This window comes from Ovis aries, chromosome 11 (genome assembly GCF_016772045.2).
Source record: "Ovis aries strain OAR_USU_Benz2616 breed Rambouillet chromosome 11, ARS-UI_Ramb_v3.0, whole genome shotgun sequence".
NCBI classification, from domain to species: domain Eukaryota; kingdom Metazoa; phylum Chordata; class Mammalia; order Artiodactyla; family Bovidae; genus Ovis; species Ovis aries.
This window is the reverse complement of record NC_056064.1, coordinates 47,109,945-47,642,531: the sequence shown is the minus strand read 5'-3', so window position 1 is coordinate 47,642,531 and position 532,587 is coordinate 47,109,945. Positions and strand designations below refer to the sequence as shown.

Sequence of the window (532,587 nt, the reverse complement as noted above, 5' to 3'; positions counted from 1 at the left end):
GCCAATCATCGGAACAGCTCCCGGTTCACTCCGCTGCTAGCCAATCACGTAGAAGGCTCTGAGCACCCTCCTCTGCGCATCCCTCGCAAACTTGCCCGCCCTCTCTCCCCGGAGGTGTGGGTTTTTCCAATCACAGCTCGCGCTAGAGGCTCCGCCCACATTCCCACCTCCTGTCAGTCACCCAAGTCTCGGCTGGCGCGCGGGCTGGCGCGGTTCCCCGCCGGCTACTTTGGGGCTGGAGTTTAGGAAGACGTTTGGAGGGGCCCCATTGCCTCCCGCCCTTCCAGCTCTCCGCGGCTCCTGAGGCTGACGTCCTGCCCCTTGGTGTCCCCACACCGGCGCGTAATAAGCGGGGAGGGTTCTGGCTCTGAGCGCTTCCCGGCGTGTGGCCACCTCTGCCGCTGGACCCCCAAGCAAGTCCTCCGGTCCAGAGGCTGCGCTTGCCCGGAGGCAGGAGCGGTTCACCACTGCCTGCCTTTTCCTAGGTCTCAACAGTCACACACCCCAAGGGGCTGGGGTAGTGCCGGGAAGTGGGTCCTAGGAATCTGCTGGCCAGGGCCGAAACCATTAAGTGAGGTTCTTTCGGGAAGAAAACTTTTTTTCTGGTCATAAAAGCAACACAAGCTCTTTGTATTAAAATTGAAAAAAACAGAAACTCCACCCCAGAGGTATTTTGTCTCTTTCCTACCTGAATATACAGCGTTTGATAAAAACGGCTTCATTTTGTTTTGTAGTGTGCTTAAATTTTACCCCGTTTTCCCGTGCCACTTAATATTGTCTCCCAAAACGATTGTACTTGACTGCATGATATTTCAAAATAGAGATGACCATAATTAATTTTCCCAGCCTTCATTGTTCAGCATGTTATACACCTCCATCTTCAGATTCCAAGGCCGCCACAATCCGGGCTCCCTTCCTCGGGCCCCTGTTCAGTGTAAGATAAATCAGACGCCAAAAACATCTTCCTCTGATGTCGCTTTCAACTGTCAACCAAGAACCTTTAGTGGTGGCTTTACCTTGGGTATCAAATCTCTTAAGAATTACTTTAGACCTCTTCCTTTAAATCCACATCTTAGATTTAGGAATATTTGCCTGTATTCAAAGGTCTACTCAGCAGCATCTCTTGGAATGTCTAAAATACAACTCCAGTTTAATGTGTTTTACACTGAATTCTTGATTCTTTGCCCCTTCCCCACAAAACCTTGCTCTTGTTTTCCCAGTGGTAAAAATACACACCAAGGAGGCATCTTCCTTCATTTCACTCTTTCTCTAACATTCCTCTATCCAATCATCCAGCAAGTCTTTTCAGCTTTCCTTTAAAAATGTATCTGAATCCAATTACTTCTCACCACTTACACCCTGGTGCAAGCCACCACCCTACCTACTGGGTGACTGCCCTGGCCTCCTAACTGGTTTCCCTGTTTCCTCTGCAGCCACCTAACAAATGATGCTCCACACAGCAGCCAAAGTGATCCTTGTAAAATGTAATTAACATCATGTCACTCCCTGCTCTCAACCCTCCGAGGGCTTCCCATCACACACAGAATAGACCCAAACTCTGTCATGGCCATCCGGGCCCAACAGGAGTCGGCCCCCGCCATCCTCTCCCCCCTCACCTCTCCAGCTCCCTCAAATCACTCCAGCCACACTCGCCTTCTTTCCATACTTTGAGCTTACCAGGCTCAGGACCTCTGCACTTGCCCTTTGTTCCACCTAGAAATGCTCTTCCCACAGCTAATTCCTGCATTTCATTCAGGTCTGCTCAAATGTCAGCTCTCAAAAGTGCCTAACCACACCATCCAAGATAGGCCCTCTCCCCTCCAACATTTTGTATTTCCATATGCTGCCGTATTTTTCTTCACAGAGCCTGAAATTATACACTGTTTGCTCCGACGACAATGAACATAAGCCGTGTAGGAGCAGGGACTGTGTTCCGTCCACTGCCTGGTCACCAACACTTAGAACAGTGCCTCACACACAGCAGTGCATGCAATACAACAACAGAAGTCTTTAGCTGGAAACAGCCTCCTGATTTTCCCTCTACCTTCCTAGCAACTGATTTTTTTTGAGGACTCCATTTCTGTTGTCTGTCACTGAACCAGCCATCTCAAACATCCCCTCGCTGCAGTCACCCTACTGGGCTTTCTTCTGAACTTCAGAGACATCACCCATTGAGTATTCTGCAGGTCCTTCAAATTCCACCGGTCCAAACTGATCTGATCGTTTTCCTCCATGTTCTCATTTGCTCTCTCCATCATCAGGTCCCCAGCTTGGATGCTTTTGAGTTATCAAACTTGAAGAGTTCTTCCTCTCCACTTCCCTTCCCCCACAGCTAATTGTGGCCATGTCTCCAATCTGTCCACTCCCCTCCCTGTCCCAGCTCCACCATCCTAGTTCAAACCTCCCAAGCCTATTACTCGGAGTATTCAGTGTAACAGCTTCTCAAGATCACTCCATCCAGGGTGACCTTTTAAAATGGATCCCTGAGCCTGCCATGATCTCCTGAAAGATTTTACAGTCCCCATTACCCTTAGGAAAAGTCAAATACATCAATGTAGTTAAGAAGGACCTGGAACCATTTCTTCTCCAGCCATAAGTTTTTCCATTTCCCACTTCCAACAACCCCACCATTCAAATTCTGTTCTGGCCACACAGAACCACTGGTAGTTCCTCAAATATGACTTTCTCTCGCCTCTAACCTTTGCATATTCACTGTCTCGAACACCCCTCTCCTCCATTCTTACCCCCACCCTCATTCTTTCAGGGAAGAAGTAAGCCTAAACATTGCTCCCTTCAGGAAGCCTTTCCAGGCAGAAAGCCCTAAATCTGGGCACCAGAGCACCTAGTACTTTATTCATCAAAGCACTTGTCTTACTCTACTGTAACTGCCTTTAAGAAAGTAAGCATAAAGACAGGAGTTGGGCCTCTCCTTTGGGGTTGGCCTGCTCCCACGTCTCAGGAGAGTACTATCCTCTAAAAAAAAAAAAAAGCAACAACAACAAAAAATAGAAGCTGTGTTATTCAAAAGAGATGGCCTACCATCTTTCCTGGCACATTCAAAAAACAAATATTTGTTGAATGAATAGGTGAACCTCTGATGGGGATGTTGCTAACTGTTATTTCCTTTAGCTCTGTATTTTATCTTCCCTTTCTATGTTGTTTCTCTCCTCCCCCTTCATTTTCCCCATGCGAAGCCTCCCAACTGGGCCAGGCCTTCTCAGGCCTATCACCCTAGTTTTACACTGAGTAGGTGCTTCTGTTTAAGCGCCTGAGCCATCCCTGACCCCAAGTTTCATGACCCAACCCTAGAGCTCAGGGCCTCCGAGTACTGGTCCCATTAAGCAGCCACGCACACACCAGCTGCACATTCCTTTCCACTTCTCAAGAGCGCAGGACACATGACAGGGAACATCAAATACCAATGAATAAATTCTCTGAAGGGATATCTCAATGAATTTGGTGTAAAACAGAGAAACAAACCAAAAAACCTATCACCTGATTTGATGAAAATTCTTTTAATTCAGAGGTAACATAGAATATATTCAGATCACCAGTTCAATCAGTTAGGTTCTCTGCTTTGTTTGTACATCTTTACATTTTTACATATTGACATTTATGTCTAAAGAAAAACTGCTTTGTGTTTTGTAATTCCACTTCTATAAATTTATCGTGAAGAATACTTTGCAAGGGAGCAAAGGTAAAAAGTATTCACTGTAGCATCTTCTGTAAGATAAACAATCCAAACATCCATTGATAGAGACTAATTAAATAAACTATGACACATTAATTAATGATAATAAAATACCATGAAGCTATTAAAAAGAAAGAAGTAGACTTCTCCATCCCAATACCAAAAGGCATCTAGGATATACTGCGAAGGGGAAGGAGAGGGTGGGCGGCAGGGTACAAAGCAGATAAACATAGGATGGTCACATTTCAGTGTTTAAAAATGTTCATTCAGGATACATGTATATGGATGGCTGAGTTGCTTTGTTGTACACCTGAAACTATCACAATATTGTTAATTGACTCTACTCCAATGTAAAATTTTAAAATGTTTTTAAAAACTGTTCATTATACTTAGCGGGAAGAAAGGCCAGCATATATTGAATACTTACTACTGCCAGGCACTGTTTTAAGTGCTTAGCATATATTAACTTATTTAATTCTCAAGACAACTCTATGACATCTATGTTATATGTTTTCAAGAGAAAAAAATAAAAGTAACCACACAACTGAATTTCCATGGTTAGCTGGAGGCAGAGCCCTCACTGTTCCAGTCTGATTCAGCCGGGGCCCCTGGCAGAGGTACAGCAGCTACATACTACATGAGTGTTTCCCAGTGAGAGTCAAGGCTATGGACAAAGCCTGTCGCTGATAACTTCCAGCCCACTGAAAGGACACTTGAAAGTGAGCCCAAGCCAGCTCAAGGTGCTAAATGATTTTGTTGTTAAGACACTGACCAAAGATAAGGCAAGCCAGGACCAGACCCCATTCTTTCGACTTCAAGGTCACCTAAATCGCAGGTGCTCACATGTTGCTTCCTTAGTAGGAAGATAATGTGACTAGTTTTCTTCTTTTTAAAAAATGCTTCCTTAATAAATGGAATACATGAAAATAAAACTCAGTTATAACATCATCACCCAGAGATAGTCAGTTTTGCTATTCTGGTATACTTCCTTCTAGTCTTTTCTTAAAATTTCATATACACAGCATCATATATATTTTAAAATTTGGACCACACTATACATACAGTTTTTAATCTTTGTTTTTCATTTAACATTATATTGTAAATGTTTTCTCTGACATAAAATATTCTTTAAAAAATAATTTCTAGTGGCAAAACAGCTCATACAATCTTTACTTAAATTTTCAGTTAAACAGCTATTTAACCTATGTAGCTAAGGATCTCTTTATCAGATCTAGAGTCAGAACAGGTCTGAGTAAGCTTTCATTTCTGGCTTTTCCATATTAACTGCAAGAAGACTGCAGGGCACCGCCAGGGGTCAGTGCAGAGCTGTCTAGCATGTCTTGATGCAAACAAACTGGTTTACAGAATTCACAGTAACAAATCCTATCTATTAGATCAGAGGACTATTCACATGAGTAACCAAGTTCCCTTCTCGAGCAGGCTTCCTTAGTACAAGACTACTCATGTCAGAAATGATCACATTTCTCCAAATTCATCTATATTCAACATTCACAAAACAGAGCTATTTTATCAACTAAGGCCTATGAACGCAAGACAGAGTTTTCACCTGCTTGGTATGAGATCATCTGTGCATAAAATACTTGGGCTGACTATTTTATACGTTTGTTTTGAAAGTCAAATAATAAAATATGAAAGTATCTTGTAAATTAGGACGTGGCATTTAAACTTTATGTTGCCCTGTTTTAATGATATGCTATTCAGATATTTAGATGAGTTATCTCCTATAAAAACTAAAAATCCCAGGTAGTACCACCATTATGAAATGAGGTATAAGAGCGCATGCCTTGGCACCACAATGGATTATTTAATTGATTTTCTTCCCCCAGGCTTCACTCTCCAGCTGTTGAAGTCATCATGGAATTAGTAATCTGTTTTTCCTAGAAAGTGAAGCTATCACTTAGAGCCAATTTGGTTTTAGTTCTTTTCCATCCTAATTTACCTAAGGCTCCTTCAGGAAAATTACACCGAGCTCAGAACTGCCTTAACCAACTTATAAGAAGGTGAATAATAGGGACCAAAAAGCTACTCCAGGCCCCACATACTTGACGGGCTCCAGCACAGGTGGTTGGGGCTCCAGCACAGGTGGTTGGCACTCCTGGTGTGTCTAAACCTAGAAGTGACTCTTTGGAGCAAAAGGCACCATGACTCCTATTTCCCATCTGGCCAGGCTCCTGACTCAGCTCTTCACCCTTCTTTCTGTTCTCATTTCCTTTCCAGTTCCCAGTGCCCCATCATCCAACTGGCATCAGGGATCAAGAGGGGCCAGAGTCGGGCATTCTGGGCATCAGACAGCTTTCAAAACCAGCGTGGTGTTTCTTTTCCTGAGTGCAGCCCACTGATAGGTTCACTCAGCAGTGAAAGCACTCAGGACACAGAGGGTCCTGGACAAAGCAAGGCCTGGGAGTCCCTTACACTGGCACCCTTTGTGCTAGAGTCTTAAGCTCTCTGGCAGAAGAAGGATACAGAGGCCACAGGAAGAGAACAAGGAGGTGTGCACAGCAGTTCACATTGCCCTCGGACAGCTCCAGGAGAGAGATCCTGTGTCTTCTCCCTGAGGTCCAATGTCTTAGAGCAGATCCAGCACAAGGCATCAGCTTGTAAGTACAGTTCCTGGTACACAGTAGGTGTTTGATTGATATTAGGTATGTGAAAGAATGAGATTCTAGACCAGCACTAGAACACAAAGCACCTGGAGGGAGTCACGTGTCTATGGTCAATCAAAAAAATAGTCTTGGGACTGGAGTACTGGAACTAAGCCCACAGACTTAAAGTCAAGAGGGTCCCACCAACTGGACACAAACCCAGGAAAACTCAAGTCACACAACAGCAGGGCAGCTATTCGGTCAATAATTACTGTTATCATTGAAGAGTAGTTTCTAGTACATGGACCCTCAGGGCGCCTACGGTTTCCACAAGGGCCGGATTCCTGAGATCAGAGCTTGACTAGCTGACTGGCCACACCCCCCACATCGAGAAGGCTGCGGGGGACTCACCGAGGAGGGCTCAGACACCAGCAGAGCTGACAGAGAGGCTTCACGGACATGTAGCGATTCAGCTGACCACAAAACTGCAGGTCTATGCTTGCTAACCGGCTAGGCAAACCAGCCCCCCACCCCCGATCTGCTTGAGTCTCAGGGGACGCTGCAGACGCTTGTGCTACAGAATAGGCCGCCTGGGGGCACGTATAGTCTGGCTACTCAATGTTGTCATAGACGTGGATCACATCGTCGTGGTTGCCGAGCGCCTGGATGAGATGGGCAGCCTGCTCCAGGTCGGGGTCAGCCAGCCGCACCTTTGTGTTGGGGATGAACTCTAGCGTACAGGACACAGAACATAGGCCCAAGGAGTCCAGTTTCTTCCTCACTTGATGCAGTGAAGAGGCATCACAAATAAACTAGGGACAAAGCAAAGTCAGGAGGTAAGGAGCCAGGAGATAACACGACAAAGCTGGACAGAAGTCTGTAAACACCTGCATGAAATTCCTGAAATGTATCACTGGGTTTAAGTCTTCACTGGCAGAAACAGAGTGTTCAGGCTTCTGAATCCTTCTCGTCCTCAGGAGAGTAAGTCCTATCCAGTATTCACTTAATAAATTATCTGTGCAATACGTGAGCTCTTTATTTCACCTGTCCCCCAGACAGGGGGGCACAGGACAGAAGAGACTGAGAGAAGAATACTTAACACGTCTATCAGGGCCCTCTCAGAAGTCCACCAGACACCATGGCTACTACTCACTTTAAAAATGTTCTTTTCCTCTTCGTCTTCGATCTCCTTGACATCCTCAGCTCCTGCTTCTATTGCCAGCTCCAGGGCACGCTCTAAGTTCACAGGTTTCTTCTCTCTGTCCTCCTCTCCAACCACAATCACCCCCTTTTTGTCAAAGGAGTGCCGAGCTCCTTCGGCCATCATTCCCCTAATAGGCGAGGAAATGGGCCAGAATGGATCCCTTTAGACACTTAGCCTCCACACAGCACTGCCCAGCACTCATTCCCACCCTACCCCTGGAGTATAACCAGACACGAAGCCGCTCTCTTCCTGAAGAAGATCCGGCTACCTCTGGGCAAGGGAATAATCCGAACATAACACTAACCCTCTGTTTTATTTTGATTAATTAATTTGGCTGCCCAGGTCTTAGTTGCAGCATGCCGGACCTTTTAGTGGCGGCATGTGGGATCTAGTTCCCCTAGGGATCGAACCCAGGCCCCCTACATGAGGAGTGTAGAGTCTCAGCCATTGGACCACCAGGGGAAGTCCCCAACCCTCTATTTTCTGCCCTGACTGGAGTTTGGAGGCTGCAAAGACTGCTCATCAATTCCTGTACAACTGAGAGTACACTGCTGGTGGGACATTTCAAGACCCGGACATTCCATGGACAGATGAGACAACTGGACACAGCACTCCTCCACCTGTCCTTGGGATCCTGCCCACTACAGAACACATTAAAGGAGAACAGATGATGCCATCTGGATTCTGCTAAGGATGACATGTGTGTAAAACCTGAAAACCCACCAGGAACGACAGTACTTACCTCTCCCAGAATCAGAACCTAGAGACTCTGTCCCCTTCCACTCTCCCCAGACACACACCTACCCATTCTTGTTCAGGATATGTTTGATGTCCGAGTGGCACTTGGAACTACTGTTAGATAACGCCTCAATGAGAAGAGAAGAGCCACCGGGGCCTCGGCCCTCATACAACAAATACATGTCCTTGGTTTTCTGCAACAGATAACACAAACACATTTTCCTGTTTCCTAATTCCCTCCTCCATGCCAGCCCAGGCACCACAAACACCACAAAGTTGACTCCACGGAATGGGCTCTCTGGGGTGACACCTAGGCTCTTAAGGCTTTAATTCTGTCCTCCCTCTCTGAGAGGAGGCTCTTGGGATCAATGTTTGAGGTAACTGGAATCCTATCCCTTCCTTGGAAGGCAGTCTCTTTATCTTGTCCCTGAACAATCAATCACTCATCTCCCAGTTTTGGTTTCTCCCTTCCCCAGCTGAATCCCACATCCACCCCTCGATCACTCCTACTAAAACTCATCCTCCTATACTTTATCCTTCATGAAACCCCTGTGAGACTACCCCTGGGCTGCTGTGTACTGCTAAGAGAAATCACACACCTGGGCCTCATCGAATAGCATGGCCTCAAAATTCAAACAATCAAAAGCTCCAGGGACCAATCTCATGGGGACACCCCACGCTGCCTCTGTTCATTCCTTGCCCACATACCTTATCTTCACCTCTCTCTCTGTCCCCTTGCCCTGCCATCTTCCCAGGAACACTCAACTGATGACTTTTCTCTCCCTCTTTCACAAAGGAAATAAAGGACCACCGGGGTGGGGGGGGGGGGGGGGGGGGAAGGTGTGTGCCTTATCTGCACACACCTGATATGAAGACAGTGTGCAGGATGGTTCGAAAATAGGCTTTGGGGTCTGTCTGGTTCCCAGTAGGTCATTTTCTGTGTGACTTAGTCAAGTCGCCTAATCTTTCTGTGCCTCAGTTACCAACTTGAGGTTGCTCCAAGGATTCAGTGAAATTATGCACACACAGTTTTTATCAAAGAACCTGGCCTCCAGATTTCCCTGGTGGTCCAGTGGTTAAGACTCTACTCTGTGCTTCCAGTGCAGAGGGCACGGGTTCCATCCCTGGTTGGGGAACTAAGATCTCACAAGCCACAAGATGCAGCCAGAAAAAAAAATAAAAAGAACTTGGCCTGGAGTAAATACCCAATAACTATTAGTTACTAAGATGACTACTACTTCCTCAAATCCTTCCCATCCATCCCAGAGAAGAGGTATCTCCTCACCTGGACTTGAAGATAATTCCCACACCTGGGTTCTACATACCAGCCCCTCCCATCATCACTATCATTTGCACCTTCTCTATTTCTACTGGCTTTTCTCCTTTAAGGTATCAATATCAGAAAAACAAACCCTTCCTCAACCTAACATCATACTCTGCCCTTTCTTTTTCCCCCAGCTCCTCACAACTCAGCTCAATAGTCTTAGGCGGCAGTTCTGTACACCACCTATACATCCTATTCCTGACTATGCTCCCATAACTAATGGCCAAGAGTAACCTGAAGGCTCTAAGTTGAGGGTGTCAACAATATCGCTTCTCTGATAATTTAAAGGGAGGTGGCCTTCCAAACATGTATTTGGTAGGGGCTGTGATCAGTAACAGGAAGCTCAAACTGAGGACACACCTCCATTTTCAGCGCTGCCTCAATTGTTGACTTGGGCATGTGCTTGCTGCGACACACTTCTAGGATGCTGGCCAGGTTGCTGTTGAGCTCAGGGTTGGGGCCTCCTTCTAAGATAGAAAAGAGTAAGCAGAGACATATCAATAAGACATGAGAAAAAAGGGACATCCACGCCCTCCCCTCCCCTCCCCTCCATCAGCCAATAGAGACAAGTCACCGCTTAGATTTCAGTTCGTTTAGGACACTTTATCCGATGTTTGAATGAAAGCTCGGTAAGTATTTTGGGAGACGTTTCCAGTTCATTTGAAATGAAAGGCCGGGGATAGGGGTTTGGGAGGCAAGTGAGAGCGTGGGCACAGTGAGGGTGGTAGCTACCAGCGGTGGGTGACCGCCAGGTTCTCACCTTTAACCGCTAAGCGAATGCTCAAGCTGAGCTTGGAGAAGATGCGACTCCTTTCTGCGTCTTTGGGACCCTTGATGTGCCGGACTTTGGACCACTTGTTGTGTCCCGCGGGGACTTCGGCCGTGAGGTGCAGCGTCCGACCCCCAGCGGCGCTACAGCACGGGGGCTCAGGGTGGAAGGCCAGGGCGGCGCGCGGACGAGCCACCCGGACCCCGGGGCCTCGAGGCCACAAGCACTGGGCAGCGACCCTGCTCAAGCTGATAACAGCCCAAGTTGCCATCGGCTCCGACTCTGGGCCAAGGTCAGTCTGCCACCGAAACGAGCCCGTCCAGAGCCGGTAGCCTCCTCTGCCCGTCACCGGAGACCCAAAGGCTCAGGCCCGCCCAGGACAGCAAGAACGCCAAGGACGCCGCATTATCCCCGCGGCAGCAGGGAGAGGGTACACTCGATGGTGTAACACACTTCCTTTCCCTGGTCCGTTCCAAAAACGCGTCCCCACCGCCCGCAAAAGCCGTTCCGCAGCTTGGTACGTACTTTTCTGTACCCACTGAGCAGAACCCAGACCTACGTGAGGCAACCCTGTACTCAATCCCTTCGGTTGCCTGGGGAGCGCTGGACTTTACGTCCCTTACTAGAGATGTATCTGGATTATGAAACTGATTCTGCTTCAGAATGGCTTCCCAACTCTGAGCAGGTCTAGAATGATAAATGTATTGTTGTTGCAAAGAGATAATTCAGTCACTTCACTTTACAGGTAAGGAAATCGTCCGCAGAGATGTGATCTGTCCAGTCACTTAGTCTCTCTGAACTTCCTCTTCACTATCTGTAAAGGATGCTACTACTTGCTTTACCAACGTAGGAGGGTTGAAAACGCAAAGTAAGCCCTTAGAGCTTTATTTTTAAGTAATAAAGTGAAAGCGTTAGTCGCTCAGTCATGTTCGATTCTTTGCGACCCTATGGACTACAGCCCGCCAGGGTCCTCTGTCCATGGGATTTCCCAGGCAAGAATACTGGAGTGGGCAGCCATTCTCTTTTCTAGGGGGATCTTCCCGACCCAGGGATCAAACCTGGGTCTCCTGCATTGCAGAAGGATTCTTTACCATCTGACCCACCAGGGAAGCCCTTAAAGTAAGGGCTGATGTAAATAGCAGAGAGGACCATAGTGACAAAGTCCCTAAAAGTAACTGACACTTGCCATCCTGGAGAGGGAGGAAAATACAGAAGAATTTTCAAGAGCCAAATTCCCCTCTGCGTTTTCCCTCTCCTCTCCCAGAAGAGAACACTTGAGGCCATTAGGAAGAGAAGGGATAGAAGAAACAAGCCAGCGGCTGTGAAAACTTTCCAGTGGCTCCCAAGCTGGTGAGGTTAAATCCAAAGGACCTGGTGTGTTAAACAGCTTAAGCTTGTGGCCTCTGGTTTGAACTGGTGGGTTCAAACCCCGTTTATTACTAGTGTAACCTTGGGCAAGCTCCTTTATTTCCTGTATTTCAATTTTCTGACCTGTAAATAGCCTTGTTGTTATTTAGTCTCAAGGTTGTCTGACTCTTCTGCCACGGCGTGGACTATACATAGCCCACCAGGCTCCTCTGTCCATGGGATTTCCCAGGCAAGAATATTATAGAAGGCTGCCATTTCTTTCTTCAGGGGATCTTCCCTACCCAGGAATGGAACCCGAGTTTCCTGCACTGGCTGGCAGATTCTTTACCACTGAGTAAAGAATAGCCAGGGAGGCCGGAATAGCCTTGCCAGGATTAAATGGGATAATGGATAAAATACACAGGTATAGACTTTGTTATTATTATATAAAAATCTCCATAAACTCAGATCTACTCATTTTTCTGGTCTCACGCCCTAACACTAGTCAGGTCAGAGGGAATTACTCACTGTACTCTGAATAGAAGTTATCACTTCTTTGCTCCTTTCTGCTTGGAGTGATGTCACTATCTTGCTGGTAAGATCTTTATCATGCTTCAAGACCCAGTTCAGCTGTCACCACCTCAGGTAAAGTGATCTTGAGTTCTTTGAATTTTTAGCTGTAATTAATAGTATATTTATGTGAAAGTCGCTCAGTTGTGTCCGACTCTTTGTGACCCCATGGACTATACGGTCCATGGCATTCTCCAGGCCAGAATACTGGAGTTAGTAGCCTTTCCCTTTTCCAGGGGATCTTCCCAAGCCACGGATCAAGCCCAGGTCTCCCGCATTGCAGGCAGATTCTTTACCAGCTGAGCCACAAGGGAAGCCCAAGAATACTAGAATGGGTAGCATATCCCTTTTCCAGCGGAACTTCCAGACCCAGGAATCAAACCAGGGTCTCCTGCATTGCAGGCAGATTCTTTACCAACTGAGCTGTCAGGGAAGCCCATACATAGTACACTTATGAATTGTTCCGTTTCTTTTTTTATTGAAGCTCCTTGGGGCTAGGCACTCTCCTCCCTGTACTTTGCAGTTTATATAGAAATACCAGATTGCTTCTCCCAATTCTTGTATTAAACACAAACCTGTGTCTTTGCTGTTCAATCTCACTTCTGGCTAGTTTTTGTCTTTCCTTCAAGATTTATAGCTCAGGCATCATTTCCCACCGGAGGAAAACTCTCCAAATTCTCCATTTGGGCTCAGATGCCCTCCTCTGCATGTTCACATAACCCCTTCATACATGTCTGTACCTTAACATTTACTTTTTAGGTTTTCCTTTATTCTTTGAATTTTTTATTTTGTATTGAGGTATAGCCAATTAATAATGTTGTGATAGTTGCAGATGTACAGCGAAGGGACTCAGTCATACATACACATGTATCCATTCTCCCCCAAACCCTTCTCCCATCCAGGCTGCCACCTAGCATTGGGCAGAGTTCCATGTGCTCTATGATAGGTCCTTGTTGGTTATCCATTTTAAATATAGCAGTGTGTACATGACCACCCCAAATTCCCTAACCATCCCTTCCCTCCAGCAACTGCAAATTTTTTTGATGTAGACAGTTTTTAAAGTCTTTTTGAATTTGCTACAATATTGCTTCTGGTTCCTGTTTTGGTGTTTTTGGCCAGGAGGCATGCGGGATCTTAGCTCCCCAACTAGGGACTGAACCCACGTCCTCTGCATTGGGAGGTGAGGTCTTAACCAGTAGACTGAGGGAGAAATCTACCCTCTCTAGATCTGTACTTGCATGTTCTCTCTGCCTTAAGTGCCTTTCTCTATACCCAGAAAACTCCCAACTCAATCTTCAAAACCCAGTTCAAGCAACTTTGTCTCATCAAGTTTTCCCTGATCCCGTGACTCCCACCCAGGCACAGGTGACCCTCTCCTCCGCAGGGCCACCAGGAACCCTGAATCTGAGTCACTGCACTGGACATGGCCAGTATTTATTTATATGGATGTCTCTTCCAGTCCCCTGCAAGCAACCTGAAGGTCATGGGCCCCTGGCAGGCAGCAGGTGCCCTGTTTTGTTACAGGTGATGAGTTAGGCCATCAGACAGTGTGATGGGCTGAGGCAGAGTCTAATCGCCTGGCCAGTGTCTCTGGAACATGACCACCATGGCAGAATGGGAAGAACTGAATTTATCACAAGAAGAAATTCAGTCAGTCTATACATGTTCAAGTTTTATTACAAAGTAAGATGGGCAGAAAATACGGTACTTCTTATACAGGAGGCTGAAACAGAATGAAAGGGTGAAAATTAGGTTTAATATACTTAGGAAGCAAGAAATAAAGTCATAGATATAACACTCCACTTTCAGGTGCCTTTGAAGTAGCCTTCAATGGAGATTTACCAGCGTGGTTTCACAGCACAGTGTTAAAAATTTTTTTACAAGCCCTGTGTATAATCAGTCCTGTGAAAATAATGTTTCTTTAAAAAATGGTTACAGTACAGTTCTGTAAGGGGCAGCTTCCTCTCCACCTGACCGTGGGATGCCACAAAACCTATGATACAGAGGAAAAGTTTAAATACATAGCGAGAAATTAAGTTCAGACACACTAGGCTAAAGGGGACAGAAACTGATTGGCTAGAGCTTAACACTTCAAAGAACAAGAAACCTCCATTTTCTACAGAGAGATTTGTACAACCATGCTACAAATTCACGCTCGGGGAGGAAGGCTGGAAGGTCACTGACAGGGGTCATCACATACACAGGAACCACATCAAATGATCCATCTTCGACTCCAGCAAGTCCAAGCTTTAGCTCCACAAGTTTCATAACACACTGCATTATCAACCCAAGGTGAGAACGTTCTTTTAAAGAGCAGGGATCCCGAGTTCTGATCCCCTGGGTTGTCCTAAAGGCCAGTACGTGGACGTTTTCCAGCTGTTACACAGACTGCTGACATCCCTCCTCTTGAGTTCATACTCTGATTAGCTTATCTGTTTCTGGTTGGAGACACCAGTCCAAGCCTCTCGGGAAGGCACCTGCATGTTTCCATTCTTTAAAAAAAAAAATCACATCCACAAATGAGCCTGAGAGGACCTGGCCCATTCCATGTGGCCATATATTTGACCTTGACCATTAGCAGCAATGACATGGTGGGAAAAGAGGGCGGGGCTATGCAACACTGAGTAGCTGGCCCAGCCAGTGCAGGGACAACCCTTCTTGGAGAGCCTGGCCCAGGGGTCACAGTTGACTGCTCAGCTCAGCTCTCCTCCCAGGGAAAACCCAACTGAAGTGACTAGCATAACCTTCCTTGCTTATCCCGGAGCGCAGACAGGAAAGGGCAGAGTCCGCTCTGGGGCTTCTGCTTTAATGGTCTCCCTTCCCCTAAGCCGGGCAGTCAAAGGAGCTGGCAACAGTGGAGGGAAGATACTAGGCGGGCCTCCCATAGCTGGCAGACTGTGCAGCCCCTACGTATGTCGCAGGCTGGGAATTCAAGGCCCAGGCTGCAGCAGGAAGAGAGCTCTACAGGGGCAAGGGGTGGGGAGGTAAGAGGAAGAGAAAGAGAACAGCGGGGTGGGGAGTCAGTATGACCTTGCAACCTCTGCTTCTGCTGTCTACAAACCTACGACCAAGAAGAGGCATGGTCTGGAAGGACTGAGGGGCTCTCAACTCCTGCAGATTTCTGCCACCAAACAACAGCAGGGTTGAAATGCAACAGGAAGGGGTCCCTCTGTCACCCTGTCCCCAGCATCACAGACACTGCTGAATGGTCCTGGAAGGTTGACACAGCCCGAGAACAGCCTCACCCCACGGCCACATGACAGCCTGCCTGCTTCCTCACCTCTGACCTGTACCACCCTCGAATATTTTCTTCTTCATCACTGATTTCCTCCCCCATCCTCAATCTCCTCCTAAAATTTCAGCCACACCTGTCATCAAAAACTTGTTGGGAGTCTCAGTTTTTTTTCTGTTTCTTCTCAAATCTCAACCAGTACTCTGAGAGTCGATCCTGGTTCTGATAAGAGATGCTCCCCTGATCATCAAACATCTTCTTTCTTCAACTCCTCATCGTGCGCCTAGTTCCTTCCTGGAAAGAAACGCTTCCGACTCTCCTGGGTGTAAACACTCACGCTTCCGAAGGACTTTTGCCAGCTCTCTGACGGGGAGCCTGAAGCCTGACACATTCAGCACCTGCCTCCCCGCAGGGAGGACAAGGAAAACAAAGGTGGCTGTGGCTCAGGGGTCCAAGGCCACGTCAAAGGGCGACAGCCGGGAGGGCCAGAGCCGAGAGGCGCCAGCGCAGCCTTCCCAGGGCGCTTCTCACCTTCAAGGACAGAGGCAGCGCCTCCCACCTCTTCTCTCCAGCTGGCAATCTGAGAACCTAAACAAATTAAACCAACACTTGCTTTTGAAACTACAGCAGATCTCTGCTTCCAGAAGCGTGGCTGACTAAGAGGCTTTCTAAATCCTGAGACTACAGAAATCCCCTCCTCAGCCCTGAGGCCATCTGGTTCAGGGCATGAAGGGAGGGAGAGGGAACCCTCAAAATTCTAGCATCCCAGCTACTGCGTGTGTGTGTGCGTGCATGCATGCCCGCGTGTGTGCATCTCTCTCCCCCCAGGTGAGCTGCGGAGTCTCACCTGGGCCCAGGTGGGATGTTGGGAGGAAGAGGACCACACCTCAGGGCTTAAGGTGGGTGACAGGGCTGGGAGTCCACAGGGCAAAGGAAAAAAAAAAAAATCAAAAGTTGTTGGTTTCCAAGGTAAATAGCAACATTGTCCAAAATATCCTCATTCCTAGTAACTAACTTTTCTCTCCAGGTTGCTTTCAAGTTCCAGGTGACAAATGTCCTCACCATTCAGACCACAAAAGTGCAGATCAGGGAAGGGATCTTAACTCAGAGCTCACTGAGTTAAGCCCTGTCCCCAGAACGACCTCTCCCACTAGACTCCATTTCAAGACCCTTTCCACAGGAAGGAACTGATGGCCTCCCAGAGCCAGCAACATTCAACTTAGCCTTGCTATCCTTGAGGGAAGGACCCTGGAACCATCAGTCACAATAACAAGCAAAGGAGGGTTCTGACCAAGAACTGGTTCGTGTCACATGTCCAAAAATGACGCAGGGCAAAGCTGGCGGTAAACGCAGGATTGGCCAAGTGGACAGCCAGTTGGAGAGCCCCCAAATCAGAAGCAAGAATGAAGGTAGAAGGGGAAATACCCTGACTGAAAAGGAAAAAGAGGCTTTTTCTTTGGGATAAGCCCCCATGTATGAAAGCAAAGAGCTATGACTTTGGGGATACCAATCCATCTGCTTCTGAAAAGGGAGACTCAACCAAGAGACTTTAAGGGCCCAGAAACACAAAGCTAGCTGCTTTGTTTCTCAAGAGCAGGTGAGAGCCCCTGTGGACAAGAACTTCCGCGCCAAGGCCTGCTACTCTCTACTCCCAGCTGCTCAACTCAGAGGGTCTCAGAAACCTTCGGGCACTTGGCAGAGCGTGGCAAACCAGACTCCCCCCCGACTCTGGGCGTGTCCCAAACTCTGCCCGCCCAAGGACTCGCCTACCACCAGAGTCACACACAAGACCCCTCCCTGGAACTCATTCATCTAACGGAAAAGGACACCCACCGCCTCCATGTCCAATACTGCTCAGAACTGAAACTTGGGGCGGGGCGACTGATGGGTTTGCGGGGCTCTGAACTGGCTGGCCCTGGGTCTCTGAAGCTTCTCTTGCTCTCTGGTTAACTGATGGCCTGGGATGACCCCAGCCTGAATCCATCCTCTGCAAGAGCTGACTGTCTCCCACAGCCTAGAGGAGATCTTGTTTGGGATGGACACTCAGACTGGGCACCTGCCAAGGAGGGCTTTCTCTCCTCTCTAGCGGAAGAGTGGCCAACGTACCACCAGTCACAGTGAACTAAACAGAGATACTGAAGTTCAGCTGATGCATCACGCCTGCCTATCGTTCAAGACATGAAAGAGGATGGCTGGGGGCTTATATTTGGAGAGAAAAACAAGACTCTTAAACTGTGGACCGGAAACATTCTCTAAGCTCAGCCTTCCTGCCACCGTCCCCTGGGAGTCGGGCACCCCCATTAGCCTGGCTAGCTCAGTAGGTCCTGGGGGGCTGGACAGGCGTATGTACTTGAGGGAGTAAGAGCAGGGGTCACATGTCTATTCAGGAGCTCAGAATGCCCTCGACAAGAGCCAGGCCAAGGAAAGGTGTGAGGTGGCCGACTTCAGAGCACCGAGGAGGTTTGGGACTCCCAGTCAGGTATGTTCCGCCCAGGCAGTGATTCAAGAAGGCAAACTGCTCGGAGGGTCAGGGGCCTGAGGCCAGATCCAGGCAGGGAGGGAAGAGAGGAAGGTGTCAACAGGGAGGGCGATAAAACCAAGGAAGAGGCCAGGGAGTAAAATTCTTTTCGTTAAAAAATTAGCCCGATAGATTAAAAAATATACAAAGTTGAAATTTGTTAAGAGACACGGGTAACATGAAGAAAGACAGTTTCAAACTGGTGTTTGTTCCCAGGAAGTGCTCACATGGACAAGGACCCAGACTGCTGTCTTGGGCAGACAGAGACATCTGCGACAGATGAATACAGACACAGCCGCTGCCCACAGAGCTCATTAACATGACGGCTGACAAACAGATATACAGAAATTTTTAATAGCAGAACCAAAGGAGATGAGGAAAGGAGAGAGAAATCGAAACACTCAGCCCTGGGCTGAGGAGGCGCCACGCTGCGCTGAGTCCGGCACAGCGAGCGGTGGGCGGCTGGCCGGGGACTTTGGAGCAGTTTCTGCTAACAGCGGGTGCAAAGCGATGACAGACGTACTGGCCACCGGAAACGCGCGTCTTCTTACTCTGGGGGTGGGGCAGAGGCGGGAGACACACGAGCCCCTGCCGTGTGGGCACGACGCCACTGACACTACACTCTGAGTATCTCCAGGCAGTTGTTGTAGCAGATGGCAATCCAGTCAGGCTGGGTCGATGCCCACTGCACGTTGTTGATCTCCCCCTCGGCTGTGTAGGCCAGGATCGGGTCCTCGATGGCCCGGGGCATCTGCTGGATGTCCCAGATGAGGGCCTGATGGTCATCCGCTGGGGGCACAGAGAGCCAGCAGGCAAGTCACCACTCAGGCAGTGAGGGTCATGAGCCCTGCATCAGGGCGGGGGCACACTTTACAAAGACTCACTCACCCAAACCCCATGGAGGGAGGTTTCAATGATGAGGAAATGTTAAGGCAGGTGCCCTGCGCCACAGAGCTCCGCACCAGTGAATGGCAGAGCCCTCCACCTCTGCATCTCAGGGCCCGTTCCCCACAGCAGAGCGGGGATGGCAGAGGGACTCAGACCAACACCTCATCTCCTCTGAGGCGGACATCAGGGAAGAAAGCCGGGATGCGATCCCCCACATGGCACCTTCAGCCACTTAAAGTACCTGAGTCATTAAAGATCCCGCTCTGATGATTCAATTTAATGGGATTTTCCCCCATCCTACGGACATACATGCATCAGCGAGGGCCACAGTGAAGAAGGCAGGCCACAACCTGAGGCTCAGAGGAAGTGGGTGGGCCTGGGCCTCTGGCTGCGCTTCAACAACATGGACAGGCATGAGCAGAGGGCCCCAGGAAGAAAAGCTTCATGCTTCCAAATTCATGCTGAATTGGCCCCAAACCACCAAACTACACTGCTAAGGTGGAAATGGGAAAGGAAGGAGGGACGATGACTTTCACCCTCCTGTTTCATACACCTCTGCGTTGTTTCAGTGTTGTTTAATTTTTAATACCAGACATTATTTCTATGATAAAAGAACTCTGACGGCCAGCACATTTTTAAGGGGTCCTCTTGGGGTCTAGCAGATGGTGAAACGGGAACTACACATCCCATGCTGCAGATCCAGTCAGGTTCTGCAGGGCCCATCAAGGTACCCAGAGCTCAGTGCAGGGGCGGGGGGCAGCGGGGCGGAGGTTACAGCCAAGGAGACTGCCCCTCTTCTCATATTCCTGGATGCACGTCCTGCGCAAGCCAGGATTCTGGGGGCACACAGCGGGCAACACAAGCCTGTAACTGTATACGATGTAGACAGTATACAGATTCTCTGATATCACTGAGGGTACAAGATCATCTGGGAGTTCAGACTGTTTCAGCTACGCTAGTGTAGGGAGGTTCTCAGTGGCATCACTCTCTGTAAATCTCTCAAACCTTCCTTGGGATAGAGTGAGGATTATGATGCTAAGGAGACCAGAGGAAAACCTCCCCCCACCTCCCTTCCCATCACCCGCCTCCAGTAATCCTTCCCATCACCCCCCTCCAGTAATTACCTGCAGTACAGATGTGGCAGGATGAGTGTGGGGCCCACGCAATGCCATTGACGCATGCTCGGTGGTTGTTTAACCTGGCGACAGGCGTGCAGGGAACTCGGACGTCCAGAATCACCACCTGCAGAAAGAACAAGAAACCCCGGTGGGTGACAGGAAAAAAAAAAAAAAAAGATACTACACAGGGGAGAAAAAAAAAGTGTACATATAACTTGCTCATCTGTAGACTTAACAGACTCTTAGAGACAGAGGGGTCCCCAAAATAACTGTAAGATTGAGGAAAAAGGAAACAAAGGCACGGGCCATTTATAGTCTGTATCACAAGCCACATGGGGCTTCTAGGCTGCAGGGGAGGCGGACAGGCAGGTAACACGAATGTGAATAATCCACCATGAGCCATCAGGTGTACTCAGAATTCTGTGCCTGCTCAGCTGGGCAGATGAGAGCCCTCTCCCCTGAACCCCAAAGCAGAATCTGAAAGGTACTGGCTTCCTCAAAACACAGTTCATCACAGCGTCATGTGCACCCACAACTGACTGCTTCTGTGAAACAACAGGCTACACGGCGGCCATTTCCCCGTCTATTCACTAAGGCTGGAAGACTCTGCCCAGACGACAGAGGGAAAACTGCCTGTTTGTCTACTCGGCACCAGAAGCATGAATGATTTGGTTGACTTTTTAGATACTGCTTTTCTTGGCTCTGAGTCCAGCTCTCTATGTATTACAAGTTCTCGACACACGGCCCTTACTCTAGGTCAGGTTTTCTCAGTTTCGGCACTCCTGACATTGGGGTGGGGCAACGCTGTGCTGTGTGTTACGGGGAGTGGTCCTGGGCACCACAGGCCTCCAACTCCCAGACACTAGGAGCACCACCCCTTCTTGCACCCCCCACCCCCTCCGAAGTTGGGACAATCCAAAACGGCTCCAGGTGGATCCAAAAATCCTCTGGGGAGAAAACTGCCATCAGCTGAGAACCGCTCTCCTGGATCCACTAAGCCGGGCTGGAGCGGAGTGGCAGGGCCTAGGTTAGCCCGAAGTGGGGTTCTCACCTCCATTCCATCCATAGCCATAGTGGCCAAGTAGTTGGGGTCCTGCTTGTTCCAGCAGAGGCGCAGCAGTGGGTGATGCTGTGGGTCTTCGTAAATGATGGTGCTGTGTTCTAGGTGACGGAGGTCAAACATCCGCACCGAGCCATCAGCACCCACAGAGGCGAACATGTCCCTGCCACCCCCTGCCCGGCTAAATGCAATGTCGTAGACCTGTTGGTGAGTAAGAAGCAACTGTCAGATTCAGGTCAGTTACCTCCTTTTCATATCACAGGGAAACCTACTGTCCCCTGGTTCATCTAAACCCCTGCTCATGACTTAGAAGGAGGTAAATAAAGCCACACCACGCCTGCGAGGACTGGAAACTGAGGGTGCTAACACCAACGATTTCCCAAACAGTGACGACCATCCTACAGTGGAAGCTGGTAGGCTTCCTCTCACTTGCTGCCTTCCAAGTATTCTTCCTCCACCTCCCGCGGTAACACAGCACACACCCTGCTGACCAACAGAGCACAGATAACTCAGCAAGTATTCTATCCGGTCGGCTTGGACAGGCTCAATGAAGCCAGAACCAGTGGCTGTCTCCTGCCGCTCTGTTACGAGACTTGAGACATTTATTTCCTGGCCCTTGTGGCTTTCATCTATGTACAATCAGAGCAGTCCATGACCACAGGAAGGCTGAGGTCATCGACTGGAGAGGCAGAAGTGGCCCTCCTCTGACCACAGTTCTGCTGTGAAACCTGGACCTGAGACCCATGTGCAAGAAAGAGGTAAGAGCCCCTCTGAATCATGGGAGGCTCGGGTATTCCTTTATTTACAAAGAGGGTTAATATTGCTCTCCTAGGAAATGCTGTTTCTCCTAGTTGGTTTGTGTTCATAAGTATAACAACTTAGGTTTTGAATTATTTTCTTCTGCATTTATTCAGTTCAGTTCAGTCACTCAGTCGTGTCCGATTCTTTGCGACCCCATGAATCGCAGCACACCAGGCCTCCCTGTCCATCACCAACTCCTGGAGTTCACTCAGACTCGCGTCCATCGAGTCAGTGATGCCATCCAGCCATCTCATCCTCTGTCATCCCCTTCTCCTCCTGCCCCCAATCCCTCCCAGCATCAGAGTCTTTTGCAATGAGTCAACTCTTCGCATGCATTTATTACCTGCTGCAAACTTTGTATTGCACTAACGTCTATGAGAAAACAGGCAGAGAGCAACAGAGGGCTTCAGAGAAAGAAAGGGACAAAGAGAGACCGACAAAGCCAGAGCCAGACAAGCGGAGAGAGAAAAAAAGAAAAACAAAATGTTGAACAACAAAAAACAAAAATGCCAAACAAAACCCATCTCCTGGGGTCAAGGACTGTAAGAGCTGACTTCTGGGGAGACATGAGTGGAACCTGTCCCTCACACTGTGACTCCAGCCTTCCTGAGGTTCTACCTTCCGGGGGACACTGACTAACAAGCATCTGTTTCAAATCAACATCATAAATTGCCCTTCCTCTGGCTGACAATGAAGAAATTGCACTTCCCTCTCTACGGTGGGAACGAGGAGTGGTTCAGCAGGAAACTAGGCTGGCCATTCCAAGACCCGACAGACCTAGGCACTGGCCGGCACTGTTTATCCACACGTGCACCCACAGCTGGCGCTCTGACTCCCAGGCACAGGGACACCACGGCAGCATCACTAAGCAATAAGGTGCCCACGGGCAGTACAGCCAAGCGTGTAGAGCCACTCTGACTGCTCCTTCCTCTGTGTTCCACCCACATATTTCATCAGAAGCCAAGAGCGGGCGACAACTCCCAGACACACGCTACCCTCCTCTGCACCAACCCGCCAGCAGCAATGAGAACCTCCGAGCAAGTCTGTACTTCAACAGAGATGCGGACAGAGAAAAATCAAAGGTGCTGGGAGGTGTCATGTTTCTCTCCGGACAACCATCCTGAGGTTCATTTCTTTGAGGCCAGGGTGTTGGTTCAGGGCCTGCTGGCTGTTAAACTCGCTGTTCTTCTTGCCCAGACGCCCTCACTGCGGCCAGTGTGGCTCCTCAGCTTTACCATCATCTTTACCATCATCTGGCATCTTTACCATCATCTGGCACCCCATTCCAGTACTCTTGCCTGGAAAATCCCATGGATGGAGGAGACTGGTGGGCTGCAGTCCATGGGTTTGCTAAGAGTCGGACACGACTGAGCGACTTCACTTTCACTTTTCACTTTCATGCACTGGAGAAGGAAATGGCAACCCACTCCAGTGTTCTTGCCTGGAGAATCCCAGGGACGGGGGAGCCTGGTGGGCTGCCGTCTCTGGGGTCGCACATAGTCGGACACGACTGACGCGACTTAGCAGCAGCAGCAGCAGCAGCAGCTGTGTGAGCCATCTCCTCATTAAATCCCCTCAGGTTAAACATGCGGAGTAGCTCTAGTTTTCCGGGTTGGACCCTGACAGAGAACACATGCTAAGTGTCACAGAACCAAAATGTAGCAACTTGCTCCACTGGGTGCCAGGACGTCCTTCCTGGCGTTCCCGGCAGGTCAAGCTCTCTTTCTCTGCCCCTTGTTTCATGGTGACCCAGTCAAGCAGACTTTAACAGATCTCGGCGCTGGGAGCACAGAAAGCTGAAGGATGACCTCTCACTAAGAATGATAATCTAGTCACCAACTTCTGTGGACAACCTCACAGCTCTCACCTAATGTCTACGCATCCTTTTAATCTGTACAGACATTAACACTCCTCGCTGCACAGGAGTTGGAGGGAAAAGGAAACACTACCCACAGGAGACATCCTGTGATTTCCCTGGTGGAGGACCAGCACGTGGTGGCTCTGGGAGTTAAAAGATTTATGACCATTTTACAAAACCACTCAGAAGAAGGCTCTGTAAATACAATTAGAGCTCACTCCCTTCAGCTCTTCCAATACACATAGGAGAAACATCACCATCAAAGTTAACCATATTCAATTCCAAATAGTATTACACATATAAGTATTAAGTGAACATACTAGAAATTCATAAAACAAGTTTACAGAAGAGTTAATCAATTAGTTTTGTCTGCCAGGAAATTCCCCCTCTTCTTGCCTTCCTGCTCCCAAAAAAGTAAACATACTTCAAGGTAAGTGTTACCCTAAAATTATAAGATTATTTTTTAATCACATCAGGTCCAAGTTTGCCTCTAAGAGAGTCTGTTATTAAAAACCAGCAATCTCTGGCACAAAAAGAAAAACAACAGACTACAGAATAAGTTGTTTATATGTTCATATAAACATACTGTTTTCCACTGTTTTGACATACTACTGCTCTCAATTTAGATGAGAAGACATCAGCGTTATATAATGATCTTCCACGTCACTTGCAAAAAAGGAAAATAATGATCTTCCACGTCACTTGCAAAAAAGGAAGACAACGGTCTGACCTCACACTAAGGCAAAGAAAGCACCTGCAGAGCAGCATCAGTACCTCTTTGTCATGGGCGATGAGCTGGGTCTTCACGTGGCCAGACACGAGATTCACTCGCCCCAACACCTGCCCGGTCTCCAGCCCCCAGATGGTACATGTAGTGTCGATGCTAGAGGTGCCTGCAAACAACCAGTGTGGGTCAGCGTCTGCCGGGGTTGAGGTCCCACGCCAGCCCCTCTCCTTGTGCCTGTTCATCTGTTGAGCCCAGGAGACATGTAGCAAGCACTTCTTGAGTACAGGGAGGGAACCAGGAGAACCCAAGCGTCATGTACTCAATCCTCACCCAGGGCCTTAGCCTCTGCCTGGAGAGATGAGACTTGCACATGTGGGAAGCTCGACTCCACGGGAGGAATTAATAACCACATTCCTTATCTGGCCTCTTTCCCGCTCAGCCCCGTTTTAGGAGGCTGCACGTACCTCAGGGCCCAGTGAGACAGCTCAGAACATGTATCTCTGCTTCTTCACACCAGGATACCCCCTCCCTGGCTCCTTACCTAAAAGATAAGGATCCACCTCATTCCAGTCAAAGGAAGTCAGAGGAGCACAGAAATCCGAGTTCTTGTTATTGTTCAGCAAACATTCCAACCTGGTCTCTGTTTCGCCAACCTGAAGGAACAATAATTTTTACAAACTCAGCCAGTCTTAGCTTCACAAAAAATCTTCCAAGCCTCTTTCAGATGATACCTTAGTAAATGTAAGATGTGTGGAGACAGTTTTATCATGAAGAATACTACAGCCCAGAGGAATGACTTGAATGCTACTTCTTTCCAAGCTTTCTCCTCCGCCCAGCTGTTTTCCAAATTTTCACCCCCAAATCCTTCTAAGGCAAGAGGTCTTTTCATCCTGCCCAAATCAGTGTCTGCACCCGCCTGCCCGGGTACTACACCTCCAGTTATAGGAGAGCTGCGGTGACGGCTCAGCTGATGGGAGGCGAGGCCCACTGGCCACTCCCACGCTACAACAGAAGCAGTGGCCTGGGATTTCGTTCAATGTACTCAAAAATAGCCTGGCTGTGAGCAGAATAAGAGGCCACTGGTGTCCCCACCCCACAGAAGGCTCTCGTCTTTAAATCACGTTCACCTAGCCCTGAGTTTCCAGGGCTGACTGCAGCCGGACTTCAAGGAAATCTGGGCCAAACTGAGCAGGACGTCTGCTGAGCCCAACAAGCTCAGTCCACACCCGCTGCCACCTGCTTCTCCTGGCTGCAGTGACCCGGCCGCCAGCCCTGGCCTGCACTCTGTGAGTCCACAGCTGCCACCAGCGGCCAGTCGAGTGCCCGCTCACCCTCCACACGCGGAGATAGTCGCCGCTCGTCGCCAGCAGGTCTGGATACACGCCTTTCGTGTCAGGGATCCACATGAGCTTGGTGGTGGGGTACGGGTGGTCGAAGGTGTTCCGGCAGATAAACTCTGAACTCTCTTCGTCTAAACCCACGAGCTGAACCTATAACACCACAAAATGGAGCCACGTAAACTTTGGTTTCTCACTTACCAAGTACTCCAGAGCCCGTCAGCAGTCCTAACACTGTACCACCCTTCACTGCAGAGTCAAGAACAACTGAGTGGGGGGCATCTAGTCCAGCGAACCCGCTGCTCAGACGAGGAAACCCAGCCTCAGAGGGACCAAGTCACACTGAAGACCGCAGAGCTAGTAAGGGGCAGAGACCAAATTTGAAGACAGGCTTCCTGAATCCAACTCTCTGCACTCTTGATTCAACCACAGAGCTGCCATTATCTGCCCAGCTGCTTACACTTTTCTCCTGCAGCCCGAGGACCTTGACGACACGCAGCCATGGTTTTAGTGACTCCTTGGCTAGAAGTGCCGTGGGCATTTAGTGCCATCCAACAAAGTAACGTCTCACCTAAAATAAGGCAATCGTGGGACTTCCCTGGTCATTGTCCAGTGGTTAAGAATCCACCTGGCAATGCAGGGATGCAGGTTTGATTCCTGGTCCCAGAACAAGATCCAAGATCTTTTGTCTCAAGATACCAGTATCTTCCTATCTTTTTTTTTTTAAACGATATTATTTAGGTTCAATTGCATATAATAAAATTTACTCACTTCCATGAGTTGGGATGTATACATTTGCAAATGTATAGAGCTGTATAACCTCCCACAACAATTAAGATATAAACTATTTTGGGAATTTCCTGGCAGTTTAGTGGTTGGCACTCTGAGCTCTCACTGCTGGGGCCCTGGGTTCGATCCTTGACTAGATAACTAGGTTCTCACAAGGCATGCAGCAGGGCCAAAAAAAAAAAAAAAAAAAACCACAGGAAAACACAGACTATTTCCATCCGCCCCACAGGTTTTCCTGGGGTCCTCTGCAGTCAGGCCACACCCACTGAGCCTCACTGGCTATGGGTCCGCCTGTTCCGTAACATCACACAGATGGATTCGTGGTGCTGAGTCTTTGGGGACTGGCCACCTTCTGCAGGGTGCTCTTGAGATTCTGCCATGTTTTTATCACTGACTAATACTACAGTATATGGATTTTGTTTATCCACATTTATCCATTTACCAGATGATGAACTCTTGGGTTACTTCCAGTTTAAGGCCATTAGAAATACTGCTGCTTTGAACATTTATGTGTAAAAAAATTTTTTTTAATGCCTTTTTTTTTTTGCCCCACGATATGGCACATGGGATTTCTGTTCCCCAACCGGGGATTGAACCTGTGCACCCTGTATTGAGGCACAGAATCTTAACCCCTGGACTGCCAGCGAAGGCCCTGTTTTTGTTTTAATTGACAAGCCTTCCTTTTTCTTGGTTAAACAACTAAGGGTGAAATTCTGGGGTCATATTGTGAGCATATGTTTAACTCTATTTTGGAAAAATAATAACCAGCCAGTGTCTAAAGTGGCAGTGTCATTTTGCATTCTCACTAACAGTGTATGAGTTTCACATATATTTGTCAGCACTTGGTACTGCCAGCTTTTTAAGTCATTCTAATAGGCATGAAGTAGTATTTTAATTTGCATTGCTCTAATAACTAGCCGAGAGGAGCTACCCTGGGCCGGAGGTCAGGGGCAGTGGCCGAGAGGAGCTACCCCGCGTCTGAGGTAAGGAGCAGCGGCTGCGCTTTACTGGAGCAGCCGTGAAGAGAGACCCCACGTCCAAGGTAAGTGAAACCCCGTCCAAGGTAGGTGAAAACCAAGTAAGACAGTAGGCACTGAGAGAGGGGATCAGAGGGCATGCTGAAACTACAATCACAGACAACTAGTCAACCTGATCACGTGGACCACGGCCTTGTCTAACTCAATGAAACTAAGCCATGCCGTATGGGGCCACCCAAGACGGATCGGTCATGGTGGAGAGGTCCGACAGAATGTGGTCCACTGGAGAAGGGAACGGCAAACCACTTCAGTATTCTTGCCTTGAGAACCCCATGAACAGTATGAAAAGGCAAAAAGATAGGATACTGAAAGATGAACTCCCCAGGTCGGTAGGTGCCCAATATGGTACTGGAGATCAATGGAGAAATAACTCCAGAAAGAATGAAGGGATGGAGCCAAAGCAAAAACAACACCCAGCTGGGAATGGGACTGGTGACAGAAGCAAGGTTCGACGCTGTAAAGAGCAATCTTGCATAGGAACCTGGAATGTTAGGTCCATGAATCAAGGCAAACTGGAAGTGGTCCAACAGGAGATGGCAAGAGTGAACACTGACATTCTAGGATGTCTGGATGGACTGGAATGGATGAATTTAACTCAGATTACCAAATATCTACTACTGTGGGAAGGAATCCCTTAGAAGAAGTGGAGTAGACATCATAGTCAACAAAAGAGTCCAAAATGCAGTACTTGGATGCAATCTCAAAAACGACAGAATGATCTCTGTTCATTTCCAAGGCAAACCATTCAAATATCACGGTAATCCAAGACTATGCCCCGACCAGTAATGCTGAAGAAGCTGAAGTTGAACAGTTCTATGAAGACCTACAAGACCTTCTAGAACTAACACCCAAAAAAGATGTCCTTTTCATTATAGGGGACTGGAAAGCAAAAGTAGGAAGTCAAGAAACACTTGGAGTAACAGGCGAATTTGGCCTTGCAGTATAGAATGAAGCAGGCCAAAGGCTAATAGACTTCTGCCAATAGAATGCACTGGTCATAGCAAACACCCTCTTCCAACAACACAAAAGAAGACTCTACAGATGGACATCACCAGATAGTCGACACCGAAATCAGACTGATTATATTTTTTGCAGCCAAAGATGGAGAAGCTCTATACAGTCAACAAAAACAAGACCGGGAGCTGACTGTGGCTCAGATCATGAAATCTTTATTGACAAATTCAGACTGAAATTGAAGAAAGTGGAGAAAACCACTAGACCATTCAGGTATGACCTAAATCAAATCCCTTATGATTATAAAGTGGAAGTGAGAAATAGATTTAAGGGACTAGATCTGATAGAGTGCCTGATGAACTATAGATGGAGGTTCCTGACATTGTACAGGAGACAGGAATCAAGACCATCCCCAAGAAAAAGAAATGCAAAAAAGCAAAATTGCTGTCTGAGGAGGCCTTACAAATAGCTGTGTAAAGAAGGGAAGTGAAAAGCAAAGGAGAAAAGGAAAGATTTGAATGCAGAGTTTCAAAGAATAGCAAGGAGAGATAAGAAAGCCTTCCTCAGTGATCAATGCAAAGAAATAGAGGAAAACAATAGAATGGGAAAGACTAGAGATCTCTTCAAGAAAATTAGAGATACCAAGGGAACACTTCATGCAAAGATGGGCTCAATAAAGGACAGAAATGGTAGGGACCTAACAGAAGCAGAAGATATTAAGAAGAGGTGGCAAGAATACACAGAAGAACTGTACCAAAAAGATCTTCACGACCCATATAATCACAACGATGTGATCACTCACCTAGAACCAGACATTCTGGAATGTGAAGTCAAGTGGGCCTTAGGAAGCATCACTATGAACAAAGCTAGTGGAGGTGATGGAATTCCAGTTGAGCTCTTTCAAATCCTGAAAGACGATGCTATGAAAGTGCTGCACTCAATAAGCCAGCAAATTTGGAAAACTCAGCAGTGGCCACAGGACTGGAAAAGGTCAGTTTTCATTCCAATCCCAAAGAAAGGCAATGCCAAAGAATGCTCAAACTACCACACAATTGCACTCATCTCACACGCTAGTAAAGGAATGCTTAAAATTCTCCAAGCCAGGCTTCAGCAATACATGAACCGTGAACTTCCAAATGTTCAAGCTGGTTTTAGAAAAGGCAGAGGAACCAGAGATCAAATTACCAACATCCGCTGGATCATCAAAAAAGCAAGAGAGTTCCAGAAAAACATCTATTCCTGCTTTATTGACTATGCCAAAGCTTTTGACTGTGTGGATCACAATAAACTGTGGAAAATTCTGAAATAGATGGGAATACCAGACCACCTGAATGCCTCTTGAGAAACCGATATGCAGTTCAGAAAGCAACAGTTAGAACTGGACATGGAACAACAGACTGGTTCCAAATATGAAAAGGAGTACGTCAAGGTTGTATATTGTCACACTGCTTATTTAACTTATATGCAGAGTACATCATGAGAAACGCTGGACTGGAAGAAGCACAAGCTGGAATTAAGATTGCTGGGAGAAATATCAATAACCTCAGATACGCAGATGACACCCACCCTTATGGCAGAAAGTGAAGAAGAACTAAAGAGACTCTTGATGAAAGTGGAAGAGGAGAATGAAAAAGTTGGCTTAAAGTTCAAGATTCAGAAAACAAAGATCATGGCATCCGGTCCCATCACTTCATGGCAAATAGATGGGTAAACAGTGGACACAGTGGCTGACTTTATTTTTCTGGGCTCCAAATCACTGCAGATAGTGATTGCAGCCATGAAATTAAAAGATACTTACTCCTTGGAAGGAAAGCTATGACCAACCTAGACAGCTTATTAAAAAGCAGAGATGTTACTTTGGCAACAAAGGTCCATCTAGTCAAGGCTATGGTTTTTCTAGTGGTCATATATGGATGTGAGAGTTGAACTATAAAGAAAGCTGAGTGCCGAAGAATTGATGCTTTTGAACTATGGTGTTGGAGAAGACTCTTGAGAGTCCCTTGGACTGCAAGGAGATCCAACCAGTTCATCCTAAAGGAGATCAGTCCTGGGTGTTCATTGGAAGGACTGATGTAGCTGAAACTCCAATATTTTGGCCACCTGATGCAAAGAGCTGACTCATTTGAAAAGACCCTAAAGCTGGGAAAGATTGAGGGCAGGAGGAGAAGGGGACGACAGAGGATGAGATGGTTGGATGGCATCACCGACTCAATGGACACAGGTTTTGGTGGACTCTGGGAGTTGGTGATGGACAGGGAGGCCTGGCGTGCTGCGGTTCATGGGGTCGCAAAGAGTCGGACATGACTGAGCAACTGAATTGAACTGAACTGAATAACTAATGATACTGAGCATCTTTTCATCCACTTGTTTGCCATGCATATTTATTCTTTCTTTTTGTCCTTTCAAAAAACACATTTGGGGGGGGGGGGGTTGGGCACCCTGCCACATGCAGGATCTTATTACCCTGGCCAGGGATCAAACTCGTGCCATCTGTACTGGAAACTCAGGGTCTTAACCACTGTACCACCAGGAAGTCCCCTCCAAAACTTTATAATTTTAGATTCACAGAAAAGCTGGGCAGAGAAAGGTCACTCTTTGTGTTGTACAACTTCTAGGTTTTGACAAATATAAAATGACATGTATCCACACTGTACAGTATCATATAGAATGTTTCTTTCACTTCATTTTTTACTAGGTTGTTTTGTTTACTGAGCTTGGGGAGTTCTTCGTATGGTCTGGATACAAGTCCTTGGTTTTATATTTTGCAAATATCTTCTCATAGTCTATGGCTGTTCCATCATTTTCTTTCAGTATTTATTGAAGAATAGAAATGTTAAATTTTGATACTAGTTTATCATTTCTCTTCTTTTACAGTTCATGCTCGTATCCGAGCTAAGAAATTTTTGCCCAACTCCTGCTCATAAATATTTTCTCCTGTGTTTTCCTCTTCCTTTATCCTGTGAATTACCTTGGCCTCCTTGTTGAGAATCCACTGCACATGTATTTAAGCATCTATTTCTGGACTCTATTCAGTCCCATTGATGTATATGCCTGTCCACTGACCAGGACCACAGCATCCTGGCTACACACCAGCTTCCTAGTGAAGCCCTGAAATCAGATATTGTCAGTTCTCCAATTTTGCAATTTTTTGTCAAAATGGCTATTCTACATGTTTGCTTTTCTGTGTAAATTTTAGAAGTAGCTTGTAAAATTCTGTGCATATATATATATATATATATAAAGTCGAGATTCTGATTGGGATTGTGTTGAATCTATAATCAGTTTTGAAAAACTACTGTCTTAACAGTATTGGGTCTTCTAACTCACAAACAGAACCTATTCTCCACTTGTTTAGGTTTTCTTTAATTTCTCTTACCAAAGTTTTAAAGCATTCAATATACAAGTCTTCCATTTCTTTTATTAACTTTATTCCTAAGCATTTTTATATTATTATAAATGGAATGGCTTTTAAAATTAAATTTCCAATTGCTTATTGCTTATATGAAAATACAACTGATTTCTGCCTATTAATCTTGGGTCCTGTAACTCTGCCAGATTAGTTATTAGTTTTAGTAGTTTTGTAGATTCCTAAGCATATTTCTATGTATATTGATAGATCGAGCCATCCATGTCTGACTTAAAAATAAAATCTATATGACAACTAACACTAAATATTCATTTTTATAGAGTACCTACAGACTTCCAAAAATCATACAATGGGCCAGGGAAGATAATGTATGAAGATGTAAAAGGAGGAGAAAACCCATTGCCGGAAAATACAACCCTGCCAAGGCTGTCTTAGGACAATACAAGTGACGTGTCACAGGTAATATACGATTACTTGCTTATTCATAGCACAGACATAAACAGACGTTTAGAGGAAAGAGTAATAATTCAAAGTAGGCAAGTGAGGAGAAGCTGGGATCTGAGCAGACTACACAGGTCTGTGGAGCGGTTCTGAGGAGGCAGAGAAACGGAAGACATCACTGGCAGATGGGGCAGAGGAACTAACTGAATGACCCACTGGGGGGGGTGGGCAGCAAGAGGAACCACCTGAGACAGCCGCGCTGAGAACGCTAGGAGACGTGCCCCGAGCGGGCTGGGGAGCCCTGAGAGCCAACCGAGGGCAAGGGTGGCTCTCCCTCGTGCTAGTGCCTGAAACGCCGGACTATCAGGCCATGGAGGTATGAGTATGGGGCCTGGCAATGCTGGGCAGGACTGACCGGATCCAGAGGCTGGAGGTGGGGAGCTCAGCCCGGAGACCTACAGGGGAACAGGTGGGCAAGTTAAAGGCTTATGGTGACTGGCAGTGAGAATGGCAAGGGCTAACCAGAGAGGGACACGAGAGTGAATTTGGCAGAATGAACAGTTCTTAAAGAATTAAAAAGCTGACATTCTAACCGCTGCAGAGAACAAAACATAAAGGACGATGGGACAGGGAAAACTGGGATCACACTTGGTGGGGGAGGGAGCTCTAAAATTTAGCTTTAGAGGAGAAGCTAAATTTTGTGGCTTATTGGGCAGAATAAACAGTAAGCCTCTCATGTAGATTCTGAGCCAGATACTGCATTCAGGTATTTATTCAAATATTTACCAAGTGACTGTCAGGTGCCAGGCACTGTTCTAACTGTGGCACAAAAGGAAAAAAAAACCTCTCTCTAACCATGCAGGTAATACTGTAAGGCTAAATTAGAAAAGAAAAATGCTGCTACTTCTAAAAGGTGCTCTTCAGGCCACTGGAGATTTCTCTGCAAACCTCAAAATATCAGGTCCTAGGAACATGTACCACTTAGGATCCACTTAGCCAGGTGTTCAAGGCTTTGACCAGCCTACCTGATCTTCACTCTCACTGGTCTAGTCAGTGCTTTCCATCCCTCTCCTTACACTGCCCTCATGCTCTAAGCCTCGTATGTCCTTCTGTCGATCCAAGTCTGCCCAGTATTAACGAAGTGCAGGGACATCAGGCTTCCAGGGCTCTTTACTCACCACTTGCTGGCCGTGGAACCTTGGACAGGTTACTTAACTTTGCCAAATCTATTTCCATGTAAAGTGAGGATATTCCCATTACCCATACCTCACATAGTTGTATGTAACACCTTTCACATGTAAGCTGCTCACATGGTGCCCTCCTCAGTGTATGAGCTTTTAATATTATCACATCTCACCTCCTTCATAAACCATCTTCAGTCTTCCTAACACAGTGGCCTCTCAGGCGTGCTCACTCAGTCCTGTCCGACTCCCCTGAGACCCCAGGGGCTGCAGCCTGCCAGGCTCCCCTGTCCATGGGATTTCCCAGGCAAGAATGCTAGAGTGGGTTGCCATTTCCTCCTCCAGGGGATCTTCCTGACCCAGGGATAGACCCACATATCCTGCATCTCCTGCCTGGCAGCCAGATTCTTTACCACTGAGCCACCTGCAAAGCCCTTGGTACTCATCTATTCCATCCATTTGATGACTCATCCCACACTGCCTCATGAAAGCCCTTACGTGACTGTCTTATACTATTTCACTTAGTAAATGCTGTAAGAACAGGGCCTATGTCTGACTCCTGCTTGTACAGCCAATAGCAATGCTTTCCAAATCTGATGATCAGATTTACTTAAGAGTGCTTTACAAGGCCTGGGCTCCCCACCGCTAGCCCAAGATTCTGATTCAACAAGTGTCAACTGGGGCCCGTGAGTCCAGATTCTTAAGAACCTCCCCAGTGATCTGACTCACCTAGGTTTGACAACCTCTGCACAGCTGTCCCTAAGCCAGGGAAGAAGTCAAGAAATGGCCGGGATTTAATGTTTCCTGATCTTCCCAGAGACTTCATGTGTTTGCTCAGACTCCTGTTTCATCCACGGCCTAACTTGTTTCAGCTTCTCTGCTCCACGTTGCCAGCCAAGCACAGACAGGAATAACAATTAGCTCTCCCTGTTATTCAGTCAGCTCCTACCAACAGTCATGTTTCGCAAATATTTTTCCTTGGCCTATCATTAAAAACTTAATGGAAGAGAATGTCCAGTTCATATAATACAGAGTGACACAGTAAAGTCTCCCATTAGCTTCCCCCTCAATTCTACTTACTCTCAACCCAGTCTGACATGAACTACTTTCCAAATGATTCTCTCTGCATCTGTGTATGTGTGTATATGGTGGGTTAAAACAACAACACACAGATAGGCTTGGACCATAAAATACCTTCTGCGAGGTGCTCTTAACACCATATTGGGAGATCTCCTGTCAGTACAAATAGTTCTGCCTCATTCTTCCACAGCCAGCTTCGGGGAGCACACCATAATTTAACTGTTCATAGTTCCCGAGGTTATATCCCACTGTTTTGCTGTTACAAACAATACTTTGTACACTATGAGCAAATGCTGCTATTGGGACAGGTTGCTAGAAGTGTAACTGCTGCACCCATTTCAGATATTAATACCACAGAAACTACGAAATAATAAATGTGTTTACATTTTCATTTAACAGTGTGTGAGTGCCAATTTCCCTGTATCTTTGAAAACATTGAAAATAATCTTTGACATTTTGCTACTCCGATAGATGAAAAATGGCATTTTACTACTGAAGCTGAGCATTCTTGTTTATTGTTTTTACTTCTGAGGAGCCATTTTTAATATTCGAGTGCTTATAATGGTCCAAGTATATACTTAAGGCTTCACATTCCTCATTTAATCCTCTCAACATATCCATAAGGTAGGTACTATTATCCTCTCTACTTTCATTAAGATACTGAGTAAAAGAGATGTTGAGTATCTTGCCCAGGATCACGACGGTGATCACTTCCCTATACTTCAGCAATACTAGAAGAAGAAACTTAATTCTTATAGATTTGAAAGTGAGAAGAAACATCACAGGGTCATTTCCCTTAACTACCTGAGGTTGAGTATCTTTTCCTGTCTCATGATCACTTACATTTTCTCTACTATGTACTGGCTATTTATATGCTTTGTTCATTTTGCTATCACAGTAAGTAAATTAGCTCCTACCAGCTGTCAGGTTTTGAAAGTATCTTTCCTCGGCCTACCATCTGTCTTTTGATTTTTTTCCACATCTTTTCACACACAAAAAAATGTTTTATTTGTATATACAACTGACTCATGAACAACACGAGGCGGGGAGTGGTTAATCTGTGTATATTTTAGTATCTGAGTCCCATGCATCCTTGGATTCAACCAACCATGGGCCTTATGTAGTTCTTATCATCGAAATATGTCCATTTATGTGGACCTGTGCAGCTCAAACCTGCACTGTTCAAGGGTCGATGGTACTAGAGCCTGCCCAGCTTTGCCTCACTTGACCCTGGATTTAATAACTGGCTTAAAAGCCTTACTTCTCTTCTCCCTACTGCCCCAGAACAAGTTTCCTACTCGGTTTTCTTCTACTACGTTTGTGGGACTTTTCTTTACATTTAAATACTTGATCCGGAATTGATTTTCACGTATGACATGTGGTGTTGAACTGTGGTGTTGTACAAGACTCTTGAGAGTCCCTTGAGCAAGGAGACCAAACCAGTTAACCCTAAAGGAAATCAACCCTGAATATTCATTGGAAGGACTGATGCTGAAATTGAAGCTCCAATACTTTGGCCACCTGATGTGAAGAGCCAATTCATTAGAAAAGACCCTGATGCTGGGAAAGACTGAAGGCAGGAGGAGAAGGGGACGACAGAGGACAAGATGGCTGGATGGCATGACTGACTCAATGGACACGAGTTTGAGCAAAGGGAAGCCCGGCGTGCTGCAGTCCATGGGGCTGCAGAGAGTCAGACACGACTGAACAATGACAACAAATATGACATGTAATAGAGGATTCTAAATTGTTCTGCCAGGTAGACAACTAATTATGCCATGTGTGCTAAGTTGCTTCTGTCACGTCCCACTCTGTGCGACCCCATGGACTGTAGCCCGCCAGGCTCCTCCGACCACGGGATTCTCCAGGAAAGAACAGAGTGGGTTGCCATGCCCTCCTCCAGGGGATCTTCCCGACTCAGGGATGGAACCCGAGTCTCTTACATCTCCTGCATTGGCAGGCAGGTTCTTTACCACTAGTGCCACCTGTGAAGCCAGTTACACCACAGAATGTATTAATTTTTTCCTCAGTGAATTTTATCAGTAACTACCTTTCTACAGATACTTAAATTTGCTTTGGAACATTCTGTGTGACTACATCAACTCTATGGGGTATTATTGGCTATAACTATACCAACTGCAGTATGTTCACTCTGATCTGGTAAGGCAAGTGTTCCCCTCTCTGTTTCCAAAACATTCTTTTTTGTTCCCCCCAATCTTTTTTTCTTTTTTTGACATCAGTATATGGTCAAGATTCTGGAGACAGACTATTCCAGTTCTGGCCCTGCTATTACCTTCCATGTTCCTTTGGGAAGTTACTTAGCATATCTGGGCTTGAGATTCCTCAACATCCCATAAGTTTGAGTTTTTTTTTTTTTTTTAATATTTATTATTTGACTGTGCTGGGTCTTAGTTGTGGCATGTAGGATCTGGTTCCCCGATCAGGGATCAAACCTGGGCCCCCTGCATTAGGAGGGCGTAGTCTTAACCACTGGACCACCAGGGAAATCCCATCCCATACGTTTTGATATGTATTATCTTTTACCAATCAGCTGATTTCCTTTAACTTAAAAACTGTTTTTTTTTTTTTCTTAATACATGGTCAACTTTTATAAATTATCTATTTAAAAAGTATATTCCTTTTCCCGTATAATCTTATATACTCGTCAGTACATGCTCATGTGTTTACATTAGCACAATCTATGACAGTGGCAGGTTCGCACAAACTGCTCCACGCCTTCCCTCGTCAACTGTGGCTAGCCTAATTTCTCCTTCTCCCCTCTCAGAGGAAGAGATCGGTTTGCCTGGATGTCTAAAAGATTCTTTCTTCAGCCTTAAAATGTAGGTATTTTCCTAAGAAAGCTGTCAGTGCCAAGTGTCCTGTGTCCATTTTTCTTGAGATACACAGTTTGAAGGCATTACTTCATACCTTTCTTCTATAGTCTAACTACATATTTGAGATTTTGTGTTTCATTTCTTTGGTCTTCTTCAGAGACACCAATTATACCGAAGTTAGGTATTCTTTATTTCCTGTATCTACTATATTCTTCCTAATTGTTCGTTTCCCCTTCATTTTCTCAACCTGTCTTCCCTAATCTTCACTGCTTCCAGGAGTTTGTATTCACTTTTCTTCCCTTTCCAGTGTGGGTTTTAGTTCTGGGGTAACGTTCGCTTTCTCTTCCACTGTTTTCCTGGACTCTGTGTGCCGGTGGTTCCATTTCCTGTCACCAGGCCTCATTTTACCTCATCTCCTGTACCCCTCTCTGCTTGGAGTTCTTTTAAGTTCTCTGAATTCATGGCGGGAGGGCTGGCCATTAATGTCCAATTAAGGTGAAAACATTCTCTAGGGTGGATACTTTACCCTACACGTGTTTCCCGTTGTTTCCTCTTTCTTGTAGTATCTTGCTGTTGCTACTATGCTGATTCCTTTTGAATGAGGCAAGTTCCTTCTAGATGATCTCAAGGAAGTTCTTATGGGAAAGAGGCCAGGACTCTGTTCCAAGTTAGCATAAACACATGAAGTTTCTGCATCTTCCCAGGCAACAGAGATGAGGAACTGTCAAGCTGCTCACGATTCAGTCTCTCCCAACCTGCCTAATCCAGTGCTTTTAGAGACGATGGCATGTCTGTCTCCTTGTACAGCTAAGCTCTCCTCTTATCCAAGGTTGTTGGGGTGAGGGTGGGAACTGGAGAAGCTCCTGCTGCCAGGCATGCACCCTCTTCCACTGCCCCAAACCAAGGAGTGTTGATGTTGCCCATCAAAACCCTGTTCTGGAGACCTGTGCTGTTCCGAGCTTGAATCCTGTCTTGGCCTCTTCCTGTATTGTACCCATCTGATCTTCACTACACTCCCTTATTGTGGGAGCATAACCAAAAAGTACAATTTTAATCATCTTGTCAACACTTAGGTTATTACCCCTCTGTCCTTTCTTTCCTCCAGTCTTCTCTGTACTCCTGCTGAACTTCTATCTCCCACACCCACTACCCTTCTGCAACTATTTGCTTCACAACATTTTACCCCAGCATGTGAGACAAATGCTGTTAAAAAAAAAAAACAAACCCTGAAACAAGATCATTTTTACTTAAACTGTGGAGATTACTATGTCAGATATCTCCTAAGAAGCAGGTATAAAACATTATGTATTTATTCCTCGGAGGCATGACCACGTCTTCACTTTCAATTACTTTCGTGAATAACAACGTAAATTACTACTCACATTACTCATACCTTATATTTTTTAAAAATTAAAAGAGCTGCTGTGTCTATCTTGATGGAGGAAACTATATTCCTCTTTAATTACACACAGTGCTAGCGCTAGAACACAAAGGCGAACATGTGCGTGCGTGTGCGTGTGTGTGCGTGCGTGCGTGTGTGCGCACAAGTATGCGCGTGTGTGTGTGTAGTTTTAAAAAAAGTGATCCAAATCAATAATACCACCTCTTGTCAGTGGCACATTTCCCCACAATTGTCAGTATAACCAAAACCAGCTAAAGGCAAAATTCTGACAGAATTAACCAGCTTTTCCTGATCTTTTCCGTGTCCTCCCTTCAAGCCTGTTCCTGACTGATGATTGTCGACCAATGTCTATGGAGAGGGTCTGCCCTGGCACAGTGCCTCTTCTGCTCCTGACTCTGAGTCTAACCAACGAGCTCTGGCCCCAAAGCCCCAGGTGGGACAGGCTACAGGCTACCTACAGAACACAGATTCACCCCTTGTTCACATCACAGCATCTCCAGGAAGTCTGTGTGAGCCAGGTCAGGGCAAAAAGCAATAAAGCAGCAGAAGCTTTATCTAGTGGTCTCATGGAGGAATTAGTGCTCTCACTGTCTAGAAAAAAAAAAGGAGCAAATTAAAACCAGAGAGTTTGATACTTTAAATTCTCCTGCTTGCAGTCTTGCCAGAGACAGATGGAGCACTGCAAAATTCTAAGTAGCTATCAAAAACACTTATGTGTACCAAAACACTTTCTCTTTATTGCTGCCAATTTCACATCTGCTAAAAAGGATACAGAAGGTTACCAAGTATCATCACTGTGCCTAAAACGCAATACATACTTATTGAATTAATGAACAAATGAATGGGAATCCTGAAAGGCTGCCAGAAATACTGAGAAATCAAAACTTGTATGCCAGGGTCAAAATCATTATGTGTCAAATAGATAAAGTCAGCATTAAAGATCTCATAGGAATCATCACAGGCTGACAAGGCAAGCATTCATCCCATGTGAATTTGAATTACAAGGCAGTCTTACTCAGACTCACTACTGATAGTCTTCAGAAAGCAGGAGGTATACCTACGGTTTCTCCTCAGAATCTCAAAAATGTTTTCTAGATGCTATATCTTAAAGCACAAATGGTCAGCTAGTAAACTATTAGTGCAAAACAAATCCCAATCACACTGCCAGTTCTAGTCAAAATCCACCCTGAAATATACAACTAACTGGCATAGAAGCCCAGGAACTGCTAGTTATCTTTCTCCACAAAACAAGGGAAATGCCACTTGTCTAAAGACCACAGATACTGTCAAGACTCAGGAAAAATGCCAGCATTCTTCTATCAGTTACTTGTCTAAGCCAGGCAGAACAAGAGAAAATGGGCTTCAACTAGCACATTATGGTTCTCCAAGTCCAATAACAAGAAGCTTCTAGACCACAGAGTAGGTTTGGTTCAAAGGAACCAAGGGATTTTTTCCCCCCCAGGTCTTTAAAAGTCAAAGAATGAACACAATGACTTTTCGCCGTACCTTTACCGAACACTCATATCATTCTCCTAGATGATATTTCGGCTACAGGTACAGTAGTGATGTGATCGCTATGTGCCAGGCAGAGTTTCTAAACCCATCACATTTAAAACTCCTTTCATCTTCTTCACTACCCTCATTTTACAGATGAGGAAACTGAGGCACAGGCTTTCAGTTGGCGAAGGCCACACAAAACTGGGAAGCGGCAGGACTGAGATCTCAACCCAGGCCCCTTCAAAGAGGCTATCCGGTGATTGAGCTTTTCATGGGATGGAAGGGCAGAACCAATATTTAGGCACATGCAGATACAAAAAATGATTCCCGCCTCTGGTCAGGAGATGGAAAGGTACCTCCAGGGAAATGGTCTTGCAGCGCCACCTGGACCACCTGTGTCTGAATCACCTGGGTGTCTTTTAACTTCAGGAGTGAAGCCCAGGAAGGTATAAGTCCCTCAGAGAAGTCACACACACACTAGAAAACCATGTTCCAACACCAGTGCTGCTCTATCCCCCAGCAGAGACCACACACACACACACACACACACACACAAAGAACATAAAACATTATCATCAAAAATGGGACTCTTTAATCCAGATGTAGATGATAGAATTTAGTTCTTTACACTGCGGCAATTCCCAAATTTATTCAGGAGACGAACACCTAAAAGTCAAGTTGTCCTTGAAACACTAACAGATTTAATTCTATCAAACTACAAATAATTTTACTACAGGAAAGTATGATGACATTAACACAAACATTTTTTTAAATTATGATCATGTTTTCTTAATGTCTCAGAGTAGGAAAAAAAGACCCTTCTCGGCTTTTTTATCAATGTTAATTTGCTGAGTCAATTTATTTTGTCCTCTATTGGCAATCACTATTGACAGCAAACAGGAATCAACGGTCTGAGAATTTCAACCAATAATTTTTAAGCTCCTCTAAAACATCAAGTCTGGCACCTCCATGCCAGGTTTTTCCAAAACTGAGCCTGATAATCACTGTGTGGCAGCTAGTTTACTGCCCGTCAGCCCCAAGGCACAGGGCTTCTTACCTCGAGGTCCATGAACTTGAGTTGGAAAAATCACACTTACATTTTCACAAACCTCTAGCCGAAATTTACCCATCTCCATCCATTATAAATGGAGGCAGTTACTCACCACGGCATTAATATGTGTGATTTGTCACTAACAGAAATCATTGCATTTTTTCATATCACACCACAGTGAACATCCTGAAATGCTACTACTTCAAAATTAATGGATGATGTCATCTAATGAGTTAATTTTAAAATATATAGACGGGAAAGGCTACCCACACCAGTATTCTGGCCTGGAGAATTCCCTGGACTGTATAGTCCATGGGGTCGCAAAGAATCAGACACAACTGAGCGACTTTCACTTTCACTTCTTGAAAAGTGTTTTTAATAACTATAGCTCAATACAATGGTTTCCTTTGTAACCCTATGTATTTTATGCATTTGAAGACATAATTATGAACAGAGGTCTGTTGGCTTCAAAGTGCCAAAGGTGTCCATCTCTCTCTCTCTCACACGCACACACACACGTTAAGAACTCTAACCTAGATAGGTGGGGACATAAAAACAGAAGGCAAGATGCTGCATTGCCTACACCACGCAAGTGAGTTAAGACAGAGGTGACCACTTGCTTGCTGCTCCTAGGATTAGCAGTTTGCATCTCCCTAAAACCGCACTGCCTGTGTGCCTGGCACAAAGAAGGAGCTCCATACAGTTACTAAATGGAAGGACAAACTTTGGGGTGGAGTTCCTGCAACCGAGGTTTGACACCAATTACTCCACTGATTGCACCAGCAGCCTAACAGTGTAGCTCAGTTTCTCCCCTTTTGGAAACGGAGCTCCTAGATTGTGAGGCCACTCTCACCTTCTGAGATGGCCCACACTCTGTCTGTGGAGTGTGTTTCTCTTTAATAAATCCACTTCTTACCTATCACTTTGTCTCTCACCAAACTCTTCCTGAGATAAGACATCAAGAACCTGGGGCTCAATACTGAAACTCCCCCCCAGGTGGAGGAAGCTGACTGTATGCTCTCACAAGCATGCAGAGCCCAGAGCAGCTGCAACCAGAAGGTTGATGATGCTGACTCCCACTTACCTCACCACCCACCAATCACAATCCATCGGAAGAATGCCCACGAGCTGATCACCCTCTCTTTGAACCATTTCTATAAAACTTCTCACTGCTCCCTCCAGGCTGGAACACACAGTTACGAGGGCATTAGCCCACTGTGGCCCCTTTTGCCTTGACAAAGCAATAAAGATATTCTTTTCTACTTCGCCCCCCCGCCCCCCAAAATATGACCCTGCAAGAACTTGCAAGGCAAAAAAAATCGGTGTGAAAGACTCAAGTCCTTTGAAAGATACGTTTTACTTTTTTTTTCTTCCCAACATGTATTCTTAAAACAACAGTTCTATTCCACTTCACACATCAGTACCTTGAATTCTATTTCCCACTCTGCTATGCACAACCCAGCCATTAGGAAGAAAGAGGCAACCGAGAAAAGGAAATAAAGCTATGTCTTTTAAAGCTAAGTCTGGTCAGGACTCTCTGCTTTCTGTGGGCAATGGATGAGCCCCAAGATCAGTGCAAATTCCCTGGGATTTGTTTGTAAATTATATATATATGATGTTTGGGTAATGAGAGTCCATCACTTTCATCAATTTCTTAAAGGGGATTCCAGAAAGGTTAAGACAACTCCAAAGAAACAGATGTGCTCCTGAAAATCTGTAAACAAAGTTACAATGTTCAAATGTTTTTTACAGGACCTTTATGTTTAAAAAAGAACTTGCCTACAACAATCTGTGGGTGAGAAATAATAAAACTGACCTGTGCAGTGCCCCATCGCCAGTCAGTGGACTAGACAGGGCAGCCAACCCTAGAGCACCTGCCTTTCTTCCCTGCACCATGCCTGTCACCATCCACATAGGCTATTCTTCCTAAGTCACAGTGCTCATGGTGTCAAGCAGGTGTACAGGCTTTAAACACCGCTAAGCACGGCTCTCAGTCGCTCTGATTACGACCAATCACCACGTTTACTCTAATACAAAATGGAAGAGATTTAAAGAGCCAAGGAAAGAAAATTCTTCCACTAACTTATTCAACAACTTTCAAAAACAAATTTATACTGCACTACCAGCTTAAAGTTTCCTCCTACTGCTTTCTATGAAGGATTCTCAAATTCCGGATGTCCAGAAAGACTTACTGCTCAAGGCTATATATCTGTATTAGCAAGAAAGATGCCAAGAAAAGATACACCAAGTTAACATCCTTCTCTATTTGGAAAACAACGGCGGGATCACTGGTCAAGATTTCCAAAAGGAGATCGCGGTGAAGAGGAGGAACACGAGGTCCCAACAGCGATGGCAATCCCGACAAATCCATCAATAATAGTACCTGCGGGTGGGTGTAGGGGGCGGGAAAGCCTGCGCAATAACCAGACCTAACAGAAATCTAGTGTGGCCAGAAGGGAATGACCATCGTAAGCGCATTTTCTTCACAGCCATCATTCCCTCATCCATCTTCTGCCCCCTAAACTGAAGCAGTGCAACAGGGGAGCGGATACTAGTGATAAATCGCATAGCTCTGGGGTGTAAACTTGGGTTTGAGACCTGTTTCCGTCACGAAATAACTGACCCGGGTAAGCTGCAACACGGTGCCTCAGTTTCCCCATCAGTAAAATGGGGGTAACTACACTCTTGACTACCCAGGAATGTTTCAAGGATTAAATGCGATAAAGAGAGCGAAACTCTCTGCACAGGACCAGACACAGAGGAACCGCTCCGTGGTGCTAAGGCAAGTCCGCAGGAGGGTCCTGGGGTCTGGGCTCCGGCCCAGAAAGGGCGCTCCCGGGGCCCGCTCCCCGCCAGCCGGGTTCCGAGCCCCTGCCCGGCCCACCTTGTTGTTGTACTCCTCCACGAAGCTGCCCAGCGCCAGGCGAAAGCGCTTGTCGGGCCGCACGCTCCAGTTCATGGCGTAGACGGTCCAGGGCGCTTCATACTTGTAGATCTCCTTCCGTTTGCCGTGCAGTGACATGGTGGAGGCGAAGGGGCCGCAGTGAGGACCGGGACGGGAGCGGGCTGTCGCGAGCCGGGCGCAAAACGGGCAGGGAGCCGGGCCTGGGACCCAGGGGTCCGAAGGGAGGCGGGGCGGGGGCGGGCAGGGACGGCCTAGCCCGGAAGCGGGGCGGTGGCAACAGACAACGACTGCCGGGCCCGACCCCCAGTTTCAAACCAGCTTTGGCTCGGACAACAACCACCTTCCGTTTGAGACACTGCCCCGCCCACTCGGAACGGAAGCCACGCGACCCCCGCAGCGCCGCTGGCCGTTGGCTGTCTGACACGTCTTTTCGAACGGTTCCTTCCTCTCATTGGCTATTGTGCCCTAAGCTTTTGAAACCTCCTTGCTATTGGCCTAAGTGTTTGTCATTCCAGCCACTTGCCCCGCCCAACTCCGGAGGTGGGGCAGGCGCTTACACAATCCCAAAGATCATTGGCTGACAAAGGTGTCAGTCAGAGAGATAACGGCGCAGTGCGGGTGAATGGGGGCGTGGGTGGCCAAGCGGCTGGCGAGCGAGGCAGTGGGACTCCGAGTTCTAGGCCAAGTGTCTGAAAGTGAGACTTTTTGTGTGACCTGCTCTCATTTCCCCACTGCAGCTGCTAGTCCCAGAAGCTACTCCACGCTGTCGAGTAAAAATGAAAATTCTCCCTTACCGGAGGACCTGCTGTATTTCAGGGCTCTGAGTTTGGTGGCCTGGCTGCCTGGCCTGTGCCGGAACGCGAAATTCCCCGCTCGTGCCAGCGTCCCAGTTAAGCCGTAATGTTGTTCCCCAGCGCCCCAAGGACAGGCCGCGAACACACCGTTTTCACATGGACACACCGATGTGTACTCGGGCCCAGGCCCAGCTACAGTCCGTGCGCTCTCCTTGTCATCGTAAAAACGCTCGGAATTCTAGGGTCGGCCCTCAGCAGGCGGCAGCCACACCAGCGTGGCTCTCACTGTTTATTCCTCCCCATTTCATCCTTCCCGCTAGGGTACCAAGGCAATTGCTAATCCAGCCCTAAATGCTGTATCTGTGTCTTCAGTTTGAAATGGAGAAAGGTCCGATTCTAGGTAACGTCTGTTTATAATTTAAATAGTTTCCAATGGTTTGCTTTCAAAACAACTAAAGGAGGATTGTAATGAATTGTTGGTGATAACATTAAGTATGGGCCTTCCCAAGTGGCGCTAGTGGTACAAAGAAACCCGCCTGTGTAATGCAGGAGACTCAGGTTCGATCCCTGGGTGGGGAAGATCTCCTGGAGGAGGAAATGGCAACCCAGCCCAGTATTCTTGCCTAGAAAACCCCATCGACAGCAGAGCCTAGCGGGCTACAGTCCATGGGGTTGCAAAGAGTCAGACACGACTGAAGTGACTTAACACATCATTAAGTATAGCTTTTAGTGATGTGATTGTTAACACAACTCAGAATTCAAAGAACTGAGTGTCACTGTTATATATATAACAATCCCCTTAAAGTAACTTCTGCTTCCTTATGTGAACAACTTTCTCTGGGCTTATTATGTTTTACTGTAACAAAAAAATAATATTTATCCACTCACATGAACTAATTGAGAGAAAAATTCCCTCTTTTAAGAGGTGTATGTCAATAAAATTTTAGTTTCTATAAAAATTTAAATAGAAGTATTTATGTTGTTTTGAAAAACCCAGTACTAATAAGTGTAACCCTTAAAGTGTAACCCTTAAATTATGTGTGTGTGTGTGTGTGTGTGTCACAAACAGATATGATAAGGTTATCAACAATATACTTTCAAGCATGGTAGTAAATTACATGTTGGGTAAACTTTGAATGGAATAGAGTGAAATTATGAGCAAAGAAAGGGCTTCCCTGGTGGCTTAGACTGTAAAGAGTCTTCCTGCAATGCGGGAGTCGTGGGTTCGATCCCTGGGTTGGGAAGATCCCTTGGAGGAGGGCATGGCAACCCACTCCAGTATTCTTGCCTGGAGAATCCCCACAGACAGAGGAGCCTAGAGGGCTACAGTCCATGGGGTCACCAAGTCAGACACGACTAAGCGACAAAGCACAGCACACACATGAGCAGAGAAAAAGGAACAGTGTTAAAGAAGAGCTTGTAATCCTGTTTTTAAAATGAATGACACTGACTTCTTTTGTGGGGGGCAGAGCAGAGCATGTGGGAATCTTAATTCCCCAACCAGGGATTGAACCCTCACCCCATTATTGGAAGTGCAGAGTCTTAACTACTGGCCTGCCAGGGAAGTCCCAATATTGGCTTCTGAATCACTGCTATTTGGATCTAAAGGGACCAATATAAATGCAACAGTTTATAAAGTGTCAATATTTACAACACACTGGAAATTATGTCCTTTGCAACTATTTAAAGTTATCATGGAATACTTCAGATGTCAACTAAAAATGTATAAAGGAGAAATACATTTTCAAAATTCTTTTAGGGAAAAAGGACAGGACCTGTGACTTTTTGAACAACAGCCCATTTCAGTGGAGTGGTTGACTGCACATGTCCTCAAACCAGACCATCTGGGTTGAAATTATGTCCTCCTTTTGATATATTTTTGAGAAATATTCTTTTTCTTAAAATCAAAGTATAATTTACACATAGAAGTGCACAGATTCTTACAACCTGAAACACACTCATACAATCAGCACTTAGATCAGGAAACAGAAGAGTACCAGCACCCCAGAAGTTCCCCTCTTGCTTGGATACATTTCTTAGTGATTATCTACTTCTGATCCCTCTCTCTCAAATGAGGATAATAATACTGACCCCATAGGCTTGTTGCAAAGAGTCGACAATATCTGCAGGACAGCTAGCACGATATCCTCTTACGCAGTAGAGTGCTTTGGAAGTGTTAGCTCTTGTCATGATTCCCTGTGGCCACCATGCCAGGGTCTCTCTGCTTCCCTTCACCCCAGCCTAGCTAAGAGCCCCTTGCTCCGGTGGCTCCAAGACCCGGTGGAGTCACCTTCAGGTCCCTAACACACAGCTCCTTGGAAGAAGATCGCAGCTGTCAGGATTACAGCCCCATCGAGGACCTGATGACCCTCAGAGAAATTACACACCCAGCCCAACATGAAGTGTGCAGACTTTATTAGCTCTGAGACCCTCCACTGCCCACTAGGTCCCAAAGGTCATCACAGAACCATAAGGGCAGGGTGGCTGAGGGCTGGAGTTCTGGGCCCTGATGTGTCCACTGCAGAGGACACTCCCATCTCTAGCTGGTTCCCAGGCTCTCGGCAGAAGGTCTTGACCAACCCTGGGGGCTTGGCTGCGTGGTGGGGGAGAGTTCTGAGCTGGGAGGTGACTGGACTCTGCACAGAGCCAGGCTCTCATACAGAAAAGATCAGAAATGTCTCCTTTCTTCCCTGAGCCCTCTGTCCTGGCAGCTACCTCCACTCCTGAGGCTCATCCACCTTCCACCAGCCCTGCTGTCTAAAGAGAGCCCTGGAGGAGGCTGGGGAAAGTCACGAGCCTCTTCACCTGCACCATCTGGGGTCACCTGGATTGGCAGTTTGTAGCTACTCTAGGTGAAGGGCTAGTTTAGAGGCTGGCTGCCTCCCACACATCCTTAGCTATCACCTTACCCACATTCAGTTCCTTCACAGCGCTTCTTTTGTTTGTTGTTTAATCCTGGGGCACAGTGGCTCTAGCTCCTCGAAAACCCAGGATCTGAGCCATGTCTCTGGAACTCCAACTGCTTGGGCACAGAGCTGAGGTGTTCAGGGAGGGAGGGGAAGCGGGGACCACAGACAAGTCCCTGTATCTCCAAGGGACACAGAGGGGAGGCCAGGGGTGACAGGAGCCCCTCGGGCTGCTTCTGTTCCGAGGATAGTGTCAGAGTTCTGTCCATTTCCATGGCAGAGAGAGGCATCCTAGAGGAAGAGTTCCTGAGCTCCGGCCTCCATTCATCCGTGTCACCGTAGCTGGGCATCTGGCGGGGGGCAAAAAAGAGGGGGGCAAGCAGGGTGGGGAGCCTCCCCAGGGCACCCTGATTTCAGGGTTGGGAACCAGCAGGAGATGTATCCTGCTGCCCCTGTTCCCGATGTGGAGTCGGTGGTCACAGTCTTGGCTCTGCTACCACCTGTCCAGGCTGCCTACTGTGACTCAGGCCGTAAGGGAGGACAGCAGAAGTCACAGCTGCTCTCAGACCACTAAGGCCCTGGGCCAGGTGACCACTGAGACCAAGGTAAGGGTGGGGGAAGACATGCAGCCACCGCCAGGCAAGCCCCTGCGGGTCCCCTCCACTGCTCACCTGTGCCGGGGGTGGGTCACCCCGGGGCAGCTGAGTTCCTGGACTCTGAGTCGCTGAGGTTGCAGGGAACAAGGCCAAGTCATTGGAGGCGGAGGCTCCCAAGATGTAGCCAGTGTGGTCCTGGGGAAGGGGCTGCTGAAGGAGTTTCAGGATGCGGCTGAGGTCTGAAGACATGCGGGACTCCAGCCTGCCAGGCAGAACTCCACAGTCAGGGTCAGGGTCACGGTTGGCAAGAGCAGTTTAGGTCCTGAGGGCAGCCCTCAGTTTTGTAGGCTTCAGGCTGTCCCTGCTGGATGAAGCTATCTCCCCGCTATAATCTACATGAGTGCTAGGTCGCTTCAGTCACATCCAACTCTTTGCGACCCCATGGACTGTAGCCTGCCAGGCTCCTCCATCCATGGGATTTCCAGGCAAGAATACTGGAGTGGGTTGCCATTTCCTTCTCCAGGGGAATCTTCCCGACCCAGGGATTGAACCCGGGTTTCCTGCATTGCAGGCAGACCAAACTCTTTAATATCTGAGCCACCAGGGAATCTCCTACAATCTACAGCCTCCGCCCAAATTCCCCTTAGTACATCCCTGACTCTGATAATCACTGATCAGGCAGCTGCACACATCATTTAGTCCTCACAGTGAAGTTTTTTTAGGAGGGAGGGTAGGTACCAAATTACTTAATTTGAAGGAATGGTACTAAGGAAAGAACTTAAGTAGATGTTTCAGTACAACTTATAGAATAGATGAAGGTAACCCAAACACACCTGTACTGCCTTGGTGAACAGAGAAGTCACCCCCGCCCCCCAGCTACAAGAAACCAGCCTAATGCTTAGCTCTCCTTACCACTGTTTCCCAGAGGGTGCTTGAGAAAGAGACAGTCTGCCCTCATCATGAAGCTTCGACACAGGTATTCTGGTTACCCCCATTTCACAAAAGAGTAAACCAAGGCTCAGAGTGGTTGTTACTTATACACAGTATTTCTGGTAAGTTACCAAGCCAGAATTTGAACCCAGGACTGTGTTGCCCCTAAGCCCTCACTCTGCCACACAGCCCTGACATCCACAGGCCACACCCCCTTTCCAAGGGCTCATGCTATTTTTTTTTAATATTTAAATATTTATTTATTTTGCTGGAGAGGGTGTGGAGAAAAGGGAGCCCTCTTACACTGTTGGTGGGAATGCAAACTAGTACAGCCGCTATGGAGAACTGGGTGGAGATTCCTTAAAAAACTGGAAATAGAACTGCCTTATGAGACTCTGATGCTGGGAGGGATTGGGAGCAGAAGGAGAAGGGGATGACAGAGGATGAGATGGCTGGATGGCATCACTGACTCGATGGATGTGAGTCTGAGTGAACTCTGGGAGTTGGTGATGGACAGGGAGGCCTGGTGTGCTGCGATTCATGGGGTTGCAAAGAGTCGGACATGACTGAGTGACTGAACTGAACTGAACTATGACCCAGCAATCCCACTGCTGGGCATACACACCAAGGAAACCAGAATTGAAAGAGACACGTGTACCCCAATGTTCATCGCAGCACTGTGTATAATAGCCAGGACATGGAAGCAACCTATATATCCATCAGCAGATGAATGGATAAGAAAGCTGTGGTATATATACATAATGGAGTATTACTCAGCCATTAAAAAGAATACATTTGAATCAGTTCTAATGAGGTGGATGAAACTGGAGCCGATTATACAGAGTGAAGGAAGCCAGAAAGAAAAACACCAATACAATATACTAACACATATATATGGAATTTAGAAAGATGGTAACAATAACCCTGTAAGCAAGACAGCAAAAGAGACACAGATGTATAGAACAGACTTTTGGACTCTGTGGGAGAGGGAGAGGGTGGGATGATTTGGGAGAATGGCATTGAAACATGTATAATATCATGTAAGAAATGAATCGCCAGTCTTGGTTTGATGCAGGATACAGGATGCTTGGGGCTGGTACACTGGGATGACCTAGAGAGATGGTATGGGGAGGGAGGTGGGAGGGGGGTTCAGGATTGGGAACTCATGTACACCCGTGGTGGATTCATGTTGATGTATGGCAAAACCAATACAGTATTATAAAGTAAAAAAAAAAAAAAGAAAGAAAGAAAGAAAGAAAGAAACCTACTATAAAAATAAAATAAAATAAATATTTATTTATTTGGCTGCACCGAGTCTTAGTTGTGGCAGGCAGGATCTTTAGATGCAGCATGAGAACTCTTAGTTGCAGCATGTGGGATCTAGTTTCCTGACCAGGGACTGAACCCAGGCCCCCCGCATTAAGAGCACGGAGTCTTAGCCCCTGGACCAACAGGGAAGTCCTGGACCTACAGAATTTGTTTCAGCATGAAGTTACACCCCTCTCCCCACTTGGCATGTTTCAGGTTTGCTGGGACAAGCCATCCAAGGAACTATCCTCGGTGAGAGGGCTGGGGAGGTCTGCAGCTAAAAGGGGCTGGCCATTCTTAAATCACTGGGCTTCCCTTGTGGCTCAGCTGGTAAAGAATCCACCTGCAATGCAGGAGACCTGGGTTCAATCCCTGGGTTGGGAGAATCCCCTGGAAAAGGGAAAGGACACCCACTCCAGTATTCTTGCCTGGGTCGCAGAGTCAGACACAACTGAATGACTCACTTTCAGGATTTCACTTTCATTCTCAAACCCACAGGACATGCAGCGATGTCCCCGAGGCACCAGGAGGGGGCGCCCGTGCCTAGCCTGCCACGGGCCTGCCCTCCGTGGCTGCCCCATCCCTGCCCACAGGTCACCCACCTGTTCATCTGGGCCTGGAGCTGCTCTAGCCTGGAGCCCAGCTCCCGAGGCCAGCAGTCTGAGTCTCCCTGAGGGTTTGGGGGACTCTGACTTGGCCTGGGGGGCACTTGCTGCAGCAACTCAGGCCAGAGGCCAGATGCGTCTGAGATGCTCAGGGAAGGGGCTGCACCTGCAGGATGGGGAGAGGGAAGCTTGAGCCAAGGTCCAGCCGGTTCTGGAGGCTGGGCCTTCTCGAGCAGAGCCCGGGCCCTGTTCCCTACCTGCTGCGGGAACACGGGGTGGGAGGAGTAGATCTCCTTCCCTGGGTGTCCTGCCCCCATAGAGGCCTGGCTTCAGGGACTCAGAAGGCTGTAGCCCAGGGAGCAGGGTGGGACCCCAGCCTGGGGGAGCTGCCCGGGTGGGGATGTCCAGCCCAGGCCTCACTGTCCAGGGAGCTGCCGCCCAGAGGGTCTGCAGTACCTTGATGTGCAGCCCCGGGGACGGGCCAGTATCCACCCCTGGGGGCAGCCCTCACTCAGGCTCTGAGGACACAGTGGGAGGAGGGATACAGGGGCCTCCGATGCTGAGCCTGAGGAGGCCTCTCCTAAGAGAGGCAGGATGGGGAGGACCTGCCAAGGGCCAGGAGGCTGGGCAGGGCCTTCAGGCGAGGGAGCGGCAGACTCTGGCAGGGGCCGATTTTGCTCACCTGACTGGTTGTCACTGAGGAAGAAGCCCTGGTGGTCTTGACTGCGTGGAGCCTGTTGGGGTGATGGCTGGTGACCACCGCCTGCCTTGTGGGGAACAAGAGCTTCAAGTAACAGGGACCACAGCCAGGACCGGGCCTCTCTCCCCTCCCCTACCCCCGTGGCAATGAGGGGAGGGTGGTTGCAGGCGGCTGGGCACCCCCAGCGTGCTCTTGGCAGCTCCTCTCCTGAGTGGACTGGCAGGGGATGCCCAGGGTCTTGGAGCTGGGCAGACCCCAGGGAGTTCCGCGAGAGGCTGCCTTGAGCAGCAGCGTGGGGGTGGGGGAGGCAGGGGAGCTTTCTCCTTCCTTTTCCTCAGGGCTCTGGGACACCCACCCTCAGCCTGGACCTACGGGACAATTCCCCCTGAGGGGTGGAAGTCTGGAAGTCCCAATCCCTTCGGGGGTGCTCTCATCCATGCCCTTGGCAGCCCACCCACCCTGGTAATAGGACTTGGGGGCACCCAGGGGCTGCAGATGTCCCAGGCCACGGATACCACAGCCCTCTTGCTCAAGTGTCCAGCCACTGGGCACTTGGGCCACCTGATGCCTCCTAGAAGCTGGGCACCCCCTGCCCCCCGCCCCCCACCAAGGCAGAGTCCTCACAAGAGGCCTCCTAGACAGGCCAGGCAGGAAGGGGAGAGCCTGGGGAGGGGAGGACAGTAGAGGGCAGGGTGGGGAGGGCCGTCCAGAGCAGGTAAACCTGCCTCAGCTCCACCTCCAGATGCTGGGTGCGGGGCTGGGCCAGTGGAACCCTCCACCTGAGGCCGGGGGTGGGGGCTCAGTGCCCGGGCCTCAGCCACTGTGGCCCCTGCTAGGTGCGCCTGCCCCCTCCTTCCCACTAGCTGGTTCCTGGCCCTGCCCTGCATGCAGACCCTTCTGGGCACTTCTATTCTGTACTGGCTGTCCCATGCCTTGGCCACCCTGAGCTCCACTGATATTTGGTCTCACTGCACACCCTTGAGACTGCCTTGGTTCTTCACTACGGAGCTCTTGGGAGTTCCCTGGTGGCCTAATGGTTAGGATTCTGGGCTGCTGCGGCCCAGGTTCAATCCCTGATCAGGGAACTGAAATCCCACAAGCTGCTTGGTGAGGCCAAAAAAAAAAAAGAGAGAACTATTTAGCTCTTTCTTTTTTTTTTTTTTTCTTTCTTCTTCTTGGGTTATTATAATCTCCTCCACTGAGTGATACATTTGAGAGGAGAGATTGCTCTATCACTGCTTACACTTCTGGGACCTGGACTGTGAGCTCGGGGATGGCAGACACTGCTGCCCGCCCCCACCGCCCCCCTTATAGCTTAGAAGGATGTAGTGGGAAAAGCCTGGGCTATGGAGATGCATAAACTTGAGTCCCATTTTGGCTGCACTACTGACTATATGATTTACTGTGTGACTGTGGCTTTAGTCATTTGTCTGCTAGGACCCTCAGTTTCCCTATCTGGAAAATGGGGATAATACCACCACCTGCAGGAAAACTAAATGAGATCGTGTAGAAGGAGCCCAGTGCTTACCACATAGTTGGTGCTCCGTAATTGGTAGCTATCTTCATACTTAGCATTATGTTGGCCATGGGAGGCACAGAAGTGATTATGACAAAGGATGAAGAGGCGGGGTTGAAAAGAAGGGAAGCGGTCAGACGGGTCCTCTCCAGCCAAGCAGGCCAAGCACTCAGCAGGCTGACTGGCCATGGCCCATTACAGGCTGGCTGAGGGCCACCCCCGACCCGGCCCATCCATCCCAGACTCACGTCCCGCAGGTTGAAGGTGACTTCCAGCTTACTCCAGAAGCTGTCTGCGAAGGCAGGGTACATGTCCAGCACCTCCAGCAGGTCTGCCCGCTGGATCTTGTGCAGGTCACAGTAGGTCAGGGCCCGTACATCTGCGCTGGACTTGCCCGGCCGGGCATGGAGGCTAACGGGCTCTCCAAAGATGTCATTCTTTCCTGCCAGCCAGAAGGGTGGGGAAATCTCCAGGGCCTGGCTCCCTACTTTCTTCTGAGGAGCCTCCCTGAGGACCTCTTAACCTTGACCTCACCCAGCTTCAGGGATCCTGCCAGGCGGGGGCCTGGAACAAGGCTGGATGTGCTGGCTGAGGGCAGGGAGTATGCAGAGACCCTTGTCACCCCAGCCTGTGGGTCCCCTCGCTTATCTCCAGGATCCTTGGGATCACCTTCTACCAGAATCTCCTTTCTGTTTCCCACTTGCTTGGGAACTGCCCCTCCCACCCCTACCCAGGGAACAGCAGGCAGAAGAGACACCAAAGTCTCCTTGCCCAACCTCTTCCTCTCAGGCTGGCCACAGAGCTGCAGAGTGGTGGGGACGAGGGGTCAGGACCACCCAGCTCCCTGGGACAGCACCTCAGGCTTCTCTCTCTTCAGTTCCCACTCCCACTGTGGGGCCACGTGACCGGCATGGCCCTCTCTGCACTCCGGTGTCCCCACTCTAAAATGGCTATAACCATATCTGCCCTGGCTGGCCCCCCGGGCAGTCCAGGGGAGCAGAGGTGATGCTGGAGGAAGTGCCTCGGAGAGTGAGAGGCACCAGACAGGCAGATGCAAGGCGTTAGGGTGGACGATGTCACGGGGCGGACGTGGGCTGGATGCGGGGACAGGTGGTGAGGGTGCTGGGCCATTCTGCTGCCAGGCACTGTGCTAGCCACAGGATTAAAAACATGACTAGGGCAGAAGTCCCACCCACAAGGAGCCCCCCAAATCCCCAACAGACAGATTATAGAATGATCTCTAGAGCCTCAGAACAAGTAGGAGCCAAGAGCAACGGGCCTACAGAAGAGGGAGGAGTTCATTCCACCAGGAGTGGTTGGAGGTGGGGAGGGGTCTTACAGAGCTACTGGGGTGGAGCCTGGGCTGTGAGAATCTAGGAGGGCTGGTCCTCCAGGAGAAAGGTAATCGGGTAGAGGACGCAGGCTGTGGTCTGTGCAGCACAGTCAGGGTTCAGGGCAGAGAATCCAGGGCCAGAGTGCCACAGACCATGATTATGATGGCCACTTCCCACAGGAAAGTCCAGCCCCCTAGCCTGGCCATTCTGCACATAGGGTGCTAAGTGTTTGCTCAGTGATGGATGGCGGCCAGGACATGTGCCCCCAAGAAAACAGGATAAAAGGTCTCTCACAGAGGAGGGACTGAGGAGGCTCAGAGAAGGGAGGGACTCTCCAGGGTCACATACGAAACCCAGAAGCTAGAAATCTGGGCAACATTATAAAGTGATGGTTTTCCAGTAGATGAAGGATTATGACCTAATGTCCATTTCTACTCAGGACAAAATGAGAGTTCATGTCTCTAACTGAAACTTAAATTGGACTGGCTTCTTAATTATTAATAATAATTATCTCTCCCACCTGAACGGCACTTCTAAACTTGGCTGGGAACGAGGGACAGGCTCATAGAGGAGCTGAGCTTGAGCTCAGCACTGAATGATGCCTGGGGTCTGCCAGGCACAGGTGTGAGGCAGCTACTCCGGGTGGAGTGGCCGCTTGTGCAGAGGCACAGGGGTGGGACAGATGGGCAGGTGCAGGGAACTAAGTAGTCTGATGGCTGGAGCATGAGCCACCAGAGGGAGGGTGGCTGGACCCAGGGGTGGCCAGAATGTGGAGGGCCGTGCACAGAGGTTGACATTTGCCCCATGGGTCATGGGGAACCATGAAAGGATTTTGAGCAGAAGACCATGCACAGATGTGAATTTCAGGTCACTGGCAGGTGGAAGATGGAGTGTGGGGTACACCAGATTCAGGGCTGCAGGCAAGGAAGGACACAGTGAGGACTGGGCCCAGGCAGGGACAAGGAGACAGGTATGGGACAGAGAGATCTCAATGCAGGGAACAGACGGGGTTCTGTGGCTGCCTGGATGGTGGGCGTGGGCCAGGAAAGGAGGAGGGTACTTCCCTGGCTGACTCCCAGGTCTCTGGCCCGGGCAGTGAGAGGTTCACAGTGACAGGGATGCTCATGGAGCTGCCTTTGAGGGAAGACGATGATTTCAGATTAAGATAAAGCTGTTTGGTCTGCCTATGGAATATAAGGATGGCCATGTCTGGAGATGAAAGGAATCTTCCAGTCTGTGGAGAGGCTGGGGCCGGGACGGAGCTCTGGGGGTCCATGTGGCACACAGGCGAGGCTGAGATGATGACAGCAAGGAGCTGGCCCAGGTGAGGATGTATCGAGGGCAGGCCGGAGGGAGAGGACTGGGCGGAGGGGTAGAGGAAAGCCCGGCCAGGAGCACCAGGGGACAGGGAGGCTGACGGCCTGGTCAGGGACTTGGGGAGGGCTGAAGGCAGGGGGGAGGTGTGGAAGATGAGAACCACCTCAGACATGGCAAGTGACCTGCCCAAGGTGAGTGACCTGCCCCGCGTGAGCAGCAGAGGCTGTGTGTGCCCCCAACCTCTCCCCTGTCCAGAGTTCCTTATCCTTCCTCCAAAGTCCAGCTGTCCCTGCAGCTGCACTGACCACCGCCCCCTCTCCACCCCATACAAGCCCCTGCCTTCTCACCCCAGCTTCCTAAGAGCGCAAGAAAGTCGCAGCTTGCCTGGACTTCCTCAGCCCTGGAATCCCTGTCTGTCCACCTACCAGACCTCTCTGAGCTTCAGCTTCCTATCAGGAAAATGGGGCCTGTGGCCCGGGTTGGTGTAAAGGATTCCGTGAGCTGGGTGTCAAGCTCCCCCGTGGCACATGTTCAGCACGTGGCAGGTGCCAGCGGTGTCCCTGGTCCAGGCAAGACACCTATCCCACCCCACCCACCCCCAGCCAGGCCCTCCCCGCCCAACCCACCGAGGATGGCCACCACCACGTCGTCGCGCAGGATCTCGATGGAGCCGCGGGAGATGAAATAGAGCGTGGAGAGCACGTCGCCGAGGTGCACCAGCGTGTCCCCGGGTGGCGCATGCGTCGTCTTGAACTTGACGGCGAGGGCGCGCAAGCAGCCCTTGCTGGCGCCGTGGAAGGCAGGGCAGTGCTGCAGCAGCGCGCGGTGCAGGTGCAGGCAGATGTCGGCCTGCAGGCACTCGGGGAAGCCCTTCAGCACCTGCGGGGGCGGCGGGGGCGTCCAGCGGGGTGCGGCCGGGGCGGGGGCTGGGGGAGCGGGAGGTAAGGAGGGTTCTGGGGACGCCCAGTGCCTGCGGGACCTTGGTCTCCCCCCACCGCCCTGCCCTGGGGGCATTCGCCGGAGCTGGGACTTGAGCGAGGTGGCCCGCCCCACCCGGGCCCGAGGGGCAGGGGCTCACCGCATTCATGTCGATGCCGTTGGTGTAGGACCAGGCGTGTTGGAAGTACTCCTCCAGGCGCTGCCGCAGGGGGTTGGGAATCTGGTGGAAGCGGATGAACTCCTTGACCCGCAGCATCTGCGTGTGGTAGCGAGCCGTGCCCGAGTACAGGCGCTGGATGATGGCCGACACGTTGCCGAAGATGCTGGCGTACATGAGGGCTGGGGCAGGGCGGCGGGATGCGGGGCTGAGCTCCAGAGCATCTCCCCCAGGCCTGCTCCAGCTTCCCCCACCCTGGGATCCCCCAGCCAGGGAACCCTCTGTCCAGGGCGAGGTCAGAAGTGTCCAGGACGGTGCCAGGGTGTCTGGGGGGGGGGGGGGTACAAAGACCCCTGGGCCCCTTGGCAGCTTCCGGGGCCCCATAGGCCAAACTCCTGAGAAGAAAGAACTAGGGCAATGGGTTTTTTTAGTTCAGATTTGTTTTCTCTTTCAAGCTGTAAAAATATTATAAAGGGAAAACTCTTGGTCTGTTTTCACCCCTTTCCCCCCCCTTGTTTTTGTTTTTCTGGGCTTTCACATCTCTAAATACTCTGAACATGACAACTTAATCTGCGTGTAACATTCCACACTGCCTCTCCTGTTCCTAGGCCACGTGTCTGGAAAGGCAGGAAGCACAGTGTGGGGCCTGAGAGTACACAGCCCTGAGGGCTGGTTCTCTGGGAGACGGCCCCTGGGCTGGAATTGGGTCTCTCTGTAACCCCTGGCAAACTAGGACGTCCATTTTCTTGGTCTGCAAACAGCTCATACTATGGCTGTCAGGGAGCAGTGATGGGAACAAAGCATGGACCTCTGATAAGGACTTAGAAAAGTGCCTGGCAGGGACTTCCCTGGAGGTCCAGTGGCTAAGACTCCATGCTCCTAAAGCAGGGGTCTCCGGTTTGATCCCTGGTCAGGGAACTAGATCCCACATACTGCAGCTAAGAGCTCACATGCCTCAACTAAAGATCCTGCATGCTGCAACTAAGACCCAGCACAGCCAAATAAGCATATATTGAAAAGAAAAGTGCCTGGTGAGCACATTTCATAGATGTGGATCTGTGCTAAGAAGGGCTCTGGGTTTTGGTTTAGTGCTCTGCTCTCACTGTCTTGAAATAGTTGATAATATTTTAAACAAAGGGCCCCACATTTTCATTTTGCATGAGGCCCTGAAAATGAGGCAGCTGGCCCTGATCCCTGGCATATATCAAGGGCGATAGATTCTGTATATAGTTAGTGTGAAAATGTTAGTCACTCAGTTGTATCCAGCTCTCTGTGACCCCATAGACTGTAGCTCGCCAGGCTCCTCTGTCCATAGGATTCTCCAGGCAAGAATACTGGAGTGGGTTGCCATTTCCTTCTCCATTTTCTTCTGCCCAACCCAGGGATCGAAACTGGGTCTCCTGCATTTCGGGCAGATTCCGTCTGAGCCACCACGGAAGCCCACAGTTAGTGAACACACATGCAAATATTCGTTGTGCTGCAAACTTAGGACCTGCCAATCACAGAAATTGTTACTGTGTTATATTTCATTACAAAACTAAACCTGGAATTCTTGGGTAAGGTCCCAGACACTCACAGCCAATGAGCATCACGCAGATGGAGAAGACCTTTTCGGAGTTGGTGTTGGGGGAGACGTTGCCAAAGCCCACGCTGGTGAGGCTGCTGAAGGTGAAGTACAGGGCGGTGACGTACTTGTCCTGCACTGAGGGGCCCGAGGCTGGGTCACTACCGTTGTAGCGCTTGCCGAGCTGCGCGCCCAGGCTGTCCAACCAGCCGATCTTGGGCTCCAGGTAGGGCCGCTCCACGTTGCCGATGGCATACCAGATGCAGGCCAGCCAGTGCGCGATGAGCGCAAAGGTGCACATGAGCAGGAAGAGAACCGCTGCCCCATACTCAGAGTAGCGGTCTAGCTTCCGAGCCACACGCACCAGCCGTAGCAGCCGCGCTGTCTTCAGCAGTCCAATCAAGGTTGTGGTCTGGAGAGGCAGGGAGGGGGCCCCGGGACTGGGGTCAGCCCTTGAGAGACTGTGACCTTGAGGTCCCTTAGGACCACATTTATTCCCTTGCAGGTATGGTCACATAATCATTAACAAACACTTACGGAAAGCCTGCTTTGGGCCAGGCTCTCGGCAGCGGGACACTGTGTAGGACCTTAAGGAGCTCTCAGCCTAAAGCTCAAAATAGCTTTATGGTTGCCCGGACAGAAGTCTAAGGAGGCCACAGAGGAAGGGGAGGAAAAGTCTGCAGCGACAGGGCAGGGAAGGCTTCCTAGAGGAGGTGACACAGGAGCTGAGTCTTGAAAGATGAAGCTGGGTCTCCAGACAGGAGGGAGAGGGAAGGGGCATTCCAGGCACAGGGAGCAAGCAATGTGAAGAAAGGCATGGATGTGTGAAATGGCACGGTCCACCTGGGGAACCAAAGGTGGTGCTGCAGGTGAGAACACAGAGCAGAAGATGGTAGAGTGGTGAGGAATGAGCCTGGAAGATGGGCAGGGGGCGCTGCTGTGGCTACAGGCTCCTCAAAGAGCTTGGCTTTTATTCCCTGCTACTGGGGAGCCATTGAAAGTTCTGAAGACTGGATTGAATGAGGGTCAGGGTCAGATAAGTGATCTGAAACTTGTTCTGGCTCCTGTATGCAGGGGGTGAGGCTGGCAGGTGTGCGGCTGGGGCAGAGGTGGTAAGAAGGCCACTCCGTGTCCAGGCAGGGGCAGTGCAGGTGGAAAGGGTGGGGAGAGCACTTGGGGATAGATTTGCTGGAAGTGGGTGGGTGGGCATGGGAGCATGCAGTCACAATGGACACTCCATGCTGGACAGGCTAGGTGATTGGGGTGTGACTGGAACACAGGACGCAAGCTATTTGAGTGGAAATCTCATTCCAAAGGACTTCCCTGGTGGTCCTGTGGTTAAGAATCCACCGTGCAATTCAGGGGACATGGGTTCCATCCCTGGTCTGAGAACTAAGTTCCCACATGTTGCGGAAAAACTAAGCCTTCAAGCCACAACTCCTATGCCCAAGAGCAACAACGAGAGAGTCAGTAAGAGTCCACGCCCCACAGCAAAAGATCTCGCGTGATGCAATGATGATCCCGCAGGCAGCAAGTAAGACCCAACAGCCAAATAAATAAATGAATGAGTGAATGAATAAATAAATAAATATTAAAGCAACAATAACAATAAAGCTGATCCCAAGGAAATGGAGCAAAAGGACAGACTGGGACTAGAAGCTACGAGAACAGCATGGAGATGCCCTCGTCAGCTGTGAGAGGCAGAGTGGGCAGAGTGGAGGGGCTGGGGCTGCGGAGGCAGTCAGGCTGCCTCTCAGGGATTTCCAGGGTAACTGTGGTTTAGAAGTCAGCAGGATGGGCGAGCCGCATAGGAGTGCCTGTCCCAGGAGGGGCGGGGTTCGGGAGCACAGAGAGGGCACCCAGGCCTAGGGGAAGCCCCAGATACTCCTTCTCCAGGGCTGGGAGGTGACAGATGTCTGAGGTCCCTCCTTCCCACCACTTGCTTTGGCAAAGGTGCCCCATGCCAGGTACTCCCCGTACCCAGGGCACAGGGGGACGGCCTCGGGGGGCCGGCCTGAATGGGGTTCGCTCACCTCATCAGAGCCGGTGCGGAAGATGAGCAGGTCGAAGGGGATGGCGGCCACCATGTCGATGAGGAACCAGCCCTTGAAGTAGTGGACGGCGATGCGCCGGGGGTGGCTGACCACCTCGTCGTTGGTGTTGACGTAGGTGGTGCGGAAGTTGATGACGATGTCCACCACGAACATGATGTCCACGATGAGGTCCACCACAGTGAGCGGGCTGCAGGTGTAGCCGCAGTCCCCGCGCTGAGACTCGTCCTGGTCGCTGAGCAGGAAGGCGGCCGAGTAGGGCGTGAAGACGGCTGTGTAGATGACCAGCAGCAGGATGAGCCAGTCCCACACGGCCTTGAAGGGGCTGTAGTGCAGGAGGGTCCCCCGGTGGATTCGAGGGGCCTGCAGCTTGTACTCTGGCAGCACGTCCGCTCCCAGGGACAGGACCTAGGGGTGGGGACCAGGCAGAGGTCAGCCGGGTGGCCCCTGCCAGGGAGATGGCTCTGGGAGGGGTGGAGATGCGGGGGTGAGGCCGAAGAGGGGAGATGTGGGAGAAGGTGGGTGGCAGGGCAGTGCAGGGGAGAGGGGATGCAAAGATGGGGTGTGGCCCGTAGGACAGGGACAGTGCATAAGGGGACCGGAGTGCTGGAAGGACGTGCCAAGAGGAGGTGGGGTCCAGAGGAGGGGGGAAGCTCTGTCTCATAGTGACCCCGGGTTTGAACTCCCTCATAAACAGGCCAGCCTGGAGTGGGTGAAGACGGGACTGGGGGAGGGGAGAGGGGAAGGCCAGGTTCAGGCCGATTGAGGGGGTGATGAGGGGTGACTAGTCTGTCTGGTGGGTTTGGGAAGTTTCCAGTGGTCAGGTTTCCCATGGGAACAAGTCACCCCCAAAGTAGCCTCTTCATTCCTGAGGGCCCTCGGAGCCTGGACCAGTGAGGGCCCACTCTGGGGCCAACTCTCAGAGCCTTCCACAGAAGGAATCAAATTTGGGGGGTGTATAGTTAACCTGAACCCTTGATGGGTCTGGGTACTGGTGGCCTTGACTACTTTGCACATGTCCAAGGGGGAGTTGATCATTGCATTCTGAACCCCCTCTGCTCTGCCCCTCCGACCCCCACCTCTGAGGTTTCAGCCAACATACAATCACCAGGGCCCAGCCTAACATGCCCAGGCTCTGCCCAGCATGAGCCTGGCAGTTGGGAGCAGAGGGCATGCCTTTTGTAGCCAGACCTCCCAGGTTGATCTGGGGTCTGACATTGCTGTCTGTTTGTCTTGGGGCAGGTTTTGTAACTTCTATGAGCCTCAGTTCCCTCACCGGCAGAAGGGGACAACAAAGGACCACAAACTCCATGGGGCTGTTGGCTGTACTAAGTAAATGAGCTGGTGCATCTTTTTTTTTTTTTTTTGGTAGTGCCGTGCGGCATGCGGGATCTTAGTTCCCTGACCAGGGATGGAACCCATGTTCCCTGCCTTGGAAGCTCGGAGTCTTAACCACTGGACTGCCAAGGAAGTCCCAAGCTAGTACATCTTGATGGCACAGGCCATTACACTTGATAATCACTCCTCTCTGCTCATCCCATGTCAGACACTGCCCTGACAAGGATGGGGCCTGGAAGGTGTCCCATGGGTCATCACCACACACCCACCCACACCCAGGATAGGGCCCTGCAGATGGTTCTGGTTTAAGAAAATCTGCAACATAAGGTTCTGGCCCTGAAAGCCAGATCCATTAGCAAATGGGATCACAGTATGGAAGATCCACCCAAAGGCTGGTATCAACCACACGGTCCCCCATCTGCCATCCAAACCCCTGGGAGGGGCCACAGTGTCCTCACCCTGCAGGGACCTCCTGCTCAGCCTTGGCCTCAGCTCCTGTTTGGCCTCCCTGGGAAGTTTCCTCTGACCCTGCACAGACCTGACCCATGTTTTTTTATTTTCTCCCGGCTCCTTGTAAATCTCCTGACAGCAGTTATCTCCACTGACTTACAGTGGCAGCTCCCTCGTCCCGCATGCCCCTCTCTCAGTCCACATGGGGGCTCAACTAAAGGGGACTGAATGAGCACGGAGAGCTTGGGTAATCATGGCCATGTCCATCCCTGGCTGCTCAAGGCCAACCAGGAGGAAACAGCAGAGCACACGGAGAGGGAGGGAGGCGGTCAGAACTCGGAGGGCGGGGTCAGAAGAAGTGTCCCCGTCCTAGGGGCTTCTAGTTGGGGTGCCACCTCCTCCACCACAGATCTCCGGAGTCTCCCACCGCCTCCGGGGCCAGCACGAGGGGCCTCTCCAGTGACCCCAGAGCTGCAGGGCTGTCAGGACATAGGAGCCCAGGTATGGGCTCACAGCCCTCTAGGCCCTCTGAGTTCTGGTTGAGGCTGGTGTGACTTCCCTGCTCTGGGCCATGCCCTGAGCTCTGGCAGGCTCCTCCCCTCATTAGGGGCAACATGGGGTGGGTTAGTAAAGCCAAGAGGGGCTGGGGCAAGGGGCAGGACAAGTTGGGTGGGGGCAGGGACCACGCACAACTCTCTAGCCCAACAGCCCCCATCACCCCATCACCAAGCCGAAGGTCCCCAGGTGCACAGCTAGGTGGGCCTCCTGGTCACTGGCCCCCCGCTCCCTGCCTGATGTCCAAGGGCCCAGCCCTACAGCCTGGGTCTTTTCTGCCCCAGGGCTCTTGCACTTGGTGAGTGGCTGGGTCACAAGGAGTTTCCAGCCCACCTGCTCCAGCACAGAGGGTGCTTCAGGTGAAAGGGGGTGGGAGGCAAAGAGCTGCTCCATCCCCTCAGGGAGCAAAGTCCCAGGGGAGCTGGAGGAGGCCCCTGACCTCGCCCTGCACCCCCTTGCTCAGCCCTGGCCTAGGCACCTCTCAGTGTCTCCTAGGGCCAGCACCCTCAATGTCAAATGAGTCCTCAGAGACCATGTGGTCCAAGTCATTCATCCAGACGGGACCCTAGGGCCCAGACAAGGCACAGGTCTCTTGCCCAAGGTCACATAGCAGACAGTGGCAGGCCCCCTGAACCTTGGGCAGTGCTCTCTGCACTTCCCTCTGGAGAGGTCAGCTGGGGACCGGGGCACAGACCCCAGGAGGAGGGACAGTGTGGTCAGATGGAACAGAGGACCCAGGGCAGTTTGCCCTGGCCTGGCCAAAGAGGGGCTGAGGCTTTCCTGACTGTTCCCCAGGGACCCGTGCCAAGGGAGCTGAAGATGCCAGGTTCCCTCCCCACTGCCTGGACTGCAGAAGCATCCTGTCCTAGGGGCTGGCTGTCACCTCAAAAGCCAGGGGCAGGAGCAGGGCTGGGGCTCCCCACCCTCTTCTCAGTATGGCCCTGACATCTCTCTGCTTCTCCTTCTCTGAGACTGGCAGAGCCTTGGGTGGGTCCCAAGGTGTCCTGCCAGGTCCTCCTCCCGGCTTCTCCAGGCCTAGGATGTGGCACTGCTAACCCACCCTCCCCTGGCTCCGGGAGCTGCCAGTCAGGATGGGAGTCTCAGGGTGGGCCTTTAGGTCTAAAGAATCAGACTCTAGCAGGACAAGAGGCCTGGAGCTCAGACCAGACACCAGGGGGCTGGGCAGGCGGACTCCCTCTGTTCATCCAGCCCCAGAGGAGTCCAGCACCTGGGCCTGAGGAGGGACTGTAGGGCCCAGCACAGCCCCACCCACCCTGGCCTGCAGGCCGCACCTGGGTGACCTTCTCGGTGACGTTCTGGGTCCGCTCCACCACCTTGTGGGGCGCGATGATCTCAATCTCTGTGGTGGAGCCGGAGCGGTGCTTCTCCAGGTTGAACTCCACAAAGTTGAGTGTGAACTGCGGGATCTGGCTGATGGTCCTGTACTTGACCCTGCCCGCTCCAGGCCCCTGTGCCCCTGGCCTGCCATGAGACCCATCTGAAACCAAGGCCTGGGTTAGAGCAGTCAGGGCTGGGACCTGATGCGACACCCGATGCTGCCACCTCCCAAACGCCACATGCCCCTCCCCCTCCCATGCCCCTCGCCCCGCCCCCTCCACCTGCCCCCCACTTGCCCCGCCCCCTCCCATGCCCCGCCCCACCCCCTACCTGCCCCCCGCCCCGCCCGCTCCACCTGCCCTCCTCCTCACCCGAGCCCAGGAAGCTCTGTCGCAGCAGGCGCTGGGACAGGCTGCGGCTTCCCCGCTTGGCCAGGAGCTGCGCCAGGTCCTCGAAGTTGAGGATGAACATGATGACCGCCCCGTCCTCGTTCTTCACGGGCACCACATCCACCAGGCAGCGGAAGCAGGAGGCTGCAAACACCGTGGGAAGGGAGGGTGGGATGTCACCGGAGGGGTCCTCTCCTGCAGGAACCTGGCCTGGGGAAGCTAGGCAGGGGGCTGGGTTAAGGTCAAGTTGAGAGCAGCCGTGGGCGGGAGAAGAGGCCCGCAGAGTGGCCAGAGCTGTTGGTGACACTGCTCAGCAGGGCCCCACCCACAGAGCAGAGGTGGAGAAAGCCGCTAAGCTCCTCATTAGGAGATAATGCAGCCTCGGGCCCAAGTCCACACTCGGCCCTCAGCTTGGGGCTTAACCTTGAGGTTTGCTTCTGCTGTAATTAAAGCTGAGCAGATGGGGGTGGATTAAGTGGGGAAGTGAGGCTGGGTCTCCTACCCCCAAGTAGCTCTGGCTGGCCCTGGGTTCAGCTCCTGTGCTCCCATTCCCCAAAGATGTCCTGCTCCCCTGATGCTGGAGGGAACTCACCGAGAACACATCAAGTGCTGGGCACCGAGCCCGCGGGCACTTTGGGCTCAAGCTCCGTGGTGGCACATGGTGGAGCCCTGGAGGGCGTACTCAGACCCCTGTTCTGCAGACCCTGGGCTTCTGAGAAACTGACCTGCCAGGACTGGCTGGGCCACACATCAGGGAGGGCTGGGGCCATGGCGCGGGGAGCCCTGCGCTCTCATACACAACAGTCTGGAGAGGGATGGGGACTTGTCTGGGCCGAGGACACTGGAGTGAGGGCCAGGCTGCGGCTCCAGACCAGGAAGGGGCTGTCATCTCAAGGCAGAGGTGCTGGGACTAGGGGTGAGGCAGGTGGGGCAGCGGCCTGGGGGCTGCAGAGGGAGAGGGAGATAGATGGCAGGGTGGGGGCGGGACAGGCTCTCCTGCTACTTACGCAGCCATCACAGGCCGCCCAGACCCAGCCATTGGCCCTTTGGTTCCTCTTTCTCTGCTCCAGGGTCTTGCTCCGTCTCCCATGGGTGAGTGGAACAAAACAAGCTGAAACTGCCATGTTCCCTAGAGCCAGGCAGCAGGCTGGGTGGATGCCCTGTTAGCCCTGCTCCACGGTACCCCATCATCCCATGTGCTTCAATTCAATGTTGATGGGTGTCAGGTCCAAGGACGCTAAGGGCAGGGGACTTGGGTAAACATGACTAGCAGAAAGCAGATTTGTCTGTCTTGTTTGGTGGAGGCCATGACCTGTCCCAGGCGTTGTTTGTTAGCTGAGTGAATGAAAGAATGAGTGTAAATGTGAGTGGATAGGAGGCTATTACTACTTTGGGGTCCATTAGACTGCCTCTTCCCCAGATCACCCTCTGGAGCGCCCTTCCCTTGGCGCCTTCTCACCCCCTCAGTGCTGGGGTGCAGCTGAGCTGTCCACCTCCTCCCTCCCACTTTCCTCCCTGGAGCAAGAATCTCCCGGATCAGATTCCTGGACTCCCAAGCACCAGGCAGCCATCTGCCAGCTGCCGCGCTGGCCCCAGGGGAGACATCCACACCGAGGAGAGGCCGCCCGCTCGCCTCTGAGACCCACTCCTGGGCTCGCAGGGCTGTGGGCCTGCTTCCCAGACCAGAGCCTGGCACTCTCGTCAGCACAGGGCATGGCAAGGCCTGGGTGCTGGGACCCACCCCGGAAGCCTCCTTGGCCAGTGGCCTGAAACACCACCCGCAAGGCCATTCTCTCTCCTCACTCTCTCTGGCACTGCGGAAATCTGGCCTGGTGGGGAGCTGGCAGAGCTGGGCAGGGCTTCCAGGCTCTATGCTTCTAGGGGCTGCCAAGACCCAGCCTGTACCTACTGATGCTATCTTTGGAAAACTAAGGCTGAGAGTGAACCAAAGACTAGCCCATCAGAGCAGTGAGGGCTGGAGGGCAGCTTCACATAACACCCCCTGCCCGACCTTCACACCCGCTGGCTGCCTTCGGGCTGATGGAGACAGGAGGATTCAGACAAGATCAGAGCATTCTTTTCCTGATCCCTAAGCTGTCTTGGGCTTCCCTGGTGGCTCAGATGGTAAAGAATCTGCCTGCGATGCCTAGGTTTGATCCCTGGGCTGGGAAGATCCCCTGGAGGACAGCATGGCAACCTACTCCAGTATTCTTGCCTGGAGAATCCTCATGGACAGAGGAGCCTGGCGGGCTACAGTCCATGGGGTCACAAAGAGTTGAACATGACTGAGTGACTAAGCACAGCACAAGCTGTCCTTGCTCATGAGTGAGTGTGGGTGACCAGAAGTGGGTGAGTGTGTCACCCTAGGGGGTGCCCGGGAGTGGTGGTGTTCCTGTGCCCTCGCCCTGATCCTGGAGGGTGGTCGACAGGCTCTGCTTGCCCTCTCTTGCAGGGCTTCCTCTCAGGGCCGACCTCTCTGACCCTGGACAGTGGGCTCATCTCTCCCTCTGGACAGCACACTGCTCCCGGCTCTGCTCTGCCTCCCAGATGTGCCCCTTCCTTCAGTTTCTCATAGTCCCCGCCCCTCCCCTTGGAGGCTCTCTTGTTGTCTGTTGTCCCTATCTCCTTACACCCTGCATCCGGCATGTGGTGAGCCCTCAGGGAAGAGCTGGTGCCACAAAGGCCGCCACTAAGAGTGCAGCTGCTCCACCCTGCCTCCCCGCTGGGTGTCTCTGGCATTCGTGGGTGAGTGTACACAAGACACTGGGACCCCAGACCTCCGCCCATGCCCTTCTTCCTGAACTGGAGCTGAGGACTGGAGGAGCCCCAGGCTTCCTCGAGTCTGGCTTGGAGATTAGGGGACTCTCTGGTTTGGGGTCATCAGAGAAGATGATCCAGCCAAGGCAGGCAGGCGGGGCTGGGCCCCTCTGGCAGGTCCCCAGGGGGCGCAGCGGTAGGACTGTTCTCCAAGGCTCCCTCCAGACTCTCATTGGCTTGAGTCTTGTGGCCATCCCCATGCTTCCTAGCTGTTAGGTCCTTAACTTTTCCTCGTGAAGGTAGATGGCAGCAGAGCTAGTTTCTCAGGGGTCTCTGAGCCGTGTCTCATGGGGTAATTTTTGTCAAATGGCCTGGCCTCTTTGAACATAGCTTTACACAGATGTACAATGTGGAGGTGTATGGCCACAGACTCTCTACTTGAACTTGGAGAACTATCAGTGGTTTACCCCTTTAGAGGAAAAGAGGATTATAAATCAGCTAGAATTCTGTAGGGGGTGGGGGTGTGACTCTTCCTCTAACCAATGGAAGATGGGGGAGAGGAGGTATTGACCGGAGGAAGGGAAAAACCACCATTAGGATGCCCTTCAGCAGGCTATAAAGACCATGTGAATATGATAAAAACAAAACAGAAAAAACAATCACGTGGTCAGAGTGGACCAGAGGGTGTACATAAGTTATCTAAGCATCACATCCTTCTCTTAGGGGAATGCTGGCCACACCAATTTCAGGTAGGTCCCAGGTGCTCAAGGTCTTGGACTATCATGGGTCAAGGTGGGCTTCCTTAGTAGCTCAGATGGTAGAGAATCGGCCTGCAATGTGGAAGACAGAGGAGCCTGGCAGGCTACAGTCCATGGGGTTGCAAAGAATTGGGCACGACTGAGTGACTAAGCACAGCGCACAGGTATGTGGGCAACTTGTCATTTCCACCCACAGAAAACCTCCAAGACTCAGTCTCCAGGGCTCCTTCTGACTGCTAGAAGATGCCAGAGCAGGGTTCTGAGCACCCGAGGATCTCAGAGGGTCAAGGCTTGACCTCGACCTCGGCCCCTGGCCCAGCACAGTTAGGGTGCTGAGGAGACCCTGAGAGCCCTGAGCTGACATCACTGGGAGTCTATGATCAGCTTTTACGCCTCTCAGGCCCAGGAAGGGCTCTGAGGTCCAGGAGAGGGACAGAGGTGCCTGCTGGCCTCCGTCATTCCCTGCTGCCCCATCCTGTTCCCCTGGGACCCTTCTCACTCCTTTGACTGTCACCTCCTCTCTGCAATGATGTGAGGAGGTGCGGTCACAGCTTTTAAAAATATTCTGACTTCATTAACCCTGTGAGTGCTCCCAAACTAAGCCAGGTTCTTCCTAGTCCCCTAATCACTACAGCCAGAGGGACAGCCAGGACCTGCCCAAGAAGCACCTCAAACACCTTAAACACACACACACATGCTCAGGTTTACACTTAGTTCATGCTCCACACACCAGGCCCCTGCAACCATGACTGTGAGCACCTTTCAGCCTCAGTCCAAAGGTGCCTGCCCTTTACCTGCACTCCAGTGGCCCTCATGCTTTCTTCCCCAGGGAGGGTCCTCTTGGGCTTCTTTCCCCAAAAGTTCCACCTCAGAACACAGAGGCTGTTGGGTTCCTTTCACCCTTCTTGGGATTATTCGGACCAGATATATCCGAGGGAAGAATCCAGAGACTTGGGGTCCAGTCCCAGCTGGGACCCACGCAGTAGAATCCTGGCCAAGTTCTTTCTTTTTCTCAGGGCTCAGTTTCTTTGCCCATGAAATGATTGATTAATTAATCTAAGCCAGTGGTTCCTAAACCTGACAGAACATCTAAACTGCCAGGGAGATTTTTCCAAATATACCTGTTTGGCCCTCATTTCACATCTCTGAGTCAGCCCCTTTCTAGGGAAGGTGTGTTTTGGAAAACAAGTTCCAGGTAATTCTGATGCAGAAGCAGGCTGAGGGCGCCACTGATCCAGGTGATTTCAAAGGGCCCTTTTGGGACCCTAATTCCCACCCATCTCTTTCCTCTCCACACAGACCCAGTGGAGACACTGAAGTACTGAGGGGAGGGCCTTGAGGGGCTCCAGAATTTCTTATCCTTGGCCCCCGCCCTATGCTTCTGTTCTGTCTGCAGTAGCTTGGGCTGGCAGTAATATCCCAAACTGGAAAAGCCTCCAGGGCCAGCACAAACTCCAGACTCTGTCTCCCCAAAGAGCTGGGGTCCCTGAGCCACACCCAGCCCTCTTTTCAAGCCAGCCGCCCCCATGCCTTGCCTGGCCCCAGAGGCCTTGAGGGGGTGACTCCTCCTCTAATCCCCAGAGCAGACGGAGATGAGGAAAGGTTAATTTCCGTCCCAGCTGCCTGACAGCTGGGGCTGACAGTGACAGAGTGGACAGCCAGGAGACCGGGGACACGGGGGAGGGACGATGGTGTGGGAGGCTCTGCATGCGGCCAGGACCAGTTGGTGGCTCAGCCTTGTCTCTGGCCCCTGAAAAGGACCTCAGAAGGCATTGCACCCAGGGTCCAGCACTTTCTCCATACAGCTGAGGAAATAGAGGCCCAGAGAGGAGACAAGATTCATCCAGGCCCTTTGGTCCCCGGGGTCAGTGCCCTTCCCATGACCACTCTGCCTGGACGAGAGAGGGGCCGAGCCTGCCTTGCAGAATCTGTGGCCTGAGGGTGCCTCACCATCCTTGCGGTAGTAGAGGATGTCCACCTTGCACTCCTCGGCCCCCAGCAGGGCCTGCGCCAGGCGGGACATGGCACTGCGCGGGGTGTTGGGGCCTGTGAGGAAGTCGCAGGTGCATGGTCTCTGCATCACTTCCACTCGGGAGTAGCCGAAGAGTTCACAGAAGCCGTCGTTGCAGTAAATGATGGCACAGTTCTCCATCTGAGCGTTGGCGATCAGGAACTTACGACCTGGGGCGGGAGGTGGGAGCCCATGGCAACCAGGACCAGGCAGTAGGGAGGGAAAGATCAGAGGGACTTGTGGGAACGGTTGGTGTGTGTGTGCGTGGGGGGGATTGGATCTGGATGCAGAGCAGAGCCGTGATCAAAATGAAGGAAGGGGAAGGTCAAGTCTGGGGAGGGTGGGAAGACCAAGAAGGCCAGAGTCATGGGGGAAGGCCATGGGGCTCCTGGGAGTAATGAGGGGGTGGTCAGGAGGGGAAGCAGGACAATGATCAGAGAAGGGGAAGGGGAGTCAGGCCTGGGAATTGTGGGGAGACCAGGGCAGTAATGGGGTCGGTGAAGTGGAGGAGAGGCCCAAGTCTTCCTGGAGCAGGGAAAGGGACAGGTGAGAGGGAGCAGGGGTGTGAGCTGGGGGCCCGGCCTGGGTGAGCTCCTAGAAAGACCAGAGTGGCTCAGTCAGGAGGTGAAAAGGAGGGTGGAAAGGAAACCTCTGGAGGAAGTTGCAGGCGGAGGAGGGGTCAGGAGGGAAGCATGACAGGTATACAAGGGGAGGTCAGGGCTTAGAACGGGCAAGAAAACAACTCAGGGTGAAGCGGGGAGCTGCACTTTGCCCAGCGTGTAGCAGAAGGGAGGTGGCGTTGGAGGTAAAAGTAGGGGCTCGCTGGAGGAAAAGGTGTTTCTCGGACATTGAAGGGAAGGATATGCGTTTGGCATCAGACACCCCCCAACCCTGCTCCATTCAAAGTTAGTAAAGGGTCCGGCCACTCCTGCCGCCGAACCAGGGCTCCAGATCATGCCCCAACCCACCGCACACACTCACTCTGGCCCTCGAACTTGCGGATGATGGTGTCCAGGTAAGTGTTTTGGGGCGCGACGTGGCCCCTGCGGACCGGCATCTTTCGGCCGCGGCCTCTGCCCGGAGCCAGCAGCTCCCCGGCTCCCTGCTTCTCCGCCTGTCCTCTGGCTCAGTGGCGTCCGGCTCCGGTGGGCGCCGCCCCCGGGGAGGGCCGCAGGGCTTCGTGCCCCGCCCGCCCGCCTGCGTCTACCCCTCTGCTGCCCTCCCCTGCTGGCCGCTCGCCGCGCGTCCTTCCCTCCGTGGCCGCCCGGGAGCTGTCCGCGCCGCGGTGCTGAAAGGAGCCGCGCGGCAGCGGCGGCGGGGCGGGGTCCGCGGGGCGGGGGCAACTTTTCCGAGACTCAACGGGGCAGGGGCGGGGCCCTGACTCTTAAGGGGCGGAGCTGGGCGGGAGTCCGGCGCCAGGAATCAATCGGGTAGGGCCTCTTTGAGGAGCTTCTGCTCTGTCCCAATGGACTGTGCCCTCGGCCCTCTCAGACCCGGTTCAGGTACCAGGGGGCCAATCTGGACATTGCCAGGCCGTCTCTCTCAAGCAGAGGAGGAGAGGAGGAGCCAAAGGGGTTGTTAAAGGCCTCAGATAGTCTTCTGCTGAAGGTTTCTTTCCCGATCTGACCATTGGACTGGACTCGGGCAATGGTATGGATAGACCTTTACCAAGTGCCCTTCAACTGAATCCCAGTGCCCATGCAGACCTCCTAGTGGCAAGCCCATCCAGGACCTGGTACTGGCAGTGTAATGCACAAGGAATATGCAATGAGGTGCTTTCTTTAGAGGCCTGAGAGCTCTTGGCAAACAGATACTGCTTGGGAGAAGAACAGATTTAAAACCACATATTAGCAAGTGACCACTGATAGAAGTGTCTGAGTGCTGGTTGAAAATGAATACAATAGAATAAGCAGATGGGGATGAGGTGAGGTTTACTGAAAGAGCCTTGGAGAGGAGTGGGGGAAGGAGAACGCTGTTCACTGAGCATCTTGGTGAGCTTGAAGCTTTGCAGAGGGTCCAACAGCCAGTTTGGAGCCATCCTTGGAGGGCAAGCACCAACAGGGCATGCACTTTAGGCAAAGGCCGATGATGGAATCAGTGCAAAGGGCTGAGCTGGGAGGTGGGAGAAAAAGGGAATGATAAAGACCCTCAAATGCCATTTTGAACATCTAGATTTAACTGATGGACAACCAAGTTGTTAAGCAGTTAGACATGAAGGAAATATTCCAGTGAAAGAAACTTTACAGCTGAGATCCAAAGAAAGAAACTTTACAATGGCGGGTGGGGGAGGGAGGACGGACAAGGAGGCTCAGTGAGAGTTTTGCTGGAGTCCAGGTGAGAGGCTTGGAGTCCTGGGCTGGGTGTGCCTTTGCCATGCAGAGCCACAATGCCTGATGGGGATCTCGTTGGCCACTGTGGCTGGGGGATGGGAGGGCTGCAAGTGTGGCCTCCTGGGGGGGCAGAGTTGTCCTGGCTGGCCCCGTGTCAGGGGGGATAGCCTGGCTGTGGAGGAAAGGTGGGGCTGTTTCTCATGGGCTCAGGGCATGGGGTGCTGAGCTCTGAGGAGAAATTTGGGCAGAGACACACTCACTCACTTACTTACTCACTCAAACATTTTCCAAATCCCCACTGTGTGCCATGGCCTGTGCTGGCTACAGATGTTTCACTGTGTCCTGACCTTACAGAGCTGACAGCTAGTAATGAGGACAAATAAGGACATTACAGCAAGGCAAAGTAACAGCAGTGACGGAGACATCAAATGAGGGTGCTCTGGAGCCTGCGGTCAGAACAGAAAGTGCTCGGACTCTGCCAGAACTCAAGAAGACCTCTTGAAACCTGGATAGAGGTAGGCTCCATGGAGATCTCGGCCCAGTCCTTCTGTACCCTGATGCCTGACTTCTGGGCTCAGATCTTTAATCTAGAGAGAGCCAGTCCCATCTCTTGGCCACTTTCCCGCTTGCTCAACTGCAGCCCTGATGCCTCCTCTGTGGTTTCTGGCTGCGATGTTACTTCCTATCAAGGTTCCCCTAATTTCCGACAGACATTGATTTTCAGTCTCCTGGGGGGCCCCTGGGGCCTCAGTCCAAACTCACTAAGTTCCCATACACCGGGTGTGGCACCCTTGTGTTAGACCCAGGCTGGAAAGAAAGGGCGAAGAGGGGCAGGAGCAGAAGCCTTCCCTTTCTATTCCTAGGCTTGTCCTTAGAGCACTCATTCCCCAATGTCCTCCTTAAAGCTCTCCCTCCCCATCCTCCCCTCCTCCACTGAGCCTGGAAAGGTGCTGTTTGCCCTGTACTCAATCCCCAGGGCAACAGGCCAGGCAGCAGGTGTGTGTGTGTTGAACAAGGCCATCTCTGGAGTGGAGTGGCTGGAGATGAGCTTTGTTTAAATATTAAACAAGTCAATCATTAATCAAGCCTGGCTGGGTGCCCAGCTACCCCCTGTCTGCATTTGGGAGGGCCTGGTCTGGGGCCGGGATGGGCCATGGGACAGTTTATAAGGCTACTTGCATCTCAGACAGCTGACAGGCAGCTTCTGGGGGCTGGATTATGCAGCCCAACACAGTGCCGGCCAGAATACAGAGTTTAGCGCTCATGAGCTGAGCACGGATGTACAAGGAGCGTCTGGTCCTACTTGCATGCATTTGATAAAGGCACTGAAGCAGTGTCCTGTTTCTAACCATGGCAGATACTCCTTGGGCATTGCAGCCCCTGTCCAGCCCCACAGTAGAATTTCTGAAGAAAACATCACGTAAAGAACCAGTTTTGGGGTGAGGGGCTGGTTTGGGTCACTAAAACTATGGATCCTGAACCCCAGGAGAAGGCAGCTGGTCTGGAACCCAGGGCAGACATGGAATCACCCAGTCACCCATGCACATGACCTCACATACAATAGTTCACAAACGCACAACTGCCCATATACCCAGATCTGCCATGGTTGCACCCAATAGCAGTTGGGTGCTATGCAGGCAAGCAGTCCCCTCCCCCCCCTCTTCATTTGGCCACCCTCCTCCTGCCCCCAAACCTCACCAGTTGCACTGGTGTCTAGTCCCAGCTCCCCCATTCATCTCTCATCCACGGAGGCTTCCTGTTGTGCTGTGTGAAAATCCGAATGATGAGGCCAATGGAGCCCAGCGTCAGGAGGAGGCAGAGGCCCAGCAGCATCCACTGTCTCTTGACAACTTGGTGGGGCTCCATGGCTATGCCCAGAAAGTAGGTTTTGGATGCTGGCTTGATGGCACTGGAGTCCTGTGATCTGGGGCTCTGTGACTGGGTGCCCTGTGACCGGGTGTCTTGTGTACTGGTGTCTTGGGTCAGTGAGCTTTTTTCCAGGGTGTACAGCCTGCGGCCCAGCAGCAGGACTGCCAGTAACATGACAAAGCTCAGGGCCAGCAGCGTCCACTGCCAGGATTTGACCAGGTCAGTGTTCAGCTCCATCCCCAGGAATGCTGCTCTGCTTGTTTCTCTTTCTGTGGAAGACACAGGAAATGCATGGAGCAGGTGGAGCTGGGGAGGGTGCCTCGTGGTGACCAGACGGGATCTGATGGCCACAGGCATTCTCCCTAGCCTCTGGCACCTGCCTTCCAAAGATGAGGGCCTGGCCCTGGAAGGAGGGTAGGAAAGAGGAGCAGGAGGAGGAGGGGGAGCAGATGGCACAGGTAGGGCCATGTACCCCATGGAGCCCAGCAGTGGCTCCATGCAGGGTCAAGAGGTCAGATGCCCACCCCGTGTGCTCAGATCCACCCTGAAGTCTAGCTGGACAGTAGGCAAGGAAGCCTCCAAGCCAGTGGCTGGGGCATGGGCTGTGGTTTTGGCCGAGGCTGTATCAGGTACAGACAGGGTCACACTGCAAGTTCCTTGATGGGCGAGGGGTAAAGGCTGGGCTGTGGTAGGGGCTGGCCCAAAGCAGGCTAGGGTCAGGCCTGGAGCTGGAACAGAGGTGGGACAAGGGTCAGATAGTCAAACCTTCAAAGGAACAGCTGAAGTCTGGCCAGCCCAGTATCTCCCCCTGCCGCACATTCTCAGTGACCAGCCAGTTCAGCAGGGGCTTGAAGTAGGTCATGAGGGCCTTTGTAGACACCTTGGTCTCCCCAGTCATCTTCTCCAGGACCTCCGGCCAGGGCTTGCTTGAGCCCAGCTTCAGGACATCCCTGGGAGTGTAAGTACAGCTGTGAGGCTGTGTGGGGGCATTGGCTGATGCTGCTGGGACCCCTCAGTATGCCCAGCCCCACCTTTAGAGTCTGACTTTGCTAGCCAGACTCTCCCAACAGATGTTCAGCATAATGGGTAAAATCACAAGCTCTGTATGGAAGAGGCCAACACAATAAAGTAAAACAATTATCCTCCAGTTAAAAAAAAAGAAAAAGAAATCTCAAACTTTGAAATAATACTCATCTGTGTTTGATTCTTGACCCTGTGACTCAGCTGTGGGACCTTGGGCAAGTACTTAACCTTTCTGAGAACCTACCTCTTAGGGTGGTTGTGTTGACCAAATAAACACAATTCTGGGAGCATAATTAGGTAGGCAATAAATGTCTGATTACTATTATTATTATTACTAATACTACCACCTTGAGGATTATTATTATCCTGGACTCAAATAAGCCTAAATTCATGAAACACTCTTTCCCATGAGGTGCTCAGTCCCTTCCGGTCTCCCAGGAAGTGTTTGGGAGGATTAGCGAGATTGCAAGCATGGGATGTGTTCTGTGCACTGCCTGCGGCACTGCAGAACTGTCAGCTGCCTCGAGGCTCATCCAGTGATAGGTGGCAGGGGTCTAGCCTCAGGCTTGGCCCAGGCACTCAGGTAGGGGGACAGTGTGCGCTGCAGCCAGGGCTCCAGGCTCCTCCACCCCAGTGTCCCCGGCAGAGGCAGCAGGAGGTGTATGTGATACTTCCCAACCTGCTTCCCCGATCTGACCTGGAGAGAGGTGGGGCTGAGAGGCCCAGAGGCCTAGAGTATGAAATCTAGGCCATCAAGACTCAGGTTCAAGAACCAGCAGTGCTAGTTATGGGCTGCACAGCCACAGACAATCAACTTAACCTCTCTCAGCCTCAGCTTCTTCATCAGTAAAACCAGCCCCCATTAATACCTGCATTTCACTGTGGTGAGGATGAAGACTCATAATGGCAGCAAAAAGGGCTTTGTAGCTTGCAAAGTCTTATATACACTGCTTAATAAACAACTGGGAAAGAATAAGGTGGCGAGACTAAAGGTCAGTAGATCCATGCATGGCAGAGACCACTGGGGGAAAATGTAGCTAGGATCCTAGAGAAATGGAGAAAAGTCATCAAGATAGAAGGGAAAAAAAAACAAGCGAAACCCCATAACTACTTTTAGGTAAGAGGATTTTATCAAGTGGCAGGTACTGCAAAAAAGGAAGGACCTGGTGGGGAAGTCTCAACCACTGAGAGTCTGCCTACTCAGAAACAGTCCTTCAGGCTGGGTGGGACAGAGGTTTGGTACAGGCAGCAAGTGAGACTTGCAAAGCTGACAGCTGGGCACTGCCTGGAGCCCTCAACTCCAGGGCGGCAGAAATGGGCCCGTGGGCAGGATTAGGCCCTCACGGCTAGCTGAGTGAGCCAGGGGAATTTGGGAACTTGGACCAAGGCCACTTCTACCTTCTATTCCCAGTGGCACCAACCTAGAGGCTGCCCCAGGGTGATCACACTTAGGAAGATGAGTCAAAATTAGCAAAATCAAGTTTTAAACTCTATTAGGGAAAAGAGCAGCCAAGAATCTTGCCCTTCCCCTTCTCGCCTGCAAGCGCTTGCCTGCCCCATTCTTCCACAAAAGGCCTAGAGATGACTGGCAAGTCCTCGGCATGCTTTGGTACCAAGTCAGACCCTGGGAGCCTATATGTCCTGGGTGGAGAGGGGTAGGGAAATGATGAGAAAGACTGAGGTCAAATGTCTCACCGATCAAGTGGGATAAAGGCTCAGTCAAAAGTGAGTTGATGCTGGACTTCCCTCATGGCTCAGTGGTAAAGAATCTGCCTGCCAGTGCAAGAGACACAGGTTTGATCCCTGGTCTGGGAAGATCCCGTCATGCTACGGAGCAACTAAGCCTATGGGTCACAACTACTGAGCCTGTGCTCTTGGACACAGGAGCCACAACTACTGAGTCCACGTGTCACATCTACTGAAGCCTGAGCACCTAGAGCCCAGGCTCCGCTACAGGAGAAACCATGGCAATGAGAGGCCCAATCTCCACAACTGGAGAGTAGCCCCTCGTTCCCCACAACTGGAGAAATAGCCTGAGCAGCAACGAAGACTCAGCACAGCCAAAAATATAAAATTATTTAAAAAAAAAAACAAACTTAAGAGTACTCTTGGAAATATCCAATGAATATTAAAGTGTGTTTTTTCAAAAGAGTTGATGTATGGAAAACGGAAGTCTGCTATTTCTTGTACTCTTGCACTGAGGGACAGAGTTCCCTCCTTGGTCCCCTGGCAAGACCTCCTTACCCTCTTTGCATGTTCACCAAATCCCTTTCTTGCTGCACCAGCTCCTTTCTTGGCGTATGGTTATTGGTTTATCCTGTGGCCCATTGCCCCCTGCTGGACGCAGGGCAGGCTGTTGGGCATGTGAACAGGTAAATGTTTGCTGAGTGAGTAAATGATGGGCACCCAGAGACATGAACGCAGGGAGCTGAGAGGCCCCTTCTGTGCCACACATTCTGAGAAGCTCAAACCTGGGCAGTTGGCTAGAATAAATCCCAGGAGTATGAAAAGATGAAATAGCAAATAGACTAGGGAGACAAGAAGGCATGTCAAGTGCAGCCCTCCTGGGAGCAAAGGCAAGGATCAGTCTTGCAACTCTGTCTGGCCTCATGGGTACTGACAAGCTGCATGGTGGAATCACAAACATGCTCATTACATTTTCAAAGGATGCCAAATTATTGTGGATAATTATTAGGATACCACATAGTGGCTTTGTTCATCCTCTGGGAAACCAGGAATAAAACTCAACATGACCTTGACCGATTATGGTAATGGACCTGCTGAAATCAGTTGAAATGCAATGAGAAAAAGATTATGTCAGTGGGGCAGGATCCATATCCCAGAGACTGGAGTGCTGATCTTGGGACCAGAGGGCCCAGGTCTAGCTTCACCAGAACAGCATCCTTTATAACTGATGGAAGCAACAGGGTGGAAGATAATGTGTTCTAGAGTCACTTTGGGGCTCAAAGCATGATTCTGCCACTTCCTAGATCAGCAACATGCAATTATACCTCTCTGAGCTTCAGTTTCATCATTTATGAAATGTGGATAATAAAATCCACTTTGCAAGTTATGAACTGCTAATGTGAAGCACTGTAAGAGCGCTTGTTAGAGAGCCAGCCTGTGGAAGTAAATGCTTCCAGCCCAGGTCAGCCTCTCACCCCGCTCCAGGTTTCCTTCAGGGCCAGAAACTTGTACCACAGAGGCAGGGATGGAAAGGATGGGCTAGACACCAAGAGCAGGGAAAAGAGACTGCGGGTGGGGGGTCTAAGTAGACCACAAGCTGATCAGAGTGGGCCAAGAGGCTGGTGCAAAAGCAACCCAGATCAGCCTGGGAACTGGGTTCAGGCACGTCCGAGAAAAGACAGGCAAAGCAGAGTGCACTCCAGGGCGCATCAAGTGCTGCTGAGAAGCTAGGCAGGCACCTTGCAGGGAAAGAATAAGGGGATTCAGACGGAAGATGGAGGCAGAGGCGAGACCCCAACACTGGCTTCCCATCTGGGACAGTTCGATTTATTGACAATGTGAGCAAGTGCGTGCATGCGTGCATGCGTGTGCATGTTAGCAGCGGGGGCTAAGCCATCTCTCTGACCACAGGGGCTACATAAGAGGAAATGGGCTTTGATTAACATGGGAGAGACTGTAGTCTCTCAGACTCTGTAGTCTCTCGTAGTCTGACAGAGGGAAGAACTTCCACCAGAACAGAAGCGCTGTGCAGGGGACCTGGGGTGGAGCCAGGTGAGCAGAGGAGCCCGGCGCAAGCTTCCAGCAAGGTTAGGGAAGGACAAGGGAAGGGGGAGGGCACTCACTCCAGGAGCTTCCCAGCCTCCTTGGAGTTATAGATGTCACAGTGGTGCAGCGGCCCCATGTGGCCTGAGGCCTTGCAGAGTGCTTCATGGAACTGGAATTGGAGCACGAGGCTGAGAAAGTACCTGGGGAGAGAAGGCGAGGCCGGCTGGGGGCGTGGCAGGGGTGGGCTCGGGTCAGTGGTCACCGTCAGGGAGGCTGGTCCTGGGATGCTGCAGGATCTCTCCTTCCTAACCTTCTGGACTCATGCGCCCCCTCCCCCCTCCTGCTCACCTTTCAGGGCAGCAGACACGCTTTCCCATCACGCTGCCCTCCACAGGGGAGCTGATGTGAAAGCAGTGTGTTCAGGACAAGGCCCTCAGGAGAGTGTGCCGTCTGACAGGAGGAGGTGGGGAGGCGTGCAGGGGGAGGACATTTGGGTCTAGGGCCTTCCTGAAAATCCTCCACTGGGTCCTGTGTCCCCGAACCCCCAGCCCCCAGGCCGCTTCTGCTGGAGTGGCCCAGACCTTACCGTATGTAGGGCAAGCTGGCAGAGATGTGAAACTTGGCGCCTGGATCAAAGTCCTCCTCCGTCCGAGGGATGGGAGGGCACAGGCCCTGGTATTTCAACCTGGGGGCGGTGTTAATCGGGGGCTTGAAAGTGCCACCTGGTAAGATTTCCAGAGCCCTTTTCCTTCTGGAGCATTTGCACAGCTGTCAAAGCGACTTGGCATGAGGAGGACACTTAATGCATTTTATTGATTAAATAAATGAGTTGAAAACACATGGGATTGGGAATCAGAGAATTAAACAATTACAGGAGTTAACATCGAGCATGTCCTCTCTGCAGGAACTGTGCCGAGTTCTCCACCCTGGCTCCCTCAACTCTATCCTGGCTCTGGGGACACGGGAGGGAACGGGCTAGGCAAGGTCCCTGCTTTCATCTTAACGATGGGGGACGGCCATGGACCAACCAACCAAGTGGTTCTGTCTGGTAAGAAGTGCTGAGAAGAAAACACAGCACCATCCCTGTGGTATGGAGGAAAACCGAGGCTTAGAGATCAGGGAGTTGGTAGCAGGACACGGCAGAGTCGCGGGCAGACCCCGGTAACTGCTGGCTTTGCCCCTCTGAGCTGTGTGACTGTGGGAAAGTTGATTGTTACCGAGTCTGCTTGTAAAGTGTTGTCTGTGAAATGGGCATTACGTGAGCCATCTTTGGGGTGGACGAAGTCTATGGAAAAGCTCGTCGTTTCACGTTGGCCCACTGGAGCCCTGCACAGTCTTCACGGGGAAGCTTCTCTCTCATCCACGAGGTTCTGTTCGAGGACCAGGGAGTTGCCCCCTCCCTCAGCCTCCGGTTTCCATCACTCAGGGGGTGGTGGGTGTGGCTGAGGAAGGGGGTGACGTCCCTCAGTCCAGATGGCTGGTTGGGGTGCCTTTGGAGGGGGCACAAGGTTAAGATTCTGCCAATCCCCCCAGTGATGTCCGGTCCTGAATTTGGGGTGGGAGTCGGAGGGTGAGAGGACAAAGGGAGGGGCAGCCCGCTCTGCCATCCCTGGGTGGCAGTGTGACCGCAGGCTGGGCACCTGTTCTTCCTCTGAGAGTGGCCATGGGTCGTTGTAAAGGCTCAAGTCAGCCTAAGGGCCTGATGTGGGCCCTCCAGGAGTGCCTATGGCCAGCAGACCTGAGCTGGTGGGTCTGAGGATTGGTGGAGAAGAGGAAGCCTTGTGCACGCGCAATTATTATCCAACCTAACAGCCAGGGGTCGGTGATGGGATGGACACGGGTGCCCCTCACTCAAGACTGACGCTGCCCGACTGCTGGGGGGCTCCTTCACTGCCAGTTCCGCCCACAGACAGGCCTGGAACACAGTCAGAGACAGGTGTGTGTGTCTGTGTATGTGTGTGTGTCAGGATAATAGGAAAGGGGGCAGTGGGCTTGCCCTTGTCATATAAGGACTCTCCACCGGAAGGAAAGAGCTCAGACCCCAAACACCCGCTCTGCTGGCCCCACTGGGAGGCAGAGAAGGGAGGGGAGGAGCAGGAAGGCCTGCCTGGTGGTCAGCATCCCATTCTTGGAGGGCCCAAGTGCAACCACCGTGCGAGCTTGCCGGCCTCCAGGGATCCCTCGAGGGGCTACGAGCCTGCTGAGTGCTGGAGCCAGATTCGACACGATCCCCCAAGAGCCACACTCCGGCCCTGCCCACTTCAGCGGGAATACTTTTGTCTGGTGACGAGACAGCCAATGCCACCCCAGGGCTTCCCCGTGGCCACAGATTAGCAGCATCACACGCCCAGTTCTGCCCCCAGAAGCGAGACGGTGGTGCCCTTTGGTAGCAGGCGGTCCCCTTGAGGCTGCCCCAAAAGCCCACCCTGGTCCAGGTGTGGTCAGAGGGGCCCGAATGGCGGTCCTCCCCACCTGAGGTTCCACCACTCCTGGTTGTACACGTCCTTCTCGATGGTGCCGTCAAAGACCTTCCAGCGAAACAGGTCCATCAGGTAGGCGAAGGGGATGAAGGCGATCTTCTCCAGGGCAACGCTCATCAGGAAATTGACCTCCTCCTCTGGGGAAAGCGGGGGGCAGTCAGGAGGCGGCTCTGGTCCCGCCTCCCTTAGGCCTTGCCCGGGGGCCCCAGGCCTGGGATCCTTCTGGTCCCCATCACCTTTGTCCTGGTGCTGTTGGCTGAGCAGGCCTCTGTTGAGCAGGTGCTTGTGGGAGGAGGCTGAGAGGGTGACCACCGACCCCACGGCCTCCTCGAAGGCTGGGTTGGCGCCTGCGCGGAAGATCACCGAGAGGTTCTTGTACTGCAGGAAGTACTGGATGTGGCCCATCTGGTGGAAGATGGACAGCAGGTCCTTTATAGTCACTTCGGTGCACTTCTTTATCCTAGGGTTAAAGGGCAGGGGTCAAGGAGGATGGGGATGCCCTGGGAGAGGGAGACATTGCCCTACTCAGGCTCTGTAAAGGGACTGGGCGGTCGGGCTGGAGACCAGCAGGGCCTTGTGCTCTCGGTACTCCAGGCGCCACATCCGAGCAGGGGCCAGGCCCTTGGCTTTCACACTCATCTCCCCCAGGTGGCCGGCTCACCGCCCCCTACCCCCCGCCACCACCCCGCTGAGACAGGCAGACAGGTGGAGAGCAGAAGGAGCAGAGGAAGGGGGCGATACCGCGCAGGGTGAGCACCTGAAGTCCTTCCCGTTGTAGAAGTCCCAGGCGGACGCGTGGCACTCCACCTCCCGCCCGTCAGTTGGCCTTTCCATCATGGAGTTTTCCCAGAACTCAGGAGGGGTGGAAAGCAGCCCCATGGAGGTGAAGAATTTTTCAGCCTCTTGGAACATTTTCTCGGGCTTCCAGTGCTGTGGGGAAGAGGCAGCATGTGGGACCCTGCCCGGGGGCTGTGGGGTGGGCAGGGCAGACCGGGGCCCAAGCGCTGACCTGGCCTTTCATGATCTTCGTGATGTCCTCAGGGGGCTTCTCCGGGAAGGGCAGCGCTAGGTCTAAGATGTTGACCCAGGACTGAGCCCACATGTTCCCTGGGAGAGGAGGGGCAGGGTTAAGAGGAGGCGGGAGACCGTCTCTCCCCACCGACTGAGCGCCAGCTGGGGCTTTACCCAGGATGTGGGCGGGGATGGGCCCCCTCAGGTCGATGAGCTCGGGCCCATAGAAGCGGTAGAGGGCCCTCCGCACGTAGGCATGCAGGTTCAGGTAGAGCGGCTGCAGCTCCTGGAACAGCTGCTCCAGGTCTTCCTGCAGCGAGTCGGACTCGTACGTGGACCGCCACAAGGCCCCCATGTCTTGGTAACCTAGGACAGGGGAGGGGGCTCAGGGTTGACCCCCACCCACCCTTCAGCCTGGCCTGGCTGGCAGGAAACCCAGGCACCTGCTAGGGAAGCCAACTGACCTAGATCCTCGAGGTCTTTATCTGCCAAACAGGAAAGACACCACCCTCCCAAGGTCACCATCCGTAAAGGACGAGAGTGGGATGGAAAGGCACTTAGCAAAGCACACACTGAGCATCCTCTGGGCCTGCATCCTCTGGGACAGGGTCTGCTCCTCTCTCCACCTGGAGCCCCACCCACCCGGGCTGCCTTTCTTCAGATCCTCCCGAGAGCTTCTTGTTGCCCAGCTTGCTCCATCTTTCAGGCCTTGGATGAATGTCAGCGAGGCCCTCCCCGCCCACCTGACTGAAACAGGGTCCTTTCTTCTCTCTCTGCAGCCCCATCCTTCTCAGCACTTATCCTGGGTGGTGACTGGAAATGAGCATCTGTCTCCCAGAGGCCTGTAAGCCCGGGGAGGGTGGGCACCTTCCCCGTCTTTCCACCTGTGCATCCTCAGACCCTCCCCGGCAACGGCACACCCCAGGAGTAGTGCTCAGTTGCTGTTTGTGGATCCACACGACAAGTGAGCCAGCTCTGCACTCCCCAGCGGCAGGACTCAGGGTCCCTGTCTCCAGATCCTATCCAGACTCGGCTTCACCCTTCCCAGCACTGCCCTGAGCCCCATGCAGGCTGCAGTCTGCCCAGCTGGATGGGCTGGCAGGTGCGGGGTGAGGGGCCTCACCATTGAGCTTCGCAGCCTTGTTGCTGAGCTGCACGTAGCGCTCAAAGGTCATGCGGAGCTGGCGACCCACAGCATCCCGCCAGCCCTGCCAGGCCCACAGCAGCTCCTTCTGGTCTCGGGAGGTGGCCATGACTTCTTCGAGGTCTGTATCCAGAAAAGGAGCCGAGGTGGGACCTCATTCCACCCGGCCTCCTGCCCTCTCCTGCTGTGGGTAGCCCTCCCCATGTGCAGCTGGGGCTGGGAGGAAGGTGGGAATCTGGAGACTATTGGAACAGGCTGTGCTGAGACTCGGGTGGGTGGGTGTGGGCTCGGGTGCTCACCAGGCTCCAGGGGCAGGCAGGGCCCCTCATTCAGGCAGACCTGGGCCATGCTGTACGTGGTCTCCATGTAGGCCAGAATCTCGTTGTACTGGGGGGACAGGTGTCACCCAGGGCAGGCCCGCAGCCATGGGCCCACCCCCAGCGCTAGTCCCACCAGCTGGGAGAGGCAGGCCTGGCCAAGGCATCGTCCCATCTTCCCACTAGCCTCTGCTCACCTCCCTCACCCACCCAGAGGAAGCTCTGGCCCTGCCTCCCCCAACCTCTTTCCAGCCCCAGGCGGCTCCCCACCCGGCGGCCTGCCCACCCTGGGGTGGGGAGCATGTGCCTGGAGACCTGGGGGCTTGTCCATCACCTCCCGGAGCTCCTCCTTGGGCAGGGCCGCCTTGTCTACGTTCAGCAGCTTACTCAGCATGCGCTTCACGTCCGAGTCCTGGAAGTTGGCGACCTTAAACAGGCGGGCCCGCGTGCCAAAGTACAGCGTGTGCTGGGACTTCTCCACGTCCTTGTACAGCTGGAAGGATGGTCACCACATTTGTCGTGTGAGGGTGAAGGAGAGGGTGAGGGTGTCACAGTGAACTCCAGGGCCCAGCCCCACAACCTCCTTCCAAAACCCCTTTAAAGGGTTTGGAGTCATTGAAACTTTGCTAAGAGCAAGAAGGGAGGGAACCTGCTCCCTAAAAGCAAGCAGGTGATATTTACAAGAGAAAAGAAGCTAGAGGTTCCAGCCCAGACAGCTTTCAGGGCTCCAGGAGGCCTGGAGCCTGACGTCTGTTCCGACACGTGCTTTGGGGCTTCCCTCTCTCATCTAGCTCTGGAAGAGTGGCAAAAGGTGTGATTCCTTGCCCCCCAGCACCCCTGCACCGTGACCCCTGAGAAGAACAAAGGGCGAAGGGGGCAGGGGTGGAAGTGGTACCACACCATCTCCTCTTGATTTTTCTTTGTGATGTTGGTGACATAGTTCCAGGCGGCCTCCATGAACTGGTTCCACACAACCTGGGCTGTTCGGTCGTAAAACTGCAGGAAGGCCTTTGCCACAGTCTCATTGTAGAGCTGGTCTGCAGAGACGGAGATGGGCATCAATTGTCCTGGGAGGGGCCTGCCCCTGCCTGGTCCCCGGGCCTGACCCCACGCTCCCTTGGGTCGTAGCCCCACCTGAGTCCTGGTCACTCTGAGCCACGGCACAACAGACGAGCACAAGTAGGGGAGGTCCAGGGCAAGTCCATCTTGTTCCCATGGCCAAAAGAACAGCAGAGCTGGAGGGGGCTGTGGCCCAATCACGGTCCAGCTCCATATTGTGACATCAGGGGCTAAAGGGCCAGCCACGGAATGTCAGAAAGGGAAAGGCCCCACCTAACTTCTGGCCCAACTGTCCCCATTTTACAGGTGAGGAGACTGAGGTCTAGAATGGTCTAGCCATACTACCTTCACACCAGGTCAGTGGCAGAGCCAAAAGGACAACCAGGGCTCTTGATGTCTAGACCAGAGCTTGTTCCACTCTACTTTGTCACTTCTCCCTGGCATTGGAGCCACCCTTGATCTTGACCAGGGATTGATGAACCCCCTCCCTCCACAGGCCGCCATTACGTCTGAGCAGGTGAGTGGGAGGATGGATGAACGGGTAGATGGAAGGAAAAGACCTCTCTGGGTCTCTGGATTCTGGAAGCACAGTTGTCCTTCCATGCTCTTCTGTCTTGACCACTTATGTTCTCAGTTTTTGGCCTTTTTCTCTCTTGAGGGAAGTATGATCGACCCAGGGCTCCTCCTCTCTTTCACTGTCCTTACACCTGTTTCCCAAGGGAGAGCCCTAGACCATAAGTTTGCTGTCAGGAGGCACAGAAGGTAAGGGGCCATCTATCAGGATTTTAAAAAACAGTATGTTTTGGTTGCTTGGTTATTATTTGGTTACTATTATCTTCATGCTATACACATCACCCTCCAGACTTAATTTTCTTGCAACAAGAAGTTTATACTTTTTGACTGCCTTCACCCATTTCACCCACCCACCCTTCCCTCAGGCATTCACCATCTCTATATCTATGAGTTCAATTTTGTTTTGTTTTGTTTGGGGGTGTTTTTAGGTTTTTTCACTGTTGTTGTATGTGCTCAGTTGCTCAGTCATGTCTGACTCTTTGCGACCCCACGGACTGTAGGCCCTCAGGCTCCTCTGTCTGTGGGATTTCCCCGGCAAGAATACTGGAGTGGGTTGCCATTTCCTCCTCCAGGGGATCTTCCTTACTCAGGGATTGAACCCACATCTCCTGTGTCTCCTTCCTTGCAGGGAGATTCTTTACTGCTGAGCCACTGGGCAGATTTTTGTATTTTAGATTTTGCCTATAAATGAGATCATACCGTATTTGCCCGTCTCTGTCTGACCTATTTCACTTAGCATAATGCTCTGAAGTTCCATCCATGCTGTTGCAAATGGCAAGCTTGCCTTCTTTTACATGGCAGAAGAGTATTCCTGTGCGTGTACATGCACGTGTGTGTATGTGTTACATTTTTAATTTCCATCAGTGGACACTTAGGCTGTTTCCTTATCTCAGCTATTGTAAATAATGCTGCAGTGAACATGAGGGTGCAGATATCAAGACTGTAATTTCATTTTCTTTGGATACATACCCAGGAGTGGGATTGCTGTATTATATGGTAGCTCTTCAGGCACTCTATCAGATCTAATCCCTTGAATCTGTTTGTCACTTCCACTGTGTAATCGTAAGGTATTTGATTTAGGTCATACCTGAATGGTCTAGTGGTTTTCCCTATTTTCTTTAAGTCTGAATTTGGCAATAAGAAGTTCATGATCTGAGCTACAGTCAGCTCCTGGTCTTGTTTTTGCTGACCGTATAGAGCTTCTCCATCTTTGGCTGCAGAGAATATAATCAATCTGATTTCAGTATTGACCATCTGGTGATGTCCATGTGTAGAGTCTTCTCTTGTGTTGTTGGAAGAGATTGTTTGCGATGACCAATGTGTTCTCTTGGCAAAACTCTATTAGCCTTTGCCCTACCTCATTCTGTACTCCAAGGCCAAATTTGCCTGTTACTCTGGGTGTTTCTTGACTCTCTACTTTTGCATTCCAGTCCCCTATAAGGAAAAGGACATCTTTTTTGGGTGTTAGTTCCAGAAAGTCGTGTAAGTCTTCACAGAACCATTCAACATCAGCTTCTTCAGCATTATTGGTCGTGATATTGAATGGTTTGCCTTGGAAACGAACAGAGATCATTCTGTCATTTTGAGATTGCATCCAAGTACAAGTATTGCATCCAGATGTTCAAGCTGGATTTAGAAAAGGCAGAGGAACCAGAGATCAAATTGCCAACATCTGCTGGATCATCGAAAAAGCAAGAGAGTTCTACAAAAATATCTACTTCTGCTTCATTAACTATGCCAAAGCCTTTGTGTGGACCACAACAAAGTCTGGAAAATTCTTAAAGAGATGAGAATACCAGATCACCTGACCTGCCTCTTGAGAAATCTGTATGCAGTTCAGGAAGCAACAGTTAGAACTGGTCATGGAACAACAGACTGGTTCCAAATAGGGAAAGGAGTATGTTAAGGCCATATATTGTCATCCTGCTTATTTAACTTATATGCAGAGTACATCATGAGAAATGCTGGGTTGGATGAAGCACAAGCTGGAATCAAGATTGCCAGGAGAAATATCAATAACCTCAGATATGCAGATGACACCACCCTTATGGCAGAAAGCGAAGAAGAACTGAAGAGCCTCTTGATGAAAGTGAAAGAAGTGAGTGAAAAAGTTGGCTTAAAGCTCAACATTCAGAAAATGAAGATCATGGCATCTGGTCCCATCACTTCATGGCAAATAGATGGAGAAACAGTGGAAACAGTGACAGACTTTATTTTGGGGGGCTCCAAAATCACTGCAGCCGTGAAATTAAAAGACACTTGCTCCTTGGAAGAAAAGCTATGACCAACCTAGACAGCATACAAAAAAGCAGAGACATCAGTTTGCTGACAAAGGTCTGTCTAGTCAAAGCTATTGTTTTTCCAGTAGTCATGTATGGATGTGAGAGTTGGACTATAAAGCTGAGCACTGAAGAATTGATGCTTTTGAACTGTGGTGTTGGAGAAGATTCTTGAGAGTCCCTTGGCTGCAAGGAGATCCAATCAGTCCATCCTAAAGGAAATCAGTTCTGAATATTCATTGGAAGGACTGATGCTGAAGCTGAAACTCCAATACTTTGGGCACCTGATGAGAAGAACTGACTCATTGGAAAAGATCCTGATGCTGGGAAAGATTGAAAGAGGGAGGAGAAGGGGACAACAGAGGATAAAATGGTTGGATGGCATCACCGACTCAATGGACATGGGTTTGAGTAAACTCCGGGAGTTGGTGATGGACAGGGAGGCCTGGCATGCTGCAGTCCGTGGGGCTGAAAAGAGTCGGACATGACTGAACTGAACTGAACTGAGCAACTGAACTGAACTGAATTGAACTGATGGTAATCTATTTTTAATTTTTTTTGAGAAACCTCCATACTGTTTTCCAAGTAGCTGCACCAATTTACATTCCTACCAACAGTGCACAAGTGTTCCCTTTTCTTCATATCCTTGCTCTCACTTAATAGTTCTTGTCTTTTTGATAAGAGCCATTCTAAGAGGGGGAGGTGATGTCTCATCGTGGTTTTGATTTGTATTTCCCTGATGACTAGTGAGGTTGTATAACTTTTCATGTACTTCTTGGCCATCAGTAAATCTTCTTTGAAAAAAAGTCTATTCAGATCCTTGCCCATTTTTAAATCAAATTTTTTTCTGTAGTTGTTTGGACTTCCATGAATTCTTCATGTATGTTTAATAGTTAACCCTTTATCAGATAGTATATGATTTACAAATACTTTCTCTGAGTCTGGGAGTTGCCTTTTCATTTTGTTGATGGCTTCTTTTGCTGTGCATAAGCTTTGTAGTTTGATGTAGGATCATTTGTTGATTTTTGCTTTTGTTGCCTTTTAGGTGTCAAATTTAAAAACAATCTTGGCTAAGACTGATGTCTAGGAGATTACTCCCTGTATTTTCTCCTAGGATTTTTATGGTTCAAGGCCTTACTTTGAAGCCCTTAATTCACTTTGAGTTGATTTTTGTCTGTGGTATAAGACAGGGGTCCAGTTTCATTCTTTTGCATGCGGCCATCCAGTTTTCTCAACACCATTTATTGAAGACACTATCCTTCCCTCATTGTATATTCTTGACTTTTCTGTCATAAATATATTGACCATATATGTGTGGGATTATTTCTGGGCTTTCTATTCCGTTCCATTGATCTATGTGTCTGTTTTTATGTCAGTACCAAACTGTTGTGTTTACTGTAGCTTTGTAATAAAGTTTGAAATCAGGAAGTGTGGTGTCTCTAGCTTAGCTCTTCTTTCTCAAGATTGCTTTGGCTATTTGGGGTCAAATATAGTATTTTAAAAAATGCAAAATACAGAGCTGAGATGAAAAGAAGAAAAGGGACTATTCAGATGCCTGGGAGACAAGGAGGGCTCATGCAGCAGCGAGTGGGAGCCCCTATGAGCACTCAAAATGCATCCATGCCCAAAGGGCTGCCATCAGTGCCTGCCTGAGAATAGTCAGCCACAGTGGAAGTAATGCCTCCATCAAGGGAGCCAGCAGATGGCTTCTTTTCCAAAAGGACCCTGCAAGAAAAAACCTTGAAACCAACCCTGAGGACACCTTCACAACCTGGTGTGTGCCTGGTAATGGTTCCCCTGTGGAAGGCTATTCCAGTGGAGATGGCTCATAGGTCAAGAATACCATGTACAAGAGGAAATCCAACGCAGTTAGTGTTAGTAATGACCTCCACCGCTAAACATTGTACAGGGGCTAGGGACCTTTTGAGGGCTTTTGGAATATGAATCCTCACAATAAACTACGAGGCAGGTACTATGATCAATACATCCAGTTTATAGATGAGGAAAAGGAGGGACAGAGAGGTTGGGAAACTTGCTCATAGTCACACAGCTAGCAAACAGCGGAGGTGGGACTCAAATCCACATAGCTCGGCTCCAGAGTCTGTGCTAAACTCCAGACACAGAAATGGATTAGACCACACCCAAGGAAGGAGAGGCATTAGGGAAATCTGACAGGGACTTAACTAGGCTTCACACCATCTGCAAAAATAAACTCAAAATGGATTACAGACCTAAACATAACTCAGACTGTAAAACTCTTTGAAGAAATCATAGCGGAAAAGCTTCATGACATTGGATTTGGCAATGATTTCTTGGATATGATACCAAAAGCATAGGCAACAAAAGAAAAAACAGACAAGTTGGACCTCATTAAAATTAAGAGATTTTGCACATCAAAGGACACTAACAACAGAGTAAAAAGGCAAGCAAGAGAACTTGAGAAAATATTTGCAAATCCTAGATCTGATAAGCGACTAGTAGCCAGAATATATAAAGAGCTCCCCAAACTCAACAGTGAAGAAACAAACAAGCCAATTCAAGGGTGGGCAAAGGACTTCACTAGATATCTTTCTAAAGATTATCTCTAAATGGATCATAAGTACTTGAGAAGATGTCTAATATCACTATTCATTAGGGAAATACAAATCAAACTCCAAAACACAAAACACAGAAAACATCAAGTGATGGCCAACACATGCAGAAATTGGAACATCTGTGCACTGCTGGTGGTACTAAAATGGTGCAGCCACTGTGGAAAAGAGTATAAAATTACTTTATGACCCAGAAATTTCAATTTGGGATGTGTACCCAAGAGAAGAGGACTCGAATAGATATGGTGATGGCTGCACAGTAATTGAATATACTCAATGCCACTGAACTGTGTACTTCAAAACGGTTAAAATGGTCCTGGCAGTCCAGTGGTTAAGACTCTGTGCTTCCAATGCAGGGGGTATGGGTCTGATCCCTGGGCGGAGAACTAAGATCCCACATGCTGTGTCATGGCCCCCCCACAAAAAAAAAGGTCAAATGGTAAATGCTAGGTATATATTATAGCAATTAAAAAAAAAAAAGCAGGTCTTTAAAAGTATAAGAGAAGGAACAGGATCTGTGAAGTAAGAATATACTTTTGTGAAGACACTGGAGGTCCAAAACTAATAGAAGTGCAAAAATAAAAAGTATGGTTATTAAATTGGAAAAGTAGTCTTCTCAATGCACAGGCTAAGATATAGCCAGGGAAATCACTCGGAGGGCAGGACAGAGAGAGGGATGAGAAATACGAGCGGGAATGAGGAGACAGAGGACAAAGTAGGAAGCTCCCAGCAGGGCCTGGCAGGAGTCCCGGAGAGGAGGCTGAAGAGGACGAGGAGGTGACAGCTGAACGTCTCCAGAACTTAAGGAAGCCCAGTCCCAGAGGTGAACGAGCCCACTGCACTCCCAGCGGGAGGACATCGATGGTAGAGGGAGGAATTGTGAAGAAGTCTATCCAGCTCACAGTGAGCTGCTCTGGGCAGTTTTCTCCATCCCTGCTGGGGGGGGGGGGGCGGTCTAACTTTGCCCTTCCAGCTCTCTCTCGGGCTTCGACTCGAGGAGATGCTTGAAGTGGGAGGCAGTTACGAAGCAATCTTTATCAGGAGATGATGATCAGGAAACTAGGCACCAGGAATTTCTACATTATCTCATCCGACCAATCGCAGCAATTGTGAGAGGGTTCATAAGAACCATCATAGCAACCATCTCACAGGTGTGAAATTGGAGGCTCAAAAAATGGAAGTAAGTTGCTCAAGGTCAAATTCAGAGATAGGATTTGACTTAGGCCTAATCTGAAGCCAGTCGATTCCCTACAGAGCCAGAGTGGGCAGCATGAGGCAGGGTGTGGAGACTGAACAAACCATCATCACTTCCGGCCCGCATGGATCAGAGCTGGTCCCTGATGGGCAGCCTTGGTCAGGGCTCAGCTCTCAGGTCACTGGCAGAAAATGTCGGAACGGCCCCTCTTCCTGTTGTCACCACCTCCTCAGCTATCCCCCAGGCAGGCACGGCCTCACCTCGATCATCCAGGGAGGCAGAAACAGGACTCTAAACGTTTTTAATATTTCAAAAGCCCTGGTGGATAAAGCTGTTAAGTCTTTTCAGCTCAGACCTTTGAGTGCTTCCCAGAGGCTCTGACAGGCAGCAGGAACCCCTGAAGCTTATAAAGATAGGAAGGGGGTCATGACAATGACCTCTGTCTGCCAAACAGCTTTTGAAACATCAGGCTGGGGAGGGGGGTCATTAAAGAAGTCTTGGGTGGTAGAAGGCTTGGAACTATTTAGAGGCTATGTTTATAAATTCCACTGTCTCAAGTAATCATAAACTTCCACTCTCTTGCAAATCCGGAATACCTCAACTCCACATCCGGACCCATGGAATAGGCCTGAACAATTGCAGCTATGTGCCCCCCCTACACACACACAAATACAATCACAAACACACACACAATCACAGGCACATAAACACAGATACACACAATCACAGACACAGGAACACACAGACACCAACGCAGACACACATACTAACAGACACACAAACACACAGATACACACACACACTGACACAACAACAGCTGGAGACTGGAGGGGGGTGGGGGCAAAAGCTGTGGACCTAAAGGATACTAGGGGGACAGATACTAGGGTTGGGCCAAGTCTTATCTGCAAAGCCAAGAAGGGGCACAGGGCCAAGGGTCCTCCCGGGGGGGCCAGGCTTTGGCCATTAAAAAATACCATTAGGTTTGGCATTTAAATATTAAGAAAAAGACTGTCTAGTCATGCTACCTGGAAAAAGGTTACACAGCTGTAAATACAGTGTGATCAGATTTAAAATATAGTGTTGAGGAAAAAAGGCTGGAAATACATATACCAAATGTCAACAGTGCTTAACTCTTGGTGTTGATATAAAAGGGTTTTCTTTACACATTTCTTTATTTTCTAAATTTTCTACAGTAAACATCTAGATAAAAGATTAATGTCCCTCAAAATGATACTCTCTCAAAACCAGGCTGGCCTCTGAGGAAGGCTCGGGGTGAGGGCGTGTGCTGGGGGCATGGGTGGGGTAGTCCCCCGCAGTCAGTCCCTCCGTGGGCACCGGCTTCTGCCTGGCTGGGGCAAAGGGTCCTGACCCTGGGCCCTGGGGGCAGTACTCCGGTGGCTCTGAGCACATGTGTGAGTGGACATGGAGCTAGGGTAGGCACGGGCCAGTTCTGTGCCCTCAGCCGGCAAGGCGCTCCCCCCGGGGACTAGAGGACAGCTGGGAGCCTTCCGTCCGGGGACTGGACCGTTTATGGGAATAGCGGGGGCAGGGCTCCAGCAGCCCAGAATGTCTGCTCCCCCTTTGCCGCCCAGAGCCCTCCTGGGCCAGTGCCCAGGCCTGGCCAGGCCTGCCTGCCACAGCAGGCGGGGGGCCAGCTGCCCGGGCTGGCGGGGGTACTGGCCTGGGCGCTGGGTGGGGCTGGGGCCAGAGCTAGGAGGTGTTTTCCAGCCTCTTCTTGGAAAGAGATGAAGACCCTGGAGAAGTGACCCCCTTGATTGGCAGGAAGCGAGGGAGCTTCCCCGTCCTGTCCCTGGCTTCCCCGTGAGGGACACAGACACGGATGGGAAGGCAGGACCTTTAATTGTATCCACAGGGAGACGGGGAGAGGGTGCCATGTGAGGGGGGACTCTGGATCTCTGGGGACCAGGGGCAGGGGCCACGGTGGCCCGAGGTCCGGAGGCCTGAGGGGGATGGGGGAGGGGGGATGGGGGAGGGGGGATGGGGGAGGGGGGGTGGGGGAGGGGGGGGGGAGGGGGAGGGGAGGAGGGGAGGGGGAGGGGGGCGGGGGGAGGGGGCGGGGGGGGGGGGGGGGGGGGGGGGGGGGGGGAGGGCGGGGCTGGGGTGAGCGCGGGAGCAGCGCAGGGCCTCTCCCGGTCTCCTCTCAGGAGTGTCTCAGCTCCACCTCGGAGCCGAACTGGGGCCCGCGGTGGGGCCGGCGGAGGCTGTGGTGGCGGATGCTGAAGAGCCGCTGGGTGAGGCCCAGCGTGGCCACCAGCAGGGCGACGCCCAGGAAGAGCAGCACCCACTGGCCCACGCGGGCCTGCTGCTCCTCCAGGTCCAGGCCCAGGAAGTTGACGCGGCCGGAGCCCACGACGGGGCCTTCCAGGCGAGCTGGCCGGGGAGGAACGAGAGCGGGCGCTGGGCCGGGCCGGGCGCGCCGCTGGCTCCGCAGCCCTGAGCGCGGAGGCCGGACTCCCGCCTGCCTTAACTTGGGAGGGCCCCAGCCCTGAGCGAGCCCCGGGGCTGCCCTGGGGCCCAGGGGGGTGGGTGGCGGTACCTGAGTTTGGCGTCCAGTTGTACTGAGGCCAGCCCAGCTTCTCCCCGTGCCGCCCGTTCTCCGTCACGAGCCAGTCCAGCAGCGGCTTGAAGTAGGTCATCATGGAGGCAGCCGACATGTTGGACTGGCCCGTGATCAGCCGCATGGCTTCGGGCCACGGCTGACTGAAGCCCAGCTTCATGGCATCCCTGAGGGAGCCCCAGGAGGGGAACCGAGTCAGAGGGACAGGCTGGGAGGCTCCCTGCCCCACCCCGTCCCAGTCTCGCATCAGCTCTCTCCACCCCACCTCCCAGCCTCCGCTCCCCCCTGGGACTGAGGGCCTGGGCCGGTCTGGGGCTTTGGGGAAAGGGTGACCCGGGCGGAGGCCATGGTGGATGTTCCCGGAAGAGCTCCACTGGAAAGTAGGTCATCGTGGGGAGGACAGGGGTCAGAGCAAGGCCAGAGGAGACTCACGCCAGGAGCTTCCCGGCCTCCTTGGACTGGTAGATGTCACACTTGTGCAGGGGGCCCTGGTGGCCCGCCGCCTGACACAGTGCCTGGTGGAACTGGAACTGGATGACGAAGCTGACGAAGTACCTGCAGGAGGGCAGGTGAGGCCTGGGGTGGGCACTGGGGGCAGCGCCTCCAAGCCCCAGCCACCCTGCTTCCTGCTGCCTGCCATGACGTCAGGGTGAGCCTGTCCTGGACTGCAGAGTCATCCAGGCCTCCTTCCCTGCCTCTCACCACAGAGCTGCCTCCGCATGGAGCATCTTGGGAGAGACTCTCAGAGCTAGGGATGCTCATGGGTGAGGCAGAGTGGGCCAGAGTCCATCAGAGATGTGGCGGGCTGCTCTGGGACACAGAAACGACATCTCTGTCCCTAAGGTGTTGCCTACTGGGTCATGCTTCTGACCAGGCAGGGAAGCCAGCCCAAATGACCTCCTTTATCCCAAAGCAGTGGGAATTCCCTGCAGAAGTCTGCCGGTCAAGGAGGGGCAGCCTCTCTGAAAGTGGGGAGGTTTGGAATGTCCTGAACCAGCAGCGCAGATGGGAAGGCTGGGCACAAGTCATGTGCACTGCCTTTTCTGTATGTGCTTTGCCAAGGCTGCTGGTCAGAATCTGGAGGGTGATCACTTTGCCCGCTCCCTCCTGGAGAATTATCTGTGCTAAGCTGGGAAGCTAGCCATCACGTGGGCCGGCTTCTGTGTGAAAGTGAGTGCCAGCTCGGGAGCTCAGAAGCCTGTTGGGAAGGCCGGTGGAGGGTCTCTCTGCAGGTCACCCTGGTACACTGGCTGGTCAGGGCTGTGTGGAGTTGCCCTTGACTATCCTTGGCTCCCTGCTCCCCCTGCTGCTCCCCGGAGCCTCTGAGCAGGCTTTCTCTTCCTTCCTGGACTCGGGCACAGAACTTACCCACTTCATGCTTAATTAGGTCCTGACTGTGCTGACATTGCGCCAGGTGCTGGGGTGGAAGGCTGGGCACGATGGACATAAGCCCTCCTTCACTGGCCTTCTGGGGAGCACAGGGGCCCTTTGCCCCAGATCCCTGCCTCGAGGGAGGGCTCCGGCTCCTCTAATCCCACTTCCCAGTCCCCAGCCAGTGCTCCCTTGCAGCACGCAGAGGGAGAGGGGCTGACTGGGTGCATCCACGTGGTGGCGGCACGACTGATGGCGCTGCCGTGTTTCCACATTCCGTTTAAGACAGTGATTTAATGATGGTGGGTTATGGCCACCAGTTCCCAAGTGTGTTCTGTATTAAGACTGTGTGCTAAGATATGAACTCTTGCAACGATTCTATGAAATGGGATTCCACAGGTGAGGAAGCTGGAAGCTCGCAGAGATGGAGGGATTTACTCAAGGGAACAGTCATGGAGATGAGATTTGAACCTGTACTGTCTAATCCCAAGGCTGTGACCCCATGCCCCTAACAATACAGGCTTCCATCCAGTTGGGCCTCTAATCCTAGCTCCAGTGGGTAGAAGGTCCCCAGGTACAACTCAAATTATGTCACAGGAAATATGTTCAATACGTATAAGGGAACAGAATGCTGTAAAAATGAGAAAATAGTGCTCGGAGCAAGGTCTGGCTGTGGGTCATGGTTCATGCTAACTAACCGAGGTCTTGTAACCATTAGCCAGCTATAGTAAAGTTTCTGTTTTTAACCGTCTGGAGGGCGGGGCTCTCAGGGTATCACAAGAGTGAAACAGCGTCAGTCTTGGTTACAGGTGAGAGGCCCAGACGCAGTGCACCACACACGGGTCCCCAGGTTGCTCTGACAGTAGCTCCTGGAGCAGGTAGCTCTTGGAAGGGGTAGCAAAGGTGTCTGAACACCATGCGGAGGCGCTGCCCCTCCGGACGCCCTCCTCCCTTTCCTGTTACCTGACATAAGGCACACTTGCAGGAATGTGGAACTTGGCCCCTGGGTCAAAGTCGTCTTGAGATCTGGCCAGCGGGGGACAGACACCCTGGTACTTCAGCCTGTGGAGGAGGAAGACGCATTAGAGGGAGGGTTTGGGGACAATCAGAACTTCCTGGTGGCTCAAACGGTAAAGAATCCATCAAAAATGCAGGCGACCTGGGTTTGACCCCCGGGTTGGGAAGATATCCTAGGGAAAGGAATGGCAACTCACTCCAGTGTTTTTGCCTGGAAAATCCCATGGACAGGGGAGCCTGGTGGGCTACAGTCCATGAGGTCACAGAGTCAGACGTGATTGAGTGACTAACACTTTCACTTTTTGGGGAGAATCAAGCTGGGAGAGTTGCTGTTCTTGATTTGCAATATCAGGCCCCCTGCCCTGGGCCTGCACAGGGTGCTGACAATTCCCGCAAGCCGTGCCTTTGTGAGTCACTGCCCCCAGGCACCCCATCGCTCACACACACCCCTAGACATTATACAGGGAGACACACCAGATATACACAGACACAAGCACACACACACCTAGACACCATACACACAGACCAGGTACACACAGATGCAGGCACACACACAGACACACACATGCCACACACACACACCAGGTACACACAGACACACCAGGTACATACAAACACAGGCACGCACAGAAACACACACACACACCCCTAGACACCATACATGCAGACACACCAGGTACACACAGACACAGGTGCTGGCGTATACCCCATGGAGACCCCCGGCCCACACCCTACAGCAGGGCTCTAGAACCTGAGGCTCCACCACTCCTGGTTGTAGTTCTCCCTGGTGACACTTCCGTCAAACACCCTCCAGCGCCACTGGTCAACGAGGAAGCTGAAGGGGATGAAGGCGATCTTGTCAAGCGCCATCTTCATCAGAAAGTTGATATCCTCCTCTGCCAAGAGAAGGGAGCCTGACGTCAGATCCAGGCCTGCCTCCCGCCATATCCTAGCAGTGGGCTGAGCGGGTGTGCGGTGGGTGGAGTGGGTGGAGTGGGCGGGGTGACCTGCTTCTCCTTAGGTCCAGCGACCCGCCTCTTGGGAGGGGATTTCCCCCCTGCTCTCCACGCTGGCTGTACCCTGGATCCTTGTGTTCTGTCCTGGCACTGCCTGTGGCCCACGGAGCCTCCTCTCTGCCTCCCAAGCTCGATGCCCCTTCTCGGCCCCTCTGCCCGCTTGGATCTCCCCGTTCCTCGCTCACCGTAGCTGCCGTCCCCGCTGCTCAGCAGGCCGATCTTGTGCAGGTGCGTGGGGGTGGACACTGAGAGGGCCAGCACGTCCCCAATGGCCTCGTGAAAGCCGGGGTTGGCGCCCTCCCGGAAGGTCACGGGCAAGTCCTTGTACTGCATGAAGTACTGTATGTGGCCCATTTCGTGGTGGGCCACCACCAGGTCTTCCATGTTCACTGAGGTGCACTGCTTGATCCTGGAGCACGGGGTGGGAGAGAGACAAGAAGGAGCCCTGGGCAAAGGCAGCAGCTAACCCTGCTCACAGAGCAGGCCCCCAGGACCACCACATGCGAGGAACACAGCATCATGGGGAGGAAAACCAAAAGGAGAAATGGAGGCGATCTGGGGATTGGAAACTCCTACAGCGTGGTCCTCTAGGCCTCTCTCCTGCCTCCAGCTCCCCTGAACACCTTGAGCCTGCACTGCTGTGTGTGTGGCTTTCTAACTGCGAGGTATGTGCTCTGGAGGCACGGGGACCCTCAGTCACGCTCAGTGACTTTCCAGGATGTGGGTCCTTTGGTTTCTCTTCTCACGGTCTGTCTCTCCCTGGTCTCAGGCTTCCTGAAGGAAACAGTGGTGTCTGGGCTCTTCTGCACCCCACGTGTCCGATGCCAGCAGGCAGATCACCCCAGGATTTCTCAGGGCCAGGACTGATGGGACATCTGCCGAGCTGTCCGAGAAGGGGCTCCACTTCCCTTTCCACCTTTTGTGAGCCGAGGAAATTCACCCTTGGATCTAACCAGAGCTTTTCAGCTCAGTGGACCCCTTTTTGTTATCCTATGGTGAGGGCAAAGAGCTGCCCCAGTGACAATGAAGTTGGGGTCTGCCCACCTTCTGTTAGGACTCCCTGCACGAGTGAGGTTCCCCAAGGTGCCCTCACCTTTGAGAGTCTGTCTGCACTCCACCCTGAAGCTCTGGTCTCCATGCCTCTTAAGGAAGGGCCCAAGGCCCGGGGAGCCGGTGAACCTGCCTGCTTTGTTCCAGGACCAGAGCCCACTCTTCTCATCAGAGATACTTCACCATCTCTGCCACTTCTCCCAAGAGTTGGAAACGTCTTAATCTTCTTTTGAACCTAGGTTGTGACTGGTTGAACCTTGTGACTTGCTTTAGCCAATAAAATGTGGCAGGAGTGACCACACTGGACTAACTTAGTCTTTAAGAGATCTGGCTGCTTTTGCTTTTGCTCTGTGGATGCTGGCCATTGGGTAAGAAATCTGACCGCCTGAGGCTGCCGGCCCATGAGGTCATCCAAGCTCTCCTAGAGAGGCATGTCCGGCCAGACCCCGGCTGCTCCAGCCACGCCAGTCCGGGCACCCAGCTTGTGAATGCAGGAACCCACATGAGCGTCCCTGCCCCAGCATGTGCCACACAGAGAAAAGCCGGGGAAGCCAGCTGACAGCCAGGAGCACAGCCCTGGACTGAAACCCCGCTGAGCCATGCCAGCCTTCTGCCACCATCAGAGCTGCCCCAGCAAAGGTCTCCACCACTACAAGGCAGGATGAGCCACTTCCTCTGTGCAGTGCCTGAATCCCTGGCCCATAAAATCACTAGCAGACTTCCCTGGTGGTCCAGTGGTTAAGAACCAGCCTGCAAATGCAGGAGACACAGGTTTGACCCCTGGTCTGGGAAGACTGCACATGCCACGGGACAACTAAACCCATGAGCCACAACTACTGAGTCCACACTCGAGTCTGTGAGCCACAACAAGGGAAGCCACCACAGTGAGAGGCCCATGCATTGCAACTGGAGAGGAGTCCCTGCCTGCCTCAACAAGAGAACACCCTCGCACAGCCACCAAGACCCAGCATAGCCATAAATAAATACATTCAAAATAATATTAAAAAATCATGAGCATAGTCAAATAGTTGTTTTACGGCCCTGGGTTTTGGGCTGGCGTGATACACAGCAGTAACTGAAATGCTGTCCACAAATGCAGACAGCTCCTGAGCCCTGTCAGAGGTGAGAGTAGATCTGTGTGAAGCCCTGCACCTTGGTGTGTCTCCCTGTCTCAAGGCACAGGCAGCAGGGAGAGGGCCCTTTGTGCGCAGGGCCTGCCCAAGAGGGAGGCTGGCTGGTGGCTCACACAGGCTCACCCCCAGGACTGTGACCTGGAACCCTGAGCTGACGCAGCTGGTCAGTGCTCAAGGAGACCCTTGCGTGGTGGATGGGGTTCCCCTGGCACAAGCTGGTGGCCATGCTGAGGCCAGGCCTACTTCTCCGAACCCTCTGCCCCCAGCTCGGACTTGGACTCGTCTCCTTGGCCTCTGGGCTCAGGACCTGCAGCCCGGACGCACCTAAAGTCCTTGCCGTTGAAGAAGTCCCAGGCGGAGGCGTGGCACACCACTTCCCGCCCATCAGTCGGCTTCTCCAGCATCGACTTGTTCCAGAACTCGGGGGGCATGGGCAGCAGCCCCAGGGAAGTGAAGAAATTATCTGCTTCCTTAAACATCCTTAGGGGTGTCCAGCCCTGCAAACAGACAGAGCTCTGCCGAAGCTGGGGATGGTGGAGACGGACTGTGTGCCGCCGTGGGAGGGCCCGGGGGGGAGGGCCAAGCTGGAAGCAGCTCCTGAATTAGAGGGCCCTCTCCCCTGGGGCAGGGCTCCCCGCCCCACGCCCTGGGGCTGCCCTGGAGGAGCAGGGGTGCGAGGAGGGGGCCAGTGCGGACCTGCTTTATCATGGCCTCCGTGGCATCCATCTTGGGGGCTGAAGGGAAGGGTGCCACCAAGTCATAGATGTTGGACCAGCTCTGTGCCCACATGTTCCCTGGAGGCAGGCAGAGGACGAGATGCAGAGAGAAGGGAGACAGTGTTGCGTTTTAGGCTCGGCACCGTCACACAGCGTGAGGGACCAGATCCCAGTCCTGCTGATCACAATCTGACCAGACACTGCTGGTCCCATCCACGTCATCTGAGGTCAGTTTATGCAGTCAGCTGGCAAGAACCACCCTCCTGGGACTTCCCTGGTGGTCCAGTGGTTGAGAATCTGCTTCCCAATGCAGGGGATGTGGGTTTGATCCCTGGTCAAGGAAATAAGATCCCACATGCCATGGGGCAACTAAGCCTGCACCCCACAAGTACTGAGCCCGAACGTTCGAGGGCCCGCGAGCCCGCAACTAGAGAAGCCTGTGTCACAACAGAGACCCCGCACAAAACCAAAATTAAAGAAAAGAACCACCCAACTGCCCTCCGTTAGGAGAGGTTGATGCCTCAGCATTTAGGGCAAGACAAGAGTAAAGAAGCTTTCCCAAGTGGCTCAGATGGTAAAGAATCTATCTGTAATGCAGGAGACCTGGGTTCCATCCCTGGGTCAGGAAGATCCCCTGGAAAAAGGAATGGCAACCCACTCCAGTATTCTTGCCTGGGAAATCCCATGGACAGAGCAGCCTGGTGGGCTACAGTCCATGGGGTCGCAAAAGAGTCAGACACGACTGAGCAACTACCACCTTCAGGCCCAAATGAGACTAAGCTTGAGCTGACATCAAGTGGAGCCCATGGGTGTAAGCCAGCGAGGGCTGGAGTGCGTGAGAAGCCAGGATGGGATGGGGCGCAAGCTCTGCTCTGAGCCCAGCTCCCAGGCCGGTGGGCACCTGCTTTCCTTCTTGGGGGTCTGTGTTTCTCAGCCAATGATCTGGCATTCTCTAGTCTCACCACAGAGGGACCGAGGGTGGCTGGTCTCTTGAGCTGCCAAGAACTAGACCCAAAGCTGGAAGGGGGTCTCCCTCATGATCTGTAAACGGTGTGTGGCCCCATCTGGTCTCTCTGTTCACAGTGAGGAGCCCCCCAGGAACAGGGCCTGATGATCCAACAGACACAGGAACCCAGTGGCCTCTACTTGCCCAGTCCCTGCCACCCCTTGTTGTCTCCGACTGCCCATTTCATGCACTCAGGGCATCTGAGTTTACAACCCTTGGAGAATGAGGGTCCCCAAGTTGAGGGGACATTTCACATGCTAGCAAGATAACTCAAAATCCTTCAAAGTAAACTTCAAGAGTACATGAACGGAGAACTTCCAGATGTACAAGTTGGATTTAGAAAAGGCAAAGGAACCGGAGATCAAATTGCCAACATTCGTTGGATCATAGAAAAAGCAAGAGAATTCCAGAAAAGCATTTACTTCTGCTTCACTGACTACTCTAAAGCCTTTGACTATGTGGATCACAACAAACTGCGGAAAATTCTTAAACAGATGGGAACACCAGACCACCTTACCTGCCTCCTGAGAAAGCTGTATGCAGGTCAAGAAACAATAGTTAGAAGTGGACATGGAAAAACAGACTGGTTCCAAATTGGGAAAGGAGTACATCAAAGCTGTATATTGTCACCCTGATTATTTAACCTCTATCCAGAGTACTTCATGTGAAATGCTGGGCTGGATGAAGCACAAGCTGGAATCAAGACTGCCAGGAGAAATATCAGTAACATCAGATATGCAGATGACACCACCCTTACGGCAGAAAGTGAAAAGGAACTAAAGAGCCTCTTGAAGAAGGTGAAACAGGAGAGTGAAAAAAACTGGCTTAAAACTCAATATCCAATAAACTAAGATCATGGCATCTGGTTCGATCACTTTATGACAAATAGATAAACAATGGAAACAGTGACAGACTTCATTTTCTTGGGCTCCAAAATCACTGTAGACAGTGACTGCAGCCGTGAAATTAAAAGCCACTTTCTCCTTGGAAGAAAAACTATGACAAGCCTAGTTTTAAAAAGGACAAACCATATTAAAAAGCAGAGATATCACTTTGCTGACAAAGGTCCATACAGTCAAAGCTACAGTTTTTCCAGTAGTCATGTATGGATGCGAGAGGTGGATCATAAAATGTAAGGTGAGAGCTGAAGAAGTGATGCTTTTGAACTGTGGTGTTGGAGAAGACTCTTAAGAGTATGTTGGACTGCAAGGAGATCCAACCAGTCAATCCTAAAAGAAATCAACCCTGAATATTCATTGGAAGGACTGATGCTGAAGCTGAAGCTCCAATACTTTGGCCACCTGATGAGAAGAGCCAACTCATTGGAAAAGACCCTGACGCTGGGAAGGACTGAAGGAGGGTGGAGAAGGGGAAGACAGAGGATGGGATGGTTGGATGGCATCATCAATTCAATGGACATGAGTTTGAGCAAACTCTGGGAGATAGTAAAGGGCAGGGAAGCCTGGTGTGCTGCAGTCCATGGGGTCTCAAAGAGTCCGACACAACCGAGTGAACGACAGCAACACTCTCCCAGCTCCTTTGCCTGAACATCGTGTCTACCCTTCTCTCTCCCGACATGACTACTTTCTCCAGCTGTCAGAACCTCTCGCCCTTCAAGGCTTTGTTCACAGCCCCCTCCTGGGGAGGCCTTCTCAGCTTCCACTCCCAGCCCCCTCCTCACCCTCATGCTGCCTGGTGCTGTGACCCGGGAGGCAGGTCTGTCTCCCCAGGACAGGCCTGTGAACTCTGCGCTGCCCCATCCCTGGTGACCGGTGCCATGTGGCTCTATAGCAAACGTGGCACCAAGTGCAAGTAGGGGGCTCTTCTCCCCACCCCCACCCCCACCCCACTCCGGGCCTGGCAACATTCCCCTGCCCCAGGCTCCAGTGTCCCCTGCAGACCCTTCCCAGTCTGCCCTCTGCCCTCGGACCGCGGCCCATCTCGCTGGCGCTCACCGAGCAGGTGGGCTGGGATGGGGCCCTCCAGGTTGATGACGTCGGGCCCGTAGTGGTGGTGCAGGGCCCGGCGCACATAGGCATGCAGGTTCAGGTAGAGCGGCTGCAGCTCTTGGAACAGCTGCTCCAGCTCCTCCTCTAGGAAGGGCATCTCGTACATGGACCTCCAGGAGTCCCCGCCATCCTGGTAGCCTGTGGGGGTGGGGGTGGGGGGTGTGGCCAGGCTCTCTGGACACCTGACCGTCCCCGGAGCACTCCCTGTCTCCTTCAAGGACTGCCCCCCTCACCTCTTGGGTCTCAGAGGAACCCTCTGAGGGCCCTGGTGACCCTGCAGGGAGCACTCACCATTGAGCCTGGCGGCCTTGTTGGTGAGCTCCACATATTTGGGGAAGTAGGGGAGAATGGACCGCCCCACCTTGTCGCGCCAGCTCTTCCACGCCCAGGCCAGGTCCTGATAATTCCGGGATGTGGCCATCAGCCTGGTCAGATCTGGGAGGGAGGGGGGGATGGCTTGAGCCCCCAGCTCCTGGCTCACCTCCCACCTCCTCCAGAGCTGGGAGAAGACGGGAAGGGGCAGCACAGGTTGGGGGAAACTGGAGACAGGCTGGTGCCCTTTCTATGGGCTTACAGGTGCCAGGCCCAGGCTCAGCGCTGTCCGGACGCGACCTCAAGGAACTACAGGGCTGCAACAGCCCCGTGAGGGGTGCCCTGACCCTCCTTCCACACAAGTGTTGGTGGCATGGCTGCGTCTCCTAGCCAGGAAGCGGCCAAGCTGAGGCACAAACCCAGGGCCCAGGCCCCAGAGCTGCTGCTCGCCGTTTGTCCCCTGGCAATCCCTCCCTGGAGAAATAGCCTGGAGGTCAAAAGATGGGGGTTCTTGGTCGGCTTCCTCCTGACCTCTCTGTCTGTAAGATGGGGATAATGCTGGCCTGGGGGCAGGAGGACCCTGATCGGGGACTGGGCCTCCTTCATCTCTGTGTCCCCATGGGGCCCAGGGTGCCTTTCACACACTGTAGCTGAACTGCCTGAATAACCGCTGTGCAGGCCAAGTACAGAGATCCGCTCAAGCACCACCTGGACCCACGTCCTGTCAGAGCCATGCCTGTATGAGTGGCCTCCTGGGTTATGGGTTACATGGAGCTGACACGGCCTTTGTAGAGCTGGGAGGAGGCCATGAGCACGGGGGTCAGGTGTGAAGGTGGCCCCGCTTCCTGCCCGACCAGGCCTGAGACGGAGGCCTGCGGGGATCCAGTGCTCGCTGACCGCGCTCTGCGCTGAGATGCGCTATGAGCATCCACTCTACACAGAGGAGGTACATTCAAGGTAGCTTTGTTTGGAGGAAAACACATTTTGAGAATTTTCCATCTGTCCTCTGCTGATGTGAGTGTTCTGTTTTGGGGATGCTCTTATTGTTACTACCGGCAGCGATCTGACAGCCCAGCCCCAGATCAAGGGGCTGACTGATGGGGGTGGAGGCCACATTCCCTGTAACACTCTCGTCCATAAACAAACACACGCACACGCACATCACATCCACCCCCACTTGCGTGCCTACCCACGTACACAACCCCCGGGCCAAACCCTGTCCTAGGAAAACTGTTTCTCTCTCTTGTTTATTTTCCATTTCCCTTTCTATTTGTGATTGTTCTAAAGTGGGAGTTGGGCGGAGGGCCAGGAAGAGACTGTTTCTGGGTGGAGATTCCTCAGGACAAATGTTTATGTCTCTGGCTCCCTGACCCTGGGAAGGTGGGTCAGAGGGGGCGGGAGGGGGGGTCTCTGTGTGCAGGTACTGGGGTGTCGGGGCTGAACTCCTTCAGAAGGGGGAAGGTTAAGAAGGACTGGCCAGTTTCCTGTGAGAGGAAGAGGACTCGCCAGAGCTGGTCCATTCCTGCCGGCCTTGGAGGGAGTGAGGCGGGAATGGCTTCTGCAGGCTGAGGCTTCAATTTCAGGGTGGGGTGGGATCCAGGGGAGGTAGGTGCCTAGAGGCGAGTCCAAGCCCATGAGAGAAACATTTGAGATACACCTGCTCTGAAGGGTGGAGCGCAGGGTGGAACAGGGAGGATGGGACCGGAGGGAGCAGAAGCTGGGGAACCAGCGCAGAGATGAAGCCGGCCTGGTTCTAAGCGGTGGCAGAGAAGCCCCAAGGGTGGAAGAGGGAAGCGAGTTTCCTGGGCGTGCTGACCTCCCGAGTCAGAACTGAACATTTCCCTTTCACAGACAGCACCCCAGCCTCCCCGGGCCTCCCGCTCACTGCCCAGTGTGCTCACCAGGCTCGAGCCGCAGGCAGGTGCCATTTTTGTGGCACACAGAAGCCACGCTGTAAACGGTCTCCATGTCCACCAGGATCTGGTTGTACTGCGGAGGAAGCAGAGGGGCAGCGAGCTACAGATCTGGTGCCCTGCTTTGCCCCGGCACCATTACGTGGGGCGGGAGGTGGGGGAGGGTTGCTGGGCTATGGGTTGGGGAAGGGGCTCCCAAAGCCCTCCCTTCTCAGTGAGTCTGAGGGTGTGTGTAGGCGAGTCTGGAGGTGTGCGCAGACGTGGGCAGAAGTCATGACTTGACAACTTGAGGAGGAGGAAGCAGCATGAAGGCTACATGCCATCCCTTGAGCTAGGACCCTCTCCTGACCTGGGATCCTCCACCCCCTTTGCCCCACCCTACCCCCAGTTCCCCACCTCCTCCAGCTCCTTGACGGGCAGTGCCGCCCGTTCTAGATCCTGAATCTTCTTTATCATCCGCTTCATGGTGGCATTCTGGAAGTTGGTCACGTCGAACCTCCTGGCCCAGGTGCCATACTTGACGGTGTGGTTTGCCATCTGTAAGTTCTTCTGCATCTGCAGGCACAGGGGGAGCCGTATCATGAGGCCCAGGAGGAGCTCTGGAAAGGGCTCCTAGGAGGAGGCATCGTGTGGGAGCCGAAGAGGCTGGGTGTCGGGGGGCGGCTTTATCAAGTTGCTGCCTTTGCCTATAAAGACATTCCTCAGCCCGGACTGTCTGTGATGTCCTGTGTGCAGTACACATGCCCTCAATCCAGCAAGACATCGTGTGGGAGAGGCAGAGAAGGAAACCCCACCCTGTATCTTGAATGCTGTTGGGACAGAGGCAGCTTGGCATTCTCTCTGTGGCTTCTGAACCTCAGGGTCCCAGCTGTAAAATGGGAATAAGGTCACTGGCTTTGCAAGACTGTTGAGGAATACACGAGGCAACAGATGTCGACTGCCAAGGAACTGTGACCAGTGCGTATGGGTCTTCATGAAGTATTATTTCTCTGTGGCTCACCTTGGTTATGATCTCCACTTGGGCACACAGACACGGAGGGGGTCATGGTCGGGGGACAGGTGTAGCCCTTGCTAGGGTGGCACACAGGAGCCTTCAGTCTTTTTAAAAACGGACTTTGACATCACTTACTTCTGCACAAATTACTCCTTTACCAACAACAGATTGTTAATGAAAGACAACCTGTGTTAGGCACTGGGTGTGTGCCCCCCTGAAACTGAAACTGGACACTTTTCAACACGCCGCGGGGATGTTTCACAAACTCTGAGAACGTGTACCCCCGGGCTGGTGTTGGGGATGGGAGGGCAGCCTGTAGCGCCTTGGGTTTCAGGGGACGGGCCCTGTGGGATGAGCACCCGTGTGCTGAGCTGCAGGAGCCCCTACCAGCAACTTGCTGTTGTCCGTGCTGATGTTGGTGTTGTAGTTCCAGTTGGCCTCGGCATACTCATTCCACACCACCTGGGATCTCCGGTCATATTCCTCCACAAACTTGCGGGCCTCGGCCTCGTCGGACACCAGGTCTGCGGGACAGAGCAGAGGGACACAGACAGGCCTCCCCTCGCCCTCCTGCCGCTGCCTGGGCCTCCCCGCCCCGCCCCCCAGCCAATCCCACTTGGGCTCTGGGTTTTCTTCGGGCTGCTGGTTGTTGAGGGATGGGTGGTTGAGTGGCGGATGGTTGTCTCACTGCTGGTTGTTGCCTGGCTGGTTGTTGCCTGGTTGACTGTCACCTGGCTGGTGGTCCCCTGGCTGGTGGTCCCCTGGCCCGTGGTCCCCTCACTGGGGACCAGCAGGGGGCGCCCACAGCAGAGCAGGAGGAGGAGGAGGCGAGGCAGTCCTGGAGCAGCCCAACCATGGCCCATGGCCGCAGGAGAGCAGAGCCCTGCAGCCCCCGCCCCCGGCCAATAAGAGCGGATCCTGCAGTATGACCTCATAGAGCAGTGTGCCCGCCTTCCAGCCCCCGGCCAGGGGCCTCAGATCTGGGCACACCCTCCCCAGGAGGCTGGAAAGATGTGCCCACTCCATCCCAGGGCCCTGCCGAGTGCTCAGGGGGCTGCCTGGCCCTCCAGGCAGGACGCCAGGGCCTGGCTGGACAAGCTGATTGGGAACTGTGAACTGGGGGCCTGGGTCCCGAACCTAGAGCTGAGAACCCACGGCACCCTGCCCCAGGCTTTACCAATGCCCTCCGGGTAATTGTCAGGCGTCGGCGGGCGCCACTGATACTCTGGCCAGCCCAGGACCTCGCCGTTCTGCTGGTTCTGCTCCTCGAGCCACTGTGTGACCGGCTGGAAGTAGCTGAGCAGCGGCCTAGCGTCCAGGTTGTCTGAGCCGACCATGTCCTTCAGCACCTCCTGCCAGGGCCGTGAGGAGCCTGCCTGCAGCAGCGCCCTGTCAGGCAGAGAGGGCGCTGTGGGCACAGGGTCTCAGGCCAGGGTCTATGGCTGCTGCCCTGCCCACCTGCTCTGCCTCTGGCCACTTCTCTCCCCACTGAGTGGCAAGAATGGCACCATTAAGTCTCAGGGCCTAGGAGCTCTGTGAGAGGGGGACATTTGTCTTGCCCCATGCCAGCCAGAAGGGCCTCCCAGGTGGTGCTAGTGGTAAAGAACCTGTCTGCCAATGCAGGAGATGAAAGAGACGCAGATTCAATCCCTGGGTGGGAAGATCCCCTGGAGGAGGGCATGGCAACCCACTCCAGTATTCTTGCCTGGAGAATCCCTTGGACAGACGAGCCTGGCGGGCTGCAGTCCATGGAGTCACAAAGTCAGACACAACTGAAGCGACCAGCCAGAAAGCCCGCTCAACAAGCAGTTGATGAGAGAAAGAAAAGGCGGAGGAGTGGAGAAGGGCCCCCTCCACTGGCGTGGTGGTGGTGCCCCCACCTGATACACCTTCACTGAGCTCTCCCCTCACCCCCCACAGCCCCCACACACCGGAGCTTGGCCCCCGCCTGGGTGGACTGGTAGATGTCACACTGGTGCAGGGGGCCTTGGTGGCCTGCCTCCTTGCACAGCGCTTCATGGAACTGGAACTGCAGGACAAAGCTCACGAAGTACCTGCAGGCACAGGAGGGGCGTGAGGGGGATGGCGGAGGCCCCCCTGCCTGGGGCCCAGCTAGCTTCCACAGGGCAGAGGCTGGACCATGGGCTGCCTTGGGGGAGAACTGAGAACTGAGCTTGGCTCAGGAAAGAGGCCCACTCAAACTCCAGGTTTTTGGGGGTCCAGGGGAGGATGGGGACAAGCCCGGGATATGGGGGCCCAGCATAGGGGAAGGAACTAAGGTGTGCCAGAACTAGGGGCAGTACCTGATATATGGGGTCACATTTGGGACGTGAAATTTGGCTCCAGCGTCAAAGTGGGTTTCGTTTCGGACAACCGGAGGACAGATCCCCTGATACTTGGTTCTGGAAGAGGATGTGGTTAAGTTGTCTTAGGACCTGAGGGTTGTTCACAGGCTGATTTTCCCTTTGCAGAAAAGGCTGCCAAGCAGGCATTCCCACTGGCCGTCCCTCCCCATCCTGGAGAACTGGGGATGACCACCTGTCCGATGGAGTTTTCGGCAGGAAAGAAGAATGCCGTAAGGAGGAGGGGGGAGGTGTTCCTGGAGAGGAGGGAAGCAGGAGGCAGGGTACCCGGGGAAGGTGGTGAGGGCCCCTGGGATGAGGCCCCTCTCCATCCCTCTTTGCTCACCGAAGATACCACCAGTCATAGTTGTAGCGGGAAGGGGGGGTTCGCCCACTAAAGACCCCCCAACGCCACTGGTCCACCAAGTAGCCAAAGGGCAGGAAGGCAATTTTTTCCAGTGCCATCTTTAACAAGTAGTTGATGTCGCTCTCTGTTGGGAGATGAGAAGAGACAAGTCAGAGGGAGAGGGGAGTCCAGCTGGGATAGGGGCCCCTGGGGGAGAGGCTGGCAGGAGGTGAGGCTGGGCAGATGCAGAGAAAGGAGCGTGAGCCTTTGGGACCATGCAGTCCTGCTTGGAAGAGGACGCTTGGGCAGTGGAGCTGGGATGCAGGGTAGGCCTCGAGGCCTGGGTGGATCCCCAGACCTGCCTGACATGGGGCAGGGAGTTGGAAATGAGACGGGCAGATGGGAGCAGCCACCAGTGGGGTCCTGCTGGGGGACCCAGTGGGGTCTGGGTGAGCTGGGCTGGGTCCTCTCCACCCCCACATACCTGTGTCGTTGGTGACCTGGTCCAGCAGGCCGATCTTGTGCAGGTGTGCAGGAGTGGAGACGGAGAGGGCCAGCACATCGCCGATGGCCTCGTGGAAGCCTGGGTTGGCGCCTCGGCGCAGGGAGACGTGCTGGTCCTTGTACTGCAGGTAGTACTGCACGTGGCCCATCTCGTGGTGCACCGTGGACAGCTGGTCCATAGTGACCCGTGTGCACTGCTTGATCCTGGGGCAGGGAGAGGGCGTGGGTGAGGGTGAAGGACGGGCAGGACGGGGAGGCTGGTGCCAGAGGGAACGAAGCCAGGCAGGCGCTGTCCCAGGATTCCCAGGAACCGGTGGAAACAGGCAAACCTCCACCCTGCCCCAGCCACACCCGGCCTGTCCCCTCCATTCCAAGGTACAAGGCTGGCTGCCTGTCAGAGTTGCCTAGTGAAAGCAGCCTGCTGCAGCCCTAGAAGAGACCCAGCCTCCCGGCCGGTCTTGGAGCTGGGATAGACGTGGGCCTGGGAGCTGGCCTCCCTGTGGCCCGGCTGCCCGGTCTTCGGGAGCCTTGCAAGCCGCCTCCAGCATTGAGACCTGAAGTCTTTCCTGTTGTAGAAGTCCCAGGCGGACGCGTGGCACACCACCTCCCGCCCGTCGCTTGGCTTCTCCAGCATGGATTCCGCCCAGAACTCGGGTGGCATGGGCAAGAGCCCCAGGGAGGTGAAGAACTCCTCCGCCACCCGGAACATGTGTGTGGCGTTCCAGCCCTGGGGGTGGAGGGGTGGGGGGGCACACTGGGGTCAGGGGCCAGCTGCTAGAGCCCACCCCGGCTGCCCCGGGGGCACGTCTGGGGTCCCCCACTCAGGTCAGTTCCGTGCTCACAAAGAGCGCCTCTGCTCCGTGGCCTCCCTTCCCGGAGGCCAGGCCCCTACTGGCTACAGCGGATACACAAAAGTGGCCTGCTGCTCACTGCCCCCCTCCCCTCCCAGCGGGGTCCTGAGGGAAGAACTGGCACCCAGCTAACGGTGGGGACACACACTGCAGGCTGTGGATCCTCAGCTCCTCGTGTCTGACTCCCTTTCATGGCCCCCGCCAGGGCCTGACTCCCAGCTCACCTTCTGCACCATAGCACTGGTAACATCAAGATTGGGCTTGTCGGGGAAGGGCACCACCATGTCGTAGACATTCTCCCAGCTCTGGGCCCACATGTTCCCTAGACAGAGGAGGGGAGCCGACAGCTTGGTGCCCAGCCCAGCCAGGGCCTGCTTCCCCAGGCGTGTCACCGAACAGCACCCTGGTGTCTGGACCTGGGGCACAGCAGGGCCACAGCCCGCTTGCCGGGCTCACACAGCAGTCCCACCCACTCCTGAGTGCTCTGCATTCCCTGGGGCTGGCAGAGGCCAAGGTGCCCAGGTGATGCAGCTGGGGTCCTTTCTGACTCCCAGGTCCCTGCCCTTCCCCAGCCCTGACACCGGCATAAAGTGGGGCTCTTTCTCCTCTTCCACTGGAGCTAAAGCCTTCAGGGTGGCTCCTGGCTCTGCATTTTACTAGCTCTCTGCCCTGTGCCACGTCCCTTGCGCATCCTAAGCCCCCTCTGAACAGCAGTGATCATGAGAAGGATCACTGACTTCATGGGTTCACGTGCGGGCGAGTGAGCAATGCGATGCTCTGAAAGGTGAACCGTGATGGGGCTGACCCTGGCCATGTGCAGAGGTGAGGCCAAGCCCTTACCCAGCAGGTGAGCGGGGATGGGTCCCCTGAGGTTGATGTATCTGTCCCCATATCGGCGGTGCAGTGCACGCCGGACGTAGGCATGGAGGTTCAGGTAGAGGGGCTCCAGCTGCTGGTAGAGGCGTTCCAGATCCTCCGTGAAGGTGGGAGAGTCATACCAGGAGCGCCAGTAGGCCCCTGTGTCTGAGAAGCCTTGGGGGGGTGGCATTGGGGATGCAGTTCAGGCCCCAGGCTCTGGCACCTCCCCCCCAGCTATCGCCTGGCCATTCTCCCGGCTCAGGGCCAGTGTATATGCCTGCTCATGCAAGGGAGAGCTTGGGGGTGACTGCACTCAGTTTTCTAACTATGGTTGCTCCAACTCCAGCTAAACAGATCCTGACACGTGTGAGCCCTACAGCTGGGAGGAGTACCAGGAGGGGCAGCGGGAGGCTGATGGGGCTAAAGCCCAGCTTGGCCATCAGCTCTCTGTGTGACCTTGGGCCAGTGTAGGGAGTCACTGTAATGGCCGCTCTGTGTGTTTCGGGGCTCAGTGGAGACAGGAGATGGGAGGGTCATGCCCACACCGAGGCTGGGTGGGTGCGCTCACCATCCTGCTTGTAGGCCTCGTTGCTGAGGGCAGTGAAGTCCTGGTATAGGGGCTTCAGTGGGATGCCCGCAGCATTGTGCCAGCCCTCCCAGGCATACAGCAGCAGGGCGTAGCTTCGTGAGGAAGCCAGGACGTTGGTGAGCTCTGAGACACAGGTGGGCAGGGTCAGTTCAGAGACTGCTGCCTCGAAGTCAGCAGTAGAGGAGGAGGTTTGTAAGGAAAGCCACGGCGGGGTCTAAGGCCTGCGGAGGGCTCTTGGGGGGATGAGAGGGCCCAGTAAGGGAAAACCAGGCGGCAACCAACGATGAAGGCCAGTTGCGATGGGGGAGGAAAAGCACATGTGAGGGTGGGGTTGGGGCTGGAGGCTGGAGATTCCAGAAGTCAGTCGGCCTGGAGGAGCAGGGTGTGGGGGCATCAGGCACTCTGGTCCTAATCAGAGGTTCAGGCCTTTGGGTTTAGCGCCCCGCCCCCCTCAGAAATGTGCCATCCTCCGGGAGCCGCGGGGTGGCGGGGAAGGGCAGGAAGCCCCGGAAGACAGACAGGAGACTCAGGCCCGTTACCTGGGTCCAGGGACCAGCAGGGGGCAGTCTTGTTGGGGAAGCAGACCTTGGCGGTGGAGTAAATCCTGCTCATGTTGCTTAGCAGAGAGTTGTACTGGGGAGTTAGAGTTGAGAAAATGTTAAGTGATGAACAGCCCTCAGAGGTAATCCGGCCCCCCCCTCCTCTTTTTGCTGGGAGGAAGAGAGGAGATGCCCTGAGGGAGGATGTGGCTTGGACAAGACTGCCTTGTGGCACTCGGAGCATATCTGAATGTGAATGGACGGGTTTGCTTCCACTGGAGCCCGCCTGTGGAGATGGGAAACTGGCGTCCTGGGAACTAGAGAGCAGGGTTCAATTCTGAGCTCGGCCACCACCGACTGAGACCAAATCCCTCTCATTCCCTGACCTTGATACCCTCTCCACCTTTCGGAGGAAGCCCTTAAAACAAATCACCTATGGAGAAACTTTGAAAACTCCTGTTTCATCTTTCATTGTTTACTTGAATTTTGCTTTCTATTCCATGACACGTGCTTTAATATAAAGTAACTTCTCTCACCCCATCTCCAGGGAAATCAATACTTCAGGAACGCACTCTGCTCACAGGGGCTTCCCCTGCAGTGAGGGCCAGTAGAGATCCTGGGGTCCCTCCTGGCCAGACACCCCCACCCCCCTCACCACCACCGTAGGCACTGGGAGGGTACCCTGGAGAATTCTGCCTCCACCCCTCAGGCCCACCTTCTGCCGCTTCTCTAGGTCCAGGTTGGCGGGGCCCAAGGTGCGCACCGCCCCGATGATGCGCAGCAGCGTGGGGTCGGTAAAGTTCTGCCAGACCGGGTCAAACAGACCCTTGGCCTTCTGGCCCCAGGCCTCTGAAAACTCCTGGCTGAGCAAGGCTGCTTCCTCCTGTGGGCACCAGGAGGGCACGAGAGGGTAAACAGGGGAGGCCATGGCGCTGGGGGAGGGGAGGAAGGTCAAGGGCTTCTGGAGACCGGGGCTGATGGGAGCACTGCTCCCTTCAACTGGGCCCTGGGGGTGAAAACCTGGGGCGGGGGGTGGGGGGGTCTGCCTCAGGGAGGTGGTGGAGCAGAAACGCGCCAGAAGAGAGGCAGGGAGAGGAGAGGGTGATCAGACAGCGATGAGAGGTGACAGGTACAGGGAGCGAGGGGAAGGTAGTGCGGCCAGAGAGGGGGAGAACCCAGAGCAGAGCGGGCACCCTAAGCCAAGACTGCCGCGGATCCAGCCCAGAGGCACCCCCGGCGCCGCCGCCTGGGAGGACTCGGGGTCAGTGTGGCCTCATCCATTCGGTTCCTTATTGGGCAGGACCATGGGCCCAGCACCGGGCCAGGGAACCGACTGCCCGTGGGAATGGGGGGGGTGGCAGCTGGAGAGGAGGCAGGCGGGCCCCGCCCGGACCTCACGGTTCCGGGGCCGGGGGCGCGCGCGCGGGGCGGGGACTCTCCGCCCCCCAGCGCCCGGCCGCCGGGCTGTGATTGGCCGCCCGGGCTCCGCCCCCGCCCCGGGCCCACGCGCCCACCTGGCGCCGCGCGTTCTCCTCGGTGATGTTGGTGTCGTGCGCCCAGCTGGCGGCCGTGCTCTGGAACAGCACCTGCTCGGCGCTCGAGTTGAAGCTGGCTGCGAAGATCTGCGCCCCAGCCTCGTCGGCGGAAAAGTTCCCCGGCTGCAACGCGGGGTCCAGCGCCAGGATCACGGGCGGCGGCGGCAGCAGCAGCAGCAGCAACGGCAGCAGCAGCGGCAGCAGCAGCGGCGGCCACCGGCGACCCGACGCGGCCCCCATGGTGCGGTGCGCAGCGCAGCCCCTTCTCCCGCGCAGCGCCCGCCCTGCGGGTTATAAAACCCGGCCGCCGCCGCCGCCTTCCGACACACCCCCACCTCCCCGCCCCGCCGCGCTTCCTCCTCTGCTCCAAAGTCCCCCGGCCGCCGCGCGGGCCTAACGGAGCGGGGCGGGGACCGAGGCTTCCTGGCCCGCCCCGGGCAGGGGCGCCGGACCGAGGAGGGGCCGAGGCGGCCCCCGGCGAGATGCAGCTGGGGTGGGGGTGGGAGGGAGTGGCGGACGGGCCTTAGGTCAGGCTCTCGCAGGGGAGGCTAGAAAGGAGAACCCCCCTCCTCCAACACACACACATTCACCCCACACCTATGAAGCTGAGAGACCCAGCAGTTTGCTGGAATACCCCAGCCTGCCGGCGTGCACTTCCCTTCCATCACTCAGCCTCGGTGCAGGGACCCGGAGCCCAGCGGCCTCTGACGCTCAGTCTTCCGGCCTTACCGCCCGGGACTCTCTGGGCTCGGAAGGACAAGGTGGGGGAGCTGTCCGCAGAGTCGCTAGTGCCGCGAGACAGGGTTAATGACCGTCACCCGGTCCCGCTTCTTCACGAGGCCTTGGGTGTGGCCTGCATGGGTTGGGGAGCGCCTAGGCTTCTGCAGGCATTTGGGCAGATGCTCAGGGACCCCAGTTCACCTGGGGACTTGGGGTGGGGGCGGTGAGATGGGGGAAAGAATGGAGGTTTGTTCTGGAAGGGGAGACATAGAGCCACAGGCACACCGGCTTCCTTCACACAAGCTGTCATTTGCTCAGGCAAGAACAATCACACAGACTTGCCAATTTGGAGAGCTACAAAGATGACCACAGAGACGACAGAGGAAGATGCTAAGACCCAGGTTGAATGGCTTGCTCCCAGTCACCCCAGGTTTCCACACTCCCCATCAGTCTTTCCCCCTGTGTGACAGGCACGGGGGAGGAAGGACACTGGCATCTTCTTGGGGCGGCTGTGGAGGCTGAGGGTCCTCCCCTAAGTCCTCAGCATCATGGTGTCCTCCCCAGAGGTGGGAGGACTGATCAGACACTGACAAGGGTGTGGGCAGGGAGACGGAGGAAGCAGAGGCTGCGCAGAGGGAGCAGGGAAGAAGCCGGCCGCAGCTGCTCAGGAGACCCCCACCTGTTCGGCAGCCTGGGGCTCTGAGGACATGTGGGCTCGCCGCACCTAGGGAGTGGGTGCAGGAGGCTGAGGGGCCCGAGACCATGCTGGGTTGTCAGGTGGCATGGTGCCAGGGAGATGTGTGGAGGAGGATGGAGGTGAGGGGAAGGAGGTGGGGAGAAGAGGGGGGTGGCTGCCCCAGCCCTAGGAGGGGGGGGTGGCAGGGCGTTGTCAGTGTGGTTGTGAGACACTGTGGATGCAGGCAGGAGGGAGGGGAGGGGAGGAAGGGGAGAGGAGGGCTTTATACCAGTGGACACTTCAGGACTGGCACAGTGGACACCTGGGATCAGAGCAGCCCCACCAAGGACAGGAGCCTGGCCTCTCCTCTGCAGGGCTCGCCAGGTCTCAACCCAGCGGTCCTAAGGCTTTCAGGGCATGGGTCGTGTGCACAGGGAGCTGCTGTCTTCCAGGGGGGAACAGTCTCCCCACCAACTAAGGCCTGGGTAGGGAGATTATGAGAGCGGCACCCCTTCAGGCCCCAAAGCAGGGGTCTTGGAGTGGGAGGAAGGGTAAAGAGGATAAAGAGTCTGAGGCTTAGCTTGAAACCAGGCAGTCCTTCTCTATCAGGAAAGAAAGCGTGGAAAGCAGGAGGGAGACAGGGTTGAGCCGGCCTCACCTCTGAGGAGCTCTTGAGCACCTGATCTGGGAGGCTGGGGGGCAAGTGTTCCAACTTCAGGTCAGACACATGGCCTGGTGACCATGTCTATAGACATCTGGGTGAGGCACTGTGTTCAGCATGGAACAGCCTCGGCCTCGCTGAGAAGCCATAAAAGCAAAGGCTGAAGGGGTTGGAAGATGATCTAAAAGTATATACAACTTACATTTGGATACCTTTTTAGACCTTTCTAAATTCTTTTGTACAAATGATCTTATTTGGTGTTTATAATGATCTTATTTGGTGCTGCTGCTGCTGCTGCTAAGTCGCTTCAGTCGTGTCTGACTCTGTGCGACCCTATAGACGGCAGCCCACCAGGCTCCCCCGTCCCTGGGATTCTCCAGGCAAGAACACTGGAGTGGGTTGCCATTTCCTTCTCCAATGCATGAAAGTGAAAAGTGAAAATGAAGTTACTCAGTCGTGTCTGACTTTTGGCGACCCCATGGACTGCAGCCTACCAGGCTCCTCCATCCATGGGATTTTCCAGGCAAGAGTACTGGAGTGGGGTGCCATTGCCTTCTCCGATAATAACCTCAAGAGGTAGTAAAGAGATAAGACCCTTAGCTCAGTCAGCCACCGCCTAGCTGCCCGCAGAACAATGGAGAGGGTTCCGAATCCTGGGGGAGGACGTGATTATGATGTCACCAGGGCCTGACCCACCCAGGAAATGCAGTCTGCCTTGGAGAGCTGCCCATCTCTGCATCACTCTCTAGGGAAGGACAGGTCACCAATCACCACAGTTAGAAAAATATCCCTTAGGGACTTCACTGGTGGTCCAGTGGTTAAGAGTCCGCCTGTCAATGCAGGGGATACAAGTTTGATCCCTGGTCTGGGAAGATCCCATTTGCCACAGAGCAGCTAAGCCCATGCGCCACAACTGCTGAGCCCGTGCTCGAGAGACCATGCTCTGCAACAAGAGAAACCACCGCAACGGGAAGCCCGGGCACCACAGCTGGAGAGTAGCCCGCTTGCCACAACTAGAGAAAGTCTTTGCACAGCAATGAAGACTCGATGCAGCCAAAACTAAATAAATAAATAAATAAAATTATTATTTTTTAATCCCTTAGAAAATACACCCAACAATGAAATAAAATTAAGAGTCCAGAAATAAACCTTTGCATTTATGTTCAATCAATTTTTGACAAGGATATGAGGACAATTTAAATGGCACTTTTGGGGTAGGGGGAAAGAGAAGAACGTCTTTTTGACGAATGGAGCTGGGACAACTGAATTTCTACACTCGAAAGGATGAGGTTAGACCCCTACCTCATGCTATTTACAGAAATTGACCCAAAATGAATCACAGGCTTACTGTGAGAGCTAAAACCATAAAAATGTTAGAAGAAACAAGTATAAATCTTTGTGATCTTGGGAGTAGGCAACAGCTTCTTAGATATGACACCAAAAGCATAAGTGACAAAAGAAAAACTAGACAAAATAGTCTTCTTCAATATTAAAAGCTTTCACGCTTCAAAGGACCATCAAGAAAATGAAAAGACAACTCACGAGGGAATTCCCTGGCAATTCAGTGGTTAGGACTCTGCTCCACTGCAGAGTGCCTGGGCTTCGATCCTGGTGGAGGGAAGACTCACTTTGTGGACCAAAAAAAAAAAAAAAAAAGACAACCCACAGAATGAGAGAAAATATTTGCAAAGCATGAATATGATAAAGGACTTGTGTTCAGAAAGTATGAAGAGCTCTTATAACTCAACAATAAAAAGGCAAATACTAACTAAAACTGGGCAAAGGATTTCAATAGACCTTCTGGAGAGAAACACACCTGACCAATTAAGTACATAAAAAGACACACAGCTCCATCAGTCATCGTGGAAATGTAGATCGAATCACAATGAGACACCACTTCACATCCACCACGTGCGCGTGCAGCCTTAGTCACTTCACATCCTCCATGTGCACGTGCAGTCTTAGTCACTAAGTCCTGTCCGACTCTGTGGGACCCCATGGGCTGTAGCCCACTGGGCTGGCTCCTCTGTCCACAGGATTCTCCAGGCAAGAATACTGGAGTGGGTTGCCATTTCCTTCTCCAGGGGACCTTCCCAGCCCAGGGACTGAACCCACGTCTCCTGCATTGGCAGGTGGATTCTTTAGTATTGAGCCGTCTGGGAAGCACACCCACCAAGAGGCCTAAAACCAAAAAGACGGACTATAACAAATGGAAAAATTGGAGCCGTTGAATCATTGGTGAGATTGTAACATGGTTCAGCCACGTTGGAAAAAGAGTTTGGCAGCTCCTCAAAATGTTAGCGATGTCGTACGACCCTGTGATTCCAGTTCTAGGCATAATAGCCCCAAATTGGAAACAACCTAAGATGTCCATCTCCTGATGAAAGAGATAATCTGAATGTGGGATATTCACCCCGTGGAATATTATTCAGCCATAAAAAGAAATGAAGGGCTATTTGCTGCAACATGCATGAGCCTTTGAAACACGGTGCCGAGGGAAAGGCCACATGTTGTATAAATCCATTTACATGAAATGTCTGGAATAGGCAAATCCAGGGAGACAGGAAGTAGAGCAGTGATTGCCAGTGGCTGGGGGAGAGGGGATGAGAGTGACTGACCACCAATGGTGTGGACTTTCTTGATGAGATGATGAAAATGTTCTAAAATTAGTAGTGACGGCTGCACAACTCTGAACATACTAAAACCCACCAAATCATACAATTTGAAAGGGGGGATTTTATAACACATAAATTATATCTCAATAAACCTGTTATTAAAAAAAATATTCCCTGGCAGTCCAGTGGTTAGGACTTAGCACTTCCACTGCCAGAGGCCAAGGTTCGATCCTTAGTTCAGAAACTAAGATCCCACAAGCTGTGGGGCGTGGCTGAAAAAAAAAATTTTTTAAGTAGTTTTAAAAAAAATGCCCAAATGTTGACTTCCATCATTCTACGTCCATCAAGAAATCTTGTGATTATTGATTGGCTTTGAGGAGAGCCGGGGGTACTCTCACTGGATACCCATAATGCTCCTCTTTGCTTAACCAAAACCCTCTCATCTCTCAAAGACCAGATCAATTCCTGCCTCTAACAAGAAGAGGCTTCCCAGGTGGCATCAGTGGTAAATAACCGGCCTGCCAATGCAGGAGATAGGAGGTGAGGGTTCTATTCCCTCCTCTGATTCCCCTGGAGGAGAGCATGGCACCCCACTCCAGTATTCTTGCTCAGAAAATCCCACGGACAGAGGAGCCTGGCAGGCTACAGTCCATAGGGTTGCAAAGAGTCGGACACAACTGAAGCAACTTAGCACACATGCACGCAAACGTGAAGAGCTCTGGCTCCTCAACTCATGCGAACCTCACCTCTCGATATTTATTCAGCCTTGACTCACATGGATCCCAAAAGCCAACTGCAGGAGAAACAGCACTGGATCAGGGGCCAGAAAAGTCCAGGTCACACTTAAAAGCCTTATGACCTGAGCAAAATACCTCTTTGAGCCTGCTTCCTCTTGTCTAAAACAGCTACAAGCGTTTTTACTCATCTCCCTCTAAGGGTTGTTCCCTGACTTGAGGAACAGCTAAGGGGGCCAGTGCGGCTGGAGCAGAGGGAGCCGAGAACAGGCTGAGTGTGGACAGGTGGCCAGAAAGGGGGCCTGGTTATCTTGAGGTGAGAACCGAGTGGGATTGTTGAGTATTGGAGACAGGGTTTCATTTTTTAAAGTGTCTTATTATGCAATATATATGTCATGTAGAATACAAACAGTATGTATGCTGCTGCTGTTGCTGCTAAGTCGCTTCAGTCGTGTCCGACTCTGTGCAACCCCAGAGACGACGGCAGCCCACCAGGCTCTGCCGTCCCTGGGATTCTCCAGGCAAGAACACTGGAGTGGGTTGCCATTTCCTTCTCCAATGCATGAAAGTGAAAAGTAAAAGTGAAGTCGCTCAGTCGTGTCCAACTCTTAGCGACCCCATGGACTGCAGCCTTCCAGGCTCCTCCGTCCATGGGATTTGCCAGGCAAGAGTACTGGAGTGGGATGCTATTGCCTTCTCCAAACAGTATGCATATATGATATCTAATGTATATGTAAGTCATGAAGCAGAATAACATGCAGACCTGTAAGTCTACCCACCATGATGCTTGTCTAGCTGAGTCCCATCCTCCCCCTCTCATCTCCCAGCCCCACACCCACATGCCCCTGAATGCTGTTTTTTTCATGCTGTCTCTTGTGAAGGAGAGTTTCAGTACTTTATATGTATCTCTAAACATCGCATTTTTTAATTTGCTTGTTTTAGAGACTTACAAGTACAGTGTCACCTAGGTATGTACCTAAGAGAAACGAAAGCACATGTCTGTGCAAAGACTTGCATGCAGGACAGCGTTGCTCAACGGAGTCAGATGGTGGAAGCAACCCAAATGTCTATCAGCGGATGGGTAAATAGAACGTGGTAGATCCACACAATCGAATCTTAGTTGACAATCAAAGGGAATGAAGTTCTGATACATGCTACAACACGATGAACTCCAAAAGCATAATGCTAAGTGAAAGAACCCAGACACAAGAGGCTCCATATGGTATGATTCCATCTATATGTAATGCCCAGCAAAGTCGAATCTACAGAGACAGAATATAGATCAGGGGTTGGCTGGGGGTGGGAATGACGAGTGACTGAAAATGGGCACGAGGGTTATTCTGAAGGTGATGGAAATGCACTGAAATTAGATAGTGTGGTAGTTGCACAATTCTCCAAATAATCTATTAATCATTGGATTGTGCACTTACAATGGGTGAATTACGCAACAACAGGGAAGTGTAAATTACACTTTGATGAAGTTGTTTTTTAACAAGGCATCATAGAGAACTTCCCTGTGGCTAAGACTCCATGCTCCGAATGCAGGGAGCCTAGGTTCGATCCCTGGTCAGGGATCTAGGTCCTACGTGCCACAGACAAGAGTTTGCATGCTGCAAGGAAAGTCAAAGATCCCATGTGCCACAACAAAGACCCTGCTGCTAAGTCGGTTCAGTCGTGTCCGACTGTGTGACCTCAGAGACGGCAGCCCACCAGGCTCCCGTCCCTGGGATTCTCCAGGCAAGAACACTGGAGTGGGTTGCCATTTCCTTCTCCAATACATGAAAGTGAAAAGTGAAAGTGAAGTCGCACAGTCGTGTCTGACTCTTCGCGACCCCATGGACTGCAGCCCACTAGGCTTCTCCGTCCATGGGATTTTCCAGGCAAGAGTACTGGGGTGGGGTGCCATTGCCTTCTCCCCAGCACAGCCAGATAAATACATAAATATATATTTTTAAATGAAAGGCATCATATTAGAGTCTTCTAAGGTTTGTTTTTTCCTCTCTCAATTATGCTTCTGAGAGTTTATTGTTGTTGCTTCAGGGTTACAGTTCATTTATTTTAATCACTTTATCATAGTCCATAATAATCCATTATGTGATTATTCCACATTTTTTCCTCCAAGCTCTAATCCTGTGATTGGACATGTGAGTTACTTTTTGTTTCTGTGGCTACAAAACAATTTGCCAGGAGCATTCTCATGCATCTCCTTCATATACATAAGTAGCTTGATGTCTGTTGAATCTAATAATAAGATATCAGGGCTTGTATACTGTATGTCTATTTTCACCTCATTTTTAGGAATTCATTTTTACCATATTTTACAAAACCATTATTCCCCCAACAAATGAAAAATCAAAACCGAAACTGCTCCTCAATATTGAGAAATATGGCTCTCAGTTCAGTTCAGTTCAGTCGCTCAGTCGTGTCCGACTCTTTGCGACCCCATGAGTCGCAGCATGCCAGGCCTCCCTGTCCATCAATAACTTCCAGAGTTCACTCAGACTCACATCCATCGAGTCGGTGATGCCATCCAGCCATCTCATCCTCTGTCGTCCCCTTCTCCTCCTGCCCCCAATCCCTCCCAGCATCAGAGTTTTTTCCAATGAGTCAATTCTTCGCATGAGGTGGCCAAAGTACTGGAGTTTCAGCTTTAGCATCATTCCTTCCAAAGAAATCCCAGGGCTAATCTCCTTCAGAATGGACTGGTTGGATCTCCTTGCAGTCCAAGGGACTCTTAAGAGTCTTCTCCAACACCACAGTTCAAAAGCATCAATTCTTCGGCGCTCTGCCTTCTTCACAGTCCAACTCTCACATCCATACATGACCACAGGAAAACCATAGCCTTGACTAGATGGATCTTAGTCAGCAAAATAATGGCTCTAGGCAGTTAAAATTGCTGAGCCAAGGATATGCAGATGTTCAGAGACGTGGCAAAGTTCAAGGGTGTCCGAATGTCAAACTGCTTTCTAAAATTGTTGCACTGATCTGTGCTCCAGTCGGCAGTGGGTGGGAGTTCCCACACCACTCCACACCTTCTTCAACACTTAGTGATTCTCCTATTTTTAAAATTTATGCCAATGTGGGCAAGACAGACTTTCTTTGCTTTGTTGCTACTGAGGCTGAATATCTTTGCATCTGTTTATGGGGCGACTGTGCTTCCTCTTCGGTGCTATTGCTGTTTCCTTTGCCTCCCACCCTACCACCCCCCGCACCTTCTCATTGACTCATACAGCTCTTTATATATTCTGGGTATTGGTCCTGTGTCACTTAAATGTAGTACAGAACTTATTCCTGGTTTGTAACTCATTTGGATTTCCTAGCGAGAGAAGGAGAAGGCAATGGCATCCCACTCCAGTACTCTCGCCTGGAAAATCCCATGGACGGAGGAGCCTGGTAGTCTGCAGTCCATGGGGTCCCACAGAGTTGGACATGACTGATGCGACTTAGCAGCAGCAGCAGCAGCAGCGAGAGAAGGTCTTACTTTTAAAGTAGCTAGGTTTTCTCCATTTTTTCTTTTTTGGCTAGCACCTCTTGGCTCCTTGCAGACCATGCCGATCTCCTGGCCGAAGCCTTTGAGTGGCCCCCACTGAACTGATAAGCTCCGGAGCAGAGCGTGGACCGACCCCTACCTCCAGGCTCATCTCAGTCCCACTTTACACTCAGTAGTTTATTCTGAAGCTTCTGTTTCCACCCCTGAGTCTTTCCTGGCCGCAAAGACTTCCCTTCATTTGCTTGTAGAACCCCGACGCTCCTCAAATTTCAGCTCTGGCACTACCTCCCTCCTCCTCCTTCCTCTCTTCTTTTCTCCCCCACAGTCCAGAGGTCTTTTAGGGATTTCCCTGGTGGCTGAGATGAATCTGCCTGCAATGCAGGAGACTCCGGTTCAATCCCTGGGTTGGGAAGATCCTCGAGGGGGGAATACTCCAGTATTGAATTCCATGGACAGAGGAGCCTGGCGGGCTGTAGTCCATGGGGTCACAGAGTTGGACAGAACTGAGCAACTGACACTTCCACACACAGAGGTCTTTTGCTTTTACTTTTTTTTTTTTTTTTTTTTTTACAGCTATCAAGCCACGACTTCACAGGGAACGGGTTCCAGCAGCGCAGCCTCTCCATCACTGGTTCTCACAGACTGGGGTTCTCTGGGTGGAGCAGGCTGGCACTTCAGTTGAACCCAAAGAACTTTCTTTATGCTTCCTTCTGTTTCTGGTCATGTTCTCTCACACGTTTCAGGAAGCTATCTCGGCTGGTGGAGTAACCCCTGCGCTCAGTGTGAACCTCAGTTCTCTTGGCAAGAATCTTGCCTTTATCTTGTTTGTTTCCAACAATGCCAGCTGCACGCTGTGTACGTCGTAGGCGCTCCCCGTTTGTCATGGGGACCCTGGTGCTCCTTGTTAAATGGCGCACCTTCCCTTGACGTCTGCAGCAACCCTCTTCTCGTAGGTTCAGGTGAAAACGTGGTCAAAGGAGCAGCTCCCCGTTTCTGAAAGGCCTGGAGAGCGCACAATAGGGGCCTCTCCTCCCGACTTTGTTGTTGGCCACTTTGGTGAGTTACTGGAAGGTGGTGGCTCAGAAAGAGAGGCACAGCCTGCTTTTCATAGGAGCATTCCTTCCTCCTGTCAACAGGCCCCCAGCCAGGCTGAGGAGCAGATGATTAATGGTACACAGGCTTATTTTATTTTTAAATATTTATTTATTTGACTGTACCAGGTCTTCATGGTAGCCTATGGGATCTAGTTTCCTGACCCAGGAACGAATTTGGGTCCCCTGCACTGGGAGTGCAGAGTCTTAGCCACTAAAGTCCCAGTACATAGGTTTTTGACTATTAAAATGGGATACATTTTACTTCAAATAAGTTGCTGTTGTTCAGTTGCTAAGCTGGGTCTGACTCTTTGTGATCCCGTGGACTGTAGCATGCTGGGCTTCCCTGTCCTTCACTATCTCCTGGAGTTTGCTCAGACTTGTCCATTGCATCAGTGATGCTATCTAACCATCTCATCCACTGTCACCCCCTTCTTCTGCCCTCAATCTTTCCCACTATCAGGGTCTTTTCCAATGAGTCGGCTCTTTGCATCAGGCGGCGAAAGTTTTGGAGCTTCAGCATCAGTCCTTCCAATGAATATTCAGGGTTGATTTCCTTTAGGATTGACTGGTTTGGTTTCCTTGCTGTCTGAAGGACTCTTTGCTTTCTCCTGCTAATCCAGCAGGATTGCTCATTAATGAGTCTCATCATCACTGATCATCTTGACACCTTATCACTTATGCTTCTTCTTCTTCCCTCTGCTCTCCAGAGAAACACTTCCTGTTTTCTCTCTTTGGCAAAGAAAACCTCCCTCAAACAGAAGAGGTCTGTCTGTCCACGTCTCTTTTTCTCCAAAAGAAGCCCTCACTTTCAGTGGTTCCTGGGAAGAGGTGGTCCCCAGACCCCTCATACCTGCTCGTCCGCTAGTGAATGGACCGCAGAGTATACATGTTCCTGGTAGATCTCATTTCAGGTTTGAGGAAGGCCCCTGGGCTGGTTAAACCACAGAGATGGTGCAGAGGGGTCCTGACCCAGTTAATGTGAGTTTGTTGGTGCAGCTTGAGGGCCACGGCTGTTCTGGCAGCCTCGTCTGTCCCGTGGCTCGGCCTGAGCCTGGGAGTTGATGAAAACCCTTAGCTTCTTTGCACGTGAAAAATTACCAGTTTGTTTATGTGCCTCTGATTTCCCTCTTGTCTAAATGCAGAATATCTGCAGAATTCTGTCTTCCTGCTTTCGACTCAGCAATCGTATCCTTTGAGAAAATGTTAACTTTCCTGTCTTCGTTTAGGTCTTCCCTTCAGTTTCATGTACAGCACACACGCGGTCAGCACACTACTGTTTTGTTTTATTGTTTATATTTTAGCAAGATAGTCTTGTTGTTGTTTTTTAATGTTGACATCCCGAGGACTGTGCCCTGTAGATGCCCTAAGCATCCGTGGCCCCGGTCTGCGCTGCGCTCCGCCTCTGGGATGTCAGGCCCCCAGCCCCAAGAAGCAGGAGGGGAAGGGGAGGTGCATTGTATCACTCGAGGCCCAGACAGAGGCCCAGCTCTGCCACGGCCGTGGACAGTGACGACCATCTCTGCCTCCCAGGCCAGGAACATCTGAGTAATCTTTGACTCATATCTGTCCTGTCTCCTCTTGCCTAATCTTGCCTGGTCTTCATTAAAAATATCTCCCTCCTTTTCTTCTGTTCGCTGGTTTCTCTGCGCATTCCTGAGACCACGGGGTGTGAGCGCATTGCTTGTGCTGGAGATGGTCTCACCGACAGACTCCCTGGATGTCCGTCAAGCACCCAGAGCGCTGACAGGCCCTGAGCCCCGCCTGGGGGTGTCGCTTGGCTGAGCCCTGACAGGAGGGGTAGGATGTGATCAGGCCAGTTGCTGGAGGACTCGCATTTGAAGCAGAGGAGAAAGAGAAAGCAAGTTCCCCGGGTCAGCACAGGGCTGTGAGTGGGGGCTGGCGAGCTGGCTGCGGCTGCCAAGTCAAGGTGGGCGGCCAGACTTCCTCCTAAGGAAGGGCTCGCATCGGATGGCGCCAAGACCACGGGTGTGTTTCAGGGTGTTCAGTGAAGATGTGATTAGCAAACTCTGGAGGCTCAGAGGCGGCAGGAAAAGCCAGGGCTCAGGGCCCCACAGAGCTTAAGGGAAGTAGCAGACTCAGGGTCTACTGAGGGTGAGTGGGTGGGGGCCGGGTGGGGGAGTTGAGGGGTGACGGTGCCTTGAAAGGCATGTTCCTCGGTGGCAAAAATGCAAGCAGCAGGTCTGGGGTGGGGCAGGGGATGAGGATTTGGTTCTGGAGGGCGCTGGTTCTTTGTGGGAGGGAGGTGGGTGACTGAGGAGCCAGCTCCGCACTCCCGCCTCCTCCAGTCCGCGCTCCCTCCTGTGGTGCCCAGACCCTCTGCCCCCTGTCCCTGCCTGCCTCCTGTAGGTGGACTGGTGGACCCCAGAGAACCTTCCAGGGGGTGCGAGTCCCTTCCATTCCTGGGACCATGCTGTCACAAGTCCAGCAGGTTTCCATCTTGGTCGCCGTTAGGCGCGTGCGTGGGAGTGGCAGGTAAGAGCTGCCCAAGCGAGCCCAGGGGCGGTCCAAACCCTGCCCAGGACCCCAGAAGGCAGGCTCTGAGCCCTGAAGCCAGGCCTAGTATTTTGCCCTGATTGCGCCCCCATCACCAAAATTAATAATCCCTTCTGTGCTCTGGGGGCTGTGTGGGTGCTGGGGGATAGAGTGACAATGCATATTAATGTCAGGCCATGGCTATGGAGCTGGGCATCTACGGGCTCTACACATCTTTAATGTAAACTTCCCAGCAACCCTATGAGTCAGCTACTATTTGGTTCCCATTTTACAGATGAGGAAACTAAGGCATGGAGAGGTTAGTGAGTTGACTAAGGTGGTACAAGAGGTGGACCCCAAGTTCAAGTGCCCCCACTGTGAGCTGCCTGCTGCCCACTCCTCTTCCACCTTCCAAAAGGCTCTCTGCCTTGGTCCACTCTCACCAAAGTGTCACGTGCCACGTTCTTTCCAGGCAGGGTGTTCTTATTTTTAATCCTTAATCTTAAGCCCATTTCTCCTGGTTCTGCCCTCCCGAGGTTATCTTTGTTCATGGTCCCACGTGAATGGGGAAGGACACCTTCCTCTTCCTGGCTCCGCCCCTTTCTCCAGGCCCACTGCCACTGTCCCCACCTTGGGACAGACCCTCATCATTTCCACCAGCCCCCTCCCCTAGGCTCCCCTGTCTCTCTCCCTCCGGTCTATCCTTACAGCTGTGGCAATGAGTGCTTGTCCCAAAGTGGGGATCTGACCACAGCATCCATTCCCTGGGAGCCACTCCTGGCTCCACATCGGCTGGGGGATAAAATCTGGACTCTGGAGTGTGAGGTCCAGAGTCCCTCCTGTGTGGCCCCTCCCTCCTCAGGGCTCCAGCTCTTGCTCCACCTGCACAGGCCCCTCTATCAGCACTTCCCAGAAGGCCAGTCCCCTGGAGGGGCTGGCCCTTGATAAAGTGTTCAGCAGTCAGCAATAAAGCAAGAAAATCAAAGGACAGTGAGATACAGAAAATCGATCAGGACACATCGGCCAAGTTGCCAGCTGCCCTATCTTGGTCACAGTATCTTATATTCTAAGTGTTCTATCTTTAATTTTTAATAGTTAAAATAGTTCTCTCATAAATCAGTGCTGGGAGAAAAATGACTTTTTTTTTTTTTTTTTAATGTCCTCTTGCGGCAAACTACACGTTTGCCACCGTAGTCAGATTCCTTTCATATGCTGACAGTTCAAGGGCTGACGGAAGCTTGCCCCACTGGCGTGTCAAGCAGACCCTGATCCTTGGGCTCCTGAGTCTTTCCTGCCATTCTTTCCTTTTGTCTGAAATGCTCACGGGCCCCCGAGTTGTTATCACCACTGTCCCGCAAGGCCGGACCTTCCTTCCCCCAAAGCAGTGCCATCCTCACGTCCACATTTCCAGGGCCTGCTGTGGGCCCAGCCACCCACGCGCTTGGCTGGTTTGCTGAGAGGTTGAGTGTGTGGTGGAGAGCGGCTGTGGGTGGGAGTGCCCAGGCTCCCACTGGCCTCAGCTATCAGACCAGGGCACGGCCAGCTCTCTCCTGCTTGGAGGGCCCCGCTGGGTGCCAGAGACTCTTCCTCAACCCCAGTGGGGCCCAGCTTGGAGCTTAGAATCCTAATGGACCTTAACTCACTGTCCCCAGAGGGGCCAGGAAACTGGGTAAAACTACCCATGCCCCGAAGCCTGGAGATCATCTCTCCTGGAAGCCTGGGGACTCTCAGGTCAGACAGAAGACAGAGGTGGAGGGGAGGGGAGGGGAGAGGTCGAGTGAGAAGCTGAGAGACCCAGAGGGAAATCCAAGGCCTGCAGTGGCAGCAGAGAGGGCAACATGGGGACCACAGAGATGGGGCTGGGAGGACAGCGGCCATCAGAATGGCAGGTGGGGGCGCCTGGAACCAGGGTCTGGCCAGCCTCCTGCTGGGCGGTGCGCCTGCACCTTGACATACCCAGGGCCCCCCGAAGGGCCTCCAGCCCCACTGCCAGCCCCAGCAGCATCTTGCACCTGGCCTGGTCTCCATGTCCCTCCCCTGGGACACTTCCATAAACAAATGCCCCGGAAGGCATCAAAGGTGGGTCAGAGGAGGGGTTCCTAGGGCAGAAAACGACACCTTGGAGTAGTTTCCCTGCTTAGAAGACATTGAGCAGATGTCTCCAGAGGGCCTTTCATGAAGACATCAAGCACAAAGTCTGTGGAGGAAGAGAGGTAGTGGCCTTCTGTGGCTGGGCAAAGGCCCCCTTCAGGTCACCTCCCTGGACAGTGGAGTGGGTGGGTTGATCAATGTGTGTAAGAGGAAGAAAGAACCTGAGCTGATTCCCTTTTATCTTAGCAGAACTTCTGTGATGGTCAGCCGGTCGGGGAGACACCTCTCCATGGAGGAACCTGGATGGGGCAGGCCCAGTGGGACCCAGTCATCTTGGGGGGGTGGTTGGAGAAGCTGGTGCTGTTCACTGCACATGACTGCCACTGACCTGGTCCCCTGGATGCTGTGGGGATGCCACAGGGGCAGGAAGCAGAGCACAGGGTCTCTAAAGGGCATACAAGCTGGGCTCACTGGCACAGCCCCAACGGTCTTGACTCCATGGACAAGTGAAGCCAGGGCTGAGCCCCGGGCCAGAGTAAGCTTTCTGAGGTGCCTGGGTTTATCAGATGAAGACAGGCCTGTGGAAGGTGAGAAAAACTCAACATGGATGAGAGCACTTGAAGTCACATCCGTTTAGACTTGACCTTGCCTTCAAAGCTGTGAAGGGCACAGTGGACAAAGGGATGTCAGGAGGGCAATGACTTCGAGTCTCTTTGCCTTCTGACAGCCTTAGTCCATGGGACCTGAGAGCTGGCTCTCCCGGTCATCACTCATGGGCCCTGGAGCTCTGGGGTGAGCTCCCCAGAAGACTTGAGCTACTGGTTACTGAAGGAGCAGGAGGGCTTGGCTCTGGCCCCTGGGATCCTTTCAAGAGCAGGAGGTGTGACTGCCCCACAGGGGGCCATGAGGCAAGAGACGAGGGGACCAGCTGAGGGCCCTGGTTCTCCCTGGCACCTGCCTACATCTTAGGGTCTCCCACTGGCTGGGAGGGATCGAGGAATGTGGCTTCTTAGGTGAGGGAATTTCTGAGCTAAGGTCAGTCAGTCAGTTCAGTCAATCATGTCCGACTCTTTGCGACCCCATGGACTGCAGCACGCCAAGCTTCCCTGTCCATCATCAACTCTTGGAGCTTGCTCAAACTCATGTCCATCAAGTCAGTGATGCCATCCAACCATCTCATCCTCTGTCGTCCCCTTCTCCTCCTGCCTTCAATCTTTCCCAGCATTGGGGTGTTTTTCATTGAGTCAGTTCTTCTCATCAGGTGGCCAAAGTATTGGAGTTTCAGCTTTAGCATCAGTCCTTCCAATGAATATTCAGGACTGATTTTCTTTAGGATGGACTGATTTGATCTTGCAGTCCAAGAGCTAAGGTCAAGGTACCTTCTAATCTAATCTGCTCTCATATCAAGGACCTGAGAGGAGCACCATCCTATCAGCTGGCCCGATAGGAGCACTCAGGCAGGAGGTGATGGTCCAGGTCAAGAGAAGTAAAAAGGATGAGGGGAGGGGCAGGGCAGAGAGGGGCAAAGTGAAACCTCTGACTCAGGACAAGCAGGTGGCTGACTTGCTCTGACCATGGAAGAGCCGCCAGCCTTGGTGCGCTCGTCAGGGATGATGCCTAGTCTGTCTGCCCCTTCCTTCTGCTCCTTGGGGATCAGTTGCGTCTCGCCCTGGAAGCGGGTCGTCAGGTCGTCACAGAGCCACAGCTGGGATCACTGCCTGAGCCTTTGCCCATCTCTCGCTCGGGGCATCCTCCTGACTGTGGCCTGGTCACCTTGCACTTTCGACTCAGAGGCCTCCACATCCTCACCACGCTCCTGGCATGAGGAGCTTGGCTGGGCACCTGGGGCTGTGAGGCCAGAGCTGCAGCAGCTAAGGAGCCAAGATGAGCGCTCGGCTGTCACAAGCTCTAAACAAAGTGCAGGAGGCCCAGTCCTGCAGTTTAGGGCTGGTTAGCGGAGGCGATTAGATGGCTGTCATTATCGGTAGCTCGTACCTTCCTCCTCCTCTCTCTGCTGACACCACTCCAGCTTTGGCCAGTCCTCACCCCAGCCTTACACCCTTGCTCTCCTGGGTCTTTCTATTTTTAAAGTATTTATTTGGCTTAGGTCTTAGTTGCGGCATGCGGGATCTAGTTCCCTGACCAGGGATGGAACCCAGACGCCCTGCATCGGGAGTGCAGAGTCTCGGCCACTGGACCCCCAGGGAAGTCCCTCCTGTGTCTTTCCTGCACTCCACAATGCACCTCGCACTCACAGGTCTGCAGTGTCTGCTGACTGACTCCACGACTGGCGGCCCGGGGCGCAATGCAGAGGTGGGACTGACGGCCCAGCTGGGCCACACGCTTGCTTGCGGTTTCATGGTGGGGGGCGGGAGGTGGGTGCTGGTCCGAGTGGGGGTCATGCTGGGGCTGGGGCTGCTGTGCAACCAGCCACAGGCAAACATGGGCTGGGCCGGCGGAGCTTAGTGCTGCCCTAATGACCGGGACTGATGCGTGGATTCCCCAGATGACATGTTCGGATGACAGACATGGTCAGTACCCAGACACAACCCTGGAACCTCGGGTGGGGGTCTCTGCCACACGCCTCACATCGTCAACCTCTGCCCTCTAGGTGACCTGATGCCTCCTTTCTCCTCTGTCTGCACACGTGGCTGACATCGCCTGTGCTGGGGGATGAGGAGGGCCAGGGCAGGGGGGAGGCGGGATGGAGGCAACCTGATCGTCCCCGGGCCTCTGCCTTTCTTCCCACACGTTCCCTCGGCTGGAGTCACTTCCCCAGGCCTTCCCTCCACCCTTACTTCTCTCTCCTCTGAGGGCCTTTGCCAGCATCCCTTTGAGATAGCCCTCCCTGCCGGGGTGCTCCACCTCCTTCCCCTGCTTAATTTTCTTCCTATCACCTGTTACTACATGCAGTTGTTTCTCTCTCTGTGTGTAGTTCGCTTATCTTTTAATTATCTGTCTCCCCCACTTCATGTAAGTTTCATGAAAGCAGGGCCCATGTCTGTCTTATGGATTATTGTCTCTCTGGGGCCTGGAACAATGCAAGGCATACGTGGCACTCAATAAACTTTTGTTGAAAGAAAGGAAGGAAAAATGGTCTTCCTCCTGATCTTCACCCTCCGTACCCTGAGCGCTGCATAGATCACACAGAGGCTGGGAAAACCCACCCCTCCCACCGCCTCCCACCTTGGGGGCCCAGCACCGGCTGACGGGCTCTGCCTCCCACATCCTGTTTGCTCTGGGCGGCAGAAGTGAAAGTTGGCCTGACTGTCCCGGTTCTCATGGCTGTTCCATTCATCCTGTGGTGTTCTCTTGGCTCGTGGACAGGTTACACTTGTTTATCTCAGTCTTGTTTTCCCAGACTGAACCAACTTTGGGGTCAAGCCGGGACCCATAGCCTATGACGTCCCTCAGCCCCCTCCCCTCGCCTTCCAGAGGTCCCAGGTGACTCACTGCCTTGGTTGGAAGCCTTGCAGTTTCCCCTGCCTTGGTGCTGCCGCTCCGCCGCCATCACTGCGGCCCTGCTGGATGCCTGGCTGCTCCTGCTCTGACTGCAGACTTTCTGGCCACCCCTGCTTCTCCGGGCTGGAAGAGAGGATTTCCCTGCTGAGTGATCATCGTTCCGTTCGAAACTCATCGAAGTAGCCGTGTCCTTTCAGAGTCAGACCCGTTTTCTCTCCAGGAAGTTGGGGCAAGTTCTCCAGGAAGCAGGACTGATGATGCCACCCCTGGCTGCAGGCTGCTCTCCTAGAGGGTGTGCCCGTCGACCATCTGCCACCTGAGCACCAGGCCTCCCTCCCAGAGCTGGCATGGGGCTTGGATCTGGCATGCGGACCCCTGATCCCTCCTCCAGCAGGGCAGGTGGGCCTCCTCGCCTGCCTTCTGGCACTCCTGCTCTCTCCCTGCTGTCCCTTTCCCAGGTTACCCGCTGCTTGCCCCGCGGCTCTGACATTATGCCTCTGTGACCCTCGCATCTGGGTCAAGTGCCCTTTCTCTGCACTGTGAGGGCCTGAAGAGAACAGGGCTGTGCCCTGCTCATTCTTGTTCATTCTTACATCCCAGTGTCACCTGGCACGTTGAAGGGACTTGATGAAAACTGTAGAGACTGACCAGACTGTGTGTGCTTGCATCTTCAGTGACTTAGAACTGGGGAACCCATCTCCACTGCCTTTGACTTGGTATTCTCTGCAGCCCAAGGTCAAGGCCTCTGCCAAGGCACGTGCTGACGAGGAGGTGACTGGTGTCTCAGCCTGCTGGGGGCAAGGATGCTTTGTTGGCAGGGCTGGGGGCAGGGTGGGCACTGCTGGAGGCCCCTCTGTCCTTCCCATGCAGAAGCAAGGGGAGGGCTGCCAGATAAAATATAGGATAGCCAGGTAGATTTGAATTTTGGATAAACAGCTGATACTTTTTTAGTATATTGTATATCATATGCGGTGGTGGCGGCGGTGGTTTAGTCACTCAGTCGTGTCTCACTCTTTGCCACCCCATGGACTGTAGCCCTCCAGCCTCCCCTGTCCATGGGATTCTCCAGGCAAGAATACTATAGTGGGTTTCCATTTTCTTCTCCAGTGTCATATGTGGGACATACTTGTGCCAAAAAATTTTTAAAAATTACATTTAAATTTAACAGGGCACCCTGGGGGTATTTTCCTTCTAAGTCTGGGAACCCTAGCGAGGCAGATGTGTCCCACCAGCTGCTAGGGGATCTGAGCTCCTTTTATAAAGTGCATTCTGCTCAGTCTGGGTCCTTCCTGCTCTTTGAATGCTTTTGGCCAGAGAACAGGGAGCACCCAAGGCGTGGTTTCCAGGGCTGTCACTAGCACATTTAATCCAGCGCATCTCCCTGCATCTCAGTCCTTGACCCCAGGTACTGGACTCTGACTCCAGCTACTGGACTGGGTGGTCAGGGAAGGCCTTTCCAAGGAGGGGATGTTTGAGCTGAGATTTGGAGGAATAAGCCAAGTGATGATTGGGGAAGAACATTCTGAAGGAGAGGGGCCCGTGAACTTGGTGAGTCTGAGGACCACAGAGGTTAGTGTAGTGTAGTGAGCATAGGAAGGGAGGGTTTGCACGGGGAAAACTTGGCCCACATCCTTGGTCCCCAAGAAGGGGTTTAAGGCTGTGCTCCTTGCTGGTCACCACCCCCCAACTGCAGGGTGGATGCTTCTCTGGCCTTCCAGGCTGAGGGCCTCAGCAGCAGGGATGGGGGAGGAAGTGAGTGAGTATCCATCCCCTGGGCTCAGGGATACTGGCAGCAGTGGCAAGGCCACACGGCCCTGGTGCTTGACTGCAGTGCGGTGGTGTCATCTGGCCTTTAAAGGGGTGGAGACATGCGTCCTTTGAGCTGAGTCCCTGTGTGACTGGCCTCCATGGAGGCAAGCTGCCTCGCTCAGAGAGCCACCTCCACCCCCTCCTGAGAGCTCTGCTGGGGGCCAGGTGCTTTCCCCTCTAGGGGGAAGTGCTGCTGCTCAGGCTGCAGGGCCGCGGGGGGATGGGGAGACCTCCCTCCCACCTCAGCAACTCTCCCCTGGCTCACAAGGGGCGTCCAGCCTACACCAGGACGCTCAAATCAGGTCCCCAGTGAGGTTCTGCTCCTCTCTGCAGCCCTGTCCACCTCAGTCCTCCTCCTCCAAACCCAAATACACAGGCCAAACAATGCGAAATGGCTCGTTTCCAAGGACACAACTCACAAGGTACTTGTGGCCTGCTGTTTGCCTGTTGGCATGTGAAGGAAGCTGTTTCTTAATTTAAAATGTCCATTAACTCCCTCTGGCTGGAGCGCTACCCCAACAAAACTTCTGTTCATGGCAGGTTTAAGCTTGGTCACTCAGAGGGGGTGGGCTCAGCTGTGTTTGCCCCATCAGAAGGTGTGCCCAGGGCAACAGGCACACGTAGGTGTCTTGCCATGGCTTGAGAGCATATTCTATCTGTAAGGAGGCACTGGATCCCCAAGGCCACCTTGGCCAGGCCCATGGGGAGCCCACAGTGCTGGGGTCGGGTGTGGGGGTGGTGTCCCTTTGCTGAGGCTCTTTCAGGTCTCTACAGGAGGAAACTCCATTTCACTACTACCTCCAGGCCTTTGGTGAGTCGTGCCAGGCATCCGACAGGAAAGAACCTTTTGTTCTGAGCTTGTAGAAAGTCTGAGCTGGACTTGTTATCTACTCTCAAGCTTCCTGGATAGGAGGGCTTGGATGGGGCTGTGCTAGGGGCTGGCTCCCTGTCTTGGCCTTAGTTCCTTCCTCTCTTAGCCACTGGGGCTGGGGAGGCTGCCGTGGCCAGGTCTAGGCCTTCGTGAAAGGCTGGTGAGAGCTGACATTTCTCTTCAGGCTGCTGATGGGGAAGGGGGCTGTATGGGTGGGGTGGGGTGGTAGGTGGCATAGTCTGGGAAAGGTCCCTGGCTTGGGAAAAGGGGGCACATCAGCTAGTGTGTGTCTGTGCACGTGTTAGGGGTGTGGGTGCTGCAGAACCGGGGAGGCAGTGAATCCAGGCTCCCTGCAGAATGACACCTCCATCTTCCAGGTTGCGAGGGAGGGCGAGTCCCCCAGGGTTGCGGGAGCGCCGAGGAGGGCCAAGCCCTGGGCCACGTCTGACACCTAGTGGCCACCTGAGCCCGGGGCGGGGCGAGGGATGAAGGTGGGAGGGAAAGGAAGGGCGTGGAGCCAGGGAATCTGCAAGCGCGGAGACCAGGCCGGAGGAGGGTGGCCGTTCACTGCTACTCCCCCTCCCGTCTTGCCCCGGGTCGCGCCTCGGCGGACCAGGCAGCCCACCCCCACTCGCGGCCTCCGAGTCCGGCCTAGACTAGGCGGACCCCGCACCCGCGGGGCAGCAGAGCCCCGTATGCCCCTGAACGCGGCGGACCCCGCAAGCCAGGTCGTGAGGCCCGCATTCGAAGGTTACCCGAGCTCGGGTCCGGAGGCCGGGTCGCTGTAGCCGCGGGTCTCGCGCCGCAGCCCCTACCACGCTGGGGTCAAGGTTCGGGCCTGGCGGGGCCTCGAACCCAGCCCAGGCATCATGGGGACCCGGCCCGGTCAGGGGTGCGCGGACCCGCCGGGGCACTTCCGGCCCCCGCGGCCCCCGCCCGACGCGTCGCCAGCCTGGCCGCCAACCCGCTGCCGCCGCCCGGTTGCCATGGCGACGTGGTAGCGCGGCCGGCAGAACCGGCGGGGCAGCCCGGGCGCGGCGCGCGCGGCTCGTGGGCTGGTCGGCGGCGCGGCGCGGAGCAGCGAGGACGAGGTCCGGGCCCGACGTCCGGCCAGGTAGGCGGCCCAGGCCGGAGGGGGCGAGCCGAGCCCCGGCGCGGAGTGGGGAGGGGGCCCGGCTGTGTGCCGCGGCAGCGTGGGTTTAGGGGTGCCGGGCCTGGGGCGGGACCGCACCCGCGCCGGAACAGGCCAGGATCCCGGCGCGCAGCCAGTCTTTCTCCTGTCCTCTCCTGCCGCCAATCTGACTCACTGCACCTGCTTCCCTGGGCTCGGGGCCACGGAGCCCGGCCCGACAGTAAAGAGCTCGACTCGCGCTAGCTGTCGGCCGTCGGCCCCGGCCTGCCTCTCGCCTCGTCTCCTTGGAAGTTAGAACGGAGCGGCAGGGAACCCCAAGTTTATGTGTCGATGCACGGCTAATGTTTTGCCATATTCCAGAAACTAGGCAGGGTATAAGTGCAGCAACCAACATTTGCCGCGACTGTGCTTTTGAAACCTGAAACGGAGCTGCCAAGCTGCTGCTAGTGGCCAGGCCTCCATCCCTCTGCCCCTTTCCTTTGGGGTGAGGTGTTTAGCTAGGAGGTCCCTTCCTCATTCTGGCACACCCCCAGCCTCTTGGTGGGTGAGGAGTCTCCCCGTTGGGAGATCCTTTCTCCTCCGGTTGGCCGTGGTAGGTGGCTGAACTGTGGGTGGATCTGCCGCTGCCTCTGACACTTGGGTATGGGGGGCACCCCCCACCCCGCTTGCCCTGAACCCCAGGGGACCACAGAGAGAAGGATCCAGGTGGACCCCTAAGTCCCAGCCACATCTTTAGAGGCTGGCACCCCTCCCAGGTCTTTCTCCCTTTTGGTTGCCCCTCTCCTCTCATGCCACCTTGGTTTTGACGATTTTCTAAGACTCATTAAATGAAGCTCTATCTTATCTGGGTTCTGTTCCTTCGTTTTCATAGCAAAAACAAATAAAAAACCCAAAAAGCTTTGCTACCTTCTCATACATATCTTGATTTCTTCTGTGCAATTGGATTGAGGCAGAAAATACAGGCAACTCCTAAATGCCAATGGGAGCCCCATACACAGAAACGGCTGCTACAACCTCCCACCCCCACCCCTGGGCAGGAGGGGCCTCCAGGACCTGAGTGGAGGCTTTGCTTGTCCCACTGCTTCCCTGCCTGTCCCATCTTCCCTTGGGCGACTTCTAATACAAAGTGGTTCTAATGCTAGAAGATTTTGGTGGAGGAATTCACCCCAGATCCAGGGCTTTCTGCCCAGGTGTGGGGATTCATGGTAGGCAGAAGGGAGGGTGTGGATTTGTTAGAGGGAGTCATGCTGTCTGCTGCCATCTGGCTGTCTACAGCCCCAAACCTCATGTGTCAACAGCTTCTGATGTGTGAGTCTCCCTAAGGTGCTGTTAAAAATAAAGATTTAGTTTTTGTGGGATTGCTATTTATCTGAATGCCTACTATGTGGCGGGCAGTGTGCTAGGACTGGTACATATTCTGCTTCATCTTTGCTACAGGCCAGTAAGGGGGACCTCAACACGCCCCTCCCTTTTGGAAGAGGAATCAGGCTCATGGAAGGCTCTTGGCTCCCTGTCATGAACAGTGGGGCTGGCTTTGAAATCACATCCATCTGACCAGGGCTGCATTGTGACATTCTCCTTCCTCCATTAAAAAAAATAATAAACAGAATTGTATTTTACAATCACATCAGTATAAAGACAAATATAATCCAGGCTGGATTAAAAATTAAAATATTTTATTCAATCCTGGAAGTTTGTTTTTCCTTATGATTTTAACAGAAATCAACACCTTTTTTTGTGAGTCCCTATAAGTATTGATTGAGAGCCCTGATACTGAGCCCCTGGACCTAATGGAGAATGGGCTTGGTGTCTGACCTCAAGCTTGCTTCCTGGGGGTTACTTGGGTGCCAGTGGTAAGACAGTGCCCCATCTAACAGTCCAGCCCTCATTTTGCCTCGTCTTTCATCACATTCGAGGATATTCTAAGACAATTGAGTCATTTACCCCTTTTACCCAAGAAAAGTTCTAGCCCCTGACAAAATCTTTTCTAACCCAGTTAAAACGCTGCTGCCGATAAGGTCTGTAGCCAGGCCAGGCTCCTGCTTCCAGGCTGTGGACGTGTGTGGTGTCTGGTCCTCATAATGAGATTAGGCCTGGTGGCCTTTCAGTGAAGCCCCCCGGGCTCAGGGAGGGAGAGGGATGCTTGTTGGCACGTTCAAACCCTGCGGCAGCTCCTGGCCCTGGTTGATCAAGTTAAGTGGGGTCTGACTGCAGGTGTGTGGGGGCAGGGTGTGGTGACGGTCACAGCCTGAGATTCCAGAAGCTGCCAGAGACCCTAGATCCCCATCCCGTGCTCTGACAGGAAGGAGGGCAGCCGAGTAAGGGTCCACATGAGCTCACCCAGGTGCTTGGTCCGGAGGACCAAGGAAGCCTTTGGGGTGCAGGTGGGCTGCTTCCAGGCCCTTGATGTTGCTGCCCGCGTGGCTCTGGGAACACAGCAGGCCCCAGAGCTTCCAGTGTTCCGAGGCACCACCGTTAGAAAGAGGGAAGGGCGAGAGAAGGAAACGCAGGGGTTGGAGTCCACGGCATTCGCTTACTAGGGAGCGAATCCCAACTGGTTTCAGGGTTAGCAGGTGCACCCGTGTTTGTGGGCGAGTCGGATTCCAGAGTCCTCGCAGGACCTTCTCTGCACCCCTCGTCACTGGAAGCAGCCCATCTGTGCAGAGATGTGCTGTCAGCTACCCTGAACCGGAGGAGTGACGGGCAGCTACGTTGCTGAAGGGGTCTCAGCTCATTTTCCGCGAAGCACAGAACCTGCTCGCAGCTTTGTCTTTTCTGTATATCTGGATTTTTTTCACTTAGATCTCACTGGCTGTGGGTCAGGGGGACTGGTCTTTCTCCTTGGTGTTTTCCTGTCATCCCTCACACTCAGGGTTAGACTCACCTTCAGACTGGAAGGTGCTACAAGGGGAACTGCTTAGGCTTCTGTGAGTCCATGGTCATCCTTTATCCCTGACTTCCTCCGGGACGCCTCATTACGGGGGCGAAGTAACCAGGAGAGACGCCTCTGGAGCAGTTGTCATGAAGACCCTGCAGTAGTCTGTCCCCGTCACCTTTTCTCTCTAACGTGCCCTTTTCTACCTGTAGCCTTTTCTCCCCAGAAAGCCCATGGGGGACACCAATGCTTGAAGTCATGGTGGGTGTGAGCTGCCTTAGAGTGGGTCCTCGAGGGGGTGAGACAGGCCCAGGAGGATGGCATGGGAGGGGAGAGGCTGTCCCTGGGCTGTTTCTGAGCAGTCAGGTCCTCTGAATCCTGGCTTCAGTGCCGAGGAAGCTCTCCACTCTCGCCTAGTTACTGGCGTTAGAAAGCGCAGAGCCACACCCCTTAGCGGGCATCCCCTGTAGGATGGCCACTCCAGCATGAATCCAGAGTGCTCACTGGAGTTTAACTCAAGGGCCCTTTACTCTAGAATCTGCCTCTGCTCTGCATCTTGTCTGCAAGGCCCCGGAAGGCGGGGGCCACGTCTCGTCTCTGTGTTCCAGCATCCAGCAGTGTGGCTACCGCTTTGCAGGCACTTGATAAACAACTGAGTTGAGCAGTTCTTTGCCGCGGATGATTTTGGACCAAGTCGTTTATCCTTTTGTCCAAAATCATCTGCAGCAAAATCCTTCTGGGCTTCTCTGGTGGCTCATACGGTAAAGGATCTGCCCGCAATGCAGGAGACCTGGGTTCGATCCTTGGGTTGGGAAGATCCCCTGGAGAAGGGAATGGCTCCCCACTCCAGTATTCTTGTCTGGAGAATTCCATGGACAGAGGAGCCTGCAGGGCTTCAGTCCTTGGGATCTCAAAGAGTCGGACACGACTGAGCTACTAACACCTTCACTTTCACTATTTATCCTCTTTGAGTCCCAATTTACTCACGTGTCAAATGGGGGTAATACTGTTACCATCATAGATTATTGTTAAGACTGAAAGAGAGAACGCAGGAAGAGCTGAGTACAGAGCAGGGCTCCCGCCCTTGAGGCACAGAAGGCCGCATCTCCAGGCCACCGCCTCAGGGCGCAAACAACGCTGCAGTGCCAGCAGCACTAGGGTTCAGACTCCCAGGGCAACTCGGGAGGTTTTCAGTGAGGACATCAAAGCCACGTTTTGCCACGTGTTTTCGGCACCACCAAGTGAGTCTCCATTTCTAAGCGGACGCTGCTGGGTGTCCTACAATTTTTGTTTTTCTTCGGGCACAGCTTGCATCATGTAGGGTCTTAGTTCCCCAACCAGGGATCAAACCTGCGCCCTCTGCATTGGAAGCTTGAAGTCTTAACCACTGGACTGCCAGGAAGTCCCTGTCCTACAATTTAACTCAACACTGACACTGCCTAACTGGAGACAGGGTTAAATCTCAGAGGTTAAGGGCTTGGTCCCACGAGACTGTACCGACCCCAGCACAGATGTCACCTGTGCTGCTGACTAATACGCTACAGATCAGAGCTTCCCATGACCCCCTTCTCGGGTTCAGTTAATTTGGGAGAACAGCTCACAGAACTCAGAGAAACTTGCTAGATTCCTGGTTTATTATTGTAAAAATCCCAGCCAGATGAATAGGTATGTGGGGCAAGATCTGGAAGGGTCTGGAGCACTGAAGCTTGTCCCCGAGGAACCATGTGGATGTGTTCACCAACCCGGGAACTCTCCAAACCCTGCCCTTTGGGGGTTCAAGGAGGCTTCGTTATACAGGTCCGACTGATTAAATCATTGGTCATTCGTGGCTGAACCCGATCTCTAGCCGCTCTCCCTCCCCAGAAGTCAAGGGCGGGACTGAAAGTGCCAACCCTCCAGTCACAAGGTTGGTTCCCCCAGTAACCACCCCCCAGTATTCTAGGGGCTTCATTAACATAATGTAATATTAACATAACAAAAGGAACAGTTGTGGCTTTCTTCACATTGAAAATTCCTAGGGTTTTAGATGCTCTGTTGCATACATTTCTTATTATAAATCAGAGTACCACGGCTAAGAAGAGAACGCCCACTTCTGCCCACCTCATGATGAGACTGGTTGGGAAGGGAAAAAGCTGGCTGTTCTCTGCAGCCCTGAGCCCCTCTCTGTCCTCGCTCTCTAATGGGCGGGCAGACTGGCAGGTCAGCTGGGGCAGAGCCCATTCTTTCTGTTCTTCCTAATTCAGAGCTAATCAGATTCTGACTGTGCCCCGGGCTCTCAAGAGGAATCTAATAAAGGAGAGGAGGACAGCATCTCTCTGTTCAGAACAGTTTTCCTGTTGGAGTCGGCACAAGGGATCAGATCCCCGAGGACACCCAAGGGGGAGGCGGATGCAGTCCTTGCCTGCAGGGAGCTCACAGGGCTCCACCGCAGAGAGGCCCACGTGGGCTTAGCGCAGGGCAAGGACCGGGTAAGTAAGCCCTCGGCCAGCCTTGGGGACAAAGTGGTGAACAAAATGCCCATTTCAGGTCGTGGGGCAGGAAGCATAGGGGAGTGTGAGGTGGAGGGGTTACTGCCAGGTTGCGCTGTCAGAGCCGTGGCCTGGGAGCACCTCCTCCAGTGGGCTTGGCAGGAAAACAGTGGGGGCTGCGGGTGGAAACCCGGATGGGATCAGTGAAGGAGTTGGCATTTGACCATCACATGCTGGCGGCCCTTTGTGCCTGGAGGGGCAACAAGACTGGGGAGCTGGCTTTGTCCCTGTCCCTGTGAGTTAGGCAGACTGAGGAGGGTAGGAAGATGGGGGCAGAAGTTCCAGCCCTGCTGGGTGGTGGCAATGAAGGTGGCTGGGAGGGAAGTGATGGCGAGGCCTGGGGGAGGTGGCCACACTGAGGACCTGTCAGGAGAGGAATGTGGCTTTGGATGTGTGGACCTTGCAGTGCTTGGGGGATGTCCAGGTAGAGGCGTTAGTGGACAGCTAGAAGTGGGGTTGGAGTCTGGAGGAGAGGCCGACTGGCAGGGTCTCCACTGTAGGTGTGGAGCTGACTGATGGGCAAGCACGAGTTCCTGACGTGGCATCACTGCGTCCAGGGCTTCTGGAAGCAGGTGTGTCCACCTGCAATGGGGGTGCTTCCGAAATCTAAAAAAGAACCTAGCCTTTGCTCAGGATCCCATTTAGGAATAAGACAGCTGTGCAGAGATGATAACCTAGTGTTGTCTACTTAGTGAAAAGCTGAAGCTGGCTAAATATTTAAGAACAAGAGATAAGGGATTGGTTAAAATATGAAACTCGTGTAATAAGACAAGCATGATGTGGATGTATGTTCACTGACACGAAAAGATGTGCGTGGTCTAGAATTAAGTGAAAAAAGGTTAGAACTTGGTATGGTTATGGTTCTGTAAAAGAAAGTATGAAAAGGTATAAATCAAAACATCGATTACTTATAATTTCTGGGTTTTTTTGCTTATCTGTATTTTACTACAGGGAGTGGGTTATCAACACTGCCTGCCCGCCCACCACTTTAAAAAACCGTGGCATTGCCAACAGTAGTCCAAGGTGGCAGAGGGAAGTGGGGGTAAAGATGGTCTGCTTACCAGGAGGACACGGCCTGATCGACCGGACGCTAGTTCTCTTGAGCTGCACAGGGTAGAGGGTGAAAAGTGAGAGTGAAAAGTCAGTCGCTCAGTTGCATCCGACTGTTTGCGAGCCCATGGACTGCAGCCTACCAGGCTCCTCTGTCCATGGGATTCTCCAGGCAAGAATACTGGAGTGGCTAGTCATTTCCTTCTCCGGGGGATCTTCCCCACCCAGGGACTGAACCTAGGTTTGCTGGCAGATTCTTTACTGTCTGAGCCACCAGGGAACCCATTGTGCTCAGTATGTATTAGGAGGGATCCCACAATGTGTTAGTCAAACCTCTCTGCTCAGCTGCTGTTTTCTGCCGGTAATAAGGAGAAGGAGGGTGTCTCCAGGGCCACTGGGAGAGGCTGGGGCAGTGCAAGAGGCGAGCCAGGGAAATGGAGCGCTGGGCCCCCTGGGAGCCCTGGCGGAGCCTTTCTGTGGCCACAGGACGCTGGCACCACGGCTATACTTGCTTATCCACTGCCTCCTCTCCTCCCATCCCCCCTCACTGCCACTCCCGCCCGAGTGTGGGAAGAACCAGCAGGTTCCGGATGAAGAGCTGGCACACAGGCCTGTCGGAGCTGGGGCTTGGCTTTGGCGACAACCAGACCTGGGCAGAGGAGCCAGGAAATGCCTCCCACTGGCCCCTGGGTTTGGCTTCTCCAAGCCCCATTGAGACCTCTCCCCTCCCACCTGCCGCCGATCCTTGTCTGCTGGGTGGGAGCAGGGACACACATGCTGTCACCGAATCCTTGTGAGCTACGTGACCCCAGGAGTCCGTTCTTACCTTGCAGGGCTCGGTTCAGGAAGCCTGGCCTGGGAGCAGTGCAGGTCCACCGCCCCAGGTGTGGCAGGGAGGAGCGGGCGGAGGCAGGAAGGGAAAGGGCTGCTTGAAGGCTCCTCTCTCCCACGTCCTTGCTGGCGAAGCAGCTCAGAGCACATCCCTCTACTGGCTGCTGCCACGCTGCTGGGGGCTGCTCTGTTGGCAGGACTTCTCTCACCTGGGGCTGGAGCTGAAGCAGCAGGCAAGGGGGAGTCAGGCTCCCATTTCTCATCCCAGACGCCTGTTATGGTTCATCTGGAGGAAAAATTCCTGCATCTTCAAGGAATGTGCTCACTCCTCTGTATTTCACCCGTGAACCCGACCTGAGAAAACCCAGGGCCTCATGAAACAGAAAGCACTGCCATGGGGCCCTCCTGCTCTGCCCAGAATGTGGAGGACCTTGACTTGCACCCTCACTGCAGGTGGAAGTGCAGCCAGGTGTGGTCCGGTTCTGCAGGAAGCCAGGCCCCTCCCGCTGGGTGCTTGCTACATGAGCACAGAGGCCGGGGGAGTGGGCTGAGAGGGAGGTGGCAGGCAGGCACGGGGTGTATCTTTGGAGGCTGTGAGCCATTCTTCTGAGCTCTGCCATCTTCTCCGCAGTAGCCGCCTCAGCATGGAGGGCCCTGCCAGCCCAGCACCCGCACCCGGGGCGCTGCCCTACTACGTGGCCTTCTCCCAGCTGCTGGGCCTGACCGTGGTGGCCATGACTGGTGCCTGGCTTGGTATGTACCGAGGCGGCATTGCCTGGGAGAGTGCCCTGCAGTTCAACGTGCACCCGCTCTGCATGGTCATAGGCCTGGTCTTCCTGCAGGGAGATGGTGAGTCTTTGGGCGACACCACCTGGGAGCGGGTTTGAGGGACCCTTTCACCCCGGAAGCTGGCTCAGAGCCTGGGGACACTGGGAATCCAAATCAGGGCCCTCTGAGGCTGCTGGGTGGCAACTCCTTTCTGACTGAAAACGGTGTGTAGATGATGGAATTGGCAGAGCTAGAGCTCCTCTCTCTGGGGTAGGATCCAGGCTGTGGTTGGCCATGTACTCTGCCTCAAGGCCTTGTTTCTAGAAACAAGAAAGCTGGATCTATCCATTCTTCCTCGAGGTGGTCCCGGGGTCAGCAACCCCTTAATCAGCAGGCTCCTAAGGGGCATTCCCCAGGCTCCCTGGCCCTGACCGCCTCAGCCAGAAGAGGAGGAATTCACTTGGGATCACAAGGTTCTGCTGTGAGAACCAGGGGTTTCCCAACCAGGGAGCCTGCTTGCTAAAACTAGTGAATAAGTGATCAGGCTTCAGTGCTGGACAAACCGAGGACCATCAAAGCGAAGGGGTGAACTCAGAAGTACGTGGCACCTTGATGTGCCTGCTTGATGAGCCTAAAACAGCCTGGAATAGCCGGGGACAGCTGATAAGAAGGGGCGGGGTGGGCCTGCCAGGGCGCAGGAGCCTTGTTTTCTTCCCTCTTCCTGTGGCTGGGGTACCTGGACAAGCCCTAGACGCAGGTTCCCTCCTCAGCCGAGGGTGTGTCTCCTCGCTGCCCTGGCCGGAGGGCTGCGGGCTGGGGTTAGCACGCTGACCTTCCCTTTCTCACGGCCAACAGCCCTGCTGGTTTACCGCGTCTTCAGGAATGAGGCCAAACGCACCACCAAAGTCCTGCACGGGCTGCTGCACGTCTTCGCCTTCGTCATCGCCTTGGTGGGTGAGTTGGGGGCCGGCGCGCCCTTCCTCCACCTCTGCTGACTTGGGGAAGTAGCTGCTTCACTGTCCAGTCCCCCCCCCACCCCCGCCGGCAGGGACACTGGGTGTTGGCAGCCACCGAGCCGGGACTGGAGCCCAGAAGTCCCGGCCAGGCAGGTTTCCCTCGGGTCACCGCGTCCCCTCAGCGCCCATCAGCCTTGTCCTCACGCCACCCCCGCCTCCCGCCAGGCCTGGTGGCGGTGTTCGAGCACCACAGGAAGAAGGGCTACGCCGACCTGTACAGCCTGCACAGCTGGTGCGGCATCCTGGTCTTCGCGCTCTTCTTTGCGCAGGTGAGTCCTCGCCGCCCCACGGCGGCGGGCAGGCGCGGGGAGCAGGGCCCGCGCCGGCTGTGGCCAGCTGTGCGCCCGCGGGTGCGCCCGGGGCGTCCCCGGGCTGCGCGGAGCGGGCGCAGCTCGGTCCCCGGCAGCACCTCGCCTTTCCTCCCAGTGGCTCGTGGGCTTTAGCTTCTTCCTGTTCCCGGGCGCCTCGTTTTCTCTGCGGAGCCGCTACCGCCCGCAGCACGTCTTCTTCGGCGCTGCCATCTTCCTGCTCTCGGTGGCCACCGCCCTGCTGGGCCTGAAGGAGGCGCTGCTGTTCGAGCTCGGGTGAGCGCCCCCTCCCGGCGGCTCTGGGCGGGGCGGCCGCGCCGGGGCTTTTCTCCCGGGCGGGGCGGGGCGGGGCGGGGCGGGGGGCGGGCTCGGGCTGGAGACCCCGGGCATCTTTCCGGCGGGGGTGAGCCGCACTGGGTCTAAGGGCGACGCCTCAACCCCGCAGGACCAAGTACAGCACGTTCGAGCCCGAGGGCGTCCTGGCCAACGTGCTGGGCCTGCTGCTGGCCGCCTTCGCCACGGTCGTACTCTACATCCTGACCCGCGCCGACTGGAAGCGGCCCCTCCAGGCGGAAGAGCAAGCGCTCTCCATGGACTTCAAGACGCTGACGGAGGGCGACAGCCCCAGCTCCCAGTGACGGGCGCCCCATCCTGGCCCCTCCTGTTCCGGGGGCCCAGGCAGGTGTCCGTCCCGCACCCGCTGCTGAGGGTCCCGGCAGGGCTGGGCACAGCGGAGGGGGGGCGGTGGGGGCAGTCCTCTCTGAGCGCAGATTTTTGGGGTTCAGGGCCCCTCCACTTCCCGCTCCTCGCTGCTGCTGCTGTCGTGTTAGTCCTGAGCACGCGCCCACCCCCCCGCCCCTGTTGCCACCCGACTTCCACCCCAAGATGGAGCAGCTTTGGGTAAGGCTCTGGGCCTAAATGGCGCCGAGAGTGGGGCGCCTCCCTCCTCGAGGCCGCAGCGAAGCTGAGACTTGCTTTGTGTGACCCCGAACTCCTGCCAGGAGTCTTGCGTCCTGGAGGACCGGCGCTCTGAAGGGGCCCAGCCTCTGGCAGCGGAGCTAGTGACATTATATGTGAAATATGCTGGTGTTAGGGCCAGGTTCCCCAGGAGAGGGGAGGGACTCCCTGGGACTCTCTGGACCCAGGCTTTGGCCCAGCTGCGTTCTGGAGCCTTCCCTTTCTTTAACCCTTTAGCCCTGAGTCGGCTTTACCTTGGGGGCCGTAGACTTGGGACAAACTTGCTGTGAGCCGCTTCAGAGGGGAGCCCAGAGAAGAGGCTGGAGGTGGGCCTGGGTGGGCTTCTGTCCCTGCTGGCCCAGGCCTCCACTCCTGACCCTCAGAGCTCGCGGGAGGCTGCTCTGACAAGAGGGCGCAGGCCTTTTCCCCCTAAACAAAAAGCTGCCGCTAGAAAAGGATAAGGTGCCCCCTTTCTATTTCCATGAGGAGGGTTCGGGAGGACAGTCTTCTCTCCTACCTGCCGCTGGTCTTTGCAGGAAGGGGCCAAGAGGGAATCAGATAAATCGCCGCCCCGCCCCCGCCGCCCCTGAAACCTCGTGAGTGTGTCATGAGTGTGTAACGCTGTTAGCTGAGTCGCTATTTGCCTTCGGTCTAGAAATAACGTGATTAGAGCATTGATCTGTGCTGCTTGGACTTGGCAAATGCTCTCTCCTTGTTTTCCTCGTTTTCCGGGCTTTGAGGAACATGACGCAGTTTTGGACAAGACAGAGTTGACTTAAGACATTAATAAAATTTCCAGTTCTGACTGCCATTTTTAAGCAGCTGCCTCTCCCAGCTAAATGCTGCCTTCGAGAAAGGGGGCTTATCTCCTCTAATACTCGGATTCCTACAACTCGGCCTTTGCCGTGGGGTCCCGCCTCAGGTGATGCTGCTCCTCAGGGCAGGTGGCGATGGTGGGCGCCCTCCCCAGCAGGGCTGCCTGCTCCCCACCCGACCCTGTGGGCGCTCCAGGCTCTGCTGCGACTGGCCACCCCCCACCCCACCGCCTGCTGTTTACACTGTTCTTTGATCGCTTGGTATAGTCGATGTTTACACGTGGGAAAACTCCACCTTAGACAAACTACCAGAGTAGGATTGTGTATCTCCCTTGCCAGAAGGGCACAGAGAGAAACAGAACCTTGGATTTGCAAAGAAGAAAAAAAAAAGCCTGAACACTGGCCTGTTTGCCAAAGCGTATGCTGAATAACTAATGAGCCAAAAAGCTACCCCCCTCCCCACCTGCCCCAGCCAAATTGATCCGCGGTGGCTTGTTTCATTTTGCCTGTGGCCAGTCTTCGATGAAGCCCAGTGTAGCTCTGGTACAACAGATGATTCAATAAACGTCTACAGCAGATCTCTGGCCTGTTATCTTCATTTCCTGTGGCAGTAAAAGGAGCCAGCTCTTTTAGCAGATACGTGAAGTTTGCCTACCAGGGTCGAGAGAAACTGCATATCCCCAGGCTGGGCACAGAAAGTAAAGTGACTCATCCTGTTTATCACTTCAGAGCACTACAGGTTCTGAAATGGTCCTCGCTCTGGACCCCAGTGAGGGAGGCTCTTCCAAAGGGTTAGAGAAATTCTCTTCCCAGACAGGGTGTCCTGGAGGGTGGAACCGCAAGAGCCTGATGGGACCTTGGCAAGAAGTTGCCCTGCCTATTCCATTAACCTTTTTTGTTTTAAAAATGTCTCAAAAAATAAATAAAAATATGTCTCTTCATTCCTTAAGAAGAGGAGCAAAGCTTTGAGAACAAGCTGAGATTCTACTTTAGATCAATCCCCGAGGGTCAGGCAAATGTGTTTCCAGCGAAGCTGGGTGTGACCTCAGATCTCACCAGGATGCACCACGTGCTCCTGTCACTTAATGGAAACTTACTCGGGGGCTCACTATTGAAAGGGACCCTACAGAACATCCTCTGATAAGGTTGTCATCCATCGGTGACACTGATTCTTACTTCCCAGCACTTTCTTTTCTGTATCAAATCTGGTGTTTAGCGTGTATGAGCCAGAGCTTGAGAGGTCTTTGCTGGATACATGTGTAGAGCCTCCTGAACCAGGGTGGACCTTCATCTGCTTAACAGCCTGAACATGTACCATGTGGCCTGCTACATGTCATGAGGTGACCTTGGGGTCAGGTTCAGGGGTGGCAGTCTGCAAGGGCAGAGGCATCCTGACCCAGTGAGTGTGCTATCTCTCTTACGGCTTCTGCACCAGCTTCTGAATTTTAAGGGTCTCTGTGCTTGAATATTCAGACGATGCCAGACTCTCAGGCTGCCTCTCTCTCCAAGGCAGATCGCCTTCCCACTGGGTTGGGAACCTCGAGAGGTCACAGAATTCTCTTGCCCATGGCACAGTTGTGTCTCCGAAGGAATACAACTTCGGAGCTCCCATTTTTAAAGGTGAAAGAAGATGATGCTCTGTTTCCACTTAGCCTCGGCCTGTGGGAGTGTGACTGCCCACGTGCATGTGTGCACAGCGGTGTGTCAGACTACAAAGAGCACCTGTCAGGGGATGAAAACAGCAAGGGGAAGACCTACAAGAGTGTACTGAGGGCACAGCTTCCTGCCGCTTGAGTGGCTCTGTAGTCTGGTTCAGTCAAGAGCTGTTCAGAATTAGCTTCGTAGGAATTCCTTTTACCTTTTCATCCATTGCCTCAGGAATCCTTAAAAATCTGTGTTTTTTTTTCCCCTCCCAACCACTTATCCGCTTCTCTTTTCTGCTCAGGCTGAACTTCCAGAGTTCCCCGCTCTTTGAAGGCAGTTCTCGCGCCCAGATTGGGGTGACCGCACACCTGGTGTTCTCCTGCTTCCCCCGTTGGGTGCTTTGAAGGAAATGGATGTAGTGACAGCAGAAATGTTTGTTCATCACAGTCTGGTGTTGGGAGGAAGTGGTCTCCTTCCTTGCTTGTCCCTGAAGCAGAGGTCGTAGCTGGGCGGGAAAAACCCATGACTCTGTCCTTAAGGAAAGGTATCGAGTCTCCAGCCAGTTTCCAGAAATCTGTAACCTCTCCACCGTGTAGCTGCCTAGTTCTCTATATGGTGAAGACTGGAAATTTCTGACCAGCTTTCTGTTTTAAACTGTATTTTATTACTTTTGGCTGCGCCAGGCCCTCATTGCTGCAAGTGGAAGCTCCTCCAGTTGCGGTGCGCAGGCTCTCTCTCCTTCGCAGCGGCTTCTCCTGTTGTGGAGCAGGGGCTGGGCGTCCGGGCTTTAGCTGCCCCACAGCACGTGGATCTTCCAGGTCCAGGAATTGAACATGTGTCCTCTGCTCTGGCAGGTGGATTCTTAACCACCAGACCAAAGGGAAGTCCTTTGCCGGACTTCTGAAGAAAACAAATAGTGGCTGGAAGCAGTGGGCTTCCAGCTTTAGCCGAGTCAGCCTCGGGGACTATAACCGGTGCTGTTGCCCTGCCTTGGGCATGCAGTCTCTAACAGCTCTAACGGGCAGCCTTGGGTTTTGGGACGGTAACTGGACTGAGGTGTAGCCTCAGCTATTAAAATCCAACAAAGAGAGGAAGTCAGTGTTCCCTTGGCCTGGCTGGAGGAACCTATTCCCCAGAGGAAAGAGCCTCCTCTCTTTCTCAGTGAACACAGTGGGCCTTGGCTGATGGGCCCTCAGGACTGTCTTGTCCACGGTTCTCTCAAGCCCCTCACAGTGTCCAGCTCTCACGAGAGCTCTGTAACTTCTCTGAATGAACAAGAGCCCAAAGGGGTGACTCTAAATAGCCCGTAAAGGACCAGCCAAATCATTAGGAGTTGGGCCCAGCCAGCTGTCCCTGGGGGAGGCATGCTTAGCCTGGTGGGCCTCAGTGACGGTGGCCCGAGTCAGCTCCTGGAGAGGCACTAATGAAAGGAGAAAGCACCACACCACCATGTTTTTCCAAGTGTTACCCATTTATAAATAAGTACATTTGCTTTCATACATACAGTTCATTGTACAGATGGCGATCTGTATACATGGGCAGGAAATTGCATTCATTTAACTTTTCACATCTATCTCACACAGCTCACATGTACAGACAATAAAACTGCTCAAGCAAGTACAGCAAAGGAAAATGTCCTTCCTTATACACAGGGGGCTAGATGCCTCTGTTGGGTGTGGGACCGCCCCACTGCACGAGTTCACAACCGTGTGGTGTTCAATATATCAGGATAGAGAACAAACATGCATTGGATAATATACTGTACAGAGAGTCCTTTACATCTGAGTTATAGAAAACCTAAAGGAAAACTAAGTGCATTAAAGCTTTTTCCAGCAAGTGTCTTGAAAGGACAGCAAAGAGGAGGAAGAATCAAAATCATGTTAGTACAAATCACTCTTTAATTGTAGACTGTACAGGTCTGTACTAATTAAAATCATCTTGGATTTGGAGGAGACAGAACAGAGACAAAGATGCTATGCTGGATGGAAAGGAGGCCAAGCCTGAGAATGGCACCTGCCCTGAGCCTGACGAGGAACTGGCCCCACTCAGCAGGAATCAGCCAGAGGAAAACAACAGAAATGAAAAAAACATCCCCTCCCCCCCCCAAAAAAAATCAACCAGAACTGGAACAGGAAGTGTAACTTACAGGATTTCCAAAATAACCTGTGAAGGAAGCAGAGATCTGGAGCCAGCATTTCTAATTTTTTTCCAGTAAGTTGGTTCACAATAAGGCAGGTACATTCAAGTACTGAATTTTCCAGAAATAACTCTGTCTGGTCCTGGGGACCAAAGGGATTGAGTCGAGTTCCCCTAACCAGGTGTTCTGGTTAGTGATTAGGCAAAAGAAAAATCCAGCCAGCGAGGGCTACAACAAAGCAGCTAGGCTCCTTCCTTTCCACAGAATAGGCGTGAAAAAAAAAAACAAGAGGGATGTTGGTCTGCACCTGTGTGTGTCCAGCAAAAACCTGACAGGTCAGCTTAGCAGAGATATCACAGAGTCAGCAGGAAGAAATGAGATGAAACGGGTGAGGAAGCATGAAAGCAACACTTGATTTTTGGTGTCCAATCACGTGTTCATTTGGTACTGACTTTCAAAGCTCTGGCTGTGGCCATCAGCTGGCCACAAGCATCTCAGGGTGGTTCAGCTGCTGCGAGGCATTGGACACCGAAATGCAGGTTCCCAACACTTCAGCCCTTGAGTGGTCTGTATTATAAAAGTTGATGAAGACCCAGTGAGTATTCAAGTACCTTTGCACAGTGGCTCCACCAGCCCCATTGTGCTTGTGTCCAGGCCCCCAGCCAGCCACCTAGTCTCGGGAGCAGCCAGAGCGGAGTTCAAGGCATTGCATGGTGAAGGTTTCCATGACACGTCTTTGTAGGTAGCTCCTACCCCTAAGCCCTTTGTTCATTGTTGTTAGTCATGGTAGATGGTCAGTCTGGAATTCCTAGAGGAGAAGGAAGAGAAAGCCATACCTCCCAGCGTGCACGCTACCACCACAGGCCTGGCGTAGGACCAGCGGCAGCTGCCTCTGTGGGGTGGCTTTTCGAGAAGTGGGCAGCCCACGGACAGACAGGCGGGGTGGGGGTGGGGGTGGTGAGGCTGGGGCGGGGTTGGGCACACCCTGCCCCATGGGGGTGCCTGTTCCATTTTTGTGGCAAAGATTCAGTGAGCAACAGGTGTTGTCCAAGGCAATTCTGCAGTAGAAAAATAACTATCTTTGAATCGAACCATCCAACTGTGACACCTCTGGAGTTATAGCAGTTGGAGGCCGAAAGGAACTGAGAGGGGTGCTCATGGGGAAGGGAGGGGTCTTCTACATTCCCATCCATCCACCAGAGAGAGCAAGGGAGATCTGGTCAGCCTACCCCAGTCTCTGCCTGGCTGAAGGTCCAAAGCAGGTAGTGTTCAAAGAGTGTATCCTGCCACAACTGGCACAGATGTGTGAAGACCCCTTTCCAGGCCTTTGTTCCCTCTCTCCTGGATCCTCTGAGCCTACGGGCCTGCCTGTTGGCCTGGCTGTGGCTCCCCGGAGATGCTGCCATTCTTTGCTACCAGACAAGCCTGGTGCAGAGCCACAGTGACACCTAGTGGTGAAGTGTGGTGAAACAAGGTGACATCCAGAAAAAAACCCCACTGCGACTAAAATCTAAGGAAAATACTTATGGATATTAAATTAGATATGGATTCATTTTTCTATTGGGTACATCTCTGGGATATAAAAATACCAATATTTAGAGATGGGGGTTCATAAACTACTGTACAATATAAGGACCAAGAATACCTTTCTCTAAGCTGTTCTGTTTACAGTAACTTAGGAAAAGTGTTTAATAATCCAGGCTTAACTAAATTAGCAAACTCATATCTCTGGACAACGACCTTAGGTACTGTACATGATTCTAATTCGTGGAGTTTTCCTGAGCCTTCAAGTTAAACACGTCTAGAAAGAAGGGCACGTGGGAGAGGGACGGGAAGGGTTTGTGCTCTATTAACTTGGGACTTTTAATAGCGCACGTCTGCAACCCGGAGAAGATACAAGAGCAGATACAAAATGGTCTCCATTTTGTCCATGCCAAATTCTCATGTTACACAGGGTTTTCCCTTTACTTTGTAAATAAACATTAATTTTTAATTGTTAATTGTGTGCCTTACTGATCCAGTAAATAAAGTAACCATGTCTCAGGAGTCCCTAAGAAAATTGCTGGAAAAGCACTTTAAAATCACTGCAAATTTTTTTTTGTCTTTAAAAAGTCTTAATCTTTTTGATGCTTATATACAAGTTATTTTTTGTGCTATAAATGTTGTGATCCACTGCTTGCTTGCTTTTTTTTAATCCCTTTGAAAAACACACTAAAAGACAAGGGCGCTTTTGCCATTTTCTAATGAAGACATTACTCACACTTAAATATCCAGTTATTTATCAGAGTTACAAATTCAAACAATAAAGTGCACCCATTATAGACACGATGTGATGGAAACCCATTAGTGCAAGAATTCTGGGTGAGTGGAAGGTACGATTTGATGAGAGACCTGTAAGCTGAAGTTTGTCACCGCTGTCTCCGTCTCAGGGTGACGTAAAGTGGATGAGTGGAACTTACCAGGTTGATCTGAAAAACTTCCCCCCAGCTGAAGCCAGACATTGATGCCAGCAAGTGAGGGGGCATCTCTAAGATACAGTACTAAGACCATCCCATGGCAGTGAAGTAGCAAAACAGGGCACAGACAGTCTGCTGACAAAGAAGAGCTGTCTTCCTCCAGTAAGGTCCAGCTGGCATTTTTTAGTCAAAAACTGGCGCCCAGTAGTGGCATTCACGCCCTCTTGCAATGGCCACAGAAAGACTGTATTTTGACTGTTGACAGTTTAGGTGTTTTGTCCAATAAGGCAAGGACCCTAAACCTGTCTGCCCTAGAAAACCCTAAGAGTCATGCTTGGGACAAGTGGTGTCGGTGGCATATTCATAAAACTACAGAACCTGCTCACCCACTCAGGCAAGAGCAGGTGGTATGTGTGGGGCTGTGACTAAACAGGGGCACTTTTCTAACAGACACTGAGAAATTCCCAAGATGCGGCAGCAGCTCCTCAGTGAGAGGTGGTTAAGAAGGGTGAGATGCAAAGAGCCCAACAGGGCTGAGACCTGGACAGAAAATGCTGAGAGGCTGCTGTGCTCCTGGTCGTGGGCTGATGCTACAGCTGTACATTTCATCATCTCGGTGAGAGAGAGCAAGGAGAGAAGAGACACTGATGTTCGCTCTGGGCTAGCTGAGTGGGAGATAGTCCTTAAAAATCAGAGAGTGGACAGAGTCTGGGTCCTGGACCAGCCCTGCCATTCACTTCCAGCACAGAGACACACACATCCTGGCCTGTTCCAGGCTTGGGGGGGTGGAGGGGTGCATCTATTTGGCAGAATCTATGTTAGTACTGAAGTGTTTTTGATTTCAGCTCCATGGTCCCCATGACTTAACGATTCTTTCAGAGGACACTTAGTATTACAAACAGGTCTGGTCACATCTGGATTTCTGTTCAGGAAACTGCCCTTCCTGTAGCCCTTTACTAACAAGAGCAGAATGATTCCTGGTAACAGAGAACAAATTCCCTTTTGTTTAGTTTTAGTTGTTTAGTTTGTTAGTTTAAGAGCTGATGTACAGCTGCTACCGGGCCTATGCTAAGGCTTTGGTTCCAGGGTTTTTGTTGTCCTTCGCATGCTGGCCTCAGTCACTCAAAAGGACTGGTTAGCAGATGACCACAAGACACAGGCAATGGGTGCAGGGTTAGGGGGTTAGAAGGCTTACTGTCCATCTCGTGTTCTCCCACAGAGGGCTGAAAGGGGTCTTTCTTCACCCTGAAACACTTCACTGTATCTGGATTTTAAATATCACTCCTGAGATGTCCCTGGCATTCAAGTGGTAAAGACCCTGCCCTTCCACTGCGAGGGTGTGGGTTCGATCCCTGGTCAGGGAACCAAGATGCCAGGTGATGAGTGGCAAAAAAATAAAAACATCCACCCCCCACCCCCCCCCCCCGCAACACTCCTACTTAGGAAAAAAATAAAACAATTCCTGTAATGACAGATAATGAAACTATGGGTCTTGAAACTATGGTGGGTGGAGTTACGACCACATCTGCCATGGAATGCAACGGCCCTGGGTGCAAGCTCTGGGGATCAGTCTTACTATCCCCAGAGGACTCAATTTCCTTTTTTAGGAACCAATTCTTCACTAAACCATCTGGGTTAAAAAAAAAAAAAAAAAAAAAAAAGAGGATCAGTAGAACAAAATCTGGCTCTAGGCAAAGATCCAACTAACAGGATTACCACGCCAGTCAACTTCTGGGGAGAACGTATATACTTTGCGTGGAATACGACACTCAGTGACACATCAAGAGCTAACAAATAGACTTCTCCAAGACAAGAACCTTCTACAGCCTTTCACTGAGAATCCAGGACAGTTTTTTTCTCTCTGTCCCCATATACTTATTCTCTCCCCCACCCATGGAAAATCAGTAGCGTTTAATGGTTAATTTGGCTAAAAACATAAAAAGAATAGCTCGCAGAAATATGTACGATTCTCATCTGATTTCCTCGGCTAACTGAAATGTTAAAGGGCTGGTTGTTTCCTGAATGTTCCTACCATGCCTCTTGGGCAATCCATGGAGTGATTGCAAGCAACTGTACTGGTGTTTTCCTACGTCCTCTCTTTCTCCTCAATCCTTTACCCCTATAGGGACACCGGCGATAACCTAAATGAACATTCTAGACTTGACAGCCGCAGGGACCTGGCGGTCCGAGAGGGAGGAGACCACGGCACAAGAATGCCCAGGGAGGGGCTGCTATTTGGATAACACTGGATAAGAATGCGAAGGCAGAGGGGCGTCACACTCTTTCTAAAAGTTCCTAGAAGAAAACGAACGCGAACATCTCATCTCATTTTCGTAAAAAAGGAGAAAGACATTTGACACAACAAGGACATCAGTGAAAGCGATTGTCTCGTGGAAAAAGCCGACCAGTGCATCTGATCTCCCTGGGTTGAAGCACGCGGGCACAGCAATCTCCTCGCTGGCATCTGAAGAGAGGGAGAAAGCGTGTGGCTGGGGCACGGATGAAAGAAACCCAAGTCCCGGCTCCCTGGAGGCCAGCTTCTCAGTCGGCTGCATGCAAAGGATTCTGGCACGTGGGCTGCCACCTCTGAACACCACGCAGAAACTACATGAGAAATTAAGCCAGAGAACTACCTCGGATGTGGGAAACCAAGCCTGAAGATGTGCAGTGAAAACATATGGGTCTCACTCCAACACACGTCTTTTAAACATTAGACTCCACAAATGGTCTCTTTGGTTTGATAGGGGATGTCTGCCCTTGTCGAGAGTCCCGGGACAGCTGTCTGTACAGGTTGTCCTGGTAGGCCTGAGCCACAGGGAGGGTCCGAGCCACCTTCACGTCAGGGTATGAGGAGGCCTGGCTGACTCTCTCCAGCAGGTCTCCGCGGGACCCGTTTGCCAGCATCCCGTGGGGGCTGTAGTAATCATCCTCCAGCAAATGGCCATTCTGTGCATTGTTGGTCTTGTTATAAAAGGCGATGTTGCTGATGGACGATGGTGGGCTGAAGGACTCAGGCTGGGGCAGGCCGCCTGGAGACGTGGGGCTGAGAACGGTATCCACGGATGACACCGCCCAGGTCCGATTCTGCTGGTGAAGGTGGGGGTACTGTTGAGTCCGGGCTGTTTTATCTATGATCCCCATGAATGGTGTGGTCCTGGATCGGGTGGGCTCACTAGGGTAACCTCCCTGTGTGGGAGACACTGGCGACAGCTCGTCACATGACCTATCGTACGCCGGTTTCAGCGGGATCTCCATCTGCTGGATGGAGGAAGATGGCCGGAAGGTAGGTGTTAGATTGGAGGCAGATGAGATACTATTGCTAGATGGAGAGAAACGCAGGCCTACGCTCTGGGAGTGCAGCAGTGGCCTGGGAGTCGGTGGGTGGGGTTTGATTTCATTGGGGTTGACACTAATAGGTCTTCTGATTAAATGCGACACGTCGGGGGAGCCTAGTTGGCTGGAGGAACGCTCCAGGTCCAGTTTTGAGTGACACACTGGGTAATAGGACGCTGACTGGCTGCGCCCAATCTGTGGCGTCTGGCTGTATCTCATGCCACCCCGGTAGGCAGAGGAAGGTCGCTGGGGAAGGTCTTCCTTGGTCAACCCTCCATGCTGGCAGATGGCACCCGCACTCAGGCTGGCCTGGACGTGCTGCACGGGTCTCCCATCCCCTACGATCCCCCCAATTGACCCCTGATAAACCAGCCGGCTCTGACTCACTCCTATGTCTCCTTGGGAAGACTGGTATTTACTGGCCATTGAATGGGCCACTTGGCCATAGGCCCCTGTGGAGATGACGGTGCTTGAATGCACAGCTGAGCTGGGCTGGTTGCTCCTCACGATCTGGGCTTTCGCTGGCTGGAGCCGGAGCCCAGGCTGGGGCACAGCCACGGGAAGCTGGGGCATCTGGTAGGGCCGCTGGGCCATCTTGGACAGCGGAGATTTCGGTCTGCCAGGAAGCTGACTCACATTTGTTTCTTGCTGATAGCGCACGGGGGAGCCTGACTGGGAACGGTAGACACTCATGCTTTCCGCTGGAGGGCTGGCCCGGTACTGGGGGCCTCTGCGGAGAGGGGAAGGGGGCGGGCTCGGGTATTCCTTGCCTGGCCCTCCCACAGGAGGGGGGCTGAAGCGGTAGGAGCCACCCTGATGAGCTGGGGAAGTGTGCGGGGGACTAGGCCGATAATGTGAGTTCTGGTGAGTTGGAGAGAGCGCAGGTGAGCTGGACTGATAGCTCTGCCTGGTGGGAGAGCCTACGGAACTGCTGGACCGGAAGTCAAAAACCTGATGTGAGCCAAGGGGCGAGCCGGAGATGTAGGCTGAGTCCCGGTGGGCTGGGGAGGAGGGTGGGCTCTGGATGATGGGGAGCCCCTGGCTGGGCCGAGCCTCCGTTTGGAGGCCGATGGACACGTTCTCCACGTCCTGTTCCAAGAACTCCTCCTCCAGTATGTCCTGTACGGAGTAGATGTCTTCGTGCTGGGGTTCAGGCTCTGCTTCCTCTGGGAGCTGCTGCTGCGGAGGCTGCTGTTGCACCGGCGGCTGCTGCTGCATTTGTCGACACTCCTCCTCCACCCGCAGCAGAAGCCGCTGGATCTCACGGTTGTTTGGACACAGCTTGATGGCCTCGTTCAGGTCCTCTAAGGCTGCTGCAAACTGTCTGCTTGACGAAATGTAAACACAGGAACTGGAGTTATTCTGAATCACAGGAGTCACCAGGAGCTGAGGGCCTGGTCACGGTCTCAGAGAACTGTTAGCGCCTGAGTGGGGTGGGGTGCAGGTGGGGGGTGTCCGGGGGTTTTGGTTGCATCTGATTTGTAAGGAAGGAAATAGGCAGGCTGTCATTCCGGAAGAGCCCAGAATGATTCCCTAGCTCCTTCAGCCTCCATCTTCCTTCTGGCCTCTCTGGGATCAGTGGAGAAACGTCCCCATTTGGTTCAGTCCAGCTAGGCCCTTCAGGAAGTGTCTCTTAGTGCTCAAATGCACATCAGGTAGTCTGAGGGTTGGGTGGGGTTGTCATTTACAGGGTCACTGTCAATTAGCTTAGGAACAAATCAGTAACTACGATATTACAGAATCTTGCTGATCCAGCAGAAATTTTCTTTACATTTTGGCTTCAATTTTCAGGCCTGTTCCATCCCAGGCAAGAACCCTGTCCTCTTCTGCCTGTCTACATCTTGCCCCGCTGCACTGTGGCTCCTCTACTCAGCTACGGCAGAGCTGGGCAGGTATCAGGTTTGCTGACTAGGAAACTCAGACTATCGTTTACAAACAAGGACACAAACTGTCAAGAGATATTCCCCTCCGCTCTGTCAACCTTGTCCAGAAAAGGGGCAGTTGGCCTTGTGAGGAAGGAACCATCCCAGGGGAAAGAGAATCTGATAGTTCAACTTCTCTGAGGCCTCTGTCGCCCCACCTAGCCAAGACTAAGATCACTGCCACCGTCATCTCTAGACTTAACCTGGGTCTGATTTTCAGGACAGCACCTCCCTGGTCATGGACGTGAACCTGAAGCAGTTCTCTGACAGGCAGAGTTGGGGAGAAGGGCAGGGCGCTGGGCAGGTGGCATCAAGGACAGGGATCAGTGATCTATAGAGATCACTGACGGCAGTTTCTAGATCTTTCTGGAGCCCTTCCTGGCCCCTAGGCGTGAGGGATGGGGTTTCTCTGGGGCCCTCACAGTCCTGGCCCCAGGTCCTCCTGCGTTCCATGCATTTATGGTGTGGTGCTGGGAGGGGCAGGTAGGTGAGAAGGAGGTCTGATGCCGTCAGACTGGAGGGGAGCCCCAGAAGGAAGACTAACTGATCTGGGGACCCCCCCCCCCAAATGCCTCTAAGCAAAGAAAGAGGAGTCTGTGACACATGACCCATCCTACTTTTCCCTCTAGAACGGCTGGGAGGATATTCTGCTCTCTCTCAAGAGACCGGTGTCTCTTTGTGCTGTTTGGGGGTTAAAAAAGCAACTGAGAGATGGCAGAAGCCTCTTGGAAGAAGGTGCCAGTCTCCAACAGTGAAAAGGCATTTTTCTCCCACAGTACAATGCTCTAGATCTCCACAGCCCCAAAGGTGTGCCAGCTGTAAGATGCGCTCTGTGCTTGGGGTGGGTGGGGGGCCATCCCCAAAGCTTGGCCCTGAGAGTCCTCGGGGACAGACACAGTGGGTACAGATGCCCCAGGGTGGCCGATGTCACCTTGGCCAAGTTTCCAGAAAGAGACCTCTTGCTCCTCACCCTCTCTCTCTCTCCTCACCTGCTGCTGCGTTTGGCCCTTGCTCTCGCATAGTAAGCTTCATAAGATTTCGGTTTCAGCTCCAGGGCCTTAGTAGCAAATTCCTCCGCCATTCCAAAATCCTGTCATTACAATAGGTGTGCAAATAAGTCATTGAAGAGATATGAGAAATAGACAGCTTGGGAATAAAACAGATTATAGGTACATTTCTTTGACATTTATGGGTGGGGCACCTGGGATTCTCCACATGCCTGGCGTGGAATGCAAGTCCCTTTGGCCTTTTGCCCTGTGTGGCCCTGCAATGGCTCCTGGGAATTTATCTGCCCTAAAGGACAAAAATGTTTTTCGTCTGCCCTCTTTCTGCCTTTGGAACAACGTTCTTTCTGTCCCAGAAGCCAAATGTCAACCCAGCGAAGCTCCTGAATTTGGAAAGCTGAACTTGTTGCACACCTGTGTATGAGGCAGACACACACATCGGCATCTCGTGTGGACCCTCATCCTAACCCCCTCTTCCTGCCTCCCCCACTATTCCTTGGCTTTAAAGGGGCAAGAAAAATCCAGGAAGATGGGGTTGTGTGAAAAAGAACTGACTGGCTAAGGGGAGTGGACAGAGGGGTGTCAGGCAGGCTTGGGTTCAGTTCTCAGCTCTGCTCTGTAAGCCCGCAGAGCCTGCCGTGTTTTCTCATCCGCACCAACCTCCCAGGTGGGACTAAGAGCAACAAAGTGTCTGAAAGTCCCCCACACAGGAGGTGCTCAAGGAGTGGCAGTTTCCCTTCTGTTTCACAGAGGCTTCTGGGGCCTGCTCCTTCTCTTAACCAGTTCCTTGCTTAGGAAACATTCAAAGTTTAAAACACAATTTTGAAACAAGAGAGAAGCCGGCCTGTGACTGGGGTCTCTGCTGTCACCTCATCTCTCGATCACTGAGGTTCCCTGGAGGAACATGGTTTCTCATTGATCTTAAGGAGCCCTGGGAACAGGAACCACGGCAATGAAGCCATCATTTTCAAGACACCCTTACCCACTAAAAGGGGAAGGTTTTCTCCTCTTTAATATCAAAGCCATAGGACAGCACAGTAGCCTCTGGTTAAGCTTGTGATTCCTAAAGCAGAGCAAATGCCCAGTGGTGGAGGTAAAAATGAAAAAGAAAAAGAAAAGTTAACAGGCAACTTTCTACCAAAGCTGACAGATTTCAGGTGGCCCTGGGATGCAATGTGATGTGGTGCCTACGAGAAAATCCCCTATCTTATAGCATCGGCTTCCAGCTCTACTATTTTCAACCTAACCTGTTGATTTTTTCTTTTGTGATGATCACTATTTCTGGGATGATTAGAACTTTTTTAAGAAGCAGAGTCTCTGTGAGGCATAAAGTGGCCAGGAGGTCGGTGGCAGCTTCGGAGCTTCGTCTCACGCTCACTAGCTGGAGCTGCAGGAGAGCCTCGGTGCTCTGCCTCCTGTTTCATGTCAGAACCTCACTGCTTCCCCCTGAGAACCTCCGCCATGTCCCCATATTCCTCAGCACCTAGAAAAGCTCTGCCTCTTAGGGCATCGCTGTGCTCTCGGGGACACCCAAGTCTGCTTATTTATCAGGGCTCTTTTAACTGCCAGCTTTTAGATGGATGATCAAAAAGTCATTTTTCGGGAGCTGACAGCAGATCTCTTGCCACAGAGGCTATAAGGTCACTGCTGGACACCTGAGTTCTTTATTCTGTTATTCAAATGTTCCTGTTTGGCTAGGATTATTTTTGTCTCCTGAGGAACCTGAGACCTCAGGCTGGTGGATGTCAGAGGTTCCTGATATGAGCCTGGCTATTCCTAGGATCTGAGAGAGGGTTCTTGGCTCAACAGTGTCTGCATATCAAGAGGGCAGTGGCTGAGGGCATCACAGGCTGTATCTAGGCAGGTAAGAAGAACCAAGGGCTATTTAGAGGATAATAAAGGACCAGGAGGGGTTTCCCTGGTGGACCTGCCAACTCAGAAGACGCAGGTTTGACCCTTGGCTCAGGACGATCTCCTGGAGAAGGAAATGGCAACCCACTCCAGTATTCTCACCTGGGGAAATCCCATGGACAGAGGAGCCTGGTGGGCTAAAGTCCATGGGGTTGCAAAAGAGTTGGATATGACTTAGGGACTAAACTAATGAACCAAAGGACCAGGAGGAGTTCTGAGATTCCTCCTGTGACAAGAAGGGACCTGGAACGTGAGAATAAAAGGATGAGGAAAGAAGTGAAAGTTTAAGATTAGCCTTAGACATTAAACCTTGAAGTCTGTGGTCCTGGGCCCTCTCTTCAGCCCTTCCTTAAATGATGAGGGGGTCTCCCAGAAAGGAAGGGAATGACTACAATTGTATCTAATTGAAGCTAGGAGTTCCAGGGTCCACTGTGCTCACCTTTTCCCAAAGACCAGAAACCTGACTTGGGGGGCAGGGCAGGATGGTGATGAGTATTCCAATCACTTTCAGTGGGAATCAGGAAAATTCAGAAAGCTACAAAGCACCCACAGAATTCATTTTTTACAGTTTGAGATACAGATCGTAATACTTAAGTCTTGATTTCTTTCAAATCGCAAATGTCAGTGCTCTGTGAAGGACAACCAAGTTCCAGATGGGGCAGACAAGGATTTGGGGGCCTGCTAAAAGCCAGGGCGTGACATGGATCATCAACTTTCAGGGCTGTGGAAAGGAGCTGGGATGAGAGGCACTTACGTTCATCTTCCTGCGACATCGAGAGAGGTTGAGGAGGAGAGACACCTTCAGCTCCCGGAAGGTTTTCAAGTCCTCACCAAACCCTTCTCTAGGGAACTTCTTCAGGGCATACTGGTAGCGCTGGGCGGCTTCCTTCACTTTACCTTTCTAGTGGGAGCACAAGACGGCAAAACATAGTGTCGGTCTGCTGAGCAGCTGAGGTGGTCTGTTCCCGTTCCCGTCCTTTCTCCACGGTTACCACTCAGGGTTCGCCCTCCCCAACTCCACCGCAGTGGTGCAAGGACAAGGTCCCATCTTTTCCACTGGAAGCTCGCCTGGCACGCAAGGCGTGGTGAGGGAGATTCCCAAGACACAAGCCAGAGACACAAAGCTTTGGCAAATGAAAGACCTGGAGCCCCGGCTTCCCAACTGGATTCCCAAACGACTGATCGTACTCATTTCAAAGGAGCCTGTTCTTGGCCCAATCTCCCTGGGACACAGCATTTCCCTAGTCCTGATCGCTCCAAGTTTATCACTATTTCTTGACCTTCGGCTTATCTGGAAAACTCTTTTTGTTCCACCTTGCCAGTCCTCTAGAAAAGACCATGCTCTTCCTCACAGAGGATGTGGGAGCTAAACCAGTCTATCTGTTGCTTCCCTAATACTACTGATAAAATAGTCTCAGTGAGTCTTTCTCTGTTTTTGAAAGAGGCATAGGGTACAGTGGTGGTAGAGAAGTGAAACTGAGAATCTGTGATTCCACTTGACTAGGTAGGAGGCATTTTCCAAGTAAATCTATGTGTCACCGAGGGACCTGGGTCACAGGGCCCTTGAACTTTTCTCACTTTTTTCTTCTGAAAACCTGTAAGCGGAGCCCAGAATGTTGCAGGAGGCATCTCCCATTCTGTTAGCTCATCTTTTTATTCCTTCCATTCCTTCTGTGTAGTTGTAACTCCAGCCAGAGATCCTGAGCTTGTATTTTCTCTTTCACTGAGGACAGACTTGGAGTCTTCCAAGGCAGAATTTTGGGTGGGAACAGGAGTAGCTCTGGCTGTTCTCCTTAGGAGGCAGGACGCTTTGTCTCAGGATGCCAGAAGTTACGTCATAAAGAGGGCTTAGGTTCTTGACAGCACCGCCATTCTCAAGTCCATCAGCACAACATCTAGAGAGGCCCTTCTGTGAAGTCGTGTAAAATCAGGACTGGGCCAGAGCTCGTTTCCTAGAAGCCTAAGGGACCTAGATTATCAGGCTTCCACGCAATGGTCCTCAGGAAATACAACTCTACTCACAGGAGCTCTGTACTCCTTACATAAGGCAGAAATAATGTGTGTCACAGTCATTTCCTCATCTCTGGGCCTGGGCATGTCTCAGTGACACCCACTGCCAAAAGCTGGGTTGGATTTGTATTTACCTTCAGGAGGAGAAGGTTCAGTCCTCATACAATGAGATGACTCTGACACGGAAAGTTCTTAACGGCCTTCCTACAGCCCTGGGAGTTTGTGTGCGTTAGGGTATGGAGCCTTCAGCCTGAATCGTGAATACAAGACTCCATCATATCTTTTTTTGTTGTCACTCAGCTAATGATTTCAAGTAAATCTATAACTGCTCTTTGTCTCGGTTTCCTTATCTTACTCAGGGGTGCCAATAAGCTATTATTGCCACAGACTTTTAAATCTACACATATAGTAAATATAAAAGCTAAAATTAATGCCTCTTGCCCGCAGACTGGGAATATCTGCACTACCTATTTTTATTCTCCTTGTCCCATGGTTTCCAGGCTCCGGTAAATAGACTCCATGTAGAATCTATGGCACCGCCTATCAGCGACCAGATAAAAACCAGGTCTTTAGGTTGCTCAGCTGTGGGCACATGCAGGCCCACACTGAGAAAGCAAGAATCTGGGCTCCTCAGCTTCTAAGCCCTCCACTGAGGGATGGCACTCCCCTGATGCCTCTAGAGCCAAGGAGGAGAACTGACAGCAACACCCTTCCACCAAGACTCCGGTGACGTCTACGTCACGTGCAGGGAAGTCAGTGGCCATCTGGAGAAACCTCCTTCTTCCCCTCACCTTATAAAACATGTCACCCTCTTCCATCAGCTTGCTCAGCAGGATGATCATGATGTCTGGTTTGGAGGTGGCCATCGCCCATGTGGCTGGACCTGTAGTGTACAGGATGCATGATGGGTAAAAAACTCATACAATGTAAGGGTGGTAGGAAGCTAGGTGAAAAAAACACCCTGGGGGGATTTCTGCTGAGAGAACAACTTGTTCCACAACACTGGCCTCGTCTTTTAGAGCTGGGAGTGTCTCAGTGCCTCCCACTGCCAAGAAGCCGTGTTGGATTTGTATTCACCTTAAAATAAGAATCTCTGAACGGTCAGAGTCTGCACCATCGGAGGGCAGCAGAGCCTGCGTGTTGTATTCAGGCAAGCGATGCTTAGTCTGGAGTTACTTTAAATAAGGAACTTGGGAGAAAAGGGTTTACGTTAAATGTCACTGTAAGATTTTAAAAAATCCAAAAAGGGTAATTTATTTCAGAATCTGGGACTCAAAACCCCCAGCTGTTCAGTCTCTTTAATTTTTAAGCACGTACTTTGCAGAAGGGAAACCATGAACACTTCTAAAGGCTCCCTTAATTTGTAAGTACCGAATAGGACCCCTGGGATTCACACTGAACTGTTCCAGTGTGAAACAAGCCATCGGGACAGAGGACCACTCTACCCACAAAGAGAAAGAAAAGGTTAACTCGATTAGTTTACAGATGCCTGAATTATTTACCAACTAAGCTTTTCTGGGTTAGTTATCAAAAGTTCAAGTTATTCTCTACAACAGTCATTTAAAAAAAACATCTTCTTTTAAGGTGAAGTAAATTAAAAGATTAGAGGTGTTGGGGACTCATGCAGGCTAAATCAAAGAGGAGAAGGCAAAGCTGACCAAGCCATCAGACCACGCCTGATGCTGACAGCGGTGAAATATACCTCGTGGGCGACTCGGTAACGTCTGACAACCTTCAAAGAAAGGAGAAAACAAAAAGTTGTAGGAGAGGAAAAAAAAAATGGATGAAGGTGAAAAAAAAAAAAAAAAGAAGGAAAAAGCAGCAGTGAGAGGCAGGCAGCAAAAAAGCCAGCATATCAGCCAACCCTCGTCTACGGGTCCATGGGAGGGGCAGCGGAGGGGGCAGCAGCCGCAGGGACCCAAGAGTCCGAAGCACATACAGAGCAGGGCAAAGCGAAGGCTTGTGGCATCACAGGGATCCAGGATGCTCACAGGGCGGGGCTGCTGCCGAGGCAACAGCGCTGAGATGCACTTAAGGTCAGAGCAGCCTCCTGGCTAAGGCGACTCGGGCATGGCTGATAACCACGTGACTTTGGACACAGGGTAGTGTAGACCAGGGCTCTTCTCTGGGCCAAGAGTCTTTCTGTTCATTCGGATAATAGCTGGGCCCGGGCAGAGGGGAGACTATACACGTTCACGCCGAACGCTCAGGGCAGCCAGACCACTGGGCCAGTCTGGCCGCTGGGCACAGATGGCCAGCATCTTCCTCCTTTCTCCTACCTATCTTGGCTCCTTTCTTCAGAAGGGTGACAACAACAGACGTGTTCCGGCACCCCACAGCCCTGTCCAGAGGGCGCATTCCACTGTAGTCCACGTGCTCGATCATGGCCCCGTGATCCACCAGGAACTGGACCTAGGACGTGATCAAGCAGCATGGTCAACCCAGGTGTGAGGGCTCCAGCCGCTGCCTGCCCTTTCGTTACCTGCTGGTGTGAACCCAGGGTGCAGCCGGAAAGAGCCCGCCTGCCAATGCAGGACACACGGGTTTGACCCCTGGGTCGGAAAGATCCTCCAGAGGAGGAAATGGTAATCCCGTCCAGCATTCTTGCCTGGGAAATCCCATGGGCAGAGGAGCCTGGCGGGGTACAGCCCATAGGGTCATACAGTCAGACACAACTGAAACCACTGAGCACAGCACAGGTGTGAACCAGGAGGGACAGCGCTGGTATTGCAGGGCTGGATCCCTGTTCCTGGTTTTCAGTCGTGTTTGGAATATTCCTGAGCTCAAGCAAGTACAGATCTGAGAACTTCATATCAGGAATCATCAACCCCAGACAACACTGTGGATGGAGAGCCTTCCCTCCTCCTCCCACCCTGGGGGCTGGTTAAAGGCACTCACCACCTCAGCGTCACCGTAGAAAGCAGCTAGATCCAGCGGGGTGCGGCCGTTCTTATCGGCGTGGTCGGTGGCAGCCCCGTTATCCACCAGAGAACGGACCACTGAGAGATGACCCTTCAGACAAGCCCAGCTGAGGGCGGTCAGTCCTTCTTTATCCATGAGAGCAATGGAGGCACCTACAGAGCAAGCACATCACAGGGCTGAGGAAACAGGAACAATAGGGGAACTCACAGCAGGAGCGAAAGCTGGGTTTTAAGGTGTGCGCGTGTGTTCAGTTGTGTCCGACTCTTTGCAACCCCATGGCCTGTAGCCCGCCAGGCTCCTGTGTCCATGGAATTCTCCAGGTAAGAATACTAGAGTGGGTTGACATGCCCTCCTCCAGGGGATCTCCCCAACCCAGGTCTCCAGAATTGCAGGCGGATTTTTTTACCACTGAGCCATTTAAGGTGTATATTCGGCCAAAGCACACCTTCTGCTTCTGGTGTGTTACCTTTTAATAAAACTGTTAACAAAACTGCTGCCTTGAGTGGTCAGTAGAAGAGTCCAGTTCTTTGGACATCCTAGGTTCTGCATCCTAGGTCTCTCCCGAAGCTTACTGTCTCTCCAGAAATTTCACTACTCCCCGGTGAGAATCCTCTACTTGGGCCAAAATGGATATGCTCCCCACCTTGAGAAACCCCCACAAGTGTTCCTGTACCCTCACTTCCGGTTATGTTGGTCCCACATGTGGACACCTTTTCTTTCCCCATATGGGACTTGCCTCAATTCCCCCCATTCTCTAGGAACCATCTCAAACCTCCCTGTCTCCAAGAGGCCTCTCCTGTTCACTGTTACCTCATCTTGAATCTGCTTGACACATGTCACCTTATTCTGTTATTTTTTTTTTAATGTATGCCACTTATATGTAATAAATTCTCAGAGAATGTTTTCTGAACTCAGCAAAAGTCTTTCGTTTTTAATAGTATAAACTCCTTGAGAGATTCTCATAGAATAAGGAGCTCAGAACATGTTTATCATTGATGATAGCACCAGGCCAGCTTCTCCCTCCTTAGAGTGGGAGGGAAATGGACTCAAGGGAAGAGGCTGGGCCCAGGCCAGGAAGGGAACTAGGAGTTTAATTAAACTAGTCAGCCTTCAACAATTCCATCCTCACTCGCTTTGCCTATTTTATATTTTGCATCTTCTTCCCCTCAACTTTTCTCTAGGAGTAAGCATACTTGACACACTGTTTTGTAATTAGTCTAAAATTCAATCTACATTTGGTCCTCAGCCTAGATTGCAAGCTCCTGGATGGCAAAGAGCCTGTTATTCCCTTGCGGGTTTTGAAGAGTACCTAAGTTGACTCTTTCCACACAGTTGGCGTGTCATGCTCACTAACAAAATGAGATCAACTTACTGCACACACAGTACACTTGTCAGGCTGCCTCCTTGCTGGATGTCAGATCTGATTTGGATGTCAGATCAAGCTCGGGACCTGCCACAGCCAGGCTCTGGAGCTCCTCGGCAGTCACGTGGCCTATCCTCTGTGTCCCGAGACGTCAGATAACCAGATTCTGGCTTCCCATGACAGGATGAAGGGCTGGATGGTACCATATTCCTAACCCTGAGGAGAGTCATCTATATACTGGGTTCTCTAGTTTGCGACTCAAATGCTGATTCTAACACGGAATGAATTTGAATGAATATGGGACAGAATCTAAGGAGGTTTCTCAGATGCAGCATCTATAAATTTCCTGGACAGAGTCTCCAGTGGTGGAATAAGCAGAATAAGAAGGTTCTGGATATATATTACAGATAAACTGATTTTTATGAAGATGAGGGAAGCTGGAATTTAAGAAAAGGAGATACATATAAAAAATATATTATTCAATTTACTCTGAAAATTTGAAACCTTTTTCTCTCTTTCCTTCTCCCAGCAGTTAATAGAATCACAGTTCTCTCAAACATCTATTTACTTAGTTTAAAACTTAAAAAATTTTTATATTGGAGTATAGCTGATTAACAATGTCATGATAGTTTCAGATGGACAGCAAAGGGACTCAGCCATACATACATACGTATCCATTCTCCCCCAAACTCCTCTCCCATCCAGGATGCCATATAACATTGAGCAGAGTTCCAAGTGCTACACAGTAGGACTGTGTTAGTTATCAATTTTAAATATAGCAGTGTGTGGACTGATGTTAAAGCTGAAACTCCAATACTTTGGCCAGCTGATGTGAAGATTTGACTCATTTGAAAAGACCCTGATGCTGGGAAAGATTGAGGGCAGGAGGAGAAGTGGACGACAGAGGATGAGATGGTTGGATGGCATCACTGACTTGATGGACATGGGTTTGGGTGGACTCTGGGAGTTGGTGATGGACAGGGAGGCCTGGCGTGCTGTGGTTGATGGAGTCGCAAAAAGCTGGATACGACTGAGTGACTGAACTGAACTGAGAGGTCCATCCCAAACCAAGTCTCAATTTTAGAACTTTGTGGAGTTCTCGTCAACTCATCTATCAATATGTCTTACATATGATCAATCTTTATATTCACAATCTTTTTTACAACTGGCCCTTCTGTTCTATGCTAACTGCCACTGCACCTGGATTTGGCATCGCCTCTTATCTATTCAATGACAATGGCTTCCTAATTGATCCCCAGGTCCACTATCATCTCTTCATCAACTCAACTATTCATACTACTGCCAGATTTTTTTTTTAAAGCACAACTCTGGCATTGATTGATTCCCTTTTAAAACAATCTTGAAAGCCTCCTTATTGCCTTCAGAGAAGTCTAAACTCTTTTAATCTGTTCCTTTTCTTTTTTTTTAATTTTAATTTTTACTTTATTCTACTTTACAATACTTGTTCCCTTCCTTAGCATGACTTTCTTCACTTATTCATTTCCGGCTGTGCTCTCTGCTGCTGTGCAGGCTCTCCTCTTGTGTGGAGAGTGGGGGCCACTCTCTGGTTGCAGTGCTCCTTCTCACTGTGGCGGCTTCTCTTGTTGCTGAACATGGGCTCCAGGGCAGGCAGCCTTTCAGTAGTTGCAGCTCCTGGGCTCTACAGCACGGGCTTAATAGTTGTGGCGCATGGGCTTAGGTGTTCCTCAGTATGTGGGGTCCTTTTGGATCAGCGATCAAACTCATGTCTCCTGCCCTGATAGGCAGATTCGGATTCTTTACCACTGAGCCACCAGGGAAGCCCCAATCTCTTCCTTTTCAACTTCTTCCCATATACGTTTCCAACAGTCCTCATGTACATCACTGGACAACTTGCATATTTCCCCAGTCTTGCTGTGTACCTTTTCCTCTTCTCTGACCTTTCATTTACATTATATCCCCTCCCTGAATACAGAACATTTTTCCTACTCAAATTTCAAAGTCTGTCCTGTTCTAACTCAAATACCTTTATCAGCACACTCAGGATTATCTTAAGGCAGTTACTTATCTTTGTTTCATCCCCTCCTTGCCAGATTACAGACCCTTTGAAGACACGGATTATAGTGTATTAATTAAAAAAAGATCACAGTTCTTAGCACAGTGTTTTGCAAATAATGTAGGCTAAATATACATCTGTAGAATTCACTGACTGAGAGAAAGTCTCTGATTTAAATGTGAAAGAACGAAACAGTATGGAGATCAGAATGCCTTCAGTGAAGGAGGACGACTCTCTGAAATCTGTGTCTCATGATCTTCCTTTTAAAAAATATTATTTATTTTTAGTAGAAGGATAATTGCTTTACAATATTGCGTTGGTTTCTGCTATATATCGACATCTGATGAGCTTCTTCTATGGGTGTGCGGCAGACCCTGTGTGGTCATCTACTGCTTACCTGTGGTGAAGGGTCCTCCCTTTTCCAGCAGACTTGGGTTGTTCTGGGACATTTACTCCTGCCATGTCTTATCCTGAGTATCCAGGCATATCCCCCTTGCTCCCCAACACCCATGTCAGCAGAATGAAGGATCAGTCAGTTCAGTTCAGTCGCTCAGTTGTGTCTGACTCTTTGCGACCCCATGAACTGCAGCATGCCAGGCATCCCCGTCCATCACCAACTCCCCAAGTTTACTCAAAACTCATGTCCATTGAGTCATTGAATCAGTGACGCCATCCAACCATCTCATCCTCTGTTGACCCCTTCTCCTCCTGCCTTCAATGTTTCCCAGCAGTAGGGTCTTTTCAAATGAGTCAGCTCTTTGCATCAGGTGGCCAAAGTATTGCAGTTTCAGCTTCAACATCAGTCCTTCCAATGAACATTCAGGACTGGTTTCCTTTAGGATGGACTGGTTGGATCTCCTTGTAGTTCAAGGGACTCTCAAGAGTCTTCTCCAACACCACAGTTCAAAAGCATCCATTCTTTGGTGCTCAGCTTTCTTTATAGTCCAACTCTCACATCCATTCATGACTACTGGAAAAACCATAGCTTTGACTTAGATGGACCTTTGTTGGCAAAGTTATGTCTCTGCTTTTTAATATGCTGTCTAGGTTGGTAATAACTTTTCTTCCAAAGAGCAAGCGTCTTTTTATTTCATGGCTGCAGTCACCATCTGCAGTGATTTTGGAGCCCCCCAAAATAAAGTCTGTCACTGTGTCCACTGTTTCTCCATCTATTTGCCATGAAGGGATGGGACTGGATGCCGTGATCTCTGTTTTCTGAATGAAGGCTAGATACTGTGAAACCAGGTGGTTTGTACTAGGGAAGCAAGATCCACTTTGCACATGGGGAAAACAGTTCTCTGATTTGAACCCACTTTTGTGAGTCCGACGTAGTGAAGACACATCTTTGGTGGTGAGAGCTAAAGATCCAGTAAGTCTGACTGAGCTATAATTTGAAATCTGAGGACAAACCTTGCCTTCTTCCCACATCAACTACCCTTCAGCAGCTCCAGCCTGGGCATGATTTTCAGGAGCTTGTTTTTCTTGAAGTGTATGTACTTGTGGATATTAATTATGAATGATGGATGATCAGATCCAGTTTACTCATAGGGGAGGCTCACTGGGATGGGAGTCAAGGCTGGTCGCAGTCACATGACCTCCTGCTTCAATGAAACACTCAAGCTCCACTAGGTGGTACTGCAGAGTCAGCGACTGGAGCTTCTCTACTACAGAGGTTCCCGCATCACTCGTCACTGGTCTGCAGAGGTGATTCAGGTCACAGCCCTTGAGGGGAACCTGGAATGCTCTAGATGGTGTGATCACAATCTCCTTTAACTTACCTCTCATTCACCAGGAATATGTGAATGCTGGTAAATGTTAAAGGGAATTTATTACAATAGGAGGATAATATTAATACCCTGATTCCTCAAATAGGGTCCCACGGTCAACAATCATTTAAACCTTCATTTGCTTCCTTCGGATACAAGAAAAATATTAGTTGTGCAGGCTGACAGAAGAATTGACAAAGTTAAAGTCAAAATACAGTCTCTGGAAGATGAACATTTATTGAATGCATATTAAAAACTTCAAAGTTGGGAGAGTACTGATTTGACTTAAAGAACTTATACTATGTAGATTTGATTAGGATACCAAAAATCCCTCAGGCCATAAAGAAATAGAGAATGTCAGAATTAGAAAGGCACCATGTTAGAATTAGAACATCAGAATTTAGAAGAGAATAGAGGAGATAAGACTTTCACTTTCTAATCAAGTGGATTAAGAATAATCATTCTTAACACCTCTTGGAATCCATCCCTGGAAATCACGAGCTTTGGGTTTTGATGGGTACTGACCATCAAGCTCTGGCATCCTAGGACTGACCTTGAGCAAGGAGAAAGTCCACAGTTCCCAAGTGGCCTTCAGAAGCCGCCATCATCAAGGGAGTACGGCCCTGCTTGTCCGCCATGTTGACATCAGCTCCATGAGTAAGTAAAAGATCAACGATCTGCAGGGGCAGAGAAGGGGGGATGGATGAGCCAGGAAGTGCTGCTGAGCAGACACATGCATGCCACCCCCACACCACGTGAGCTCCCTGCAAATCACCTCTAACGAAACTTGCCACTGCAAGAACCGCCTCTAGTTTCCGCATGGTTCTAGTACCATGGGATTTGATCACTGACTTTCTTAGGGAGAGCCAAATGAGAACTCAATTCTAAATGTCTGACTCAGCCACTGAGTGAAAAAGAAAATCAAGATTAACAGAGGCCAAGATGTAGACTAAACAATCCCAAAACGGAAGAACCAACAGGAGTCACTGCCTATGTCAGGGCCATTTTATTGACTTCCAGGTGTTGCAAACCTGCCTGCAGTGAATATTTACCACTGAACAGAACACAGTAAAGTGCCTCTTACAACTCTTCAGCACTGTTTGGCTCCCAGGACTACTCAATTTTTTTCAAAGATTATAACCAATATGCTTTCTTTTCTGTCCTACCCAGAATTTAAACGTCTGGAAAGAGCATATAACTATTAATATTATATTTGTTGTTTTTTGGTCACTAAGTTGTGTCTGACTCTTTGTGACCCTGTAGACTGCAGCATGCCAGGCTCCTCTTGTCTTTCACTATCTCCTAGAGTTTGCTCAGTTTCATGTCCATTGAGTCAGTGATGCTCTCTAACCACCTCATCCTCTGCCGCCTTCTTCTCCTTTTGCCTTCAATCTTTCCCAGCATCAGAGTCTTTTCCAATGAGTTGGCTCTTTGCAAATTTACATACATCATATTTTCTTTTTGTTAAGTTCAAGACTCCTGCAAGTAAGTGGTTGGCAGGCATCTGTTGAACCTGCCAGAGAACCTGTGGATGCTGTGAGATAACCAGTCAAAAGTAGCCAGTTCTTCTATCCAGTACAGATCATCAGGATGATTCTGCATACTGACTTTCTGACACAGTCTCAAAGTAGCTACTTGCTTACCTGCCAGTGGCCTTGGCGAACGGTGCTGAAGAGGGGCACGGCTCCCCGGCGGTTGGGCTGGGCCACAGCTGCCCCCTGCTCCAGGAGCAGACGACACACCTCTAGCTTGCCCCTTCCGGCCGCAGCTGTTAGGGCTGAGGGTAGAGAGCGCAGCGTGAGGACAGGGGGGCTCGCCCTCTCCAGCTTCCGCTGGGAGCAGGGCAGCACACCTGTGTCTGATGGATGCAATTGCTACTTTACCTCCAAGAATGATGATTCTGGCTACTCTTGCCAGGAAGGAAATTTTCAAAGAAAAATAATGAATAGAACCACATTTAAAAGGGCTTACATATATGGAGACAATTATGATAATAAATTTATTGAAAAATCACCTCTGACCAAAACTTACTTGGTTTCATTTATCCTACCCAGACTGCCTTTTTTCTGCTTTCAACTTATCTCTTTTTTGGTACCCCTTTCAGCTACAAAACTTTCAAAACTTTCACTGGTATGTGCATGGGTAAGACTAAAGAAAGAAGGGTATTTGCAGAGGAATGCTTTTTTAAGAATTATCTAGGAACGACCTCTCTGGGCCAATTTCTACTTCTGGGCCCTTAAATTCAGAGAACCAAAGTCAGAAATGGCAGCCTTAATTTTGCTGACTTCTTAAATAACAGTTTGCTGTATTGCTTTTAAGAGAGTTTTTACAATAAAGATATATAAAAAACTGTAAAAAAAAAAAAAAGAAACTTCAGTCTAAGCTTTAGGCCAGTTTTCATTCCTTTTCTTCATCAGCTGAGATAGAAGTTTCTAGTACATGTGCAACCATTTTTATATAAAGGTCAAAACTGTTCAGGGTAAGTTTTAAAGATGAAAGAAGAAGTATGACAAAGGCTCTTTTCTTCTGAAGATAGAATAATGGAGTTGCAGATAAAAAGCAACTATAGGGAGGAAAAAGGACACTCCGTGTGCAGGAAGAAACATAAACATTCTTCTTTGTGGGCTCCAGTCCATGTTTATGACCTCTGATAGAGTGGAGATCTAAAGAGCCCTTACTTCATCCTTTGAGTGCTATTTCAACAGTAGTTAAGAGGAATCTGTCGATATACCTTCTAGTAAGTCCATATTTGAACAAATACGTGCTTGTCTCTTTCTAACCAGGGATTTCAAACGTGTACACCTAGTGTTTTAGATGGGTGAGGGTAGGGAGGATGGTAAACATTGTCAGAAAATGGCAGGAGTTGTGTTTTTCAACAAAGAGGACGGAGACCTTTTTTCCCACCGAGACTTGAAAACCTGATGTGGTGATCAGCAGGCTCTTCCTTTCTAAGGGCCACCTACTCCAGTGATAAATCAGAAGAAGATAATACTTGGCAGGTGCAGACAGGATTTCAGTTTGCAAATGTTGGGATCTAATCAGGGAAGCAATTGAAATTCAAATCAAATGGTCACTTTTTTTCATCTAAGCACAAATTATGGCATTTTGTCTTTGAGATTGGCCAAATTAATCCGGAAGTGACTCATACGCAAAAGCAAAACTACCTGTAATTTTCTCTAAGTTAAACCTGCAAAGAGTAATCCTTTCCTTCCTCCAGGATAGAAGGATGTCTGAAAGAAAATGTGACTATTTTAGAAGATATACTCATTCTTAAACTAGATATATGTAGGCCTTGTCTGATGTGTATTGTTTTGTTTTATTCTGGCACGTTTAACCTAGGTACTTCTGTTCTGTTCCTCACAGAAGGGCAGAGGCTTCCTTCCATCTGAGGTGAGGGTCATTTCCAAGTTGAGTTACAGGTACTGATGGGTTTGACTGTTTACTTGACAGAGAAGTTTTGTCTCTTGTTCTTTAAATCAAAGTGATTGATATTCCCTCTTTCTCAAGTTCACATTTCTAATAGTTAAGGGAAAAAGAAACCTTCAGTTCCTGGGTCAGAACACAAGAGTAGCTTAAGAATCTGACAATCATCACATCGTACACACTGTTGTTCAGTGACTAAGTTGTGTCTGACTCTTTGTGATCCTGTGGACTACGGCACACCAGGCTTCCCTGTCCTTCACTATCTCCTGGAGTTTGCTCAAACTCTTAAGGTGGTGATGCCATCTAACCATCTCATCCTTTGTCTCCCCCTTCTCCTCCTGCCCTCAACCTTTCCCTTAAATGTTGCATGTCAATTATATCTCAGTAAAGCAGGGGGTGTGGGGGTGGAGAAAGAACTTGACTGGCTTTGAAGCTCATTAGGAACCATAAGAATCATCTTGTTGGTACATAAAACAAGAGGTCTGAAAAATTTCTAACTCTCCCAAGTTTAAAGCAGCTGCTGGGGCAGGGTTGCAGCAAATCTCCGTTCAATGTCTTGTATGTTGTGTGGCGCATGCATGTGCAAATACATTCTTTTTTGCAAAAGAATCTATAGCACTCTGGAGAAAATACAGACAGTATTTCGTAATCAAGCCTCTCATCAATAATGATGGCTCACAGAACACAGCTGAAAATTCACAAACAGTGCCCGTCCTGAAAATTAAACTTAATACTGTCCACTCTAATCTGGAGTCATGTTGCTGGGGCTGGCCCCTTTCAACCCACTGGACAACACATTACATGAGAGGGAATGTTCCATTCGCCCTTTCTCCTTGTATCATCTCTGCTGCTTAAGTTCTGATGTCATTTGGCAGGAATCTTCTGCTGATAGCTGGACATGGTCACTAACACAGCTGGCCAACTTCATCTCAGAACAACACAACTATGGAAAATTGGGTCTGTACTTTTCAAAACACAAGAGCAAGGAGTTGCTTTGGCTGGATTTTTTATATGAGTCTTATCAGAAACTGTTAAAACTTTCTGAAAGAGAGACGATTAAGGCAAAGCCAGTTCTGTGAAACAACAAACTGCTTCTTAGAGCAAACATTAACAGCCGGGAGCCCAATCTCTTTTCCTGAGAGACCAGTAATGGAATTTGTTCCTGGCTTGTCAGCATCTGATGAGATTATCTGACCAAAATGGTCCTTTTTCAAAGGGAAACATCTAAGGAGTTTGAAGAGACAGACAGGATGCAGCTCAGGGTTGAGGAAACAGCCAAAGTCTGCTTGGATGGGATAATGCTGATGCTAAATAGAAGGCAGAGGAGCAAACGGTTCTTTTGTTTATCTTTTGTCAACCTTGAAAGAGTACAGCACAGACAGGTCATGTAAGACCAATGGGCTGGAGGTGGTGGGGGAGACATAAACATCACGGCTATCCAAAACAACATTCGTTAGGTAAGCATTTATGGAGCTATTTGTCAGATCCTGTCTGCTCTCAAGGAACTCAGGGTTGCATAAGGATAAGAGACAAATAAACAAATATACTGCTATACAGTGTGATAAGCACAAAAGAGATAAGTCCATGGGGGCTGTCTGGAGGTGACACAGACCAAGAGTGTCTGGGAAGGTCTCCAGGAAGAGATGACAATCTGAACCAGATGCTGAAAGAGAAATAGGAGACTTATAGGCAAGGGCATGGAGCAGCTTTCTAGGCACAGGGTGAGCACATGTAAAGGCACCGAGGTGGGGACAGCACGTTTACCATTACTGGAGAAGATGGGCAACAGAGGAGGCCAGAGATCATGACTGGTCTTTTTAATGCTAGTTTTTATTTATTTTTTTGGCTGCACTGCATGGCATGTAGGATCTTAGTTTCCTGACCCCAGAGTGAACCTGTGCCCCCTGCAATGGAAGCGTGGAGTCTTCACCACTGGACTGCCAGGGAAGTCTCTTTAGGCTGCATTAAAGCTACAGGTGGCCAGTGGAGGGTGGTAACCAGGAGAGTGACATGGACAGACTGTGGCTTAGAAATATCACTTTGGTTGAAGTTTGCGAGGTTAAGTCACAAAAGGGTAAGGCCTGAGATCAGATCAGCTAGGAGGTAGTTGCAATAAACTAGATAAAAGATGATGAAGGTGTGATTTAAGGGTATCTTGTTTATTTCTTGAACTTCTGCTACTTTGGGGCCATGGGATGGCTCAGGTTCTCCAGAGTTACTAGAAGCTTTTTAATGCTGGTTTTGTGTTGAGACAGAGCAGAGGAGGGACCACTGAGAAATCTTGTCACCTTAAGTGCTGGTCTTCTGTGTAGTTCTATAAGAAATCTGTGAAAACCCTGCAGGATGGGAGGGGGTCAGTCAGACGGTGAACGCTCAATGTAGGCAGACGCTCTTTGGAAGGACACAAAGGCCATAAAAGTAGGATGAAAACAAACAGAATATTCTAGTGACCTCCTTTCAGAAAATCTGATATGTAAAAATTACATTTCAATAAATATTTCACTCTATGCTAGGATATATTTCACTGACTCTAACAGGCACTTTCTTCCCTCTGCATTTTAACATCTCAAAGTCAGGATGTGCTAATAAAGAACTCTGTCAGTTTTATAGGCAGAGAGTTTTTCTTTTCTTTTTGGAATGGTACATAAAATAATGGCTATACAGTAATATAGTAAATGATACAAACTGTTGGAAACATCATGACCATCATTTTTAAGCAAATGTGTATTAATACGTATTGTGTGTTGAGGCCAGGGTTGCAGATATAAACCCCTAACCAGCTGGCTGCAGGCCACATACTTTCACTCTCTATATAAGAGAAACATAAGATTTTGCCATTGGAGGGCACACGATTCAATGGGTTATAAATTTTAAATGATTATGTGCTATAAGTTAGAAAGAGACATGGACACTTAGTAAACCCATCACTACAGACACCAGTGCTAGTGGTAAAGAGTCTGCCTGCCAATGTAGGAGACGCAAGAGACTCTGGATCTATTCCTGGGTTGGGAAGATCCCCCAGAGAAGGGAATGGCAACCCATTCCAGTCCTCTCGCCTGTAAAACCCCACGGACAGAGGAGCCTGGCAGGCTATAATCCATGGGGTCACAGAGGGTCAGACATGACTGAGCAACTGAGCACAGCGCACAACAGAAAAGCAATTAGAGCCTATTCCACGTTAGTGGTGAGTTCCAGAGACATTTCTTACATAGCGAAGACATGGTTTTTCAGAAAATTTTCTGAAGTCAAATAACTTTATAGCTCTATAAATTATACTGCAAATGCATTTCATTCTAACTCATTTAAATAACATCTTATGTTCATAATGCTGAAATTAGTTCATCTGAGTATCAAATTAAGTACAACACAATTCTGACCACAAACAAACTGACATGAGATTAATTTTTTAATACAATCTTGAGATATGGTACATATTATGAAAATTAATATAACAAACTTTATTACATACTTTGATGCAGGAAATATTTTAAAAGTCCTGAGGCCATAAAGTTTTACTCTAATAAGAAATTCATATCAATAAAAGTAAGTCTTCCACTTAGCTCACAACCTTTTTTGTTGTTTTTCAGTTCAGTTCAGTTCAGTGGCTCAGTCGTGTCCAACTCTTTGCGACCCCATGAATCACAGCATGCCAGGCATCCCTGTTCATCACCATCTCCCAGAGTTCACTCAGACTCACATCCATCACGTCCGTGATGCCATCCAGCCATCTCATCCTCTGTCGTCCCCTTCTCCTCCTGCCCCCAATCCCTCCCAGCATCAGTTTTTTTTCCAATGAGTCAACTCTTCGCATGAGGTGGCCAAAGTACTGGAGTTTCAACTTCAGCATCATTCCTTCCAAAGAAATCCCAGGGTTGATCTCCTTCAGAGTGGACTGGTTGGATCTCCCTGCAGTCCAAGGGACTCTCGAGTCTTCTCCAAAACCACAGTTCAAAAGCATCAATTCTTCGGTGCTCAGCCTTCTTCACAGTCCAACTCTCACATCCATACATGACCACAGGAAAACCATAGCCTTGACTAGATGGACCTCAGTCGGCAAAGTAACGTCTCTGGTTTTCAATATGCTATCTAGGTTGGTCATAACTTTTCTTCCAAGGAGTAAGCGTCTTTTAATTTCATGGCTGCAGTCACCATCTGCAGTGATTTTGGAGCCCCGAAAAATAAAGTCTGACACTATTTCCACTGTTTCCCATCTATTTCCCATGAAGTGATGGGACCAGATGCCATGATCTTCGTTTTCTGAATGTTGAGCTTTAGGCCAACTTTTTCGCTTTCCTCTTTCACTTTCATCAAGAGGCTTTTAGCTCCTCTTCACTTTCTGCCATAAGGGTGGTGTCATCTGCATATCTGAGGTTATTGATATTTCTCCCGGCAATCTTGATTCCAGTTTGTGTTTCTTCCAGTCCAGCATTTCTCATGATGTACTCCGCATATAAGTTAAATAAGCAGGGTGACAATAATCAGCCTTGACATACTCCTTTTCCTATTTGGAACCGGTCTGTTGTTCCATGTCCAGTTCCAATCGTTGCTTCCTGACCTGCATACAGATTTCTCAAGAGGCAGGTTAGGTGGTCTGGTATTCCCATCTCTTTCAGAATTTTCCACAGTTGATTGTGATCCACACAGTCAAAGGCTTTGGCATAGTCAATAAAGCAGAAATAGATGTTTTCTGGAACTCTCTTGCTTTTTCCATGATCCAGAGGATGTTGGCAATTTGATCTCTGGTTCCTCTGCCTTTTCTAAAACCAGCTTGAACGTCAGGGAGTTCACAGTTCACGTATTGCTGAAGCCTGGCTTGGAGAATTTTGAGCATTACTTTACTAGCATGTGAGATGAGTGCAATTGTGCGGTAGTTTGAGCATTCTTTGGCACTGCCTTTCTTTGGGATTGGAATGAAAACTGACCTTTTCCAGTCCTGTGGCCACTGCTGAGTTTTCCAAATTTGCTGACATATTATTGAGTGCAGCACTTTTACAGCATCATCTTTCAGGATTTGAAACAGCTCAGTTGGAATTCCATCACCTCCACTAGCTTTGTTGTTTTAGAGCAGTTTAACGGGCTCACACCTCTGCCCCCACATTTGTACACACCCCAACTAGAGCTGTCCATTTGTCACAACTGATGAACCTACACTGATGCATCATGATCACCCCAACTCCACCGTCTGCATTAGGGCTCACTTTGGTGTTGCACATCCTGTGAGTGTGTGGACAAATGTATAATAACCTGTTATCTACGGTTACAGTATCATATGAAGTGTTTTAACTGCCCCTCAAATCCTCCGTGCTCCACCTATTCACCCTTCCCCATCTTCCCCAACACCTAGCAACCACTGATCTTTTTCCTCTCTTCATAATTTTTACAAGAGTTGTGTGTTTTCTTTGTGTGTGTGTGTTTTTACTTTTGGCAATGGATGTAGTATGGTTTAAATTTCCTTTACCAGGAAGTTATTTTTCTTGTTAAAACTCCATTTCAGGGTTAATTCCCCCCAAAAGGTCTGAGTTCACACCCTTTTTGAACATTTTGAAGGAATTTCTTCAAAGAGAGCACTAGAATATGTGTGATAGTCATCACTATGATTGCGTGCTAAGCTGCTTCAGTCATGTCTGACTGCGACCCCATGGACTGTATGTAGCCCGCCAGGCTCCTCTGTGCATGGGATTTTCCAGGCTGAAATACTGGAGTGGATTGCCACGCCTTCCTCCAGGAGATCGTCTCGACCCAGGGACTGAACCCAAGTCTCTTATGTCTCTTGCACTGGCCGGCGATTGTTAGTCTGTGATTTCTGTCCACTGTCACCACTGGGCCGCTACTTCTGTTGCCCTCCACAGCGGTCACACACACGTGGCTTGGAACGGGAGACTCTGGGGGGACGGCTCGCTGTGCTGGAAGGCTGAACTGATGGGGCCTCAATCATGCCCCTTCCATAGCTCCAGGTCTCAGGACACCACTGCCATTGCTCCCGGCCAGCCCCTTCCCCTCAAAATGTCCTCTGGCTTCCCTCAGGGTGGAGCCCCAGAGACAGCAGCTGTTTCCAGCTGCACATTTTCCTTTAATCTGTCACGGGTTCTTAAGCTGCAGCTGCCTGGCATCTGCTCCCTTTGGCTCTGACAGAGGGAAGGATTGTTTGAGAAGCAAATTCCTGAGCTTTGGACCATTCCACACGGTGTTGAGGAAGCCATGAAACCGATGTAAGATCTGTGCCATTGTGGAAACATCCCAGTTCAATAGGTAATTATAAATTTGGAGTGAATTCAAGCATTTTCTTTGATTTTTAATAACATTCTGACCCAAACCAAAATGTATCCCCCTTCTTGTTTAGTAAAATATCCTCCCTAAATTGGCCATCTCAATGCTGGTCTCCTTCTCCTGGCAAATACGACACATATCTGTGGCAACAATAGTTTTCACTGCCCTGGTTTCATAAAAACATATAAAAGGTTACTAATGTTTTTCCAGATGTTCCAGTTTAGACTTGGGGGAAAGACAATAAACATTTCCTGCAAAGGCCACAAGGAAGATGCTTCTGTTTATGGAGTAAGTACCAAGCAATATAGAAATAGCTTTGCTACAGATGAAGAGAGACTGTGCAGGGCTGTACCCTACGGGGGGCAGGCCCTTCATTCTGCATCCTGATACCAACTGTTCTCATGATGCATCAACTTAATCATGTCAGATACCACTCACTCTACCGCGGTAACATTTGCTTCATTAAGCTGGAGGTATCGATAAAAATTTAACTTCTCGGTTTCTAACTATAGGGGAAATATCTATTCCTAACTACTACAAGGATCTCTCTCTCTCTCTCTCTCACACACACACACACACACACACACACACAAAGTCCACAACTATTTTCTGTTCTGGCTTGGCACACTGGAAGGAAACTTTCAGTCTTTTAAAATATTTGGAAACAAGAGCGGGGAAAGTTTTGTTTGAAAGAAGACTCCAGGGCTAATGGCATAGTGCATCCAAAGGGAGAGAGGACTGAAAGAAGGAAATTGCCTGACTTTTTACTTTGGCTGAATTGGTCTCCAGTGCAAGAGCCATAAGACAGAGAGACTTGCCAAAGATCTGGTGGAGAAAACACCTGGGAGTGAGACGCAGAGTGTCTCCATACAAACACAGTACATTCACGAGAGAAGAAAGAGCTGTCCACGAGAGGTACCTGTCTCTCCCCAGAGACTGTCAAAGCTGTTGATCTGTGCTCGCTCCACCTCCTCTTCATCTTTTTCTGGAAGATCAAGTAGGTAGGAGACAATCTGAAACAAGAAGTCATGTCAGCTCGAAGTTTAGGTGGAAAACGATACACTGATACTGTGAACCCGTGAGGTTTGGAAGATTCTGGATAACCCAGTGCCACTCTCTTGCACACCACAGGAGTCAGAACAGACTGTCCTCGCAAAAAAATGCAAAGCTGCCAAGATGAGCATGCATTCTACCCGGTACAGTGTACATGTTTCCCTTGAATGCAATTAACTTATACAGCATGTGATCTTAAAAAATTACATATTTATCACATTTGAGTTAAAAAAGCAATCCCTCTTCCTCCTAATAAAACTATCAGAAAAAAATAAAACTAACAGAAAAAAAAATCAATAAGCAAAAACCAGAAAATAAATATGGAGAAAACTGAGGGCCTGTACTTTTTCAGAGTAGAGCTATTATCTTCTTTTTTTTTTTTTCTCTTGGAATTACAAGGACTGTTTGGGGACACTAAAAGGAGAATGTCTGCTAACAACAAAGGCAAATGACAGCTCTGTTTTCAGGAATCTGACTATAAGGAGCGCTAAACAACCTTCCACAGATAGTAAAAGTTCCAATTTTACTTAATATTCCCTTGGGGACATATCAGGTCAGTGGAAGAGGTGGCTGTCTCACTGAAGCATCCCATGCAGTGTGAACCAGCTTGTCCTGGCCCATGAAAGCTGACTCTTCAATTTTCGGAGTTTTGCAAGCTGGTTGTTAAACAAAGATGTTTATTAAAAACTAAATAACAGGCAGGGATTTAAAAACAATTAAATAGCAATGATGGGAATTCCCTGGTGGCCCAGTGGTTAAGACTCTGCTCTCATTGCCAGGGCCCAGGTTCGATCCCTGGTCGGGAAACTAAGATCCCACAAACCAAGCAGCAGAGAAAAAAAATAAAAAATTAAATAATAATGAAAGAAATTACATCAATAGATTAAAATATAAAATCTCATAACTTCCTAATTATTAAATTACATTTTACTATTACGTATGCTCATGAGGTTATTTATACTGACTGTGTCTGCATGGTGGCAGTTTTACATAATGGTGTGCTCCTGTGCATCTCTTTGAAACTCTGCTCAGTGTTGGTGGCTTGAAGTCAGTCATGGTGAGGGTATTTGCTGCTGTTGTTCAGTCGCTAAATCATGTCTCACTCTTTGTGATCCCATGGGCTGCAGCGTGCCAGGCTTCCCTGTCCTTCACTATCTCCTAGAGTTTGCGCAAACTCTATATTCTGGAAATTGGCAAATTCTGCAGATCAGGATTTGATTTAGTGCAAAAGCTGAAAGAGGTTCCAGTTTAATGAATATAATTTGTATGAGGGCAAAATGTAGTTTGACAGTGAATCACACACCAGCTTTAAAGACAAAATTATTGGGAAAAGAGCACACGGGTGCAGTTTCATTTATCAAACCACGGTTGAGTTGTAACCACAGGGTTGGGTATGGATATAAATTTAGCAAAAATTGACAAAAGCATTCAGTTAAGAGTATTACACAATTCATTATTATTTGTAAACTGTGTGTGACATGTTTTTTTATATCAGTAAATTTATAATAAATTTAAGTCTGTATGTACACACACACACACACACACACACACACACACACACACCCCACTCCTGCTGCACTCTACTCCCCTCTCCAAGGCTGGCTGTTAAACATTTCCTAGCACACTACCAATTCCACATATTGTGCCACTACATTACTTTTATTAATAAATAACTTAGCAAAAATACCATCTGCACAGTGTTTAACAGTTTACAAAGCACCTTTCATATCAACCTTATAAAAAAGAATTTATTAGAAAGCCTCACTATACTGGTGGGAGACTAAGTTTCTAAGAGATGAGTTACATTGCCCAGAGCCCAGAGCCAGTGTGGAGGAAAGCTGAGCTTCAAACCTGGTCCTTTTGATATTCCATCTCCCTATTCCACTCCAGCCACCCATGTGAACAAAGGTCAAGAAATAACCCCCTGAGCCCAGTGCCATTGTCTGTTAAATAGGGGTGGAAGATGAGGAGGAATCAGATTAGATAATTCCTAAGGTCCTTTCCAACATCATTCTAGGTACCCTGGCATCTCCCTATTTCTCAGACCAATGACCAAAAAGCTACTTCATATTAACCTGGCAATTTTGTAATAATGCAATTATTTTTTCCCTGGTTTCCTTCAAGACATAGCTTGAAAAAAAAAAAAAACCAAAAACCACTCAAGCCTTACTGGCTGCTTTCTTACCTCAGTGTAACCCATGCTGGCTGCAGCGATGAGGGCCTGCTGGATGGCGTGGCTCTTCTTAAACACCCCCTGCTGCTGGCCCGCCATTGTCCAGTCACACTGAATTAGAAACTTGACGACCTCCAGATGACCTCGGAGTGCGGCATGGACCAGGGCGCACTGCCCATTCTTATCTAAGTGATCCACCTGTGGGAGGGGACAGAGAAACCTGTGTGAAAAAGCCTGTGGCTGTCTCCCCAGTCTCGTTTCGTCCACTCACTGCACAGCTCTGGCCCACGAAGATTCATCTTCTCCCATATTCCTTGGACCACTTTCTGAGAAAATTCACGTGATTTTACTGAAGGCTAGATCTTTTACTTAGGCTAGATCTTCACTGAGCTACAACTCTGGTAGATGCTTCTCTGGGGAGACTCTTTGTATAATGTCAGGCTTTTGTTTTCACATCAAAAGAAACCGAAAATATGCCCCAAACGACCCCAAACTCCAGCTTTGCTTTCCTGATGTACACTCCCCTTTGTCCTCAAATAGGTCTTTTCAGACTCAAATCTGAAAGGCTTATAAGCTCTACTGGCACAAAACACTGTCTTTGAAATCATGAAAGGGAAGAAAAACATCTTGAAGCGTAAATTTTCTGGTGTTCCAAGGAAGCAAAGTATCTCATATCATGAATCACACAGTTAACCACTAAGCTCTGGCAGATGCCACTTCTTTCTTCCAATGGGAGGGCGGAATCGTGACGATTTGGCCAAAATGGCTGGAGGGACTTGGAACTTAATGCTAGACTACGTTCCAGCAGCAGTTTTTACAGTTGTGGTGTTGGTTACAGGTTTAGGCAGGAAGAGGAGCCTAATTAAGAACAAGCTACCAGAAGGTCCCTAGCCACAAGCCTCAATAGATGAACAGCCTCTTCTGGAAGGTGGGCAGGGTATGTTCCAGTGCTTATTAGAGCAAGTGAAGCCTAAGTTCTGTATCTGTTTCTCTCCAGCTTTAGTTCTACACAGCCATCCAAATAGCAAGTGTTTACTGAATGCCTACTGTGTGCAAGGTGCTCTTAATCCTTTTTCTAGATGAACAGAGTGAGGCTGAGAGAAGTCAAATGACTTGTCTAAGCCCTCATAGAAAGCAAGCGTCAATGCAGGCTTCGACCAGGTTGTGCTTGATGCCAAAGTTGATGATTTTGATGACTTGCCTCCTCTCTCTCATGGAAGCCAGACTGTAAGAGGTTAAAGAACAGTAAGGAAGCGGTGGTAGCAAGTAGAGAGGACTCTTAGGTCAGGTTCAGTGGATTTGGGCGGGAAGAGATGGGATGGTGGTTTCTGGTTAGGAGAGAGGAACGTCTCTCTTTAGGGTTAGAGAAGACATTTGTAGGTTTGTAGAAACTGAGAAGAAAGGTAGCGTAAATTTAGAAAAAGAATGAAACGATGTTAGTGAAAGAGCAACATACTGAGATTAAAAAATATAGGTGGGAAATTCCCTGATGGTCCAGTGGTTAGGACTCCACACTTCCACTGCAGGGGTCACAGGTTCAATTCCTGGTTGGAGAACGAACAGCCCAAAAGCCTTGTGGTGCAGCCTATGTGTGTGTGTATATATATGTATATGTGTATATATATACAGGAGGCAATAATTTTGAAAAGGAAGGTAAACACTTCCTTCTCTGGGGCAGAAGTAAAGTAAAAGTTCGTAAGAATTAACAGAGTTTTCAGATAGAGGCACAGTGAGACAAACACAACCTTGGTAGTTGTAGGAGGGAAAAAGAGTTTTGATGGGGTCTCAAGAAGATCATAGATGATTTATGTATCTTCTCTGGAGAAAATGAGAAATAAATAAAATGACAGCTGAGCAATAAGAAAGACCTAGCTGAGATTAGAATATGTATGAATTTATAGCAATAAGGCCCAGTTATCATGCTGTTTCTAGAGGTGTTTATCCAAATGACTAGGACATTATAGGTGGACCATTTCTGTGTCACAGTTAGCATTTACAGCTCAGGGACTTCACTGAGGTTCCCAGGTCCCAGCTTTCAAAGGAGTCTTGGGAGAGAGACCCAGTTCTTCCCTGGTAAGAACACTGGACACCTCAGAATGAGGTCATTTATGTTGTTGTTCAATTGCTAAGTCGTGTCCGACTCTTTGCGATGCCATGGACTGCAGCATGCCAGGCTTCCCAGTCCTTCACAATCTCCTGGAGTTTGCTCAAGTTCATGTCCATTGAGTCGGTGATGCTATCCGACTATCTCATCCTCTGCTGCCCTCTTCTCCTTTTGCCTTCAATCTTTCCCAGCATCAGAGTTTTTTCCAATGAGTCGGCTCTTTGCATCAAGTGGCCAGAGTATTGGTCCTTCAGCTATAGCATCTGTCCTTCCAATGAATAGTCAGGGTTGCATATTATTTACAGTTCACTGCAAACCCACCCAAATCCTGTTTGTTTTCAGAATGGAAATAAAATGTTCCATAGAAGTCTACATTTTTGAGACCCGCATTTCTCCTTTTCAAAAAACACGAATTTTTAAAATTGTATCTTTTGCTGTGCTGGGTGCTCACTCTGTGTGGGCTCTTCTCTAGCTGTGGCGAGAGCAGGGGCCGTTCTCTAGTGGTGGTGCCTGGGCTTCTCACTGCAGTGGCTTCTCTTTTTATGGAGCAGGGTGCACAGGCTTCGGCAGTTGCAGCACACAGGCTCAGTGGTTATGATTCCCAGGCTCTAGGGCACAAGCTCAGTAGCTGTCGCACACGGGTTTAGGGGCTCTGCAGCATGTGGGATCTTCCCAGACTGGGGATTGAACCCATGTCTCCTGTACTGGCAGGTGGATTCTTCAACCACTAAGCTACCAGGGAAGCCCCCTGGTATTTTTTTTTTTTCCCATCAATATTTTGAAATTGAGTTTTATCATATCAATGGCTCTTGAGGTACTATAAAGCAAATATATTTTAAAGAGATGTTTTGAGAGAATTAAATACACTAACAGAAACACTTTTGAGTGCTTCTGGGTCAGACAGTCATCTCAGACGTCTACAGGGGTATCTTCAAGGCTAGATGAGGGCGCCTGATTTCTGCTCTTACGTTCATGACTGACATGAAAGGCTGAGAGTTCGCAGGCGCCGTTCAGATCAGACCTCACAGTGCAGTCTCCTTGCTCCCCCACTCCTCTTTCCTCACTCTGAGCTCAGGAGAGAATTTCTTGGTTGTGAGCTAGGGACTTTTTGTGGCTGCTGATGAATGCAGTTTCCTAAGTATCTCTCAAAAGTTTAGAACTGTGTCCAGAAGCAGCCTGGAACGGGCCCAGGGCAAGCAGTAGGATGTAATCAGAGCCAGGTCTTCCTTTGATCTGCTTCCTAATAGGATCTGAGGTATATTCTACCTACACTCGTGAGGCAACACAGGAGATACGGACGAGTCTAAGATGGGAAAAAAGACACAGGGAAGGAAGAACAAGTGCTGGGCAGCCATTACCTTGGCCCGTTTCTTGCACAGCAGCACTACGATGCTCAGGAAGCCTGCCGCTGCAGCATAGCCCAGGGGAGTCAGGCCGCTTTCAGAGGAGGCATCCACGTTGGCCCCAAACTCCAAGAGCAGAGCCACCATTTCTGTGTAACCAAGATGAGACTGGACACACAGAATTGGAGCATTATTCAAAACTTCTGTCCGGTAATTAATGTTGGCACCTCCCAAAATCAGCAGTCGGCTGACCTAGTCGTAAGAAAACAAACGGAAACGATACTCACATAAATATCAGTTATATCCTATCAGTCATCTTTTCTTAAGTGATCTGCATGCATGCATGCTGAGTTGCTTCAGTTGTGTCCAATTCTTTGGGACCTTACAGACCACAGCCCACCAGACTCTTCTGTCCATGGGATTCTCCAGGCAAGAACACTGGAGTGGGTTGCCATGTATTTCCCTCCAGGGAATCTTCCCGACCCAGGGATTGAACGTGCCTCTTTTACATTTCCTGCACTGGCAGGCAGGTTCTTACCACTAGCACCACCTGGGAAGCCTTAAGTCACCCTCAATGAGTACCCAGAAACACTGAGTAACTTCTTTATTTTAAAATCTTCATTTGTTCCTTTTTTAATACCTTGCCTTTGGAAAGGGATGTGAAACATCTCCTTTATACAAACTACCCAGGTACTAGAGTAAACTGGAGAAGGAAATGGCAACCCACTCCAGTGTTCTTGCCTGGAGAATCCCAGGGACGGCGGAGCCTGGTGCGCTGTCGTCTATGGGGTTGCACAGAGTCGGACACGACTGAAGCAACTTAGCAGCAGAGTAAACACCACCCATACTATAGTGCACTCTCCATTAAGTGAACTGTTGGACAGAAAAACTTCTACTGAAACAAAAGTGATCTAAGAATGTTTTACTCCCTAGAAGGAGCAGGACTTATTCTATAAATCAGACTCATCTTATAGAAGATCAACAGGTTTGATTTTCAATTCACAGAATAAAATGTAACAATTTAAAATATATCAAACTATTAATAAAAGGTTAATAGGAGAGTCAAAGATCAATCAAATAACTCCTAAATGTCCTCTGAGTTTTACGCTTTCATAGTTAATTTTTCAATCTGTCTGTAACTTAGATGCATTTACCTTTATATTTGGCGTGTAGAGATTTCGTAAAGATGCCAACGCCATGGATAGACCTTCTGTGCTGTAGGAGATCCAGAGGCCTTGGAGGATGGAGGATGACACGCCAACTTTTTTACTCAAACCCTGAAAAGGAAACAGAGACACAGTTAAGTGATCAGCCCAGCTAAAAAGTACCCTCGGCAGTAAGTGAGGAGCCTCTGGGTTTGTGGTACTAACAAATAATGTGACAACAAACCTACTCAATACCTCTCTCTTCTTTTTTAAAAATTATTTATTCATTTATGGCTGGGCTGGGTCTTTGCTGCTACGAGGGCTTTCTCTAGCTGGGGGCTACTCTCCAGCTGTGGAACTCAGGCTTTCACTGTGGTGCCCTCTCTAGCTGCAGAGTGCATCATGTGGGATCTTCCTGGACCAGGGGTAGAACCCATGTCCCCTGCACTGGCAGGCAGATTCTTAATCTGGACCACCAGGGAAGTCCATCAGGTTTAGTTTTAATAGTGGTAATAATTAAATATGACTGAGTGACTGAATGAACTGATAAATATACGAAATATCCTGAATTACAGACCCTCAACCTTATATGTTTAAGGTGATTAATGACATCATATGCAATTCTTCATGAACAAAGATAAAATAAGGGAAATTTAAAACTAATTGGAAAGAAATATAAAGTGGATTATATGTTACTGCTGATTGGCGGTTCTAAGTGATGCTGATTATAAGCACTGAGTCTGTCTTTGCCTTTTCATGACCCTCAGCTGATAGGAACTGAGAATTCTAGCAGTCTGGGAGAAGTCGATAGGTAGGGAGCACTCTGCATTTGAAGGACCCTGAAAAGTGCAGCATTAGGAAAACCATGGTCCAAGTCCACATTCTTCAGCTTACAGTCATGTCATCACCACACGTTATACACCCTAGTATTTACGGCCTGAAACACACAGGGAGCCAGTCATATCTCAGGCAACCATGTCGTCTGCAGCAAAATAAGATAACGCTGCGTCAATGACAGGAGTGTACGGTTTAAGTGCAGGCTGGTGGCTGGCAGGAAGGAGGGGACTGAGGGGAAGATGAAGTGGGTAAAGGGATCAGGAGGTACAAACTTCCAGTTATAAAATAAACAAGTCATAGGGATGTAAAAAATAAAGCAAACATCGTTTTCCACGTATTGGATATGGTCACATGGGATGAAATGAAATTTCATATCATTTATCTGTTTCAGGTGGTATTTATTTTAGGGTGCAGGGCATACAGACAGGCATTGACTTCTTTGCATCTGATCCCAGGCAGAAGGTGATGCTAAAAGCTTAAGTGATTAAAATCATGATGCTTAATACTGAAGCTATTTTCCCATCTAACTGAAGGATAATCACCTTGGAGTCTGTAGAACTAGCAGGCACTTTTTGGTCCACTTGAAGATGGAATGAAACACCTTGCCTGTTAAAATAGTCTCACTCTGCTCCCATTAAGTAAGGTCACTGGGTAAGGTCATTTTTGGGTACAGTGATTTGTTAGATAGACAATTATGATTCAAATACAGGACTTGCCACTGTGGGCTTCACTTCTGTCCATCTGATGAAAAGCCTTCCCCAGCTATGTGCTTATATGCTGGGGAGAATTCGTTGCCCTTCATGCTGTTTTCTCTCTGAAGAGAACTGTTTTATCTTTAATAGTATCTCTTGGGGGAAGTCCAAGCAGGAGGACTATTTAAGATCCCTGAATTTCTCAGTCCAGAGGCAGCAAAAGTGGTCTGAAGAGACTGGGACTGGAGGTGGCAGATGCAATAGCAAACTGCAGACTAGAAAAAGCAGAACAAATTTCTTCCTCAACTTCTGTGCTCTGTTCCACCACTGCTATCTAGACTATAAATTCCTTGAGACTAGGGGCTGTACGCTTTTGGTTCTTGTATCCCTAGTACAATGCCCCAGCAAGCACTGAATACACAAACGAACGCATACAAGCACCCACAGACAGATGTGTGCCCTTGTCTGGGATCTCCATCCCAGCTGTGCGGATGCTGGGAGAGAGAAAGCCGATGCTTAAGAGCTCTTAAAAGTTTTGAAATGACTGGGGGAGAAACGGATTATAATTTCAAAAGAGGATGGGGAAAGTAGTTTAAAGGAAAGTTACAGTTGGTTCTAGAGAAAGAGTTTGAAATTCACAGCACCAGGAGTATTAAAATCATCATCAAGACGATAAGAACATGCAAAGAGTGACTGCTCTCAGAGACTTTTGAAAAACACTGTGAAAACCTGTAACTAATGTTATATGACTATTCTCAGCAGATGGCAGGTCACAGGACAGTGGTTCCCAGCCTTCTTGGCACCAGGGGTTGGTTTTGGGGAAGACAATTTTTCCACTGATTGGGGTGGGGAGAATGGTTTCGGGATGATTCAAGCACATTAAATTTATTGTGAACTTTATTTCTATTATTATTATATCAGCTCTACCTCAGATCATCAGGCATTAGATCCCAGAGGTTGGGGACCTCTGATGTATGAAGTATACATGACTATATGCTTCTTACCTAAACGATTATACATGTTCATTTCCTAGAAAGCCTAGCAATCCATTGAACTGGGAGATGATAAATGTGGTTTTCTTTCCATAGTCCTAGGGAGGAACAGGCCAGACATTTTAGGAGATGGACCAACTCTGCAACAAACTGATTTCAGAAAGCAGGGACCACACTGACATAGCGGGCAGCTTCATACACACAGTGTTAAGGAACGCCTGCTGGAAATGGAAAGAAAAACACCCCCAACTTCTTTAATTACCTTAAAAATGTGTGCTTTGAGGATGTGATGTCCCAGTTCAATTGTCTGCTGTCGGTTTAGTTTTCCCTCTTGGCGGGAAAACCAGAAGGCAAGTAATGTGTGACCACTCCTGCAAAGAGAGAGACTCATTTTAGGAAATTTAATGCTCCAACTCTCCTGTGGGTGGAGGACTGTGCACATCGAGCCGTATCTCCAGTGAAACTCTGTCTTGTTCACCCAACTTCTTAGGGAAGGGCACCCGCTCCTGGGCAAGTAATGGTACTGAAAGGTTCCGAGCTTTTCCTGGTCCTTTACCCAAATCACATGTGTGAATATCACAAAATGTCACTTCTGGTTGGCTTACACCCTTCCCACACGCAGATGGCATTAAAGGATCCATTTTTATTTTCTGTCTCTGTCAACTCCTCTTATTTCACCCATGCTTTAAATGTCAGTGTTGCTTCCTCAGGATCTTGTTTTTGGTCCCAGTCTGTCCTCAGGATTAGCTCATCCATCCTCAGAGCCTTTGCCATTACCTAAACCCTGTTACCTTTCCCTCTATCTAGACGTCTCAGCTTTAGCTCAATATACATCCAACTGCCTACTGGATTTCTCTACCTAGAGGCCCAATAGCACCTTAAACTCAATGTGTCCCAAACTGCACTAAAAACCTCCTCAAGGGAAGTCTTCTCTGATCAGCCTCTACCAAGCCTCTATTCTTTCTCTTTAGCTTTTTTTTTTTTCTCCTCCAGCTGAGAAGGGAGTACTCTCTCTGGTATATCATAGGCTGTTTATGCCTTTAGTGCAGGATCTACCACACTGTTACAAGCTCTCTCCTCTACTAGACTGTAGGCTTCCTGATGGCAATCATTCCCAGCCTCCATCTGCTTGCCAACAAATCTCCAATCTGTTCATGAAACAGAAAACCCTTCTCTCTGCCTCTGCACATTGTCTTATCTGCCCATGATGCTCAGAAATGCCACAGGCCTCTTGTAATCACACACTTGGTCTGAAGACCAAGCCAAGAGAGAGGCTAAGCTAAGAGAACTGTCAAAAAATAGAGCCTGGGCCCTAACTGTATAGCACCGGAAGCTGTCCTAATTTTGGACTCCTTGTTATACGAAATGATAAATTTCTCTACTGCTTAATCCATTTGAGTTGATGTTTTCTATCTCTTCCAGCTTAAAGTGTCTTAATGATATACTCTTTTAAGTGTGAATGTATTAATATATGTGTATATATGTAAAGTATATGTATAAATACAGGGTTGTATATCTCTTTTTATTTACATTTATGACAGAAATCTCGAGTTGTTTATGCTCTCCACAGTGCCAAACATTGTGTATGGCCCATAAAAATTCTCAATAAAATTTTCACAAAGCAAGATTAGACATTAAACAAAGGACACTGGGTCACTTCTGGGCTCTGCCCTCTTACCACCCTGCTATAGTCTGTAGGAACTGTGCCACTGCAGAGTAATAACTGTCTCTCTGCCCCCCATCAGGTGAGCAGTCAAGCAGAGTTCTGTGTGCCACTGATAACCCAGCTCTTTTACTCCTTTCACTTGGGAGTGTCACAAAGGAGGGAAATAAAACTGTGATCTCAGTTTCAAGCCCAATGAATTCATCAAACAGAAGGAAAAACAGCAAGTGAATTTTTTGTTGGTGACCTCTGCTTGAGAGAAGGCCCAAATGTCTACTGGAAGATTTTCTCTCACAATTAACACTGGCTATGCTTCCAGGTCTAACATTTGAAGATGTCTAAATCTGAAGTCTGAAAAAAGAAACAAGTCCTTCCTTTCCTCCTTTATAAATAAAGTTTCAGTAAAGAACCTGGAGAACAGAAGATGAGACAGCCCCCGTCTTACTTAGGTGGGGTTCCCTGGTGGTACAGATGGTAAAGAATCTGCTTGCAATGCAGGAGACCTGGGTTCAGTCCCTGGGTGGGGAAGATCCCCTGGAGAAGGGAAAGGCTACCCACTTAGGTGGGAATCATCCTATAAAGCTTTAAAAGGAAATTCTACCATCTTCTAACCTTGGCTTCATACAATTTCTGGATTCTAGTGGATACCAGGTCATCTTATGTGATTAGATAAGACTGACCATAAAGGAAAGAGAGCTACTTCATTGAGAGACTGTCTCAGACAACTGTATCCTGCATGGAGTCATCAGTGTCATCTGAAGGTGAAAGTGTGAAAGTGAAAGTCGCTCAGTTGTGTCCCACTCTTTGCAACCTCATGGACTATACAGTCCATGGAATTTTCCAGGCCAGAATACTGGAGTGGGTAGCTGTTCCCTCCTCCAGGGGCTCTTCCCAACCCAGGGATCAAACCCAGGTCTCCCACATTGCAGGCAGATTCTTTACCAGTTGGGCCACCAGGGAAGCCCAAGAACACTGGAGCGGGTAGCCTATCCCTTCTCCAGAGGATCTTCCCGATCCAGGAATCAAACCAGGGTCTCCTGCATTGCAGGTGGATTCTTCACCAGCTGAGCCACCAGGGAAGCCCGTTGTCTTAAGGTATGAGCCTGGAATTGTTTTCCACTCACAAAATCCAGAAATTGCTACTGAACGTTTACACAGCCCTTGAAAGCCCAATGTAGTTCATAGGCTATTTTAAGTTAATGAGAACCATTGATAAAAGTGCCCTAACTTAAGTTCTCAAAATCCTATCCAGTTGTTAACAATGAAATGATTGCAGCCTCCCTGATAAAAGAATTATTTACTTTAAATGACTCATCTGACTGTCCATAGAGATAAGAACTCCAGACACAGGCCTCTGATCCATCATTTATGCTTCAGGCCATTAAGGAGAATCCATGCCTATGAGGATTAAGGAAAAAGCTCAGGACAAGGACATGAATCGTCAGGTAGACACAGACCTGACTTTGCCCCAGTGCTTTCACCTTACTACCGTGACCAAGACACCCTGGGAAGATGCTTCTCATCTTCAGTCACCCACAGGACAGTGCTTGCTTTTGTTGTCGTTGATCAAGCACCGAGGAGAAACAGCAAGCCACAGAGGTCAAGGAAAAGATGGTGACAACTGTAGTTTCCTTCTTTTTGGATACAAGCTGTTGTATTATTCGTGAAAGAATGATTCTGGTCAGTTCACTGGACTCAAAGCTTATGGTGTTGAGGACATGAAAGGTAAAACAGCAATTTCCATTACATGCTGGCATTCCCATTCGTACCTTACTGTTCTGACAAACTACGATGCCACTAGCTAACCCAGGCTGAATGGCTCTATATGTGGGCTTGTCTACATTTATTTCTATTTTTCTTATTATCTGCTCACTCCTGAGCCCTATTCCTTTTGACTTCTAGCCTCACTATTCTCTTAAGATCACCAGCAGCCTCTTAATTGGTTTTCTTTTTGCCTTTGATCTTTTGTTTTTCCTTTTTCTTCTCCATCCAGCATTAGGTCTTATGGACTGTTTCCCTTGAAACTGTCTCTTCTCTTGACATCTAAGACACTACCCTGGCACTTTTCTCTTCCACTTTCCTTCGGTTACATAATTTCTTTGCTCTATTCCCCATTTACTCATCTTTCAGAGGCAGCCCTCACCTCGACTCCTGGCTTCAGCTCTCACTGCAATGACATTGCAGCACTGAGATTTTTCTCTGCTTCTCTAGCTGCCTGCAGACACCTCTACCTCCAAATGACCTGTCAAACGATGGCTGTTTGAAGATTTCCCTTAAAACCAAATCCCCTTAAGACTTCTTAAAAAAAAAAAAAACAAACAACCTCCAGTTGCTCAGGCATAACACCAAGCAGTTGTTTTCTCCTCCCTGTACATCATCTCTCATGGATAACTGCAAGAGCTTCACTCTTGCCACTGCCTCCTCCCTGGCTCGTACCAGTATCTATCCAGCGAAAACCCGATCAAATTTCTCCTCAAAATCCTTCAGTGGCTCTATATTTCCTCCCATACATAATCTAAACTCTAAACCGTAAATCTAAACATGGCATTCAAAGCCTCCCCATAATCTGTCCCTTATCCGTTTCTTCACCTCCTGACCTCGTACTTCTAATTCCAGATGGAGTAAACTATAGAGCTTTGAACATGCTTTCCCTCTGCCTGTAATTCATCAGCAAACTACTTCCCAGTCTTCAAGCCTCAGTTCACAGCACCGCCTCTGTGCAGTCTCCTCTGGTCGCCCCCAGATGGGGTCAGCGGTTCCTTCCTTTAGGCTCTGATGTATCTGGCACACAGCTCCACCGTCACACCTGCTACAGCCATGCACTGGGTGGGTCTGCACATCGTCTTCTTGGAGACTCTTCTGAGGACAGAAGCTACGCTTTCTCATATATGTTTTCTGAGCGAACTAGAGTCCATACTTGCAGAATGAATGAATAACAGTCCCTTTTGTACAAATGTACATTTGGACACTACCTATGGTTTCCAAAATTACTACAGCACTTATTTAGATTCCCCTGTACACCTTTATTATGGGCACAGGCGTGAATATTACTAACGTGGTAGACTGACCGAGACTCAGCAAGACTGGAGAACAGACTCCAGCTCACCTGGCTACGAGATAAAGAGATGAGAATCCAAGGTCTTCTGAAACCTTGTTCCACTGCCACTTCGATAAGATTAAAACGTAAAGAATAGTATGTTCATTTTTATAGTATACAATCTGAATTCTTACAATCAAAATTGGCAACTGTCAATTTTGACATTTTTCGATTAGCATTTTTGGGAGACAGCAGTTAAGAAATAGAGAGATCCCTAGTCTATGTGACATTTTAAGTATGACTGAACACAACTGTGTTTCCCCCTCTAATTACAGATGATGGTGATAAAAACTGACTTTCATGTGAGCTCATATGTGGTTATAAAGACCAGTGGGTGGTAGCCACGGTGAGGGCAGAAGTATTAGGATTTCCATCCAGTTTATATAATGAGGTCACTTTGTGATTCAGTCACCTTGCAGACTCCTTATCTGCACTCACAACATTGCTTCCTTACTCCTGAAATAAAGCCAAATTCAGTCGCTTTCACGCTTTCAGCAGTGGACAAGCTCTCTAAGCTCTTTGAAAGACAGGGAGAGTAACGCCTCTCTCTCAGGACTGGGGTGGGAATTAAGTAAGAGATATTAGGTAAATGTATTTTATATTTCTTTTGTATCCTCCGTAGTCACTAGCACAGCGCTTAAACTAAAGGAATGAGCAGCAATCTCAGAAGACTTAAAACATGTGAGAGGACGACTGTGTGCTCAGAGTTCTAATGTGTACAGCAGGGTGAAATGTGATACCCTATCCTTAACTCCAATCTTTGCCCTTCCACTAACCTCACTGTACCTTTACAGCCGGAAGAGAAGCCCATGGATAGGGGAAAATGATTGGGGATGGGTGCCATTCACAGTTAGCTCTGGAGGAAAACCTGGTACTGTCAATTCAGGCAGAGAATGGGGACAAGACCAGAGCTAACCAGATCCTAAGAAGTAAGGTGAAAGTCAAGCTAACAGGAGGAATATGAATTTCTCATGTCCAGCAGAGATTTTCAGAAGGATATAAGCCTTACATTCAAGATAGATTTGCTTGGACATATTTTAGGAGAGAATCAATCACATGCCAGAGTGAAGATTCCTCCCCCAGCATTCTCCTCTCTCCCAACAAAAGGCAGGGAAGGTCATACCCAGCATAACACAGGGTAGATCCAATCTCAATTCCAGCTGAAGGCTTCAGCAGCCCCTTGACACAGAATTATCAGAGACAAGTGATAGTCACCCTTGGACAACTACAGATGGTAAGACAATGAGGAGCTGCTCATATCTGATGCCCCAGTACCTCAAAGAATTCAGAGCTTTGGAGTCTCTCAGGCAACACTTTCTAAGGCAAGAATCAACATCCCTACCCTCCACCCATTTACTGGTTTGGAAGTTGCCTAACAGTTATTATACAACTGTTTTAGTTTTATACAACTATAAAATATACAGTGGTACTAAGTTTGTTTTTCTAATAGATTTTTCACTTAGCAACCCTTAGAGTTAGGGATCTTAAAGTCTCTACTTGTAGTACTAACAAATGTACTCAAATATCTCCAGCATGGATGGGTCTTCCATTGTTCTTGTCAGAGTCACTTAACGTGTGGTCACAGATGTCATCAGCTCCTGGGAGGGCAAACTCAACATACAACACTTCAGCATTTCAGAGAAACAACACTTAAGTGTTCTGATATTCTTCTGTGTGGTGCTAGGATGTGATAAAGTGGAACAGGGACAGCCAGCTGGCAAGGAACTGTGTACAATCTAAAGCCTGTCCTAGCTATCTTACAGTGTGGGCTGAAATGACATGTGCTGCTGTGGAATGTCTTTATATTATAGAGGTACATGTGGGAATTATTTAGGGAGACCTAGTGAGATTAGATTGGAGAAGGAAATGGCAACCCACTCCAGTGTTCTTGCCTGGAGAATCCCAGGGACGGGGGAGCCTGGTGGGCTGCCGTCTATGGGGTCACACAGAGTCAAACACGACTGAAGTGACTTAGCAGCAGCAGCAGCAGCAGTGAGATTAGAATTATGGGGCAGAGATGGATACCTGTCTACAAAAGGTCTGTGCTCCTGTCCACAGTCAAGGGTGGTTGGTGGGAAGCAGTTACTTTGCCAGGGACCTTGCGTTCACATTCAAGTGGGGTCAGGTGCTAATGGAACATAGGCAGAAATTATATTCATCACATCAGACCTAGTGCAGAAAAATCTTTATCTTTGATTTCACGATCTTATTACTTTCTTTTGTTTTTATAACTGTAATATTACTCTTGTAAATTATTACTTGGCTCACCATTTTCTTCTAGTGTTTAAATATACCTATTCTGAAATGAACCTACTTATAAAACAGAAGATCCCCCAGAGGAGGGCATGGCAACCCACTCCAGTATTCTTGCCTGGAGAATCCCATGGAGAGTGGAGCCTGGTGGATCCTTAGAGTAACAAAGAGTTGGACATGACTAAAGTGACTTAGCACGCATGCATGAAACAGACTCACGGACATAGAGAATATACTTGTGGTTGCCAGTGGGAAGAGGCTGGTGAACAGACAGAGTGGAAGGCTGGGGTTCAAAGATGCAAGGTAATGCACACAGAATGGATAAGCAACAAGGTCCTGCTGTTTAGCATAGGGAACTATATTTAATATCCTATGATAAACCATAATGGAAAAGACTACAAAAATGAATGTAAATTTATATGTAAAAATGAATCACTTGGCTATATAGCAGAAAGTAACACAATACTGTAAAACAATTATACTTCAGTTTAAAAAAAAAAGCACCTATTCTGTTTTCATGCATCCAAACTTTCTGCTTTATACTCTGAACTCTGGATGACCTTGTTAAATTACTATGGCTTCTACTGTCAGTCACTTGCTGGTAACTCCTCAATCCATAACCTCATGCCTTCAACTTTCTCTTTTCCTATTCTCCAAGGTCATATTTCTAAATACAATTGTGCATCCTCCCCTGCAGGCAATTCATTATAAACATGTCCAAAATAGGACTCACCTCTCTCCAGAAGCCTGTTCTTCCTCCTGCCTTCACTCACGCTAGAGTTCTTCCCCCATTCAGAATGCTCTATGTCGATCAGTAGCTTCACTATTTTCCATCATCCAAGATAAGTTCTGAAGTCATTTTTGATTCTTCCACCCTTACCTCCCATATACAAAAAAAGACCAGGTGCTTTTGAGTATCTCTAAATAGTCTACACAGCTCTCTGTTCTCACATTGCAGTCTTAGTATTTCTCAGCTAGACTATTGTTCTAGACCTGTAACTAGTTTCCTTGCCTGCAGTCTCTCCTTCAACCCATCTTCCATACACTACTTGTCAGAGCTATTTTGCACTTGATCAGACTTATCTGATCATTGTCTCTTCTTTTCTCAAAAATTATAGAGACACCCTGTTATCTACAGAATGAACTGAGAAGTCTTAAACTTTTGAGACTTTTTTCCTAGTGACACTTCCTATCGTTCTCTGACTGCATGTCTTATTTTCTAGTTATGGCTTCTCGTAATTCCTCAAGGGCACTTAATATCTTCAACTTGCTTTTCCTCCTGCCATTCCGCTCTCTAGCCTCCCTAGAGTGTTCTCCTGTTCCTCTGTAGCTAAACGGGATCAACTCATCCTTCAAGGCTGAACTTGACTGTTACTTGCTCTGAAAAAGCATTTTCTTTTAAAAAAAAATTTATTTATTTGGCTGCGTTGGGTCTTAGTTGCAGCACTTGGGATCTTCACTGCATTGTGCAGGACCTTTGGTTGCAGCGCTTCACTCTCTAGCTGTGGTGCAGGCTCCAGGGCACATGGGCTCAGAAGCTGCATTGCAGCATGTAGGGTCTTAGTTCTCGGAACAATGGCTGAATCCATGTCCCCTGCATTCCAAGGTGGATCTTAACCACTGGGCCACCAGGGTGGTCCCTGCAAAGTATTTTCTCTTTGTCTAGGTTACTAGGGTACTTTGTACTGTGGCACTGTTATTGGTTGCTATGCAGCTGACCTTCCTTGGTAATGGCTTTAGTGTCAAGGGGTATGTTAATTACCTAAGTTTCTCTCGTGTATAGTACAGTCTTTGGTGTACAGTAAAGTTCAATAAATGTTTCATGAAAATAAATACCAAGTAGATGGGTTTGAGGAAGAGCAACACAAGGACTTCCAGATCCACTTTCTAATTCACTACTCAATTCAGCCTTGAATTTGTGGGCATCTCTGTTGCCACTGATCAGCTGTGAAATGAATGTGACTATGACTCAAATATTGAGAATAGACTGACAATCCTGATCTTTTTCATCTCTCATCTTAAAAATTCTGCCTGCAGTTAAATCTGGGGGTTGATGCTTTACAGTCAGTCAGCCTGTTGCAAATGGCACCCACATCTTTACAAAAACACTTGCTTCCATCTTCAGCGTATTAGTTAGTAACTGCCCTGGCATGCTCTTTTCGTGGCTTTCTCATGGAACTGGAATACAAAATCCATTTCTAGTCAGCTTGTTTTGCTGTTTCATATTCAAGGTGGGAATGAAAGAGCTGATGGGAAGTAGAAGACTAGAAGTATGCCCAAGATGTACCTTTGTAGAAATGGGTGGAACGACATTCTTTCTTTTTAAACATAGAACTCAGAAATCTGCTGCTTATTTTCTCCCAGTTGGCCTCACAGTTTCCTAATGTCCTTCTTTCCACTAAAGCAGCACGGGCCTTAGGAGAATGGACACTTCTCCGCCTCTCCTCTGCCAATGAAGTCTTCAGGCAGTTGGCAGGGCTTATAAGGTAGAAGAGTTATAACTTCATCAAACTGTCACAGTTTGAAATACCAACAATAGGCACAGGAAGATCAATCAGTTCTTCGTTCTCCACGTTCCTCAGTTCTTTGTTTGTACCTCTAGTACAGCACTCTGTCTTAAATTATAGCTGGTTATAAACGTGTTTGTTAAAACCACTAACCTGTAAGTCCTGGTAGACAGATCTATCTTACTCATATGTGTATCCCCTGCAGTGCTTAACATAGAGCCTTGAATATATTACTTAATACATGTTCAGTGGATCTGTGCTGACATGCATGTCTTTGTTTTCTCCTGATGGCATGGTAACAGAATGAACAAGATGTATTCTATTGAACTGTGTGAAGAGTTTCTCAAATTTTTAAAATAAATATAATTAGTAGCATGTATATGGGGAAACAGTGGAAAAGTGGCAGACTTCATTTTTTTTTTTGCTTCAAAATCACTGCAGATGGTGACTGCAGCCATGAAATTAAAAGACGCTTACTCCTTGGAAGGAAAGTTATGACCAACCTAGACAGCATATTCAAAAGCAGAGACATTACTTTGCCAACAAAGGTCCATCTAGTCAAGGCTATGTTCTCCCAGTAGTCATATATGGATGTGAGAGTTAGACTATAAAGAAAGCTGAGCGTCAAAGAATTGATGCTTTTGAACTGTGGTGTTGGAAAAGACTCTTGAGAGTCTCTTGGACTGCAAGGAGATCCAGCCAGTTCATCCTAAAGGAAGTCAGTCTTGGGTGTTCATTGGAAGGACTGATGTTGAAGTTGAAACTCCAGTACTTTGGCCATCTGATATGAAGAGCTGACTCATTTGAAAAGACCCTGATGCTGGGAAAGATCAAAGGTGGGAGGAGAAGGGGACGACAGAGAATGAGATGGTTGGATGGCATCACCGACTCAGCGGACATGAATTTGGGTAAACTGCAGGAGTTGGAGATGGACAGGGAGGCCTGGAGTGCTGCAGTCCATGGGGTGGCAAAGAGTTGGACATGACTGAGCTACTGAACTGAACTGATCACTTCTTTATTCACTCATTAATTCACTGTTAAAATATTTACTGAGTGCTGTGTGCCAGGAACTCTATCAATCATTAGGAAGATCAAGGTGAGTGTGATAGGAAGGTTCTTGTCCTCATGGAGCTCACTCACATTCTAGAAGGGAAAGTGGACAATAAACAAGTGTTCACAGATAATACATTGATAAAAGACTAGAAAGAAAGAAGATTGCTATGACCAGGAAAGCCAGGAAGGACTGTCTTAGATAAGTGACATGAGGAAGTCTCAGGAGGTGGCTGTTAGGCTGAGACCAGAAGGAGTGAGAGATTATGCTGTGTGATGACAGAGGGAAAGCACGCTCCAGACGGAGGGACCTACTGAGTGCAAAGAGCCAGGAGTAGAAGAGAGCTTAGCAAATTCTAGGAACTGGCACATGACCATTTATGACCAGAATACTGTGACTAACAGGGAGAATGAATGAACTTCATTAGAGAGGTAGGCAGAAGATATCTTTGTATAATAATACAGGGTTTTGAAGAATCTGGCTTTGATTTTATTCTAATCACAAAAATAAGCCTGAAGGATTTTTCAGGAGGTTACATGGTCTGATTTGTATTTTTTAAGAATCACTTTGGGTGCTGGTGGAGAATGGATTGAAAGGGAGACCAATTAAGACACTAAACCAGTCCATGTGAGAGCCTAGGGTGCAGTCAGTAGAGGTGGAGGTAAGTGGACACTTACAAGCAAAATTTGGGTGGTAGAACCAACTGGATATGCTGATGGCCACAGTGAAAACATGTCTTACAGTTGTGGGTTCTTATGGTTGGGCGAACAGAAGGCTATTAGTGTTGATTTTACGAAATGTGGAGCTCCAGCTGCTTTTGAAAGTCTGGAGACAGCCAAGGAAGTTGCTCCAAACACAAAAAAACAAAATGTGCTGTCATATCCCACTAAGCTGGCAGGAACTCCTGAATGCTGTGCCATGGATCTTGGTTTGACAATCTAGGAGAGCCTGTGGGATTCCCATCTTTTCATTCAGACAGTGTTGCTTCAGAGACTCATTTAACAGGACAAATGAGCCTCTATTTCCTATGCTACTTTCAGTACCAGAAATCTCCCTTAAAATTTCTCTGCTCAACTACTTAGGTGAATTTGAGTTAACCAGTATTTGGTAGACTGGGCACATCCACTTTAAAAAAGCTATATATATATATATGTATATATATATGTGTGTGTGTATATATATATATATAATTTAAATATATGAAGCAATATTATTTTTGTAACAAAATCAAATATTTTGTTACAAATCTATCAAAAAACAAGAGTACAAGTCTGTTCTGTCTTTTCATTAGCTGGCTCTTCTGCATGCCTGTCAAGGTCCTAAAATGATGCTTTCGCTCCATTTTATAAGCAGGACTACTTCTCCATATGTTTATTAACTTAGCAAACTTCACATGAGTTTTTATGACAGTAAAAATAAATAGCTCTCAGTTTTAAATTGGTTTAGAGAAGAATTTTGATTACCAACTTTTCCCAAACTTAATTTTGGACTTGTAAAAGGAAAAAAAATACATTACTGCTGCCTATCTTTGAAGATACTAGAATTTTAACAATGGGAACAATTTACCTATTTGACTAATAGCTGTGGGTTCTATCACCTATGCTGAGAGAAACAAATCTGTAAAGTTTAAGGGCATGTGTGCCATGCCCATTATGCATGGGCAAACTGAACACATTCCAAGATATACATTAGGTTTCATGCAGTATCCCCTTGCATTATATTAAAAAGCCATGACTTGGGTCACTAGAATGATATAGTTATTCCATTATTATTTTGAGTTTTGAATCTCAAATTTATTCTTGAATTTCAAATTTGATTCTTGATAAAATTTATTATTGATTCTAACAGGGAGTTAGAAACTGGTTTAAATAAGAGGAAAAATATTTACTGGCAAATCAGAAAAATTTCTGCAATTATTTGAGATCAATGAAAATCACAGTAAAATTATGATATCAGAAGGTCATTCTACTAAGGGTCATGTGCTAGAAAAAGGTGTTTGGTGTATCTCTCTTCTCTCTGCATTAACTCTCCCAAACCCTAAGGGCTGACTTAGCTCCACAAGCCTTTTTTTTCTTCCCATGATCTATCAATTTGCTGAATTCATCCCTAAGGCTTTCAGAACGCAGAATCTGTCCACCTATTCAAGGGGTTACTGTGGCAGCCTGCGATGGCTCTGAGAAGTAGTCACCTCAAGTTTGTGTTTCCGTGAAAATGAAGGTTAAGGGTCACCCTGCCGGGAGGCTCTTGTATGAATTAAAAAACCAAATAAATAAAACCACCACAATCCTCAACTCACCATTCTGTGGTCACTTCAGACTTAAGCATTCTACCAGAAGCCAGGCTGTACAAGTCCCTAGCATAAATAAGTTGTCCTTTACAGGGAGAATGCCCTTTTTTCCCTGCTCTTTGACAAGCTGCTTCTTCTCTGACACTCTGCTTTGTGATATGGATTTTAGAGCAACCAGTCTCCAATGTATAATCTGCTGACCAACACAGTAAAAATAATTTTTAAAAATATTAAAGAACATTTATCGTTAAGATTTCAGCTCTGGCCACAAAGAATCGAGTGAGTTCTCAACTATCCCTACAGGTACAGGTAGAACTTGAGTAGCCTTTTCCTCCTTCCCTCCAGTCTAAATTTGATTCTCTTGAGTTTGAGGAAATCAGGTCAGCCCAAAATAGGCTTTCAAATCAAACCTCATTAGGCTGCACAGCTCAATACTTGAGAAAGTTTACAATGTTTTAGTTGAACAGTTAAAAATAAGGCAGAAGAGTCTTCTAATTTCTACGTCAGAATGCTACATATACAAACAACAAAATGTTGATCTGAGAGCTGTTCCTTGGGAAGGGAAGGCTAAGAGAGAACAGAGAACAGAGATAACAGGATAGGAAACAGGGAAAAATGAGTGGGGATTCATTCAGGGCTAGCCTAAAGCTACGTAGAAATACTAAGCAGTAATTGGACAGCACCACAAGGCTGGTGGCCCCCAACTGGGTACTCTATCAACCTCACATCTCAACAATCAAAGTCATCAACAGGTTGGATTATAAAGGCTGGTGGTGGTTTAGTCACTAAGTCATGTCTGACTCTTGTGACCCCATGGACTGTAGCCTGCCAGGATGCTCTGTCCATGGGATTCTCCAGGCAAGAATACTGGAGTGGGTTGCCATTTCCTTCTCCAGGGGATCTTCCTGACCCAGGTCTCTTGCATTGCAGGCAGATTCTTTACTGACTGAGCTATAAAGGCTGGTGACATCTCTCAAATGCCTTACTTAAAATGCACATGTTGTTTTGAATGTTTTCTACTTCCCTTTCATTAGCATAATAGCAGAGATTAGTTTATTAGTGAGTTAATCTGATAGCTCAGTGCCCAAGGGAATAACACACAGGACAGGTTGATCTCAGAGTATGAGAGACTATGAGAGTGATGAACAGAGGGAAACAGCAGGCAGCGCTCTGTCTGAGGCTTCTGAGTGCTGCAAAGGGCAAAGTTCTATCAATAGTGCAAATCTAAACTCTTTCAAGTTTTGATGTAACAAAAGACTTTGCACTATAATTTGCTTACAGTTTGAGAAACATAAACATGTGTATATATACAGATACCCTTAACCCTATTACCAAGCCAAGAAAAGGCATCTATAACTCGTCTCTTTCTGTGCAGTCAGATGTGTATGCAACTTTAGGTCATTCTTTCCGGGATGTTAACTGTATGCCCTGATTCTGGGGCAACAGGCTGTCTGATATTTAAAATAAGGAAAACCCTATCTCAGCTGAAGCACTGACCTCTAGCTCTGCTACCTCCTCTTCCAGCACCATCCTAAGGTTACGGACTCTTTTCACTTAGCAGAAAGGATCACCCTGGGTGGCCTACTTCTGATGAAGGTCAATTGCTTTTTGGCATCAGTAGAATATTCTCATTTGTGACTAATTCCCTAATAAGGTCAACAAATTCAGGGTGAAGAAGTGAGTGTTGAAAGCCCAGGAAAATGGGCCAGAAGAGATGTTCTGTAGCTTCTGAAAGTTCTCCTTATGCAGAGTTTGTCAGGCTTTGCACTACCTACTGCGATTTCAGAGGCACTGAGCTGGCCTTCCCTGGTCTACTGAAATGCTCCAGAGAGAAGCTGGAGAGAAAGTGGAGAATAGAGTGGGAACCAATGCACAGAAAGTAGAGGCTTGGGGCCACACAGGTAAACGCTGCCTGGAGGAGTCCTGCTAACCAGCCTCCTGAAAGCAATTACAGCCCGTTTCTCTGAAAGGCCAGCCTGGGCTTTGCCAGTGACAACAAATTCTTAGTGAATTTCCATCTCATTGACCCAGGGGGCCTCAAAGTCTGAGATCAACAACTTAGTAACAAAGCTGGTGCCAGACAGTACTGCACAGAGGCTGAATTCCAACTGAGATGAAACATGTAAGGAAGCTTTTTTGATAACTCCTGGTCCTGTTTACTCTCTGCCATTGAGGGATATATGATGATCCCTCAGAAGTCTTGAGCGTTATTCAACCACCAGGGAATAGACTACACAGCATCTGAAGTTAGAAGTGTTTGCTCTTCTTGTCCCAGTGCATCAGCCTCTTGCCAAAAGGATTCTAGGTAATAAACTATGTTGAGAAGGTAAGCCTGGAAAGCCATGATGTGGCTGCATAAATACCATCTTTTCTCCTTTAGGAGCCTGAGGGTTTTTATCTGTTGTAAGGATACTCTTAATTCAGGGTTAGTCTGGTTGCCTTGGACCTCAGTTTTCAATTCCCTGAGGTGTTCAAGGATGAGAGAGCAGATGAGCCAGCAAAGTTCCTCTGGAAACTGATTTCAGTGTTTATTATCAGGCAATTCTAGATTGGTCTCTTTTTCTTAAATATGTCACTGCCAACTCTGTATTAACACGAGCAGCAGTACTAGCAGGATTTACAATAAAATCCTCTTGGGAATCACATACAATTGATAGAGAACTCAGACCCAGTTTTTTTTTTTTTTTAAATCTTGTGCCCCCAAATACTAATAGCAGAAGACTGTTGCAACCTATCCAATTAGCCACGGGGATTTAGTTAAAGGAAACCTGAAAGGTCTATTACTGCACGTGAAACAGGAGGGAAGCAGGGCAGGGCACAATCTTTGAAAGAAGACACAGCCCAACAAACTGATTAGAACCAAACGGGTCCAAGATGGCAGACAAGTCAACTTCCACTAGACCTTAATCCTCAGTACTGCCCACTGCAACACATCAGCAAGCTAAATGATAAAACCACAAGTGCCGTGACAGTTCCAAGGTTGACCATCAGAGACCAAAAAGTGGGTGGAGGCCTAGTTCCTGGAAACCTCCGCCCTTTCTTCCAAATAGTTGGAATGATCCTCCCACTCATTAGCCTAAGGAATTACCCGCCCATTAAAACTAAACACACCACATTTCGAGGCCACTCTCGCCTTCTGAGGTGGCCCATACTGTCTGTGAAGTGTGTTGTTTTCTAAATAAAACCACTTAACTATCACTTTGTCTCTCACTGAATTTTTTCTGTGATGAGACATCAAGAACCTGAGCTTCATTAAGTCCTGAAATCAAGTGTGTGATCTTAGTTGAAAGACTGGGTTTTGGCCGTGTTCAAGTCCTGGCTTGTGGGTTCAAGTCCCAATCTGAGGTGTGCAGCTTCATAAAGAGAGGCGGAAGACAAAGAACATTCCCCAACCACTTTCTTTGTACTCTGCACAAGTCTAAGCATTACACTACATGACCTCACTTAATTCTCAACAGTTCTAGGAATTATTATTCCTTTTATGTAGGTAAGAAAACTGTCTCAGAAACATTATATAATTTTCCTAAGGTCACACAGTTCCTGGAAAAGGTAGGACTTATTAAGCAGGTCATCTGACTCAAAAGTTCATGTTCTTTCCACTACAGAATGTTTCTTTAAAAAGTTTAACTCTTAGGGAAGATAGATAGCACAAAATCTGCCTGGCTTAATATCGTCTTCAGAATCTGGAACTCATTTTCTAATGAGTTGGCAGGGAGTAGGCTGAGAAGTGTGCCTGCAAGCACAAGTGTCTCTAACAAGGGTGAAGAACACGCCCCAGGAGTAACAATGAAACCCCAGAACAAAGGTGGTCAGCCTCTCTGATGAGTCACAGAAGAAGTCACATGTGGCCTATCTTCTTTCTGAGCCAGAATAAGCTCTGCATTTGGCAGCTATGTTGCTGGTGTCTTCTTCGTTTCTAGGAAATCAAGACTACACCTGCTTTTGATAACATCAACTTATTACAGGAATAATTCTTTTCTTTGAAAGAACTATGTGTGTGTGGAGGAGTAGAAAGCACACCTCATTAGGATGCTAGAGATCTAGGTCCTACTCAAGAGTATGGGAAATAGTCTCATAATGGAGTGTGGTTTGTAGAACTGAGAAAGATTCTTAAGTCACAGTCAAGCGCATCGGGAAAGAGTGCTGGGGTAAGTCAGTGACCTCTGCCGTGGGTGTGGGGGTTAGGGGAGGAGTGGTACATATGATACACTTGTCATTCCTCTTCTAAGCCCTCTTTCTTTCTCCCCCCGTTACCTTTATGCTTTTTTGCAAGTGATTCAGCATTTTAAGGCCTTTATAGTAAACTGGGGATAATAACACTTAATTTATCTAAAGGTAGAGTGGCTAGATGAGCTGATCTCTTCGAGTCTTTTCCAGATACAAGGTTTAAGAGTCCATGTTGCAGCATAAATCTTAGGACCAGCTTGCGCTCTAATGAGGTCAGTTGCTGGTGACTTTAACAATGGCCTGGCTTTTAAACGGGCAATCACAATTTTAAAAGAATTCTGCTCTGAGTCAAAGAGGTGAACAGTGTATCAAATCTTTCTGAAAAGCACTGAGGAAGTTTGTTGAAAAGTCAGATTATAGCCTGTGATCCCTATAGGGGATTTCTCTGAAAGGGGAATCAGAGAAGATAATTTAGAAAAATACAGGAATGCAGGGAGCATTCTAAACATCTATGCAGATTTTGAGTCTCACGGAAGTAAAACTGTGACAAAACAAGTTAACGTCATCATAGCCTTATGTTAAGAAGAAACAGAGGTGATGTCGCCTTTATGTGAAATGTTCTGTGAAGACCACTTCTCACTGCTTCCAATACCCACGTTCCATGCAGTAAATACAAAACAGGCTCACAACTGCTATTACTGATCTATGGCTTACCTGGGATCACAGAGAAATTTGGTTTTCTCGCCTTCTTCTCTCCAGATAAGCCATTCTCGAAAAGACGGGTGTACAAACATACGTGTCATGTCTCTGCGCTTGATTAGGAACATTGAGAGGTTCTCCATCCTCTGCTGGAAGTCCTCCCATTCCAGCGTGCCTTCAATGCTGCCGGCGTTGATGGCTTGGAAGATGTGCTCATCAGTCAGTGGGTGGAGAGACGCCACTGCCACGTTCAGGAGAGGCATCACCCGGTCAAAGGAAGACTGGGTTGGGAACTTCATATTGCACTGGAGTAAATAAACCTCAGAGAGCGAAACAGGAACTACTTTGTAGCTAGAGCTCTTTAACACTAGGTAGCCTTTCTCTATGAGGTCAAATGTGAGTTTCAGGTACAGATAGGACCCTTGGCTGAGGGTCTTGAGATGAGAACTGAGTTTGCCAAATGTAGTATTGTCCATTTTGCCATTAAGAGAAATGTTATTCTGGATCTCTGAGCTGCTATGTATCCGGTGCAGGATGTAGGCCTGCAGGTCCTGGTCTATGGCTTCATTCTCTTCTAGTCGATCCAAAAAAATCCTATGGAAAGGCAGCAGCTTGGTAATTTCCTAAAACAGATGGAGAGAGACAGAGAGAGAGATAGAAAGAGCTTCAGTTTCCCCTAACTCTTGTGACAAACTGCAAGGTCCATGAATTTATTCTTAACTTCTGAGTGGCCAAAGAAAAGAGGGAAATATGACGATGTATTAGTGTCTAAGGATTAAAACATTGTTAGTTGCCTAAAAGGGACACAACTTTCCCTAAAATTGAGACTTAAAATAACTTTTATGAGTCTTCATAAAGGGTATTTTAGGAGCGACTGAATGGTCAATATTCTAAATAACACTCCTAAAACAGAAAATAGAATGCCGAAAGACTCAAAGAATGTTATATGGAATTTGACTTTCTATCCCTCATTATTTTTTAAAATTATTTTAAAATTTATTTTTAATTGGAGGATAACTGCTTTACAATGTTGTGTGGGTTTCTGCCATACAACAATGTGAATCAGCCATAAGTATAAAATGACTTTATTTTAATTGGGGTCTTTTGGAGATGCCTCAGTCCAAAGGAAAAAACCTTTTAACAGTGGGAAGCCTGGCACCCTTGTGATCTGCTTGGAAATTGTATTGGGGGGAAGGTGACAGGGCTTTGGGGTGACTCTCCTGCTCTGGAATCCATCTTTTCTTATCTGCTTATATACTCTGCTCCTGTAAGTATCCATTCCCTCTCCTGCAGCAATTTCTTCTTCTCTCCTGCTTCTCCTGGATCACACAGACATAAGACTCCATATTCCTCCCTCTAACTACTGTATCTTTGATCCCATGTTTAGCAAAATGTTAACAGAAAAGTTTTCTCTGCTTACTGTGTTTCATTCCTCCCTTCCCATTCTCTCCTCCGTTTGCTGCAATCAGGCTTCAATCTCATCACTTCACTGGAATGGTCCTTGTTAAGATGATCAGTCATCTGCATCTTCCCAAATAATGGAGGTTCATTTCTCATCCTCCTCAACCTCTCAGCAGTCTCTGACACAGGGGATCACGTCTTGCTTCTCAAGTCCCTTCCTGCAGCTTGCTTCCAAAACACATTCCCCTCATTTTCCTCTCAGCACACTGGCCACTCCTACTCAGCCTCTTCTGCTGGGTCCTGTCTCATCTCTCAGTTCACCCAGGGCTCCCATCTCCATTCTTCCTCTTATCTGGCTACCTGCACTCCCTAGAATAGCTGGATCCCATGGTTCTAAATATAGTCTATACATGAATGATGCCTGATTTTATATCCTCAGCTTGGTTATTTCTCTTGGGCTCTCTTCTTATATCTCTACTGACTCAACATTGCCACTTGGATGTTTCATAGACAAACTTACTGTGACCAAATCAGAACTACGAAAACTTCCCCCAACCACAAACTTTCCCATGTCGATAAACAGTATCACCACTGACCCTACCATCAAATAGTAGGAATTATCTAGATCTTTTCCTCAAACCAGCCTCTACTCAATTGCTCACCAAAATCCCACAATTCATACTTGAACCTCCTCTCTTGCTTACATCCACATCCAGCCCATCACGGTCTTCTCAAAACATAGTCCAAATATGACTGCTTCAAAGGATCTCCACTGAGAAGGAACTATCTAGATCTTTTCCTCAAACCAGCATCTACCCAATTGCTCACCAAAACCCCACAATTCATCCTTGAACCTCTCTCTTGCTTACGTCCACATCCAGCCCATCACCATCTTCTCAAAACATAGTCCAAATATGAGCACTTCAAAGGATCTCCGCTGTTCCCACTCTAGTCTAAGCCATCACCTTTCACCTATACTTCTGCTTCCATTCTTGATCCCCTACATTATCTATATAGCCAGGAGCCAAAGAAATCTTTTAAAAAGGTAAATCAGATTTCATCATATTACAAGGCTCCTTGGAGAGGCCTTTCCTATCTGTTCTATGTAAAATAACTGTCATTCCCATTTATCTCTTCACTGTTATATCTGTCTTCATAGCACTGACACTCCCTAAATTTTAACATATGCTAATTTGTCTTATTATGTGTGTTCCTCACTAGAAAATAAGCTTTATGAGGGCAGAGATATTGTCCATCTTGCTCACTGTCCTATTCTCAGCTCTCAGAAATAAGCTTTTATACTTGATATACTTAACAAATGTTTGTGGAAATAATGAATGATCAATTATGAGGGTTCATTTTGAAAGATCTGTGAATTATTTCATTGTAAGAGCTAAATAAAAATAATTTTTAAAAGTTACTGGTTAATTTAGATACTTAAAATAATTGTAATATATAGTGGAACTATATGCAACCTTGTTCTATATTTTCCAAGTCTCCTATAAATGCATTATCATACTTTCATAATTTAAAAACTAAAAAAGAAAGAGAAAAAAAGGTTATGAGTTGCAAGCCTTGATTTATGAAGACACCGACTTTTCGACTTTGTGAATATAATGCTTTTCCTATTCTTTGGCACAGCTGAAAAGTTAGTCATCTGGTCTACCAAGTCATACTTAAAACATCTTTTGAGATTGCACATGGCATAATGTAAAAATATAAGCAAAGATATTATCTCCTAAGTGTATATTTAGTAAAACTAGTCAGACTGTGTTCCTGGAAGTTTATTTTATTCACCCTTCATCTTTTAACAATCAAGCTACTGACCAATAATGGTGGATTACATAACTTTTAGTTACAAAGATGCATTTATGTTGATTCATTTTAATTTAACTCAAATTACTTTGAGATCTTAATAATGAACATCTGCAAGTTGATGGTCAGGATTAGAAGTACAGTTTCTGATCAAGGAAGGCAGATTGACCTTAATTGGTCAAGCTATAGGAAAAATACTAAATGCCTGAGAGAGGGAAAAAGAAGGGCACTGAGGCTATTTTCTGTATGTTAACTACTGATATAAGGGTGTTGCATCCAAACAGTGGGATGGATGTATAACATGTGAGATTTTTAATTTTTATTATATTTAAAAAATTTATTTATTTGGCTGTACTAGGTCTTAGTTCCATCACTCGGGATCTCCGGTCTCTGCTGCAGCACATGAGCTCTTTAGTTATGGCAGGTGAACTCTTGGTTGCAGCATATGGGAACTAGTTCCCAGACTAGGGGACTGAACCTGGGCCCCCATGAACTGGGAAGGTGGAGTCTTAGCCACTGGACCACCAGGGAAGTCCCAATGCGAGATTTCAATGTTCATCAAAAGAAGCTATGGTTTGGGGAAAAAAAGTTGAGAAACCCTGTTTCAAACCAAATGTGAATATGTAAAGAACGGAAAATATCAACTCAGGTATACCATGAATAGTAGAGAAGGTGGAGTCATTTCATTTATCCTTTAGCCCATGTGTCTACAGATTTCAGTTCCAACATTCCTAGTCATTCTTCTGGGCCATAAAGTGAGTGATCAGTGAGTAAACAGAGAAGGTAATTTAAAAAAATTATCTCCCAGGGGTAGTAAATTTAATATAAAGCCTGAATCGTGGCAATATTTCTTAGAAAAAGGTATATACAGAAGAAAGTCCATCTTCATGCTATGAAAAGTTGAGAAACAGAAGGAAGAACTAGAAAATCTGACTCTACACTGTACACTGAACTGGATTTTTCCCGGCATTAAATGATAGAAAATATAAAACAAAAGTCAAACAGTAAATGTGTTAGAGGATCTATTTGCTTTGCTATCCTCAGGACAAAGCCTAGAAAAATGGACTTTCTTTCATGCTATTTTGAGGGACACTTTATTAAAACTTACCCAGAGCAATGGGAATGGGAATTTGAGCTAAGATAGTCAAATATTGAAAATGGTCTCTCTAGACTGTACCACTTACTCTCAAAATATTCTCTTCAGGAATTACTCTTGCTAATGCTCTATAACATGGCAAAGATTTAGAATAGCTCACTACTAAGGGTACAAGGACCTAAACTTTTCAGTTTAAGCACTCTCCAAGGGAAATAATTTGTGGGTCCAAAAGCAAACAAACACATACCTGTAAACTGGTCCTAACTGTTACAATTAGCTTGAGCCAGGAAGGAAATTTTCCAATCATTTTACTCAGAAATGATACAATTGTATCCCCATAATCCGGTTTGTGAAATTCTGCTTCATTTAATCCATCAATTAAGATGATGAAATCTTCATCTGGAATTTTTCTCTCTGAGATAGAAAGAAACAAATTACTAAATAATTACCAAGGAGATAAGTGAGCTCTTTTTGGGTCTTTGATCACGTATCTATTTGGGAGGAAAAATTTTAAAAGGTCTCTGGTGTTTAGTGAATGCTCAGCACACATAATTTATTATAAAGACATGGAATAATTCGTTTAGTGAGTTTATTTTGTTTTTCACCAGGTACAAACACGTTTGTCACATAAATAATCTATAAAGCACATGTATCATCAGCAACATTTCTCCCATGTTATCAGCTGTAAGACAGTCTGAGCGTTGCATGTGTGAGAATCTGCACATGTGAATTCATTTTTCTCACACACTTGAAAAAGCTGGGAAAGAATGTTTTTTCCACCCCTTCTGACCATCTTAAAGAGAACAATATCACATGTTCCTCTGGGAACTGCCAAAAATAAACAGATAAATAAAAAGTTTAACCTGAAGTCTAAAGCAGTATATAGGACTGTATGTGAATATGCAGTGGGATGGAAAAGATGAAGGGACAGAGAAAAGGAATCCCAGCCAATAGACAGACCTATAAGTAGGCAGGTTGGATTCTGAGATCTTACAGAACTAGCAGCTTCCTAGACTACATCTGAAGCAGCTTCAATGAGACCAGAACCTCATGTGATTTTCCCAGGGAAGAAGTCAGGTAGGAAAGACAAATATCTGCCACTTTTGTTTCCTTTTCCCTCCTGGATTCTATATTATCCTAATTGACAAAATCAGTTTATCTTTAGGGCTGGACTGTAGAAGACTTGTGTAAGATTTCAGGCTTCTACTCCCATGAAATGCTTACTGATTCTCAAACAATATTGAACAATAAGAGATTTAAAAATCTCCAGGCTGAATGAACACTGTAGTATAAATGAACTGCAAAGAACAAGTAAAAGTTCCTAGTTAGCAGGACCTTTACACGTTCTAAGGCAGAAGGCTTCCTGAGAAATCTGTATGCAGGTCAGGAAGCAACAGTTAGAACTGGACATGGAACAACAGACTGGTTCCAAATTGGGAAAGGAGTACATCAAGGCTGTATATTGTCACCCTGTTTATTTAACTTATATACAGAGTACATCACACAAAATGGTGGGCTGGATGAAGCACAAGCTGGAATCAAGACTGCTGGGAGAAATATCAATAACCTCAGATAGGCAGACGACACCACCCTTATGGCAGAAAGTGAAGAACTAAAGAGCCTCTTGATGAAAGTGAAAGAGGAGAGCGAAAAAGCTGGCTTAAAACTAAACATTCAGAAAACGAAAATCATGGCATCCGGTCCCAACACTTCATGGCAAATAGATGGGGAAACAATGGAAACAGTGAGAGACTTTATTTTTTTGGGCTCCAGAATCACTGCAGATGGTGACTACAGCCATGAAATTAAAAAACGCTTGCTCCTTGGAAGAAAAGCTATGACCAACCTAGACAGCATATGAAAAAGCAGAGACACTACTTTGCTAACAAAGGTCCATCTAGTCAAAGCTATGGGTTTTCCAGTAGTCATGTATGGATGTGAGAGCTGAACTATAAGGAGAGCTTGGCACTGAAGAATTGATGCTTTAGAACTGTGGTGTTGGAAAAGACCCCTTGGACTGCCAGAAGATCCAACCAGTCCATCCTAAAGGAAATCAGTCCTGAATATTCATTGGAAGGACTGTTGCTGAAGCTGAAACTCCAACATTTTGGCCACTTGATGCAAAGAGCTGACTCACTGGAAAAGACCCTGATGCTGGGAAAGCTTGAAGGTGGGAGAAAGGGATGACAGAGGACGCAATGGTTGGATAGCATCACCGACTTGATGGACATGAGTTTGAGTATGTTCAGGGAGTTGGTGATGGACAGGGAAGGCTGGCGTGCTACAGTCCATGGGGTTGCAAAGAGTCAGACATGACTGAGTGACTGAACTGAACTTACAGGTTCTAAAACAGAGGAAAGCATGGGGGAAGAAAGAGAGAAGTCACTGGGATGCCTGAAGCAGGAAACATGTGAGCAAGAAAAAGAAGGTGAAGCTGGGGACAGAAGGAAGTCTGTGGACTTTGGTACCATGTTGGTTCCGTTAGCCTTTGAAAGAGTCAAAACCAATCAAAACTCTATATATTTTTGTTTCAAATTGTATGCAGATTTTTTGCATGATTAATACAACTTTATATTTCCCCTCTAAAGTACTAGCTTTACATAAAGAAATTTAATTTCAATAGCTTAAGTACTATAAATCAGTTCTCAAATAATGAATAGTTCAAGTATTACTTTCGTCTGGTGACTTTAGGAAGAGAAATGATGGATTTCAGCTCTATTAACTGATTATTAATGAAATGTCATTCTAGATGATGTAGAGCTAAGAAAATACATTGTTCCTTTAGGGAGTAAAAAGAATTTATAAAGGAAGAGAGAGGAGCTGCTTGGAACGAATTGGAATTTACCCACCAAATGGGGGGTCCTTAAGTTCTTGATTTTGAGGACCATGGCTCCTTTAAGCAAAATCATGTCTTTATTGCATTCTGCTCAGCAGATACATTACAGCTGTCCACGGTGAGTGAGCACCATCACCAGCCCCACCCCGAGATGTGCTGGAGCCATCCTGTGTGGTTCAGGAGAATCCACTGAAATATTTTCAGGAGTTGGTTGTTAAGCAACTGGTAGCTTCAAATGGGTCCAAGTGGGACTATTTATTTATACAATTTGTTGTTGTTTAGTTGCTAACTCTTAGCGACTGACTCTAACTCTTAACTGCAAATGTTACAAGCCCTCCTTCCTACAGCTGGTTGTTAAAATTTACAAGCATACCACTGTCTCCATCACTTCAGTCAGACCCCCTTTAACTTCACCCAGGCTCCGTCGTAGGAAAGCCATGATCATCAACTGGAGAAAAAGGCTGATGATAATGCACACATCTGTTGAAATTTTCTTTGGGAAAACATTTCAAGGATCAAGATCAAGAACATGCTCTAAATTATCATCTGAACATTTTAATGAATGAAATAACTCAAACGCTAATAAAATTAAATTTTCATTTCCATAAATTCCCAGTAGACTATAATATTCATCCAAGGAGTAAGTAATATATCATTTCTTTTTAAAAAAATGTGACTCACTTAAACCTAAAAAATTCCGTTTTCTTTTGTTAAATGATCAATTATAAATTTAAGTGAGACCTTAGTGATCTTTTGACTTTGCCTTTCAAATGCAGCCAGCCTTACAAGAATGCTTGCTCATTTCAAACTTTGTATATTTAAATACATACTCTGACTCAGTAGCTTTTAAAAGATTTTATCAATGAAAATTTTAGAAACATTGAGGATCAATGAAGGATCTGCTTCATAATTTGCCATGTAAGAACATGTATAGTACAACTACTACCATTATTTCATAGAATAAAAATATTTTAACATTAGAAGAAGAGAGATATTATCTAACTTTTACATATATGTCTATGCAAAACCACATCTGTGTTTTACATCCACACAAATTCTAGGCTGTTTCTATTTTCTTATTTTGTCATGGACTAATGAAAACTTTAAACGGACTGATGCTTAGGAGCCACTGTTCTGGCTGACAAGTCCCTGGAAAGGTCTCTGAAGCCTGTTAACCCTTGTTTTAAATTCCCTGTACATATGTACTCACCAGGGATGCCCCACTGCCCTCACTTACATATATGCTTAATAAATACTTGGAACTGTCTTCCTTAGTAGTCCTGTTCTAAGATTCTCTCTAGATAACTGAGAGAAACAAGAATTAAAGAGACTGCAAGAGAACAGGGCACAGCTAGAACCAAAGGCAAAACTGGATCTTAGTGCATGAGATTCTACTGTATTAATATTACTGGTATATTATATAGGGATTCTCAAAAATGAAAAGAAGGCTCACATAAGACAACATTTTCTGTTCAAAAAAGCTGCACTTTACGTGCACTTCCTTTTAGTTGTGATAACAAACAAGTATCACCTTTCATTTCATCTTGATGGCCAAAGCAAAAGTTCATCAAGAAACTCTGAAGCATTTCCATTTGTTTTATATGTATCTGTGTTTGTGTTTTAGTCACCACACTTGTAGAACCCTTAAAGAAATGTGAAAAATGTTGACTCTCATTTTTTAAAGAATAATTTATAAGTTGAAATGTAGCTCCTGAATTTAAATAGAAACTGTTTCTACTGAACCTTTCTGGGAAGAAAACTCCAGTTACCTTAAAAAATTCCCTATTTTAAAAACTATTGTGATAAAAATTTATATATAATTAATACAATTCATTGTGAAGATCTAAACTATACACATTTGATGAGTTTTGACAAACACATATACCCTTGTAACTAACATCCTGAGCAAAGATAGAACATCTCCATTACCCCAGAGGTCCAGTGCTCAATAGGCACCACTGTTCTGATTCACATCACCATTGATTATACTTGCTTCTTATGATTAACATAAAGTTTTTGAGATTTATCTATCAATACATTGTTGAGTTTGATATCACTTTCTTTCACTTTCACATTGTTGAGTTTACTATTAATTTGTTCCTTTTATTACTAAGAAGCATATTAAGAATTCATTTAGTATGCATCAAATGAATATACAATTTGTTTATGTATGCTTTTGTTGAAGGATCCTTGGGGTGTTTTCAGTTCTTAACCACTATGAATAATCTTTGATATAAACATTCTTGCATGAGTCTTTTTGTAGATATATGTTTTCATTTCTTTTTGGGTAAATACGTTTACCTGAAATGTATTTTGCTTGAAGTTGTTTGGTCATAAGAATTAGAATTGCTTGGTCATAACGCAGATTCATATTTAACTTTATAAGGAATGGTCAACTAGTTTTCCAAAGTAGTTGTACCACTTTAAACTCCCACCAGTGATATGTAAGGGTTCTACTTGTGTACCTCAACAACATTTGATGCTCAGCTTTTAAAATTTTACCACTGTGGTGGATGTAAAGTGGTATCTCATTGTGATTTAAATTTGTATTTGCCTGATGACAGCAAACACATTTTTATGTGCTGATAGGCTATTTATATATCTTCTTTTGTGAAGCACCTAAATCTTTTGTCCATTTCAGAATTGATTTATCCTTTCTTCAATAACTTACTGAAATTCTTTAAATACCATGGATATAAGCACTATGTCACATACACACACACGAGTGTGCACACACAGAGTGAATTATTTTCTCTCCCTTTGTGATTTTCTTTTCCTTTTTCTTAGTAGTATCTTATGTTGAGCAGACATTTAAAATTTTGATGAAGTCCAATTTATTAATTTTTTCTTACATGATTAATGATTTTTACGACCTAAGAAATCTTTACCTACCCCAAGGTTGTGAGGATATTCCAAGTTTTTTTCTATTAGCTTTAGAGATTTTGCTTTTATATTTTGGATAAAATCTCAAGTTAATTTTTGTGTATGATGCAAGATAAGGATTAATTTTTCCCATACTGGTATCCAGTTGTTGTAGCATCATGTGATGACAAAAAAATTCTTTTTTCCAAATTATCTTGGCATCTTTGAAGGTGGTCAACTGACTCCATATTATGGGTTTATCTTTAGATTCTCCATTGTATTCCATTGATCTGTTTATCTCTCCTTGTGGGAATACCACTCTGTCAGTGGAGTGCTAGAGCTGGCTCAAGTTGGCTCATGAGAGCTGATTGTTAAGTTTTTTTTATGGTCAAATCATGCCCCTGTCCCTGGGCTGATTGTTAAACATATACTAACATATTACTACCTGTCATGATTTCTATAGCTTTAAATTAAGTCTTGAAACCAGATACTGTTGGCTTATAACTGTTGGTCTTCCAATCCTTTTTTTTTTTTAAGATTGTTTTGGCTATTCATGGTTCTTTGAATTTCTGAAAGTTGTAAAAAAAAAAAAAATCCTGCTGGGATTTTGATTGGGATTATGTTGAATCTATAGACCAATTTGGGGAAAAACTTCAATCTACAAACATGGCATACCTCTTCCATTTACTAACTTCTTCAATTTTGCTTTGCATGTTTTATAGTTCTCACAGTGGAACTCTTGACACATCTTTTGTTAAATTTATTCTTAAGCATTTTGGTTCTATAGAAAATAGTATTTGCTCCAGTTATCTACTGTTCCATCAAAAAGCTGTTACTCAAATGGCTGGGAAATGGAATCATCTGCAACAAAAACCCACACGTCTGGTATCCAGGCCAGAATGACTTGACTGACTAGAACAGTCAACTGGAAAACTTACATAAATATAGCTGCTGCATGTGGTCTGTACTTCTTAATGAACTCAAAGAAGTCAGTCTTTTCACATGGCAATTGTTGTTGTTTGGTTGCTGAGTTGTGTCTGACTCTTTCGCGACCTCATTGGCTCACCAATATCCTCTGTCCATGGGATTTCCCAGGCAAGAATATTAGAGTGGGTTGTCATCTCCTTCTTCAGGGGATCTTCCTGACCCAGGAACTGAACCTGTATTTTCTGCATTAGCAAGCGGATTCTTTATCATTGAGCCACCAGTGACATGGCAATGTGTCTCCCAAAAACAAGTGTTTCAGTAAACAAGATGGGAACAGGATGGCCACTTATAACCTAGCCTCAACTATACACAGCATCGTTTTGTCATACTTTCTTGGTTGAAGCAGTCACAAGCTTGCTAAGATTCAAGGGAAGGCGACTCACTCTAACTCTGGATGGGAGGAATGTCAAAGAATTTGCAGCCATGTTTTAAAACTCCCACACTACTTTTTAAAATTTTCAGGTGTTTCCTGCTAGTATATAAACACAATTCAGTTCAGTTCAGTCGCTCAGCTGTGTCCGACTTTCTGTGACCCCATAGACTGCAGCATGGCAGGCTGCAACTCCATCACCAACTCCTGGAGCTTGCTCAAACCCATGTCTATCAGGTCCGTGATGCCATCACAATAGATATCACATACTGACCATGTCGAAGGTAGCTCTACATTTACTAATTCTAGTAGGCTTTTCTTTTCTTTCATAGATTCTGTATAGTGTTCCAGTAAACAAGCACATCAGCAAATAAAGCAAGTTTTACTTCTTCCTTTCCAATCTTAATCCTGTTTGCTTGTTTGTTTTCTTAACTGCACTACCTTGGACCACTGAAGAATGTCAAAAGTAAGTCATCAAGCTCCTGATAAAAGGGGAAATGTATTTAATATTTCATTGTATATGTTTTGGAGTTGTCCTTTATGAGACTAAGTTTTCTTCTATTCCTAGTTTGCAGACCATTTTTACTATTAATTGTAATTATTTTTTCTGCATTTATTGAGATTATAAATATATGTTTACATAAAGACATAGATTTTCTCATTTATTCTGCTAGTATGATGAGTCACACTAATTAACTTTCAAATGTTAAACATTGTATTCCTGATCAAATAGAACTAATCAATTTGCTATTTTGTTTTTCCCAGGATTTTGCTATTATGGTCATGAGGAATTCTTGACTGTAATTTTCTTTTCTTGTATGGTCTTTACCAAATGTTGGTTTCAGCAGTATGCTTGTCTAATAAAATGAACTGAGAAATGTTCTCTTCTCCTTTATTTTATGAAAACATTTATGCAAGATTTATACTATTTCTTCTTTAAATGCTGGATACAACTCATTAATAAAACCATTTGAGCCCGGAGTTTTCTTTTTAGAGGTTTATTTTCATTTGAACTTAAATAGGTAAGAGCTACAAATTAAACAGATAAGAGTTATTCAGATTTTTTTCTTTCCTTTTGAGTCACTTTTGTGTAAGTTGTGTTTTTTATAGAATTTGCCCAATTTAAGTTGTTGAATTTATTGCTATAAATTATAATTTTAAAAAATATTAAATTTTTTTTTTCTATTCCACAGGTTGCAGCTCTTGCTTTTTTATTAATTCTTTCTGCTTACTCTGGGTTTATTTTCCTCATTTTTTTCTAGTTTACTAACTCATAAACTTAATCATTGATTTTTTACTACTCAGTTTGAAGTTTTTATAATTTCCTTTGTGGTTTCTTCCTTGTCTCGTGGGTTGTTTAGAACTGCACTGCTAAATTCCTAAATATCTGGGGATTTTCTGTGTATTGATTTCTAATTAAATTCCATTATCTCAGAGAACATTTTCTGTAAGGTTTTAGTTTTTTGAATTCAGACTTATCTTATGGCCCAGATACAATCCTTGTGCCCTTGAAAAGAATGCGTATTATGCAGTTATTGAAAGTGTTCTACAAATGCCAACTGGGTCAAATTGGTTGACAGTGTTGTTAAAATCTTCTATATACTTACTAATTTTCTGTCTATTTGTTCTAACAGTTATTGAGACAGAGAAGTTAAAATCTCCAACTATAATTATTTGTCTATTTAGCTCTTTAGTTCTAGTTTAGTTTTTGATTCACGTATTTTGAAACTTCACTATTAGGTTCATGCACATTTAGGATTATTTTATCTTTTGATGAACTGGTCCTTTTATGTTTATGAAATGCCCCTCTGGTCATACTCCTTGTCTTGAAGTCCACTCCTCCTCACATGAATATACTCACTCCAGCTTTTTTATGCTCCATGTTTATAGGGTACATATTTTTCTACTCTTTCACTTTGAATCTGTGTCTTTATATAAACTTTTCTGCACATGGCATATTACTGGGTCTTGCTTTTATAATTCAGTGTGATGGTTTCTGCCTTTTAACAGAATTATTTGGTCCATTTAAATTTAATGTAATTACTGATACAGTTGATATAAGTCTTTCATTTTGCTTGTTCCATACTTTAAAAATATATATATATATTCTGTTTTTTTCTTTCCAGTCTCTTTGGGATTAATAAAATAATTTTCAGTATTTCATTTATTTTACAAATTGTGTTTCCAGCTGTTGCTCATGATGGTGAATTTGTTTTCAGGGTAACAACATGGTAATTTGATAGAATAATTAAATTCACTCAGAGAACATTTATTAATGGGGATATCTAAAGCTGGTTTTGGAGACCTAAATGAGCAACAAATATATTTAGTAGCAAAATTATAAAACACATGAACTATGGTTGAGAATCTAGAGCTGAGCCTGCAAGTATTTGAATCTTTCCCTTAAATTAGCACTCAGATGTAGATCCTGTATCACTGACCTTCCCTCAAGGTACCCTATATGGGAGCAATTTCTATCTTCACTTATTTGTTCAAAATTTATGTCCTGAAATGCCTGCTACGTTCATGGTTGAGGGAATCACCATGAAGGATAAAAGCTGAATAAGTTCTTAGCCTCAACAGCATATAAGTCAGACAAAGGAATAAGTATAGATATAACTAATTCCTATAAAGCACAAAGTATATCTGACATATAATAAAAGTGCAATAAATGTTAGTAACAAAAACTGAAGTTCTATTAAACATGCAGTAATATATGAAATACCGTAAGTAAGATATTTAAAAAACCCTAGTGAAGAGGAACTAAAAAGCCTCTTGCTGAAAGTGAAAGTGGAGAGTGAAAAAGTTGGCTTAAAGCTCAACATTCAGAAAACGAAGATCATGGCATCCAGTCCCATCACTTCATGGGAAATAGATGGGAAACAGTAGAAACAGTGTCAGACTTTATATTTTTGGGCTCCAAAATCACTGCAGATTGTGACTGCAGCCATGAAATTAAAAGACACTTACTCCTTGGAAGAAAAGTTATGATCAACCTAGATAGTATATTCAAAAGCATAGATATTACTTTGCCGACTAAGGTCCATCTAGTCAAGGCTATGGTTTTTCCAGTGGTCATGTATGGATGTGAGAGTTGGACTGTGAAGAAGGCTGAGCACCGAAGTATTGATGCTTTTTAACTGTGGTGCTGGAGAAGACTCGAGAGTCCCTTGGACTGCAAGGAGATCCAACCAGTCCATTCTGAAGGAGATCAGCCCTGGGATTCCTTTGGAAGGAATGATGCTGAAGTTGAAACTCCAGTACTTTGGCTACCCCATGCGAAGAGTTGACTCACTGGAAAAGACTCTGATGCTGGGAGGGATTCGGGGCAAGAGGAGAAGGAGAAGACAGAGGATGAGATAGCTGGATGGCATCACTGACTTGATGGACGTGAGTCTGAGTGGACTCCAGGAGTTGGTGATGGACAGGGAGGCCTGGTGTGCTGCGATTCATGGGGTTGCAAAGAGTCGGACATGACTGAGCGACTGAACTGAACTGAATGTCAATTTGGAAGGACACTGTAACTTACTGGAGGAAGTAGGTGGATCAGCAGGTATTTCATGAATAAGGTGGTATTTAAGGTGGTCCATGAAAGATGGGTAGGATTCTGAGATGTGAGGAGAACGCATATCATGAAATGGAATCAATGAGCAGATGTATGGAGGCAGGAAAATGTAAGGAAGTATTTAGAGATTTGTGAATATTTTGGTTTATATGTAAACACAGGGTTCATAAGGGTAAAAGTGGATCATAAGGCTAGAAAGTAGGTTGGATCCAGGCCATTAAATACCTTAAATGACAGACTAAGGAGCTGGAAGTTAATTCAGTGAGGTAACAGGGAGTCATTGGAGGTTTCTGAACAGGGAAATTCAGTGACCAGAGCACTGTTTTATAAAGCTTTATCTGGAAGCAGTACGTAAAGTCTAGAAGATTGTAGAGACTGGGGCAGATATTACCCGCCAGGAATGCCATGAATGGGTTAGAGATGCACCTAAACACGAATTCCTTCAGCCCTCTGGGCATCAGGAGCTCCATGCAGCTGTACCCTCAGAGCCAGTGATGTCCAGCCATGAGGAGTCTTGATTTTTTATCCTTGTGTGCTATATACATTTGAATAATTTTCCAAATGTGTTATGATGTGAAAACAGCACTAGACCAGAAGTCCAAAGACCAGGAAGGGCAGCAACACATATGTGATGTCACAGGCAGCTGAGCAGCCTTTAGGGTGACAGTGGCAGAAATGATTTCGAGATGTGAGAAACATCAAGAAGGCACAATTAATGGGATTTAAAGGTTGACTTTGGCATAAGGAGGCCTGGTGTGCTGCGATTCATGGGGTCGCAAAGAGTCGGACGCGACTGAGCGACTGAACTGAACTGAACTGAAAGGTTGACTGAATGGACAAAAAACATGTTAAATATTTGTGGTGAAATCTCAATGTTAAAAATGTCTAGGGTGTGGGAAAGCTGATTGGTAGGTAGCAGAGCTATAGACAGAGGTTATCGGAGTCGAGAAGAAAAACTGATACATGGTGATGAGCATGGAAGTCGACATAATGAGACAGTGGTCAGGAGAATGCAAATTCTTATACGAGTACCTGAGAAATGTTCAAGGAAAGTATGTAACTCTCTCAGGGATTAACAGGATTGCTCAGGCGTCTCATGCTTACTCAGGTCCTTTTCTTCGGCTCCCAGCATGGACAGAACATGCTGGGGAAGGGGCAGAGGTGAAGAATGAGGTGGTTACACTTAGGCCTCGGCCAACACCAGAGAGCTGACTCATTGGAAAAGACCCTGATTCTGGGAAAGATTGAGGGCAGGAGAAGGGGGTGACAGAGAATGAGATGGTTGGATGGTATCACCAAATCAATGGACATGAGTTCGAGCAAACTCCGGGAGATAGTGAGGGACAGGGAAGCGTGGCATGCTGCAATCTATGGGAAGAAGAGTTGGACACAACTGAAAAACAATATCACCAGAGTTGCAGAGTTAAAACAAAGAAAAGGTATGGACATGATCTGTTGCTGCTACTGCTGCTAAGTCGCTTCAGTCGTGTCCGACTCATAGACGGCAGCCCGGCAGGCTCCCCGGTCCCTGGGATTCTCCAGGCAAGAATACTGGAGTGGGTTGTCATTTCCTTTTCCGATGCATGAAAGCGAAAAGTGAAAGTGAAGTCGTTCAGTTGTGTCCGACTCTTAGCGACCCCATGGACTGCAGCCTACCAGGCTCCTCCGTCCATGGGATTTTCCAGGCAAGAGTACTGGAGTGGGGTGCCACTGCCTTCTCTGATGGACACGATCACTTCCCCCCAATTCTTAAAAATATCTTAATACCTTTTAGTGGATGATTAAGTAATTTTTTTTGCATACAAGTAGTTATGTAACCCTTTCATTTTACCTGACTGTGGAGTAATAAAAAAAAGCAATAGAAACTCCATGGCATGGAGAGGAAGCCATGGCTTTAGTGATCTATTTGAACTCCACAGAAAGGACTGGAAGCTCAACTCTCTTTAGTTCAAGAAGAATGCATTATATTTGGAAATGAGAATGAGAATTTTTACGCAGCAAGAAGGAAGTACCAATTCCTGGAGGAATTTCTTATTTTTTTTTTCCCCCTGAGTAAAACCTTTTATTTGTTAACTGTACCCTGTAGGAACATTTAAGTTTTGGCAGTATGATAAAACTAATCATTTCTATAACATGCCCCCAGGTGAACTTGGGCTCCAGAGCCTCATTTGTACCTTTGTGGAGATTTTCCAGGGGCTCCAGCACTCCCCTCCGGAAGGAGGCCATGGGGTCTTGAACACAGGACCGAAGACTCAGCATGCTCTGGAGGTGAGGCTCCCGGAGAAGCTGCTCCCGATAGGCTGCCAGCTGAGGGGAGCGGCAGAGCAGCGCAGCAACGTTGTGGACGAACTCAGGCACCAGGCAGGTGTAGGCGTTATCTGCTTGGCAATAGTGATAGGCAACCACCTAAGAAAGAATGATGAGCATGCAGACAGGTTGGTCAGCAGCAAGAGCAGCAGTCATGGTTGTGCGTGTGTGTTTAGCCACTAAGCTGGTCATGGTTACTGTATGGCTATTCTCTAACGCTATCTTCTGTCACCCCACTCAACTTCTTAAACTGGAAAAAAAGCTGTTAACTTGGAAACTGCCCTGATTTATCTAAGATAACAAATTTGACCCAATATTTCTCTTGTATGTGCATGGTACCATAATTCATAATTAAAACATAAATACAAACTGAGCTTTTCCTCTAGATTAAAATAGGAAGCAGGCCTGAGAATAAAGATTAATCTCTCTAATATTTATTCAGCATGAAGTAGTACATGAAACAATCTGATACTGTAACAAAGCATCAGGAATAAAATAACCAGAGAAATACCATATGTTAGACTGAACAAACATATGCTTATAAGGCATATTTAAAAAATTATAATTGTGTTGTAATCAGTATTATAGAAAATAAAATAATGTAGACTTAAGAATTATCATTAAATAGTTTTCTAAGCTCCCAGAGACAGAGAGGATCAGAATTAGATAATAGGAAGAAGGAGTGAGATTTTTGTCAGATGCACGTGTTAAATTCAAAGAACTCAGAAAATTCATGCATCTTAATATCATCTAGGGTCTAGCCAGTCTGGCTGGAACTTGCAATTTTAAGCTCTGTTTTTTTATTTGTTTAAATTTGCACAGTGTTTGCTTTGTATCTTCTGGTTGTTCTTTTAATCTAGACCACTCTGTTGGCTCAGTACGACCTACAAAAGTGATGGGCCTATGTAGAAACTGCAGGGGAGATTTACTCTGAATGTACAGCCCACACTTGACATGCTGCTCAAAACACAGTAAATGCACAGTCATGTTAGCTGATGCCACCGCCACCAGCCATGTCTTCTTCTCCTCTTCCTCTCCATCATTATTATGGTCATCATCAAGGTTCTGTACACTTTTTTCTTTTCAGCTACTGCCTTTGTGCCTCAGGCATTTGAAATTTGCCCTAGGAGCATGCACAGATATACTACTGGGACCCCAGCTCTCACAGAACAGAATCATCCATGAAAGTGTTCTGCTGTTATTTGAGATAATCATATGGCTTTTATTTTTCAATTTGTTAATGTGGTGAATTACATTGATTTGTAGATACTGAAGAATCCTTGCATCCCTGGGATAAAGCCCACTTGGTCATGGTGTATGATCTTTTTAATGTGTTGTTGGATTCTGATTGCTAGAATTTTGTTAAGGATTTTTGCATCTATGTTCATCAGTGATATTGGCCTGTAGTTTTCTTTTTTGTGGCATCTTTGTCAGGTTTTGGTATTAGGGTGATGGTGGCCTCATAGGATGAGTCTGCAAGTTTACCTTCCTCTGCAATTTTCTGGAAGAGTTTGAGGAGGATAGGTGTTAGCTCTTCTCGAAATTTTTGGTAGAATTCAGCTGTGAAGCCGTCTGGACCTGGGCTTTTGTTTGCTGGAAGATTTCTGATTATAGTTTCAATTTCCGTGCTTGTGATGGGACTGTTAAGATTTTCTATTTCTTCCTGGTTCAGTTTTGGAAAGTTGTACTTTTCTAAGACAAGGGTGCCCGCTTTCACCGCTACTATTCAACATAGTTCTGGAAGTTTTGGCCACAGCAATCAGAACAGAAAAAGAAATTAAAGGAATCCAAATTGGAAAAGAAGAAGTAAAACTCTCAGTGTTTGCAGATGACATGATCCTCTACACAGAAAACCCTAAAGACTCCACCAGAAAATTACTAGAGCTAATCAATGAATATAGTAAAGTTGCAGGATATAAAATCAACACACAGAAATCCCTTGCATTCCTATACACGAATAATGAGAAAGTAGAAAAAGAAATTAAGGAAACAATTCCATTCACCATTGCAATGAAAAGAATAAAATACTTAGGAATACATCTAACTAAAGAAACTAGAGACCTGTATATAGAAAACTATAAAACACTGGTGAAAGAAATCAAAGAGGACACTAATAGATGGAGAAATATACCATGTTCATGGATCAGAAGAATCGATATAGTGAAAATGAGTATACTACCCAAAGCAATCTACAGATTCAATGCAATACCTATCAAACTACCAGCAGTATTTTTCACAGAGCTAGAACAAATAATTTCACAATTTGTATGGAAATACAAAAAACCTCGAATAGCCAAAGCAATCTTGAGAAAGAAGAATGGAACTGGAGGAATCAACCTGCCTGACTCCAAAGCCACAGTCATCAAGACAGTATGGTACAGGCATAAAGACAGAAATATAGATCAATGGAACAAAGTAGAAAGCCCAGAGATAAATCCACACACCTATGGACACCTTATCTTCAACAAAGGAGGCAAGAATATACAATGGATTAAAGACAATCTCTTCAACAAGTGGTGCTGGGAAAACTGGTCAACCACTTGTAAAATAATGAAACTAGAACACTTTCTAACACCATACACAAAAATAAACTCAAAATGGATTAAAGATCTAAATGTAAGACCAGAAACTATAAAATTCCTAGAGGAGAAGATAGACAAAACACTCTCCGACATAAATCACTGCAGGATCCTCTATGACTCACCTCCCAGAATACTGGAAATAAAAGCAAAAATAAACAAATGGGATCTAATTAAAATTAAAAGCTTTTGCACAACAAAGGAAACCATAAGCAAGGTGAAAAGACAGCCTTTGGAATGGGAGAAAATAATAACAAATGAAGCAACTGACAAACAACTAATCTCAAAAATATACAAACAACTCCTGCAGCTCAATTCCAGAAAAATAAATGACCCAATCAAAAAACGGGCCAAAAAACTAAATAGACATTTCTCCAAAGAAGACATACAGATGACTAACAAACACATGAAAAGATGCTCAACATCACTCATTATCAGAGAAATGCAAATCAAAACCACAATGAGGTACCATTTCACACCAGTCAGAATGGCTGCGATCCAAAAGTCTACAAGCAATAAATGCTGGAGAGGGTGTGGAGAAAAGGGAACCCTCTTACACTGTTGGTGGAAATGCAAGCTAGTACAGCCACTATGGAGAATAGTGTGGAGATTCCTTAAAAAACTGGAAATAGAACTGCCTTATGACCCAGCAATCCTGCTGCTGGGCATACACACCAAAGAAACCAGAATTGAAAGAGACACGTGTACCCCAATGTTCATCGCAGCATTGTTTATAATAGCCAGGACACGGAAGCAACCTAGATGTCCATCAGCAGATGAATGGACAAGAAAGCTGTGGTACATATACACAATGGAGTATTACTCAGCCATTAAAAATAATACATTTGAATCAGTTCTAATGAGGTGGATGAAACTGGAGCCGATTATACAGAGTGAAGTAAGCCAGAAAGAAAAACACCAATACAGCATACTAACACATATATATGGAATTTAGAAAGATGGTAACGATAACCCTGTATGCGAGACAGCAAAGAGACACAGATGTACAGAACAGACTTCTGGACTCTGTGGGACAGGGAGAGGGTGAGATGATTTGTGAGAACGGCATTGAAACATGTATAATATCATATAAAAAATGAAATTGCCAGTCTAGGTTCGATGCAGAATACAGGATGCTTGGGGCTGGTGCACTGGGAAGACCCAGAGAGATGGTATGGGGAGGGAAGAAGGAGAGGGGTTCAGAATTGGGAACTCATGTACACCTGTGGCAGATGCATGCTGATGTATGGCAAAACCAATACAGTATTGTAAAGTAAAATAGAGTAAAAAAAAAAAAAAAGGAAAGTGTTCTGCTTTGAAATGACTCTTAACCTGTAGGTATGGTCATCCTAGCTCTTTAACAAATACTGGCAATATCACTTTTTAAAAAATATCTGAAATCCTTTTCATTAACATTTAAAAAAATGAACAACATAGGAAATGTTACTACACCTGGAAAGCTGAGGACAGGAATTGCTTATAAGCGAAGCAATGATGTCTGGCATAGTGTGGAAATGGAAATGAGGAGATGTACTTAGAAATCTCCACTCTCTTCTGTAGATAGATTGATCACTGCTTTATTACTGATCTTAAACACAATGTAAGGAATCCAAAGAGAAAGCTTGACAGCAATTGGTCTGTCCTCTCAATGAACAGTGAAAGTCAGTGGTTCTATCCACATGGACACAAATCTCCACTTTATAAAAAGAAAACAGCAAATCTCTGAATCAATATGAACTTTCATTATATTTTATCTCAGTTGATTTCCTATGTCAAGGCAAAGCACAGCTGAGCAAATCAGCTATAACTTACCCTCTACCTAAAGTAATGAGATACGAGTTTGAAGATAAAAAGTTTAAAATTTAGGAAGAGGGTTCTTGCCATGGTTTCATTAAAAATCATCTACACTCTTGGCTATCTGAAGTTTCACATAACAGAGATCACTGAGAAAGTTGCCCCTTCTGGGGCTACCTTTGTTTCTTTGAATTTAAAAATTTTTAGGCATTCCAAATATAAAATCTTAACTCCTCTGCAGACTTCAGGCAGAAAGACCATTCAACATCTTCATGAAATCTGTACTTTGACTCAAAATAGGTCACTTACTAGATATTTCCAGGCAGCTACACGGTAAGTAAATGTACATATAATCTGTCAAAAACACTTGGTATCTCTCCCAAATTATCTGTTGATATTACAACAACTTTTCCCGCATACACAAATAGTGAAGGGTAACAGATCACTCCCTACACCTCTGAGAAAGTGACCACAGCCTATATTCAGTCACTATTATTCCAGTAATACCAGACCAACTGGTATTACTGGAATAATAATACTGCAATATCAGACCACCTTACCTGCCTCCTGAGAAATCTGTATGCAGGTCAAGAAGCAACAGTTAGAACTGGACACAGAAAATCGGACTGGTTCCAAATTGGGAATGGAGTATGTCAAAGTTGTATATTGTCACCCTGCTTATTTAACTTATATGCCCAATACATTGCGCAAAATGCCAGGATGGATGAAGCACAAGCTGGAATCAAGATTGTTGGGAGAAATATCAATAACTTCAGATGACATCACCCTTATGGCAGAAAGTGAGGAGGAATTAAAGAGCCTCTTGATGAAAGTAAAAGAGGAGAGTGAAAAAGTTGGCTTAAAACTCAACATTCAGAAAACTATGATCATGGCATCCAGTCCCATCACTTCATGATAAATAGATGGGGAAACAATAGAAACAGTGACAGACTTTATTTTGTTGAGCTCCAAAATCACTGCAGATGGTGACTGCAGCCATGAAATTAAAAGATGCTTACTCCTTGGAAGAAAAGCTATGACCAACTTAGACAGCACATGAAGAAACAGAGACATTACTTTGCCAACAAAGGTCCATCTGGTCAAAGCTATGGTTTTTCCAGCAGTCATGTATGGATGTGAGAGTTGGACCATAAAGAGAGCTGAGTGCCAAGAATTGACGCTTTTTGAGTTGGAGTGTTGGAGAAGACTCTTGAGAGTCCTTTGGACTGCAAGGAGATCAAACCAGTCAGCCCTAAAGGAAATCAATCCTGAATATTCATTGGAAGGACTGATGCTGAAGCTGAAGCTCCAATACTTTGGCCACCTGATGTGAACAACTGACTCATCAGAAACGACCCTGATGCTGGGAAAGATTGAGGGCAGGAGGAGAAGGGGACAACAGAGAATGAGATGGCTGGACGGCATCACCAACTTGATGGACATGGTGATGCTATCCAACCATCTCATCCTCTGCTGCCTTCTACTCCTGCCTTCAATCTTCCCCAGCATCAGGGTCTTTTCTGATGAGTCAGTTCTTCACATCAGTTGGCCAAAGTACTGGAAGCTTCAGCTTCAGCATCAGTCCTTCCAAGGAGTATTCAGAGTTGATTTCCCTTAGGATTGACTGATTTGATCTTCTGTCCAAGAGACTCTTTAAGTCTTCTCCAGCACCAAAATTAAAAGCATCAATTCTTTGGGCTCAGCCTTTTTTATGGTCCAACTCTCACATCAGCTGTCATTGGCATCACTTAAAATTTTTTGGGGGGTCATGCCACATGGCATGCAGGATGGGGGATTCTGACTATGGATTGAATCTGTGTCCCCTGCAGTGGAAGTGCAGGCTCTTAACCATGGGACCACCAGGGAGGTCCCAGCATTACTTAAACTCTGATGTTGCCACTGACCTTCCTTCACACTCTCATATTTTTATTTTTTATTTCTCATCACTCTTTCTTGAACTCTCTCACTACCACCTGGTTGATTTCCTACTCAGCACATCCCTTCCACTACGTCTGTTTGGCTTTTCCTGTGTCTAGTGACCTCGTGGCTCAGGGTAAAAACATTTTCTTTGCCCTTTCTCCCTCAACTATGGCTGTAATTCGCATCCTGGGACTGGCAGCTAGGAATAGCTCAAGACTTCGGTTTGGCCTCAGTAATTTTCCAGCTTGGAGCTCTTTTTTTTGCAGTAGGATTTTTTTTTTAAACTTTTTATTTTGAACTAATTTTAGACTTAAATGTTGCAAAAAGATGTGTTTCCGTATATTCCTTACCCAGCTTCCCTTAACATCTTACATAATCATAGCATAATTATTGGAACCAGGAAATAACACTGGCACAACACTATGAACTAGAGGCAGTATTCAAATTTTGTCAGTTTTCTGCTCATGACCTTTTTCGGATCCAGCATTCTATCCAGTTGTTATTTCTCCTTAGACTCTTGTAGTCTGTAAGAGCGCCTCAGTCTTTGTCTTTCTTGACACTTTTGAAGAGTACTGATCCATTACTTTGTTGAGTATCAGTCAATGTGAGTTCCTCTCATGTTTTCCTCATATTCCAATTGAGATTTTTTTTGGCAAGAATACCATAAAAACAATGTTTTGTTCTTTTCAGTGGATCATGTCACAGGGTTCATGATGGGACATGTCCTGATACTGGTGGTGCTGACCTTGATTGCTTGGCTAAGGTAAAGGTTTCTGCCAAGTTTCTTTACTATAAAGCTACTGTCTTATCCTTTATAGTTAAATATCTTAGAGGAGTTACTTTGAGTTAGTGCAAATACCGTTCCTCCCCAAATTGTCACCTGGTAATTTCAGTATCCATCTGCAACATTATTATTATTACCATAATGTACTACCTGGTGACTACAGTTTACAGTCCTACATTATATAGTTGAAAATGACTGAAGAGAGTAGATTTTAAAAGTTCTTATGACACAAAAAATTCTGTAACTATGTGAGGTGATGGTTATTAACTAAACTTATATACATATCAAATCATTATGCCATACATCTTTAACTGATATAATATTCTATGTCAGTTAATCTCGATAGAACTGGGGAAAATGCATGATGAGATGCGTTTTTTTTTTTTTTTTGGCAAGAATACCACAAAAACAATGTTTTGTCCTTTTCAGTGGATCTCAACTGGAAAAAATCTCAATTGGAATATGAGGATGAAAAATGCAGGATGAAATACAAGATGCAGGTGTAACACAAGCTGGGGCCATCTAAGGAACTAAGGAGAGCCAGAAAAGCCTCCTTCGAGGTGAAACTTAAGCTGGAATCTAAAGGATGATGAGAAGCGGATTGGGGCAGGTGTGTCCCAGGCAAAGGAAGATAGCACGTGTGAAGCCCCTCAGGAAAGACATAGCTTTACACCTCCAGTGTGGCTAGAATGCGAGTGAGTGGGGAGAGGCAGGAGATATGAGCAGATAGATAGAGCAGAGGCTTTCATCTGGGGTGGCTCTGCTCCCCGGGGGACATCTGGTGACATCTGGAGACAGTTTTGGTCAACACAACTGCGGGTGGAGGGACACCGCTAGACAGTGGGCAGAGGCCCAGGATACTCCTGAGCATAGTACACTAAACAGGACAGCCCACAGACCAAGAGTTATCTGGCCCAAAATGTCAATGGTGTTGAGGCTGAGAAACCCTGGGCTAGATAAAAAATGTAAAGGCCCTCTGGGCTTTCCAGGTGGTGCTAGGGGTAAAGAACCTGCCTGCCAATGCAGGAGACAGAGGAGACTTGGGTTCAATCCCTGGGTCAGGAAGATCTCCTGGAGAGGCCATGGCAACCCACTCTAGTATTCTTGTCTGGAGAATCCCATGGACAGAGGAGTCTGGCCTGCTACAGACCATGGGGTTGCGCACCAATACAACTGAAACAACTTAGTACCCATGCATGTAAAGGTCCTTTACGATAATAGTCATGTTTCAAGAAGGGAGTTTGGATTCCATTCAAGGGCAAGGAGGAGGCACTGACAGATTTTAAGTAGCAAGAACAGAAATATGTTTTAGAAAGATTCCTCAGAGTTCAGTGCAGAGAACAGATTACAATTTATTCACTCATTTAACACATACTTCTGTATGTAAAGGTCCTTTACTGACCCAATAGTCATGTTTCAACAAGGAGAAATGAATGGTTTCCACATTCAAGAGTGTAGAGGAGTCTCACTATAAAGATTTTAAGTAGCAAGAACAGAAATATGTTTAGAAAGATTAGAGTGAAGTGCAGAGAACGGGATGTTTTGGGAGAATGACATTCTAACATGTATACTGACACCAGTCTATGTCTGAAGATGCAGCAAGGGCAATGACAAATGTTATGGGGAAACATGTTTGGGAAAAATTAAAGATTTTAAAATTTAAAAATGCTTAAAAATAAAAATAAAAATCAGCATATACATATGGAAAAAAAAAAAAAATAAAATAAAATTTTGGTGTTAATTTTTAGAGGGAAAAAAAAAACCCTAGACACATTTTATAAAACATCATTTATAGGTTATTTGCTGTTTAGTTTGGATCACATTTCTCCTAAAATGTAAATCTTTTCGAAATAGCCAACTGGAACCCAAACCAAATCTCATACTTTTTTTCTTTTTCCAAATCTCATACTTCACTGTTGTTATTTTTTGTTTTCCTCTCTCCCTATGAGTATGTGTGTGTATGCGCGGTATAAGTCTCTTATTATGCTCAACATGCATTTCTGAACTGCTGACATGATCACTTCCTTGGCTGATACCTTTAACACTAGCAGCAACTAGCTCAGGAACCATGATCATTTGACATCATTCTGATTTAGTACAGAACTAGTCTCTTGGCAAGGATGACATTTCAGTTTTTTTTCTTATATAGATTTCCTTAGGGGGGAAAAATCCTCTGCTTTTTGAGTCTCTGTGACACGTCTTAAAATTAGCTAGTTTCTCTAATTAGCTTATTTAAGAGGTATTAGCTTCTTAGTTTAAGGATTAAGCCAGTGACAACTTACCTAATGTGACAAGAGCTTCTAGTCACTTTTGAAAAAGAAAACTTTTTGAAGAAGAATTTGAGGTCAGTGAAATTTCTGGAAGGTGCTCCTTCACTGTAAGTTTCTTGCTTTGAAGCCATTTTCAATTATTGACAGATTTTTCCAAAAGAACACTAAACAAAAATCCTTCCTGTTGCACTGGAGAGCGGTACAGTGGTTAAAAGCCTGGACTCTGGAGCCTGCCTGCTTCAGTTTAAATCGTGGTTTCAAGTCATGTTCTAGTTATTTTGGTGAGTTACATAACCTCAGTATGAGGTGAGTTTCTGTATCTGTTAAATGGGAAGACGACTTACTTTATTGCGGTGAACACTGACTCTGTATCTGAGCTCTGCTATTTACTAATAAACTATCACTGAAGCACAGTGTCCTCATCTGTAAAATGGGGATGATAATGACCACCTCAGAGGTTCAAGGTAAGAATGAAGAAGTGAAATAACAAATATAATGTAAAAAGTACTAAGCTCAATGTGCATTATGCCCACAGTAAATAGAAGTTAGTCTCTCTGTCTGGAGAATTCTACATGTCTGACCACTCAGATAACAGAATGAAACCCTGGAAAAGTGATGGTTGTTCTAAAGTTACACATCCAGGAAAGGCTCTGAACAAGATCTCCACACACCTCAACTGTACTTCAGAAGAAATACATAATATTAACTGGAAATACATTAAGAGACCTAGACCTAGCAAAACCTGTCACTTCAAGTGAAAAGTGTTTCTTCAATAAATAAAACTGCTCTAAAGCTGTGACAAAAACTCAATGTTCTCAATTATGAAGAAGCATAAGAAGCCTCAAGAATACTATGAAATATCAATGATAATGAATGATACACAAGAACCGACACTAAGAACTCTATCAAATCAAGAAGTTTTTCTTTTTTTTTTTTTAAATCAAGAAGTTTTTCAAGGGTACTTTTAATTTTCATACAATAGCTTGCATTATCAAAATACTAACTGATTTGAAAAGATCTCATCATTTGTTACAGATGAGAAGCAAGGTTGCTGGCTTCTGCTCTATGCTTCTATAGCACAAACCTGTGTTTGAACTGGGACATGTGGCACAATTACTGGGATAACATTCAATTTTAATCTAAGGGGCCATTTGTTTCACAATGTTCAGTGTAAATTTTAAGATATTCCATCTCTGCATATAAACAGAGGTATTTATATTTTGCTTAAGGAAGAAATAAGCATGAAACTTTAAATATATTACTTAAGTATAAATAACAACTAGTATATCTCACTTCTAACATTTAACATCTTCAAAACATTGAATCAAACATCAACTTTAAGGAGTTATTTCTTATAGAAGGTTTGCTGCTGCTGCTGCTGCTAAGTTGCATCAATCATGTCCAACTCTGTGCAACCCCATAAAAATATCCCATTTCTAGGTACAAAAGAGATTGATTTATCTTGTGCTTAAGGAAGGCACAACCATGGAATTTAAAACATGATCAGTTTTCAAGTAAGTATAGTTACTAATTTCCTACTAAAAATAAATAGCATTTTCCAAATATTGAACATATGGAATCCTGGGATTTCTTTCTTTCTCTCTCTTCTAACTTTTTGACTGCACCACAAGGCATGTGGGATCTTATTTCCCCGATCAGATACTGAACTTGTGTTCCTGGCAGTGGAAGCGCAGAGTCTTAATGGGTAGACAGCCAGGTTTTTCTCCTGATGAGAGATTAAGAAGTGACAACATGTGAAGACTTTCTGTCTAGCACTCATCACCATCTGATATACCATGTATTTGTTTGTTTATTGGCCTTCTCCCACCACAAAAACGTAGGCTACATAATAACAGGGACTGTGTCTGTCTTGTTCACTGCTTTAGCTTCAATCTTGTGTTACAGGTGTTCCAAACATCTATTCCAAATGAATAAATAAATGACTGTGATGATGAAAGCTCTTCAGCATTTGTGTATTTCTAGATGACATTTATTCCGATTTTTCTAAAGTAGAGGCTGGAGTCAGCTTACACAAAGAAAAAACAAAGATGTCTTTTAAAGTTGCACTGAGTTAGCAGTGGAATGAGGGAAGTCTCAAACTGTTTTCAGTAGCCCATTTATAAATAGGTGTGTACCACTAAGTGGGGACAACTGAAACTGTAGTTGGGGGAAACATGCCATTTCTGGCTCACACCTGGACAGGATTTCTATGAAGAAATTAGAAGCTTATGACAGTGAAGATGCCTTCCTGTTCGCCACTACTGATTAACCATGACAAGAGACTTCTTCAAACACTGGAGACGGCATTCCTCCAAAATAAGAAGAATAAGAAACAGAAATGTGGAGACTTCCCTGGCAGTCCAGTGGTTAAGGCTCTGTGCCTCCACTGCAGGGGTGGGGGAGGGGAACAGGTTCAATCCCTGCTTAGGGAACTAAGATCCCACCATGCGGCCAAATAAATAAATAATTGTCACAAAATAAAGAAAAGATTATCACAGAGTGATTTGGGGGGAAAAAAAGAAACATAAACTCTGTTGATGAGAAATATCTAATCTGATTATAATACACAAAGATGGAATATGAATGCAGGATTAAGTGGCTTAACAGAAGAAGGTGAAGCAAGTGCTAGCTGAGGATATAAGGCCGAATCATCTGTCAAACCTCAGAAAAGCACAGGAATTATAAGCACCAGATACTGTGGAAAAGAGGGGTGAGGAAGGAAGTTGAAAACACAGACATTATTTGACGTTTAGGGAAGGAGCAGTTGATCCCCAGATATCCCTCCCATCTTGCCCAGCTGGGTGACTACCTTCCCCAAAACCCACAGGAAAGAGGATTATATTCACTCAAGAAAACTAAGTAAGAGAATCTAGGCTTAGGGACACCAGACACAGGGTAGGTAAGGAGCAGGTGCAGGACTGAAACAAGGGGCTTATGTAAAAGTCTGCAGTCTAAGTGATGAGACTTCACTTTCTCTCACTAGCTTCAGAATGCTGGCAACCAGGATATACACCCTCCAGAAGACTGGTGGATTCCCTGCTAGATAAGATGAACAGTGCAAGAAAAAAACTTATGGACATTGACTTTGGGGTTTTCCAGTAAAAGTTGACAGGTCATCTTAATTCTCTATAGGGAAGCTCTCCGCATACACAAGCTTCCACCAGGTTTTCATTACCTAACTATTAAGGAAGAGATAAGAGAACATACTGCATCCATAACACAAAAACAGTATGCTATAAAAAAGAGTGGAACAACTGGGGGAAAAAAGGACCTATTGGAAATTAAAACTATGATAGCCAATTTTTGTGTGTGTGTGTGAAAGTATTACAAGGTGATGTGCAGGAAATCTCTTTAAAATGGATCATAAAACAAAATAGGAAAATGAAAGTATAGGAAACAGGGAAGTAAAGAAGAGTATTAACATAGGAAATTAATTTTTGATTAAAAGGAGTTGTAGGAGATAACAGAGGAAGTGGTGGTGAGGAAATTATCAATAAATAATACAAAAGCATTTCTCTGAATCAAAGAATATACCCAGGGTTCTGCTGCTGCTGCTGCTAAGTCGCTTCAGTCGTGTCCGACTCTGTGCGATCCTACAGACCACAGCCCCCCAGGCTCCCTCGTCCCTGGGATTCTCCAGGCAAGAACACTGGAGTGGGTTGCCATTTCCTTCTCCAATGCATGAAAGTGAAAAGGGAAAGGGAAGTCGCTCAGTCGTGTCCGACTCTTAGCGACCCCATGGACTGCAGCCTACCAGGCTCCTCCACCCATGGGATTTTCCAGGCAAGAGTACTGGAGTGGGGTGCCATTGCCTTCTCCAGGCACCAATAGAATATGAAAAAAAAAAAAAAAGATCTAGTAAGAGTGGTGATAGAGAAGATTCTAAAAGCTTCTGGAGGGAAGAAAAAGTTAAGAATCAGGAATAAGAATAGTACTATATTGGGATGGAACTAGAGGATGAGATGTTAGATAGCTTCACCAACTCAGCGGACATGAGTTTGAGTAAACTCCGGGAAATAGTGAAGGGCAGGGACGCCTGGCGTGCTGCAGTCCACGGGATCACAAAGAGTCAGATATGACTTAGCAACTAGAACAAGAAAACCGTATTACTTAAATAGTAATATTGGAAGTTCAAGATGGATATCTTCCAAAAGGGAGCAGATATATGTATATGTATGGCTGATCCTAGCTATGTGCAGTAGAAGCTAACACAACATTCTAAAGCAATTATGCTCCAATATAAATTAACTTAAAAAATTAAAAAAAAAAGTGAATGCCTTCAAAATTCTGAGGGAGAATAATTTTTAAGCTCCAGTTTTATGATATCAAACAAATGGTAATGTATGAGAATGGAATAAAGACACTTTTATGAACATTATATCTCAGAAAACTACCTCCTTGGCATTTTTTCTTGGGAAGCTACCAGAGGATGTACTCCATCAAAGAAAGGAATATAATCCAGAAAGATGATGACATGGGATCAAACACAGCAACAGAACTTCCAGGATAACAACTAGCTGGTGAGCCTTGACAGCATCCAAGGTCCAGGTTAGTTCGATGCAGAACTCTGGGGCTTTTAGAGTGTGTGTGTGTGGGAATATAACTGACGTGGAAAGTTGTACTGAGAGCCATTTTACAAAGCATTAAGAGTTATGGAACGACAATCATTGTTCTGAAGAAAAAGAAGCAAATTTTAAAATGAGGCATTTCATAACCCAGGAAAAACAAAACTGCTCAAGAAGAAAATGTTATTCTTGGTTCTACAGTGAATCGTATTGCCACAGTATTAATACTGAAAATAATATCACACAGATTCAGACAAAAATCACGATATAACTGTAGTGACATGGTGGACAGAGCAAAGAAGGTGAAAGAGCTAAAATTCTCATCATCCATAATAAGCAGCAATGGATAATGTACAGAACTGATCAAAACAGTTATGGCAGGCCATAAATATTATTTACAGAGATGGAGGTATGGATCAGAGAAATATCTCTAAACATTGAAAGTGTTTGCCTTTGGGGAGAGCGTAGCTTGGGGAGGAGAAAAGAATTCCTGGTTTTTATTACAAGTCTTTGAACAGTATTTGATTTCCTGAACTATGTGTGTATATTGCTTTGATAATAATAAAGAAAATTACAATGTAAAATATAAAAAATTCATGGATAGTGCAGTACAGCAGGAAGTTATGAGCTAGGAATGAAAAGTTAAAAACTATATTGATTACTTATACTGTGATCTTGGGTAAATCATATAACTTTGAGTCTCCACTTTCTTATCTATTCGTTATGGGACTTTGGTTATTCCTAAGGGTCCTTCCAACAATAAGTTTTTGATTCCAAAATAACAAAGTATTTTCTAGGAACAGCAAAGAAAGAGAAAGTTTTCTCTATATTTTCATGGTATACCTATATATACCCTGCTTTGCTGGGGTCTCCCTGCCATTGTTCCGTTGATGTTAAGATGGCACTAGCGCGCCCGCACCCTGGGGATCCTCTCGTACCTGTGAGGCTAGTCTCCGCATGGCCTCCTCTTGCCGCCTGCGCATTTCTGGAGTTCCTGGGCAGCTTCCACTGGTGATGGAAGAGTGGGCTGACGGTGGCTGTGTGAGTGGCAGCTCTCTGTTGGCATCCACATCTGGATTAAAAAGATGAGATTTTGCATCAGATCATCATAAAACTCTGAACTGGTTGAAGACTGGCTAAATTCAATGTATTGCACAATCCCACAATTCTACTCTTAGGTATGTACCCAAGAGAATTTAAAATGTATGTCCATGAAAAAACTTGTACACAAATGCTCAAAGAAGCAAGATTCACATCAGCTCCAAAGTGGAAACAATCCAAACATCCATCAACTGATGAACTGATAAAATGTGGTACAGCCCCACAAGGGAACATTACTTGACAATAAAAAGAAATAAAATACCAATACATGCAAAACAACATGGATAACCCTTGGAAGCGTTACACTCACTCAAAGAAGCCAGTTGCAAAAGGTCATATAGTGTATGATTCTATTTATTTGAAATGCCAAGAACAGGAAAATTCACAGGAGACAAAAAAGCAGATTCGTGGTTGCCTAAGGGTGGAGATAGGGACTTAGCAGGGAAATGAAGACGGACTGCTAACGGGCATAGGATTTCTTTTAGGGGGGAATGAAAACATTCTAAGATTATGGTGACTGCTTTACAACTCAGTGAATACACTAAAATGCACTGAATTGAACCATTTAAATGGGTGAATTACAGGGTTAGGTGAATTGTAGCTTAATAAAGCTGTTTTTAAAAATTTCCATTTGTTCATGTTATTTAGGTAGTATCTTAACTACTACTGGGCTTCCCTGGTGGCTCAGAGGATAAAGCGTCTGCCTGCAATGCAGGAGACCAGGGTTTGATCCCTGAGGTGGGAAGAGCCCCTGGAGAAGGAAATGGCAACTCACTCCAGTATTCTTGCCTGGAGAATCCCATGGGTAGAGGAGCCTGGCAGGCTACAGTCCATGGGGTCGCAAAGAGTCGGACACGACTGAGCGACTTCACACATGCACGCTAACTACTACTAGAAATCATGGACTATATTTGTGAATATGGACAATATTTTAACAAGGGGCACAAAATAAGTAGGCTGTTACTGGATGGTCAACAGCTGCTAAAGAGGAGGAGGAACAGGGAAAATGGTTTTCATGTGAGTCCCTACCAGGAGGACTGAATCGAGACCTCTTCCACCCAACTGGCTGTTGCCTAGAGTTCTGGATACACTGTAGGAGGGGAGGTGTGGGAGACAGCAGTGAAAGAAGGCTGAAGAAACAGTAAGTCCAGCGGCCGTCACTGTATCATGCCTGTTGCTCGCTCCCTTGCTCCACTCGTTTCCCTTTATCTGGTCCTTGATTTTGTGGGTAATTATGGTCTTCTGTCTTCTAGCTGTTCCCTTCTGGAGACGCCTTCCTTTCTGTTTGGGTGTTTTTACTTTCTGCTTGGTATTCAGAGAAGAGTGGAAAACAAGTGAATTGGGAGGAGCTGCTGGTATACACAGCAAATTGGCAAAATGGATTTCTGGGACGAGCAGGGTTAGGAGAGGAGGAACTACTCACTGCACAGCTATTTGGGGGCACGGCAGCTGTTGGCAAATATCAAACCCAAACAATAACTACACTGAGACTTCTAGGGATAGGAGAATAGAGTCCTGTGTTAGACTGAACTTCCCTAACGACTGTACTGAGTATCTCTGTAGTTCATGTGATAATATCCCAGTTACGCAACAGGTCCATTTTCACAAAATGTTTTTGTTCTTAGAAGAGTGTATGTGTTGAGGGGTGGGTGATGATGGTGGTGGAGACTGATGGGGGAGTAAGGTTTGGGAAGGGGTGTAGGTGGCAGGCTAGTGCCTGCCTTGACAGCTCTTCTGTGCCTTCCCAGGGAAATGACAAGGAGGGGGCGGCTGGGGGCTGGGTGTCTGTGGGGGAAGGACAGAGCCAGGCAGCGCAGTGCTGCAGGCTAGACTGCTCACATCTTCTAGAGCAGTGCTGCTCAGCGTGGAGGAGGCGGAGGCAGGAGAACGACACAGGATGCAGAGATGGAGGCCAGAAGCTCCAATAACGTTTCACCTATTTTCATCATCACTACAACTACATCACTGACTGAGGGTTGGGAAGGCCAGTGGGATTCAGAACACACCTATCAAAGCTTAAGGTAAATTAAACTGTAAAAACTGAATTCAGTTCTCTCTCTATAGACATCATCCTTATTCACTAATGAAAAAAATTCTGTTACTGCCAGTGACATTTCCAGTGCTGGCTCCTATAGTAAAAGATCGATGCTGAAAAACAGCTTGTTCTTTATTCTTTTTTTTATCCTCAAAGAAATACTTTTAAATTGGTTAATATGTATTCAATTCATATCTGTTTACAGAAATAACAGAAATATAAAATAGAAACATACAGATCACTGATTTTTTAGAAGTAGTATTTTTGAGCCCCAATACTTGAAAAGTTTTAACCAAAACCTCATGAGGATAATACTACAAGAAAGACAAAACACGTGCCCTCAAAACTAGAAAATTTAATGAGAGAGACAATTCTAGAACAAACTGATGTTATATTTTATTATTAATCATTTGCATAGTGGAAAATGAAAATTTTATAAAAGTGTGTAGTTTTGGGGTAACACCAAGAGTTGATTTTGTTGTCCAGAGTTAATATTGAAATATCAGTAAATGACGTCAACCACTTATTCCTGACTCATCTTAAGGAGTAGTGGTCTGGTTTGAACATCAAAGATGACAACAAAAATTACTACGTCAAAGATTACAACAAGGCAGTGCTGGTTCTGTGTAATCCTGATAAATACACAGCCACATACTCTATCCCTTTAATACCTTTTCAAGTTGTGAAAGTTAACTATCAGGCCAAATCTCCAGTCTAACATGTGGACATTTATCACATGAATGGGAGTGTCCTGGTATTTTTAGAGTTTCTCTGGAGGTAAAAGGCAATGGATGTTGGAGAATAACTTGATGAACTACTTTTAGAGAACCTTTGCTTTGGGGAGCACATGGTCGTTTTTATTAACTCCTGCTCTCTCAGGCTTGGGGGAGCCGCTCCCAGGTACTTTCGCTTTCAGAGAAGGCAGTTCTTCTTGCCCTTGAGCCATGATTCTACCATTCTATTATCTGCCACAGTGATATACAGTGGAGTCAGAGAGACTATTACCTCTCTGGTTTTCTTCCTGACACAGCCAAATAGTTAACCTCTTGGATAACTCAGATAAGCAGTAGTCTGGTGTGATATGTACACACATTAAGCAAAGTACTGAAATAGGACTTCCCTGATGGTACAGCAGGTAAGAACCAGCCTGCCAATGCAGGGGACACGGGATCAATCCCTTCTCCGGGGAAGATTCCACAGCCAGGGAGCAACTAAGCCCACGCACCGCAACTACCGATGCCGCACGCCTAGAGCCCGTGTGCCACAACGAGAGAAGCACCTGCGATGAGCAGCTCTTGAACTGCAACAAGGAGCAGCCCCCGCCTGCCATGACTAGAGAAAGCCTTCGCAAAACAATGAAGGTCCAAGTCTATTAAAAATTAACAACTTGTGTACCAACATAGTAAAAAAGTTATACCAAAAAAAAAGGGAAAAAATAAGAAAACACTGGAATAGGTATGGCGAGTTACATTTAACCATGAAGACATCTTGGAATCGCAGAACTGTAACACAGGAATGAATCTTAAAGATCACCAAATTCTACTGATGCACTTTACGGGTGACAAAACCGAGGTCTCAAGAATTACAGTGAGAGTCTCAAAGTTACAACGTATTGTCAGTTTGAGCACTGGGACTCAACCTGTGGACTCTTGACTCCTCTGACATTCTGTCAATCTACCTCAGAAAAGCTTCATCCAGAAACCAAGCATGATATTGCTCTTAAGACATGAATTCTTCTGTACTAATTCTTACTACACCCCGGCAAACAGAGACTCTTGATTTCAACTGGTTTTCTTTCTAGACACTAGTTCTTCTACATGTCAGATTATCTGTAAGTTTACCAGCGGCAATGTGCTTACCTAAAGACATGAAATTGTTAATGCCAACAGAAGCCAGGATATTTGGGGGGTGTTCAGTGAGTTTCTCTTGAGTTCCCACAGCACTGTGCTAGACTCTGTAGCTACTATGACCTCAAACCAATCATTTCTAGTGGTTGCTGTCTAGAAATCTATGATGAGCTAGATGACTCATTTGGACTAGTAGAGCAATAGTTTCTTTTTGTTCTCTTATAACTAGCAGAAGCCAGGTAGACACACTCAAACAGTTAACCTCTTAGATGACTCAGATAAATAGTAGTCTGGTGTGATATTTAAGCACTCTAAGGAAAATACAGGAATAGGAATAAACAGTTACTTTTAAACATGAAGACATCTTAGAATCACATGGCAGTGTGATTTTAGCATAGGAGTCAATCTTAAAGATCATCTAAATTTGTGGTTCTCTGCATATACTATGTATAAGAATATCCGTACATGTCCTTTTAGCTCCTTAACTCGAGTTCCAGGCATAAACAGAGGGGAGCACAGCAAAATGGATGAGACTGGCCTCTGAAACCAGACTGATTAGGCGCAAATTCTAGTTCCACTCTACTGGCTGTGAAACCTGGGAGGGTTACTTAACCTCTCTGAGCCTCAAACCACTTATCTGTGAAAGGAAGAAAAGAGGACTACCTCACTTGAGTTTCTGAGAGGACTGGATGAACTAATATTTGTTAAACTCTTCGAGAGCACCTGGCACTAAGGACCATACAAGTATTTTAAAAACAAACAAGATCCTGATGGTGATCGTTAAACTGTGCCCTGCTGGTGATGAAAGAAGCATGAATATATATGAGATCTCAGCATCTCTTCACAAGGAAGCAGGAGAAATTCTTCAAGGACACAATGAAATTCACGCTCAAGCAGTGCAACAGACACCAATCACAAAGAAATGGAGGCTGCAAACAAGACTATGCCAGCAAGGCTGGGCACAGGCTGAGCAAAAGCTGACAGCAATGGATGCAAACAGCTCTAACAGGCAATAGCTGTACTCATTACCCGAAGGATGGACCAGCCAGCCAGCCAGGAGGGAAGACTCATACATTTATTCTGAGAGAAGGGGTTTTTCTGTCACACTTAGGTGATTGTCGGCTATATGGGCTAAATGTCAGCAGAGTATTACATTTTTTCTCCCAACTCCGAGTTGAAGATCCTCACATGCAAATCAGGTTTTGCAGATCAGAAAATGAAAGGATCTGAGACTTAATATAAAGATGAAACGAAATTTAAAAGCCATGTAGCAGAGAGTTCTTTTAAAAAAAAGGGTACCTACGTTTGGGGGAGGCGTGTGGGCTGTCGGAGGCGATCTGTCTCATCCGTGTTCCGTGGCAGCTGAGGGCCACCAGTCTGGAGATGATGGCGGTTTTGCCGAACCCAATGTTTCCCACGATCACGACTCCCTGGTTCACGTTGGTGTTTGAACTTTGAAGCTGAGCATCTATTTCATGGAAAACCCAATCCCGACCGACGAACACCGACTCTGTAGTGATGCTGGGCACTTCAAAGAGCAGGGGCTTCAGGGAGATATCGGGAGGTCTGTAAGGTGCAAAGCGGACTGGAAGGAACAATAAGAGAACAGGGGACTTAGGCCAGACTGTCGACACGGAGAGAAATAGAGAGCAAAAAATCAGTATGGTAGAGAAGACCATTGAGAGTTACACTGTGAGGGTATTCTGGGTTATTCAGAAAATAAGAAAACTCTGAATTTTGGTTCTGTACAGAGAGGCAATGATACATGAGCTGGAGCTACTTGCGACTGCGGCTGGCAGAACACAAACATGGCTAAAACAGCAGTAACTTATGTTATAGTCAGAAAGTCAGTGTGATACTCAAAATGATTTAACAATAGGGCTGGCCCAGGTGCTGGCAATTAGGAACAGTAGTAAAAACGCAGAGTCCCTCAAGCCTCCTTCTTGGCCTGGGGATAACCTTTAAAATGTTGGATTGTGAGGATCTCTAGGGTTGGGGTCTCGGGAGAGGCTGGGGTGTGGCAGGGAATCCAGTTGGCTGACAGCATCAGCTCTTTACCAACCTGCAAGGTCATATTTCAGTATTTAATCACCAACACAACCACACCACTACACATCAGTCCCATGGAAAGCAATGTGAAGAGAACTTGTCTATTTCTTTAAAAACACTAATGAAAAACAGTGATTCCTTTAAGTTCATTATGATATTTAAAATATATATATAGCAAGCATATTAGGGGAAGTAAAAGCTCTGATGGTATAAAAGGTTTCCAGTATGTTAAGTGGTCAAGAAAGCAGAAACTCAACTTTCACTAATGTCTCTACACCTGTACTGCTTATATTCATGCCAATTAAAAAAGATTTCTGGCTTCTACATACATGCACTGGGGACAAATCCCTATTGCTTTCCTCAAGACTTTTCTCTGTGCTTATGTAGTTGTGGGATGTGCTAAGTGCCAAGCATGAGCTCTAAGTGCAATGGTTCTCTAAAAACCTGTAATGTGACTTGGTTTCAATGGTCAACCTCCTAATAATACTGATGGTAAAAAGAAGTCCTGCCTGACCTCTCACATCTGAGTTAAATGTCTTCTTATCTGTTTTAAGAGTAGTTCTAGATGTACCATTAACCTCAGATATACAGATGACACCACCCTTATGGCAGACAGTGATGAGGAATTAAGGAGCCTCTTGATGAAGGTGAAAGAGGAGAGTGAAAAAGCTGGCTTAAAACTCAATATTCAAAAAACAAAGATCAAGGCATCCGGTCCCATCACTTCATGGCATATAGATGGGGAAACAGGGGAAACAGTGACAGACTTTATTTTCTTGGGCTCCAAAATCACTGCAGATGGTGACTGCAGCCATGAAATTAAAAAGATGCTTGCTCCTTGGAAGGAAAGCAGTGACAAATCTAGAGAACGTATTAAAAAGCAGAGCCATTACTTTGCGTACAAAGGTCCATCTAGTCAAAGCTAAGGTTTTTCCAGCAGTCACGTATGGATGTGAGAGCTGGACAATAAAAAAAGGTTGCATGCTGAAGAATTGGTGCTTTTGAACTGTGGTTTTGGAGAAGACTCTTGAGAGTCCTCTGGACAGCAAAGAGATCAAACCAGTCCATCCTAAAGGAAATCAATCCTGAATATTCACTGGAAGGACTGAAGCTGAAGTTCCAATACTTTGGCCACCTGATATGAAGAGATGACTCATTGGAAAAGACTCTGAGGCTGGGAAAGATTGAAGGCGGGAGGAGAAGGGGACGACAGAGGATGAGATTGTAGGATGGCATTAGTGACTCAATAGACACGAGTTAGGGCAAACTCTGGGAGATGGTTAAGGACAGGGAAGCCTGGCATGCTGCAATCTATGGGATCACAAAGAGTTGGACATGACTGAGTAACTGAACAAGATGTATCATTTATTTTTAAATTATTATTATTTTTTAAAATTTTATTTCTGTATAGTTAACCTTAGCACAGTACCTTGACACATAGTAGGTGCTCAATAAATGCTTACTGAAAGATTTAATTAAAAACAAAGCATTACATTCTAACCCCATATCATATTTTGGAGAATAAACGTCAGAGGTGGGAAGGGGATGAGACAGGAGAAAGGAAATCATAAAAGTGGAAATTACGTCTACTTATGCTAAAGCTGAAACTCCAGTACTTTGGCCACCTCATGCGAAGAGTTGACTCATTGGAAACGACTCTGATGCTGGGAGGGATTAGGGGCAGGAGGAGTAGGGGATGACAGAGGATGAGATGGCTGGATGGCATCACTGACTCGATGGACGTGAGTCTGAGTGAACTCCGGGAGTTGGTGATGGACAGGGAGGCCTGGCGTGCTGCGATTCATGGGGTCGCAAAGAGTCAGACACGACTGAGTGACTGAACTGAACTGACTGATACTGCTTATATTATTCTAGAACATACTTAAACCATTCCAACATCTTAATATAGAATCTGGAGATGGAAGCTTACTTTACTTGAGAAAAACACACACATGTAAACACTCTCACTTAAAACTATTGCAAAGCCATCTGAATGATAACTGAGCATTTTAAAAAAGGATAATTCCAAAAGTAGTACAAAAGTTAAAAATATAAAGTCAAACTCTAATAATAGAAGCAAATAGTTTCCTATGTCAGTTTTAAAATATCCCAAATTTTCACTTAAAAAAAGAAAAGGCTGTGGAGATACAGATACATGGTTACTCATAATTTCCTGATTCACATCTGTTTATCAAAATGTACTCTTTTAAAATACATATATAATTACAGAATTAGGTGAAAATTAGACTTTGACTTGCTAAAAATACTCTTAATCTAGTGCCTTACAGTTAAATAGATTCTACTTTACTTTTCTTTTAAAGTTTACTTTTCTTAAATATTATTTTATTGAGCTATAATTCACATACTGTAACGTTCATCCTTTTAAAGTATGTAAACCAGTGGTTTTTTAGTACATTCACAAAATTGCACAACCATCATTATTTAATTCCTAAAGATTTTCATCACTGTCCAAAGAAAACCACTTACCCATTAGCTGTCACTCTCCAGTCTCCGTTTCCCTAGTGCCTGGCAACCAAAAAGTTTCTGTCTTTACAGGGTTGTCTATTTGAGACATTTCACATATATATTACCATACAATAGCCTCTGGTGTCTGGCTTCTTCCACTTAGCATGTTTTTGAGGTTCATCCATGCTGTAACATGTATCAGTACTTCTACTGCTGAACAATATTCCATTATATGGATATATCACATTTTGTTTATCCACTTATCACCTGACAAACATCTGGGCTGTTTCCACTTTTTGGCCATTACGAATCACGCTGCTGTGAACATTCATGTACAGGTTTTTGTACATGTGTTTTCAGTTCTCTTGGGTATACTTCCAGGAGCAGTACTGCTGAACGTACTGCTGGGTCATATGGAAACTCTATGTTTTAGCTTCTTGAGAAACTGCCAAACTGTTCTATTTTAGTTTTGTTATTTTTTATGGAAGTAATATATTCACTACAGAAAATTTAGGAATAGCAGATAAACAGAATAATAATCTTACTCCCACTAGCCAGAGAGAAACACAATTCACTTTTTTCCTGAGTTTTGTCTGTACAAATAGATACTTATTTTTAAAACAAAAATCATACTATAGATACCATTTCATAACCTGCTTTTCTTGCTTTGCTTAGCAATTCCAAAGTTCTGAAAAAGTGGATTCTGTCAGACTTGCCAGCTTAACTGTTGCTTCAGTGGAAGGACTGATCCTTGGAGCGCTTCACTCCATCCTTTCCAATTATGTCACTTGACAGCAGGGGGCTGTTCACCATGCAAGGGGTTTCCTGGGTAGCTGAGTGCCCTTGGTGGGCAGACACTCACACAGACCTGCTGAGCTCTGGCTGAGCAATCATAGGACTCCCAGAGAAGAAGGAGAGAACAGAAGATCAATTGGCTTGATATGAGTCTAAGAAGAGATCTCAGGTCACAAACAGCTGGTTTCAGAACCAGAATCAGAACCTAATTCTTTTTTTTTTTTAATACTGTAGATTAACTCATATATATAGAATCTAGAAAAATGGTACTGATGAGCCTATTTGTAGGGCAGGAATAGAGACACAGACATAGAAGATGGGCTTGTGGACACAGGGGATGGGGAAGGAGAGGGAGGGATGGACCGAGAGAGGAGCACTGACATGTGTCCACTACCACGTGTAAACAGATAGCTAAGGGGAAGCTGCCGTTTAGCACAGAGACCTCAGCTTGGTGCTCTGTGATGACCTAGAGCGGTGGGATTGGGGAGTGAGATATGAGGCTCAAGAGGGAGGAGACATATGTATACATATGGCTGATTCGCACTGTTGTACAGCAGAAACTGGCCTAACACTGAAAAACAATTATATTCCAATTAAAAAGAATTGGTAAATAAAGAAAAAAACTCCTAACTCTGACTCCAAAATCCAGGGTTTTTTTTTTTTTTTTTTGCATTATACTATGTTTCTCTATAGCATATCAGTATTAAATTTGAAATCTGGTCATCAGTTATATCACTGATGACTAGAACTGAGCGGACTTGGCTGACTGGGTAGGCTAGCTTCTTTCTCCTTCACCTCTCCTGTGCTTCCCTTTAGAAATGGCATGATTGGCCAGAGAGAGAGAGGAGAGCTTCTCAGACACTCAGGTGCTTTCTAGACTAACAGACTTATCTGTTCAGGTCTACGATTACTTAACATTTTGTCTCAAAAGGGGCTTTCAAGAACATGACCGATGCTGATTTATAATACAGGGTAAGTACAGACTCAACTTCAATGCTGAAGTTTCTGAGAAAAATTCTATTAAGATAACTTGTTCTCACGTTGACGTAATCTCTCATCATATTTTATTCTACTGAGAAAGCTCTGACATTTTGAAAAGTTATTTTAAAAATTTTCTAAAAATGTAATCAATTCACAAAAGCCTCAAGGGAAGAACAGACAAAATTAACCCAGCACCATATGGTAAAACAACTGTAGACACCAAGAACAGCCCAGAAACGATTTCTGTACCTCAGAACCTAAGGCTTTTGTCAGATCAATATGATAAAAGAAAGCCACACTCTCTATGTACCAACAATAAATTTAGGGCATATGAACAAGAAGGCACCCTGGCCTCCGCCGTGGGACATGGAGGTAATGAATACTTTTTGTGGCATTCATCTTCCTAAATAAATGTTTCTTTGTTTAGGAGATCAGCTGGCTTCCAAGAGATTTTCTAAAGCAGAAACTATGGAAATAATCCAGTGAGAAAGAACCATTGCAACTGTAGCTGAGCCAAGGGAAAAAAATGAGCTAAACTATACATTTAGCAACAGATTTCAGTTCTCTAAGCCCTGGTACCCAAGACGTGGATGTCCCAGGGCAGCAAGAGACAGGAAGATCATCCCACGCTTCTCAAAACATTCCCAAGTATACCGACATCTGGAATTTAATTTGAAATTTGTTAAAAAAAAAAAAATGATGTGTGGTTGAAGAGAAGGGCAGAATGGATAGATATATGATAGAAATAATAAAACATTAATGACATACTCAAGGCAAGTATATGAGTGTTTATTGTGAAACTTGTCCTTTTGGGGGTATATCTGAAAATATTGCTAATAAAATGTTGAAAGAAAAAGCATCGAAAGGAAAAACATTCCCATAGAGTACACAAATACGGAAAGTTTTGGAAAGCAGTTTTTTCTCCTTTTTAAGAAATGTAATAACCACTCAAGACTCAGATCTGTGTGTACATCTCTTCAATGCAAATTAGGCTTGTGACAGACCAATGAAAGCTCTCTAGGAAACGGTCTCTGTGAGACCATCAATATGAATAATCATGTATCTGGACTTACAGAGAAAACTGACCTTTCTTTAGCTAGAGCAAAGAGTAAACATTTAAAAAACAAACAAAAGTGCATTAGGGCTAATAGACCAGCTTGTCCCAGTGCAAATATAAACAGCTGCAGCCAAAGGAAAAGGGGAAAGGGAAGTGGGGGCAAAAGAGCTCTAACTGGATTTAGACTAAAGCATATTTACTCGTGGAAAACAACCATGAATCATTTGAAAAGAAGTCAGTCACGGGATTGGCAGAAGAAAGGGTCTGTGTCATACAGCCAAGGTCTGGTACAAACAGTAGGGTTGTGCTTCCTCATATTCCTCCACAATGGCTGTAAAGTCTAGCCTGGAAGCACCTCTGTTCCTCAGAACAAAAGATAATTTCAGGCTTATTCTTAGGCTTCAGGCTGTGCATGTTATTCTCCACACAGCACAGGAAAAACACAGGTGCTTCAGACAAAACCTGGTATCACATCAGCACCCAACATAAGTCAATAAACATGTTAAGTTTTTCTTAAGTATGCTTATGAAACCAAGGCAGGGCTCATCTGCCTACTGAGTTTCTCGAAGGCTCACACTCCCATTTACAACAGTCAATCTGTTTAGGGTCTGTTGCTTATTTATGGCACTAAAGAAAAGAACTACAGTAGGCAGGTCCTCCTACCTAAGGAAATGGAGTTTTTGAAAAATGTAAAGCAATTTGAAGCAGGTCCTAAAAAACAATCTAAAGATAACAGGTTGAGAAATGTTCATTCCAGATAACTTCTGCTTTAAAAAAACAAACAAAAAACAGATTAAATAAAGCAGAGTCATTTTCGGGGTCAGCAGGGAAACCTACAGCAGAGTGGGTAAAACTGGACTTGGAGCCAGGCTGCCTCAGTTGGTATCCTGTCTCTGTTACTCACTAGCTGTGCAACCTTAGGAAAGTTACTTATGTTCTTGATCTCTCAGTTTTCCTCATCCTTAAATCAGGGATAATCATGACATGGCAGGATTAAAGCAAGTTAATACAAAAGTGTGCCTAGGACAGTGTCTGTTGGTTAACTGCCGTTGTGGGTACTTCTGTCCATACCATCAAGCCAAAAAAGAATACAGTGTAACCTAATCACCTTCCTCCCACATACATTTATTTAAAACAAAACAATGAAAAGGATATTGAGAACTCTCCTAGAGCCCTCACCCCTTTGAACTACTGACTTATATCCCTTCATCCTTTCACCCTCCAACATTTTTTAAAAAAATTTTATTGGAATGTAATTGCTTTACAACGCTGGGTTAGTTTCTGCTGTACAACATCATGAATCCACCATAACTATACATATATCCCCTTCCTTTTGAGCCTCCCTCCCACCTCACCCCCCATTCCACCCATCAAGGTCATCACAGAGCACCGAGCTGAGCTCCCTGTTCTATACAGCAGTTTCCCACTGGCTATCTATTTCACACATGGCAGTGTTATGCATGTCAACCCTACTCTCAAATCGTCCCTCCCTCTCCTTCCCAACCCTGTGTCCACAAATCCACTCTACATCAACACCTCTACTCCTGCCCTGCAAACAGGTTCATCAATACCATTTTTCTAGATTTCACATATATGCATTACCATATTATATCTATTTTTCTCTTTCTGACTTATTCACTCTGTATAGGAGGCTCTAGGTTCATCCACATAAACTGACTCAATTTCATTACTTTCTATGGCTGAGCACTAGTCCATGGTATACACGTACTACTGAAAGAGCCACACTTGCTGTCTTCAGTTCCGTAACAGGAGTCTAGCTTCCTCCCACATTACTCTGTTGAACTGTTTTGGTTAATGACACTAAAGATGGTCTAACTTTTAAGTCCAGTGAATTATTTTTAGTTTTTACGCTTAACCACAGCTCGGTACTTAATACTTTTAACATATCCCCAATTTTTGAAATAAATTCTTGGGTTTGACATAGTAACACTTTCTTCTAGTTCTTTTTGGGCCCTTTCTTCCTCTTCTTCAATGATTCTTCTCTTCTGCCTCTCTCTGAAATACTGCCAATCTTAGGTTATATATTTTATTGTTTTTTTCTTCTTCATGATCTTCCTGGGTAATCACAAAGGAACAGACTAATGGCTTTTACAACTATCTAAGTGGTGATGGCTTATATTTGTCTTCCAGATCCCAGTTCTAAACTCCTGTACAGCATTCTCAGCAACTTATAAGAGTTATCTCTGTGGATTTCCAGTAGGTATCTCAAACTTAAAATGTTTAGAACTAAAGTTTGATCTCATTCACCTTAACCTATTCTTTATTTTCCATTCAATGTCTCTAATTAAATATTCCCATCTGTCTGGTCTCCCAAGATAGAAACCTGGGACTCATCAGGACTTCTTTCTGGACCTTTATATCTGATTTGTCACAGGACCTATCATTGATTCTTAAGGAATTTCTTTCAGATATATTTCCCTGTTTTCTTTTCCCATTCCACTGCTATTTATAGTGATATAACCTCTGGAGGAGCTTCTAGATCATTCTAAGCCTCAGTTTAATTATCTTTAAAATGAGGATAATAAGAATATCTATTTCATAAGGCTAAATAAGAAAATGCACATTAATTTCTTAGTTCAGAACCTAATTAATCCTCAACTGAGTGACAGTCATATGGTTCAGATTCTCAACATCTCCTGTTTTCACCATATACTTCAACAAGCTTTTTTAAATATAAATTTATTTATTTTAATTGGAGGCTAATTACTTTACAATATTGTATTGGTTTTGCCATACATTAACCTTATATCCCATATATTCTTCCTGTTTTTAGCCATCAACTACATGTATCTGATAAAATCATATCAGCATCTACACTTCCACCCTTGTATCTCATCAACTTAACCCTACCACAATCACCCAACCTGGTAAGTTCTTACTAACTAGGGCAGCTCTTGTCATAGGGAATATACATTCAATAATGTTTAATAAATGAATTCATGAATGAAAACAGTGAATATGAATTTTCCATTCGCAACTGCAGGGAAATGTTCACAGACTTGTCTTTGGTAGAACAGGAAGGCTACAGGAAGACAGTTATAGGATGCAAACTCAGGTCTTTGAAAATTACTTGAACTGTACCATGATAACAAAAATAAACGAATTATCTGTTTCCCACCTTTCAGGGATAAATTCTTATTTAAAGTTTACTGTCATAAACAAGAGAGCCATTAAGTAACAAGACATTTGGAAAAGAAAAACTGTTATTTTCCGAGCTCTGTGCATATCACAGGGAAGGCCTGGATGCTGGCTAAGACACTGATAATCAAACAATCATATTCCCACAGGAAGCTGGGAGAAGGGAGAAAATGTGCTTTAGAGCTAGTGTCCAAAGAGGATAGAATATATATTTTTTAAAGACTATTTTCCCTTTCTTTCTGAAAAGTTACTGAGAAGGCTGATGCCACACACATCCATTTAATAACTAATGTCTTGCTAATGTGACATGTGGGATTTACTTTGTGTAAATAACAAACTATATTTAAAATTCCTCATTATTATAGGTAAAATATGTATTTTAGCTTTTAGAAAACCCAGTTCTAACCATCAAGACGGTCATTTTCTGATGAAAGATGGGTTGATGCTTTGCTTCATCTATAACTTTCATTTTAAAAATCTGGAATCCAATTTCTATTTCTGGCCAACATGAAGAAACGTGGACTAGATCTGCCCTCCCACCTAAAACCAAGATAAACAAACAAAGCTCTAGACAGAATATACGAAACAATGGTTTTCAAGACACTAGACAAAGGCAATGAGTAATAATAATCCCTGAGAGATGGAAAACAAATGAGGTAAACTCTATGCCCACTCGCAACACTGACAGAATTTTCAGACCACAGTGTAGGGAGGGAGAATCCAGTGAGATTCTGACAGACTCCCTTAGCTGAGCAGACGGAACTGAGAATCCAGGGAGACTAAGGCAGTGACAGTTCAAAGGAGAAACAGCTATAAAGAAATAATTCTGGAAACCTCATCAGAGCAGTGACTGACACAAGTGTGAAGATTGAAGAGAGTACCTGCCGCTTACATAGGGCCAGCAATAGTGCCTGTTTCTTCCAGCTGTAATGGAGAACCTCACAATGTACAGGACACTGGATATATCCAGGAAGATCTTGACCCAGCAGTACAGAATAATGATACCTGCAAATATTGTTCTGATTCTACTCCAATTGTAAGGACCAGACCCCAAACTGATCATGCTATTTCCAAATAACTAACGCACATTCCAGAAAAAAGTTGAAGAATACTTATAGGAATACAAAAATATGCAACGCCCAATAAGGTGAAATTCATAATGCTTGGCATCCAAGTGAAGATTAACAGGCATGCACAGAAGTGGGAAAATATGAACCATAACTAGGAGAAAAATCAATCAATTGAAACTGACCCAGAACTGACACAGATGTTAGAATCAGCAGAGAAAAGTATTAAAAACCATGATTATAACTATATTCAGCATGTTCAAAAGGGACATGGAAGATACAAAAGACCCAAATTGCACTTCTAGAGAAAAAAATCAGAAATGAATAAAACACCTACATGGGATTTGTGACAAATTTGACATTACAAAAGATGAGTAACCTTAAAGACATAGTAATAAAAGTTATGTAAAATTAAATATACAGAGAGGGACTTCTCTGGTGGTCCGGTGATCAAGAATCTGCCTGCCAGTGTAGGAGACATGGGTTTAATCCCTGGTCCAGGAGGATTCTACATGCTTTGGAGCAATTAGGCCTTTGCATCACAACCAATGAACCTGCATTCTAGAGCCTGTGAGCCACAGCTACTGAGCCAGAGTGCCACAACTACTGAGGCCTAAACACCTAGATCCTGTGTTCAACAGTGAGAGGCCACTGCAAGGAGAATCCTGTGCACCACAATGAAGAGCAACCCCACTCACCAAAACTAGAGAAAGCCTTCATGCAGCAACAAAGACCCAGTGCAACCAAAAACAAAAAAAATAAAATACACAGAGAAAATAGATTAAAAATTTCAAATTATTTAAAAAAATTAAAAAAGCATCAGTGAACAGTGAGACAACTCCAAGTTGTCAAATAATAAGTGTAATTAGAGTCTAGGAAGGTGGGGGACAAAAAACACATTTAAAGAAAAATGGTTATAGAATTTTCAAAATGATAAAAACTATAAATTTCCTGATCAAGGAAACTCAATGAGATTCAAGTGAAGAAACATGAAGAAAATGACACCAAGGCAAATCACAGTCAAACTGCTCACAACTAGTGATGAAGAAAAAATCTTGAAAGCAGTCAGAGAATAAAAAGACACATTAAGTACAGAGGAAAAAACATAAGGATGATAGCAGATTTCTTGTCAAAAATAATGCAAATGAAAAGGTAGTAGACCTAAAGCTTTAATTTATGGAAAGAAAAAAAAAACACGTTAATCTAGAATTCTATACCCATTGAAAATATCTTTCAAAAATAACAGTGAAATAAAGATTTTTCATACATATAAAAGCAGAAAAATTAATAATTAGTCACCAGTAGATCCGTAATATAAGAAATGTTAAAAGAAGTCCTTCAGGCAGAATAAATATGACACCAGATAGAAAAATACAAAGAAAGAAATGAAGAGCACCAGAAATGGGAACTATGTGAATTAACATATAAGATTTTTTTTAAAAACTGGGGTGGGAGGTGGGTTCATGTTTGGGAACTCATGTACACCCATGGTGGACTCATGTCAATGTATGGCAAAACCAATACAGTATAGTAAAGTAAAATAAAGTAAAAATAAAAATAAAAAAATAAATAAAAGATAACGACCTTTACATGGGGGGTGGCGGATTATAACATTTAGATAAGTAAACTGTCTCAAAATAACATAAAGGCTGGGAGGACAGGAACAAAATTATACTATAGCAAGCAAAACAGTTACCATAACAGGCTTGAGACTGCTACCCTGAGAAAGCCTGCTTGCAAGGCTGGTCCTCACCTGAAGTTTGGGAATGTGGATTTCAAGAGGATTCCCATGATTCCCAGAACTAAAAAGAATGGCTCACTGTGCCTAATTTGTTTGTACAAACAATACTGCTTATGCTGAATGCTTGCTTTTCTTCTGGGAGTCTGGAATTTTGGTATGTTTTAGGCAAGGAGGTCTATATAAAAACTTCGGGCACTGAATCTAATGAGCTCTCATGTTCACACATGTCACAACTCATTGTTGGAGAAATCAAATGCATCCTGTGTGACTTTACTGGGAGAGAATACTTCAAAGCTTCTGTCTGGTTTCCTCTGGACTTTGCCCCACGCATCTTTTCCCTTTGCTGATCTTGCTTTGTATCACCTTACTGTAATAAAGCATAACTATGGGAATGACTATATGCTGTGGACTGTAAGTCCTTCTGGTCAGTTAGTGAATCTGGGGGGAGGGCACTCCAAACACAAGTATTGTAAATGCCTTGAAAAACTAATCAAGAGAGACCACATTTTTGGCTCATAAAAAATTGTGAATAAATTTAAAAGAATTCATGTTGTTCAAAGTATGGTCTTGACCATAACACAACTAAATTAGGAATCAAGAGCAGAAATTTATCTGGACATTCCTGCAAAATATCAATGAGTTGAAGAAAATATCAAAAAGCAAAACTATTTTAAAAGTGAAAATACAAAATCTGTGAACTACAGCTAATGCATTACTAAATAAAGAAATTGATAGCATTAAAATGCCTATGTTAGGATAGAAGAAAGGTCTATGTCAATGACCTTATCTTTTACCTCAGCAAATTAGAAAATAAAGAAAAAAATCCCAAAGTAAGCAGAAGGAAACAATAAAAATTAGAGTGGAAATAAACAAAATAATAAAAAGAAAAACAACAGAAAAAATTAATGAAAATAAAAATAACATTACAATAAGCTTAATAAAACTGATAAGCCTCTAAGCAGACTAATAAGGAAAGAGAGAAGACATACAATACCAGTAAGAACAGAATAAAAAATGATGGGCAAAATGACTAAAAAGGGTAAGGGGATACTATGAACAACTTTACACCAATAAATTTCAACAGGTTATATAAAAGAGACACATTTCTTGAAAGATACAAACTAATGAAACCCACTAAAAAGGAAACACATAGCCTGATATCTAATAAAGTAATTGAATTGATAGCTAAAATCTCTCCATAATGAAAACTCCAGACCCTAATGGCTTCATGAGCAAATTCTACCAATAATTTAAGGAAGAAATAATATCTATTTTATACAAACTCTTTATAAACCTAAAGAGAGACTACCTTCTCATTACTATGATATCAAAGCCAAAGATATTGCAAGAAAACTATAAACCAATATATCTCATGAACATAGATGCAAAAAACATATACAAAATTATTGTAAATTGAGGCCAATATAAAAAAAATACATCATGATCAAGTGGATTTTATACCTGGAATTCAAAGTTGGCTTAACATTTGAAAAATCAATGTAATTTATTACATTAACAAAGTATAAAAGAATACCTTATATGATTATTTCCACATATATAGAGAAAAACCATTCGACAAAATCCAACACAAAATTCTTGATTAAAAAAAATAATCAAACAACTCTTAGCAAACTAACGAAAGTAGTTTCAATCCAATAAAGTGTATCTATATACAGAGAAAACCCATTAGACAAAATCCAACACAAAGTTCTTGATTTAAAAAAAATAATCAAACAACTCTTAGCAAACTAACGAAAGTAGTTTCAATCCAATAAAGTGCATCTATTGAAAACCTAGAGTGAAAAACTGAATGCTGTCTCCCAAAGATCAGAATAAGGCAAGGATTTCTGCTTTCTTTGCTTCTATTTGACATTGTACTAGTTCTAGTCAGAGTAATAAGGCAAGAAAAAGAAAAAGGAAGAAATGAAACTATCTTTATTTGCAAACAACATGATTATCTATGTAGAAAAGCCTACAGAGTCTATAAAAAAGCCATAAGAAATAACAAGTGAGTTTAGCAAGGTTTCAGGATACAGGAACAACATACAAAAATAAAAAATCAATAGTACTTCTATATAATTGTTGATTAGCAATGGACAATTAGAAATCAGAACAAAAGCAATACTATTTTTAATAGCATAAGAAATACAAAATACTGAAAGATAAATGTAACAAAATATTTTCAACATCTGTACAATGACAAAACATTTCTGAGAGAAGGAAGACCTAAATGAATAGAGAGACATATTATGTTCATGGACTGGAACATTCAACATTGATAAAAAGTCAGTTTTCCCCAAATTGATCTACAGATACAATGCAGTCCCTGTCAAAATTCCTGCAGACTTTTTGGGTAGAAATTTACAAGTTTCACATGGAAATACAAAGAACCCAGAAAAGCCCTGAAAATAAATAGTAACAGTGAAGGGTTAACAATCCCAATTTTAAGCTTTATTATCAAGTTATAGTAATCAAGGAGGTGTGCTATTAGCATCAAAATAGACAAAAATTAATGGAACAGAAGTAGTCTAGAAAGAGATCCATACATATATGGATGACTGATTTTCGACAGTACAAAGGTGCAAAAGGAATTCAGTAGAATAGTCTGCAACGAAGGATGTTAGAACAAATAGAAATCTATATGCCAAAAAGAAAACCCAAAAACTCTGATACATACAATGCACCACATATAAAATTAACTCAAAATCAATCAATCACCTAAACATAAAATTGTGAAATTTCTAGAAGAAAATATAGGAGAAAGTATTTGTGACTTTTGGTTTGCCAAAGAACTCTTACATACAATGCCAGAACAATCCATCAAAGACAAAAATTCATAAGCTGAACTTCTAAAAACTTCTGTTTCAAAAGATACTGTTAAGAGAATGAAAAAACAAGCCATAAACTGGAAAAACACATTTGCAAAGTGGTGGTGGTTGGTTTAGTTGCTAAGTCGTGTCTGATTCTTGTGACCCCATGAACTGTAGCCTGCCAGGCTCCTCTGTCCATGGGATTCTCCAGGCAAGAATATGGAGTGGGTTGCCTTCTCCAGGCATTTCCTTCTCCAGGGGATCTTCTCGACCCAGGGATCGAACCCAGGTCTCCTGCATTGCAGGCAGATTCTTTATTCACTGAGCCACAAGGGAAGTACACATCTGATAAAAGACTGGTATCCAAATTATGTAACAAACTCTCAAAACTCACTAATAAGAAAAGAAACCACCCAATGCAAAAGTAGACTTGATATCTGAACAGACACTTCACTAAAAAAGACATTTGATGGCTAATAATCATATGAGATGATTAACAATAAGCACAATGTTGTACAGCAGATTCCTAGAACCTTTTTATCTTGTGTGACTCAAACTTCTCATGCCCACTTAACAGCAACTCCCCATTTTCCATTCCCTGCAGGCCTTGGCAACCACCATCTGGCAATTAGTGTTTATACGCAACTGTTTCCCATTCCTAACACCCTAGTGTACCGAACTAAGTACAATAAGCTATTGTATTGCTATTACTATAGTAAAGATTTTTATATTATATTGTCTCTGATATAAGATAGCATGGTGGTTAAGAGCACAGGCTCCAGAGTCTATCAGATATGAAATGAATCCTCGTACTGCCAATGACTAGACACTGTAACTCTAAGCAAGCTATAAACCTCCCTAAGTCCCAGTTTCTTTACTACTACCACTTGCATCAAAGAGTTATGAGGATTAAATAGCATGTTTAAAACTCTTAGCACTGTGTCTGTAAAGAATAAGAACCCCAATAAATGTAAGCTATCATTTGTTATCTATTTAAAAGTTTCCTATTCTCAGCATTTGTCTTACTGTTTTGGGAAGTCTATTGTATTCTATTAATGTGAGGATAAAAAAGGTAAAAGGCTTAGTTTACTCTGGGAAATAATACTTTGGGTCTTTAAATAACTTGAATATTAAATTTCAGCTTTCAGACATTGGTCTTATAGAAGAACATTTGTTGAGAAAAACTTTGAAGTCATTTCTGAGTGGAATTTTCAGGAAGGGAACAATGATCTTTGAAAAACAGTTAAAGAAATAGGGAAAATCCAACTCTCCCTAATGTTGCCACTTTTTACATGTTTCTTCACATTTAATACCTCAAAATGTAGGAAAAATATAAAAACAGTAAAGATTTTTAAATGTGAAACATCTGATAAAAAGTATATAACTATATCAACATTGTTTTTTGTAATTAGATTGTTGGTCTTGAAGGTGAGATTTTTACTGGAGAATCAGAACTGACTAATTACTTGAAATTTAAGATTAAAGATTTTTAGACTGAACACTCAGTGATGAAATAGCTATGAGCCTACAAAGGAAATTCTCCAGTGCTATATTTTATTAGTATCTGGGGAAGTTATTCCATAAAAAATATTTTATTACATACTGCAAGGTTGGAACGCTTAACATCATTTTACTGAATCAAAAATGTTTTACAAAGTGTTACCTAAATAAATTTCCTGGCATTATGGTAACTTTAATAAGATTTAGTCACTTTTGGAGAAAATAAATAGAAGGATTAACTGGGAAGCTATTCTTTAAATCTAATTTAGATCAAAACATAAAAATGGCTTAATGGTTATTTATTTTTCTTTATTGCACTTAAGGCATTTAAAAATATTTTCAGTGACTTATTCCTGCAGAATTAATTATCTTGATTAGAATTTCTTTCATGTTACTCCACAGCCTTTCTTTAAGTAGTATGTTATTTACTGCAAGAGGTTGATCCATGCCTGTTAGAAGATTAAATGGTTTATAGACTCTTCTCTCTCTCAAAGGTTAATTCTTTCTTTTCAGGTCTTTCTGGGGGAACTTTGGTGTATATTAGCCACTGTTCATGCTTTCAAATTTTAAGATAAAACTTTCCAACTAAAGCTGGTTTACATAAAAACCAGACCAGTGGGCCTGTCTGTAGCTACTTTAACAAGTAGTGATCCATTTAAAAAAATCAATGTATGTCAAAACCAATACAGTATTGTAAAGCAAAATAAAGTAAAAATAAAAATAAAAAAAAAGAAAGGCAAAAAAAAAAAAAATTAGTTTGACTACTCCAAAAAGTATAAATCCTTTTCTAACAGACATTCAAAGACACCCAGTTTGAGCACTGCATTTTCAAATTTTAGGGTACTATGCCAAAGAGCTGGCTAGAGGTGAGAGCATCACCTCACAAACCAAAACATACAACCTACTTGAATATTTATATATAGGCAGTTATGCGCATGCAACTTTATTTCTGGATTTTCAATTTACCTAAAAAGAAAGAAATTTAATCTCGTAAAAACAAAACAATGAACAATGAGACAGAAAAGACTGATGGAAATATCCCCTTGTAAATGTGAGAGCAAGCCAGGCAATTGATGAAGATGACTAAGCAACACAGCATCCTCAGGGATGTGTGACTCAGTGGTTTAATGCAAGCTGATTAGCTTCATGACATACATCTTAGTCATCTTTAGAAAGGATTCATTGTTTTGGAAAAGGAAGGGACTCATAAATGGCATGAAGCACTGATTTTATTTGATAAAAATTCAATTATTTGCTTTGACAAAGCCAAGTTAACTGTGGCAGGGTCAATTTCACATCAGTTCTGCCAGTGAGTAAAGACTATCACTTGCATATACGCCCCTCCAACCTGGTATCTATTAAAGTGGCTATTACCTAAATCCAATGCCTGTGAATGGCCATTTATGTAATGGGATTTAGTAAAAGTCCTAAGGAAACCAACATATATCGAGAAATGAAACTTTAATAAGGAGCATATAATCTCTTTAAGCACAACAGCGTGATTATGGTTTCATATCAGGTAGGTTCCAGCATCTTATCATTAATAATCTGTTATTAATTTACCCCAAGTAGCTACCACTATTCAAAGTCATTATGCTATGGTATGCTCTGTGTATTTTAACGCCCCTGATTCCATTTATATATTCCATCATAAGATTTACAATATTTATGCATAAAAACCAACACCCTCTTCTTTCCTTTTACTGGATAGCAAACTTAGTTTCCGTCTTTTTCTGGGTAAAAAGAGATTCCATTAGGATGGTCAGAAAGAGTGAGAAGTTTCAGGTCTAGCATGAAACTCCACATTTACACAGTGTGATTAAATTAAAAGTGGACCCTCAAAACAATTTTTAAGACTTGAGTTAAACACTTGAAGGTTTCAAATTAGTATCTGTCAAGGACAGTCAGGCTTTGGGACCCAAAAGGCACCTGCAGTAGGTTAGTCAGCTGTATCCTCTGCACTGGACCACAATCTACTGTAACTCTTTTGTCATTAGAGTTCAAGCTTTTGGATGGTTGCCAGCTAGGAAACTACTCACTTGCTGAGCTAAGACTCTGACCAGTGCACTCATGTGACCTCCTTCTCATTGTTGGGCTGGGTCTCTGGAAACATAAATTTCACTAGAACAGTTGTTCAAAACAGCTGTCCTGAGAAAGTGAAGAAAAAAAAAGTTTTTTTTTTTTTTTTTTTAACTAATGAAGCAAATGTTAATACTAATGCCCAACTTGAAGATCCAAACTGTAGCTCGTGGATTATCCCAGCAACTTTTGCTTCAAGCAGTCAAAAGACTATTATTATGGTCAAACAACTGCAGTTATTATTAAGGTAACCGCTAAATGAACTATGCCTATACTATTAAACCATGTCCATGAATAACTTCTAACCAACTCTCAAACTACACTTTCCCACATTTCTGCAAACAGGCTGTATGATCCTTAAAGGTATAAAACTAATTGTCAATGACAATAGTATCCTCTAAATTCGTTTTTCTTAAAGTGTGATCTTGGAACCCCTGAGGCTTCTCAAGAAGCTTTTAGGGGTCCACAAAGGCAAAACTATTTTCATAGTACTAAGAGGTTATTTGCCTTTTTTCACTCTCATTCTCTCACAAGGGTCGGGTGGAATTTTTCAGAGCTTACAAGATGTTAACATACAATGGGTCTATTAAAAAAAGAAAAGAGCAAGTATTTTAACAATTTCTCAGTTTTAATTTATAATGTGGCAAATATCAATTGATATAACTCATATAACACAAATGTTGTAGGGTCCTCAATAATTTAAGTGTGTAAAGAGTTCCTGGGACCAAAAAGTTTGAGAATCTCTGCTCTAAACAAACTAGTATGGGACTGCCTGTATGAAGTGTCCAATGACTGCCACCTCTTCATATATTCAAGGGATTTTGTTTCAGATAATTTCTATCCTTGAAATCTGTCCATAAATTTAATACCTACTGGATATACTACATTGCACATGACCATTAACTACCTTCTGTGAAGATGCAGGTTCATTTAAAACCAGAACTATCATTAAAAACTATCTAACAGTACTTGTTTGAGTTATACTTTAAAATATAGAAAGATGTATCTCTAATGTAGAAAGATGTATCTTAATGTACACTAAAAAAGGTCTTCAATCACTTTATTACTTTTTGGGGGTAAAGCTGCTTTACTTCAATCATAACCAGAGTTAGGGAAAGATATAAAACTGAAATACAACTGCAATTTGTATGTTCCTTTAAATAAAATTAGAAAATGTGATGTGACAGGTTTTTTTAAAAAAATTATGCCAGGAAAACAATATGATTCTGTTTCTATAATAAAATATGTTTTAGATATAACAATCACAAAGTATAAAGGCTTGTGGAGAAGGCAATGGCACCCCACTCCAGTACTCTTGCCTGGAAAATCCCATGACAGAGGAGCCTGGTAGGCTGTAGTCCATGGGGTCGCTAAGAGTCAGACATGACTGAGTGACTTCACTTTCACTTTTCACTTTCATGCATTGGAGAAGGAAATGGCAACCCACTCCAGTGTTCTTGCCTGGAGAATCCCAAGGACGGGGGAGCCTGGTGGGCTGCCATCTATGGGGCTACACAGAGTCGGACATGACTGAAGTGACTTAGCAGCAGCCAAACAGGTCTACAGAAACACAAGGAAGTCTGTTCTCATTTACTTTCCTTTCTTGTCAATGTCTAAGCTACAGAGTTCATTTGTAAACAGTAATCAAGATAACATGTTTTTGAGGGAAGGTTATTGTCTACGGCCTCAAAGTTCTAAATTAACATAAACTAATTTTAGAAGACAAAATACTTCTTAGTAAACACTCATCTCATGGATTACTGCACTCATCTGGATGACATGTTCCAACCTTTGACTGCTAAAACATGAAAGAAAAGACAACTTTAAGGAACTGAAACACTAACATCATAATATCGCAGCATCTTCATCAATGGATGTCTTGCTGATCCTGTTAACTACACCTACTGTCTCACTGCATCTCACTGTGCACACTGTTCACTGAGCCCAGGGTAGGCAAGGTGGGAGCAGGGAAGCTGGAAGAAAACTCAAGGAGCCCTCGGAACTGCAAACATGTTTATTCTCTCCTGAGTGGTGCGGCAGCTGTGGCGGCAGACAATGCTGTATTCTCTCCTCTTGTGGTTGACCCAGCGGACACAGCCTTAACGCAGCCTCACCACCATAATGCAGCCGCAAAGACTTTTTCAGGTGGAGCTTATATTTGCTTACAGAACATACGTAGCCTGTGGTCAAGCGAGTACCTTGTGATGTGCATGTGCAATGTTATAAGTGATCTTGCTGCTAAGCTGCTAAGTCGCTTTAGTCGTGTCCGACTCTGTGCGACCCCACAGATGGCAGCCCACCAGGCTCCCTCGTCCCTGGGATTGTCCAGGCAAGAGTACTGGAGTGGGGTGACCTTAGCTGTTACATAATCATTATTTACGAAATGTGGGGCGAGAGTGAGAGGTTGTGGGGCAAGGGAGACCGACCACTCCATCTTGGCTGATTTGCTCTTTCCCTACAATGGATACCTCATGCGAAGAGTTGACTCATTGGAAAAGACTCTGATGCTGGGGAGGGATTGGGGGCAGGAGGAGAAGGGGACGACAGAGGATGATATGGCTGGATGGCATCACTGACTCGATGGACATGAGTTTGAGTGAACTCCGGGAGTTGGTGATGGACAGGAAGGCCTGGCATGCTGCAATTCATGGGGTCGAAAAGAGTCGGACACGATTGAGTGACTGAACTGAACTGAACAATGGACAAACTCCATCTTTAAGTATGAATGTAAACAATAAGTTGAAACCCTATCTGCAAGGGACAGGATATTAGTTTTGTGAGGAGTGCATTATTCAGGTGGAGAGCTTCCTAAAGATTTAGGTACGCTTTGGAAAAAAATCTTTGGATGCACTTTAGGCTGAAGCTCGGTGAAATGGAAAAGATTTTTGTTGTATTCTTTACACAGCTGATATCTACGTGTAAACATCAAACTCACCAGAGTGTATTTGTCAAACATCTTACTAAATCTTTAGATACTAAAAGCAGACATGTGCCATCAAGTATCAGTGGAGCCCAACATGAAGAGGTCTCAAAAACACACAGTTGAACCATCTGTAAAACAGATAGCCAGTGGGAAGCTGCTGTATAGCACAGTAGAGGAATGGGATGGGGGTGGGGTGGGGAAGGTAGTAGGGAGGCTCTAGAGGGAGGGTATATATGTATAAGTACAGCTGATGCACCTTGTTTTACAGCAGAAACGAACACAATGTTGTAAAGCAATTATCCTCCAATTAAAAAATATTTTTAAAATATACTACCAAAAAACACACAGCTGTATTATACAAAAAATACACGTCATTAATTTTGTTTTTGATGTAGTGTCAAATCCATTATTTAATGACTAGCAAAGCAGAAAATATTATCAACAATATCAGCATGTTTTTCAGAATGTGATGCAAGGTTATGCCAATGTGGTAGATTTCCATTCAAATCTTAGATAAGATAACAGTTGTAGCCAATCTTCTTTATTATAGCCATGCATTTTGGCCTTGGTACAAATAATTTATTTGGTCTTTGATTAAATTTATTTAGGCTTTGGACATAATCTACCAGCATCAAAATAGTACTTGACATAATTCCACTTTCTGGGATAAGCAACTAGTATGTGGCTAACTGAAGAAATGATGAAAAGCAGGATGGACAGGATAGGGAACTAAAACCATGAATGAGGGTATCAACTCACCACTGTTGATGACAGGTATGGTAACTGTAGCAACACAACCAATTACTTCACGCTCATAGTTGCCTAGCCATCAGTGAAAAACCATCAGCATAATGACTTCCAGAATGGACAGTAGGCATGTGTTTTGTGAGTCCCTTCTTGTGTGAACTATGCATATGGTGCTACACAGATTAGAGCAGGGCATGGGACGGGGTGAGGAGAACAGAGCAAAGATGAAGACAGTCTAAAGATAAAATAAGCTGCACCCGATGTAGAGCTATGGATTTCTAGATACGAGAAAAAGCGAGACCATTTCTTAAAGACTATTACAGATTGGTTGTGCAAATAAGAGGCACAAGCAGAGATACCAATAACAGGCTTCTCAACTAGACTGTGGTTTTAATGAAATGAAAGTCTTCAAAAAGATCAGGTGCCTGACTGAAGAAGCACAAAGAGCCTAAAGACGGTATCTGAGTGGGAAAGGATAAATTGTTTACATGCTGCCAGAACAGGACTAGGGGCACTAAAATTCTGAGAAAATATTTAACTAGAAATGCCCACTAGACTATAAATGAGATGCATTCTTTAATGAAACACATAATTATCAGCATCAAATTCATCTGAAATAGGGTGAGGGCTGAAATTGATCAATAATTACTTCTAAGATCCAAGACCTTAAAAGCCTTTCCCCCATCAACTCCAGCCCTTTCTTCTTGTTTTCTTTCAGAATTTCAAGGAATCAATGCTTCCAACTGTTGGTAATCCCACTGTCTTTCTATGATGATTACAACATATTTGTGTCCATCTTTCTCTCTAGATACAGAAGTGAACTGGTGACATGCTCACGTCTTAAGGGAGGCTTACATAAGTGTGAAAATTGGAACTAAAGGAACTTTTTGCCTACCACCCATTTCCATTTTCCCCTGGGTATCCCCATGCAATGCCCTTCTGTGGTTCTAACCTCTTAAATCCTGTTGCGTGCGAGCACTGGCCATGCTCTGTCTTGGCATTCGAAGAGAAGTTCTCAAAGGCGTATGTCTCTGTTCATCCAGGTAAGCGAGGTCCTCCAAGTGGGCAGAGCTTGTGGCTGATAAGACAGAAGTGCTTAGTCAGAAGACAGAAATTTAGAAAACTTTCAGTTAGTCTGTATCTCCAAACTTTGGAATGAGAGCAGACGCTTTACCAAGAATTTGCTCAACTCAAAGTCCTCATCAACGTCTGAAACACGGGCTGGAGAAACACGTCAAGAGTTGTCCGCAGCTCCTCCTTCACTATCAAATGCCTGAGTTTATGGAGAATACTTCCAACAGGCTGGCAAATACACTACCTGACAGCACAGATGATTAGTGTTTGCTTCTTTTGGGTCACAAACCCATTTGTGTAAACACCATCAGTGGAGAAATCTGTTCCAAATTATATTAAGCTGTAAAAGAATCATGAAGTTCTATCTTCGACATTTTCCCTTCATGGTAAAGAATGAAATACGAAAACAATTTTTACATGTGTGTATATGTATGTATATAATGGAAAGGTGGACACCTGGGACAATGAACAGAACTGCACATACTAGGCTGGCCAAAAAAGTTCATTCAGGTTTCCTCCTCTGCCCCCACCCCTGTAAGATGTTACGGAAATGTTACGATTTAGGGAACTGCCAATGTCCATGAATTCTAAAACACATGTTGTTGCTCTCTGAAGATTATCAAGTAGTAATGGCTTCCCACTGCATCTGTAACTCTTTTAACCCCTAACCTAGCCACAAAAGAGAGAAAATGGTAGAAGAGAGTGGGAATGTACTGCCACTGATATACACTGAGAGTTGGGTCCACTCACAATGAAGAGAAAAGTGAAGAAATCAAGAATCAGGAAGTACTGAAGACAAAAAAGTTTTTAACAAAAAAAGAAAAAAAAAAACCCACCAAACCTCTGTCAGAAAATGGTTGTTTAGGACTTCCCCGGTGGCCCAGTGGTTAAGAATCTGCCTGCCAAGGCGGGGGACACGGGGACACTCCCTGGTCTGGAAAGACCCCACAGGCCATGCAGCCACTAAGCCTGTGCACCACGAACTATCAAGCCTGTGCTCCAGAGCCCGGCAGCGGCAACTACTGGAGCCTCTGTGCCCCCGAGTCAGTGCTGAGCAGCAAGAGAAGCCCCTGCTCACCACTGCCCACGTAGCAGCAAAGGCCCAGCACAGCCTAAACAAAGACAATTGTAAAAAAAAAAAAAGTTTCAAATAACTGTTAATTCAATCTGTTGCCAACTATGTAGGGTGTGCTGGGGGTTAGTTCAGTAATTCCACAACAATGATTTACTGAGAGCCTTCTATGCCCCAGGTTTTGTTCTCACTGGCTTTGTTGCCAGTCTGCCTCTGTGACTGTTTTATAGAGAGTGGGTGAGAGGAAGCACACTGAGATCCCTCCTGACTGCTGAGTTCCAATGAAGCATTGTCCACATCCCCAAACAAGGTAGGACACAAACAGCAAGAAAGTGGGTTACAAAAAGTGGCACAAAGAGAGCTACAAAGTGTTCCATCAGCTGAAAAAAAGAAAAGATGGAGAAAATCGAAGAGAGGGCGAGGAAGAGAGAAAAGAATGCACAAACAAGGCAAGAGACATTTATCCCCTTCACTCTTCAATTACTGCAACTGTTTTATTTATCTGGATCTACTGGAAATTCAGACAAAAGGAATTTATCTAAATTACACATACAGTTTTTAAAAAGAAATAAAAGCCTCTGAAAGTTAGTCCAAGGAACTCGAATCAAGAAAGGGAAGACAAATACCACATTACATACGAGGGGGAGGAAGAGGATATCAGAAAAATAAAAAGTAATCTTGATTTATGCATTCTGAAAATCAAACTATCCAGATAACTATCTAATCTCTTATTTAAAAATACCAGGGGCAATGACACTATCCCGACTGGGATGCTAACACACTAAAATGATTTGACATGTTTTAATAAAAAGAGAATGTGTATCTCATTGATAGTAGGCAGAATGATAATAGAAACACACCACATGAAGTATAGCAAAAAGTTTTGTTAAAAACATAAAATCTCTTCTTTTTATACATTATATCCATTTATGAATCTTTTAAACTACAGGAGATCTATACAGGGAGTATAGATTTAAACTAAGTAACAGTTCCATAATCCATTTTAATTACTTTGTATTAAAAAAATCTTTTGGTATAGCTTTTGTTTTACATGTTCAATTTCTTAAATTCACTGATGAGTTATTGGCAGCTTTTGTAAAATATAAATGTTTAGTGTGAACTTAACAAGTTTTATTAAACTAAGCTTTATCTCAGTAATTCCTAGAAAATAAATATCAGTTGTTCTATTGCTTTTATTTTCCACAAAACAAAAAATGTAGTAAAACATATTGAGCACATTTCTCAATTCAGAGAGAAGACATTAGAAGAAAAAGAAAAAATACTGTAATCACTGAACTGAATAACAGTTCATTCCTTTACAAGTCCAAATACTCACAGGCAAATTGAACTAAGGAAAAGCAGAGATATTCAATATTAAGCACAATAGCTCTGAAGTCCTGATCCAGGGCTGAGATCTTGAAACCAATGGGAAACTATTGTTTTAACCTGGACTGCAACTGAGTTATGGTTACCGAAGTCTATTAAGGAAATCAGTTCTTGAATATTCATTGGAAGGACTGATGTTGAAGCTGAAACTCCAATAACAAGCTGAAACACAAGCAACAAGAAAAGATGATCTGATCTGAACCACTAACTCACTTGAAAAGACCCTGATGCTGGGAAAGATTGAAAGGAGGAGGAGATGGGGACGACAGAGGATGAGATGGTTGGATGGCATCACCGACTCAATGGACATGAGTCTGAATAAACTTGGAGTGGGTGACGGACAGGGAGGCCTGGCATGCTGCAGTCCATAGGGTTGCAGAGAATCGGACACGATTGAGCAACTGAAGTAAACTGACTGAAGTCTATTAAAACATTCAATGCTTTTCTTATTTTAGCAATTAGTATCTTTTTTTTTTTTTGCTTGGCCTCTGAATCTATCACTGTTTGATCAAATAATCCACAATAATTTCTTTACTGTCTTTTTTCCTTACTATTCTCCTTAGTCTTACTTTGTTTCTTTCTGCTAAATCATCTTCAAAATTCTTGTCCTTCAAATACAGTATTTAGAGGCATGTGAGACAAATATTGGGAAGATCAGCCAGGAGACTGTGCGCTGTGGCCCTTGTTTCACTAACTGTGCAGAGCTGTACTCTTCGGCACAGTCACATTAATCTTTTCCATTTGCAAGCCACTTTCTGAGAAAAAGTCTGTCATACATTGTCAAGTATCTCACTTATTGTCAGAACTTGCTCAGGCTACCCTTTTTCTGCTTCCTTGATAGCTGCCTTAGTCAGAATTAACTGCTTCTCCCTTTCAGCAATCACATACATATATGGCTAATTAGAACTTGTGTTATTCAGCTTATTGTTTACATGTCTGTCTTCTCTTACGAGATTATAGTGAGTTCCTGAGGATAAGAAGGCAATGTCTGATTCATCGTTGCTAACTCCATTCCTAAATTCAGAGCCCTGCAATAATGCTCCGTACAGAACTAAATTCCAGGCTAGTCCTACTCAGATTTAGAGATCTGTCTGGCTCTGTCCTCGCCTCCCTCACTGCTCTGCTTAATGTTGAGCAGACATCACTATGCTAACATGCTTGGTTGGCTCCAATGACATTCATACTATCTTCCTTCAGGTACTGCTGACCTTTTCCTTTTTTCTAGAACACATATCACTTTCGATTGTACTATATAAATTACTTATTTATGTTTATTTTACTTTCCCTGGTGAGAATGCAAGTTCCATGAAGGTGAGAATCTTTGTTTTGTTTATTGATAATTCTCAAGTGCTTTGAAGAGTGCCTGGCATATATAAGTGCTAGTCTACTGACTAAATGATTGTGTTTAACAGACATATTTGCATTTTGGCTATATTTAAACAATCAATGAATAACAGATTCGGCTTTGTCTCCCTGGGTTATCTGAAAGCTAAGGATGAAGGAGGTTGGTAGCAACAGTACCTTGCACACCATCATTCTACATGAACGCTGGTGATAGATCTTTGGGGACATACATATGCCCACTTCATAGTGCCACTTTTACTGTGAAATTGTCCTGGTGATTTCTTTCGAGATAATTTTGTCAAATTAAATTAGTACTATAATATGTAATGAACAAATACAGATACAAATATAATTAGTATTTTTGGTTTTTAACTGGAGGGATAATTGCTTTACAATATTGTGCTAGTTTCTGCTGTATAACTGCGAATTAGCTATAAGTATACATGTTCCCTCCCTCTTGAGCCTCCCTCAAACCCCCTCCTCCCACCACCCCATCCCTCCAGGTTGTCAGAGGGCACGGAGCTAAGCTCCCTGTGTCATACAGCAGCTTCCCATTAGCTATCTATATTACACATGGTAGTGTATATATGTCCATGCTTTAAAAAAGAAGATAATTAGATTAGCTGAAGTGAACTGACAAATGAAAAACAAATCAACAATAAAAAATTTTATGTAAAGAGAAAATGCTTTTCAAAAGTAAGCCCATAAAATCTATGTCACTAAAAGGAAGGCTTTGTTTTCAGAGAAGGAAGAGGGAAGTGGAAAAGGGAGCATATATTTTCCTGTGATTTCATCAGATTGGAACAGCTGACTCACTGACAGAACAATTAACTGACATACTTCTTGAATTTAATACACAAGTGGGCAGGAAAAAAATCCAGCAGACAACATTTGGTACAAGACATTCCAGAGGCTACTCTCTGTTATAGGGTTTGGAATCAGTTTAAAGCGTTTCTTCTTATATCAGTTGCCACTCACACAAACGGATTTTCGTAACGTACCTGCCATATTGGCTGACCTGAGTGGGGGGCCTGGAATGATACTGTATGTTTCCTACAGCCTGGGCAAGAAGCCACTCTGCTGTCCCAACACCACTGATTCATAAAGCCAACATTCCGACTGTGGAAAAGCCTGTTTCTGATTTTTTTTTTCCTTTCTTTTTTTTGGGTAAAAATCTTTATTACAGTTTCTGATTGAAAACGAAAGTGTTAGTGACTCAGTTGTGTCCGACTCTGCAACCCCATGAACTGCAGCCTGCCAGATTCCTCTCTCCATGGAATTCTCCAGGCATGAACACTGGAACGGGTAACCATTCTTTTCTCTAGGGGGTCTTCCCGTCTCAGGGATTGAACCCTGGTCTCCTGTGTTGCAGGCGGATTCTCTACCATCTGAGCCACCAGTTTCTGACTGGATTCACTTAAATTCCCCAGATTCCCATTTTGCATTTACCTGATTTTTAAGATCCTTTCCTTAGGAAAATGTGCAGCTCCAAACATCAAGAAGTTGATGGTGAGAGTTTATATTTTAACTGACTTCTGTTGTTGGATGTTTCCATGATACTCTTTTATTTTCACACAAAGCACTGAGGACAGCTGTTGTAAGTGAACATTTCCTGCTTCCCATATCCCTCCAATTCATTGCCAATCTCATTTTAAGACATCAAGGATGACCACAGACAGCCTACTCTGATAATTTCTGCCATGCAACCACAAATCCACTAGAGTTCTTTACCTCCTTCCAACACAACAAGTTTAAAAATAAATGTTAACAGCGATTTATATTTTGAAAACAATAAAAGATAGTTTTAATTTTTTCCTATTTTAGAATTTTAATTTAAAATAGCATAAATATCTAAATTTATATTCAGAAAACTGAGTTGTTCCAGGGAAAACCCAAGCCTTAATGCTAGACTGTCAAAACTCACCTTTTATCACTTCATTATTCAAGTTAAAAGTTTTTGTTTTCACTAAATAGTACTATCTTCATATGTGGCATATGAAACTTTTAATTGGTACATTAACTTTAGACTTCACTTGTTTAAGAATCTTTATGTTTCTAAAAGTATATAGCTAAATCTAATTGAGCAATATATTTATTTAATCAGACCTATTTTAGTAATTAATATAAACAACATGATTACTCAAAAAATTTTATTACCTATATTTCTTCAATTTATTTTGTAGTGATTTGAAAATCTCCAAAAATATTTTTTTTAAAAATCACCATAAACATTAAAAAAATTTTTATTGTGTCATCAAGGACATTCTTAAAGTGGTTTATCTTTTTCTTTTTAAAACTGTGAGTGGCTATGGCTTTTGTTTTTAAAATATTTTTTACTTAAAAAAAAGTGGGATCTTAGTTTTCCTCCCAGGGATTAAACCCGTGTCCCCTGCATTGAAGCACGGAGTCGTAACCATCCGACTCCAGGAAAGTCCCACCACAAGCATTTTATACATGCTGACTCTATTCCCTGCAAATAAAAGTGTTATAAAAGCCATAAATCCTTTCCAACTTCTTTCAAATTCAAGAATCTTATGAATAACAGTTTTATTCTTTAGAGTTCAATCCTGCATTAGCCTCAAATAATTCCTTGACAATTTCCTGGTTCTGACAGATGTGGTCCTATAGAGATGCCATAAAACTCAGGCTAAAGAGGATGTTTCGCTTCCTGAGGCAAGAAGTCTGTAACACAGCAAGGACCGATCAAACAATTAATCCCCTAGGTTTTTATAAAGTGATGCAAATGGTATTTTCATATCATTATTCATCATTAATTAACCTCTAAAATACATAATTAAATCAGTCATACTGAGATAAAGTTTAAAAAAGAAGGGAAATTTAAAAGTTGGGTTTGAAAAAAAGTATTTTATTATTGGCATTCATCACCCCCAACTCATTCATATGCTTAGAACAATTTAGTAAGTATAATATACTAACATTTCCCCCTATTTCAAGGTCATCTCATATTTGAAATCCTCAATTAGTCCTGTTCACCAAGGAGATTTGAGCATTTGATCTTCCACCACTTTGGGCAACCACTTCTATGTACATGTCAGAAAGTAAAGGAAAACATGTATTTGTTTTGTATGCTTAGTTGCTCAGTCATGTCTGACTCTGTGTGACCTTTATGGACTGTAGCCCGCCAGGCTCCTCTCTTCAAGGGACTTTTCAGGCAAGAATACTAGAGTGGGTTGTCATTTCCTCCTCCAGGGTATCTCCTGACCCAGGGATTGAACCTGCGTCTCCTGCACTGCAGCGAGATTCTTTACCCATTGGGCCACCGGGGAAGTCCAAAACCTGTACATCTAGAACTAAAATGAGAAGAGAGGACCCTCCTGAGCTAAGAAAATTTACTTCAAAAACCGATTTAGAAATCTAATCACATAGACTACTGGAAACTGTGATCTCATCAAATATTTACACACATCACATAGTTAGCAGGTGAAAGTAATTTTGTCTTTCTACATTCTGGAAACACTTTCAATGCATAACCTATTAAGATTTGAAAATCACTGAGAAATCTGGTTTACCTTCCTCCCTCCATGTGAGGATGTGAAACCATGGTTTCCAGGTAGTGAAAACAACCCAATACAAACTACTTCTGACCTATGATTTGCCTTGTAGGTTACTAGTGGTCAGTTTGTATTTTACATTCAATACTGACAAGAAATAATTCTCTAATGAAGTATCTTGTTCAACACAGCAAATGTTACTCTGACAGTATAAACTCTATTCTAATCCTAATCCCAGGCCAGAGCTATTGAAGAAGCACGATTAGTATTGCTTAAGAACAGGAAAATCTCTGCTAGCCAGAAAAGCCAGTGTTACGAGATGACCATTGTGATAGATGAAAACGTAATAATTAAGGTTTATAGGAATAACAATTTAGACTAATATTATCCCTTTTATTTATGTTTTAATATGGGAAGGGGAGAAGGAAACGAAGATAGGAGAGAGCATTTAAGTATGTAAGTAAATAATTTTTAATATCCAAATTAAAATAAACCCCAATAACAAAAAAAATCACTGTTATGATACCTGATATAAACAGTTTCCTTTCTATTAAAGTGATTAAAAAAAGGCACCAAAAAAGGAAACTCAGATAAACTGATGTCATCAAAATTTTTGTGTTTCAGATAAAAGGGTAAAAAAGATGCGGTATATACACACAGTGAACTATTACTCAGGTATAAGAAAGAATGAAATAATGCCATTGCAGTAACATGAAAGGACCTAGAGATGATCATATTAAGTGAAGTCAGAGAAAGACAAATACCATATGCTACCACTTACATGTGGGACCTAAAAAGTGATACAAATGAACTTATTTGCAAGACAGAAATAGGCTTACAGATATAAAAACAAACTAATGGTTACCAATGGGAAAAGGGGGGAGGGAAAAATTTGAAACTTGGGATAAACAGATGCACACTGTTATATAAAAAACAGATAACCAATAAGGACCCACTGTATAGCACAGGGGACCATACTAAGTATCTTGTAATGACCTATGATGGAAAAGAATCTGAAAAAGAATGTATACAAATATATATGTATAACTGAAATACTCTTGCTTTACATCAGAAACACTGTAAATCAACTATACTTCAAAAGAGGAATAAAAAATTTAAAAAGTTTTATGTTTCAAAATATACCAATAAGAAAACAAAATGATAAGCAACAGACTGGGTGAAAATATTTTGCAAACATATCTCTGATAAAAATCTGTATACGGAATATACAACAAATTCTTACAACTCAATAATAGGGAGATAGAGGATCCATTAAAAAATAGATATTTTACCAAAGAAGATATATGAATAGTTAAAAAGCACACAAAATAAGCTCACCATCATTAGTCACTAGGAAAATGCAAACTAAAACCACAACAAGACAGCATTTCACATCTGCTAGAATAACCATAATAAGAGGTAAGACAATAACAAACGGCAGAGAGGAGGCACAGAAACAGGAACCCTCAGACACTGTGGGAGGTGCAGACACTGGAAAACACTTTGGCAGTTTCTTTAAAAGTTAAACATAAATTTACCCTATGATCTAGCAATTCCAATCCTAGATATCTATTCAAGAGAGATGAAAACATGTATCTACTCAAAGACTTGCACAAGAATGTTCATAGCAGCAGTATTCAGAATAGCTAAAAAATGAAAACAAACAAACAAACAAACCCCTCAAAGTCCATCAGCTGGGGTTGGACAGATAAAAGGAGCTACAGGTATACAATGGAATACTATTTGCAATAAAAAGAAACAAACTTCTGACAGCTTTAAGTAAATCATCCAGTTGTTGAAATTATCTGAATATTTTTAATCAGCACTAAAAATCAGGTATTTTTTTAAGATCTAGTTATGTCACCTAGGACCGCTATTTCTAAATCAAAGACAAGGGAAAACCCTTTTAGAAAGACAAGAATCTAACCATACACTTTATATATTTTTTTGGTTGAAGTATAGTTTACATACATAAAGTACATAAATCTTACATGTTTAGCTCAATAAATTTTTATCTGTGTATACACCAAGGCAACCACCATTCAGATCAATATAGAGAAGGCTTCCTTAATTTATATTCCCACCAAAGGTAACCACTACTTTAGTTTTTCACCATAGAAGTGCCATAGCTTTGGCTGTTTTTCTGAACTTTATATAAATATATATACTTCATATAGTATGCACTCTCCATGATGTTGTCTGCAGTGGTAGTACATTATTTTTCTTTGTTGTATACCATTCATCCAGTCTGTTGATGGACATGTGGGCAACTTTCTGTAAAACCTAAAGTTAGTATTGGGTCTCCCTGGTGGCTCAGTGGTATAGAATCTGCCTGCCTCTGCAGGAGACGTGGGTCTGATCCCTGGGTCAGGAAGATCCCCTGGAAAAGGGAATAGCAACCCACTCCAGTATTGCTTTCCTGGAAATCACATGGACAGAGGAGTCTGGTAGGCTACAGTCCACGGGGTCATAAAAGGGTCAGACACGACTTAGTGACTAAACAACAACAACAACAATAAATTAATGAATCTTGACAGACATGTATGCTCAAGAAGGGAAATAATTTATAGTCTCTTCAGTAAACTCAAAAGAGAACAAAAGAAGCTTATACTTCTCTTTCCTAAGAAGTGCTCAGGGCCCTTCTCAACAGAGCCAGAATTCTCTCAGGAGTCACTGCAGCTTAGTTAAGACATTCTAACATGTATACTATCATGTGAATTGAATCGCCAGTCTATGTCTGACGCAGGATGCAGCATGCTTGGGGCTGGTGCATGGGGATGACCCAGAAAGACGTTATGGGGAGGGAGGTGGGAGGGGGTTCATGTTTGGGAATGCATGTAAGAATTAAAGATTTAAAAAAAAAAAAAAAGAAATAGAGAATCTTGAAAATAGGTTTATTATAATTTTGCATTTGCTACAAGAAAAGAGGACAGTGTTCATGTTCAGAGATATGAAAACAGCATGAATCTCAAAACTTTAAGAACTCAAGTCAGAAAATTCTAGTTAAGCATATTTTGCCATTTCTAAAAAATGTTAAATAAAATCTGCTCATATGTATCCTCCCAAAAAAAAAAAAAAAAAAGAAGTAAATTGGGATGCACCATGAAGGCTGGTAGCTTTAGTTTCCATTTTTATGTAAGTAAGGATCTAAATGCTTCTCTTTCAGATAGACTGAATTTACCTAGCAATTTCTCATAAGTTATAGCATTCTAGGATTCTAAAATGACATCATGGTTGGGGATCATTGTATTTAAAAGAACCTAGGAGAGAAAATTTTGTCATTATATAGAAGTGAATACTCTTTGAGAAATGAATATTAACATCTTCCACTGATGTTCTGGATGAGCCATTCTCCTCATAATCATATCTGATGACAGATGCTGATGGTCTCCCAGAGGATGGAACAAAGAGTAGTGGCTTAGAAAAGGTTCAGAAGGGAGATGGGGAAGTCAAGAAGCATCGCATTATCATCTGCATAACAAACAATTTCATCTGGAAACTAGGAGCTCTTGCCTACAGTAAGTATTTTATTATCTTGTGTCAGTGAGATAAACCTATCTAGGCACTCATCAGGTAAGTGAGAGAGACAAATGTAACTTTAACTTTGTAGCCTGGACCAGGTCCGGATATGATGGTTCATTTTGATAATGTCAGAGTGCCCGACTGTTCTGCAAAAGTCTTGGTCTCAGTTATTAGACAGCAACTTAGCGCAGTTAAAATGATCCCTTGACGTAGTTCTGAACAGCTGCTAAAGAAAAATGACTTCATATTCCAGCCACTTATTTTCTGTATCACCCCCTTATGACTGAGACTGCTAGTGGTGTCTGAGTTATTCTCAGGCAATGTAGGTACCTGGTGATTCTACTTTGATAATATAGCCAGAGTACTGTGAAAATACCTAGCTATTTGAATGGGGAAGTTAATTCTTGCTGCCTGCCTGCCACACTCTCAAACTATAGGTGATGATTTCTGATAATGTAAATTCTACTGAAATATGCTTCAATTTAATAACGTTTTTTACTTTTTTGCTGCATTGCACAGCTTGCGGAATCTTAGTTCCCTGACCAGGGATCACACTTCAGCCTTTGGCAGTCAAAGTGTGAAATTCTAACCACTAGACCCCAGGGAATTCCCGCATTATATTTTTAAAACCAAAGTTTTTAAAACCTAAATTCTCAAATTTAAATCCTTTAAAAGACTTCTGATGTTAGAAAAGACTGAAGAGACTGACAATATACTTTATAGGTTCTTGGCTTACCTGGTGGCTCAGAGGTTAAAGCGTCTGCCTCCAATGCGGGAGACCAGGGTTCGATCCCTGGGTCGGGAAGATCCTCTGGAGAAGGAAATGGCAACCCACTCCAGTATTCTTCCCTGGAGAATCCCATGGACAGAGAAGCCTAGTAGGTTACAGTCCATGGGGTCGCAAAGAGTCGGACACGACTGAGCGACTTCACCTTCACCTCACCTTTAGATTTTGAGTGCTAAATCACTTCAGTTATGTCCAACTCTGCAACCCTCTGGAGAGAAACCCTCTGGAGAGAAGCCCTCTGGGCTCCTCTGTCCATGGGATTCTCCAGACAAGAATACTGGAGTGGGTTGCCATGCCCTTCTCCAGGGGATCTTCCAGACCCAGGGATCGAATCTGAGTCTCTCATGTCTCCTGCATTGGCAAGTGGGTTCTTTACCACTAGCACCACCCGGGAAGCCCCTTTTTGATTTTATACATGTTTTTATTTTATAACTGTATTTTGGAAGCAGAATTAAAATGTCACTTAAGGAACATGAACCTTTTCCCAGGTTCAAAAAGATATACACAAGTATATTACCCAAACACAAAATAATAGCTTAGTTGAAGAAAATAAATGGAAATTTTAAATATTGTAAGAGCAGAATTAATCTTCATTTCAGTACATATGCCAGTAAAATGGTGATTTAAAAAAATAAAACTTACCTGCTACTGAGTTTGGCCGTGGCATAAGATAAAGAGGAATAGACTGTACTGATTGTGATAAAACGGTTTCCAAATTCCTCTCTGGTATCTTATTCAGACTGTAGGTGGATGCCGTCATGTTTTCATCTACTCGATACAAACAAGAATCCATGCTGGATTTTTGAGACTGCCAAGGCTTTAGGTTTCCTCCAGATCCTAATTCTTTACTGCTTTCCCCAACATACTTTGTGCGTTCCATGTTTTCAGAATAGCTTGTCAAGGTAGCTGAAAAACAGTAAAATGAAAACTGAGAGATTAATCTGTTTATAATTACCCAAATGCAAGACTAGATAACAAAAATATTAGTAACATTATTTTTAAAAGGTTACGATGATCCTTTCATCTCCACCATGAAATTTATTTATTTATTTTTAATTAAAACAATTTATTTGGCTGCACTGGGTCTTAAGTTTCAGCATGCAGGATCATTAGTTGCTGCACGTGGTCTCTCCAGTAGTGGCATGAAAACTGTTAGTTGAGGCATGTGGGCTCTAGTTTCTCTGACCAGGAATCAAAGCAAGGTCCCCTGCATTGGGAGCTCAGAGTCTTAGCCACTGGACCACCAGGGAAGGACCTCTATCATGAAATTAAATAACTGAAACCAAAATATAACTTTCTTTCACATAGATTCCAATATATTTATTTTCACAACTCTTATTTGAATGAATTAAAGAAATTCATATATCAGTGCTATAGGACTTACAACCAGGGCCTATCAATGGTAAAAACTTCAGGATTCCATCAAAACGGAATTTATATACTTTTCGTGGATTGCTGGACAGTGTCAAAGATATCAAAAAGGTCTTTATACTCTTTTTATCCTATATTTTTCCTCACTTAAATTATTTCCTGGCCATTTTCAAGTAACAAAGAATTATAACATATAAACAGTCCTTAAGTAGACCCTAATACAGGAGAAAGAACCTGTTTAAATAAGGAAACACTACACAGACTTCTTGAATAGCTGCCCTCTCCTCCATTCTTAATTAATTCACTTAATATATTCAGACTTCCGGTCATAAACAGCCCAATAGATCACAACCTTTCTGCCAACAAAAACAATGTTACACCTTCTCCAATGAGATTCTATGGATTCTATAGCATATTTTATAATCTCTGAATATATTCAGTGATAGCAGATAGTGTATATTTATATTATGTGTTTATGTGTCTGTGGTTGTTCTTTTTAAACAGATGCATGTTTCTTATTCTAATTTAGAGAAACTGTCTCATTTAAAATACATTTCAACATTTTTCTTTCAGAAAAATCTGACTGAAGTATAGTTTCGTTTGCGATAAAGATGTCATGATTCATCTGACTTTGTATTCTTAGCCAGAAGCTTGGAGTTCACACAGCTGCTAGGGTCAGTATACTGAAAGATGGAGAGTGCAAACTTCTGTTTCCCAAAGGACTAATCCACATGGAAAGTGTCTATTATTTAACCCTTTGCCTTTCATGTCTGGTGTTTTTTTTTTTTTTTGGTGGTGTGTACCAGCAGAAGTTTTTATCCTTAGGTTCCAAATCAAGAGCTGGCTAAGATTCACTTGTATCTGTGTGGATTTCAGTTCAGTTCAGTCGCTCAGTCATGTCCGACTCCTTGCGACCCCATGAATCGCAGCACGCCAGGCCTCCCTGTCCATCACCAACTCCCGGAGTTCACTCAGACTCACGTCCATTGAGTCCGTGATGCCATCCAGCCATCTCATCCTCTGTCGGCCCCTTCTCCTCCTGCCCCTAATCCCTCCCAGCATCAGAGTCTTTTCCAATGAGTCAACTCTTCACATGAGGTGGCCAAAGTACTGGAGTTTCAGCTTTAGCATCATTCCTTCCAAAGAAATCCCAGGGCTGATCTCCTTCAGAATGGACTGGTTGGGTCTCCTTGCAGTCCAAGGGACTCTCAAGAGTCTTCTCCAACACCACAGTTCAAAAGCATCAATTCTTCGGTGCTCAGCCTTCTTCACAGTCCAACTCTCACATCCATACATGACCACAGGAAAAACCATAGCCTTGACTAGACGGACCTTAGTCAGCAAAGTAATGTCTCTGCTTTTGAATGTGCTATCTAGGTTGGTCATAACTTTTCTTCCAAGGAGTAAGCGTCTTTTAATTTCATGGCTGCAGTCACCATCTGCAGTGATTTTGGAGCCCAGAAAAACAAAGTCTGACACTGTTTCCACTGTTTCCCCATCTATTTCCCATGAAGTGATGGGACCGGATGCCATGATCTTTGTTTTCTGAATGTTGAGGTTTAGGCCAACTTTTTCACTCTCCTCTTTCACTTTCATCAAGAGGCTTTTTAGTTCCTCTTCACTTTCTGCCATAAGGGTGGTGTCATCTGCATATCTGAGGTTATTGATATTTCTCCCGGCAATCTTGATTCCAGCTTGTGCTTCATCCAGCCCAGCATTTCTCATGATGTACTCTGCATAGAAGTTAAATAAGCAGGCTGACAATATACAGCCTTGACATACTCCTTTCCCTATCTGGAACCAGTCCGTTGTTCCATGTCCAGTTCTAACTGCTGCTTCCTGACCTGCATACAGATTTCTCAAGAGGCAGGTCAGGTGGTCTGGTAATCCCATTTCTTTCAGAATTTTCCACAGTTTATTGTGATCCACACAGTCAAAGGCTTTGGCATAGTCAATAAAGCAGAAATAGATGTTTTTCTGGAACTCTCTTGCTTTTTCCACGATCCAGCGGATGTTGGCAATTTGACCTCTGGTTCCTCTGCCTTTTCTAAAGCCAGCTTGAACATCAGGAAGTTCATGGTTCATGTATTGCTGAAGCCTGGCTTGGAGAATTTTGAGCATTACTTTACTAGCTTGTGAGATGAGTGCAATTGTGAGGTAGTTTGAGCATTCTTTGGCACTGCCTTTCTTTGGGATTGGAATGAAAACTGACCTTTTCCAGTCCTGCGGCCACTGCTGAGTTTTCCAAATTTGCTGGCATATTGAGTGCAGCACTTTCACAGCATCATCTTTCAGGATTTGAAACAGCTCAACTGGAATTCCATCACCTCCACTAGCTTTGTTTGTAGTGATGCTTTCTAAGGCCCACTTGACTTCACATTCCAGGATGTCTGGTTCTAGATGAGTGATCACACCATCATGATTATCTGGGTCGTGAAGATATTTTTTGTACAGTTCTTCTGTGTATTCTTGCCACCTCTTCTTAATATCTTCTGCTTCTGTTAGGTCCAGACCATTTCTGTCCTTTATCGAGCTCATCTTTGCATGAAATGTTCCCTTGGTATCTCTAATTTTCTTGAAGAGATCTCTAGTCTTTCCGATTCTGTTCTTTTCCTCTATTTCTTTGCACTGATCACTGAAGAAGGCTTTCTTATCTCTTCTTGCTATTCTCTGGCACTCTGCATTCAGATGCTTATATCTTTCCTTTTCTCCTTTGTATATATTCCAGAAATACAGCCCTTTCCCCCAGATAAACCATGAGCACATTCAGTAGGTTCCAAACACTGAAACACTACACTTTTTAAAGGTCTGAGAAGGTAGTAATTGGTTTCACTATTTTCAATATTTCAAATAATTTCTAAGAAATAATATATTTACTGGTGACCAGCTAACTAAAATGTTAAGCTTCAATAAACTTAGCTGCAGTTACATCAGGGTGATAACACTAGTTACCTACATGTTGAACAGAAATTTTGGCATATATACATATACACACATACACACACACACATATGTATATATACACATAATATGCCACTTCTCAGGTGGCTGGCTCAGTGGTAAAGAATCTGCCTGCCAACAGGAGATGCAGGAGACAAGGGTTTGATTCCTATGTCAGGAAGATGCCTGGAGAGGAGAATGGCTACCCACTCCAGTATTCCTGCCTGGAGAATTCCATGGACAGTGGAGCCTGGAGGGCTATAGTCTATAGAGATGGACATGACTGAGCAATTCAACAACAACAACATGATACATAAATACATCATACATATACATGTTTGATAAATAAAAATGAGATATAAACTATTTGATGATGCACAGTGTGATGTCGAAAATTTTTTCAAAAATATGAGGTCTATCAATAAAAATTATGAAAGTCCTCACTGGTGGTGAAAAGATCTAAGAAACTGAATTCATGGTACAAAGACAGAAATATTCAGTGCCTATGGACCCTATTTATCATTTAAATGATGAAATTTACAATAAGGAAGGGCATCTATGGTCGTGGTATTTAAAGTAAAAACAAGGAAGACATCTAGTTTCTCAAGTAAGAAGAGCACTGATGTCATTTTGCACTTCAATTGTACTATCTGCCTAAACCAAACCTGATACTTCATTTTTTTTTCAAACCTAAAGTATCCTCTGCCCTTTTTCACTAAAGAGAAATGTATCTAGGCTGTGGCACACAGTTTAAACTATGATCAACATGTATCTGTTGAGAGGATGAATAACTTAGTCTTATTGGATATTCAATGGTCCAGAACCACTGGGGACCAGAGTGAAAACAGACAACTCACAAAAAGTACCAGAAGTTAAGAGTCTCTGGTAAACATTCCCACTGAGGAATTTTGTACATTTCTGCTTCACTGATGCTCTTCCCAGAGCACGGTGACTCTGAGTTAATTTCATTCAATTATTTAGTCAATAAAATTTTATTGATCAACTAGTTTGTGTCAGAGTACAGTGGTGAACAAGATAGGTCCTAAATCATTAATCCCAGAAAAGGGACAATTCTGTGGCAGAAGAGGCCATACAAAGAAAAAAAATGAAGAATCACAAAATGAAATGCTATTTTTAATAGCAACATGCTAATATCCATATATTATTTAACAGATACTTCTATTTTACTGAACTATTCCTCTATAGTGAGACCGTATCATGTAATTTAAAGTTACCAAAGAGTATGAAGCATCAGAGAATACAACGATATTTTTGATTCATGTAGTTACTAAAAATTTCAAAAGTCTAAAGCCCACACAATCTATATATCAGATGTTGGGCTACATGAATTAACAACCCGTATGTGCAAAGTTTCTATGAATGGAGCTGAAGAGGAAGACATGGCCTCTCACTGAAAAATATACGTATCTGTTTTCCAATAGACCTATTCTGTCCCTACTTTAATTCTTTAGATCTAGTCTTTTCCAGGTGGAACAAAGAATGGTGGGAAGATATTGAGTTGTAACTAACTAAAGAGATTTTTCTGAGACTTTCTGCATTTTCTTTCCTTGATATAGAAAAAAAATTGCTATCTCAGTATAAAGAAGTGCTGACACAGCCATACAGGACAGTAAGACAGTGTGAGGAAGTAGGAATTACAGGCTTATAAACAGGCTCATTGTGAATAAAATTAAGTCCATATATTAAAAAAGTTTTATTGAGGTATAATTTACATACCACAAAATATACCCTCTGTAAATGGATTGATACATGGATATAGGTACATTTGCTTGTCGTCAATAATATTTAAAAACTGACAGCAATAATCTTTCAAAAAAGCTTAACATTCCTTATCCTGGCATCTGTGTCAGTCCTAAGGGGCCCAGAAATGTTCCCAGTAATAGCAATAGTAATCATTGCTTGAAATCTGATGGTAATCATTTTTATCTTGATTCACTACTCTGCTTTTGTTGATAAAGACTAAGTTTTTAATGCTGGATAATGGTGTTAGGTCATCTGTTCTGAGAGAAAATGATTTAGAACTATGCAGTGTGGGTTTTGAAGTTATACAGACCTGAACTTGAATCTCAGATTTGCCTCTTAACATCTGTGTGATCTGGGACCAATTATTTTTGAACCCCAGTTTTCTAAGTCTAAGAAAGATCATTATACTATTATGTAAGACAGAGTTAATTTACAGCTAGACTGGGCCAGTCCTATACTTATCTCTAGGGATGACTGGAAGTCTGGAACTGACTCTTAGCCAAGATAAGGTCAACTGGGATAAATAACAACTTAAAATTTGCTGTTTAAAGTTTGAAATTCCCCAGGTAGCACCCAGGTCTAGTTGTTTATTGACAGCTTACATCTGGAGTACTTAGATAGCCTGGCTTAGCCTGGGACCAGAGACGGATAAAAAGCTTCACTGTCAACTTTTGGGGAGCTCTCCTGAAACCAAGATTCCTTTATACAAATCTTGGTGATTTACACTCTGGGGACAGAGCACCTCCATCCTATTTGATTAAAAAGGAACCTCGAGAGCGCCACCTGGGAGGGTCTTGGGTCCTCTGTACTCACTTGCATTCTTTTTCACTTGCTGGACTATATCTTTACTAAAAGCTTTTTGTAAGAATTTTTCTGTGGAGTCTTATGTATCTTTTCAATTATTTGATCCTGGCGACTCTTTACTCTATTTTCTTATGACTGTAAGAATTAAATAATGGTATGGTACCTGCCTAAACAACAACAACCTTCCTCATACTCTGTACTATAATCAATGGTTGCTGTCATTGTTATTATTATATTAGTTAGGTCAATCATGCAAGGGAAATGCTCTGGTTTTCTTGATCATTTAAATAGGCAGTGTCCAGACAGACATCTTTAACAAATATCCATGCAATATAACTACCAAAATTTATTCAGTTCAGTTCAGTTCAGTCGCTCAGTGCTAAGTAATCAGAAGGTGAACGTTCCCTGGTGGCTCAGTTGGCGAAGAATCTGCCTGCGATGCAGGAAAATCAGGTTCGATCCCTGGCGGGGGAAGATCTCCTGGAGAAGGAAATGGCAACCCACTCCAGTGTTCTTGCCTGGAAAATCCCATGGTCAGAGGAGCCTGGCGGGCTACAGCCCATGGGGTCACAAAGAGTCAGACACGAGTGAGCGACTAAACCACCTCCAAGGATGACAGAGTCACCAGCTCAGTAACTGGTAGAACTTAGTGAAGAGACAATTGCACATTTCTGAAAACAGGTTGTAGAAAATATGAAAAATTATCTAATGCTCAGTTTGTGACTCAGAAGAGTGACTTCTTAAATGTGACAATTTGGACCAGAGAATACATTACATCCTACTGGAATGTGTGTGTGTGTGTGTGTGTGTGTGTGTGATTCAGTCGTTCAGTGACTCTTTGTGACTGCATGGACCAGGCTCCTCTATCCATAGAATTCTTCAGGCAAGAATACTGGAGTGAGTAGCCATTCCCTTCTCCAGGGGATCTTCCCAACCCAGGGATAGAACCCAGGTCTCCTGCATTGCAGGAAGATTCTTTTATTTTTATTTGTTTTTTTTTTTAATTTTTATTTTTACTTTATTTTACTTTACAATACTGTATTGGTTTTGCCATACACTGACATGAATCCACCACGGGTGTACATGCGATCCCAAACATGAACCCCCTCCCACATGCAGGAAGATTCTTTACCACTGCATCACCTTGGAAGCCCTGCCTACTGGAATATATGTTACTAAAGGAACAAGGGTATTTGATGAGGAGTTTCTGATTTTGCTTTTTAGTTACTAATGTGAAATATTAGGCGGAAAAATCACTGAACAAGTAAAGGTGTAGGCATTTCATTTTCCTAGGTGTTAAATGATACAAGGCTAAAAGATACAAGACCAAATTTGGCAATAAATCAGGACCTAAAAACAAAAACAAAAAAACAAAACCCTGAGATTTGATTAAAAGGGGGAATTCAAGAATTATACCTTTCTGGAAGGAACTGTGAATCCCCAAATAAACAAAAGGCCAAAACAAAATGGATCCATGCTTAAATTTGTTTTACTAAACAACAATATGCCAAAACAGACCATTATTAAAACTTCACATGAAAGAGGATAGGCTAGAAAAATGATGTGTATCTCAAAGAGTTTATGATTATCAGGATTCTTGCTTGAAGCTATGTACAGCTGATAGATTATATGTAGTTAGTGGTATCTACCTAGGTACATATATAAGGGCATCATACCATTAAATTAATACCAATAAAGTAATTACAAATATGAAATTATACTGTAAATACCTGACAATCATGTCAGTGATATTTTACCACATATTTAAGAAAGCTGTGAGTTTGAAGAGAGAGAAGCTGTGACTGTTACAGAGAATGCTTTCCATGGTAGAAATTAAATCACGTATGGGGTGAATTCAGATCACAGAGAATATAAGAAGTCATAGCTATTTCCAATACTTTAGAATCCAAGAGAGGAACTTTTTATACTTATAAGACTTAAAATTCAGGAAGCCTGCATTTCTAATATTCTGATTTTATAACTAGAATTCTATATATTTTGGCAAGCTATGAAAGTGATACAGGCACGAATCACTAAAATTCTGATCGCTATAGTTACAAAATGTAATCAACAGGAATTCACACTGAACTGACTGATATACAAAGGAATAAAAATGGATAATTCAAATGAACTTTTAATAGCTTTTGTGTTTTTGGTGATGGGGCAAGATTTAAAAGTGGTACACTAACAAACAATAGATTTATTGTTTGAAATAATTAAGCAATATTTAATTTGGAAAAGCAGATATTTCTATAATCAGTGGGGAAAATACTTAAACAAAACATATTAAAATGGTTAAGATAGGCGAGCCTTGAGATTTCCATGGTAATAACAATATCTTTGACTATTATTACTTATGCCACATACAGTTCTCTTCTAACTCAAATGCAATGAAAAAAAAAAAACTAAAGAGAAATAAGTTGTTTCTCAAGATAAGCTGCACATATATAATTTGATAACTGCTCTACAATGTAAGTAATTTTAGAAGCAGAAGACATTATTCTCTTTCTTGTCTCATGATTTTGAAAGTAAATCTGTTTCAGTATTTATATACATTAAATAATGGAAGTTTATTATTCTCCAAATTAGCTCTGTTATCCACAAAGATATTTACTTTTACAAGGAACACAATTTTGGAAATATACCAGAAAAAAATGAGGAACACTGTTATATGTCAAAGTGGAAATCTCATTTTTAATTTCAGAACATTATGAACATTTATTTTGAACATCCATTGACATGTTAACCTTCCAGTTAGAATGTACCTGTAAATGGATTTTGTCCAATCTGTCAGCGCCATGCCCATTGCATGAATAAATATATTTCTAAAGTAATATTTTTGGGTATGGCAATATTGATGACATGCAGTTACAGACACTAATAATACCGACAGAAGAACCCAGGAAGAGGTTTGGCTAGAGATTATAAAAGTCACTGTGCCAAAATGAATCATAAAAAGAACACAGGAGAATAGTCAATGGAGAAATCTAAACTCTACTATTTATTAAAAATTTAATAATAATGTTCCATCTTGTACCCAATGGTCACTCTAAACAGTCAAAAAAGTAACTGAAAGTGCCAGGTCAGTCATCCTTCATCTCCCATCCTTTCACTCTTAAGCTTTCTTTCCTTTTTATAAATATTTACTGAGTGCCTGCCATGCTACCACTACCACATTTTCAGTTATTGGACTAGGCGCTACAGATATGGATGAGTAAGGCACATTTTCTCCTAACAAGAAATTAAATAGTCTAAGGATGAAAAGCAGGCTCTTAAAGGGACTATAATACTAGTGTTAAATGCAATGACACAGATATGCTGTATCTGGGAACATGGAATAGTAACAGGCACTGGAGAGGAGGTGGAATGGAGAAATGAAGAGAGGGGGTGGTGGCAGCAGTGACTGGAATACCTAAGGTGATTCTTTTTTTTAAACCGTTTTTTTCTTTTATTATCATTATTTTTTTTTACTTTACAATACTGTATTGGTTTTGCCATACATTGACATGAATCCACCATGGGTGTACATGAGTTCCTAATCCTGAACCCCTCTCCCACCACCCTCCCCATATCATCTCTCTGGGTCATCCTAGTGCACCAGCCCCAAGCATCCTGTATCCTGTATCGAACCTAGACTGGCAATTCATTTCTTACATGATAGTATACATGGTTCAATGCCATTCTCCTATAAGATGATTCTTAAAAGTATTGAGCAGTTAATCAAATTTAAGAGGGATAGAGGAGATTACAGGCAGGATGATCAATATAGGCAAAAGTACAGAGGTGAAAAACTGGAACGTGTCAGGTTACCACAAAATTTAATGTTAGCCTCTAGTAGTGGAATTAAAGGCTGGAGAAATTGGCTGTGGACAGATCAGGAGTGATCTGATCAGATTTGGTTTCCAGGTAGATTATTGCACCTTACAGATAACAGAATCAAAGTAGTAATCATTTTTCAGTTAATTTACTTTGGTGGCTGTGGGAAAAACAGACTTAGAAAGGACAAGAAGAAAAAGCAGACAGAACAGTTAGATCTGTATTAATCTAGGTCTAAGAAAATGAGGATTATGAAGGCAATGCTAGGAGAGATGAAAAGAAAATACAGGGATGAGAAATACAGGGGAAGGAAGGAGGCAAGGATTCCCCTTGGCTTTCTAGCTTGGGTTCCTGGGTAGATAGTGATGTCACAATAAGAATATTTTAGACAATTTTATGCAAGTAAATCTGAAAAAGATTAAAAAATTATTAAGGAACACAGATTCAGGAAGGAAAAATACTTTTAAGTCCTATAGTATTAAATACGTTGAAGTAGTAGTTTAAAAAATCTACATGAAGAAAATATCAGGATCTTCCTGAAGCAGGACTCAAACCCACGTCTCCTATATTGCAGATGGATTTTTTACCTGGTTGAGCCATCAGAGAAGACCAGTTTAATGGTAGATCCTACTAAACGGTCAAGAAATAGATAATTCCAATTTTCTACAAATTATTTCAGAGATTACAAAAAGAGGCTACTTTCCATCATATTTTATCTATGTATTTTGTTTTGTTAAAATATTTAGCTATTTAATGATAGTATCTTCATAAATACTCCTCATATAAAGAAATCACAAGTTAGAAATTATGTTAAATACTGAGAGTATATAAAATTATTAGATAGGAATCCTGCCTTTAAGGAGCTTTGGAGTAAGTTTTGAAATCAGGAAGTTTGAGTCTTCCAGACTTTGTTCCCTTTTTCAAAACTGTTTTGACTATTCATGATCCTTTGAGATTCTACATGAATTTTAGAATGGGTGTTTCTGCAAACAACTTTGTTGGGATTATGATAGGGATTTCAATGATTCTACAGATTGCTTTGAGAAATACTATCATTTTAACAATCCATGAACAGGACGCATCTCCAATTATTTAAGTCTTTTTAAAATTTCTTCACTAATGTTTTATAATGTCTAGTGTCTTTTACCTGCTTGGTTAAATTTACTCCTAAGTCTTTTATTCTTTTTGATGCTATTGTAGTGGAATTTTTTCTTAACTTTTTTTTTTTTTTTTGGTTATCTACTGTCAGTGTATAGAAATGCAACTGGTTTTTGTATGTTAATTTTGCATCCTGTAAAAATATTCTTTTTATTGGCTCATTATTTAAAACGAATAAATTCACATGCTGATATACATTCATTTAAGTGAAAGAGATATGCTTAGTTGACATGGCATTAAATTATTTGCCATAACATCTAAACAAATATTTTTATTTGATAACCTATAGAAGCAAGCCAAGGAGAAGGCAATGGCAACCCACTCCAGTACTCTTGCCTGGAAAATCCCATGGATGGAGGAGCCTGGTGGGCTGCAGTCCATGGAGTCGCTAAGAGTTGGACACGGCTAAGCGACTTCACTTTCACTTTTCACTTTTATGCATTGGAGAAGGAAATGGCAACCCACTCCAGTGTTCTTGCCTGGAGAATCCCAGGGATGGCGGAGCCTGGTGGACTGCTGTCTATGGGGTCGCACAGAATCGGACACGACTGAAGCGACTTAGCAGCAGCAGCAGAAGCAAGCCAAATGAGGAAAAAATATTTTATTGTCTTACTTCCATTTTCCTGCCCTCCTCAGTGTCCGTCATTTGTTGAGCAGCCTTTCCTCACCGCTTCCCTGAAACCTTTACCTTCCTTGGCACTAATTACATTATACTGCCTTGATTTTTCTCCTGTTTGTCTGATTACTCCATTTCTGTATCCACACCTCTCACCTCTCCCTGATCAATTAGAATGTTCCCTAAGATTCTGTGCTCAGTCTTGCTTTCCCCCTTTGCATTTCTTTTCTTCAAATTCTTTTCCCAAACTTTCCTCATTTCCATGTGACTGACTCCCCTTAACAAGCATACAACAGGCAGTAAGTATACGACAAACTGAGAAATACCAAGAAACTCTACCAGTTTAGTGAGAAATGAACTTTTTCTGAACGACTTCTGTCGGTAGATGGATGATTTAAGTGAATTTACAAGAAGAAGTAGGAAGAACTTTCTCTATTCACCCCTTCTTTCACCAGATAGTGTCTTTATTTATTTACTTTTTGCTCATTCAGGGTATTTTATTTTCATAAAGTAGACAATCTTGGACTTTTGTACGATCAGTGAGATAATGTCTTTAAAGGACTGGGTAAGCAGGGAGGGACACCTCTGTTTTTTTTTTTTTTTTATGCTTTATGTCCCTCTACAACAACATTAAAAAGAAAAGGACACATATTTTATACATATATATAAATATATCTCAATAACTCAAAAGCAGAATTTTTGAAAACCTTAAGCTTGTGTAATTATTACAAAAAGAAAAAAGACACAAAATGATTAGTATATAAACCAACTCACCAATGATTCCACTGTCTCTGCTTTCAAGGGTAGAGGTTGGACTCGTGACAGCCCCATAGCTGCCATCCTTGGCGGTCGCACTTGTACTGACTGGTGGGAGAGTGGAACAGGGGCTACTGGCTGGTGGAGAGGCAGTGCTGCTAGTCAAGGTGGAACAGGGACTTATCCGCTGGGTGATTGCTGAGGTCTGAAAAGTTGAAATGAAAAATAAGATAAGCTGATCAGCTGTTAAGTGAAAGTGTATCTTATGGTAAAACATATGCTTTGATAACAAAAAGAAAAAAAAAAACCTACATGCACAGCTTTTACAGCTATTAGGTTCTGTTTGTTTTTGCTTTCCGGGCTAAAGCATTCTGTGTTCTATAATTAAGGTGAAACCTGATAAATTTAACATGAGCAGAGACTGTGGTCTGTTTTGTTCTGCCTGGGAAATTTACAGTGACAAGTAGTCTTTATTATTGCTATGAATTAATAGATGATTTTTTTTATTCATCAAAAATTTTTCTTGCTGCTTTCAATCAAGAATTTTCTGAAGGCTTAGAACTTGGTCTTACTAATAATTTTCTTTGGATTAAAAAAAAAAAATCTTTGCAGCCAAGGAGTAATAAAACTAAAGTTCTTAATGCAAATATAGATGGGCTTTTTTTGATACATAGGTGGCTTCTCAGAAGTAACAAATAAATGTAGGGAAAATGCCTATCTAAAAGTTTGTCAAATGAAGTACAGTAATATTAATTTAATACAAACAAAATAATTTCTCTGTAAAAACTGATTATGGACAGATCACTGAGTGACTCTTATACCTGAAGTTACCTCCTTTTTACATTTTTGATGGGATGCAATGAATAATCACCAAAAATACTGATGGTAATATATTCTGGTTTACCTAGTTTAATGAAAATTCATTTTCTTTAGCTCTTTCTACCCAAATAAATTAATGAAATAATGAATGAAAGTATATATGTTTTTTCGAACACTTAAGAAATTTTTTCCTTTTCAAAACAGTAACTGGTCAATGGCAGATTACTTGAAAGAGGACTAATGATACATTTGACATTAAAAAAAAAGCATTTCAATTTCTTTACATATAAAGTCTACTCATAATCTCTTTGACGAATTGAAGAGTTACATTTTATAACTTGATTGGAAAATATGTTGATCACTGGATATGAGAATATTAAGGCTCTTTGACTCATCCCCAAATGAGCGCCAGATGCAATCCCCTGTATGTAATTATCTGTGTTGAATCCAGGTTTTGATTTTAATTTAAATGTTATAACCAGGATATAAAAGATACATGCAACTCAACCAAGCATAAATGACATTCTCAGAACACTGCAATCAAGTAAATATTTCCAATCATATAACTAATATTAGAAACTGATTCTTTTTAATAATACAATAAGCCCTCAAATCTATGCCATTTCTCTTCTACATAATTTTTCACCATTGGAAGGAGGAGTTTCAATTTCTTTGTAATTTCCTTTATTTCTACAAAATTGATGTCAGTCTATTAGAGCATGAGTAGGGCTTGCAGGAGAATTACCTGTGGAATGTTAAAAACAAGTTTCACTACAAAACTGACAGATACTGACCCCCACCCTAGTCTTGCTAAATTAGAATCCTCCCTAGTTAGAATCTGGCATAGCAATTTTTAACCACTTCATTCTCAGTTTAAGAAACATGTGGGTACTTTATTAGCATTGTACTAGAATCTTTTTACATTAGATATATCTATAGTCATTCCATATTGAAAAAGTTTCATTTTGGTATGAATCTATTACTTCTATGGTAACTCATTTCCATTTTCAGACAAGATTCTCAGTCTGTTCTCTGAGAAAGGAAACTATTATATGCATAAAACAGCAAAGGTGAAGGTTAAGCTCAAATGACATGTAATTTTTACTGTAAGTTATTTTCTGGAAAATAAAGCATTTATCACAGAATGTATGCTTTAAAAGCTTTAACCGTAAAAGCAAAGCTTAAAAGTTAATGAGATACAGAAATCTCTTTTAGGCACAGAAAGACAACATTATTTACTCGCCACACTGTAGGCTAAAATGGACACCTACTTAAGCCACTCTACTTCTAAAACCTTTCGGTGGTTTTCCCATTGATCCCATTGGATCCCAAACTCCCAATCTGGATCTCTTCAAGGTCCTACATCCTAATACTCCAGACATTACAGAGAAAAGAAAATACACTGGTCAACTGAATATCACTTTGAATATCTTGTCTTTTGCAAAAAAAATGATATATGCTAACTTGTGTGTGCTGGATTCTGTCATTATTGATACTGTTCTAGAGGACACCATTACTATAGGTCTTCTTAAACAAAGCCTATCTTTGTTAGCATGCTCTTTAGCACAGAAGAAAGTCACTAATAATCTTCCTAAGACTAGAAATTTCAGTGATCAATTCAGCCACTTTCTTAGGTGGTTCCAAGACAGTGTCATGGTATATTACATTTCAAGTAGGCTATTATGTAGTTTTATTATTAATATCTTACATTTGTTTAATGTTTCAAAGTTAAAGTTTTTTTTTAAAAAATGTTACTACCTCATTTCTCCTTATCAACCAAGTATGAGGTGTAAAAACTACACAAAATATAAAAGCTATGAAGCAATTTCCTCCAACTCAAACAGTTTCTGAATACATTTACATACCAATTATATTACATATTGTTTTATATCTTTCGTTTGCATGACATTTTATAGCTTACAAAGTGCTTTCGTATTCATGATTTAACCTGATCTTCACAACAATCCTGTCATTATTTCATATTACTCTGGACTGGTATGGTGTAGCTATTGAGAACACTAAGTTGTAAAAGCAGACTGCCTGATTCGAATACTATTCCACCACTTTCTGGCAGTGTTTCTTTTTTTTCTTATCTGAAAATTGAAATATTAAAAGGACTCTACCACACTGAGTTGCAAGGAAGCTTAAATCAAACAGTGTAAGTAAAGCAATTAGTACCATGATTATAAATAGTAAACACTTATTTCATGTTAGTTACTATTAACTTTGAAAAACCTAAAGCTGAGAGAGGTTAAGCGACATGTCCAAATTTACAAAATGGTAGGTGGTAGAGCTGGAACCAGAACACAGATTTTCTACCTCCTGGTTTAGTGACTTTTCTATTATGGCATCACTTTCAGTTCAGTTCAGTTCAGTCGCTCAGTTGTGTCCGACTCTTTGCGACCCCATGAATCGCAGCACTCCAGGCCTCCCTGATCATCACCAACTCCCGGAGTTCACTCAGACTCACGTCCATCAAGTCAGTAATGCCATCCAGCCATCTCATCCTCTGTCGGCCCCTTTTCCTCCTGCCCCCAATCCCTCCCAGCATCAGAGTCTTTTCCAGTGAGTCAACTCTTCGCATGAGGTGGCCAAAGTACTGGAGTTTCAGCTTTAGCATCATTCCTTCCAAAGAAATCCCAGGGCTGATCTGCTTCAGAATGGACTGGGTGGATCTCCTTGCAGTCCAAGGGACTCTCAAGAGTCTTCTCCAACACCACAGTTCAAAAGCATCAATTCTTTGGCGCTCAGCCTTCTTCACAGTCCAACTCTCACATCCATATGTGACTACTGGAAAAACCATAGCCTTGACTAGACAGACCTTAGTCGGCAAAGTAACGCCTCTGCTTTTGAATATGCTGTCTAGGATGGCCGTAACTTTTCTTCCAAGGAGTAAGCGTCTTTTAATTTCATGGCTGCAGTCACAATCTGCAGTGATTTTGGAGCCCCCCAAAATAAAGTCTGACACTGTTTCCACTGTTTCCCCATCTATTTCCCATGAAGTGATGGGACCAGATGCCATGATCTTTGTTTTCTGAATGTTGACCTTTAAGCCAACTTTTTCACTCTCCTCTTTCACTTTCATCAAGAGGCTTTTTAGTTCCTCTTCACTTTCTGCCATAAGGGTGGTGTCATCTGCATTAGCTACACTGAATCAATGATACTACTCATTTACTTATTTTATGATGAATCCTGTAGTAAATGCACAAGTAAGGCACACTCTGTTGACTTGGGACTTAATTCAGAAATCACTGCAACATGCAGTGACAATAAGGCATCTCAAAAGCAACCCAATATAAATTTTAGCACCTGAAGAAATGTAGCGTTTTAGAAACAACAGCGTCCTTGGCAAATTCTCAGATTGTAATGTCATGTGGCTTGGTCATTATTATAGTAGTCATATTTTAACCTGACATGAATATCAAAAACTCACAAGTAAAATAGATGTTTTATTTATACCAATTTTTAAAAAGCCCTCAACATATGCCATTTTAATTTTCTATTCAGATCACATGATACAGACATGGTTACAATGTAAATTAGTTATGAAAAGAAATCAATCCCTGTCATCATGAAGCTTACCTTCTTGCATGAGATCAAACAACCCCTCACAACTAAATATGTCATGGAATAAATTAATGATAAGAGCTATAAAGCAAGGTAAGGGGATACATGGATGGGCAGGGGCTATTAGATAAAATAACTAAGGAAGGCCTTACTGAGGAGATAACATTTGGGTAGAGCACTGGATGAAGTGAGGAGGTGAATTATGTGGAAGAACATTTCAGTATAAATGAATGTTTTATGTGTCTGAGGAATGACAGGAAGGCCAGTGTTGCTGGAGAGTTGCAGTGAAAGGGAGAAGGGCAGGAAATGATACAGGACAGGCAGCAAGGGGTCAGATCAGGCAGCCCCTTTCTGGTCATACTAAGGATTTCAATTTTACTGTTAAATTTGGGGGATACAGTAGGAGATCGAGAGCAGAAAAATACTGGGCTGGCCACAAAGTTTGTTCAGGTTTTCCACAATGGCCTATAAAAAATCTGAACAAACTTTTTGGCCAACACAATAAAAGGACCAGATTCACATTTTACAAGGGTCGTTCTGGGTTCTGTGTAAACAGACCACAGGAGGCAAAAGTGGAAGCAGAGCCCTGTTAGGAGGCCATTTATTCAGGCAGTAAATATTTATTGAACACTTACTAATAGAAGAGTTTGTCTCTTCTCTGCATCCTTCTGTGCAGAGGATACAGCAGTAAATGCGAGTGTGCTCAATCACTAAGTCGTGTCTGACTCTTTGCAACACCATGGCCTATCTGTCGCCCACCAGGCTCCTCTGTCCATGGCATTTCCCAGGCAAGAAAACTGGAGTGGGTTGCCTTTTCCTACTCCAGAGGACCTCCCTGACCCAGGAATCCAATCCAGTTTCATGTGTCTCCTGCACTGAGATGAATATTTAGATCATTAATTTTTCAGATTTTTGGTTTTTAAGAATATACAGAAGTGAAGTGAAGTGAAGTGAAGTGAAGTCAAGTCACTGAGTTGTGTCTGACTCTTTGCGACCCGTGGACTATAGCCCACCAAGCTCCTCTGTCCATGGGATTCTCCAGGCAAGAATACTGGAGTGAGTTGCCATTTCCTTCTCCAAGAATACACAGAAGAACTGTACAAAAAAGATCTTCATGACCCAGATAATCACGATGGTGTAATCACTCATCTAGAGCCAGACATCCTGGAATGTGAAGTCAAGTGGGCCTTAAGGAAGCATCACTACGAACAAAGCTAGTGGAGGTGATGGAATTCCAGTGGAGCTATTTCAAATCCTGAAAGATGATGCTGTGAAAGTGCTGCACTCAATATGCCAGCAAATTTGGAAAACTCAGCAGTGGCCACAGGACTGGAAAAGGTCCGTTTTCATTCCATCCCAAAGAAAGGCAATGTCAAAGAATGCACAAACTACCGCACAATTGCACTCATCTCACATGCTAGTAAAGGAATGCTCAAAATTCTCCAAGCCAGACTTCAGCAATACGTGAACCATGAACTTCCTGATGTTCAAGCTGGTTTGAGAAAAGGCAGAGGAACCAGAGGTCAAATTGCCAACATCCACTGGATCATGGAAAAAGCAAGAGAGCTCCAGAAAAACATCTATTTCTGCTTTATTGACTATGCCAAAGCCTTTGACTGTGTGGATCACAATAAACTTTGGAAAATTCTGAAAGAGATGGGAATACCAGACCACTTGACCTGCCTCTTGAGAAACCTATATGCAGGTCAGGAAGCAACAGTTAGAACTGGACATGGAAAACAGACTGGTTCCAAATAGGAAAAGGAGTACGTCAAGGCTGTACATTGTCAGCCTGCTTATTTAACATATATACAGAGTACATCATGCGAAATGCTGGACTGGAAGAAACACAAGCTAAAATCAAGATTGCCAGGAGAAATACCAATAACCTCAGATATGCAGATGACACCACCCTTAAGGCAGAAAGTGAAGAGGAACTGAAAAGCCTCTTGATGAAAGTGAAAGAGGAGAGTGAAAAAGTTGGCTTAAAGCTCAATATTCAGAAAATGAAGATCATGGCATCTGGTCCCATCACTTCATGGGAAATAGATGGGGAAACAGTGGAAACAGTGTCAGACTTTATTTTTGGGGACTCCAAAATCACTGCAGATGGTGACTGCAGCCATGAAATTAAAAGACGCTTACTCCTTGGAAGAAAAGTTACGGCCAACCTAGATAGCACGTTCAAAAGCAGAGATATTACTTTGCTGACTAAGGTCCGTCTAGTCAAGGTTATGGTTTTTCCAGTAGTCATGTATGGATGTGAGAGTTGGACTGTGAAGAAGGCTGAGCGCTGAAGAATTGATGCTTTTGAACTGTGGTGTTGGAGAAGACTCTTGAGAGTCCCTTGGACTGCAAGGAGATCCAACCAGTCCATTCTGAAGGAGATCAGCCCTGGGTGTTCTTTGGAAGGAATGATGCTAAAGCTGAAACTCCAGTACTCTGGCCACCTCATGTGAAGAGTTGACTCACTGGAAAAGACTCTGATGCTGGGAGGGATTGGGGGCAGGGGGAGAAGGGGCCGACAGAGGATGAGATGGCTGGATGGCATTACTGACTTGATGGACGTGAGTCTGAGTGAACTCCGGGAGTTGGTGATGGACAGGAGGCCTGGCGTGCTGCGATTCATGGGGTCGCAAAGAGTTGGACACGACTGAGCGACTGAACTGAATGTATGTTTCCTAAAGTTTTTAAACGTGTATCTTTACATACTACAAGTTTTATTTTGTTTCTATTATTTCAGTTTAAACTATTTTCTAATATCTTGTGATTCTCCAACCTAAAGGCTACGTAGGAGTATAGTAATATCCAAATACTTGGGGATTTTGATTTTCTATATGTTATCTTTTAGCTATCATTTTCTAAGTTATTTTATAATCGTTTAATTCTACTAAAGTAGTGAAAGAAAAAGTTGCTCAGTTGTGTTCGACTCTTTGAGACCCCATGGACTATACAGTCCATGGTATTCTCCAGGCCAGAATACTGGTTTGGGTAGCCTTTCCCTTCTCCAGGGGATCTTTCCAACCCAGGGATCAAACCCAGGTCTCCCACATAGCAGGAGGATTCTTTACCAGCTGAACCACAAGGGAAGCCCCAAAATACTGGAGTGGGTAGCCTATCCCTTCTCCAGCGCATCTTCCTGACCCAGAAATTGAACTGGAGTCTCCTGCACTGAGGGTGGATTCTTTATCAACTGAGCTATCGGGGAAGGCCTACATCTGTCAAGATCTGGTCTATGAATCAGAATATTGTAAATTTGCTAAATAATCCATGTGTATCTGAAAACAATGTGCATTCTGCAATTTAGGGGTATGGTGCTTTAATACACACACGCACACACACACGTTTGTTGGTTTATTTAGTTATTTCCTCATTCATTCAATAAAGGAATCGAAACCTTGAAATGGCTTTTTAAACATAAGAACGAAACTAAAAGGTGTTCCATAAACTGAAGAAATACAGTGATTATGGAAAATGAAGTTATATTCCAGGCCTGAAAAGGCACTTGACACTTGGGATCATTGTTTTGACAAGACCCACATCCATGCCCTGCAACATTTTTTCTTTCCTGGTTATAATAGGCCGATTCATCCCACATTTCAATAGGTTGACGGGAAGCAGTTTACCTGATTTTCATCCTGTACTTCCATGCTGTATTGGTCACCTGGCTCAACTTCCGTGACTTTCTCCCCAAGGAGGAAACCCAGACGAGTCATGAGTGTGTTTGCTGCCTCATCTACAGACGGAGGGGGACCAAGATCCTGTTCAGCATCACCTGCAACAGAAGACATTGAAACACCTGAATCTTTCAAAATAAAATGGCCAGTTTCACAACTATTTTTACATTCTGTTTGGTCATTTCCTTTGTTTTCACATTCTAAATCCAAAATTACGAGGTCCCTGACCAGAAGCTTATTTTTCCACTGTTACATATTACAATTGACAGTCTACTCAGAATTCTCAATATATTTACTTGAAACCCTTTAGTTTGAAAGAATGTTTTTGTAACTCACTCAAAAGAAGTTTCCTATTTCTGTGGCAGTTGGCTTTCCAGTACAAGTCCTAGTCTTGGGATCTAGCTCCTGGCCACAATCACTGCCTTCATTCAGGTTCTTTTATCTTTTTTTCCTTAGTTTGTGTAAATATTCTTTTTTATTTTAAAAGCAGTTCAAACTTACAAAAAAGTTTCAAGAATAGTACAAAGAACAATTTTTTTTCCCCTTAATCACTTTAAAATATAGACATGCTACCCCATCAGGCCCAGATAGTATGCATTTTCTATGAACAAGGACATTTTCTTACATAACCACAATACCAACAGAGAAATCAGGAACCTAACATTTTACATTGTGATCTCATGCACAGACCCCATTTAAGTTTTGATATTTATCCAGTAATGTCATTTCTAGCAAAAAGATCCAATTCAGGATTAAGCAATGCATTTAGCTCTCAGTTTTCTTTGACTCTCTCAATCTCGAAAAGTTCCTCAGTCTTGTCTTAACTTTCACGACCTTGACACTTTTGAAGATTGTAAGTCAGATATTTTGTACCATGTCCCTCAATTTCAAGTTTTCTCATGGTATCTCATGATTTAATTCAGGGTAAGCATTTTTGGCAGCACTTTCACAAAATTAATGCTGTGTTAATTTGGATCACTTGGTTATGGTAGTGTCTGCCAGGTTTTTTCACTCTAAAATTATACAATTTCTCTTTGTAATTAATAAATGTTTTGTGGGGGGATACTTTGAGAATATATACATATTCCATTCCTCACCAAATTTTGAAATTAAAAAAATTTTTGATAAAAATACATGTAACAATATTTGTCATTTTAACCATTTTTAAGCATACAATTCAGTGGCAATAAGTGCACTCACAACATCGTGCAACCATCTCCATTTTCAGAATTGCTTAATCACCCCCCAGAGAAATTGCATCCACTAAACGAAACTTCCCAAGCCTAGTAACCTTTATTCTACTTCCTGTTTCTAGGAATCTGTCTATTCTAGGCACCTCATATAAGTGGAATCATACAACATTCGTCCTTTTATGTCTAGCTTATCTCACTTTGCACATTTTCAAGGTTCACGCATGTTATAGCATGTATCAGAGTTTCACGCCTTGTCATGGCTAAATTATATTCTATTTTATGTACCCATTTAGTTTATTTAGTCATCTGTCCATCACACTGGACACTTAAGCTGTTTCCATGTACTAGATATGAATAATAATCGTATGAACACTGGTATACAACAGCAGTTTGAATCTCTCCTCAATAAACTTCTGCCCACTATTTTCGGCATCCATTAATGTTTCCCAGTTAAATTAATTACTATCATGCTTGCCAAATAGTAATTTTTCTAAATTCATCACTCTTTTACAGTTTAGTTTCTCTTCCTTTATCTATGTGTCTATGTACCTACCTATCTGAACTCAAAGACTCCTATTTTACTCAATGAGTTATAATCTGGTACTGCTATAATTTATTTTATTGCACAAATCATCCCAGAGCAAACCTTTTCAATTTGGCTCCTGTAGCCTTCTAACATATCCCTGTCATTTCCTGAGTACCTCTTTGCTTTCTGGCACAAGGTGTTGCAGGTTATCTTCTCTGCCCTAGCCCTTGAATCAGTCCTTTTTTCCAAGAAAGCCCAATTTTTTTTAAGAGGGTAAACATATTTAGAATATCAGATATGCTCATCAGATGAGGATGTCACTGCCCTTCAGGTCCACCACATGGGCAAAGTTAGACAGTTATGTTCATACATATATGCATACACACAGCTCTATATTCATTTTAATCTATAAATCCATATATAAACACCCCCCCCCCAAAGTTCACAGATGAGACCTAATTCAATACCACAGGGTTAAATCTGAATTTCTTCCTTTCCAAGGTTGTAACTTTTCTGCAACAGTGAAAAACCTGATCTTCATTTTCCTTACTTATTTAATCTATTCTCCTTGCATGTAACAAACCTCACTGCTGCTCACTGCTACCCTGCATACAGGTGCTCTACTCACTCTGGTTGGGTTCCTGCCCTGAACTATCACTTTCCCAGTCAGGTCAATTTTTCAAAACTGATGTATAATTCATATACCATAAGCTCTTCCCCCTTAAGAGTATACAGCTCAGTGGCTTTAGTATATTCATAAGTTTATCACCACTCTAATTCCTGAACATTTTAATCACTCCAAAAAGAAACCCACTCAGGTTCACTTTTTTACCCTGAAATTTAGACCCCTAAATTTTTTGATCTCTGGCTTTCACTGTAATCTTCTATTTCCAGTCTGCTACCTTCTTTTGATACAATTAGTTTTTAAGCTTCTGTATTTAGGCTATTTTTCAGGGGTTACCAACTACAGATATTGCTCTTTTTCAGACCTTTTCACTGAGGGCTGCTGAACAAAGTCAATATGAGGATCTTCCTTAGTCTCATCATCAAAATAAATTTATTTCCAAATAAAGAATTTATAGAAATTTACAGATATAAAGAAGAGCCAGGGGACAAGATGATCTATTTCATAAAATGTGAGGCAGAACTAATTTACCTAAACTGAATTTATCTGTTTACATTAACTTGATTCATTGTCAACATTTTTTCAGATTTTGTTTTACGCTCAAGTATATTTATAACAATTCACGGTAGCACATATCCCATATATGGTATTACCGAAATTGTTTTTTTTTTTTTTTCTTGCTATCCTTTCACCATAGCAAGCGTTAACTATAGTGTCATATGGTTTGATACTAAAGCACAAAAGTTTAATTTCTTTGGATAGTCTGTGTTACACATTAAATCACTCCAAATGGCAAGAAAATGAGATTATCTAGCCCCAAAAGTCCATGGGGACTGTAGCCCGCCAAGCTACTCTATGCATGGGATCTTCCATGCAAAAATACTAGAGTGGGTTGCCATTTCATCCGACCCCAGGATCGAACCTATGCCCCTGTGTCTCCTAAACTGGCAGGCAGTTCTTTTACCACTGAGCCACCTGGGAAGCCCCACATTTTTGTATAGCATTACTGAACTCAAAGTGTGGAAAATCTATATAGAATTCTTATTGGATTCATGTCAGAGTAGAAAAACAGGATCTATATTCCCTTCTCCACTTCCTCTCCAAGAAATAACAAAAATGGATTTCTCTGCCACAGAACAGAAAGATATCCCTGGGGCTTTATCACCTCTATAACATCCAACATTATAGACAGTTCCTTCTCTTTCTGCCTCTGCCCAACAAAGGTACTCTAACAAAATCTCAGGAAAAAGTTGTTATATATGCAAATACATCTTTGAAACAAGTACCCTAAATCTAAAAAATAACACAAATGAATGTATATAAAAAATAGTAACAGACTTACAGAGAGAGAAAACAAACCTGTGGTTATCAAAGGGGCGAGAGAAGGAAGGAGGGATAAATCAGGGGTATTGGATTAGCAGATACAAACTACATGTAAAACAGATAAGCAACAGGATATTCTGTTCAGCACAGGGAATTACACCCATTTTCTTATAATAATCTTCAATGGAATATAATCTGCAAAAATAATCACTATGTAGTAAGCCTGAAACTAACACAATATTGTAAGCGAAATATACTTCAATAAAAACAAACAAATCCCCTCTCTTCATTCAAGCAAATTTCCACCTTTGAACCCTTACTAGAAAGAATTTTTCATTTTGTGACTATAGTGTGTGGAATTTCTAAACTACTAAGTCATCTATTTAATATTATTAAAATTTATCAACGCCTACTACAATAACAAGAATACTTATAGTACATGAAATCAAAAGTAAACAGATTATGGGTTAAACGCTAAAAGTTATTTTGAAGATATGATAAAATGCAAAAGTCCCTGACCTCTTTAGATTTCACAACATACTACTACACTACATACAAATGGCAGGCAGAGACTATAATTACATTATCATTTCATGCATTATTCACAAAAGTCCAAATGTTACTCACTTAAGAAAGAGGCCAGCAGAAAAATAAACCAAATTCTTCCTTTTTCTTCTAGGCTGTTTTACTCATGTTACAGTTATTTTTACTATGTCGCTCAAGTATCTTAATTGTTTTCCTAAATATTTCTTTTAAAGGACACTAATATTTATTATTTTGAAGAAGTCTCCAAGATCATATCCTTTACATCAAAGGATTGATCAGAGAAATGATATAGTGACCAGATTTTGCTGAAATTACTACAGAAAAAACGGGGAAGATATTGATAAAACAAGTTGTCAAAATTATTGAAGCTAGGAAGTTAGTACATAGCAGTGCATCATTCTATTCTCCATCACTGTGAATGTTTGGAACTTTGAGAAAAAATTATGCAGGGAAGTTTCTTTTAAATAACGTGAAAGTGAAGTCGCTCAGTCGTGTCCGACTCTTTGCAACCCCATGGACTATGGCCTACCAGGCTCCTCTGTCCATGGGATTTTCCAGGCAATAGTCCTGGAATGGATTGCCATTTCCTTCTCCAGGGGATCTTCCCAACCCAGGGATAGAACCCAGGTCTCCCACACTGTAGACAGACGCTCTACCGTCTGAGCCGCCTTAGTGATTCTCAACTGGTGACAATTCTGCCCCCAGGGAACATGTGGCAATGACCAGAGATATTTCTGGCTGTCACACTGTGGGGTGGGGTGTTGCTCCTGGCACCTGGTAGGTAGAGGCCAAGGATGCTGTTAACCATCCTACAATGCACAAGACATCTCCCCACAACAAAGGATTATCGAGCCCTGAAAGTCATTAAATAGTATTAAGGTTGAAAAACCCTGAAACAGCTCGAATCACCTTATCCTTTGTTGTTGTTCAGCTGCCAGGTCATGTCTGAGTCTTTGCAACCCCTTATCCTTTTAGAAATCTATCAAATTGAATGAACTCAACATAGCAGGAAAACAAGTGCCCAACCTGTTACTTCTGAGGATTCTTATTAGTAAAATTGCTTCAATTTCCAACTACTATGCATGTTTACCCTTTGGACCATTTCCTTCCTGAGTGTAGGGTCTGTTTTTTGCACTACTGCATTCTGCCATCGTCTTTTCAGTCTTCAATGAGCCTTAGTCTTATGGTGCATGGTGTGTGCATGCATGCTCCCCTGCTCAGTCACGTTAAACTCTTGGCGACCCCATGGACTACAGCCCACTGGGTTTCTCTGTCTATGGAGAGGGCTGCCATTTCCTTCTCCAGGGATCACCCTGATCCAGGGATTGAACACGGGTCTCATGCAATGGCAGGAGGATTCTTTACTACTAAGTGACCTGGGAAGCCAATGGTGCATGGACAGGACTTTACTGGTGTTATATTGTATATGTCAAGGGTGGGGGATTATATCATGACACAGAACGAGTAAGTGAAACTAAAAATATATCTCAGTTTTTCAGATTATCTTTTTAAAATTATAACAACATCCAGCACATATGGGGATTAGTTTATATGCCAGATACTGTTTCTAAGCATTTTATATACATTAACTCATTTAATGGTCATAACAACCCTATGAGGTAGGCAGTCTTATCCCCATTTTATGGATAAGGAAAGTGAATCACAGAGAGTTGAATAACTTGCCAAAATTTGAAAACTATTAAGTAACTGAACTAGGAAATCTGGATCTAGGCCTCAGGCTCTTAATCCCTAAGCTCTACTGTCATCCTTGATTCCAGCCTCTCGTAATGTTGCTAGGTATCATTTCCTACCTCCCCTCTGCCGAGCGTATTTGTTCAAGATTCTCTAAATTCCTCTGAAACTGTCATACCAAATATCTTATCTGTCTTTCTGTCTCATCCATGACCATTCAGGCAACGTGCAGAATGTGTCCTCTTCCTAACATCTGGTTTAGACATGTTTATGCCCAATGAAGGTATGAGTCTAAACAGAGATAGCACTTTCTTCGAGTGGGATCCTAGTGTGACTTCTTCAGTAACAATGAACTTGGAATATGATACACAAAACAAGATGGCTGGTAGTTTGTTGAAAAATAATCACTATAAGACACTATTATACACAAAATAAACCATATATCATTTATACATTTTGTTGACTAAAGCTACTGAAATTTATCTTGGCTATTTGGAAGCAGTGTGTTTATGCAATAGGCTTTGATTGAATGAGGAAGACAGCACCTTAAAACTAAATATTCTAACATTTACATGGATATGGAAAGGTCTGGGGATAGTAAAGAAAATGTGAAGAAGAATGACTGCTATTACTTAACATCAAGATTTAATCTAATGCTAAAATAATTATGAGAGAGTATGAATGGTACAAGCATAGACCAAAAGACAAGGAGAACAGGATAAAAAATCCAGAAATATATCTATATAAGTGGAGTCACCTTATTTAGGACAGAAATGCCACTGCAATTGTTTAGTAAGAGAATGGCATTTTCTCTCTTTTTTTTATTTTTATCAGTATGCTACATTTTACTTGCAGTGGGTAATATGAAATTTGACAACAATGGCACATTTGACAATAAAGACTATAAAGCAATATCTTCTGGACATTAACATAAAGAGATGGTGCCCAGCTACTATGAAGAATCTTTACGTACAATGATGAAACAATAAACAAATACATAAGTATACATCTCTATCCCTTACTCCAAATCTTCATTGATAAAACAATGTGCTTCAAGTAGACCCATTAATTTTGTAATATGTGTTTTAACTAAATTGCATATATAGACAAAAATCCCACCAAAAATATTAACACAGGGCCTCATACATTACAGGGTGACCCTGAGAGAATGGCATTTTCAATAATTGGTGATGGATCTCTATGTCAGAATAAACATGAAACCTGTCCTACCTCATCCCATACACAAAAATCAATTCCAGGTGGAGTACAGACCCAAATACAAAAGAGAATACATTTTCTGGAAGGTAGCCTAAGAGAATATCTTCATGAACTAGGACTAGGCAAATACTTCTCAAGTAAGACACAAAAGGCACTAACCCACAAAAGAAAAAGACAGGTAAGTTTATTAATAAGGAAAACTTCTGTTCACCAAAGATTCCACTGAAACAGTAAAAAGGCAAGTCACAAAGTGGGAAAAATATCTTTAACTCAATCTTGCCTGTTACTCCAGGTATCTCTTGACTTCCTATTTTTGCATTCCAGTCCCCCATGATGAAAAGGACTTCTCTTTTTGGTATTAGTTCTAGAAGGTCTTGCAGGTCTTCATAGAACAGTTCAGCTTCTTCCGCATTAGTGGTTGGGGCATACACTTGGATTACTGTGATACTGAATGGTTTGCCTTGGAAATGAACAGAGATCATTCTGTTGTTTTTGAGATTGCACTCAAGTACTGGATTACAGACTCCTGTGTTGACTATGAGGGCTACTCCATTTCTTCTAAGAGATTCTTGCCCTCAGTATTAGACATAAGAGAAAAGGAAAGATATATCTATCTGAATGCAGAGTTCCAAAGAATAGCAAGGAGAGATAATAAAGCCTTCCTCAGTGATCAATGCAAAGAAACAGAGGAAAACAATATAATGGGAAAGACTAGTGATCTCCTCAAGAGAATCAGAGATATCAAGGGAACAATTCATGCAAAAATGGGCACAATAAAGGAAAGAAATGGTATGGACCTAACAGAAGCAGAAGATATTAAGAAGAGCTGGCAAGAATCCACAGAAGAACTATATAAAAATGATCTTCATGACCCAGATAACCATGATGATGTGATCACTCACATAGAGCCAGACATCCTGGAATGTGAAGTGGGCTTTAGGAAGCATCACTACAAATAAAGCTAGTGGAGGTGATAGAATTCCACTTGAGCTATTTCAAATCCTAAAAGATGATGCTGTGAAAGTGCTGCACTTAATAGGCAAATTTGGAAAACCCAGCAGTGGCCATATGCCTGAAAAAGGTCAGTTTTCATTCCAATCCCAAAGAAAGGCAATGCCAAAGAATGTTCAAACTACTGCATAATTACACTCATCTCACATGCTAGCAAAGTAATGCTCAATATTTTCCAAGCCAGGCTTCAACAGCACATGAGCTGAGAACTTCCAGAAGTTCAAGATGGATTTTAAAAAGGCAGAGGAACCAGAGATCAAATTGCCAACATCCACTGGGTCATCAAAAAAGCAAGAGAGTTCCAGAAAAACATCTACTTCTGCTTTATTGACTACACCAAAGTCTCTGACTGTATGGATCACAATAAACTGTGGAAAATTCTTCAAGAGATGGGAATACCAGACCACCTGACCTGCCTCCTGAGAAATCTGTATGCAGGTCAAGAAGCAACAGTTAGAGCTGGACATGGAGCAACGGACTGGTTCCAAATTGGGAAAGGAGCACGTCAAGGACGTATATTGTCACCCTGCTTACTTATATGCAGAGTACATCATGTGAAATGCCGGGCTGGATGAAGCACAAGCTGGAATCAAGTCTGCCAAGAGAAATGTCAATAACCTCAGATACGCAGATGATACCACCCTTATGGTGGAAAGCTAAGAAGAACTAAAGAGCCTCTTGATGAAAGTGAGAGAGGAGAGTGAAACAGTTGGCTTAAAACTCAACATTCAGAAAACTAAGACCACGGTATCCAGTCCCATCACTTCATGGCAAATAGATGGGGAAACAATGGAAACAGTGAGAGACTTTATTTTGTTGGGCTCCAAAATCACTGCAGATGGTGATTGCAGCCATGAAATTCAAAGACGTTTGCTCCTTGGAAGAAAAGCTATGACCAACCTAGACAGCATATGAAAAGCAGAGACATTACTTTGTTAACAAAGGTCCATCTAGTTAAAGCTATGGTTTTTCCAGTAATCATGCATGGATGTGAGAGTTGGATTATACAGCAAGCTGAGTGCTGTAGAATTGATGCTTATAAACTGTGATGTTGGAGTAGACTCTTGAGAGTCCCTTGGACTGCAAGGAGATCAAACCAATCAATCCTAAAGGAAGTCAGTCGTGAATATTCACTGGAAGGACTGAAGCTGAAGCTCCAATACTCTGGCCACCTGATGGGAAGAACTGACTCATTTGAAAAGACCCTGATGCTGGGAAAGACTGAACGCCAGAGAAGGGGACAACAGAGGATGAGATGGTTGGATGTTATCACCGAGTCGATGGACAGGAGTTTGAGCAAGCTCCGGGAGTTGGTGATGGACAGGGAAGCCTGGCATGCCACTGACCATGAGGTTGCAAAGAGCTGGAAATAACTGAGTGACTGAAGTGAATATGGGGCAAAAGGACAGTTAACTTGTTTTTCTGGCATGAATGTAAATTGGTAGCATAAAATTCGGAAAAAAAATTAGATGGAATATATTGAAACCCCATGACCCAGCAAGTCCACTACTAGGTATATAACAAAATGAAAAGTAAACACAGGGGCTTTGAAATAGATGTGGCAAACATTCATAAAATTGTTCATAACAGCCAAAGTTGAAAATGCCCATCAATAGTAGACATACAATGAAACACGACAGCAATAAAAGAGAATCTCATAAAGATACAATTAAACAAAAGAAGAGAGGCTCAAAAGAGTATAGGTTAAATGTTTTCATTTATGTAAAGTTTGGAAACTGCTAAAGGAAATAAATGATAATGCAGTCAGATTAAAGGTCACACTTACATGGAGTGGAATACTGTGCAGAGGAAGCATGAGAAAAGCTTCTGAGGTGCTGGGAACGTTCTGTGTCTGTGGTTATACAGGCGTTCATGTCATATAATTTCACAGAGATGCATAATTATTATCTGAATTGTTGTTCAGTCATTCAGTCGTGTCCTCTTCGTTGCAACCCCATGGACTGCAGCACACCAAGCTTCCCTGTCATTTAATACCTCCTGGAGTTTGCTCAAACTCATGTTCACTGAGTCGATGAAGTCATCCAACCATCTTGTCCTCTGTCATCCCCTTCTCCTGTCCTCAATCTTTCCCAGCATCAGAGTCTTTTCCAATGAATTGTCTCTCTGATATCATTCTGTATTTATGTTATATTTTAACTTTTAAATATGATAGAAAATGTACTCAGGTCATAGGACACTGGGTTTGAGAATGAAACGATAATCACAATACTTTTTTTTCCTTCAAGAAAGAAATCTAAAACTACTGAAAAACTAAATGCTATATATAGTTAAAATTTGTATAAAAAATTACCTCACCATTCCTCTCTTACGTTGTTTTTGTTTTAGTCATTAAGTCGTGTCCAACTCTTTTGTGACCCCATGGACTGTAGCCTGCCAGGCTGCTCTGTCCATGGGATTTCCCAGGCAAGAATACTTGAGTGGGCTGCCATTTCCTTCTCCCCCTCTCTTATACCAGTTAACAACTTAAAGTGGAAAAATGACATAAGGATAGAAAGAAGCCAATATATACAAGAACTACTCTGTAAATTAAAGGAATAGTGAGTTGAGAGATAAACAATTACACTTGTTCTTGAAGGATGGAGGAGGAAAAAGAGGAGAGTAGGTTTTTTCAGGAGGTCATACTTGAAAGACTTATTTGATTTCTTAACAACAGAGTGAGGGAAAAAGAGAAGAGGGAACAATTTTCAGATTCAAGTTCTGTATGACTTACCAGTTCAACACAAAGACAGAACTCCAAGATCAAAACTGAAAATACAGCATATTTAGCATTGTTTTAAAAGAATGTTGTATTTCTGTACCAGTAGTAATAACAGTAACTTATTGAGATATTACTCTCTGGTACTTTTCCAAGTGCTTGCTTCCCTGGTGGCTCAAAGGTTAAAGCGCCTGCCTGCAATGCGGGAGACCTGGGTTCGATCCTTGGGTCGGAAAGATCCCCTGGAGGAGGAAATGGCAACCCACTCCAGTATTCTTGCCTGGAGAATCCCATGGACAGAGGAGCCTGGAGGGCTACAGTCTACGGGGTCGCAAAGAGTCGGACATGACTGAGCGACTTTCACTTACATATATTAAATCATTTAATCTTCACAACATTCCTTATCTTACAGATAGTAAAAGTGAGGCACACAAAGACTAAGTTTTTGCTTGACCCTGGTTACAGAGTTAAGAGTGTGTGTTAGTCGCTCAGTCATGTCCAACTCTTTATGACTCCACGGACTTGTAGCCCACAGGCACTTCTTGTCCATGGAATTCTCCACACAAGAATAGTAGAATACTGGAGGGGGTAGCCATTCCCTTTTCAAGAGTCAGGCATGAAAGTGAAAAAGTGAAAGTCGCTCAGAGGTGTCTGACTCTTTGCGACCCCATGGACTGTAGCCAGGCAGGTTCCTTTGCCCATGGAATTCTCCAGGCCAGAATACTGGAGTAGGTAGCCTTTCCCTTCTCCAGGGGATCTTCCCAACTCAGGGATGGAACCCAGGTCTCCTGCACTGGAGGCGGATTCTTAACCATCTGAGCCATAAGGGAAGCCCAAGAATACTGGAGTGGGTAGACTAACCCTTTACCAGCAGATCTTCCCAACTCAGAAATTGAACTGGAGTCTCCTGCATTGCAGATGGATTCTTTACCAGCTGAGCTATGTAGTGACAGTCAGTTTTGAAGTACAGGCTGCCTGGCTGTTGGACTCATTATGTGGCTAGGAAATATGTGAGTATTAAGTACAAATTGTTTAAATGGTTATCTTATTAATGGTATCCAGCAGAATAACTTCCACAGACAATATAGGAAAGCAAGAATTAATTCAATAAATATTTACTAAGTACCTTCTGTGTGTCCAGCACTGTGTGAGGTACTAGATATACATTTATGGACAATGGACACAGTCCCTATCCTTAAGGAGCTTATAGTCTCGTGTGGAAAAGAAGAAAGCAATTTGATTTAATCATAGTAATTTAAACGCTGAGAAATATAATGCAGGCAAAAACCAGGATGCTGCAAAAAAGCAAGTGGTAAATATTTCAGAATATTCTGGTGTTTATTTTTCTGGATGACGTGAATTTTCTTTTCAGAGGTGGTTTAAACTCCACAACATCTGCAAAAAGTCCCTTCGACTTAAAGTTCTCAAACTGCAGAGGGATTAAACGATGACTTAAACTGTGCCAAGAAATGAATGTCTAATAGCTAATGTATCCAAATTGCTAATCTGTATTCCTAACATGGCAGGCTACACACAGAATCGTTCCACAGACTTTTAATTCTCAGCATTCTCTTAGCATTTTCTCATCGGGCTGTTTACATTTTCCTTTATGATCTGTTAATTATAAACTGCTTGTTCTCATCTATTTCAAGACTCAGAAATTTGTACCACATTTAATCAAATAAAGAAACCCATGCTTTCTCTCTAACAGAGTTACAAAACCTATGATTAGCTTAGCCCAACTGCCAAAGTAAACCTGGTCATGTTTTCATTTCCTAGCTCTTAAATGGTAACCTAATTTTTTTCTTTTCTGATGAAACTGGAAGTGAGTTACTGATATTCTGATGAATACTAGAAACTGGTGACTGATAAATAGTGGCTGCTATCTGTCACAGTAAGCTCTAGAGCTGACATAGAACTCTTCCACATCCTCCCCAAACTGACCTCCTAATTTTTAAAGTCACTGCCTACCAGTGATCAACAATAAAAGCAATGCCTGGGTTTCCCTGGTAGTTCACTAATCAAGAATCCATCTGCTGATGACATGATTCCATAGAAAACCCTCAAGATGCCACTAGAAAATTACTATCAATGAATATAGTAAAGCTGTAGGATATAAAATTAATACACAGAAATCCCTTGCATTTTTATACAACAACAATGAAAAATCAGAAAGAGAAATCAAGGAAACAATCCCATTCACCACCGCAACAAAAAGAATAAAATACTTAGGAATAAATTTACCTAAAGAAACAAAAGACCTGTATATAGAAAACTATAAAACACTGGTGAAAGAAATAAAAGATGACACAAATAGATAGAGACGTATACCATGTTCACAGATTGGAAGAATCAATATAGTGAAAATCCGTATACTACCCAAAGCAATCTATAGATTCAATACAAACCTTATCAAACTACCAATCACATTTTTCACAGAACTAGAACACATCATTTCACAATTTGTATAGAAACACAAAAAACCTCAAATAGCCAAAGCAATCCTGAGAAAGAGGAATGGAATTGGAGGAATCAACCTTCCTGACTTCAGACTATACTACAAAGCTACAGTCATCAAGACAGAATGGTACTGGCACAAAAACAGAAATATAGATCAATGGAACAAAATAGAAAGTCCAGAGGTAAATCCATGCACCTATGGACACCTTATATTTGACAAAGGAGGCAAAAATATACAAGGAGAAAACACAGTCTCTTCAACAAGTAGTGCTGGGAAAAATGGTTAACCACATATAAAAGAATGAAACTTGAATGCTTTCTAACACCATACACAAAAATAAACTCAAAATGGATTTAAAGACTTAAATATAAGACCAGAAACTATAAAACTCTTAAGAGGAAAACAGAGGCAGAACACTCCGACATAAATCACAGCAAAATCCTCAATGACCACCTCCCACAGTAATGGGAATAAAACAAAAATAAATAAATGGGACTTAAAAGCTTTTGCACAACAAAGGAAACTAGAAGCCAGGTGAAAGGACAGCCTTCAGAATGGGAGAAAATAATAGCAAACAAAACAACTGACAAAGAATTAATCTCCAAAATATACAAGCAGCTCGTGCAGCTGAATACCAGAAAAATGAACAACCCAATCAAAATTGGGCAAAAGAACTAAACAGATATTTCTCCAAATAAGACATACAGATCGCTAATAAACACATGAAAAGATGCTCAACAATACTCATTATCAGAGAAATGCAAATCTAAACCATAATGACATAGAATCTCACACTGATCAGAATGGACATCATCAAAAAGTCTACAAACAATAAATTCTGGAGAGGGTATGGAGAAAAGGAACTCTTTTACACTGCTGGTGGGAATGCAAACCGGTACAGCCACTATGAAGAACAGTGTGGAGACTCCGTAAAAAACTGGGAATAGAAATGCCATATGAACCAGCAGAGCCACTGGTGGGCATACACACTAAGAAAACCAGAACTGAAAGAGACACATGCATCCCAATGTTCACTGCGACACTATTTACAATAGCTAGGACATGGAAGCAACCTAGATGTCCATCGGCAGAAGAAAGGATAAGGAAGTTGTGGTACATATATACAATGGAATATTACTCAGCTAAAAAAAAAAGGAACACATTTGAGTCCGTTCTAATGAGGTGGATAAAACTGGAGCCTATCACACAGAAAGAGAAACACAAACGCCGTATAATAACATATATATGGAATTGCGAAAGATGGTAATGATAATCCTACATGCAGGGCAGCAAAAGAGACACAGATGTAAAGAACAGACTTTTGGACTCTGTAGGAGAAGGCGAGGGTGGGATGATTTGAGAGAATAGCATGAAACATGCATATTACCATATGTTAAACAGATGACCAGTGCAAGTTTGATGCATAAAGCAGAGCACCCAAAGCCAGTGCTCTGAGACAACCCAGGGGGATAAGGTGAGGAGGGAGGTGGGGAGGGAAGTAAAGGGGGGTATAGGATGGGGGGGACACATGTATACCCGTGGCTGATTCATGTCAATGTATGGCAAAACCGCCACAATACTGTAAAGTAATTATCTTCCAATTGAAATAAGTAAAACAATAGACTAAAAAACCCCCCAAAAACCCAATAAAAACCCCAGGAAAAAAAAAGCACTGATGAAGGTAAAAAAAAGAATCCATCTGTCAATGCAGGAGACATGGGTCCGAGAATGGGTCCAATCCCTGGTCCGAGAAGATTCCACAAGCAGCTGGCAACTAAGCCCACCTTTATGTGGATATATATTTTAATTTCTCTAGGACAAATACAAAGGTGTATAATGGCTGGGTTATAAAGTTTAAAAGTTTAACTTCTTAAGAAATCGCTTGTTTCCAAAGTGACTGTTCAGTCCATACTCTCAAGTAGTATGTAAGAGTTCTAGTTTCTCTATATCCTCACCAATGCTTGCTATTGTGAGACACTTTGATTTTAGCCATACCAAGGGTGTACAGCGGTATTTCAAGGTTTCACTTTGCATTTCTCTGATGACTAATGCTCCTTGGAAGAAAAGCTATGACCAACCCAGACAGCATATTAAATAGCAGAGACATTACTTTGCCAACAAAGGTCTGTCTAGTCAAAGCTATGGTTTTTCCAGTAGTCATGTACGGATGTGAGAGTTGGACTATAAAGAAAGCTGAGAGCTGAAGATGAATTGTGGTGCTAGAGAAGACTCTTGAGAGTCCCTTGGACTGCACGGAGATCCAACCAGTCCATCCTAAAGGAGATCAGTTCTGAATACTGACTGAAAGGATTGATGCTGAAGCTGAAACTCCAACACTCTGGCCACCTGAGGCGAAGAACTGACTCATTGGAAAAGACCCTGATACTGGGAAAAATTGAAAGTGGGAGGACAAGGGGACGACAGAGGATGAGATGGCTGGATGGCATCACCGACTCAATGGACATGAGTCTGAGTAAACTCCAGGAATTGATGATGGACAGGGAAGCCTGGGGTGCTGCAGTCCATGGGGTTGCAAAGAGTTGGACATGACTGAGCGACTAAACTGAACTGAACTGATGACTGATGATGTTGTACATCTTTTCATGTATTTACTGGCCCTTCTTACATCTTTTGTGATTATCTCTTCAAATTTTTTATACTTTAAAAAAATTAAGATTCTTTTATTATTTGTAAGGATTCTTTATATTGGATACAAATCTGTCAGACATATGTATGCTAATATTTTCTCCCAATATATGGCTTGCCGTTTCCTGTTATCAAGTGTCTTAAAGAGTAAAAGTTTTAAATTTAGATAAAGCCCAACTTTTAATTTTTTTTTTTATAACTCACACTTCTATCCTAGAAATTTTTGCCTACTCTAAGATTGCATGGATTTGCTCCTAGCTCTTACATTTAGGTCTATGGTACTATTTTTGTTAAATTTTTATTATTAAAAATTTATTGGAGTATAGCTGCTGTACAACATTGTGCTAGCTTCTACTGTACAGCAAAGTGAATCAGCTATACATACACTATAGGGGGTAAAAATATCCTCTAGGTCTATGGTACTTTAAGTGAACTTATGCGCATGGTAAGAGGTAAGGGTTGATGTTCATTTCCCTGACACCTTTACTGAAGAATAATGGAAGTCCTTTAACTTGGTTGTTCTTTTGAAAACTTGCTGTGGCCACTCTGGGTCACTTGATTCCTATAAAAATTTTAAAATCAGGTAAATATCTACATTTGCAATCATTTAAACCTTATATATTTCTAAAAACACTTTTTCTTGGGGGGGTTCCTTTAAATCAAAATAGCTATCTTAGCAATACTGAATCTTCTAATCCATAAATATGATATAGCTTTTCATTTATTTGGATCTTTGTGCTTTATTTACAACTTTCAGCGCACACATTTTATCAAATTTATCCCAATATATTTCATGATTTTTAATGTTACTGTAAATGAAGGTGTGCTTAGATTTACTTTTCTAACTGTTCTTTGCTAGAATATAGAAACACTGATTTGTATATAATGACCTTACTGTCACCTCTTTTAAATTTACATAAGTGCATTTATATAAATGTTATTGGAAAAGTAGGCTGCAAGTACTAGTTGTGTGTTTGTGTATTACTCTGCTAGTATATAAACACATCCAGTAGTCATGTATGGATGTGAGAGTTGGACCATAAAGTAAGCTGAGTGCCAAATAATTGTTGTTTTTGAACTGTGGTGTTGGAGAAAACTCGACAGTCCCTTGGACTACAAGGAGATCAAACTAGTCAATCCTAAAGGAAATCAGTCCCGAATATTCATTGGAAGGACTGATGCTGAAGCTGAAGCTCTGATACTTTAGCCACCTGATGCAAAGAACTGACTCATTGGAACAAACCTTGATGCTGGGAAAGATTGAAGGAGGGAGGAGAAGGGGATGGAAGAAGATGAGATGGTTGGATGGCATCACCGACTTGATGGACACGAATCTGGGTAAGCTCTAGGAGCTGGTGATGGAACAGGGAAGCCTGGCTTGCTACAGTCCATGGGGTCACAAAGAGTTGGACAAGATTGAGCAACTAAGCACAGTCATCTTCCAGTGCTTCCTACAGACTACAGACAGACAGGGAACTAAGATCCCATAAGCTTCATGGTTTGGCCAAAAAATTAAGTAAATAAACAAATATTAACAAATAAAATAAAGGTAGTTAAGAGTTGGGGAGGGAATCTCCACATCCACACAGAACACTAATATATCAAGGAAGCTCATCAGAGGCTTGCTTTACACCAAATTTGGGAAGAACAATGATGAGACACTCAGGAATTAGGTAGTTTTGCGATTAGGATTCTTAAACAGGAAAGTCTGTGACTATTTCCTAAACTCCTCAGGCATGTCTCTAAATAAATACAGAAACTTGTTTTTGTTTTATGAGTTTCTAGGGAAAACAATTTGGGGTGGAAGAGAAGATGTCACTTACAATGTTTTTTGAACTTAACTCCAGGAACCTGGTTCTTACTTTAGTTGGGGATAAAAGAGGAGTGGAGGTAATATAAGATGGTAAGAAAATGACACTAATAAAAGAGCTATAAAACTAGGGGCACTGTAAAGAACTGAAAGGGTAAGTTAATTCTAATGCAGAAGTCTGACAGAAGCTGTAACACTGGTATACCAGAAAAGCGCCTTACCTAACACAGCATAGCTTCAGGGCCATGAGATGACTAAGTCAAAATCAATTAATGTGGAAAGTGATACATCACCCAGGCCTTAACAGACTCCAGAGCCATGTCAATATCTGCCTTTGCCACTGGGAGTGACAGGATGGCAGCTGCCACGTAAGTCACAAAGTGCAGATGAGAGAATGGCACAAGTGGCTGTCGAGAGGGAGGCTGAGACAAAGGCATAAGTGACCTGGATCAGGAAAAGAGATCACTTGCTCGGTGGAATGATAGCAGCTATGATGTTCCAGGTGAAATTCCATTTTAACTAACACAAATGCTATGTTGTTGTTCTCAAGACGTGTAAGGAATCTAATTCTATCCATTCGCTTGTTACATGCCTAATCTGAGTCTTATCAAAAAAGTATTTCTTTTGTGTGTTTTTGTTTATGTCCAAGCATGAAAGTCTTATATTAATATGTTCTAGGTCAGAATACCATAATTATGTTATGTGGGAAAAAAGGCATGGAAATAAAATGACAACCACCCAGACAAGAACAAGCAAAGCTTGTTTATTTGTTTATTTATTTATGTATCTAGAGCTTGCTATAGCATCAGTTACCATCACTTGCACCTGGCAGAGACTCAAAGGCAGGCAGTGGAGTGGAAAAGCTTTATAGGTGGATGAAAGGACAGGCTTCAGGTATGCTGATTGGAGGTACTTGGCACAGAGATGCTGAAGGTGGGTTAACTAGAAGTGGGCATCTTATATGACAGGTTCAGTTCAGTTCAGTTGCTCAGTCATGTCCGACTCTTTGCGACCCCATGAATTGCAGCACGCCAGGCCTCCCTGTCCATCACCATCTCCCGGAGTTCACTCAGACTCACGTCCATCGAGTCCGTGATGCCATCCAGCCATCTCATCCTCGGTCGTCCCCTTCTCCTCCTGCCCCCAATCCCTCCCAGCATCAGAGTCTTTTCCAATGAGTCAACTCTTCGCATGAGGTGGCCAAAGTACTGGAGCTTCAGCTTTAGCATCATTCCTTCCAAAGAAATCCCAGAGTTGATCTCCTTCAGAATGGACTGGTTGGATCTCCTTGCAGTCCAAGGGACTCTCAAGAGTCTTCTCCAACACCACAGTTCAAAAGCATCAATTCTTCAGCGCTCAGCCTTCTTCACAGTTCAACTCTCACATTCATACATGACCACAGGAAAAGCCATAGCCTTGACTAGACGGACCTTAGTCAGCAAAGTAATGTCTCTGCTTTTGAATATACTATCTAGGTTGGTCATAACTTTCCTTCCAAGGAGAAGCATCTTTTAATTTCATGGCTGCAGTCACCATCTGCAGTGATTTTGGAGCCCCCCAAAATAAAGTCTGACACTGTTTCCACTGTTTCCCCATCTATTTCCCATGAAGTGATGGGACCGGATGCCATGATCTTCGTTTTCTGAATGTTGAGCTTTAAGCCAACTTTTTCACTCTTCTTTTTCACTTTCATCAAGAGGCTTTTTAGCTCCTCTTCACTTTCTGCAGGTTAAGTGTGCATATTTAGCTTTCTCTCATTAGTCTTAAGTTGGAAGTGAGGGCAAATACTAGGGAAACTGTCAGTTAAAGTCCAGTCCTGGTGATTTAGTTCCAGTTGTTACTGTTGTAGTTCCAGGGGTTACTGTTGGCTTCTTGGACTGGTTGTTTGAGATAGTAATCTTACTTCCTACAAGTCTGACTTGTAGATATAGGCTGTGTTCCTAGGCTATTTGCTGAAAGTTGGAGAATTCTATTTTTATAGACAGTCTGGTCATTTGTATATATACCCAGTTTCTCAAAGGATAGTGTTAAGTTTACTCATGTATTTATTTTCTTTTTCCTGACCTCTGAGGATAAATGGGTTCACCTGCCAATGCAGGAGACAAGGGTTTGGTTCCTGGTCAGGAAGATCCCCTCGAGTAGGAAATGACAGCCTGCTCCAGTATTCTTGCCTGAAAACTCCCATGGACAGAGGAGCCTGGTGGGCTACAGACCACAGAGCTGCACAGTCGGACATGCCTGAGCAACTGAGTGCAAACACATGTGTCATGTTTAGCCAGCAGGATTTCCTGAAATTCTCATTCTTTGCTTTACACTGATTATGTTCTCAAATTACATTTATTACAGTTCACTTATAGCTGATTGATCTCAGTTGGCTGCCATGGCTGAACTCTGATCCAGTGAAGCTTTATGCCCCTTCCCTTATGCTAGTCACACTGGCAGGTAGTCTTCCTTCCATAGGAGGAGAAAGTTTATGAATTTAAAACAAATGGGATACTATACATTAAAAAAAAAAACACCACTGAAAGAAATACCACTCCCCCTTTCTCAACATCATAGTGAAATTATGTTATAAGAACAGATAAGAAATCATGGTTCTGGTTTTTCAAGCATACAAAGCCCTCTGCAGTAAATTAGAAAGAGAAAAGACATTTTTTAAAAAGAATATTTGAAAATATCACTATCTTAGTTGGGTATTTGTTTATATATTTTAAATAAGGCAGAAACCTCTTCTTCAGCCCAATGGTACTGCCTCTGCTGTCTCTCTTTCCTATTTTTTTTTCTTCCTTTCTTTTTGGGCTGTGCCACTTGGCTGGTCAGATCTTAGTTCCTCAACCAGGGACTGAACCCAGGCTCTCAGTAGAAAAGGCGCAAGAGTCCTAACCACTGCACCGCCAGGGAATTCCCAGAAAAGACACATTCTTAAGTAAAGAGAAAATTATGTAATTTACAGATATTTATAGCATACTACATTCTTTCATTTTGCCTTCCTCTGACTTTCTAGGTCCATTTCATTCATTCAATACACACTGAATGAACATCTACTATGTATCAGTCAGTCACTACACTAATGCACTGTGAACACAGTGGTAAGCATAAAGGAGAAAATGCATAAATTTTGTCCAGATGAGTGTTGTTGATCATTTTAGTGTTCTATTTTTTTTCTTGTTTGGATATTTGAGAAGAAACGACTTAGGAAAATTGTTACTCAAAAATTTCATTAGAAAAATGCTGTGGTGCAGATGAATGGCTAAGAAAGCTGTGGTACGTATACACAATGGAATATTACTCAGCCATTAAAAAGAATACATTTGAATCAGTTCTAATGAGGTGGATGAAACTGGAGCCGATTATACAGAATGAAGTAAGCCAGAAAGAAAAACATCAATACAATATACTAACACATATATATGGAATTTAGAAAGATGGTAACGATAACCCTGTATGCGAGACAGCAAAAGAGACACAGATGTACAGATCAGACTTTTGGACTCTGTGGGAGAGGGTGGGATGATTTGGGAGAATGGCATTGAAACATGTATAATATCATGTAAGAAACGAATCGCGAGTCTAGGTTCGATGCAGAATACAGGATGCTTGGGGCTGGTGCACTGGGATGACCTAGAGAGATGGTATGGGGAGGGAGGTGGGAGGGGGGTTCAGGATCGGGAACTCATGTACACCCGTGGCGGATTCATGTTGATGTATGGCAAAACCAATACAGTATTGTAAAGTAAAATAAAGTAAAAAAAAAATAATAAAAAAATAAAAAAATAAAGAAAAATGCTGCGGTGATTCACTTATAGCTTAATTCTTTCTTCTCTCTTAGCCACAAAGCATATCATCCTGGGTCATTATAAAAAATGTTACTTGGTTAGGGAACAGATAAGGCATTTGCTATAATAGAGAATTCATCGTGTAGAATAAATTTTAACTAAGAAAATAAACATCATTTCTCTGGTAAGGTACCAGAAAATAGCATCCATATTTTATGCCCTTTACTATAACTGAAGTTTTACTTGTATACAGATGAGTTCTATCCAGAGCTCTTTTATTTTTTTTAAGACTTAGAAAAATTATTTATACAAAATAAATAATATCTTTGCATTTTAAGAGTAGCCTTCTGTTCTACAGTACCAAAGATGACTTATGTGGATTAATAGAAGACTGAGTCTTTGATATACGCACTAGGCATTTTATGGTAGATACAAAAAATGTATTACACAGCTTTTGATACTCAATGTTTTAATGAAACAGTAACCATCAGGTAAGACCCTTCCTTTTAAAACTGGTTTACAACAGAGCCAAGAAATAGAAGCCAGACTGTAGGAAACTTGGGTTTCATGATCCTCTTCAAACATTAAAAGAAACTTTCCAATCTTTTGCTTGATGACTCCTATCCCCTATTTAATTTTTTTTTCTGGCAACAATATAAACAGCTTAATCTACTCAGAATTATAATTTAACTATTATGGCTATTGTAGAGGGTAAGATAAAAGCTGAAAACAATGTTGAACTTAACTCGATGATCTATGAATTGCACTTAGGATGAAGCAGACATTTTCCTCCCCAATTTAATGGTGAGGTGAGGTGAAGTCACTCAGTCGTGTCCGACTCTTTGCGACTCTGTGGACTATAACCTACTAGGCTTCTCTGTCCATGGGATTCTCCAGGCAACAATACTGGAGTGGATTGCCATTTCCTTCTCCAGGGGATCGTCCCGACCCAGGGATCGAACCCGGGTCTCCAGGCAGACGCTTTAACCTCTGAGCTACCAGGGAAGCCCACCAATTTAATGGTAGCAGGTCAAATAACAGCAGATTGAGATCAGGGGCAGAAAGGCAAATTTTTCAACAATTCAGTATCATGGGAAATATCATAACCACAGTATGCAAAACTTGTTGAAATTTTGCTGTAAAGTACTAATTTCCAAGTCCAAATAAGAAACAACTTGCTCAAAGAGATGGTCCATGCACCAATTCTAAAAGTTCGTTTGAATGAGAATTTCTTTGTATTTAATCAACTGGCTAATAGTATCATTTCAATTTCTTAATAGACAGCTCCCAGAATTTATGGAGACTGGTTTGTCCAAAGAGGTAGTGTTCTAAGACTGTTTTATTAGTGTACAGTCTGTTCCCATGTAGCTTCATGGGGAGCACAGAACAGAAAAATAAAAACGCTTCCTTCACATACTTTTAGATGTATGTACAATCTAAAAATATAAATGCCAGAATTTCTTTCCCCAAAGGAAATAATGGTGGGAGACACTTTTCAGTGATTGGAGACCTTCCAGCTGATAACAATTAATAAAAACTGGGTAAAATATATTTAAAAAATATTTTAAAAACATCAAAGACCCAACAAGGAGGTGATGAGTATCATTTTAACAACAGGGATAAGATGGAAATCTGAAATGGAGATCTTGCCCAGCACAGAGGGCCACTTTAGCAAGGTGGCATTTGTTAACAGGCAAGAAATAACTGAGCAGCTGAACTGTGCATTTAGCTGTCTCACAAGGTCAAGGGAACAAAACTGGAGTCTAGGGTCTGCCAGGAATGGGAACTCTAGTAAAACACCCCATACCTGAGACCCTTAGGAGCTACATGCTAGGGGTAAAGATGAACCAGAAGTAAAACAGTTTCTGTAGTCCTGATTTGTGTCATTTAACTGGCCTAGAAAACTTTCAACCCGGAACTTGGAATGAACTGCTCACAGGTGGCAGAAGAAATGAAAACCCTCTCTGGGAAAAAAAAAAAAAAAGATCATTTCTATACGTATGTTCAAATATTAAATTAAATCCAGCACCCAAAAATAATTAGGTGTATGAAAAGGGAAGAGAATTAGCAGAATAATATGTGAAAGAAATCATGGTAAGGGTCATAGGATTAGAGTAGGGTAGGCAATCTTTTCAGGTTATTCTTAATATAATACTGCAAAAATGTAGCAGAAAAGAGCTAGAGTCTGTGAGATGAGTGGTGGAGATGGAGGAAGGTGAGCACACAGGAAGAGTTACAAAATTAAGAGTCCCTTTTGATGATCACTGTGTTGGAGAAGGTGACTATTTCCCTAATACCACTAGAGGTTATCGGTTGAGGAAATTCTCCTTTAGTTTTTTTCTTTTTAAAGTAACATGAGATTTCAATTGTTCAATCATGCATAATACTTTCTTCTGGTAGAGCTAAACCACAGTAGCTAATTAGAAACCGTATGCTAAATGGTAGCATATGTAAGCTACTGAAAGATCTAAATCAAGAACTCTGATGTGAGATCCTCTGATACACACTCTCCTGGGAGTCTATGAATCTCCTGAAATTGCATGTTTTAATAGGGAGGGAGTAAGGGAAATTTTCATTCTTTCATCATCCATTTCTCTGTGTATGTGTGTGTGCTCAGTTGCGTCTGACCCTTTGTGACCCCATGGACTGCAGTCCATCAGGCTCCTCTGTCCATGGAATTATCCAGACAAGAATACTGGAGTGGACTGCCATTTCCAGGGGACCTTCCCAGCCCAGGGATCGAACCCGAGTCTCCTGCTTGGCAGGCAGATTCTTTACCACTGAGCCACCTGGTTTGCCACCTCCTAGAAAATGTGACCACTCCCTGTAACCCAAAGCAGAGGTTGCAAATTCAAATGCCTTCAGGATATAAGCAATTTTAATACATCTGGTATGCCTAGCAGTAATGGCAGTAGGAATGATAAAGAGCATGATGAGTTGTAGAATATACAGCCAGCCTGAAAGCACTCTATTTCTTTTCAATGTGATTGCTAAACAGTTTCTGAATACCTTCTCTAGAAAAATTTGTCTATTTTAATGACCCACCTCCCAGAATACTGGAAATAAAAGCAAAAATAAACAAATGGGATCTAATAAAATTAAAAGCTTCTGCACAACAAAGGAAACCATAAGCAAGGTGAAAAGACAGCCTTTGGAATGGGAGAAAATAACTGTAAATGAAGCAACTGACAAACAACTAATCTCAAAAATATACAAGCAACTCCTGCAGCTCAATTCCAGAAAAATAAACAACCCAATCAAAAAATGGGCCAAAGAACTAAATAGACACTTCTCCAAAGAAGACATACAGATGACTAACAAACACATGAAAAGATGCTCAACATCACTCATTATCAGAGAAATGCAAATCAAAACCACAATGAGGTACCATTTCATGCCAGTCAGGATGGCTGCAATCCAAAAGTCTGTAAGCAATAAATGCTGGAGAGGGTGTGGAGAAAAGGGAACCCTCTTACACTGTTGGTGGAAATGCAAACTAGTACAGCCACTATGGAGAACAGTGTGGAGATTCCTTAAAAAGCTGGAAATAGAACTGCCTTATGACCCAGCAATCCTGCTGCTGGGCATACACACCAAGGAAACCAGAATTGAAAGAGACACGTGTACCCCAATGTTCATCGCAGTACTGTTTATAATAGCCAGGACACGGAAGCAACCTAGATGTCCATCAGCAGATGAATGGACAAGAAAGCTGTGGTACATATACACAATGAAGTATTACTCAGCCATTAAAAAGAATACATTTGAATCAGTTCTAATGAGGTGGATGAAACTGGAGCCAATCATACAGAGTGAAGTAAGCCAGAAAGAAAAACACCAATACAGCATACTAACACATATATATGGAATTTACAAAGATGGTAACGATAACCCTGTATGCGAGACAGCAAAAGAGACACAGATATATAGAACAGTCTTTTGGACTCTGTGGGAGAGGGAGAGGGCGGGATGATTTCGGAGAATGACATTGAAACATGTATAATATCATATAAAAAACGAATTGCCAGTCTAGGTTCGATGCAGGATACAGGATGCTTGGAGCTGGTGCACTGGGATGACCCAGAGGGGTGGTATGGGGAGGGAGGTGGGAGAGGAGTTCAGGATTGGGAACACGTGTACACCTGTGGTGGATTCACGCTGATGTATGGCAAAACCAATACAGTATTGCAAAGTAAAATTTTTTTAAAAAAGGAAGAAAATAAAATTAAATGTAAGTCAGAGGCTAAGATAGTGGTCTGATATGTTTTCCATAGTTCTGGGTGAGACTCACCTCTCAATACGGAGGGTCTAGAGGGCAGAAAGGTGGGGAAGAAAGGTCCCTGGAGGTGGATGAGAAAACGAGATCCACTTCAGGCTACCAATGACACAGGTTACTGTTAATCCTCAACTGAGGGGAAAAAAGTGCCTTAGTTGGGACAGATGCAGAGAAATCTAAGGAGCTTATAATCACAGGACTCCATGTCTTAGAAGCAGAAGTGTTTGAATTTCTATTTACCCTTCCTTTCACCTACTTCCTTCCTAATGACTGCCTTCTTTAAATTAACTCACCTAGAACCTAAGTTAAAGAATCAGCTTTTAGGGCATCTCTCCAGTTGCAGTATTTAGATACCTAGCTTTAGGGTACAGAATAGGAGTTAGCAGTAATGTAGCTTCCTTGGAAAATTCTACTCACGGATTCTTATTCATTTTGGTTTGCTTAGATTGGCTTTCAGAAAAAACTGTTAACAGGTGGCAAACAGACCAAAAGTTTAATTTTTCAAAACTCAGACAATATGCAAAATTTTGTATGGGGGTACAATTTTCTGGAGATATTCCATAAATTTCCTCAATAATCCATATATATATATAAATCATGTTATACACAATGAACTTATACAATATTATATGTAAATTATATCTCAATAAAGCTGGATAAGGAAAAAATGCTGCCTAAAAAGTAAATTTATCTACTAATAATCCTATACTCTTTTTACTAATAACTTACAGACATACAGAAACAAATGGGGGGAAAAATCATCTGAACACATACACACGGTGGTTCTCCCTTGCACTATTTGGGGATAAATTTTTATAAGATTAGGGACTTTTCTGCATCTTAAAAAATTCATTAGTTTGGCACTTAGCTTAGAGAAGAGGCTTTTAAATACTTATCATCTTCCATTACAACATCCCACTATTCTGATTCTCTCCCACTGGAAGCGAGAATCACTGTAGAGACAGGACACATAGAGGCAGAAAGCACTTACTGCTTGGCAACTCTTACCCTAGAGTTTCCTTGCCTACATAATTGCCTCCAATGCACAAGAAATACTATGTGCACATCTATGTATGATGATGACTATTTGGCTGAAATGAAAAGCAGTATTAAAAGAACCTTAAATGTTTCATAAAAATCTATAAGACCGTTCATCACTGAATGCTCCTTTGGGTTTTAAACTGAGGTTTCCAATGACTGTTTTGAATAGACATGTGTGAGATACAAAATACAGCAAAAATGCGTTACTTGTGTAATACAAATATTTCCATATTATTCCCCTATTGACCTGGATTTCCTTACCCATCATACAATTTATTTTAATGTGGAAAGTAAAGCAATTGTATACTCATTACAGTAGGAAAATTATTATCTTCAAAAGTCACCTTTGTCTACATGGCAAATGTATTCTTTGTTGGCTTCCCAATCTGAAATTTATTCTAGAAGCTGCACATTAAAATAATGTGATGTAGTTACTCAGACTTAAAGAGAAAAACACCATTCTAGGAAGAAGTACTTCACTGAACCGTAACAGTAGAGATTAGGCAAGAGGAAAGACCTACAGACAGTTACTAGAAGAACAGCAAGGGAATTCTGAATATAAAAGGGAGGGATACTAGGAATACTATGGAGACAAGGATGAGAAGGATTTGTGCTTCCAGAATACAGAATGAAGTGGAGTGAAAGTTGCTCAGTTGTGTCCTATTCTCTGTGACCCCATGGACTGTACCCTGCCAGGCTCCTCTGTCCATGGAATTCTCCAGGCCAGAATACTGGAGTGGGTAGTCGTTCCCTTCTCCAGGGGATCTTCCCAACCCAAGGATCGAACCCAGGTCTTCTGCATTGTAGGCAGATTTCTTTACCATCTGAGCCACCAGGGAAGCAGAATACAGAATAGCATGTATCAATATACAGAAAAAACCAGAAGAATTCATTGCTTCATTTAAACAACTTTCTTTAAAATTTCAATTGACTCCCATGAGTGTGAGATGGACATGGTGACTTGCATCTAATGAAAAGAATACAACAAAAAGTGATACGATGCCACTTTTGAGACTAAGTTATAAAAAACTGTCTCTCTCATCTCGCTCGTTCTCAGGAAGCAAGCTGCCATGGGTGAGGTCACCTGTGGATAAGCACCCATGGCAAGGAACTGAGGGCGGCCTCTGGTAAAAGCCGCTAAGAACTGAGGCCCTCTGTTCCAACAGCCCAGAGGAACCGAATCCTTCAACAAACATAAGCATCATAAACTTGAAAGAGGAGCCTTCTCCAGTTGAGCCCTGAGATAACTACAGCCTAGGCTATTTTTTTTGGATGATCCTGGCAGCTTGTGGGATCTTAGTTCCCCAACTGGGGATTGAAGCTGGACCCTTGGCAGTGAAAGCATGAAATCCTAACCACTGGACTGCCAGGGAATTCCCTAAATTTAAATGTGATAACAAACAACTTCTAAACAAGGAAAAACAGAGAAACAAAGAGGATTTCAAGTGATTTAGGGACAAAGGATGGCAGTGGTGACATCTAATACAGAATTCCTAAAATCTCTAGTTTCTTGAGTATCAAAACACAAGTCAAGAATATCTTTCTGTCTCTTCTTTGTTCCCACTGAATTTTTCATGAATACTCGGCTGCAGGAACATATATATATTGCGTAGGGAAAGAAGAACATAAAACTGCATTTTTTTCAGAAATAAATTTAGAAAAACATATATATGTGAGAGATGTTATTCATCATAATAACTGATGCTCCAGACATTGTTCTAATAAGTACCTTCTATCTTAATCAATCATCACAAACACCCTATGGAGTACATGATATTACTCTCTGTCCTTTACAGATGAAGAACCAGAAAATTAGGAAGACTAAATAATAAAAGTTATACAACCAGTAAGTGGTATGATTAGAGTTAGCTGAGTTTATATGATCCCAGGGCTACTTATCACTATGAAAAGCTGCCTTCATTAAAAAAAAAAAAACAACCAAAACTCACAAAGCTTAGAATCTATACATAGACTGCTTATGAAAACAGGCCAGTGACAGCAGGCTGTAGGTGCAACTTTATCCTCTTTGTGAAGTGCTCTCATAAAAAGGATAATGATAATCATACCCACAGCACTTTTTTCAGTATTTATTTATTTATTTGGCTGCACTGGATCTTAGTTGTGACATATAGGTTTCTCTCTAGTTGTGCACATGCTTAATTGCCTCACAGCCTGTGGAATCTTAATTCCCCAACCAGGAACTGAATCCACATTCCCTGTATTGGGAGGCAGATTCTTAACCACTGGACCATTAGGAAAGTTCCACACATAACATTCTTAGAGGAAAAGTAGTAAAGGCTGTGGAACACTTTAACTGTAGCTAAGATTTATTAAAACTAACTCTGGACCACATAATTGTCATTATTTTATATACTGTAATTATTACATCTTCACAGCATTCCTAGGATACAGGTAATATTATAATCCCCATTTTACAGATAAGGAAATTAATCATTGTAAGTAATATGCCCAAAGTCATACAAGCACAAAGTGGTAGACTCAGTATTTGAACACAGGCAGCCTGGCTCTCAGGTCTGCAGTCTAAACTAGTGTATTTCACTGCCTCAAAAAACCCAAAGATAGACAGGTTTTAGGGTTAATAAAAAAACTTCCATTTGGATATCTAGCTAAATTACAGATCTAAGCACCATACTTACAGGCCAAGTCTTTATAATTTGTGATGCAAAACACCTTGAGAAGAGTTAATCTAAAGGTCAGTTAAAAGACAGTTAATGGGGGAGGGAAGGACTGGGAGCTAGGGGTTAGCAGATGTAAACTAGTATACAGAGGATGGATAAACAACAAGGTGCTACTATAGCACAGGGAACTACATATTCAACCGCCTGTGAAAAGCCATAGTGGACAAGAACATTAAGAAAAGAAGGTCTATATGTGTGTAACTGAGTCACTGTGCTGTACAGCAGAGATTAGCACACATTGTAAATTCACTATATTTTGATTTAAAAAGATGGTTAATGCCTTAAATAATGATAAAATGTAAATCATGAAAACAACTAAAAATGTTCAAAGTGAAAAGTTCTATTCAATAAAGCACCTGTCCACTGAAAGAACTTTCTAACATGTTAAGAACTTATTAGTTGATAAAGGAGTATGTGGATGAAAAGCTATCCATTCTCTTATTCTAGCTCTTTGGTGTGCTTATGCTCATAATCAGTTTTCAGGCAGTATCTCTCATGCTTGAGATATACTGAAGTCATTCCTGTTTCTCTCTCTGCTTCCTCTCTCTAGTTGTTATACGGACGTTCACATCCTGGTTAGGGCAGCACTGCAGTGCATTTCTACCTTCATCTGATTTATAAGTTTGTCCACTACCCAACATTTAGGTGGGGTTGTTGTTGTTGTTGTTCTAACAGTTGTACCATTAACAACCTTCATTTCATTTCAACATTTATAATGGCATTTCTTTTCTCCTTCTTTTTGGGGGCGGGTAAGTGGGGAAAGACGTGTTACAGATCGCTCTGAGAAGCTGTTATATTAACAGAAAGAAGTACATATGTGCATGTAGAACAGTGTTTGTATATAATTTTAAGGGGTTTAGAAACCCTTCACCCCAAAACTCACCAGTTTAACTCTGGTTAAAAATCTTGCAGTATACCTGTGTTTTTGACACAGTAGACATAAGAAATACAAATTCAAGATAATAGAAGCTGTGAATTACAAGAAAAAGGCTCCTGGTACCCATAAACCAATCAAAAACCAGACAGAGGGTTTTATCTCTAAAGTATAAAATTCACAGCAAAGTAAAGAAGAATGGCAAACCATTTGGAATAAAGGTAACATCTGATAATGTTTTCAGGAAAAACAAACAACGGAAGATGAGAAAACAGATCATCCTTTTCTTCTAAGTGGAATGACCGTGACTACACAGGAGTTGGGAAAAGAAGAATCAAGGAACTACTCACTTTATGTGAAATATTTCATCATGTACAGTGGTTTGCACTTGTGCTATAGAACACACAATGCTGTTAAGAAATCCAAATGAAAAGTCTTTTATGAATGAAACTATATAAATATGAATATGCACCTTCAAGTAAGAAAGTATCATAAAACCCTCTTCCATTCTTGAGTTTCAAATACATCCTAATTTTGTTGTCACCTTAAATAACATTGTCCTTTGAAGGACAGTGCCATTTTTAAAGAGATTCAAAAGGATCTATTACAAAAAGATTAATCTCAAATTCTTCTGAAAGTATCTGCTGTGGATAAAAGCCTGTCTATTTTCAGAACTCTGGTCTGGACTTTGGCTCTTAACCTTGCACATGTATCAAAAGTCCTATAAAACTGTCAACTTGGCCTGGCATCTGTATCAAGGTTCATTCCTACACCTGAAATTATGTGTTGTTAAAATGTGCAACATAAAAAGCTTGAAAAAACTAAGAAGGAATTTTGCTATCCTTTAGTAGCATCTGATTACTGAAAAATCTCAATACAAATTCCCTGCAGAAATTTTAGAAAAGTATAATGATGATGATGATGAACAACAGGAAGGGTAATACGTTTCTTATTTATTTCACCTCAGCTGAGCATTTGTCCTATACATTATTTTACTTAATCTTAACAACTCTATAAGATTTATTGTTAAAAAAAGAGCTGTTTTTAATCACAATCCTACAAGGAATTTATGGCTATGAATGTTACATGTAGTCACACAGCTAGTAGGTGACAGAGTCAGGAATTAAATGTAGAGTTAATTTCAGAACCCGAGCTCTCTGAAACTAACACATACTGCCCAATAAAGAAAAGAAAAATCACCTGTAATCCCACCAGCCAGCTACAACCACTGCTAACATAAGATAATGTTCTTATCTCACGAATGCTACTCTCTCCTCTGACAACAAACAGAATTCCAATTCTCTCCCTCTTTAGGCAACCAAGGTTAGTTTGGTGTATTCTTCTGGATATTTCCTCCTTTGAATGTGTATTCATGTATCTATGCAAATATATATTTAATCTGTTAAATTATCAAGTAACATCATGTTATACGTAATGTTACTGTGATAGGAAACTGAGGCACGAAGAAATTACACAACATGTTCAAGATCACAAAACTACTAAGGGGAAGACTGTAATTGAAACACAGGCAGACACATTCTAACTAAAAATTACCCTAAACCTTTACATCTTGTATGTCCTATTTAAAAACACTTTAAGATCTTGTGTTATACACTCAGGATCATCACTATAATAATAACAAAATTAGCTAACATTTATAAGCATTTACTATAAAACAAGCATTCTGCTAAGTGCTCTGTATTTATTAATCTGATTTAAGATTACCATTTCCATTTTTACAGATGAGGAAACTGAAGCTGAGACAAGTTAAGTGACTTGCCTAAAATCACACAGCTAATAACCAATGCTGTAGGCAGAAAAGTTAGAGGGTAGGACAAATGTGTTCTTTTATTTAGGCAACTGTTTTACTGAAATCACTGATATCAGTTGGTTACCCTAAAAAGAGAATACAGCCTTGTCTCATACTTAAAAACTGAATTTTCTACTTTTTAATTTAAGGGTCAAGCAAGGGATGCTTATAGAATTTCACACAGTAATAGAGTTAGGGGCACTGTATTTCTGGACTACACTGTGTCCACTTAAAGAGTTCAACAATAAATCCTGCTTATACCCTCACACAAATCACTTAAACTCTCTAGGTCCTAATTTCCTCACTGTAAGGCGATTATCAAATACAATTCGCTTGATCTCCCCGACTCGGGAAGTTCAGTTATGTAACATCATCGATCATCTCTATGGTTTCAGTTGCAGAACCAAAACATACTGTTTACTCATACTGTTCCGCACATTTTCTGCATACAACAAATCTGATTTGAGGGACAGTAAAACCCAAGTATTCTAGAATCTAATGCTATATAGACTGAATCCCTCAGTTTATTAGACAAATAATCTGAATCAATACCTATACCCCATTGTAGCTTTCCCCAGTCCCTATAGACCAAACATCAACAACTTGCTCTGATTTGATCCACAATTTCCTTTTCCTTGCAGGACAACACTGAAAACTAGTTATAGGTACACAGATACCATGGATCAAAAGACAAACCAAGGAAAATACATTTCTATTTCTCAGAAATAAAAGCTTTCTTCTTCCCACCTAAAATACAGACACCAAAATGTTGAGGTCTGGATAATAAAGAAACAACGTCACCAATTACTCCTCAGAAGTCAACAGCAGAATGAGTCTGATGGGTTGCAGCCTGCAGCCACCCTGTAACCCAGCTGGTTCTCATAGTATGGCACCTCATCCAGCAGCTTCAGCAGTAGCTGAGAGTTTGTTAGAGAAGCAAATTCTCAACCTACTCAGGCTTACTGAATCCGAAATTCTGGGGCTGGGTCCCACAATCTGCCTTTGAAGAAATCCTCCAGGCAATTCTTGCTGCTGTGGTTGTTTAGTCTCTAAGTCATGTCAGACTCTTTGCAACCCCGTGGACTGTGGCCTACCAGACTCCTCTGTCCATAAGATTTTCCAGGCAAGAATACTGGAGTGGGTTGCCATTTCCTCCTCCGGGGGATCTTCCCAACCCAGGGACTGAACCTGTACCTCCTGCATTGGCAGGCGGATTCTTTACCACTGAGCCACCAGAGAAGCATGCTAAAATGTGAGAACCAGGGCTCATTTAACCTTTAGCTGATGCTCGTTGCCTCTGTGACATATACTCTTTCTCCAAATTTGCATGTGATAATAAATAAAGCAGGAAGATATCAGATCACTAGTTTTAACTGCGTTATTATGTATGAGTATATCATAAAATATTAATATGATCATTATTCTGCTAGTATATCCTATGTAAGAGAAATTCAGAAAGAATGGATTATTTGTTTGCTTTATGAGTATACTAAATTTACTTGTTTATTATTAATTTTTGGTAGTATGTAGAAGATTACAGCTTCAACCCTCAGGTCACTAATCTTATCTCTGCAGAAACTTATTTTCACAGAATTTATTATAAAAGAACAAATCACTAAGACGTTTCTATGCCTTAAATCTGCTTCAGATAAGAAAAGGAGACTGCAGAGCATGGCAATTAACATTTTGGCAATGTGTTTTAGTTTCTTCCTGGTTTTCTGAAAATGTTAATTGAGGTTTAGTTTGGTTCAATTCCAATTCAGTGAAGATTCATGTTTGTGGAAAATATACAGAAGTAATAACATGGACAAGATTTTTCACAGTGATTCAGCACTGGCATTCTAAATAACAGCAGCTCCCTTGCTTCTTGACAGTAACAATCACTAGATTAGGTTAAAGATGTCAGATAGGCAATCAGGAAGTGAAAAATTAGTCCCCCCACACTAAATCTGATTTGCAAATCTGAAAAAGAAAATATCTCTCTTTTCTTCCAAACCTCTCTTCCAAATCTCAATGCAGGAATAGAGAATTAGTGCATTTAATTATTTTACTTTATTATACAAAATTTGCATGAAGAAATGCAGAGTATAATATTCCAATGTCCAAGAAACGTGACAACACCTCAAAACAGGAATTCTTTTAACAATGTGCTACTGTGTCATTTTAGGACGCTACTTCGTTCCTTTTAGAAACAGAACAGCTAGTTTCTAATACCTACCTGTGATTGATTTAAAAGTGAAAGTCATTTACAACAGCAGAGGAAGACCAGGGTTCTGCAACTTGAAAGCGAAATCCCCAAGGTCTTTCAATATTCAAAGCTGGTTCATAAAATCAAATGTCTCTGATTAGGTTTGCCTCAAGTTTTTTGCCTCCTGTCTTTTAAAAAAAAAATACATGTCTTACCTGGCTTCAGAGGTATATTAGCCTGACATTTCAGATTACAGCTACTGATATCTTACCTAGAACTAGAAATCACCTTATTCTGCTAATCTCTAGTATGGTAAATATGTAGTAGTTGTATCCACTGTGGTTTAACATTGATTTTAATGAGCAGGAATAAACAAAAGACCTAAAAACAAGTCTTCTAAAGTTCTTTACTGAAGCTCTGATCTGTATACTCAACTAGAGCTGTGAACATTTCTAACACAGCTCTATAGACTCACTGCAGAGTAAGTGTAAAGGATGTTGCCAAGCAACTCATCTAAGTTTGGAAGAATCTAGGCATTGATAATGAGTCTGTGTCAGCTTGGCTCCCACACAAGAAGGGTTTTAGTGAACTCCCACATGTGCTTACAGGCCATTCATGAGAAGAGGTATTTCTAACAGTGAGTGTCCAGGAGTCCAAATCAGGAAACTGTAACTTTTTTTTCCTAATTCAAATATAATGTATCCAACATCACAACTATTTTCTATAACTGTTCAGAAAACCAACAGGGATTACGGCAAAAAAAAAAAAACAAAAAAAAACAAAAAAAAACAAAAAAACCCCCAAAAAACAACAAAGATCATATGCAAAGGACTAGGGTTGAATCGACATTTTTATTCACACTTGAACACTGCTGAGTGGACGTGGCCAAAGCAAAATTTCTTCAAGTATCTCAGGTCACACAAAGCACCCTGAGAATGTATCTACCGAATTATTTTGATTCTTTTGAAAATTATCCTTGAAGCTGTTTTCAATATCTACACAATTATATCAATAATCAAAAAGGATGTTCAGTAGAAACTGCTCTAATAAGGAAAATACACAGTCAGTTGCACAAGAGAGAACAGCTGTGATTTTATGAATAATATACATGCAAAACGCTGCTCTGCTGGATGGGCCTGATCCAAACCTCCCTCTTTCAAAGCAGATACTTGGCATGCACGCTTACCAGGGCAGTATGCATCCACGTCCAGTTTCTGAGCTGAAGTGAGGGTTGGTGAGCCAAGCTCGGATTCTGGAATTCGTGGGCTCTCAACAAACTTTGCCTTCCTCAGAGGGGCTAAGGACAAAAAAAAAGAGACAGAGAGAGAGGGAGAGGGGAAAAAAAAAAGAGAGGAAAACAGAAAGAAAGGAAGAAAAAGAAAAGAGAAACAGGGAAAGAGAAAGGAAAGAGAAACATAGAGGGGTCATGAGTAAGGGGAACAGCAGGCAACAGATGGAAGCACTTAAATGAACGACACACTCTGTCAGACTCAGATCAGGTTACCCTATTTTTTTTTTTTTTTTTTTTGTGCCAGAAAAAAATTAACTGCATTCTTCATAGAGGAGATGGGTCTTGTTAAAAAGTCACTGCAAACTGGAAAAGCTAAAACCTAATCATCAAAACTATGAGTGTAAGTTGTAACTCTCTAATCTATTACCTTTAGCTATTTTCTCTTTCCTTATAAAGCAAAGAGTTTTCTGATTTTGTCTTCCTTTGCTGTTAAATGCAGGTATTAACTGACTAAAGTATCGGACTAAGCTTTAAGATTTTGTTTATAATAAACATAACCAAAAGTTTTCTTTATCCAGAAATAACTATCAATACAATACTGGGTTGTGATAACTACCTTAAGTAGGGTTAACCTATTTAGCTTAACAAGGAAATCAATTACCTAACTGCTCAGCTATTAGGTAAGAAGTCAAAACTGCTAGTGGACTAAGATATTAACTAGGCCATGAGAGTTTGCAACTGGCTGCTAAAGATAAAGAGATGTGATTTGCTTACAAATATAATTATGAGGTCTATGGAACAGCAATATTCCATGCCATGGAATTCACTCAATCTTATAAGGAATGAAAGAAGGAAAATAGCATAATTCATGAATTGAAAGTTTTCATATTAAAAGCTAGTGTAAATTTTATTTAATGATTTTTAGGCAAAAATGTTAAGGAATATTACTGATATACATTTAAATAGTTAAATATATTAAAAGTTATAATTATGAAGACTGCTTTGATACTTTTAAACTGAATTCTATTAAATAAACTGTAATAGGATGAATGTGCTTAGTATAATACTGGTGGCAAAAGTACCAGCCAAATCTGAAATTGATTTGTATGCATTATATACACTGTATCATAACTATAGGTGTTCCAGACATGTGAGTGCTTAAGATCACATTTCTTTTATCAAAAGTTTCGGCATGTTCTTCAAAATCCTCATCCGTTACTGATTCACAGGGGGATTCTAAGTTATTCCTAAAAGACCTTGTAAAAAGTAATGTAAAACTTTGTCATTACCATGACCAGAATTCTACTTTATTTTCTTTGGAGGTCAAAAATACAAAGTCTTTAAAAAATAGAAAGTATTTTTGATACTCAAAACCTACAGTCAACTAAATCATACTTAAATCTTAGGGTATGTATGTATATTTTAAGTGTATGTTAAAATAAAGTCTACTGTCTCCATGGCAACCAAGACTGAGGGTGCTAACAGAATGGTTCTCTGCTAAAAGCAAGCTTTGGAACAGCAGAATTCTCACCTCTGTTAACTGTAAAACTTGAGCCTATTTTTAAAAAATCACTATCACAAATGAAGATCTCAAGTGACTTATATGCATATCTGCAGGCTACTTTATCTGCAGCCAATATTAGAACCTCTTTCATTGTAATCTCACCAATCCAAAAATAATAAAACATTTTATTTATCCAAAATTGCTTTGTATAGGAGAAATTATTTTTTTTACTCTTAACACATCAATTTTATTTTTTACTTTATAATAATAGTTTAATTCTTAAATCTCTTAAGTCCTTTCCTAGAATTTTATTATTTTATCATGGCAGTAGAATAATTCTTTTACCTGCTGAGTTCTGACAAAGACAGCCCTGGTCCCTGCTCAAGGGACTCTATACATCTAAAAATTTTAATAACAATTTTTATAATGAAATTTAGGGCTAGTAGACAGACAGAAATCAGCAACTGAGGGTAGATATGTAAGAAAGAAATTGAAGGATGGTAGGAGAAGTTGAGGGAGGTAGGAAGAATGTTTAAGAATTATGAGATGAAGTCAAGGGGGAAAATCAAGATCCTAGAGATCTGGAAAATTCAATACCATGTAGACTTCTCTGTTTTCTTTTCTCAGGGAATTCCAATTGTTACCTTTTTAGTTCACAGTGGACATTTACTTCTGCTTTTCTACCTTCATCTCTGTCATCTATGGGACACTGTACATATCTAATAATGAATTTGTGTTATTTTATAAGGTAGATTATAATGTTGCTCTCACTCAAATTATAGAGAACTAGTGTTATCTTAAGTCAAACACACACAGAAGGTATAATCACAAGCATGACAGATTGTCCAAGATGCTTAACACTACTTGGTGGAGAACATAATTGGTCAGCACGAAAGATGGGACAGCAGTTTCGAAGCCTAGAATGCTAATACATTTTGCTGTAAAATAAATGGTATATAAGATGAATCAGATGGGTAGAAGAACTCTGTGTCAAAGGGTTTACCAAACAGTTTTTTTAAAGTAGTTGAAATAAGATGAGCAGGGGACTCTAATGAAGAAGAAAATGGCATCTTACTCCATTCTTGCCTGGGAAATTCCATGGACAGAGGAGCCTGGCGGGCTATAGTCCACTGAGCTACAAAGGAGTCAGATACAACTTCACAACTAAACAATAACAAAGGGGACTCTAAAACCAAACCAGGTATTTTATTGTGATATAAAAGATAACAGGAAACCACTAATCTGAAATCTGAACCAATACTGGGTATATGATTCCTATGCTGTAAGAAACTTGAGTTTGGGCATACGGCTGAGTTGAGATGCATACTGTAGGCAGAGGATGCATACTGATTAGAGTATACTGAAGTTGCTCAGTCATGTCAGACTCTCTGTGACCCCATGGACTGTAGCCTGCCAGGCTTCATCCGTGGGATTTTCCAGGCAAGAATACTGGAGTGGGCTGCCGTTTCCTTCTCCAGGGGATCTTCACGACCCAGGGATCAAACCCGGGTCTCCCACATTGCAGGCAAACTCTTTACCATCTGAGCCACCAGGGAATCCTATTAGAGCATGGGCTTAGTCATTTGAAAGATTGAGGTTATAGCTCTAGCACTTACAGGTAATAAGAAACTGGGCAAGTTAGCCTTACTAAGTCTGGGGCAAAAAGGCTATGATTATAGAAAACAAGGTAAGCACATGGTTTCAAGACAGAGAATGGAGAAGCAGCATAACGTGGTATAAGATCTTATTGCAAAACCCAACAGAACTTTTTGGTCAACTCAACAGCATAGTAGGGAAGGACTGGATAACAGAGGAATGAAAGATCTGAGCCCTGAAACTAGAAAGCCTAAGTTGGATCCCATCTCTTCCACCTTTTCCTAGCTGTGAGAGCTCTTCTGTGCCTAAGTTTCCTCATCAGTTACTTGGGGTTAATAACAGTAGCTACAGCATGGGACAGTTGCAAGGATTACACGAATTAACTCAAATAAAATGGTTAGAGAAGTGCCCAGCACAGAACATCCTTTATAAATGCCAGCTGTTTTCATCACTGCTTCTGCTGCTATCGTCATCATCACCACCATCGCAGATGCAGCATGCTTTGGAAAGTCTGAACTGTCTGTGACAGAGGGGTAAAACAAAGACGTCTAAGATGCCATGAGGGAATGATAAGAACAGTGATATTACCAATCAAATTTTTTAAACTGAGAAGGAAATAACGTTGAAGAAAACATGCTATAACTTAGAAAGCGGTAGAAAACCCAAGTCAAAATGGTCTAAGTCAGACAAAGAGAACTATGTGGGTATAGAAAGTTAAACAGTATGATTTAGACCGCTAGTTCTCAAACTGTGGTGCCGGACCAGCAGTAAAGCATCACTTGGGAATTTGTTAGAAATGCAAATGATCATACCCCATGTCAAACCAGCTGAGGACCAGAAACTTGAGACAGTACAGACTCAGCAATCTGTGCTTAGCAAACCCTCCAAGTGATTCTAAAGCACACTAAACTTTGTGGACACCGGATTAGAGAGAGATATCTATAAATACCTCATGAAAATGGATCTCTGAAAGACTTCATCTAACAAAAAAAGTTGAAACAAAATAGAAATCAAGGCCTCGTCTCTGAAAGTATTAACATCTATAGGTAAAAGTTAGGATTTCTTCTCAATCACTCTTTTAGCACTACAACTCTTGTGTTATGGGTTTATTTATTTATTTTTTAAACCAATCCCAAGTTATAAAGTATCCATCATTCAGAGCCTATTTCGAAGAGAGACCAATGTGTCTGTACTTGTTAATTTTTACCAAGATCACTGAGGGGTAGAGGACAGGGGATGAAGAGCAATCAGATAGATCATAAAGAAATGTTAATGGTGAAAAAGAAAACCCATCTGTGTAGGTTCCTCTATAAACTGAGATGCTGTGGATGATGCTGAAACACACCTTGCTCATGCAACTATACGTGAAATTCGCTCAGTTGTGTCTGACTCTTTGTGGCCCCATGGACTATACAGTCCATGGAATTCTCCAGGCTTGAATACTGGAGTGGATAGCTATTCCCTTCTCCAGGGGATCCTCCCAACCCAGGGATTAAACCCAGGTCTCCCACGTTGCAGGTGGATTTTTTTATTAGCTGAGCCACCAGGGAAGCCCCAAGCAACTATAAAGACATTAAAATATAAATTTTAATAACTACTTAATTATTTGTCTTCATTAAATGTTTCACAGCAAAGGGGAACTTCTATGGAGAAACTAGAATAAGACTCAGATACTCATGGGAGAATGGTATGGAGCCAGATCAAACAAAGCAAGGACCAGGAAAATGAGAACTGAAGGATAAATATAAAGACGAGTGAACATAAAGTACCAAGAAAGTACTTTCACAAAGTTGGTTCTGAGATTAAATGCATACTTAGTAAGGAGTACGTCAAGGCTGTATATTGTCACCCTGCTTATTTAACTTCTATGCAGAGTACATCATGAGAAACACTGGACTGGAAGAAACACAAGCTGGAATCAAGATTGCCGGGAGAAATATCAGTAACTTCAGATATGCAGATGACACCACCCTTATGGCAGAAAGTGAAGAGGAACTAAAAAGCCTCTTGATGAAAGTGAAAGAGGAGAATGAAAAAGCTGGCTTAAAGCTCAACATTCAGAAAACGAAGATCATGGCATCCGGTCCCATCACTTCATGGGAAATAGATGGGGAAACAGTGGAAACAGTGTCAGACTTTATTTTGGGGGGCTCCAAAATCACTGCAGATGGTGACTGCAGCCATGAAATTAAAAGACACTTACTCCTTGGAAGGAAAGTTATGACCAACCTAGATAGTATATTAAAAAGCAGAGACATTACTTTGCCAACAAACGTCTGTCTAGTCAAGGCTATGGTTTTTCCAGTGGTCATGTATGGATGTGAGAGTTGGACTGTGAAGAAGGCTGAACGCCGAAGAATTGATGCTTTTGAACTGTGGTGTTGGAGAAGACTCTTGAGAGTCCCTTGGACTGCAAGGAGATCCAACCAGTCCATTCTGAAGGAGATCAGCCCTGGGATTTCTTTGGAAGCAATGATGCTAAAGCTGAAACTCCAATACTTTGGCCACCTCATGTGAAGAGTTGACTCATTGGAAAAGACTCTGATGCTGGGAGGGATTGGGGGCAGGAAGAGAAGGGGACGACAGAGGATAAGATGGCTAGATGGCATCACCAACTAGATGGATATGAGTCTGAGTAAACTCTGGGAGTTGGTGATGGACAGGGAGGCCTGGCGTGCTGTGATTCACGGGGTTGCAAAGAGTCGGACACGACTGAGTGACTGAACTGAACTGAACTAGTAACGTTAATCTAAAGACAAATTCACTGTCAAATGTGAAAGGAGGATAAAAAGGTTTTAGTTATAGGCAAGAGAAAGAAGTACAGGCGTCCAAATTAGAAAGAAGGAAGCAAAATTATCTTTGTTCACAGATGACAAAATCGTAAATATAGAAAGTCCTAAAGATTCCACCAATAAATAAACTCAGCAAAGTTGTCCGACACAAAATCAACATACAAAAATTCCCTAACAGTGAACAATCTGGAAAAGAAATTAAGAAAACAATTCAATTTAAAATAGCAACAAAAAATACCTACAAATAAATTTAATCAAGGAAGCCAAAGCCCTGAAACTACAAAATGTAGCTGAAAGAAAATAAAGTAGACACAAGTAAATGGAAAGAAAACCATTGTTCATGAATTGTAAAAGTTAACATTGTTAAAATGGCAATACTACCCAAAGTGATCCATAGAATCAATGCAATGCTTATCAAAATCCCAGAGGTTTTTTTGCATAGATAAAAAAGTCATCCTAAAATTCATATGGATCTCAAGAAACTCTGAATAGCTAAAATAATTTTAAAAAGAACAAAGTTGGAGATATTAAATTTTATGATTTCAAAACTCACTATACAGCTACAGAATTAAAAGTGTGGTACCGGCATAAAGACAGACACATAGACAATGGAACAGAATAGAGATTTCAGAAATAAAACCTACGGTCAAATGATTTGACAAATATTTTAAGACCATTTAAAGCGGACAATTTTTTCAATATATGGTGTTGGGAAAACTGGATATGTATATGCAAAACAATGAAGGTGGAATCTTATACCAAATACAAAAATTACCTCAAAATGGATCAAAGACCTAAATCTAAGTTAAAGTTATATAATTCTTAGAAGAAAACTTGGGAGGAAAGATATGAACAATTTAACTGTTAAGGAAGTAGAGAGAGAGAGTGGAAAATTTTTTTGGAAAGAAAAAACTGTATTTTTAAAAGTTTTTAATGGAGCTTTCATAGGCACACTCTTATAACATTCATAATATTTTAGTTCCTAAACATTTACTAGAAAAATAAACCTTTGAGTAACAATGGATTTCCTGGAGTGAGGGTGGGAAGCAAGGGTAAAAGGAGAGACATTGTTTGTGATACTCTTTATTTCCTCCCTCTTAACCCAATCTAATGGTGGTTTAAAACTGGGAAATGGTGAGAATAGTATCTTTCCAATCTATCCAGTATCCTGACCAACCTCTTCTCATAACGGTGCTTAAACGGTGACATAAACCACACCCTGAATAAAGGAAGAATGCCATGGAACTTCTGTTAGTTATGCAACAAAAAACAAATGATTCCCTTAAAACAGAGGGATCAAAAACAAGTTTAAAAAAATTGAGAGAGAAAAACCAATAGAATCTGACAATGTGAAACAGGCTAGATATAAGTGAAAAGCCGATGAAAAGAAAGAACTGTAATTCTATAGTTTCCTGTTTTTTAGCAAGAAGAAAGTATCTATTTATAGAAAAGAAAAAACATATAAAAGAAATGAACACCCTCAGATGCAACCCAGAAAGAGAAAATTAAAATGTGATATGACAGTCTTCATCAAATAATGGCTAGTCCACTGTAGAAAGAGCTTCTGACACATTATAATGAAAAATAAAACTTTACTGTTCCAACCAATTACAAAATTAACATTAAGCTGGCAAAGTACCTTTCTGGTTCTCTTTTCATCTATAAATTATAAAAAATGAAGTATATGTTTTCTACATTTCTCTTTTCCTTGCTTCTTCCCCAAATACCATGTATTACCTTCGTTAGTCTCCCCATTCTCCTGACTCTAAACTACAAACAAAAATGATTGCATGTTGTTTTACACCCATACTATTCTGTGAAGTATCAAATAATCAGAACACATTTATTTTAAATCTGAATAAAGATACATTAATATTATTAGAAACACAATATGCATATTTATTTCTGACAACAGACTATTTGAAATCTGATCTCTTTGAAACCTGTATGAATGTAAGTATATGAAATGTGTGCAGTGTTGCAAAGTGAAGTCAACAGTGTTTACCAACACAAATATCAATGTGTGGCCACTAGCTATCCGTGATGGACTCTCATACCAACACTCCCTATCTCCACTGATCATAGCGAACAGTTTTAAAAAGAAGAAATTCAGAATTTACTTTATTTGAGGAAAAAGAAATGTGTAGTTTTACAATTTCCAAGACTAACAGCAACTGTATCTACTTTCTAAAAAAATTGAAAGATAGCTGATCAGCATCAACTTACAGCAATATGGTCCCAATGAAAAGGAGCTCACCTGAACATAATACAAAGAATACAGCAGCTATCCAAGTACAGAGAAAATACTCAATCAGTCTGTTGAAAATTTAGGGATTTGAATACCAAAGTAAGTTCTTTTAAAGAAAGTATCTATCACCTAAAGACTTCAATACTAACTTCCTAATAATGAAAACAAAACAAAAAACTCTAAACAAGTGAAACCTAAATAACTAAAATGACATTAATAACTTTAAATAAATAATTCAATAAAGTACAGAACAACCATTTACGAACAGTAACACAGCCAACTGCTACAGAGAAGTAACAAAAAATGCAACTTGAGATGGTATATTAGATACTCAGTTCAGTTCAATCGTTCAGTCATGTCCGACTCTTCACAACCCCATGGACCGCAGCACGCCAGCCTTCCCTGCCCATCACCAACTCCTGGAGCTTACTCAAACTCATGTCCATCGAGTCGGTGATACCATCTAACTACTTCATCCTCTGTCGGCCCCTTCTCCTCCCACGTTCACTCTTTCCCAGCATCAGGGTCTTTTCCAATGAGTCAGCTCTTCATGTCAGGTGGCCAAAGTATTGGAGTTTCAGCTTCGGCATCAGTCCTTCCAATGAATACTCAGGACTGATTTCCTTTTAGATGGACTGGTTGGATCTCCTGGCAGTCCAAGAGACTCTAAAGAGTTTCTTCTCCAATACCACAGTTCAAAAGCATAAATTCTTTGGCACTCAGCTTTCTCTATAGTCCAACTCTCACATCCATACATGACTACTGTAAAAACCATAGCTTTGACTAGATGGACCTTTGTTGGCAAAGTAATGTCTCTGCTATTCAATATGCTGTTTGGGTTGGTCATAACTTTTCTTCCAAGGAGCAAGTGTCAATAATCTCAGATATGCAGATGACACCACCCTTATGGCAGAAAGTGAAGAGGAACTAAAAAGCCTCTTGATGAAAGTGAAAGAGGAGAGTGAAAACATTGGCTTAAAACTCAACATTCAGAAAACTAAGATTATGGCATCTGGTCCCATCACTTCATTGCAAATAGATGGGGGAAACAATGGAAACAGTGACAGACTTTATTTTTTTGGTTTCCAAAATCACTGCAGGTGGTGACCGCAGCAACAAAATTAAAGATGCATGCTCCTTGAGAGAAAAGTTATGACCAACCTAGACATTAGATAGTACATTAGTAGTATTTATTTGCAAATAATAACTTTAAAATCAGAGAATACCATGAATACATTCATAAAGCTGTCTACTGACCAAAATTTAGAGGATGTGATATCAGGGCTCAATTTTTTTCAGAGCAGAAGCATTAAATAGTAAATTAAAAACCTGAGGACAGTAATGAAATAACAGTTCTTTGAAAATATGAACAAAATGAAAAATCTTTAAAAATGGGCAGGAGAACTGAATAGACTTTTTCCAAAGAGGAAATACAAATGGCCAATAGGCCTATAAAAAGATGCTCAACACTGCTAATCATCAGGGAAAGGCAAATCAAAACCACAATGAGACATCACCTCATACATGTCAGAATGGCTATCATCAAAAAGAACACAGTCACAAATGTCAGTGAGGATGTGGAGAAAAGGGAACCCGTGTACACTGTTCAAAGGCATGTGAACTGGTGCAGTCACTGTCGGAAACAATATGAAGGTTTCTCAGAAAACTAAAAAGAGAACTACCGTATGACCGAGCAACTCCACTCCCAGGTGTGTGTGTATATATATATATAAAGCCAATTCTAAAAGATACACGCATACCAATGTTCCTAGAAGTGTTATTTACAATTGCCAAGATATGGATGCAACCTAAGCATCCATCAACAGATGAATGGATAAAGAAGATGTGGTACACCAAACACATACACACACACGCTTACACACACCAGAACACGACTCAGCCATAATACTATCCTGCCACTAGCAGCAGCATGGACAGACTTGAAGGGCAATAATGCTCAGTCAGAAAAAGAAAGACAAACACTGTATGATATCACTCGCATGTGAAATCTAAAACATACAACAAACCAGCGAATATAACAAAAAAGAAGCAGGCTCACAATGTAAGAGGAAAAACTAGTGGTTACCCATAGCGAGAGGCAAAGGAGGAGGGCCCATTCCCTTCTCTAGGGGATCTTCCTGACCCAGGGATCCAACCTGGATTTCCCGCACTGCAGGCACATTGTTTACCATCTAAGCCACCAGGGAAGCCCAGAGACAGGGAAAAGAGGAGAGGAAAAATAGGGGTAGGGGACTAACAAGCACAGACTATCAGGCTGGCCAAAGTTTGGGGGTTTTTGTAACATCTTATGGAAAAATCCAAATGAACCTTTTGGTCAACCCATAATAAGGTATAAAATAAGCTACAAGGATATACTGTACAACATAGAGAAAGAACACAGCCATTACTTTACAATAACTAAATGGAGTACATAACCTTTAAAAATTGTGAATTACTTTATTGTATACCTCCAACATATAATATTATACACCTGTAACTTATATAATATTGTACAGCAACTATGACACAACCCTTATGACAGAAAGTGAGGAGGAACTAAAGAGCTTCTTGATGAAGGTAAAAGAGGAGTGAAAAAGCTGGCTTAAAACTCAACATTAGAAAAACTAAGATCAGGGCATTAGGTTCCATCATTTCATGGCAAATAGATGGAGAAACAATGGAAATGGTGACAGACATTATTTTCTTGGGCTCCAAAATCACTGCAGATGGTGACTGCAGCCATGAAATTAAAAGACACTTGCTCCTTGGAAGAAAAGCTATGACAAACCTAGACAGCGTATGAAAAATCAGAGATACTACTTTGCCAACAAAGGTCCGTATAGTCAAAGCTATGATTTTTCCAGTAGTCACGTATGGATGTGAGAGTTGGACCATAAAGAAGGCTGAGTACCAAAGAATTGATGCTTTTGAACTGTGGTGTTAGAGAATACTCTTGAGAGTCCCTTGGACTACAAGGAGATCAAACCAGTCCATCCTAAAGAAAATCAATCCTGAATATTCATTGGAAGGACTGATGCTGCAGCTGAAACTCCAATACTTTGGCCACCTGATGTGAAGAGCCAATTCATTAGAAAAGACCATGATGTTGGGAAAGATTGAGGGCAGGAGAAGGGGAAAACAGAGTACAAGATGGTTGGATGGTTTCAGTGACTCAACGGACATGAGTTTGAGCAAGCTCTGGGAGATGGTGAAGAACAGGGAAGCTGGGCGTGCTGCAGTCCATGGGGTTGCAAAGAGTTGGACACGAATGAGAGACTGAAAAACAACAGCAACTATACTTCAATAAACAAAAAGCAAACAAAACGAATGCATTATATTTTAAAGATACACAGAACTTTAATATTTTACAAAAATAAGACTATATACCTACAAAGAATTGAAAAATCCTAGACCAGACTGACTAAGAAAAACAGCAAAGACACAAATTACCAAAACTTATGAATGAAAGACAGGACATCACTATCAACTCTACAGAAATGAAAAAGATTATAAGAGAATGTTATGAATAACTTTATGCCAAGAAATCAGACAGTTTAGATGAAATGGACAATTCCTGACACAAATGATCAAAACCGATTCATTAAGAAATGGGAAATCTGAATAGACTGTTACATGCAAGGAAACTGAATTAATAATTAAACATCTTCCTATAAAGAAAAGCCCAATTCCACTTGACAACACTAGTGAATTCTATCAAGTTTAAAAAAGCAGACGTTAATAGCACTCATTTACAAACTCAATCAGAAAATTAGGAAAGAAGCTGTGAGAAGAGCAAGAGACCTAAAAAGGTTAGTTTAGGTGCCTGTGGCTAGATTTTACACCAACAGTCTACAAGAGATCTGCAGTGATAGTTATTTGATTTATGGATTTAGTTTATTCATATTTAGTTTAAGCACTTACATAAACATCACATGTTGCCTTGTTTTAAAAATTAGTTTGATATGATAGCATTTTAAGTTTTACTAAATAAAGAAGTTTAAAAACTAATATTTTCCCAATATTACATCTATTGATAATCATTTTCTTACAAAGCTTTATAAAAAATATGATTTTGCTCTGACCTTATTTGGTATAGCAAAGCAAAATTAAGAGTAAAAATTTTTTTAAAAAGAGTAAAAATAATTTTGTAGAAAGAGAATTCTAACAGTAGAAAAATATGCTTAAACTTTGTTTTAGAAAGATCAGTGGGAAAAGACTTCCAGAGCCTCTTCTGTTAGTGAAACTAACTTGTTGCTGGAGCCTAATTCTAACACTGTATACACAGCTCTAAAAACAAATAGCTCACTTTCAAAAAGCTATAGAATAACCAATAACACAACAGCTAACATGTGTATAACAGTTTATTTTATACCTTTATTTATATTTTTACCCAACTCATTGAAAAGTGGAGGTGTTCCTCATTCAGTCGTGTCCGACTCTTTTGAGACCCCAGAGACTACAGCCTGCCAGGCTCCTCTGTCCACGGAATTCTCCAGGCAAGAAGACAGGAATAAGTAGCCGTTCCCTTCTCCAGGGGATCTTCCCAACGCCGGGATTGAACCCAGGTCTCCAGCATCGTAGGCAGATTCTTCACTGTCTGAGCCATCAGCGAAGCCCATACCTAATTCATTAAACCTTCATAATTAAACCCATAACAAGTGGGAAAATAGACTCAAAAGATCTATTGCCCAAGATCACAGTACTCAAGTGGTAGATTATAGACTGTTGATTCAGAATACTGTATTGTTTTATTCACAGTTGAATATAGTCCTTCAACAGGCAGCACTCATTTCAGGAAGAGATGATTTTACATACTCTATAAAAGTGGCAGGAAACTGAATTACATAGTATAGTAGACTTCACTGGTGCCTACCAGCACCCTGCAGCCGTCATTCCTTTCTCGGCATTCCCCTTGCCAGCTTCTGATGACTACATGCCTAGTTCCAGCTTATTAAAAAAGAGCAGAGGTGACACAGTCCCTGTACGATTTTTCAGTCTGTTTCTTCCTCTGGCACAAAAGTGATAAAGAGATAGCATGTTGAGATGGTAGAGATGCAAGACTGAAGCAGTCTGGGTTGCCGTGTTATTGCATAAATGACAGCTGTCTTGGAGAGCTGCCAGGCTTGCTGGTTAAACTAGAAATAGATCTTTGTTGTATTAAGCCACTGAGATTTTTAAGGTTTTTTTGTTATGACAGAACAGTCTAGCCTATTCTGACTTCTGGAATAGCTACAATGTTATTCCCTTTCCATGATCTTTCAAGTCTTCCGAAGAAGTTCAGAAGTTACAAGATGAAAACAACTGCATGTGTAACGCTTTTATAGCCCAGTCTGGAATTGGTATGTATTATTTCCACTCATGTTAGTCAAAATTCAGTCACATGGCACATTTATCTGCAAAGAAGGCTGGGATATATAGTTTACTGTGTGCTCAGGAGGAAAGAGGAATAGGTTTTGGTGAATGTGTAGTATTCTTTGCCATATTCTACAAAATGGCTTTGAAATTCGTACAAGTTAAATGGGTGCATGCTCAGTTGTGTCCAATTCTCTGCGACCCCACAATGCTTCTCTCTCCATGGAATGTTTCAGGCAAGAATACTGGAGTGGGTTGCCATTTCCTTCTCCGAAAGGATCTTCCCTGTCCTGGGGATTGAACCCACATCTCCTGTGTCTCCTGCACTGGCAGCCAATTTTTCACCACTGAGCCACCTGGGAAGCCCTCATACAAATTAGATGCAGAACTAATGAACAAAGCAGCAAACTCTATATAAACTTAGCCCCTTCCTTTTAAATTGGCTGCACATACATCATTAAGAATTAGGAGTAGCCTAAATATACACAATTCTTTTCATGCATGCACAATTCTTTAGACTACAGTGCCTAGAATACTGCAGTACACATGGTATCTGGTTAATTATTTGCTAGTGAAGGATATATACAGTAGAAAATCAAAGCAAAGAAGGAATTATAAATAATAGCTTTAATAAAAGAAATGTCTTAAATGTGAGTTTTAAAAAGCACTCATGGATAATATAAAAGTTAATCACACTATAAATCATCTCACTGAGAGACTGAGACTTCCAGAAAACAAACACTGTATAAATCATCATTATAATTAGACTATAATGATTTAATTTCCAGCTTTACTGTTCATAAATAATATCCAAGGAAATATGCTGAGAACATAGTTGAGTTAAAAGGAAAACACTAGAAAGGATACTTAGGCTGCGTCCAAGTTCTTCCACATTCAGGGATATCTGAAGGATGCATTAACAAAGGAAGCCAACATCCTCTTCATTCTTGACTTTCACCAGGAAGGCTACGCAGCTGTTTTCTTACCGTCCACAGCATATCAGTCCCTAGCTGATCAGTCTGATCTTCTTGAGCCTTATTTTAAAACCGTTGTTTAGGCAGGTCTGAAGTAACCCTCTACTCTGAAGATATTTAGCACTACTGCCAAAGTGAGTCCTTTCTTGAACTGCTATTGAATGCTCCAGGTTTTTAATGAGAACTCAACAGTCTGGTTGGTCAGAACGAAAAAAACCTCCTGTTTCTGGGAGAACCCTAAGAACTGTTAGGGATTTATTCCTTCTTCAGCCTCCTGGAATCTCACCCCACCGATGTGCAATTCAGTATTATGTTACAGACTCAAAAGGGCCCCATGCAGAACTTTGTAGTTTTGTTTCTGTTAAGCTCCCCATTCTTCAGTACTCTGTAAATTCCCAATTTTTTTTCTTTTTTAAACTGAAATATAGTTGATTTACAATGTTGTGCCCATCTCTGCTGTACAGCAAAGTAACTCAGTTTTATACATATATACATTCTTTTTAAAAATATTCTTTTCCATTATGGTCTATCCCAGGAGACTGGATACAGTTTCCTGTGCTACACAATAGGACCTTGTTGTTTATCCATTCTATATTTAATAGTTTACATCTAACCAATCCCAGTTTCTGATCTCTGTTTCCTCAGTTCAGCAAGACTGCCATTCTCTGCTTGAGTTTCATCATCAGGAGAATACCTTTAGGCAAAAAGCCAGGATTCACCTACTTTCCTCCTCCACCACATTACCATGCTGTCAACTGTCCAATGTCTGAAACAAGCTGTTTCCAGTGGGAGGGCAAGTCCGGTACTGGTTAATCCATCATGATGGGAAGAAGTCTCTTACGGTGTTTTCATTTGCATTTTCCAGATGTTTAGTATTCATAGTGTGGCTGACAAAAGGCAGAACTTTTGTTTGCTTGTAACTGCTGTAGCCTTAGTGATGCTTGTAATAGTGCAGGGCACAGAGCAAGTACTATTATTTGTTAGATGAATTAACTATGCTTATCTACATATTTTTGGAGGTATAAATGATCTGTTTTATATTCATCACCCATCTAGTGATGAAAACTGGTGATTCTAAGCTGTATCCAAGGTAACTCCCACATAAGTTCTGTTTTCATGCAATGATGCTATGCGACATAAAGAGATATCCTAGACAAACTGACACACAGATAGACACTACAAGCAATAAACATGGAGACAACACGGCGCACCAAAGGAACAGTTACGTCAAAAATGAAGGCGATGACTTGTAGGACATTCCCATAAGACATTACTTCAATGGAATTTTTAACAATATTAAATAGAAAGTCTCATTTCAACAAGAAATTGAGATTTAAATCTTTGTTCATCTGCTCCATTGCAGGTGGATTCTTTACCAGCTGAGCTACCAGGGAATCCCTTGTTTATCATACACAGTATTATTACAAAGAAAAAGACAAACTATTACAGCCTACAACTCACTCTGTAAATGCCAAAACTTGGTGTGTTTAGATAAAATAATGGAGTGTAGCTGTCAAATGTCCATTTTAATATCTTTGCATATGGTAAATCAATAATCAAGAATTCAGAAAAGCCTTTAAAATATTCTAACACAATATTCAAATGCAAATTAGTTTAATGATATTAGGTTTCATTTCCATGCATCTGAAGAAGGGCTAGGTTTTTGATAATAAGTATGTTGGCTTACTGATATATAAGCAATTCTATATATCTGTCAGGCCAACTTCTGAGTTTTAAAGTACCTAGATTATATAATGACATTAAAATTTAGAGTATTACACAAACATGTTTTGTCATAGGAAAATATGAAACTACAAGCAGTGAAAATAATGCAACTAAAAATTATCAGACTCCTACCTCTCTTAAAGTTTCAGAGTATATGGCCTTTCCTATTTTCCTATCCTAAAGGTATACCTCCTCAAATAAAAAATGTTTCAAACAAATTTTACATATGTAGCTGGAAAATATAGCATTATATGTGAAACATATATGTAATTTATGCAATAATACAGCACAGATGTAGTAAGACTGGAAGGCAAGAGGTTAGATGTACTTGTAAATGTTCTGAAAATTAGTTCTAAAAATTAGTCGCCATGTCTCCTAAATTAGAGGAGACATGTATCTTTTCTAGCACCTTTATGATAGAAGTATTACATCTGTATAATTCATATTTTCTCATCATACAACTATAAGAAAGTAGGAAGAAAGAAACAGGATGAAAAAAAAAAAAAGAACACACTGATTAAAAGAAAGAGCTTAAAAGTGGGACTTATGTTACAGGGCCTATGTTATATGGTTCAACACATTATTTAACTTTTCCAAGTCTGGATTCTGCGTCTTTAAAACGTGATCCATAATCTCTCTCTTAGAATTGTTACACAGATTAAATTTAAAGAATAAAGTACAGATAAAAGAAGTCATTAATACTTATTATTCTTTGGAAAATGCAGCTGAAACAAAATGTGCTGCTCAAGGAACAGAAACTAAAATGTGGATCTTGGACTCACAGATCAACCATAATGCCACAGCAGAGGCTCTGTATATCTCTGAACTAAGTGGCCTACAAAGTCATAGTAACATTAATAGTATGCGACTCACTCTCATGATTATTGTAAAGATTTAAATGAACTCATCTCTGCAAAGCAATTAGCACAGTGGCTTACATACAGAACTGTGCTCAATACTGGCTGTTGTCACTGTTACTAGCATCTGTGACGATGATGATGTGACAAGTGATGGAGGAACATGGAGATATACAAAGTAAATTTTAAGAGGCTGATCAAAATTTGGTATCCAGAGGGGATGGTTTATGATGTCAAAGTATAAGAATTAATTTACTCATGCTTCTTGCCTCAGTTCTGTCTGTTGTTCTGCATCCCCTCCAAAAAAAAAAAAAAAAAACCAGAAGCTTTTTAATGGGTGAAGTTACTTTCTTTACTGCAATATGAATTATAACAAGAATACTAGTATAGGTCCTCTTACCTGTATGATGGGGAAAGGCACAGTCTGTTGAAAAAGTGGTATTTAGAATATACAACATTTTACAAAGTATAATTTAAATTGATCCAGAAATTATAAATTTGAAGTACAAATTTCATCCCTCTACTATTTGTGTCTGAATTGTGAAACTCTACTCTTGTAAGGCAGGGACTGCAGAATAATCATCTCGGAAAAGTATTCTGAGAATGGTGCATAATGCTATCACACTGCTGTTTTCCATCTTGCATCAACTGTCAGTAAGCTGAAAATATGCTGACTAGGTGCAACAATATAAAATTCCTTGGAAAAAATAGTTTCACATACACTTAAGAAATGAAGTGAAATAAATTTTCATAGCGAGCATGTAAATAAGGGTCAGCCATCAATTTCTGACAATTCCAAATTGACTTCTCCGAAAGGACCTACCATATGACCCAGCAATCCCACTACTGGGCATGCTGTTGCTACTGCTGCTAAGTCGCTTCAGTCGTGTCCGACTCTGTGCGACCCCAGAGACAGCAGCCCACTAGGCTCCCCTGTCCCTGGGATTCTCCAGGCAAGAACACTGGAGTGGGTTGCCATTTCCTTCACCAATGCATGAAGTGAAAAGTGAAAGTAAAGCCACTCAGTCGTGTCCAACTCTTTGCGACCCCATGGACTGCAGCCTACCAGGCTCCTCCATCCATAGGATTTTCCAGGCAAGAGTACTGGAGTGGGGTGCCATCGCCTTCTCCGAACTACTGGGCATATACCCTGAGAAGCCCATAATTCAAAAAGACACATGGATCCCAATGTTCATTGCAATACTATTTATAACAGCCAGGACAAGGAAGCAACCTAGTTGTCCATGGACATATGAATGGATAAACAAGTTTGGTACATACATACAATGGAATATTACTCAGCCATAAAAAGGAATGCATTTGAGTCAATTCTAGTGAGGTAGATTAACCTAGAGCCTATTAAACACAATGAAGTAAGTCAGAAAGAGAAAAGCAAATATTGTGTATTAACGCATATACATGGAATCTAAAAAAATGTACTGATGAACCTATCTGTAGGACAGGAACAGAGATGCACTCATAGAGAATAGACTTGTGGACAAAGTGGGGGAAGGAGAGGGTGGGACAAGCTGAGAGAGTAGCACCGAGGCGTATACAATACCATGTGTGAAACAGATAGCTACTGCAAAGTTGCTATGTAACACAGGAAGTTCAACCCAGTGCTCTGTGATGATCTAGAAACGTGCGAAGGGACGAGGGGTGGGAGGGAGGTTCAACAGGGAGGGGACACATATTCTTGTGGCTGATCCACGTTGCTGTATGCCAGAAACCAACACAACACTGTAAAGCAATTATCTCCAATGAAAACTGAGAAACTCAGAGAATTAACAGTTAAAGAAAGGAGACTAAAATCAGTTTTTTTTTCTTTTATGGAAGTTCAGGAAAGTATGCTGGAGAAAGCCCTACATAGTCAGTGTGGAAGGCAGAGAACTGCTGTAATCTGCCATAAAAGGAAACACTGGGCTAGACTATAATAAAACTCTACAAGGACAGAAAACAACAAATTGAGTCTTTGTCCCATGGACAAAAGTGACTCCTGAGACATTTTCAAAGATTAAGTGTGGAGACCCAATAACATTCTGCCTTGATTTTGGAGTGTACAGTTGCTATTGATCTTATAATAAAGAACTCACAACAGAGAATACTTCACTATCCACTAGCTGCGGGTAAAGAATCACAATCTTTCTCTAATCTTAGGCTATCTGTCAGCAATTTCCAGTCTTTGCAACAATGCAAGTTGCTTCACATCACTCTGAAACCTTGGGATTACCTGACTAGGAAGGAACAGAGAGGAAAATAAGATGTTTAACTCCTGAGATGAACTGGGTATGGAAAGATGAGTTGCAGCCTCTAATGCAAATTCAGTTCAGTTCAGTTCAGCTGCTCAGTTGTGTCCAACTCTTTGCGACCCCATGGACTGCAGCATGCCAAGCTTCCCTGTCCATCACCAACTCCCGGAGCTTACTCAAACTCATGTCCATTGAGTTGGTGATGCCATCCAACCATCTCATCCTCTGTCATCCCCTTCTCTTCCCTCCTTCAATCTTTCCCAGCATCATTGTCTTTTCCAGTGAGTCAGGTCTTCACATCAGGTGGCCAGAGTATTGGAGTTTCAGCTGCAGCATCAGTCCTTCCAATGAATATTCAGGACTGATTTCCTTTAGGATGGACTGGTTGGATCTCCTTGGTGGAAGAAAAGAACTACTGCTCTACCAGGCAAGGCTTTGATTCAGAAGAAGCAGAGATGTTTTTTTTTTTCTGGTTTCTCTAAATAAACAAAAGCATGAAATACTGTTTCCTTTACTCTTCTTGGTTGTTTGTTAGTAAGAAGCTGCTGCTGCTAAGTCGCCTCAGTCGTGTCTGACTCTGCGACCCCAGAGACAGCAGCCCACCAGGCTCCCCCATCCCTGGGATTCTCCAGGCAAGAACAATGGAGTGGGTTGCCATTTCCTTCTCCAATGCAGGAAAGTGAAAAGTAAAAGTGAAGTTGCTCAGTCGTGTCCGACTCCTAGCAACCCCATGGACTGCAGCCTACCAGGCTGCTCTGTCCATGGGATTTTCCAGGCAAGAATACTGGAGTGGGGTGCCACTGCCTTCTCCGTAGTAAGAAGCAGTATTATGTAATACAGTAAAGAGGAATAGAAGCCAAAAAGTAATCAGAAATTTTAAAATTAATATTTTTTTCTTATGATTTCTGTCACTTTAATAATATATCTCACGGGATGTATGGAGAAGAGAAAACATGTAAGTATGTAACCATAAGTGGTAAGGAAAAGAACACAAAAATCAGGTTTTATAAAATTTGGTATTAAAAAATTACATGTCAGCTCCCTAACACATAAATATTTCTATGGTTAGTAATAAGTAACCTGAGAAAATGTCAGTTTAATTAAAGATTAAAATTTCAAAATCTTACTTGAGAAAGTTCTGTTTCTGTAGAGCCAAGTAAGATTCTCTATCAGATGGACCCTCACATAGACAGTTAACTATAAAGTTGGATAAAACACAAAAAGCAATCACCTTTAAGGCCCCTGGATTGAAAACAATAGAGAGATTCTAGAGGAGAACTGACAATTCCAAGAAAGCTGCTCAGTACCAAACAAACAATCCAATCAAAAAGTGGGCAGAAGACCTAAATAGACATTTCTCCAAAGAATGCATACAGATGGCTAATAAGTACATGCAAAGATGCTCAACATTGCTCTTTTTTAGAGAAATGCAAATCAAAACAACGAGGCATCATCTCACACTGGTCAGAATGGCCATCATCAAAAAGTCCACAAACATCAATGCTGGAGAGGGTGCAGAGAAAAGGTAACCCTCTTGCGCTGTTGGTGGGAACGCAAACGGATACAACCACTATGGAGAACAGTATGGAAATTCCTTAAAAAACTAGAAACTAAACTACCATATGGCCCAGCAATCCCACTACTGGGTATATACCCTGAGGAAACAGACTGGAATTGGTTTTTCTCTTTCTCTCTTTTTTTTTTTTCTTTCTGACTTTCAGTTTTGGGTTTAAAAGCAGCCCACAGTTACCACTGGATGGGATCATTGAAACTCCAATAGAAAACCTACAGTTTTTCTAGTCTGAAGTATCAAAAGACAGAGGTTGCAGCAACCACAGTCTCTGAGAAGTTAGGGGAGGAGGACTTCCAGAAAACAGAGAGAGCTACAGGAGGTAGCCCAGATTCTGTGCATAAACTTCATTCAAGTCTCTGGCTGATTCCTAAACCATGTACACATGGAACAGGTTGGCTAATGTTAAAACAACTGAATGAACTGATGCCCAAGAGACAGAATTTTTCATTGAGTCAAACCAAGAATTGCCTGCTGAAAGAAAGATATTAATGCTCTAAGATGCTCAACATCACTCATTATTAGAGAAATGCAAATCAAAACCACAATGAGGTACCACTTCACACCAGTCAGAATGGCTGCGATCCAAAAATCTGCAAGCAATAAATGCTGGAGAGGTGTGGAGAAAGGAACCCTCCTACACTGTTGGTGGGAATGCAAACTAGTACAGCCACTATGGAGAACAGTGTGATTCCTTAAAAATTGCAAATAGAACTACCTTATGACCCAGCAATCCCACTTCTGGGCATACACCGAGAAACCAGAATTGAAAGAGACACATGGTTCCAGCACTATAATAGCCAGGACATGGAAACAACCTAGATGTCCATCAGCAGATGAATGGATAAGAAAGCCGTACATATACACAATGGAGTATTACTCAGTTAAAAGAATTCATTTGAAGTAAGCCAGAAAGAAAAACACCAATACAGTATACTAACACATATATATGGAATTTAGGAAGATGGCAATGACGACCCTGTATGCAAGACAGGAAAGAGACACAGATGTGCATAACGGACTTTTGGACTCAGAGGAGAGGGAGAGGGTGGGATGATTTGGGAGAATGAGAAAGATGTTATGGGAGGAGGTGGAGGGGTTCATGTTTGGAATGCATGTAAGAATTAAAGATTTTAAAATGTAAACTTAAAAAAATGGAGGAAATCTTAGGAGAGAAGTAGAAACTATAAAAACAGAACTAAATAGAAATTCTGCCGCTAAATCGCTTCAGTCGTGTCTGACTCTGTGCGACCCCATAGACGGTAGCTCACCAGGCTCCCCCCTGGGATTCTCCAGGCAAGAACACTGGAGTGGGTTGCTACTGCCTTCTCCAATGCATGAAAGTGAAAAGTGAAAGTGTCCGACTCTGTGTGACTCCATAGATGGCAGCCCACCAGGCTCCCCCATCCCTGGGATTCTCCAGGCAAGAACACTGGCTGCTGCTGCTGCTAAGCCACTTCAGTCATGTCCGACTCTGTGCGACCCCATAGACGGTAACCCACCAGGCTCCCCCGTCCCTGGGATTCTCCAGGTAAGAACACTGGAGTGGGTTGCTATTGCCTTCTCCAACGCATGAAAGTGAAAAGTGAAAGTGAAGTCGCTCAGTCGTGTCTGACTCTTCACGACCCCATGGACTGCAGCCCACCAGGCTCCTCCATCCATGGGATTTTCCAGGCAAGAGTATTGGAGTTAGAAACTGGTTAGAAATTCTAGAACAGAAAAATACAATAGCTGAAATAAAAACATCAGTCAATGGGTTTAACAACATATCTAAGTGTTTAAAGAAGACAATTTTTTAATTGGGATTACCACTGGGTTATGGTAAGTTTCATATGTACAACATGATATTTTTCTTTCTTTTTTTAAAATATGAATTTATTTATTTTAATTGGAGGTTAATTCCTTTACAGTATTGTATTGGTTTTGCGATACATCAACATGAATCTGCCACAGGTATACACGTGTTCCCCATCCTGAACCCCCCTCCCTCCCCCCTCCCCGTACCATCCCTCTGAGCTGTCCCAGTGCACCAGCCCCAAGCATCCAGTATCATGCACTGAACCTGGACTGGCGATTCATTTCATATGATATTATACATGTTTCAATGCCATTCTCCCAAATCATCCCAACCTCGCCCTCTCCCAATCCTACAGTGTGCTCACCATCGAAAATCTATAAACATGATAATTTAAATGACTGTGTATACATATATATGTATATCATATATGTAGTACACACATAGAAATATAATATATAATACATTGCAAATAGTTTAAAATGATAGATAAGTCAGTGAACTCAAAGATATATGAATGGAAATTATCCAATCTGAGAACTACAGAGAACAAACATTAAACGGAAAAAATAAAAACCTAAAAAAACCTTAAGACATGTGAGAGGGTATTCAATGGTCAAATATACATATAATTAGAGTCTCAGAAGAAGATAAAATGGGGCAGAAAAATATCTGAAGAAATGATAGCTAAATATTATATCAAGAAGCCCACAAACCCCAGGCAGGATAAATATAAACAGAACCACATTAGGCTTGTCACAGTCAAACTGCTGAAAACCAAAGAAAAACAGATCTGAATCTTAAAAGCATCCAGAGAAAAACAACATAAACATACGTGAGCCAACAATTTGAGTGATGTCTAACTTCTCATCAGAAACTACGTGTGCAGGGGTGCCAATGTCATCTTCTTATAAACCAGAAATCAGTAATACTGTTTATACTTGATAGAAGAAGAAATAGTATTTATAGCTATTATTATTCATGGGGTCGCAAAGAGTCGGACACGACTGAGCAACTGAACTGAACTGAATTTATAGCTATAATCAATAAAACAAAAAACAAAGATAGTTACACTGGGAGGAAAACAGGGGACAGTGCAAATAAGCTTACTGTTTCATGAGACATATTTAACCTGATCAATCGAGGAATTTCAGCAGAAGCATAATAATTTAGAGATATGAATGTAGCCACCAAGGAAATAGCAAAAATTTAAGCAACTGTCTCCCAGAGGAGGATAAAGATGAATCTGGGGATTGTAGCTTTTCATTTCAAACCCTTCTGTACAAACTGATTTTTTAGAAAAGCGTGTCTATTTATACCTTCATTAAAATAAGAATACACACATAAAACTAATAGGGAACTAATGTTCCTCCCATCTAAGAATTCTGAGACCACTAAGTATTCATTGGGTAATTTTGGTATGTAAGACATTATGACAGGCATCAAAATCTGCTTTTTATTCCTCAATACCAAGTCCTTGACACACTCTATACAGAGTTGTCAGTAGAACAGCTGGATTTACTAGTAATAAGACATTTCTGAGTTCTTGATAGGAATACATGGATGATATTTTAAAGTCACCAGAATGTATTAGATCAACTGGAAGACAGAATGGGAAGAGAGAGAGAACTCCTATACCACATTCTTCTCAAGTAATGAGATATCCTTTCATGACTTATGGTTAAGATTAGCCCCAGCCTCCTATTTGTGCATATTTTGTCCCTATCCTGTTCTGCTTCAGTAAATGAGTCAATACTGGGTAATTTTTCCAAAATATTACAAGAAATAGTCCCCAATGACTCTCTTTCCTCCTATGCACTAAGATACATAGCATATGCATAGCCTAGGCTATGAAATTCTAAGCAGTTTATGAATTTCAAACTTTGCTGAATTTTTCTATATATTCATAAAACACAACTAATTTCTGTTCATATTATCATGCATTTTCTTTTCTCCCCCATTCTCTCACTTGTAAATTTCTTAAGGGTTTCTTGTTCATGAACTGATATAAATTTTCATATCTGTCTATAATTCTTTCAGTATTATAGACAGTATATAAAAATTATCTTAAAGGGCCTCTAAGAACCCATCTTTTTGATTTCCCATTAATGCAAAGTGTTATGAAATTAAACTCTACAATTTGGAATGCTTGTTAATTATGTAAAGAAGGAATGCTTGTATTTTTAAAAAATATTCTGGAAAAAATCATCAAATTTACAGTACCAACTATATTATGTGGAAATGCATTAATCTATAATATTAATTAATAATATAGGTTAATATAATATAATTAGAATTAATATTATAACATAATTACAGATTAATCTATAATATCATTGACTTACACCATCTCAAAATATGAAGAGTAAATATCTAAGTATCCTCTCTGCATCATAAGTCAAAGATTGACAGACTATGGCTTGAGGGCCAAATCTAGCCACCTGGCTGCATTTTTATGACCTGTAAGCTAAGAGTCCTCATGATGAATCACAGCCCTGTTATGGCGAAGGGCTTGCATAACCCAGTGAAGCTATGAGCCACGCCATGCAAGGCCATCCAAGATGGATGGGTCAAAATGGACAGTTCTAACAATATGTGGTCCAGTGGTGGAGGGAATGGCAAAATCACTGTCGACAGCGACTGTAGCCATGAAATTAAAACACACTTGCTCCTTGGAAGGAAACCTGTGACAACCTAGACAGTGTATTAAAAAGCAGAGACATTGGAAGGACATTGGAAGAGACATTGGAAGGACTGATGCTGAAGCTCCCCACCTGATGCAAAGTAAAGTGCAGTTAGATTCATGGCCATTGTATGTCCTATTAGAAAAACATGATTAAATTCTATACATTAACTAATAAAATACAAATGTAAGAAGGAAAGCATTTATAAAGTTATCATTCCTACTAAATTATGTTAAAAGCTGGGGAAAAATCAATTAAAATGTCACTGAAAGTACTTAAAAAAAACAAGTGCTGTAATGAACTAGTGCAAAAACACTATGGGGGGAGTGGATAAGATTGTTAGTATTTAAGGATAAAAAATTATAGTGTGTAGTAATATAGAGATCTAATGCAGAGTATAATGAATATAGATGATAATACTGTACTATAACCCTAGTGGCTTAGACAGTAAAGAATCTGCCTGCAATGCAGGAAACTCGAGTTTGATCCCTGGGTTGGGAAGATCCCCTGGAGAAGGAAATGGCAACCTACTCCAGTATTCTAGCCTGGGAAATCTCATGAACCAGAGGAGCCTGGCAGGCTGTAGTCCATGGAGTTGCAACAAAGTCCAGCACAACTCAGTGACTAAACAACAACTGTACAAGTTTGGTGTATGGCATAATGATTTCATTTACATACATGATGAAATGATTATCACAATAAGTTTAGTAAACATCTATCATCTCAGATACAAAATTAAAGAAATAGAAACAAAATTTTTTCCTTGTGATGAAAACTCAAGATTTACTCTCTTAACTTTCATATCTAACAGTGTTAATTATATTCATCATGTTGCACATTGTATCTCTAGTACTTACTTATCTTATACCTGGTAGTTTGTACCTTTTGACTACCCTCATCCAATTCCCCCTCCCACCACCCCCTTCCTGCCTCTGGTAACCACAAATAGAGATCAGTAAACTTTTTTAAAGGAACAGATAGTAAGTAACTTAGGCTTTGCTGGCTAATAGTCAAAATCAAAGGTATTATGTAGGTATATAACCATTTAAAATGTAACAATTTGAAATGGTAAAATCCATTCTTAGCTTATTGTTCATTCACTAAATTGTGTCCCACTATTTGTGACCCCATGAATTGCAGCATGCCAGCCTTTCCTGTCCTTCATTATCTCCCAGAGTTTGTTCAAACTGATGTCCATTGAATCAGTGATGCTATCCAATAATCTCATCCTCTGTTACCGTCTTCTCCTTTTGCCTCCCATCTTTCCCAGCATCAAGGTCTTTTGCAATAAGCTGGCTCTTTGCATCAGGTGGGGAGCTTCAGCATCAGTCCTTCCAATGAATATTCAGGGTTGATTTCCTTTAGGACTGACGGGTTTGATCTCCTTGCTGTCCAAGGGACTCTCAAGAGTATTCTCCAACACCACAGTTCAAAAGCATCAAATCTTTGGTGCTCAGCTTTCTTCATAGTCCAACTCTCACATCCTTACATGACTACTGGAAAAACATAGCTTTGACTATACCAACCTTTGTTGGCAAAGCGATGTCTCTGCTTTTTAATACACTGTCTAAGTTGTCACAGGTTTCCTTCCAAGGAGCAAGTGTGTTTTAATTTCATGGCTACAGTCGCTGTCGACAGTGATTTTGCCATTCCCTCCACCACTGGACCACATTTTGTTAGAACTGTCCATTTTGACCCATCCATCTTGGATGGCCTTGCATGGCGTGGCTCATAGCTTCACTGGGTTATGCAAGCCCTTCGCCATAACAGGGCTGTGATTCATCATGAGGACTCTTAGCTTACAGGTCATAAAAATACAGCCAGGTGGCTAGATTTGGCCCTCAAGCCATAGTCTGTCAATCTTTGACTTATGATGCAGAGAGGATACTTAGATATTTACTCTTCATATTTTGAGATGGTGTAAGTCAATGATATTATAGATTAATCTGTAATTATGTTATAATATTAATTCTAATTATATTATATTAACCTATATTATTAATTAATATTATAGATTAATGCATTTCCACATAATATAGTTAGTACTGTAAATTTGATGATTTTTTTCCAGAATATTTTTTAAAAATACAAGCATTCCTTCTTTACATAATTAACAAGCATTCCAAATTGTAGAGTTTAATTTCATAACACTTTGCATTAATGGGAAATCAAAAAGATGGGTTCTTAGAGGCCCTTTAAGATAATTTTTATATACTGTCTATAATACTGAAAGAATTAGATATGAAAATTTACGTCTGTTCATGAACAAGATTGAGATTTGAAAATAAAACACAAGAGTATAAAATTCTGCCAATCCCTTATGCTGATTAATGGGAGCCAGTGTACATAATTCAAAGGACAGTGATGCAGTGGGAAATTAAAACATGAATACATTTTCATAGAGTGAGTTGTTTATACTTTGTCATATTTCTCTCTCTAAAACTACATTATTTTGTGACATTCTACTAGCTATATTCTTAACAGTAAAGTATTTGCAATGTAAAGGATCAAAAGCAATACTAGAAACATAAAATAAAGCCATTTCATACAGACAGATGTTGGCCAAGAAAATGACTTTTCAAAACTCAATGCATAATCTAGGAAATATGAATTAAAATTAAAATTAAATTCAACGTAGAAGAGGTAGCCCACCATGGTTCCACATCACACTGCCTAGACAAAAGAAATATCGTTTAAAATAATCTATGCTGAGTAGATTAGATTTTGACATGGATATAGAAACTTTTCATTAAAGGAATGATTTATCCTCAGAACGGGTGTGAGTAGCAAACACTGTGCACTCTGTACCATGGTACAAGGAAGAAGACTCCACAACACAACAGAGAAAGCCTAGTGGAGAGAATACCAAAATAAGAGCAGCTTTCAGCCTCAGTTTTGCCAAGTTATATCTGACCTTTTATGGTACTTAAAAATGAGAAACTTTGCCATAGCTAGAGTATGTCTCCAACCTCAGGCCTAGGTAAACTGATTTCACACATCTGGCAACTTTTCAGCAAGATGTTTTCAAACTGGGTCAAAATCGGCATGAAGAAAGCTATTTCCTCCTTTTCTAGGCATTACAAAGTCTATAGAGAATCCTAAGAATCAAGGAGGAGAGAAGGAGCCTCATTCATTTGTCACACTTACTTCCAGCCTCAGTTTAAAATTGCTTATTGGCACAAATATGATCAATAAATGAAACGGTGACTTTTCAAGATTTCATCTAAAAAAAAAAAAACAAAAACAGAAAAACAAACAAACAAACAAACCCTCAGTGAACAAAGGCTCTTAACATTACATGAGTTATTTGCTTTGGTCCGCTTGGCTGAAAGTATTCAAGCTGAGACTATTACTGAGGCCCTACGCAAGCTCAGAATATTTTACTGATCAACAAATGTGTACTGAACATCTACTACATACCAGGCATTATATTAAAGATTGAGGATATAATAATAGAGGATAAATACTGCTTCTGCCTTGTAACGAGACGAGATAAATCACACACATGCTAGTTAACATGGTAACAGATTGAGCAATTATGATCCGAACTGTTCAAGTATTTTACTCACTTAATCCTTACAATAACCCTAAAAAGTAGATACTATTATTACCTGCTCTTTGTAGACGAGGGAACTGAGGCACAGGAGAGCTTAAATTACTTGCCCAAGGACACTGAACTAATGTTAGTCAGGACTCCTATCCAAACAGTCTGGCTCCAGAGTCGACAAAGTATGGTATACAGCCTTTATACTACATTGCTAAATGGGGCTTCCCTGGTGGCTCAGATGGTAAAGAATCCACCCAAAACGCAGGAGATCCAGGTTTGATTCCTGGGTCAGGAAGATCCCCTAGAGAAAGAAATAGCAACCCACTCCAGTATTCTTGCCTGGGAAATCCCATGGACAGAGGAAGCCTGGTGGGCTACAGTCCATGAGGGTACAAGAGTCAGACACGACTTAGCAACTAAACCACCACCACCACCACATTGCTAAATAGTTTAAAACTTATACTGTAATAAATGCTAAATTGGAAAAACCTACTGTGCACTGAATGTATAACATTACCATAATTCTAAGTTGGCCATCCTATCATAATAATATGACAACATATTTATTCATACTTTTTTGAAAGGGGGTTCTTTTAAATTCAACAAAGAAGGGGAAATTATATACTTCTCAGTTGCTTCTGTTTGACTACAAAACTAGTTTTCACTGGAAGTAATATAAATTCATAATGAAATACTCTGCACATTAATAGTTACTGGATCAACGTTACAGAGAGAAATCACCACCAGTACCCACTGCTCTTGACAACAAGATGCTTTCTAAATCCAGTTATGCTTTAAACCTTCTGCTCATTTAAGACTTTCAACTCACTTAAAAAATAACCTAACAAGTAGCAGACCACCTGACCTGCCTCTTGAGAAACCTGTACGCAGGTCACGAAGCAACAGTTAGAACTGGATATGGAACAATAGACTGGCTCCAAATAGGAAAAGGAGTACGTCAAGGCTGTATATTGTCACTCTGCTTATTTAACTTACATGCAGAGTACATCATGAGAAACGCTGGGCTGGAGGAAGCACAAGCTGCAATCAAGATTGCCGAGAGAAATATCAATAACCTCAGATATGCAGATGATACCACCCTTATGGCAGAAAGTGAAGAAGAACAAAAGAGTCTCTTGATGAAAGTGAAAGAGGAGAGTGAAAAAGTTGGCTTAAAGCTCAACATTCAGAAAACTAATATCATGGCATCCAGTCCCATCACTTCATGGCAAATACATGGAGAAACAGTGGACACAGTGGCTGACTTATTTTGGGGGGCTCTAAAATCACTGCAGATGGTGATTTCAGCCATGAAATTAAAAGACACTTGCTCCTTGGAAGGAAAGTTATGATCAACCTAGACAGCATATTAAAAAGCAGAGACATTATTTTGCCAACAAGGGTCCATCTAGTCATGGCTATGGTTTTTCCAGATGGATGTGAGAGTTGGACTATAAAGAAGGCTGAGTGCCGAAGAATGGATGCTTTTGAACTGTGGTGTTGGAGAAGACTCTTGACAGTCCCTTGGGCTGCAAGGAGATCCAACCAGGCCATCCTTAAGGAGATCAGTCCTGGGTGTTCATTGGAAGGACTGATGTTGAAGCTGAAACTCCAATACTTGGCCACCTGATGAGAAGAGCTGACTCATCTGAAAAGACCCTGATGCTGGGAAAGATTGAGGGCAGGAGGAGAAGGGGAAGACAGAGGATGAGACGGTTGAATGGCATCACTGACTCAATGGGCATGGGTTTGGGTGGACTCTGGGAGTAACTGATGGACAGGGAGGCCTGGCGTGCTGCGGTTGATGGGGTCGCAAAGAGTGGACACGACTGAGCGACTGAACTGAAGAAGTAGTAGTGAAAACAGCTTCCCTTCTCACTAAAGGAGAAATTGGAAAAGTAAAAGAGGTACAAAAAGAGATAAATCAGGTCTTGCAACTGCCAATAAGTGACATCAGCATCAATTATTATTATTCAGTACTTAACTAGCTACTAGAGGCCATTGTAAGCATTTTACCTAGAAAAACTCACTTAATCCTTACAAACCTTATAGGAGTTGTTACACATCTATTTCACAGATGAGAAAACTGAAACACAGGTTACATGAACACATTCAGTATCACAAAACTAGTTAAGTGGCAGAACCTGAACTACCACACCACACCACACCACAGGAGTTAGTGGAAAACAGTGACCCTGCTTTAGGGATAGCTTAAGTATGTTAAGGGCTTCCCTGATAGCTCAGGTGGTAAAGAAACTGCCTGCAATGCAGGAGACTCTGGTTCAATCCCTGGGAAATTTACTGTAGTAATGATGTTAAATTAAGAGAAACATTTTAACTTCAAAAGCCTTGATGAGTCCTGTATGTGACTATGTATCAGACACCAGAAAACTACCAGAATTCTAAAAGTGCACTCCGCTGTGAACTTTTCATTAGATACTTCCTTCTCTCAGCTCCACTCCCACCTGTTCTGTTACACTGCTTTTTCTCCTTTCTTCTCTGTAAAGAAACGGAATCCAATTATTTGCCTAATGCAGACCACTGCAGCTAGGAGTTTGGGCTCCAGTTCGGGAAAGCAAAAAGCAGATCACATAAAAACAGATTCATGGCCCCATGTGAACCTGTATTCTTGATCTCTAAGTGAATCTGAAAATAGTGATTAAATATTCCCTAAAACCCTCCCAAACCTCAGCTTTTGTAACAGTTATACCACTGTGGTTCTCCAAACGTCTTTTAGACTACTGTTTATTCATCTCATCTGTCTATTTAACATGAGTTTTTCTCTTTTGGTTCCTTAAGTGGAGTATTCCTTAAGGTTTACTTCTTCATTCCTGAGAGTAGGAACTGTAGTTAGAGAAAGACCCAAGTTGGAATACTGATCTCTTAGTGCCTAAATTGCTTAATGGTTAAGGTGATTAGGTCTTGTTTTCATGGCCGTAATTCAAACTGCCACTGAAAAGTTCAAGTGAGTTAAAGTGATAACTCTTGGTAAACGCTTGTAAAACACTCATTTCTCATCTTTTTCTGTTTACTTGTTCAATTCTCATTCTTAAGAGATGTTTACCTATTCTAAGGGTTGTAACTACTCTCTAAGGATATAATTTCCAAATTCACATCTTAAAATCTTACTCTTGTTAAGCACTGTAACTACATAACCCATATCACTCTATTATCTCATCACCTGAACTCCAAGTGTCTTATTCTCTCAAAACCAGCAGCCCTAATCTCTCTGATCCTATTAATGAGGCCACCAATTCCATTCTTAAAGGCTTGGACTCATCTTGGACAGACCTTTCATATTTCCTTGATTCTATAACTGGTCAGTCACCAATGCATTTATTCCTCAAAATCTTCTCTTTGTACCTTTTCCACTGCTACCACCTTAGTTTGCCAAACCAAAGGCCTCCTCAATCCAGTCCTGTTTTTCTCTCCCACAGCATTCTTTATGAAAACTCTGCCTAGACAAACCCGTGTACTGTACACTCTTGTTTCAAGTTCTCACTCAAGTCACTTATCATTTCACTTTCTAATACACATGATAAATACCTTTTCTCTCATTAAAAAAATACTATTCTTTGAAATATTAAAACACAACTTATCTGGGGAATTTGAATAAAATGTAACTTTTCCATAATCATCTGGAGTGCTCAGATGATTGTTTTCATACTTTGTTCCAGTATCCACTGAATAATGCAACTTGAATCCCCAGTTATCCATTCTTCTTTCCTTCTAAATGACACAATTTTCCTTTGATCACTTAATGTACTCCTTAGAACACTTACTTGTTACACATGATTTTGTAGGAGTTTATGAATAAAGGGGGAGTCTGATGTAAGTTTCAGAGATGCTAGATTAAGTAGTTAAATAGGTACATTTCAGGACTTCTCGCAGCTTTAAAAATGCTAAAATTGTTAATTCCTCCATCATAGTTCTTTATTTCTGACGTGAAGGTATTCCATTCTCATCCACAAGGGCTCAACCCAGCTCCAGACCACTACTTGCTCTTTTGAACCAAGTAATGGCCCTTCAGCTTTTACCAGACTCATTTTTCATCTCTGCCACTTGATTTGTAATCTGTATCTCCAGAGAAACACATGCATCTTTTAATAAATGATCTTTACTTCCTAATAAAATGATACCCAGATGAAGAGATCTGAGTAGTATGTTTTAAACATGGGAATTCCTAAGGACAGGCAGCAGTATGTTAGGGTATGCAAATTTATAGGAGAAAATGTGGCATATTTTCCTAAAGAGTTGAGTTCTACTCAAAGATGTTTTGGGCAACATTTTTATGATTTAAAAATATAGAATGTAGACTAGTTTAAAAGGGAAATATGAGACTCTTGTGAAATTTCCAGATTTGCTTTGTAAATGCCCTTTTAGGCTACATCCCAGACCCCTTGGATGTGCATTCAAATTCCTATGTCTTGAGGTACCCCCAAACGAAAAGCCTAAGAACTTCTGGACAGTGAAGAGGAAGGGTCGAGAATTATTATTCAGAAAATGCTTTCTTTGTGCTAGCTACTATACCAAGTATTTCACATATATATCATCTTTCTTAATGCCAACAATGACACTACAGAAGGCATTATTTCATTAGAGAAACTTCAGAGAGGTAAACGTGATCCAAGCTGCAGAGATTACAAAAGTGGTTAAAATGCTTAATTTTTTAAAACTTAAAAAATAAGTCTTTATTGCATTTGTTACAATATTGCTTCTGTTTATGTTCTGAGGTTTTTTCTGGCCAAGAGGCATGTGGGATCTTAGTTCTCTGACCAGGGATTGATCTGGCACCCTGTGATTGGAAGGCAAAGTCTTAACCACTGGCTGCCAGGGAAGTCCCCCAAATGCATTAACATACAGTGTTGGGGTGGAAAGAAGGTACATTTATCAGAGATATATTAGAACTGATGCCCATGAGAAATAATAACTAGGAATCACTCTTTTAAAATAACATTGCCAATATGAGGATTTCAATCTTAATATAGATCCTGAGAGAAATAAGGAGCTTATTTTCTAGTAAAAGTTTATTAGTGGTACTAACAATTCTCCAAACATTCACAAGTGGTATTAGGATGACAAGTTTTAGTTAATGGAAACTAGGGAAGAAACCTAAGCCTTTTATACTTATACATTTTATATATTATTTATTCACTAGAACTTTTTCCCCCAAATGAAAGCAATGCCTACTTTCAACTAAAATTTTACCCAGTTATCTGTTATATGAAAAATATTGTAAAGACTTTAAAGGATTTCAGAAAGTAAACCTGAAGATGTCAAACTATCTTGACATTAAGGGGTTAAACTTTAAGTCCAAAGCATGAGGTTTAATATTTTTCACAGAATGCTGCCAGTTAAATCTACAAGTTGAAACCCTAGATACTGAAATAAATTGGATGGCTCTTACTTTAAGAAAACCTAGGATATGATACACAGATTCATCAAATCAACTGCAGAATTTCTCAAAATAAGGAGCTTCACTAGCAGATTTTAAATTAGACAATTTACAAACAAATACACTTACATATAATCTTTCAGGAATATATCCATTAGGCAAGGACCCAAACATTAAAAAAAAAAAAAAATCAGAGCATCTGCCAAGGGAGATTACTTTAAAATGAGTAAATCTGTTATTAAAAATGCTATCTTTATTAAAAATATCCAAATCAGTCTTTGTTATTATTAATGAGAATTATGATTTCAGAGACAATGAACTATAAAACCCTTTGTATATATACAATTATGAGGATAGATTAGTCAAAAAGGAGTGTCAACTTACAATGTACAGAGTTACTAAATATAAATTTTAAAATTCATATTTTCTTACATGGAAACGGTTAAAATGTGAATCAATTTAACCTATTAATTACAGGTTTTCAAATAGAAGGAAAATATTACTACTAATGACAGTAAGTATAAGTGATTGGTACTTTCACCATCCTTTAATATATTAGTTCTCCCTACTTAAAGGTTCTTAAACATTGGGCAAAGTCATATGTATAGATTTACAGTAATTTAATCTAAAATAAAGGAAACCAGTTATGTCTTTGGAATCTATCTACTCTGAACAACATGTATTTAAGAAGAACAATTTAAGAAGATAAATAACTGAAAAAATAAGCCCAGATGAAATGCTTTTTTCCTTTGTTAGGTGGCTGAAGATCAGTCTAAATATTCTAATTTTGAAAAATCAAGTTCCTATTTTTAGTATATTTCTAAGTTGTCATGGTTAGCTAAATAACTAAAAAAAGAAAACAAAAGCCAGAGATGAGCAGAGTCTTTTGAGAAAATTTAATCTATAAATCCAATTTCTCTTAAAATTGATAATTACCAAGTGGTCTAAAAATACAAGTATGAAATGGTAACTCTCTAATTCACCCCCTCACCTGGGAAAACAGACAATATAAATCAACATAACTAACAAATAAGGTCAAGTTAAAAAAAAATCCTTAAACTATACAAGAACATCCATCTGTAAGCACTCCAGTTAATGAAATAAGAAAGATTTGATGTACTAAGGAAATACTCTTACAAAATTCTAGTTTTCCATACTGTTATTTTTAAAAATGTATTTATTTATAAGATACTGCAATAGGAAGTAGAAATCTATTTTGGAATCACAATCTAACAACAACAAAAAAAGACAACCTGACCTTCATATTTCATTAAAACACTGACTTAAGCAGCTCTCCTTACAGTGAAGTATTATTTTTAAAAATATAAAACTATTTTTAAAAAATTTATATATATACACACACAAGTAAAAGAACACACAATTGAAAGTTAAATAATGTGCCTAATCACATTTCTTAATGGCTTCCCTGAAAACTAAGTGTAAAATTCTTGTAGGTTGCGTTTCTTCTTCCACAAAGCTCAAAGTAGGCCTCACAGCTCAGAAAGCCCTGTAACACACAAATTCCCTGTAACACACAAATACTCTACTCATCATACTCACAGGCTTTAGTTTTTCTTCCTCATTAGTCAATACTCTACAGTCTTTTCTACTAAACCTGAAAGGCTTCTTTTTACTCACTGGTCATGCTGTTACCAGGTCTGACACATCAGTCACGATCCACACTTTAATCTCCTCCAGCCAGCAATTCACACTGCCCAGAACTTACTGTGCGTTACAGGTGATACTTCTTCTAGCAGATGCTGGTTATGGTCCCAAAGCACAAGTGATGCTCCCAGAGGACCTTAGAACCCCTAACAACATCACCTGCTTCTTCCTGTATCCAGAGATTCAAGGTGGTATTTGTTTTGAACAGCTAATGATTTCAAGAAAGATTACATAGACGAGTTCTTTTCATTAGACTGCCTGATATAAGCTTATCCTTTCAGAATACTGCAGCAAATATAGATTGTAAGATTCTCTTAGGAAAAAAATATTTTTACATAATTTTTCTCTGTGGCGCAGTTTACTTTATCCTTCGGTTAGAGCAAATTGCTGGAAGAACTGGTTCTTAGGTTTCTAATGGCGCAGCGTTAACATAGTGAATGATTCACGGATGTTCTTAACATTCAGGAGTAACACGGAAGGCTAGCAATGCAGCCCAGGTCCAGAGCTGATGAATGGTGCAGTGCTGCTGTTGTCATAGCAACCGAAGGGAAAAAAGCAGCGCCATATAAGGAGCTGTGACATGGATTCTGGGAACAATTTATATTAAAGAGCTGTAAGCTCCTCATGCCTTAAAGCAATAAACTACTTTCTTACTGATTCCTCCTTGGATCTTATTCCTCTGAATTCCTAAATCAGAACTATGTGAATATGTATTGCAAAATACAGTAACTAAACAGACACAAACAAAAAGCTGCATATTGAGGTTTCTAAATAGATCAGTAATACTTTAGCAAGTGAATATGGGCCTGTAATACCTTTACATTTCATTGGGTTAAATGGTAAAATTAGGCAGTGATAAATAAGGAACTAAAATATGAGATAGCAGAAAATTTATTTTTAAATAGAGATGTTAAAAACCTGATTAAACACCTTCCATTCAGATGGAGCAGCCAGATACACCAAAACTGCAGAATCATCAGTTGACTAATACAGTAGCCATGCTTTCAATTTCAAAGAGAGGCATACTACCCACCCTGTATTCCTTATGGAGAGAGAGAGGTGCAAAAGACACTAACTGCCCTGAAAATGCTCACAACCTTCACATGCGATCAAGGAAATTGCTATGTCAGTCACTGGTGAGAAAGGGTGAGTATCCCACTTCATGCTTCTGATGACCTTGCCCTGAGCCTGGAGAACTTTTCTCCTGTCACAGCTTCTCCTCACCTCTCTGGAGTCCAGAGGAGTCCCTTTTCTTTCAGGGGACAGCAGAAGAGCTTCAAAAAAGAACCATGGAGAAGAGGGAGCTAGGGAAAGTGTCAATGCTTGGATTCAGCAGTGGTAATGGCACTCTGCAGTACTGGAGACAAGGTTCTGAACTGACTTGTTCAGAGAAAAAAATCTTTCACTAGTCTTCTGAAGCGTGGTTCACTAGTACTATACATCTATTTAGATAGGGCAGTTCTACATGGAATTGTTCTGTATCATATCAATATGGGTTTCTTTCCCATCACCACATATTTAATGAAACGTTCAGAAACTAAAGCAAAACAATTAGGTAATTGTTTTATTATACTGTTCTCTTATGTGGGCAGCCTTATCACTGTAATAATAATTTGGGGATAATTATAATTTGTTAGTCATCAATTTATGGTGCATTACTCTCCATAAATGATGATAAGCTCAGTAAAATGTGAATAAAAGGACTGCGATGTAGTAGAAAGGACATGCACTTGGAGAGTCTCCTGACTGTGTTTTGATAATGGTTCAGTTGCTTTCTAGATATAACCTTGGGTAAGTCACTTAACTCAACCCTCAAATTCTTTATCAGTAAAATGTGGGTAGGTAACAACATATTTTCTACTTTCTTCCTAAAGCTTCTGTGGAAATAAAATAATGCAATGCAAAGGCTTGAAACTCTAAAAATCTATGTCATATTATTTTAAAATACCTATTAAGCAAAATAGCAAAGATGAAAAGGAAAAATGGATTTCAATAGAACTCAACAGACAAGACAAATAGTCTAAAAGAGTAAATACTAAAAAAAAAAAGAGTAAATACTTTTTCAGGCTAGTTTTTATGTTTGAATATTTGGTGTCAACATATTGTACATATTTGCCTCAGAAGCTAATTCATTTGGGGTAGCTCAGTGGTAAAGAATCTGCCTGCGAATGCAGGAGATGTGGGTTCAATCCCTGGGTCAGGAAGATTCCACGGAGGAAATGGCAACCCACTGCAGTATTCTTGACTGGGAAATCCCATGGACAGAGGAACCTGGTGGGCTACAGTCCATGGGATCACAGAAAATTTGGACATGACTTGGCAAATAAAAACAACAAAATTTCATTTTAGAATCATGATAAACAGAGACTCCATGGACTAGTGTTAATGGTATATAAAGATAATCACATAATTCTACTGCCCCATCATAACTTGTATAAACATCTTTAGATAATAACTTGGAGATAAGTATAAGCAATCTTGCTTATACTTGCTTGAAGTATAAGCAATCTATAGAATGGTACTAGTAAAGACCATGCAAAATAAGAAACTTGTTTCAAATCATCTTCAATTACTTTTTCTCTCAGTTAACTAGGAAATTATAAGGCAAACCTAAAAATGAGCATTTATGTGAGATTTGAAGGCTTCCCTAGTGGCTCAGTTAAGAATCCGCTTGCAATTCAGGGATCCAGGTTCTACTCCTGGGTTGGAAAAATCCCCTGGAGAAGAAAATAGCAACCCACTCCAGTATTCTTGACTCAAGAATCCTATAGACAGAGGAGCCAGGCAGGCTACAGTTCATGGCGGGGCGGGGGGGGCGGGGGGGTCACAAAAAGTCAGACATGACTAAGCAACTAACACTAACAGGTAAGATTTGAAAATTTTATGGATAGCATACCTCTGTTCTCCATTTCCCTGACAGACTAATTTACTTAGTATATTTTTTTTAATCAATTTTTTTTTTTTTTTGGCCTCAGTGGTTATTTTTAAGGGAAATTCTCTTTGTATCTTTTAAAATACCAATAACTCAGTAATTCAGAAAAAAACAGGGAAAGTTCCCTTCTCCCCCAAATCATGCTGAGCTGATCCACACATTAGATTCCAGACTACTTTTGGAAAAAATGCAAACCTGGGTAACAAATCATTTTTTCACTGATTTTCATTTTAATGTTGTATATGCTTTGTAGGAGCTGATAGGGATAAGGACGTGGTTAAGATACTTTAAAAGACAAAGTACATAGGTTTTGCTTTTATTTTTTTAATTAGGTTTAACTTAAGGGTAGGAAGAGATTTAAGAGACTAAGCTATTCCCCTGAGCACTAATTTTTAACTCCCTTATGATTAATTTAGATAAATCATTCTAAACCTTACACAGAGTTTTATATTCTTTTTATTCTTTTTCCAACACCTCCCTTTATAAGTTTTTGCTAAGGAGTAAACATCAGTGCTCGGAGAAGGCAATGGCAACCCACTCCAGTACTCTTGCCTGGAAAATCCCATGGACGGAGGAGCCTGGTGGGCTGCAGTCCATGAGGTCACGAAGAGTCGGACACGACTGAGCGACTTCACTCTCACTTTTCACTTCCATGCATTGGAGAAGGAAATGGCAACCCACTCCAGTATTCTTGCCTTGAGAATCCCAGGGACGGTCAAGCCTGGTGGGCTGCCGTCTATGGGGTCGCACAGAGTTGGACACAACTGAAGCGACTTAGCAGCAGCAGCAGTAAACATCAATGCTAAACCATATAGTGCTTGAAGGTAGGGTAATACTTATGAAGAGGTGAATATATGAACTCTCTATTGTCACAGAAGTAAGAAAGTATTCATACTACTTATTATAGAAACTCAACCCTTGGCTAAATTCTAATTTTGCTTTTTTTCTTTCCCAGGAATGGCTACTACTCCAGATTAGGACTTCAACATCTAAGAGAAGACTGATGACTAACAGAGAAGAGAAAGGAAACATATTCTTTAAAAATCATATAATGTGGCCTCTACCCATGAGCCAACTATTCATTTGGTGGTCAATAAAGGAGTTTTAAAAACTGGCAAGGCTGAACATAGTGAGAAGCAGTATTTCTGCTTAATGAATGCTATGAATGGTACTTAAGGGATTTCTGGGGATAACTTTTATCATATACAGTTTTTACTTGCTATGTTGACTTTATTACCTAACCCTTGAATAAAATTTCCTCAATGTGATCTCTAAATTACAATCCCAATATTTGAAAAAGATCATTAGCTGGCAGGTGGCTTTTTCAGAAAGTTTTTATGGATAAGCAGAACTAAAAGCGTGTACTTATCAATCTCCTTTCTCTCATTTTACTTAATTCACTAAGTAAATCTTGAATTTATGAAAATCACTAAATGATAATAGATGTACATATAGTCACTTTCAGAAGCCAGAAATACAGACTTTAACTAGAAAAAGAGGGAAAACATAGATTAACTAACTCGTATATACTAGAATATCACTCATGATGTTGTCTAAACAAATCAGATCACTCAGACACACAGATGATTCTCGAACGGGCATATTTCTTATTTTTTAATATGCAGCCAATGACATGAAAGAATGAATGATAATGGGATAATGTATTTATGACAAAGAAAATGTCCTTTGAAACACTCTGCCCTCTGGTGTTTAAAATATTCATCAAAGAGGGAGAATTCTGTCCTGCCATGAGTTGGACCATAAAGAAGGCTGAGCGCCAAAGAATTGATGCTTTTTAACGGTGGTGTTGGAGAGGACTCTTGAGAGTCCATTGGGCTTCCAGGGGATCAAACCAGTTAATTCTAAAGGAAATCAACCCTGAATATTCATTGGAAGGACTGATGCTGAAGCTTCAATACTTTGACCACCTCAAGTGGAGAGCTGGCTCAATGGAGAAGACCCTGATTCTCAGAAAGACAGATGGCAGGAAGAGAAGGAGACGAAGAGGATGAGACGGTTGGATGGCATCACCGATTCAATGGACATGTGTTTGAGCAAGCTCTGGGAGATGGTGAAGGACAGGGAAGCCTGGCATGCCTCAGTCCATGGGGTCACAGAGAGTGGGACACAACTGAGCCACTGAACAGCAAGAATGTATTTATTATTCTTACAAGTGGAATATATCATTTAGGGCACATAATTTTCTATAATGAGAAAAAAACCCATGGTTTAGCATTATAATAAGCTCTGTTATTATAAAGTGAATATATATCCTCTGCTTAGCTTTAAATGGGGCTTCTCAGGCAGTGCAGTGGTACAGAATCTGCCTGCCAATGCAGGAGATGCAAGAAATACAAGTTCAATCCCTTGGTCAGGAAGAGCCCCTGGAATGGGAAATGGCAACCCACTCCAGTATTCTTGCCTGGAAAATTCCATGGACAGAAGAGTCGTCCACAGGGCTGCAAAGAGTCAAACACAACTGAGCACACACGCTTTATATAATCCCATGCTATAATTTACTTCCTGTCTGGAGAGTCACTGAGAGGATTTCTTTTGAATCATGGATATTTACTTTTTTGCCTTTCATAATACTTTGTGACTGAAGGGTATTACTAACGAACAATATTATTTAGTACTTATATTCAACATCTGACACTTTTTGAACTGCTCATATTGCAGAGCAGGTGGGTAGATAAGTAGGGAAAACAGGGACAATTAGGCTTAAAAACAGACTTCCTAGGAACTGTGCCAGAAAACTGTGGTAAGTTTTCTGGGGGAAATCACAAAGGAAGCTTCGACAATAAAAAATTTTTTTTCCTATAAACTCCACTACCATCTTTAAAAGTGATATTCAGTTCTGAGAAACACCACACATTAGCTCAAAAGAGTATCAGAGATTATCAACCAAGTAATTGTCAACTTTTTCACCTGTCAGGATTCCTTTTGTTATTTTCCTCCACACAGACTTAAATTTTAAGAGATTTTATATACCAAAATTTCATTTATTAATTCAAACAGATATAACAAACTATTAACTGGAGTTTCAAGTAAACATAAGCTGATCACAGAAAAGGTGATATAATTTCATCCAAAAAAAATAAGCTAGCCTCTATAACTTTACAACAAGTAAATGTACATTTTTTTTTTTTTTAGGCTCTTTCAAATATTGAGAATTACATCCAGGGCACAGTACTGAATGTAACAGGGTTTCATGGTAGTAACTGTCAGATCATGCTTACAGGTCTGATACAGTAACTGCTTGGCACATAGAGAAATTTATCTATACAAACATCTCTGTATTGGATCACCACTCTAATAGGAATGCTGGAAAAAGTCAACTCTATACTTCAGATTTTAGGCAAGTAGATTTCCAAACAAAAAGCACCGAAAGGAAGTTGTGTGTCAATAGTCAGTAATTCTAACAGAGAAGCCAGCTTGCGAGTATAGATTAAAAATTAAAAAGGAATTTACACAACCACAAATGTACAAAATAATATAAAGAAATGTGGGCATACCATGAATTCTCTGATAAATACGGATTTGTGTCCAGAATAGAAACATATAAAGACAGAAGGATATAATCAAAGATGAAGAGTGGAAAACCCTCTAATTATATTGTTAAGGAAGAACAGAGCCCCTAATGAGGAGAGCTGTTTTTAAGACAGCCAAAAAAAAAAAAAAAAAAAAAAGGTCTGGATATTTTTAGAATAAATCATGAAAATAATAAATAATAATAATAAATAACATAAATAAACATGAGGCCAGATTTAGTGTATGGGAAAGATAATAAATGTAATGATATTGTTCTAAGCTTCCATTTACGAATCAATCAGCTGTACTTGACCATACATATTATCTTATTTAATCCATACAATACCTTGTGAGGCAGAAATAATAAGAATAATGATAGCATTATAATACAGATTAGAAAACATGCTCAGAGGATTTAAGTGGCTTGAGCAAGGTCATACAGCTAATAAGTGGCAAAGCCAGGGCTTGAACCCTGTATAACAAGTATTAACTGACTGCAGAGTTTGTCATGCTTAACATCCTGACTCTAAGCAAGAGATAGAACAATTACTCCTTATTCTGCTTTAATCTTCTCCATTAATCATATTTAAACTAAAAAGAGTAAAATAAACATTGTTAAGAAGTCACTGAAGTCCAAGTTATGAGTTTAAAACCATATACCTGAAATCCAGGACCACAAAATTTACATTTGAGTTCTAAAAGAACATGAAGACAGAACGTGAGACTACTAACAAAATCTTTGTAAACCCATGCAGGAAATTAGGAGGACTAGTAAGTAAGAAAATATGAATATCATAATAGCTTCTACAAAATCTTATTAAAAGGAAAAACGCTCACTGAGAATCAATAAAGGGTCACAAAGGAAAGTAATTCTGAAATTATCTCATGTCCATTTTAATATAATTATCAGACTAGAAGATAAAGAAAGTAACAGATGTAGCACCACCTTAATACAGGATAGGTCTTAAACAAAGTCTCTTAAGCTAGAGAAAGCAGATATGAAAATGGCTTTCCAGGATATAAAGGACTGCCATGTGAAAGAGGAAGTTCATTTATGTCATAAATGAACAAAAATACTAGGTGGAAACAACAGAGGATATTTTCACATAACGTAAATTGGGGCTTTCCGGGTAGCTCAGATGGTAAAGAATCTGCCTGCAATGCAGGAGACCTTGGTTTGATTCCTAGGTCGGGAAGATCTCCTGGAGAAGGGAATGGCAATCCACTCCAGTATTCTTGCCTAGAGAATTTCACGGAAGAGGAGCCTGACAGGCTACAGTCCATGGGGTTGCAAAGAACTGGACATGACTAAGTGACTACACTTTCACTTTTAAATGGAAAATTGATGGTTAAAACTATTCAACAAAAGAACAGGCTAAGGACAAAGCAGAAAGCTTGCCATTACTGAAAGTTCTGACGTAGAAGCCACTGACTATCCACTTAGATTGCCATGAAAATTAAATCTGCTCACTATGTAAAGCATTTCATACTGTCTGGAACACAGAAACAGCTCAATAAACATTATCTATTATTACTATTACCTAAAAGTTTAGTAAACTGCAAAATCATCTGGACCTGCTGATTCTTAGGGTTCTTTGATTTCTCTGGTTACTGGGCTAGTCATATTTTTGTTTACTTGGGTCAGTTTTACAGTCTGTTTTCCTCCATTTATCTAGTTTTTATGTGGTCCTACTATAAACCTGTATACTATATATTCTATTATAACAAAGAACATTATTATCAGTGGCTATTTCACTTCTTGCTCTATGTGCCCTATGAGTTATTTAACTCATCTCGCTCTTTTCCACTATGATGGAAAATTATACTGGTCAAAAGAATTTTCTACTCTCTTAATCTATTCAATGAACTTGTTTGCAGCTTGACTGATCAAGGATTTTATTCTGTATTTTACTTGTATTCATTTTTGCTTTTCATTTTTTTCTGATTACTTCTTTTATGTTTACTTATGCTTCTTCTGTCTCCTTGAGTTAAATGAATAGTAAATTCACTTTCAGTATTTCTTGTTTTCTAATAGAAGCACTCAAACATACACATACACATATGTGCACACTGGGAAAAAGAAAACCCATTAGTATATGATAAACTCTGCAGTGAAGAAGCATCTGGTTCCTCCAGGGCAACTGTGATAGAGGTCGTCATGTTGCTCCTCTAGGACTGCAGGGTGGTGAAGTTTCTGACTGCAGTCAGGCCTTCTTGAGAGATTCTGAAAGCCATCATAAACCTTTACTAAAAGTCTTTCTGTTTAGACTAGCCAAGGTGACTCAGTTTTCTATGATCAAAATCAGAACCAAACAACTAATAATGCTAAGACAGAAAAAGAAAGTAGCAAATCAGCTCATCTGCTTACCAGTTAAACGGTACATCAAAGAAAAGAACACATCTCAGAAATCTTTTTTTTTTTTTGAACACAGATGATGGTTAATAATAACTGTTTTGCAGGAAAATTATAAAAACATCTAGCTGGGAATTATCCTTATCTGTAGTATATGCTGTAATTTTCCTAGGAAGACACTATTTTCTTTTAGAAATATTGATTTTCAAACAAAAAAAGAATACATTGTAGGAGGCAATGACCCTTTAGAGAGATACAAGGAAATGGGAAACTGAGCACAAGTTTATAAAGGATGACTTCCCATAGGTAAATACTGACAAGAGATCTATTAAAAAATACTATCATGGTTTCTTACAATTTTGCATATACTTGGCTAAGTCAACTTTGACCCTAAAATGTTTGAGTAATTGAGTCCAGAGGTTCCTTTACATTGCTGATCCTGACCAGAGGATTTGGCCCTTTTTCCATAAAGGGACATTTTGTCATTTTTGCAAACTTTACCTACTAGTGGTTGAATAGAGAGGAAGATAGAACAACTGTGTTTCAGTGGAATTTACACAGCAATACTACAACTACCTTACATAAGTCCACTATAAGAAAATACCATGATAGCATAAATAATGCTTTTATTCTGTATGAATAACTTCCATTCAAATATGCAAAAATTAGTAGAAAAGTATTTGCTATATATTAATACAAACTTCTACCTTATGTTTCTATAAAAATCTAAAGAGTAAATTTAATTATGTTGCAAATCCAGTATGTGCAAACACCAAAGAAAGAACTCTGTTGGATAATGTATGTTGTTGTTAAGGTGTTCAAAATATATATGCTGACAGAGACTCTCCCCTTAACTAAAATGTAATTAGGCTGCTCTGAGTCCTCTATCTACCAACCTACCTACCTACCTACCTACCTACCTACCTGCTGCTCAGCTGCTAAGTCATGTCTGACTCTTTGCAGCACCATGGACTGTAGCCCGCCAGGCTCCTTTGTCCATGGGATTTCCCAGGCAAGAACACTGGAGTGAGTTGCCATTTCCTTCCCCAGTGGATCTTCCCAATCCAGGGATCAATCTGTTGTCTCCTGCTTGGCATGTGGATTCTTTACCACTGAGCCATCAGTAGGTAGCCACCCATCTACCCACTGACGATTTTTAAAAGTGACACTCCATTTACAGTTATTACAGAATACTGGCTATATTCCCTGTGTTGTACAACACACCACTGTAGCCAATCCCTATTGCTTGATGTCAAACCCAATTATTTGACAAGGCCTCAGCTTAGCCGCGCTGTAGCAAGAATCCTACGAAGTCAGTTCAGCAAGAATATCCCACACTTGGAATCTAATTACCCAGATCTTCAGCAAGAGTTCCCCTACCCTTGACTTCTCCTCTTAGGAATTTTTCATCCACTGCCACCCTGCCCAACTTGCTCCTTGGTTATAACTCCCTAGTTATAACCTAGTTATTTACTCTTACGCTATGTAGCATGAATGTACTGAGATAAATCAGACTACAGAGACTAACATGATCTCCAGGCTCTTTATATTTCCAAAGTGGCTTTTCAATAATTTTCTCAAACTATGTTTCCACTTTGTCCAAGGCATAAAATTAAAAGAAAAGTAACACTTATCAATTCTTATTATATGCTAGCTAGATTGTATGTTTAAGAAATGTTAATCTTCATAGCAACCCTGTTATTTTTTTCTAATAAAATTTACTAATGTACTCCTTGAATTTCAATGGTTCTAAAAATTGCAAGACAATTATTCCTTTGCAAAGAACGTATCATAAGTATACTACAATGTATCAAACTATGTAGGCTAACCATATAGGCTCTTTCTAATGTCAAAATAGCTTTAAGCAATTTTCCCAGGGTGTCTCAGAAACAAGTTAATAATTTCATTCTTTGAATACTGAAAACAATATTTTGGCCTTAGCTAGCGTCTAAAATAACTAGGCTGCAGCATGACTGTACTGGATATTGCGAATTATTTACCATCTAAATTGGACTGCCACATGGTCATTACAACCTATTGGTAGCAAATACTTTAAAAATCAGGCCAAAAAATCTTTTCCCAGAGGCTAGATACTAATCCATTTGACATCAGTATTTTTTTTGCTTTTTTGACATCAGTATTCTAAGGTTAACTCCCTATAACAGGAGAGGGACTTACTTAAGGCAATTAAATAAATTACTTGAAGGTCATGTTTCAAAGGCTCAGAATTCATATTCGACAGCTGATAGCAATCTATTTTATTATTTATTTTACACAAATCTGTTTTAAAATTTAATAATGATCATTATTAACATTTACTGGACTGCTTATTCTATGCCAGACATTGTCTTATGAGCTTTATACAAATCAACCCATCCAATTCTCTTAACAGTCTTATGAGGTAAAGACTATTTTAATCCTTATTTTAGAAACAAGGAAACTGAAGTATAGAGACTTGAAGCAACTTTGCACAAGCTGACACAATTAGGAAAGGGCAGTCAGGGTCCATTTTGTTATAGTGCCTCTTGAGAATGGGTTTTACACACAGACACACAAACATTACAGAAGGGCATACAACAAAATTCATGTCTTTCTCCTCCTGCTTCTAAGTTCAAGCTATCATTTCTCCACTTCACCACCAAATGAATGCATGTGTGATATGTGTATGTTTGCATATCATTTAAAAACATAAATAGATGACTATTACTGATAGACTTTTTTTACTACATAAACAGTATTACATATACACACACACATAATAATTTTTAAATTTGTTCACATTTATTTATAAAATAAACTCTTAGTAATACAATTGTTGGGTCAAAGATGATGAGCATTACAATTCTGACACCTATTTCAAACTGTCCTGCCAAAACAGTGTGCCAATTTACAGCTCTACTAACAGTATGAATACTCAAAATTTAACTTCTACTAAACTCAGAGTGTAAATTCATTAAGTGTGGATGAATAAACTACTGGCACTCCCAATTTCTACATGTTAAGTAGCACCCTGAGGGACCTTATGATATTATGAACAAAAACATCTTGGAAAGATACTGAATAAGAAGCTCGAGAACAGTGGCAATTCTGTTACCACAGTTAACTAGGGCCAATGGTGTGTTTCTGCACTCTCTCTTCCGTGCCTCCTAAAGCAAAGCAATATCCAATTAAGCCAAATGACCCTTGAGGCACGACCAGCCTCCAGGTATTCTAGTTTCCCTATATTGCTTAAACCATGGCTATGTCTTATTACTTTTTTTTTTTTTTTTTTCAAACAAAAAGTCTTAACTGATACACCAGATGCCTTGGGTAAATTCTATAAACCTCAATTTTTTCACTGGTAAAATGAACCTCATTTGGAGTTTAAAGGCTTAGGTATTAATTCTGGCTTTGATCTCTTCTTTGTTGTATTATTTTGGGAAAGACATTTTACCTTTCTAAGGCTTCATTTATTCATGTGTAAAATGGAGATACATGTGAAGAATATGCGTTTATATGGTATGTCACACAACAGGCACTCAAATGAGAATTGTTATCACTGTTACTATTACTCATTAAAGGTATAATTTTTAAAACATGACAAATTTTAAAGTTCCAAATTGGTATCTAATGTTCAATAGAGTTTTTAAAAACTTCTCACCAAATTTAAACAGTTTTGTCAACAATAACTGCTCACACATTCTGAGCATTTAGATCAAAGACAAAAGGAGAAGGGGAGGTTAGATAGCATCACTGACTCAATGGACATGAGTTTGAGCAAACTCTGGGAAACAGGGAAGGACAGAGAAGCCTGGTGTGCTGCAGTCCCTGAGGTCATGAAGAGTCTGACACGACTTAGCAACAACAAATACAAGTACTTATGCATGTATTAAGCAACCGGTAACCATCAAGGGACAGGTTTGACTATCCATGAGGTAGGAGGGATCGTTAACCCCACTTTGCAGATGAAGAAACAGAAGCAAGGGAGTAGTTAAGTGACTTTCTCAGGGCTGCAATACAGACACAAGTAGCATGACCACAGAGCCCATTCCTCTCTTAACCACTTTTACTGTAACCTGTTTTTGTACTGGATAGAGCTATATATACTAAAAAAAAATTATATATACACACACACACACACACTTAGTTTTCAAGAATAATATCTATATTCTTGAGAAGGCCTTTTCCCCATTCTCACTCCCGTGAGACTAAAGATAAGTCAAAGTATTTGGAAACAGATCTTCACATACAACTGCGTGAAGGACTACGACAAACATGTTGAAAGTACAAAGGTTATAAAAAAAACAGTAATAGGGAAATGTTACTCTTATGTTTTACTTGATAAAACAAACAAAAAGAAAGATTGTCTTTCAATACTCTATTAACTTGTCAGAAGGTAAAGACTTGTTAAAGATCTGGAAAACACACCCATGGTTAATGAATGTGGGATTCTCTAGACCAGGGGTCCCCAACCTCCGAGATCTAGGGCCCAATGATCTGAGGTAGAGCTGATGTAATAATAATAGAAATAAAGTACACAATCAACATAATGCACTAGAATCATCCCTAAACCAACCCCCTCAACCTGGTCTGTGGAAAAACTGTCTTCCATGAAACCAGTGCCAAAGAGGTTGCGGACCACTGCTCTAGACCCTCACAGGCCACTCATAACACATGTGCCGTCAAGTTCTGATAAACAGGTAAATCAGATCATATTATTTCCCATTCCAGCTCTGCTAAAAATCCTACAGAGTAGGTTCCTACCATGATCATAAAAAACTCTGGCTTTTGCCCATGTCTTCAACTATTTGATACACCCCTCCCCTCTGACTTATTCTGCTGAGGTCACACTGCCTTCTCTCTAATTCTTCAACTCACCAGCACTGATTTCTGCTTTAGGAGTTTTGTTCTGGTTGTTCCCTCTGCCTGGAAGGCTCTGATCCCAGCCCTTCCCATGACCGGCTTCGTTTTGTTGTTCAGCATGTGAGCATGCTAAGTAGCTTCTGTCGTGTCTGACTCTTTGAGACTATGTGGACTGTGGCCAGGCTCCTCTGTCATGGGACTCTCCAGGCAAGAACACTGGAGTGGGTTGCCATGCCCTCCTCCAGAGGATCTTCCAGACCCAGATAGTGAACATGGGGCTCCTACACTGCAGGCACATTCTTTATCACTGAGCCTCAGTTCAAACAGCTCCTCCTCTGATTCTCCCCAACCACTTCTCCCCAGTCCTTCTCACTCCCTTTTCCTACTTTATTACCCTTACAGTACTTGCTATCTAAAATTATTTATTTATTGGTTATTGTTTATTACAGCTCCCTCACAACTGGAATGTAAACATCTTCAAAGGCAGGGGCTTCAGGTGCCTCTTCCTGCACTCTGTCTACTGTATCTAGAGCAGTGCCTAATCTAGTAGGTCCTAAACAAGGAGCACAGAAAAACAAGCAAACCACGTTGATGGTAGCATAGGAAGGGGACTAAATATTAGACAAAGTCAGAAAGAAAACAGAAAAAGATAACTATCTGGCCCTACTTATTCAGTTTGGTTATAATATGAATATAAGCAAGATAAGGTAGCTGGAAGTTTAAATGAATGGAAATGGATAAATTAGTAAGTGTAGCCCTAATGGCCATATTCAATTGATGTATTTTGTTAAGAACAATTCTCTGAAGGACATTCCCTTATGGTCAGCTAATCTTTTTCCATTCAATGTTCTTTTTACTTATTTATACCAAAATATAATTAGGAAAGGAAAGATAACTGATGAGTAATCTACTAAATAATCTTTTTAATTTAAATTCCAAAGTAATTTCATTCTGGGTTAAACCAGAAGATTTTTATCACCTAATTCACTTGGCGGAAAATTTGCCACAGAAAAGTTTTCACGGCATCCTCTTTCAGGAGATAGATTTCTTTTGTTCAGATATTTTAAAATGCATCTTCAAACTTAAAACTCTTAGGGCTTTGAAAACCTCTTCAGTGAATAAAACAAAATGATCTGAGAGGATACTTACCTTTCAAGCATCGTAATATTAAACCTGCATAGTTCACACGTGTAATTAACCAAGGATGCTTACTGCTGCTTCCCTCTACCACCTCTCTGTTTCCAGGCATGTTGTTGGTTTTGTTGTCATATGTACTTATCTTTCGGGTTACCTAAAGGTTGTCTATTTAAGCTGAAGTTCAAACTGGAGTAGTCAAATGGGACAGGAAAGCGGTATCTCTAAAATCTTGGGCAATACAGCTAAGTCCTATAAGGAAACAATTTTTCTTGCTATTTCTTCCCATATGTGTGGTAAAATGAAGCACATCACTTGGCAGCCATTAGATTTGGTTATTTGCATTTTCAGTAATCAATAATACCTTAAACTGTAAGAAAAAGGGGAAATTTCTAAGCATTGAAATTTTTATTCAAGACCAATTACATATAATTTTCCTATTTTTAGATAACAGAAGGAATAAGTATTTTAGTAAAATGCTATTAAGCTATTTTATTGATTTTTACCTAATCCAAGAATCAAAACAGACTCTGAGTCAGTCATTTGAAGATGCCTAAAGCAAAAATAAACAATATAAGAGCATAACTTATGCTCTGCAGGTCTACAGAATAAATATTATCATTTTGATGAAAATTATAAACACTGTAATGCAAGTTTTATTCAAAATAGACGGAAGAGTCTGAAAATCTCATTTCCCCCCATCATTTTATTATCTTTTGAACTGTTGTTTGATAATCAACTCTATTGTCTAACTCAATGCCAGACACATAGGAGGAAGTCAATATATCCTTTGGGAATGACTTCATTTCTTGCCTCCATGCACTCATAATCCATTCAATGCCAGTCAACTTACTGATACTGGATATAAACTAATAACGTTAAAAGAAATCTAACAAAATGACCCAGGCATACATACTTTTGCACATAAGTATCATTTAACATATTAAATCTTTTTTCCTGAAAAAGCTTTAAGAGATAAAAGTTCATTTAGTAAAGACACAGTTTGATACCTAACAACTTGATCTGACTGTATAATACATACTGTGAGATCATGTTAAAGTCAATCCACAACCTATACTATAGTGAATATTTTAAGAAGTTGGAGAGGTAAACATGGAGAGTACCATGGAGAGGTTAACATCTAAATCAGCTGTTAAAAATAGGTATGAAAAATACAAATCAAGATTTCAGACAAAAAATATGTACCCTTACTGAACTATGAAGCTTTCATTATTCTAAAATTACAATATCTCCATCTGGTAATCTGACATGAACAAGCTGATAAATGCAATCAGAACAACAGTATATTCTTGCAAAACCAGAAATTTCCTGAAAGCCTGGAGAAATATGTCCACAACAGATGGATCATTTAGAAAATAAATACATCAATCTGTCAAACGGAGCACTAGTCTAATTTCCTAAATTAAAATCAGTGGGAGCTCTACTTTCCAAGAGTCTGTGACATTAGAAAGGCCAAAGAGGAAAAACCTAGAGATGCACATAAACATATTTGCTATGATCTAGAGTGCATACTGTTAGGTTTCCTGTTAAACATACTCAACGTAGGTAAAGTCCTTACCAGTTAACTTCTTCACAGGTTGGAGCCGAACACTGATAGACTGATGTGTGAGTAAGGGGGAGGATGGAAGAGAGCGAGACATGCCCTCCATAATCCGAATGTGCTGCATACCTTCACTCACGGGAAGTGGTGGGACGGCGTAGTCTGGCTCAAAAGCACAGTCGCTTTCTGTGGAGATGCCACCTATGAGACAGGAGAAGACAGGACAAAAGAGCTGGTGAGAAGAGGTTCATCTCCTAAAATTCTTCTCTATTAAAACTGACCTTTCTGGATGACTCAGCACGGTGTATCCTGATACTGATTCTTCACTCTCAAAAGACAAAAAAGGTATTCCCAACACATTCGTTCATTTCTCCATTACTGGGTACTTATTTTGAGGTCTAGCACTAAGAAACTGAACAAGAATAAGATAGGATTCCTCCTTGTAATGGTTCACTGGTTCATGAGCAATGTAGTCACATAATAATTACAGGGGACTTCCCTAGCGGTCAAGTGGTTGGGACTTCACCTCCAATGCAGGGGGTGGGGTGCAGGTTCAACCCCTGGTTCGGGAGCTGGGGTCTCACATGCCTCATGGCCAAAAAAGCAGAACATAAAACAGAAGCAATATTATGACAAATTCAACGGGGACTTTGAAAATGGTCCACATCAAAAAAAATCTTTAAAAAATAATAATTGCAGTACAACACAACAAGTGTTATAATTAGAACAACGATCTTCAATTGTCCCTGATAAAACCAACATGAAAGAAGATATTCACCTGCTTGACAATGCAATCTGTGCAATTCCTGGTAGGATCACTGTAACTATTTCTTATTCTCTTTCTCCAAGAATGTACATGAAAATACAAGTGGGTAAGACTAACATTATATGGTGATTTTTGAATCTGCTCAAACATTTAAAAAAAAGAGTAAATGATATGTTGTTTACTTCCACAGATATGCTGTTGGTTTCTACTTCTGGTAACGGCAGATTACATACTTCAGACCAATTTTGCCCAGTTGTAGAAAACTACAGCTGTATATGTTTTTAAAATCTTCCTAAAGGCACTGGAGAGTTAACGGCATGATGAAGAATTACAAGAAGACTGAGACCTGTATGTGGGTTCGCTTTTCGTTTAGTAGCATCTGAAAGGCTAAGTCATTGACAGTTTTACAGAGCTGGGAAGACAAGCTGGGAGAACCAAGTTTCTAAGAGGGACTTTGTTTGGAACCCCAAAGGGCTACATTCTAGGAGTGAGTATAAACCAAAACTAGACTGGCCTTTATAGGACTGAAGCTCAGCTCTAAATGTGCACCAGAAAATTTAATCAAGGCAATCTCAGATTGCTTGTGCCTGCCAGAAACTATAAACATCAATCTTCTCAGAGGACGATAACATCATCATAGGTCTCAGATTACTTCCACCATTTTCATATATAATATCTGACCCTTAACTAACAATAACAAAGAAACATAACATGAAAAAAGCAAGTCAGAAAGACTATGCAAAATAAATAGCCTCAGAGGGAACACAGAACAATAAGGAACAGAATTTAAAGTAGTATGCTTAACACCAAACAGATTAAAATACTTAGGAATGTATTTAACCAAGGTGAAAGATCTGTACATTGAGAACTATAAGATTCTGATGAAGAAACTGAAGACATAAATAAATGGAAAGATTTCCTGTGTTAATGGACTGTAATAATTATCAAAATGTTCTTCCTACCCAAACTAATCTACAGACCCAATGTAATCTCTATAAAAATTCCAATGACATTTTTTCACAGAAATAGAAAAAAAAAATCCTAAAATTCCTTCACAATCTTTCACAAAAGCTCTAAACAGCTAATGTAATCAAGTAATCTTGAGCCAGAAGAACAAAGCTGACACTTCCTCATTTCAAATTATATTACAAAGCAGTAGTAAAACAGTTTGGTACTAGCATAAAAACAGACACATAGATCAGTGGAAGAGAACAGAGAATCTAGAAATAAATCCATGCATATGTGGTCAACTAACCTTTGATAGGGCACCAAGAATACACAATGGGGAAAGGACTGTCTCTTCAATAAACAGCATTGGGAAAAGTGCATGATCACATGCGAAAAGTGAAACTGGATCCTTGTCTGACCCCACATACGAAAATCAACAGAAAATGGGTTAAAGACAGACGTAAGGCTATGGTTTTTCCAGTAGTCATGTATGGATGCGAGAGTTGGACTGTGAAGAAAGCTGAGCACCGAAAAATAGATGCTTTTGAACTGTGGTGTTGGAGAAGACTCTTGAGAGTCCCATGGACTGCAAGGAGATCCAATTAGCCCATTCTAAGGGAAATCAGTCCTGGGTGTTCTTTGGAAGGAATGATGCTAAAGCTGAAACTCCAGTACTTTGGCGACCTCATGCGAAGAGCTGACTCATTGGAAAGGACTCTGATGCTGGGGGGGATGGGGGCAGGAGGAAAAGGGGACGACAGAGGATGAGATGGCTGAATGGCATCACCGACTCAATGGATGTTGAGTTTGAGTGAACTCCGGGAGTTGGTGATGGACAGGGAGGCCTGGTGTGCTGCGATTCATGGGGTCGCAAAGAGTCAGACACGACTGAGCAACTGAACTGAACTGACTGAAGCCCTGAAATCATAAAGTTCTTAGAAGAAAACCTTGGAGGAAAAATTCATGTAATTCATCTTGAAAACGATTTTGTTTTGGATTTGACATCAAAAGTACAACCAATAAAAACAAGTGAAACTATATCAAACTAAAAAGCTTCTGCACAGCAAAGGAAAGTGTTAACAAAATGAAAAAGCAACCACAGAATGGGAGAAAATATTTGCAAACCATATATCTGAAAAGGGATTAATACTAAAAATGTGTAAGGTACCCATACTCATAACAAAAACAAAACCTAATTAAAAATGGGCAAAGGATGTGAATAAATATTTCCCAAAGAATAAATACAAATAGCCAACAGGCACATGAAAAAGCAATCAACATCAACAATCATCAATCACAAAAATCAAAATCACAATGAGATACCACCTCACACCTGTTAGGACAGTTATTATCAAAATGTCAAAAGATAACAAGATTGGCAGTGATGCGGACAAAAAGGAACCCCTACACATTGTTGGTGGGAATATAAATTGGTACAACCATTATGGAAAACAGTAATGGAGAGCCCTCAAAAATTAAAAATAGAACTACCATATGATCCAACTAACCTACTTCTGAGTATATACCAAAAGGAAATATAATCACTATCTCAAAGAGATATCTGCACTCCCATGTTCACTGCAGCATTATTCAAAGTAGCCACAATATAGGAACAACTTCAGTGTCTGCCAATGGATGGATGGATGGATGAAGAAAATGTGATTTTACACACATATACACACACTCTCTCTCCAAGGAATACTACTCAGCGTTAAAAAAAAAGAAGGACTTCTTTTACTTAGAACCTGGGAGAACAACATAGAACCTGGGAGACATTAAGCTAATAACCAGACACAGAAAGAAGTATCTCCACATAATCTCACTTATATGTGGAATCTAAAAAAATAAGATCAAAATCATAGTAGCAGAGAGGAGAATGGTGGTTACCAGGTGCTAGGAAGTAGAGGCAAAAGGGAGATGTTGGTCAAAGGGTAAAAACTTTCAGTTATTAGATGAATAAGTTCTGGAGACCTAACGTACACCATGGTGACTACAGCAAAAATATAATATATTGTATACTTAAAATTGGAGAAGGAAATGGCAACCCACTCCAGTGTTCTTGCCTGAAGAATCCCAGGGATGGGGGAGCCTGGTGGGCTGCTGTCTCTAGGGTCGCACAGAGTCGGACACGACTGAAGCGACCTAGCAGCAGCATACTTAAAATATGCTAAGAGAGTAGATCTCAAATATTCTCACACAAACACACAAAAAGGGTAAACACGTGAGGTGGTGGATATCTTAATCGGCTTAATTGCGGCAAACATTTCACAATGTAATATTCATTAAATATCATGTTGCACACCTTAAATAGATACAATTTTTATTTGTCTATCATATCTCAATAAAACTGAGGGGAAATTTTTTTAAAAAACAAGCACATGGTATTACATGCAATACCACTTCACACTCAGTGTGATGCTCTTAAAACAACAACAGGGAAGTGTTGGTAAGGATGTGGAAAAACTAGAACCTTCATACACTGCTGGTGGGAATATGAGACGTTATAGCTGCTGTCTAAAACATTTTTGCAGTTCCTCAAAAAGTTAGACACAGAATTACCATCTAATCCAGTCCAACCCTCTTCTAAGTGTATACCCAAAGGCAACGAAAACAGGTTTTCAAGGAAAAACCAGGGCATTCACAGCAGCATTATTCAAAATAGCCCCAAACTGGAACGACTCAAACATCATTAGCTGGTGAATCAATAAAGAAAATGTGACATATTATGATGAAATATTATTCAGCAATAAAAATAGTGAAGGCTTGATTCATGCTACAACACTGATAAAACTTTGAAAACAGTATACTAAGTGAAAGAAGCCAGACTAAAAAATGCTACACGTTGTATGAAATGTTTATATGAAACATATATATGAAATGTTCAGAAAAAGCAAATCCAGACAGAAAGGAGATTAGGTTTTGACTACAGGAATGGGGACTGAATGCTTAATAGGTACAGGTTTCCTTTTGGGGTGATGGATTATATAGCAGTGATGTTTGTACAACACTGTAAATGTACTAAAGTCCACTGAATTATACACAATAAAATGGTTAAAATTACCTCAATTAAAAATATTATATATATTTACCACCTACTTATGTATTTACTCAAACCAAAGCCTAGTAATCATTTCTTCCCATCACAGCCCCTTGCAACAAATGCAAAAGCTATTCTGCAGATTATCAATCTCGAGTAGAATTCAAATCTGCCATGTTCTCTTCATTTCTTCCATTATCACCATAGTCCAGATCACTCTATCTTTCCCCAAAACTTCTCCTTGTAGAAATCTAGGACTTATTCCTTATCTTTGGATTTCAGAAATTTTACCAGAATAGGTCTTAACTTTTTATTTCTCACTAGTCACTAGGTCCTTTCTTTCGCTACACTGACTAATTCTTCTCTTCCAATGGTTCTTTTCTCTTTCTCTCTGGAGCTGTGATCAGATGAATACTGTATTTCCTAGACCTATTTATCAAGTCTCTTTCTTAACAGATTTCTAATTTGGGGGCTTTCATAAATAGACATGAGACTGATTTATAAGGAATTACAGTATTTTACTATAATTTTATATGGAATTATAGTATTTTACACTTCCCAGGTGGCACAATGGTGAACAATCCGCCTGCCAATGCAGGAGATGCAGGTTTGATCCCTGGGTCAGAAAGATCCCCTGGAGTAGGAAATGGCAACCCACTCCAGTATTCTTGCCTGGAAAATTCCATGGATGAGGGAGCCTGGCGCGCTACACGCCATGGGGTCACAAAGAAACACGACTGAGCACATGCACGTAGTATTTCACATGTTTACAAACAAAGAGGTATATCATCAGTGTAACAGTTCCCTAATTAAAGAAAAATCAGAATTAGGTTTTTTTTTTTAATATATACGTATCTAGAAGAATGCGTTGGACTTAGTGAAATACTTCTTTTCACTTGAAATTTTCCAATGTTAAATCTTGGCTGATAATTTTAGACTCTAATAATACTCCTTAAGGAATAATACTGCAATTAGTCCAGTATGGATGTCCTAGTTTACTTCTCTGCTTAAAAATATTTTTCCTCTATCTTCTCTGCCCTATAAATTGCGCTTGAACTCATTGTAGCTATAGAGAAAAAACTATAAAAATATGTTTCAGTGAATACATGGGGCATGTTCTTCCCTTGGAAGATCACAGGGCTGTAGGAGACCAAGTTCAATCAGAAGAGTGTATTTAAGACCTCTGTTCACTAACACTTTACTGGCCCAAGTAAGTCCAAGTAAGACATCAATGGACCATGGAAATACACTTGGCCCATTTCAGTGGGAACCACGAAAAAGCTACACAGTAAAAGGAATGGATGAACAATTTTATAACCAATAAGGAAGTAAAAAATTTGAAATCCAATTTACCAAGCATGTAAGATGGTACCTGGGGCTTCCCAGGTGGCGCTAGTGGTAAAGAACCCACCTGCCAATGCAGGAGATGGAAGAACAAGGGTTCTATCCCTGGGTTGGGAAGATCCCCTGGAAAACGGGATGGCAACCCACTCCCATTATTCTTTCCTGGAGATTCCCACGGACAGAGGAGCCTCGCAGGCTGTAGTCCATAGGATCGCAAAGAGTGAGACATGACTGAAGCAACCTGGTATGCATGCAAGATAGTATCTACTGGCACCCCAAACTATTAAATCTTCATTTTCTATCTTTCTTTTTCCTACTACTCACTTTGTCCTGCTTCAGAATAAAAATTACTAAAATAATGTGATGGAGATATGGGCAGAAAAAATAAACTGCTAATATCACAGAAAAAAATTCAATTATGCTAGGTACCTGGTAATTAAGCATTCAAAAGTTGCATTGAGAAAGCACAAGGATATCAAGTATATGGACACTAAAGTAATGTTAGAAGCAATTATGATTCAATAAAAATTTCAGTCTTCACTAAGTCTTATATTCAGTACAGATGATTATAAAATATTAAATTTCAAGTTATTAAAGAAATTCTTTAGCCAAAGGCCATACCTGTTCTACAGAAATGCCTTCTAATTTTTCAAGTTGCATAAATGACCACAAATAAAACTTATAAATCAAAAGCCTTTAGCATGATAATTCATTGAACTGTACATATAATTCAATGAATTATCATGCTAAAGGCTTTTGATATAATTTGTGAATTTTCCAGTGTATATGTTATTAAAAGCTTATTTGTAAAAAGTACTCAGAGAAAAAAAAAACCAGCACAGTGATAAACTTAAAACCAATGGGCTTTTACATATTTTATAAACAAAGGAGTTTTGCCTAAAATTATTCCAAAAGCCCTTTTAACTTATATCACTCCATTACTCAGTAATAGTCTCATAACAAGTCCATATATCAAGCAGGAAATAGGCCAAGAGAAGAGTAATAACTAGTACAGGATCATGTATCAGGTAACATGACTGCCTAGGTAAAAAATTTTGAGAAATCTACCAAAAAAAAAAAAAAAAAGCCACTAGGGGAAAAAAAAAAAAAAGGTGAGTTAGGCAAACTCAAAGGTTACAGAGTCCATATTCAAGAAGTAGGTGTCTTTCTATATTTCAGCAACGAATATGTGGAAAATAAAAAAAATTAAACCAGTAACATTAAAATAGCACCATTAAAAACATGAAATTAGGAATAAATCTAACAAAATATGTACAATATTTGTATGCTAAAAACTACAAAACACTGATGAAAGAAATTGATGACCTAAATGAAGAGATATACTATGTTCATGGATCAGAAGATTTTATGATGCTAAGTGTCAAACTGATCTATAGATTTAAAGTAATCCTAATGAAAATCCAGTGGGCATTTTTTTTTTTTTGGTAGAAATAAAAAAGCTGATTTTAAATTTTTACGTAAAAATAAAGGGACTAGGATAGACTAATTCTGAACAATAAAATCAATGTTTGGACTCTGGCAGTACCTAACTTCAAGACTAATCTCAAGTTACTGCAATCTAGAGAGTAGGTGGTATTGGCAAAAAGAATGGACACAAAATCAATGGAACACAATAACTCAGAGGCACTGGCAAAGTTCTCAGCCCAGGGGCGCAAGCTCACCAAAATCACAGGACTAGAGATGCTGCCCCCCACCCACTCCCACGTTAAAATTACATTATTATTTACTGCAGTTAATTTTATCCAGTATACTATGTTCACCTCTCAGCAGAAACTTACAAGGCACACTTAAATAAACACAAATAAACAAACAAACAAAACAACCCAGCACAAGGAGACAGTACATGCATCAGACCAGCCTCAGATGAGGCCAGGACGTTGAAGTTATGAAATTGTGGATGTTAAAAAGGAAATACTTAGGTATAATTCTAACAAAATATACAGAAGATCTATGAGGAAAACTACAAAACCTCTTGATGAAAGAAGTCAAAGAAGATCTAAATAAATGGAGAGAAACTCCACATTCATGAACGCACAGGATCAAAACTATAAAAATGTCAATTCTCCTCAAACTAATAGACTTACTACAAACCCAATTAAATCTCAGTAATTTATTTTGTTGACCTTGACTCTATCATTGATGTGGAGAGGCAAAAGACCCAGAATAGCCAACCTGATATTTGAAGGAGAAGAACAAAGATGGAGGACCAATACTACTGAACTTCCAAGACGTCCTACAAAGCTACAGTAATCAAGACACCGTAGTACTGATGAAAGAAGAGACGAGGAAATCAACGCAACCGAAGAGAAAGCCCAGAATAGACCCACGTAAATACCACCAAAGGAGCAAAGGCAACACAACGGAGAAAAGAGGAGTCTTTTCAACAAATGATCTTTAGACAACTGGATATCCATAACCCAGATAATAAATTTAGATACAGACCTTACATCCTTCAAAAAAAATTAACTCAAAATGGATCACAGAGTTGAATGTAATGTGCAAAAGTGTAAAACTCTGGGAATATCACATGGAAAAATCTAGATAACCTTGAGTATGGTGATGAGATTTCAGAAACAGTCCCAAAGGCATGATCCTGAAAAATAATTGATGATCTAGACTTCATTAAAATTTAAAGTGTCTGCTCTGTGAAAGACACTGCTAAGAAAATGAGAACCCAAGCTTCATATTTAAAAATTTTTAAATATCCAAAGTATACAAACTCAATGACAAGAAAAAAAAATTAAAACATGGGCAAAAGACCTGAACAGACACCTCACTATAGAAGCAAATAAGCAATAGGAAGAAGATATTCAACACCACATGTCATTAGAGAATTATAAATTAAAACAACACAAGATACCACTGCACACTTATTAGAATGGTCAAAATCCAAAGCACTAACTACAACAATTGCTGGTGAGGATGCGAAGCAACAGCATCTCTCATTCACTGCTGGTGGGAATGAAAAAATGGTACAGCTACTTTGGAAGACAACTTGGCAGTTTCTTACAAACTAAACATACTCTCACCTTTCAATCCAGCAGTCATGAAATGAAAACTCATTTCAATGAACTGAAATCAACACAAAAACCTGCACATGGATATTAACGGCAGCTTTATTAACAACAGTCAAAACCTGGAAGCAACCAAGATGCCCTTTCAGTAGGTGAATGGAGAGTACATCCAAACACCTGATATTATTCAGCATTAAAAATTTTTGTGACTTATTCAGGTTGTGAATACCACTGCTGCTGCTGCTTTAGGTATGATTTTGTTCCTAAAGAAAGTCCACATACTCCTGGCACAAGGTTTGCAGTTACAGACCTGAGAATGAGATCATCATAAACAGTAAGCATTCAGCTATAAGGCCAGCTATACATTTTCACTGTGCTTACCTACTAATTCTCCTGCTCTTAGTAATAATCTAATCCACAGGGACCTTAACTGCCTTTCTATTCTGTAAGGGCACCATGCTGGTCTACTACTTCAATAATTTCATGCTGATAAGACTTGGTGAACAAGAGGCAGCAACTGATCTAAACACTGTGATAAAATGCATGCATGCATGCCAGAGGGTGGGAAATAAATTCCACAGAAATTCACAGGTCTTCCACACTGGTAAACTTTCTGAGCCCTACGGTGTTGAGCAATTCAAGACATCCCTTCCAAGGTGAAGGAGGTGTTGTACCTACTCTCTTTTAATACTGAGAAAGAGGTACAATGCCCAGGAGACCTCTTTGGAATTTTGAAGCAATCTGTACCTCCTTTGGGTAGGCAACTATGAACCATTTACCAAGATTGTTTGATGTGAGGAGGCTCACAACAGTTGACGTCTCTGCAACACTTATGGGCTGCTGTAACAGCTGCTTTGCCACTTGGGTTACATAACCCAAGTGCTTGATGTACCAGTGCTAGTTAGGGATTCTTCAACGGTTACTGCACAACTTTAGGTGAACTCTGGGCAGATCTCTAGAATTTTGTAAAAAAAGCTATGCCATCCTGTGCAAATAACTATTACTGTTTTGTGAAAAACAGCTTTTGGCTTACCACAGGGGCATAATAAATGCTTGCTCAGAAGTGAGAAATAGATTTAAGGGACTAGAACTGATAGACAGAGCGCCTGATGAATTACGGATGGAAGTTTGGGACACTGTACATGAGACAGGGATCAAGACCATCCCCAAGAAAAAGAAATGCAGAAAGGCAAAATGGCTGTCTGAGGAAGGCTTAAAAATAGCTGTGAAAAGAAGAGAAGTGAAAAGCAAAGGAGAAAAGGAAAGATATACCTATTTGAATGCAGAGTTCCAAAGAATAGCAAGGAGAGATAAGAAAGCCTTCTTCAGAGATTAGTGCAAAGAAACAGAGGAAAACAATAGAATGGGAAGGACTACAGACCTCTTCAAGAAAATCAGAGATACCAAGGGAACATTTCACACAAAGATGGGCTCGATAAAGGACAGAAATGGTACAGACCTAACAGAAGCAGAAGATATTAAGAAGAGGTGGCAAGAATACACAGAAGAACTATACAAAAAAGATCTTCACGACCAAGATAATCACGATGGTGTGATCAGTCATCCAGAGCCAGACATCCTGGAATGTGAAGTCAAGTAGGCCTTGGGAAGCATCACTATTAACAAAGCCAGTGGAGGTGACGGAATTCTAGTTGAGCTATTTCAAATCCTAAAAGATGATGCTGTGAAAGTGCTACACTCAATATGCCAGCAAATTTGGAAAACTCAGCAGTGGCCACAGGACGGGAAAAGGTGAGTTTTCATTCCAATCTCAAGGAAAGGCAATGCCAAAGAATGCTCAAACTACTGCACAACTGCACTCATCTCACATGCTAGTACAGAGAAGGCAATGGCAACCCACTCCCGTACTCTTGCCTGGAAAATTCCACAGACGGAGGAGCCTGGTAGGCTGCAGTTCACGGGGTCATGAAGAGTCGGACAGGACTGAGTGACTTCACTTTCACTTTTCACTTTCATGCACTGGAGAAGGAAATGGCAACCCACTCTAGTGTTCTTGCCTGGAGAATCCCAGGGACGGCTGAGCCTGGTGGGCTGTCATCTATGGGGTCGTACAGAGTCTGACATGACTGAAGCGACTTAGCAGCAGCAGCAGCAGCACACGCTAGTAAAGTAATGCTCAAAATTCTCCGAGCCAGGCTTCAGCAATATTTGAACCGTGAACTTCCAGATGTTCAAGCTGGTTTTAGAAAAGGCAGAGGAAACAGAGATCAAACTGCCAACATCTGCTGATCATCAGAAAAGCAAGAGAGTTCCAGAAAAACATCTATTTCTGCTTTATTAACTATGCCAAAGCCTTTGACTGTGTGGATCACAATAAACTGTGGGAAATTCTCAAAGAGATGGGAATTCCAGACCACCTGACCTGCCTCTTAAGAAACCTGTATGCAGGTCAGGAAGCAACAGTTAGAACTTGACATGGAAAAACAGACTGTTTCCAAATAGGAAAAGGAGTACATCAAGGCTGTATATTGTCACTCTGCTTATTTAACTTATATGCAGAGTACATCATGAGAAACGCTAGGCTGGAGGAAACACAAGCTGGAATCAAGATTGTCGGGAAAATATCAATAACCTCAGATATGCAGATGACACCACCCTTATGGCAGAAAGTGAAGAGCTAAAGAGTCTCTTGATGAAAGTGAAAGCGGAGAGTGAAAATGTTGGCTTAAAGCTCTATATTCAGAAAACTAAGATCATGGCATCCAGTCCCATCACTTCATGGCAAATAGATGGAGAAACAGTGGAAACAGTGGCTGACATTTTTGGGCTCCAAAATCACTGCAGATGGTGATTGCAGCCATGAAATTTTTTAAAAGATGCTTACTCCTTAGAAAGAAAGTTATGACCAACCTAGACAGCATATTAAAAAGCAGAGACATTACTTTGCCAACAAAAGTCCATCTCGTCAAGGCTATGGTTTTTCCAGTAGTCATGTAAGGATGTGAGAGTTGGACTATAAAGAAAGCTGAAAAAAAGAAAAATGAGCCCAAAGAATTGATGCTTTTGAACTGTGGTGTTGGAGAAGACTCTTGAGAATCCCTTGGACTGAAAGGAGATCCAACCAGTCCATCCTAAAGGAGATCAGTCCTGAGTGTTCATTGGAAGGACTGATTTTGAAGCTTGAAACTCCAATACTTTGGCCACCTGATGCAAAGACTGACTCATTTGAGAAGACTCTGATGCTGGGAAAGATTGAAGGCAGGAAGAGAAGGGGACGACAGAGGATAAGATGGTTGGATGGCATCACCAACTCAATAGAGATGAGTTTGGGTACATTCCTAGAGTTGGTGATGGACAGGGAGGCCTGGCGTGCTACAGTCCATGGGGTCGCAAAGAGTCGGACACGACTGAGCGACTGAACTGACTGACTGACTGACATGGGCCACCATGTTACCATGTGACCTGGGCAGCCCATCATGAACTAAGCTTTGTTGGATCAACAAAGCACTATGGTTGGGTGTGTACAGTCACTCAGTCATGTCCAACTCTTTGTGACCCTATGGAGTATACAGTCCATGGAATTCTCCAGGCCAGAATACTGGAGCGGGTGGCCATTCCCTTCTCCAGGGGATCTTCCCAACCCGGGGATCGAACCCAGGTCTCCTGCATTGCAGGTGGATTCTTTACCAGCTGAGCCACAAGGGAAGCCATGAGTATGTACTGAATTACTTCATTATCAAAAGGAAGAGTTGTATAGGAGACTGGGCTTGAGCAGATACTGAAGGCATAAGTAATTTGCATAAGCAAGTGGCCCAGAAGCCCAAGGTTCCTGCTATAGTGCTCATTTTCTCTCAACTTGGATGTATTAATATTTTATCTCATGGAGAATTCTCTATGACCAACCTAAGGAAAAAAAAAAGGAAGCTGGTTGACTCATAGCTCTCCATGATAACATGCAGATAACAATAATACTACTGTACGATTCTGGGTCCTGAAGGACAGTGGTGAAGGGAACACCTTCCAGGGGCAGAAGTTTGAACAGGGTATCTAGTTGTTCATTTTGCCTGGGAGGAGAGATGACAGAGGTACTGTTGTATACCAACTCCTGGATGGTGTTTAATGGTATGACTGGATATCCAGAGATTCAGAAGGAATGATTAGAGAACTGGTGACAAGGAATTCTGGAGATAAGGTATATGGACAGACCTCTTTGAAAGCGCACAGAGTATGAAACAATTTATGTCCCCTGTGAACGCTTACCAAAGAGCAAACTCTACAGAGAAGATGCTTAATAACCCTGAACGTAAGATAACCAGTTTGGAGGACTCCGCTAGTCTCTCTAATCAGCCATTCTATCTTTGTCCAATGGGCTTGATAACAAAGAGGCCATGATAGCAGGAATGCAATTTCTACATGGGCTCTGCAATATGGACTTCTGCTTACCAAGGCCAACCTGACTACAGCCACAGCTGAGGGTCCAACCCACCAAAAGTTCACACATGCAGTGCGGAAGAGGCAGGTGGATGCCTCCAATACAGTACCCTTCTCAGGATGGTCAGTCAACTGTCTCGCTACTCACTTCTAGTCTCTAGAGACTTCCTCTTCCTTCTTAGTAAATATATTATGAATTTAAAATAAATATCGCTTATAGGTCAAGGTTTTCAGATTGTCTTAGTCTGCCCCCTTGTGGGAACCAACGCTTGAATTTTTCACTAAAAATAAAACTTACTAAATCCAGCCTAGTCCTCAAACAAAACAAAGCACTAAGTGTATTTACTAGATAATAATTTTACCTAGGCTTCAGTAGTAGGTTCCTTCCTCATCCTTTGTTACTCAACTCTTCATGACTCTTCATTAAAATTCATGAAGTTTTTCAAAGAGGTTTTGTCATTTTTATCTCTTACCAGAAAAATTCAGATAAATTTTTAAATGAAAATATTTCTAAATATCCAACATACCTATTTTAACCTTTTTAGCTGCTCTTTTATTCTTTTTCATTCATAAATATGTATAAGCAAGGAATGACGTCTGTAAGCCTTCTAGTGTTCACTAGGCTAATTACCATATTAACTAGGATCCTTAATGTTCTGACACAAAATGTGCTAAGGGTTGCATATTCCAAGTGTGTAAGATATTGCTAAATAAATTATCATGAACCACTCTGAAAATCTGAACACTCATAGATGAGGAAATGGTGGAATAAATTATTGTTTAGCTAAAAAGGATTATACAGATTTTAAGAAATTAGAATTTAAAGATGTTTCTGGAGGGATGGCCATGCTATACTGTTAACTGAGGGAGAAGAAAACTAAAATTGCATTTTATATGTTTAAATATTCCAACTAACACAAATACACACACATCCATGCCTGTGCCAGTATGAATTTAGGGGAAAACATGGAAGGATACAGACTGAATATAGTTAATACTAGTTACTTCCAGGGAGTGGAAGAGGAAGAGGAAGAAGCCCTAACATATCATGTTTATATGTCTACACTGTTTGGTAAAAATAATTTTTTACTTAATATGATTACTATTACTCACATTAAAAAATACAGTGTGATTGATATACATATAAACACATTCTGACACATCCCGAGTACCCTAAGATAATAAAAAACTGGTAAGATAATAAGAAACTGGTTACTGGAGGGCCAATTTCAAGGTTAATTTTTTTGGAAGAAAGTATTACAGAAAGAATATCAATAAGAAGTTAAATCTCAGAAGACACATACATCTAGAAATAGAGACACTTCAGCAGGCTTCCCTGGTGCCTCAGTGGTAAACAATCTGCCCACAAGGCAGGAGACGCAGGTTCATTCCCTAGGTTGGGAAGATCCCCTGGAGGAAGGCATGGCAACCCACTCCAGTATTCTTGCCTGGAGAATCCCATGGACAGAGGAGCCTGGTGGGCTACAGTCCATAGGGCTGCAAAGAGTCAGTCACAACTGAAGCAACTTAGCACACATGGAGAGATTTATCATTTAAGGTCAGATCTTTTCAAGTCTATTGATCCAACCACCAACAAACAAATTTGTGTTTTAAATATCAGAATGAAAAGATTCTAAATACAGGCTACCAATAAGGCTGATTTGAAACTTTCTGTGTAGATTAGTGTAAAGTCTGAAATATTTTCCTACTGAAAATAATACACACTTCACAGCATTATTCTGAGAATTAAATGAGGATTAAATTCAATTAGAGAATTAAATGAGGATTCTGTGAAGGCACCTCGTTCAGAGCTCAGCACATATGTGTTATTAATTTTTTTCTTTATTCCTAAAGCAATCTATGTTGAAAGCAAAATAATTTTTATCAGAATGAGAAAGTACTGAAATAACAAAATAATCCTGTACATGAGTGATGTCACTATGCCAGATACACTATTACACTGAGATGAAGAAATGATATACTGAGTATTGAAACAATTTTCCTTACCATTCTATAGAATACTATTGGTTTACTAAAGAAATCATTGTCACCAGACTGAAGAATAATTTGTATATGTTTCAAGTGCATGAGCATTTCACTTTTACAAATTTTATATTTACAAGGAAAGAAAAAGAACCAGGAGACAGCATATTTGAAAATTTCGTGTATTTTACTATAGATACACCAATGTGTAATAATCAAATGAAACTGGCTACAAATAATGGGAATTACACAAACTCAAACACTGTACAATTTCCCAGTCTTCCAGCATGAGTGATCTTAGGCATTATTATACTAATATACATCTTGCATAGCAGAGTCTAATGCCTGCGTGATGCTATCTTCGCAGAAGTGAATCAAAACTGGGTTTCAACCATATCACAATGGCTCACATACCTATTCACTATTTAGAACCAGTAAGGTCTGCTTATGTATAGAATCTCTAATGAAAAATCATTTGATTCAGAAAATGGAGCTACTACAAAAACAAAATAACAATTCTGATGAAGTAACCCATGATTCCCAAAATACAGAAATAGAATTCCTAGAACTGATAAGTTTCCTTCATCAATTCAATGGCCTAAATGTGGACACTGGCACTGTGCTAGACGCTAAGATCCTACCATTCGTGAACTTCTAGACTGCTAAGAAAAATAGAGATCCAACAGACAAATAAGACCAAATATAGTAAATAATATAACCCAATAATATACAAAATGCTACAATGGAAAGCAGAAAATAGCCACCCAATCTTAGAAGGTTATACTAGGGTCAAACTGTCACAATCAGTTTTACAGTCTTATTTTAAAAAGAGCCTCATTTCACAAATCAATAGACAGTTGACAGTCTGACAAACTACACACATCCAACAAATTTCTCACACTGCTGCTTTACTTCCTCAGCTACGTAAGTAACAGAGGTGAATATCGGATTCATATGTGTCCTGGGTACATCCACATACTTTCCCATGAGCGCTGACTGCCAGATATTCGTGCATTCCTTCATTCGACAAATACTGAAAAACTTTATGTGCAAGTGTTCCACGGCTAGAGTGGTGGATCAGACAAAGTCTCTGCTCAGATGAAACTAATTTTCCAAGTGCTCAGACAACAATGAACAAGTAAATAAACACCAGTAGTGGCAATTATGAAGAAGATTAGAGCTGAGTGTTTAGGAGGTCAAAGAGAAGGCCACTCTTTCCTAAGCAGAAACCCATAGTTCTTTAGTCAAGAAGGCACAAATGTACAGACCCTGAAAACACTCTTTAACACGTTTAAGCGTTTAAGCAAAAAAGGCCAAGGGAGATGAAACAAAGTGGATAATGAAGGGAGTGGGAGGTTGTAAAGTACGAGGGAAAGGGCAGCTCACGTCAGGTTATACAAGGAATGATAAAGACTTTACAGTTTATTCTGAATGTGACAGGAAGACACTAGAGAATATCTTTTCAAATGTGGGGAAATAATGACTTGATTTGTTTTAACAAAAGCAGTAAAAGCTATCAAATGGACGACAGATTATATGTTGGCAAGAATAGAAATAAAAAGTTAGGACACTCTAACAGTAGTAGAGAAGTGATGGTATTTCAGATGAAAATGGCAACAATATAGGTGGTGTGGAAATGACAGAAAATGTATCTTAAAAAAGAATAAACTCTTAAAGCATTAGAAAACAAACCAAAAAATCAATAATGGAGGAGAAATGTTCAGAAATCCACCCGAGACAGAAACTAGATGCAACTGTAGTGGGGAAATTATAGGCCAGAGTATGTGTAGGAGGATAACTGTGAGAGATGAGAGTGTTTCCAGGTCTGTTTTAACCACAAAAGCAAGAGATGCAAGGAGCAGGAAGTGCCCAGGGGCAGCAATCTTAAGGAGTGGGGTAGAGTCTGATTTAGTTGGGCCATCTTCCATCTCCTACACTTGACAGCAGATGACATCCTAAACTAGGATAGTGAGTGTGGGTACATTTGAGTCAGAATCCACTGTATCTGAGAGACAGAGCAAAGGCCAAGCTAGTTAGTTAACACACAGGAGGGACCCTTCATGTCCAAAGGATAAGACACCTCACCAGGCACCTTATCTTACATGTCTGCCATTATAACTATAGAAAGAAAGTGAAATCGCTCAGTCGTGTCTGACTCTTTGTGACCCCATGGGCTGTAGTCTACCAGGTTCCTGCATCCATGGGATTTTCCAGGCAAGAAAACTGGAGTGGGTTGCCATTTCCTTCTCCAGGGGATCTTCCCAACCCAGGAATTGAACCCGGGTCTCCCGTATTGTAGGCAGATACTTTACCGTCTGAACCACCAGGGAAGCCACCAGAAGGGGCATTAAATAGCGATGGTATCTGCAATCAGGCAGGGCAGGTTATCATGCATTTTGGCCCTCTACAGGCGTAACAGATGTTTAAAGACAATGTTTGTTGCTTCCGTGATGGTTCAGTGATAAAGAATCTGCTTGCCAATGCAGGAGATGCAGGTTCAATCCCTGGGTTGGGAAGATTCTCTAGAGGAGGAGATGGCTACCTATTCCAGTATTCCTGCCTGGGAAATCCATGGACAGAGAAGCCTGGTGGGCTACAGTCTATGGGGTCACAGAAGAGTTGGACATGACTTAGTGACTAAACAACGTTTGTTCTGAACAGACTGGCATATGTTGTGGTTGGTTGGTATTTATGGCATACAAATTATTAAATATTTTGAATATTACCCTCTAGACAGGCAAACACAAAATATAATAAAATGGAAGGACTCTGGTTCTAGGTGAAAATGAAGAAAGCATGTTCTAAGTTGCTACAGTCATGTCCGACTCTGCAATCCTATGGACTGTAGCCCCTCAGGCTCCTCTGTCCATGGGATTTTCCAGGCAAGAATACTGGAGTGGGTTGCCATTTCCTTCTCCAGGGGATCTTCCTGACGCAGGGATCAAACCCACATCTCCTGTGTGTCTTGTAATGCAGGTCAACTTTTTACCACTGAGCCATCAGAGAAGCCAATGGCAGCTGTAGGGAATGTTTAAATCCATTCCGACCAAAGGATCAGTGGTATGAGGAATGTAACAGAATTGCAAGGGGAAATAGATAAACCCACACTTATGGTCTGAGATTTCAATATTCCTCTGCTAGTAATTGACAGAATGAGCAGACAGAAAATCAGCAAAGATGCAGAAAACTTGAACAATATCATCAATTAACTTGACCAGACTGACATTTGTAGCACCTTCTACCTCCCCTCCAAAGAACATAATACACATTTTTAAAAAAATTTATTTTAATTAGAGGCTAATTACTTTACAATATTGTGATGGTTTTTGCTTTACACTGACATAAATCAGCCACAGGTATACAGGTGTCCCCCGCCCTGTCCCAACCCCCCTCCCATCTCATCCCCTTCCCATCCCATCCCTCCCCATCCCATCCCCTCCCCGTCCCATCCCTCTGGGTTGTCCCAGTGCACGGGCTTTGAGTGCCCTGTTTCATGCATCAAACATGGACCAGTCATCTACTTCACATATGGTAATATACATGTTTCAATGCTATTCTCTCAAATCATCCCACCCTCACCTTCTCCCACAGAGTCCAAAAGTCTGTTCTTTACATCTGGGTCTCTTTTGCTGTCTTGCATATAGGATCGTCTTCACCATCTTTCTAAATTCCATATATATGCGTTAATATACTGTATTGGTGTTTTTCTTTCCGCCTTACTTCACTCTGTATAATAGGCTCCAGTTTCATTCACCTCATTAGAACTCAAATGCATTCTTTTTTTTTTTAATGCATTCTTTTTTATAGCTGAGTAATATTCCATTGTGTACCACAACTTTCTTATCCATTCGTCTGCTGATGGACATCTAGGTTGCTTCCATGTCTTAGCTACTGTGAACAGTACTGCAATGAACATTGGGGTACGCATGTCTCTTTCAATTCTTGTGTTCTCAGTGTGTATGCCCGGCAGAGGGATTGCTGGGTCATATGGTAATTGTTTCCAGTTTTTTAAGGAAGCTCCACACTGCTCTCCATAGTGGTTGCACTAGTTTGCATTCCCACCAACAGTGTTAAGAGGGTTCCCTTTTCTCCACACCCTCTCCAGCATTTATTGTTTGTAGACTTTTTGATGGCAGCCATTCTGACTGGTGTGAGATGGTACCTCATTGAGGTTTTGATTTGCATTTCTCTGATAATGAGCGATGTTGAGCATCTTTTCATGTGTTTGTTAGCCAACTGTATGTCTTCTTTGGAGAAATGTCTGTTGGTTCTTTGGCTCATTTTTTAATTGGGTCATTTATTTTTCTGGTATTGAGCCGCATGAGCTACTTGTATATTTTGGAGATTAATTATATGTTAGTTGTTTCATTTGCTATTATTTTCTCCCATTCTGAAGGCTGCCTTTTCACCTTGCTTATAGTTTTCTTCATTGTGCAAAAGCTTTTAAGTTTAATTAGTACACAAAGAACATTTAAGATAGATAATTTCCTGGGCCATAAAACAAGTCTCAATAAAATGTGACTTAACTCATAGGATGCATATTTCTTGACCATAGCAAAATTAAACTAGAAATTAATATGAGGAAAATACCTAAAAATTCTCAAATGTTTGAAAAACTTCATCAACACACTTCTAAATAACACACATGTTAAAGAAGAAACCAAAAGGGGAATTAGGAAGTATTTTGAAATAAAAGAAAATAAAAGCATTATTCATGAAAGTCTGTGAAATGCAGCTAAATCAATACACAGAGGGAAATTCATAGCACTAAAATTCCTGTATTAGAAAATAAAGCTCCAGTATCAGCAATCTTAGTTTTTACCTTAAGAAACTAGAAAAAGAAAAGAAAATTAAAACCCAAAGCAGGAAGAAGAAAGGAAATAATAAAGAGCAAAGCACAAACCTTTCCAAATTTTGAACCAGTCAATTGTTTCATGTCTGGTTCTGCTACTTCTTGAGCTGCATACAGGTTTCTCAGGAGATAGCTAAGATGGTCTGGTATTCCCATCTTAAGAATTTTCCACAGTTTATCGTGATCCACACAAAGGCTTTAGCATAGTCAATAAAGCAAAACTAGATGTTTTTCTGGAATTCCGAACTTCTATGATCCAACAAATGTTGGCAATTTGATCTCTGGTCCCTTGCCTTTTCTAAACCCAGCTGGTACATCTAGAAGTTCTCAGTTTACATACTGCTGAAACCGAGTTTGAAGGATTTTGAGCATAACCTTACTAGCATGTGAAATGAGTGCAACTCATTTTATATGGTCATTTGAACATTCTTTGAAACAACAGACTGTTTTAAAATTGGGAAAGGAGTACGACAAGGCTGTGTTTATTGTCACCTTGCTTGTTTAACTTATATGCAGAGTACATTCATGCAAAATGTCAGGCTGGATGAATCACAAGCTGAAATCAAGATTGCTGGGAGAAATCAACAACTTCAGATAGGCGGAAGATACCACTCTAATGGCAGAAAGTGAAGAAACTATAGAGCTTCTTGATGAGGGTGAAAGAGGAGAGTGAAAAAGTTGGCTTAAAACTCAACATTAAAAAAAAAAAAAGATCGTGGTATCTGGTTACATCACTTCATGGCAAACAGAAGTGGAAAAAGTGGAAACAGTGACAGACTTTATTTTCTTGGGCTCCAAAATTACTGTGGAGCGTGACTGCAGCCATGAAATTAAAAGACACTGCTACTTGGAAGAAAAGCTATGACAAATCTAGACAGTGTATTAAAAAGCAGAGACATTACTCTGCTGACAAAGGTGAGTATAGTCAAAGCTATGGCAGTCTTTCCAGCATCATGTACAGATGTGAGAGAGTTGAACCATAAAGAAGGCTGAGCGCCGAAAAATTGCTGCTTTTGAACTGTGGTACTGGAGAAGACTCTTGAGAGTCCATTCGACTACAAGGAAATCAAACCAGTCAATACTAAAGGAAATCAACCCCAAATATTCACTGGAAGGACTAATGCTAAAGTTGAAGCTCTAATACTTTGGGCACCTGATGTGAAGAGGTGACTCATTGGAAAAGACCCTGATGCTGGGAAAGGTTGAAGGCACTAGAAAATGGGAGCAACAGAGGATGAGATGGTTAGATAGCATCACTGCCTCAATGGATGTGAATTTGAGCAAACTCTGGGAGACAGTGAAGGAAAGGGGAGCCAGGCGTGCTGCAGTCAATAGGGTCTCAGAGTCAGACACGGCTTAGTGACTGAACAATAGCAACAACAACAAAGCAGAAAGCAATAAAAAAGAAAACAGGAAAACAATACAGAAAATGAAGGGAAACTAAAACTGACCCTCTAAGATCAACAGAATTGACATATCTCCATTTAGAATGACCAGGACAAAGAGAAAGAATACTCAAAATCATCCATATCAGGAATGAGAGAGGTGGCTCCACTACAGATGCCATGCTGTTAAAAGGATAGTCAAGAAAAAATAGATAATCTGAACAGTCCTATATTTATTAAAGAAACTTAATTTATGTCTTAAAATTTTCCCACAAAGAAAATTCTAAAACCAGATGGTTTCCCTGGAAAATTCTATTAAACATTTATGGATGAAGTAATATCAATTCTGTAAAATATACTCCAGGAAATTGAAGGAGAATTATCTTTCAACTTTCAACTTACTCTATGAAACCAGGAGTACCCTGATACAAAAATCAGACAAAGACATCCTAAGACAGGAAAATTAAAGGCCAATATCCCACAGGAACACAGACACAAAAATAATTAAAACTGGCTTAGCAAATTAAACTTGCCAACTGTACAAATACAGGCAACACAGGCCAGATTTGCTCACCCTGCTTTAAAGCACTACTTCCCAACTATAATTTGCTAAGTGTTAATCATTCAGTTGTGTTTGACTCTTTGTGACCCCATAGACTACAGCCTACCAGGCTCCTCTGTCCATGGAATTCTCTAGGCAAGAATGCCAGAATGGATTGCCATTTCATACTCCAGGGGATTTTCCTGACCCAGGGATCAAACCTGGGTCTCCTGCATTGCAGGCAGATTCTTCACTATCCGAACCACCAGCGAAGCCCTCAACCATAACGGTCCAAATCAAATAAAAATGTCTGTATCACACTGGGGTAAACTGATGAGGTTTACCACTGGAAGTGACTGACATGAACATCAGCTACTCTAGACACTACCCCAAGGACTGAGAACTTATTCTAATATCTCCTTTCCTACACATTATGTATTTTTTTACTTGTGTTTAGAATTTTTTTCACTTACTACTTTATTTATTTACCACCAATTCAACCCTGAGTCTTTCATCAATTACTTACAACTTTCCTAAAGATAATTAAAGGCATCAGATTTCTAACAATCTCATTCCTGAGAATGGCTCTCTGGAAGCTTCTAACCTACTCCAATCTGGTCTGTTTGCCCTTCAACCCTGTTTTGTCATTGTATGTGGAAGATTTCTTTACCTTTCTCTTTTGTTAAATTTTCTATTTCCTGTCATCTTTCTTTTTTTTTTTATTTTTCTGACTTTATCATTTTGATGGATCACACCCTCCAACAGATTTCTAACAAAGGTACAAGGCAGGCAAACAAACCAAAAAAAAAAAAAATTACATGTCTTAAAACATCGTAATTTCACTCATATATCTGATTAATAGTTTCAGGGCATATGAAATAAAATGAGGTTGAAATTACTTTCCTTCAGAATTTTGAAGGTGATGCGCCATTGCTTGTTTAGTTTCTAAAGTTACCACAAAGAAGTCCAGAGCCAATTGATTCCTGTTACTTTAGTTAACAAATTTTTCTCCTCTCTGGAAGCATGGAAAGATCTGTTTGGCCCAGTGATTTGAAATTTCACCCTGATGTGTCTTAGTTTGTGTTTATATACATCCATTGTACTGAGCACTCAATAAGCCTTTTCAACTTCATGTTCTTTAGCTCAAGAAAATGTTTTTAAATCATCCTGATGATTTCTTCCTCATTTCCTCTATTTCTTCTGGAAACTACTATTATTTGAATATTGAAATTCCTGGACAGCTCCTGTAAATTTCTTCATGTTTCTCACTTCTCTTCTATAACCTCTGTCCTTCTGCTCAACTTTTTACCAGATTTCTTCATTATTAATTTTCTAAGTACTTCTGCAAAGCTTTTTAATCTCTGAAATCAAAATTTTGATGTCTGAGAGCCTCTTTTAAAAATCAGAGTACTGCTCTTTTATAGTTAACTCCTTCCTATTTCATGGCTGTATTGTTTTCTCTTATTTCCCTGAGGATGTTAATAATGGTTCTAATATTTTCCTCTGCAAAAGATTTGTCTTCTCCAGGCTGCTCTACCTTATTTATTTTAATCTCTGTTTTTCATATGCTACAGGGTTTCCTCAAATATCTAGTAATCCTTGATTAGCTCTCATAATTAAGAGGACTAAAAGGGTGATCTTCAGTATGGGGTTCTTGCCGTCCACTATGCTGTCTTCTGTCCTAGAGTCTCTATTTTTGCCCTCTCCAAAGAGTAAGTTTCTGGACTTTGCTAAGGTTATGGGTGAAGAGCTGGGCACTTGTCCAGCTGATTGGCTAGCTTATTTTGAGGAAGACATCCCAGGGTCCAAAGGCTTCTTCAACCTTCAACCAATCCTCCTTTCGCTTCTACATGCTGCCATTCTTGAACTTTCTGTCTTTTGGAGGATAAGCTGGATTATTTTCTTGATTTTCTCTGCTACTGAGCTTAACGTTTTACTCTTCAATTATTCATATATTCTCTAGTTTCTAAAATTGTGTTGATGCTGCCTCCTCTCTAATTCCCCTTTACTGATCTTTTAATGGGTTTCTGGAAGGAGCAAAAGTAGAAGTATGTATCCATCCTATCTCTTTACTACTGGTAATATGGATTCTTATTCATCCCAAGTCATTATAAATGGCTTTGTACTTCCATTTCCGTCATTTGAATAAAGTAAGATCAGGCAGCTGTGCTAAGATCATGAAAATCACTGATTTTCTTGTTATTAAGTTCAGCACTGGTCATAGGAAACACCCTCTTCCAACAACACAAGAGAAGACTCTACACATGGATATCACCAGATGGTCAACACTGAAATCAGACTGATTATACTCTTTGCAGCCAAAGATGGAGAAGCTCTATACAGTCAGCAAAAACAAGACTGGGAGCTGACTGTGGCTCAGATCATGAACTCCTTATTGCCAAATTCAGACTTAAATTGAAGAAAGTAGGGAAAACCACTAGACCATTCAGGTATGACCTAAATCAAATCCCTTATGACTACACAGTGGAAGTGAGAAATAGATTTAAGGAACTAGATCTGATAGAGTGCCTGATGGAACTATGGACAGAGGTTCATGACGTTGTACAGGAGACAGGGATCAAAGACAGACCATCCCAGTGGAAAAGAAATGCAAAAAAGCAAAATGGCTGTCTGAGGAGGCCTTACAGATAGATGTCAAAAGAAGAAAAGTGAAAAGCAAAGGAGAAAAGGAAAGATATAAGCATCTGAATGCAGAGTTCCAAAGAATAGCAAGGAGAGATAAGAAAGCCTTCCTCAGGGATCAATGCAAAGAAATAGAGGAAAACAACAGAATGGGAAAGACTAGAGATCTCTTCAAGAAAATTAGAGATACCAAGGGAACATTTCATGCAAAGATGGGCTCGATAAAGGACGGAAATGGTATGGACCTAACAGAAGCAGAAGATATTAAGAAGAGGTGGCAAGAATACACAGAAGAACTGTACAGATAATCATGATGGTGTGATCACTCATCTAGAGCCAGACATCCTGGAATGTGAAGTCAAGTGGGCCTTAGAAAGCATCACTATGCACAAAGCTAGTGGAGTTGATGAAAATTCCAGTTGAGCTATTTCAAATCCTGAAAGATGATGCTGTGAAAGTGCTGCAGTCATTATAACAGCAAATTTGGAAAACTCAGCAATGGCCACAGGACTGGAAAAGGTCAGTTTTCATTCCAATCCCAAAGAAAGGCAATGCCAAAGAATGCTCAAACTACCTCACAACTGCACTCATCTCACACGCTAGTAAAGTAATGCTGAAAATTTTCCAAGCCAGGCTTCAGCAATATGTGAACCGTGAACTTCCAGATGTTCAAGCTGGTTTTAGAAAAGGCAGAGGAGCCAGAGATCAAATTGCCAACATCCACTGGATCATCGAAAAACCAAGAGAGTTCCAGAAAACATCTATTTCTGCTTTACTGACTATGCCAAAGCCTTTGACTCTGTGGATCACAATAAACTGTGGAAAATGCTGAAAGAGATGGAAATATCAGACCACCTAACCTGCCTCTTAAGAAACCTATATGCAGGTCAGGAAGCAACAGTTAGAACTGGACATGGAACAACAGACTGGTTCCAAATAGGAAAAGGAGTACGTCAAGGCTGTATATTGTCACCCTGCTTATTTAACTTATATGCAGAGTACATCATGAGAAACGCTGGGCTGGAAGAAGCACAAGCTGCAATCAAGATTGCTGGGAGAAATATTAATAACCTCAGATATGCAGATGACACTACCTTTATGGCAGAAAGTGAAGAAGAACTAAAGAGCCTCTTGATGAAAGTGAAAGAGGAGAGTGAAAAAGTTGGCTTAAAGCTCAACATTCAGAAAATGAAGATCATGGCATCTGGTCCCATCACTTCACGGCAAATAGATGGGGAAACAGTGTCAGACTTTATTTTTGGGGGCTCTAAAATCACTGCATATGGTGACTGCAGCCATGAAATTAAAAGATGCTTACTCCTTGGAAGGAAAGTTATGAGCAACCTAGATAGCATATTAAAAGCAGAGACATTACTTTGCCAACAAAGGTCTGTCTAGTCAAGGCTATGGTTTTTCCAGTAGTCATGTATGGATGTGAGAGTTGGACTGTGAAGAAAGCTGAGCGCCAAAGAATTGATGCTTTTGAACTGTGGTGCTGGAGAAGACTTTTGCGAGTCCCTTGGACTGCAAGGAGTTCCAACCAGTCCATCCTAAAGGAGACCAGTCTTGGGTGTTCATTGGAAGGATTGATGCTGAGGCTGAAACTCCAATACTTTGGCCACCTCATGCGAAGAGTTGGTTCATTGGAAAAGACTCTGATGCTTGGAGGGATCGGGGGCAGGAGGAGAAGCGGACAACAGAGGATGAGATGGCTGGATGGCATCACCGACTTGATGCACGTGTGTTTGGGTGAACTCCGGGAGCTGGTGATGGACAGGGAGGCCTGGCGTGCAATTCATGAGGTTACAAAGAGTTGGACATAACTGAGCAACTGAACTGAACTGAAAGTCAATTCCCCCTGTATGTGGTAGACACTTCCACCCACTCCATCCTCTCCCAGCAGTAAAGAGTGCGGCCATGTCCTGCCTGCTGTGCCACACACAGGACCATCCTTCAGATGTGTAAGAGTCTCCTATCCATTAAATCACTGATGCCTCTGTTGCTGAGTCTGGGCTCTTTCTTCTGTCTTGAGGCTGGGCAAGTACAGGCGTGCAGACCTGTGGGGTGCAGCCCAACAAGGATTTTATATACACAAGCTCATTTTATTTCTCACTGCCTTCACTAAGATTTACTGAGATATCACTGACATAAAGCGTTATTTAAGTTTAAGGTATATAATGTGTTTGATTTTCTTTTATATTACAATTCATCTTTTTCTCTTAATTTCTTTTTTTGTATCAAAATACTTATAATAAGGGAAAAAAGTGAAAATAGGATGTTTCTAATGTATTTATAATACATGCATATTAAGAATGATTAAGGGGAGTCTGAGGAGGGGGAAAAAAAAAGAATGATTAAGTACTAGTGTAGGTTAAAAATTCCAAATCAATCTGCATATATTATTCCTCTTTTTATTCTGCAGCAAACAGTTTTAGTAAAAACAGTACTTTCTAAAACTTGGGATGAGCAAAGTTGGGCAAAAAGAGAAGGATTATAGAATAAATGAACCAGAGTTTCTACAGGATTAAAACACCTCACATTTGTATATCTAAGGCTTTATTTTGTTTGTAAATAAAGACTCTCTAAAAACTAAACTCAGTAATTACTTCATGAAATTTTATAATATATTCATCTGGTTTGGGTTCCAACTCGCATTCTCTTGGAAATGACTTCACTCACCCAACACTATTTACTTAGTAACTACTATCTACCAGGTACTTAATCTTGGCCTGGGAAATACAACAGTGAATAAAGAAAACCAAAAATCTCTGAAATCATGGAACATTCATTCTAGTTTTAGATGGAGAAAATGAAGGTGATAAGTACTACAAAGAAAAAGGAATGTGGAGGTGCTAGTCCCACAAAATTTAAATGTTAGTTAAGGAGGGCTTATCTGACAATCCACTGATAGAGTATTTTAACCTAAGTTTTGAGGTTGTCACTTAAAAAAACTATTCAAAAGCCTACAGTAATAAATTTTAAACAGAAAAGGAAAATAAGTAAAATGACCCTAATCTTTGAGAGCAATTACAAACAAAACCTATTTCTTCTGAGAGACTTAAGACAAATACTTTTAAAAGCCAGGATAATAATACTTGCAACAAATGCTACCACTAAAAATTTACTTTTGGCTATATTCCAAAAGTGATACCCAGACATATACCACAGTGCTCCAAATTACTTAAAACTTTAATATCGTTTAAAAAAAGAGACCATTTTTCATTTTCTTTAATCTTGAATAAATGATTATCATCTAGAACCAATTAGATTATAACATTTAAACTCCTAAATGAAAAGTGAGAATATCTAAATTAGACCCAGTGAAAACCTCAGTCCTCAGATTAAGTACTGGAAAGGAAGAGGTGATATCGTCCCTTTTTAATTTATTAATAAACTTAATGAAAACTTACCTTGCCCAGAGCGGCTTTGGCGAGAGTCTACACTTGACTGTCTTCGATCCGGTGGTTCCTCGCTTCCTCCATCTGAATAAAATGAGAAAGAGCATAAGCAAATAGATAGTGAAACTGAGGTAATACCAGCCCTGATGATATGTTTATCTTAAAATTCCTATATCTATCATTTGTTTTCTCATCATACACAAACCAAAGGTTCTTACCCTTATTTTTCTGGGGATGGTTTACACCCTCATCTGAAAGTCTAAAGAAAGTGAGTGCATTCTTTCTCAACCCCCAAACATATACACAGGGCCTCCCTGGTGGCTCAGTCAGTAAAGGATCCACCTGCAATGCAGGAGACCTGGGTTCAGTCCCGGGCCGAGAGATCCCCTTTAGAAGGAAATGAAAACCCACTCCAGTATTCTTGCCTGAAAAATCCTATGCACAGAGGAGCCTGGTGGGCCACAGTCCATGGGGTAGCAAGAGTCAGACACAACTCAGCAACTAAACCACGACCAAACATACACACTCTTCTTTGTGTATAATGAGGCAATGTCGTCTACTCTGAAGTTCATTCACAGAATTTCCGTTTAAAAGCCTTGATTTAAAGCAATGTCTAAGTTAATTATAGCTGCTTATTTATCTATAGTACGTCAAATAATCCTTAGGGCTATATGTTTTACTATAATAAAAATTACATGTTTTATGAGAGATCATAGGAAAATTATATAATACATGAAAGAGCAATACAAATCAGAATCGAAAAACTCAGAAGTGACAAGGCAGAAACCAAGAAAGAATTAGAAATCAAACAAAAATCATGTCAATAATGAAGTCTGAAGTATAAGAAATGCAAGAGCAAATAAATACAAAAGGTCTTAAAAAGAAATACAAAGTAAGATGGAAGAAAATCTTAAATAAATTTTTTAAAAAGAAATAGATTAAAAAGGATTTGCAAAAAGGGGATACATATTGGAGATAGGCAGAAAAGATCTAGTATAAGGATAAAAATAGAAGTCCCTAAGGAATAAAACCAAAGTGAGAGGACAGAACCGATACTAAAAAACTGTAATTCAAGAAAGCTTTTCAGAGGGAAAAAAGTGGCTACGTATACGTAATATATAGAGTTACATGTATAAATACATTTATATATACACATGTACATACATATACATTTGAAACTATTATATCTGGTGGCTCAGATGGTAAAGAATCTGCCTGCAGTGCAGGAGACCTGGGTTTGATTCTGGGTCAGGGAGATCCTCTGGAGAAGGGAATAGCTACCTATTTCAGTATTCTTGCCTGGAGAATTCCATGGACAGAGGAGCCTGGAGCTATAGTCCATGGGGTCGCAAAGAGTTGGACATGACTGAATGACTAGCACTTACACTTTCATATGTGAAACTACATATTTGAAGAGCACCTTGTGTACTGCTTAATCAAGTTAGATCAATAGACCAGGACATTTTCTACTAAAATTACTAGACTTTAAAGAAAAAAGGGAAAAAAAAATCCTTTGAGTATTTAGGCATCACATGATAAATAAGGGAAAACAATAGAAAAAAATGGGATAACATATTTGAAACACAAAGAAAGTTTGAGTCACAGGCTTTACAATGAATAAAACTTACCTTTAAGTATAAAGGGGAAAGAAAAACTATTACTGACATGCAAGAACTCAGGGAATATTGTTCCCATGGGACTCTTCCTAACTCTAAAAGAGAACTCATTTGAGGCAATCAAAGTGACTAGAGAGACATTAAATAAGGACTGGCGATGAGCAATAAACATAGGACTGACTGTAGAATTAACACTAAAGTAGGGTCTTAGATTATAGTATGTAATAGCTATAAAATCTGACCATGAAGATACAGCACAACCAAAACAAATGGAGGAAGAATAAACAGACAGAAAATAACTGATTTCAGTAATCAAAATTGGTAGTGGTAAAGTTGTGCGACCACTGTATTTAAAAAAGAGGGATAAAGCAAGGAATACCTATGGGATACTCTGACGTCGTCCCCTTGAGAACCAGAATTCTCAGTATGGAAGAAAGGAACTATAGATATAACAATACAGAAGTTAAATAAAAACTCTATAGTATTGAATCTATATTACAAACGTTAGTACAATCTTATGAGTCACATATATGTCTTAGCTTGGTCCATTTAAAATATCTAGCATCTTGACTGATTAAGTAGTGATATCCAACCCTAGGGCCCAGGCTGTGATCCTAAAATGCCATTCTCCATTAAAAGAAATCAGAACTTTTTAAAGAACTAGCTGGTTTATCAAAGGAAATGTACTAGTTGAATTTGGATCACCCTGAGATATGCAACAGTAAAGACACTATCAAAAACAATGTAGAATTGAGGTCATATCAGAAAGACTGAGTGAAATAGCTTATCAACATGCAAGAACTCAGGGAGTATTATCATCCCATGGACCTCTTCCTAGCTCTACTAAAGAACTAACTAACTAAGGGTAGTAGATCATACTGACACTGAGAAAAGAGAAAAAAGGAGAAAAATTAAAACCCCATAGCACCACCACACTAACTGGTCACTTTCTGAGGTTGAGAGGGATCTAGTTCATTATCTTGAAAACTGGGGAAATGAAAGAATTAGCAATTCATCTCACATTTCCTATATGAACTGTACTAGTAGCCAAAAAGTATGTAAGAAAGAGCTCTCTTTAAAATTATTCCAGGTAATAAGTGGGAAACAAGATAAAACACCACAACTTGAAATTAATTTCACAACTTGAAATTGATTAATATCTCTGTAGGCATTGAGCAACAGTGGCTAATAATATCAAAAAAGAGAAAAGAAACAAAACTGGACATGATATACCTCCTGATGATAGAAACACAACAAACACAGTTTTGCCAAAGCAATCAAACCTGGGTCTGGTCAAACCTCTGGATCTAGCTGTCACTTTTCAGGAAAATCGAAGAACAGAAAAGAAAAGAAAAAAAAGGTTGGACTGTTCTTGAGTATATAATCAACAAAATACCAACTGTGGGAAATTCTACAGGTCAAACAACCAACCCAGGTCTCTCAACAGATAAAGGAAAAAAGTATTATGAAGTTCTAAATTACTATGAAATTATGGTTCATTTTATGAAAAGATACAACTGTACCAGAAATCTGTGGCATCTTGTATCAGGATGTGTAAGTATTCTCCTAGTCAATTTTCCTGACTAGTTATTATCCAATTTTTAATGCAAATTTCTTTCTTCTCTTTCACTTTGGAATAAATTACAATGAGTAACACTCATATTCAGGCATGTCTTAAATTTTCATTTTTCCATGTGGATAAAATTACATTATACACATCACATTCTGTTTTAACATCAAAACATGCCCTTCAAGTGTGTGATAAATAATATGACTAAAATACAGACATTTCCCCCTACCAGCACTGTCTTTCTAAAGAATAAAAGAAGAAAAAGAAAAAACAAGACTTCAAATAGTATTAAATTTGCATAATCTGCAGAATGTTGGGGTATCAATAAAACAACCTACACGAAAAATACAGACAGTTCAGCTCAGTTCAGTCGCTCAGTCGTGTCTGACTCTTTGCGACCCCATGAATCGCAGCACGCCAGGCCTCCCGTCACCAACTCCCGGAGTTCACTCAGACTCACATCCATCGAGTCAGTGATGCCATCCAGCCATCTCATCCTCTGTCGTCCCCTTCTCCTCCTGCCCCCAATCCCTCCCAGTATCAGTCTTTTCCAATGAGCCAGCTCTTCGCATGAGGTGCCAAAGTACTAGAGTTTCAGCCTTAGCATCATTCCTTCCAAAGAAATCCTAGGGCTGATCTCCTTCAGAATGGATTGGCTGGATCTCCTTGGTTTAAGATAGTTTTGAGTTATCCAGCCAATGGCAAGACAAAAAGTCATCAATTTTGATACCATCACAATCTAAAATGTTTAAATTGCCTGAATTTTAAAAATTAAATCTGAAAACCACGGAAGTAAATTTAAGCAATTCATTCCTCTAAGACTGAAATCTTAACCATGTCTTACCCCAGAGGAGGCTAGTCCTAAGTGTTGAGATTAATTCTTAGGTAAAAGTAACAGTTAAAGATTTTTTAAAAATAATAAACTCACCACTGACCCAAGATGGTGTAGAAAAAAAGTTCAAGCTCTTTAAAAGTGTTTGTGGTATGCTTATGCAATCAATGACTCCATTATCCAACATAGCAAGACTGCAATGATCTACAGTATTTTAAATCTTTTTGTTTTGCTTAAGACACAATTCCTTCACTACAGATAAGACCTCCCACACATTATACATACATCTACATTTATGGACGAAACAGAAGACCTTCAGTCATCAAGCAAGTCAAACTATTTGCTTAAGACTGATTATCTCACCCTGGCGTGTAGAAGGTAGAACAGAGCTGTGTCTGTGAAGTTAAAATTTACTCATCAAGCTTGAGTTCAGATGTTCAGACTTTCTTCAAATATATTTATTTGAACTTCACAGAGGAAAGCCCACTGATATAACAGGTTTCAGTTCAGTTCAGTCACTCAGTCATGTTCAACTCTTTGCGACCCCATGGACTACAGCATACCAGGCTTCCCTGTCCATCACCAACTCCTGGAGTTTACCCAAACTCATGTCCGTTGAGTCGGTGATGTCATCCAACTATCTCATCCTCTGTCACACCCTTCTCCTCCCACCTTCAATCTTTCCCAGCATCAGGGTCTTTCCAAATGAGTCAGTTCTTTGCATCAGGTGGCCAAAGTATTCAAGTTTCAGCTTCAGCATCAGTCCTTCCAATGAATATTCAGGACTGATCTTCTCTAGGATGGACTGGTTGGATCTCCTTGCAGTCCAAGGGACTCTCAAGAGTCCTCTTCAACACCACAGTTCAAAAGCATCAATTCTTCGGCACTCAGCTTTCTTCTTGGTGACTTTCCTGGTGGCTCAGACGGTAAAGCATCTGCCTACAATGCGGGAAAGCAGGCTTCAATCCCTGGGTCAGGAAGATCTCCAGGAGAAGGAAATGGCAACCCACCCCAGTATCTTGCCTGGAAAATCCCATGGACAGAGGAGTCTGGTAGGCTACAGTCCACAGGGTTGCAAAGAGTTGGACGTGACTGAGCGACTTCACTCACTCCTCACAGCTTTCTTTATAGTTCAACTCTCACATCCATACATGACTACTGGGAAAACCATAGCCTTGACTAGATGGACCTTTGTTGGTAAAGTAATGTCTCTGCTTTTTAATATGCTGTCTAGGTTGGTAATAACTTTCCTTCCAAGGAGTAAGAGTCTTTTAATTTCATGGCTGCAGTCACCATCTGCAGTGATTTTGGAGCCCCCCAAAAATAAAGTCTGCCACTGTTTCCCCATCTACTTGCCATGACATGATGGGACTGGATGCCATGATCTTAGTTTTCTGAATGTTGAGTTTTAAGCCAACATTTTCACTCTCCACTTTTACTTTCATCAACAGGCTCTTTAGTTCTTTGCTTTCTGCCATAAGGGTGGTGTCATCTGCTTATCTGAGGTTACTGATATTTCTCCCAGCAATCTTGATTCCAGCTTGTGCTTTTTCCATCCCAGCGTTACTCATGATGTACTCTGCATATAAGTTAAATAAGTAAGGTGACAATATACAGCCTTGACATACTCCTTTCCTTATTTAGAAGCAGTCTGTTGTTCCACGTCCTGTTCTAACTGTTGCTTCCTGACCTGTATACAGATTTCTCAAGAGGCAAGTCAGATGGTCTGTTATTCCCATCTCTTTCAGAATTTTCCATAGTTTGTGGTGATCCACACAGTCAAAGACTTTGGCATAGTCTTTATATACAAAACTAACAGGTACAAAATTAAAAAAAAAAAAAAAAAGACTTGCTTGTCCAACTTAAGTGCTAGCTTTTAAAATCAGAGCTTAGATTTCCTGGATCGGAGAACATTTGTTTTTTTAATCAGCATACTAAATTAAATCCAGCAAATAATACAGAACAATACACTTTTAATACTAAGAAACATTATTAATAGACTTCCTCATCCATTATTTAACAGGGAAAAATGTCATAGGAATATTTACTTCCTAAGGTGAATAGCTTTCAACTCAGGTTATAAACACACTACAACAGTGTTAGTTAAACAAACAAATAAACAAAAAACAACCACAAACGGATATTCTGTACTTAGTGATTTCCTACAAAGAAATTTAAGTTAGAGAAAGTCTAATAAGACAGTGCCTAACTAATTCCAAGACAAATGTTTCCCTTCCCTCAAGTAAAGGATACTTTAAATGATGATTCTTCTCAGTCCAGGATCAAATTATTACAGCTGAAAAATAATGGTAGCCCCAGCCCACTAAAGCATTCTCAGTTAGATAATGTGCCAGAATAAATATTAGATTTGATTTTGTGTATTAAGATTTTAAAGTTGATTGTCTTCAATCCTCCTTTAGAAGCATAAATATATTAAATAGAAGGGGTGGGAGGCACTACGACTACATACATATAATCTATTATGCACATAAAGTTTTACTATCCAGTGTGAATCTGCAAGAACTCTACACACTTAATGCCAACAAGGGCAGACATGATCTAGATGGCATATAGAATGTAATGAAAATGTAAAAGGCCCAGGAACATAAGTCGGATTTATTTATTAGCTGAGGGCTATTTATGAAGAGAGAAATACAGAAGATGGTCCCTGGCTACATAAGCACAACAATAAACAGAAAAGATGAAAAACAGCTCATCAGTTTGGTGTAGAAAAGAGAAAAGAACTACAATTTGTTCAGCATCTATTCTCTACTGGCAGTGGGTTCAGTAGGTCTCTACATTATTCCATTTAATACTAACAATAATTCTAGGAAACAAGTATTATGCCCATTTTAAATGTAAGACAGATTCAGAGAAGTAAAGTGAACTTTCCCGAAATCACAGTTAGTATCAGGTTGGTGCAAATGTAATTATGGTTTCAGACCATGAATTTTAAATCTTTATAAACACATCTTTATTAATCAAAATAGGAATCATTACAATCAACAAATTTTTAATAATGAGAAATAAGTTTGTTTATTGGTCTAGCATAAAAAAAACTGTGCATTCGACAAACTCCTGCAGGCATTTTCTGCATCCTGCTGGTTGTGGAAGTGTTTTCCCTGCAAAAAGTTGCTGAGATGCTTGAAGAAGTGGTAGTCGGTTGGCAAGAGGTCAGGTGAATATGGCGGATGAGGCAAAACTTTGTAGCCCAATTCGTTCAACTTCTGAAGAGTTGGTTGTGAGATGTGTGGCTGGGCCTTTCTGCTGACCAATGCTGGCGGGCAGGTGTTGCAGTTTTCAGGGCTTCTCATCGATTTGCTAAGCATACTTCTCAGATGTAATGGTTTTGCTAGGATTCAGAAAGCTCTAATGGATCAGACAGTCAGCAGACCACCAAACAGAGACCATGACCTTTTCTTGGTACAAGTTTGGCTTTGGGAAGTGCTTTGGAGCTTCTTCTTGGTCCAACCACTGAGCTGGTCATCACTCCAATTGAGAAATGGTTCACTGCTATTCCGTAGAGTAAGAGAAGATGACACTGCAAAATGACAATTTTTTGTCAGCTCATGAGGCACCCATCTATCAAGTTTTTTCACCTTTCCAATTTGCTTCAAATGCCAAACGACCATAGAATTGTCGATGCTGAGTTCTTTGGCAACTTCTCGTGTAGTTGTAAGAGAATCAGCTTTGATGACAGGTCTCAACTGTCGCTGTTGTCAACTTTTGATGGCCAGCCACCGTGCTCAACCTTCAAGGCTCTCATCTCCTTTGCAAAACTTCTTGAACCACCACAGCACTGTACATTCATTAGCAGTCCCTGGGCCAAATACATTGCTGATGTTGTGACTTGTCTCCACTGCTTTATGACCCATTTTGGACTCAAGAAAACTGCTCGAATTTGCTTTTTGTCTGATATCATTTGTATAGTCTAAAATAAATATAAAATAAACAGCAAGTAATATCATTTACCCAAAAAAAATATAAAAGAGAGAAATGTACATTAAAATTATGCATAAAATAATCACATTTACTTAGAATATATTCCAACATTAAATGGAAAATTTCAACAATGCAAAAACTGCAATTACTTTTGCACCAACCTAACAGCACTCCTAAAATTAAGTCTCTGGTTTCAGAAATCTGGCTTCATTCCCAGACCCTCCACTGCCTTTTACAATAATAAAGAATCATTAAGGTAGTGGGGGTAGTGGTTTGCAACTGAAGTAGAAAGAGAACAGAAGTAGAGACCAACTAAGAGTCTACTGCAAAAACCCAGGAAAAGATGAACACTTGGACTAAGAGAGTAGTAGAGGTGGTGAGAAGTGGTCAGATTCTGGATATATTCTGAAGTATAGTGGAGAGAATCTGCTGACAGAAGAGAAAACTACAGAAATAAAGTCAGGATTAATTCTGACATTTGGGGTAAATGATGGATCTGCAACTTACTGAAAAGGAAAGACTGTGAGAGAACAGGTGTGGACCTCTGTTTTGGACATATTGAGTTTGAGATGCCTATTAGACAAATAAGCAGATATGGACAGACATACATGAATACAGCCATTACATAATCACATTTTAAATGCATGATATCCCCAAGGGAGCATAGACAAGAGACAGACAGAGAGAGAGAAAAGAGGTCAGAGGTCTAAGCCTTGGGGCTGAATTCAATATGCAGAGGCTGTGGGTATGAGGAGAGACCAGCAGACAGTAAGAAGTAGTGTCCAGAGAAGAGGAACAAAACCAGCAGAGTACCGAAGTCAAGGAAAGAGGTCATGGAAGGAAAGATCAAACGTTGATAGGTCAAGTAATAGAAACAGTGAGAATTGATCACTGAATTTGGTCGATGTATTTGATTTAGTATGGTTCCTGTGAAGTGGTAAAGTCTGAATGGATTAAGTTCAAGAGAGGTTAGAAAGAGATTCTGGGAAAGGTCTTGTCTCTCCCTGGACATGGAAGATAACCCATGGAGACCCTGGATATTCTGTCTGCCATCTTATAAACACAAGGGGGAGTAAAATATGGGATCAAGTTAACACTATGAAAATTATGGCAGATAGAAAACATCAAGATCCTTGTGGACACTGAATTACTGAAGAAAACTACCCTATCTCTGGACTACAGCTATATTACCCAATAAATCCCCTACGCCGTACTAAGCACAGGCCAGTAAACTAGTCCACAAGCCAAATCTATCCTGCTACCTTTTTTTTTTTTCCTAAAGACAGCCAGTGAGCTAAGAATAGTTTCTACATTTGTAAGTTACTGGAAAACAGTTTAAAAAATAGTATTTTGTGACAAATAAAAATGGTATAAAATTGAAATTTTAAGTGTCCATAAAGTTTTATTAGAATACGGTCATGATCACTCATTTACATACTTCTGTGAAATTGATACAGTAACACCCTATGAAGTTGCGGTGAGAAATGAATGTAATAGTAAACACAGCATGCCATCTGCACCAAGTAAACACTTATTAAATGATAACTGTACTCTTCATCTATCATCATCATGATCAACAACATCCTTTCACCAAAAGATGGCTTAAATGTCATTTCCTATCTTCTTTGTAAAGACTTTCTGGAGGCCTATCACAATTAAATGTTCCCTCTTCTGTGCTTCCAAAGCACATTATACCTATCTGTTTTACAGCACTGCCACACTGAATAATAATTATTTATATGATTATCTCTGGACTGTAAAATGTTCAAAGCTTGTCTCTGAAAGCCTTATTCATATGGTATTTTCAGTGCCAACTTTGGAATATATAGCTATTCCTTAAAAAAAAGAAGTTGAATTAATTTCGTCAAGGCCTAGCTCTAAAATTAATACCTTTATCAAATCAAGTCAAGGAAAAAAAAAGTGGTATTGAAATGGTTTGAGATACAGTTTTAGAAGTGTTTTTCTTTTCTTATCCCAACTATTACTATTAAAAGAAAAGATGAGCAGCATCATTCTAAAGCACTATGACCTTATCTTCCACTTCAATCTCCATAATCTTTATTTATCAATAAAAATGTTCATAGGGAAGCCCAGGCCCATCTAAAAGTTTATTTAGTTCTTAAGAAAATATACACAGAGTTTCCCTACAGAGAAAAGGAAACATTCCATACCAGACAAAATATACTGGTTAACATGCCATAGGTACTACAGCTAGTAGTTTTCAAAAGTATTCTATATGGGTTTCCCTGGTGGCTCAGATGGTAAAGAATCTGCCTGCAATGCAGGAGACCTGGGTTCAACCCCTGGGTCAGGAAGATCTCCCGGAGAAAGGAATGGCAACCCACTCCAGTATTGTTGCTGGGATAATCCGATGGTCAGAAGAGCCTGGTGGGCTACAGTCCATGGCGTCTCAAAGAGGAGTTAGACATAACTGAGTGACTACACTTTTGGGGGGCTTCCCTGGTGGCTCAGATGGTAAAGAATCTGCCTGTAATGCAGGAGACCCAGGTTTGATCCCTGAGTTGGGAAGGTCCCCTGGAGAAGTATAATCTTTACCTTTCAATAAAAATATTCATAGGGAAGCTCAGATCTACCTAAAAGTTTATTTAGTTCTTAAGAAGACATGTACTGAGTTTCTCCAAAGAGAAAAAGAAGGATTGTACACCAAACAAACAACTGATTAGCAGGCCATCAGTACTATAGCTAATACTTTTCAAAAACATACTATAAGATATTTTCAAAGTTTGTAAGAACATAAAACTGCCTAGTTCACAGGTTTTCATAGACCTAGATTGTATACTCTAAATTGAAAAAAAGAGTAACTTCTTTATGATGAGTTATTTATTTATATTTGCCTAAGGCATCCAAAATGTCCTAGAAAGTCTGATCTGCAGCTCAAGAAAAGTTCTGCTAAACAGAATGTTTTGATTCTCATGATGGAGCTAATACATCAGTGATGATGACTAATAACAGGGAAACAAAACAGATTTGCTAATTTTAAATGGAGCAATCACCAGTAATAATGTCAGTATTTTAAAAGCTGATGACTGTGCTTTCAAGGTGCACAAGCCTAACACTAAGGTGGTGGTGGTGTTCTTCAGTCACCCAGTAGTGTCCAATTCCTTGCAACCCCATGGACTACAGCACGACAGGCTTCCCTGTCCCTCACCATCTCCTGAACTTTGCCTGAGTTCATGTCCATTGCATCGGTGATGTCATCCAGCCATCTCATCCTCTGACGCCCTCTTCTTCTTGTTCTGCCATCAATCTTTTCCAGCATCAGGGACTTTTCCTATGAGTCAGCTGTTTGCATCACATGAAAAATACTGGAGCTTCAGCATCAGTCCTTCCAGTAAATACACAGGGCTGATTTCCCTTAAGATTGACTGGTTTGATCTCATGCTGTCCAAGGGGACTCTCAAGAGTCTTCTCCAGCCCCACAGTTCGAAAACATCAATTCTTCAGCACTCCATCGTCTTTACAGTCCAGCTCTCACAATCATACGTGACCACTAGCAAGACCATAGCCTTGACTATACGGACCTTTGTTGGCAGAGTAACATCTCTGCTTTTCAACACACTGTCTAGGTTTGTCATTGCTTTCCTGACAAGAAGCAATCGTCTTCTGATTTCATGGCTGCAATCACCATCTACAGTGATTTTAGAGCCAATAAAGAGGAAATCTGTCACCACTTCCACCTTTTCCCCCTCTACTTGTCATGAAGTAATGGGGCTGGATACCAGGACCTTAATTTTTTTAAATATTTAGTTTTGAGGTGGCTCTTTGACTCTCTTCCTTTACCCTCATCAAGAGGCTCTGTAGTTCCTCTTTGGTTTCTGCCATTAGAGTGGTATCATCTGTATATCTGAGGTTGATGTTTCTCCCACCTATCTTGATTCTGGCTTGTAACTCATCCAGCCTGTCATTTCTCATGATGTGCTCAGGGTAGATTAAACAGACAGGGTGGCAGCAGATAGCCCTGTTGTACTCCTCAACTTTGAACCAACCAGTTGTTCCATACAGGGTTCTAATTGTTGCTTCTTAAACCACATACAGGTTTCTCAGGAGACAGGTAAGATGGCCTGGTATTTCCATTTCTTTAAGAGCTTTCCACAGTTTATTATGATCCACACAATCAAAGGCTTTGGCATAGTCAATGAAACAGAGGTAGATGTTTTTCTGGAATTCCCTAGCTCTCTCTATATGATCCAGCAAATGTTGGGTTTGTTTAATGCTTTTCTCATGATTAGAGTGGGATTAGACTCAGATTATAGGTTTTGGCGAGAAAGACACAGAGGCAAATTGCCATCCTAATCATATCATTTCAAGAGGACACACTATTAATAGCATGAAACTCGTTAAATATCCTATATAACTGAAAAGGAAAAAGTGAAGCTCAAGCTTCCTAGACTGTGCCAACATTAATGAAAATAGTCATTACCTACTTGGTCTACATTATGTGCCAGGCACTATGGTCAATGTTTTATGAATTCATGTCACTCAATTCTCAATAAAACCTTATGAGAAAAATATTAGCTTTCTTCTTCTTCTTCTTTTTTTTTTTAACTAGATCAGGAAACAAGAGCTGAGACTTTAAGCAAAAATGGTCACAACTACAGAGTTATTAAGTGCAGGACCCAGATGTGAAATGGCCTGATTCTTTAAGGCCCATTCTCTTCTCCACCATTCGAGGTCACCTCCCTGCAAAAGGGAATAGAATTATTTTTGCATCTATATGCAGACATGCCATGATATGTTAGGGAGCTCTAACAGTATGGTTGTAGGAGATGAAAACAAGATGAAAAAATTCCAAGATGAATTTGAAATAATCTCTGATTTCAAACTTCTTCCTCTTGGATTGGGTACTCAGTACAGTTCACTAGAGTTCCTGAGCTTATCTAACATTTTCTTCTCCACATGGAGTTTCCTAGTATGCACAGATATCTCCACACATAAATACTTCTTAGATGCATAGAATGATAGAGCCAGATGGAATTGGGGGTTTCTTTGTCTCTGTCAATTTTTTTTTTTTACATTCTGTGAAGCTGAAGCTTTAAAGTAACGTCCAGCATAGCAATTTATAATAGTTAAAATGATAAATGAATGTCAACAATAACTGTATATATACCTATGTATTTTTTAGGAGATTCCCTGATAGCTCAGTTGGTAAAGAATCCACCTGCATTGCAGGAGACCCCAGTTTGATTCCTGGGTCGGGAAGATCTGCTGGAGATGGGATGGGCTACCCATTCCAGTATTCTTGGGCTTCCCTTGCGGCTCAGCTGCTAAAAAATCTGCTTGCAATGTGGGAGACCTGGGTTCAATTCCTGGATTGGGAAGATCCCATGGAGAAGGGATAGCCTACTCACTCCAGTATTCTGGCCAAGAGAATTCCATGTAGTGTATAGTCCATGGGGTCCAAAGAGCTGGACACAAGTGAGTGACTTTCACTTCACTTTACATTTAGTGTTCTTATCTACTGAAACCCGATGCTGAGGAGGACATATATGGGTCTCAACCTCGGTTGCACATCAGAATGATCTAGGAACCCAGGGATTTTGAAAAATATTTTAAATTCCAGCTATTCTCCCAAATCAATTAAGTAAGAATAACTGAGCCTCAATCCTAGACAGGAATATTTCTTTAAAGCTCCCTGGGTGATTCCAAATTGCAGCCATAGTTGGGAAACATGAGTAGAGATTAGGTTGTGTTGTGATAGTGATGAACTGAATCCATCTGAAATTTTCCAGTGCTAATGTTAGAGGTCAAAGCTACTAACTGCGTGGAAGGATATGATCTCTCAGTTGAGGACAAAGATTATATTCATAGGTTTACTCTCTGATCTCTTTTCTTCTGTTTACCTTTTACTATAATTTATTTTGGTGACTTGGGGGTGGTGATGCTGTAGACTAAACGGGGTAATATTGCGTAATGCAAAGAAGAGTTTAACCTACAGTTAACTAGTCTCAATGTCCAAATTTGTACTGGGCTTGATAAATTATATTACTGAGATGATGATTTTATCTAACTGTAAAGTTTCCTAAGATTCTAAAAACCAGAATAGCCTCTGCTTCTTTCTATTAACCTGGGCCTCAGGGGAGTCACAGCCTCTAAAGTATGAGATGGGATGTTCAGGAACAGTACCGGATTTTATTTGCAAAGACAGTTGGGAATAAAAGAACATCATGCACGGAGGGAAGTTCAAAGAGTTTGGTAATGGCTAGAGAACAGCAAGTTGGGGGCAGAGGCAGGATATAAAAGTAGAAAAGTTGGCAGAGGCAAAATCACAAAAGGCATAATCATTATTCATGATGATCAATCTGACCTTTTTCCTGTAAGTGGGGGGAAGAAAATGACAGGCATTAAGCAGGGGAGGAGCATGATCTGACTAGTGTTCTGAGAAGATAAATTTGGAATGCACATATAAACTGGCACTATGGGGTCACAGGCTAAAGGCAAAGAGATAGCTGCAATAAGTCCAGAGGAAAGAACGCCTGAATAAATGCACTAGCATTAAGAATACAGAGGAAAAGCGAGATTCATGGACTATTTGAGACAGAACAAAGACTTTGTACCCATTTAAAAGAACTGTTTCTAACCACTATCATCATTTTCTTTCTCTTTTTCTTCTTTAAATCCATTCCCATCAGGCATTTGCCCACACTACTCCAAAAAACTTACACTTATCAAGATCCCCTATAAAGTCCACTGCTAAATCCAATGGTCAGTTCTCAGTTTTATTTTTGGACTGACTGCCAACATGTGATGCTGTTAATCATTCTGGAGCTTTCTCTTCACTTAACTTATAAGAGCCCACACTTTCCTGCCTCTATGGCTCCTTCTTCATCAGTCTCCCTGGCTGCCTCTTTCTCATCTCCCTCATCTCTAAATGTTGTCCTGCCCCAGGGCTCATTTTTCTGACCTATACTCTTTGCTGTGTAATTCCCTTGGTTATCTCAAACAGATCCACGGTTTTCTGTTTCATCTATACACTGATGATTTCCAAATTTATCTCTCTAGCCTGGACCTCATCCATGAACTAACTCCGTATTTATGGAGTTATCTACCCTACATCTCTACTATGAATATCAGAAGGACATCTCAAGATTTAATGTCTTAATATTCCTCCATAAACCTGCTCCTCTCACAACCCTCTTCATCTTTGTAAAGAGCAACTTCACTCTTTTAGTTGCTCAAGTCAAAAACCTTGGAGTCATCCTTAACCCATCTTTTTCTCTCACACTGCACATACAAGCCAACAGTAAATCCTGTCAGCCATACATTCATAACATATCAAAACTACCTCTTACTCTTTGCTACTGGTCCAAGCCACCTTCATGTATAACCTGGTTCCCTGCCCCTGCCTGGCTTCAACCAAGTCGCAACATAGCAATCAGAATGCTTCTATGAAAACACAAATCAGACTATGATACTCCTCCCTTCAAAACCCTTCAAAGATTCCCCCATCTTAATAAGAGTAAAAGTCAAAATTCATAGGTCAAGGTGCTATGTAATCTGACCCTCATCCCCTCTCTGACTTCACTTCCTACTTACTCTTGCCTCTCTGGCTTGACTGTGGGGTACTGGGTCGCCCTCACTATGCTTCAAACACCCCAAGAATGTACCCATATCAAAATCCCTGCCTGGAATACTTTCTTCTCAGATATCCGTTTGGCTTGTTTGTTCACCTCCTTCAGGTTGATACCTAACTGTCCTCTCTATGAGGCCGTCCCTCACCACCCCTAAGTAAAATTGTGTCCACCCACACACACCATATTTACACAGATATATTTTTTCTCCCTTCCCTGCTTCATTTTTCTTAGTAGATATCACTAACATATTCTACATTTTACTTATTTATCTTAACTTTGACCTTGTTCTCCACTAGAATTTAAGTTCCATAAGAGTAAATCATTTTGTATTCATTGTTCTATCCCCATGCCTAGGACAGTATACAATACATAAGATATACTCAAAAAATAACTCTTGAATTAATTAATTTGCCTAGGTGAAATGAGTAAAAGGAAGAAATTCTGGCTGCCTTAGAATTATTAACTTGGGTATTTCATTGCACTGATTACAATGTCATTAACCAAGCTATAGGATAGAAGGTGGAAGACTGGGAAAGAGAAAAAATAAGTCACTCTAAGCAAGGAGTCAATTTAAAATCTGATTTAGAGCAGCATCAATTTCTAAATTTAGAACTAGGTGGAGGGAAACATGAAGAGCCAGAAATAGAATAACTGAATCCCTTGAAAACCAAGTTAGCCACTCTCAAATAAGAGTTCGGTAATGATTCTCAAGCCAAACATTTCTGCTTTACTTTAAAATCCATTATTCTGCGAGGTCGCTCCTTATTCACCTAACTGCATGAAAACTAGAAAGATCCATCTACATAACAACTAGCTTTTTAAAATCTTTATTTCAACGTCCCAAATACACTTCAAACTCAAAATATCCAAACATGAAATTCTGACCTTTCCCTCACCCTTCAAACCTGACACTCTGTAACAAAGCTCCTCATCTCAATAAATTCATCACCAAATATTGTTGATTTTCCCTCTTAAATATCTCTTGAATCCATCTTCCTGTCTCCATATCCAATCTGCATCCATTCCTGTATCCATTCTCTTCTGAATGTTTATATTACTCTTCTGAGTAATCACTTAGAAATGCAAATCCCGTAGTTATCCCATTTAATGTTTAAAATGCTTAAATGCTCTCCCGTCAGAAGAGATAAAAATTCTTAACATGATCTATAAGGTTTTATTTTTTTCCAGCTTCATTTCTAATTAGCTCTCCCTTTGTTTCCCTAATATTGGCTTTCTTTCATTTTCTGATCTCTACCCTCAGGATATCTAGAGCAGAAACCTGAGAAATAAATACCATATACTCAGGGAGTCAGGATAAACTGCTTTTCACCCAAAATTCCTGCCTTCATATATGAAGATAAGTTTCGACTGCACTAATAACACAGAATTTTATGTCATATAGTTCACAATAAAAGAAAGCTTCATATTTATTTCTCTTATTCCCTGAAAAGAAAGATAGCTACTGACAGACTAAAACTCAAACCTCTCCCTCCCACTTCATTCCTGAGGCACAGCATCTTTCTGTTCTGACTGATAACTACGTTTAAATACACTGACATTGAAAAGCCCAAAGTAAAAAAAGCCCACAAATCATATATTATCTAAATAGCTTCAATTTTCACAAATAAATTATTCTTACCCTGTATACCTAAGTAATACTTTGCCGCCACTGGTTTATACATAATTTTTTTTTCAAATACTCAGCATGATATTATGTGTAATACTTAATCTTTACTGTATTATTTGTGATAATGATGGCAAGGAAAATGAAAATTCACGATCAAAATGATTTAAGAAAAACATGCTATAAAGCTAACAACATGACCTTAACATACATTGTTGTTTTTGTTCAGTCAACAAGTTGTGTTTGACTCTTTGCGATTCCATGAACTGCAGCATGCCAGGCTTCCCTGTCTCTTCCCATCTCCTGGAGTTTGCTTAAACTCATGTCTGTTGAGTTGGTGATGCCATCCAACCAACTCATCTTCTGTCACCCCATTCTTCTCCTGCCCTCAATTCTTCCCAGCATTAGAGTCTTTCCCAATGAGCTGGCTGTTTGCATCAGGTGGCCAGTGTATTGGAGCTTCAGCTTCAGTCCTTCCAATGAATATTCAGGGTTGATTTCCTTAGGAAATCAGTTTGGACTGACTGGTTTGATCTCCCTGCAGTCTAAGGACTCTCAAAGAGTCTGTTCCAGCACCAGAGTTTGAATTAATTCTTTGGTGCTGGGTCGTCTTTATGGTCCAACTCTCACATCCGTGAATGACTAGAGGAAAAACCACAGCTTTGATTATATGGTCTCTTGTCAGTGAAGTGATGTCTCTGTTTTTTAATACACTGTCTAGGTTTGTCATAGCTTTCCTTCCAAGGAGCAAGCATCTTTTAATTTCATGGCTGCAGTCACCATCTGCAGTGATTTTGGAGCCCAAGAAAACAGAGTCTGTCACTGTTTCCATTGTCTGCCCGTCTTTTTGCATGAGGTGATGGGACAGGATGCCACGATCTTTGTTTATTGAATGTTGAGTTTTAAGTCACCTTTTTCACTTTCCTCTTTCACTTTCATCAGGAGGCTCTTTAGTTCTTCTTTGCTTTCTGCCATAAGGGTAGTGTCATCTGCATATTTGAGGTTATTGATATTTCTCCCGGGAATCTTGATTCCAGCTTATGCTTCATCCAGCCTGACATTTCACATGATGTACTCTGCATATAAGTTAAATAAGCAGGGTGACAATATACAGCCTGGACGTACTCCTTTCCCAATTTGGAACCAGTCCGTTGTTCCATGTCTGGTTCTAATTGGTGCTTCCTGACTGCATACAGGTTTCCCAGGAGGCAAGTAATGTGGTCTGGTATTCCCATGTCTTTACGGATTTTCCAGTTTGTTGGGATCCACAGAGAGGCTTTAGTGTAATCAGTGAAGCAGAAGTAGATATTTCTCTGGAATTCCCTTGCTTTTTCTATGACCCAACAGATGTTAGCAATATGATCTCCGATTCCTCTGCCTTTTCTAAATGTAGTTTGCCTATCTGGAAGTTCTTGATTTACATACCACTGAAGCCTAGCCTGAAGGATTTTGAGCATTACCTTGCTAGCCTGTGAAATGAGCATAGTCGTACAGTAGTCCAAACATCTTTAGCATTGCCTTTCTTTGGGACTGGAATGAAAACTGACCTTTTCCAGTCCTATGGTCACTGCTGAGTCTTCCACATTTGCTGACACACTAAGTTTATCACTTAAACGGCATCATCTTTTAGGATTTGACATAGCTCAGCTGGAATTTCATTACCTCAACTAGTTTTGTTCGTGGTAATACTTCCTAAGGCCCACTTGACTTCATACTCCAGGATGTCTGGCTCTAGGTGAGTGACCATACCATCATGGTTATCTGGGTCATTAAGAGTTTTTTCTATGTAGTTCTTTTGTGTATTCTTGCCACTTCATTTTACTCTCTTCTGCATCTGTCAGGTCCTCGCCATTACTGTCCTTTACAGCGCCCATCTTTGCATGAAATGTTCCCTTGGTATCTCCAATTTTCTTGAAGAGATGTCTAGTCTTTCCCATTCTACTGTCTTCCTCTATTTCTTTGGATTGTTCACTTGAGAAGGCTTTCTTATCTCTCCTTGCTATTCTCTGGCACTCTGCACTCAGTTGGGTATATCTTTCCATTTCTCCTTTGCCTTTCTCTTCTTTTCTCAGCTATATGTAAGGCATCCTCAGACAACCATTTTGCCTTTTTGCATTTCTTCTTCTTTGGGATGGTTTTGGTCACTGCCTCCTGTACAATGTTATAAACCTCTGTTTATAATCTTCAGGGCACTCTATCAGATCTAATCCCTTGAATCTATTTGTCACCTCCACTGTATAATCATAAGGGATTTGATTTAGGTCATATCTGAATGGGCTAGTGGTTTTCCCTACTTTCTTCAACTTAGGCCTGAATTTTGCAATAAGGAGCTCATGACCTGAGTTACAGTCATGTCCAGTCTTGTTTTTGCTGACTCTATTGATATACATAATATACAAAATTTAAAAATAATATTCCTTTCTTTAAGCTTGTCATTAGTAAGGTTCTTACTAGAGTATTACCATTCTGTATTTTTCTCCCAAGAAACTAGGAAACTCTTCCTAGGAAACTAGGAAGTGGTTGAACACTAGTGATCATTAGGATCAAACAGAATATAAAAATATTTAATCAAAGAATATGGAAGGAACTGAATAAAGAACTAGAAAACAGACTTTCATGTAAATAAAGGACCTTTGAATATGACAAAATAGCATTACTAAAAAACACTGGAGTAAGGAAAGGCTACTAGACAACAAATAAGGTGGGAAAATTGTCTTTCTCCACAGGATAAAAAATTAGATCCCATTCTCACACCATAATCCTATCATCAAAAATTAATTGAAAAAAGAAAAACTAAAATTAAAAATCTGAAACTGAAAAATACAACTTAAACCATTTTAAGAAACTACAGGAGTATATATCTGTGATCTCTTAAAGAAAGATTTCTGAAACAAAATAGGAGGAAAGAATGTTAAATATGAATAAAATTTTAAACTTCTATTCAATATGAGTTTAAACTTCTGTAAAGAAAACAAATATTCTAGGCTTTGCAGACAACATGTTTTCTGTTGCAATTACTCAACTCTGCCACTATAGTGCAAAAGCAGCCACAGACAATATATAGCTAAATTAGTACGGCTACGTTACAATAAAACTCTACTATGGACACAAACCTGAATTTCATATAATTTTCACATGGTCCTTTCACAAAGTCTGTCTAGTCAAGGCTATGGTTTTTCCAGTAGTCATGTATGGATGTGAGAGTTGGACTATAAAGAAAGCTAAGTGCCAAAGAATTGATGCTTTTGAACTGTGGCGCTGACTCTTGAGAGTCCCTTGGACTGCAAGGAGATCCAACCAGTCTATCCTAAAGGACATCAGTCCTGAATATTCACTGGAAGGACTGATGTTGAAGCTGAAACTCCAATACTTTGGCCACTTGATGCAAAGAACTGACTCATCTGAAAAGACCCTAATGCTGGGAAAGGCTGAAGGCGGAAGAAGGGGATGACAGAGGATGAGATGGTTGGATGGCATCACTGACTCAATGGATATGAGTTTGAGTAAACTCCAGGAGTCGGTGATGGACAGGGAGGTCTGGCATGCTGCAGTCCATGGGGTCACAAAGAGTCGGACACGACAGAGCTACTGAACTGAACTGTATGTCATTTTAATACACAATTCTTTCTTTCTTTTTTTTGCTAATGACTTGTTGCTTGCTGTTTATTTTACATTTGGACTATGGAAATGATGTTAGACAAAAAGCAAATTTGAGCAATTTTCTTATTTGAGTTCAAAATGGGTTGTAAAGCAGCAGGGACAACTCAACATCAACAACGCATCTGACCCAGGAACTGCTAATAAGCGTACAGTGCAGGGGTGGTTCAAGAAGTTTTGCAAAGGAGACAAGAGCCTTGAAGATGAGCAATACAGTGGCTGGCCATCAGAAGTTGACAACAACTGAGAGTCATCATTCAAAGCTGATCCTTTTAAAAATACACAAGAAGCTGCCAAAGAACTCAGCCTTGACCATTCTATGGTCGTTGGGCATTTGAAGCAAACTGGAAAGGTGAGAAAGCTTGGTAAGTGGGTGCCCCATGAGCTGACTGAAAATCAAAAAGATCATCATTTTGAAGTGTCGCCTTCTCTTATTCTACATAAAAACAACAAACCATTTCTTGATTGGACTGTGACATATGACCAAAAGTGGATTTTTCATGACAACCGGTGACAACCAGCTCAGTGGTTGGACCAAGAAGAAGCTCCAAAGCACTTCCCAAAGACAAACTTGCACCAAAAAAGGTCAAGGTCACTATTTGGTGATCTGCTGCATGTCTGATCCACTACAGCTTTCTGAATGCTAGTGAATCCATTACATCTGAGAAGTGTGCTCGCAAATTGATGAGGTACACCAAAACACCACAATGCTTACAGCCAGCACTGGTCAACAGAGAGGGCCCAGTTCTTTTTCATGACAACGCCCAACCACACAAAGCTTCAAAAGTTGAATGAATTGGGCTACGACACTCTGCCTCATCTGCCATATTCACCTGACCTCTTGCCAACCAACTACCACTTCTTCAAGCTTTTTGATAACTTTTTGCAGGGAAAACGCTTCTACAACCAGATGGAGGCAGAAAATGCTTTCCAAGAGTTCGTCAAGTCCTGAAGCACAGATTTTCATGCTACAGGAATAAACAAACTTACTTCTCACTGGCAAAAAATGTATTGAGTGTAATGATTCCTATTTTGATTTATAAAGATGTGTTTGAGCCTAGCTAAAATGATTTAAAATTCATGGTCCAAAACTGCAATTACATTTGCACCAACCTAATAATTTAAGTGAGAAAAGAGGAAATCCTAATATAAAGATGTGAGAATGGCAGAGGAAAAGAGAAGACAAAGTTGAGAAATATTCAGAAGTTTTCATCAGCGGGACTTGATGACTGATTGATTAGATGTTGGCAGTCATTTTGGGGAGTGTAGAAAGCTTCATGTGTTTTCCAACTGCTTCCTGACTACACTTGCTCTGACTTTTAAATAGCTTTTAGAACTGACATCTGCATTAGCTGATAATGGACCATCAGCGATAGCTAAGTGATAGAAAAGCATTTTAGAAAACAAAATATCAGAGCAATTTTGAAAGAGATGTAGCAGAAAGGTTTTTTCTCTGCTCTGTAGTTTCTGACAAAATGTGTGTCACAGTATAAGTACCTGAGGGCTAAGGATACTGTTGAGTACTAGTGTATCTTAATCTTCAATTACTGAAGGAAGATATGATCAAAGAGTTTGGGACCACATAACTACAAATCCTGGTTCCAACATTTACTGTATGACTTTGGTCAAGTCATTTAACTTCTTCTCTGTTTCCGTTTCTTTATCTCTGCTGCTACTAAATGAGTATAATAAAATAATAGACTTTATCCCATAAGGTTGTGAAAATTAAATGAATATAACTGTGTATTTATGTATGTAGGCATGTGTGTCTTTTATGTGTCTTTTTGTATTTATGTATGTGGTTTTGTGTGTGTGTGTGTGTGTGTGTGTGTGTGTGTGTGTTTGTTGTTATTATTCATTCATCATACTAGGTACCCGCTAAGTGCTGGGACAGTGTACTATGTGCTAGAGAAGTGGAAATGAGAAATTTACATTTTTGCTCCCTTACAGTAAATAGCCATCTACACTGAAAGACAGGCATGTAACGTAATGTGCTCTCTCCACCCTAAGTAATTAACAATTCCTAAATCATCCGAGGCCATCAAAAATTTTAATGTCATTTAATCTTTCAACAATTGCTAAAAATCAATGGAAAAGGCTTCTTATTACACATAAAGACATCATTACTAATATACAAATCTATGGATGTTGTCATTTTCTAACCTATGTTTTCACTCTTATCTCTAAATTTGTACGTTATTCTATTTCTTCTATCCTCCTGAAAGGTTCTCATCTAAAAAATTCATAAATAAATAAATCTAATGCTAATCTGAAAGATTCACAAAGAAATAAAACTTCTAGAAACTTATCTCTAAATTTCCCTCTGTTCTAAGAATGTTTTCATTTTTTAATTTCTTTCATTCTTAACTACACCATTACTGTGAAATCATAAATAATACCCTAAGAAACTACCTGAATCTTAGAACTATAAAGACAAAGATGGGTGAATGAATATTAACAAGAGTTTTTTTATTGCTTAGTTGAAAACGATTATTCTCTTTAGCGTGAAACCTTTTGGTTTTTATTCTGTAAGAGTATTTGTACATTTTCTTTAATAAAATGATGTTTCTTTATTGTCAAAAGCATCTAGTTATTCCCTCATCAACTTACTTCGCAACATTCTCCTTCAACAAAAGATATCTTAATTGCATCCAGCTCTCTACCGAAAATTTACAGTGCTAATCCTTGCCAGCCATTTTGTTTTCAGCTTGTAACACTAGCAGCCAGCTGCCTTCAGCCTGACTCTATTAGCATATCGGATAATTTACAAAATAAGCACAGAAATGGAACTAAAAGATATGGGTGGCTTATATCAGAATAAAATGATACATTAGATAAACTCTTTAAACATGCTTCTTTACTTCTTTTCAGTATAATAATTGAAAGTAATCAATATTTTCTTAATATAAATGCTCATTCCTGCACACAGTAATTTTTCCTTTTCCCAGGGTCTGTGAGTGAAGTTGACCTATCACTGTTTAAATATAAGACTTCTCAAATTTTAATAGAATAAACTACAAGTGTATTTTACATGTTTTTTCAAAGGATAAAAGGGTTGGATATTTGGTGCTGTAATTTATAACTATATTCCAGCAGGCCACCTAACCAAGAATAATAAATACATAAAAGCTAACATATATTGTTCTCACATCTCAAGGGTGTTTCTAGTAGCCAGCAGACAGCAAACAATTCTTCACCTGTTTTGACTTGCAATAGCCTGCTGTTTGAATGTCAATATTAACGTGCCCTCACCAAATATCACTAAAGTCTTAGATAACAAATTATCTAAAGCAGTTTTAATATGATGGGAAAGGGTAGGACCAAAGAGTTTCTACCAGTGTGCTGTTCTTCAGAACTCTTTTCTATTCCATCCTTCCTCTTCCCCCAGTAAGCCCCACTCATCCACATTTAATAAACATTCTGAAATTATATTATTCATTAACCCATTCCATCACTTAACATAACGCTCTTTTAAGAGGCTCTTCTAGCTCATTAAATAATACTATCTAGAAAGTTTGTTAACTTAATAGAATACAACACTTCCTTTAAGTAACAATAAACAACAGCAAAGAGTCTGAAGGGGGAAAAAAATCCTGCAAGAAAATATAATGCTCAAGGATAAGGATTACCGAAGTGTTTTTAACAACTTCATTTTCTCTTCCAAACCCCTCCCTGTCTCCAAGGCATTTTTCTGTTTTTACTGTGATGCTAACTAACCCTCCAGGCTGCTGTAGAAACCTCTGGTTAGAATGGATTTCAAGGCTGCTGTGACTTGTGAGGAACCAATCAGATTTCTTTGTTTCATCTGCAACATTCCATCAGGGTTATATAACATCTTAGACACATGAAACATCCTAATAATAAGTGTATTTTCATCTACAGTTAGTTATCTATTGTCACCAAAGTTTGCACATAAAAATCCCATATTATTATTCTGTGTCATTCTATAAAATCAAAGGAATATAGTACAGATGAGAAGGTTATATTTCTTCTGGGGGGGAGAAGATAGCGTGAACTTGCTTTGTCTAAAAGAAAAGAGTTTTTAAAAATATAAAATATGAGCCCTCTGCAGACTGATGAGATCAATACTGATCCCTCCTTATTTCTGTCTACAGTAAAGTAGGTGAGGTAATTCAGCACAGCACCAAACAGCCATACAGTTGCTAATTCTTACCACATACAACATGACATTAGTATAGAATAAAACACAGATTTTTAAACTCAGGCTTAATCTTCACTAATTTTTTTAAACACAGAAAAATTAAGTATTTCATACTTGAACATTTTCTCAAACAAGAGAATCTGAACTCTAAATGTCACAGCCCAACTAAACACCCACAACAGCAACCAAAAAACAGTCTACCAGCAGCACTGTTACCTATACGATCAAAATACTTGCAGTACACTTATACTGGAACCACACAAATATTCATATTCTCTCTCTCCCTGCTAGAGATCACGCTGCATAACTTAAAACACTGCTCTTCTGTGCTATTAATATAACAACTCAGATATTCAGAACAGATTCGGCTAGAACCTGTGAATCTAGTCTTTTCTTTCTTTTTACAACTTGAAGGCATCCCACATATGATGCTTACAAATCAGCACAGGATTAAAATAGTGACTGAATGCATAAAAAAGCTGAGTCTGTTGGGTGTGGCTTAAGTAAATATATCTTGTCTCAACTGGACAGCTCCTCAGTAACATGCAGTCACCGACACCCAAAATATATGAGTACATAAGCGCTTCCGGGAGTGGGTGGGAAACGAAACCTCCATGGTATTTTTTTATGCTTGATGTTCAATTGTTTCTATACTGTACTTCTGAAATGACAGTGCCTTGAGCCAATGCTGAGCGTTGCTCAAGAAACCAAGGACAGAGAAATTTTACTTGTCCTACTTCCTCTCCTTATTTTATACTCACTGTCTAAAACATGGCCGTTCTTACTAACATTTTGCTTTCTTAAAAGAGGTAATCATTTAAATCATGACTATGTGCAATGCGAACTCACACTGCATCACACTCATCAATAAAATATTAAGTGCCAACTCCAGTGTTCATTCTACTTATTTTCCATCTCACCAGAGAATGCTCTACTAATGCTCTCTACTATTATAAAAATGAACAACATACGGAAAGAACAATACCAGGAGCTGCGACAAATGTGCAACAGAAAATGAAAAACCTGTTAAGTGTTTACTTTTTTAAAAAACCTAGTGCTTAAAAAAAAACCTTCATATATTCATGTATATGTACATCTATTTCTCTATATACACATTATACATATTTAGTACAAATATCAATCTGTTTATAAGCTGCCAGACATGCATTCATCAATGCTACACATGCAATATACCTGAAACCTCTATAAAGAGAGGGCATGCAGACTTCAGAACTACACATTTTCATTCTTAAGTGGCTATAATCAAATATTAAAACAGCTAAGGATATCTGACATACTGAACTATATCTAAGCTTTTCATCTTGTTAAGTAATTTTCTCTGCTATTCCGTGTAGCAAACCCACCTTTGGATCATATTGAGGATTATTTTTTCCCCATGCCCTCTAGGTGCTGCACCATTTTGTCTTCTGGACAGTGGAGGAATCAGCAGAACAGCAGTGAAGGAGTGTAGTGGAGCCAGCAGAGGCAGTGCCAGCCTCCTACTGCAGTCTGTATACTGAACGCACTCAAACCCACAGGTGCCTACGTAAAATCCTCCAGCTGCAGCCTGCAACTTAATGTTTCCTTCAGCAGCAGATCTGTATGCTACTTTCAATTTCTTTTAACCCAATAAATGTACAGGATTCAAACAGCAGTATGCATCTTCTGAAAATGAATTTCACAGAAAATACCTACATAGACTTTATTAAGTCACCAAAAAAAGAGTGGCTTTTTAAATCAGTAGACTAATTACCAAATTATGAAGATTCAGAAGAATTATCATTGAAAGAAATATTTCTAACATTTAAAAAAATTTTAATTAATAGTTTTTTCAAGAAAGTATAACATTAGAAAGTAATGCGATATGTCTCACATCTTGTTATATAAATAGCTTATAAAAGTAATTTTTCACATACCATTTAAGTATGTCATGAATAAGTACATAAAAAGGCCTGCCTCTAACCATAACTTTTCATCAACAAATAATCCACTGATAAGAAGAAAATACAGAACTTCTCTGTTAAAAGGCAAAGTGAATCTAAGTAAACCATTGTTCAAACACTGACAGATGAAACAAAAAAACAGAGGCTCACAATTCTTTCACATAAACTTCAAACATACACATTCTCATTCTACCGGAATTACAGGATTTGAAAACAGAGAAACCTTAAAGAAGACAAATCTAACGCTTTAATTTTTCAGATGAACAAATGAAGAACTGGTGAGGTTAGTGCTTAAAGCACCTTTCTCAAGGTCACATAGCTGGTCAGTAGCAAAACCTGGATTCCTAAACACATCTTCTAATAAATAATTAATAACTACTGAGACTCACCCAAGATTAAATAGTAACCTGAATATTCCTATAACTATTAAATAAAGTTTGTGATTAAAAAACCTTTACAAAAAGAATCTCCAGGCCCAGATGGTTTCACAGGTGAATTCTACATTCACAAACATTTAAAGAAACAACAATTCTACATAATTTCTTCCAGAAAACAGGAGTAAAGGAACATCCCCAACTCATTTTATGAAGACAAAATCACTGTGATATCAAAGCTGGCATTACAAAAAACTATAGACTGACATCTCTCGTGAATATAAAAACATATAAACTCAACAAAGTATTAGCAAATCAAATTCAGTAATGTATTTAAAACAACAACCACCACCACATACACCAAGAGGGATTTATCCTGGGAATGCTAATAAGCTAGTGAACATTTGAAATCACTCACATAATCACTTACGTGGGCTTCCTAGGTGGCTCGGTGGTGAAGAATCCACCTGCCAATACAGGAGACTCAGGTTCAATCCCTGAGTGGGGAAGATCCCCCAGAGAAGGAAATGGCAACCCACTCCAGTATTCCTGCCTGGGAAATCCCATGACAGAGGACCTGGCAGGCTATAGTCCATGGGGTCAAAAAGAGTTGGACATGACTTAGAGACTGAACAACAAAAACAAATCACTCACGTAGTATTAATGATTCAAAGAAAAATCATTTGATCATATCACTTGATGTAGAAAGAGCATTTAACAAATTTTAAATCTATTCATGATAAACAAAAAAAAAAAACCCACAAAACTAGGAGTAGAGGGAAATTTCCTCAGCTGGATAAAGAATATCTACAAAAAACCTACATCATACTTAGTGGTAAACCCCAAAGATCATGACCAAGGCAAGAACACCCTCTCACCACTCTTAGCTCTCATCAGACTAGAAGTACTCATCAGTGCATACAGACTGGAAAGGAAGAAATAAAGCTATTCCTGTTCTCAAAAGACATTATTTTATACTTAAAAAATTCAAACAAATCTGTCCAAAGCAAACAATCCCTCTCCCCAAAAAGCCTCTTAAAATTAAGAATTAAGTTTAGCAAGGTCACAGCACAATGTGAAAAAAATCATATTTTTAAGTTATTCATTTATACTTTTATATATTTAGCAATGCACAATTAGAAACCAAAACTTCAAACACACAATAGTTAAAAGAGAAGAAATAGTTACAAAGCTAACAAAACAAATACAAGATCTGTATGCTAGAATTACAAAGTGCTGATGAAAGACATCAAATAAGACCTAAATAAACGAAAACATATGTTCATGGACTGGAAGATCCCACATGGAAAGATTTTAATTCTACTCCAATTCTATAGATTTAATGCAATTCTAACAAGTATCCCAGAAGGATGTTTTCATAGACTGTTACATCTTTCATACATTTCTAAAACATATATAGAAGGATAAAGGATCTAAAATATCTTAAACAAGTATGAAAAAACAACCAAGTGGTAAGAATCACTATACTCTGTATTAAGACTTACTATAAAGCTACAGTAATCAAGACAGTGTGGTACTGGTAAACTGATAGAAACAGACCAGCAGAACAGAACAGACCCAAGCAAGTACGGTCAACTGATTTGTGACAATGGTGTAAAAGCAATCAGAGCAAAAGAGATATAGCCTTTCAACAATGGTGCTGGAACAACTGCACATGCAGATGCAAAAAAAAAAAAACATGCACATCAACTTTTACCTCAGACAGAATATAAAAAGGCCTAAAAGTTTTAAGGAAAAAAAGTAAGAGAAATCTTTATGGCTAGGTTGGGCAGAGTTTCTAGCTATGATACCAAATGCCTAGGGGCTTCCCAGGTGGTTCCGTGGCAAAGAATCCGCCTGCCAATGCAGGAGACGCAGGTTCAATCCCTGGGTGGGGAAGAACCCCCTGGAGAAGAAAATGGCAACACACTCCACACCGGTATTCTTGCTTGAAAAATTCATGGGCAGAAGAGCCTGGTGGGCTACAGCCCATGCAGCTGCAAAGAGCTGGACACAACTGAGAGGCTGAGCACACGCACACACACAAACACCAAACCATGATCCATTTAAAAAAAAATTAAACTTCATCAAAATTAAACCTTTGCTCTGCAAAACTCACTGTTATGAGAAAAGCAAAATAAGTAAATCACATATCCCAAAAAGGACCTATATCTAGAATATGCAATGAACTCTCAAAACTCAATAGTAAGAAAACAAACAACCTAATTAAAAACTAGACAAAAGATCTAAACAGACGCTTCACCATAGAGGATATACAAAAAGCAAAATAGGCACATGAAAAGATGTTCCACGTCATTCACCATTAGAGAACATTAAAATCACAATGAGATACCAGTACACATTTTAATAGAGTGGCTAAAATGAAAAATATATTGACAATACCAAGTGCTAGCAAGGATATGAGACAACGGGAACTGTCATACACAGCTGCTGGGAACGAACATGGTACAGTCATTCTGAAAAGCAGCGTGGCAGTTTCTTATAGAGTTAAACATAATCTTACCATAAAATCCAACAGTCTTACTCCTAGGCACTGACCCTAGAGAAATAAAAACTTATGAGCACACAAAAACCTGCCTATGAATGTTTATAGTGGCTCTATTCATAATTGCCCCAAAATGGGAAACAATCCAAATGTTCTTCAGTGGGTGAATGAATAAACAATGTGAGTGAATAAACGAACTGTATTATATCTATACAATGGCGTATCGCTGGACAATAAGAAAGAACAATGTTGCAGGACCAACTTGGATGAATCTCAAAGGTATTATGCAGAACAAAAGGAGCCAGTCTTAAAAAAGCTGTATTATTCCATTTTCCATTAAATGACATTCTTTGAAGAAATTTTAAAAACTACAGAGATAGAGAATAAATAGTGCACTGGTTTCTAGGACTAGTGGTGGCAGAAGGTTATGACTAGAAAAGGGTATCATAACAGAATCTGTACCATCATGTACACTAATTGTGTGGTGGCACCACATTGGAGAAGGCGATGGCACCCCACTCCAGTACTCTTGCCTGGAAAATCCCATGGACGGAGGAGCCTGGTGGGCTGCCGTCTATGGGGTCGCACAGAGTTGGACACGACTGAAGCGACTTAGCAGCAGCAGCAGCTACATACATCAATGTGTGTATTCAAACTAATTGAACGTGAATGCCATACACACACCCCCAAGTAAATTTTACCTTATGATAGTTTTTAAAACTTCAATCACTACTATACAGTTCTAAGATCTCTTACTCTGCCTTTTCCTCCGGAAGCCTAACCCAAATATCTAACTTCCCCCAGATATCCCATCATCCCCTCAAACTTACTGTCCTAAGACTGATTTCATTACATTCCCCCTCAAACCTCAAGTGAATGGCAACCACAGTATACCCAGGCACCCAAGCCAGAACATGGTGTCACCCTTGAATCAATCCTGTGAGTTACTACATAACTAGGCATATTAAAAAGCAGACACATTTCTTTGCCAACAAAGGCCCGTCTAGTCAAAGCCATGGTTTTTCCAGTAGTCATGTATGGATGTGAGAGTTGGACTGTGAAGAAAGCTGAGCAGCAAAGAATTGATGTTTTTGAACTGTGGTGTTGGAGAAGACTCCTGAGAGTCCCTTAGACTGCAAGGAGATCCAACCAGTCCATCCTAAAGGAAATCAGTCCTGAATATTCATTGGAAGAACTGATGCTGAAGCTGAAACTCTAATACTTTGGCCACCTGATGTGAAGAACTGACTCATCTGAAAAGACCGATGCTGGGAAAGATTAAAGGTGGGAGGAGAAGGGGCCGGCAGAGGATGAGATGGTGGGATGGCATCACCGACTCAATGGACATGAGTTTGAGTAAACTCCGGGAGTTGGTGATGGACAGGGAGGCCTGGTGTGCTGCAGTCCATGGGATCCAAAGAGTTGGACATGACTGAGAGACTGAACTGTAACTAGGACAGTAACTTGATCTACAGCACTACTTGTACCTCCAGTAGCTCTAACGGTGCCTAGCACACAACAAGTGTTCAGTCAGTATTCTGTTGAGTGAATGAATAAAGCCATGGCTCTTACTTCACTGGACCCACACCCAATCAATCAAGTTCGGTTGATCCTTTCCTGACATCTCTCTGTGCTCACTGCCACCCTCTTATTTTAGGTTCTGATCACTCTCATTTGGTTGCCATTGCAGTTACTCCTAAAGATGATGTATTATTTTGCCTGCCCACCATCACACACACCCCCTTTCTGGGAACTACTCTTTAGCAATCCTCATTCCATCTACTAATTGTCAAGCTCTCTTACAACTTCATGGCTTTATATTTGCTGTATCCTCTTCCTGAAACTTACCTTTCTCCATTTCTCAAAATGGCTAGACTACTATTTACATTCAATGAGAGCCACTACCTCCTCCAAGAACTGTTCTATTTCCCAGTCTCAGATGGAGTCCTTCCTCTATGCTCCAACAGTATCCTGTGTAGAACTTTTTCATAATACTTCTTGCATTATATTTTAATTATATTGAATTACTTGTACCATATAATCAAATCTAACAGGATCTATGTCGTATAGGTGTAAATAAACTGCACCCCTCAGGACTTTACCTGGCCCATAGTAGGTACTCACTGTATAATCAGGGATGAAAAGATAGAACACAGAGAAAGAGGAAGGAAAGCAGCATTTAAATAGTATCTAATAGTACTGAAGCCTCAGAGTATGAAGCAATTGGAAGGTTAACAGAATGGAGATTTACTAGCAGTTGGACTAACAGTCTTTAAGATGGGAACAAAGACTGGCAAGGCAACACAAAATTCTGAGTAAAGAAATGGCTGATATGAAAAATCTCAGCAGTAATAGAATGAGGCTGAAGGTAAATTTTAGAGTAAACCTAGGCATTATTTTGAAAAAAAATTAATTTTTTATTTCAATAATGTCTTTCTCCCACTAAACATTCCCCTTCTCAAGCAGGCAAGTTCTTACGTGTGTGTGTGTGTGTGTGTGTGTGTGTGTGTGTGTGTGAAGTTATTACAAGTGTGTGTGTGTGTGTGTGTGTGTGTGTGTGTGTGTGTGTGTGGTTATCTGACTAAAAAAAAAGGCAGACAAATCTATTCCAAATATTTGTTTTTGAAAACCTGGTCCCTTATAGACACAAAAAGAATTCCCCTCACCAGGAACAATCACAGAAATCTGTCTTCTGAGATGACTGGCAGGCTTGTTTCCCAGGCAAAGTCTTTGTCCTATGTTTAGGAGTAAAATCCTATGGTTTAGGACCCAATCCTCAGCTTCGCGGATCAGAAACCAAGTCTTTAAAGATTTTCACAGTGGGTAAACCTCAAAGAGACTGAGTCACACCACAGTAGCTCTGTATCACCTAAAAATTCATAGCAAAACACCAGCATTACAGACAAATGTAAAGAGGTCGTGCCTTTCCTATTTGGGCTTGCTTTCTAACTCTTGGCATGGGAAACACCACTAATTTTAAAAATAAACAAACAAATCCGTACATCAGTAACAAACAAACAAATTTACTACATCAGTAAATTAAACTGGTAGGCTCCACTGGTTATCTACCTTCTTTTATACTAACAAAATCCCAATTTTTATTATTATTTTTCAAATGAGGCTGGCTGATCTTCTCCCTAGCCTCAGAGCCAAACCTTAATTAGTAAATGAATCTTAAGAACATCAACTGAAATTCCATTAACCGGTATAAAAAAGGTTATGTGCTATAATTTGGCCAGTGGCACATGAGGCAAATGGGAAAGCAGTAGCTTTCAGGAAAGTTCTTTATCTTAAAGATGGACCCAGGAAAGGGCCAGTTGTTCTACCTGACTTTGAACAACATAGTGTGTGGATATCCAAATTGAAGATATGGCAGTCCCTGTGTACCTACACAAGGACAAGCCTGAGAAGAAGAACAAAAATTCTAAAGATGGCAGAGCAGAAAGCTGCAAAGAAACTGGGTCCTTGATGATGCTATCAAGCTTCAGAATTAACTGATCTATAATCACCACACCTCTAAAATTCTTTATTATGCGAACTAATAAATTCCCTTCATATCTGGGTCATTCTAAATTAGATCTTTGGTAACTATAACCATTCTAACTGCTATAAGAGCAAATAAAAAATGACTATAAGATCTAATCCAATTTAAATTTTAACAAAAAAATTCTTCTTTCCTCTAGAAAGCTCAAATTTAGTAAATGTGGGGCAGAGGTACTGAGTTCAGAGGTTGAAATCTTTTCTTACTTACCAGTGTAAAATCCTACAATGGCTCATTGAGGCCTTAAGGATATAACATTAACTTTTTAGCATGTAACACAAAACACTGCATTAATTGACGAGTGATTAACTGTCCATTCTTTTCAGCAACTTTCTAATTCACCCTACTTTTGAGGAACAGAAAACTCTTATAGCTGCTAGAATACACCACACGGTCCCCCACCTTCATCTATTGGCAGATACGGCTTTCAAGGCATTGAAGATACATTTGGAACTCTTCTTAAAAAAAAAAAAAAAAAAAAACAAACAGGATTCTTGATGACAGGATATTGATGGATGAATAAAAGAAAATCATGACTCCCAAATCAGAATACTCTGAATGTAGAGAAAGAGTGAATTAACCTATTTTTCTCCAAGAAATCAAAGAAAACATGAACACAAAAAGATCCAAGAAAATGAGGTGGGTGTGCAGAGCTTGTTTAAATTTTTGGTTACTGAGTTTCTTTAAAGACAGACAACTTGTACTACAGCTGCTTTTCCTTTTATAAAAATATATTCTAGAGTTCCTTGAGGATAAGTCTATGAATGTGGGACTTCCCTGATGGCCCAGTAGTTCAGAATCTGCCTTACAGGGTAGGGGATGAGGGGTCGATCCCTGCCCTGGGATCGAACTTGTTTTCCCTACAGGGAAAGCAAGCCCGCATGTCACCTCTAGAGAGAAGTAACTAAGACCCAATGCAGCCAAATAAATAAATATATATTTTTTTAGAAAGAGTCTATGAATGCTATACCATAGCAATTTTTAAAAGATACTATTTTCCTTTTAGCAATTCATTTATTTCTTGGCTCTGCTGTTAACCTTTACTATCATGAGTACATGTATGTATATTTACTAAAATTCCCATATGTCACAAGTAGAAGTGAGTGTGATTATATTATACACGAGGAGATTAAGGGATGACTAGACTATAGAAGTGCCACACCACGTCCAAGGAGTGGTGGCTGCGCGGGCACTGGAGGGCCTAGAGGAGCGATCCCATGTTGAAGGTCAGGAAGGGCGGTGGTGAGGAGATACCCCTCATCCAAGGTAAGGAGCAGTGGCTGCACTTAGCTGGAGCAGCCGTGAAGAGATACCCCACACCCAAGGTAAGAGAAACCCAGGTAAGATGGCAGGTGTTGCAAGAGGGCATCAGAGGGCAGACACACTGAAACCATACTCACAGAAAACTAGTCAATCTAATCACACAAGGACCACAGCCTTGTCTAATTCAATGAAACTAAGCAATGCCCACGGGGCAACCCAAGAAGGGCAGGTCATGGTGGAGAGGTCTGACAGAATGTGGTCCACTGGAGAAGGGAATGGCAAGCCACTTCAGTATTCTTGCCTTGAGAACCCCATGAACAGTATGAAAAGGCAAAATGATAGGATACTGAAAGAGGAACTCCCCAGGTGGGTAGGTGCCCAATACACTACTGGAAATCAGTGGAGAAATAACTCCAGAAAGAATGAAGGGATGGAGCCAAAGCAAAATCAATACCCAGCTGTGGATGTGACTGGTGATAGAAGCAAGGTCATATGCTGTAAAGGGCAATATTGCATAGGAACCTGGAATGTCAGGTCCATGAATCAAGGCAAATTGGAAGTGGTCAAACAAGAGATGGCAAGAGTGAATGTCGACATTCTAGGAATCAGTGAACTAAAATGGACTGGAATGGGTGAATTTAATTCAGATGACCATTATATCTACTACTGCGGGCAGGAATCCCTCAGAAGAAATGGAGTAGCCATCGTGGTCAACAAATGAGTTCGAAATGCAGTACTTGGATGCAATCTCAAAAACAACAGAATGATCTCTGTTCGTTTCCAAGGCAAACCATTCAATGTCATGGTAATCCAAGTCTACGCCCCAACCAGTAACGCTGAAGAAGCTGAAGTTGAACGGTTCTATGAAGACCTACAAGACCTTTTAGAACTAACACCCAAAAAAGACGTCCTTTTCATTACGGGGAACTGGAATGCAAAAGTAGGAAGTTAAGAAATACCTGGAGTAACAGGCAAATTTGGCCTTGGAATGTGGAATGAAGCAAAGCAAAGGCTAATAGAGTTTTGCCAAGAAAATGCACTGGTCATAGCAAACACCCTATTCCAACAACACAAGAGAAGACTCTACACATGGACATCACCAGATGGTCGACACCGAAATCAGACTGAGTATATTCTTTGCAGCCAAAGATGGAGAAGCTCTATACAGTCAACAAAAACAAGACCAGGAGCTGACTGTGGCCCAAATCATGAACTCCTTATTACCAAATTCAGACTGAAATTGAAGAAAATAGGGAAAACCGCTAGACCATTCAGGTATGACCTAGATCAAATCCCTTATGATTATACAGTGGAAGTGAGAAATAGATTTAAAGGCCTAGATCTGATAGATAGAGTGCTTGATGAACTATGGACTGAGGTTCGTGACATTGTACAGGAGACAGGGATCAAGACCATCCCCATGGAAAAGAAATACAAAAAAGCAAAATGGCTGTCTGGGGAGGTCTTAAAAATAGCTGTGAAAAGAAGAGAGGCGAAAAGCAAAGGAGAAAAGGAAAGATATAAACATCTGAATGCAGAGTTCCAAAAAACAGCAAGAAGAGATAAGAAAGCCTTCTTCAGCGATCAATGCAAAGAAATCGAGGAAAACAACAGAATGGAAAAGACTAGAGATCTCTTCAAGAAAATTAAAGATACCAAGGGAATATTTCATGCAAAGATGGGCTTGATAAACGACAGAAATGGTATGGACCTAACAGAAGCAGAAGATATGAAGAAGAGGTGGCAAGAATACACAGAACTGTACAAAAAAGATCTTCATGACCCAGACAATCACGATGGTGTGATCACTCTTCTAGGGCCAGACATCCTGGAATGTGAAGTTAAGTGGGCCTTAGAAAGCATCACTACGAACAAAGCTAGTGGAGGTGATGGAATCCCAGTTGAGCTATTTCAAATCCTAAAAGATGATGCTGTTAAAGTGCTGCAGTCATTATGCCAGCAAACTTGGAAAACTCAGCAGTGGCCACAGGACTGGAAAAGGTCCGTTTTCATTCCAATCCCAAAGAAAGGCAATGTCAAAGAATGCTCAAACTACCGCACAACTGCAGTCATCTCACACGCTAATAAAGTAATGCTCAAAATTCTCTAAGCCAGGCTTCAGCAATACATGAACCATGAACTTCCAGATGTTCAAGCTGGTTTTAGAAAAGGCAGAGGAACCAGAGTTCAAATTGCCAACATCCGCTGGATCATGGAAAAGCAAGAGAGTTCCAGAAAAACATCTATTTCTGCTTTAGTGACTACGCCAAAGCCTTTGACTGTGTGGATCACAATAAACTTTGGAAAATGCTGAAAGAGATGGGAATACCAGACCACCTGACCTGCCTCTTGAGAAATCTGTATGTAGGTCAGGAAGCAACAGTTAGAACTGGACATGGAACAACAGACTGGTTCCAAATAGGAAAAGGAGTACGTCAAGGCTGTATATTGTCACTCTGCTTATGTAACTTATACGCAGAGTACATCATGAGAAACGCTGGACTGGAAGAGGCACAAGCTGGAATCAAGACTGCCGGGAGAAATATCAATAACCTCAGATATGCAGATGACACTACCCTTATGGCAGAAAGTGAAGAGGAACTAAAAAGCCTCTTGATGAAAGTGAAAGAGGAGAGTGAAAAAGTTGGCTTAAAGCGCAACATTCAGAAAACGAAGATCATGGCATCCGGTCCTATCACTTCATGGGAAATAGATGGGGAAACAGTGGAAACAGTGTCAGACTTTATTTTGGGGGGCTCCAGAATCACTGCAGATGGTGATTGCAGCCATGAAATTAAAGGACGCTTACTCCTTGGAAGAAAAGTTATGACCAACCTAGATAGCACATTCAAAAGCAGAGACATTACTTTGCTGACTAAGGTCCGTCTAGTCAAGGCTATGGTTTTTCCTGTGGTCATGTACGGATGTGAGAGTTGGACTGTGAAGAAGGCTGAGCACCGAAGAATTGATGCTTTTGAACTGTGGTGTTGGAGAAGACTCTTGAGAGTCCCTTGGACTGCAAGGAGACCCAACCAGTCCATTCTGAAGGAGATCAGCCCTGGGATTTCTTTGGAAGGAATGATGCTAAAGCTGAAACTCCAGTACTTTGGCCACGTCATTCAAAGAGTTGACTCATTGGAAAAGACTCTGATGCCAGGAGGGATTGGGGGCAGGAGGAGAAGGGGACGACAGAGGATGAGATGGCTGGATGGCATCTCGGACTCGATGGACGTGAGTCTGAGTGAACTCCGGGAGTTGGTGATGGACAGGGAGGCCTGGCGTGCTGCGATTCATGGGGTTGCAAAGAGTCGGACACGACTGAGTGACTGAACTGAACTGAACTGAGACTACAGAATATCACAAATTTACAAAAAACAAATCTATAAGAGTTTTCTTTATTTCAAATATGTAAAATTTTATAAGAAAATAAAAAGCTAGATATTCACTGTAAAAATTGATGTTAAAATAACTGATAATTTTAAGTGGATAAAAGTATAACTATATATTAAAATATATGTATGAAAAAGAAAGCGTTTTTAAAAATTACATATTTAACTCACTATTTAAATCTAATTTCAAATTAAAAATTAGACTATTTCCTAAATATTAATTTCTCATTGCACACTCTCAGATTTATGAATGTAGAAGTTTAAGTACATATCTAACATCCACTTGGATTTTTAAAGTAATTGGTCTGCAGGAATAGTGTGCAAATTAAACCAGTTTAAATCACTTACTCTTTTTAAAAAACCTTGCTGTTAAAAATATATAAGCTTGAATTAATAGTCAAAAACAGCTGTATCAAGGGAACTGCAATCAGTATTAAGAGACCACTATTTTAAACTTTAAGCACCTTGTACAAGTTGAAGATAGGCAGAAACTAAACGGAAGAATGGACATTTACTTCTTTTAAATCAGAAAATATCACTCACAAAAGGGCTTGGGCTGACAGCATAAACCCTATATAGCTTCCTCTAGCTTCCTTCTTTAGCAACAAGAATGTAAACAGTAAACTATGAGAGTACCAAACTATGAAGGCAGACAATGGATGGTGAAAATGGATTTTTGGGATGAAATAGTTAATATTACAATGCAGTACTAAAAAGACTTGTGACATTAAATTTTCCTGAAGTTCAGGGGAAGCACAATCCCAAAGCTCAAATAAGGGAAACTAGAAAGGAACCCAGAAGAATAGAAATGGAAAAAAATAGAAATTTATTTACTTTTGAATAAATTACATTTGAAAGCAAAATTTAGTGCAAAAGGTAACTATCTCTGGATAGTTACTCATTCAATATACGAATCACTGTATACCTAACGTAAGCTTGGAATAAAGCAATGTCACCAGTTAGCCAGTTTCTCTATCTGGAAATTTCAGGACAAATTATTTCCTCCCATTCTTTTCCTTTCTGAGCCATTCTATTAATTAAATCCCTTCTGCTGCTACTGCTAAATCGCTTCAGTTGTGTCCGACTCTGTGCGACCCTATGGACAGCAACCCACCAGACAGGCTCCTCTGTCCACAGGATTCTCCAGGCAAGAATATTGAAATGGGTTGCCATTTCCTTCCTATTTTACCTCAAAAATGTCTTTCCTGTGTATCCTCTTTATTCCTATCGTCACTTCTTTAGCCTTTTCATCATCTCAACTAGTATCTCCTCACTACAGTCCATTTTTTTACACTGATGCCAGAGTTATCTTCTTTAAAATGTTACTCATTCTTAGAACATATATTACTGAGTATTTACTATATGCCAGGCAGGTGCTAAGATACAGCAGTAGAAAAGAGATTAAACTCATCATGAAACTTTTATTAGATAGGAAGGACAGATAATTTTTTAAAAAACCAAGACATATCATAAGATAACTAGTGATAATTACAACAGAGAGAAAATATAAAAGGGGAGACAGAATAAAAAGGCAGACATAAAGAAGGGGTTAGGGTTTGACCTTACTTAGAAGGAAACTTCTAAATAAAGTCCCTATTGGAGAAGGGGAGCTATCATTTCAGGCAAAGGGAACAAGCATTAAACTCCTGAGCCAGGAGGAGGCTAATATGACTGAAAAGATGTGAACAAGAACAAGAGGTACAGGTAAAGGAAATGAAGTCAAAAGTAATCAAGGACAGATCTTATAGAATTATGGAAGGACACAGGCTTCTAAACAACTCCTGGCAGTCTCTAATGAATGTACTGGGCACCTCACTGCTGAAATTTGTCACAGTGGTCTTTGTTTCTGCCTGCCAACCTTCTTTCCCCACATGCCCATCCCCAAATATTCTGCCTTAAGCCTGTAAGAATGGATGAGTACACATCCACAACTATTTGGAGGCATTATTTAACTTAATTCCTTCAATTCTAATCTTCATATTTTCCACTGTAGTTAAGACTCCCTAACATTTTAAGTAAATATTGTAGGACTGTATGGGCAGAAAAATAACCAAGACCAATATTCTACTGCATTAAAAATGTTGTTTATTTATTTTTATTTATTTAAATATAACACACAGTTCAGTTCAGTTGCTCAGTCGTGTCCGACTCTTTGCGACCCCATGAATCACAGCACGCCAGGCCTCCCTATCCAACACCAACTCCCGGAGTTTACTCAGACTCACGTCCATCGAGTCAGTGATGCCATCCAGCCATCTCATCCTCTGTCGTCCCCTTCTCCTGCCCCCAATCCCTCCCGGCATCAGAGTCTTTTCCAATGAGTCAACTCTTCCCATGAGGTGGCCAAAGTACTGGAGTTTCAGCTTTAGCATCATTGCTTCCAAAGAAATCCCAGGGCTGATCTCCTTCAGAATGGACTGGTTGGATCTCCTTGCAGTCCAAGGGACTTTCAAGAGTCTTCTCCAACACCACAATTCAAAAGCATCAATTCTTTGGCACTCAGCCTTCTTCACAGTCTAACTCTCACATCCATACATGACTACTGGAAAAACCATAGCCTTGACTAGACAGACCTTAGTTGGCAAACACATAACTCATACAACTCAACATCAAAAAAACAAATAACCTGATTAAAAAATGGGCAGAAGAAAATAGACATTTTTCCAAAGAAGAAACGCAGATAGCCAATAGGTAAATGGAAAAATGCTCAACATCACTAGTTATCAGGGAAATGAAAATCAAAATCACAATGAGATATCACATCACACTAATCAGAATGGTTATCATCAAGAAGAAAACACGTAACAAATGATGGCAAAGAAAAGGGAATCCTCGCATGTTGGTGGTGATAATGTAAACTGGTGCAGCCACTATGGAAAACACTACGAAGGTGTCTCAAAGAACTAACAACTGAACTACCATATAACCAAGCAACTTCACTCCCGGGTATATATTTGATTTAAAAAAAAAAAAAGACCAAGCAGAAAAGACACATTCCCCCTAATGGTCACAGTAGCATTACTTATAAATGCCAAGGTATGGAAGTAACTTACGTGCCCATCAACAGATGAATGGATAAAGAAGATGTGGTATAAAATACAATGGAATGCTACTCATGGTCACAGTAGCATTACTTATAAATGCCAAGATATGGAAGTAACTTACGTGCCCATCAACAGATGAATGGATAAAGAAGATGTGGTATAAAATACAATGGAATGCTACTCATGGTCACAGTAGCATTACTCATAAATGCCAAGATATGGAAGTAACTTACGTGCCCATCAACAGATGAATGGATAAAGAAGATGTGGTATAAAATACAATGGAATGCTACTCAGCCTTCAAAAGAAAAAAAAAAGGAAATTTTTCCATTTGTACCAACATGAACACACTTGGAGGACTTTATGATAAGTGAAGTCAGTCAGTCAGAGAAAGGCAACAGTGATTCACTCATCTATGAAATCTAAAAACTACAACACACTAGTGAATTTAATTAAAAAAAGGTAGACTCACAGATATAAAGAAAAAATTAGTGGTTATCAGTGTGGGGGAGGGGTGAAATAAGAGATACAAATTATTGGGTGTAAGATATGCTATAAAGATATATGGTACAACACAGGGAATATAGCCAATATTTTATAATAACTGTAAATGGAGTATAACCTTTAAAAACTGTATAATTTTTTTTATTTTTTAAATTAATATCAATTGGATTAAATTCCTTTTAAAAATCAGGAAAGTCAAAGATACTGATGTAATTAATTTACATCTAAGGTGACTGTTCAAATAATAAACATACAAAATACTGACAAACCAACTCACAATGTCTAATTGTTACGCATATTTAACATGTTTTCATGATGATCAGAAAAAATGAGAGATCAAAAAAGAAAAAGAAAAAACAGAGAGCAAAAATACACACAAATAAAATAATAAAATCTCTTTCAACTACCAAAGGAAGTCACCAAACTCTTGGCTACTTTTTGCTTTGATATAATCCTTAATCCTTAAAATTTGTTAAAAACTGACTCACTACTTCAAAGAAATGACCTTTAGAGTTCAGATCTCAGTTTAGACTTAATTCCATTATTAACTGTCCCATTTATTCAGTGACAGGCAATATAAGGAAGAGTGAGAATTCAATTGTTTCTATTCCTATGGATGTCTACTAGCTACAAACACTGCTGCTGCTGCTAAGTCGCTTCGGTCATGTCCGACTCTGTGAGACCCCATAGACAGCAGCCACTAGGCTCCTCCGTCCCTGGGATTCTCCAGGCAAGAACACTGGAGTGGGTTGCCATTTCCTTCTCCAATACATGAAAGTGAAAAGTAAAAGTGAAGTCGCTCAGTCGTGTCCGACTCTTCGCGACCCCATGGACTGTAGCCTACCAGGCTCCTCCATCCATGGGATTTTCCAGGCAAGAGTACTGGAGTGGGGTGCCATTGCCTTCTCCGTACAAACACTAGATAAAGTCTTTTAATCTCAGGTAAACCTTTTCACCTCTCATTTGTAAAATGGAATGGTATTTGCTGTACAGATTAAATGAGGTAATAACATGTTAAAGTACTTTCCCTTTATGAAATATAGAACACAGGGAATGTAAGTTAACTGTTACTTAACACATGCTCTATCAAAGACAAGAAATGTAACCAAATGACTTCCTACATTCTCTTTCAACAAAATATAAATGTCAATATAACGACAGTATGAACTGTGGAGGGTAAAAAGGCAGTGAACACTTCTTACCCTTAGGACAGTTAAACTATTAGGGAAGCATGTCTAGAAAGTTTACATGTAATAAAAGGCATTACCTTAAGCTTCACATTAGGAATAAACACTAGAGTACATGAGGCACAAGAGTGATCACTGTGAACCTGAATAAGATACAAGCTGGACTTTAATGATTGGGTAGGATTTAAAGAAGAGACAAGTATAATGGCAAGTTTATTCCAGACAGGGTGAATGTCATGATCAAAGCGGCACAGAAAATATAAAGCATTAAGATCAATTTGGATAAAGCAGAAAGTTTCTGAGTAAGAGTTATAGGGAATAAAGCCAGAGAAGGAAGTTAGGTAAGGTCAGGTGCCAAGCTAAGAATTTTCTAATCAGGAAAATTAATATGGCAGCAAGATAAGAGTAGGGCGGGTGCTACTGAGTCAGAGAATATAGTAAATTTACTCATTAATTTAACAAATATCTGTTGATCTACTAATTTCCAGGCACCATTCTAGATGCTGGGACTAATACAGTCAGTGAACCTGTAGGACTTACATCTACTTACAAACCATGCAAACAAAGAAAAATATCTCAGAGTCATATGTACAACAGTTTAAGGACAGAAAGGGTAACAAGGGGATCTGAATGTGGTGGAGGCTGAGGAGGAAGCTCAGTGAGTGTTAAAAATAGAAAGCTGTAGGCATATGAGGGGCAGATAGTACACGGGATATCTCTGTATCCTTCCCTCAATATTGTCAAGAACATAAAAGAGCTCTTTAAAAAAAAAAAGTCTATTAAAAAAAGAAGAAGGTTGAGGAGGCAGAAGTGTTATTATCAAGGTCTCTGTAAGTACAGTGAAAGACTTTAAATTTTATACTTAAACCTACAGAAATCTATTATAGGGTTCTAAGATTAGGGTTTGGAAAACACCCTGATGCTGGGAGGGATTAGGGGCAGGAGGAGAAGGGGACGACAGAGGATGAGATGGCTGGATGGCATCACCGACTTGATGGACATGAGTTTGAGTGAACTCCAGGAGTTGGTGATGGACAGGGAGGCCTGGCGTGCTGTGATTCATGGGGTCGCAAAGAGTCAGACACGACTGAGAGATGGAACTGAACTGAAGATTAGGGTTTATAAAATCTGATGAAGTTTAAGATCACTGCAGATATTTACTAAGTCAGAACATGGGTAGGAGGACAAAGACTGGTTATTGTGAAATTACACAATATTATAAATCAACTATATTTCAATAAAAATAAATTAAGGAAATTTTTAAAAAAAGAACAACAAATAAATGGCACGGGGTAAGGGAAATCAGCAATTTTTTTTAACAACTCTGTGAACGGGTTTGACAGTATAGAACATGGGCAACCAAATTTGTCTATAATGGGCCAAACAGAAAATACTTCAGTCTCCTTTCCAACCACATAATTCTGCTCTTGCAGTATGAAAGCAGACAATAGAGACAATATACACACAAGTGACTTTGGCTACGTCCACACAAAATTCTATTTACAAAAACAGGTGGTAGGCCAGATTGAGTGAAGGAACCCCTTTCTCCAAATTCAAAGCTAATTTCCCCTGTCCCCTGATTCTCCAAACAAGCCTTCTACCAAGTTCAAGGTGACAACAATCTGGGGGGCTGGAAGCTTGACAATAACGTTGAGCAAGAGCTCATAATGAAATGGTACTTAGATCCCAGAGTTCTGTTAAAGAGAGAGGACTGACATACACACAGAATAGACTTCTACATAGATATCAGAAATACATGTGAATTGAGACAAACTAAGGTGATGGACAGGGAGGCCTGGTGTGCTGCAATTCATGGGGTCGCAAAGAGTCGGACACGACTGAGCAACTGAACTGAACTGAAACCTAGGCCTTGTCCATCTCAACCCTCCATCAAATCCAAGAGAGCCAGACCCTCATCATAGCTGTCTTACTCAGGTAAAGGCTTTCCTTCTCTAAGTCTCAACAGAAATTCAATCATCAAATAGAAAAAAGAGAATTTTATTCAAGCCAAACTGAAGATTACAATCCAGAAAGCAGAATCACAGAAAGCTTTGAGAACTATTCCACTTGCTAGAAGTTGAGAGCACAGTCAAATACATTTTTGAGACAAAGGATCATACGTCAAAATGGCATACTGATATTTTACATAAAGTTCACCAAGGATACAACAGTCCAGGTAAACACAAACAAAGCAAACAGCAAGTAAACAGCAAGTCACCATGACTCCCTACAGAGCTGGGAAAAAATACTATTCTTTTAAGAAGTTACACTGCTAGTGTTAGAAAGAAAAAAGATGGTTTATGGTTAAGCAGACACTCATTTTTCAGGAGCTCATATATAATGCGTATGCACACTGCACATTAGGGAGGGAGACGTTCCAAACAAACACAAAGAATTTTATGTTTAATCTTTCTTGTCCTGCCTTAAAATATAAATTTCATTTCATCTAAATAAAAATACTATTAATATTTACTCTAACCTCTACAGAAACACAATGTCTGGTAAACAACAGAAAAATGATGAGATGTGTGAAGAAACAAAAGAATTCACAAGGCAGATGCACATATGATGTAAGCGTTGGATTTAGCTGAGATATCAACTATTAAACTATTATTTTTAGCTGTTACATAAAAGTTAAGGAAAAAAGGAGGCTAAAAACAGAAAAACAACAGATGAAAAGGTTAAACATTTCATTAGAGAAATGAACCATCTTAAAAAGAACCAAATGAACATTCTATAATTGAAAACACCATCTAAATTAAGAATTAACCAACTGGACTCAAAAACTGACTGAACTCAGCAGAAAAATGTCAGTAAACCTAGAGACAGGCCAACATAAATTGACCAAAGTGAAAAAAAATTACCAAAAGCTAAGAAAAATAACACCGTTCGAGGTGCATTTGTTGTGCTGTGCTAAGCTGCTTCAGTTGTGTTCAACTCTTTGCAACTCTGTGGACAACAGCCCACCAGACTCCTCTGTCCACGGGATTCTCCGCTCAAGAATACCTGAGTGGGTTGTCACGCCTTCCTCCAGGGGATCTTCCCAACCCAGGGATCAAACCTGTGTCTCTTACATCTCCTGTGCTGGCAGGAGGGTTCTTTATCATTAGTGCCACTTGAGAAGCCCTGAGATGCATGAGGTAATGTCAAACAATCTAAGTAAAAATTAAAGTTCCAAAATATAGATGATAAAAGGGTAGAAGAAATCCTTTAAGAAATAATAGCTGAAGTTTTCCACAACTGATGAAAGACATCAACACATAGACTCAACACATAAATCCAAACAACAGGAAGAAAGGTACATCATAGCTAAATGCTAACACCCAAGATAAAAAATTTTAATCAATCAGACTAAATAAATAAGTCACATTTCATTCCAAGGTAAAAACAATGAGAATGACTGCCAACTTATTATCAGAAACAAAAAAAAAAACCAGAATAACATCTTTAAAAGTGTTGAAAGAAAAGAACTGCCAATCTAAGATTTTATACTCAGGGGAAATAGCCTTTAAAAATGAAGGTAAAATTATAATATTATGAGAAAACAAAAGCTGAGATAATTCACTATAGTGACCCACACCTCAAGAAATGCAAAGAAAGTTCTGCAGGGTGAAAAAAAAGTTATTCCAGATAAAACATCATTTTAAAAGAATGAATGAAGAGTACTAGAAGAAAGAAGTATATGAGCCAACTTTTTAAAAAGACATTTTAAAAAACATCTGGGAAATGCCATGAACAGATGAAATGGACACTTTCTAGGAAAATAATAAATTATCCAAGCTGGTCTAGAGGAAACCTAATTAGACTGATGACAATAAAATAAAAAGTATTGTCAAAAAACTACCTAAAAACCCCTCCAAGAAACTCAGGCTAGCCATTTTTATGTCTGAGTTTCAATAAACTTTCAAGAAATAATTTATATGATACATGAAGCACAGTAAAAGATGAAGTCATGACAATTCATCCTGTGAAGTTTAGCATAGCTCAAACAACTCTGAATAAATAGGACAAAAATAAAATTGGAAACAGAGGTGAAAACATGAGTGCAAGTGCATGTATCTATCTGATGAGAAGTGATATTAGTTTAATTGCTAAACTGCTACAAATACCTGAAATATAAATAAAACCAGTCAAATCAGATAAGTTTCAAAATGCAATTTCAAGGTTTTCACCACTTTTCTTCACTCTCAGTCATATTCATTTTCGCAGCCTACCACCAAATAAGAATCCTTCTTCTCTTTAATACAGGCACACTCTGTCACTTTCACTAATGACTTTTCACCTCAAATTCTGTGACAGCCTATCTTAATTGGCAAGGACAAATGAATTTCATAAAGAGTAGACATCTCAACTGACAAAATAAATTGGGCAAATAGATGGGCAAGGACCAGAAAGCGAAACAGTAGTCAATAAAAATATGACAGGTTTGGGCTTTATTACAAAAGATGTTGCAGCTCTATAATTAAATAAGAAAAATCCTTTCCTCATATTAAATAGGAGTGTTTTCTAACCAAATTTGTTAGACCAAGGTACAGAAAAGGTAAAAACCCTTGAAAAGCTTATGTTGTAATTTCATGGTTTATTAGTGAAATAAAACTTACTGTCCCTGGAAGGGAAAAGATACTTTTATAGCATAAATATATTTATATGAATACTACTGTACATATTTCTTTATAGTTTGTTATGAGTATTCACTATTCAGAGAGCAATGAAGGTTTTAATTAATTTCAATGCCCAATTAGGGGCAGTGAGGCGGCCAGGGGGAATGCCTATAACAAATTCTTCTAACAAACTGCCCTATTTTCACAGATGAACAGAGTTTTTGCTCATAAAGTGATTAAAGAGAAATCAACTCAAACTCAAATATTTCATATTTCAGAGAGTATACTCAGTTCGCTCAGTTGTGCCTGACTCTTTGCAACCCTATGAACTGCAGCACGCCAGGCCTCCCTGTCCATCATCAACTTCTGGAGTTCACCCAAACTCATGACCATTGAGTCAGTGATGCCATCCAACCACCTCATCCTCTGTCATCCCCTTCTCCTCCTGCCCTCAGTGTTTCCCAGCATCAGGGTCTTTTCCAATGAGTCAGCTCTTTGCATCAGGTGGCCAAAGTATTGGAGTTTCAGCATCAACATCAGTCCTTTCAATGAACACTCAGAACTGATCTCCTTTAGGATGGACTGGTTGGATCTCCTTGCAGTCCAAGGGACTCTCAAGAGTCTTCTCCAACCCCACAGTTCAAAAGCATCAATTCTTTCACGCTCAGCTTTCTTCATAGTCCAACTCTCACATCCATACATGACTACTGGAAAACCATAGCCTTGACTACCCAGTACTTAGTGATTAACAAATAAGTATCTGTTGACAGAAACTAAATCATGATCTATGAAAGTAAAACAATAAACTGGACTTCATCATGTTAAAAACTTTGTGAAAAGACTGCTAAGGGGATAGAAACACAATCAATAGGCTGACAGAAAATATTTGCAAACAACATTATCTGACAAAGGCTAGAATATATTACATAAAGAACTCTCAAAACCTAACACATGAACAACAACAACTCAACCAGAAGACAACCAAAAGCCATGGAGAGATATTTCACCAAAGAAGACATATAGAAAGCAAATAAGTGCATGAAAAGATGCTCAGTATCACTGAGTCACTAGGGAAACACAAACTAAAACCACAATGAGATACCAATATACACAGCGACAACACCAAATGCTAGGAAGGATGAGAAGAAATTAGATTATTTGCACATTGCTGGTGGGAATGTAAAATGGTATAGACACTCTGAAAAAGACACAGAACTTTCTTTAAAAACAAAACTTGTAACTAAAACATGTCCTAGGAACTGTACTCGTGGACATTTACCCCAAAGAAACAAAAGCACTTGTTCACACAAAACCCTGTACATTTCTCCATATGACCAGCAATCCACTCCAATACCTCCATTCTATCTCCAGCTTAAGTCTAAATCAAAGACAGATTTTGGCTGTTCAACATTTAGAAGGTATCTTTTGGTCATAATGGCATTTGTGCCCTACAATGTGTCGGACAGCTCCACAAAATGAAGTGGCAATGATGCTCCAGCCTTATTAATACCATGGTTTTCTTCCTCTCTGTCCTAAACAAGTATAGCCTATTTGCCTATGTAACCATGCATTTTATCAGTTTTAATATCTTATAAGTCATACCAGAATCAATGATTCTTTTCCATATTTCATTATTTACATTTATTCTTCCACAGAATTTTAAAGTTATTTTACTTCTGTTTCACTGGCTATGCTAAAGCATTTGACTGTATGAATCACAACAAGCCGTGGAAGATTCTTCAAGTGACCGCAATACCAGACCACCTTACCTGCCTCCTGAGAAGTCCGTATGCAGGTCAAGAAGCAACAGTTAGAACCGCACATGGAACAACGCAGTGGTTCCAAACTGGGAAAGGAGAATGTCAAGGCTGTATATTGTCACCTGGCTTATTTAATGTCTATGCAGAGTAAATCTTGTGAAATGCTGGGCTGGATGAAGCACCAGCTGAAATCAAGACTGCTGGGAGAAATATCAACAACCCCAGATATGCAGATGACACCACCCTTATGTCAGAAAGCAAAGAGGAACTAAAGAGCCTCTTGATGAAAGTGAAAGAGGAGAGTCAAAAAGTTGGATTAAAACTGAACATTCAGAAAACTAAGATCATGGCATCTGGTCCCATCACTTCATGGGAAATAGATGGGGAAACAATAGAAACAGTGACAGACAATTTTCTCGGGCTCCAAAATCACTGCAGATGGTGACTGCAGCCATGAAATTAAAGACACTTGCTCCTTGGAAGAAAAGTTATGATCAACCTAGACAGCATATTAAAAAGCAGAGACATTACTTTACCAACAAAGGTCCACATAGTCAAAGCTATGGCTTTTCTAGTAGTCATGTATGGATATGAGAGTTGGACTACAAAGAAAGCTAAGCACCGAAGAATTGATGTTTTTGAACTGCAGTGTTGGAGAACTCTTGAGATCCCATGGACAGCAAGGAGATCAAACCAGTCAACCCTAAAGGAAATCATCCCTGAATAATCATTGGAAAGACTGATGCTAAAGCTGAAACTCCAATACTTTGGCCACCTGATGCGAAGAACTGACTCACTGGAAAAGACCCTGATGCTGGGAAAGATTGAAGGCAGGAGGAGAAGAGGACAAAAGAGGATGAGATGGCTGGATGGCATCACCGACTCGATGGATTTGAGTCTGAGCAAGCTCCAGGAATTGGTGATGGACAGGGAAGCCTCATGTGCTGTAGTCCATGGGGTTGCAGAGTTGGACACAACTGAGCGACTGAACTGAACTGAATCCAACTGAAAATGAACCTGTTTCCTGAATGGAACTGAAATAAATTTATATGTAAATCCAGAAGCATGATATGTCTTTCCACTTGTCCAAGTCTTATAGGGAAGCTTGGCGTGCTGCAATCCATGGGGTTGCAAAGAGTTGGACATGACTGAGCAACTGAACTGAACCAAAGTCTTACACACTTCAATAAAGTTTCCTGTTAAATCTATTCCTGAGAATTTGATGGCTGTTATACCTGTGAATGTAATTTTTTTTCTCATTTACATTCCTAATCAGTAAATATTGGCAGAGCTAAAAGTGTCAATCACCCTGCCAAATTACATTATTATTTCTAATAGATATTTACTGGATTCTGGGGTTTTTACCTTGCCTAAAAATAAAAATGGCATTGTCTTGTCTTTTTACTGGATACTGGGAACTTCTAAACAATTTTGAAAAAGGTTGATAGGAGAAATCTCTATCATGTTTCTGTTTTTATGGAAATGGCTGATTCATTTCTTTGTTTAGAATGATATTTGCTGTTGGATTTGGTGAATACCCTTTATTAAAGTATCCTTCTATATTAATGATGTTTTTAATGGTTGCTCAGATTTATAAAATGCTTTAGCAGAATATAATGATATAATAATGTGGTTTTATTTTTTTTTCTAAGTAAAAACTTGTGTTGATTTTCTGATACAGAAACATTTTTGCTTTCCTGGAACAAATTCTACTTGTAGTATATTATCAGGAATTATTTACATTTAACCATAGTTTTATTTACTTTGCCTACTTTTCTTTCTGCATTTCTGCTTTCTCATGTTCATTTTTTATTTTAGAAAGGAGATAGCCTCAAGATATTTTTTTCTTCCAATGGCTGTGTTATACTAGGGGTACTATACTTTTTGAGTTCCTGAATAATCTGAACTTGATAATATTTTTCCCCACCTGAATGATGATTTACCAAAACAATGATACCGAATAGTGGCACTAGTTATATCAAAGAACTTTTAGTAATTACTTGCATGATTGTAAACAATAAAAACGACAGTTAAAACATATACAAATATTTAAATTTTATAAAACACAAAAACACATATTTTTCCTTTATCACTCATAATTCAAAAGAACCACACAGTTGTCTTTTCACAAGAGTTCCAAGTCCTACATACATCAGAAACAATTTCCACATTATAAATCTGAAGTAAGCTACAAAATACAAAGTTGATCTTCACATGTCCTTTGAGGGAAAACTTTGCCTGAGAAAATCCATTTGTTATTACTTGACATAAAATCTATTTGTTAAATCTTCATCTAGTGGCCCACATAAAAGTTCAGATCAACGATTCAAAGAACGAATTAGAATAGCCAATTTCCTTTATTAGGAATGCTTTTCAAACTAAAAATTAAAATGGTTCTCTAAAACAAAACAAATGATTAAGCCATGAGAAAACTTACCTTACTAATTTTAAAAATATGCCATGAGCCAAAAATAATAATATAAAGAATAAAGCACCCACCCAATTATTCACTGATTAAAGAAAAAAAAAACTGTGATGATAAAAACAATAATGATATCATTTCATAAACACATTTTTCCTTTTAATATCAAATTTATTCTTGCTTTGGAATTTCTCAGTGAACACTTTAAGAAAAACAGACTGCTCCTCTACAAATTCCTGCCATACAGAACACAAATCACTATTTTTATAACTACTCTAATTTATAAACATTTCACATGAAAAATCATGGAAAAGAAAAAATAGTAGAATAAGACCCCCAAAATCATTATAGACACAATTAAATACCTAGTAAATCAAAATAATAAGCTTTAATACTATAGTAGAATCTTGACATACATGGGTTTAATAATATGATAGCTACTAAAGCAGCAGTTATTCAAATGTCTAGAATACAATGACTGGTAATCTTGCAGAAGCACAAATTTGGTGCCTACCTCTAATAAGCATAGTATTTAGAAATGAATCACTCACCTAGTGCTCAGGGCAAAAAGTCTAGGCAGCATCTGCATCTTAATATGGCTTTAGTCTTTTTCTACTACCTATTTTATATGGATTAATTGCTATGAAGGGACAGAAAATCCTACTGCTGGTATCAAAAGTGAAAAACTAAGAAAATCACAGTTCTTGGCCAGAAGACAAATTTTGGATAAACTATTTCTTTAAATGTCAAATTTGAGGGCAGTTCAGATCTCTGACATGTATGAGTAAGTGAATGAGTGTGTGTGTGTGTGTGTGTGTGTGTGTGTGTGTGTGTGTGTGTGTGTGAGGGCAGTTCAGATCTCTGACATGTATGAGTGAATGAGTGTGTGCATGTATGTGTCTGTGTGTGTGTGTGTGCGCTTCTTTCAAAATGTGGTCAGTGGAGTTGGGGGAACTTAACCAGTATGGTGAAGTGAAGTGAAGTCGCTCAGTCGTGTCCGACTCTTCGCGACCCCGTGGACTATAGCCTACCAGGCTCCTCCATCCATGGGATTCTCCAGGCAAGAATACTGGAGTGGGCTGCCATTTCCTTCTCCAGAGGATCTTCCCAACCCAGGGATTGAACCCGGGTCTCCCACATTGCAGGCAGACACTTTAACCTCTGAGCCACCAGGGAAGCCTGTCAACTATTATTTGTCTTCTGTCAAATCCAATCAGTGTTTGAAGAGATGCAATAAGTAAATGCTATATAGTTCTCTGGATTCAATTCTGGAACACAATGAAGACTTTAATGAAAAAGCTAATGAAATCCAAATAGAAATCCAGAGTTTAGTTAATAGCAATGTACCAGTGTTGGTTTCTTAGTTTTGACAAATGCACCATGGTAACATAGATGCAACAATAGGGAAAACCAGGTAAAGAGTATACAGGAATTCTCTGTACTATCTTGGCAACTCTTCTATAGAGCTAAAATTAACCCAAAATAAAAAGCTCACACACAAAAATAAAAATTGGCATAGAAGGAAATATAATTATGTAAGTGAAATCCAAGAGAAACAGATACATTTAGAGTATCTATCATAAGTACAGACTTTAAGACAGATATAGATATAAATAGCAACTTACCATTGTTCAGACAGGTTAAGAGACAAGATTGAAGTATTACTCACAAAGAACAGAAAGAATTAAAAAAAAAAAAAACCCTAATGGTGTCTACCTATAAATTTTTCTCAAGTTAGAAGGGAAAATTCATATCTGTACAGCAGAGAAAGTGGAGAGTACCCTGATTTGGTCATCAGAATCACAAATGAGTAACAGATGGACATTGTGTGCCTCCAGCTATAATACCCTAAGAAGAAAACAACATACATTTATGTAACATTCATACCATAGATATATAACCTGAATCTAATCATTGCAAAAAAAAAAAAAAGTAAAATTAGGAGCAGTTCAGTTATTCTTCAAACATGTCAAGAAAGTCTATGAAACCATAACAAATTAAATGAGAGTGAAAAGACATAACAAGTAATGTAATACCTTATTCTGGACTGAATCTTGGAAAGGAAGGGATAAAATTCTATTTAAAAATCACTAGGTAAACTGACAAAATTTAGAGAATAAATGGTAAATAGGATGAAAGTATTATATTAACAATTGCTTGAGGTGAATCCATGTACTGTGGTTATAAAAAGTAATCTCCTTAAGAAATACATACTGAAATTTTTAAGAGTAAAGGGGCATGATGCATTTGACCCATCTTCAAATATCTGAAGATATAAACCAATGAAACAATTCCAGTGGAATCTTGTACAGAATGCTGCTGCTGCTGCTGCTGCTAAGTCACTTCAGTCGTGTCCGACTCTGTGCAGCCCCATAGATGGCAGCCCACTAGGCTCCTCTGTCCCTGGGATTCTCCAGACAAGAATACTGGAGTGGGTTGCCATTTCATTCTCCAATGCATGAAAGTGAAAAGTGAAAGTGAAGTCGCTCAGTCGTGCCCGACTCTTAGCAACCCCGTGGACTGCAGCCTACCAGGCTCCTCCATCCGTGGGATTTTCCAGGCAAGAGTACTGAAGTGGGTTGCCATTGCCTTCTCCGTTGTACAGAGTAGGTACTTAATAAACATTTGTTGATTGATTAGATTGTAATAATTCTTGAAAACACATTCCCAGAACACACATATACTTGTTCTGAACAAATGATCTGATAAAGCATAGTTTACCAGGAAAAGAGAATTTAGGAGGCTAATCAGATTTACTTCACACATTTATTCTTTGTTTTGCAAAAGAATGTTTAAAAGCTTTCTAATGTAAAATAAAACATATAAAAAGCCACATTAAAAAAATAAAGAGTGAGTGAGACAGAAAGGGTGAAGTAGAGAGGAGACATTCGTGTATGTACATACAGAAAGAGAATACTGACACAAATACAGTGAAAAGTTCATGAATCTGTGGGAGGGTATATGGAGTTTTTTGCATTATTGTTGCAACTTTTCTGCAAACTTAAAATTATTTCCGAATTAAAAAAAACTAATGAAGCAAATGGAATTTCTAGAACTGAAATGTACAAAAACTAAAATTAAGAACTGAATGCAGTTAAAATCAGATTATAGACCAATGAAGAGTGAATTAGTGAACAAACATTCTTTGGCATTTCCCTTCTTTGAGACTGCAATGTCAAAGAATGTTCAAACTCCCATATAACTGTGCTCACTTCACATGCTGGCAAGGTTATACTCAAAATTCTTCAAGCAAGGCTTCACCAGTACGTGAACTGAGAACTTCCAGATGTACAAACTGGGTTTCAAAGTAGCAGAAGAACCAGAGATCAAATTGTCAACATTCTCTGGATCAAGGAGAAAGCAAAGGAGTTCCAGAAAAAAATCTATTTCTGCTACACCGACTACACTAAAGCCTTTGACTGTATGGATCACAACAAGCTGTGGAAAATTCTTAAAGAGGTAGGAATACCAGAGTGCCTTGCTTATCTCCTGAGAAATCTGTATGTGGGTCAAAAGCAATAGTTATAACTGGACTTGGTGGGGGTGGTGGGGAGGGGCAGAACTGGACATGAAACAAATGGACTGGTTCAAAACTGGGAAAGCAGTACGTCAAGGCTGTATATTGTCACCCTGCTTATTTAACTTACGTGTAGAGTATATTACGCAAAATGTTGGCCTGGACGAACCACAAGCTGGAATTAAGATTGCTGGGAAAAATATCAACAACCTCAGATATCCAGATAATACCACTCTAATGGCAGAAAATGAAGAGGAACTATAGAGCCTCTTGATGGGGGTGAAAGAGGACACTGAAAAAGTTGACTTAAAACTAACATGCAAAAAACTAAGACCATGGCATCTGGTCCCATCATTTCATGGCAAATAGAAAGGGAAAAAGTAGAAGCAGTGACAATTTTTTTTTTTTGGCTCCAAAATCACCGCAGATGGTGACTGCAGCTATGAAATTAAAAGAATTTTCTTCCTTAGAAGAAAAGTAATGACAAACCTAGACACTATTAAAAAGCAGAGACACCACTCTGCTGACAAAGGTGCATATGGCTTTTCCAGTAGTCATGTATGGATGTGAGAGCTGGACCATAAAGAACACTAAGCACCAGAATTGATGTTTTCGAATGGTGGTGCTGGAGGAGACTCTTGAGAGTCCCTTGGACAGCAAGAAGATCAAACTAGTCAATCTTAAAGGAAATCAATTCTCCACTGATTAAGTGAAGAAGAACTAAAGAGCCTCTTGATGAAAGTGAAAGAGGAGAGTCGAAAAGTTGGCTTAAAGCTCAACATTCAGAACACTAAGATCATGGCATCTGGTCCCATCACTTCATGGCAAATAGATGGAGAAACAGTGGAAACAGTGGCTGACTTTATTTTCTTGGGCTCCAAAACCACTGCAGATGGTGATTGCAGTCATGAAATAAAAAGACGCTTGCTCCTTGGAAGAAAAGTTATAACCAACCTAGACAGCATGTTAAAAAGCAGAGACATTACTTTGCCAACAAAGGTCCATCTAGTCAAAGCTATGGTTTTCCAGTGGTCACGTATGGATGTGAGAGTTGGACTATAAAGAAACCTGAGCGCCAAAGAACTGATGCTTTTGAACTGTGGTGTTGGAGAAGACTCTTGAGAGTCCCTTGGACTGGCAAGGAGATCCAACCAGTCCATCCTAAAGGAAATCAGTCCTGAATATTCATTGGAAGGACTCATGTTGAAGCTGAAACTCCAATACTTTGGCCATTCTTGATGTGAAGAACTGACTCACTGGAAAAGACCCTGATGCTGGGAAAGATTGAAGGCAGGAGGAGAAGGGGCCGACCGAGGATGAGATGGTTGGATGGCATCACTGCTTCAATGGACATGAGTTTGAGTAAACTCCATGACAGACAGGGAGGCCTGGCACATTGCAGTCCATGGGGTCGCAAAGAGTCGGACACAACTGAGCGACTGAATTGAACTGACTGAAAGGAAATCAGCCCTGAATATTCATTGGAAGGGCTGATATTGAAGCTGAAGCTCCACTACTCTTACCACCCGATGAGAAAAGCCAACTCACTGGAAAAGACTCTGATGCTGGGTAAGATTGAAGGCAAAAGGAGAAGTGGGTGGCGGAGGAAGAGACAGTTAGATAACATCACCCAACTCAAAGGACATGAATTTGATCAAACTCTGGGAACCAGTGGAAGACAGAGGATCCTGGCATGTTACAGTCCATGAGGTTGCAAAGAGTCATACGTGACTTAGCAACTAAACAACACCAACAGATTTTTTATACTATCCAACATAAAGCACAGAGACAAAAGGATAGAAAGAAAGTGTAAGAGACACAAATGAGTGTCTATCAAAAGCATAGCTGGAGTCCCAGAAAGAAAGAACAAAGAGAAAAATGGGGAAAAATGAAATTTAAAAAGATAATGAGAAATAATTTTCCCAAGCAGATGAAAGTCATCAAGCCACATATTCGGAAAACCCTACCAAACATAAATAAATAGAAGCTAAACAAAGATAGATTTAAAAGAAAAGCACTCCTACACACATCAATGTAACATCTAGAAAACTGAAAACAAAGAGATAAAAGACAGATTGCAGACAGCATTTAGACTGACAGCTAACTTTTCACCAGAAGTAATTCAAGAAGCCAGAAGACAATGAACAATATTTCAAAGTGCTGAAAGAAAACAGATGACAATATATAAATCCACTCCCAGCAAAAACATCCTGTAAAAATAAAGGCAAAATAAAGGTGTCTTCAGATAACTGAAGCAAATTTGCCACATCAAGATTCCAACTAAAGGAAATTATAAAGGGTGTTCTAGAAACAAAAAGAAATTTGGTGATTCCATCTAGAAAGTGAAGGAAGGAGGGAATAAAAATCAATAAAAAGGTCAAATCTGTGAATAAATCTATATAACAGTGACTACATAAAACAACAATAATAATGTCTTGTGGAGTTTAAATACAAACTATTTAAACTAATCTAAAGATTCTAAGACTCTTGCATTGTCCAAGGAGACGGTAAAAGTACCAATTGACACCAAACTTTGATTGATGTTTTAATCTTAAAGTTAAGTGGTTACTGAATGAATTATAATCAAGAGTTCATAATCCCCAAATCAATAGGGAGAGATATGGAATATAAAAAATGTTCTGATCAATCCAAAATAAAGCAATAAAAGAGAGGGGGAAAAAAGCACAGAACAGGCAGGACAAGCACAAAACACAGAGCAATGTTATATTCAACCTCAGATATATCACTGGTTGGTAGTGGTTTAATCTCTAGATTAAAGAATCATGTCTGACTCTTGCAACCCCATGGGCCAGGCTCCTTTATCCATGGGATTCTTAAGGCAAGAAGAATGGAATGGATTGTCTTTTCCTTCTCCAGGGGATCTTCTGGACCCAGGAATTAAACCTGGGTCTCCTGCACTGCAGACAGTGCATTCTTTACTGAATGCACTACGAGGAAGTCTGTATCACTAGCTGAATTAATATAAATGAATTCCAACATCTCCTTTGAGAGGAAAAACTTGTCTGAATGAATACAAAAAGAAAATTCAACTATGTGCTACTAACAGTATAACCATGTAGATATGTTGAAAATAAAAGAACAGAACAAATTATACCTTATAAATACTATCCAAACAATGCTAGGCAGCTGTGTTAACATTAGACAAAGTCAACTTTCAAGCAGAAGGCATTATTAAAAATAAAGAGGAACATTTCATCATGGGGTGTGTGCACATGCATGTGTGTGTTAGTGGCTCAGTCATGAAAGACTCTGTGATCCCATGGACTGTAGCCCGCCAGGCTCCTCTGTTCATGGGATTCTCCAGGCAAGAATACAGGAGTAGGTTGTCATTTCCTACTCCAGGGATCTTCCCTAATAAGACAGCTTCGAGATACAGACAATTCCACAATCATAGTATAGGATTTAATCACACTTTTCTTGGTAAATAATTTTTTAAAGTTAGGACATAAAGCATTTGAGGATCACCATTTACAAAAATGACCTACACTGTACCCAAACCTGAAGAATCCACATTACTTGGTACATCAAGAACATCAGACAAAACTGACTGTATGCAAAGCTATAAGGAAAACCCAATAAATATAAAAACAATAAAATAATACAGGATAGGTTCTCTGATAAGAGTACAATTAGCTAAGTTAATAATAAGATGACCAGGAAATCATCAACTGTTTGGACATAAACAATTATATTCTAAATAATACCTACGGGTCAAGAAGAAACCACAAGCAGTGCTAAAAAATATTTTGAAGAGACTGATAAAGAATATACCACCAATGCCTTGCTAAGTCACTTCAGTTGTGTCCAGCTCTTTGCAATCCTATGGATAGTAGCCTGCCAGGCTCCTCTGTCCATGGTATTTTCCAGGCAAGAATACTGAAGTGGCTGCCATTTCCTTCTCCAGGGGATCTGATTCAGGTATCAAACCTGAGTTTTCTGTGTCAACTGCATTGCAGGCAAATTCTTTAACACTAAGCTACCAGGGAAGCCCATACCACCCATGAAAACTTGTCAAATGCATAAAAATAGGAAATGGAAAAGCTTAAAAGAATATAATAGAAAGAAGGATTTACTGGACTGGAATGGGTAAATTTAACTCAGATGACTATTATATCTACTCCCTGGTGGCTCAGAGGTTAAAGCATTTGCCTGCAATGCGGGAGACCTGGGTTCGATCCTTGGGTTGGGAAGATCCCCTGGAGAAGGAAATGGCAACCCACTCCAGTATTCTTGCCTGGAGAATCTCATGGACAGAGGAGCCTGGTGGGCTACAGTCTAAGGGGTCGCAAAAAGTCAGACATGACTGAGCGACTTCACTCACTCACTCACTGCGGGCAGGAATCTCTTACAAGAAATGGAGTAGACATCATAGTCAACAAAAGAGTCCAAAATGCAGTACTTGGATGCCATCTCAAAAACGACAGAATGATCTCTATTTGTTTCCAAGGCAAACCATTCAATATCACGGTAATCCAAGTCTATGCCCCAAGCAGTAATGCTGAAGAACCTGAAGTTGAACAGCTCTATGAAGACCTACAAGACCTTCTAGAACTAACACCCAAAAAGATGTCCTTTTCATTACAGGGGACTGGAATGCAAAAGTAGGAAGTCAAGAAACACCTGGAGTAATAGGCAAATTTGGCCTTGGAGTACAGAATGAAGCACGGCAAAGGCTATTAAGAGTTCTGCCAAGAAAATGCATTGGTCATAGCAAACACTCTCTTCCAACAACACACAAGAAGACTCTACACATGGACATCACCAGATGGTTGACACCGAAATCAGACTGATTATATTCTTTGCAGCCAAAGATGGAGAAGCTCTATACAGTCAGCAAAAACAAGACTGGGAGCTGACTGTGGCTCAGATCATGAGCTCCTTATTGCCAAATTCAGACTGAAATTGAAGAAAGTGGAGGAAACCACTAGACCATTCAGATATGACCTAAATCAAATCCTTTATGACTATACAGTGGAAGTGAGAAATATATTTAAGGGACTAGATCTGATAGACAGATTTCCTGATGAACTATGGATGGAGGTTTGTGGCATTATACAGGAGACAGGAATCAAGACCATTCCGAAGAATAACAGTGCAAAAAAGCAAAATGGCCCTCTGAAGAGGCCTTACAAATAGCTGTGAAAAGAAGAAAAGCGAAAAGCAAAGGAGAAAAGGAAAGATATACGCATTTGAATGCAGAGTTCCAAACAAAAGCAAGGAGAGATAAGAAAGCCTTCCTCAGTGATCAATACAAAGAAATAGAGGAAAACAACAGAATGGAAAAGACTAGAGATCTCTTCAAGAAAATTAGAGATACCAAGGGAACATTCCATGCAAAGATGGGATCCAAGGACAGAAATGATAGGGATCTAACAGAAGCAGAAGATATTACGAAGAGGTGGCAAGACTACACAGAAGAACTGTACAAAACAGATCTTCATGACCCAGATAATCATGATGGTGTGATCTCTAATCTAGAGCCAAACATCTTGGAATGTGAAGTCAAGTGGGCCTTAGGAAGCATCACTACAAACAAAGCTAGTGGAGGTGATGGAATTCCAGTTGAGCTATTTCAAATCCTGAAAGATGATGCTGTGAAAGTGCTGCACTCAATATGTCAGCAAATTTGGAAAACTCAGCAGTGGCCACAGGTCAGTTTTCATTCCAAACCCAAAGGCAATGCCAAAGAATTCTCAAACTACCACACAATTGCACTCATCTCACACACTAATGAAGTAATGCTTAAAATTCTCCAAGCCAGGCTTCAGCAATATGTGAACCATGAACTTCCAGATGTTCAACTGGTTTTAGAAAAGGCAGAGGAACCAAAGATCAAATTGTCAACATCCGCTGGATCATGGAAAGAGCAAGAGAGTTTCAGAAAAACATCTATTTCTGCTTTATCGACTACGGCAAAGCCTTTGACTGTGTGGATCACAATAAACTTTGGAAAATGCTGAAAGAGATGGGAATACCAGACCACCTGACCTGCCTCTTGAGAAACCTGTATACAGGTCAGGAAGCAATGGTTAGAACTGGACATGGAACAACAGACTGGTTCCAAATAGGAAAAGGAGTACCTCAAGGCTGTACACTGTCACCCTGCTTACTTAACTTATATGCAGAGTACATCATGAGAAACGCTGGGCTGGAAGAAGCACAAGCTGGAATCAAGACTGCCAGGAGAAATATCAATAACCTCAGATATGCAGATGACACCACCCTTATGGCAGAAAGTGAAGTGGAACTAAAGAGCCTCTTGACGAAAGTGAAAGAGGAGAGTGAAAAAGTTGGCTTAAAGCTCAACATTCAGAAAACTAAGATCATGGCATCCGGTCCCATCACTTCATGGGAAATAGATGGGGAAACAGTGGAAACAGTGGCTGACTTTATTTTTCTAGGCTCCAAAATCACTGTGGATGGTGATTGCAGCCATGAAATTAAAAGACGCTTACTCCTTGGAAGGAAGGTTATGATAAACCTAGACAACATATTAAAAAGCAGAGACGTTACTTTGCCCACAAAGGTCTGTCTAGTGAAGGCTATGGTTTTTCCAGTGGTCAAGTATGGATATGAGAGTTGGACTATAAAGAAGACAGAGCACCGAAGAATTGATGCTTTTGAACTGTGGTGTTGGAGAAGACTCTTGAGAGTCCCTTGGACTGCAAGGAGACCAAACCAGTCCATTCTAAAGGAGATCAGTCCTGGGTGTTCACTGGAAGGACTGATGTTGAAACTGAAACTCCAATACTTTGGTCACCTGATGAGAAGAGCTGACTCATTTGAAAAGACCCTGATGCTGGGAAAGACTGAGGGCAGGAGGATAAGCAGACGACAGAGGATGAGATGGTTGGATGGCATCACCAACTCAATGGACATGGGTTTGGGTGGACTCCAGGAGTTGGTGTTGGACAGGGAGGCCCGGTGAGCTGCGGTTCATGGGGTCACAAAGAGTCAGACTCGACTGAGCGACTGAACTGAACAGAGAATTGTAACCATTATCTTATAATAACGTATTAATGAAATATAATCTGCAAAAATAGTGACTTGCTGTTGTACACTTGAAACACAATACTGTAAATCGCTACACATCAATGAAAGAAAATATGATAAAAACCAACAACCCATTTGTAGAAAAGAAATATATATAGTGTATTAATCTTCAAGATTTCTCCCGAAAAACTATCTATATAGTTTTGGTTTGTTTTTACCTTAAAAGTCTATGAATTACACACACATTTTTTTTAAATCTTTTAATGATTATAAAAATGTTCAGTTTACATTTTTTGTATAACCCTTTGAGGACTATCTCAATTATTTTTAGTCTCCTTCCCCAAAGAGTATCTGGGACTGAAATAATTTTAAAGGTTGATTCTTAAAGTAAATTTAAGTCTGGAAGGTCTTCAATATGTACTACATAGAAATATTACACTCTCATCTATCTGAAATAAGCATTTTTCCTTCATAAACTCTTCATTTACCTGACTATTCCTGATGAGTGTTCCAGTGTTCTTAATAATGCATATGACGACCTACAGGAATGTAAACTTTTTTCTAAATTAAATCAGCCATTTAATAAAATATATGAAGTGTGGTAGCATTAATTCAGATCCCTAAGAGAACTTTCTTTTCTAAATCATAACACAAAATAAATGAAGCAGAGTTTACTCACCACTTGATCTGTTCTTGCGACTTGATTTTCCTCCAGTAAGAAGCATCTTGAGACTATTCCGAAACATGGTTGTACTATTCTAGGACTCACAAAACTACAAAAGAAAATGTGGGAAAATATGTTAGAAAACTTGGTTTGCTATCCAAATACTATTAAGAATTCATTTTAAATATGCTATTAGGAATTAACCACTCTGCTTACATATATAATACAGAAAATTTAACTATATGACAGAAACATTTATTTAATTTAATTAGACATTTAAGTATTCCCTTTAAAGTATAATACTTGAGTACCCTAAGAGAAAAGGCAGATATCACTGAGGGTACACAGAAACAGAAAACAATTAGGTAGCTATAAATACAGTTTACCACAAGACTCTCCATTTCTTGGACAATTTTCCCAAAACACACACCCAAAGTTTAACAGTCCAGAACTCACAGCAGCTGCATATTTTCCACTTGTCAAGCCAGAAGTTCATCTCACAAGACTACTCATATATGAGTACATCGGTACACATCTACTGTTAATACCAACCTCTGTATGTCCCACTCCCATCAAAGGAAAACTCCTTACAATTTTGCTATGTCCTCTCTCACCTTTTTAAGAACTTTCATCTAAAATTCATCTTTCTTTTCTCTCTCACATAGCTTTCATTTTTTTCTCTCTACAGGATCATTCCCATCATAACATAAACATGCTAGTATGTCCTAACCAAAAGCCAATAAGTAAGCCCCTCTCTTTATTCCCACATGGTCCAATTACTCCTCCTTTATCCTTGCTCTTCACAGCAAAATTTCCCCATGTATCAGTACCTGAAACCTGCAGCAGCCTGAACAGAGCAAATGTGAATTTAGAACAGAGGTTAACAGCAAATCTCCAAACCAAAGCACACAGAAATTAAAGGCTGAAAACTATGGAACAGTATGAGAGGCATATGGAATCCTTTGAAAGACTCTAGCATACATATCATTAAAATCCCAGAAGAAAAGAAGGGAGAAAATAAGAAAGAAGCAATATATGAAGTGATAATAATCAAGAATTTCGTAGTACTGATAAGATGTAAAGCCACATTGTTAAACACCTAGGGAAAAAAATAAAACACACTGAAAGAAGCAACAATCAGTAGACTGAGAGGAAACTTTCAACAGCAATGATGAATGACACAGACAATGGAATGACTTCTTAAAATTTTTGAAGGAAAAGAGGTATCAAGAAATCTATAAACAGTTTAAAATATAAACTGAAAATATAAACAAATATATATAATATATTCTGAAAATAAAAATAAAATAAAGGTGATTCAGAACAAAAAGAATTAATCAGGAAAAGAAATACGAAAACAAAGTTCTTCCAACAGAAGGAAAATGAGAGCTAGAAAAACAACTCAGAAGGAAGAGCCACAAAAAAGGTAAGTATATTGGCAAACATAAATGAACAAAAATTGTTTACAAAAATTACATTAATAACATGTTAAGCTTAAAATATGTCATGAGTGTGGGGCTTAGTCGTGTTCAACACTTTGTGACCCCATGGACTGTAGCCCACCAGGCTTCTCTGCTCATGGAATTTTCCAGGCAAGAATACTGGAGTAGGTTGCCATTTCCTTCTCCAGGGGATCTTCTCATCCCAGGGATCAAACCCACATTTCTTGCACCTCCTACATTGGCAGGTGGATTCTATGCCAATGTATCACCTGGGAATCCCACAGAGATTTTTCAATGCATAACAACAAAGACAAAAAAGTCAGGAGTGGAATAAACAGAGTTAAAGTGTCCAAGATATCCATCTGCATTGAACAGGATGTGGCAGAAGTAATAATTTCAGAAAATTGCAATAACTCAAAATTCATGTAGTAATTTCTAGCATAGCTATTAAAAGCTTACTGAGGTGAGATAGAGAATAATTAAAATATATGACTGAACCAAAGAAGGTAAGAAGTGAGAGAAAAAGCATAGTATGTGTGGATAAAATATGAAACAGTGAGATGGTAGCTTTAAACTCAAATTATATTGTTATTCTGTTAAATATTCTACTAAAAGACTATGGACACATAAAGATTAAATATAAAATGAGAAAAGATATGCCATCAAATATAGATCACATATAGATAATAAACTAGCAGTTACCAAAGGGGAGAGCCAAATAAGGGATATGCTACAAACTACTGGGCATAAAATAGATAAGCAAGATATTATATAAAATAGAGAATTATAGTCATTGTCTTGTAAGAAGTTTTAATGCAGTATAATCTTAAATTATTGAATCTTTATGCTGTATACCTGAAACTACCACTGTAACCTCAATTTTAAAAAGATCATTGATCACAGATCGTCAGAATAAATATAATAAAAAATGAAAACATTTGAAACATTGCAAGAATTACTAAAATGTGACAGATATGAAGTGAACAAATATTGTTGCAAAAATGGTGCAAATAGACTTGCTTGGCTCAGGGTTGCCACAAATTTTCAATTTTGTGAAACAAAACAAAACACAGTATCTGCAAAGCACAATAAAGCAAAGTGCAGCAAAATACGGTATGCCTGGATACTATGGTCACTGGATGGAAGGGTCAGTATCTTTAGAATATAAATTCTCCATGTATTGTTCTAAAGAAACAATAAAATCTCGGCCAAATTCCAGCAGGCATTTTCTGTGTATGTGGAACTTGAGAAGCTGATTCTAAAAATGCATATGGTAATGCAAAAAGCCTAGAACAACATCCAAAGGAACCTTGAAAACTAACAAAAGCTGAAGCACTTACAAGACCCAGTAATTGTGACAGTATAGTACTGGCCTAAGATTCATGGAATAGATCAATGGAACACAATAGATAGTCCAGAAAAAGACCTATACTAACACTGTCATCTGTTTTCAACAGTTATTAGTGGGTAAAGCAAAGTCTTTTCAACAAATTGTGCTGGAACAAATAGATATCTATTTTTAAAAATTAACCTTGATATGTGTCTCACACACTACACATGAAAGTAAATTCAAAGTAAATCGAACATCACATAAATGCTGAAATCATAAGGCTTTCAAAAGAAAACACAGGAGAATATCTTCATTATTTAGAAGGCAAAGGAATCTTAGACCCAGAAACCAATAACCATAAAATTTCATTGAAATTTAAAAAAAATCTGCTCATCAAAAATAGCATTAAAAAAATGAATAGGCAAGTCACAAACTGAGAGAAGTTATGTACAAAACATATCTAACATAAACATAAATATATCTCCAAGATATATTAAAAACATTTACAATTCAATTTTAAAGAGACAATTTTTAAAAGGGTGAAAGATTTGAATAGACACTTTAAAAAAAAGATATACCTTCTCTTTAACACTCTTATTAAAAAAGCTCAACATTATCTGTCATTGGGCAAATACAAATTACAATGAGCCAGCACTATATTCCCACCAGAAGAACTAATTTTGTGAAGCCTGATGATATCAAATATTGACAAGGATGGAGGACAACTGAAATTCTTAATACACCATTTCAGGAGCAAAATGGTACAATTTGCTTTGGAGAGTTTATTATAAAACAAAGCATAAACCTAACATATGACTCCACCCTTTACATATTTACCCAGAAGAAATGAAAACACATGTGCTTAAAAAGACTAGTACAATTTTCATAGCAGATTTAATCATAACAGCCAGAAACTAACACAGATGTCCATCAACAGGGAAATGGATAAACTATGATATTTTCTTACAGTGGAATACTACTCAGCAATTAAAAGGTACGAACTATTCATATATTCAACAACAGAGATCAATCTCTATATTACACTGAGTAAAAACATCTTACATTAAAACGTATGCAATAATATGGTAAGAAAAATTAGAATTAAAAAATCAGAACAGTCGTCTCTTAGGGCAGATATGAGAATTAACTAAGAAAAGGCATGAGTAAACTCTCCAGTGATAGTAATATTCTGTATCTTGAGGGAGCCTGGGATACACAAATGCATATATTTGTCAAAACTAAGCCAATTTTCACACCAACTTTATGGATTATATTCCACAAAAACTGTACTTAATATAAAAGAAAATATTGAACTTAATGATATTCATGCTTCAATACTCAGAAGAACGCATACTGATATGTCCAACTACTTTGAAATGCATTAAAAAATAAGACAAAATGATGGATGAAGGAAGGAAGGCACACATGTAATAGAACAATTATAGCAATAGGTCAACACAAGATTCTAAGCAGTGGGTATACATGTGTTAAATGTAAACCTATGCTAAACAGTCTATGAACCCGAACTTTTTTAGTGAAGTAAAAACACATTCCTACAAAAGAAACTCTAGGACTAGATGATTTCAACAATTTAAAGAAGCAATAATACCAATTTTACACAAACTGTCCCAGACAGTAGAAAAATTGGGAGTACTTCCAAACATGTCTTCTAAAGATAGCAGAAGTTTGATAACAAAAGCCAAAATAGATTGCTATAAGAAAGAAATATTACACACCTCTCTTTTGCCACAGGTACAAAAATTCTAAACAAAATACTGGCAAAACCAAATATACCAATATATAGATCAGGAAGAAGTGGCGGTTTAATTCAGAAATTCAAAAATGATTTAACACATGAAAGTCAATTAACCATGTAAAAAGAGAAATAAACCATATAATCAATAGATAATTTAATTTTATCAGTGAAACAAAAGCAATTGATAAAATTTAATACTCCTTCATGATTTTTTTAAACTTATACAAAACTAGAAATAAAGAGAAGTTCTTTAATACTACACAGTGTATCTTTTTAAAAAGTGAAGTGAAGTCGCAGTCGTGTCCGACTTTTTACGACTCTGTGGACTGTAGCCCACCAGGCTCCTCTGTCCATGGGATTCTCCAGGCAAGAATACTGGAGTGGGTTGCCATTTCCTTCTCCAGGGGATCTTCCCAAACCAGGGATCAAACTCAGATCTCCCACATTGTAGGCAGAGGCTTTAAAAACCTATAGCAAACATCATACGTAATGGTGAATGACTGCAAACATTCCCCAAGACTGAAGAATGTGACCACTTTTATCACCACTTGCACTTAACATGGTCCAAGAGGTCTTTAGTCAGTACAAAAACATAAGACCATGAAACAGAAAGTATAAAAACAGAGAAGAAACAGAAATGCCACTTTCACAAACAGTATGATTTGCTTAGACAATCTAGAAGAATTTATAAACTATTAGATTAATATGTGAATTTAGCAAGGTCATTAGATACAATATAACACAAAGATTTAAAGTGAACACTAACAAATAACTTATTCTTTTTACCAGTGAAAACAAATACGGCGATGAATCCTAAAAATATTAAAGCACTTATGAAATATTACTTTTACATAGTCATCTTGAGAGTCAATTTTTAGGGTTTTTTCCCTTCTAATCTTACTTTAAAAGACTATCTGAGAAGCAAAAAGTTGTAAGCTTGATAGGTACTTACTTCACTAATATTTGAAAGACTTGAAAAAATTGTATGTTGGGATATATAAAAAATATACTTCATGTTTTAAAACATACTATGAAATTTGAATAGTAAATTGTATAACTCTTAAAATTTTCTTAGAAGAGGACATTATGTATCAGATTTTCTGTGTGTATACAAGTGAGAAAATATATATTATGCAAAATATTATATATATATGATCTAATTTAGTCCTCATCAAGGTAGTATCTGCTTCATTTTTAAAAGGAAGTTGAAATAAAGAAAAGTAAAATCACATGTTCACAGTTACACTGCTAATAAATGCTTAAGGCCATATTTGATGTTCAAATATGGGCGGTCCTCCTCCTCAGCATCTCTTCTTAAATAAACACTTAATAAGTCTGTTTAAAAGAGCTGAAACAAAATTTCTAAATACAGTGATCCAAATTAAAAATTCCATAAGTAGTATTCCATTTGTTTCTTCTTTTTAAAATGTTTTTTTTGTGTGTGTGGCACTACTATATACTTCAACATATTTTACCTTACTCTAGAAAAAAAAAAAAATTAAGTACTGTTACAGGTTGGCGTTAGTCTTTGGCAACGCATAAAGAAAAATTTTGATACAACTCATTTGGGGGTGGGGAGAGAAAAGAGATCCTGCTTCAGTGGACATCATGATGTCCCACCCTGATCCTCATTACAGGATCAGCACATCCGTCTCCTCAGGAGTTACTGGCAGAGAACTGCTCAGTACTGATGAGAGCCACCAATGACTCATTCATTAGTACAGGGGTACAAAGACCACCTCCTTTAACTCAAGGGGAGCAACTGGGTGGAATGACATATGTGCCAAAGCTCTCATCCATCTCTTGTTAGCCTGTATTTTTCTTCAAATATTTATCTCTAAATGATATATTATAACCTGTTTATTATCAGTTCCCTTACTAGAATATAAGCTTCAAGAGGTCATGAAAGCTGCTTATTTAACTCACTGTGATAAGCCCATAACTGGAGAATAATACCTGGTAAACAGTAGGTACCAAATACTTACTGAATTAATCAATTAATTTCTTCAGCTGGTATATCACTGTTGAAAGCAAACCCGTATAGAACAACCTCATCTTACCCTTTTTATACTCAATGCCCAGCTCACAGTAGGCTTTTAACACTTCTTAAATTAGTAAATAAATGAATGAAAAATTGAGCAAAGACTTAATTCATTAGATTATTAACTTGGTAAAGGACTAATATAATTTCAATAGACAAAAACTGGTTATGAACTAACCAGAATAAAGACTAAGGCGACTGTGTGTCAGAGAAGGGTATACGAATTCTGGGCAAGTTCAAATTTTTATCTGAAGAAAAACCAAGAAATTCTAGTCATACTTCAACTTTTGCCTAACTCAGACCTTACTACTATGTATAGTTCTTCAAAGCTGCAAAAGGAAAACAAACATATAGGTACAGATTATTATTAGAAGAAAAATTACTACTTAAAATTTACTAAAACTAGGAGTCAAAAAGAGTAAAAATTTTATACCTAAAAATAAACCAAGACATTATAAAGTTAAGAAAAACTGATGAGTGAAATTAATTACAATTATAATCACTTTTTGAAGTACAGAGGTATTTTGTCTTTGCTAGTCCTAAAACATTTTATAAAAATTGACTAAAATGTATAAAGAATGAAATGAAACATAAAATACTTATTTAAGGCTAATTATCCATCTCATTGCTATATTTCAATAAAAATGACTTTCTCCTTAACATACCACTAGAAAATTTATTGTAATAAAATATAGAAACTACAAAATTGAAGCTAAGTGGAAAATGACAGTTTGATCTAATTGGATTTATGATAATAATATATGGCTAAATTTCATTCTACTTTTCCAAGTTTTAGATCCATTTTTTTCTTTTTTAATGTTAATTCTCTAGCAGAAATCAAATAAATTCCTGGCAAGTGAATCTCTGGCAGGAGAATAACAAATAACATTCATAGAACCCCAATCATTTCTAATTGTCTTATAACTGATTCAGATCTTATGTTATCTACATGGCCCCTAAGCTTTTATGTTTGTGACACCTGGTCTAAACAGTTCAGGAAGTAATGACTATTCTCATCCTAATGTTCCATCAAGGCTGGAAGCTCAATATCCTATATCTCAATACATTTTTGAACTATTTTATTAGTGGGCAATCAATTTTCATTTTCAATGTTCACCCCTCTTGCACACTTAAAGCCCTTTTCTTACTCTGTTACTCAAAAAGGAGCACAATAGGCCTCCTTCGTTTAAATATTCCTATAATAATGTAATTAACTCCTAAGCACTTCTGTACCATTTGGGCTAAATAACCACAGAATTCCCTGTAACTTCTCCGTATCAGCAAGGTCACCACTGAAAACCTAGCACCTGACACAGAAGCTGGTACATAAAAAGTATTTAGCAAATATTTGTTTAAAGGCATAACAGGTTCCAAAAACTGGACTCATAAATAATCTAAAAGAGAAAGAGAGGACAGAAGAGCTCAAAAGAATATGCACATAACTATAATGGGAAAAGGAAATAACCAATGACAGATGCAATAATGTGAACCATGAGAATACTAGTTAAAAAAATAAATCCAGCTGCATAAACAGAAACTTTTGAAAAACTCTACATTAAAAAAAGATAAACAATAAAAGGACAAAATCAATACAAGAAAGAAGAATCATTTGCCCACTATCTGGAAGCTGCATGTTTTTCATCTCTGAAAGGCATGTAGAATGACCAGTATATTATCAACAATGGCTCTCCATTAAATAGGTAAATTGCGAAATGTCTCAGACACATTCCATGAAATAACTTTGGAAGTACTTAACTAATCAAAGATAAAAGAGTGAAAATACAGAGATGGAAGGATTAAGGGAAATCTAGAGTATCCACTACAATATACAACAATCATAAAATGTCTTCTAAAACTTTTTTGAACAAGTTATATCCAGAGAAGTCTTGGACTGAACAGAATTACCTGAGTTCTGTCCACAGATAAACTCTGATAATTTCCTAACAGATCAATTCTGAACTGCACTGAAGCGCTTCAAATTATGCAACCTCATTCAAGATTTGAGCGCACAGGAAAGAATGCAGGGCAATTAGCTTCTCAAGCAAGAGGAGAAACTGGTAATAGGCTCCATCTTATGCTCAATCATCTTACTGTGATGGCCACACAAGGATGCTCCCTCTAGCAGCATATGAAAAGTAAAGGACAACATGGGAGTTTATAGCTTTATTTATAGAACTATCCACACTTGGAAACAACCAAGATGTCCTTAAGCAGGTGAGTGAATAAATAAACTATAGTATCCAGGTATTAGAATATTATTCAACATGAAAAAGAAGTGAACTATCAAGTTATGAGAAGATATAGAGGAAACTTAAGTGCATATTAAAAAAGTGAAAGCAGCCAATCTAAAAAGACTACATACTGTAATATTCCAACTGCATGACATTCTGCAAAAGGCAAATCTATGAATACTAAAAACATCAGCGGCTGCTTGGAGCTGAAGGGGAGGAAGGGATGAACAGGCACAGTAGAGGATTTTTAGGGCAGTGAAACTATTCTGTATGATATTATAATGGTAGATGTATGTCATTATACACTTGTCAAAACCCACAGAATATATACAAGGATGAACCCTAATATAAACCATGGACTTTGGGTGATAATGATGCGTCAATCTAGGTTCACCAGTTTTAACAAATGGATCACTGAAATGCAGGATATTGACTATAGGGAAGGTGGCATGTACGTGGGGATAGGGGTACACAGGAACTCTGTACTTTCTCCTTAATTCTGCTGTGAATCCAAAATGGCTCTAAAACATAAAGCTTATTAATTTTTGTAAAAAAGAGAATGAGGGAGGCAGAAGGGAAGGGATGACCCATTAAAAGGGAAATGGTCAAATTTAATAACATTCATACGAAATACTATGAATGATGGAACACTATGTATAGTTTAAATGGTATGCAGTGCATCTATTCTAAGGTTAAAACTCCTCCAAGCTTTAAGTGCAAAAAAGCAAGTCACAGAGCAATATGTTCAGTATGTTGCTGCTAAGTCGCCTCAGTCATGTCTGACTCTGTGCAACCCCATAGACGGAAGCCCACCAGGCTCCACCATCCCTGGGATTCTCCAGGCAAGAACACTGGAGTGGGTTGCCATTTCCTTCTCCAATGCATGAAAGTGAAAAGTAAAGAAATTGCTCAGTCGTGTCCGACTCTTTGCGACCCCATGGACTGCAGCCTACCAGGCTCCTCTGTCCATGGAATTTTCCAGGCAAGAGTACTGGAGTGGGTGGCCATTGCTTTCTCCAATGTTCAGTATAAACTTGCAATTTTCAAAACTATGAGCTGTATTGACCTGTACTAGATATACACATCAATTTAAAACTGTGGAGTAAAACTTGTGACAGAAGATATATAAAACTTTACAGTGATTTCCACAGGAGATGAGTTCAATGTTGAAAGGAAGATAAATGTGAAGTTTTTATTAAATATATTTATATAATATTCAAAAAACAATAAATAAAAATCAGTGCAACCCATAGTAAATTCACCATCTCTGTCAAGTTCCAAAACATTTTCATCACCCCCGAAGTATTTATTCATTATTGATGTCAGTACAGATTTTTAAATTATTCATTAAGTCAGCATAAATTTTCTGTGATGCCCCTAAAGAGCAGATAAGATCTCAAAGGGTGACGGATGAGAGAGCACTCTAAAAAATCTTTGCCTTCCAAGCTGGCTACCTCCCAGATAGCTCACCAACCTACAATGTTTCAATGTGTACCCAGTGGCATATACACCCTGTAAATTCCAAAATTCTTTTTTCAAGTTTTTTCAGTTCAGTTTAGTCGCTCAGTCGTGTCCGACTCTTTGTGAGCCCATGAATCCAGCACGCCAGGCCTCCCTGTCCATCACCAACTCCTGGAGTTCACTCAAACTCATGTACATCAAGTCGGTGATGCCATCCAGCCATCTCATCCTCTGTCGTCCCCTTCTCCTCCTGCTCCCAATCCCTCCGAGCATCAGAGTCTTTTCCAATGAGTCAACTCTTCGCATGAGGTGGCCAAAGTACTGGAGTTTCAGCTTCAGCATCAGTTCTTCCAAAGAACATCTGGGACTGATCTCCTTTAGAATGGACTGGTTGGATCTCCTTGCAGTCCAAAGAACTCTCAAGAGTCTTCTCAAACACCACAGTTCAAAAGCATCAATTCTTCGGTGCTCAGCTTTCTTCACAGTCCAACTCTCACATCCATACATGACCACTGGAAAAACCATAGCCTTGACTAGATGGACCTTTGTGGGCAAAGTAATGTCTCTGCCTTTTAACATGATAGGTTGGTCAACTTTCCTTCCAAGGAGTAAGCATCTTTTAATTTCATGGCTGCAATCACCATCTGCAGTGATTTTGGAGCCCCTCAAAATAAAGTCTGACACTGTTTCCACTGTTTCCCCATCTATTTCCCATGAAGTGATGGGACCAGATGCCATGATCTTCATTTTCTGAATGTTGAGCTTTAAGCCAACTTTTTCACTCTCCTCTTTTACTTTCATTAAGAGGCTTTTTAGTTCCTCTTCACTTTTTGCCATAAGGGTGGTGTCATCTGCACATCTGAGGTTATTGATATTTCTCCCAGCAATCTTGATTCCAGCTTGTGCTTCTTCCAGCCCAGCGTTTCTCATGACGTACTCTGCATATAAGTTAAATAAGCAGGGTGACAATATACAGTCTTGACGTACTCCTTTTCCTATTTGGAAACAGTCTGTTGTTCCATGTTGAGTTCTAACTGTTGCTTCCTGACCTGCATATAGGTTTCTCAAGAGGCAGGTCAGGTGGTCTAGTATTCCCATCTCTCTCAGAATTTTCCACAGTTTATTGTGATCCACAGAGTCAAAAGCTTTGGCATAGTCAATAAAGCAGAAATACATGTTTTTCTGGAACTCTCTTGCTTTTCTGATGATCCAGTGGATGTTGGCAATTTGATCTCTGGTTCCTCTGCCTTTTCTAAAACCCGCTTGAACATCTGGAAGTTCATGGTTCATGTATTGCTGAAGCCTGGCTTGGAGAATTTTAAGCATTACTTTATTAGCGTGTGAGATGAGTGCAGTTGTGAGGTAGTTTGAGCATTCTTTGGCATTGCCTTTCTTTGGGATTGGAATGAAAACTGACCTTTTCCAGTCCTGTGGCCACTGCTGAGTTTTCAAAATTTGCTGTCATAATGACTGCAGCACTTTCAAAGCATCATCTTTGAGGATCTGAAATAGCTCAACTGGAATTCCATCACCTCCACTAGCTTTGTTCGTAGTGATGCTTTCTAAGGCCCACTTGACTTCACATTCCAGGATGTCTGGAACGTGAAATCAAACCCAGGTCTCCGCATTGCAGGCGGATTCTTTACCAGCTGAATCACAAGGGAAGCCCAAGAATGCTGGAGCGGGTAGCCTATCTCTTCTCCAGCGGATCTTCTTGACCCAGGAATCGAACCAGAGTCTCCTGCATTGCAGGCAGATTCTTTACCAACTGAGCTATTAGGGAAGCCCATTTTTAAGTTTAGATCCTTCTTCATACACCCATTTTCTAATAAAATAGTTCAAAGTTACTTTACAGAAGTGTTTTGTCACCAGGTCAGTAAAAGGTCAAGTGAAAAGTGGAGTATTTACAGAACTGCCACTACCACTTCCTGCATCGTTTGCTTTCCCTTGGTTTCTCCAAACCATATAATGAACCAGTCCAGCTTGCCTGTGAAGTTAAAATTACACTGCTATTTTAGAGACAAAGTTTAGGCACTAAGCATTCTTATAAATAACATCAAGAAACAACCAAAACACATACACACGCAGCAAAAACTTTATTTTAGCAACATAGGTTAACTAAAATTCTTTACAAATTATATTCTTGCATAAGGTTCCTCTGCTTCTAAAACACAAAATATACAGATGGCAAAACTGCTTCCAATCTTAACCTAGTAATAAATTTTACTAGAAATTTTAACCTAGAAATAAATTAAATAAAATGTTTTTTGATCTACTATTTATTCAACATTTATTATGAATGAGTTGAGTATAAGGCCTTGAACAGAAGGAAATTTTTCAAAGGTTAAGAACAGTTCCTGCCTAAAAGGAGTATCCAGTCTGGTAAACAGAATTAAGGAAAATAGAACCCAAGAAAAATGCAAAATAGAAAGTGTGAGGTATCAGAAGAGAAATACAAAATGTAATGGAATTTACAAGAGGGAGAGATTACTGACAGGATTAAGAAAACATTTCTTAAGTGTCTATTAATATGTGCCCAGTACAGTGCTGGATACTAGGATAGTGCCACTTTCCAGCCCTCAAGAAACTTAGAGCTGATAGGTGAATAAGAAATCTTATAAATGGCTTATTATAAAATTTAGTGATAGAGGTATTCACAAAATACCTATTAGTACAAAAAACTTAACATGCTTATCTACCCACCTTTTAGATAGTGGGTGAAAATAATCCTAATGAATTAACACAAAATTATTCTGCTGGCTTACTGACCATTTTTTAGGGGCTAAAAAATAAAGAAAAAAGTGTAAGTAACATTATCTCATCATATCCCCTATCTTAAAAATACAATCACAAAACCACTCTCTTCGTGAAAGTGAAAGTGAAGTCACTCAGTCGTGTCCGACTCTTTGTGACTCCACAGACTGTAGCCTACCAGGCTTCTCCATCCATGGGATTTTCCAGACAAGGATACTGGAGTGGGTTGCCATTTCCTTCTCCAGGGGATCTTCCCGACCCAAGGATCGAAACCAGGTCTCCCGCATTGTAGGCAGATGCTTTTACCGACTGAGCCACCAGGGAACCTAAGGATGGTTTCTAGGACAGTTTACACAAGACACTTTGTAATCAAAGTTAAACATTCTTATTAGTGACAAAACACTAATAGGACTTATAACAACAGGAATCCATCTATATCAATACATTAATTGGGAAATAATTCATTTCGCAAGCAATGACTGCATGGTCTCAGACTCTATGATAAGGTAAAACCAAAAACTGTCAGTGAACTCAGTCTTAAAAGCAATTAATAGAATAGCTATGTTATCATTAAGGAGATCAAAATAAGTTACCCACAAAAACAGTAACTTTTGTTGACCAAAACAGTTAATGCAGGGATAACAATAATGATGATTGGTTGTAGTAAGAAATTAACTACTCTGATCAGGTTATCTGTCTGTCAAGGCAAGCTTTTCCATGATTTCATTATGAAATATGGACACAGTCAAACAAACTGATCGAATTGGATCATTTTCAAAATTTCAAAAATGCTATATATCTCTTTATTTGGCTTCTACCCTATTCCCAGCTGTCTGTTTCAAACATTTTATGGATAATGCCAGTAGCAGCCTCTGGTTTCTGAAACTGACAGACATAGGAAGCAGAGATACCAGAAGGGAAGCCAAGTTTGATGAGAAGAAGGCTCAGAAGAAGATGCAAAGCAGATGGCTCAATTTTCCCAGAATTTTCGCCTAGTCAGAACCAGTAATAGAAATCACGTTTCCCAATATCTATCCTGAATCATCACAGAAAACTAGTAAGAGACACAACAGTGTCATGGCAAGATCCGCAACCTGGGGGACATTCCCCTCATCAGTTACTAGCTGGGTGAGCATGAACAAACCAGCCTTTCAAAGCCTCTATTTCTCACGTTGTAAATTATACCTAGTAATAGAAAAGTACCTTTCCAATCATCTGTTGTGGAAATTAAGGGAACTACAGCAAGTAAAAAGCACTTAGCACAGTCTGGCACCTACAAAGCGATCGATAAACAATAAAGTGTCAAATGAAAATCAGAATTAACTGGGGATATAAACCATCATCAATTTTTCCCATATCTTCCGATCATCACTCTTCTAAACCCCTTAATTCTTCATTTATAACAGGCTTCCTACACTAGCTGCCTATTTCTTCCTTTTAAAAATGTCCCATGCACTTCCCTGGTGATACAGTGGATAGGAATCTGTCTGCGGACACAGGGGACATGAGTTCAATCCCTGGTCTGGGAAGATTCCACATGTGGTGGGGCAACTAAGTCTGTGCACCACAAACTATTGAAGCCTCTGTGCCTACAGCCTGTACTCCACCAGAAGAGAAATCACTGCAATGAGAAGCCTGCATACCGCAACTAAGAGTAGCCCCCACTTGCCACAACTAGAGAAAGCCTGCACACAGCAACGAAGACCCAGCACAGCCATGATAAAGAAATAAAGTTCTAAAAAATGTCACCCTCCCAGAGTAGACTTTTGCATAAGTAAAATAATTTTTCATAGCTTCTCTGAGATAAATTTTAAGGGAAAGTTTACATAAAAACCACGTCTTCTTTTCTCCATTGTGAAGGAAGTAGAGAACCTTGCGTCTTTCTGCCTCTATGCTCAGTTCCTGGACATGCTGAAGAAGTGTGAGCTGGCACTGGTTTTGTGTTTTGAAAAGAACTTCAGAGCTGCCCCTGAGTGCTGCATATGTAAACCTGGGGCATTTAAGTCATATTGAGGATCATCTTATTATATTTTCCCCAGTTATGTAGTCCAAATTGTACACCATTAAAAAATATTCCCTTATTTTCTGCCCAAATCAAATCCTAACTTGCCTATTTTGGGCTACAACCCAAAGTAATTGTTACTACAACTTAATACACAAACTCACTGTACATCAACTGCATTTAAACTTCAAAAATCATTCTTACACATGAACACCATTGCTGTTCTCAACACAGAATCAGAAAAATACCTCATTATTGTACAGGGTAAGCTTAAGTGTTAGTATGAGGAAAGCTGAAGAAAATCTACAAAAAAGCAATTAAAGCAAGAAAGCAGGTCCAGTCTAAGACATTCTGAGACCAAAGTAATCTGATTTCCCAGAGAGTTGTCCCTTACTTGCAAGAAAAATTATTGCTCTTATCAAGCCGAAATACCTCGGGTCAATCAAAAAGATTATATTTAGTAGAGATGTATTATGTTGACTAGGACTTCCCTGGTGGCTCAGATGGTAAAGCTTCTGTCTACAATGCAGGAGACCTGGGTTCAATCCCTGGGTCAGGAAGATTCCCTGGAGAAGGAAATGGCAACCCACTCCAGTACTCTTGCCTAGAAAATCCCATGGACGGAGGAGCCTGGTGCAGGCTACTGTCCATGGGGTCGCAAGAGTCGGACACGACTGAGAGGCTTCACCTCACCTCACCTATATAAACCATGGAGGATGTCAATCTTCCTAATATGCTTTTCTAATCACGTTATTTCTCTTATTCCTACGTTTTAGTCTCCTGTCCCCACCTCACCCCCCAAAAAAGAAACCCTTCACCTTCCCTCCACTGTATTTACTCCCTACTACATCTTCATCATCATGACTTCAGCAGATAATAACTATTGAAATGCTCACTTAGCCAGAAACTGGGCTAAGCATTTTAGGTGTATTCATTTCATCGCAAAACCCTATGAAATGAGTCTTACAGGATGAAAAAACTGAGGCTTCCAGGGATCAAATACCTTGCCACAAATCACACACCCAGCCAACAAAACAAGTGAACTCAGACCTGTCAAACTCCCAAACCTGTGCCTGTAATCACTTCCTCCCTATATACTATGAGAAAACGTTTTAAAATGTCTTTAGCATGTCTGGCATATAAAATTCAATAAATATTTTGTGAATGGATAAGTTTAATTATTCTGACATTCAAAGATTCCCCACTGGGAAAGATAAGGAAATTCCCACTATTCCTTAAGACAAACCTTCTTCCCCAACCAAATTATAAATCTTGAGGTCCAGGAGATTTGAATTCTGGCAGAGGAGGAGAATGGAGAAGAAGAGAATTTAGGCTTTTCTCCCAATTAACAATTTCTACTTGTTGTCATCTATCCACCTATACATATCTTGTTATAAGCTCTTTGACATCTTTATAAGTAAGTTACACAAACACATTTTAATAAGTAGTTACCAGTAAGACTACAAAGGGAAAAAAGATGCAGCCCTAACAGGTATATAAAGTAACAATATTTGCAAACAAAAAATTTTAAGGATATAAAACAAAATGGGTACTATTTTGCCAATTTGAGGACACTGATCAATGTAAGACTGGGGACATTTTATGTTTGACATATTAGGTTTTTTGGTCAGATATGCTAAGAAATACAACTGACCCTTGAATAACTTCAGAGCAGTCAAAAATCCACCTGTAACTTATAGTCAGCCCTCCATCTAGGTAGCTCCTCTGTATCCACGGTTCCTCATCCAAAGATTCAACCAACTTCTAATGTGTACTGGAAAAAAAAAAATCCAAGTACAAGTAGATCTGTGCAGTTCAAACCCATATTGTTCAAGGGTCAACTGCAACAGTATTCAGGTGTTTTGGTGATTATAAATCACAGAACACTAATGAACTCAGTTAAAAAAAAAAACAAACCATGAAATGATTCACTTTCTGACAATCCCCAGCTTATTAAATAATATTATGCCTAGGGTAATTTGAAGAGTCAGGCCCAGTCCTCGTGATAATTCTCTATCTGAACCTCAAAAAAGTTATTCAAAGCATTCACAATTTATCTTGATTCTGACATAAAAAGAATCTCATCAGTTTTACATACCCAGAAGATCAAGCATCAGAAACCCTCTGGTGTTCACTATAATTTTTTAAACAGGAACAAACCAGTCTAAAAAAAAAAATCACATTTTATTAAGATAAATACTATTTGTACAAAATCTTTACTTAGAGTGCTAAAAGGACAGTATAAAGCGCTCATGTAATGGAAAGAGCATGGTCACTGGAGAGAGATTTACATATATTCATACCCTGACTCTATCAATTACTAGCTATATGACTCTGAAAAAATTGCTTAGCCTCTCTGACTCCCAGTTTCTACTCTGCAAAAAACAACACACTATCTAACTTGCAAGGCTGCTTTAAGGAATGGAGAGTTGTGTGACTGCATACCATCCAACAACTGCTAAAGTGGCCTACCTCAAATCCTCACTTTCTTCCTTTTTAACAGAACACTAATTTTGGATAAGGCATTTGTAATGCCTAAAACATCAAACTTCCCAGACTCCCTGCAACAGCCATGTGACCCAGCTGTAACCAATGAGACAAAAGCATATGGCTTAGGAGCAAGGACTGAAAGAAAACTACTGTTTTGCTACTAAAAAAATAGAAGAAGAAGAAGAAAAAAACCTAAAATGTCTGGGAAGTAAACAGCCATCTTGCAATCCACAGTGCAAAAGCCACCCTCCCAGGATAGCAGGGACGAAACACAGAAGGACCCAGTGTCTTGATGGCATGGGGGGAATGCCATAAACCCTGGACTGCCTATATCCATATTTCCTGTTAACCAAAGGGGGAAAAAAAAAAACTATTTGTTTAAGTCGCTTTACTTGAGTTTCCATCATATGAAGCTGTCACACTCTAACATAGTGTATATAAGCACTATGTGAAAGAATTCATTTTGGATGAATTATTTCATCAAAAGATGGGTAAAAACAATTATTCCACAAAACTTCCCATTTAGCAGAATATGTTAAATTATTCATCGGTAAAGCAATGAAACAGTAGGATGTCAACTAACACACACATACACATATATACCACACAACCCAGTTATTAAAAATGGGGTATTTTACTGTACTCATTAAGATAAGCATTCCATCAGTATAAGCTCAAAGAATGAATGGCTTTAATCAAGAAAGGTATCCTTGATGAGGTAGAAGAAAAAAATGCAACTGGGTAGAAATCCTATTATTATAGCTTAGAAGTTCATTCACTAATATTTACAGCACATCCATGCCACAATGTGCAAATCCTAGATGCTATGGAATCTCTATGAACCTGAGACAGCTGTAAGAAACTGGAAAATAAAGGCTCAAATAAGAGGGATGGAGCAGGAAGTAAATACAACTAGAACTAAGAATTCTATTTTAGATAAAGTAAAAATTTTAAAGGAGAGTTAAGGGATTGGGGGCAGGAGGAGAAGGGGATGACAGGATGAGATGGCCGGATGGCATCACTGACTCGATGGACATGAGTCTCAGTGAACTCCGGGAGTTGGTGATGGACAGGGAGGCCTGGTGTCCTGCAATTCATGGGGTCGCAAGGAGTCGGACACAACTGAGCAACTGAACTGACTGACAGATAAAGACTATAAAAAATTTAGTTGTTTAAAAAAAAAAACAAAAAACAGAGCTCTTACCTTAAAATAATGAAATAAACTACACATCAGTGGTAAAGAACCTGCCTGCGTGCCAATGCATGAGACATAAGAGACAGGTTTGATCCCTGGGTGGGAAGACCCCCTGGAGGAGGGCGCAGCAGCCCACTCCAGTATTCTTGCCTGGAGAAGCGCATGGACAGAGAAGCCTGGCGGGCTACAGTCCATGGGGTCACAAAGAGTCGGACACGACTGAAGCGACTTAGCATGCACACACACAGCCAAAGGGCAATACCACCAAGATAATTTTCTGAATCATAATATAGAAGAGTATGTAATGTAATATAAAGCAAGATAGTCAGAACAGATAGGTAATTCTACAATCAGGGAAAGGAGCAGACAAAGTGTGAAGACAGATCAAGACAGAGTCAGAAAATAAAATTAGGGGTAAAAAGAGACATAAGCTTTAAGAACAAAGTTTGGTATGGCAAAAAACCAACACGATATTTATTATAAAGCAATTATCTTACAATTAAAAATTAAAAAAAAATTTTTTTTAAGTCTGTAAAGAATACCACTCCCACAAAAAAGAACAAACTTCACCTACCGACAACTTTAAACCCCACTCACCTACACCCTGTCAGATCCCCTCCTGCCACCTAAGCAACATATTTATTCTATTTACTCTTTACATTATAGTCTCTACAAGTTATCCTTGTCCCCCTCTAATACCCCTTTCCTTCCCTTTGTGAGTCCTGCAAGATCTATTAAAATCCTGTTCTTCTTAATCTTATCTGTTTATTGGCTGTGCTGGGTCTTAAATCGCTGCACAGGCTTTTCTCTCGTTTCAGCGACTGGGAGCTCCTCTCTACTTGCAGTGCACAGGCTTTTCATTGCAGTGGCTTCTCTTGTTGAGAAGCACAGGCTCTAGGGCTTCAGTAGCTGCAGTTCCCTGGGCTCTAGAGTGCAGGCTCAATAGATGTAGTGCAGGGGCTTAGCTGCTCCACACATGTGGGATCTTCCTGGACCAAGGATCGAACCCATGGCTCCTACATCGGCAGATTCTTCACAGTGAGCCACCAGGGAAGCCCTATAAAAATTCTATTTTTTTCCACCATTTTTTCCCTGATAATTTTCACATACATTTATAATATTTAAAACAATTATTCTAGATGTACTTCTACAGTAAATGGAAATTTCAGTTTTTCCTTCTTCTGACCCCAAGGCAGGCTAAAGTTTGAGAAACACTGTATGTTGAAAAAAAATGATTTAAGCTTAACATTTAAAGAGCTCTGAGCTTCAGACAGGACTAGTTCAATCATTCAGTATTACTCATTCAACAACTACTGATTATCTACTACATGTCAAACACTATTCCAAGTACTGGAAATATAGCAAGGAACCAGTCAGCAACCCCTTGAATAAGCTCAGGATCCTGATAAATATTTATATAAATAAGTAACTTGTATATAGTATATGTCACAACATGATAAACTCTTAAAGGGGGGAAAAAACAGGCAACAATGACAAGAATACTGGGGGGCTGAGGGAAAGAGACATCAGAGGGTTGTAACTGTACAGAGATAAGCAAAAACCTGAAGAGGATAATAAAGCAAGCTATGCAAGGGGCATAAAATTCTAGGCAGAAGAAACAGAAGTGCAAAGGCAAAGGTCATTAAGCCAGAAAGATGCTTGGGCTTATTTAAGGAACAGGAAGAAGGCCTGTACTTGAGCACATGGGATCAGCAGGCAAGAGAGGGCTTAGGAACATAGATGAGATCACAGAAATGACTTGACCCACAATGTCTAGGCCTTATTAACCGCTGGAGGAACTTTACCTTTCATTGTGAGTAAGATGGGAAGTCAGAGGGCAGATACCAAAGAAGAATCAAGATCTGACATATTTTTAAAGGATCACTCTGGCTGCAGTTTTGAAAAGAAACTGTAGAAGCAACCAGTTAGCAAGCTGGCTACAGTAATCCAGGTAAGCAATATTAGGATTAATAGCTCATACCTGGGTGGAGGCGGTCAGTAGCGGCCAGATTCCAGATGTTTTTAAAGTATAGCTAAAGGATCTCCTGACAGATTGGATACGGGGAATGGAAGGGAGAAATCAGGGATGACTCGACATTCTGAACAAGTAGAAGGATGGAGCTGCCATCAGCAAGATGGAAAAGGCTACAGGTTGAATAGATGGGGCTTCGGGGTGGGAGGTGGAACAATGAAAAGTTAATTTGGGGCCAACGTGCTTGAGATATCTATTAGACACCCCAGTAGAAATGTCAAGTAAGCAGCTGGATATATGCGTCTGGAACCTGGGAAAGAAATCTGGATTAGATACAGATATCTGGGAGTTATCAACATGTAGGTAGTAAATAAAGACATAAGACTGAATGATACTATCAAGGGAGTGGGTACAGCCTGAGTTCATATGAGATGAGGACTTAGAATTGCTTATAGTATTTAGCAACATGGAGGCCACTGAAGTCCCTGATAAGAGTAGCTGCACTGGAATACTGAGGGCAAAATTCTGTTTGGAAAGGGTTGGAGGAAGAGTATACTCTAAGGATGTGAAAATACATACACTAAAGATTTTTTCATTACAGTATAATTTCTTACTGCAGCATAATGGGAACCACATAAATATCCAAACATGGGAGACTGACTAAAGAAACCATTGACAAATATATACGCCATGGAGTCCTATATACAACTGATCAAAAAATAATAATAGAAAATAAAGCTCTCTGTGAAGTAATATAAAATGATTTTATCATATGCTAAGTAAAAAAAATTAGCAAAACATGAGTATTATAGTATGCAAATACTTTTTCCTGTAAGAAAGATAAAATAAAATATGCACGTATATGCTAATTTTTGAGAAGAATAAAGACAGGAAAGACAAGCAAAAACATTTGGCAGCCAAGGCTATAAAACAGAAATATTACTCATCTCAAAAAGCTGGGGGCACAACTGTAAAGCACAAGAGATCTCTGAAAACCCCAGTGGTCAGATATCAAGCCCTCTTGACACGACCCTCAATACATTTGAAGCAGACAGTGAACTAAAGCAAACTCAGGTACGACAAGGCCCAGCCACAGGTCAGATAAATCAGAAGAACTCAGCCTTCCATTCTACTTCCTAAACAGAGGAAGCATAAGCTCTTCTCGGGAGGTAAACAGTATCACTTGGTCTCTACTGTTCTTTTAAACAACATGCCTAGCATACAGTCAGAAATTTAAAAGATTCCAAAGAAGTAAGAAAATGTAACCTGCACTAATAATCTAATTTTGCCTCTCAGTTCCAAATTCATCCTTTTTTTTTTGCCTGCTCTGTGGAAATGGATCTGAGCCCTTTAAATATTTTTTTCCTTTGCCAGCTGGCATAATGCTAAGCTTTGTCAGTAGAAGCTGTAGTAAAAACTTCGGGAGGAAAGCATTTTGTTTCTGGATCCCAGCGTGCTTGCTCAGCAGGCCAGACGGTGCGCACAGCTTCTCCAGGACCTGGTTCCCACAGCACTCGCTCCTTCTCTAGGGAGGCACCCACGCGGTCCTACAGCTTCTCCGGGGTTCTCTTGCAGACTGCACAGCGGCCACGAGGACGCAGGGACCTGCACCGTCTCCCAAGACCCTCGCTCTGGTGGTTTTATAGCGAACTACCTTTGGTGAGACCCTTTCCTTGTATAGCCTTCCTTGGCAGGGTGGATTTCCAGTGAGTTCTGAAGGGCAGACTTCCAGCAATTTCTCTACCATTCAGTGAGTTCTGGCCACGCTCATTTCCACAAGGTCTGGATGTCAGCTGGTGGCTGGGGAGAGTACTCTACCCTGGAGCAGTGGCCTCTCCGTATAGCTCTTAGTATTCCTACATTCTTTACTTCTTGGAGAAGGAAATGGCAACCCACTGCAGAATTCTTGCCTGGAGAATTCCATGGACAGGGGAGCCAGGCAGGCTGTAGTCCAGGGGGTCACAAAGGGTCGGACACAACGGAGAGACTAACACACACACATTCTTTACTTCTCACTAGCCAACGCTTCATTACTGCATTTCTCTGTTACAGTCAATAATTATTTATATTAAATGTTTGATGTTCAAATTACTATACAGTTTGTCTCTCATGACTGGACTCAGACTGATACAGAAGCCAGACCAAAAAATACTGAACGTACGATTCCTGTACATGAAGTAGAAGCATAAGGAAAACCAATCTATGGTAGAAGGCGTTTCAAACAGTGCTGCCTCTCAGCTGTGGGGCAGGAGCACTGGACAAAGAGGTTATGACTAAACTTTGAAGACAGAAATATTCTCCATCTTGTCTGTGGTAATACTTATTCAGATGGACGCAACTGTCAAAATCTATTAAACTGAATGTTCATATCTCTGCTTATAAATAATACCTCAATTAAAAGAAGAAAAGAAAGGAATCCAAGGTTTCATATTGAGAAGCATCTGATTCCACTGCTGGGCTAGGAAAGCAAAATAGGAGCCCAAATATCTTGTTGTTCCAAAAAAGTAAGGAAGCGATAATAATAATGATAAGGACACACAACAAAGAAGCCACCCTGAAGCTGGATCCACTGGGAAACCTGGAACAATTTGAGCATCAAAATAAGTGACAGGAATAGACCATAACCCGCTAAATAAAGTAGGAACCCATAAGCTCATGCTGTAATTCAAGAAATAGAGGCAGGGAGGTTTGGCTGGCTCTGTCACACCAGAATATCAACTAAGTACAGACAAAGTGGCTGGGTTACTCTCATTTGGCAACCAACCAAGTAATAATTAACTCCAGTGAGAATTATTAATGATGCTAAAACTGGTAGGTAACATTTTGATGAGCAACAAGAGATTTACATAATTTCAAAATACCTTCCAACAAATTACTTATATACTACAAAAAAGAAAATAGTAACTTTACAGTGAAGAAACCCAGTGGACTCCACTTTAACCAAGTAATCAAAGTCAACATAACCAATAATGGGTCAAATCAGAATTACATGCCTCTGAGGTACTGAGAAGGATACATCACTATACGGTATTCCTGCCCTGCAAATATATAATCTAAGGAAACAGACAAACCAAACTGAGATACAGTCTACAAGATAACTGCCTGTACTCTTTCAAAAGTGTCCATGCCAAGAAACATGAGAGAGGCTGAGGAACTGCTCCAGATTAAAGACTAAATCAACAGCAAAATGCAATGCATGACACCAGAATGAATCCTGGACAGGGGCAGGGTGAGGGGGATGTTCTAAGGACACTGGGTGAAGAGAGAATATTTGAACATGGGATGTGGAGTAGATAAAAGTATTATATCAACACTAAATTTTCTGATTTCGAAAATTATAGGAGATAGATCAGAATGTCCTTATTCTTAAGAAACAAATACTATAGTCTTTCGATGTAAACACATGACTACAACCTACCCTCAAACTAGTCAGAAAAAAAGTGTACACAGGTAGAATAACGTCATGTTAACAAGTGGTGAATGTACATGAAGGACACTGTTTTGCACCATTCTTCCAACTTTCTTGTATATTTTCATTTCAAAACTGAAAAAAAGAAGAGGAGGAAAAAAACTGGAAAGAGCATATTGACAACTCTTGAAGGGTTACCTACAAAACGGAACAGAGAAATTAGGTGGAAGTTTGAGGGTACTGACTTGGGAAGGGTGCTGGCTATCCCAAAAAGACCAATCATATGTTTAGAGGGTTGAGGCTTTGTGCCACAGGCCATCAGTCTGACCTTTACAAAGGTAAGTTAGGGCTGAAAGTTGAAATTAAAAGAGATCAATGATTAAATCAATCATGACTACTACTGAAACCCTAATGAAAACTCTGTATATTGAAGCTCAGATGAGTTTCCTTGGTTGGCAACTCTGTGTATTACAATACACTGATATGCCAGGAGGGTTACATATCCTGAGTTCAGAAGCATCGCATTTGAGAGCCTCTTAGACCTTGCCCTATGTGTCCCTTCTTTTGGCTTGTTCTGCTTTATATCGTTTTTGTTACAATAAAGCTACAACCATAAATACAGCACTTCCCTGAGTTCTGTACGTTGTTCTACTGAATTATCAAATCTGAGGCAGTATTAGGAACTCTCAAATATGCAGCCAGTTAGTGAGAAGTGAGGGAGACACCTGCAGCTAGTGTCTAAAGTGAGAGTAGTCTTGCAGAGGGCTATGCCCTTAGCTTGTGAAGTCTGGCCTAACTCTGGGTAGTAAGCAGCAGAAGTCACCGTAGGGAATGAACCAGGAGATACACTCAACAGCAATAAGAAGGGGTGGTAGCAAATAAAATCTGATGACACGAGAAGACAATGCAATGAGAAGTCTGCACACCAGAGCTAGAGAGTAGCCCCCACTTGCCGCAACCAGATAAAGCCCGCATGCAGCAATGCCAGCCAAAATAAATAAATAAATATTCAAAAGCACAAAGAACATCTGTGAATCTTAAAAAAAAAGTCTGTACCCAAATGTTTATAGCAGCATTGTTCATAATAAACAAAAAACAGAAAAAATCAGAAAGTCCATTATTTGGGGAATGGATATACAAAACATAGTATGTCTATACAAAAGAACAGTAATATTCAGCAATCAAAATAAAAGTACTGATACATGTGCAACATAGGTTAATCTCAAAAATATTATCCTGGATGAAGAGATAGAAGCAAAAGACTGAATAGTATAAAACAAAACTACATATTATGTGATTCTACTTATATGAATGTTCATAGGCCAATTTATAGAAACAGAAAGCAGAACTTTCTGTTGCCTAGGAATAGGGCTGGGAATGGAGACTGGATGCAAACAGGCTCAGTGAAATTTTGGGGGGTGACGGATGTACTGTAAAACTGGATGATGGTGATGCATAATAATCATTGAATTATGCTGTTACAAGAGGTGAATTTTGTTAAATGTGAGTAATACCCCAAAAGCTGTAAAAAGGAGAGTTTGATAAGGTGAACAAAGACAACTGCTTCTGCAGAGTCTGGTATAATTGAGATAAGAAATGGGGAAGTCGCTGGAAAGAAGTAAGGTCAAAAGAAGGTTTCTTTAAGATGAAAGAAATTACAATGTTTTTATTCTGTTGACAGTGATCCAGAAAAGGACAGACAGACAAGAATTACAGGAAGAACGTCTTTGAGAAGGCAAGAAGGGGTGAGCTCTAATGGACGAGCTCAGTGGGAATGGCCTTCAAGAGAGGAAAAGACAATTCACAGTAACACTAGTGAAGATGCAGGTGGTGAGCAGACTTCTGTTTTCTCAGTAAAATAGAAAGCAAAGTCATTAGCTGAAAGAGAAGACAGAAAGCGGAATGTGGTAAATTTGGGTACAAGGGAAAGATAGGATCATCTAAGTGAATGGGAGTATGGAAGAACTACAGTAATACAGTAGGAGAGCTTGGCAGCACTAAGCAAGGAACTGAAAGTCATTTGGTACTGGCCAAGAATTGATTTTTTGGGGCTCCAAAATCACTGCAGATGGTGACTGCAGCCATGAAATTAAAAGATGCTTACTCCTTGGAAGAAAAGTTATGACCAACCTAGATAGTATATTGAAAAGCAGAGACATTACTTTGCCAACAAAGGTCTGTCTAGTCAAGGCTATGGTTTTTCCAGTGGTCATGTATGGATGTGAGAGTAGGACTGTGAAGAAAGCTGAGCACTGAAGAATTGATGCTTTTTGAACTGTGGTGTTGGAGAAGACTCTTGAGAGTCCCTTGGACTACAAGGAGATCCAACCAATCCATTCTGAAGGAGATCAGCCCTGGGATTTCTTTGGAAGGAATGATGCTAAAGCTGAAATTCCAGTACTTTGGCCACCTCATGCGAAGAGCTGACTCATTGATGCTGGGAGGGATTCGGGGCAGGAGGAGAAGGAGATGACAGAGGATGAGATGGCTGGATGGCATCACTGACTCGATGGACGTGAGTCTGAGTGAACTCTGGGAGTTGGTGACGGACAGGGAGGCCTGGTGTCCTGCGATTCATGGGGTCACAAAGAGTCGGACACGACTGAGCGACTGAACTGAACTGAAGAATTGAAAGTCAAGAGGCATTCTGCTCCAGACATATTCAGCTACAACTGCACAGGAGTACAACAGGTAGAGTTGGTTTTAAAGTTTTTGAATTAAAAAAAAAAAACTTTAGCCATGTCATGCAGCATGTTCGATCTCAGTTCTCCCTGACCAGAGACTGAACCCACACCCCCTGCTTCGGAAGCACAGAGTCTTAACCACTGGACCATCAGGGAAATCCTTGGTAGAGTTGGTTTTAACCAGGCAAGAACCACCAAAGAAGAAAGGTCAAATCAAGAGGTAGATGGAGAAGATCAACTGTAATGATGCAATCTAGGAATTCAGCTAGTTTGAAGGTAAAAAAGAAAAAACTGAGAACATGAATGCATTGAGGAAGAGTGAAAAGGTGGTAAATTAAAAGGTCCCTGTGAGACCAAGGAATTAAAGTTGTTGGGTAATAAAAGAAATGAGCCTGAAAAAATAGAGGTGGTAGGTGGAGAGTAAAATGCCAGAAACTGATAGTATAGAAAGTTGTAGTTTTGAGTTACAGTGAGTTATAGCAACTCTCAATTCTGAGTGTGCATTAAAGTCACCGTGGAAAACTGTCAAAAACATTCTCTCAGGCCATACTTCAGACCAGGCAAATCAGAATCTCTGGGAGTTAGTCCTTGGCATCTGGAGTTTGCCAAAGCTCCCCAGTTAATGCAGATGCACTGAGACTAAAAGCATCTGCACAGGATGTGCAATAGAGGGAATGGCTGAGACAGAAGACAGGATCGGTGGAGAAGAGAAAGTCAGGAGACCAGAATATCAGAAGGATCATCTACATGAACACTGAAATCGCCACAATTCTAAGTGGAGTAGCAGGAGACTAGTAGTGAACCCAGAAGAAGTCTAGAAGCAACTACAAGAAAGCAAAGAGAATACTTAACCCACCTCACTAGGAGGAACCACCACTTCAGAACTTGCCAAGAGAAGTAAGTGCCCTCAGGCAAAAGGTAAGTTTCAGTTAGAGAATGGAGACAGTGCTGTTTAGAGAAGAGGTTAAAGATAAAAGGGAGTTTTGCAGATGAGGGACAGTGAGACCCAGAAGGCACAGAGAAGGGCTTCATGATCATAAAGGGGTGGAGTCTGAGATCAGGAAAGAGGGATGAAGGAAAGAGAAGGTCCAGAACTACTAGAGAAGAATCTCCTCTAGAAGATTTTAGGAAATCTCAGAAAGCAAGCCCCCATATTTTTAAACACCACGCAAAAACAATACAATAAAAAGCTCAGTAAAGTTAGACGCTTTCCTGAACCCAGTCACATTCTAAAAAATTCATGTAATTAATTTCAAGTAAAAATGAGTCACAGAAGTATATCAAGGTCAATCCCACATAAAGTTATAAGAAGAGAACACAGGGACTTTCTTGGTGGCACAGTGGGTAAGAATCCACCTGCCAATGCAGGGGACACGGGTTTAAGCCCCGGTCCAGAAAGATTCCACGTGTCGTGGAACAACTAAGCCCGTGTGCCACAACTACTAAGTCTGCACACTGCAACTACTGAAGCTGGCACGCTCTAGGGCCTGCGAGCCACAACTAATGAGCCCTGAGCCACAACTGCTGAAGCCCCTGCACCCCAGGGCCAGCAAGTCATAGCTACCGAGACCTCGTGCTGCAATTACTGAAGGACGAGCTCTGCAGTAAGAGAAGCCACCACAGTGAGAAGCCCATGAACCAAAACTAGAGAGTAGCTCCACCTTCCACAACCTGAGAAAGCCTGGGCACGCAGCAATGAAGACCCAGTGCAACCAGAAAAGAAAAGAGAATAAGAAGCAGAATAACATCACTGCAGACAATGAAAGTGTGCTGGAAAGACATACCCACATAACAGATCAAAATTAAAACCTGCTATTTCAGAATGAGAAAAGACCTTAGGAAAATGGCATAAGACGTGAAAGAAAAACAAATACAAGAATTATAAAAACTCAAAATGAGACATGACTCGAGTAAGAATTAAAAATAAAAGGAAAGACATATTCCAGAAATGAAGACAAGAGTAAATTAAAAGATAGTCCCTTAAGAAAAACAGAAGGTAGCTTTTCGGCCGGAACCGCCATCTTCCAGTGATTCGCCAAGATGACCAACACAAAGAGAAAGAGGCGGGGCACCCGCTACATGTTCTCCAGGCCTTTCAGAAAACATGGAGTTGTTCCTTTGGCCACATACATGCGAATCTACAGGGAGGGTGATATTGTAGGTACCAAGGGAATGGAAACTGTTCAAAAAGGAATGCCCCACAAATGTTACCATGGCAAAACTGGGAGAGTCTACAATGATACCCAGCATGCTGTTGGCATCATTGTAAACAAACAAGTTAAGGGCAAGATTCTTGCCAAGAGAATTAATGTGCGTATTGAGCACATTAAGCACTCTAAGAGCCGAGATAGCTTCCTGAAACGTGTGAAGGAAAACGATCAGAAAAAGAAGGAAGCCAAAGAGAAAGGGACTTGGGTTCAGCTGAAGCGCCAGCCTGCTCCACCTAGAGAAGCACACTTTGTGAGGACCAATGGAAAGGACCCCGAACTGTTGGAGCCCATCCCCTATGAATTCATGGCCTGATGGGTGTAGAAATAAAGACCTGGACTGTAAAAAAAGAAAGAAAGAAAAACAGAAGGTAAAAAAGAGAAAAAAATTAAACTCAAAAAATAGATTAAAAAGATATGAGAAAAAGTGACAAATATTGAAGATGGCAAAGAAGACTGAACATACAACTGATAGGAATTCCTGAAGAAGATCAAAGCAAGGAACAGAACATATAGTAAAAACAATAATTAAAAAAAAAAACTTCACTGAAATTTAAAAAAGTATTTGAGACTACATTTTGAAAGGTACAAGGTGTACCTGAGATTATCAACTCAGAATGATCAAAATGATTTTACTATCACTAAACATTAAAGAATAAGAAGAGAGGAAGAGAAAAACTGAAGGCAGAAAGGGAGAAATACAGAACTATATAGACAGGAAATAGGCTCCATAAAATCAGAGATGAGCTGGCAGTATTTGGTTTCTCATAGTATAAAAATGATAGTGTACATGATGAGATTAGACCTGATCATCTCAGCGCACATAAAAGTGGCAAGATTTTTTGTGCAGAAGATAAAGAATGAGTTACTGATACTTCAGAAGAAAGGAGAATCAGACTGGCATCAGACTTATCTATTGCACAAGAAGCTTGAAGACAATGGTAATAAGGTATCTACATTATATAGGGGGGGAAAATGCTTATGATCCAAAAAAACCATATCCAGTCAAGATACCCTTTAACTGATCGAGAGAAAAGAAAGGCATCTTCACCTAAGCAAGCATTCAGAAATTATGCCACACACACTCCGAGGAAATTACTCCAAAATGTTATCAAATGTTTTTTGGCACCTATTAAGATAGTCAAGGTCTCTTTTTTCCAGTCTCCAACACTCCCAGAGTTGCAGCTAGCAACAGAGATGTGGCCGAATCCAAGAAAAATATCATATATGACCAGTCCTAGAAATGACTTCAAGAAAAATAGGTTCTGAGGAACACATATTCTGCCAACAAGCACAACAAGAAAGCCCTCAGAAAAATTCCAGCCAACGTTTCCAAGACAATGAGCACCTGTACAGAGGCCAACAAGGTGGTCATTAAGCTCAAAGGTAATCAAATAAAAGATCTTAAAAAGTGCCAGCCCTAAATTGGACAGGCTCACCCATATCATCCGTCCCAGTCTCTAGAAGTATGCTTATTTCCATACTGTCAAGAGGACCAGACTTTGGCAATCAAAAGCTGATAGAAAGGCCAAGGTCAGAGTCAAGGGCCAGGTCCTACACAGGCCTCCTAAAGACTCCAGAAAAATGGTTTTTGTCTATTAACTTTGAGGATCAAGGAATTGTACAAAACTTAGACTACCGTCCAAATGGGCAGGCGTCTCCTTTTGCTGTTTTACATAAACACAATACAAAGTCCCCCAACTCACCCCAAAAGAGAGAGATAATCATATACTTTTTATCTTTAACTTCATTAATATAAAAATGTTAATATTTAAGTATTCTTGCTTCCCTTGAATAAATTCTACTGGATCATGATGTATCTATTTTACCTGCACTGCTAGATTTATTTTGCTAATAGTTTATTTAGAATGTTTGCTTGTCTAGTCATGAATAAGAGTGGCCTAATGTTTGTAACAGCAAAAGAGGAAAACAATCTTAATATCCATCAGGTGGAGAAAAACAGACTAAATTATGGTGTTCTATGCTATGAAATGTTATTCCGCTTTTTAAAATTAATTATAGAGTTTCATTTACTAAACTGGAGCTAGCCATGATATATTCTTAAATGAATAAAGCAAGTTACAAAAAGCGTGTGTGTGTGTGTGTGTGTGCGTGTGCGTGCGTGCGTGCTTGGGCTTCCCTGGTGGCTCAGATGGTAAAGAATCCACCTGCAATGCAGGAGACCTGGGTTGGAAAGATCCCCTGGAGAAGGGAATGGCTACCCACTCCTGTATCCTGGCCTGTGGAATTCCATGGACTATATAGTCCATGGGGTCACAAACAGTTGGACACAACTGAGCAACTTTCACTTTTTCACTTTCATACATGCTTAATGGTTTCTGAGCAAAGAGAAAGATGACAAAAAAAAATACTCGAAGTGTTAGTTAATGCTGGTTACCACAAGGGTAAAAGTGGAGGAAAGAAATATTTTTTTCTTTCTTCATCCCTGGTTTATTTCCGTGGTTGCAAGCAGAGGAATACTTTGGGATTTTTTTAAAAAAGCAGAAGGTGGGGGAAGGAGATACCAGTTATCTACTGTAATTAATGACAAATTAACATTTGTTGACAACTAATAAATGGCTTCCCTCATAGCTCAGTTGGTAAAGAATCCGCCTGCAATGCAGGAGACCCCGGTTCAATTCCTGGGTCAGGAAGATCTGCTGGAGAAGGGATAGGCTACCATTTCAATATTCTTGGGCTTCCCTTATGGCTCAACTGGTAAAGAATCCACTTGAAATGTGGGAGACCTGGATTGGATCCCTGGGTTGTGAAGATCCCCTTGAAAAGGGAAAGGCTACCCACTCTAGTATTCTGGCCTGGAGAATTCCACGGACTAAGTCCATGGGGTCACAAAGAGTCGAACACAACTGAGCAACTTTCACTTACTCACTCACTCACTCACTAAATGGCTACCCAATACATCCAAAGGCAAAACAGAATTACATTATCTAAAACAAGAAGAGGTATCATTATGAAGTTCATTTACTTAAAAATACAAAACGATCCAATCTGGAACCAAAGTTGCATATGAGTGGCCTTCCTAAAGGCAAGATGTCTTCATGATAAACTAGTGTTTAGTTTACTAGCACAAACCTACTGGGCTGTATATAATATGACAACCAAGGATAAACCTAAGATAAAAAGTGAGTCACGTTAAAGAAAAATAGTCAATGAATTACTGTTTGCATGATATGTACACAGATGAGCAGAAATGGGCAAAACGTTATAGAAAACATCAAAGCTTGGGGAAAAAAATGAGATTTTGAATATTAGCTTGTTATACTGGAAAAAGAGGGGCAAACTCTTTCTGGTGTCTTATTTTACACTGTAGATAAGTCCTTTTTATTAAGCAGATCACAAAAGACAATCAACCACTTTGACTGACTGTTACTTACAAATTTTTTAAAGAGAAAAACTACAAAAAGCTAACAACATGGCGCATGGTGGAAGGCAAGTGGGGGATACAGTTATCACACAGAGGAAGTTTCAGTTATTCACAAAAATGAGAAATGCTTGTAAAAGTAGAAAATGTTCACATGATCAAATTGAAAAAAAAAAACTGCCAAAGAGCTCAATGTCTCAAGAAGTGTTGTGGTTTGCTATTTTCAGAGGAAATTAAAAATTAATTTTTTACAAGTATGTGGTACTTAAAGGGAAACAGTACAAACAGAAGCACATACAAGGAGTCTGCCTGAGTTTTTATTTAAGTTTACAGTTATTCAAAAACTTTTCCTCTCAGCTCTTATCAAATCTTTCATAAATGAACATTTCAAGACACTAAATTAATGAGTAGCCAAATTACCATAGGTTTTTATTTTTAATACCTTACTAGGCTGAAAAGAAGAGCAAGACAAAACAACAACAAAAAGCTAGACTGACAATATTAGTAAAATGTCATGGGGAGGAATTATGTGAAGAACATCAAAAAAACAGAAATCCAGGATACTCTCCAAAACCTAATAAAAATAAGTATTTATTAAGAATTAGATATTGTCCTAAGGATTTTTCACTGACATTATTTTATTCATCATCATCAAAACCCTTCAAGAGAGGTTTTAACTCCTCATACAGCTAGTAAGTGACAGAGAGATAATCTGAACCTGTTTTCAGGATTCAAAAACTCTCAAGTTCAGGTTCTCTCTACTATACAAGGGGTCTCACGATCGTTAAGATTTCAAAAGTTTCTTACAACCAAACAACAGCATTGTCATCCTGCAACATAACAACATCTGAAGAGCAATTTCCAAAGGAAGTCTCTCTTCCTCTTTAAATCCCTGAAAGGGAAGAGCTAAGATTCTCTGACGCTGAAGCAGGATTTGAATGTGTAATAGTAAGTCTTCATCCCACATGCCTACTAAAGCTAATTACCTTCATTCACCCTAATTCACAGTCTTCAGGAGCTCTACAGGATTCCATGGAATTCGAACTGAAATAGAATTCTAGAGTACAAATACCCATCAAGCTTCGTTAACTCTGCCATATCAAACTTCAGCAATTACAGCTAGAAATTGTGAGACCCCTCAAAACACAAGGTTAGGAACAAAGGGCTAAGAAGAGACTTCCTTCAATTAGCAGAGGGAATTTAGTGAGCTCTAAGGCGGAGTCTCCTGCCTAAACGATTAAATCACAGTATCTACATACTCACTCCCATTTCCAAATTTAATAACTAATCCATTTATAAGGCTAGATCCTAAGGAAAGGAAAAAAGAGTTTCCATGGCAATAAAAAAAAAACTGGTGCCATATTTCTTCATGTTGTCCCTCTATGATCAGATATGTCATCTAATATAATCTTATATTATAATGCAAGCATGGTATTACACACAAGGAAATAAGCATGATTACCTGGAAAACCAATGGTTTTTCCATAGAACAATGACTCTGTTATTATGTATACAAAATATGTATGTGAGAGGCTGAGACCAGAGCAAACAAGGAAGAATGCTGTCTTACAGGCTGTGCTCCAAACCTTTCCACTTGAGGTATCTCTTCTGAAGGAAAAAAAGGTAGACTCGAATAATACATTTTGTCAAAAACTTCTTCAGAGTTAGACATAATATGGGTGTCACAACGAGGCATAAGACGAGTCTGTCAGATAAAACACCACCAAGGCAATTAAATTTTTTAAGAAACATACCAACAAGATTATTCACTACAATGCAACTACTCAGTTTAAATAAGTGACATCAGAATCTCTCAAGTTCTGATCAAAAGAAAGGCATTTGAGAGGTGGGATATATGACGCACTCAATAGAGGCAGAAATCAGTATCATGGGGAAGGAAAGGATAAAGAAGGTGAGCAATTACTAACATCAAATTAACTCTTTGCCTGTTAAACTTAGTCATGTTTACCCTTAACTATTCAAGAACAAACAGAAGCTGAACATAAGATACTGTGGTAATGTGTGGCCCACAGAAAAGCAACTTACCTAATACTTATGGCATCCACAAACACAGCTTTCAACGACTGATAAAGATTTTGTAAAGAAAATAAACTGACCTAAAAGAAGAAATGTGCTTCCACAAAAAAAATTATGGAATTACAATTATTTACTTACAGCTTTCTAGAATATGAAAGATCCCCACCAGAAACTTTTTTGTCTGATTACATCCTCAAACTACTTTAGCCTTCTAAAACCCAGGCCCAAATATAACATTCTCCATCTGATATTATCTTAAATCTGAAATATTTAAGGTAAAAATATCCTCTAAAAGGAAGAAAAAGGACCATTGGGTGGGGAAACATAGCGTTAAGTCTTTAAGCTCTTCTTGTAACCTACTTCTCTCTATCAATTTTTAGAGACTCATCAAGGTCATGATGTAGTCTCAATCACCACACATACAGCTCCTTGACTCATTTTTTAAGTCATAAACAATCTTCATCTAATACAAATTACTGCAAGAGATGCTATTCAAATTAACCCAGTGGTGATTTCATGGTATTATAACAAAGACAAAACTATTTATTTACACAGTGTCTTCTTTCCAAATGACAACAGTATTCGATAACCATAGGCTCTGAGCAAATACAACAATGTTGAGAAAAAAAATTCCAAACAATAAAACTAGTTTTCAAACTATTTTATATTTGTTACCTTGATCAGACTAGTACTAGAAAAGTAAACAACCATCTGAAATTGTTCTAGTTCCTTGAAATAAAATCTGGGTAAGTGAAAGTGAAGTCGCTCAGTCGTGTCTGACTCTTTGCCACCCCACGGACTGTAGCCTATCAGCCTCCTCCGTCCGTGGGATTTTCTAGGCAAGAGTACTGGAGTGGGCTGCCATTTCCTTCTCCAGGGGATCTTCCTGACCCAGGAATAAAACCCGGGTCTCCCTCATCGCAGGCAGACGCTTTACCGTCTGAGCCACCAGGGAAGCCGACGAAATCTGGGTACCATCAGTACAAATATGACAGAAAACAGTGGTGCTCCTGTATAAGCACGTTTGTGTGCTCAGTTGCTTAGTCATGTAGACTCTTTTAGACTGCAATTCCATGGAATTGGGCCCGCCAGGCTACCCTTACCATGGGATTTTCCAGGCAAAAATACTGGAGTGGGTTGCCATTTCCTCCTCCAGGGTATCTTCCCAACCCAGGGATTGAACCTGCATCTCCTGCGTTGGCAGGTGGATTCTTTACACTGAGCCACCTGGGAAGCCCTTGTATAAGTACAATCCAACAGAACTGAATGAGTGTGCCCAACCAGTATATCTCAGAGATTCAATTTTAATTCTAAGAGGAAGAAATTCGACAAGGAGAGAATTTTGATGCATTCGTTTAATCATACTTGTTCTTCCTTAAATCTAATTACTATCAACTACCTTAAAACTCCCCTTTTGGAAACACTGGTTTAGTATACTCTTTTCCAGGCTTACTTCCTTCTCCATTCAAAACAATGCATACAGAGTCATTCAGAAAATACTAAAAGAACAAAGGCATTAATGAGGAAGTGGGGGGGTGCAGCTAGAGAGCTTGCACAGGACAGTCAAGAATCAGTGACGACAGAAGAGGGAAATAATCTACTAATGTTTAATCATCTTAGTAAAACTTTATGATAAAGATGCAAACACAAAATCAGGCTTTTCAAGTATGCTACAGTGAGCCATTGACCAATAGAAATATAGAGCAGGAGTTGACTCTAAGACAATTTATTAAATACACTACAGGATATAAACATACATGAATTAGTCGCAGTTATAATTAGTAGATCATATTGAATTGTCTTATCAAACAATGTATATAAAAATGAAGGAAGTCTTTGACTACATGACACGTGATTCACGGAATGGCAGAAAGTTTGACTAAGAGAAGAAAATAACTGTTAAGTATAGGAGGTGATATTCATGTCTTAAACTGTGTGGAAGGTATATACGTGTTGGCTGCATGATTATTCTTTTATACTTTATAAATTTTATAATTTTATAAATATTATTTTATATGTAGTCAGTATCTATAAAACAATAAGTGCAAGAAAAACCTGAGCAAATATTTGTTGAAGAAAAAGGTAAAAAGTACATATGCATCTGACCCATTTTTGTTAATTCTTTTTTAAACAGGATCATAAAAATGTAAGCAGACAGGAAAAATAGATAATTTCCCTATAGAAAACTATAGCTCTACACAGAGATCTCTACACTATTTCTTTAAAAGCACCAGTAAACCTTTACTGAACACTATGTGCACACACACACACACATCAAACTATTTGAAAGTAAAACTTTCAACCTCCAAAGATCCCCCCAAAACCAAAACCTCCATCATAAATATTTCCTTAACCACATAAAAAGTATTGACACTCCTCTACTCATAATCCCAGAAATAAAACTACAAAAATAAATTCCTAAAGAGAAATATTCATACTTTAAATAACCAAGTATTCTGTACAGTTATAAGTAACATAAGTATTTTTCGGTGTATCTGTAACTGAATAAGTTAGTTATAACTGTATTTTTTGGTGTATCTGTAGGCTTAACATTTATGTGTCTTACTACCTACCTGGGCTTATCCACATCTCTGTATTTGCTTTTGTATGATGGGCACCTGCATTTTAATGATGTGTGTCAACACTAATTTGATTGAGAGGGCAATATAGTAGACTTATGAAGAGCATGGGGTGTGCAGCCAGAGTTCCTGAATTGAAACTCAGCTCTTGCACTTGCTAGCTAAATAAACCTGGGCAAGATATTTAACATCTCAGTGTTTCAGGTTCTCATTTGTAAAATGGAAATAACAGTACATACCTCGCAGGGTGCTGGAACCGATTAAAACCTGCATAACAGGGCTGGCACAGAGTAGGTGCTATGTAAGAGCATGACATTACTAGCAGCACCACTAGTAAGTACCATATTCTCAAACATACTGAAAAACATTCTTAGCAATTTGAATTACTGACAATAATTAGATACTATTAAAAACAGATATTAAATCTGAAGCCTGACTGACAGTAAGTTTAAAGCCCTGAAACTCTGAATAGGTGATTATAAATCTCCATAACCACCCTATCAAGAACAATCTGAGGAGAGCGGTTTCCCAAAGTACAACTCTCAATTTCTTCCCTTACACAAGGGGGCAGTGATAACAAGAAAAGAATGGGGCTCTGTAACACCTCTTCCTACAGACAGTAGGGGGTGGCAGTACATATGGCTTACAGTCAGAACAAAACAGGAAGATCCAACAGAATCGCTCTTTATTCTCCTCAGGCCCTCTCCTCAGGCTTTAGCCCCCACTCACCCCCAAAGTGAGGGACACATCAACAGAAATGACTAAAACCCAAAATTAATCATGGAGCAAAATCAGTTTTGTCTTTGAAGCAAACAATCCCTCAATGGCTGAATCCGGATTCAGGAGAAAGCCAATCAGTATGAATTTTCAGATTATCTGGCGAATGTTCTTCTAAGAACAACATTCAGGCAAATAACTCCATTTCTCTGCAAGAACTGCAACAGAAGGCACTAAAATCTCATCAATAATTAACTATACCCTAATGAACACATGCAGCTATTTCTGCTTGTTTCATAGTATACAGACACTCACTGAATGTATATAAGTTACATTAAATAGCTCATGGAGCTGTCTTTTGTTACTTCTGAAATTCCAGCTATGTTCTGACAATCCTCTCAAAACACAGATGTTCTTCTTAAATGGAAGTCACAATGTTTTGCGGTATGTGTAATTATATTTATACACACACGTATGTATGGAGGGGGGTGACAATGTTTAATATTTCTGTGCTCACATTCCTGAGATGATCTACCTGGGAAAGGCTGAAAGAAGCGCTCCACTGACAGTATCCATGTTGTTCCTTTTTATGCCACCTTTACTGTATCCAATTTCTTTTTCCTATTTGGCTACCCCAACAATCAAGAATATTTCACTACTGTCATTCACCGCAATTAACCATTGCAATAGCTTTTGGCTCCAACCCTCAAAATGCCTGAAAATTTATCCCTTTTGTTCACCATATTGTTTTGTTTCCCTCATTCCAGAAATTTTCACTTGTATAAAAATGAAGAAAGGGGCACCTATGAAAAAATGTCCCTTTGCCTAATGATCTTGAACTCAGAATCATGGTCAAGATGTGGGGTGGGTTTTTTTGTGTGTCTTTTGTATTTTTTTCTTTTTTCTTTTCCTGGAGGGGAGGAGAGAAGACAGTGAAAGACACCCAAATCTTCCTAATATTAATTATCTTCGTTTATGTTTGATGAAAACCATTTTAAACATCCTACACCTGGAATAGAACACAGGCTGCATTTGTATCAGTGCTTTACACGCTGACGGCAAACCGGAATTATCTTAGCCCTATTTTTTCTTTCCCATCGCACAACCAGACACAATTTGCTTGTTTCTTTCACGTGGGCACTCACTCTATCTCAAAAATAGCATATCATAGCTCCTCTCGATTTCCTGTGATAAAATATCTAGCCATGAGCCTTATTAATCTCTTCTTAGCCTACGCCTCCTTTCCCAGAGGATTTAACGATATCACTAAAGAACACTTCTGCTGTGAATTTCAACGCCATACAGGCCAACCCACCCTGTACCTTACCTGGCACATTTCACAACTACTTTTATGCTGCATTCCGGGGGCACATTTTGCAACTCGTTCTGCACCACCTTCCCTGCCACGTTTAGCAATCTGCCTGGCATCTCCTCCTGGGTCCCCGTCATCCGGAGATTCTCTCGGTACCAAATTCCATGACACCTTCGGTGACACCGAAGTGACCGATCCCGGACTCATCCGCAGCCACCCCGAGGGCCACATTGGCAACCAACCTTCCCCACGCCCTCCACACCGGAGGCACTCCGCTGCCCATTTCGCTGCCTCCCCGTTCGCCTCCGCCCCTCTCCCTGGAGCCCGGGCGTCGGAGGCGAACGCCCCTGTCACTGAAGCGACCTTCCTTTCCCGGGCTCCCGCGGTCTCTCACCTGCCGCTCTGAGGGGGGCTCGCTGCACCCCCGGGTCAAGCCCCAGTCCCCGGGGTCTCCTGTGAGGACCGCGCCGCCCGCCGGCGCCGCCCGCGATCCCAGAGCACCTCGCTGCGCTCCGACGCCCGCGGTGGGTTTGCGTCCGGGAAAGGAGCGGCGGGGCCTCCCGGCGGCGAGCGCAGCCCGCGGCGGTCCCCCTGTCAGCGGCGGCGCGGGTGCAGGCTCTCGCCCCTCAGCGCGGCGGCAGCGGCGGCGGCGGGCGACTTGCTCCGCCTCGCGCGCGGCACAGCCGGGAGGTGAGCGCGAGGGGGATGGGAACGGGGGCGGGGCCGCCCAGAGGAGGCACCGAGGGCGGCGGCGGGAGGGCAGCGCCGGTGGCCCCGGGTCCGACGCTCGGAGCGCTCGCAGCTTACCCCGCCGGGCGGGCGGTTCGCACGAGGCGGCTGTGCCAAGCGGGCCCCGCCGGAGCAGCGCGCCCTGCAACCCGCGCCCAGCCGGCCGCTCGCTAACGCCGCCGCCGCGCCGGGGGCGTCGCACCCTCCGAGGCCGCCCGCAGCCCCGCCCCCTCCGGGCCGGGGTGGGGAGGAGCGCGAGCGCGGAGGGAGAGCGCGTGCGTGGGGGCGCGTGCGTGGTGGAGCGCGCGCGCCCCCGCCCCCTCCACCGTTTGGGGGTGGGGAGTGGCGGGGAGAGAGAGCCGAGACCGAACCCGTCTCTGCGCCGAGCGGTTGGGCCCTGGTTCTGCCGCTCTGTGAGGTCCGGGCATTTCTGTTTCCTCAGGGGGCTTTGACTGGCGGGGTCGTGGGCATTCAGTGGGGAAGAGGGGAGGAGAGCTCAATAGCAGACAAGGCCCGGGATGGTTCGGCTCCGCCCCCACGGTGATGTCACTCTCGAGGTGCTGCTGCTGTCGCGTGCGCCCACTTCTGGGCCTGTCCTGCCGCTTTGATGGCCAGAACGGTCCTCTGGATTTCCCCCCCCACTTAAGTCACCTCATACACATGTCGCTCCTAGAATCTTTGAGTCCTACAGCTGTCAGTTCTTCTTTTCCTGATATTCAATTGTAGTCTGTAGACAGCTTCAAAATGCTGTCTGAAGTCAACTGGTGTAGCAAACAGAATGAAGTGCAAAACCACGAATGGAGGGGAGAGAAAGAGAAGAGAGATCTATTTTCTAGAATCATTGCTGCAATTCACCAGCCGCAGCTTGAGAGCCTGAGGTGAAGTGACGCCGGTTCTGTCACTGACAGGTTGGACAAGAAGTAATGTGGTTTGAACAGCTAGTAGGCCAAGCACGGAAAGCCACCACAATAGAGCCTCCTTGAGGTCCTCACTTGACTCTATCTAGATCTTCTCCTCCTGACTCTCTTGTCTCATAGAACAGCAATTTAACTGTGGAAGATATCTGGACATAAATTTGTTGGCATGCTGTAAAATGATGCAAAGCTACCGCTATCACCAGTCTTGCCTGGCTAGTCTTCTGTTCCATGAACTGAGATGACTTTTCCTGGTCATCTGTTTCCTAATGAGACACCAGGATTGGAAATTGATGCACCAAATTAACTTCAGTCAAGCAAATTGTGTTTGTGGTGTTTCTGCCATAGAGAGGTTTGGTGGCTCATTCCTGTCCAACTCTTTGTGACCCCATGGACTATAGCCCACCAGGCTCCTCTGTCCATTTGATTTTCTAGGCAAGAATATGGAGTGGCTAGCCATTTCCTCCTGTCGGGTATCTTCTTGACCCAGGAATCTGAACCTGCCCCTTTTGTGTCTCCTGCATTGCGGGAGGTTTCTTTATCATTGAGCCACCTGGGGAGCCCAGAGAGTTTTGGCAACAGTCCTTTAATCTGCTTCCTCCAGGATTTTCTTTGTGTTTTTTTCTTTTCAAAGTTAGTATTAATTTCAGAATAATGAAAGAAATATGAAGCCATGTGCAACAGCTAGTGTCTACAGTGAGTTCTTAAAAAGTCAGAGCTAGAGCAGCTTTAAATACTACAGCTAAACTGGCAAGATGAAGGATTGGTATATGGGATCTTTTGGTGATAACTGCAAAAAGTTAGATTGCTCTAACTAAAACCTATTTATGTATGGTGATAGAGGCGGAGTGGTGATTACTTCAGCGGAATTGACTGAGTAGGGGGCAAGAGGGAGTCTTCTGGGTTGCTTGAAATGTTCACTATCTTGATCTAGTTAATGATTACAAGGGTTAATGTTGGTGCAAAAAGATTGGTGGGCTTTACTGTATCTCTAAAATTTTAGAGTTTTGTAAAAATAGTATACACCAAAGAGGCATTACAACAGTATCATGATTGAAGTCTGGAAACCTGACTTGAAGTCTTGAATCTCAGTGTCACCTACTATTTCCCAGCCTATGTGACCTTGAGCAAGTCTGAGACTTGTTTTTCTTCATCTATCTAATATGGGCCTGGAGTAGGAAATGACAATCCACTCCAGTATTCTTGCCTGGAAAATTCCATGGATAGAGGAGCCTGGCGAGCTACAGTCTATGGGGTCAAAAAGAGTCGGACACGACTAAGCATGCACGCAGGCATCTAATATGGGTGATGTTACCTCACAGGATGGTTGGGAAGATTAAATGAAATTATGTTTGAAAAGTACTTACCACAAAACCTGGTATAAAATAAGTGCTCAGGAAACTTTAGCTATTGTTCTGTTATTCTTGTACTCAAATTTACCCTATTTAATTCTCTTTTGGTCTTTTTTATTTATGTTAAAGACTACTTTGATTGTAAGCCTTTGCCTGTGAGTTTCACTGAGCTAATAACATTCCTTTCCCCCAAGAAATAACAAAAGGCAGTCAGGGGTGTAATGTGTTGGTTTTCAAACTAGTTCAGGTGGCGGCACTCAGAAATTATGGTGCTCTTTGTGGAACACCATGAAATATTGTTAGATTGAATCCTGCCATATGGACTTGATGCAATTTTACCAGCACTAAATCTGGCTATATTATGTTTGTGCAGATCTCCCCCATATTAAAAAAATAATGTATTTTTAAGAAATAATGCGTCTGTGTTTTTCCTTTGAAATTTGTCTGCAACTTTTCGCTAGAAAATACCCAAAGTTTAATAACAGCTCACAAAATGAAAACCTTTAGATCCATTCTTCCTGGAAATTAGAAAAACACCGTAATTGTTCAATTTTAGCAGCAGAGCTCTTTATTGGAGTTTCCCACAGTAAGCTCTAATAACTATAACCCACAGGGTCTCTTGCTCTGATGAAGTGAGTAACTCTGACTCACTATCCTCATCATACTTCCAAAGATCAGTCTCCATTTCTTTTGGCTGACCTTTCCAAGATCCCTTGTTCACACTGAGCAATGCCAGTGTCCACTGGAATGAACTTATTCCTTCGCTGTTTGGATCATCTAACGTGATTCTAGTCAGCCAGTTTTCCTCCATATAGTTCTTGCAATGTGCTGCCATGCTCTTAATGTTGTGGCAGAAACAATCTGTCCTTGATGGAGGAAGGGGTGGGGTACAGTAGGGATGGGGAGCAGCACTGAAGAGAGAAGCCACCTGTGTTCTCAACTTCTCACCCTGGATTCCCTTTTCTGTCACTAATACCTGAAATCCTGAGAATGCTAATTTTTTTCTTACCTATTAAAACTCCATTCTAATCAAGATGGTAACTTAGTCTATGACTTAATGTATGCCATGTAAGAGGAACCTGTAAATAACTGTCCATAAAGTGACCCAACCATACTGTATACCTCCCAACTTGCCAGGCCATCTATAGCAGGGGTCCCCAACTCCTGGGCGGAGAAGGCAATGGCAACCCACTCCAGTATTCTTGCCTGGAGAATCTCAGGGACGGCAGAGCCTGGTGGGCTGCCGTCTGTGGGGTCTCACAGAGTCAGACACGACTGAAGTGACTTAGCAGCAGCAGCAGCAGCAGCCAACCTCTGTGATCTAATGCCTGACGATCTGAGGTCGAGCTGATGCAATAATAATGGAAATATAATGAACAATAAATATAATGTGCTTAAATCATCCCCAAACCATCCCCCCACCCCCACCCTGGTCCATGGAAATTTTCTTTTCCATGAAGGAGATTCCTGGTGCCAAAAAGGTTGGGTACTGCTGATCTATACCATTCAAAATGAGCTTCCTTGCTGTATCAACTCTGCACAGTTACTCACCTCTGCATATGGCATAGGTCTTCCCCATACACCCAAATCTCTTAAGTAAACCACCAGGCCTGCCTTTAACTCCCTACTGAATAGAGTCATAACTCCACCATTGTTGATTGTTTGCCTGTTGTTCACTCACTGGGCTTCCCTGGTGGCTCAGCTGGTAAAGAATCCGCCTGCAATGCAGGAGACCTGGGTTCGATCCCTGGAATTGGGAAGATTCCCTGGAGAAAGGAACGGCTACCCACCCCCTCACTCTGGCCTGGAGAATTCCATGGAGTATCCATGGGGTTACAAAGAGTCGGACAGGACTGAGAGACTTTCACTTTCACTTTTCAGTCACTAAGTCCTGTCTGACTCTTTGCAACCCCATGGACTACAGCATGCCAGGCTCCTGTGGCCTTCAGTGTCTCCCAAAGTTTGCTCAACTTCATGTCCATTGAGTCAGTGATGCTCCTAGTACCTACTGGCTGCAAATACTTTACTAAATGCCTTGTATATACCACCTCATTTAATTCTCACAGCATCCTATCAGGTGAGTATTATTATCTCAATTTTCTAGATAAGGGTGATAGAGAGGCTCTGAGAAGTTAGTTAAGTCAAGGTCACACTGAATGGCTGGCAGAGTCCCATTGTGAACCCAAACATACACCTTTATCAGTTAACCTCAGGATATAAGATGTGAATGAGAACACAGAATACAATATTTTTTAAAATGTGAACCAGGGACTTCCCTGGTGGCCCACTGTTAAAGAATTCACTTTCCAGTGCTGGGCACACGAATTCAATCCCTGGTTGCAGGGGGGAGACTAAGATCCCACACCTTGGGGCAGCTAAGCAGATGCACTGCAGCTAGAGAAGCCCCCATGGGCACCGCAACTAAAGGAAGCCTGCACGTCACAGCTAAGAAGCCACATGCTGCAACAAAGATGAAAGAGCCCGCGTGTCACACCTAAAACCTGGCGCAGCCAAATAAATAAATAAATATCTTTTCAAAATAATCTGATAGAGTAGACCTGAGCAAGGAGGGACCAGTAATAATCATTTGGTTAAGAAGATGCTATTAATATCATTTAAGGAGGTAAAGAAGAGGACAGCTATAGTCCTGTTGTGGCAGTAAAGATGGAAAGGAACAATTCTAACAGCCATTGCATGGGAAGAGTTAACAGACCTTTCTGAATAACTGGGGGCTTCCCAGGTGGCACTAGTGGTAAAGGATCCACCTACCAGTGCAGGAGATGTGGGTTCAGTTCCTGGGTCAGGAAGATCCCGTGGAGTAAAGGGAATGGCACCCCATTCCAGTATTCTTGCCTGGAAAATTCTATGCACAGAGCAGCCTGGCGGGCTACGGTCCATGGGGCCACACAGAGTCAGACATGACGGAGCCACTGAGCACTACTACTGTTATTTCTGAAAAACTGAACGCAGAGGGTAAAGAACAGTGAGAAATCAAAATACAACAAGGTGACAAGACTGTCTAGAAGACTGCTCCCTGTGACAGGCAGAGGAGGCAGAAGGATCAGTGTATAGGAGAAGAAAGAGATCGTTTTGGCATACTTTGTGTTTGTAGTAGTTTTTTTTTTTTTTTTTTTTTTACTGCTTTTGAGTTACAAATCACTTCTTTTGAGAATCTGACAGAATCAATGGATCCTTTTTTCAGAGGGGAAAAAATGTATTTGTACTAGACATGTTATACGATTTGTAATGGACACCCATGGAATTGACTGCCAGAGAGCTCTTGATGCCAGCTGGGCACTTTAAGGCCCTTTTTGGAATGTTTGTACTTTACATCCAAAGGATCAAGTCAATCTCTCCCTAGTAGCTGAAGCTATGGATACTGTTAACTGATGTTTTTCCTAACCCATGAGCCTGGAAAACAGAGAATGCTCAAAGACATTTGAGCTCATGGGTTCATCACAGTCCTATCCTTGGATTCCAGGACATTTGTTGAAATTCTTCCATGGCTACACTTGTTTGAGCCACATTTCCACCATTTCTATACGAGGTCTAATTAATTACAGGTTGAATATATTGATTGAAACCCACCCTATAGGCTCCAAGTGGAAATTCCTGGTTTAAGATAATGGAAAGTCACCCAAGTGGAAATAGTCAGTAGAGAGTTGGAATTTAGGTGAGAAAGGGAAGATAATGAATACTCAGGGAGAGGAAATATAGCACAGGTCTGTAAGAGCATGGACCCTGCACCCAGACTGACTGCACTCAAATCCTAACTCAACAGTCTGTTGGGTTGACCAATAAATTCATTCTGGTTTTTCCATAAGATGTATTGAAAAATCTGAACAAACTTTTTGGCCTACCTAATACTAAACACGTGACCATAAGCAAGTTATTCTACATTTCTAGATTTCAAGATATTCACCTGTGAATTGGGCTTTAAAAACTACACCTACTTTATAGGGTTGATGTGAGGCTTAAGTTGGTACAGGTAGAAGTACCTGGTCCATAGAAAGTCTCTGTGGACTGTTATCATTCAATGTAACAGGCCTGTGCCTAGATATTTCACATGTTATTTTATTTGCCCTAATCCTCATGAAAACTTCAGAGGATTGGAATTATTATACCCATTTTACTAGATGAAAACATTGTGACTCAAAATGATTTGCCCCAGATCTCACATACAGATCTAGAATATTTGAATAAAAAATGAAAAGGAAGATTTTCATTACAATTAATAGCACATGCTACCTAAGAATTAATGTGTGTGTACGTATATGTATGTGTATACTAATTATGTATATATATTTATTCAGCAGCTATCTCATGTGGCATCTGTCTCATATAGATGCTAAATACATGTTTGTGAATTAAATTTTTTAAATAATCAAGATCTGTAAAAAGGAGAGGATGAAAATCCTACTCTTACCACCATAAGCATTCTAATCCATGTACAATTTTGCATAGTAAAATTAAAAATTGGCCCTGTGGAAAATGTAATTTCTCATGATTTTATATTTAGCTTTAATCACCCTTTGACATAGAGTCCACCCATAACATAGAGTCCAGTCCACTCTGTGTTATGGACAGGCTGGAATTTGTGGCCCTACAGAACTGAGGACACGGCTCTGGATCTAGTTGACTTTTCAACCAAACTTCCTCAAAGAACCCTCATCTTATTGCCGTGCCCTTTTTATTTTTGAGATTGTATTTATTTCTTCGGTTTTGGCTGCACTGGGTCTTTGTTGCTGCGTGCAGGCTCTCTCTAGTTGTGATGAGCAGGGGCTACTCTCTAGTTGCAGTGTGCAGGCTTCTCATTGCAGTGGCTGCAGTTGCAGAGCACAGTCTCTAGGGTACACAGCCTTAGTTGCCCTCCAGGACGGGGAATCTTCCTAGACCAGGGATCAAACCCTTGTCCTCTACACTGGCAGACAGATCCTTAATCACTGGACCACCAGGCAAGTCCACCATGCCCTTGCAGTTTGTTACAACTTGAAACTCTGAAAATACATTTACCATTTAAAATTAGACACCCAGGTGGGAAGGAGCTGCAAGAGGAAGGGGACATATGTATACTTATGACTGATTCATGTTGAGGTATGGCAGAAGCTAACACAGTATTGTAAAGTGATTATCCTTCAGTTAAAAATAAATATAAAAAATAAACAATAAAAAATATTTTAAATAAAATCAGACACCTTAGTTTATGATTGAACCTTGAGGAATGCCTTTATTTGGGGAAAGGGAAGTCAGCAAAGAACACAGAAGCAACAGGCCGAAAGCACATCTGTTTGTGTTTTAGGCACAGACCTCTTCCTTCTCTACAGAGCTTGAAGGTACTTAGTATTGATAATGTAAACTCAACAAAAGACACTGGGAAGGGAAGAGGAGTGTAAGTTCCATTTGGAACTCTGTAAGAGTGAACCCCTGTTTTATTTCCTCTCCATTCCTACCCAATTTCTTAATACAATCCTGTTAACATATACAAAAACCAAATATGAAAAAATTAAATGCATGCATATTACAAGAACATTTTCCCCCAAAAGAGCTGAAAATACTATTCAGTTGCTATTTGCAACCCATGTTTAAGATATGATCTTTGATAAAGTATTTTCAGCATATAGTATATTTTCTAATTTTGTGCCAGCATCTACCTGGCCAAGGATAGTGTCCCTACTTTATATGTGGCAAATGACTCCACCTTTGCTCAACTGTATCACATTAAGGAAATACATCTTCTTAATTTTCCACACTTTACTGTGACCCACACAGTCAAAGGCTTTGGCATAGTCAATAAAGCAGAAATAGATGTTTTTCTGGAACTCTCTTGCTTTTTCGACGTTCCAGCAGATGTTGGCAATTTGATCTCTGGTTCCTCTGCCTTTTCTAAAACCAGCTTGTACATCTGGAAGTTCACGGTTCATGTATTGCTGAAGCCTGGCTTGGAGAATTTTGACCATTACTTTCCTAGCATGTGAGATGAATGCAATTGTGCTGTAGTTTGAGCATTCTTTGGCATTGCCTTTGTTTGGGATTGGAATGAAAACTGACCTTTTCCAGTCCTGTGGCCACTGCTGAGTTTTCCAGATTTGTTGGCATATTGAGTGCAGCACTTTCACAGCATCGTCTTTAATTCTGAAAGAGATGGGAATACCAGACCACCTGACCTGCCTCTTGAGAAACCTATGCGCAGATCAGGAAGCAACAGTTAGAACTGGACATGGAACAACAGACTGGTTCCAAATAGGAAAAGGAGTACATCAAGGCTGTATATTGTCACCTTGCTTATTTAACTTATTTACAGAGTATATCATGAGAAATGCTGGCCTGGAAGAAACACAAGCTGGAATCAAGATTGCTGAGAGAAATAGCAATAACTTCAGATATGCAGATGATACCACCCTTATGGCAGAAAGTGAACTAAAAAGCCTCTTGATGAAAGTGAAAGAGGAGAGTGAAAAAGTTGGCTTAAAACTCAACATTCAGAAAACTAAGATTATGGCATCTGGTTCCATCACTTCATGAGAAATAGATGGGGAAACAGTGGAAACAGTGTCAGACTTTACTTTTTTGGGCTCCAAAATCACTGCAGATAGTGACTGCAACCATGAAATTAAAAGACGCTTACTCCTTGGAAGGAAAGTTTTGACCAACCTAGATAGCATATTCAAAAGCAGAGACATTACTTTGCCAACAAAGTTCCATCTAGTCAAGGTTATGGTTTTCCCAGTAGTCATGTATGCATGTGAGAGTTGGACTGTGCAGAAAGCTGAGTGCCAAAGAATTGATGCTTTTGAACTGTGGTGTTGGAGAAGACTCTTGAGAGTCCCTTGGACTGCAAGGAGATCCAACCAGTCCATCCTAAAGGAAATCAGTCCTGGGTGTTCATTGGAAGGACTGATGCTAAAGCTGAAACTCCAATACTTTGGCCACCTCATGCAAAGAGTTGACTCATTGGAAAAGACCCTGATGCTGGGAGGGATTGAGGGCAGAAGGAGAATGGGACAACAGAGAATGAGGTGGCTGGATGGCATCACCAACTCTATCGACATGAGTTTGGGTGGACTCTGGGAGTTGGTGATGGACGGGGAGGCCTGGTGTGCTGCGATTCATGGGGTCGCAAAGAATCAGACATGCCTGAGAGACTGAACTGAAATGAACTGAACTGATCTTCTTAATTGGAAGGCTTCCCTGGTAGCTCACCTGGTAAAGAATCCACTTGCAATGCAGGAGACCCTGGTTCAGTTCCCAGGTCGGGAAGATCCCCTGGAGAAGGGATAGGCTACCCACTCCAGTATCCTTGGACTTCCCTGGTAGCTCAGATTGTAAAGAATCCACCTGCAAGGCGGGAGACCTGGATTCAACCCCATCCCCTGGAGGAGGGCATGGCAACCCACTCGAGTATTCTTGCCTGGAGAATCCCTTGGACAGAGGAGCCTTGAAGGCTACAGTCCATGGGGTCACAAAGAGTTGGACACAACTGAGCGACTAAGCACACAGCATGCTTCTTATTACTAGAATCAGTGTTTCCATTTTCTACTCGTATTTATAAATAGTGATAAAGATGCAATAAAGTGTTCAAATAATTGCATAAACAAATATTGAAAATGATGCTGCTGCTGGAAATAAACTCTTGATTGGTAGGCTGTTCCACTGTGTAAGAGCTTAAAATGTTCATTCATCTGCAAATACATGAATGTCACAATTCAATATATTGAAAAATGACTGAGGAATCACATTGTATAAGAAAGTTTGAGTTGATCCAGAGTTAAAACAGTGAACATTGATGACCACCCATTTTGCACTCATAGTTGAAATATCTTTTTTTTTAAGGAAAACACGCTAAGGAAATCACAAAACTGTCATCATGGAGGGTATTTATTGTGCCCAAACACAAAGATGATGCTACTGACCC

General features: G+C 42.8%; 8 protein-coding genes and 3 long non-coding RNA genes across 32 annotated transcripts; 4 read left to right on the top strand and 7 right to left on the bottom strand.

The window, feature by feature from the left end:
- Nucleotides 1–3,499: 3,499 nt before the first annotated feature.
- Nucleotides 3,500–10,775, bottom strand: LOC101102824 (translational activator of cytochrome c oxidase 1). Its single transcript, XM_004013018.5, has 5 exons — nucleotides 10,321–10,775; nucleotides 9,921–10,027; nucleotides 8,303–8,430; nucleotides 7,448–7,625; nucleotides 3,500–7,106 (listed from the first exon to the last, which is right to left on the bottom strand). Exons 1-5 carry the CDS (start codon nucleotides 10,598–10,600, stop codon nucleotides 6,906–6,908), a joined length of 894 nt encoding a protein of 297 aa, XP_004013067.2. The 5' UTR covers nucleotides 10,601–10,775; the 3' UTR covers nucleotides 3,500–6,905.
- A 3,130-nt stretch (nucleotides 10,776–13,905) lies between these two features.
- DCAF7 (DDB1 and CUL4 associated factor 7) lies at nucleotides 13,906–44,672 on the bottom strand. The gene is made up of 7 exons (XM_004013017.5): nucleotides 44,303–44,672; nucleotides 25,780–25,938; nucleotides 24,990–25,101; nucleotides 24,496–24,614; nucleotides 21,054–21,263; nucleotides 20,009–20,126; nucleotides 13,906–18,785 (listed from the first exon to the last, which is right to left on the bottom strand). Exons 1-7 carry the CDS (start codon nucleotides 44,438–44,440, stop codon nucleotides 18,613–18,615), a joined length of 1,029 nt encoding a protein of 342 aa, XP_004013066.1. The 5' UTR covers nucleotides 44,441–44,672; the 3' UTR covers nucleotides 13,906–18,612.
- A 2,843-nt stretch (nucleotides 44,673–47,515) lies between these two features.
- On the bottom strand, nucleotides 47,516–71,759 carry KCNH6 (potassium voltage-gated channel subfamily H member 6). Of its 4 annotated transcripts, XM_042256157.2 has the most exons (14): nucleotides 71,618–71,759; nucleotides 70,576–70,806; nucleotides 65,093–65,254; nucleotides 64,676–64,881; nucleotides 61,023–61,448; nucleotides 59,002–59,401; nucleotides 57,408–57,607; nucleotides 56,956–57,208; nucleotides 53,927–54,120; nucleotides 53,691–53,729; nucleotides 52,145–52,229; nucleotides 51,460–51,628; nucleotides 48,695–48,881; nucleotides 47,516–48,373 (listed from the first exon to the last, which is right to left on the bottom strand). In XM_042256157.2, exons 1-14 carry the CDS (start codon nucleotides 71,691–71,693, stop codon nucleotides 48,089–48,091), a joined length of 2,913 nt encoding a protein of 970 aa, XP_042112091.1. In that variant the 5' UTR covers nucleotides 71,694–71,759; the 3' UTR covers nucleotides 47,516–48,088. The 4 variants fall into 4 exon arrangements, with proteins under 4 accessions (XP_042112091.1, XP_027831238.1, XP_042112092.1 ...); XM_027975437.3 differs by lacking the exon at nucleotides 53,691–53,729; XM_042256158.2 differs by lacking the exons at nucleotides 47,516–48,373; nucleotides 48,695–48,881 and having other exon boundaries at nucleotides 51,501–51,628; nucleotides 53,691–54,120.
- Nucleotides 71,760–72,550: 791 nt separating this feature from the next.
- LOC105613829 (angiotensin-converting enzyme-like protein Ace3) lies at nucleotides 72,551–94,219 on the bottom strand. 2 transcript variants are annotated; one of them, XM_042256160.2, is made up of 14 exons: nucleotides 85,443–94,219; nucleotides 84,877–85,035; nucleotides 84,525–84,612; nucleotides 84,205–84,348; nucleotides 83,256–83,447; nucleotides 83,080–83,177; nucleotides 82,828–83,000; nucleotides 82,307–82,530; nucleotides 82,063–82,207; nucleotides 80,177–80,275; nucleotides 79,668–79,790; nucleotides 75,601–75,785; nucleotides 74,665–75,104; nucleotides 72,551–73,138 (listed from the first exon to the last, which is right to left on the bottom strand). In XM_042256160.2, exons 1-13 carry the CDS (start codon nucleotides 85,599–85,601, stop codon nucleotides 74,680–74,682), a joined length of 2,214 nt encoding a protein of 737 aa, XP_042112094.1. In that variant the 5' UTR covers nucleotides 85,602–94,219; the 3' UTR covers nucleotides 72,551–73,138; nucleotides 74,665–74,679. The 2 variants fall into 2 exon arrangements, with proteins under 2 accessions (XP_042112094.1, XP_060251746.1); XM_060395763.1 differs by lacking the exon at nucleotides 85,443–94,219 and having other exon boundaries at nucleotides 84,525–84,985.
- A 130-nt stretch (nucleotides 94,220–94,349) lies between these two features.
- Nucleotides 94,350–115,188, bottom strand: ACE (angiotensin I converting enzyme). Of its 4 annotated transcripts, XM_027974354.3 has the most exons (25): nucleotides 114,898–115,188; nucleotides 114,099–114,266; nucleotides 113,384–113,477; nucleotides 112,824–112,967; nucleotides 112,238–112,429; nucleotides 111,622–111,719; nucleotides 111,101–111,273; nucleotides 110,527–110,750; nucleotides 110,043–110,187; nucleotides 109,658–109,756; nucleotides 109,286–109,408; nucleotides 108,532–108,743; nucleotides 107,742–107,878; nucleotides 106,757–106,915; nucleotides 106,349–106,436; nucleotides 104,427–104,570; nucleotides 104,082–104,273; nucleotides 101,101–101,198; nucleotides 100,729–100,901; nucleotides 98,407–98,630; nucleotides 97,957–98,101; nucleotides 97,152–97,250; nucleotides 95,250–95,372; nucleotides 94,797–94,984; nucleotides 94,350–94,630 (listed from the first exon to the last, which is right to left on the bottom strand). In XM_027974354.3, exons 1-25 carry the CDS (start codon nucleotides 115,156–115,158, stop codon nucleotides 94,401–94,403), a joined length of 3,933 nt encoding a protein of 1,310 aa, XP_027830155.1. In that variant the 5' UTR covers nucleotides 115,159–115,188; the 3' UTR covers nucleotides 94,350–94,400. The 4 variants fall into 4 exon arrangements, with proteins under 4 accessions (XP_027830155.1, XP_042112090.2, XP_060251745.1 ...); XM_042256156.2 differs by lacking the exons at nucleotides 111,101–111,273; nucleotides 112,824–112,967; nucleotides 113,384–113,477; nucleotides 114,099–114,266; nucleotides 114,898–115,188 and having other exon boundaries at nucleotides 112,238–112,426; XM_060395762.1 differs by lacking the exons at nucleotides 109,286–109,408; nucleotides 109,658–109,756; nucleotides 110,043–110,187; ... (6 more) ...; nucleotides 114,099–114,266; nucleotides 114,898–115,188 and adding an exon at nucleotides 109,060–109,279.
- On the top strand, nucleotides 94,369–99,577 carry LOC105613828 (uncharacterized). The gene is made up of 2 exons (XR_001043652.4): nucleotides 94,369–98,886; nucleotides 98,991–99,577. It is a non-coding gene; the product is annotated as an uncharacterized LOC105613828 (long non-coding RNA).
- A 17,755-nt stretch (nucleotides 115,189–132,943) lies between the features above and the next one.
- On the top strand, nucleotides 132,944–148,492 carry CYB561 (cytochrome b-561). 9 transcript variants are annotated; one of them, XM_060394668.1, is made up of 7 exons: nucleotides 136,665–136,748; nucleotides 141,885–142,109; nucleotides 144,685–144,899; nucleotides 145,674–145,772; nucleotides 146,000–146,103; nucleotides 146,261–146,418; nucleotides 146,588–148,492. In XM_060394668.1, the coding sequence occupies exons 3-7, from the start codon at nucleotides 144,695–144,697 to the stop codon at nucleotides 146,778–146,780; spliced, it is 759 nt and encodes a 252-aa protein (XP_060250651.1). In that variant the 5' UTR covers nucleotides 136,665–136,748; nucleotides 141,885–142,109; nucleotides 144,685–144,694; the 3' UTR covers nucleotides 146,781–148,492. The 9 variants fall into 9 exon arrangements, with proteins under 9 accessions (XP_042111106.1, XP_060250651.1, XP_042111105.1 ...); XM_042255171.1 differs by having other exon boundaries at nucleotides 144,682–144,899; XM_060394667.1 differs by having other exon boundaries at nucleotides 141,885–142,113.
- LOC132657433 (uncharacterized) lies at nucleotides 141,256–144,159 on the bottom strand. The gene is made up of 2 exons (XR_009595613.1): nucleotides 144,046–144,159; nucleotides 141,256–143,273 (listed from the first exon to the last, which is right to left on the bottom strand). It is a non-coding gene; the product is annotated as an uncharacterized LOC132657433 (long non-coding RNA).
- Nucleotides 148,493–151,008: 2,516 nt separating the features above from the next.
- Nucleotides 151,009–522,616, bottom strand: TANC2 (tetratricopeptide repeat, ankyrin repeat and coiled-coil containing 2). 7 transcript variants are annotated; one of them, XM_042256150.2, is made up of 28 exons: nucleotides 522,075–522,616; nucleotides 482,695–482,788; nucleotides 419,968–420,039; nucleotides 391,650–391,832; nucleotides 339,281–339,391; nucleotides 303,613–303,761; nucleotides 295,619–295,805; nucleotides 283,018–283,281; nucleotides 270,631–270,756; nucleotides 247,608–247,889; nucleotides 242,260–242,393; nucleotides 227,277–227,508; nucleotides 214,730–214,896; nucleotides 210,186–210,793; nucleotides 192,709–192,817; nucleotides 189,935–190,057; nucleotides 188,796–189,032; nucleotides 185,346–185,531; nucleotides 183,027–183,120; nucleotides 174,061–174,194; nucleotides 172,971–173,094; nucleotides 167,230–167,405; nucleotides 166,611–166,743; nucleotides 166,034–166,063; nucleotides 165,123–165,214; nucleotides 163,076–163,222; nucleotides 160,396–160,496; nucleotides 151,009–158,808 (listed from the first exon to the last, which is right to left on the bottom strand). In XM_042256150.2, the coding sequence occupies exons 2-28, from the start codon at nucleotides 482,759–482,761 to the stop codon at nucleotides 156,855–156,857; spliced, it is 6,222 nt and encodes a 2,073-aa protein (XP_042112084.1). In that variant the 5' UTR covers nucleotides 482,762–482,788; nucleotides 522,075–522,616; the 3' UTR covers nucleotides 151,009–156,854. The 7 variants fall into 7 exon arrangements, with proteins under 7 accessions (XP_042112084.1, XP_042112087.1, XP_027830158.2 ...); XM_042256153.2 differs by having other exon boundaries at nucleotides 391,761–391,832; XM_027974357.3 differs by lacking the exon at nucleotides 166,034–166,063.
- Nucleotides 424,689–446,604, top strand: LOC121820639 (uncharacterized). Its single transcript, XR_006061255.2, has 2 exons — nucleotides 424,689–425,025; nucleotides 446,358–446,604. It is a non-coding gene; the product is annotated as an uncharacterized LOC121820639 (long non-coding RNA).
- Nucleotides 511,447–511,974, top strand: LOC105616394 (large ribosomal subunit protein eL21-like). The gene has a single exon (XM_012186302.5). It carries the CDS (start codon nucleotides 511,487–511,489, stop codon nucleotides 511,967–511,969), a length of 483 nt encoding a protein of 160 aa, XP_012041692.2. The 5' UTR covers nucleotides 511,447–511,486; the 3' UTR covers nucleotides 511,970–511,974.
- Nucleotides 522,617–532,587: the final 9,971 nt, after the last annotated feature.

Excerpts from the sequence above, each read along its gene's own strand:
- LOC101102824 (XM_004013018.5), bottom strand. The coding sequence starts at position 10,600 with ATGGCAACTTGGGCTGTTATCAGCTTGAGCAGGGTCGCTGCCCAGTGC. Across the intron at positions 10,028-10,320 it reads CATTCGCTTAGCGGTTAAAG|AAGGAGGCCCCAACCCTGAG; the intron begins GTGAGAACCTGG and ends TTTCTATCTTAG. Across the intron at positions 8,431-9,920 it reads AGGCAGCGCTGAAAATGGAG|AAAACCAAGGACATGTATTT; the intron begins GTGTGTCCTCAG and ends TATCTGTTGCAG.
- DCAF7 (XM_004013017.5), bottom strand. The coding sequence starts at position 44,440 with ATGTCACTGCACGGCAAACGGAAGGAGATCTACAAGTATGAAGCGCCC. Across the intron at positions 21,264-24,495 it reads TCATCGCCCATGACAAAGAG|GTCTACGACATTGCATTTAG; the intron begins GTACTGATGCTG and ends ACTCACCAACAG. Across the intron at positions 20,127-21,053 it reads TGGCTATGGATGGAATGGAG|GTGGTGATTCTGGACGTCCG; the intron begins GTGAGAACCCCA and ends TTCTTTCTGCAG.
- KCNH6 (XM_042256157.2), bottom strand. The coding sequence starts at position 71,693 with ATGCCGGTCCGCAGGGGCCACGTCGCGCCCCAAAACACTTACCTGGAC. Across the intron at positions 61,449-64,675 it reads TCACCGAGAAGGTCACCCAG|GTCCTGTCCCTGGGAGCGGA; the intron begins GTGCGGCCTGCA and ends CCCCACCCCTAG. Across the intron at positions 59,402-61,022 it reads TCCGCACCGGCTCTGATGAG|ACCACAACCTTGATTGGACT; the intron begins GTGAGCGAACCC and ends CTGCCTCTCCAG.
- LOC105613829 (XM_042256160.2), bottom strand. The coding sequence starts at position 85,601 with ATGCCCATCTCCGTCTCTGCAGACCAGCTCTACAATGAGACTGTGGCA. Across the intron at positions 83,448-84,204 it reads CAAGGCTGCGAAGCTCAATG|GTTACCAAGACATGGGGGCC; the intron begins GTGAGGCCCCTC and ends CCCCTGTCCTAG. Across the intron at positions 79,791-80,176 it reads GCCAGCTTGCCCTACATACG|GTACTTTCTCAGCCTCGTGC; the intron begins GTAAGGTCTGGG and ends TTCTCTCCCCAG.
- ACE (XM_027974354.3), bottom strand. The coding sequence starts at position 115,158 with ATGGGGGCCGCGTCGGGTCGCCGGTGGCCGCCGCTGCTGCTGCCGCTG. Across the intron at positions 111,274-111,621 it reads CCAGTGCTATGGTGCAGAAG|GGCTGGAACGCCACACACAT; the intron begins GTGAGCTGGGAG and ends CTCCACCCCCAG. Across the intron at positions 100,902-101,100 it reads CGGAGGCCATGATAAAGCAG|GGCTGGACACCCCTAAGGAT; the intron begins GTCCGCACTGGC and ends GTCTGTTTGCAG.
- CYB561 (XM_027973922.3), top strand. The coding sequence starts at position 144,425 with ATGAAACAGAAAGCACTGCCATGGGGCCCTCCTGCTCTGCCCAGAATG. Across the intron at positions 145,773-145,999 it reads CTTCGTCATCGCCTTGGTGG|GCCTGGTGGCGGTGTTCGAG; the intron begins GTGAGTTGGGGG and ends GCCTCCCGCCAG. Across the intron at positions 146,104-146,260 it reads TCGCGCTCTTCTTTGCGCAG|TGGCTCGTGGGCTTTAGCTT; the intron begins GTGAGTCCTCGC and ends CTTTCCTCCCAG.
- TANC2 (XM_042256150.2), bottom strand. The coding sequence starts at position 482,761 with ATGTTTCGGAATAGTCTCAAGATGCTTCTTACTGGAGGAAAATCAAGT. Across the intron at positions 189,033-189,934 it reads TCTACACGCCAAATATAAAG|GTCAGCCGACTGCTGATTTT; the intron begins GTAAATGCATCT and ends TCTTACGACTAG. Across the intron at positions 160,497-163,075 it reads GATGTCGCAGGAAGATGAAC|GATTTTGGAATGGCGGAGGA; the intron begins GTAAGTGCCTCT and ends TTGTAATGACAG.
- LOC105616394 (XM_012186302.5), top strand. The coding sequence starts at position 511,487 with ATGACCAACACAAAGAGAAAGAGGCGGGGCACCCGCTACATGTTCTCC.